Consider the following 576,716-nt stretch of genomic DNA (forward strand, 5'->3'; position numbering starts at 1 on the left):
GTGTGAGAGGGGAACAGCCTGGGCCTGCCACCCCCTCCCTGATCAGAGATGGGTGGGTTCAGTGCCAAGAGCTGAATTAAGGTTATTTGGGATTTGAAGGCTTCCTATTGCTACCAACACCAGGCTTCAGGTAATGTCAGTAACAAAAGCTGCACAAAATGTAGAAATATTTGTGTTTGTCACTAGGTGGGAATGGAGCACCTGGCTGTGCTCTGTATATTGTGTACTGCTCAGAATGTTGCAGTAGTTACTTCTGAGCTGACACACATTTTCAGTAAATTTCAAATAGCTGGAATAAATATATATAGAGTTCTAGTAAATGGTTAATACAAATGATATGTTCCTACAGAGAGAGAATGATAACAGGTGCAGTAATTATGACTGACAAACTGCATGGGCACAGTAGAATTGCAGTCATGAATTTTGCTTTTGATTGATACCAAGAACACACGGCTGTTAGAAATTAATAATAATAGCACTGAAATATGCATCATCCCAAGCAGTAATGTAACTTTGTGTACTTGTGTGGCAAATTTAAGTGTCTGTCTTGAAGTATGTAATTATTAAAGAAGTATAAACTTTGGTCTGCAGAGATTAAGCATGAATATTTGGTATATTTTGAAAAAGTGTGCAGCATTTTTTTTTCAAACTGGACACCTTCTGTAGTTATATTAATACATATAAACAAATTATTTTTTCAAATCACTTCTCCAAAGTGTTCTTTCCCCAGGTTTTGAGTTTCAGAACTTCTGGTGCAGCATCTCATGCATACAGTGATAACATGATGGCAAGGAGACACTCTCAGAGCCCAGAGCTGGACCAAGATGAAGGTCACACCATGGCTTTTCCCTGTCCAAGAACTGGTGCAGGGCCGTCACCCATGGCCTGTCAGGGTGATAGCTCTGCCTCAGCTTCCCCTGTTCTCCATCCCAAGCCCGTGGTCCCATGGGGGAAAGGTTTAGACCACTGCTCCTGGGAGCTTTCTCTGGACAGGCAGCCTGTGTTCTGTCCCTAAATATTTCTGGTTTTGTTTCTTCTCCACTCCTGCCTTGATTGAAGGGGCTGTTCCCTTCTTTCTCAGTCCTTCTCAGCCCAAGCCCCACAATTTCCACAGGAGGTTTCTATCCCAGGGTCAATGGGCAGGTGGTGTGATTTGTTGGCCCAGCACATTTTGGAACTGATTTTGTACCATGTCTTTGTTTCAAGGCTATTTTGGAGAAGTTGCTGCTGCTAATTTATCTTGTGGAGGACCAAGCTCCCTCTTGTTCCTTAATGGTCAATAGCATTTGATCAATTTTGTACTGATTAGTGTTGGTCACTCCTGGCTTAGAAAGGTAACTTCTGTCTGAATCACTAATGTGTTGGGGCTGTAAAATCTCTTTTAGCACATTAGCACTGTTTTGTAGTGTGATATTTGGTGGATGAATGTGTGTGTTGTCTGTAACCTATTTTCTCCAAGCTCAGCCCAGAAAAGCAGAGTGTTCTAGTCTCCCTGGGAATATTGCAGCATACCTTCATTTTCAGTCATAACCGCATTTAGACATAGTGCTGCTGTTTTAAATTGGGGTAATGAAATCTTGACAAGTGGTTTGGACAAACACAACACAAGCAATAACAGAAGCTTTAATAAAATGAAAGGATTTCCAGGGAATACCTTCATTTCTTCCATCTTCCAATTTAATTCTTTTTGAGAATAATCAGACCATAACATAAGACTAAATTCAAGAGATGAAGTTCAGCTGGAGAGGAAATAATGTCCATAAAATGTTTTCAAAGGTTGTTCATTTGTTTGAAATGAGTTCTGTGAGTCGGATTGATGTGCCTTAAATACTTTATAAGCAAAAATACGTTGCACTTGAAGTACAATTTCACCTGGGGATATCAGGGCATTTTACAGGAAGGGGGAAGAATATCTGATGTTACTGCCTGTTGCCAGCTAAGAGCAGATGGCTGAGTCTTTCAAGGCAGCTCCTCCAGCCCTGATTCCAGCGGGGATCAATTTGGGATGCCCATCCCATGAGCTGGTGTATGCCCCCAATGGACACATCTGCCTTCCTTGTCCTCCTCCCCCCTGAGAGCTCTCACTGCAGATTGGATCCATGGCAAGGGAAAAGTACAAAGGTTTTGTGGGGTGTTTTAGGGCATTTGGCTGGAGAATCAGAAGTGCTGTGTCAAAATAACAACTGGCTTATTAAGGAAATCTCAGTCAGAGTGAGCTCCAGTTCAGGTGATCCAAGTAACCTTCATGCAGGTCCAGAAAAATTCAAGAAGTCTCCTTTCCTACACTAGGGCATGGTGAATGAATGACAACTGCTCTGCAAAACCAGGGCCACACTGCTGTCAAGGCTCTGCTCTGAAGGCACGTGGTCCTCACCTGCCTTGGTCTCTGGTCATGGTAACCCAGGTGAGAGCCACAAAGACATGTCTGTGTCACATCTATTCAGCAGAGTGGGTGTGTGTAGCCATGATGTTTTCTGAAAAATTCTTTCCTTAGGATTGTTTCCTCCTGAGAAGCTGAGAGGCCTCAGGAACAAAATGTAAACAATGATTATCTGCTGCTGTGGAATGAACAGGTGCATCTGTGATTGGTCTCATGTGGTTGTTTCTAATTAATGGCCAATCACAGCCCAGCTGGCTCAGTCTCTCTGTCCAAGACACAAGATTTTGTTATAATTTCCTTTTCTATTCTTAGCTAGCCTTCTGATGAAATCCTTTCTTCTATTCTTTTAGTATAGTTTTAATGTAATATATATCATAAAATAATAAATCAAACCTTCTGAAACATGGAGTCAGATCCTCCTCTCTTCCCTCATCCTCAGACCCCTGTGAGCACTGTCACAGCTGTGTGGTGTGACACCAGCAAAAACCCCCAAAGATGCAGTGATAACAACTTGGCCCATGGAGAACAAGTACAGAGAAAAGAAATCCACCTTTCTCCTGCTGCTGGGGAATCTTGAGCATCAGTGGCACATGAGGGAGTGATGTCTGGGGAGGGACTGGGGGCATTGTGCACCGCCTGTTAGTGTGGGCAAGAACTGAGGATTATTCCATATTTCCTTCTGGCCATAGGCCCACAGGGTGCTGACAGTTCTGCCTGGCTGAATGGCCAGTTTTGGGTCAGGCCCCAGAGAGGACATTGCACTCCCAGGTGGGAGGTGAATCCCTCTGCTGGATGTCTGGGTACCCCACAGTTTCTCCTGGCCACTTTAGGCAGAGGCTTAACAAAGGTAAGTCAGAGATGATTATTCTGTGAGCTTCATTAGTACCTTTTGTGTTTCATTGGACAGTGGGGCAATTAACACAGGGCTCATTACACAGGATTTTGATAATTTCTCTGCTTATTCATCACAGTATTTTCTCTGAGAATAGCAGAGACTGTGATTAAGGGCAGTTTGTTTGAGATTTCGATCACCTTTTTGGGGTCTAATTGTTTTACAGCCTTCAATCTTAGAGGTATTTATGGCAGATCTGCATAGAGCCCTGCACATAAACTCTGATCTTCAGCTTCGGGCTGAGGTTATTTTCTGCTTCCAGCACAGACCAGTAGTTCCACTTGGAAAAACCTCAAAGCTGCAGCCTCAAGGTCAAGCAAGGTCTAAAAAACATTATGAGAACCACAAAACAAATCAGAGTAAGCCCAAGAGGATACCTGCTTTGGTCCTGATCCTTAAAATCAATGTAAAAACATTATAAGATGTCTTTATTAGGCTAAGACACTTCTAATTGTCCCAGTGATTGTCACTGACAGCAGAATGTGGATGCCCATACAGAAGAGTGTAGAAACAGGACAAGCAGGAGGTCATGTCTCTCAGCTGTACCATCCCAGGCTCCAGCAGCAGGACCTTCCTGACATGTTTACAACATCTTTATATTTCATAGTTTAGATAAAATTCTCCTACAGTAACTTGTTCAATACTTGGATCATGACGGGAAGATATGAGAGACATGGCATGGATACTTAAAAAAAAAAAATTCTTTCCCGAAGTCAAAGCCATCAAAAGGCATGGCATGCCATCCAGGGCAGGGACATGCACCAAAGATTCCTCTATTGGTCCCCATTGAAATCGCAAGATTTCTTTTCCCTTCCCGAAAGGAAATTTCATTTCCTTTCGGGAAGGGAAAAGGAATCTTGCGAATCCCAAAAGAAAGGCTTACAAACACTCTGGAAAGGAGATAGGATCAAATGAAATGCAATTGAAAAAACCAGAAAATTGGGAGTTTTATTGTCTTCAAAAACTAGGTTGTGAGGAAATGAGCTGCATTGTAGAGGACCAAAACATGGCAAAACTAATCTCAGAGATGTTGCAAAAGCAGGAGAAAAAGTCAAGGAGGAAGACAAATCTTGGAGGGGGGGATATGGGCGCACGGCATGGGTATCTAAAAGAAGAAAAAAAAAAAAGGAAAAAATCCTTTCCCTACATCAAATCCATCAAAATGCATGGTGTGAGTGTCTCTCTCACATTTGTCATTCATATTATGTGATTTTTGAATGAAGAGTGAGTTGTTTTATTTTCAACATGAGCTGTTGTCATGGTTTGAGCCTGGCACAGAGCTAGTGCCTCCATGAAAATGCCTTCACTCTGGTGTCTGCTGTGAGATGTGACCAGGAATAAGCAAAACAGGCTCTAGCTTAAACATAAAGAACACTTTATTACCTAAACTACAGGAAAATAGGGAAAAACTATAAGGAAAAGAAAAAAAAAATTGAAAACTTTACAAAAAAACTACTTTCCTCCTCTCCACTACCTGAATTTCCCAATCCGATACATTCTCTCAAATCACCAACTGCCCAGCCTGGTACCACACTTTAGTATACTCAAACTTCAGTTCATGAAGAGGAAAGGAGTCCTTCTTGTTCTATAGGCTTCCCCTGGAAACACACTGAAACCTCGTGTGCTTTTCTGTCACTTCGGCACCGCCCGGAAAAAAGTCTTTTTGCCGCTTGTGACATCTTCCTTCCATGCTCAGTGCTCTCACCACCGTGCATGGATCAGAGCTGCTTTTAGGGTTGTCTTTTAAGGATGCTTTGTCTCACTCTAAAAAGGCACAGTCTCTGCTTTGAGACATCTGTCTCCCCCATATTTTTCCAACCCCCTGGGGCCGGGGGGTCTTCACGATGAACCCTCTTGGTTCTGAGCCACTGCTTCCCTCTAAGTGCAGTCTCTGTGTCACAGGAACAAACTGAGTCCATGGCCACAAGAAAAGTCTAGCCAGAAGGCCACTCCAAATCATCTCTCTCCATTCAATCATCTCTACGTTCTTCGGGCCAGGTCTTTGTCTCATCTCATCTCCTATTTCTTTTCTTATTCAGCTTCGAGGAGGATTAGCATTTTTGCAAGGCCCCAATCATGAAAGAAAGGGGTTAAAACTTTCAGTTTCTGTCTGTCTCAGAACGATGATACTCTCACACGTGCTGCTGCTGCGGCCGGCCGGGCTGCACCCTTCTCCCCCCTTTCTCCTCCTGAGCCAGCTGCTATCACATTCCGTCTCGCCAACTCTCCCTCTCTCTCCCTCCTGAGGAGGAGAATAGCTGCTCGATGTCTCTTGAGACTCCTCTACCCTTCCATCCTTGAGGGCCTTCTCACTCCCATCTCTGTCCAAGCCCCGGGCCTACCGCATGGCTGCCCCTCCCCCGCCCAGCAGCAGCGGCTAGACAGGGGAGAGAGATCTGACCTCTTCTCCTCGACGTCTCAAGAAAGCCTGCCAGGGCCAGAGCTTCTGGGTTTTTCTCGGCTGTTTGAGGGGCCTGGAGAGCCCGGAGGTGGCCTTGGTGCACCCGCGTGTCAAAGGACGAGAAGAGGCTTCAGTTCTTCTTTCTGGTTTTATGTTTATTAATTGTTTATCTAAAAGATGTTCTTTCAGCTCAACAGAGATCTGCACAGCAGTCAGCCATGGGCACACTCCGCCTGCCCTCTGGGCAGCCACGTATCTTTATACCCTTTGCTACGTGTACAATATTTATCATTTTTCCCCAATACCATCTATTGTTATAACTCGGTGTACTCTTAGTAATAACCAATAGAAAGGTGCCACCGTGGCCAAAGAAGATGGAGGAGAGGAGGAAGAAGGAGGAGGACAGGACACACCCCAATTCCTCCATCTTACTCCTCTAAACCCCCCTGTACATAAATCCTAAACCTTGTTTCTCACCCTCTAATTAGCTAATCCCTTCACCATTCACCCAGTGAAGCCCTCATCCTTGTCGTCTCCTGCGCAGGGTTAAAGTCCTGCCACCAGACACTTCTGGCAACATTCCAGGACTCCCGAGACCCCTAAGCTGGTCTCGGAGGCTCAGAATCTCAGGGCTGAGATTTTGAGATCCGACATCTCCCCCTTCTGTTTGCCCCAAGAAAACCTCTTTTACCATCTGATTCATGGCATCTGGGACGACATGGATGAGGACTAGAAAAGCTATTACAATATAAAATCCTAAACTATTAAAACATAAAATCCTACCCTTAAAATTCTTCTCCAAATGGGAGAAATGTCAAAGAAATCTGCCCTTAAAATTCTTCTCCAAATGGGAGAAATGTCAAAGAAATCTACCAGCTGATCAATATATGATCCTTTGTCAGTTTTCCCTATAATAGGTAAATTTACTCCATTGCCTATTGTAATTCAAGACTTTAAGGAGAAAACTTCCCAGTCTTTCGTTCTTATACAGAAATATTCAAGACCCCAAAGAGAAAAACCCCCCAGAGTCTTTCGTTTCTCTTGTTTCTCTTCTGAGTTGTCCTTTGCAGTCTGAGTCCCGACTTTTGTCTGAGTATTCGTTTCTTCTTATATCTTGTTGAGGAAAATCGCTGGATAGTTGCAGACTTGTTACGAAATGATGCTGTAGCTCTGCTGAACCGATCTGGCATGTCGTGCACTCAGGGGTTACCTAGTTTTTGATTCAACTGACAATAGGGTTAGAAAACACACAAGCCTCCCCAGGAGGGGAGAGGCTTAGGACCCCGAGGGTTTTTACCAAAGGCACCAAGTCTGGAGAGGGCCCCTCCTCGCCTGAGACGTCACCGGGGGTCTGGCCCGCCCCCGCCCGCGCTCGGCGCATGCGTGCTTTCCGAGCCGCTCTGTGTCTCTCCCGAGGTAATTTTTTTTTTCTCTCCCTTTTTATTCCGCCTCTGAATTTTCCCCCCTCGGTCTGCCCCTGACTGTCTCCTCCTCCTCCGACGCTGTGTGTGTGTGTGGCCTTTCGTCAGTGTGTGTGGCCGCTTTCGCCTGCACCCGCGCTCTGCCGCGACTCGCACCGGGTTTTTTGCGTCACAACCGCGCCCCCTGCGTCTCCCGCAGCTTTTCTGGGATTGCGCAATTCCCCTAATTTCGCTGCATGGGTCAGACGCCCCGGCTTTGGTTTGTGGCTTCTCCCCCCCGGGTTTTTTGCGAGTTTTGCCCGCCGCGGGCGTTTCTGCTACCTTGCCGGCCCCCGGGGCCGCTGCACCCCCCGGCCCTGAGCTTAGCAAAGCCGTATCTGAACACGCGTCTTTTGTTTTTTCTTCAGCCGCGCTCCCCGCCTGCTCCGCCGCCGCGTGGCTGCCGCGAAAAAGCGCCTCCCCCGATCCCTTTTTCTTCCCCCCCCTGCTCTCCCCCCTCGGTCCTGAGTCCTCCATGCTCTCTGGGCTTTCTGGACGCTTTTTGGGAGTTTCCCAGGGTTTCTGGGTTTTGGGACCGGGTGTTTTAATAATATTTCTTGCTCTTTTTTCTCCAAGAGCATTTTTCTTCTCGGCCTTTTAAGGCCAGAGCTAATTTTTTCTTTCCTGGAGCCTTGCTCCCCCCTCTCTTTCAGAGAGTCCCCCCCCCGGACGTCTGGTGCGTCTCGGGGGTCTACCTTCCTGGCCTTTTAAGGCCAGAGCTAATTTTTTCCGGAGTCTTGCATTGCTCCCCCCTCTTTTGAGGCCCCCCCCCCGGACGTCTGGTGCGTCTCGGGGGTCTTCCTGGCCTTTTAAGGCCAGAGCTAATAATTTTTTGTATGTTTGTGTCACACCTTATAAGGTGGACAAAATTTCCCGTTGTTCCTGGGAAGGTGTGCCCCCATGTTCTTATTTTTCAGGCTTTCTTACCAAATCTGTCGCCAGAGCAGTCTGGACGTCTCGATCTGTCCAGCAGATCACGAGAGGTGGACCCAGGGCGCCTTCTGGTTCCAGTCCGGGCTGTTCTGCTACGAATTCTCTTCGGCAGAAACTGAGAGGTGGAATTCTCAGTGACTGCTGTTTTTTTTTTTTTGCAGTCTCTGCTGGCTTTTTTTTTTTTTCTTCTTCTCTCTCTTTTTCTTCAGGGCTTTGAAGGTGGTGGTGCTCCCCCCCGAAAGGTTGTGGTGGTCAGAGCTCACCCAGTGGAAGCTAAATGTCCGGTTTATCTTCCCCCGAAAGGTTGTGGTGGTTCGTGGTCCGTCCAGGGACGCCAAGTGTCAGGTTTATCTCGGCTGTTTGGGGGGCCTGGGAGGCCCGGAGGTGGCCCGGAGGTGGCCCGGAGGTGGCCTTGACGCAGCCCGCGTATCAAAGGACGAGAAGAGGCTTCAGTTCTTCTTTCTGGTTTTATGTTTATTAATTGTTTATCTAAAAGATGTTCTTTCAGCTCAACAGAGATCCGCACAGCAGTCAGCCATGGGCACACTGTGTCTCCCTCCGGGGCAGGCACCTATCTTTATACCCTTTGCTACGTGTACAATATTTATCATTTTTCCCCAATACCATCTATTATTATAACTCGGTGTACTCTTAGTAATAACCAATAGAAAGGTGCCACCGTGGCCAAAGAAGATGGAGGAGAGGAGGAAGAAGGAGGAGGACAGGACACACCCCAATTCCTCCATCTTACTCCTCTAAACCCCCCTGTACATAAATCCTAAACCTTGTTTCTCACCCTCTAATTAGCTAATCCCTTCACCATTCACCCAGTGAAGCCCTCATCCTTGTCGTCTCCTGCGCAGGGTTAAAGTCCTGCCACCAGACACTTCTGGCAACATTCCAGGACTCCCGAGACCCCTAAGCTGGTCTCGGAGGCTCAGAATCTCAGGGCTGAGATTTTGAGATCCGACAAGAGCTCTGCTTTTTAACCCCTGTGTATTCTCAGAAGTGTGTCCAAACCCCACTAGCTACACCAAGTACCAGTCTCAAACTCAGAACATCCATTAGTTTGACTACAGCATCTCAGAATTCTCACTTCTTCCTGGTCAAACCACCACAGCTGTGTATTGTCACTATATAGGATTTCCATTCCTAGCTGCCTGATTATCAGTATAGGTAAAAACAACACAAGTTTGTCAGTTAAATCCCACGGGTTTACTTTGGATTGAAGTTTTCATTGTAAAAGTATTTCTTTTGATTTACTTAGAAGAAGAAATACAGGAAGTGTGGAGACAGAGATTTAGTCTCCTGGGATCATACGTATTCATAGAATCACGAAAGTTGGAAAAGACATTTAAGATCATTTAATCCATTAACGCAGCACTGCCAAATCCACCACTAAACCATGTCCCCAGGTGTCACATCTGCGTGTCTTCTAAATACCTCCAGGAATGGTAACTCCATCCCTTTCCTAAGCAGCCTTTTCCAGTGCTTGACAACATTTTCCATGAAGAATTTTTTTCCTTATATCTGATCTTGACCTCAGAGCAACTTTAAACTATTTCCTCCTGTCCAATCACTCGTTACCTTTGAGAAGAAGACAACATCCACCTGGCTCCAGCCTCCTTTCAAGAAGTTGTAAAGAGCAATAAGATCCCCCAAGCCTTCTTCTGTCCAGGCTAAAGAACCTCAGCTCCCTTAGCTTCTCCTCATAAGCCTTATCCTCCAGACCCTTCCTCAGCTCCCTTGACCTTCTCTGGACATCTTCCAGCACTTCAATGTCTTTCTTGTAGTCAGGGGCCCAAGACTTAACACAGCGGTGTTAAGGAGTCATCCACAGTTCTTTGTGAGGCCAGGAGAGGGATATCAATCAATTCCACAAGGAAAAATATGATGTTCTGCCCACAGTCCCAGTCTGCAGGCTGGAAGATGTGGGGCCCATTTCCATCACTGTTTCTGGGTGGGATTGGTGTGGATCACTGCCCTGGCTGTCCTGGGGCTGCTGTTTGCCTTTGTCCCCATCTCCCATCAGTTTCCACTTGACTGCACAATCTCACTCTTCAGAAGCTAGACCTACTCTGCTGGGAATTTTGGACATGGAGACATAGGTTGCCTTTGTTCAAAATGTGCCTAAGGAATACTCTAAACACAACAAAGAGGGACACACCCAGTAGAGAAAAGGACATTTTTTGGGCTTTAATTTATGGGCAATTGGCTCCCCTGGGCATCAATTTCCTGTGCCTATAAAATCCCCTCACTATGATGTCAATGGATGCTGTTGCAAACCCACTGCCAATTGTCATGCACCACAGAGGGCTGTGACTCTGCAAAGGGTGGTTTTGAAAATCTGAAGAGGGAAATTGCATAGGAAATTTGTAAATACTTCTCTGTTGGAAAGCTGGCTTTTAAGATATAGGTACTCTGTAGGATTTTAAAATCTGAGGAAATGCAAAGACTTTTATTTCCAAGTGGCAGGATAATATCAGACACAAAATATTGTGTTCATTAAAATATGGGGAAGGAAATTTTGAAAGCATTTTCAACAGCCAACAGCTTTGACCAAAAATCAGTCTTGGGTTCCTAAGTCACTTAATCTTTACCTCTATTTCAAAGTATTGACAGGAGTTATTGTGTAGCTGAAGGTCTGCACTGAAGAGATATGGGTCATTCCTGCTAAAATCCATGCAATTATTGAAGTTTGCAAACATTCAGAATAAATTAAATGAGTAACTGCTGAATATTCACACACAGAATCCTTTATTTTTTAGGAAACTTGAAATGCATTTTGTCCACTTTTTAATGACAATGTTAACAAATCAGGTTTCCCATTATTTGATTAACATGGGCACTAATATATTCTGCCTGTGAAGCTGATGCAAAGAGGAATGCTGAGCCCAGGAAGAAGCAAAGGTTTAATTTCCTCTTCCTGCTCAGCACCAAGCTGATACAAAGGCCTCTCAGTGAGAAAAATAATTGTGCTTAGGGCTTGGCATATGGAGGCACAGGGTGTGGAGTGTGCAAACATCCCAGCTGGTGGGAGATGTTAATGCCTGGAGAGGATCCAGCTTTCCAGCCTTGTCCCTGCTGAGAGCAGGCACCACCCTGCCTGCAGAGCTTTGCTTCACCCCCTCCTGCACCTGGCAGAGCCACAGGAACAGCTCCCAGCCCACTCTGGAATGCTGCTCCTGGCTCAGCAGGGATGGACCAGCTCTGCCCTGCGGTGGCACCGTCTCCTCAGCCCCAAGGAACAGGAGCAGGATCCCAAGGGACAACCAGGACCCAGCTGTGCATGTTCAACAGCCCAGGCAGGGTCCGGAAAGGATGGACTCTGCTCTAGGGCAGACCTCTGTTTGTGTCTCCCCTTGTGAGCTCTGCCCTGGTGATATTTGGTCTCCTGAGCCAGGTCTTATAAGCTCTTGGAGATCTGTATCACACCCAAGATAGCTCAGCTGCCTTAGAAGGCATAAAATCATCCGGATGGCTCCTGGGGTAGCGTTGGGAACAGAAAAGTTTTAATAGAAGGCAAAATAACAAAACTCTTTACAGAGAAAACCCAAGCCAGGTGCACGAGGTTCTTGCTCCTGGTAAAACATCCCAAATAAAGGGATTAGTTTTTCTGTTTTCTTCTTTTTCTAGTGAATTCCTTAGGCAGGACTTTTTGGCTCCTGTCCAATTGTCTGTCCTTAAGTTTGAGGTGAGGTCCCCAAGGTCCCATGAGGTGTCTTTTGTGACAGTGGTCACAGGGATTCTTGGATGAGGGAAGAGACGAAAATGTTGACTCCATGTTTCAGAAGGCTTGATTTATTATTTTGTGATATATATGTATTACATTATAGCTATACTAAAAAGAAATAGAAGGAAAAGGTTCATCTCAGAAAGCTAGCAAAGTACAGAATAGAAAAGAATGATAACAAAAGGCAGCTCTCTCGGACTCTCAGATAGCTTGGCCTTGATTGGCCGTTAATTATAAACATCCAAGATGGGCCAATCAAAAATCCACCTGTTGCATTCCACAGCAGCAGATAACCATTGTTTGCATTTTGCTTCTGAGGCCTCAGCTTCTCAGAAGAAAAAAAATCCTAAGAAAGGATTTTCACAAAAAGATGTCTACGACAGTCTTTTTACCTAATTGAGGAAAGAAACTTCTGGGCTTCTTCCTTTTTAAGGAGTCAAAAGATAGTTTGGTCACTCCATCAAAAGGGGGCACATTCCTACACCCTGGACCTGTGTGTGTGGTGTGGATACTCCTGGGAGTACTGAGATTCTGATGAACCAGCAGTTTCTAATTTGAAAAAATATTTGTTTCAGTAAATGTTTCCTGGCTGGTGCTGGAGTATTTCTGTCTGTGCTAACAGTATCATATTGCTGGGAGGGAAAGCTCATTCCACCTAATTGTGCTAAGCGTGTGGTGATGGAGATGGGAACCTAATTATCTTCATCAAATTGATTTCATTTTGGTTACCACATGGCTATTAGAGGAATGACAATAAATTTTGGTCTCTTTGATCAGGACTGGAGTTTAACCAACATTTCTAAAGTCATTAATGTGTTATGCCTCCCCCAGGCTAATGATTTGATTACCATGTAAATGTACTGAAGCCAAACACTTCAGCTATACATTATGGATGATGGATAGAAAGTTTTGAGAAAATACATGTTGTACTAAATACACTGGAAACACAGAGGATGTCAGAGAGCTACTGGCAGGCAGGGAGAGACAGAGAATCAATCTTCTGTGATTGTAGAATCATAGAAGATCTCCAGTTGGAATGGTCCCATAAGGATCATGAAGTCCAGCTCCCTGCTTCTTGTAGGGCGACCTAAAACTAAACCATATGAGTGAGAACATCATCCAAAATATTGATGAAAAACTGCACAGGTGCCTCTTTGGAACTTTTCTCGTGACTAAATCCTTGCACTGTTGGTCCCTCTGTGAGATCAGAGCAAGCTGTCTCAGCCCTCAGGCCCACAGGGGTGCTGTTAGCACAGGCAGAAGCAAAGCACAACCAGAAGCTTTATTTTAGCTCAGTCCCGAGCCTGGAAGTGTTGAGGAGCCATTGAGAGTCAAGTCCAGCTCCCACCACCTTGGATGCTTCCCCATGGCTTGCCTGTGTGAGGGGAATGAAGTGCTGAGCGGCCACTGGGCAGAAACTGGAACATTCCTGTCTTAGTTTTGTTCTCATGAACCTGCACGTACAGTAATAGAGTGCCAAGAAACTCTGTGGGATTTTATCTTTGTGGGGTTTTAGTCTTTTTTTTCTGATATGCCAAAAAATATGGGTTATATCATGTTATGTTAATATTTGTGCCTATTATAAGATATGTGTATGTATCATATGTTGATAATATGGTTGTTACTAGTGTGCTGTAGCTATCACATAACATAGTGCAATATGACAAATTAATAGATCTTACAGTTAAATATTCCACAATGTATTTTAATATGTTTTATCTTAAACCCTTTCTGGCTTGCTGCCATCCTTTTTTTTCTTTCCCAGGTCAATTTCTATTGAAAGGAAGTATTTAGTGCTTTAGCTCAGGGAACTGAGACCAGCAGTTTGAATGATCCAATGTGCTCTTGCCACCAGGCTGACTCAGACCTTGTGCTCCTCATAGGATTTTGTCTAACAGTGCTGCAAACCCAGGATTCCTCAGCCTTCCCAGGCAATTGGTTCCTCAGGGCATTAAAGGAGTGATGGTGCTTGAGCTGATCCAGAGCATTGCTCACCATCTGTGGCTCACCAGGGCAGAGCCTTTCCCCTCACCAGGTTCCACGCTGGAGGTTCAGGAAGGCTTATGGAGGAGAAGGTGTTTGCCCCAAGGGTGCACAGCCTGTCAGGGGCACTTCTCACCTGCAGGGCTTTGCTGTGACCACCTTGGCACTCTGTGCCTCAGTTTCCCGTCAGGAAGGCACCAGCATCTGTACTATTTGTAGTACAGTACAATATGATGTAGTACATCCTGTGGTAAGGACAGTGGGTGTACTACAGCTAAAATGGGCCTATTTGGAACAACAAACGTGTGTTATTCCTGTGTTATTTGTAAGTGCTTTTCAGTTCTGTGTGTTCACAGGGAGGCTCAGGTGGGTGGTCTGAGTGCAGACAGGAGGGGAAGGGGACCTGTGTTTGCAGTGTCACCATCACTGTGCCTTCACCTGCCTTCCTTTTGGCCCCCTCCACCCTGTCGTCTACTCTGAAAGCCTATCCCAGGATAAAACACAAACAAAAGGGCACCAGGTGTTCAGCAGGATCAACTTTCCTGCTCTGCATCCCTGGGCACCTGCCTGGACTCCAGTGTCAGGGATTTGGGGGCATATACATTTTCCAGAGGCAATCATGGCTTAAATGGAAGTAAAACTACTGCTTGAACATCAGGACATGCAGACTCGTATCCCTTTTTCCTGGGACAGCAGTCACTGACCAGTGGATGGGCCTCTGAGCACCCATGTCCCAGTTCAGCACACAGAGTGGAGCACTTCAGAAAAAGTACACAAATATAGGTACAGAAATATGCACAGATAAGCTTATATTCATGCCAAAGGTACCAGCCCATGGGCAGCAGAAGCTCCTTGGAGACAATGAGCTTTTCCCTTTGGAAAGCAAACCAGAGGCCAGCCCTGCCAAGCTGGAGGCAGCTGCTTTGTTAGCTCACTTTTCCTGGGCAGCTCCTGCCATTTCCCCAGCTCAGGCTGCTGCCGCCAATGCTTGGGGAGAAGGATGAGAATGAGTGAAGAGCTCGTCGGTTAATTTATATTATTAATATAAATTAATGCAGATTTCTTTTCCCTGGCTTGCATTAAAGGCCACTATGACTCATAAGCATGATCTATGCTGTCACTGGTGGCAAACACCCTTTAATCAGCTCTGGTGAAGGCTCCCCTTGCACGGCGAGGAGCTGGGTGAGGGCAGAGGACCCTGCACAGCTCTACAGCTGCTGCAGGCATGAGACAGCAGCATGTGGCAACCCAAGTAATTTCCACACCCAGCACCCCTGCAGCAACTCGTGCCTGGGTGGCTTAGACCCCTCTAGCAGTAAAAAAGTCAGGTTAGGGGGTAGGAAGTGTCAAACTATGCAGCCAGTAATAAGAGTATTCAATAACAGCTGAACTATTGCAAACCTCCCTGTAAAAGGTGCAGGAAAATGCTCTGTTTAAGGTGTATTTTTAGCTTGGTTAAATGTTTCTCCATGTGTTGTTGTACATTTATCTATATTAGCAGCAGGCACTTGGCAGTGCTAGCAGGGAACACAAAAATGCCTGACCTCAGTGGCACCATGGCTCTGGAAACAGTTGATTTGGGACATCATTGTGCCTCTTTCTGCCAGGTAAATTTGTAATGAGAGTTGGCAAGGAGAAAGACTCAACAGTGAAAAATTGAGCATGTTTATGGAAAATTAAGTTGATTTTATGGAGCTGGTCTGGGACAGAACTGCTGCACTGCTCTGATGGGGGGAACCACTCTGAATTTTCCTTTCTGTCTTCCCAGGAAACTTTGTCTAATCTTACCTGCAGTGACTGAATAGAGCTTTTTCCCCCCATGAAAATTGTGGGAAGAATGACAAAGGAGGGGAGAAATTAGCAGCAGGACTATAATATGGCACTCCCTGGCCAATCCCATAACCACTAAAATGCTTCAGCAGTTTAATGTCATTTCACAGGGTAATCTTCAGGGCAGCCTTGTCTGGGGACACTCTCAGGCTGATTCGGTGCCCAGTGGTGCAAATCATTGAGCTGCTCTGTGAAAGCACAAGAGAGGGAGTGATGAAATATTTTCATGTACCTTTATCCTGTGACCTTAACCCCCAAGTCCCTTCATAAACTGAATACTGCTCAGTTGCAGCCCTCTAAGTCCTTTGAAATCCTTTGCATTTAGCTGGCAGATGATCAATCCCATAGTGCAGTGAGCCAAAATAGGTTTTTTTTGCATTTCACTGATATTTTTGGGATAGAGTTATCTCCACATCTCTCCTTGAGTGAGAAAGGGTTATTTTCAGAATGATTCAGTCTCCACTTTTGCCACAGTTCTTCAAGAGAGACCAGCAGGTGATAAGACAAATAGATGTACAATTTAGCTACTTCTGATCTCTGCCTCACCCCTTAAGTAACTGCAAAAGAAGATAAAAGAATATTTTAGGAAAGCTGCACACAGAAAACAGAGCTGAACTTGTACAGCAAATGCTCTAAATAATGAGAAAGGTTCTTCAAGTGTATTTTCCCTTGTTAGAGGGTCAAAGAGGTACTGGGTCAGATGAAAAAAATCTATCTGGGAAATGCCACCACAAGGAAACTCTACTGCAAAGGCTCAGATGGCAGTGATGTATGGTTTTGGTTTTCCAGTTTGTACGGAAGTGTCAGGGCTAGGAACGAAGATTTGGCACAAAAATATTCACATGGCCTTAATACTCTTAGTTCTTAGGTTGAAACATGAATTTGGTATTTGCTTACCTCTTGTTGCCAGTAAGGACCCTTTCACGTTTTCAATGGCAGCAAAGTTATGTTAAGAATAAATTCCTTCACCAAACCTCCAAATAGGTGCAGTATATGTTAATTTAGTCAGGCACTAAAACTTATGGTTGGAACAGCTTTTTTCCAGAATTTGAAAACGTTCACATTAATACTAAAAATAGGTCAGTCTGTTGCATACACATATATATATATATGTGTGTGTGTGTGTGTATGTGTGGCATTCACATTCTCTGAAAAAGATCCCTTCACCTGGGATTTTTCTCCTGGGAAGCTGAGGAGCCTCAGAGAAAAGGAAAACAATTCTTATCTCATTTGCTTCTCCTGTATTGTGCTCATCTGGAATGTGTTTGGAGATTGTTTACCCACAGGTGATTGTTTCATTGGATTCTGGTGTGAGTTGTTTTTACTCTCTAGCCAATTGGGGCCAGGCCATGTCAGGACTCTGGAAAGAGTCAGGAGTTTTCATTATTATCTTTTTAGCATTCAGTAAATATATTTTCTGTATTCTTTAGTATAGTTTAGTATAGTATTCTTTAATATAATATAGTCTCATAAAGTAATAAATTAGCTTTCTGAGAACATGGAGTCGGATGCATCATTTCTCCCTGACATGGGGGGTCCCTGCAAATACAAAAAAAAAAAAAAAAAATTACGTACTGTATCCTTTTCTTAAAGCCTGGTAGTATTAATACTCAAAAGACATCTTTCTGTAACAAGGAATAGCCCTAGGTTTTTACAATGGAGAAGCTCAAGGTCCTGTGGCTTGCAGACACTTTGCAGCCACCTGCCCATGCACAGACCCCTCAGTGCAGGAACCTGGATTCCCTTCCATCAGTGGGGAGAGGCCAGACCCTTGAGGAGGAAAGTTCTCCACATCTCTTTGACACAGTTTTAAGTGGCACAAATCATCTTATGGAGACACTTTTCTCTGTGCTGGGAATTTAGGAAATGGATTCAAGCTGAACACCTGTCCTCCAGGTGGGTGAAGTGGTTGTGGTGAAAACGATCCTGGAACAAGGGAGTTTTTTCCTGTGCTGTGAACTCATTGCCTGGAGGGAAAGTGCTTCCTCCTCTAGGGATCTTAACTTGTTCATCTCTTTCTCACTTCTGAGAGTAAAATCTAGACAAGAACCTAAATCTGCCCTGTTCCCAGGTGAGCATCCCCAAACCAGCTATGTTATCAAATCTTTTTAATTCTCTCTCATGCCAAAAGGTGATTTGTGATTATATTAAATTATAATCACAAATAATTTAGCTTTTTTTGTATATTGTGAAATGACATAAACATGAGACACACCCTCACACAACTGGCTAATTTTCTGGGGATTGCAATTCTTGCCTGTCCCTTTTCCAGCAGCCTGAGGGGTTTATCAGCTGATAATCTCCCACCGAAACCTAAGATTTAGGAGCGAGTCCCACTGTTCTGTGTCATGGTCAGGATTTTAGGAGCCTGTGGTTTCAAAGGGATGCTGTTGTTATTCCTGAAAATACTTCCCTTTCCCACTGAGACCAGGACATGAACAAGCCATTTGCTTTAGAAAAAACCAATTCACTTTAGAACCCACAGTAGAAATGTGTTGTCTTATAATCTAAGAGTTAGCACTCCTAAGTGAGTAAAACCTCCAGAATTTACTTGTTAAAATAAAGTGAAATAAAAGCAATAAGCAGCGAAGGGAGGGTTGGGTGTAGCTGGGTTGGTGATGCTGGGAAGGAAGGGAACTGCACCTCCAGCTCTTCCTTCAGGGTGTGTCAGACCCAGCCTGTGCCAACAGCTGAGCTTGGCTTTGAGGCTGTAAAAGGTGGAGGGCACCAGCCAGTCTGCCAGAAGAGCAGTCAAACCTGACAGCATGCACCATCCTTCAAATCCTTATTTCTCTTTGTGGGAGGTATTTTGTTGGTAACACTGTGTGCAAAGGAAGGAGCTGTCTCCTCTTGGCTTGGATCTTTTAATGGCATTATAGGCTGTAAAGGCGCCTGTTCAGGGCTGGAGGAGAATGAACAGGACCTTTCCATTTCTGTGGCAGAACAAGGCTTTAATGGTCTGGTGGAAGTAATTCTGTATTGCAAAGGAAGTTGATAAAAGAGAACATAAACTTCTCTAATAGAGGACTTAATTACCAGGAAAGCCAGGTTGAATAAAGCATTTGAGCAGAACTATTTCATTGCTGAAAAGGCAATAATTATTAATCCCCCATTTTCCAAGCCATGTCATTTATTCAGGAGGCCTTGGAGTAGTAAGAAGCCATGTGTCTATATGTCTGCATTTGCTTGTATGTCTTTGAGTTTGATTTTCCTTTTTATTTATTTTTTTTTTCCTCCAAGCAGACTGTCACTATCCTTTAAAAAATCTCAGACTTTACTCAGATTTCCAGCTATGCACATGATCAAGCTGAAACCAGTAAAACTAATCAGGTTTCAGGGCTGGGCAATAGGCACAATGGTAATAAATCAAAAAGCTTTAAAAGCTCTTAGAAAGCTGTTTCATTCTTCAACACACGAGCATGACTATCAAGGTCTAACTACTGCAGAAGGACTTATTTATTTTATTTCAGAAGGAGGTACATCTCTGAAGCCCTCTCTTAGTCAATATATCAGCTTGTTCATGTTTTATTCTGTTGTTTTTCCAATATACAGTTGAAAAAGAAATAGCTGTGCCTGGTGATGTTGGGGTGTACACTGTAAAGTTTTAAATGAAGTTCAGGTATTTACCTTTAAACTTAATGAGATTAAACATGGAATCCATCCCTACAGTTTGCCCTAATGGCTATTTGTGTCATGGTCTGTGCCATGGTCAAGCAGCAGCAGGTACAGTTCAAGGCAAAATTCCACCATTGCTGTGATGGAGCTGGGTCAGCTCACAGTGACTTTGTTTCCACACAAGCAACTTCACCTTTCCAATGCCTTCTTCTCCCTGCTTCTCTTTATCCTGCCCAATACCTAGTCCAAACTGAGAAAATGAAACTGCAGCAGTCTTAGTTTGAAAATAAAGCTGTGCATAGCACCTGCATGGGGTGGTCTGTGAGGGTCTGGCACTGACTTTTCAACATGAGCAAGCAAAGACCTGTGGGGCCACTGAGCTGGTGGGGCTCCCTGTGAGCTGTCAGGCTCAATTTCATCTTGGAACCACATCTTCACAGGGAGATGGACAGGGAAATCTCTTTCTTGAAAATTAAAATTTTTGCTGTTGGTGTATTCATATTTTCACAGTGGTTGCTGAAAATCTTTGTATATTTTGGTAACACCACTGATCTCTATAGGGACTGGCAAAGGGAAATCACCTTGAGGTTCAACATTTGTGGGGATGGTGTTGTTTGGGCTCAGTGTGAGTTTAGTCTGCTGTGGTTGAATACTGATTGTTCAAAGTAAAAACAATCCAAAGCCACTCCATCAATGAAGCAGAAATCTGCAGAGACGTTGTGACCTTTTGTTCATCACTTGAGTTTTCTTAAGCAGCTTTGTGCTGCTAGTCCCATGCAATGTGGGTTTGAAAAAATGTATTAAATTTTATTGAGAAAGATCTTTGAGAGTAACCTGGAAGGATCAAATTAGAGATGTATCCAGTTCACTCTTCCAGGAAAATACTGTGTCCTTTTATGGCTTCACCCACAAGAACAGGCACATCTCTCTCTCAACACAAATGTGTGGTTCCCACAATGCATCACATCAAACTGAACAAGAAGATGTCTGTAGATCTACAGTAGGTGTGTGTGAAAATACATACTAGCATTCTGGAGCACATTCCAATTGCTTGCTAAGTCATAGTGAAAAATGGTCAATAAACAGTGAAAGAACAATTTTACTTGGCATTTTATTCACTTAACAGAAACATTCACTTATCAGGTATCACTGAAGTGCAATTTACAGAACTTAGCAGCAAATTCACATATGTAAATTCAGATTTATTTTCTTTTGTCATCTTTTTTGTTTCTTTTTTTTACAAATATTACAAATGTACATCCATTAGTACAGTATTGCCATTCACTCATGCATGTTATGTACAGAATCTTCACTAAAGAATTACTACTGAGCAATCTTTCCTTTGCTTCAGGAAATGCTGTGTGTAGGTCATGTGTGCTTCTGGGATGGGGTCCCATCACACTGTTGTTGCACATAATGAGAAGAAGTAGATATTTAAGGTCATACCCAACCCTAGTGCCAGCAGGTGCAACTCCATTGAGATCAGCTGATGCCCACTTGCAGGGGGGACTCTGTTTGGTCCCCACTACTAAACTCATTTTGGCAGCTGAATCCAGAGTTGCATTTGTGTATTTCCTGCAACAAAGGATCATTTCATCCTGCCACACTTTTTCTACGTCCTTAAAAATAACCAGGCCTGGTGCTTTGTTGTCACAGTAGCTGCAGCACCAGCCTGGTGGAATCACAATGCATTAATTGGGTTGAAATCATGCCATGGCTGGAGGAGGATGGGTGAGGGCAGGGAGCTCTAAGGAAGAGCCATTGAGGTCTCGTGTGCGCTAGACAGGGACTGACTCAGAGAGGAAAAGCAGAGGACGCTCCCCCTGCCCTGTGCATCTCTGCATCAGAAATCTCTTCCTCTCTGCCTGCCTTGTGGTTTCTCTTCCTCAGCGGGAGCAGCCCGAGCCCGGGGGTCACCACTGCCCCTGTCCCCTGCAGCGTCTCCCACACTCAGCCCTGGGCTGGCCCCTGCCTGCTGCTCCTCCTTTGGGCACATCTGCTGCCCAAATCACACTGCAGGTCTGCAGCAACAGCTCTGTTAGAGGACAGGACCATGTGCAGGTACCTGGAAGCTCCACAAGGTGCCAAAAGCATTCAAATGTTAATCAGAAGAGCTGTCAAAGTGGTCAAAGTATTGACAAAGTGGTTACCACAAAGTGTTTCCATTATTGAAAAGACTCAGTTTTTGGTTGCCTTTTTTTTTTTATTTTTTTTAAGCTATCTCTACTCTAAGGATATTTTTTAAAATATTTTTGGTAGTTAATATGGAATGTATTATTTTGTTGAAAAGGTTTCCGGAAGGGGAGAGCTTTGTTTTACCTAATTTAAAAATTCTAGTTTATCACAATTGTTTTTATACAAGACACTATAGATACATCTTGTAGTTTATAATCTAAAAATAAAATCTCATCAAAATACTGTAGCTATTCTATTGTGGGCATCAATAAACAATGTATTTACTGTATATGGCTCTCCAAACATGATAAACCCTATACAAAGAGCATCTATCTTTATTGATAGGAACAGTTTCCCGTGTAAAGGAAATTACATGGAAAAATATGAGCCTTGTGTTGTTTGAAAAGTAACTCAGCTTGACAGTTCTGAGAAAATACCAAGACAATTATCACAAATCAGTAGCAGCATGTTATATACAGATTTAAAGACAATCACAGGAATAAAAAGAAAACAGTAGTTATATACCCGCAAATCCTGTCATCTAAAAACCCAGGAACTTACAGAAATGTGCAGGGCATTGGAAGGTTGGTTTTGCAGTGGGGCTATCAAAGCTCAGCTCTCCCATGACTGTATCTTCTGCATTCTGATGAGGTTTAGGATGGTTCAAAGATGAGATTGTATCAGACCCAGCCCAGTTATGAAGAAAATATTTAAATGTTGGGTGATACTTGTCTCCTAAGTGAAAAACCCATCTGCTTTTCAGGCTGCAGATGAGCATGAGGAGTAATAATAACACTTGGCATTTACACAGAGCTGGAATCTGAAAGCTCATGCATTAAGACCTTACCCAAACCTGTGGTTGCCTCTGCTGTGCTTATGTAAATTGGACTGCGTGGAGAGGTAAAACTCACTGCAAGAGTAACAAAATCTTTCTTAAACTGTTGCATATGACCAGAACATTTTGATCCTGCCAGGTTCCTTAAATGTGAAGCATTTATTGTTATCCCCTTTTAACAGGTGGAGAAACTGAGGCAGGGAAAAGCCAAGCAGCAAATGTGCTCTCTTGTTTGGGGATGTCTTACTTGTGGCTACCCACCCTGGTGATTGCTCAGATACATGGAGCATCCTGAGCTCACATCCACTTAATTCAGAGCTCTGGGTCATCAGGAGATTTGAGATCTGAGGCTCTGGGTCCTGCTGCAGCCTGCCTGACTTTAGGCAGCTTCCTGAGGATCCAGAGCCAGGAGCATGGACACACTGCTCCTCTCTGGCAGCCCCTGCAGAGCTGGGCACCCCTGCAGGCAGCACAGGGCTCATTGCCCCCTTGACAAGGATCTGCACCTTGGCTGGTGTCTGAAAGGCATCTGAGATTAACTGGGGAGACAAGTAAAATTTGCAGCATGCAAATTGTGACTGGAGTTGAAGATTTATTGGGAAGTGGTTTGTCCAAGGTGTCAAGGGGAATATGTGTAAAAACCAAGGGCATCCTGATGCCTGGCTTTGTGCTCAGAGCCAGCAGTGGAAAAATCAGTTTAAAAATGCTGCATTTCTTTGAGGTCCAAATTTTTTGTCACAGATTTAGGCAGTTTACAGGATGATTTTTGCATAGACTTTAGGAACCTTATTTTGTGGATGATTATGGATGCTCTGAGACCTGTTGTCATGCTGTGTGCCTGGGGTACTTCCATCTCTGCTCACTATTTTCCATTATTCAGTGATGACTTTTGCACTGATTGTGTGAGGGAAAACAAAGGTCTATTTTGGATCAGACAGGTGGCCCACTAACACCTCAAATCAGTAATAACCAACAGCAATAAACAATAAAAAGCAGAATCTTGGTGGGGGTGGCATTATAATTTGGGCAGGTACATTCTTGGGAAGGGATAATGAAAAAGCAGTTTTCTAAAGTTGAGTTCAGTGCATCAGACACATTTCTACTTATGTATTTCCAATACAGGATTAAAAGCAAATATTCCCATGGAGGTTGCTATTAAATCTCAAACTGCTTCAATTCTCTCATTCGTCCTGCCTCGCCTTCTCTCCAGTTGGTTTGATCCAGTCGTGTAGAAAAGGTGTGGAGTGATTCACACAGTCAGTAGGAACTGATCTTGCTCTGGGGGTTTCTTCACCCAGGTGCCCAGGCCAGCTTTCTGAAATGCTTTAAACAGCTGCTGCTTAACAGACTGGTATGTCTGAGCCACCAGCTTGGCCTCGCTGTACACCGATGGCATCTCTCCATGGCTTGGTACTCGTGTGCTCAGCTGCAGAACAAAAATCAGGAAAGGGGAAAAAAATTAGAAAGCCCAACCTGTGAGCCAAAAGAAACAGGAGGCTTCAGTAGCTGTATAATCTTCCTGTCTACATTTCATAAGCAATCACTGTGCTTTGTGTGTTTGCTTTTGGTTTAACAACCCAAAAGCCAGGGAAGCAATAAATGCTGGTGACACAGTTTTGAGCCATTGTGAGCAGGAGAGGGGTGAACAGCTTTGCCTTGGAGTGGCATAGGCAGTAGCAAGTGTTGGTCTTGGTGTGTTCTACAAAGGCAGAATGCTACTTCTCAATTAAGGTGGTTTTTACAGACAAAACTGAAAGAAATCCTTTCTGGAGATCTTTAAAGCACATACTCCTTTAAAGAAAGTTTAGCCTGGGAAGTGGAGAGCAGGTCAGTGCTTCCAAGTAATGCCCAGACACAGAAAAAGAAGGGTTGTCTTCCACACTCTCCCATTTCCCCTCTGGAGTCTGTTATTGCTGGGAATGCTCTGAAAGCTGTCCAGGACAGGGCAGAAATCAGGCATCAGGGTTTGTGCTGGTGTGGGAAAAATGAGTGCTCTGTTGGAACACTGGAGCTACTCACAGCAATATCACATGTGCAGTGCCCCTGGAAGGAAGGCAGGAGGGAGCACCCTTTGCTCTGCAGAAGGACTAAACAAACTCCTCTGACCTGCCCAAGTCTCTACCATGCCAAACCTGTAGGGAAAAGCACCCTCAAGGCAAGTCTGATGAGCAAACATCTCTTGTCCTTGTCTCTATACAGGAGAGATGCTGAGAGGCAGATTAAAGGAGAAGGTGACCATGCAGCCTGCAATGAGCTGCTCCTGTCTGTGTGCCAGCACTCCATGGGGCTGTACTGGCTGGAGATATACTGCCCCAGTCAGCAAGGGAGGGTGACACTGCCAGCCAGCCTGGGTGTCAGTGGGCCACAAGCTGGCCTGGCAGCAGTGGCTTCTCTCTGGCTGTCTCTTTGTTCCCTTTGCTCCCTAGGGGTAGAGAGTGATGACTTTATCAAATCCTTGCTTTGTCAAGGGCAAAGTGCCCTGCTCAGCCACAAGTTCCTCTCTCCTGCTCACTGCAACCTCATCCCTGAGCCAGAAGCAATCCAGCTCTCCCAGCCATAGTTCCAGCCATGGCCCCAGTTTGTTCTTGTGAGGATCCCTCTGTTCTGGGGGTGGTAGGAGTGCTTCTTGCCTCTCTTCCTACCTGCTGTGCAGGAGATAGGCTGGGACATGTGTGACCACGCTGCGACCAAGCTCTGGGCACTGAGACCAGTTGGTCCCTTCTGCTCCCCACAAGGCTCAGGGTCGCTGCTAGGACAGACCCTGCCACTGCCTGCAATGTGATGAGTGCCACCAGCCTCCTTCCCCTGGGGTGTCCTGCAGAGCAGAACCATCCCTCTGGGCTTGGGCTCAAACCTGCCCACCCTGCAGGCTCCTTTGCCTTCCCTATTGACTTTATTGGTGGAATTGTCTCCAACTTCCCTCCCCACCACCACTCTGCCTTGTTTGTTTCCACTCGTTTCCCAAAAGGAAAGAGGTTCTGGCACGTAATAAAACAATTCTTTCCTTGCCTTCATCTCTCCCTGTCCGTGTGCTGCAGGACAGCTGCTGACAGGGCTCTCAGAGCCCCAGACCCACCTTGCCATGCAGCTTGGCCCAGCGAGTGAAGAACATGTGCTTGCAGAGGCGCGAGGGGCCGCCGCAGCTGCGCTTGCCTGTGGTGGCGTTGATCACCTCCAGCTCCGCGCTCCCCAGGACCCAGTTCACGCTGAACCCCGGCGACTTCCCGGGCTGCCGAGCGCCCGCGTGGCTCACCCCTGCAGGAGAGGGACACAGTGACTCCAGTGCTCAGGACAGCGAGTGCTCAGAGTACCCAAGAGAGGCCCCAGTGCTCACTCGGAGCTGCTCCTGGGTTGTGGCGGCACAGGGGACACCCCCAGTGAATCGCTGGCATCGTGCACTGCATGTGCTCTTGTCACCCTTGGTTAAATGTCATCGGACCAAGTGCCTTGGACAGACATAGCTTGGTAATTCCTATAGATTTTCCCCACCTAGCCAAAGGAATGCCTTTGGATTGGAGTGTGAGCTGTTGACAGCAGTGTGATGTTTGCTGAGTGAAATCTTTCCCAAAGGCCTTAATGGGATAACAGGTTTTACAAGGAACTAAGCAGTACAGTGCTTTGGCCGTCTTTTGGCCATTTCTTTCAGGTGAGCTTCCCACAGTCCTGCGTATTTATCTGCTATTAAGTCCTGGGGCCTTTGCTGTGAGGAGATGTGTAGGGAGATAGAACACAGAATGTAATTTTACCCCCTAAAGAGTAGCAGCTGAGCCAATTACTAAGGATTAGGAGCAGGCCTGATGTTAACACTCCACAGCTGTAGCCAACAAGAAGAGAGTTATAAAAGAGTGGATTGGTTTGTTGAGGACACTGGAGTCAGTTGGCTGCCGTGAGGACAAGGAAGGGTCAGTTCCTAGAGGAGCTGCCTATGAGGAACATCAAGGAGGTACAAAACTCTAGCAATGTGGAACCCTTGCAGTGTAATGACAACAGAACTCTTGCAATATAATGACAACAGGGATGTCTAGACCTTAGGGGATAAGAAAATGCAAAACAATACACTTCATCATCACAGAGAGAGAGATATTATTAAATCCAAGTTAATAATGACCTTGTAGACATCACAGACCTGCACAGAACATTCTTGGTCCCCACCTTGTGTCTGCCTGCCAGATTCCAACCCTGTGCTGGAGCACCAATTTCCTCAACAGCTAGGTTGTGTCCTAAGGGTGATATCTGGGACATTTTTAAGTAGAATGCTTCATATGTAATTTTAGACAGCTGCATTAATGATGTTTACAGTCACCTGGGATGACTGCATGACCTTAGTGTCATTCGCGTGGCCAATTTTGGACATCTGAGCCCAATACTGAGCCAATGCCTTCATGGGTGAGATCTCCTTGGCTCTAAATGCAGACCATGGCTACAAGGTCAGGTATGGGTGTATACATGAGCTATTTTTAATCAGGTAAATTTTTGTCTCTTTTTAACTATTTAGTCCACCTCAGCCTTTCCATGAGTCCTGTTGCTTTTTCATTTTTTGTACCTGAAACCAGGGAAGGATTAATCTTTGCAAGAAAATAAGAGGAATAAAGAAAGTGGCTCGCTTCTTTTCCAGCACAGTACAAATGCAAACGAGTGAGCTCTGCCTTGCCCGGCTCATTAGTGCTTTTTGCAACAAAGACTCAACAGTGGGAGCTTCCAAAGCTGGAAAACTTAGAGCGACCTGAAGCACTTTGAACATTTTTGAAAACATGGACCTCGGATAATGTGTCTGGATCCAGTTGTTGTGTCCCTCTCTGCTGATTTGCTGTGTGGGCCACTAGCCTGCAGACTTGGACCACAAAAGCCACCATGGTGAGCAGCAGGTGGGGACTGTGCTGGGGGCAGGAGCTGCCTGGCACAGCCAGCCCAGCAGAGGCCAGTGCCAGGACTGGAGCTGTGATTCCAAATGGCAGCTCCTGCCTGCAGCAGCTCCAGCAGCAGCTCAAGGTTTGCACTGCTTCCATTGCTGCTGGGTGGAGGGCAGCAGAGAGAGGTCCCCTGCATTTTCTGCTGAGAGGGTTTTAAAGAATTTTTGCAGACAGCGAGAAGTACTGATATGGGCTGTTCAGAGAGAAGAAGATTAAAGAAAAGAGATCAAAGCCCCTCCTTTCCAAAGTGCCCTTCTTGCTCAGGATCTCATTTTCAAAACAGATGCACGCCACGACATCTGGCGGTCTGAGGCAGAATGGGAGGAGAAGGGAGCTGGTGGGAATGCTGCACCCACCACTGAATGTGTTGAGCTTGGAAAACTCCTGAAAGACACCTTGGGGGAAGTGGAGGGCTGTGCAGGGTTTGTCTGGCCGGAATGCTGCCTCTGCAGGCAGCTGCTGCATCCTGCCTGGAGCCTCTCAGCATCATGAGAAGCAATGAGGGACATGCTCCCTCTCTCCCCTGTCCCCTCTGCCCTGGGAGGGAGCTTCTCGAGCCAAATGGAACTTAGCACACACAGAGAGAGAAAGGTGGCCTTTGAAAGGAAAAAACTTATATGGCAAACTCACTTTGTATCGATGACAAAGCTGAAAATGCAGAAACCATCTCAGTCACTGGGACTGAACTCGCTACCGTGTGTAGAAGAGAATTACAGCTCAGTCATAACCTCACCCAGGATTTGTAAACACATTCATGTCGTATTAATACCTCTTTCAATTTTTTCCCCCCAGAGATAACAGATCAGTCTGCATCTAAAACTCCAGTTCACCTAGGCAACAGGATTTAAACTGAGAGCTTGAAAATCAGATAGCTCTGCAGCGCTGCTCGAGCGTCTCTACGCAGAACAAGATGCAAACAGATCACAATCAGCTGTTTGACACTATGCACCACTCTCTGTCAAGATAGCACCCAAAAGCTTAGAGGATTGGAGTGCCAAAAAGCATGATAGCAAACACCCTGCCATGCAAAGTTGCCACAGGACAGTAAATAAATGAAAATTTTGTGAAATCCCTGACTAGAGGAAGAGAAGGAAAGGCTGCTCAGAGGGGAGATCAGGTTGTGGGTGCCCATCAGATGGGAGCTGGGAGAGTAGCCCAGGCTGGTCCCAGTGCCTGGAAACCCCTCTGGGCTCCTTTGGCTTTCATGCTTTCTCTTCCCAGCTATCATATGTAAGTAGATGTATTTAGGTAAATAGAAGATATTTTCACATCCTTTTCTGAATGCAAAAGAAGTTTTAAAGAAAAAAACATGAGAGTCATAACAGACAAATATAGAGCATGGATATATTCTCTCATTGTTGATATTTTTATAATTTAAAAAAATCCTCCATATTTTTCTTTTGAGAAATAATTGTTTTGATTTATTTAGATAGTAACACTCAAATAATCTAGGTTACTTTCTCTCCTCTATGTAAAACATCCTTCTTAAAACCCACATAACAAAGAGTACAACAGAAGACAGATTTGAAATAAAAATAAAAGTCTTTGCACAAATAATAGGAATTTGAGTACTGTGGGATGTGAACTGAAATCTGTCCTCTTTCTCCTCTTTCTCCCAGTAAAACCTCATAACCCATCAGGATACCCTTTAAAACAGCCTCACTCTTAAGAAGACAGGATATAAAAAAGGCATTTCTTCTAAAAATTACACCCAAGAGTAATCTCAGTGGAAGAGTATAGTTCCATCTGGCTGGGGCTGATGGAAAACTGAGCAGAAAACCTCACTGATTATTTTTCAGTGGAGCCAAGGAGTTAATCTCAGTACATGTCATTACATATCATGACTCTCCTCTCCATTGGAATGCTTGTGATCTCCTATGATCAAGTGGCAAAATAATTGATACCCTTATAATTTAAGGACTCCTGCAGTCCTGGGCTGGTCTGAGATCCAAGACAAGAGTGGAGGTGGAGTTGCCTGGCTGAGATTGTGTAGGTCTGGTCTCTAATGCATTTGGAGAAGCTTTTTCTAAGTGCCCATCCCTTAGTCATTGGTATCTGCTGGCAGGGTTTCCCAGGAGAAAGAATTGTGGCATAAGCCTCAGCAATGTAAGTTTTAATCAGCATTGCCTCCCTGGGATTTGTGGGGGGAGGGAAGATTAAAAATAATGGTGTTAGAGACAAAAACAATGCAGAGAGAGAGAGAGAGAGAGAGAGAGAGAGAGAGAGATTCCTCCCACTGCTTCTCCTGGGCTGAGGAAAACTGACAAACACAACCAAAGAGCAAAGGAAATGCTTTTCCAAACAGAAACCTCTGGAAAGGAGGAAGAGAGCCCAGAAACATGCAGATATTTAAAGTGACACAAGTCCTCCTTTGATGCGTTTCATATTCCCTTGAGATCTCTGGCAATGACTCTTGTACATACATACACACACACACTGGCCAAGTATGACCCATTGACTTTACTCTGCAAGGCCAACCCAGCAAAGCAATAGCTGTTCTGTGGTGAAAACTCTTATAAAATCCCTTTTTGTGTTTTCAGTCCTTCAACAGTTGAAGTGGGTTTCCATGTACATCCTTCAGACACAGTGAAATTTTGTGTGTCTTTGATTTTAATCTATGGGTGCACTTACAGTGTGTCAGGGCTGGCATAGGATGAGATCTGCTTTCCCAGTGGGAGATGCAGTGGCTTTTGCAGCTGGGGCTGTGTTGTCAAAACAACAGTCAGATTTGGGAAATGGGGAGATATCTCCTGTCCAACTGTGAATTCTTTCCTCCCTACCACAATCTCATGTGGGAAGGAAAGGGAGGCTGAGCCATGCTCAGGGTGGACCAGGGCAGGAGGGACAGGTGGGGACATAAATTGGAGAGAGAATGTGGATCACAGCTTCCTACTCACTTGATTGCAATCTTTGTGCAGTTGCACTGAAGAGTTAAAAAATGGAGATAAGCTGTTCAGAAAAGGATAAGCCTTTTGACCTGTTCACCTCACAACACATACATGCACATTACACTTGCCAGATGTACTAAACCACACAGAACCTGAGAATTTCCCCAGTGGCTAAACTATCACTTCTGCCTTGTTAAAAAATTTGTTCAGCCAAACAAATTTTGTCACAAGGACACATTGAAAAAAAAAAAGCCCATGAAATAGAAAAGGTACTCCTTACTGAGGAACCTAGAGGAGTTTGAAAGGTGATGGGGTACTCCACTAAAATGTCCTGATGTCCCACCTCTGTGACACTGACATCTTATTAATTAATGTCTTGGGGAATCCTCCCAAAGAACAATTATCAAAGATTAAAAGAAAGATCTAATCTAGTGCAGAACTGGTGTCTCTTAGCATTCACATGACTCATGAGGACCTGAAGACAGTTAAACCTAAAATTTACTGAAAGCTCCCTTCTGGTTTTTAAAAGTGCTTTACTTAGTCATACTTTTTTTTTCCACTCTGAGTGTTCAATGTACAATGGTTGTTTTCTTAGTCAGCTTTTATCCATTAATGATCCTTTTTTTGTGTCCTGCTAATGAAAAAGGATTTAAACACATTGGTTTCTTCGTTCTACAAATTCATATTCTTCAGGGAAAAAGAAAAAGGGTGTGAGTTAATGCAAACAAAAAGCACTCCTGTTGGTCAGCAGCATGACTAGAGATGGGAGGGGGGATTATTTGTCTTGCAGCAGGTGTTTGCTCACCACTGAGGAGCAGCTGGTTGCGGCGGTAGGAAGCCGGGAGCTGACCAACGTCCTCTATCCTGTGGCTCATCACCCGGGACAGGTGCCCAGTGTGGTACAGGCTCCCCACCACGATGCTGTGCAGGTACAGGGGTTCAATGAAGGAGCTGAGCAGAGCGCCTTGCAGCCCAAGGATGTTCCACCTGGAAAAAAAATTCAGGAGCAATAAGACACATGGATGGAGGAATGGCCATATTGGAGCTGCCCTGGGAAAATCAGCAAATGCCAGCACATGGGTTAGAGGGATGAGGGATAAAACTATTCCTGTCCCTGTCCTATGACACAGAAAGCACTGTTGGGTTATTATACACCCATGGGCTGATTACCCCTCCAGGAATATTTGAGATTACTGTAGTGCTATTCACTTAAGGGATGTGTTTCCATCTTGTATTGCTGCAAAAGAAGCTTCTTATCAAAAGATTTTCTTTTGAAAAGCATTTTGTGTTTGATGGATGTTCATTTAGCCTGACACTAGCAGAATTTTATTTTTTTCCTGCATCTATAGTGTTTTACTTGCAATGGTAGAGCTAGAATGAGAGCTTTTGTTATTCCACCTTTATTTGCTGCTTGTCATACATAGGTACCATCTGCATGCCATACATTCAAGCTAACATATGACTTAGGTGGCCAAAATTCCCCCAAAATCTTTGAATGTCTCATAGACTGACATTTCTTTGCACAAATGACCATGAAGATATGAAGGCATCCATGAGAATTAAATCTTGGTCCTGAATAGGAAAAAGAAGAGAAGACTTGAGCTTTTAGGAAATTTATTTGTAATTGATAGCTCGATCTTCTCTGAAGTGCTCAGAGAGATACATCTCATCCTGTTGCTGCCTTAAAGGTGCAGCAGAGTGATGGTGGGAACCTTGGGACCTTCCACCTGTTGATGACTGAGACCTCTGTGCTGCTGCTGGTGGAGTAGCTGCCAGAACGGCTCTGCATTTTAATAGCTTATGAATTTTTGCATCAAGCTAGCCACAAATATGACAGCCTCTAAATTCTTCAGGGGACAGCTAATTGGTTAATGAGTGGAAAAATTAAGAAGGGGAAAGAAGTCATGATGCAGTTATCGTCTTGGCAAACCTATTTAGCTCAGATCATCTAAGAAGCTGTTTCCCACCACACAAATGCTAACAGGCTCTCATACACTTGGATAATATTTTTACACAAGTTGAACACTGTCAGTCTGTCTGAGTAGTCTTGAGTTCAGGAGTTCAAACTGAAAATGCTTAGAAAATGGAGTTTGGAGAGTATATTTTGGCTCATTAAAACCCAAAACACCGGCAATATTTGGAGCTCGGTAGCTGCTGAAGAAAAGGCTATGAGGTGTCTGCTATATAAGGCATCATCCAGGGGCTGCCACGCTAAATAATGTGTTTAAAGCAGAATTTCCATCAGCAGCAAGCATTATGGTGCTAATTTCTTACATCATTGTTCTTTTCATTAATTAACATTTCTCAACCGTTAGTGCAATTATTGCAGTGCCTCTGTACTGTATGTCTCTTTTCATGATTAATAAGGAGTCATTATATTTCCCTTTCCTGAAGCAGTCAATTAACATGGAATACTTTCCATTAATTACTGAATGTTTAAAACCAGCATGCTGTACCTGGAGAGCAATCTGCTCTAGGAACCTGTGACACCAATTGCTTTTAAAAGTTCTCTTTAAATTTTATTCCAAAAACACAAGCAATTTAGCTGGCTGTATTAATTTGCCTCCGAAGCAGGGCTGTGAATGAGAAACATCTTTTAATCTCATGCAAGAAAAGGCAGCCATCTGGCTGCTGAGGATTTCAGAGTCAGACTCTCCCTGTCTCCCTCTGTAAATGCAGGCCATTAAAGTAATATGTTCATCTACATAAAACTCAAATGAAATATAAAAGGTAATATTTATATACAAACAATTTAGTCCCACAATTTAAACAGTCATTGGTTTTATGAAACATTTACTTTAGTTGATCAGATGCATAACTTCATTTGGGGAAAAAAAAAGCGTGGTCATTTCTGCAAATCACATCACTTTTAAAGGAAAGAACTAGCTGCCTCTTTGAATAAATAACTTATCATGATGCAAAATTAATAATGCAAGCTTAAGAAACAGAGCTGAATTCAGCTAACAGTACTATGCCTTCAACCAACATCTAAGGTAAGCAGAAAATTTACACACATATCTTTGTCCAGATGAAATCTTGTAAGATATCAGTGCTGTTTTCAGCATTTAAGATTTCCTTAAAAAGGCCTTACATATTTGATTGAAGGAGAGAAGAAAAGCAGCTAAACTGAAAACAACATATGTTCAATAATATTGGGATTTCAGCAATATGCACATCACAAGAAATCATCTGAGTTTTATTTACCAAAATAAGGGATTGTGCTCAGGTCATAAATTAGAAGGTAATTTAAATTCATCACAAGGGAATCTGCCTTTTCTTTAGAGATATTTCTCTACCTAATTCTGGACATATTAATGTAAAAAGGGATTTGAATTTCAATGGAATTACACTATTAGAAATCACAATATAAGCACGATCAGGTCACCCACTATGTACTGAAAGTATTCCATAAATATGAATTATTCCTTGCCATACTCCAGGTAAGGTGAAGTCCCATTTTTGCACCCTGGGGAATCTGGGCAGAAAGGGAATAAGATCTGCTGAAATCTGTAAGAGTTTCGGGTTTCTGGATGCAATATCTGTCCCTTGAGAGAACCCTGTTTTCCCACTCCAAAAGAAGGCACACGAAGGTGTAGGGGTGATGCAGCTTCTGTATCAGCCATGGTGGGCTTTGACCCCAGGGGATAAGTTTGACTCCAAGACAAATTGGACAGAGCAATCAGATTTAAACAAACAAACAAACAAACAAACAAACAAACAAAACAAGGAAGAAGAAACCTATCAGAGAATACCAGCACCAGAGCAAGTCCTGCCTGATGTGTAGAATGTGATGCACAAAGAGACTGTCCCAGAACCAGACAGCATTCTAAAGTATCAAGGACTGAGAAGCCAGGAAAGGCACCAAGAAGGCAATATTTGTTGGGGACCACTTGCTGGGTGTTTTTGAGCTGGTGTCCCCCAGGTGGTGTGAAAAGGGATGAGGGTGATGGCACTGCCACCTGTACAGTGGCTGCTTCTGGCTCAGCACTGGCTTAGCAGCATCTGGTCAGAGCAATGGGAAGAAGCAAAGAAGGAGCTTTGCTTTCCAATCTAGCCCAGGTTTCTCAGAGTGTTTAGGCAGTTGTTTCTCTCTGGAATGCGGTCCTGATCATGCATGTGAATCCCACTAACTCAGCACAAGTCCCAAGAAAAGAGGGGTTCTGAACTGGCCAAAATCAGACCCTTGCTCTGCTGCTGTTCTTCAGAGCACAGGAAAAACACTTTAATGTTGGGGAAAATTTTCAGTTCCTCATGCTGGTGCTGCTCTATGGATGAAAAGGGTGCCTTGGAGGGCTGCCAGTGCAGTATTGTGCAGAAACATTAGATTTTACTGACAAATATTTGGGGGAAGGTCTTTTATCCCGTGCATTATTCATCCCTTGACCAACACACATGGCTAATGTACTGACTTGATCCTTTGATATATGAACATCTATGAAATTATTTGTAGGTAGATGGTAGGGAAAGATCCACCTGAGCAACAGTGAAACTATCAATAAGGGCGTTAATTTTGAAGGAGCTATTTCTCTGTAGCCTAATTTAGGGCCATGAAAGTAGCTGTGTTCCCATCTGTAACAAAGAGCTCTCTTCAAATGTGGCTTTTCAAAATACAATTATTATTCAAAGCAATGCAGTGTTACATTTTGGCTTCTCAATATATCAAAGTGACTTTTCTTGCTATGAGGAAATATGCTGGATCATTCTGAATTTTCCTAATTGTACAAGATTTTAAGGGCTGTTTTCAAGGACACGCATCTCTCTAATAACTCATATGCTATGTGCTCTGTAATAACCCTTCCAATAAAGTGAAAATCAACCTACTGCTCCCTTAGTCACAGATCTTATTTAAAAATCCCCAAATCTTCAGCAGGCAGGATAAACAAAACAGAATGTCTCCCCTTTTCACTCAAATATGGGAGCTTTTGTAGCTTTAAATGGAAGGGAAGTATACCCTTCCTTTTGTTCAAACAGCAGATATTACTGCACTGTTTACAAAGACAAAATCCTGCGTCCAGTTTTCAATATAGATAATCCTTAAACAAATATATTTTTGCCTGTTTGTCAATCACAGAAATGCCAGTGACAAGCTGGGAGGCATCCCAGAGCAGGCAGCCTTTCTTTAATGAAATGCTGTGCTCCGCCAGCCCTGGACAAGCAGAGGGCAGGGCGTGACCCCCCCTGCAGAGCCCCCTGGTTCCCAGGCTCCTGAGAGCTCAGGACACAGCGAGGTGTGCAGGGAAATGTGTCCCCACATCACAGCCACGCCACAGCCTCCACGTGCTGGAGCATCACCTCAGCACATGAATTGTCCATGGCCTCTCCCTTGGAGCAAGAGAAAAAGGGATGATGAAAACAGTGAGGAAGGGGTTTGGAGGCAAACCCACGGGGTTGCAGGGGGCTGCAGCCTTGCTCAGGTCAGTACAAGGCTCCCTGCCCATTGCTGAGATGTGCAGTGACAGCTGGAGTCCCTCTGCTGGTGTTTCTAACATTGATTTGGACATGGTTAGACCTGAAGGCCAACACTTGAACCCCTTTGTAACTGGGGTGTGGAGAAATTCACCTGGTGCATCAAAACATCCCAGGGAACTGCATCCACCTGCCAGGGATGCTCAGAGACTGAAGTGTCTCCTTGGGACCTTTGGAAATCTTGCCCCTTAAAAAGCATTGCTGAGGAATTTCAAATCTTATTTTGATAAGGCTTTTTGTAAAAGACACTGTTTTTTTATTAAGAGCTTTAAGTCTTATCCACTCAGTGTGTTGTTAACCTCCTGTACCACAGTTTCTATTACCAATATTTCCAGCTATGCTTCACACAACATAAATTGTTATTCAGGGTGGCATGTGCTCAGAAGAACACCTGTGGTGCTCCTATTTATATGACCATTTAGCTATTATTGGTTTGAAAACTGGAACTAGTGCATTAGTTTTTGATCTGTATTTTAACAGTGGGTGGTTTATACATGTTTTCTGGAACATACCTTGTGGTGAAAGATTGAAATTGAACTCTCAGTCACACAGAAAGGGGTTAAGAGAGAGAATTACAAACCGTGTGCACAAATCATCTCTAATTGAAGATCTAGCTGTGTTAATTGATTTTCATTTGCATTAATATGTAGCCTTTGAAGTAGCTTTTCTTAAGAGTTACCTTGTCAGGCTCAGCCTTCTGTTAACAATGGCTCTGGTCGACAGGCTAACACTAAAATAGATCTAAGAATGCCAATTTCTAACACTGACTTTTAGTCCTGCATTTTTATATGCTACATTTAAATACAGCCTAATGTGCTCAACTCATCCTCTAAAATGCTACTTCAGACTCCCACTGATAAATCCTGAAAAAGTGCCTTAAGGCTACACTACCTTGCAGTATTCTGATTATATTCTCAATAAAGATTTCTTCCTATTCTCTAGGTTGTGGGGCCCAAATAATCCACAAATTTTAGCCACAGGACATGGGTAGAGTGCTCATGATGCAATGCAAAGTTTGGAGGTCCATTGTTTCTGTTTGTGTTGTTTTGTAGGTGAGGTAATTTAGATACTCAAGGTCTTTTTTTTTACTTCTGAGCTAAATGTCACTTTTTTGGTGAAGTTTGAGGAAGTAGATGACCATTAACCTGGTGGCAAGAAAATGCACAGTCTTTTAAAGGTGACCTTTTGAGAAGTGGTACTAAGAAAACAATTTTAAGGCCAGAGCTTATGAAACAAACACTGAATTCTGGCTTTTATGTGCTGTTTAAAGACAGTGTTTATGAGGACTGCTCCCTGCAAATCCTGCACAATGCAAAGTACATTCCTCAGCCTGGATCCTGCAAGGGGACTCTGAAAGAGGACAAGTGCCACTGCTCATCCATTTATAAATAAGTTTATACAATCTTTGTGTGTTTAGATGCAAAATTGCTGCACAGAAGGCTGGCATCTCTCCAAATAACTACATAAACTCAACATCTAGTGAGCCATAATGTGCTCCACCCTGGCCAGTGTGTGAGGTGTCCAGTCCCCTGGCCAAGGTCTGTCAAGGAAGAGAGTTTGGGGAAGAGTAGTGCAATGCAGAACTCTCTCCTGGGACACCCAGGTAAGAACTGATTTTTGGTATGAACCCTAGCGTTGAATGCTTGCACCAAGAACCTAAAATGGCCTGGGCACATCAAGGTGAGGTGGTGACCCCGGATCTGGGAACACCGGCTCATGCCACGGGTCTGCTGAGCTTTGGGGAGCTGTGGTGCTCTCCTCCCTGTGCTCCCAGCTCCTCTGCCATGCTCTGCCAAACCCTGCCATGCTCTGCCAAACCAAACTACTGCCATGCTCTGCCAAACCAAACCCCTGCCATGCTCTGCCAAACCAAACGACTGCCCATGCTCTGCCAAACCACTGCCATGCTCTGCCAAACCACTGCCATGTTCTGCCAAACCAAACTCCTGCCATGCTCTGCCAAACCACTGCCATGCTCTGCCAAACCAAACTCCTGCCATGCTCTGCCAAACCACTGCCATGTTCTGCCAAACCAAACTCCTGCCATGCTCTGCCAAACCACTGCCATGTTCTGCCAAACCCCTGCCATGCTCTGCCAAACCACTGCCATGCTCTGCCAAACCACTGCCATGCTCTGCCAAACCACTGCCATGCTCTGCCAAACCAAACCACTGCCATGCTCTGCCAAACCATGCCATGCTCTGCCAAACCAAACCACTGCCATGCTCTGCCAAACCAAACCTCTGCCCTGCTCTGCCAACCACTGGCAATGGCAAGCACCAAACCTCTCTGTGCAGCTGCACAGGGCAGAGCACCCTGCTATTTTAGAAGGGCTGGCACTGGGGGGGAATGATTTCTCTGGTTTTCTGCATGGAAGAGGAAGGAACCCAGGTGCTGGTGATGAGAGAAATGAGCTTGACGAGCTCAGAGCATGGAACAGGAAACTTTATACAGAAAGGAGGTGTGTGTACTGCCAAATCTGAGTTATGGTGAGCCTAGAGGATGAGCCATGGTGGAAGAGACTGGCCTGAAGCTCAGACAGTGTTTCCATGAGTGAGACGACAAAGTGTGTCAAAGGGAAGGTGGTTCTCTTCTCTCTGACAGACTGAATTTCTCTTATAAGTCTGTCCAGAGGGGTGATGGAATAAAGAGAGGTGCATAAATCTTTGCTATTTTGCCCAGACTTTCATATTTCTTCTGCTGTAGGAATAAGAAGTAGAGACATTTGGAAATGCTGATTTTATATATGCAACCATGTGGGCTGTTACCTGCAAATCTGGCACAGACATGCACACTGTGTGCGGTGGGGAGCCAGCAGGGAGGAGATGCTCAGTGCTGGGCTGGCTTTGTGCACCTGGAGAGCATGTCACTGACGGGACACAGAGAGCCAGTGTCCCTCAGGGACACCAAAGGGGTGCTGCTAATCCCACCCCTACAGCTGGCACATGTCAGCTGAGTACGTGCCAGTCCTGACCATTTCTGAGGATCAGACACAGAATGTATGGCTGAGCCTCCCTAAGGTGTGGTTACTGTGTTTAGAGCCTCAAGGAAGAGATGAGGTCTAGGGATATCCTTGTTTCTTTCCCTAAAATGTGTGTGTTTGTGTGTGTGTGCATGCCTGTGTGTGCATATGTGTGCATACAACAATTTTCCTTCAAACATTTGTCTGCTCCCAAACAGCCACTGCAGAGACTTCCATTAGCAGCAGCATTAACCTTGCACTGACCTTGTAATAAGCAAGGTATGAGCTAGTCCTGCATCCAGCCTTAGTGTGAGACAGGGAGATGAAAAGAGGTTTAATTTGGCCCATTGTATGAATTTTGCTGTCACAAAAAGCTGAAATTCTCTCAGGGCTGCAATGTCTCTGTCGACATAAAGGTTTTAATATAGGTTATGATTAGCATCAAGAAAACATTAAATGACATAATTTTTTCCCAAAACAGATTATTATTTTCGAAATTATTTTTCCCATGTTATTGCTGCTTTTTGGTAAATGTATAAAATGTACATTACAGAGGAGAATGAAGGTCAAAAGGTGTCAGTGTAATTAATGAACTGTGGGCTAAAAATTGTGGTTTAATCCTAAATCCTATGGCACTGAGAGCCTGAAGTGACTCCAGCTGCACTGTGAGGCTCACAGGAGTTGTGTGTGTAAAAGCTGACATTCTCTTAGGGTGGTTTATTCACAGACCCTGAACTTTAAATTTACACATATAAATGCATAGGTTTTAAAGCCAGAAGGAATAACCAAGATCTAGGCTGACCTTCTTTATATCCAGTTGCAGAATTTCACCTCACAGTTCCCTGCCTGAGCCAAATAAAATGACTATTCATACCATAGAGCTTGTGCTTTAATTCAGTGAGGGAGCAGGTATGATACCAGGGTGTTTATCCTGAGATCTCAACAAAACCACAGAGCCCAAATAATGCATACCAAGCATCAAATTCTCTCAAACTTGTGGTGATAGTAATAAAAATGGCTAAATGTCTTTGAATAACAAATAAATCTGATTAAACTACTCTTTGCTTATAGCTTTCCTGTGAGCAAGAAAGAACATAAATCGTTAGATACATGATTTATAGAATATTATTCGCTTTTCTCAGTAACTCTGTGCATTCTTGGGTCTTTGATATTCTGATAGCAATGCCCTTTGCAAATAATGCAAAATGATGTATATTTTAGCAGCTACTGGCTAGATTCTCAAGAGGAAACATTCTCTAATAGCACAGTGCTCCTGAGGGACTTTTACAAGCAATAAAATCCAAAGCATACAGGCGAGATTTTTTTTGTCAGATCTTGCTTATACAAACACGAATTTCAGCTTCAGAGATTTCTTTTCTTCTCACGGCAAGACAAGCTCAGATAACGTGGAACCAGATTCCTGCATCCTGCAGACATTTAAAGAGTCAGCTGCCTATGTGGTAGGGCAAACATTTGCAGTTTGGAATGATGTATGGGCACCACCCACTGATCTCTCCAGTGGGGCAGGGGTAGGAAAGGCCCTCATAGAGAAATCTGCTTTTCCACTGAACTCCTTTCCTGCCTCTGCTCTCTGAGACCAGAGGAGAAGGCAAAAGACAGTCCTACAAGTACTGAAACAAAGGATAGGTGAAGAAACCTTTGATTTCTCCCCCTGACACATGAGGATAATAATTATAAAAAATTATTGTAGATGGCATTTAATTTGGTAAACTGAAATATGGGCTGATGTATAATGCAGATTTTCTCAGCCTCTTTTTTAACTGCAACATATGCTGTTGAAAGCACAAATGGTTGCTGCTTTTTTTTAACATATAAAAATCCCAAGCTCATTTGAATTACATTGAAAATAAATAATAAAAGTAAAATAATAAAAAGTGCAGTTTTTCTTACAATATTGAAATAATACTGTAAATTATGAGAGCTGCAAATTTTTTTTATCTTGGAAAAACTTTGTGGCAGATTCTTCTTTCCTTCAAAGACTTCAGTGCTGTTTAGATGTGTGTCAACAATGAAAGGATTCACTCGGTGCTCAGCAGATGTGCTTGGAGAAAACCCAACTCCTGAGACTGCATTACTGTCAACATCCCCATCAACAGGAAATGTAATAGAATGTGCAAAGTTGATATTTAATTCACTGGCTAATTAAAAGCCATAGAGAGTGCAACACTTCTATCCTTGAACTTAAAATTGTTCAGTTTTTTGAGTCCATATGAGTCTGAATATGGAAAACCCAACTGCATCTACACACAGTGGAGGAGATCCACTGAATACAGTTTGGATTTTCTGTTATCTCCTTATGAGTAAATGAAAACATTACAGCAGAAGTTGCACTTTATCCTTCATGAAAGAACAACAGTGGTGATGACTACTCTTACCAGAGGGTGGATTTTGTGAGTGTGGTAGAATTTTGATTTCCTGGTTCACTTCTACATTTTCATGACAAAATGGCAAGCTTTGCTAATTAGACTAATTTAGCTTTGGTAGGTCATCCAGTTAAAGCTAAAAGCAGAATTTATGCATTTGGATTAAACAAAATTTCTATGTTTTTTTGGGAAAGATTATGGCTATGTTGGCCTTTAATAACTGGGCCAAATTTTTGACTGATGTAATTTAACTGAGTTCTTAGGCAGGATAGTCTAGCAGAGAATTTGATCATAGCATATATAGGTTTTATAGCTGCAATGTGATTTGTTTTATATGTAGAACTGTATCTATATATAATGTACATTATATATACATATGTATAAATTATGAAGATAAATATACATAGATGTATAGATACGTACTAATAATGCAATAACTGTGCAGCCAAGCACACACATTTTGATTTTAGATTGTGTTACCCATCATTTGCTATTAGTTAACACCCTAAACTGAGAATGGCGAATGTGTTTGCATTTTATTTGTCACCAGGGAATAATTATGAAATATTTATTACATGGAAATTACTCTACATAAATATACGTTGCATAGCAGAAACACACAGAGGGGGCTGTGACATGAGAACTCTTCAATGACATTCAAAATAGTAGAAATATCCCTGGTGGCTTTTAGGGCTTTTTATTCAATTTGGTGCAGATGAGCTAAGTTTATCTGTAAGAAAGTTGGTTTGCAAGTTTTGGGGTAAATGATCCAAGAACAGCAAAGTGGATGTATTTTATTTGCACAGTGAAATTCTATTGGCAAAAAACCCTGCAAAGGCAGTTTATTTTTTTGTCACACTGTAATAAGCATCTAATGACCCACAAAGAATTTGGGAACTTGTCCTATTTACATTCCCTCCTATTTAAATGTTCTGCTTTTGCATACAAAGGAGAGCTTTGTTCCTACAGGGCTGGTCAGCACCTGCTGGCTGCTTCCCACTGGGCACCATAATCCTCTGTGGCACTGAGCTTCCACAATCAAAGACTTTTTCCCTGTGTGTCCATCACGTACCTGGCGATTTTGTCAGTGCAGGACATGGTGATGAGCTGCTCCCCCAGCAGGACCCCGTCCCACGTCTGCACCGCGTTGTGGCACCGCACGGGAATGGTCCCTTCGCCAGACTCGATCTTCGTCCGCAGGTGCCCGCGGTATTTCCTCACTATGTGCTTGCTGCTGTTCACTGGGCAAAACAAACACAAGAATGGCAGGAACTGAGTGTTTTTTGAAAGGACCTGAGAGGCTGTGTTGGTGCCATAGCTTGCATTTACAAAACCACCTTTGAAGGTCCTTTAAAAATCGGACGCAAAATTAGGTGAGATAACAGCCCAAGAAAGCAGCACAGCGCAGAAAGGAAGGAGCTTCTAGCATGCTTTTCTTTTTGCATCCATCACAGCTTACACAAAGCACACACTGAGCTCATGCTCCCCTTCTATTTCCCTTATATATTTAAAAAGAAGAGAGGTTCTTTGTCTTTTTAAGAACCTGTACAATTTCTCGTTTTACAATTGAGTTGTAATGGAAGAATATTTGAAAAATCTTGGTTCAGTAAGTATCATCAAAGACTCAGATGCATGATGCAGACCAGTCCAATACTTTACTGTGATATTCAGTGACATTTCCTGAATAATTTCAGAAGTGAGGTTTTGATTTGCTACCATAAAATTTCACTGAAAAATTCTGAAAAGCTAAAGGTTTATACTCTGGATCAAAGGCAAATCAAAATTTGCTAGTTTTTCATTACTGGCTGAAATTCCTACAGTCTCCCCGAAGTGAGGTATTTTCATGCCTTGTGTTGTACCAGGATCTTTTATCACTTCTGTAATATTACATATTTGAGTGCAAGGCAGAGGCCCCTGGGGTAGCGCAGGGCAAGCAGCTAAGTCGCTTGTCCTGGACCATGATGAACTGAGTCCTGCAGATATGCAGTAAATACAGGAGATAATGACATTTCGAAAGAACTTCACCTTCATTATTACAAAAAGAGGAAAACTGAAGTTCATTATCAAAATCACTCTTACACTCTTACACTGCTACATTACCCCTGGGTATTTTGGCTGTAAAAGGACAAGAAGTACCAGCAAGGAAATCCTCAGGGTCTGCTCACTGCCTCACCCTCAGAGGGTTTCACTGGGGGTAACCCTCTCCCTGAAGCAGACCTTCCACAGTTTCCCTCTAGCCCAAAGGAAAATAATGGATGGCAGTACATGGTGGCCTCTGCATTCAAGGAAAAAGGAGTGCTGCATTTACAGACATGAAGCTTTTGCCCACATTACCAACTGTCCTGCATTTTTTCCATGCCAGCTCCTCATCTGGACCAGAAGGCTTCTACTTATGAAGGTGATGCTCCTCAGTGCTCAGTGGGCTGTGGGGCTGAGTGTTTCTGCCACTGAGTGACACCAGTGCACCAGAGTCTGTGGGGCTTGTGGCACCTCTGGCTGTGAGGAGCTGCCTCTGTGCACAGTCCCCAGTGCTGGTGGCAGCAATGGATTGAGTGGCTGCTGCCACTGGGTGGTTTGCAAAAAGGGAGTGGAATAATAAATTGCTTCAGCCTATTGGGATTAGCAGAGGCAGCAAACACATGTAGAGCAGCAAAGTCAGCTGTGACCTCCCAGCAGGCAGGACCCTCAGCAATCATTGCCTCTTCTCTTCATTCCTGGTTTTTTAGAATTTTAGATGGGTGCATGTGTGTCAGCAGCAGGCTGGGACTCGTATCAAATGGATTGCTTGGCCATGACCAAAACTAGTTTCCACCCAAACTCAATCTCCATCATATACAAAATATTGTTGCAAATACTATTACAGTAATGCTGCTACAGCATCTGAGTTTGAGGAAGAGTGGCTGTTGCACTGTCATCCCCATCAGCAGTCACCTCATCCCAGCAGCAGGGGATGGGGAGGGTCCTTGTGCCCAATTGTCAGCACCTCACAAATTAAGACACTGCAGTAATCACCTGACTTGGACTATTGTGGCTTTTCAAACTTGAGTTGTGGGAGAAACTGGGAACAGTCAATAGAGAAATAAAAAGGAATTAATAAGCAAAAACGTGGAAGTCCCAGAAATGTCTCAGATCCCTCTGTTCTCAAATTTTCTGGTTGTCCCAACACTGTCAGGAAAGGATTTCCATGACCACATGTGCTGATCCCTTGCACATCTCTCTTGTCTGGGATGCTAAGTGCAGTGTCATTCAGAGGACGCTCTTTGGACTGTGTTAGCCATCTCGGAACTGGCCCATATTTTTCCTAGGACTCTGTGAGGAAACATTTTTAAAAACATGAAACACTGGTGAGCAGCATTTTTCATAATTAAACATCAGAGTCGTGGGAAAGACACCATGACATTTGGACAACAAAAGTAGAAAGTGATCACTTCTACTTAGCAAACAGATCTAGCTGAACAACAGTGAGAAATATCTGCTAAAACCACTTTGCCTTTGTCTGCACATACTGAGAACTGATGGCACAGCAGAGCAAGATCTCTGCCAAGGAAGCAGTGAAGAGTGACTCAAGAGGCTATTGCTGTTTCAGCTGGTGGAAAGAGTAACTTTAAGCAAACCAGTTCTCTTTTCCTAAGCTTTCCCACAAGTGTAATGAAGATAATGATGCTTCCTCCTTATGCAAATTCATTTAAAGGTACTGCTTAACAACTGTTTATGAAAAACAGATGCTATCCTTCCAGGAAAGATTTGCCACAGGAGTCCACCTACTGGAAATCCCTCAAGACAAAATGTTTTTTACTGTTTCTTTCTCCAATTTTTAAGAAAAATATTTTTTCTTGTTACATTTATATCCCATCTCTGTAGATTCTCCTCTCTTTCTCAGCTCATGCTCTGAGCCTCCCCTGTGGGTGCCTTGATCTCCTAGATTACTCTCTTATTCAAGCAATTCAGTGTGTTGATACACCTCCATTTCCCATACATGCAAAGACACATGTAACTGCCAGGGAATTTTAGTGACTGCAGGATAAGATGAGCAGCCCATCATTTGTGTGGCTTTGATTTCAGTACATAAATGTTACCTCAGTGAGGGGCAAAGCCTCCCACAATATGCTGACAGAGATAAGGAGTGAGCTCGGGGGAAAAAAGAGCAGCAGGATTTCAAACAGCTGTTGAGCAGCTGAGGAATTTAAAACATAGGACAAAAATTTTTGGAGAGAGGGATAGGAAAGACTTCTGTGAGTTTGGGGGGGTCTGTTTATTTAATTTGTCATTTTCCTATCTGATCTTCCCAGGGCTGCAGGAAGTACAAAGGCCAAAGAACTCTACAGCTGGTTGTTCTCACAGCATCTCAACCCTGGACTGCAAGTGCCAGAAACTGAACAATAAAGTTTCTAAGAAGCACTTGAGGTGTGCAAGTGCACTGATAGTCTCAGTTTCTGAGCGCTCATATTGGCTCAGCCATGTGTCCAGCTCTGCTCCCTGTCCCTGCGCCCTGCCCAGGCTGCAGCGAGCAGCCGGCGCTGGCTGATAGGATTCAGGATTTGTGGCCAGGGTACACTCACCCCAGGACACACTCCCACTGCTCTGATAAGGGGTTTTAGCTGCTCAACTGCTATTAAATTCAATGAATAGGGTGTGACTCAAACCTCGAGCTGTGCTGCCTGTCTCAGGCTGCTCACATTGCTGGGGTGGTTGGAACACATGCTCCAAAGGTTCATCTGTGGCATTTATATAAAATACTAATAACCCAAAGCTCTGAATGCTTTCAGATTGCCAATGGTTAAATAAATCAAAATCTGCAACTGGAACACACTGAGTTCTTTTTCAGCATGTCATTAAGCAGCACAGGAAGATATAACCAAAGGAAGAGATGAGGATCTGTGAGTTTTGCACTGAAGCTGCAGACAGACTCCAGCTCTAAGCTGCTTGTTAGCAGTAAAATCATGGTCCACTTGCTGGCACAGCCTGCTATGGATCATTTTAATGCAGTCACAGAAATATATTTATTCATGCATCTTAAAGTCACCAACTACAGCCTACTACTGTTCTGCTGTTAAGTATGATCAAAACATCAGTAACTATAAGCATTTCTGATCTTCCCTGTGCTGGTTCTCCAACTGCTTAATCTCAGCTAATTGCAGGGGAGAAGGCGTCTGTGGATGCCACTTCAACCAGAACAAAATGTCAATTCAAACCAGAATTGGAAAGGACAAATTAAAAAATCATTTGGAGTGGATTTATGATGTGTGCTCCACTCAGATGTGGAAATTACTCCTGAGAGTTCCTAAGATAAAAAGGTCCTGGATTAATTATTGGATTAGAAATGTACACAGACAGGTGCCTCGTATTTAAAATCAGTGAAACCCTCTGATTTCAAGCCTAAGCCCTTATTTCCATATTTGCTCCAGGACCAGTTCTAGCTCATATAGTAATGAAAAAAGCCAGTCCGTATTTATTATTTAGTTAAAGAGTGAAGAGGAAATGGACGGTGATTAAACAGAATCACACGAGTAAGGATCTATCTGAAATTTTGCATGACTGCCTCAGAGGTTCATTTTCTGTTTTCCTGCTTCAGTGGAGGCTGCTCTCTCTTCAGAAAAGAAATAGAAGAGCCTGTCTTGCATTTTTTTCAGTGCTGCACTCTTCCCTCCTCAGCATGGTTTATAAAGCTTCCTTAGAGCAGTGGGAGACAAAGGGGTGGAAAGAAGAGTGTTAACATTTGACTGCCTTTGTATTTTGATGGTTATTAGAGATGCACTTTCCTCAACCAGATCCTGACTAAATGTACAACATTACTATTTCTGAAAGTGAGAATCACAGTGCAGTGAACACTTTGGCTGTGTCTGCTCTGCTGGGCAGAGTGGCTGGTCAGATAAATCCCTGCTGCACTGGGCTTTGGTGACCTGCACAGAGCCAGGCTGGAATGCCATGGGCCAGCTTTGGAAAACAAGAAACTTTAGGACTATTCTGAAATAAGTCTAAATTTGTGAAAAGAATGGTCTACAGAGCTGCCCTGCAGTGACTTCAGGGATGTGTCCTTCCCAGAAGGGAACACAAGACCCTGTCCTGTACAGGTTAAAAGCATGTTGAGATGAATCTAAAAGTTGAGATATGACTTAAATATAGACCATGAAGGATATTGCATATGAAGGCAGTCCTAGGAGAGATTTGCTTGCTCCCAGAGCCTGGTGACACCCACCACCTTCTAGCAGATTTCAGTTCAGATCTATGGTGTGGACAGTATAATTAAGCCCTATACAAATAAAAATATGAATATGTAATTTATATGGTAATGTTACAAACCTGTGAGACCTGCAGTTTTTGAAATTAACATTGGAGATTGAACTTCTTTACCTTTTCCTTTCTCCCTGTCTCTTTCTTGGCTGAAATACTGTCTTTGGACTGTAGTCCCTAACCTGACAGAATCCATGACCTGATAAATGATGTTCCTTTTGGCATATTATTTTTTCTTCTTTTCACTAACCTTCAAATAACAATTTTCACTCTTTCTACTTCTTCCACAATTTTTCATCTGCCAATTATTTCTAGTGATGTACTGACAAGATGTGATAGCAAAGTCAGTTTGCCTATCCATAGATTATCAACATGTGGCATTTAATCCAGAAGAAGCAGTGAAGAGAAAACGTGACGTTTGAATCCTCAAGAACAGGAAGGAAATGACTGAATTATTTTTCTTTATCAGCTTTAAGTAGCTATTAATTTATTATTTTTTGATTGAATTGTAATGTTAGAGACAGTAACTGTAGGAAGAGTATAAGAATGGTTTTCCAGCATATTAAAGTTTATCAGTGAATGTTTTAATGAATACTTTTCATTTTGGTCCACCAAAATGCCTCCATATATGATTACTGAGGGGAAAAATTTCATCTGTTCAGATAACATAACTCTTTTACAATGAGTTTTTATTATTTTTGTACGTTAATATGAAATTTATTGAAAGCTCATCCTAGGGAGAGGTGCCAAAATACCTTCATTGAACCTATGCTAGAGCAGAGTATGACACTCTAACACATGAAATCCATTTTACCATCAGACTAACTTCTAAGTAAGCCTGGACTCTCAGCAGGCTTTAATACCCTGAGAGGAAAAAAAAAATCTGAGAGAAATAGCTCAAAGCCTACAAACAAGTTTTCTCTAATGTATGTCTTCGAGGAATGCCTGGGATCAAAATGTGAGTAACTAGTAAAAATTCACTTTAAAACAATTTGCTGGCAGCAAAGTCATGCACAGCTTCCTCTGAGAGTTATAAATGACTGTTCCAGGCAAGGAGGAATGAGCAGCATTGGGTCAGGTGTCAGGGAAATTCTTTGTGCCACCTACAAACCCAGGCTGTGGGCTCCAGCCTGTTCTGGAGTAGGAAAGCATTAGCATGTTGAAGCCAAAAGTACAAGATTTATCAGAGGGATTAAGATTCTGTGCATGTGGCAATCAAGGAAAATACAACTCAAACACTTCAAGATTATTATTTTTAATTACTAATTGCTCCTCTTGTCTAAAATCAGACATGTCCCGCCGTGGCTTTGAAAGCGCAGCTGCTCCCACAGAGCAAAGTCTCGAGATCTGGCAAAGGGCTGGGAACCCTCTGAGGAGAGAGGAGAGAGGGATCTGTGAACTCTCTGAGGAGGAGTTCTGCCTCTGAGGCCTCCACCAGGCAGAGAAGGCACCTAGCTGGTCTGCAGCAAGGCACAGCTCAGCTTTGGCAGTGGCAGAGACGCTGCTTGTGCCCAGCTCAGCAGCTGATCAAAGCCAGTGCAGAGTGAGATCAGGGGGAAGCAGCTATTCACCCTTGTCCTAAGCTGTGCATCATTGGATCTTTCACTTTTTTGTTAATGAGAAATGTTTTCTCTTAAGGCTAGGCTTTATCTTTTAAATATACTTTATGTGAAAAATATATCAACATCACTAGAATTGCCTATTTGGTGACAATTCTCTCTCCTGCCATGTTTTAATCAAGAAGTTTACACAAACATAAAGAGAATGTGTTATTCATCATAACCCTCTTTCTTTTATCAACAAAACATGCTGTTATTCATATGGCTCTGGGATTCTGTTGCAGTTTGGAAATTGAAATCTTCAAGGATGATTTAAGGAAAATGTTGTGGGAGAAGTCAGCAAAACATGTAAACAGAAAATGAACCCCATGAGACAGAAACAAGAGCAATCTGTCAATATGATGACAGATTTTCAACCACACTGTGGTTGGTATAATTCTAGAGAGGCTGTGATTCCTGATGCACCACCAGATATGTTCTAATTCAGCTTCTGGAGCTCTGGAGTCTTGTCTGGAGCCTGGTCTTTGGATGAAGAAATTAATTCTTGATCACCAGAAAGTGGTTCCTGTCAGCCTTAAAAATCTGTGGATTAAAGTTGCTAAATTACTCTGAATAATTTTACAGTAGTGCACAGAACATACAATGTTTTCCATTTTAGTATTCTTCTCTCAGCACTAACTACCCTTTCTCAGAGCTGTGATTGCTGGATCCCTTTTATTCCAATTTTACAGGTACAAAAATAGAAATTACCAGAGTGAGGTGATTTGCCCCAGTCTGGCTAGAGAAGGCAGCTTGCAGGATCATGGTAAGAATTTAATTGTTTGCTACTCACACAGAACTCTTCAGATTTCTCTCCTGACTCTAAGAAACTCCCACAAGTCTGAGGACTTCCAGAAGTCCCACAAAGATCTTAACTGGACCTGGAGCTGTCTCATAAGCTTTCTAAAACTCAGCTTATGAGTTTTATCTGTAATTCCCACTCAGTGGAAGGGCAAATTAGACTAAATTAGACCTGAGTGGGTGGACTTTTCACCCACAGAGATTTTTCCCAACTATGGTTTGATATTTTCCACTAAAAAAATCTGTGCCTCACTTAGGTGCCTATCTGTGGTTGGCTATGGGATGTTGGGGCGGAATGGGGGGATGTCCAGGAGCATGTGTTATCTTTTTCCTGCTGCAGAGGGCTTTGGAGATACCACCATTCCTTGGGCTGGACAAATCCAGGGGCAAGGAGCTTTTCTTGGTGGAATTTTCTACTGCTGTTCTGAAAATTTCTCAGGCATGGTCTTTTGCTGATTAATGTAGCCTTTTTATCACATCTGAACATTGCATCCAAATGCAGTGTTTTACAAAGCAGCAAAAGCCATAACAAAGCAGAATCAATAAATACAGTGCAATGCCCTGTGGCTATTCCAGCATTCTGTTAAAATTAGAATCTGATTATAGCTGGAAACCTGTTTTCCTGAATCTTAACAAACACATTTTGCTTTACATGAAAGCTTTTCAAAGCTGTGGCCAATGCTGGCTCTGAGCAATCCACAGTTTTCAGCCTATTCTGTCTCTTTTCCTGGATAGACACACACTGCACTGACACATACTTCTAAAAATCTTATTTTCTACTTTAAACTCCCCCTGAAACAACAAAACTCAAATAAGCAAAAGCAGCCAAGAATATCACAAGGAGAAGGAATTGGGACATTTTCAATGCATTGTCAAAGGCAGAGTTTTCTCATGATCTGTCAGTTCTGACAAAGTTTTAAAACAGAGAGTTAAAAAAGGGAGCTGTCTAGCTCAGCTGAGAGGGAATTCACTGATCCAGGAGTTGAGAGACACAGATTCAAGTTTTTATTTGATTCTAAGTGGCCTTGAATGAAAAAGCCTACCCTGAACTGGGCATGGGAGGAAATGGAATAGGGTTTTCCTACCCCTTGCTACTCATGACCAGAAGATACAAAAAATATAATATGTGATCCCAGTTTCACACAATTATTTTCTTTTAAGTTTTACCTGAAAGGTTTTGAGGTTTTTTTTCCAGCCAGCCAGTTCTTTGAGACCTAAAATCTGTCCAAGAAGTGAAACTGTTATTCACCAGTCAGCTTTAGCAAAACTCCACTAAGAACCTAACTACCCAGCCTGGTGGAGATTAATAATGGAATATAAAGGAACAGCAAACATGTACATGTTGATTAACTTGTACAGCTTGATTAATTGTACTGAAAGCTTCAGGACTTCAGTGTAGTGAAATGAAAGCCTCTTTCCAAAGTGCATCCTTAGCTCCAGTATGAAAATACCAACAATAAAACCATGAATGCTTTCACAGCTCTCCTAAGCCTGGACACCACTGGTTTCTCTGGCAGGTTTAGGGGCTGGAACTGACCTTTGGGATTGGCAAAAGGTTTAGCATGACAGGTCATGTATCAGACCTCTCCTTTGGGTTACCAAAGTGATGGGATTTCCAGAACATGTGACTAATGTATTTGCAGCCCCTCTGGCACTGCTACTCTGTCTCAGCAATGGGCTCATCTGAGCATGAAGATCCAGCTGCTGCTGCTGCAGCTTCTTCCTCAGGTGGCTTCAGGAGGAGGGCTCAGGGTTCACAGCAAAGGGCTTGGGCCAGCCCCTGTCTCCATTCTGGTACCTCTGACAGGAGTCTTTCCCCTCTTTTCCATTTTTTTCCTCCTCTGCAGCCTTGGATGAGCAGAGAGTGAGTAGGAGAAGCTGTGGGAGGAAAAGCTTCTAGTAGCCCTGGAGATGGCTCCAGCCAGTGCCTGCAGGTCCTGTGTGGGTGCTGAGCATTGGAAGAAGCAGAGGGGCTTCACTCATCCTGAGAGTTTCCCCACTATCACAGGCTTTGTGTCGCTGTCTCTCGCCCACTTCCCCATCACAGGCTGAATATCACAGACCCACTCTCCTTCAAACTTTCCTATCCTGTCCCAGGATCCCACTGATTCCTCTCAGACACACTTTCTTCTCCTGAAATCCCTTTGACCACCTTCCCCAGAAGAAGAAAGCTCCCCCACAGTGCCAGCATGGATTTATTTTAGATGCTGGAAAGAAATCTTAGCACTGTCTACACACAGCATCACTTCACACCTGAAAAGACCTGAGCTAAATCAGCCCTGCAGGACTTGTGGGAACACAGGACCACCCCAGCTGGGCTGGGTGGGCTCTGCTGTCATCCTGCCCATCCTGCCCAGGAGCACACTCCACCTCTGCTCCAGCCATGGGTGAGGTGTGTCAGTGAAGGAGAGAATTAACCAGAGGGAACTGTCCTGTGGCCATGCTGTCCCTGCCAAGCTGACTTGAGTGAAAGCCATCACACTGAAACAGCATCTCAGCAGCCTGAGAAGATCAAGTTAGAAAACAGGGCAATTACATACAAACCTAGTGCCTGCTAATAGTCCTGAGTAAGGACGTGAGCTCCTTGGCAGCCCAGCCTCCAGTCAGCTGTAGAAAGTTGCTGCATTTCCTCTATTTACTTTGGTAAACTGAGGCTGGGTCAGTGGCACAAGCAGGAGGGGCCATTGCTTCCATGGAATGTGACCTCAAAGGAGACTGACAAAGGATGCTGTGCTCACACCTGAACCCAAACCTTTTGGATAAGACCCAATCCAGTCTTAAAGAAGGGAAAGGATAATTTCCTTCCACCTTCTTGAATGCTAATTCCCTAGCCTGTAAAGTAATGCAAGAGCCTCTTGCTGTATCTGCAATTTCTGCAGCATCCTTTATATGATAAAGCAATCTGGGCTGACCACAGTAATTCCTCCAGTGCTGGGATTATTTCTCCTGAGGCAGTATTCAGCACTACAGCCTACAGTGGTGTGTGCATTATTTTAGTTTCCTGTTACTTCTGGGCATGGTTCTCTATGATAATTTTTTTTCTGAGATCCCCCGAGGTATTGTTTTGCTCAGTCATATGAAAAATAGGAAAATAAAGCACCTTCATCCCAGTTCCACAGATGGGCCATTCATCAGCATAAAATCAACTTTACAGCCTTGGAGGAAGCTGCTCCATGCACCAAATAGCTACGAATTTCCAAGATGGTTTCCCAAGCTGCATCAGGCCAGCAGCTGTGACAGACAGATGTGATATCTGGGAGCACTTGTGTAATGGAAACAAAAAATAGTGCCCAAGTCCAGGGGGTGACCTATGGTTATCTGCAATTTTTGTAATGGGAAAGTTTATCTCTTTGTTAGAACCTGAATTTTCTTGTAGTTACAGATGTCTAATTTCTTTTCAGATCACTGAGTTACTTAGATGGTTCTTCTTGAAGCGCTTTTCCCTTTTACCATCTATTTACAAGAACAGAATTTGTTTGTTTAACCAAACATGGGATTGGCAAAAGGAAGGCAGAGATTTCTTCCCCTTGCACATCCAGAAATGTTCACCAAACCCCATGGTTTGGGGAGTGATTCTAGCCTAGTTACTGCCATAAGCATCCTCATTGTATTTCTGTCCTGATAATTTCCTGAAGGACACTGAATATTGACTTTTGGGGCTGAGGCTCTCACAACAGTTTTAGGAGATGATCAGACTCCTTAGAGGGTCTCTGTGTGAATCTGGCCTTCTCCAGCCAGTCTGCTCAGGATATGACTTTCAGGGGTCTGGTTTGGGATGACAGAACCTGGGTCAGCCCCATCTGACCAGGGAATGCTGAGTTACTGCTGTGAGCAGGGCACCCCTTCACAGCAGCCCTGGATCTGGGGCTGGACAGAGCATTTTTTCCCGAGAATGGAAAGCAAAATGCAGCAGCCAGAATCACAAGCAGGGAAAGCACAGGCCTGCCCAGTGAAAGCACACTTGAGTAGGGAGCACAAATGTGTCTTCCTGGGTACTCTTCAGTTCCCCAACTCCCTGAAAACTGCAGTGCACATCTTCTCCTCATCACATCACCTACCAAGGCAATGATGTGGCTCACGTGGTCGCAAACGGGCCCTGCTTAGATGAGAGTTCTGCCAAATGTGTGTGCATGAGAGCTTCAGCACAGCTGTAGGTTAATAGACAAGCAGGAGAAAAACCCCATGTGGAGCAGATGCAATGGTGTGTTTCAGACCTAAAGAAAGTGTGGGATAAAACAGGAGCTGGGCTATCAGGGAGTCAATGGCACAAGGCAATACAGCATGTTAGCAAGAGATAGAAAAGCAGCCCAGGGGAGAGGAACTGAGACAAGCCCTGGGGCAGATTCTGTTTGTCTCTTTGGTGATCTATGTAGTGAAAAAGAGAGAGCACATCTGTAGAAAAAAGATGGACAATGAGGTAAAATACTGCCAGGGAAGGAGGAGTGGGGGAAGTAGAGGATTTTTTTTAGCTCAAATTTTCAAGCAATTCATTTTGCTTTTCAAGAGATTAAAAAAAAAAAAAAAAAAAAGCCAATGAGTCAAGAAGCACTACATTAGTTAGGACGGTGCTGTAGCAAATCAAGGGCTTGATTCTTCTGTGGTTTGCCCTAGATTTAGGAGAAAGTGCAAAATATGCAACAAATAGCACAGGGTGAGCTGCCCCCAGGGCTCCACCTCACGAGCAGGAGTGTGTGTGCCATAATGGAAACAGCAGCCCCCTTAGGCCCCTCAGAAACCCCTGGTGACTGATGCTGTAGTACTGCCCTTGGGAGAGCTCAGAAATGCAGGGACACCTGACTCAGATGCACATGAAGGGAGAAGGCACCAGAAAGGGAGATGTCCCAGGCTCCCTGACCTGCAGCACTGAACTGATGGAGGAGAAGAAGCTGTGTGTGTGAAGGAGCAATGAGAGTTGTGAGGACACCAGGAACAAGCTGCCTTTTCGTCATATAGCTGTGGTACAACCTTGAGGCTGACCTTGGAAAATGATAGAAAGGGTCTTGAGAAGGAGACCGGAGAGAATGAACCAGGACAAACCCATAAAAAGCATCTGAAACGCCTGTGGCATTTCCCAGTCTCATATTCCTGCAGCACCACTGACCCTGGCTGGTCTCCCGTCCTGCTCTCAGCTGCTCTGGCCTCTTTCCCCCCAGCCTCCTCCCCTGCTCTCTCAGTCTGTACCTTCTCCCAAAGCTCTGACTTCATTTCCTGTAAATCCATCCAATCTCCCAACCTACAGGCACCAAAAAAGAGTTAGAAACCCCTCCCTGCTCAAAGCAGCCTGGTCCAACTGCTTTAGTCTCTCTTTTAGAGCTGCCTAAGGATGTTATCAACAAACAAGTCAGCTTACCTCTGATTCACAAAGGCCATTTCTTCAAATTAAAGTATGATTTTATCTCCTTGTCCCTAATTTCACTTTCCTGCATGAGGCTGGCATGGGTGTGTGCTGCCTGCACCTCTCCTCTGCATTGCAGCTCTCAGACTTTTACACATGCCACAAACTTGGTACTCTGCTCTATCCACTAAGAAGTAAACTGGGTTTCAAAAGCATGCCAGCTTACATCTTCTCTTACCAGAACAAAGCTCATAAGAAGGAAATGTGAGGCCTCCCTGAGGGTGCTGGAAAGACACGGTGGATAATAGGAAATTTTTGGAAGGAGATTTGAGAAGTGGATTTTACTCAGTCCCTATATTGATAAAGGCTTATCATATTCCTTCTCAAAACCAGGAACCACATGGTGAGACAACGTTTTTAAATGTTAATGCATCTTTAGAGAATAATCAGTAATGTTTGATGGCTTGTGCTAGCTCTAGGAGAGGTCTCTTTGTTGTTTAAGAAATTAAACAACATTCATCTGGAGTTTCGTGTCATTCCAGGATGAAAGAAAGGTTATTTCTTTAGGAAAAAAAAAAGAAGAAAGAGAAGATGTGAATGATAAACATTATAAAATACTTATCTTCCCAGATGTCTCTGGGATAATGTGAGCTGAGAGGAAATGCTTATCTCTCTGAAGGACAGCTTTTGGCAACTTGGCTTTCTATACAGTGCTAAATTATTTTAAGAGCACAGGACAAAGGTAGAGGGATCTGTTTAAAGGAATGAATTATGAGCCAGGTGTAGCATCTCTTCAGGTCCCGCTACTGAATCACTGTGTAACCTTGGCTAAGCCACACAGACCTTTCTGCCTCAGCTTCTGCTTGGGAAAATAATTGGTGTAATAACAGGAAAATTATTTTCATGATTATCTACAAATTTACTGTCTGTGTCATGTACTGTGCGATTATATATTTTTAAACACAGCTCCTTGTGTATCTTGTTATCTACAGAAGCATTCCCTCATTAGCTGGGAGATTTATCTGGTCTGTGAAGGAATCCATGAGCCAAGCAGGGTTCACCTCCAGGGCTGGGTTCAGCTGCATATAATCAGACAGCATGGGCTGTCAGCTGCCCAAAGCACTGACTTCCTCATGCCAACAAGAGCAGAATCCAGCCTGGACAGCCTCTGGTTGCTCTTGACAATGGACCACATTTAAAAAACAATAACAGATTTTGGTGCTTCCAATTGTGATGGCAGCTAAGGGGTGCCCCAGGAAACCTGCCTTCTGGAAAACATGAGTGCCTTTAACCAAACATAAAGCCTTTTAAAATATCTCTTGATACAGCTATACAGTGGGATGCCAAAGATCACATTGTTTTCTGATATTCATAAACATTCTCTTTTTATTTTTAATTTTGATTTAAGATGATGCTATTTTCTTTTCATTTTGTTAACTCATCAGGAATTGGTTGATTTGATTTGGAGTTTTAAGCATTTACTTGCTTTTGTTCATTTTATAAACCCTGCTGACACAATGAAGAAATCATGGCAGGCAAGGACCACATTTCCTTCCTGAATAGGTGCATTCTGTTTTGTTGTCCCAGCAAGCTGCTGTTTCATAAGGAAAAAATTTCTAGTCTGGGCAGAATAATACCTAATCATTGATAAATAACTTATACAAATAAGAAATCACAAAGGAGTGAAACTACCATCTGATGGATTTGCCTGTGAGGAAGTGAGGTTGTTGTGTGGCCTTGGGTGATTAATTTTACATTTCCATGTCTATGCTTCCTCCTCCATCCATTTTGTCTTGCCTGCCTCACATTCAGGGTAGTCAAGGCAAGGACCATTTCTCATTATGTGCACATTTGGCAGCCAGCACTATGGGCTTTGCAACACTGTAAAACACAGGTATGAGGAGCAGTAGCTGGGCAGAGATAAGAGAGTGCATTGGATCATGGGGTGACAGGCATGTGACAACAAGCCACAGATCTCTGGGGTCCCCTGTCCCTGGCTGGGGGCATTCCATGTGGATAGGCAGGGGCATAGCTGGTGCAGTGGGAAAGCAACAAGGACCTGACAGGGGAAGGACAGGGACAGGCATGTCTGGGGAGTGAGGAGGTGAGAGGGCTGGGTTGTGGTGGAGATGGGATTTGTCATCATGGACAACAAGCTCTGCAGGCCTGTTGGTGGCACACACTGGCTCAAGAACCTGATTTGTTAATCTCATTTTCAGGATCACCTCTAGAGAAGAAATCCCTGGAAAATCATGTGTTTGCTTGAATGCCATAGGTATGGTTCCAGAGACTCTAAGGCTGAGCTGGTGGACTCCAACAAACCCACCTGCCATGCAGTGCCCATGCAGTATATTTGACATAGGTAGCATGGCTTTGGAAGGATCCCTTCCATAAGGGTCTTGCCATTATTTGCTGCAAGTGCAGTCGATATTTGGAGAGAGTCTGGTAAACAATCAGCACTACAGATGTGCTGTATCATCTATTGTATCATAACAGTGCTCTACTTCAGACTCCAGCTGCTGCAGCCTGTGAAAATGCAACCCTTCAATCCCTATATGTATGGGTTGTGAGCCCTGAGAAGAGTATATGCATCTCCAGTTAGAGCCCTGATCCTCTGGTCCATGCTGTGGCTTCAAGGATCTTTTTGATCATGGGGATGCTTTCTAAAACACTTATTTACTTTTAGAAATGGTGTTCCTATTAGGGTGAGGTTGCCAATGGTAAGGCATGCAGTGGTTGTGGGTAGTATTTTTTGGAGTCCACCTATTTTTTTGATATCTTGTTTGCCATTTAGGCTGTGAATGATGGAGCCTGAGCATAGGAAGAGCACAGCTTTGAAGAATGCGTGGGTTGAGATGTGAAGGAAGGCTAGTTCAGGGAAGTTTAGTCCGATTATAACTATTATTAGTCCTAGGTGACTTGAAGTGGAGAAGGCAATGATTTTTTGATGTCGTTTTGGGTAAGAGCAGGAAATGCAGGGATGTATTCCCCAGCAGAGCCACAGAACCCCAGGTGTGCAGCGCTGCCTTGCCCAGCTCTGATTTTCCCTGCACACCTTCCCCCAGCACACAGGACCGAACACCAGTTGCACAGACAGACAGACATTCTCTAAAGCCTGTAGTGTTTTTGCTCTCAAGTGAAACCCTTTCTGCCAGCAAAGAAAGAGAGCAAGAAGGATCTTTAAAAAAAAAAAAAAAAACCAAAATAAAAAACAAGGAAAAAAAAAAGACAGAAGGCACAGAAAGGAGGAAAAGGAGAGGGAAGGTTTTTCTCTTACAGTCGGTTGTGATTTCGTAGGGGGAGTTAAGGCGCGCGTCTCCGCAGGGCGAGGTGCTGACGTACAGGTGGAACAGGATGTTCTCCCGCAGCCTGAAGCCTCCCTCTTTTAACCGCACGAAGATTGATCGCTCCCAGTCCTCTCGCCGTTTGCTATGATCACAAAAGAGGTTCCAGGTCATTTGTTACATGCCAAATCAGAAACATTTCTGTGCTCTCTCTCTCTCTCCTTTTCTCCCTCTGCTTGTTTGTTTGTTTTTATTAGCACCCGGCATCATATATTTTGCCTAGTGACAGCAAAAGAAAAACAATGAGCTTCTCCAGGTGAAAAAATGTGTGAAGGAGGTCAAAGCTGCCAAAGGGCTTTTGGCTTGCTTACCTAAGATCTGTTCTAATGATGAAATGTGGATTTTTGAAGGGTAACTCTCCTTCCTTACATGCATGGTTGCATAAACAGGCTGATTTTAAAGTGGTTCTGGTGCATGAAAAAATGAGTTCTCTTGGGCTCTCATGTGAACACATCAGCTCTGCTGATCACAGTGCCTAGGCACAAGTTTGAATCCCATTAACATCAATCACCACAGCTGAGATGTGTGTTCATATGCTCCACTGAAAAGGGCCTCTAACAAAGCACCCAAATTTTATGACCACTGCCACACCTCCCTGCTCCCCAGGTGTTGCTCTTCTCCCCCATTCAACCAGAGTCACCTACAAGTGCTCCACCTATGCCAGCAGGGGCCTCTTGGACACTTGGCATTTTTGGAAATCAGAAGCCATCTTAAGAAGGGTGGACAAAAGTTGTACAGACTTTACTCAGCCGAGTTGAAAAGATACTTATTGAGATGAAGCTTTTATCTTTGCAGTGGTTCAGCAGCTAGATGGGGATGCAGTGCACATATTCCATCAGCAACAGCTGCCCGGGAGGCCAAACCCTCCCAGTGCTGCCGTTTGCAGCAACAGCACAGCATTAAGGCTCTGCTGCTGTGCAGCTCCTCCCATGAGCTACATTTGGGAAGATATGGGTGATTTCTCTGACAGACAGCTGCCTCTAACATGTGTGTTTGGGCGATGGTCACGATTATAATTTTGAAGGTGAAAATGTGATTGGTGAAATTAGGGTGAGACTCCTTTCTCTCTGATGGCCTGGTCCTTCCCTCAAAAATTCCAGGGTCTTTTTGGAGGAGTATCTCTGAACAGAACAGCACCTGCAGGTAATGATTTTCCTGGGATGCTGTTAATAAGGCAGAATCCCACCCGTTTAATTCACTACAGGACAGCCCATTAACCAAGGCGATTTCTGCCTGTCTCTCTGCCTCCTGATAGTGCAAACAGGAGTGCTTTTTACTCAGCCTTTGAGTGAGTCCTTGGCTTTCATCCAAGCTGCCTCTGCCTGTTTTCTCCCAGAGCAGCCTCTGTGCTATTGAAGCTGTTTGGCTGTCACTCTTCCATGGTTTGGGTGTTTTGTCATTTCTTGATGCCAGGATGCGTTTGCTGTCAGGAGGAATTTACAGGCACATTAGCTCGCCTGTCAGGGACAGGGAGTCACACTGGCTGCTGAGCTGGGGCTGCCACATGCTGCTCCTTCATTTTCTGCTGGCTGTGGTGGAACTTCCCAACTGCACTAATTATATTATCACCCTGATACAAGCCTCTGAAATAATAAAATCTCTGCAAGTCCTGCTGCTTGGACTTTGGAGCAATTGCAGGTAGTTCTAAATAATTCACTGCAAAATCAGCTGGGAGAATACAAAGCTGTGCAGTCCAAATGCCTGCTATTATTACATTAAATCTCACCAAAGTGTGTGGGGGGGCAGCTTACAGTACTTGGAGACAGTTGCTATGTAGGGTTGGAGCAGTCATGCTTTGGGCTGGATTTCAGGAGTTCAGCTTCCATCCTGTTTTCACTGGTCATTGTTTTCCACTGATTAACCTTGCTCTCTTACCTCTTCACGAGCACCAACAAGGGTCTGTGGCCAGTGTGGCTGCCAGGTTGGATGATAGACAGCTGCTCTAAAAATAGTTGGCAGGGCTGGAGGGCAAGGCAGCTTGATTCTCTCCTCCAGCAGGCTGAGGCTCTTCATATCACACAGGGTTCTGACCTGCCTTTGGGATGGTTTTTTGGAGCTGAACTCAAACATGAGGTTCATTCTTGCATTGTGGCTGAACAGGATTCATAACAAAACTCAGCGAGTATTGTTGGAAAAGAATCTGGGTTGCAACATCATCTGCCATGGCTTAGTAAAGATTATTGTGCATGGGATGTTTGGTGTATTTCACAAACCAGGCGGAACCAGGGATCTGATAAAAGTGGTCCAGGTGGAGCATGAGATGCACTTCTGCAAAGTCACCTCTTCTCCAGCACCAGAACCTCGTGCCTTGTCTCTGGGACAGGTGAACTGTGAGAGGGAAGATGACTTTGCAGCTGTTCTTTACAACATCCTTTGCACAGCCATGCTCAACCTGCACAAATCAATGGAGAGAGGAGCCCACAGTGAGCCTGCAGATCCTATTCATTCAGGAGGTGGCATTAAAGTGTTATTTCTGTGTACTGGCAGTGGCTAAAAGAGCAGAATTCATCCCTAAAACTTTGCCTGTTACAAATTTCTGTGGGAGTTTGGATTTGAGGCTCATTCAAGTGGAACATTTAAGAACGTGTTAAATTCTAATCTTTTGCTTGAGTTCATTATTCAGCATAACACATGCCCATGTTTTGAGCTGACTTGAAGAAGATACTTTAGCACATGCTTATGGTTTAATATATATGAAGCTATTTGGTGAAACAAAGCCTGACAAGCAGAGAGGAGAAGTTTTTCAGCATATAAATGTATTTACAGGAAGTTTCTAGTACTACATACAACAAAAGAGCACCCTAGAGAAACTAACAGCAGGCTTAGTAGATTTGTAACAAGCAGCTGATTTTCCTCAAAAAAGTAACTTATCTGGACTGGATTAAGACTATTTCTTGCTTTTTATGTATAAAATAAATAGTGGTTTTCATCTGACTTGCTGAAAGAGCTTACCTTCTGGTAAAATCATCTCCCTGGCACCTGAAGGGAGAACTACAGCAGCAAGCTTACTATGGTGTTTATTTATTTTAAGGATACTCTCTTAATTTTGTTTTTCTTTAAAAAAGAAGAGTTGTATTTTCTTTTCTTCCCTATTGGCCAGTTGATATAAATAGTACCACTGAAAATGATTTTCCTATCACCATTGCAAGAGAATCAGACTATCGAATTTGTGTGCTTTTTGATGGTGATTCTTAGAAAAAGCTTCTCAAAAGGTCTTTCTTGTCCTTCTTTTGTACATCAGAAAATTTTCGTCTTTCTTCTCATCTTTTTTGTGAAAGTCTGGAGAACTGGAGGATTATGCTTGTCATAAAAATGAAATCTGGGAGGGCCAAGGGTCTTAATCACACTGGTTAGAAGCTGACAGGTTTTAGTTGTGCTTTTAGCTTTTATTTAACTCAAGCTCTAGACAATGAATTGTTGAAAGAAAGTTTCCTTTTGAAGTATTTGTCACTCTTGCTTCTTAGAGAGGATAAAGTTCCATTTCTGGAACTCTTTTCCAAGAAAAGTCAGGAAATTTGCACCTCTAACATTTAGCAATAAGAAGAGAAGGGGAAAAGAAGTAATTTGCATATTGCTGTAGCATTGGCTTGTGGATGGAATTGTCCTGCAGCTTAAATATGTGAAGAAGTTGCTGTATTCTCTTTTTAGAGAAATGGAAAATAAATTGCCCCAGCACATGGCAGTTCATCTCAGCCCCAACAGACACATGAACAGGTTTGCTGAGCTCCACCTCAGAGATGCCCATCTCTCTCCACTGGTGATCAAAGGAGCCTTGGGGATCTGGGCAACACTTGACTGCCAAGAAGTAAATTCAGTTCAGTGAATCTCTGTCTCCTGGCCTTTAATTTTATATGCTGGCCCTTGCTTTCTCCAACCTGCTTGCCCTTGCTCTTACAAGCCTTCATGCTACACTCAGCCAACTGTGTATTTTGCTTTCACTGAGATCAGCAGTACTATTTGTAAATTCTGGAAAAGAGTTTCCTTTTCAAAGACAGCATCACACAGAAAAAATATTTCTTGCACTGGAAGTTCCTGAAGTTTGAAATGCAGCAGCAAAGACCACACTCAGCAGGTAGTCTTGGTGGGAAGAAGGTATGTGGAAAACAGAAATACTTTCCACAGGACAAACTTGCCTGTTCCATGGTGAATGATGGAAAATTTAAGATCTTTGAGTCAAGAATGATGCTCTCAAAAGAAAACCATCTTTTTGGTTTCAGTTCATTTATTACTTTGTGCAACAGTTTCCTGGCCTAGGATAGGAGTTTAATTTGGGCTAGGTTAATGCAAATGCATGAGCACATAATAAAACACATAAATAAACACAATAGCTTTGTGTTTCTCCCAAGCCTGAGGAGATGGTGTGCATGTATTCATGGTGGAGCTGAGTTACCATGTCAGTCCTAAAAGCTCTGTCCTTATAGTATGTGGCAGCATCATGTGTTTTCTCTGTGAAAAGATTTATTTTTTCTAGAGAAAATGGAGTAAATATGATTTCAATGTGCAGAAAATGCATTTTTTATTTAATTTTGACCCCCCCCATTTTGTCACAACAAAGCTCCCGATGGCAGAAAACTGTGTAACCATAAATATTAAAATTGAAGAATATATCACAACACACAGTTCTGCTTCTCCATGGACTTTAAGGAAGCAGAATCGGATTTGATAGTAATTCCAGCTCTGTCATTCAAAGGTGCTTAGCCTTGACAATTTTGGTTGAGATTTTTATGGTGTGTGCTGGTCAGGCAAGCGGCGGTGCCTGGTCTTGGCTGAACTGAGAGTGATTTGAAGTTATTGTGAACAGAGCTCGTGCTTCACTGAGGATTCTGTTAACAAAAGGCTGTTAACATTGATCCAAATAAAGCAATAATATGACTGAACATGTTAGGGAGGTGGATCAATACAATAGTTTAAGATACAGTGTTAGCACTTGTTTCCCAAGAGACCATAGCGCAAAGCAAGTACTAGGGTTGCTACACTGCTGAAAACATAATAATTTAATGTAAACTTGAAAGCAATTCAGAATGAAATTGAGAGAATATTGTTTTTGATTAAACCCTTCAATGCTCTTGTCCCTCTTTGTTAGCCAAACCCATGTACTCAATATACTCTCCCGTCTTCAACTCCAACCTGAAGTTAAAATAGCCATTATTCTATTTTTGTTGCTTAGGTGAAGCAGCATCACAGGTGCTTGCAAGAGCACACAATCCTGCTTAGATTAACCCTTGTGTCTGTGACACAATGCAAAACCTTCTGAAGTCAAAGGAAGTTTTTGCACTGAATTTAATGGCCTTCAGAAAAAGTCACATGAATATGCACTCAAGAATGGAGAGCAGAAGAATGACCTATAGAGAAATAGGTTTTTTGTTTGTTTACCCTAATTTCTTGGTTCCTCCTATATAATAAATGCCACCTCAGCTTCACTTCTGCTTAGTTTTCACATCATAGGATAATTCAGGCTGGTAAGGACCTTAAATCTCTATCCCAGCCTCCTTCTCAAAGTCATTTGACAGACTGCTCAAGGTTCTATGCACTCAGATTTTGAAAATGTGCAAGACAGGAGGGAGACTGCACAACCCTTCTGAGTGATCTGCCCCACTGCTAGCCTATCCCCATGGGGAAAATCAGTTCTCATACTCAGACTGAGCTTCTCTTGTTTCATTGTGTTCCTCTTGTCTGCCACCTTCCCTCTGCACACCTGGGTAAAGGTGTCAGCTCCACTGTGTTGCTGGCTTGCTTTGCTGGCTCTGCCATCTCCCCTGCAGGCTGACCAGGTCCAGACCTGTCAGCACCTCCACACAGCCCAGGTGCTCTGACCCTGAGACTCTGGGCAGCCTCTGCTGAATCTGTGTCAGATGATTGGTGTCCTTCCTTTGGGGCACCCAAAGCTGCACATAGCATTGTAGATGGGCTATAATGAGTGCTGATGAGTGGTGGATGCACACACACATCCTTTGACAGACTCTTCATACTTCCCAGGATCCTGCTGTTCTCCCTGCTGTTAGGTACACCACTAGCTAATGTCCTGGTTCCTGTCTGCCAAGCCCCATCCCTTTTCAGCAGAGCTGCTCTCCAGCCTGGATTTCGTTCCTTCTTGATGGAAAGGAGGAAGGTCATTCTTTCTTCCTTGGTGAGGGACTTTGCATTTGTCCAGCTGAGTTTTCTGTCAAACCTCCTGCTGGTCCAGCCCTCCAGCCTGCTGGGATGACAGACCAGCCCTCAAGCATAGTGACTGGTCCTTCCCACATTTTGGTGTCCTCTGCAAAGTTTATAACCAAGCACTATGTAACCTCTTCCAGATTGCAATAGACATGATCAGAGAAAAGGCAGCATTCTGAGGTGAGGTATCCCACTTATTACCATCTTCCAGGCAGTGTATGACCCATTAGCCATTTAACTGGTAACAAGGTGGATTTGGCTGAAGACAAGAACAATAATTCCACTGTAATGATTCTACATGCTATAACATTTTAAAACATCATAAAGAAGGAGTAAGTGATAAGCATCTTACACTTTGGCACAAAGTTTGCTGTGCTGTTAACACTCATTGGTTCTCTAGTGAGTCAATGAAGACGCTAATGATCAATAAATCACTTCTTTGAGATCTTCCAGCAGCAGCAAGGAAGACAGGAAAATGGCTGCATTAAGCAAAATGACTCCCTTCGAGCCTCTGGTCAGTGAATGATGCTAATAAGCCTGCACGTAAAGATTTGTACAAAATCATCAGGCTTCATAAAGTCCAGCTTTATGAGTCATATCTAATCGCTGCTGAAAGAGAATCAGCTGAAGTAAAGCAGCTCGTGACCCAACACTTTAGACTACCTAACTCAATTTTTTTTGTGCAGTGTATTGTTCCTTCATCACCTAAACACTCAGAAAAAAAATGACACAAAGAAACAAATAGTTCAGTTGTCTGGAGGATGGATCAGTTCCACTGAAGGCCATATAACAGTCCCCAAAAATCAACAGAATTCAGTTACCTTAAGTGTAGCTCCAGCTGTGAGTAGAGGAAGTGAACAAATGCCCTTCTTGCCACAATCTCTGCATGGCAGTCGTTGACCGCAAGCCCTTGGTCATTTATGTATTCCCCATTTATACATTTGGTACCCGATGACAGCACAACAACCTGAGCTTGCCTGATGTCCAAACCTGTAGGAAGAAAAAAAAAGCTGTGAAATTTCTGGGGGTGAGCATGATACCATGATTGTTAAAGTCCTCACAGCACACACTTTGATGTGGCAGCCAGACAGCCCTAATGGGATGCTTGTTAAGGTGATGATATGGCCTTTGGAATATGCAGGAATCTCACATCTCTGTGTTATTAGAATAATAAGGTCTATATTTCAGTCTTGCTACTAATTCCAAGATAAAAGCTCACCATGAAGTTTACTTGTTAAATCAATAACTACATCATAGCAGAGCATATGCTGTAGGGAGGTAATAAAGATCTCCTGCAGTGCTGATAAATGGCCAGGTTTTTATGAGCTGTTGAAGACATTTTCTGGTGGGAGCACATACTCCCTGTAATGTTAGGTTTCATTGCTGTTGCATTTTAAGTAGTAAAAAAATGGAAGTAATGCTTCTGGGGCTTGTCTTTAAAATTATGAAGAAAACACCCTAACAGATTTGACTTTCAGTCCACTTGCCTTTTAGTTTCTCCAAGAGCAGCTACATCTCTGCAGTGCTCTTTTCAGTGTGGTCTCTGGGATGGAGCATTTAGCATTGAGACCAGCTTTCTTCACCTATTGCCTCTCTACATAATGGTGATAGCAATTGAAAGATGTCCCTTACATGATCCAGATAGACACTTTCTAGGAGTAAATTTTAATTTATTTGGAAACGGTTGCAAAATGCTTAGAGACTTCAGCAGGACATGGGTTTCACTCTAAAACATAGCTCATTCACCCTGTGGACAATTTCAAAGTAGAATATAGAATGAACTGATCCCAAAATGAAATGATCTCTTGAGAAACACATCTCTGGACTCATCTCACTGAATGCCAAAGAACAAGGGAGCAGCTCTTGGGAAAAAGAACTTTTTTGCCTGACAGATGGTTCCTCTAGAAGTGACAAAGCAGCCTCTGGGTGTAGGGCTGTGTTTGACACAATGGCTGCGTGTAGGCAAACACCTGCACAGGGCAGCACAGCAGCTCAGGCTGCTGGTGTTGCTGTGGCTGGGCCCAGGCAGTGTCACCTGAGGTGCCCCTGATGTCCTGCCTAACATCTGGCTGCAGTCTGGGAAGCCCAGGAGGTTCTACACACTCCCCATGCATCTCACATAGAAATGCATAAAGAGGCTCAGTGAAAACACACACCCATGTTTAGGTAACTGAATCAAGACCTCAAAATGTGACAAGTCAAATGAAGACAGGTCTGAGTCTCCAAATACTCATAGAAGGAATGGAAACAATCTTCCCATGGGCCATGGTGATGCTGAATCTATGGTATTACTTTAGCTTTAAAAAAGCTTTAGGAATAGTTTTACGGAGTCAGCAAAAATATTTTTTCCTCTTACAAGGTCAATTGAAAAGCAGGAAAACTGAAAAACTGCAGAGATTTTATTGGCTTGGCATGTCTGGGGCCATGTTCCCTTATAAAATCTGTTGGTGTTACATGACAAAAGAGTTGAATGGAGAAGGAAATAATATTTTAAACAAAATGATTGGTGCTGCCAATGATTTCCCAGTTAGTAAATACCATCAATAGCCCTTCATAATCTCCACACAGCACTGGGACTAGTAGTGGATGATATGCTATAGCACTGTAGCCATGCTTAATGAATATAATTGCAAATGATATCAAAATTATTTCATGCCTATATCAATAGAAAAGCTACATCAGTAATCCAAAAAGTTTAGTAGTAATGTGGCATTGCAGCATTGTGGCATTTGTAGGAGAGGGGTAAGTATTGTGAAAAATTCAGTTAATTCCATCTGAGCCCCTGGCTGTGAGAGTTTCATACAGAAGTTGTTACAGGTACTAGTGACAAAGTACACATCACTGTATGCCTGTGCTGAGAGCTTAAGCTCTATTTGTTACTGTAGATATGGCCCTAAAAAAGTGGTTTGGAGTATTTATTGGGGAGAAATAAAAAAGAGCTGGAAATCTTGAAAACCCAAGAAGTGAAGTTGGGAACACATGGGAGAAATGGAGAGGAGAAAAAGCCTTTGTGTTTATTCCAGGTTTATTACTAGGAAAAAAGTTGAGGTGGAAAAATTACTCATTCCCTGCAAAGAAATGTGCTTATAGTCTGTACATTAAAATTGCTTTGCTTTAGGGTCACTGCTTTCATAAGAAAAATAATAGGTATCTCAGATTGTAACATGTCCATCTAGTTAACAGCGTCTTTCACTTGGACTAACATCAAACATTTCATGGGCCACTGCCTGCCACTGAGGTGTCTGAGTCCCACTCAGCATCTCAAAAAGCAGTGTATATTTCCCTCAACAGTATGTAATATTTTCCTTGGCTGGAAGGCCCATGAAGAGAATCACCTATTTTTCTGTTCTATTTTATTTATTTACTACCATAGATAGGGCTTTATTTACCTCAGCACAGCAGGAGCACACCAGGAGGCAATTCCCTCCTACAGAAACCTGTGAGCCTCTCTGTCTGCCCCTGAGGACCTGTGCCAATGCTCCTTCTCAGGCAGAGAGTCCAACTGCTTCCTTCTCCTAACATTAGCAAGCCCCTGGTGTGCCTCCTCCTCTCCCCCTTCACCTCATAATCAAAAACCCAAGCTCTGAATATATAGAGCAAACCACCTGGGCAAGCCCTCCTGCTCTCTGGGATCTACACCTTCCTCACCCCCCAGTCAGCCCAGTACACAGTGTGATATCTTTTATTTCTTCAATCATTTTATCCACAAATAAATGTAACTCTTTCTCCTCTCAGATGAGGTAAGCTGATGAATGCACTCAGGATTTTCTGCAAGGTCTGGATTTATCCACAAATGAAACAGAAAGGCACCCAACACCTATCAGATGCAGCAATAATTGAATCTCTCTCATGTTTGCTATCACAATGTCCACCTGCACAGCAATAACCAGTGTGCTGGGGTGTTCATGTTTTGGGTGAATTAACTCCATAAGTTGGCTTCCAGTGGTATGGGGCCCCAGTGGGTACCATGTGTGGACACAGCCTGGGGTGTCTGCCAGTGCTGGCAAGGTGCAGGTGTTTGCAGAACAGCCCTTAGATGCTGCCTGGGGCTGGGAGGCAATGGCTTCCAAGAATTTGCAGGACCACTCTGAGTGTTAAACATTAAAGATCTCCATGTATTTTCCATTTGCAGAGTCAGAAAATTATCCATGCTCCTCTATGCTCAGAAATACCCAAGAGTTATGTCTAGCTGCTGTGGCACTTGGAAACCCAGGTGTACATGACTTATGCATTAGCTCTGAAATATTTACACCTCACTGGGGAGCCAAATGGAGAAAGTGATCTGTGACCAACGTAGCAGTGTTCAATGCTGCCTGTGAGGGCACCCAGCATGATGAGAAACACTTCCCACAACCTGACAGTTGTCCGCTGTGTTCAGGAGCATACATGCTAACAGATTGTCCCCTTGCATGCCTTGTTTGGTACACACACAGAGCTGGAGGTTTATCCCCTGTGTAATGTTTGAGATTATTGCCAGTGAACATGGGAGGAATTTTTCTCTGAGAACAAGACACGATGCTTAGCTGATGAAGGCAGATTTTAGCATTGACTAATCACACTGGCATTTTAGGCAGCATTTTCAGCTCTGGAGCCTAGATATTTGCTTCAGTGATTCAGAATTAATAGGCACTTCTGTACATTTGTCTATTTTGCATTAAAACCAGTAATTACTAACTCTTGTTATTAATGTTTACTTCCTATTTTATTTTGCTTGCAGAATACTTCAAGTTTCTCAAGCAATTTCTATTTATGAAAGTTGAGCTCCCTCATAAGCATTGATTAATTTAACCTCAGACACGCAGCAGATCCAGACTGTGCACATCCTCAAGCCATGCCTAGGAAAGCTGTGGCTTTGTGAGTGGCAGAATCCTACATGAACAGTAACTGGCACCACCAGCCTTATGGCACCTACCCTGCTCAGGGTTATATACAAAGATTGCTCCCCTCAAGACTCATGTTCTTACTGAGGAGAGTCAATCTCAGGTGAAAGATGCAGGGATGTAACTGCATCCAGGTTATTTGACAAACAAGGAGAAATGGGCTGCATTATTATGACCTTAACTCCTGACCCACTGATTGTCAGAGTTCATGAGGCATTTCCTACCCTCGCTGCCTTCTGCACAGTAATGTTTGAAGAGACATTAGGTTAAAAGTAACTAGTGAACAATTTATAACAGGCACCTGCATTAGGTTTCTATTATTTGCCTAAAGACTTCTAATAGCTTTCAATTTGAAAAAGGAAATGGAGCAGGGGAAAGGAAATTGGGAAGCTGTGTCAGCATAGTGGCTGGGTCCTGGCTAACTCCCTGTAGTTGACGAGAGCTGAGAGAGCAGGGAGGGAATTCACTACATTTTATCTTGACAAAGTCTGTCAATTAATTAGTTGCATTATAAAACAAAAATGTACACATAAATGGCACATTGCCTTTGACCACATATCCAGTCTATGATCCAGTGAGGCAACAATCCTTTCTTGTTCTCTGCTGGAAGCCTGAGCCCACCCTGGGTCTAGGGGCAGGAACTCCTCTCACAGCCAGGCAGGGGGAACCTCAAACCCCTGATGTTCTTTTTTTGTCTGTCAGTGATTGTGCAGATTTTCACATCACAGCTGAGCTGTTGAAAAGAAACTGGGTTTTATTATGAGCCATTTCCAGTTTGCTGAGACCAGCAGGGAGATTCATTTCAGCTGTTCTGGATAACTAGAGTTTAGATGTCCATAGCTGAGCTAATTGCTGTAGACTCCCTTTGTAGTCAAAGGAGAGGAATTTCCTAGGAGGTGATTCATCTGGCCTAGTTTAGATATTTACTTTTTGATAGTCTACATTACATCTCAGTATTGCCAGCTTCTTTTAATGAACTCTGAAGTCCTATAGACAGCCAGAAGAACAAACCTTTCTACACTGTGGAGAGATGCTCTTGGTGAGATTTCTCTTCCAAGCAGCAAAATGTAGATCAAAACTCCCCAAATCATAAGAGGGCAAGTAGAACAAATCTTTCCTTTACATTATTTTCCCTTATGTTTAAACTTCATGAGATTTTTTTCCCAGATTTTTTCTCCCACAACAATTAAGGATAATTGTATCAATGTCAATGTATTCAAGGATGCTCATTTTGCCTTGAGCTGAACTACTACACACGGAAAGAAAACAGGGCTGTCTTCCCTATGTGACCTCCCAAAACAGCAGGCCTGCAACAACAGAGCTTGTAACAGAAATGGTTCACAAAGATGTTGACAGAAGAGAGAGTAAGCAAGCAAAAATATGAAGGTTTGCTCAGCAGACAAGCTGGATGTGAAGAACTGGCTGACATCTTATGGACTATGGTTGTGAGCTGGGTGTTTAAGTCAGTTGTGGCCATAAACACAAAATGCCAACACCCATCTGCTTGGAGACACAGCTCTACCAACAAAACAAGTGAGTTTTGGCTAGTCTAGTCAATGTTTCCACTGATTTTAAAGGAGTTACTCTTCTAGTGGGCTATGATAATTAGGAGCTTCCATAAGAATGAGTTTGTAGCCTTGCATATTTTTGTGTTGGAAAAGGAAAATTAAAGCCCTGAGGAAATCGCAGGAGGTGTAGACTGGTACCTGCAATCAGCAAATCACACAGGCTGTGCATCAGAGAGCTGAGAAATTCAGTGAGCCCAACTCACAGAGAACAGGATGGAGTTTACAACTGCTAATGCCAGGATACAACTGGGATCACACTTTGGTTTCTCAGCAGCTGGCACGACACGTAGAGAAGCACCAGTCAGTATGCAAGTGACTATGGCACTGCATGTTTTAGACCCTGCTAGTGGTAGTGAAATCCATCTTCTTTTTCAGCTTGACACCATGAAGACAGCTCAATGCTCGAAATATATTCATTTTAAATTAGAAAAAAAAAATCAGAAAAATCAGGTTTGATTAATTAAGAAAACTCACACCTCTTTTATTGGGTGGGAGACAACTTGCACAAAATGCAATGCAGTAAAAAGGAAAGCCAGAAATAATGATAGTGTAACATCAGCCCTCCTGAATAATTCATGGGATACAATTTCATGTTATTTTAAATGGTGCTGCTTCTCTCTCTGATAAGCAATAATTTTATGCTCTTTCTTTACCTTTTTTAACAAATCAGTCAAAGGGATTGTCTATTGTTATCTGAAAAAAGTGTATTTGGAATAATTTTCAAGGCAGCTTAATTGAGCTCTGATCACAGAGGAGGGTTGGTTTTTTTTTTTTTAATACCCTCTACTCACAGCTGAATAAGTTCAGGTTTCCATTTCAGGTTTGTTTAGGGAAGGAAAATTTCTTGATGTTACATAGCACTGACAAGTCCTGCATTATTTTCTCTTATCTTCTTCCCTGGCAGCCCTATCACATTCTTAGAATGGCTTTAATTTTGTAATAAGAGATAGTCAAGACATGAAAGGGCAGTGATGCTGGAAAAGCTGTCTGCAGGGGAGTGCTGTGGGCAGTCCTGCACTCACCCCACTGTCCCCAGGCAGATCCTTGAATCTCTGCAGAGCCCTGTGGGCACTGAGCTGCCAGGCTGCTACCTGCCACCCCAGGAGTGGGCAATGTCCCACAGAAAATACTGCCAAAGAGGCAAAGAGCTCTTCTCCCCATATTCTCCCTCAAAAAAAAACCAGGAAAGGACATATTTATCTGGAAATGGAAACCATTGCCCCTGTATGTTAGTGCTTACATGAGGGGTAGGTCTATGGTTAGAGATGAAGGATGTGTTTACCCAGGTCCATCAGTGCATTTTCCCCACAACTTGGTGATGCATCTACAGCCCCCTCTATTCTGAGGCTTCAAGAGGAGTAAAATCAAGATGTATGTGCAAGGAGGGAGCTGAGGATTGAGGGGCTGGTGTGTGGGACATTGTACCTTGCTCTTCAGTTTTGATGTAGGCTTTGCACTCCTGACACAGAGAACTCTGCTGTCCCCAGCTCTGCATGGGGAACAAAACCACACTCATGGCAAAAAAAAAAAAAAAAAAAATTAAAAAATTGTAGCTGTAAGAGAAGAACTGTGTTCAGCAGGGAGGATTAATAGTATGCATATATCAATGCACTGGATGCATTTATCTGCCAGCCATAAAGACTGCTGCAGCTCATTTTTTCTCTCCATTTTCTATTGTACCTGTGGAAGTGATTGTGGTAATTCCAGTGACAAACAGGAACCTGTGACTTCAGTGGGCACTGTGGCTGTAACCCACACAGGATATCCCAAAGAACTGTAGTTTACAGTGGATGTCCCAAAGAACACCCCTGAGGTGGATGGGAGCAGCTGATGTGAAGCAGCTGACTAAAATATGGGAAGAAAGAAGCATGTTGAGGTCTTAGGAAATGGAATGGCAGAAGTCTGAATCAAAGGCTGATACACAGCTGGCAAATAATAGGAACAAAGAAGTGGCTAGCAGTGAGGTTACAGATATTTAGGGGTATAAAGGGAACAGTCTTTGAAACACTGGAGTTACACAGGGACTCCCTTTCCTTACATCAAAATGTGGGTTATGTGTAAGTGAATATATTGTATTTCTGTGGAAAGAAAGGGTGTAGAGAGGGTCTCTGAGAGCCTCATATTTTCTTCCCTTATTTATGTGTTAAGTAGTCCTCCCTCTGACTGTGCTGCCTAGGGACAGCTATTCTTTGCAGAGCTCTTCATCTTCATCAGTGAAGGAGCAGGGACAGAGTCAGAGCCCTCTCTGCCCTGATCTCTGCCCCCTCTGTGCTGGAAGCAAGAGCCAGGGTATTGTGTGACAGTGGCCATGACTCTCCTTTCACTGTCTGCCACAGTAATTTTGCCCAAAGCCACGGGGATGAGGAGGGGTGGGGGAGTGCACTTGTACATAAGTTCCAAATTCAGCTCCTCTGAAACAAAAATCCCTTTCTGACACAAGCCCATTTTGTACTGTTTGCTCACACTATGGGATGCCTGAGAAAGGATTCTTGTGCTAATCCATTTTGCAAGAAATTTTTGTTCAAGGCTTTCCATTAAAACTCATTCAAAAGGTGGATTTCCAGTGTGGAAAAGAATGGTGAGGAGGTTGCTCAAGTGGAAGGGAATCAGAAAACAAAGACAAGGCTGCTGGGGGCTGCAGAGAAGAGTGACCCAGCAGGAGAGAGTACAAAAATTGAATGTGCAAACTATGAACATGGTGTGCGTGTTTCTGAGTATCTGAAAGGTGCAAACCCCAAGGAGAGAAGTGGGCACTAAATTTAGAGCAGCAGAACTGAGGTCCTGAGATGACATCAAAGAAAATAAAAGTCAGGCTGAATAACTGGTGAAAATTATTAACAATGAGATCCATTAGGCTCGAATGGTCTCCCAAGGTACTGTTGAAAGCCCCATTGTTAATTGATTAATTTAAATCTAGACTGGAAAGAGCACTTGGGAACCATCTTATGCTTGCAGGGAAATGGACTGGATTACTTAGTGGTCTCTCCCAGTTCTAATTTCTATGGTCCATTTCTTCCCTCCCCTCAGTGGACCAAAAGAATGAAATCCCATCAGCTTTGCTTCTGGAGAGTGTGCAAGGAGACAGTGCTGTGTTTGTGAGCACCAGTGCCCTTTACCTTCCCTTCCTTTCCTCACTGTGGGCTTTGCAAATCCTGAGAGGGAGGAGGGTCAGCCAGGCCAGGCATGCTTCACCCCCTCACCTCCCTTGAGGATTTAAAAAAAAAAAAAATCTAAATTTGTAGTGGCAGCATCAAAGTTTTTTGAGGGTTTTTTCCTTTCATGTTGGAATTGGAATACTATCCTCAAGAAGAGAGCTTGCACATAATTCCTAATTTTAAAGCAGGACTGAATTGCACTTTCCGGCCCTGTCCTGACTGCAGATATCTGTGTTTCTCTAATAAGTGTTGTGCCACTGATATCTGAGCATTAAGTAAATTGACAGTTTTAGATGTAGTAAGATTCTAAATTACAGTGAGAAAGAATGAAATACTGAATATGACTTTTGGCAGTTAAGGGCAAGAGGAATTTAATTTTGTGTGGAATTTTTTAAAATTGTATTTCTTTTAATATTCTTTGGTGTACTTGCATCTAAAAACATCTTCCTATGTATTTTACTAGGTTGGTAAAGTGAAAGCAATGATTTCCAAGCCTTTATTCACCAAAGAAATTTCTTTTTTTAGGGTGAGATGCACTCCTGGTATTGACATTGGGACAGCTTCCAGTTTGCCTTATCACAGAGCAGAATGAAAGTCTGACCTTGCCAACTCCTTGCTTGACACACTTAGGAAACAGAAGTGCCTATTTTTAATTTCCATGTTTTATGCTAATTATTACACCCATCCTTGTGCCCAATGCAATTATATGTGACACAGAGCCAAGGCCTTGTCTGCATCCAGGTTTTGAGAGGGGTTTCAATCAGAAAAATGCTTTGAACAGCAGGAATGGAAAACTAAATCCAGAGTCAGTAAATGTTCAGGGAGGTAAAAAGGCTCAGTGTCTGAGAAGAGATGGGAACCAGAGCAACCTGTGGGCACAGTGGGGAGCTGAAGCTGCCCAGAGGTCAGCAGTGCCATGTGCTGGAGACACCTACAGCTGCTCCAGCTGCCAAGAAATGAGGGACTCAGTTCCCTTCCCATTTTCCTGACAGTGCCTAAAACTGCTGATATGAGAGGGGTGTTTTGTCCTGCTCCTTCTGAACCTGTGCCACCAAACAGCCAAGAGGATGGAATTAGGTTAGACAGTAACAGCAATGAGAGGCTGTGTGTATGCATGTTGGGGTGCTCATCCCCAAAAGTGAAGCTCTGGTTCTGTACTTACTCCCAGCTGGTGCCTGCATTTCTCCCTGTTTTTTTTTAATGCAAAACATATAGCCTGGCCTGGAGAGTTGCCCCTGAAGGTGGTTTTTTCCTGCTCTGTGCAAGGCTGCAAGATTGTGTCCCGTCTCATATTTTACATTTCTAATTAATCTGTCTTCAATTACTTTCTGTTCCTTAACCTTTATTTGACAGAAATTATAAAGAAACACTCAACGTTGTTGGAAACCCAAGTTCCTTGAGCTGCAGGAGTATGAGATTATGCCCATTACAGGTGCACATTACAAAATGCTGTATGAGAAAGACTTGCAGCTGTGGAAAAGGGATAGTCTTATGGGGTTCAAAACTATTTAGAGAGAATCCAAATATTATTGATTTAGGGTTTATAAGCAGAGGAAACCAGGTCTCTGAGAAAGAGTGACATATATGATTCCTAACTACATGTCTATTTACCTATTTTAAATTATTTTGAGAAAATAATTTAAAATAGGTAAATAAACTGTCATCTACTGGTGAAGTGTCAACCTTGGCATACATAAGAAGTCAATAATGTTTACAAGAATGTCAAATGACTTTGTGCCATGTCCTTGAGAACATCAGACAGCAGTAGTTGAAGAGACCTGCTGAGATCCTCAAAGGGATGTCAGCAGTTTGGGCACTCAATTTTCATTTCAGAAGTTTTAATTCTCATGGAAACACTGAATCTCACTGGGACCAGGTTTTAGCATCCATCTAACTATGAAAATGGGATCTGGGAGCCTAAATTCCTCCTGTGCCTCTCTTCCTGAAGGAATCTGCTCTGGACACTAATCTGTAAATCATTCACATTTTCTCTAACTGGTTTGGCCACTCGAGTGCAGCATGGGATGGAGCAGATTGGTACCCTACATATGGCCTGGATGTTCTACTGTATTCTGCTGCTTTGCAACTTTCCTACTCATACTGAGGATCAGAAATCAATTGGACAGCAGTATTTCTGATGGTACTTAAAAGCCAGGCTTTGTGAATCTTAATGTGACTGGAAAGATCCATGGAGACATACTGTCAACTTTACTTTTTTCTGTAATTCCACTTAGCAATGATTAAGATCCATTCCATGAGATACGGATGATAATTTCCCATCTTTTATCACAGCATGAAATTTCTATTTAGGGCTCTTTTGTCCAGTTCGTCATTATTTTACACAAGATAACTGAGAAGACCTCCTAATTTGCTTTTAACATCAAAATGATTGTCAGGCTTAAAAAAATATATATATATGGAAGAGAGAAAATTGAAGTGAAGAATCAACTCATAATCTTTTTCTATGAATGATACACTGCCATGAAAAGGACTGAACTTTCTTAATGCTTCATTTTTAACAGAAAGCATGACAAAAAGTTCCTATCAGTATTTAAGCTGCTAAGATTTGTCAAACACAAATGGGAAAATTGTGTTTAAATAGCAGTTTCATTTTGTCCCTAATGATTATGGCAGGGTTTTTTTTGCAAAGTGGACCTCAGCAATAATAGATCATCTCTTTACAGAGTGACAGGGACTCTATACTGTGCCTGGTGATTTCAGGTAGAGTAAAAGCCGAACTCTCTCTATGATGCCAATAAACAGTGTGAATGCCACCAGTCTTTAGATCACAGCACTCAGTGTGAGATTCCCACCCTGCTCTGCCCTGCCCTGGGACTTCCTTCCTCCCAGCTCTGGGGGCAGGCAGCACTGCCACACTGTCCCCTCGATGCTCTGTGTGCTGCCCTGCCTGGTGACCCATGGTGGGACCACAGGGGCTCCTCCTGTCACCCCACAGTCTGTGACTCTGGGCATCAGGCCCAGAGGTATGTGACAGTGCTCTGGTTTTGCATTTGTTGCCTTGTGTTAGAAAATAACAGCTTGCTTGCCCTTCAAATGTATCAGCTGACATAACAATAACAACAACAATATTGAAAACAACTTCTCTCTGAAGACTTTTCAATAGAAAGATACAGCAGAGCAGTGAGTCAAAATAAGATGTCCAAATTGCACCTGAGAGACAGAAGGATGGGGAGCTGGTGGGTCATCTTTCCCTGACAACCAGAAACATCAAGAAACAGCTGCTGTTGAAATGAAATATTGGCTGATCCTGGCCAAGAGCCAAACACCCACACAGCTTCTTGCTCATTCTAGTCGCCTGTGGGACTGGGAAGAAACAGAAGGAAGGCAAGAATAATGCATTGATATAATGATAGTTCATGGTTGCTTGGCAAGACAAATGCCATAAACCCAATTATCTCCCCCCTCCCCTCTCCCCAGATTTTTACTGCCAAGCACAGTGTCCTGTGACAAGAAATACTCCTTCCAACAGCTGAGGATGCCTGTCCTGGCTGTGTCCCCTCTCAGCCTCTTGCTCACCTCCAGTTTACTTGTTGGGGATAGGAGAGAGAGATAGTCTTGGCACTTGGCAAGCACATAGCCAAAATGTTGTGCTATCAATTGTGTTTTAGCCTCTAATGCAAAACATGACGAGGGAAGTTAACTTGCATCATATAATGCAAGTTCTGAGCTGATGGCTTGTGTTTGACATGGTGTGATCCAGAATGTGTTTTCCACAGGTGAGATGATGTTCTTAATGTGTGAATTCATCATATCTTCAGAGAAATCAGCAGGTCTGCTGTGGAGAGTCAATGTGAAGTAAAGCATAGATCTTCATATAAATATTATGCTACAATAATACTTATTGTTCTACTTGAAGATAGTCTTGGATTATAGCTTGCTGTATGAGAAAGACTTGAATGCACTCACATGTTTGTTAAACAATTTTTCTTAGAATTGATCAAACAATTTTTGAGAGAAAAATCTCTGAGTGTATTTCAACAAAATTAGAATATGTTAGAGGACTGGCAGATTTCAAATACATTATAACATAGTACATTATAACTATTAAATAATTGACTTAAACTCTTCAATCTTTTGAAACATTTAGTTCAAGATCAGTTATGTGAGTTTTTTAGTTATTATTATATTCAATTATTGTATTACATCAGATAAGATCACATCAGCTGCTATCTAGTGTGGTAAATCGCTCCTATCTAGGCCAATACTTTTAAGATTATCTTGATGTCTGCTAAACAACTAAATTTACTTTCACAAAAAAGCATGGAGATTTTAATTGTCATCACAATTCAGAGCAAAGCATTTCTAAATGCTTTGGACTGCCTGTTTCACTGACTAGCAATTTATTGCTGTAGAACATTCTCAGTCCATCAATAACATAATTTTCCACATTTTTTTCTTTCTTACACATTGGAATTTGCCCCGGGTGCTACAGCATAAGTCAATTACAGTGGCCAAACGTAATTCTCTTTGGTTTCCCTGGGAAATTGAAATGACAGAAAAAATGTCAGAGTTCAGAAAAAGAAAACCAATCTAGCACACTTCTTTTTTTGTCTGTAGAGATCTTGCATTATCTTAACAGCAGTTATCACAAAATCCCATTGTGCTTTTTACCAGCTTTGCCTGGAAACTGTACAAGCACAGATAAATCTGCTTCTAGTCAGGATGACAGTAAATTGAAATGAAGGTAAAAACAAATCAGTTTTTGTCACCTATGGTACTGAATGCAACAAGACATTTCCAGATTTGTTTTTGTTGATATCATTAGTAAATTGTTTGCAGAGATCTAAGACAACTTCTGCCATTTTATTTTGTTAAAAACACAGGGAATTTATATTAATTTGAGTGCTTGATGTGGAAAACCTGCCTGTGCCATCTTTGAAAAGTGTGTTTTGAGGTCCTTGCTACTGCTGGGAATGATGGTGAAGAAGAGACCACAAATCTACAACTTTAGTACAGAAAATAATGACACAAATGACAGATGATTCATTTTGCCTTGGTTGGCTGAGATTCTTGTCCTGGAAAGAACTCAAATCTTCCTGCAGAATATACTAAGATAAGGCTGTTTCTATATTTGCATCTTCTGTGAATCACCTTATATCTCCAAGTTTCTTTTCTGGGTTCCACAAAAGTAGTGGGATATTGACAAATTGGATGGCTGACAGATTGAACAAATTCATGAGAGGGAATTCAGAATTGAAAAGGAAGCCTTGAGGGAAATAGTTTGTGAACATAAGTAAAATTATACTTTGTCCTAATGCTGACTAAGATGAAATATGAAACACAAATTTGTAAAATCCCACTATAGGCATGGGACCCACCAAAAGAAACAAACAGCATAAGTACACTTTCAGCCTTCTAAAGAAGAGACACAGACAGCCCCCAATGCCACGAAAGGCTAAGAAAGTCTGGAAGTGTCCCTTTCTTCCTCTAGCACTGCATGCACTCAGCAGCCATAACTCTGGGAATTATGACTCCGTCCAGTCACAGTTCTTCTCATATATTGTGGGTCTTTAATGTGCTTCTTTGGACATGTAGAAATAAGGTTGCAGTGGCTCAATCATGCTTTATAAAGCTGGTCTGTATAAGAATGTAGGAGTAGGTCTTTATAAAGCTGGTCTATAAAGAATGTAGGAGTAGCTCCTTGTCAAAGAAGAATGGGATGAAATTCCTACAGGCATTTCTTACAATTCTTACAGTTAGTGTTACCTCCCCTGTGCTCTCCCCCTACATGTGGTTAAAGCAACAGTTCTTGGCTCCTGTAGTTTAGTTTCTTATAAAAAGTATATTTAAACATTCTTCTTTTGCATCTGCTTGGAAAGAGCTCATCTAAATAAACTATAGCACTTTGTTTACATCCAATGAGAGCCACAGTCAAGAAATCTGACAATGACAAGGCAGCTGGTATGCTGGGTCTAGTGTGCATCTTTCACACCCCAAAGTCAATCACACTTCCTTTTTATTTTCCTTCATACTGAATATGGTTACTTATTCTTTTCACATCAGAAAGGAGATGCTCAGCACAGAAATCTTATCTGCATTTAGGCTCTGTGGCTGGAAAAGATCCATCAGAAAATCCTGTCTCCATCCTGCTGTCTTGCAATATTCACAACTGTCCCTACTGAACCTAGCTAATGTAATTGTTGAAAGGAAGGAGTGAGACAAGCCTGGATGAATTATATATGCCTTTTCCCTCCGAGCTTATGTTCTCATTCCTGTATTGGACCCACTGCTCCATGTGTCAGAGAGAGAATGAAGTTTATGGAAGCCTCTCCACTGCTGACATCCTCATAAATACTGAGGTGCCCCACCTGGGGGGTGGTTGCAGAGAAGGACCATCTATGCAACTGTTTCATCAAAGCACTGAAGAGTTCCGCACAGTATGTGTCAATCAATCAAGTCTTAACAGGAGTGAATACCAAATTTTGGCCCTGCTGCTGGTAAGTGTAAGTATTTCCCATAGCTAGAGAAGAGCAGAACTAAAATTACACATACTGTGGTTTGGTTTTTTTGACTGGAAAGAACATTTGTTTCTGTTGCCAGTCTAAAACAAAGTTTATGTTGTATAACAAGAACTTGGTGTATTCAGACCTAAGAAAGTAATTAATAAATAATACTACTTTTATTGATAACTCCCCCATCTGTAAGGAAATGAAAAATCAGAGAGGGCTGCATTTTGTCCTGTAAACAAAGAAATGTAGCAACGTATTTATGAATAAATCTTCAACTCTGTTGCCAATATTTTCTGTGTGAATTTACTTGAGGTGTAAATATTTAATGCTTCTTTTCACTGCATTACTATTCATTTTTTCTGTGTGGGAGTAAAGTCATCCTTCAGTATTGTGAACCAGGTAAATAATGTATTACTTAGTCATGAAAAATGCCAGAGGAAAATAAATGAGAGAATATCTTACCTTTGGTCATCACAATGCCTGCAAGAGTTTTGTGGCGTGCATGCATGGAAGTGAAATTGTCTGTCAGCTCCTGGAACTTCTGTGCAACCATTTGGTATACAGAGTCAGCAAAATCCTGAAAGAGACAGTCAGAAAGAATTGTTTCACTTCTTTGACTGAGGAACCTGGGCATTTCTGCAGATTAGTCACCTGATGTCAGCTGCTGAGAGATCCACTGTAGAATTAAACACCACCTATCTGAGCAAAGATAAAACAAGAATCCCTCCTTCAACTTCCTACATCATCCTCAGAAATGGCAAAAATTAGCTGCATGAAAGCCAAGAGACCCATTTTGACTAGGACTGGTGGCAAAGGGAGAAGATTTAGAGGCTGAACCTTTTTCCAGTCTCTTAAGACATTGGTCCAGCACCAGTTCACAGGAACTGAAAGCACTTTATTGTAGTAAACTAAAGAGGTGGACCTGTGTCCTACAAAACCACTTATTTCTGTGAGCCCACTGGAAATTTCCATTAGCCCACTGAAGACTGAGATCTGAGTTGAGGGCTGGTTTATCAGTAAAAACCACCTATTTTTGCATTCAAAGTGAGTTTTTAATGTACCACAGCTATTAAGGCAAAACAATCAGCTCAGGAATCTGCCAGAGGAGCACCATGATCTGTCCTGCTTCTATCTTGGCAGGATGATGGGGAATCTTTGCTTGCATATCCTGCCAAAGATGTTGCTTGCAGTTCATGGGTGTGCAGTGGTCTGGGAGGGACTGGTCTGCCATGTCTCTTTCTGAGCATGGCATCTTTTTTGAAAGGTCAGATTTTCCCATGGACTGGGCACTGGAGAGTGTGTGGTCTGAACCCTCAGGTATGAATGAGTCCAATCACCAGGGAGAGTCTTGGGAACCTGGTTACTAAAACAGAGCAAATTAATAAGGTCTAAAAAGTGAATTCTGCAGACTCTGCATGGATGAGCACGAACATAAACCAGCTCTGGTGCTCCTGAGAACACCATGACTTGGAATGATTCCCTGCTGCAATGTTTGGTATCTTTTCATTTACTTAATCTCTGAATTTTGTTTTGCACTGAGCCTCTCAAGCATACATTAGAGATAAGTCAGTGGAACACTCCTTGTGAGCATGAGTTGTTCCTAAAGTGCTTTGCAAGTCTGAACATAAAAAAGTGACATCCAAAGGATTTTTTTTTCAGATATATGACTTCTTGTTGGGAACTAAGCTAAACTACAAATCCTTCTGGAAGCAGTTCCTGGGAGCTGGAGTTTACTCTGGGGTGCTGACAGAGACCTCCTGGCATCCTGGAATCTGGTTAGCCCCAAGTGATTGTGCCTTTGTTAGGAAAAGGGGCTCAAGGAAGAAACAATTCCATTTTTTTCTTCTGGTGTTGGGATATGCTACCTGGGGGTGATCCTGGTAAAGTAGACCCCCTTTAATCCACTTGGTTTCATTAAGTGTGTTCATGAAACACATGGAGGAGATGCTGAGTCTGATACACAACTTCCCTCACCCTGAAATATCGACAGCTTCATGGAAATAAGGAAATGTGTATTTAAGAAGATCACATTCATTCTTTTCCTCCCCAAACACAATCAAAAATGTTGGTGTTTAACAGTGTTTTAAACTGGGAGAACACACAGCTACTTCTTAGAGGAAAGTAGGTTCTGACTCACAAATATCAGTAATGCTACTGCCATTAAGTGCCTCTGCAGGCTCTACACCATATGTTTCTACAGTTTGTTGTGGAAATTCAGCTTAATTTTAAAACATTTTTATGGTAAGTATAAAAAAATCTAATTAAATAAAACATAACAACACTTAGGCAAACCCCTTTTCATAAAACCTGGAATATTTTTTCTGTGTACAATCCTTGTAAGTGATTGCAATTTCCTCAAATACATAGAGGATAGGATTTCTTTGACACAATAATTTTTCCTTGTTTCTCTAAACCTAGCTTTCCAAGGTGCTGTTCTGGGAACAAACCATTTGCCCAAAACACAGTTTAATATAACACGAATAAAATATGCTGTCTTGTTGCAGAAGAAGAAAAGAGGCATATAAAGCCTTTCTGGGAGATGCATGCAAAATTCCACACTGGAATTAGACGAAAACTAAGAAAAATTATCAAGAACAGTTTGACAGTTCCTAAATGGAATTTCACTTTCACTGCATTTATACCTCTTCTAATCTAATTGTCCACAATTACCATGTGAGCGAGGTACTGCTCATACAGAGCTTCTGAAGGATGAATTTTGGGTCAATTCTCATTTGCCAAGCATCAAGGCACCCTTGTGATATAAACGCAATTATGGTCGCTTTACAGATGAATGAGTGAAGGCACTAAAAGGGTGAGGGACTGGTCCAGGGGAATAGCACAGAGCTGGGCACAGCCAGGTGTTCTGATTTCCTGATGCTCTGGTTAAGTGCTCAGTGCTGGAACACTGCCTGTCTTTCATAATATGAAAGTTTGTTTCTCAACTTGTTTTCTCTGCTGAAGAGTGACTTCATCCATAATGAAAAACTAAAGTGTATTTGCAGATCCGATATAACTGGGCCCCATATGGTGGACTGAAAATCTGATCAGCTTTATTTAGACGAGAAAGATGGGGTGGGGGGAGGGGAATGGGGGGGAAGAGTATCTCAATAAAAATATCTGCACCATCATTTAAAAAAGAATCAAATCATAAATGTCATCTGCTGCAGTGCTGCAGTCCAATCCATGTCTGCATTTCTACTGTACCGTCCAAATCTGCATCCCAGGGCATTTTGCGCTCATTAAGAGTTAATTAGCTCAGAGGCACATACAATTCCTAAAAGAATAATTTTAAAAATGCTAAACAGAACAAATAACTTTTAACTTTGGATTTAGAAATTCCCCATAGTCAGAGCTTTCTTTACTTCATTTGGCAGTGGGTTCCAAAGCCAGAGAGCAAAGAGACTCACTAAAGGCGAAATAACGACATGACTTCAGATAACATATAAGGGCGATAAGAAATTCAGCATTTGCTGATCTCAGGGAGTGACCTGGGACATTAAAGAACAGCAAATCCATTAAACATGAAGCCTCTTAGCTAAAATAAGTCAGGCGAACATTTTTTTGTCTTGATTCCATTGCCTAAAAGGATGCCAGTGAAACTCATGGAAGCAAAGGAGTAACAAAGGTGAATACATGTGGAATGCTGGAAAAACAACCAGGAAGAGTGTTTAATCTGAGAGAGGTCATTTCCAGGACATCATGTTGCCCTAAATTTCCAAATGGATATTCCAAAGCAAAATGGAAAGGAGGAAAAGAAGCAGTTTATTTTTTCAGATGGAGAAAAATAATGAAGAGGTGCATGGCTCAGCCGCACAAGAGATTTAATACTCTGAAGATTGCTCCTTCTTGTGCAGCATTAATTTCAGAGCTTTGAATACTCTGGTCCTGTAAGTTGGCCAAGCTGGGTGTGGCATTGGGTTCCTCAGCTACACCCATCCATGCAGCACCCTGCTTTCCCTCTAGCACACACCAGAGCAGCTATTTGGCTTGACCTAGTTCTGTGAAATGAAATCAGTGACAGCATTTCTGCCTATTTAGAACCTTAAGACTGGTTCTCAATGCTTCTTAGGAAACCTTAACTGGTTACAGACATATCTAATGCACACAGGACAGATATGGTGGAGATAAGAGTGGCTGCATTTATCCCTGCTCAGTGGAGAACCACAGATTTCATTCCAGATATTTTCTAGCTTTACTTTTAAACAATAATCCTAGACTACTAAAGGATACATATCCAGATGGTTATTCCTGAGGGGATATAAACCAGAAAAATCCAACTATTTATGGCTATTGTGAGTGTTATTGAACTTTAAGGATCCAGGCTAGACTATATTATCTGCCATCAGAAGTAACTTATAAACCATCTGCAAAAGGAATGGTTCTTTTCTTCTATCAAAACAATCTCAGAGAAAAGTTGTGTTTGGTGATACCACAGTTCCTACTGCCAGATATGAGTGAAAATAAAAGTCTCCATCTGGAGTAAATACAAGAGCCAAATACATGTTGGCAGCTTCTGAACAGCTATCAGGTTAGTAAAAGAAAAAGGGAAAGTTTCTGAAGATGAAGGAAAAATAAGAGTAGAAACTTACCTTGTAAAAGAGAAATTCAGTACAATTAATAGAGATGCATGCAATTGCTCTGATCATGTAATGGCAGAGAAATTGAAGCCCAGGGCAGGGAGACAGGGGTGAAAAAAATAGAAAGATATGGACAGTCAGAAATTTGAAATTGTTTTCCAATCTACATAGAAGAATAAATGATGAAATGCTTCCTAAGTGCTGAACCTAGCAGGGATTTGGGGTCTGGTACAGATCACCACTGAAGCCAGTGGAAGGATTCCTGACTCTTGCATGTCCAGACAAGGCTCAAGTGGCAGGGATGGGAGCTCAGGCATGCCCATACCCTGGCCAGGCAGGGTGAGCTCCATCACTCTGGATTTGGGTGCATGTTGGGAGTAAAAAGCAGGAGTCAGGGGAAGAATTGACCTTCAAGGTGCTGAGTTTTTTTAAAATACCCTGCTTTGATTTGCCTGCTATCAAAATCTTTTCATAGGTTCTCACATAAATTCTTCTGTACAAAAAATAATAGTCTCAGAGAGACAAGGTCAGTCTTGTGAATACAGTGAGTGATACAAGTAAGGCAAAGAAGACTCCCTGACCCCCATCCAAGGGCAAATCTGCCCTAAGTAGCACTCAGACACTGAATATTGCCTAAATGCCCTCTGCCTCTGATGGAAACAAGTTTCTTGCTCAGGCTGCTGCAGAAGAAAGAAAACTTAATGCTAAATTGTTCACTGAGAGATCCTACAGTACTTAATGAGCTGTATTTTAACATATACAAGGAGTCTGGAAAGATGAAAAATAGATGTCATTACTATTATAACTGCATTGTGATGTCTGAAGTATTCATCTGTCCTTGATTAGTATATCAAATTACTTCTGTTATCCACAAAAGAAAATCAAACTTTAGATCACACCATTGCAGAACCAAAAACTTTTAGGGATTTCTCAGCACTAATATTTCAAATGGTATAAATAATTAAATGTGTTCAAGTTTGCAATGGGAGTCTTCAGGGTAAAACTGACATTCAGCAGGAGTAGTAAGGATATTAAAATCAATAGATTATAAAGGAGAAAGCCTTTAGTAAACATTTTCTATTGAAATCCTGTCTTAGGGTTTATAGGGTAGAAATATCAAAAAGGTTAGATTTGCATATGGATGGGAGGAAATATTCTACTATACAGATATCACTAAGGGCTCTGTTTTTGCTGTCTCCCAAGTACTTTATTTCCAGAATCTCACTGACATTTGGGGGCTAGATGTTGAACAGGATGAATGGGGATCAGGCTGAATTAAGTTCACAACTCTCTTCCGATAAAAGGAGATGCACACCCAATTCATTTCACTATCCAAGAGGGAAACACACACTCATTGACAGTGGGAGTTTGTATGTTTTTCCTGCAGGGAACTCTCCCTGCCTAAATGGGAGGAGAGGAAAACACAGCACAGAGATCAATCCTGAAGAGCTGCTCCTGGTCAGGCTGTTTAGCAAATTGCTACACATTTTTTTTCCCAGGCTTGTAAATAAGTTTGCTGTAGTTAGTTGGAGATTCATTGATAAGTGATTGTACCCTCAAGTCAATGAATTAGTCAGGCTCTTCCCAGCTACTACATCATCTTCAAGATGCAGCCTTGAGCAGAGAAATAGCTGAGGGTCGTGGCTTGCCCTCCATCATCAGTCTTCTGAAATCAATTTAGTGCCAGGGGCTCCCCCAGCACAGTGGAGAGGAATGGAGAAGAATGTGGGTGGAAGGAAGGAAGTGGCGGAAGGAAGTGGCGGAAGGAAGTGGCGGAAGGAAGTGGAGGAAGGAAGGAAGGAAGTGGCGGAAGGAAGTGGCGGAAGGAAGTGGCGGAAGGAAGTGCGGAAGGAAGTGGGAAGGAAGTGGCGGAAGGAAGGAAGGAAGTGGCGGAAGAGGAAGTGGCGGAAGGAAGGAAGTGGCGGAAGGAAGGGAGGAAGGGAGGGAGTGGCGGAAGGAAGGAAGTGGCGGAAGGAAGGAAGGAAGTGGGCGAGGAAGGGGAAGAAGAGTGGCGGAAGGAAGGAAGGAAGTGGCGAAGGAAGGAAGGAAGGAGAAGGAAGAAGGAAGGAAGGAAGGAAGGAAGGAAGGAAGGAAGGAAGGAAGGAAGGAAGGAAGGAAGGAAGGAAGGAAGGAAGGAAGGAAGGAAGGAAGGGAGGGAGCTGGAAGCTGGAGGCTGGGCTCATTCTTTACCCTCATTCCTTGGTAAAAAGGGACAATTTTCACCCACATTTCAGGGAAATTGGGAGGCAAATGGCACTGTCAGTGATGAGACCCTCTAAGCAGAGTCACACAAGGGCTTCTGCAGCCAGACTGGAGGCTGCAGTCCACAGCCTATCATAACTCAGCCCTCCTTCCGCATGTGCAGGCATTTGCAGATTATTACTCAAAGAACAAGGCTCTGCCAGGGAATTCATTGTGGTTCTTTCCTTGAGATGTACAGGAATTATTTCTCACTGATCATAACTCCTGAGTATTGATCATCATGTCTGGTTGTGGCTTACCCCTGAGGGTCACTGTATATGGGCTTTGTTTTATCTTAGATGGCTGTGGTTTTATTTTGTCTGGCTGTGTGTTTCATTTCAGCTGAACTGTGCTGATATATCCTGTGAACATCCTGACTCAGAGAGGTCTTCTCAGTTGTGCTATTTAGAGGGGGATGGGGCTTGTGCTGCACAGGCTGCATGTGGCAGCAGCTGGGTACACATTTCTACATGGAGCTTTTAATGAAAACTCCAATAAAGCACTCCTGACACTAAGTATCCTCACAGTTTTCTTATCAAGATTGATGAGGAAGATCAACAGATCCCATTGATTCAGTCAAAATAATCACTTTCACCACCCTCCCCTATCTGTTCATAGTCCTATTACAAATGTTTTAGCTACATATGATGCTGAGCTGCCTCAATGAATTCCTGATTTCTGTGATCACCAAATGTCCCAAATTTGCTTTGCATTTATTAAGGCTCCTCGGTGGCTTAGCTGACCTGGGCTGGCATGGCCAGTTTGTGCAGACTGTGCAATAGAATCCTGGGCTCAGAGTGATTATTTGCTGTCTACTTCCCTCTCCTCCCTCACCCTGGCTGGAGGCTGATTGCTCTGCTAATTTCCCAGGCCCCACAAAACATATTTGCCTTCATGCTGTTGCTTCTGTCATTAGTGATCATTTACTAAATATCAGCACTGTGCTGGCTGCTGCGTGAAGCAGACTTTGAACATAGTCCCTGTGTGGCAGACAGAAGAATGATGAAATGCCCCAAAAGATGCAACAATGGGATTTTAAAAAAGACAATTCCTTCTCTCACCCATTTTTCTTTTGTGCCTCACGGTAAACTCAGGGTTTTATAAAAGCTATAGCACTGCCTGTGCTGGAGTTGAGAGGATACAAAATACATGGAAAAATTCAGATTAGAAAAAGGTGGAATGGGAGGATTGGTTAAGGTCCCTCTTCGGTAAAATTTGGCATTAGGTTTCCCAATGACCTCTTTAGGTTTTAGATTTGACCCTATTTTAATGAATGGGGAGATCTGCTAAAAAACATAATAAGATTTTGCTGAATTTTTCATACCCCCAGCATATGCTCCACCAATGCTTAAAGGCTCTGGTAGGTTTCTCACTTATTATATTTCTTGAATGGCTAAATGCCATCTGAATGACCTCCACTGCATCTGAAGCTCTTTTACTAGGGACCACAAAAGTCTCCTGATAAAATTTGTTATAAATATTTTCAGTAAACTTTTTAGTCAAAACTGGCAAAGAGGAACTGTTTAGAAGTTCACAGATTTTTGTCTTAAAATAATGAATTTTTATACATAAATATCAAGTTTAAAATGGGGGAAACACACCCCAAGTTTTATTGGGGCATTTGGGGGTGATGGGAAAGGACAAATTTAGAAACCAAAAGCTGTGATAAAAGTTCTTCCATAATGAAAAAAGTTTCTGAATTTTTACCTGAGTACCACTATGGGATCCTGTAAATGAGATTAATCAGTGTTAAATATCTCAAAAGAAATATATAGTCACAGCAGGAAGTAAAAAGATCAAAGTGAAATTTATTCTACAAGCTCAGTGAAAAAAATTGGTCTGTTTTCTCAATATATGCCTTGACTACAGGGAATCAATCAAACAATATAATGTATCTTTTTATTTGTTTCAGAAACCCCTGGAGTGACTGAAAGAAAATAGAACACATAAAATAAGCATACTATTGAAAAAGGAAATGCTGTCAAATCCAAATGCCTCAGCTCTTCCAAAAAGTAAGGTTTTTTATTCAGTAGGAAAACATTTTGCAAAAAGGTTTAATTAGAATCTTTAAATTTACATTAGTGTGCTAATGTTAGGATGCTAATGTATGAGCCCCCTCTATTTGAGGCTGATTCACTGCTGTCTGCATTCATCTTGCTCAAAAGAGATGCTACCAATAGGTAGCATTTCAATGAATTTAGAGGAAACAAGCTTTTCCACGGATATGAGCAGTTGTTCCCTGAAGGAGGCTGTGCTGGTTGCCAGCTTTGCTCCTTCTGCATACAGCTCTGGTAATGAACAATGTCCACAGCAATTTTGCAGAATCATTCCTGAAGTCAATACTGCACCTGCTAACAAATACCAGAAAGGAATGGTTGTTTGTTTGCCTTTTTACTTTTCTTTTACTGATCATTAATCCAAAAGCCTTCTTCCTAGAGAGGCACACATAAGGTTGGCTGCAAGTGCTGAATAATTCAAAAAATGAAGTAGTGTTCGCTTTGCAGCCTTGTTCCTGCTTTAGGACAAGCCTCAGGTGTCAAGCTGTTGTACACTACAGATATTAAATTAGCACCAATGGGTTTTCTTTAACTAGATAAAAGCTCTGTAAAGCCACCAGTGTCTAAGAAAGGCTAACTGTAAAAACACTTTTATGGTCTCTATAAAAAAACCTAGATTTTAGATTAATATTATGAATTGCCTCTCTTTAATAAAATCAATCCTTTATCTGAGAAATGTCTTTTCAGTTTTCAGTTTCCTTGCTTTATCTTGCTTAGGTGCATTAAAATGGATATCATTTGGAAACTGATGGTGGCAAAGCCCTTGTCACATACAATTCTCCTGGCTGTTCGAGGTCCACTCTCTTCCCAAAGCTGAACCAGTTAGCAGCTCTTGGGTAAGTGCTCAAAGCAGGGAGAGAACAGTGCTTGCTCAAATCCCTTGACCATCATTTTGAAAATCTATGCCTGTGTGTTTATGGTTCTCATTAATGGTCTGTGCTATTAAGCTCCTTGCCTGTCACACATGTGCTTTGTTAGATAAAGCAGGGAGCAGCCAGTGTCCAAAACAAATTTAATCTCTTCTGAACTGCTGATCCCAGCAAGGCACAGCACGACTCAACTTTCTGAATCACTGCAGAGCAAGGCATAGAATACTTTGTGTGGCAATTACTATACAGGCATTGGATTTCTTCCTTTCTTCTTGTTAAAGATCTTGCTGTCATTTGCTCTAATGATTCTCAAATTTGGCTGTAACCTTGCTAATAAACTTCCCCTTGGCTGAGAGGGGTGGTAAGGGAAGTTGCACTTCATGTTACCTCACTCTTCTCTGGGCTTCTTCTCAAATGTGGGGTTAGCAGGGGTAGTTCTCATCATCCAGGGTGGCTTTGTGCCAGGAGAGGCAGAACCATGATTTCCCCTGAATCCCAATTGCCACTCAGGCACCCTCTGAGCCATTTGGGACTGGTGTGTGCCTGGCACCAGAGTTAAAACAGCCCTTCCCTGATTTGCTGTCCCTTACTGGATAACACAAATTATTTACACAACAATGCTGAAATCAAGAGTTGTTTTTTTTTAAAAACAACTGCCAAGAACATGCATGTGAAGCCAAAAAATCAATCTTCCTTTTAGCCCATGTTCTAAATCCCAAACATCGCTGTCCCATCACCTTCCCCTCCACTCAAGAAACTCCTAACCAGTGTTCACACCTAAAACTTAAGAATGCAATTTTTAAAACCTTGTGACAATACTCTTGGGCAAAACCTGTTGCCTCAGCGGACTTGCCTTTAAACAAGACCTCAGGAGCATGAGGCCACAAGGCACTGTGTGGGCTGTCCACAGGACATCCTCCACAGGCTGACCTTCCCTTGTGACCATTCCTGTGAGAGAGGTGTAAAACATCTGCCTGCAGTTAAGTGGAAAGTCACAGTTTTCAGTTAGAGCTCAGATTTCTTACAGCAAATAAAATTTTTTAGAAGAATTCCTCATCATGGGAAAGTTGTTTCAAGTAAGCAGTAAAATAAGAGCTCTTTGTGAAGAAGAAAAGGAATAAATGGATACAACCAGTAATTCAGTTGAAAATTATTATTTCTATTTATTTATGTACTTCCAGGAAAATATCAAAGCAATTTACCTACAAATTGACCAAACCCTACAAAATTTATGTAAGAGATGTAAATATATTTATTCCCATAAACTGATCATTAAATTGAGAGCCAACCTGCTCTAATATTTTGCTCAGGTAAGCCAGTGTCAAAGCCAAGAAATGTACAATTCTTCCTTTACAGAGAAAAAGAAAAAGGCTAATACAAATGTCTTTTTACCAGCACACTGTACTTGAGGAAGGATACCTGAAAGTATCTCTAAGGGGTCTGGCATTACACATCTGGACTCCTTTTTACAGCTGTGGGGTAAGAAAAAGTCTCCTGAAATTCAGACAGCAATTTTGGTGAGAAAAGAGGAATACCCAGCTCCATATCCAGCTCTCAGAATATATAAAACTGTCGCACCAATCTGTGTTTCTAAGGTAATCACTGGTTGTTAGCTCACTTGTTAAGCTGCACATAACCTAAAGGACACTCCAATAAATTACTTTCAGCATGTTTCTCTCTCCTGCTCTGCTCACAGGGATCCTCAGCCAGGAGGAGCTGGCACACAAGCCTTGTGCTACCCTTTTCAGTCTATGAAATTGTCCTGCCAAAACCTGAGCAAGGAGGGGGGTGTAGAACACAAGGGATACACAAAATTCTTGGACTAGAGAACTGATTAATATGGACAGCAAGGAAAAATGCTCTGCTTTATTTCTGAAAATAATACAAGGAAAAAAAATGAAGGATTTCAAGGCTGTCTGCCATTGCACCTTTGTCTTCCTGCCTTTCTTCTTCCTTTCTCCTCATATAATTGTTGTTTAACCATTTTCTTCACTTCTTCTGTCGAGTGAATCTGTACTTTGCCTCACAGAGGCATTGCATAGGTGGTCTAGAAACCCAGACAAACTATTATACAAATTGAAGGCTGTCCAGTTTCTGATAACACCAAAACTAATTTATTTTTTGTTTATACTCCACTACCTTTGACAAAGCTTCTTCTAGAGATTTATATCTCCATCCTTACTGCCTTCCAACTGTTTGTCATTTTTTTTTGCTTTGCAACTGACAAAAGAAAAAAAAGCACCCTGACATCAACCTTGGAAGAGGTACTGAGTACAGAAGGTTTTTTTTCAGATGTGATAAAATCTTGCCTAAAACCATGTCCAACCTTTTCAGCAGAAAGTCCAGATGGCTTTGCAGCCTGTACAACAGACTTTATTCACTGATGCTTCTCTAAGTGTCAGCAGGGTGTTGTCTTCCAGAACTAGTAAATGTGCAATGAAAGGCAGCTCTGAGGGGAGAAATAAACACAAACAAAAAACCCTCTCACTTAAATCCCCCTGCCTCCTCCCAAATTAATCTGAGAATTTCTACACACGTCTGACTGAAAGGCGCCTCTGGGTGGAGAAAGGCTTTGCAAACAAGAGGAGGTGTAAGGGATGAGGTCACAGCTCAGGCAGCTCTGGGGTGAGCAGTGATTTGCACTCTCACTGCTGGCCTGGTCACCCTTGCCTGCATTGCAAGTATTTCATCTACAGGATCAGGACCCTTCCTGAGTCTGTATAGACTTCAAATTGCAGCACCTCATAATGCTGTTCTTGCTGTGGTCAAATTAGCACAAAGAAGCATTCATGAGTGTGAATGGCAGGCAGAGAATGGGGAGGATGAAGGCTCAAGGATGTGGGGTGAGTTTCTGCCCCTCTACCTGAATCCCCTGCAGTCTGATGGTGCCAGGCATGCCACCAGCCCCTGCCTCAATTTCCAGTCTGTAAAATGGGAACAGCCAAGAAGTCATGCATCTGACTTCTTTGATACAGGTGAGGGTCAAAGTACTGAAAAGGAGACTCAGAGGTGACTTCATCCCTTTCTACAACTTCCTGAAAGGTGTTTGTGGTTAGGTGGGGTTGGGCTCTTTCTCCAGGCAGCAACTGACAGAAACAGAGGACAGTCTCAAACTGCAATAAGAGAAAAAAAGGTTGGATATTCAGAAAAATTTTTTTATGGAAAGAGTGATAAAGTTCTGGAATGGTCTGCCTGGGGAGGTGATGGAGTCACCATCCCTAGATGTGTTTAAGAAGACTGGATGTGGCACTGAGTGCCAGGGTTTAGTTGAGGTGTTGGGGCTGGGTTGAACTTGATGATCTTGAAGGTCTCTTCCAACCCAGTCATTCTGTGATTCTGTGATAGGGTTTTACTTCAGTTTATGGCCCAGCTCTGTCCTGCCCAGCCCTCCACTCTACATAGCACCTAGCTTTAGATGTGGGCAGTAGAGGATGACAAGCAGAAAAGCTGTGTGGCCAGTGACAGCAGCTGGATCCTGCACCCAGCAACACAAGCAGGGCAGGTGCCTACACCAGGAGAAAAACTGCTCATCTTGGTACCACTTCTGAGTCCTGAGAGGGAACCAGGAAGAATAAAAAGCTCCAACCACTAGTTCATGCATCTATTGTCATTTTAACCATCACCTGTGTGACATGGATAACTCTGCAGCCATTTCACTGGTATTCCTGATTTTGTTAGAACTGTGTGGCTTTGGGGTTGGCAGCAATCTTGCTCCATGCTGTTCAGAGTTTATCCCAAGGCAAGCATGTTCCAATGCTCCTTGGTATGCCAGCAAGGCAAAAATATGTGATAACAGTAGTGGGGAAATTCTCAGAAGTAAAAAGCAAAAAAAAGAAAGAAAAAAACTGGTGTACAAAAAGCCTTTCCAGCATGTCTTCAGTTTTGTTTCTCGTTGACACACTATTCTTGTTCTGAGCTGACAGCTGCAGTCCAGCCTTTGTCAGGTAATTAATCTGGGTAGTTCACTTCCACAGGTGAGTAGCAGGTTGGCACAGTCTCCTCTAGCAGTGGTTTGTGGGTTTGTTTTTTTTTTTCTCTTTTTGGAACAGTGTGGGTATGAAAGCGTGCAGGTCTGTGTGTATGAATGTGGCACACAACACACTGACCTGGCCAGCCATTTGCTCCTTTCTCACTGCAGAGTTGTATGCTGCAGGTCTGACTCCTGTGCTTTGCAAGGTGAATGGAAGGAAACCTCAGACAGGAATTTAAAAGCATCAGACTTGCTTTCATTGATTACAACTGACAAAACATCAAAAACCCCTGGGTTTCTCTGCAAGCTTGAGCACCGTTGGTCTGATTCACACAACAATGTCGGCATATGTTTAGAAATGAAAGTGATTAAAAACAAGAGAAAGAGACTGTGAGACAGAGAGAAAAGTATTTCTTGGCAGGGAAATGGTGGGTGATCTACTGCATTTTAACATTTAGTTAATTGTAAAGTAATGCAGTAATAATAACATGTAAGCACATTTTCTTTTATGCAATGCAGACAGTGCACTGCAAGGTCACTGAGCTGGGAAACATGATTCTGTGGGTCTAGTGTCAGTTCCAAGATATCCTGTCACCAAAGACATACACCTTCAAGCTCTCCCTGAGCATCACAGAGCTACTTTCCTCTTTTTGATGGTTTCTCACCACTCCCACATTGTGCCCCAAGATATCTGTCTTGACAAATGGTTGGGTAATACATGGCTGGACAACACAATTGTATCTCAGTCTCTCTGTCCCCCATGGCCAACACCGGCTTTCTTTATGTCTTCTTTCTTATATTCCTTCTCCCTTATATTTCTTCTTCCTTGTTCCTATAATCCAGCATGTTCTTAAAACCTAACCTGCATATTAGACTGTTTTAGCTGAGTCCTAGGGTACCACACCCCTCTGTTGCCATGGGCAATCAAGAGATGGTTCAGTTCAGATTGTGCTGTGAGAGGATGCAATTTATGTCACAAATGTTTGCCTCCTTGATTAGTAACACAAACAATGTGGTGAATTGTAGCATGTCTCGGTCAAAGACAGCAAGCTTCAGTCCAGAGGGGCAGAGTGCCCTGATGGAAGAGCAGTGCAATGATCCCTAGGGAGAAAGCTATACTGGGAAAAACTTGTTAGGAGAGGTGGATTTAGAAAACTGAGCATTCTACACCTTTTCTTGAATGTTTGGTGTTGTTATTTCGAGGTGTGCATTCATGACCTACCCTCATTTCCAGTGGTCAGTCCACAGAGTCATGCAAGAGCCCTGAGTGATGGTCATATTTTGGTCATCTCTTCCCACAAAAGATTATTTCTCCTACTGACTGCCGGAAGAGTCCTGATATACTGGCTCAGCAGCAGATTAAATTGGTTGTCTACCCCTTCAGTTTGAGTGCTGCAGTAATACTGAATAGGTAGCAGTAGTAAGAGATCAGAATAAAGTGATCTCCTTACATCTGGAAATGGAATAAAATCCCCTCACCTACACAGCATTTAGCTCTACATTCATCACATTGCCATCTTTTGTAGTGAAATGTTCACATCGTATTGCAATGTCCTAGATATTAATTTTCATTGCCAGTAACAGGAGTCCTGTGCACTTAACACTGTCCTTGGAACACAGTAAAAATATGTTTCAGCAGCTAATGAAATTATCACAGACCCTCTGACCTGAAAAAACAAACAGCAAGGCTTACCCTTGCTGGCTAAAATGATGTGGTGCAGCTGTATTTTGTCACACAGTTTATATATATCTGAGTATATATATATATATATATATATATATATATATATGCATATGTCATGCCAAATTGTAGATTGCCATTTTATATATATTAAGGTGGTTAAGGAGGCTTTTTATAGATGACATTTCCATCACATCTCAGCAAATGTTTTGCTAAAATCTATGCTGTGTATCATGTATTTTATGGTTTCTTTAGCACATATAGGGTTTAACTGTTGGCAGACTAACACCAGCTTCTAACAGAGATGAAGCAGTATTACCATTTCTCTCTAACCAAACTTTCAGATCTCAGACTTTACTATTTGTTTTTTGACCTTAATATTTTTTGTCTAGCTAGATCTGAAAAAACCTTCAAAAGGAACTCTAATCAAAGAGGTACAGAGAAGTTTTTCAAGGCAAAGATGATGGCAGACCTCTCATTGGACAACTGGGAGCCTTGAGGGAAATTATTGTCATTGCAAAATATATTGCCATACCACAGAAAAGGACAAACATGAGCTTCCCTTGTGTTTTTTAAGTATCAGGCTTGCAAAGGGAGATGGTTGGAGGTCTTTGAAGAGCTTATTCTCATTGTAGGCACAAATGAGATATAAGGTTGTCCTTTTATGTTATGAGATACCAAAAATGCTTTACACCTAATGCTTTTTGGTATAGGCATGACAAACCAGGACAGAAGCTGCAATCACTTTGTTGAAACAGCTGTGGAACTCCGGTGCCTCAGTTTCTCTACCTGCACTCCTCTGCCTGCAGCTCCCCAAGGATCACTTCTCTCATGGCCTCAGTAAGAAATCTCTGGAGCAAAGCAAAGCATTGCAATTACAGTCCTGGCACGTCAGCAACATGGGCCAGGTCATCAAAGAGACAAAGTGAACTTTTATTTTCTTTGCAGGTGTAATTAAGCTATGAAACCAGTAATACGTATTCAGGATCAATGGGAGATGACCCCCCAAACATGTCCTTCTATCTGTGTCCTCATGGGTTAAGATAAATGGGCTATGGTGCTAATTTTGCCTTCTTGGTTGCCCTGCAAGGAAAGCAGAGGACTGTATGGGCTGTCAACACCTTACAGGAGAGGGGACAACCACTTTTCACTATGTAGCTCCAGCCACTGGCTTTGTGTACTGGCTGGTAGAAAATCATCATCTGTGAGCTCTCCAGGGAGTTCCACAACTGTCCTACCAGAGATACAGCAGACTTTGACCAGATGTCACTGGTCAGAGACAGCCCCTCAGCAACAGTGTTTGGGCACGGGGCTCCATCACAGCCAGCAACCAGTGCCATTGAGGACTTCTTGTTTTACGGAGAAAATGGCTTTCTTGGCCTTAAGGAGACTGTGGGCTGGTTTGTGTTCTGGTTTAGTGCCTGGCAAGAGTGTTTTTGCAGCTTGCAGCAGCTTCACAGGCATACATGGAAGTGTCAAAGGCCAGGTTGTATGGGGCCTGGTTTGTGGGTGGCATCCCTGCTTATGACAAGAGGGCTGGAACTGGGTGAACTTTAAGGTCTCTTCCAACCCAAACTATTCTATGTTTCTGAAAGAGCCCTCTTTGCTGCTATCTTGTTTTTTTTCTCCTGGAAAATCAAGGATCCTGGAACATTCATAGCACAAAATTTTCTGACAATCTCTTCAGAGATTAGCAAAGCCAAGAAACATGACACAATCTATGTTGAGAATTTTAGTTTAGAAGCCTCAAATGTAAAACCCAGCTCAAAAGGCATGGATGAGCATTATGTGAAGAAGAAATAAACACTTATTAAGGACTGGCACATGTTTCTGCCACATTTGGCAAAGGAACTGCAGCTGCTGACATCCTCAGTTAGTAAGAATAGGGCGTGCCACATCCATTTGCATGTGGCAAGCCCAGTTGTATGTGGCTGAGACTGCCATTCAACACGCTTCAATTTTAGGTGAGAAAGCACTGATAAAACCAACTCATAAATCCACCATCACCAATAATTTCAGAAAGTTCTTCTTTCCCCCTCCTTCAAAACTTTTCTGTGAGAGTGCAGTCATGTTACTAAGAAAAGAATTCAGAATCTGAGCCAAAGTTTGGCTCAGAAATCTATTGAGATTTTTACCTTTGCTTAAGCAGGCTTTGGTTTAGACTTCCTGTGTCTTTAAAAAACGAACACTTCTGCTATTTTTATGAGTTCAGCTTTTTATGCAAAGCTTTTAAAAATTTTTCTTGTGCATTTTATTTCATTTTACAGCAGTAGAAATTTGGAATAGTTTGTGGCTATCAGTGATGCTTACCAATACATTTTTTTTCAGGCCAGCTAGCATTGATAAATACCTGTAGCATGTCTTTTGCTAACTAATACTATTTCTAAAAATCTCAATGACTAAAAATCAGTGACTCAGAACTTACTGCAGGCGATTGCAAATAGCAGCTCTCAATTACAGATTGCAGAGAGACTATAAACCACCATATGAAACAAGGGGTGGGGTATTGAAACACACTTGCTCAAGAAAAGACTTCACAAATGCCTCTTGAAAAAAGCAAGAGGAGATGACAGCCAATAATCCTTGTCCCTTAACTTTCCTTACAGATTTTTGTCTTCTTCCTTATGCACATGCTTGTTTACCATTCTTTTTCCTCTACAGATATTTACTACTCCTTCTGAATAACACTGACGCTCTTTACAAAGGTTTATCTTGTTACCACACACAAACTCCTTCCCCTCTTACCCTCCAGATTAGTTTTTTTTCATTTCTTTTTCCTCCTGCTACCATTTCTAGTCTGTTTGGAGTGGAGGAGGATCTTGAGCATTACAGATATATGGGAAAGAGGGGAATATTGTGATGCTGGATCTGGGTGGTACAACCTGGTGTTGGACAGAGACAGAAGCTGCCACACATGGAGCCAAGGATGATGCTCAGAGCACACACTGAAGACTGTGATCATCCCTGTTATCAGGCACAAGACATTTCCAAGTAGATTGATATCATGGGTATAGCTGGTCCTCAGAGGACGTCTGCCTGTTAGCCCTGGTTTAGGATCAGGTATTGGATGAAGAGGGACAGCATGTAACAGGAATTAAGCTCATTTCCTTCAGTGACTTTTCAGCTTTACTCCAATTTCAGAGCCTGCTCACAGTTCCTCACCACCACCCATTGGTGAGCAGAAAAATAGACCAGCAGCAGGAAAGTCCTTGGCTCCCTTTTTATTTTTTTTCTTAAATGCTAGAGAAAGCTGGCTAGAAACTAGGAAATCACTGCTTTGTATTTTACAAAAATTAGAAAGTTCTGTCCTAAATCCTCCCTACTGTGCTTTTTGTGGGACACAAGGAAAAACTTTCAATCACATTTGAAAATTAATAAGAAATAAAAGTCCTGAAGTCCAAGATAAGTGATGTGTATGTGGGTTAGATAGATGGATGGAGGCAAAGGGGCTTTGCTGAGATATGCTGCAAAAAACCAGGTATCTGAGACTGTACAACTTTACCAATTTTACTTTGTTTTTAGCTCCCTAAGACCCTCCTTTTACTTTGCCCTGAGGAGTCTTAGCTGAGGAGCAGAAGGGGCTGCTGTACCAACTGCAGAGTGAATCAAAACACTCAAAGTCCCAGTATGGACGTTCCAATTGCACGGGCAGATGGGTGCACGTGTGCAAATACCATGAGTTTGGCAGCAGCTGGGAAACAGCCCTGCTCTGCTGCATGGATCCTCTTGGACCTGCAGGCACACCCCACTCCGTGGGCACTGCTCTCCCACCCCTTCCCACCTCCTGGGCACGCACCATGGCTGGCTGAGCACGAAGCAGCCGGGTGTCACCTCTGCCAGGGCCAGTGTTCCCAGTGCCTCCCAGCAAGCCATACATCATCAAATATTGACACAGCTCCACTAGACTGCCACTGCTGACATTTAATGTATAGCTTCAGGTGCTCTTGCTTTAATACTAAAGGGTCAGTGAGGGATCGAAGGAAATGCATTTGTCCTGTCAATGTGCTTGAAATGGCCAGGGGGGAATGACATCGCTGCCAAATTCCCACCAGCTCCTTCCTTGGCATCACCCAGTTAAGAGGATGGAGGCCAGGATTTTAGTCAGCAAGTGAATACTGCTGCCTGCCCTCCAACATTTCAAATATTTATCATGTTAAATATCAACTTAGAGAATATTGCGTTCATTTAAACTTTTCACGTTCCAATGATTTTTTATTATTTCTATGGACTAAAATAAATGAAGAAAATGTTTCAGACTATACATGAAAGCATGTAAAAATCAGTAACTGGATTTTAAAAGATCTAGACTGTCTTGAATACATTCATTTTTCAAACATTTTTCTCTGATCTTTAAATAGCTTTTCTTGGAGCATAACATTTTTTTTTAAAAGTCAAATACAGAGCATTAAGGGTATAATTACCATTTTAATTATAACTCAATCATCCTATCTACTTTGCATAGAAATTACAGCTTTTATGTCAGGATTTTGGGTACTCACAAACATTCAGGAGTAATTAATGCTCCTGAAAGAGATTTTCACTGTATATGAACTTTACTTTGTAGCACTTACTTCTATAGGCTTCATTCAGAATGTGTAAATATACTGAATTTTATATTCATAATTTTCAAGTAAAAAAATCTTTCTACATAACTATCTGTAAAGCTAAGACAAAAAAAATCAAAACTTGACAATCTTGAGAACCAAATGTATGTCTCCCTCTTCAAATCTGATCCATTCATGTAAATATGACCAGATGAAATTCAAGTGGCAGCAATGAAAAAATTCCCTCCAATCACTCTCTGACTAGACTCAAGGAACATTTCTGATAATTTTACAAATATTTCTGGAAGGTATTAAAAATTGAAAATTTTATTTTCAAACAGCTCTAAGATCTATTTTTCCTGTTTGAGATTTTATTTAAAAAAACTTGTTTTAAAAGATTTATTTTAGAAAATGAGTTTACCTCACCAATTTGCTGGCTGTATCCTTCTGAATTCACAAGCATATGGATGGGTGTGGGTGTGCACGTGAAATTGAGCAAAATCAATTACAACAAAGCTGCTTTTCATATGGTTAACACCACGATATCAGAATTAAACTACTTCTCCCTTTCAGTGCCAAAACACAAAGTAAAGTATTTTATGTATATAAATACATGGAAATAAAATGATCCTCCATTTACAATTGGGCACTGTTTCTTTCTTTACTGACATTTTGTCCATTCTACACATCACAAAAGACTATTCCGTGCTTTTGTATCATCCTCCACATGTTTTTTTTTGCAGTGTGCTGAAGTAGCAGATACCTTTTTTCTTTCCTTTAAAAGCATGGTAAAGCTATACAAATTTTACAGAGGAGTCTCACAGAACACGTCCTCTGTCTTTGTTTGGACATTAACGTTATCATAACTCTTTAACATTTCTGGCTCAAGTATTTTAGGGGAGAAAATACTATTTTCCCAAGAACAAAGCTCTGGCTCAAGCTGCAGTGCTTTCCCCCCAGAAGTCTCTGTCTGTTTAGTGCAATGGGCTCCTCTGCACGAGGAATTGCTTTTGCCTTCAGTGAAAGCTTTGCATGAAAGCCCAGGCCAAATCAAACCCATTGTCTGGGAAGTGCTGCGGGATCTGGAGGGAAGATTCATGATGCTTATTATCAGCTGGCACTCAAGACAGATGTCTCACACTCTCAGTTGTGCAGCTACAAGTAGGTTACACCTGAAATTCATGTGATTAAAGCATTTATGCCAAATCACATTGGGCATTCTGCATATATATATGTGTAAATAGCTCAGAATTTTTTGATGGATGAATGAAAAATATTTTATTATACCCATCAATGGTATAAAGTGAAGGTGAATAGCTTTCACACTTGGGCTGTTCCGTGTTCTTGACAGTTTTGCAAACAGCCCTCTCAATCTCTCTCTCTGTCCCTAATCTTTGCCAGATAAAACTAGGATCCTGAAGTAATTTTAATGCTGGTATCTGAAAATAAAAAAAAAAGAAAGGAGATGTGAAATAGGAGGCAGAAAACTGATTTTATCAGAATCATCCAGCTGGCCTGAATCGATGTTGACCTGCACATTGTATAGTCACTTACCCCAGGGCTACAGAATTTCATACTGCCTGGTGCCAGGGAAGAATTCAGAAATGTCTAAACCCATTGATTTCCTATCAGCTTGAGTCTTGTCCACACAGAAAACTTGCACCTGCTGAATTTAAATCAGCTGTTAGTTTCTGTATGAAGCTAAACCCGTGTACGTCCGTGTGCGGCTGTGTTATTGTCATGTACTTACAAACCAGTGGGGAGACAGGAGTGGGAGCTCTCTTCTCCCCTCCCCTTCTCATTTTGTAAGTAAGAGTCAATCATAATTTCACCTTCAGGCTCTGGAAAGGAGAAATTGGGCTGACAAGGCTCAGTTATCCTAGAGGATGACTCCAGTTATGCTGCTGGGCAGGTTTCTGTGTGTTTGAGCATTAGAGTGAGAGGCGAAGCAGAGCTCGCTGCCCAGTGGAGCTCTCCCAGTGCACAGGGACCAGGCAAAACTCTCTCCTGTCCCCTCCTGTCTCTTCATACAGACACTGCTGATCCAGCACACCATGGGCAACAGGAACAAGCTAGACTAAATCCAGATGGCTTACACCATCCAGCACAGCCTTAGCTAGGGCATTGTGCTCAGTAAGACAGAAGCACAGACTGAGCCAGGGCCCTGGCAGAGCCTGTCCAACCTGTATTCCTGTCCTGGTGGGAGTGGACTGGGCTGGAGCCTGGTTTAGCTGGTGTTTGTGGTAGGAGCCTGCTCCTGCCTGCTGCCAGGGCCCTCACACACACTTCCATGTTGGAATTCAGCCAGGACCTGCTGGGCACAGGGGCACAGAGGGGACCGCAGCCCCCCTCAGTTGCCACAGAGCTGCTGGGCAAATGCTGGACTCTCTTGGAAATAGGCTTAAAGAACATTTTTCCTCCCTGGAGCTACACGGTGTGGGCCATACCATGAGCTGGAGTGATGGTCAGGCCTCCTCCTCCAGAGCCAGCCATGCTGGCTGGAGATGTCCCCAGCAGCTCCAGAGCAGTGCCAGCTCTGCTGGCAGCAGGACCAGTCCTTGTCCCAAAGCACAGGCTTCAGTCACCTCCACTGTGGGCACTTAGAGCACTCCTGCTGTGGGTCTCAGCAGGAACAAGATGTGTTTGCTTTTCTCCTCTTTGAGTGGTCACTGTTTTGTTAATCTGTGCCCTACTGGGTTTAAAGTAGGTAGATCTGCTCATCTGCATTACAAGCCTGCTGCCAATCTCCTAATGAAACAAAACACTTTGCAGTGAGTCTCTGGAGTACCAGGGGTACCTGAGTTTTTGTATTGTATTTATAAAGTTTCTGAATATTCACGGCTTATCAAAAAATAGGCCATTTTCTAGATATATTAAGATGCTCATCTTAATGGGTTGATTGTGATCATTCAAACCTATAGTAATTCCCCATTAAAATTTAGGAAAGTCTCAGCTTCAAACTGAGCTCTAGGTTCTTTGCTACAGGAATGAAAGAGCAATTCTAGAAAACATTTGAAATAATTAATTTTTGTTTTTATGTCATTTGAAAATTTTAAAAGGTCCCCACTAAGCCCTCAAAGTGCATTAAAAATATTTTCCCTGAAATAAGTCTGGACTGCAAATGAACCCTGGTCTCAAGAGTCATGTGGAAAACAGGATTTATAGTGAAAATACTAAGTCAGCATAAACAATAATGGTACTGTAATGATGCTGAGGGCTGGATTGGTTCTTCCAGTTTGTTTCTAATAGAAAATAAAAAAATAAGCTTATATTCTTACCTAGAGAAAAATGACCATAGAACAAGCAATAATTCTTGCATTCTGTTTTGGTAATACCTTCAATTTAACAACTGCCTGTGAGAAGGACTTTCTCACAATGAGTTATTTAGTCACTGTGCCATCTAGGGTATAACTGTCATTCTGAAGGGAACATCCGTGCTATGATTTGCTGTCAGTCTGTTGTACACTGTAAGTCCATTCATTTTTCCCTCTAACAGGTGAAGATAATGATATGATACACAGTAAAAGATAGATGATAAAAACAATTCTTTAAGGGGAAAAAAAACCAGACAGAAGGGGTTTGGCAGGAAAATATAAAATGTTCCATTCTTCGTTTTAAAGTACTATAATAAAACATGTCTGAAGTGAAGTACAGATAACAAAACAGCAGAGCATGGGTCTGCAATCCCAGCATGATATCGCATAAGGAGCAATCATGAAGCATTCCCATCACAGTTGCCTGTCACACATTATTAACAAGAGTGTTTAGGACTACTGAATAACCATGCTAAAGGGACATGATCCACTTACAAAAAAGGCAATGTATTTTTTATCAGTTGCATTTGACTTGACAGTATTATGAGTAATTTCAAACCCAAAGATTTTAAAGTCAGAGAGGGATGTTTTGATCTCCTCATCCAGCTTCCAGCACAGCAATGACCGTGGAAGTGTTGTCATATTAAAAGTAGCTCAGTAACATGCTGCTGAGAGGAAAACCAAATCAAAAATACCCTGCTCTATTCTGCTCCTGCTCATGACAACTGATAGAGCTTCCTGAAGACTAGAGAGGAGCAAATGTCACTCCTGTCTTCAAGAAGGACAAGAAGGAAGAACCTGGGAACTGCAAGCCTTGCAGTCTCACCTCAATCCCCAAGAAGGAGGTGGAAAAAATCCTCCTCCAAAGTTTCTCCAAACACGAAGGACAAGAAGGAGACTGAGGAACAGTATACATTGATTGATGAAAGGGCAATTAAGCTTGAGAGACCCTGATAGCCTTCTATAATGAAGTGACTGGCTTGGTGGATGAGGGGAGAGTAGTTGATGTTGCTTGCCTTGGCTTTATTAAGGCTCAGTGGGATATCATTAATACAGAAGTACCTGATGGGAGGGAATGAAGGGCCAGACTCTTCTTGGTAGTGCCCAGAGACAGGATGAGAGGCAATGGGCCCAAATAAAACCTTAAATTCAATCTGACTGCAAGAAGGCTGCACAGAGAAATTGTGGAGCCTCCATCTGTTGTCATACTCAAAACCACAAGTGGAGATGAGCCTGGACAACTGCTGTACCTGGTCCTGCTTGGGCAGGGACTGGACTAGATGATCTCCAGAGATTCCTCCCAACCTCAGCTGTTCTATGATCCCATTTATCAAAACCTTTTATAACCCACTTCTTACTTTCAACAAATTCCATAATTAGTGTAATTAGTGATCCTATTTCCTTAAAAAAATAAATAAATTGCATCTTCCAATGGTAATCAGGGAGAAAAGAAAGCTAAAATTAATAAAACAATCACAAGCTGCATCACCAAGATGCAAAGTGCTATATTTAGACCTATACCAAGCTCTGTGCCTAGGCTTCCTGTTGACAAAATCCCTTTAAATTAAAAACAGCAAAACTAGCTGGTGTCACAGCCAGTTACTTTTTTTGTCACCCTCTCTTTAGGCTACTCAGAGATAGCTGCATTGACATTAAAAAGCCATTATAAGCAATTTAAACTCTGAATTGATCCTGACACATACATTCAGGTCTTCCTCGTATGTCCTTTCAATAGTTCTCAATTCAAACTGAGAACAAGCATCACCCTATAAACAGAGGAGATAATTATGCTTTATTGATTAGCCCCTCAAGGTTTGAATGGAAACCAGGCAGCTTTCTAAGAACAGCCATCAATGTGGGTTTTAGGTTACACTATCTCAGCATTTTCTTGTACAAATATTCCCAAAATGTAGTTTTTAACATGGAACCTGTACCAAACAAAATTTTTCCACTAGCTTCAGTGAAAACCATCATGTCAGTGCAGATTTACAAATGGTGGCTTTATATACCTCCCATAGTTGTGTCCCTGTGCTACTGCAATAGGTTTACCCTGGCAGGCATCTCAGTCACACACAGCTGCCTCCTTCCTCTCTCCCTCCCTCCCAGCTGGGTATGAAGGAGAATCAGAAGGGTAAAAGTAAGAAAATTCATGGCTTGATTTGAAGACCAAGTTTATCTGGTCTAATATTAATGCCTTAACTCTTGAGTTTTCCCCCTTCCTCCTTCTTCTCCAGGCTGCTATTGACGAGTATGATGCTACACAATGTGGGACACCCTTCTGGTCAGTTGGGGTCAGTTGTCCTGGCTGTGTCCTCTTCCAATTTCTTGTGCACCCCCAGCACTTTTGCTGGAAGGATGGGGTGAGAAGCAGAGAAGCCTTATGCTGTGTAAGTCCTGCCGAGCCACAGGTAAGACATTGGTGTTTTATCAACATTGTTTTGCTCACAAATTCAAAAAAGCACCATAAAAGCTGCTATGAAGAAAAATAAGCCTATCCCAGCGAAAAGCAGACACCCACTCAGTTTCCTCCTAACACTGGCTCATTCATCTCATGCCTCATAACCCCATGTGTCATGAGATAACCTCATAACCCCACAGATGCATTGTGGACTTGCCCCTTTCCCTAACAAACTGCAACCCCCTTCACAGCTGCCAAATGCAACAAGTACTCCTGTTTAATCCAGTGTCAACATTGATTGGCTTCAATTTTGCAGGTGTTAAAAAAAGGATTTTAACACCTGCCCCATCTATCCTATAACAAATGTACCACAGCAGATTCACCAATGGACATCTGACTAAGGATATTTCCAGTTTACAGATGAACTTCTAATCAACCATTTCTCAACCTTTCTGCTTCTTGCTAATAAAGCCTGTCAGCAATCAAAACTAAGTATGTTAGAAAAACAGGATAGTGTAACCATTCTATGTCTGAGATTATCTTACTGTCTGAGGAAAGGAGAAATAGCTTTGTTATGATTACTGACAGTCTTTTGAACTGGCAACACCCTGCATTGAGAAACAGTGAAATTGTTCACAGCTGTTGCTACAATACATTGAAACTCTGATGATCACTTTTGCGTTACCTACACAGGTACAAAAAAAGGTTCACTGTTTTTGTGACTGCATTGCTCCCAGTGCAGGACAAGTTTGGGTTGCACTTGCTCCTTCAAAATCCCTATTTTTAAACTGTATATATGAATGAATGCCTTGAGATATCTTAAGCTATCAAATATAGCTGAACAGTCTCGAGGATTGCTAAGAGCAGCAGAAAGCTGATCACAGAAAACTAATTTGGAAAGCAGCCTGAAAACATGCACAGAAATCTCCTTTGCAGAATATTCACATCACATGAATGGCTGCTATCATGAAGGGAGATAAAAGGATGGGGAAACTTCTCTGACTGCTTCACTGACCCTTCTAGATTCTGCACTGCAGTCATTGCAAAAAATGTATGGAAAAATGTATAAAAATATTTAGATGATAACTCCATACCCTAAACAAACCACAGAGTTCCCATGAATGTCATTAAACTCACATAAAGAAGCCTAACTTTGGAGTTGCATAGTAAATGGTCCCTCTGCAATTGTTTTTAGTTATTTTAAAAGCTTTCTGTTCATGTAATACAAGATTAAAAAAAAGAGAACATTTTGTTGCACCTAGAATTATCCCACTAACTAAATGTATGAAAAAGCTGTGATATACAGGGCACATTTTCCCCAGTGATAAAATAAGAATGACCTCTGTGACTTCATTTAGGTTCCAGCTCTCCTGAGTTACGAGCCACTCCTTGCTTATAAGGTATATCCCATATCTCACTCAAACCCTCAGTGGACCACAAAACTCCCTTCCAGAAAAAATTATGCTTCCCTCAGTCTGTGGAGGATTACCCATGTCAGGCAAAGTTATATTATTGTTTTTAGTGCTGCTAGGAATTACTTGCAGGATGTTTCAGCTCATTACCTCAAGTTTTCATCAGCTGTTTTCCGAGCGTGGTAACCTTTGTGATGCAGGTACTGTATATATCTACAGTATTGATTCTGCTTCTCCCGCTACACTACATGCAATACATGTAAACAGAAGAGTGTTTCACTACCAGCTGGTAAGGTGCAAAATGGTAGCTGATCTTGCAGCTACAAGACACAGATAAAACCTTGAAGTAATCAGCTGAACTGTCATGGAACTAATTCCATGATATAGTGGAAGCAATTATTTGCACTTATGTGTCTTATTGGAAAATACAATCAGTGCTAAACCAATCCTGTTAGTGTTGTCAAGGACACATTTAGCTCCAAATGCTCCCCTTTTAATCAGTAACCGGTTATTAATTAATTAGGCAGTGATCATGTTGCTTTTCATACATGTGTATTATTATTGCACTCGATATTGTGCCTCTGCACCGATCGCTGTTAATTTGCAGCAAGTGCAATTGTGTTAATGCCTCTAATGCCAGCTATTATCACAAGGATGGGGCAGCTGACATTTAACCTAAAATCACACTGAATTGTTCTCACAGCTGCCTCCTTGCAGCTCCAGCCTGCTGCTGCCTGGCTGGGGTGTGCTGGGAGAGAGATCTCTCCTGATAAAGGGAGTGTCAGAAAATGGGAAGCAGCAGAGCTGGGAAGGGAAATAAGGCTGAGCACTTTGGGAGACACCTGGGAGCCTGTGCCCTGGCAGGGGCAGAGCTGCCCACTCCCTGCCTGCAGCCAGAATGCTGCCTGACACCAGCAGGGAGAGAGGCAGGTAAGCAGAATATGCAGCAAGTGGAGGGTGTCTGACAGCTCCTGCTTGGCAGCTGTGCTTCAGGGGAAGATGCAGTCCCTCTTTGGTCACAGCTCTGCAAAATCATCAGTTTTAATGGCAGGGGTGAGGCTGCCCGTGGAGAGCAATTTGTTCACAGCTAATACAGAAGAAATCCTTTGTCCTCCTAGTATTAGTGGTGCTTAGTTATGCTTTCTAAAAAATATATTTTTTCAGATTTTTCTTCCAATCTGAAAGCTTTAAGCAGGACCTGATACCAGCTGTGTCAAGAGAGAAACAAATACTAGTAGAAGCCAGAATTTATCTGAATTGCATTTAATAGAGGCCAGAAGCAGTGAGCTAAGGATATTCAGCTAAAGCAGTTCAGTCAGAGATAGCTCAACTTTTTAGTGTGCTTATTTAAATAGAGAGGCCTGAACTGGAGATTAGCTATTTATCAGCTGCAGGATGGAATAAGAAACAGCTGCAACATATTTCAGTGTAAGTTTTATTTGCTATAAATCCACAGGTTCAAATTCTGCTCTGGTTTATGCCTGTGGGAATATGGAATAAAGGTATTATCTGCCCACATTGTTTTGTGGCTTCGTGCCTATGTATTTCAGAGAAAGTTTATGTTGGTTCAGTTACTCACCATAATCTCCCAGCCACAAAAAGGACTTTAAATATTTGCTATAGTAGCAGGTATATGTGCAAAACATAAGCTGCCAGAATACAGTACATGGCATAGGTAGCAAAACACAGCTCAAATTACTGTCAAAGAATTTCCCTATGCATGCCTTTGCAAGGATTTCACTTCAAGACTGTGCTGTAACTCCAACAGTTTCCTTTCCACACTTCTGGTTTTTGCTTGATTTTCACCAAGGGGCTAAATTCTACCCCTCACTCCATAAAAACTGTTCCCAGGTCCTCAAGGGAGTAATTTCTGTATTATAAGCCTCTATTCCTGGCTCCAGTAAGTGCCCTGATATCTGCAGCTGGGAGCAGCCCTGTCCCTGCACAGTGGATAACACAGCCTGGCAGAGGCAAGTGGCCTGTGCTGATCCCCTGTTGGCATCTCATGGTTTGAAAGGGAGGAGGAAAATCCAACTGCTGCTAACCACTACAGTAGGAGTGTTTAGTTTGTTTGGATCAATTTCTGTCAAAGGTAGCCTGGAAGCTTTTTTTTTCCATTTTTTTCTTCTTTATTTATTTATTATTTTTTTTCCCCTCCTGCTTTTTTTTTGCAAAGTTTCTTTCTCTCCCCCTGCTCAGTTCAGCCTCATTGGCTGGTTTATATGGTGACCTCTTGTTATCAAGGGGTCCCCAACAGATCCCTTGGATTTGCACAAGTTGCTCCTGGTCTGCCACAGGGCAGCTTTGCTCAGATATCTGCCAGATTTTAGCTCTGTTATATGCCAAGGATGTTAGTCTGCCTGTAAAGACTATCTAGTTTGGCTTGCTTGATTGATTTTTGTTATATAAAAGAGAATGCTATTTTTTAAACTTTTTTTTCCTTTTGGAGAGAGGAGGGCTTAAGATCTCTCTAAGTTCACAAATGTCTACGAAGTGATGCAGGCAAAGATATAAATTTAGGCTCCTGCCTATTCATAAGGGGAAAAAGTTCAAAATATCTATTTCAAAGGCTAGTAAATTTGAAAATCATGTTACTTTATTTCCCCCATGAATCTAGGATTTAAAAGGAAAAACTATGCACTGTAGCTTGTCAGTGTTTTGGGGAATGCTATTAATTTCTTTCCATCAGTGTTCTCCAGAGCATCGTGACAGCGGCAGCTTATCCCTCTTGTACTTTTATCTCTCTCAAAGTCGAAATATAAAATATGCAGCTGAAGGCTTTTGCCCTGCAAAAGCAGAGGGCATCTCCTATCAGTAGTATTATGATTGTGACCAAAAATACAATACATTTAAATAAAGAAAGAAAAAGGAAGGGAAAAATAATCTTTTCTTGACAGTTTATATGGCAGTACTTTGTGGCTTTGTTTTTAGATTTTTTTTTTGTGAATTTGAGTAAGATAGCTTATTGTCCTGGGGTGACGTTATGATGCTTGTATATCCCCATTCATCTGTTCTGTGCCTTTAAGACCGGCACTGAAGAGTGGAAGTTTTGTTTGGGTTTCTCTTATCAGGACACAGAGACAAGCAGTACACAGAGCTGTTTTTTTTTACTTCCAGCTTTGGGCTTGCTGTTTTTGCTTGCTGCTTTTGCTTGCTCTCTTTTTCTGCTCTTGCTTCTGCTCTGCTTTCTGCCTCTGCTTATTAGCTAGTTCTAGCTAAACAGTCCACATTGTATCCTGGACTGTTTCTCCTCTCCTGTTCCTGTGACCATCTCGAACCTGCTCCGGACTGGGACCCGGGAACACCAAGGGTTCGGCTGCAGCGGCTGGCCCAGCGCCGGAGGGACTGAGAACAGAGCAACCACCCCCGAAAGAGACTTTCTGATTTTGCCATCTTTCTCAGAGCGGTGTCATCGGGTATTGTTCATTTTGTGTGCTGGGGGGTGCGGGGCCAGTCAAATAAACAGGTTCTTTCCACCTCTCTCCGAGGAATTTTTTCCCGAACCGGTTGGGGGGAGGGGCCGTGTGGGTTTCGCTTTCTGGAGGGGCCCTCCTTTGCAGATTCTTTAACAAATTTGCCCTAAACCAGTACAAAGCTTTGGCGCCCAAACGTGAGTGAGAGAGAGAGTGAAAAAACCCTGCTTTGACTGCATTTTGGCTGCTATTACTCTGTGTTCGTTTAAATCAGCTAACAGCCATGCTTTTTGGATTCATGTCTATTGGGGTGAAGGTTTGCATGCATCTCTGGTCCCTAGGGTTTTTTGAGATTTTAATACCTCTCTGGTCCCTAGGTTTATTTTCTTATCCAGAAATAGCTTTAGTATTGCCCCTAATACTTAGTTTTTACATCAGAGGGGCTGTGACCAGAATAGCTATCCTGCTGGGTTTGGTGGCAATAATGTGCAAGAAGTTTATAAACATGCTAGGCTCTGCTCCATGTATGACTGGTTCATGGCTATGGCTATGCATCTAGTTTGTCGCAGGAGGAGCAGGAGGGAATGAGGTTTTTCAGCCTCTGCTTTCCTCCTTCTACTATGAATCAGTTGTATCACTAGTGAAGGATGTTCAGTTTCCCCTCAATGTTAAAGAAACCATCTTCCTGGTATTCAATCTGGTAACCTTCCTCTATACAGCCTGCTGCTTCTCTAGAATGAGGGCTGAGATTTCTAGATGGGCTGATGAGACCCCTGACTCAGGAGTAAACCCTGGTGTGGAAAATCCTAAGTGGTGTGGGAAATGGGAGGATATGGGCCAAATCCTGAAGGAATTCTCTGACCCTATAGTGTGGGATTTTCCCCATGAACAAATTCAGAACCCAGCTGAGGTGGGGAAATATCTGAAAGAGAAGTACCAGGATGAGCCTAAGGAGAGGAAGGTCATTGCAGTGAGCTGGGCCCTGGCATATGCTTATCGCACACTGCTAGATACTCTAGGGCAGCAGACAGAGGCAGGGAGGCAGGGAGATAAATCAGCAACTGTCCCGGTGACTCAGGCTGTAGCTAACACTCCAGGCTCGAAGCCAGCAGCTAAACCCATGGCTGTTGCTACCAGCACTAGAAGTGGGAAATGCACAGCCAAGACCAATCGACCAGTGGACGATGATGATGATGATGATGATGCAGGAGAAGGAACCTCAGTGCCTCCTGACGTAAAGTCAGGAGTCAAAGCAGCAGGTGCAAGATCAGATGCTAATACTGAGTCCTTCTCCCTGAAGGACCTTCGTGGCCTACGGAAGGATTACACTCGAAGGTCTGATGAATCCATAATTAGTTGGCTGGTCCGTCTCTGGGATGCTGCAGGCGAGGCTACCGTTTTGGATGGCACTGAAGCCAGGCATTTGGGATCCCTGTCACAGGATACTGTCATAGACCAAGGAATGATGAGGGGGGCTAACTCTCACAGCCTCTGGGAACGGGTCTTAAGAAGTGTGGCAGAAAGATACCTGTGTGCAGACGATCTCTATATGCAGCAGACTCAGTGGAAGACAATAGAGCAAGGGATCCAACGCCTGAGAGAAATGGCCGTGGCTGAGATTATCTTCTCAGATGATGTAACAACTAGGAACCCAGATTTAGTACCATGCACGTCTGTGATGTGGCGAAAACTCGTACGACTCGGGCCACACGAATATGCTTCTGCCTTAGCCATCATGAAGAGGGATGAGAGGGGTGAGACTGTGCTTGACATGGCAAGGAAGCTCCGAGCATATGCAGATGCTGTACATGGCCTGACACATGCCAGAATCGCAGCGGTAGAAACACGTCTGCAGAACTTAGAGGATAAGATAGAGGAGAACCATAAGAAGCTTAGAGAGGAGATTAAAGAAGACCTTCTCCAAATTTCAGCAGTACAGATCCGAGGTTCCGGTATCCAAGGCAGACGTTTCCAAGATGGTGAGAGAAGATACCCCCCACGAGCTGAGCTGTGGTTTTACCTGCGTGATTGTGGGGAAAACATGAGAAGGTGGGATAGGAAACCTACCGCTGTTTTAGCACGACGGGTGCGTGAACTGAAGGAAGCCACCAGAAGGAAAGCAGCTCCAGTTGCCTGTAGCGAAACGGCCAGGTATGATGATGATGACATGTCTGATCCCCTCGAAGGAACATCCAAAACATACACCCAGGGAAATAATGATAACCAGGCTTAGAGGGGCCCTGCCTCTAGCCAGGTAGAGGCCAGGGAAAATCGTGTCTTCTGGTCTGTGTGGATTCGTTGGCCTGGCACATCGGAACCACAAGAGTATAAAGCCTTGGTCGATACTGGTGCGCAGTGCACGTTAATCCCATCAAGACATGTGGGGACAGAGTCTGTTTCTATTGCTGGTGTGACAGGGGGATCCCAGGATTTCACTTTGGTGGAAGCTGATGTGAGCCTAACGGGAAATGAGTGGAAGAAGCATCCTATTGTGACTGGCCCAGAGGCCCCATGTATTTTGGGCATAGACTACCTTCGAAGTGGGTACTTCAAAGACCCAAAAGGACTCAGATGGGCATTTGGAATAGCTGCTGTAGAGACAGAGGGCATCCAGCAATTGAACACCTTGCCTGGGTTGTCTGAGAATCCATCTGCAGTAGGATGCCTGACGGGAGAAGAGCAACGAGTGCCAATTGCCACTTCCATAGTGCATCGATGACAGTATAGAACCACTCAAGATGCTGTGATCCCCATCCATAAGATGATCCGAGAGCTGGAGAGCCAGGGGGTGGTCAGCAAGACCCACTCACCCTTCAACAGCCCCATTTGGCCTGTGCGAAAATCTGAAGGAGAATGGAGATTGACTGTGGACTATCGTGCATTGAATGAAGTGACTCCACCACTGAGTGCTGCCGTGCCAGACATATTAGAGCTCCAGTATCAGCTTGAGTCCAAGGCAGCAAGGTGGTACGCCACTATAGACATTGCCAATGCATTTTTCTCCATTCCTCTGGCAGCAGAATGCAGGCCTCAGTTTGCCTTCACATGGAGGGGAGTGCAGTACACCTGGAACCGATTGCCCCAGGGGTGGAAGCACAGCCCCACCATCTGCCATGGACTGATCCAGACTGCACTGGAAAAGGGTGAGGCTCCAGAACATCTGCAGTATATTGATGACATCATTGTGTGGGGGAACACAGCTGCGGAAGTGTTTGAGAAAGGGCAGGAAATCATCCAGATCCTCCTGGGAGCTGGTTTTGCCATTAAAAAGAGCAAAGTAAAGGGACCTGCTCTTGAGATTCAATTTCTGGGAGTGAAGTGGCAAGATGGATGGCGTCAGATTCCTACAGATGTCATCAACAAGATCACAGCAATGTCTCCACCCACCAGTAAGAAAGAGACACAAGCTTTCTTGGGTGCAATAGGTTTTTGGAGGATGCATATTCCTGAGTCCAGTCAGATCGTGAGCCCTCTCTACCTGGTCACCCGCAAGAAGAACAATTTCCAGTGGGGCCCTGAGCAGCAACAGGCCTTTGTCCAGATCAAGCAGGAGATTGCTCATGCAGTAGCCCTTGGCCCAGTCAGGACAGGACCAGAGGTGAAGAATGTGCTCTACTCTGCAGCCGGGAACCATGGCTTGTCCTGGAGCCTTTGGCAGAAGGTGCCTGAGGAGACTCGGGGTCGACCACTGGGATTTTGGAGTCGAAGCTACAGAGGGGCTGAAGCCAACTATACTCCAACAGAGAAAGAAATCCTGGCTGCCTATGAAGGAGTCCAGGCTGCTTCGGAGGTAATAGGCACTGAAGCACAACTCCTCCTGGCACCCCGACTACCGGTGCTGGGGTGGATGTTCAAAGGCAAGGTTCCTTCCACTCACCATGCCACCAGTGCTACATGGAGCAAGTGGATTGCTCTCATCACTCAGCGCGCCCGTATAGGTAAACTGAATCGCCCTGGGATTTTGGAGGTCATTACAAATTGGCCCGAAGGTGAGAATTTTGGTGTCACAGATGAAGAGGAACAAGAACCAGTGACACGTGCTGAAGAGGCTCCTCCCTATAACCAACTGCCCCCAGAGGAAACACGCTACGCTCTTTTCACTGACGGTTCCTGTCGCATCGTAGGGATGAACCGGAAGTGGAAAGCAGCCGTATGGAGCCCTACACGACAGGTTGCACAAGCTACCGAAGGAGAAGGTGGATCAAGCCAATTTGCTGAACTCAAAGCTGTTCAACTGGCCCTAGACATTGCTGAGAGAGAGAAGTGGCCAAAGCTCTACCTCTACCTCTTGGATGGTAGCCAATGCTCTGTGGGGATGGCTGGAGAGGTGGAAAAAGGCTAACTGGCAGCGTAGAGGGAAACCAATTTGGACTGCTGGTGAGTGGAAAAACATTGCTACCAGGGTAGGGAGGCTACCTGTGAAAGTCCGCCATGTAGATGCCCATGTACCCAAGAGTAGGGCCACCGAGGAGCACCAAAACAATGAGCAGGTAGACCAAGCTGCAAAGATAGGGGTGTCCAAAATAGACCTAGATTGGGAACATAAGGGAGAGTTATTCCTAGCTCGATGGGCCCATGATGCCTCAGGCCACCAGGGCAGAGATGCCACCTATAAGTGGGCACGAGACCGAGGGGTGGATCTAACCATGGACAGTATTTCTCAGGTTATCCATGACTGTGAGACGTGTGCTGCCATCAAGCAGGCCAAGCGACTGAAGCCCCTCTGGTACGGTGGGCGGTGGTCCAAGTACAAGTATGGGGAGGCCTGGCAGATTGACTACATCACACTGCCCCAGACACGCCAGGGCAAGCGCTACGTGCTGACCATGGTGGAGGCCACCACTGGATGGTTGGAAACCTACCCTGTGTCTCATGCTACAGCCCGGAACACCATCCTGGGCCTGGAAAAGCAAGTTCTGTGGAGACATGGCACCCCTGAGAGGATCGAGTCAGACAATGGGACTCATTTCAAGAACAGCCTTATCAACACCTGGGCTAGGGAACATGGCATTGAGTGGGTGTACCATATTCCCTACCATGCACCAGCTGCAGGGAAAGTGGAGAGGTACAATGGACTACTAAAAACCCAGTTGAAAGCTTTGGGTGGGGGATCTTTCAAGAATTGGGAGCAGCATCTGGCAAAAGCCACCTGGTTAGTTAAGACCCGAGGTTCCACCAACCGAGCAGGTCCTGCCCAGTCTGAGTCCCTGAATGTAATAGAAGGGGACAAAGTCCCAGTGGTACATATCAGAGGTTTGTTAGGGATCAATTTGTGTGGATCAATTCTGCCTCGAGTACAGACAAACCCATTCGTGGGGTTCTCTTTGCTCAGGGACCAGGTTGCATGTGGTGGATAATGCAAAGAGATGGAACAACACAATGTGTACCTCAGGGAGATCTGATTGTGGGGTAAGAATGATGTGCAATATCACTGTTCATTGGATGTTACTGCCATTGTCTGTACATTAAACCATACAGACATGAGATAGAAGGAAATGTGTAAGAGTTGAAGGTCTGGGCAAGTGGAAGATGGAGAAGGAAATGTGTAAGTGTCGAAGGTCTGAGCAAGTGATAGATGGAGCTTTAAGTGACTAAAGTGAAAAGGGGGAATCCTGCAGCTCTGTAATATAGGGCCTGGATTCAGTGGTCCAGTGTGGGGATGTGATGAAGGCATGATGGGTATTGCTTGTAATTTTGGGGGAACAGATAGAAATTTTGTATGAATAATGCATGATGTGTTGTAGTATGTTGATGATATGGGGATAAGGGGTGGAATGTCCTGGGGTGACGTTATGATGCTTGTATATCCCCATTCATCTGTTCTGTGCCTTTAAGACCGGCACTGAAGAGTGGAAGTTTTGTTTGGGTTTCTCTTATCAGGACACAGAGACAAGCAGTAGACAGAGCTGTTTTTTTTTACTTCCAGCTTTGGGCTTGCTGCTTTTGCTTGCTGCTTTTGCTTGCTCTCTTTTTCTGCTCTTGCTTCTGCTCTGCTTTCTGCCTCTGCTTATTAGCTAGTTCTAGCTAAACAGTCCACATTGTATCCTGGACTGTTTCTCCTCTCCTGTTCCTGTGACCATCTCGAACCTGCTCCGGACTGGGACCCGGGAACACCAAGGGTTCGGCTGCAGCGGCTGGCCCAGCGCCGGAGGGACTGAGAACAGAGCAACCACCCCCCGAAAGAGACTTTCTGATTTTGCCATCTTTCTCAGAGCGGTGTCATCGGGTATTGTTCATTTTGTGTGCTGGGGGGTGCGGGGCCAGTCAAATAAACAGGTTCTTTCCACCTCTCTCCGAGGAATTTTTTCCCGAACCGGTTGGGGGGAGGGGCCGTGTGGGTTTCGCTTTCTGGAGGGGCCCTCCTTTGCAGATTCTTTAACAAATTTGCCCTAAACCAGTACACTTATTTAGCAAAAAAATGATTTTTAAGATGTCTTGCTCTCTTCTCTAATTGTCAGCACCAGGTGGAAGGGAAATACAGTCCACAGACTCCTCCAGACATGTTGAGATACTTGCCAGAGTAAATGTTGATAGTTCAGGCTATGCTCAAACCATCAGAGAGCCATGAATTATGATCAGCAGAAATTTGCTTCAGCACTGAAGGTGCATCTTTGAAGAAGTCAGAACAGATGGAGATATCTTTGTGTCAACAACTCATGGCCCTGTTCTAGTAATGTCCATGTAATCCACACAGGAAAAAGTCCTGATTGGATTTAATTGAGCACTGAAGGGAGAACATGCAATGCCAGCAAAATATGACAGTGCTTTAATGTGTTATCACTCCTTGCTGGGTGCAGCCAAACCCTTGGGCAGAGCTGCAAGCTCAGTAATCCATAGGATCCTTACGAATCAATGTGCCATGGCTTTTTTAGGTTTTCTTTGGTAAGAGCTGGTAACTGCCTTTAGCATCTGTGAAGATGTTTTCCAGACTGGTGACCCTCATGGATAATTCCTCTTTTCTCCATGGGATTGTGTTATGAGCTGCTATAAACATTATTACTGGACACTCTTTTCATGCTGCTTTCCAAGCAGTGCTTGCTAACTTTCGGCTCAGACAACAGTTTTAACAGCTGTGTGATGTGTTTCTTTTTTTGTGCAAATTGCAGATACTCAGGCACAAACACTTCAGTGTGCCTCTGATTTGTGTCTGTAGTGTGCACTAATCAGCACATCTGCCCCTCATTGCTGCCATAACCATGAGCCTTCAAGAAACTTGACTGCTGTCTTACCAACCACTGCTCCCTACTTTTTTTCTGGCTTGCTTTTGTCTGCTCCATATTGATGGCCACTGGCTTGGTTTGCTGGGGGTTTCTGTGTAGCAGGGTCAGGATTAAACAAGCATTTCTGCTCCTCTCTTGGACACTGATCCTCTGCAAAGACCAGGACAACCAAGGCCTAGCAGTATCTTTGTGATGCTGTTCTGAGCTGTCCTCCATAGGATGGTAATCAAGTGTCATTAGGCGCTGGGAGTTAGAATTGTGTGTATTTCAAGGAGAGTAGAAGAAAAGAGTGGTCTCATTCAGGAGTAATGAGTTTATTCTCCAATGTCCCTGTGAGGATTATTCCTTAAAAGTACAGGGCAGAGTTGATTTGGATAAGAACTAATTAGCAAACAAGAAATGAAGGCAGTGTAGCTGTCTCCCTACCCTCCCCACCAGACCTTGGGAACACACATTGTTCCTTGTGTTTAACCTATTAAAGCAATGACCCACATAAGAGGGAAAGGAGTTGATTTGATTATAATTATTTCTTTGAGCATTAGTGCCCAGTTCACAGGAGATGGCCCAAAAATAGGAACTCAAAATAAGAGCACTCAACAGGAACAGAAAACTTAAGAGATCATGGGATGCTTAGATTTTTTTTCTGAAGAAACCAAACTGCATTCATTTTGTTAGTTGACTGTGCTTGCTCAGAGAATGTACTCTTTCCACCTTTAGTTTTTAAAGATGAACTGGATAAAGAGAGCAAGAAGAGACAGTACAAAAGAAATTGCAAATTAGCATGGCTTCAATAACACGGGCTCATTTGGATGACATCTCATTGTAGCACTGATTTTAAGGTACCATTGTGTGAATTCAGGTCTGATTATGGGGCTGGTGTCTGCAGCAGACACGATGACAAGTAGGTTAAGAGCAATCATGCTTAGGTATTTTCATATCAATTCCTACCCTGGTTCAGAAGACAAATAGGAAATAGCTGCTCACTTGGAAGTAGACTCTGACTTGTCAATTAGAAAACTAGAAGACTGAAAAAGGAACATGGATTTGTTTAAATAAAATAATATTGCAGCATGAAAGATAGAGGAGAAAAGTTTAATGGATGCATTAATATTTTATATGTCTTAGAATACAGTCTAAGAAGCTGATGGATATCATGAGACATAGACAATGGTAACTGCTTTCACTGAATAAAATGTGATGAATGGAGATGGATAATTTACCCACTTTTCCCGTGATTACAGGGGGAATCACGTTTATTTCCCCTTTCTATTTCTCATAAATTTGTAAAAATATTTTATCTTAACAAAAGTTCACATCATGCATCATGCATGTTCAAAAAGAAAAAAAACCAACACCCTTGCTCTAAAGTTTTGCTCCCATTAAAAATCCAAACTCACTAGTAAGGTGTTCATATTAAGAGAGCACTATGTGAACAACAAAGGATTTTACTATCTCAAAGAACTTCAGCCACTTCTCTCTGGTTGTATAAATGTCTAAACAATAAATCATATTTTACATCCAGTATAACAAGTCTAAAGTCTGTTCTGTTCATTACTTCTCAGCAGTCCTAAGATTAAGCCCTATATACTTTCCCCTTACTGAATTTTATGACCTGAATACTATTTTGTGTGTGTGTGTGTGTGCTTAATCATTTCACATAGCACTATATGTGGACATTTTAGCTGAGAAAAAGGGACAGAAGAAATGTTGGTTTTCTCCATGACTACCACACATTCACTATTTAAAGGCTAGCATTCGAGAGAAAAATAAAATGGACAAAGATGTTCCCTTTTCAGTGCGAGGGAGTGGTCCCTCTGCTACGTGTGGCCCTGGGATTCTCAGCAGCATCTCTGGGGGGCTTTGAGCCACAGCCCTGCCAAGGTGCATAGGCATTTTGTGTTATCAGTTTTCTCTTCACAGGACAGTGGATCTGCCTGCCACAGGGCTGGCACAAGGACCACAAGAGGGAGGTAGTCATCATAAAATAAATGCTAGGAGCTTGCCTCTGGTACTCCACATAGAAGGAAAATTCTGCTTGAATAATTAAGGCTTCCTGGATGTGAATACTGATAAAAATAGATAAAGAACGTGGTTTTGGCATGACTTTAACACTCCAGCTCAAACAGAAAAGGCTTTTCATGGAAGTCAACCAAAGAAAAATTCACTCTGGGTGCTTGTATTACAGCTCTATTTAGTGGAGCAGAATGATCATGGCTGTATTTAGTAGGTAATAATGAAACATCATAAACAAAGTCAGGATGCAAGTCCAAGATTAAGTGGCAGCTTTAACAAGGTCCAGCTTGCTGGGAGCTTTTTGAAGTGTCCCTCGCTCACTTACAAAGCCAGAAAACAACAGAAGCAACTCTGACAGCTGCGAGAGTGTCTGGTTTAGAAGGTGGTTTTATGTCTGGATGACACCAGACTGGGATTCAGCTTTCATGTACTAACTAGGTCTGCTGGTTGCTGGAGCCCTAATCATTCTGCACAAACTGTCTCACCCTAATGAGCTGCACAAATAATAATTCTTCACAAATCAGATCCACACCATCAGCTTCATGGATAGACGAGGCTGGTTTATTGAGGTAAACAGAAAAAGTCAGCAGAATCCACGCTGGGTCTCACTAGACATGTTTAATATGCAATCCAGAATCTGAAGGGAAGAAATCAAATGCTGTTTCTGTGGATGTGTGGATGGTATGGAGTATTTTCAATAACTAAAATGCTAAAGGAGCACCCAGCAGCCAAGTTAGATGGCTAAATCTGATTTACCCTACTCTGAATGGACTGTAATCACCATGGACCCTTACAGTCTTTATAAGGGAAAATTAGAAACTTTTGATTTTCCTTTCTTTTAAGAGGAAGAAGAGGTTTGGATTGCTTGTAAAATTAAATTACATAGAAAAATACCTTTCAGCATTATAGATTTTCTTCCTTGAAGATATAACAATTATTTTTTTCACTTCTGTAAATTAAGATTGGCCATTCATTAACTAATTACCACGATTATTGCAGTTCTTCTAAGTATTATTAATTAGGTGAGTGGTACATTTAGAATTCAACATCTCATTTAGGAGAGTTTTGTTTAGCATACCTAATGCTCTGAAAGCCCTGAGCATGCTCTACATGACATAGGACTTAAAGAGGAGTGCAGGGGAATCTTTTGGGGATTGGAGCTGTCTATGGCTGGGAGTTACACAGAACAGCAACTCAGGAGCAAAAGAGAGACAGGGAGTGTGGAGATGCATACATCAACTTCTTTCTGCAGCAGAGAACTCAGGATTATTGGAGCTCAGCTGATGCAAATTTATGTGTTGTTTTGCAGTGATGACTGGTTTTTATGTGCAACCCCTTAATGTGTCTACATATATGTGCTGATGCTGTGAGAGCAAGCCACCAGAGTCCTTCCTACCCTTTTAATTTATTTCCTGTAATTACATGTAGGTAGTCATTCTGCATCTCTGTTTGATCTTGCATGGATTATATACATTAAACCAAAGTAACTTCTTCATCTGAGACTCAAGCTGTAATCTCTCTGGGCAATAAATATCTTTTATATTGCTCTTGTATGAAAGGTGAGGAGGTGGTCCTTGTTACTCAGCTGTGAGCCTAGAAGTGACTACAATCCAATTAGCAGCCAAGATAATAACAGTATCCAGTAAACTAATGCTGTGCCTCTAAATTGGTTCTTTTGCCATTGTTTTTCTTAAGGAATTCTAATCCTATAAATTTCTTGATTGCCTGTAGCTCTGATTATAAAAGCAACTTTCCCCACCTACAGAGTAAGAAATAGATGGCTGAAAATCAAATGTTATTTGCATTGCAAAGGCATCTCTCTGGTCCCCACCATTTCTCTTTCCAGCATTCTCCTGTCAGGAGCTACACACACACACCCCTATCAGCTGTTTCTCTTTGTGCAAGAGAAGACAGAGAAGTTTATAAAACTATGTACCTACTCAGACAAAGATCTTCACAGAAACCTGTTGGAACAGCTTCTCAAAGCTCAATGCCTGCTCCATATGCTGCTGCTCTGCACACTGGAGTCAAATATATCACTGCCAGCCTCAGTCCTGGGTTAACTGTGACATGGGTGAGAGGCCACAGTTGTTGGTGAAGGAGGATAATGAGAGAAATAAAGTTAAGGAGGCAGGAACAACTGACACTGCATGAAAATGAACCAGCTTTGCAACACAGGGAAACAGGTTTCTGGAGGGGAGTGGGTGAGAAGTGTGGGGTATGTGGCTTTCCCTGGCATGGTGGTTGTTCTTCCCATGATGATGCCACCTTATCACCAAGGTGGCACTGAAGTTAACTGGCCAGAATCCTTGACCTGCTCAAAGTAAAGAATCACTGCAATGTGGGATCAAGGTTGCTTTAGCCTGCAGATGAAGCTTTTGGCAAATAGGGGATTTAACTGGAACCAAAAGGTTAGCTGTATTTGCCAAAGAGAGAAATCCTGCTTCTTTTTGAGGATACACACACAAAACACAATGAGGTTTTGTTAAAATAAATAGACAACTACTGCTCTGGAGAGGCTGGATGTGAACAAGCAACAGCAGTGTTAAGCCATTTCAAAGCAGAGTGAATATGATTATCACACCTATTTTTTTCTAATTTAGGTTCATTTGAAATCCAGGCTCCCCTCTTTTACTAATTTGTTATGACAGTATTAATTAATGGTATTGCTCTACAGCAGTAAGAATGCCATTTAGACTAAGACAGGTTAGAAGGACAACAAGATCAGAAAAAGAATTGCAAGTTGGTCAGATGCAGCTGGGGGCCACCCTGATCTCCTGAACTGAGCACACTGCACTTGGAAAGCCTGGGAGTGTGTGGATGAATTTCTACCAGAGCAGACTCATTAGGGTTGGTTAGGTCAGCTCCCTCTGATGCTGCCTCCTGTATTGGAATGTAAGAACATGAGCTTCCAAAGTGGGAAGAAACAATTGCCAGATTTCCATGAAAGCTTATTATTGAAGAAATTGCATTTCATTTGATGGAGAATATGAGTTCAGACAAGCTATGCCAGGAAACAAGGAGTAATATTTAGTGACTTATCCAAGGTACAGCGAAGAGTTGAAATTTCCATTCTCCTGATTGTCTTTATGTCTGCCATGGCTTCAGTAGCTCTACAGGCTCCTATCTTAGCTACTCCAATCAACATTGTATGCCCAGTCTCTATCAATCGTATTTATCTTGCACTTCAGTGCCTAGCACAGATCAAACATCTGGTTGAAGAAGAACTGTCAGGCTGATGGGAAAATCTTGTGACCATTTCAGGGGAATCTTGGATTATCTCAGCTACCTTCTCTTCATCCTATACATGGGCAAGTGCATATGTCTCCCAGCCACTATTGTACCTGCATGAGACTCACAGAAGTGGACTGATGCACTGCTGATGGCTGTAAAGAAGGCATGATCTCAATTATCTTGGTTTTAAATTAAGAGATTAAATGGTTTTTTCTGGTGTAAATTGTAATATGTCCTTGTTTACCTTTTGTGTGTAATTTTGCAGTTAGCTCAACCACATTGTGCAGCAGTCACAGGAAAGAAAGTCAGAGTCACAGCAATGTTCTTTTCAGAAAACATTGGTATTGTAAAGTGCTCAGAATTTCATGATGTGTTTTCAGTAAGTGTTTTCATGGTGAGAGGCAGCTGAAGAATCAAGCTGGATTGCAGATGACCCAGGGAGTTTATCTATTTCTGGCTTTGCTATTCTTGTACCCCTTGGTTTCACCTGAATCAGAAGAGATCAAGGTGACAGGGTTTTACATCCGTGTTGTGCATTTCCTGGTGGTTCAGGAAGCCTCCTGTGTAGACAGCACCTCTCAGGACAAACTGGACAATACAGAATCACAGAGTCACAGAATCATTAAGGTTGGAAAAGATTTACAAAGTTCTCAAGTCCAACCTTTGATTGACCATCACAATGCCAACTAAACCACATTACTAAGTGCCACGTCCAATTGTTTCTTGAACACTTCCAGGGTTGGTGACTCTACCACCTCCCTCAGCAACTCATTCCAATGCTTAATCACCCTCCCAGGGAAGGAATTCTTCCTGATGTCCAACTGGAACCACTGTGGCACAGCTTGAGACCATGTCCTCTTGTCCTGTCACTGGTTGCTTGGGAGAAGAGGCCAAGCCCTACCTGGCTACACCCTCCTTTAGGTAGTTTCTCTTATTGTTCCTCCTTGGTCATTCTGCATTGAATCTCCCTTAGTCAGCAGAAGAGTGTCTGTCTGTCCTCTGGCATACCCAAGGCCCAGGCTGAGGGACAGCAGGTCCCCTGGGAGCCCTGAGGAGCAAAGCAGAAATGCCCAGCTCATAAGGACATCTGATTTGTTTTGAAACCTTCTTGTACACTGTGAAATACAAAATTTCAGGACAACTGGACTACAGGTGTTGTAGGACTTTCGGCTATTTCCTGCTTCCAGTCAGGCTGGAAAAGGCAAATTGTGGCCTCCTAAAGCCACTGATAATAGCAAGGCAAACAGGAGCAGAGACATGCAAAATTGGAATACCCTCTGAAAGGACAAACACAGAGAAAAACACACTCCTGGATTCTACAAAATACTCAAAATATGCTGAAACTCTTACAGCTGATCTTGTTTGTCTGTTCTCACTACCAACGAGTTAGCTGTTTGATATTCTAACAAATACAATGAAGTACATAAAAAGAGTGAATGGTTGCATGGGACAATAGTTGCTCCTTATTCTGTGAAGAAACTAATCCCTCCTAATATTTCAAATTCTGCTCCTAAGCTATTTGGGTTTCCTGCTTTTAAACACTTATGGACATAAATCAAGACTTTTAAATAGTAATAGTTTTGAAAACTTGGCTTGAAGCATATCTTTGAAAATGTGGTCCCCCAGAAGATCAGGGGGACAAGAAGGAGCTAAAACAACACTTGGAGCAGCTGGCTCTGACCACAGCTATTGAGAGCTGCACTCTCCCCAGTATAGTTACACCACTTCAGCTGACCAGAGACCAGATGGGCTGACTGAGATAGTGAGCAAAGGCAGTCACTCGATGAGGTACTGCATAACACAGTGAGAACAGGAAAAGATGCTTCTGGATTTAATGCTTAAGCTGAAGTCAGTGGAAATAAGTCTGTTGGTTTCTGTGGAATTTGAATTATGATTTAGAGAGTAACATAAACTCAGGTTTTGTGTCACAGTTGCTATATGTGTTGATGACAGCAGCTTGTAAGGAGGTCAGCAGAAATCAGTGTTAAGGCTTATCTCTCAATTAATGTGCTGAATGCTGGCATTAAAAGTAATCTTTCAGTTGGACAATACATAACCACTCAAGAAATACTGATGGAGAAAGTTCAGTGACACCTTTTCACTGACATTTATACTTTCAGAGCAGTGAAGAGAAGAAGATAAGGAGGGCAGCAATCTACAGAAAGGAGAAAAGGCCATAGAAAAGGGAACATACACTGGAGAATATGTCACTTAATGAACAGTTGGAGACTGAAGTAAAATGTGATATTCAGGCAAAAGGTGAGTGTGAAGCCAAGAAACCAGGGAACATTTCAGAGAGCTCAGGAACTGAAGCAAAGATCCTTGTGGCATATTTTAGAACATGACAAACCAGAGGTCAAAAAATACATGGTATTTACCTGCTGACCCACCCAGCAAAGTTCACTGGGGGCAGCAAAGCAACAACCAAAATGGGATTACTTATAGCCAGAATTCATTTGGGTAGGAAACACTAGACGTATCTCATTTAAAACTGTGTGTACTTTGAAGGAGCACTGGAAAGGTGAAACTGTCGTGTTGGCTGAGGTTTCCAAAATGCCTGCAAAGCACTCTGTTAGAAGATCACTGTTATTATTGAACTGTGCTATTATCCCACTGGTTCATGGAGTTTGCAGCCTGGAATTAAAAGAAAGTGGAGGATTATGGTGTATTTTAGAATTTCTCACATTTAACATGTTTTCTTTTTGGAAACATAGAAAGGAAACTTCTAGGTCACCAACTATAATCCTGGGTTCTGCAGGCAGTCATGCTACCTAGAGGATTAATCTCCTATCAAACTCCTTGAACATATAATGACCATTTTTACTAATGTTAATGAGAATTGCTACTCATAATTTGCATTTACACACTAGTTAAGGATCTTGAAGTGTTCTTTTATATAATATGCTCATTTTTATTACAGGCATATTGAATTTAAATGACTTGCCTAGGGTCTCACAGCAAGCCAACAGCAGAATGACTCTTAGTGCTCCTAGTGCTTTGCATTAAATCCTGGACATTAACAGCTCCCTTCATAAAGGGAGCTTTGCAGCTGTAGATCACCTCCTGGTGCTGATGAATCAAACCTTTTCTGGCAGTGCAAACAAATCCATAAATTACTTGAACCCATGTAATGCTTCCCAGGGTCTGCAAATCCTGTCTTCCTGAGAACTTAGAAAGTTGACACAAGTCTGAGTAATGCTTAGATGGCCTTTGGTGTATGACCAACTACAAAATTTTCATGTGCTAAGTAGGCACATCAGATCTGTATTTTCTATGTGAATACAGCAGTAATCTCTACATTCATTCCAGGAAAGTTTCAAAACTTTCAGTATACCTTGTACTGTTGGAGGCATATGTGAAAACAAAAACAAAACAAAAACACCCAAGCCCTGAAATCAAACCAACTAAACAAAAAAACGACCCCCAATAGTATGACTATAATAAACAAAATTTCTTAACTTTTCCAGTGGCAGAATTTCTCTGACACAGGCGCATTCCTTATCACTGATATCTCCTCTGAATAGCATGGTCCTCATGAAAAATTAAGTCTAAAAGGAGGAAATGGAGCACCCCTTTATATATGGGCTCCTATCTGTTAAGAAAGATGCAGTTCCATAGAACTACCTGAGTTTTCTATCTGCCACTATTATTGTCGTCTCTAGCAAAGTGAAATGTTGGTATTTCCCCTTATATTTTGCCATCTCCTCTATGCCTCCCATGGAATCAGTTTCAAATGGTATCCAATGATTTCAGGATACTATTTCCAAGCTTTTGCCTGTGGGTTTTTGTCCTGGGTTACAATATAAAGATGTATTCAATTTCCATCCTCAAGAGCTGTTGAAACCAGGAGGGGCATTGTTTTTCCTTATGTCCTGTTAATGGACCCATCAATGTCTTGCTGTATGACTCAGAGATAGCTCCCTCCAGGAGCTATTTCTGTTTAATGGGCAGTCAAGGACCCACCACATGACTCAGAATGATATCAGCCCATTGTGAGATGCTCTGCCCAGGGGGAAGGAGCTGAGCATCCCACCTGGATATAATCTGGGTTTTGTGATAGAGCAGTCAGTCTTTCAGCTGGATTTCCAGAGGAACAGCCGTCTTTTCCACTGGATCTTCAGAGGAAGACTACAGCCTTTCTACAGGATCACTGCTCCAACAAAACCACATTTGCCACTCCAGGACTGCAGCCAGCAATCCAACTGGACTGCTACCAACACCCAGACCAAGAGGGTGTCAGGTTGTATTCTGATTTTGTCAGTGGTTTTTCTTTTGTATTATTGCATGTATTTTGGCTTTCCTTTTCCAAATAAATTGTATTTCTGACTTGGAGTCACTCACTGGTTTTGCTTTCAAACCAGAACAGTCCTTCTGTGGGAAAAGGGTTGTTTTGTGGCATGACACTTGCTGTAACATGAGAGGAACCATTGAGTAGACCAACAACAGCTACAGGCATACCAAAGCCATCCATCAAAAGAGTTCCTCTAATGTGGTGGCAGCTACCCAGGAGCTCTCACCTGTGGCAAATGGTGGCATTTACTCCTGCTGGGAATGTGGCTGGGCAGACGGATGTTAAAGAGGGCCTGCAGGGCCGCCTGCGCTGCTTGCCCCTTGGCCAGCTTCTTGCTGCGTCCTGAGCCTTCAAATGTTCTCCCGTCCACTCTGACGGCCATCACGAAGCTCTTGATGTGCTGCTTCTCCACGGTCTCCGAGAGGCAGACGTAGCGCAGGCCGGAGCGCAGCTCGTTGAGCAGCACCACCGGGTTCTTCTCGCTCTCGGCCTTGGCCGCGCGGTGCTTGCCCGCCTTGGCGGGGCCCACCAGGTCCAGCGTGTGGCACAGCAGGCGCCCGCGCCGGTACGTGGTGGAGAGCAGCTCGTTGTTGACGGGGTTGTAGACCGAGAAGTCCTGGCTGTGTGTGGAAGGTTCGAACTCCTTGAACAGAGTGTCCGGGAAGTCGGCCTGGTCGGAGGTGAAGTCCGTGGATGGGCTGATACAGTTTCCCATGGCGAGGTGGGCTTGGCAGGCGTTGGGGAACTGAACGAATGACTTCAGAGCGAGCTCTGCGGCACGCATTTTGGCTTTCTTTTTTGTGGGGCCTGTGCCTTCAAATGTAAGTCCATTTACTTCCACAGCAACAGCAAAGACTGGAGCATGCACCGGACCTGTCTGGGACACCATTTTATACTGTAATCCTGGTTTGAGTTCATGTAGCTGAACCAGAGCGTTCTTTGGCGTCACTGACCATGAAACCTTCTTCCAGATAAGCTGAAGTTTGCAGAAATGGCCATTATTGCCTTCCTCTAAGGGTCTTTTCCTCTTACTGCTAGTTGTTCCCCCTCTTGCCCTATCAGTAGATGCTATTGGATGATCCTCCAGGTTGCCAATGTTTCGATTTTCCTTTACTTCTGCACTGCTGGTACCTGTCAGTAAAGAAAGGAAACAACTCACATTACAACTGTCATCATCGTAGCTGACATTATGCCTAGGGCTGTCAGAATAGCCAAAAAAAAAAAAAAAGAAATAGTTGCTAAGCCCATTTTAGGAGTTTTCCCTAAATATCTGTATAATGGTTGGTTTATTATTTCTAGCACAGTTTTTTCACATGTTCTGAATGTTTACTTGTACCTAAAGGTCTGCTTCTATTAGTCATTAGCCTTCTGTTTTAAGAAAAGATTACATCATTCAAAGATGAAGCATAATGGATGCTATGTGACTTAAATGAACTGCTTGATAATTGCTAGTAAAATGTAAATAGTTTGCAAAATTCCCTTAGGATGACAATTGTTCTATAATCCATGTGGGTGAATGCTTATGAACACATTATTAGAAATCAGAAATGATTCACAAACAGAAAAATGGGCCAATGCATTGAATAATCTATTTGCAATGAATACATTGACTGTCTCTGCTCACACCATAGATTCTTGCATTGTCAACCTAATGAATCCAGACTAGGAAATGATCTGACAGACCTTCATAGCATTTGAAACAATTATTTGGTCTGGACTCAAATCCTAGTTTAGTTACTGAGTGCCTTTCTGTCAAACTCAATTGCAGATACTCTTAGTTTCTGCATCAGCACCAACTAATATTGCAAAAGTTGTAGATAAATCCCAATGAGACCAGGAGAAGCCAGAATATCATGATGGGAGCAATTACTGTTGTAAAGGATGATCTGTGTCAAAGAAAAGCAACAGGAGAGAGAGAGACTGCCAGGAGTGCCAGGAAGGGAATGAAATGCCAGAGGGGAGCTGTGGAGGGGGAGCACTCTGTTGTTAAACCAATGAATCCCTCCTGCCCTGGACCTGTGCAATGTGATGCAAGGCTGTGAGTGCTCTGTGCCACAGCAGAGGCATGGCTGAGCATGGAGAGTCTTCCCACTGGTGTCCTGAATGAGACACAAGATGTGCTGCTGGCTAAATAACCATCCTATAAAATTTCTGTAATTTCTGAAGAGTTTGTTTAATGTCTTGCATCTCTGACACATCCTCCAGTCCTCCTGTGAATTCCTTGGGACAGAGATAAATGGAGGAAGTAAATATGGTGTAACCAACCTTACAAGGCAACCCATGCCAGGAGTGATGCATCTGATCCCTTTCCAAGCAGAGCACTGTGCAGCTGCCTCCTTTACTCCAGACACTGCTGGGCATGGAGCCTTTCCCAGGTTTTGGATTGTTATTGTCAGACACTATCAGCCACCTGCACAGGCTGTGTCAGTCCCACGCAGAGAAGGTCTCTGTGGTCCTTAGGGGACAGAGTGGTTCTCCCACTTTCTGTAAGGGCATGGCCACGTTTGGTTTTCTCTCTAAGTTGGTAAGGATGTAAGGGTTGAGATGCTGGCTAAGCCTTGAGACACTCCTACTGGAGGACTGTGTCTGTGCTGTATCCCAGTGTTAGGCTGGGCCAACAGATGCACAGGAGCCTGTGGAGATCATGTGGAACCAGCCATCATGATTAAAAACTTCTTTTATATCCTGAAATGTTACACTTGTATTTAATATCAAAAGACTTTTTCCCATCAGAGCACTAAGTCTGCACCCATGAAAGTTGTTCTACAGAAAGAGGGCCACTGCTTAGACAGGAGTCATAATCATGGCAAAATGACATGTGTGGGGGCCATTTGCAGAACTGAATCTTTAGGCTCCCTCTCCTGAAAACCCTGCTCACACACTGAGCTCCCAGCCTGGGTCTGTGTCTCACCAGAGTTATCACCAAAGAACTCTCTTCTGCAGTGCTTTGCTGAAGCAGAACATGACAAATTAAGGTTTTAGTGACTAGTTAATTTTTACTTTCTGAAGCTAAGGGGACAGAATGAAGACAGCTGAGGAAGGAAAGTAAAGCAAAAGACTGACATAATAGAAAAAAAAAGTTTCATCATATAGTATTCAGCTATATAAAATATGACATCTTTAAACCAACCTCTCTGGAAATAAGACATCTAAAAGATCATGATAACTAAGGCACAAGGATAGTGTGCTGTTTTCTCATTGAGTTCACAACTCTATTTATAGACAATGATCTGAAGGGAAAGGAAATATCATCTTTAACTTTCCCTATCCAGCTTGGCAGTGTCTCTGGCCATTTTCTGTCATGACCCTTTGTCATATTTTCATCCCACTCAGAAGATATCTCTTTAGTTGTGTGTATTTTTTAATGTAGAGGAAAAATATTTTGACGCAGATATATTTTTTTAGCAGGAAACAGGTTTGGTTCTGTATTTCACACCTCCTCTCTCATCTTAACCTAATAGGTTTTTACAGAGCCAATTATGGTACATAATGATACTGTAGTCAAGAGGCATGAAAAGAAAGATAGCTCCTTCTTCACACAATATTCAGCTTTGAAAAGAATTTGTATTGATTATGCACCACTGAATAGGAAAACTCAAGAGGTTATTTGTGTTTATCATTCATATTGTCTTATTCCATCTGGTTTTTCTTTCATGGTCAGAGAACTGGATTTGTGACCATGAATGTGTGACCTTAACCACCCTCAATAAAACAAAGGTCAACTAAAACCACAAAATAAACATCACTTATTTGTCTTAAATTGTGTCTATAAAATTGTCTAGTCCATATTTTGGCCAACAGAGAGTTTGCCCTGATGAAGTGAAAAAAAGTGCAGAGATGCAAGTGTAAAACTTGCACAAAGGATGTGTGGACAAAGTCAGGCATGCATGATTATGATGTGCTTGTATTTATGGTGTGTTTTAGCCTTGTCAAAATGAAGAAAATCTGTGCAAGTATCCTTACAGCCAACCAGGTTTTAGAGCACCCTGTCCTGAAACACCAGGAAACAGCTCAGTTCTGCCCAGATCTCAGTGGGAGCTGCAGCAGCCAAGAGTCATCGTGGCCTGTAAAGCAGAGGCAGCCTAAACTCAGTGAGTGCCTCAGAAAGTCTGTGAGCCTGATGGACTTGTGTGATCCCTGGCAGCTGCCAGGAAATGTGAAATTACTTTATACTTTCAGGTATCTTTGAAATAGGAAGTCTTTGAAATGTGTCTTTTATGAGACCTCTGTGTAGCAGACATAAGATTACCTCTCTAATGGTGGCACATGTACTTCTATTGTGAAAATCAGACAAAGCAGGCAAATGACACCAAACTACACAAGATAAATACTGTAAGCAGCTGTAATAGAACAATCACAAGCAATTTTAGAAATGAAGAGCGCTAAAAGGAAAGGGGTAAGTCAGAGGATACACACAGGGAAAATGCAAAACTGTGGATCATTTTCAGTCTTGTTATTTCTCATAATGTCTTTGTTCTTGACTCTCCCAAATATATTCTTTACATTTGGGGAAAAAAAAAGATAATAAATTATGGCTCTCCCATGATGAAAGGTTGGAGAATAATAACATTGAAAGGGGATGGAGTTAAAAAAAAAAGAGGAAGGAAAATATAGTTTTTTGGCAACATTTTTAAATTTATTTAGTAAGTTTTCTAAAAAAATCCTGCAGCTCTGCACTGTAATATCTCTCCAGGTAACTTGATTAATTGATTTTTGCAGTTTCACAGGCAACAGGAGACACTGTGATCTTGTATTTGCTTCAGAAATTGAATGGGAGAAAGGAAAGCAGTTAGTGAAATACATTTATTTATGCACTACTCCTCAATGTTCTGACTGCTCTTTCATGTTTTTCTCCTTTTGGTCATTATGCACAGTAGAGTTAACCTAGAGAGTTTGCATCATCAAGAGCATTTCAGAACTATAATGCATCACTAATAATGACACTGACTATGTCTCTGGGTCTTAAGGGCTCTGCAGAACTAACCATCCGATCCTCCACGCTACATTTGAAGAGATAATATTGTTCCTGTTGAAGGTTATTCTGCTGCCAAGCCAACTCCTAGGGAGGATGGGAAAGGAGAGGTGGTAGGTGGCATCTTCCTTTTTGCTGGCATCTTTACTATTGAACACAATGGACACTACATTATTGAAAGGTTGTGATATTAAAAGTAAGAATTTGCTATATCTGTATTACAGCCAGCTACTGATTCAACTGATAGCTCTGAGACAGGCAGTTACTGTCTTTAGAAATGTTTAGTAAACATTCTTATGTAGAGTTTATTATTTTTGCTGTTCATCTATATCACATTGACTGCAGGTGTTAGAAGGATTGAGTTCCATAATTCCTGGAATACTTGAAAGCAAAAAATCTTGAATCAGGAGCAGTAGGAATGAGCCCAGCAGCCAGAGCCATGGTACCCCTGTCCAAGGCCAGCTCTGACATCAAATTCAATGTAGGGCAGCCTCCTCTTAAAAGCAAGATGGCATTTTCATACACTTATTGATTCCCCAACCAAGAGTTGGGAACATTTCTTCTGGGATTTTTAGGTTGATATTCTTGACTTTGGAATGATAAAATTGAAGTTAACAAGGGAAATCACTCTTTTCCCTCTCACAGGAAAACAAACTTACGTATTTTTAAATCTTCATGTAAAAAGTCTAGGTAAGTCATTACTTCTCTGTTGAACACTCCCTGAAATCTCCCTGGCAGCTCACAGGGTTCAGGTGGTTAAAACCAATTAGATTTTGTTGGTGTTTAACATCTCACTACAGAGAAAAGCATTACCAGTGAAAAATGTACAGGACTTTGCTTAAAGGGAAGATGAAAAGTTGAAAGGTGATTGCCATTGTCTTTAGCTCTTCCAGAATAAACATACTCCACTTTGTCCACCCAGCTATCTGAAATAACTGTGAAATCCATGTCTACTACAGATCTTACCAATGAGGGGAATTATTGAAATGATCTAATGATTTAACTTAAGTTGATACTCAAATTCTGGTGCTCTCTGCCCAAGTTAGCAAAGAATGGCATGTAGCATAAAATGTGGGCAGCCCATGGCAGAGGCAGACCAAAGGACATGCCTTCCTGAATCAGAGCCAGAACATTTTAGGCCTTGCAAAAATCCAAATGATAGCAATAGACACAGTTTTCAAAACAAAAATAAGGAAATAGTTTTGGTGAAGAATTGCTTGGAGCTCTGCCTCCTGAAATGAGATATTCAATTTTTTCTTAGAGACAGGGCAGTCTGTCTCACAGTGTGAGGCTGTATCTCACACTGGAAACAAAAGCTCTGGGACCTCATGCTGTCTGAAGAGGAATTTGACCAACATGCTCATCACTGAACATGCCTCAGAACATTGAATCTGAGTCTGAAATGTGTCCTTCAAGGCTTCTGCAGTGGTTGAAATCAGTGTGCTGGGGACCATCTGCAGACACTGGGGAGGTGTGTGCTGCCCTGAGCCTGTGCCTATGGCAGCATTCCATAATGAGACCCCCAGGAATCCTGTGCTCCTGCCAGAGGTGCAGCCTGGATTCAAAATGACCTGTGGCTGGTGATCATCTGCCTTGATCCCATGGCAAAGTGGGGATGACACATTTAAGATCAGGGACAGGCATAGGCTTGTAACATCGTCAAAGTCAGACAGGTTTAAGCAGTGAACAGGGAATGATTATTCACTGTTTCATGCAATCCCAGCACTAGAGACAGGAGGTTTGAAGCAATAAAAGGGTGCACTGTTTGACAGCACTCTACATCACTCCTTGTTCCTGGCTGCTGTTGAGATCAGAATTATCAGTGGGCTCTGGAGAGGACAAGACAGTTCTGTTGATGCCTAAGAAATATGATGATTCAGGTGCAAGCCCTAGCAGAGTAAATTTTTCCTAGGGGCTAGAAGGTTATACCAAGGGGAGGATCCCCATTTAAATGTCCTTTTTCTCAAAACATCATTTACAAGTGTTGAAGACCATGAACAGAGCTAGGCTTCCTATTTCTAATCTGCGATATTTCTTACATTCTTAGGTACAATTTCTTACATTCTTAGGCACTGCCTTCTGGGGATGAACAGGGTGGTCCTTTCCTTGCATGTTCAAGAATAAACCTTCATCAGAGACAGATGTTTACTTTACCCACAATTCCATTCCAAAGGTGCATAGTGCCTTTGATAGGTTTTTCTAGTATTAATTCATTGATCACAAACCACAAAAATCATGTCTGTATGCTAATAATCTCCTGTTGACAAAGCAGGTGCAGTTAAACTGCATGGCTCCCTTTGTAAAGAAGGCCTAAGGGAATGTGAAACAGGATTTGTATCCATTTCAGCTGGTGGAAATCTGCCCATTGATACAGCACAGTTGGGAAGCAGTGCTCCCACAGGATGCTCAGTGAGCAGAAAACTACAGGGATAAGCAACCCACTTTTCTACCTTGCCAGCATTCTCCTGGGCTCCTGTTAAACTGTTAACACAGGAGAAGAATTTTCCACTTGTTCAGAGCAAATCTCTGAAGCTCTTTAAAATATGGAATTACTCCAGAGGTACATGTGTGCTATAGGCTTTATTGGGATTTAGGCCACTATATTGCAAGTGAACACAGAAATAGGGATGAATTTAAATTAATTCATATTTAAAAAAAAATATTTAAAGATTCGAATAGTAACACCTAAAACATTTTCTGTGCACCAAGAAATAAATAGCTGCCTTTTCACTGGAGCATATGTTTGGCCAAAGGGAGAACTGGGTAGGATGACCCTGAAAACAGTGACATTTGCTGTTTCTCTTTCAGAAAACAGAGCTTACCGTGTCCATGTGAGCTGTTTTACAGCCCACGCAGGCACAAAGCTGTCTTGGTGTTGCAGCAGCAATAAGAAAATGGTGTTACAGTGTTTGGCTTGTACAAACTTCCTACATTACCCAAAAATAACTAAGTAGCACATTTGGGGACTATTACGCAGGAAGTGCCTGCACAAGCTCGTCGTGTGCATAATATGTTTCCTCTGTGTGTGTGTGTATACTTCTCACATGTCTTCCTGAAAATACAACCTTCCTGGGAGCCATTCTGAAGGATTTTCAGGGGTTTTTTTGCCTTTGCTAAGATCTGTAATTGCCTGCCTTTGCTGTGCAGCAGAATAGTGTGATGCCCATGTGATGCTCAGCAGCAGAAAATAGCAGGCTGTGCTTCCTCACTCCTCCAGCAGCTCTTCCCCTTGCTGGTGCACCATGACCAAACCAAGGCAGATCAACAACAACAAGGGAAAAACACCAAATTCCTCCCACCCAGTGGCTCTAATAGGGCAACATGGCAGCATGTGTCTGGCTGGCAAACAAACCAATCTGGTAGGTGATACTAAAACATTGCTCATTTGGTTCATAAAGCTTCCCTCTTTTTTTTTTAAAGCTTCAAGTTGTGTTTCAATAAGCAGGCAGGAAAACACGCAATAATTGCTTCTAGGTGACTAGGTGACAAATGGAAGGGCTTACTGAGGGCTATTAATTCCTAACTGCCACTCTTGGGCTTCCTGGTGTTTGGAAAACTTCTCAACTCCTTCAAACCCAGCAGGACTTTCCTCCAGCTGTACAGTCATGGGCTCAGACAGTTGGCTGAGGTGTAAGGGCCCAAGAGAATACTAATAAGCCAAGAGTGGTTAATTTTTATGTTATAACTGGTTTATTTATGCCTGATTAATCAATTCTCAATTTGATGGTTCTGTGCAGGGCTAGGAACTGGACCTGATGATCCTTGTGGCTGCCTTCCAGCTCCCTTCTGTGATTTCACATGAGGACTTGCCAATAATTGCAAAACCACCTCCTTTCCACAATTGCTTTTTATTTATGAACTTTATTGTTCATCTATAGAGAAAAGGGACTGCTTACTTAAATTGTCTTCATCCTCCATGGTGGTTGGGCCAGGACTCAGGTACTTGAAGGGTGCTATGAAGGTTGACAGTATGCTGAGTTTTTCTAGAAGAAAACAGAAGAAAAGATACACATAAAATAGATGCTCAGTCAATGCATTCACATGTACTTCACACTTTTTCTCAGGGCAAAACATCTTGGTAAGTCTGTTTGGTTTTAGGACCTGAAGGAATGGCCTGAAGTTGTGCCAGTGAAGGTTCAGGTTGGATATTAGAAAAAGGTTCTTCCCCCAGAGGGTATTTGGGCACTGACCCTGGGCAGTGGTCACAGCACCAGCCTGGCAGAGATCCAGAAGTGTTTGGACAATGCTCTCAGGCACTTGATGTGACTCTTGGGGATGGTGCTGTGCAGGGCTGGGGGTTGGACTCAATGATCCTCATGGATCACTTCCAGCTCAGCACATTCTGTGATTCTGTGACTCTACATACCACCACAGTTTACTGAACCTCAATGCATTTCTAACAGCTGGCAGCTGCAAACACCAAATACACATTCCTTCTGGTTTCTGCCCCCATGTAATGTTTATTGACTGTGCTTCCCAGCAGTGGTACCTGAGCACTGCAGAGTAGGGGATGCTTGAAATGGTCCATCTGGGAATGGGGGAGGCAGTCAGTCCTGGGAGAAGGGACATGAGCGCTGCTCTAATGGATGAGATCATCTACTTCACTTGTTTCCTCTCCACAATGGAGGCTGAACCAGAATTCTTAAGAGAAAACTCAGTGATGGATGGCACAAAAGACTACCAGGGCTTGTATTCTACCCATTTTTTGATATGATTTTTGGAAAACTCTCATGGTGTGCCCAGAAAGCTATTGTTCACTCAGTAAGAATACTATTTGAAATCCCTCTTGTGTGTTCGTATTAAGTGCTTTTAACTGCAGTTTCTGTTCATCCTGCAGATAGTGCATAGCAGAGACATTTACTTCCAATGCCATGATCAGACTCTGCATTAGAGGCCAGGGCAGATTCAGCAAAATGAAAACTCATACTGACTTACACTAGGTTAATGCTTGGCTCAGGACTTCTCTATAGAGAAAAGCTGAAGTTAACACAAACACTAGAAAGAGAAATATATTTAAGTGTTTTATTTCCTTTGATACCTGGTTTGTTTAGCTGAACATTTATTTTGTTTAGGCTGAATTCCTTCTGACACACTAAGGAAACTTTATTAAGGACCAACAATAGCAGAGTGTCTACTTGACAGAAGAAACAGAAACACACCTAACAAAGGTGATCCACAGCTTTGAAGACCTTTGTTGCTATTCTAAAGTACTTCTCTGTTTAGAAAACTTCAGCTATGGCAGAGGAAATAGGCAGCTGAGGCTCACCTATTTCCTCAGTGAAAATGCTGTTTACCCTGCACATTGTGAACAATGTCGGCCTCTCATCCTGTGGCAAGAACATCAATGTATTCTTTCAAGGAATGTATTCTTTCAAGTGACACAAGAAATAATATTTCCATGGGAAGTTTCCTAATCATTGACAAAATATTTCTCTGATTTTCATCAAACTACCTGCCTGCTAAAGTACCACTGGTCTAAGAGGTATTCCAGCTGAAGAGCTCTTTAAACTTTTCCAGCAGCCCATCAGTTAGTTTTTTTGGCCTGGTTCTTCCTACATTTGCAAACAATCCTTGTTTTTGTTAAAGACTGTTATCAGAACCCATCAAAAATGACTGCATATATTTGCCCTTGGCTGGGTAACATTACAGCTCAATTCTATTACAGGAATTCACTGTAAAAGCTGACTGCTCTTTGTTAAGTAAATACAATAAGCAGAATAAAAGACTGCCCGAAGAAAACCTTTTTTCCGTCCAGAAACCTTTCAGCCCAGACTAATATATAATTAGAGCACAAATTAGCCTCCTTCAATTGCAATTTCATTATGGCATTGCAGTGATGTCAGGACCAAAAGAATGAAGCTATTTATGAAAGCTATAGCCATGAGATTTTTCTAAGTGAATTCTTTGACACTTTTTTGCTAAGGCATTGCTCACTGAGAAATGTGGTGTCTCTGTACGGCGTCTCACTGTGTGTGAGACTTTGGGTTGTGATCCTGATAAAGGCTGGTATTCACTCCTGACTTCCTCAGCTGGTTCCTTTGATTGAAGTGAAAAGAGCGTAGGCTTTTGGGACCGAATCCAAAGGCTGCATTTGGTAAGGGAAATGCTTCAGATGATAGGCACAGGATCAGGGCAGCCCTTGGCTGTAGTACCAGCAGTGACTGTTGTGTCTGGGTACTGAGATCCTAAAGTGTGTGTACTGCACCTGTGCCTGACTGCTGACAGCTGTCACACCTTCAGGATTAACCCTCAGGACACTGATGTCACACACAAACCTAAATCTTCTTTGCTGAGAAAATATTTTCACTTCTCATAGTGAGAATTAACCATTAACCAAGCACTATGGAAGTGCTTTCTTGCTGCAGTGGCTAGTGCTTACTCCTGCCACCAATCAAAATGCAAATCCATTTAGTTTTACACTATACTATTGCTAGGTAAAGTGATATTTTATTATTTAATTTTGTGTAATTGATAGGTGAAATTTACAATGTGGATTTAAAATTCATCAATTTAATTTTTATTTTGTCTTAAGGGACCCTTCAACCATCTTAAGCTTTTGTTGGTAATGTTTTCCACTTGTTCCCAGAGCCCTTGCTGGTGACTTTACTTTGGCAGGGAAACAGGATGGGAAATTTGCTGCATGCTTAGAGTAGCAATGGATGGGATTGTGTCAACCAAACACAGACAGGTCCTAATAACAGGATATACTTTTATCAATACCAGTGATAAATATTATAATTCAATGTGTCAATCCATTGGCTTAAGCAAGGGAACATTTAGTGTATGTCTAAATGGGAGGAGGAGGAGGAGGGCAGGGTTTTGAGTAAGCTCTGTAAAAAGATAAAAACTGTAGAATACACACTGACTGCACAGATGAATTATTGACCTAGAGAAGGAGGAAAAGATAAATGACAGAATAATTATTGAAGGTGTTTACAGGGAAATAGTCAGGTTAGGTTTAAAATTATTGGTATTATTGTGCACTTCCATCTTTTGCACATTATTGCCTGCTGCTGTACAGGCACTTCAGCTTTATTACCAATGGTGAAATTCAGTGTTAATTGTCAAGATTAAGAGACTTGTGTATTCATACTTTATGGTCCCTGTGTAGGTCAATGGCCATCATAATTAGCTTTGTTTCCAGCAGTTTGATGAAAACTTATGAATAAAAGACAAGACTGGATTTGAAAAAATCATACAGAGAAACACCATGAAAGCCTCCTTCTCTCATTCTCTTTTCCTCCCATGACTTTGCTTGTTTTTTTTTTCTTTATTTTTCGCCCAAAAAGAAGCAATAACAGGTAGCCCAAAACTAGAGCAGCTATTTTTAATTTATAATTGTAAATGATCTCTATATTTGTCTGAGGTAGATATTTTTCAAGGTTAGGAGAGAGGTTTAAGCAGAAAAAAAAAAAGACATTTCAAAACCTCTTTTCTACAGAAATGCAGACTATATAACCCTACATTTATGAGAAGTAATACATGAAGGTATTATTGCTGGCATTAGAATTGTACCCAAAGTCTCTGATGCCATGAAGAAGATGTTTCATAAGGGCCTACATGGACACAAGGAAAGTTTTATTTACAATGGAAATTGAGAGACAAAGAGCAGGTATAGTGGAATTTGTCTCTACCTGCCCTGGAACACTATTGCAAGATGATAGCATCATATTTTGTAGTGCATTCACTATAAAAACAGTCTTCCAAGTGGAAATCTGCTCCAGTACTATAAGCACAAAAATCATAATTTCTTCTGAAGAGAAGCCTATTACAGGAAGGAAAGCTCAGTCTTCTGTTTTGGAATGGAAAAGGATTTCAGTTCCCCCTTCCAAGGATCTATTTTCCAGCAACAGTAAATAGTTAACACAGAATCATAAACTGTGTTTTTACAGTACCCATGAAATAGTTAAAACTAAAGAAAACATGGGACAAGATATGTGTTACATGAAATACAGAAGATGCTTTAGTACAAATGATTCAGCAAAGCCTGGCACATAAGGCAGGCAAGTTTCCATTAAAACCTGCTTTTTTTGTGAAGTTGCTCTTGCCCTGGGGATGCAGTCAGAAGGCTGGTCACAGGTCCTGTAAATACACTTTTATTGTGAAGACAAGAATGCACATATACAGCTATAAACACCTTTGTGCCCTTCATACCTATCAGTATTTGAAGGGCACCAGACAATACTGCTTGATCATCAACTCTAGGGAAGTTCTTTCACTCTCAATCACCAGAATAAAAGCAACAGGAACAGCAGGAGCTCAACACTTTTAAAAATCAGCCCTTATACATGTTGGACAAATTGTTTAGCTTTGAGAAGAGCAGACTGAGTGGGGTCATAACAGCAGCCTGCAAGCACATAAAGAGCTGCTGCATGGAAGAACAGAGTAAGCTGTGTTCCATGTGCATTAACACAACCAGAAGTAATGGACTTAAATTGCACCAAGGAAAATTCACTTTAGGCATTAAAAACCCCTTTCTAACAGTAGGGATGGTGCAGTGCTGGAATAGCTTGTCTGGTGGGGAGGTGCTGAAGGGCTGACACCTGGAATCTGCAGGGGGTTGCACTTCCTTTATAGAAAGGGCCCATCCTTTATACTCTCCCATCTCTACAGACTCCAGCAGAAAAACTTGCCCTGACCATGAGATCCTGCAGCAGGGTCTAGCTCAGACTTGGAAAAGTGACCAGGATTTGCTGGTATTTGCAGAAGTTTGTGGCTTGCTCTTTTGCTTGGCAGCTAATGAGCACTATTAATAATTGTTTTTCAAAAATGCAACTTTCAAACACAAGAAGGATTAGACAGATGGATACCAGTGGTTTGCCAAATCAGAGTTAACAATGTTTTACTGAATTAGTTTCATTCTCATATTCAAATTAATTACCATAAACTACTTTACTTGTCAGAGGTCCCTTCAATAGTATTCTTTTAAAAACACAATGCAGACATTATAAACCAGTCCTAAGCAATTCATTTGGCTTGTGTAGAGTACTAAATTACTCAGGAAGGGACAAATATGATGCAATAGTGTAAACTCAGCTGCAAAATATCTTGGAGAAAACATTATTTTTCACTTCTCTAAAGTATTTGCAGCTACTTGAATAGTTACATTTTTACAGTTGCGTTTAGCCCTTAAGGAGGGGGGATACAGGGAAAAGAGAGCCTGCACATCAGGAGATGATCCTTTATCTTTCTTCCCATATCTTAGTCAGTTCAGGCTTGGGCTGACACTGACTGACAGGATGAAGAGATTCTTAATGCAAAAGAAAAATATGACAGATTTGTGGAGAAAATAACAATGTCTTTAAACCACGGCACTTATTGGGGAGGCTCACAGCCTTCTAAATGTGGCTTGTATGGCCACCATGCTGCATTATTTAATTTAGGCAGCTAGTTTGTAGGTAGGGATTTACTTGCATGGTGTCAGAATCAGCCCTTACAGCTGAGTTTGAGAACCAGGTGTTGAAACAAAAGTTTCTGAGTGTGCAGGGCTCAGCAGCATTGCCCAAGTGCTTTTGGCTTCCCAGGCAAGCAGGCAGGCTCTGTGTGATGCTTTTATATCCACACTGACAAAGCTGTCCCCATGAAGTGCCACCACAGTTCCACTGGGGCTGGGAGGGTCTCTGTCCATCCCCTCCAGCCACGTTCCAGTTGGAAATGTGGCTGCCCTGAACCCCTTCAGAGGGCTGATGTTTGCATAGACAGAGCAGCAACTTTGGCTGCTGCAGGAGCTCCAGTTTGGTGCCTTGCATGGGGATAAGCTCAAGCCTGCATATATGTGCAAGGGGCTGTTGGCACACACCCATTCCTACTTGGTTTGGGTTTTCCTCTCTCAGCTCTACTCTGTGTGCTCCTAAATCAGAGCTCTGCTGACACCATGGACCCTTGAGAGCCATCAGTGAAAGCAACTGGAACAGCACACCTGGCTGAGCGCTACAAGGGGGAAAAAAAGAGCCTTTGAACTGGAAACATGAAAGGGTTAATATATGTGTGCCTGTTCCTGTCTGTAGCTGTGATGCTTGGCACCCCTGAGAGCACAGCCTTTGAGATGGACAGTTACTAAAGGTCTGATTTTTATAATTGGTTTTTAATCCTGAGCATTTCCTGTGATATCCCACCCTGGCCCACGTGGGAACTGTTAACTAAAGCTTTTCTTAGAGGTAGCAAAGAAATATGCAGAGAGAAAAACCTTCTGGTTGAATGTGACTTTTGACTGGAACAATTTTCTTAAAAACAAGGACAAAAGAGACTATTCAGATTAAGGAATTTAGGTTTTTAAAAGAAAAACAAAAACCCCTCATCATTACTTTATCTGTTCTCTGCTTCAGCAAGGATCTGAAACAAAGATGTAAAATATCAGAGCACATTGCTTTTAGTCTGATAACTAAAAGGAAGACAAAACCAGGGAACATTTTGGTAGTCAGCATTTTAGGAGAAGGTTTTCAGCTGCTCAAAGCAGGTTGTGCCTCGAGTTAGAAGTCAGAGGTGTGAACCTGGAGCCATGAAATGTTCCTCTGAAACAGGGCAGCAAGCTGTTCAGTACCATGCAGTGCCCAAGCACCTGCTTCTCTGCCTTGCCTGGAAATGTAACATGGCCTGCCAAGTGCAGGGGTCTTCTGTAACCAGATCTACTTGCTGCGTGTATAATTTTTTTATAGTAGTTCTTGGAGCAGAGAAAATATTTTTTCTCTAGTCTTGTTCAGTGCTTAGCAAAATGGGTTCTGTGTCCAAGACAAGAGCTCTGAAATGCAATTATATTAAGTAGCAAGAACAGTTTATGGTATTATGATACTGCAGAGAACATTGAATGTGAAGCTTCAGTTAGCTCAGGGGCCTGGCAGCTGGACTAATCCTCTGTGCATCCCTTCCCAGCTGTCTGCTGACCCAGAACTGCTGCCTTGGAAAGCTTTTGGGGAAGTTGTGTGAAATATTTCACCAGGGCCAGTCCAGCACCTAACAGGCAATGGCAGGTCCATGCCCTGGGCTCTGGCCCCTCTGCATCCCACCAGTGCCTCCACACAGGGCTGCACTCATTTACTCTGAGGCCAAAGTCACTTCTGCCTTTTCTGCCTTATCACTTAGGAAGCAGAAAGGACCAGCAAAAGCCCCGTGCATGGGATTTGTATGGATTCATTCAATATGGTACACAGGGATGTGTTTAATTGATCACATCATGCATTAGGACATCATTTCTTTCTACAGTGGCATGTCCTGCAGCTCTCCTGCATGTCTGGAATAGAGACAGTGGGGTTTAGCTGCAGATTTATCACAAATTCAAATGGGCACTTGCATAGCCAAATCTCAGGGGCTGTGCTTTGGTGCTCTGTACCAGCCCACTCCAAGCTCCTTCACCATGGAAAACTCTATGGAATGAAATGTGTTGTGTTGTGAAATATTAGTTTCTTATTACATCCAGTAAAGAGCAAAGTAAGTAAAAACACAAGGTGGTAGATGGATTTTTAATAAGAAAGGCAATGTGTCTGTGTTTCGTTGTCTGTTAGATTCCTTGGAAATCAATTTGAAATCTAGTTCAGCCTAGTAAAATTAGATCTAAAACTATTTAATTTGGTTGCTAGAGTGTTTCTCTCTCCCAACACCTTGCTTGAGGACACACAGAGATAAAAACTCTTGAGTTATTATCAGTTTATGTGAATCTGTCTGCCTGTGGAGTGTACTATATTATGTATCTCTAAGTGATCTGGCTGTGGCTTGGAAATTGCAGTTTAAAATCCACTTCTTAGCAAGCTCCTTATGCTATTTGAACATTCATTTTGGAAATATTTTTATTTTGCTCTCTCTAAGCTATGGCATGCTTTTATTTCCTCTTCTTTTTTATCCTTATTTTTTTGGGGATGTCATCACTTTAGAAAACAGGAGAAACACAGAGAAAATAATAGCATGAACCAATGTGTGCTGAATAGAGATGCAAGAAGACCACAAAAATAGCCAGTGGATTTATTAAGCATACAATAAATCAGTGTGATTAACTATGACTATTTGATTGTATGCCAAACAAGATTATCAAAAAGTCTTCAGTCATATGGGCAACTAGTTCGGCCAGTACCAGGGGGAGTGGGTTTGTTTCTCATTAGCCTGTGTCTATATTTAAATCTGCACTACTTAAGGAGACTTTGCTCAGCTGGAACAGAAAATGGTATGAAAGTCCTTGATTTGGGTTAAGAGAGGTCTGCCTATCAATAATTTAAACCTGTCAACTAAATTATGATTATGTGAAACATGAGTGGTCTAACCCAAAGTAAGAGTAGCACAGTTAGTAAAGGTATTTAAAAGGATGCCTGGAGCCAGTGGAGCTGAGGGCTGGGGAGAAAAGCAGCTGCCTTTGCAGGCAGGAGTACAGACTAAGGCTCAGCACTGTCCATGCAGAGGGACAAGGAGGATACAAAGCTTTGAACTGCACAACCCGATTTTGAAGGGTTTTGCCATCTTCTGAAAATAGTAGTCCTCTCAGGTAGACAAATTCTAAGGTGGGTCTGAGCTGCTAACACCAAGTCTCAGTTTTCCAAACTCTGTCTCCAAGTTCAGCCATTATCTGCTCTAAGAAAGGCTGAACAACCCCAGGAGGGACTGATCTCATTGGCACATACACATACAAATAAATGCCAATGGGATAAATGCAATAAAAACCTCCCAGTAAGTGCCTATTGATTTTACCTGGAACATGGATTTAGGCCAAAAGACTAACAAGTAGATGTCCAAAGCTAGGAGACATGATTTCTAGACTACCTTCCTGGGAAATCCTGACCTGTGTTATCACTGCCTGTGGCTGCATTACAAGGTGCAGAAAAGGATGTCCTGCTTCCCTGAGCATTGCAGCCCCTGCAAGAAGGCTCTTGTATTGACAGGATTTCTTGATATTTTCAGTCCTTGATCTAGGCATACGTTTGGGTAATGAAATGAATGATACGTTACTGAAAGGGGGATCAAAACTCCTTTATGTTCACAGAGCTCCCACTTAAGGCACTCAAAGATCTGCAAACACCATGAGTTACTACATGGAGAAACTGTAAAGATATTTGTGTAGGTGCAATATGGATCAACAGCTAAGTATATATTTTATACCCTGTAAAATGACAGCTCCACTGTGAAGTGAGTCACCCAACATGGGCATAGCAATGTGCTTCACCTCAACACAACACAGCTCTTTCAGTTTTTTTAAGGTTTCACTTGAAGTTAAGGTTTCATCTGATGTTGAGCCCACAAATACAGTTGCAGAGTTGTCCATCTCCTTTCCAAAACTGGCTATGGGACTGATGTGGAACAGCCCCAGCTGAGTGCAGACACTGCCTGTGAGCACTCCTCTGTGAGCTGTAACCCCCTCCCTCCCAAAACGAATATCTGCTAAACATTGGGAGGTGAATGGCCTGCATCAGAAAGCTCCAGCTGGCAATTAGTGCTGAAAGGCTTTTTAAAATCTCTTCTCTGTTCATCTGCTGTAAGCAGCCAAGTATGACCTCTCCCTTTTGTACTTCCATAATAATAATAATAATAATAATAATAATGCATATTTAACCTGATTCCTGCCCAGATTTATCCTTGGTAACATGAGGCAGTCTCGTGCTAACTAATCTGTCTGTGGGCAGAAAGTTAAAGGCATTACCATTACAGTTTAGGGTGGTATAAGAGGGCTGAGACTTGCAGGGCTTTCTTTGGAAAGATGCTACTGAGAGAAGTCAGGTCTGCGAATCGAGCCAGTTATTTAAGTATTTAGGCATTTAAATTCTCATTTGACCCCTTGGGAGCTGAGACAGCTAGAAGGAGTTAGGGGCTGTCCTGGGGCTGTCCCGGGTGTTGCTGGTATTACAGTGCCTTGACTGAAAAGCAGCTCCTTCCATTTCACCTGTTAAGGCATGACCCCTCAATATTTATTAAACTTTCCATCACTGCTTGTAGAGTCTTAACATCTCAGATTCATCACTGATACTTTGTAAGTATTTTCTTTTTATTTTTTCAGTCTTTATTTAATCCTAGGACAAATGGCTTCAAATCTTTTTCTCAATTAAGAGCGGTGACAAAGAAAAAGTTTGCTAGAGCTTTACAAAGAAGGCCAAGTTTTCAGAGTGATGCAAAGGGAACTTGACTCCCATCAACAATAATAATGGGGGTTGTGCATCTAACTCTTTCTACATTGTGCTGACATTGTACCCTTGAATGTTAGTACAGTTCAATAATTCTCCAAAGATGAGGCAGCTTATTTTCTCTGCCATTGCTGCTTTGCTGGCATTTTTATGGCATTCCCAGAAGTACTACCTGTCAGAGTTAGTACTTCCAAGGCTGGCATTGCTTTGGGGTGATTGAGGATTGATGTAATTAAAGAGAAGGCAGTCTACTGCTTGCCCGTGGGTATTTTATATTAAGCATTTCACTGCACAGCTACGATTGATGATTTAAATGATGACAAAGTTGGGCTGCTCTGTATGGGCAACAGTGATTCAAACCACGAATTCAGGGATGTGCAGCCTCTATTTTATGTTCAAAATTCTGAGAGTGCTGCAGAGCTTTCTAGGAAAACTGCAACTTCCTCAAGAACCATTTAGCAAAGGATGGTGTTCCTGCCCATGGCAGGGAGCTTGGAACAAGGTGACCTTAAGGGACCCTTCCCAACCCAAATCACTATATGAATAACACCATTGAAAACCTGCAGAAACTTGCCACAGGAAGGGATAGTCCCAGTCACATCTAGGGATGAGTAAGACCATTATTTGGGAACAATTTGGAAAAGAATAGGGAAAAAAAATATAATATTACATCATTAAATAAATCCCCTGGTGCAGTTGTTGTGGTCTTAAGTGGGATTATCGGATTCAATCTACACATGCTTTTGTGCATATCAACATCTGGAGCAGCCACTGTAGGCTTTTTTTAATAGTCAGTGAATAGTCAATATAGCCTATATAGCATTAAAAAACATTGATTTTCTCCTAAGGTAAGTATGTGTTAGCTCTGCTCTGTAACCTGAACATATTAAAAAACACACAAAATATCAGACATATTATTATCTCAGTGTTTACCCCTTAACAAAATGATGAAGTGTTAAAATCCTACAGGAAGGCTGCTCTTTAACACTGCAGACAGAGTTTGCTAAGGAGAGTCTGGGAACATAAACCAGCTCTTTGTGCAGAAAGAAGAGGAATCTCTTTCTTCTCTTCCCTGCTACAATGTCCATAAACTCCAATTACATTTATAACTTTGCATTACATTAAATATGTTATTTTACACAAGCACTTAAAAAGTCCACTAAATATCCAATAACAGTTTTCTTTATTCCCTTGTTAGCAGCTGCCATGGCAGCAGGACCTGCACAAGAATGAAAGTGATTTAGTGCATTGATTTGCAGTTGGCACGGCCCTCTGTTCTCAAACAGAACTGATTAGCTTAGCAGGAAAGTGCCATTTACTTTTATCGTGTTTCTTTCCTTCTCATCTCCCTTCAGTGGCTGCCAAGAGGAACAGAAGAGCTGTAACCTCCTGAGCAGGTTGCTTGCTTTCCTCAGCTCCAAATTCTGCAATTCTGAGGACTAATTTGCCTGGATAGTGCTGTGGCATCAATACAGATGCCAGGGTTACTGCTTTGGTGTACTGGAAACTGGTCCCACTGAGGTCTTTCAGGCTCTTCCTACACAAAATTAACCCTGACTAGGAGAATCCCCCGAGTGTCCAAAAGTGCCATCTAAACCAGGATTTTAGATGGTTTTTTTCCCCCATTTACTGGTAAAGCAAATAGGACAGCAAGGCAAGATATCTAGCTGGGAGGGTTTCTCTTGAGTATCTCACTTTTGCTTCATAAACTGACCGTAGGGCTTGCCTTCTAACACATAACATTTGAAGGACTGTGTACACACTTCTGCACCTCTGATCTTCCATGTATTGAAGCTGCTGGGGAAACTCTTGATTCGCCAGTTAAAAGTAAAGATTTTCTGCAGTGCAGAATGACCAGCAGCTGCAATAAAACAGTGGGAGTCATTGAATTAGCAATTATTTTCCCTTGAAGACCAATTCATGACAAAAAGTTCAGTTTGCTTTGGCTAAGACTTCACCATTTCAGGGGTCAGATCCTCAGCTGGAGTGAGTTTCTGTGGCTTTATTGAACTCCATGAACATACACAGAGTCATGCCTGCTGAGGTCAGTGGAATAACACTGTTTCAAACCAGTTAAGGTTCTGATCCCATAAACTTGTCCTGACTGTTCAGTCTCATTAGTCCTTTTCAGGTCTCTCTCAAACTTGTCAAAAATTCAACCATGCCTAATCTTCTTAGGGGTGTTACATATTTCCAAGTCTGTTTCTACTAAGAAATAATAAGGAAAAAAACCAAAAGGAAAGGGTGGGAGGCTGAAAACCTGGTTCAGAGTTATTTCTGGAAACAAAGATTAAAAGATGAAGAGGGGAGAGAGAATCTCCTTCCTACTTTCTAGCTGAAATTCACTCAATAATATTAATCCTTTTAGACTCTTTACAGTTAGTGGAGATGAAGAAGCTAATCTCTGTCTCTTCTACACTGGAGGCTCCATTAGTTCTACTAAATAGCTGGTGCAGAACCAGAGAAAGGAGTACATACCCATTTACCTCCCTTCTCCTTTGATCTCAGCAAGAGATTATAAAACAGCTCCCATATTCTGTTCTTTCATTTTAAAATGCAAAGCAATCTGTAACTTTCTTCCCTCTGGCACAGGAAATCCTGGTGAGGAGAAGGGCCCTTTGCTAGAAAATGTATAGCTCACACTTTTCAAATGTATCTAACTCCATTAGTCATGTGAATTCAGTCTCTTTTATTCCCTCCTATGAACCATCTTTCCTCCTTCCACAACAACAAAGAAAATCCTCTTTTCTGGTAAAGCAGGAGTTATTTGAACTTCACTGATTCAAAAGACTGCAGTATCTGCCATGGCTAATGAACTCCAGGCAAACCAGGGGTGTGCTGACAGGGCAACATGACCACAGTCCTCTCCTAAACCACCAGAAAATAAAAGCTGCCTCCTTGCAGGGCTGAAAGTACTGCAGATGTGGGTGTACTCCCTGTCAGCAAAACCTTACTCTCTTGGTGCTCTATACCATTTGTTTTGCCACTAGTGGCAAACTTTAATAATCATCAGTTGAATTTTAGGATAAAATGACTCATGCCTTAAACCCTATTGATTGCAAAGGGATGTGTGCCTGGCTCAGATACAGAATAAACATTTGGTCAGATAAAACCAACATCATATGTCTGGTCATCCACAGCTCTCTCACAGTTACAGCTGTGAAATGTTCTCCTTGGCTGTATTCTGGGTTTTCTTCCTGTGAAAACTCAGACACAAGGTGATAGAAGAAGGGAAAATAATGGCACCAGGGTGTAGAAAAAATATGGTGTCAGAAGGTGGCTGAGGGTCATACCTATAGCTGGATGGCATAGAAATATGGTGGCACACAGTTGTGGCCTCCAAAGTGGATCCTGTAACCCTGTATCAAAGCCTAAAAGAATTACTTAGGTTTGGAGAGAATCTAGCATCAGATGCCTCAGAAAGAGAAACACAGGTGACAGCCTTCTTAGTGTGGCTTTCATGAAAGCATTCAGCAATAAATACTGAAGATTAGAGTGTATCCAAAATCTATTCCCCTTCAGGTCTTGGGGAGCTTGCTTGTGGTTACTGGGAGGGACCCCTTCAGTTTGGGAATTTTTCCTGAGGACTGATGCCCAAGCCCTGTCTTTCAAATTGGTACATTGGGAAATGGGAACAAGAATCAGAGTCTTTTGAAATGGGGTAGCTGTGGGTGAGACCCTAGTGAGGGTAGACCCTTGTACCCAGGTGACACAGTCACTGCATTTATCTAGAGCAGGACTTTGGACTGATGCCATGGAAGGGCTGTGGGCAGGTTTTCCATATAGGAAGAAACAATAACAGATATTTTCCAGTAATTCTGCTCTTCCCTACTGCCACTGGAAGGCACCAATCTACCCAAAATACCAGTCCTTGCACCAAACACACTTAAGGACCCTGCTCAACGAGGCCTTGCTTGGCTTCCAAGCCTTTTGATTAAAATCTGCCAGGTTCTGATCCACAGCAGAGACTCTGGGAACTGCCACTATGTGGCTTCCCCCGTGAGCACCTTGCAGCAGAGCTGGAGGCACAGGAGCACAGACACATCCATGGGCACTGGATCCCTATCCTGAGCACAGCCCTTGGCTGATGGTGGCAGGGAATGGCCCCAGGGAGCTGGCACATTCTGCTGGAAGCAAGTGCCAGAACAGGGGAGGGCTCAGGCTGCCATGGGGCTCATCTGAGAAGCCCTGATGGGCCAGACTGTGCCCTCATGGCCTGCAGGTGGCTGGTTCTTTGTTGTGCTGCTGTATGGAAATGCTAGGCCAGTGTAGCAAAACAATATTTCTAACCTCACTCTTCACTACTGGAAATAGGCTGTGTTCTGATTTGTTCAGTTTTCTAGTGTTGCTCAAATGGAACAAGTTCAAGTTGTTCAAATGTGGAATCCGGGACAGTGGGATATATTAGGGGGTCACACCTGTAGTGCCATGGCTAAAGAACAAGATATTACAACCATATATATTAACTTTTCCAAGGTATTTGATTGTCCAATACTATTCAGAATGTCCAGGAGCATTTGTGCTAAGAAAATTGAAGCACTTTGGCCTTAGCTGAGCTTCAGCAGATAGATTTGCTTCATATTTGTTAACAGGAGTTACGGCGATAGAGGGAGGGAGAAAGAAAAGGTGACAAATTTGTCTCCAGAAGAAGCCATACAGTAAATCTCCAGGGAAGAGTTTTATGGGAAAAGGTCGATTTCCACTATTCTGCTTCCAGACCTTATAGATGGTTATCAGGACAAAGGTAATTATCTAACACTGGTGATTTAAATACAAACAACACAATCATTCATTTCCTTGGCTCTGAGTGACAAAACTTCAGAGTGCAATGTGACCTCTGCCACTTCCACAAATGACTTACTAGCAAGAAATGAACTTCTTCAATTCAAAAAGAAATGGAGAAAAACAAATCCATATCTTCCCTCCCTAAAGGGACAACAAGATCATAAAGTCATGCTCCATATGGCCCTGACACTGTCAGGTGGTTTAGGCAGTAGATTGAGGTCTGTGTCATTGATATGTGTAGACCTCAAGATCTGTCTAGCTTATGTCTACTGCTGAGAGAGTGATTTGTATCTAATTTGTTCAGTAGCTTTTCCGTTTGTATCAGACTTTGATTTTTCCAAATATACTTGTCAGTAGAATTTACTCAAGTGCACTTTGCAAACATATTTTAGCCTATGCAAACTATTTATTTTGACTGTTCACTACTCATGCTGTGTAACCAGCCACCTAAGGCAAACTGCAGCTTTCCACTGGTTTTGCAGATGACTGATCCCTGAAGTGCCCTGAACTCCTTTTGCAAATCTCTGCTGTGATCTGTCTCCAGTCACTCAATAAGGTTACCAAAAGCTATTTTTCAGTCACATAACAAGAGCCACTGTCTCTTGTCTCAACAGATATGCTTAGTGTCCTGACAGAAATGAAAGCGGTGGTGGAAGTGATTAGCACACACACAAAATGAGTTGGCAAAGGAACATTTTCATGATTCTTTTTTCTTTTCTAATCCAGACATATTTAAAATGTAAAATTTACTTCCAAATCTCTTCGTAAGTTGATAAAAACTGCAAATGCTTGCTTGCAAAATTCTTAATTGAAAATAAGCTCAATAAAACTTCTAGCATGGATGCATCTTTGCTTGGCATAGCACTTACCAGGCTGCTGCTGAAGAGACCTGGAGTTCTGGACTGCACAACTACACCCACAGTTTGAATTCATTGGGTAAGTTATAGCAATATCCCATTTTTTACTCTGCAAAATACGATGTGATTGTTGTTCCTGATGAACAGCAGTGGACATACTTTCCTAGAGAATGAAACCAGAGAGCCTCACAAGACTAAATCACAATCTCTTGACCGCCCCAGAGCCTTTCATCTGGTCAGCTTGATGCTTAGCTCAGTAATGGCTGAGGTTAGATGAGATGAACCCCACTCTGACTGTTTTGATTTGAAACAACTCCCAGTGCCAGGCTGATAAAAGCCTCGTGCATTAGTACAGAGGTGACACTGCCTTTTTTGCAGACACCCCCATGGAACAAGCATGTTGTTTTTATGGTTAGTTAGCAGGGATTTAAGGAATGAACTGCAGAGGAAATCTGACTGCTAATGACACATCTGTGGGCAAAGGTGCCACAGCCTTCAGAGTGCAGCAAAACAGAGTTCCCAAACGTGTGTCACTTGTGACAGCCTCATCAGCTCACTGACGTCCCAGGCACCTCCTTGGGCCATGTTTATTTCTGACAATCTGGTTAAAAACATATGTCATGGATCAGAGAATTTTGCATTTTTTAATGGCCAGGCTGGGGTCACATGCAAAGGCTTCCACCCTCTTGCAAATGTCAAAATACGACTCAGACTGGACATAACCCAAAACACCTTGTCATGACTCCTTGTGGGAGCACCATTACATGTGGCAAAACTAAAATGAAAATAAAGATATCTGACCTAAAATAGGTAGCATGTATTTTTGTAAGAGGAAGGTCATTCATTGCCGTTATTTTGAGTACTCTGCTGACAGAGGCTTTTCTGTATCATTCTAATTTCAATGCTTCTATCTATAGCTCTTTGTGTAGATTTGTCCTTTCAATGTGCACTGTTGTCAATGGAAAGGTACTGTAAATCAGTTTCAAGGTGTGACTCAGAAAAAGCTGGCAAAAAGACACTGAAATGTTCAAAGCCATGTTGTGCATATCCGCAGTTTGAACAGATACACATGCAATCCTCTACAGTTTGGCAAATCTCATCCATAAACTGCCTCCCACCTTCAAAACAGAGTCAATGTCATCCAAAAAGGTTCTAGCACATGACAACAATGATTCCCAGCTCTTGAGAAGAAGCCTTGCATCTCTGCTATGTCTGCTGTCTATGAGAGAATGTACACATACACCAAGTTTGCACACATACAGACATACATTTACAGGAACCTTTGTGATTTTCCAAACACAGGCACCGACTTTGTCAGTCAGAGCCTCCAAGCACCTAAACACATACAGGAGCCACCTACACCTCAGAGTTCCTGGCATCCACCTAAGGCACGCATGACTGAAACAAGGTTCCCTATGTCCAAGAGAAAATCTTCATATAAAGCTTAGAAGACTCACAGGTTTTTAAAGCCATTATGGTGAAGCTTGTAGAAAAGAAATCAAGGACAGAGATTTGGAGGGAAGAAGATCTAGATAAATAGTGCCTTTATAAGGAATAGCACAGAATACATTTTTAGAAAGAAATCCCATTATGACTTCAAATGCACAATTACCCCAGATATTGCCTATAAGCCCATAGAAGAATAGGATTTCCTGGCTCACAAGGATGATTTTGTTTTTGCAGGTCTGCTCTACACTATTATTTGAAAGAGCAAAAAATATCATAGCTTCTCCCAAAACAATTTAGAGCCAGGAAAAGGAAGGTTTCCTTCCATTCTTCCCCATTTCTTGCTGCTGCCCTGTTCTGACAGGCTGCTCCGGAGGACGATGGGGATTTACTGTTTGCTCTGTGGCACACAAAAAAGCATTAAAATAAAAAATCCTCATGTAAATAATTGCATCAATTTTGCAATCAACCAGAAAACAAACAAACAAAATCCGGTGAGGCCAGCACTGAATGTGCTAATCTTGCCAATGCTCTGTATAATTAAAACAATTTCACCTTGAAATCTGGCATCCATTATAATATGGAGCACCTCCAGGCTTTAGCATTTATTTGTTTTTATGGACCTAGCTAGAACAGAGGTTTGTACATGAAATAAATTCTAGTCTTTTTGCTTCTGATCCATTTAGCCATTATTTTATGCCATCTATTTGTTACGTATTAGCTGTCTCTTGTTTCTGTTGCTTCACCTGTATGACTTAGGAAACACCTCAATGCATCTCACCTGGCAGCAAAATTCATCACAAAAGCACTGATACCAACATACTGACAAAACCCACGTAAATCCCAAATTTGTGTTTGCATTCAGTGAACACAGCACTGAAGAGATTTGCTGCTGTTGTCCTCTAGGCAGTGAGAGAACAAAATTTTTAAAATAGTTCTTAATCTCAACACTAGCATTTCAGATTTCCCACCTCATATAGGAGCTCAGTTTACAGGAGGTGTCTGACAATATAATGAAAAATTGTTGATATTTTTCTGGAAATCAATTTACATAAATTAGAAGGGAAGCACCCAAACTGACATGCAAACTCCTCATCTTTGCCCTTAACTTTAACATGAGAAATGGATCTCAACCTCAAGCTTTAGGAAAATGCAGACCTTATTTTAAACTTTAGACCTTACACCTGCATACTTCAGTCTTCTTAGTCCAAATCTAGTCTGGTTCTAGTACCAGTCTTATTCCTCACTTAAATTTAAATCTTGCCACCTGGGCCTAGATTTAATTTAAATACTGAAGGTTTACTCAGGTGCCTTCCTTCTTCTAGCATCAAGCAGTTTCAGCTAAAGAGATTTGTACTTGAAATGCACCCGTTCAGCATTGGTGCTGTTAAATTAGAGGTGATATATATGTGTTTGTGGGCACAGTGACCTTTATTAGCTCCTCATTATGTTTGAAAATAGTTCTTGTTATCTGACTGAATGAATTATGCTGAGCATTGTTATGGCTCAGATAACCTATGGAAACTAGTTATTTTTCAGGGTATGTTAAATGTTAAAACTAACAAGCAGTTAGTTAAGCATTACACTGGAGACTATCATCATGTCTTACAACTTGGAACATGCACTTTTAAGACTGTTCAGATTAAAGATAAATCAAAGCACTTCAGCTTCAGGGATAGAACTGGAGGTGTACATCCCTCCAGACAGAACTGGAGTGTAAAATCCAACACAAATTGCTTTTAAAATTTAATAATTCACAAAATCTATGGTTAAGCACAGCCTGGCTGGGATAGATAAGTAAAATAAATACCGCAAAGTCAATTTTTAATAATCTGTGCCATGAAATTTAAGCACAAGAGAAAACATTTCACAATCAAGTCTGAAGCTTTTTGTAAATGATCAAATGAGAATTTTATTCCCCTTCACCTACCAATGCAAAATGCATCCAGTTTATCCTTTAGTCCTCACAGCACACTCCTAGATTCCTTTGTTTGAATGCCTTTTAATTCTAAGAGGGCCTTTATTGTAACCCCTTTTTACAGCTAGAGTTATTTACAACCACCTCAGAAAAATTTGCTGGTGAATTGGTGCCTCAAATGTAGGAAATAATGTAATTAGTTCCTGTGCTAGTCTGGTAACAAGTGGTCTGGTATATTTATCTAATTATTGAGACAACACATTTACAACTGAAGGGATTTTGTTATAAGAGGTTTATAATACTCTGATTCTGATTTAGGCTGATCTTCAGTCTCTTAATGCCAAGTAAAAACTGGCCTTCAAGCAACATTTTTGTATGATGAAGAATAAAATCCCAGATGGATTATGACAAGTCTGTGTTGTCCTAAAAGAAAAATCAAAATGAAAAGCTGGGAAAATTAAATGGTGAGGATAATATATATACACAGACTCGTTTGGTGGAGAGAGAAAATGTGAAGATTTGTACGTATTTTATGCATCTGGAATCAGTATGCTAACATGCTGTTTATGCTAAGAGGTGTACCATCTGCAAGGAATAAAAAAAGGGAGAGATTATACTATATTATGGGGAAATTATATTTTGACTTTATTATTATGGCTGCGGCTATTTTATGAAAAGGAGGTGGATTAATAATTGTCTAACCAACCAAAAAGGAAGGAGAAAGCAAAATGGATTTTTCAGAGAATATTTCTCATGCAATAATAAGGGGCTTGTGCAACAGAGCAGAAGGAGGAAGGGAGGGCAGTGACGAGAGAGGGAGACTGAGCCTGATGGGAGCAAAGAGGTGAGAGCTTGGGTGTCTGTAGAGCTGAGCATGGCTGCAGAGAGGAGGTGAGCACGCATCAGCAGCCTCAGGAAACACAGCCAGAGGGAGAAGAGGTCCTCTGGTGCCCTGGACTCGGGCAAAGAGGATGACAAAGAGCCACACATCTTGGCTGCGTGTCCCCTGAGCACAGCTGCCTCCTGAGGTGCCTGGGCATGGGCAGAGGAGAGGCAGGACAAGGGTTTGCTGCAATGCAACCCTCGGTGCTGAGGAGGGATCCCAAAGCCAGGCCCTCATTTAGGATGGGATGGGGGTCAGGGTGGCTGCATTCTCTCACATGTCCACGTAGGGCCCAGGGGACCAGGGCTGGCCATGACACAGGATGATGACACTGGCAGTCAAAAGTAGGTCCCTGAGTAGTAAGGTGTTAGGAAATTATCTTCTGGTAGGAAACTGCAGGGAAAACACACAGCCTTTCAATCTAAGGTAAAGGAGCTAAAAGCTGGTAAAGCTCAGCCCTACAGTGTGGATCTGGACCAGACGTCCTGTTCCTTTTATTTACGCTCTCTCATTATAGATATTTGGCACATGCTGTTGCACTTCTTCCCCCGCTGCCCTGCTCTTACTCTGGGCCAGAGGCTTTTTGCTCTGAATGGAAGGACAACCCTCACAAAGGGCCTTTTTCCTGAGAGATATTGGTTTCATTTACAGTGAGCTAGAAATGCATGTGCTGCCATGCCCTGGGCCCTTCAATCACCCGCCAAGAGCACTCACTTTTCATTGTTTCCATTTTAACGCTGCTCTTGCAGCTGCAATTGCAGCCACTTTGAATTAAATCTGGGTTAACAGTCTGAGGACAGATAAGCCCCAAGAGAGGAAATGATGTAAATCCAAATGGCAATTCTTTAACCTATTGCTTATTATGACAGGCTGGAAGCCCTGCGTGCCATCAGAAGCAAAGTGCATTTTTGCAGTCTTTTCTCATTTGCATAAACCTTTCTCTTGGAATTTGCATAATTTTTCAATTAATCATCAGGACAATACTCTAACTCCTGAACATCCCTCTCCCAGGCATTTAAGGTATTCTTGCTCATATAAAAGCTTCAGACAACGATGATGAGGCCAAGACCTGGCGTTTTCTATTTATTTCACACGTAAAACCCCGTCCAAATGTTTACTGTACCTTACACTCCACAACAAGTGCATCACTGATTACTGAAAAAAGCACAGATGGGACGTAGACAGTTTTTCATTCCTTGTTCCATATGATAGAACTCAACACATCTGGTATGCTATGAAAAGCATCTTTGCACTAATTTGTTTGTCAGTATCTATTGAAAGGACTATCTGTCATCCTGTCGCATTTTGGTTGCCCTGAGATGGCTGAAGACAAGACTAGTCACAAATTGCGACTGCTGGCCACTGGGGAATGACTGGTAGAAACCACCAGCTGTTCCAAAGATTGTCAGTGGTGGATTTGTTATTTTGATTATTTTTTAAATTTTTTTTATGAGTGGAAATTTCAGTGCAATCTCTCCTCAGACATTTTGTGTTTGCAAGAAGAAACAAAATCACTTGAGCAACAGACAGTTTGTTTGTCCTGGCTGTCCGTGTGCACATTTCCAATCTGTTTCTGCAGCTGCCTGAATTTTCTTTGACTGGACAGGAGTGATGCAGGGGGCAGAAAAAGTGCATGCTGCTGGTGTGCATGGGGTGATCTTAACAACCACCTTTGGATGCTACATCTTTTATGTCAGGAACTTGACCATAAATAGATTGGTTTGTCAGGGAAAAGTAAAGTTCCTAAAAGAACCTTGCTGTTTATACGGGTTAATCAATAAAGGCTGAGAATGTTTTTTCCCATAGTTCTTCATGCTGATCATCTTCTTGAAAGACAGCCCTGTGATTTATGATTGTTATGTTTATTTTGCCTCGTCTCTTTGCCAATGAATCAAAATGTTGGATGTCATTTCTCTTCCAGCCTTATTGTTGTACATTCTCATTGTAAATGCTTTATTGCATTAAATTCTGATTGTGTGGCTAATTTAAACCATTTTTCATCAGTCAAGAGCTGTTCTGCCTTGAGAGTGCAGATCTGATTGAAGGTGTGAATTTCAGATTCTATTAATGGTTGAGTGATACACATAAAGAACTTCCAGAAATATAAGAAAGCCTATGAAACAAAGTGGTAAGATTCCCATGGCCATTCAATGGGCATATAACTTCCAGAAATACTGGTTTGAACTGCTTGTAGCTAATTAAGTATTCATGCATTCTTATAATTAATCTGAATGATCTGCAATATAGCAGCATAACTTACACTTAATGCCAGCCATTTCAAAATAATGAAAATATTTTTCTACTTAATGACATATAATCCTTTGAAACTGCTGATCTGAGTAACAAGCCATACCTTGTTTCTCCAGTGCTATGAAAGGAACAACCAGCACCTTACCTATATGGGAATAATAATATCATGTGTGTTTCCCAGCTCTTCACAATGCTCTGAGTGCCTAAGTTGAGCTCCTAAGCTTTGGACACGAGTTCTGCCTAAAATTAATACTGTGTTGTGATCTAGAGTACTCTGTAATTGTCCTTACTCTTTCTCTCTGCTAATTACTGAATTACATATGAAAGATTTAAACCAAAATCAGGAGGGTATTGAGTGACAGCTAACAAAACTAAAGATGCCTCATAATCCTGACTGTGCCTATTTGCAAGAAGGTCCCCCCACTGTGGCTGAACACTGAACATTATTGGGGCCAGAACTGGCATTTGGATGTGATGGAAGAGGATGTTCCTCACTCCTGCCACCATCTAGATTACAGCATGTGAGAATGCTGCCAGTGTGTCTTGTGTTCTTAAATCCATTTCATGTCTCTAGTGGGATAAACCTTGCTAGAGCTGGGCATGCCAGACATTCAGCTTGCTATGGAAAAAAACCCATAAATCAAGCAGGCTTGTAAACCAGAATAGATATGCTGAGGGAATCCTTAAAAATTAAGACAGCCTTTCATGACTGCAAAGCACATTTTGAGCTGAATAATTTGAGGACTAAACAGCCCATAATGTAGCTGGTTTCACATAAAGTATAATTTGATAATGAAGTGTTCTCACACAATTTAGGCTTTTCAGATGGCTGCTTAAACACAGAGGTGTGGTGTGCACTAAATGAGATTATGTTCTAAAAAATGGCTGCAATGAACGTAGTTGCTGTGGAGAGCAGCACTACAGTGATGCACCTTGCATTCATATAAAAATTATTTTCTTGTAACACTCAAACCAAACCAACTGCTTTACCTATTATTTCCTCTTCCACTCTGACATTAAAACTGACTGTCTTGCTTTTTGTCCTGGCTTGAAAATCAGCTTCGTAGTGTCAGGATTCACTACAGGTTGGATGAGGCTGATAGGAAGCTCTGGTGGCTGTACAGACCAGCTCAGAAAGCTGCCCAGGACTGTGACCAGCTGGGTTTTGGATATGTCCATGGGTAGAGGCTCCAAAACTGAAGCTGGTTCAAGCAGCAGCAGAAGGTGCCCAGAAAAAGCATTGTGGGTCTGAGGCAGAGGTTTTGGCGCACAGGTAATAGAGAAGAACTGCACAAGGCCATAAGATGTGCAGAAGTATTTTGCCTTGGCTCTCTGACTTCTATCCACTAATTTAAGAGAGATCTTCACATAGGAAGATTATATTTCCTCAGGGTTTTCAGCAGGGACATACACCAGAAATAAATTCTTATCTCATCTGAGAACCCCAGGGGAGCAGATGGAACCCCAGGAACTCAGAAACTTCACTTTTCTCCTTTGCTCCTTACTCTGAAGGTCTTTCTATTATAAATCCCATTTCTGTAGAACTGCAAAGACTTGGAAGAAATCTGATGAGAAGAGCTTTTAACAGGACACTTTTTGTATGTTTGACATTCAGTGAAAGAGAAAATCAGAGTAAATTTAGAGAGAATTTGACTGATTCTGCTTATAATCAAAGCCAAACCTAGACAGCACAAGCCTGGCACCTGAAAGGTAACCAAATTTTAGCAGCATTTGATTTAAAATTCACAGGACATTGCAAATCTGGACAGATTTTTTCCCCTGTGTCATACATTGACTTCATCAGGGTCAAACAAATAAAACTTTATTTAAAAATTCTTTACTTGTCTGCTTCTGTTTGCCTTAGTGTAAAATTGATGTGACAGAGATTTCTAAAAACCCTTTCTTCCTGCAGGGATTAATTCTGGTGTTACTGTGTGTGTTAGGGTTTTTTTATAATCTCTGCTGGCTGTGAAAAAGGACTATAACACCTATGGAAATGACCATGCCCTTTGCTTCTGTCAGTTTTCAGTCAATATACAAAGTCAAAAGTAGCACAGACTGAAACAGGTGCATGATGGGAGAACCCAATGTCAGATTTTTATTTTCTTTTCAAATCTGCCACATTTCTGCAGTTTCCTACTTCGCTGCCACCTTCATTCTTTTAGGTCAAGCAAGAGATGGGAGACTTGGGAGATGAGTGGAGACTGTACAATAACAAGAATCAATCCATAACTCTTGAGCTTGACCTCTGAAGGGATTCTCTCCTGAAGCCACTCCCAGCTTTACCCTGAAGTGGTGTTTGAATGCTTGTTGTGAGAAGCAGCCCTACATCTCAGCCAGAAGGGATGCAGGGGCTGGCTCTGCCTGTCTCTCCTGCCATGGCCATCCAGAAAGGCTCCATCCAGGCAGTGGATGGTGGGTTTTCACTCTGCTCATGGGTCTCCTTTCTTGGCTGGGTGCATGTGTCCTGTTGACCAAATCAATGCCAGCTGGATTGGCTGCACAGATTTATTAACCATGGAAAGTCAGGGAGAAATGTGAAGTTCACTGCACCAATTAGACTCTCTTTTGACCTAACATCAGTTGATGGCAGATATAAATCATGGAAAACTCTCAGTATCTTTTATGAATGGAATGGATACTTTCATGCAAATATGAGTTGTTCTGCTGAAGTCACTTACCTTTATGAAACACCCATAAATTTCCTGAAGGTTGGTAGCACCAGAACACAACAACAAGCCACTAGCAACTTTTATAATAATGATCTCTATTTTGGAGACAAGAATGAGGCCTATTTTGGAAGAAGCTTTATGTCTTCCTATAGTTTAGGATTTTTCTTCCTGCTTCAGAGATCACCTACAAGCTACCTAGGGCTGGTATTTGAAATCCCATTTACCATTTGATAAAGGCAGGTGAAAAATAAGCCAAAGCAGGTAACACTTGGCCTCTTCTATTAACAGGTAAAACATGGATGACAATCTTCAGAGGAAGGCACATGTTGATATCACATTTCCTAAGCTGTGTCTCTGAACCTGGGGGCTGATCCTGTGATTTCTTACATGGAATGTAACACACAGGCACTTAAACTCATTCTGCTCCTATGACTTCCATGTGCTTCTTTAGGACTGCCACATCCCTTCCTGGGCAATTTTGCTATGGTCTTTATGGAAATGGTTAAATTGTTGAGGTTTAAGGTTCTTATAAGAGCAGCCACAAGGGAACATTGTCCATATCAGAGCTGACATGAAATTTGTTATTGACAACAGTGTGGACAGGCTTTTACCATCTCTCAAGCCAGGTATGCTGGTGGAAAGTAACACTTCATTTGCAACTTCCAAGACTGTATATCTTAAATTGCAATGGCTTTGAGGGGGTAAAAAATCAGTGCTAGAACTCTTAATGCATCCAGGTACATCTGAATTTCCCCCGGGGGTGGGATGACTTAACTATCATTTCAAGTTTTATATTCCTCCTTTAAATCAGCTATTTCATTTAAATAAAAAGGTTCTATATTCTGGGATGGAAATGCAGCTGCTTCAAGTAGCCCTGCAGCATGTTGATTTATTACTGACTATATACTCCTTCAAGGAGAAGATTCCTTAAGAAGACATTCCACATCCAGCTCCATATTTCTTGCTACATAACAGTTTATATTAATCTCACCATATCTGCATCCATGAAATTTGAGAAAAAAATGGGAAATAAGGTAATTACATATTTGGATAAATACATTTGCAGAATTTAATGCTCTGTATTCACATGAATATACTCAGCTGTCTCTTATTACAGATGTTTAAAGGTGAAGTTATATATCTGAAAAGGATCCTTTCTGCATACACTGAGAAATGAAAAGTCTCTACTTCTACTTTTATGAAATTGTACCTAAATGTCAGTAAAACTAGGCTTAGGATGTACCTTAAAAAAACCCAACAAATTCTGAAGGGAAAGCCATTTATTTTTGCTGAGAGTATTTATTTACATTTGATTTTTATGTGATTAAAAAAAACATTCCCAGCTGCACTTTTTCTGTTAAATTAAAACTTGATGGCCACAATGTTGTGCACCTTTGTATGATCATGGATTCCAAAGGGCTGTTATGCAGTAAAATTGTATGAATTCTCCTAAGGATGGCTCACATAGCTTTTCACCAAGTTTGTCCAAACACAAACACCACTTTTTAAACTCTAACAATCAGAGCAGACACACACACAGAGCAAAATCTGCCTTTGTATGGAATGAGTGCAAGTCCCATACCTGGAGCTCACATCACTTTTTAAGGAAGTGTCTGTCCTAACAGTTCCACTGTTGCTAATATGCAGTGGAAATCTCATTGAGCTGAGCTCCAACAGTAAAGCAGAGCTGGATACTGCTGCTGGAGTATGGCTCTCTAAAGAGAAGGAAGAAGGAGGAAGTTTTCTAAGACTACATACTTACAAAATCAATGTTGCTGTGATGGATACAAGGCGGATGCTTTTTTATCTCAAATCGTAAATATATTTTGCTCAAAAAGACCCAGCTATGCTGAAGGAAAGGTGGCACAGACTCATAAACTTTTACACGGCTTGGGCATCAGGGAAGGACCACGAGCCACAGGATCTGGAATATAAGTTAGATATGGGTAGTTGGGACCAATAGACATCTAATAAATACCTGAACCTGAACTATGTTAATACTCCCTAATGCCCGAAATTGTTCCACAGCAGAATGTACTACCAAAAATCAAGGTACAGGCTGGGCTAATAACCATCTGAATCCTGCTTTGTGCAGGATGCTGCCATTGTGCCTCATAGTACTGCTCAGGACCAGGAGACAGAGACTGAACTAGAAGGAGAATCCACTAGCTCTTCTTGGACACCACTTCTTTCCTCTCTTGTTTTGAAGGAAACACTTTGTGCAAAAGAATTGAGCAGGGATGGCTGACATCTGAGTGTGACTTCTCACACTGGGCAGGCACAGGATTCATTGCTGGATCCCATTTTTCCCCTGGGAGGAGAATTCGTGCAGTTAAACAAATGACCTGAGGTCTTTTCTGCAGCGGGGCAGTTTGAAATTCATGCAATTCATGCTCATATATAATAAGAAAAGCTAAAATGGGATACAGGCCGTTAATAGCATCATCAGCTTGGTGAAATCAGGGAGCCATCCTCACTGCTGCACACGAGCACAGCGTGGTCTGCTTCCAACAGCAACCTCAGAGAACAGCCCTGCTTTAAATAAATAGCAAGACTTTTTCAGTATTATCAAGCTGCTGGGTTTTGAATATGTCTGTACAACATAATGGTCTGGGACATATCAATTGTTATTGCAGGATCAATATTATAAAAGAACTCCTTCCCTGCTCACAGCAAAGTCTATTTTGGCTTAAAAGCAGTTGAATGGTGGGAGAGAAACATAACTTAAGCAAGCCTTAGATTCCTAGATGCCATTTTAAATTAACAATCTAATTTTAACTAAATCACTCTTTTCACTCTCACCTGGAGACCTGAATTTAAAATCATAATATCTCCCTGTAAAAGCTAGTTGTTGGAATAAGGCCAGGCTCTTTCTAAGATAAAATGTTGTTATACCAGTGTGCTAAGATGCAATTTTCTCCTTTTATTGCTTGAACAAGAAAAAAAAATTAAAAAGTTAAATGAGATACAAATTCCAAACAAAATGTGTCCCTAATAGGATATTTCTCTAACAAGATGTATTCTAGCACAGCATATATTTAACCATGGTGTTTTAGGGTCAATATTCGACATATTTTATGCATAGAGTTAACAAAATATGATGCACTGACATAAAAAAGGTTTTTTACTGCTGTGAACACAGGCCAAATACTACAAAATGCTGAATAGGGCAGACATTACAAATGCTCCATCTCTACAGAGCTTTAAAGAATAAAACTTCTCTCTACATGGTGTGACAGCCTGGTTTTTGAGATTGCTTGGTGGTGTCAGTTGAATCACTGCTACACACAAACTGTCAGGCCTAGCAGACAAACACGAGTCTGTATCCCTGTAATCTGGTTCCATTTGTTATAGACCAGTTAACAATATCAATCCCATACATCGCTTTTCCCAAATGTGCAGAGGAGGGACTCCCTGTGTTTATAGAAATTCAGAAGGATGTAAAATGACATCCCTCCCTTTCTGTGCACAGTTTATTTATTTGCTTTTCCTAGTATGAATCCTATTATATATCCCTTACAATAAACTGCTTTAATGAGTGGGGGTTTTTTCCCAGTTACTTAAAAGCGCGCATGTAAACAAGTTAGTACTTCTGTAAAATGAGATGGGTAATTTTAGGAGAGGCTGCTGCTTCTAATTTATTCTTATTATACAATTCTTATTTTTATAAGACATGTCAGATAATAAATCCTCTTTTACATTCATATCCTCTGTCTCTGAATTTGAAGAAGTATCTTAACCTAAACAGCAGTTGAGATGATGATGATGAGTGTCTATCTTGGACTTCTGTCTCACTTATCCTGCAGTTCTCATCAGTGTAATTTTGCCACAGCTGAGGAAAGTGCCTTTAGTTCCCTCCCATCACTGAGGAAAGTGCCCTGCCTTCCCTTCCATTGCTAAGTAGGGCAAATGGCAGGAGGTGCTCATCATGTTACAGGTCAGAAGTCATCTGGGTCACTAGCAGGACATTTTGAGGCACTCTGGCAAACTCTATGGAGCAGAAACTCCAGTAGGAAGGCTTCCAGGTGCCCTAGATTGCAAAAAGTGATTTGGCTCATTTTCAAAAACCACTACATAATTAAGAAAAGAAATGTGCATTACAAATTGTGGAGGACTTGGATCTCAGAGATGTGGGCAGTGAAAATTTAATTTGCCTTCCAAGTGCAGCAGAGAGAATTGTTATTTGTATGATTAAGAAGCTGAAGGGACTATCAATTAACTGGATATATCTCTAATCAGATCTTACATGGTAGTATCATATGGAGCAGTGACAGAAACCTCTCAGAGCCCTGCACACTATGTCCTGTATGTTCATTCTTTTTTCATTTGATTTCTGTGGGTGTTTCCTTCCATGAGAGAAAAACACAAGAAACCTTGAAATGAATTAGTGATCCAACTTAATATCAGAGCAGGTTTTTTTATGCAGGACATCATTCTCTCTGTTTGCCTTCAGAGGAAATATTGGACCATGTCCTCCTGACAAGGAGCAACAGCTCCTCCAGACATGGCACTGACACGAGCTGTGCCCAAAGACATGGTCCTGCTGATTTCACAGACATCTCCCATCCACAGCCTTCTGTCCCATCTGGGCCTGGATATTTATTGTATCATTGCCAGAACCCTGACAGAAAGAGGAGCAGTTCCACTGACACAGCAGATGAGAAGATCCTCCTGAAATGTTTTAGCAGAACTTTTTCTGTCAAAAGGAGCCAGAAATGGTGGATGCACTTTTCTGAACACAAACACACATTTTCTGACAGATTAGGGGTGCCTTGCTGGACAGGTTGCAAAAAAATGCTCATACTGAAGCACTACTTCACCAGTAGCTGCCACAAATCCTTAACTGCAGACAGAGGAAAGAACATACTGCCCAATACAATCACACAAGGCACAAAGAAGAGCTGGTAGCAGTCAAGGCTCAGAGTAAAAAACTGAGGTAAGATGATGTACCACTGTTCAGCTTTTGACATGGGAAAACTGCAAAATATAGGTAGCATGAACTCAGCAACCCCTGTGTACAGTTTTTGTAAAGCTCAAAGGCTGAAGCAGTGTTCCCTGCCAGGGTCAGTCAGGCCATGCAGGGTATGTGAGACTCATCCTAAACTGCTGTGCCCAAATTCGGAGCCAGGCCTGGAGGCCAGGAGTTCCGTATGCCACCTACAGAATCACAGAATCACAAGGTTGGAAGAGACCTTCAAGATCATTGAGTCCAACCCAGTCCTAACACCTCAACTGAACCCTGGCACTGAGTGCCACGTCCACTTTTTTAAAACACATCCAGGGATGGTGACTCCACCACCTCCATGGGCAGGCCATTCCAGAACTTTATCACTCTTTCCATAAAAAAAACAAAAAACTTTTTCCTAATATCCAACCTATATTTCTCTTGGAACAGCTTAAGACTGTGTCCTCTGGTTCTGTCAGTGCTGCCTGGAGAAGGAGACCAACCCCACCTGACTAAAAACACCTTTCAGGGAGTTGTAGAGAGTGATAAGGTCACCCCTGAGTCTCCTTTTCTCCAGGCTGAGCACCCCCAGCTCCCTCAGTGGTTCCTCACAGGGTTTGTGTTCCCAGCCCCTCTCCAGCCTCACTGCCTCCTCTGGACACACTCAAGTGTCTCAACATCCTTCCCAATCTGAGGGGCCAGAGCTGGGCACAGCACTCCAGGTGTGGCCTCACCAGTGCTGAGTGCAGGGAAGGATGACCTCCCTGCTCCTGCTGGCCACACTGTTCCTGATCCAGGCCAGGATGGCCTTGTTGGGCACCAGGGCACACTGCTGGTTCATGTTCACCTGGCTGTTCACCAGCACCCCCAGGTCCCTTTCTGCCTGGGCACTGTCCAGCCACACTGGCCCCAGCCTACAGCACTCCAGGGGTTATTGTGGCCAAAATGCAGGACCTGGCACTTGGATCTATTAAACTCCATCTTAATGGACTCTGCCCATCCCTCCAACCATTCCAGGTCTCTCTGCAGAGCCCTCCTACCCTCCAACAGATGGACACATGTTCCCAGATTAGTGTCATCCACAAACTCACTAATGAAAGACTCAATCCCCTCATCCATATTATCAGTAAAGATACTGAACAGATCTGGCCCTGGCACAGACCCCTGAGGGACACCCCTGGTCAGCAGCCCCCAGCTGGATGCAGCTCCATTCACCACCACCCTCTGGGCCCAAGCATCCAGCCAGTTCTGAAACCAGCAAACAGCAAGGAACTTATTCTGGCATGAAACTGAGTAGCTGGTAATCTCCCAATGGGACACAGAAGTAATCTGTAGCAGACAAGAGATTGAAGGAGCTGTGAATTCCTTCAAAAGAGTTGAAATGACATGTGCTGATTCTTGTTTCATCTTCTGGAACACTGGGGGAATAAAAACTGGCTACATCAAGAGCACTCTTGCAAATCATTAACCAGGAAATCTTCTTAAAGGAAAGTCTACTGATTTTCCATGGGGTAAACTCCTAATAGTAATATGAAACTCAAAAACCACTTTGTTGCTCTGCTCATGTCTTTCCAAGTCTTTCTCAGACAAGCACCTTTAAAAACAGAAATATAAATAATTATAATCAAAGTAGGGAATAATGTTATATTTTAATAGCAAAACAATATCAAGACTCCAATAAATTATATAAAAACAGCATTAGAAAACTTATCTAAGATGTTGAATTATTATCTGAGGTGAAGTGTAGAGTTATAAGTTCATAAATAATAATGAATCTTCTGTTGGTAACATAAGTAATGTTTAAACTGTAGGGTTTAAACTCTGTTTTTACCGAGCTTCAAAGGCTTAAAAAGAGAAAGAGCAGAGTGAAGAGGGCACAGCCTCAGATAAAGCAGCTTTTTTCATTCACAGGCTGTGTGGGGAATGGCAGAGGACTCCACAACTGAAATAACCATTAAAATAACAACAAGCAAGTGGTGCATACCCTGAGCCATTGATAATACTATCTCTAAACAAATCAACCCAGGAAGCCCCTGAATTCTGGATTGTCTGGTAAAACAAAAACCAAAGTGAACTTGCATTGGAAAACAAGCTCCCATTTCACTTTGCAAATGACCCCAAAGAATCTGACCTGCCATGGATGTGGTAATTCACCCTTGCTAAGGCACAAATGGCACCTCCTTGAAATGTCTGATGAAAATTTAATGTTACCTCTGAAGTCTTAGCCATGAGAAAAGGCCAAGCATGACCCCAGTGTTGCACTCCTGTAGGATGATGTTACTGGGTCAAAAGAGCGCCTGCTGCAAATACCAGCTGGTCCCTGCAGGACCCTGCTCCACCTGAGAGGATGATCCATCACCTTGCTTGCTCTCTAATTCTGAAATACCAGGGGGAGAACCCTGCCAGTGCAGGACTGAGGCTGGTAAGGCCAAATTTAACTTGTGGGGCTTTACCTGAAGTTTGTTTCTATCTTTCTCGAGGGACATAGCAAAGTGCCACAGCAAAGGATGAAGCCTTCCCTGCTCCACTCTCACATGCCACCAAAGGATGGCTCTCCTCTCCTGCCTCCTGCTCAGCTCTGATGACTCTTGGACTGGGAGAGCTAAAAAATAGAGCTGGAAGAGCTAAAAAAAATCCTGCAAAGCCTTATCAGGGTATCAGCACTGTGTTTTGCTAATAAACTTCAGATAAACTTTGCCTATAGCTTGCTGAGCTGCTTGATAAGTGATTGCAAATGAGTATCTGAATAGAAAATATACTCTACTACTGAACACAGATTTGTTTCTAATTAAAAAAACAAAAAAAAACCCCAACAAAACCAAAAAACCACCCCCCCCCCAAAAAAAAAAATCCTGAAAAAAACACAAAGGAGAGCTGAGATAAAGGATAAAGGCTTCCTTCCCCTGGCTGGAGAATGGAGACTTAGCTCAGACTGGTCCCTCCACAAAACAGCAAACGTCATTTCTACAAAGACTTTTGCTACTTCATTTCCACAGTGGTTTTAACGAGGTGTTTCAAGAGATGATGGATGATTATGTTAGTCTGCTCAACCAATGGCAAAACTGCCTTGGGTCCCATGTCAGAAGTTACATGATGCTGTGTGTGTGTGTGTGTGTGTGTACATTTGTCTATTGATCTAAATCTATATAAAACATTGTTTAATACAAGAGAATAAAGTCCTGTCATGCCCTGAGTAAGCAGCTAGGATTAAATTCACAGTAATTATAGCCCATGTAAGCCTGAAAGAATTTACATGTCCTGTTGAAGGCTGCCCTTCCCACTTCTGGTAGAAAACAGCTTGAAATGGATGATGGAACTTGTGTAAGAGTCATCAAAACCTCTTCTAAATCTCCATCATTATCTACCTCAATTTTGAATATTCAACCCTGCATCCATGGATGAGGACTAGAAAATTTTTTATTCTGGAAACAAAAATCTGCACTTTCTAGCTTCTCAAACTCAGTTGATTTTCCCCCTAAAAGAGAAATAATTTTAAAATAATCTTTCGTTTAGGATAGATTTAGAAAAGGTTAGACAGATTTTGACTCTGTTAGAAGTTAGTGACCTTGATCTGTGACCTCAGATGTTCTGAAAGAGGAGAGAGAGAGAGTTCATCTCCTGATAAGCGGTCTTTTTAAAAATAAACACTCAGCAATGAGGAAGTTACTGTTGCATTTAAATTACCTATTTATTTAAAGTAACCTTCAAGACCCGATATTTACTTTTGCCTGAATATAATTTATCATGAGAAAGAAAGTTGCATGGTTAGTGAGAATACATGGACATTTAGCTATTTTTCCTATTTATTAGTGTAAATATTTTTATTATCATCTGTTTTGTTGACTTGCAGTTTACCATGAAGGAAGAAGCCACAGAGTATTTTATTATGCAAGAAACCAAGAAAGCTTACACTGGATTTCTGACTTCAAATCTGTCTTTTCACAATATCCCAGACAGCATTTTATCTTTGCAGAGCTGATCATTATCTGCTGAAAGAAAAGCTCCTTAAATAAAATCAGAACTGAATATAACTGTTTTTCTCTCAGCTAGGCATGAACTTTTGCAACATTCCTTGCAACTAATGATGATACCACTCAGCAGTGACTCACAGGGATTGCTTCAGTATTAGTGAGGGGATTGTATTTTCCTAAGTTGCAGTGGAAGTGTTCTGTGCCTAGGCAAAAAGCTTCTCACTGGAGCACCACCAGGTGCTGGAAACCTGTTGTCTTGCTATTTAATCACAACTTCATTAATAGGGTGTCTGGAGTGAGGGCACAAAAGTGAGATGTGCTGCAGGAGGCAGAGAGCGATGCCAGGGTGGAAGAGGGGCACCAGCCACAGGGAGAGCACAGCCAGATTGTCCCAGTCCTTTGTCACTCTTGAAAATTACTAGGGAATCTTTCCGTGCTCCAGCTACTCTTTTCTCTTCTGTTTTGTTCTTGCTTTATACATGCTCTCCATGGCACAGGTTTTGTTAGTTCAACAGCCTGATACCATCTCCCCTGCACAAGATCAGGCTGTGAGAGGTTTGGCAGCCCTGAGACTGCTGGAATCACTGAAAAATCCAACATTTGTTCCAGGGCTGGGCCTGCTCCCTCTGGGGTATGAGGAGACATCCCCAAGCAGGCTGATGCCAGTGGTGCCTGACTGCATGTTGGCATTTGGAGTGAGGGAGAACAAGGAGAGTTTACATGATGTCAGTGTGGTTTCAGGCAACCTGCATCAGCAGCCCCTACTTTTTCTCTCTCATGGTGATGTGTACATCCCTAGATGCACACATTTGCAGTTGATGTGTCACAGACATCTTTTATGAAAACTCCTTTCCTTAGGATTTTCCCTCCTGAGAAGCTGAGAGGCCTCAGGAACAAAATGTAAGCAATGTTATCTGCTGCTGTGGAATGCAACAGGTGCATCTGTGATTGGTCTCATGTGGCTGTTTCTAATTAATGGCCAATCACAGTCAGCTGGCTTGGACTCTCTGTCAGACACAAGCTTTTGTTATTCATTCCATTCTTGTTCTATTCCTTGCTAGCCTTCTGATGAAATCCTTTCTTCTATTCTTTTAGTATAGTTTTAATATAATACTTATCATAAAATAATAAAGGAAGCCTTCTGAAACATGGAGTCAGATCCTCATCTCTTCCCTCCTCCTGGAACCCCTGTGAACACCACCACAAACGTTCCTCAGATTCTGGTTGAGTAAAGAAAAGCAGGAAGGACTTGAATCTCTCCTCCTGTGGACACTGTTTCTGGGTTCTCCAGCATTCAGGCTTCCCTAAACCACAAATAATGCTTTGGAGCCACGAGCGCAGTCCTTGCTCCAGTCATTTGTTCCGTCCACTCAAAATGTACAAAAGTCTGGAGCCTCAGGGCAGCATCCAAGCCAGTTTCCAGGATACATTTGATTCCCCAGCTAATTTAGCAGCCAGCAGCAGAAGGCAAAGAGCACTCAGGGCTGTCTCTCATCAGACGCTGTCAGGACAGGGAGAGGAGAAGTTTGGTGACTACACTGGCACTGGCAGCAGATGGTCTGGGTTTGGGCCACATTAACTTTACAACAGGAACTAGTGTTTAAACATGGAACCTTGGACAATTTCTGGAAAATTTCTAATCTATTTAGAAGTTGGATTTTTTAGATCTTAAAATGTGCAGTCTGGAATAAGCTTTGAGATGGTCTGCAGGACGGACCAAATCCATTTTCCTCTACCTAAGGATTTTTGCTTTTGCAATGATTAGAAGCATGCCCATTTTTACATCAATAACTTCTGCCTAAACAGCACTCAGTTCCCCTTAAAAAACCTGTGTTATCTGTGTTTTCCTTTTTCTCCTTTTTTCTAAATTCTCCAATGGCCTCTGTTTTTTAAACATAAATGGTGTCCACTTATTAGAGAGGCTGTAGAAATTCTAAGTTAACATGACTTTAGTTTATATCCAACTTGAAACACTTCTTGAAATAATTTCCTGAAGGGGTCTTTCCCCTTCTTTTTTATCCTGCAGAGGGAAGAGCTGCACCACATGATTTTCACAGGTACAATTTATTTACAAGCAAATCCACGTCCTGCTTATCCATACAGCCAGCTGACAGATGCTTGTTAGCAGGTGAAAAGAAGGCTACTTGTTAAAGTGCAGCTGCTTCCATATTTTTTTGCCAGCTGCATATCAGACACCACCTGGCAGGAATTTATTCATTAGATATTACTTTAACAAACAGCAATGAAATGCATTTAAAATGTTAATTTGGAATGTTTTAAGGACTAGGTCATTGATGAGGAAATACAATGCTAATTTGCTGTGACTGGTATTGCTAGTGGCTATACTATTTGATTACTTTTCTAGGTTTGCAAATGAAAAAGCCATTGCCATTCTGAAACAATAAAATAGCAACAATCCTTTCCCATATTTGCTAGTAAATAAAAGACATGGTGGATTCTAGGTCACAGAGATCCAGCTAAACTCAGGCTTTTGACAAAAAGTTAAGCTCCTGTTGATAGCTGGAGAAAACCCCTATGTTCATTGTATTAACATTTTATCTCACTATAATGGGACAATCTGAAGGTCTCTTAAGGGAATTACAATGCTTTCATTTTACCCTCCTGGGGTTGTATTTTTAATGAGGCTACTTGTCCTTCCTCAGTTTATTGTAAGTAAAAAAGGTTTTGCAGCATAAGAAAATTTCATCCAAGTTATAAAACCCAATCATGGAGAATTATTCAAAACAGAATATTTGAGTTTAAGTGAAGCATTTCACAGATAATGTGCTCAAACTGGAATAAAGGAACACACTTCATTAATGGTTTAGCTTCTCCTTTCCTTTACCTCTTAAAAATATAACAATCCTCTCTCCCAGAGGGCTGATCTGAATCCATATATCAGTAACAGTGAAAAAATAAAATTTCAGGAAAAGAGTTCATTTATAAGACTGGGACTCAGCTCCCAAAGAATATAATTCAGTTCTGATTATTATATTACTAGATCTCTTCCTGGATAATTAATAGATGGGATAATCTGTAATACATAATTACAAGAAGACCAAAGAGTTTCAATCTAATTTATTGACTTAGTATTTTATGAAATGGAAGTTCATTATGAAAAGGAGGAAGTATTTTTTGGTTTGACCTTCTCTTTATTTAATTGATACTCCACAGAAACCTTCATGTCCATTTATTTCCTAACGATGTCGTATGTGCTCTGTGAGAGTGGGTAAAGTCACACAGACTTTCTGTTATCACTTATTTACAGCAGCAGTGTAGCTCCAGGGCTTCAATCCATGAGAAGTTTTAAATATATTGATCCTGTCTCCTTTCTCTTTATTCTGACCCCTGAAGGTGAAACAACACCTCCTGTAAGTTAGAGAGATGTGGCTTTAGAAGTGCTCTTGGTGCAAGCAGGCAGCTGGGTAAGATGTAAAGTCAAGGGAAAAAACTTGAGGGAGAGTGAAAAGAAAAGGTTTGCCTGAGGTCTTCAAGAGACACTGAACCTTCTTCTGTTAAATCTTTCCTTATACAAGAGAAAATACAATCTCAGTTTTGCCACAAAGAGGATGAGGCAGCACATCTTGCAGGTTTCATGAGCACGTGCCACAATAAAAGGCACAGTGTTGGATTTCCATGTATGGTATTTTCCTGGAAATCATAGATTTTCTTTTTAAAATTCTCATAGTCCTTATGTATCATGAAAAAACGAATAATAAAAAAATTGATGAAAATAAAAAAAAGAAAAGAATCTTATGTCCACAGAAAAAGTGAAGTCAGGCTGAGGTTTCTGATGCTGCTGGATGGCTCAGTATTCTCAAAGCTGAGGTAGCACATTTGGGCACTACTGACACAGACACCTGTAATGGCAAACCAGAACCCAGAGCATTTCTAAAGCAGCAGCCAGGTGCATGCTCAGATTAACAAGGATTTTTAAGGTCTTTTCCCTTTTCTTTCCCTCACATGCTACCATTACAAAACACCTTATCCAGCCATAGGTTGGAAGACACAGGAAGATATCAGCGCCTTTTGAGATTCACTGTTATGTCCTCAAAGACTCCTGTGACTCTTTGCAACTCTCCATAACAACAGCAGAGTGCATTTACACATAAAGTTTCATGTCAGTAAATCCCATGGGCAAAGCAAGCACTTGGTACCCACCTGCTGCTGGGCATAAACCACCTAACAGCAATAAAATGTTAAGGATTTAAGTGAAAATTCCACTGATGATTACAGCTTCACATAATGTCATGTCTCCCTTTCCCTAATTTCACTTTGTTTTCAAGAGAAATAGTCGGGTTTTTAAAATTTTCAGGTATTTTCTGTGAACTGCACCATTTTATTTTTGATTGATAAACATAAATGGTTAAGGAAGGGATGACTACCATTCTCCTCATAAAATCTGATCATGTAGTTAAACTTAATTTTATTTCAATTTAGATTTTCCCCCCACATTTATATTTATTCCAAATGGCCTTTTATAATGACCATTTCTCTGCATTTAAAGGGTTTTTTCCTGCTACCACCAAAGTCATTAGTAAGAACAAATCAGTAGAAAAAGCAGGACTGGTCCTCGTAGGGACTAATAGATGAAATCAACTGCATAGTAAATTAGTTCCTGGGGGTATTTTTTTCCCAGTATTTGGAACTGGAACAGTGCAAGAGAAACTTTGGTGGTTTCTGACAAAATTAAAGTCATTTTCTTTCTGTATGTTCATTCAAATATTCCAATGCTCATTCTGCATGCTGCTTAATTACAGAGATCTAATTAACCAATCTGAAAGAGATGTTCAGAACTGAAGAGTGATAATGGAAGATTAACTCAATTTCTCAAAAATTAGAGAATCTGGATTAAAAACAATGTTATTTTTTCCCCTACTATTTTTTTACCTAAAGTTGAGAAATGAAGTAATAAATGCTTAGATAAAGGTCATAAAAAAAAAAGAAAAAAGAGCATAGAAAGGTTATGGTATATTTTTGGATCAGTTGTTTCAGCATCTTATCAGCCCAAGCTGCTCATAGGACAGTTTGTGTGGGTATGAAACAGATAATATCTCATCAGATTGTGCTGCTGGTGCACTCAGGGAAGCTGTACAGGAGCTCTTCAGCACAACAACTATTTATCTTTGCATTCAGCAATGTGACATAGCAACAGTTTTAAACCCAAACATGCTCAGAAAGCTGTCTGTATGTGCACCTATGTACCTGCACACATGTGCACATTTACATTTAATGGAGATAAAGATTCTACAGGAATTAATAGAACAGATTCTTGTTGTCCTCAGGGAAAGGAACACATTACCCATGTGAAGAGATGGAAAGATACAGGAATTTGGAGTGTGTGATTCATTCAGCCAATTAAGACAAATGGCTTATAAAAACACGAACTGGATCCTGAAAATATTAATTTCTCTCTACCAACTGCAAATGGAATTCAGGACATTTGTTGATGGCTACAGCTGTTCTGATGAGGTTGCTCAAATGTAAAATGGAGAAACAAGGAACTTTACTAACAGAATAGGGGATCCTGTCCTCAGAAACTGCAAGTCAAGAAAACATCTGGTGTAAGCCATTGGTATGGTGATGCTTCTAACTAGTAAGGGTTAAAGAATTACCAGGGATAATTCACAAACACTGAATAGGAGGGTTGCAGTGCATGGTGTTTGATATGGTGCTACCAGTGCCAGGGAACTTCAGTAAAATCTGGTGTAACATGGTTGATATCTCAAGCAGGTTCGGATAAGAATAATGAAAATGATTGCAAGACTGGAAAGAATGTTGTATTACACATTATTTAAGGGATAAGTATTTGGTTAAGTGAAGGGAAGAGGGATTTATGGACAGCAAAGGTTGTAAGTTGCAGCATTTCTGACCCCATACAAAGAGAAAAACAAAACAGAAGCACGGTGGAAACATTGTCACTGGAGATTTTCAGAACTTGACAAGGCTCTGAGCAACACGAGCAGGAGCTTGCACGAGACGACCTCCAGAAGTCCCTTCAAATCTAAATTATTCTCTGCTGAGATTCCATTAATTTGGGGTGTGTGTTACAAATACAAACTCAAGCTTAGCCATATGGAGTGATTAACTCATGCTCTTTATCATCAAAGGTAGGTATTTTTAATGCATAAAATGTCATTCATCTTGTGGGTAGATGTCATTATTTTCATCTCACTCACCTACTCCATAAGACATGCTGCAATAAAGTGGATATTTTCCTTGTATTAGCAACAGAATAAAATACTCAGCTGTTTCCTTCCTTTCCCCAGCAAGCTCTTGCCTATAAATTCAAAGCAAATTCAAAATCACTGGCCTCAGAAACAGCATTAGTCCTGCTACCTTAACAGTAAGAATTCTTTTGCCCAGCTTGAAAACGTGCATACATCCCCACAGCCTGGAATACAATAAAATAATTGTTTGCACTTTCAGAATGTTGTGGAACTATAGGTTTCCCATCTTCCTTCCATTTTTACACACTTCCTGATCTAGAGAAAAGAAGCTTTTTTCCCCTGCAAATGTAGTTTTTCTGTATAGAACGGCAGCAGAATTTGCTCTGCTTCTTCCAACAAAGCCAGATTAATAGAACAATGAGGTTAGGAGCACACTGCAAAAAACAATTCAATCTAAGAGCAAAAGAAATAAGCTCCCAAGCCTATTTTAATACGTTTAAAGCCAATATGTATTTATTTTAAAAGGATTAGGGTTTATTCCCAACTTAACTTTTTATAGGCAAAAGGACGTGTTTCAAACTGCAAGCAGCCACCTACATCTACAATAATGCTGTGATCCTTTGACTTTGACAGACAAATATCAAAAGACCTTTCATGTGAAAGGTTATCCAGATGAACAATATTGCTTCATTTCCACACACCACAGAAAATGCTTGTATAAAAAAAAAAAAAAGAGCCAACCTTCTCCATCAAAGCAATTGGAAATTAACCCACCAAGCCCTGTTTTCACCACTGCAGCTGTATGAAAACAGGCACTTTGGTCTTACACGTCCTGATTATTATCTCTCTTGGCTTATTTGTCCACAAGCATCTGAATGTGAAGTCTAAAGAAGGAAATTTCTGTGTTTATTGGCACGGATGTTTTTGACACAGCTGCCCATCTGGTCTCAGCTGTGGAGAGAAGAGTGCACGGCATACACTTCAAGGTTATTTTTCACAGGATCTGAACTGATGCTTATCTTCTTCATGGCTGAAATGATCTCATGACAGACTGGCCATTTTCATCTTCCAATTTTCCTGCTCAAATAAGTTTCCCTCTCATTCCTGTTAAAAGGCATCATCCCACAAATTTAAAATTCTATCTAAAACTTCAGTTTCACAACTGAGGTTTTTCATCTTTTCAGATTATATTTTGCATTAACCCTACAGTCATATATATATATTTTTATAATTCTGGTGAAAGATTCAAGATATTGACTGACTTTAGTAACTACTGCTTCTTGCACATAAGCTTGATAGTACTGCAAGACAGTGAAAAATACCAGGCATGCTGATAAGTATGTGTTCTTACCTGAGCTTCCATCTATCCTTATCTGTTAGATTTTTCATAAAACAGATGTGTGACCATTTAAGTTCTGCTATATTGGCCAAAAATTCCCAAGGAACTTTCTATTTTTATAGGCATAGCTCCACAGGCACTTAGGTTTTCCTGTGTCTTTTAAGAATTTTGGAATATGTTCCCTCATAGCGCTGCACAAATGTCATGTCAGCACTAACTTAGTTGCTCCTGAACCAGCTCATCTCATTGCCCAGTTAATTCTTTACCTTTCTGCTGAGACAAAATCATGATTAAAACCAGGTGGAAATAGTTCTTTCCCCAGGAAACACATCCAGAGCACATTTGCCTTCCATGATCATTTCAAGCCTGTGCACCCTGAAGGCAGAGGAGCTCAGGCTTGGGTTGGTGATCACCTTTCCAAGAGCTACAGACAGAACATCCAGTGGTGACAGGGTCACCTTACCCTCATCCTCTGCCGTTTGAAAGCTGCTGATCTCATATTCACCCTCATGTGAAAATCCAGGATTTTCAGTGGGAAGTTGCCCATTGAATGTACTCAGTTATGTATTAGGTATAACATATGTTAAACCAGTACATTTTTGTATAAATGCACAGATCTTCAGTAGACACAGTAAATACAGGACTTTTCTCAATGTGTAGTTACATTATTGCCAGACATTGCCTTAGACAATGGCAAAAGGATTTCAGTCAGACAGCTTTAAAAGGGTGAAATTAACCTCTGGGCCTAATACCTGGCTTTATTTTGTTTCAGAAACAATCCTAAGGAGACGGCATTCTATTAGAAGAGTAGACTTGTGAGAATGAGAATTCACTGCAGCATTTCCTGGGAAGGGGGGAGTGGGGTTGTGCTTATTAGGATTCCTACTGACAGGATGGCACCTTGAATCAAATGTCCATCAACAGGTTCAAAAGGCCCAATGTGCTACCTTCACAAAAGGGTTAAACCCATTACTGATACAGCATCCAGTGAAACTAACAAAAACAATCTATTATCTGCTATGTTTTGTTCCTGGGGATGTATAAAATGAAAATCAATACCAACAATGTGAACATTTTGAGGCAACACAGGTGCTGCTTGTTTTTGAAAATAAGAATTCTTGCTTATGTCGGTACTCTGTAAAATGTTCCAGCATTTCCTTTAGTTCACTTACTAGTTTTAAACAGAAGACAATAAGCTCACTGGGAAATCTGCCTCTGACACAACACTGAATTTCTCTTTATGAACTGAAAGCAATCTGTCTGTCTAGGACATTGAGGACCAGCAATTTACAACCTCAGCTGTAATTTTAAGTGCTCACCCAATGCAGGGATTGAAGCTTTCATTCTATAATTATAGAGGAATCAAAGAGTAGCACACTAATGTATTGAGCTACAATGCCAGCTATTTATAACTATCACTTCTTAGGCAATATGTTTTTAATATGTTAGGATGGTATGGTTGTCAAAAACAATCCTTCTTCTTTCTTTTTTTTCCTAACATAGACTACCTAAAATGGCTGAAAAATGCAAATTATTTTTAAAGCTTACAGTATTATAGTATTTTTAAAGAAAAGATCCTGTGAAATTTACCAGGATTAGAAAGGATTAGTTTTGGTCCTTCCTCTGTAATAAGGTACAGGGAACATCAGAATAAGATATTTATGTAAAAAACCCCAAATCAATCCACAAAACCCAAATGATCATGACATATAATGAAACCAAGACAGTGGGTTTGGGTTCAAGGTCAGTCTACCAAGCCAAGGCACTTCACACCATTCTGTTAGTCCACTCACCTCTCTGAAAATGTCTTTTTAAATTCTCTTATTCAAATAGAATACTTTGGCTACACTCCCACAGAGGTAACCTGAGTCTCAGGTTTGTTGTTTTTTTCTTATCTGATCACCCACCAGCTACCCAGATCCCTGGCCTTTCCTCTCTCTAGATGAAATATGTGTTACAGATGACATTTGTTAGGCAGTTTGCTCTAGGCTCTAGAGAAAGCCATGTTTACTTTTGTTTTTTCAAAGTTTGGCTGCAAGACAGCATCACATGCATAAAACCATCACCTGGGTAAAATCAGAGCTTTCTGTGGGGACAAATGAAATTAGGTCACACTAAACTTCCTCCAGGGATGTTTTTCTTAGGTTCAGTGCAGTTTATGAACAAGGAGAGAAAAAAAAAATATATGGAAGAAAAGGAAGATATCACTAGTAACTGTAATGTTTCTGTTGCAAAATATCTGCCTTATTTTGCATTCCAACCTTCTAGTCTTTGTTGAGCCTTGCACCCACATCTGACAGCTTTGGGATCCCATGTCTCCCCTTTTACCAAAAGCTGCCTTTTGCCCTCATGGCAGTGTCATGTTGTCCTGACCCTCTTTTAGGTATTTCTGGGCAGCTTGGAAAGGCCTCTGGCTCCTCTGGAAATAGGGTTGGGACCCTCCACTCTCAGGCAGTACTACAGTGAAATCCTGATATGGATAGAGAGTCTTTCCAGGTAATGCTGATCAATTCATTCAGCTCCCTAAAAAGACTTATCAGCTTGCCCCTTATTATGTTGTTTGTAGAGTGTCCAGCACAATAAAACCTTGCATTTATTAGAGCTTTTGATGTCATATTATTGTACAAATAATTATTAATAATGGAAAACCAGGTTGAAATTATTCATGAATAACCTGTTATGAAGTTGATTTAGTGTCTGGAAAACCCTGACTTGCATACCCAATTAATTAATACAGTAGCTCAACATTCAAGTGAAGCAGTTTTCAGCACAAGCTCTCTGCACTGCTCCCCTGCTCTGGCTCTGGCTGAGCTAATGCTCATGCAGCAGGCAAGAGGGTTTGCTGTGCTTTTCCAGCTCACTGATCTGAGGACACTCACCTTAACTAGTTTCTTGTTTTGAAGATTGATTCAGCTGAGCATGTTGAGGGAGGAAGCTGAAGCACAGGGAGGGGTCTCAGGGGCAGCCTGGCAGTCCATCACACTTACCCAGAGACAGAGAGGATGGTTCATCCTCATCCACAGCCAGCTAATGGACACTCACACACTCTGACCCACTCCTGTTTGCTGTGGCTGTCTCCATTTATCCCTGATCTACAAAGGACACAGAGGAAGGCTCTGGTGTGCTCACACACTCAGCTCTGCAGAGCTGAACCATTTACCTGCTGGGACAGATGGGCCCAGCATTATTTGTCTCTCTTGCCTCTCACCAGCTGGATCCCAGGCACGTGAAAACACCCAGAGCCTCTATCCTTTCCCTCAAAAAATTTATCCAAATGTCCAACCCTTGGCTGGGTACAAATGTAAAGGACCTACATGGGTTCAGCACTCAACCTCTTACATTCATTTCTCTTACCTCGTTCCCTTGATCCAATCTCTGATATCAGTGACTGATGTGGGATTGTCTGCACATACAGTGCTGACAGCCAGGTTACTTTTTGACACCCAGGAGGGATTTAATTGCTTTTTTATACACTGACTGCAGTGTAGAGTGTGCCCTTGATAGCAATATGAGTTTCAGGATAAAATAAAAAGCCAAGGCATAAAAATTCCTGCCAACCAGCATGAAAGCAGAGAAAACGCTTTCTTTTTTTCTCCCTCCAAAAAAATCAGTTGATATTTTTTAAATGAAAAAGATATTTTGCTGGGTTATTCAGGAAAGAGAAATATTTTGTATGGATAGATCTGTAAAAATATTTTTATTTTGTCATAAAAGGATATGAGAAGGATAAATATGAAATGCAGCTAATGGGAGACATTATATTTGTGAAGACCAGTTTTCATATTTAGCACTGGTTCCAATATAGATATATTTCTAAGAAGGACTTTTTCAGTGCACATGCCATCTCTATCCATTTCTTTTCTGTACTGCTCAGTGTCTATTTTTGAAATGCTACCCTACTGTTTTATCTAGCCTTATCCCCCTAAAAGGTCAGTGTTTAAGCTAATTGCCTTGAATACCTCTGGCTCAGGACAGGGCTGGCTCCCTCTGGAAGTGTCTGTCTCCCTTATCAACTCACTGCAGAAAGAACTTCTTCAGACCCCATGCCTGGCATTAGCTGAGCAGAGCTCGTCACAAACACATAAAATTTCATACACTATCAGCTCTAGTAATTTATTTCTTGTGGTGACAAGTTTTCAAGTCTATTTTCCAGTGGTGACATGGGCCACTTTCTCAATGCCATATCCTCAAACTGTTGAGTAGCAGGTAGAATTTATTTTTCTCTGGCCCCTTAGAAATATGCCATTTTTTCTATGGAAGGAAGGAATGAAGGAAGAATGACCAAAAGTTGAACTTAACTGATGGTGCAGCTGGGAAGTGATCCTGACACCTGCCCTGGGTGGTGCAATGACCCTGGTCTGGAGTAATTATTTACTTCCAATGTCAGAGGAATTTGTCTCTGCTGCTGAGCAGTCAAAACTACAGCACTCATAACTTGGTGCTGCTCATGTTGCATTGAATCATAGTTCTTATTATTGTGCTTCTAAAGCCGAAGACAGATATGTAAGAAAAAGAAAACTCAACCTGAAGTTCAGTTAAGGTTCCCTCTGTTAAATGACATGTAAACTCTGGTGTGTCTGTGTCTCTGTACACCCACATAGACATGGTGCTGCATAAGTAACAGATAGGAACAGGACAAGTTTACTTTCTCTTCTGTGAAAAATGGACAGCAGAAAGATGAAAATAAGGTGAGGTTTTAAAGTAATTAAGGAAAAATTATCCCCTAAACCTTTCTCCCATAATCTGACCTTGGTTTCCATGGAAACAGGATCAGACACTTCAGTAGCAGGAAAAACTCTCATTTAAAGGTGTCACCTACAGAGAGGAACTACTACCCAACACTGACACACACCCCAGCATAAACACTCTGAGAGATCAAAGTGTCAATACAGATCCTCTGTCAGTGCTTTGAAGCAAAATATTCAGCTTTCAGAGGAAAAAGAGGAGAAACAGACCCTCTGCCCTTTAGTTACTTTTGGTTCCTTGGCTGTATATATGTGTGTGTGTGTGTGTGTATATATATATGTATATGTATATCCACACACACACACGCACACACACACATATATATATAATACATATATATATAATACATACATATATATATATATATATATATATATATATATACACACATATGCACACACAGAAATTACACCAAAAGGACAAGGTCTGCTTTTGTAAGTAGGAGAGGCTTTAATTGCACGCTGCCAAGCCCCCTTGCTGCTGAATTAGCTTTCAGAATCCTAGGAAGGTTCCTGCACAGAGGCAGGTGGTGGCTATGGAAACATCTCAGCCAGATACAGTAGTGAGTTAGTCTGAGGTCCCGTCAATACTATGTTCCACAAGTATAGGAAATCTTAGAGATGGACCATAAATAACTTGCAAAACCATAGTCTTCTTTGTTTCATTATAAAACAAGAATGAAGGGAGTCAGCGTTGGCATCAGGGTTATTGACAATACAGATACACATCAAGTTTATTATAGAACCTGACATTCCAGTTTATTGTCCCTTTTGATTTTTTTTAACACCCTATGTTTCTTGTTTAACAAATTGTTCTCAATATGACGTATTCACAATAAGCACATAAGCACAAACTGAAACACAATTTCCTGCTAGCTTCAGTGGAAATACATTAATCCACTCCATATTTCCCAGGACAATATTATCTCTCATGTGCAGGCTATATTTCTCTCACTCGGCTGCAGAGGGGAGAAAAAATCCTTGAAAATCTGCTTGAGAAGTGACATGCAAGAAAGTCACAGGTAAACTGCCTCTTTCTCATGTGAAGACTTTTCTATCTATCTATCTATCTATCTATCTATCTATCTATCTATCTATCTATCTATCTATCTAATCTATCTATACATCTATCATTCATCTTTGTGGCAGCCTGACATTTACTAAAACACTCCCTCAACATGACAGTGAAGTTAGATCATGAAAGAAAGACAAGAGGGTAGTTAGGCTACTGCACTCCTGACTGCTTTGAAATGCTGCTGTCATCTGTTTCTAACTGCTTTGTATCACAGGGGCATTTTGTATATCAGGAAAGGAAGAATACTGTCTGCTTCTGTTAAACACAGGCCTCTTTTAAATGCCCACTGCTGTTTTTCACACTCACTTTCTCAAGGCCACCTATGCTGCCATGCCCTAAAAAGATGCAATATTAAATGCTACCAGGACTCTGGGAGGGGTTGATTACTGGCCTCTTATGATGCACAAGGCTAAAACACTAAATTATTCCTCACTGACTTGACAGCTGTTAGAGAAATGCCTTCCTCCAATAGAAATAAAAAGGGAAAACATTAGAACAAGTTCCAGTTTTAAAGACTAAGAACACATTTTTCCATTTTCCTTTTCCTTTCAAGTGCTTACATTATGCAGAGTAAGCAGTAATCTCTCTGCAATTCAGAGAAGTGCTAAGCTCTTACTTGGGATATAGCCCCATTCAGTGACAGTCCCTTTGAATGCACTTTCCTCCTTGCCTCTCCCAGACATTTTGAGAATATCAGATGTTTTGAAAGATGTGCTTGTGAGCTCCTAGCAAATCCAGCGTGTGCTGCCCTTCCAGAGCATTGTGCTCCTGGTGCACACTAAACCAGCTCTGGCAACTTGTGATCCCAGGTCTTCCCAGGAAAGGTGTGATCTGTGGGAGATGGGTGTCTATCCCCAAAAACTGCCATGCATTTTCTAGAGGCATTCTGAGGACATGACCCAGGAATGTGCCTGCAGGAGCCAGCTCCTTGTAACTGCAGCTGTTACAGTGAAGACAAAGTCCAAAACACTGCAGCCATGCAGTAGAGGAAAGAGGAAGGACAGATAGTTGGGAAATGCTAATCTTTGGACAGAAGTAGTATTGAAGCAATGTGGGACTACTCATGAGAAGACTTAAAAGAAAATTATTACTCAGGGATATTTCTGGCTATGAAGGAAAATCTCCAAGAACATTTTTACTTATTTTTTTCCTTAGTTCTTAGTAATTTCTGCTTTGGGATGGGGCAGGGCATCAGCCGTGCTGAGGACAAACATGAGAGACTGAAGGGAAACATCACAGATACTGAGGCTTTGATTTCACTCCTCCTCCCCCTCAAAAGCTGCCAGTTTCAAAGTGGGGAGACAGAAATCCTCCTGTCTTGTTGACAGCTAATTCCATCTGAAAACAAACTCCATGATCAACCTGCCACAGGGGCTTGGTTTGAGTCTGCCTTGTAGTGTGTGTGGGGGAAAAAGGATCAGTAGTTGGATGATTTTTTCTGGTCCCCTGCCCCTAATTCAGGTGTCCCCAATAAGTCAATCTTTGACACTTGAGAGCAATGTCTGGGTTTGGTTCATGTTTAATTGCATCACTCACCCTTTCCACTAATAAGCACTTCTGTCTTCTTCACTCCTGGCAATAGGATTGAGGTTTCACAGGTACCATCATTAAAAACAAGTCACTACTTACATTTTCCCAGCTTATAAGCATTCCCTAATACATCTGAACAGAAAATACTTCATTCTTGGGAAGTAAGAACCATCCAAAAAAGACTCCTTTTCATTATGATTACAGCTTGTCTAGGGTAGAAACTAAAATATTTATTTGGATAATGGCTCATGGAAGCAAAAATGGGAGATCTTTTGCTGAATAAAAATGGAAGTCTGAAAACTTGAAAGGGGTGTCTGTTATGGTACTGATTATGGAATCAGAGAATTGTTGAGGTGGAAAAGACCTCTAAGATCATCGAATCCAAATGTTAATTCAGCACTGCTGTATGTCACCACTAAGCCATGCCCCCAAATGCCACATGCACATTATTTTTGAACATTAGCAGAGGTGGTGATTCCACCACTTCCCTTGGGTAGCCCGTTCCAGTGTCTAACCACTCTTTCTGTAAAGATTTTTTTCTTATATCCAATCTAAACCTCCCCTAATAAAACTTGAGGCAATTTCCTCTCATTCTGTTACCTGGAAAAAAAAAAGACCAACCTCCACCTCACTATAACCTTGCTTTGAAGAAGTTGTAGAAAGGAAATGATCTTGCAGCTGTCTCTGAAGAAGGAACTTTTGTGTCTATGTACAACTCTGGAATGCATAGTGGCTCTCCCATAATGAGCTGTAGGGGAAGGTTTTCACTGGGAATGGAAGGGGTTAAAGAGATGGACTCAGTAATGTGGTACTGAGTCTTTTGCTTTTGAATATAGGCAGAGCTTTGGGTGGTTTGGAAAAGACGAGCTCAAAAGTTCTGAATTGGAAATGCATCCACGCTGAACTTTCAGGCAGGCAGAGAGGATTTGTCCTTGGTTTGGGAAGGATAGCCCTTGGAGCTCCAGAGGGAAAGAGCAGAAAAACAGATGGAAGGAAATTAATTCAATAAAAATAAATTAGACCTTTTAAACAGTATTGTTTTTAATATTTATGATGCAAAGAAGATTTGCATTTTTTCTTTCAGTAAAGTATATGTCTCCATTTGACCTTCACTGCCTGAGAGAAATGCTTTATTTAGCCTGAATGGCAGGCATTTTTCTATCTTTTCATGGACATTTCAAGCAAACCTAGATACTGCTAATTTTTTTATTCACATTGTAAAATGATCCTTGATGATAAGAAAATGGTAATATTTGCTCATACCACACGACTGGATCAAGGTAGCCAATGATCTGTATCTGGGTTGCTACAGCGTGATGTATTATACTTCATACAATTTGCTGCAGGCAGAAATCTTAATTAAGGCCTTTCCTAAAGAGTGACCTTCAGAGACTGCATTTTTTAAATTGGTGTAAAAATAGACAAATGCCCTAAAAGCATTCGGGGAGTTGTTGAAAAGTGTTAAATGCACATTTCCCCATCTCCCCTTCACAAACAATGATTATTTGCTGCTTTTATCGAATGAGTTGTGAGGCGTTTTCAGCAAACAATCAGCCTTAATGTGTACAGAAGGAGATTTCCACTTGATGTGTAGAGCTCAGTTACTCAGCCTCTCCTCCAGTTCCAATGCAAGCTGCATGTTTGATTTGAGAATTTACTCCCCTGGGCTCTACTCATCGAAATTTTACCACGCTCATGGATATTCACTGTTTTGGGATCCCTCTAATTAGCTTGCCACATGTGGTGTCTTGCTCAGCTTTCATCAATAATCCTCTGTGCCCAGCACACATTGGCATCTGGGTGGGTTTGGCTGGGAAAGGAAGGGATTGCAGACAGCATTTAGGAAGCAAACTGACCCTACTGACAATAAAGGGCTTGTAACAGTGGGTACAGCCATGCAGGATGCAGTGGGATGTGTACAAGTGTCTCCAGGCTGTTTCACTACGAATTCTCAGATGAAACACCCTTATGATGCCAGACATGGATTTTCTCATTTCTCCCACCCAAACCAAAGTGCCAAACCCTCTGGCAGTTTGTGCTCTGTTAGCACAGGGGCTGAGATAAACCCACCAATCTCACCTTCTGCTGCAGGTCCAGGCTCAGATTTGATCTCCAGGGAGAAGGCAAGCAGTGACAGCACCCCTGCACCCCTCACAGGGCTGTGGCATGTCATGGCACACTCATTCTCAGCAGTGTTGGCTCTCCTGCTGTCCCCAAACTGCTGCCTCAGCTCAATTTGCACGACTAGCTGAGGGACACCCTGCATCAATATAAGGAAAGCTGATTCCAGTTACCACAAGTTGGATAAGCCACTTAAATTTTGAAGATGAAATATGCTTTCAAAGTAACTTTTAAAAAGCTTTTGACACAAGTTATCCCCACCCTGCTCTACAATGCAGCTTTCTTCATGGGCAAAGTTGAAATGAAGCAGCTGCTGAAGCTTATAGAGAGCTCTTGTCAGAGACGGAGCTTTTGTCTGCATTTTTTGACAAGCAGAAAAACTCTGGCTTTTTAAAGCTAAAGCCTATTGTGAGAGGTACAAACCAGACTCCTGGCTAGACTCACACAGACTATTCCACTTAAATAAAACTGCACTATCAGTTTACACAAGCCGAGGGACTGGCTGGACTGAGGATGATGATGATGTTTTCAGGGGATGCCAGGGTCCAGGAGGTGAGGGCATGGCACAGGCAGAGAACTTGACTGTCCCATGCTCCAATCCCTGTGCTGGGCAGTGTGACACTGGTGGCACCAGCCCATGGGTGGCCTCAGTGTGCTCATGGTGCACTATGAGCACCAGCTCCAGTCCAAGCAATTCTCATGAAACACTTCTAATGTCCGGTCCTCACAGTTCTTGCCACCACACTTTCCCATAAATAAATATTCACCTGTAGCTCTCCAGTCTGGTGCAGGGTTCATTCCTGGGGTGGCTGGGATTCTGCGTTAGGTGGGACTAAAACTAGGTGGGATTTATCTTTTTATTCCCAGTTCTGCTGCCGCTCTTCAAACATGAGCTGAGGAAAATAACCTCATCTCCCTGTTATAGTTTCCCAATCTACAAAGCAGAGATAATTGTACTTATCTGCAGGAAGCAGGGAAAGGCCTAATCCTTGCCAAAGAGCTTAAACTTGCTCAGATGCAAGATGCAGTAGCTGATCAGGATCATCACAGCCAAGCTTCTCTCCAAAACTCTGGGCTCCAGCGCCTGCTAATGGCCCCAGTAAAAGCCTTGGCAGAGAAACACAGAGGCAAACCACCCACCCTTTCCAGTGGGATGTCCTGAGGCATCCCTGACCTCTTCCAGCACAGAGGCAGAAGGTGAGAGCTCCAGCATGAGTGCAGGGCTGTGATCTCACCCTGCTCTCTCCACCAAAGCAGCTCCTCGGCTCTGCTCCAGGCTGCTTGACTGGCAGAGCCTGGAGCTAAGGAAAAATAAATAATGAAGCAGGCAGACAGCTCAGTGGCAGCCTCACACGTCGCTGAGGAGATAACAGGCCAATGCCTATAATGATCTGCACTGAATCATTTGCCACGTTGGTATCAGAGGCTCTCAGCTTCACTCAAGGGCTCTCTCATCCAGGCTGCATCCCAGATGACAGTGTTAATACATCAACAGGGCTGTAATGAAATCTGTCAGTGTTGCCCCTGCACCAAACACTACTTGAAAAAGCAGATGTGTAGCTCAGATTCAGTTTATTACTGTCTGAGCCTTCCTCACTTACAGAACCAAAGAGTGATTAAGAGGGGAAAAAAATCCCTGTCTATGGAAAGTTGTAGTGGATACCGCATGCAGCTTGGAGCAAAGCAGAAAGACTTTCTGGACCCTGTTTTTGTTATTACTATTATTTCTATTATTTTTAAAAATTATTATTTTTATTATTATCATCATCAAATTTCAAAGAGCCCCCTAAATATTTCAAGATGTTTAAAAGAAACCCCATAAATCAAGATAGCTGGACTTTTCTGCTATTGCACTGTTTGGACAGTCACAGATCACAGAAGTCACAGATCACAGAATATTCTGAGTTGAAAGGGACCCTCAAGGATCATCAAATCAAACTCTGAAGTGAATAGCCCATTGAGGGATTGAACCCACAACCTTGGTGCTATTAGCACCATGCTCTAACCAATTTTGCTGGCCTCAGGGTCAGTGTGGTTCCCCTTGGAGAACAAAGTCACTGTTATAGCAGTGTGCTATGGCTCACAGCTGTGCCTGTTTTACCATTTGCCCAGTGCAAGTCACCTTAGGTAATATTTTTATAAGTATGTAGTACCTTTCAGAGCATAAATCCTACTGACTGCTAATAAAAAATAGGCTTATATGTGCTTAATACCTATCTGAAAATGAGACAAAGTCTCCTAGAAAATGGTGACATTTCAAAAATGGACAAAGTCATCTGAGCTTTTTGTTCTGTCTTTACTGTTGCTGGACAATAACATGACCTGAGTATAAACATAATGCACCTGTGTTCCCTGAGACTGCATTTTACATCCTCTCCTGAATGAGAAAGAATCATCCTAGGCACTACAAGTGCCAGATTCTTCTCATTGACTCTAGACAGCCCCAGTGGTGAAGTGTGCACTGCAGACATCTAACATTAAGTTAAATGCAGCCATGCACTTTGTGTCCTGCTGTGCCACAAAGATAAAACACTTCTCATCTTCTCAGCATCCCTTCTTCTCTGCTTAGGCCTGTCCAGCCCTGTGAGTTTGCACCCTGTGTGCTCCCCTCTTGTCTCAGGTTCTCCAGGGTACAACACTCAAAAGCAGCAGGAACAAGTCCTGTCAGACAGTAAGGACAGGGATTTTGCCATCCCAACCCACACTCTACCACTGTTTCTGTGGAAGAGGCAAAATTGCAAGCAAAGGAAATTCTTTTTTCCTTTCTCCCATCCTTACAAGGTAAAACAAAGTCTCCAGCAGCTCCTCTGTGCTGCTGAATGTGGAGAAAATCATCTTGGTGGGCGCCTGTCCTCTGCAGTGTGTGAGCAAGGCCTTGCTCTCCACCCTGAAAGGGAGGGATGAGCAGAAAGATAGAAGAGATTTTCTCCTCATACCTTGTGTATTCTGGTAATTAAAGCAAGTCAAATGGATGCAAGTAGAGGGTTATTTTGGTAATTGCCTATCTCTAAGGTATAAAACAGTATATTATGTACCATCTACAAATTAGGATTCAAAAGCAAAAACATGTGTTTAATTTTGATTTTAATTGCCTTTTTACTTCAAACATCTATTTTTCTCCCTGGTGCAAACAGACCTGAGGAATCTTGCAGAGATCAACAAAATCTTCCACAAATGCCAGGCATTTCTCTCGTGGTGGTGCTTGGCCCTGTGAGCATTTAATCTGCTAACTTTGACAGAAAGAGCAGCCTAATTTCTACAGCCTGCTTATTTTCAAAACAACAAATATTTACTGCATACTGCACTCTAAAGGACCCAATTATTAGTGTACCTCTGTTTGATTATCAATGACACAGTAATAATACCAGCAGCTGCTGAATTGTAAGTGAAAATAACCCTTTGTTCTCATTTTTCTTATCTGTAGACTATAACAGCACTCATGGGGACAATAACCTATGAAATAGATTAAAAGCCTGTTAAATGCTATTTTCAGCTTGGCAGATCACCAAACCCTATCTTACCCTTAAGCTCTGTTTCCTTTCAAATATTCCTTTTAGTATAACCATGTGACAACAGTAATGTGCTGTTTCACAGTGATTAAGTAACTGCACAAACAAGAGGTTTTGGTTTATAAACAGGAGCTGGTCTCACAGGTGAACAGGGCTGTGCTCCACCATAGACACCAAGGCTTCTGGCAGAGAAGGCTGTAGTGATTTTCCACCTGGAAAAATCTGTTTTAGTTACTTTAAACTAAACAGGAGGACATTGTTGGTTTTCCATTTTTGGTAAGTGTTGAACCCCCTTTTTTGACTCCAATTCCCACTTGCAACACTGGATTCTGAATAGGAGGGAAAGAATTAATATTTGTTCACTGAATAATTCTGAGCTATGAGCTAATAATTCAAATGCTATGAGCTGGAGTGGGGATGATGCAAACCAGACCCTTCCTTGGGGTGCCAATCTCCTTTTCCAAACCTTTGATGACTAGTCTGAACAGCGGAACAGGAGAAAAGGGAATAAAACCCCCAAATTAGAAGGAAAAAGGGAACCAGTAATGGCAAAGAGTTAACAAGACTGTTTTTTGTAGGAAATAAACAGGGAAGACAGGGAAACACAGGTCTAGGGTAAATGTGACCAGGAGCTTTAGTACCAGTGAGGGAAGATGGGAGAAGGACCCAGTGCCTGGCACTGCAAACACCATCAGAGGGTAGATTGTGCTTCTGTTCAGACATGGGGCAAATCTGTCAGGTGCAGCACAGCAGGATTTGTATCTTCTGCTTTATGTACGCTTTTATCATATTTGGTTTTGACCAGAACCTCCCTCTTGGAGCTCAGAAGCTCCTCCTGTAGAAAGCTTTAACTTACTTTGCATCTTTTTGCATCAAAACAAGCCTGTAGATAAAATCCCAACTATTTCTAAATTCAGCTGATGGGAGAAAACATAAATAAAAATTATCTCAGCTCCTGCCACCTTCTAAATAGTTAGAAACAAAACTAAAAGTTGTGTTTGTGTTTATGGACATATTTTGGATGTTTCTTTTAAAATTTAATTTGGAAATTATCATCTGACTTCTGTATTAAGAAGGAAAAGCCTTTCCTCTTTTTGATGTATAAAGTTTCATCAAGCTCTCACTGCAGGGACAATAAGAGCACATGAAATTTTAAACTGTAAGAAACAAAACTCCTCTATTTGAATTTCAGCTTGCTAAAGGCACAGAGACCTCTCACACACCTGAACATTTCAAAAAACAGAAACGTACCCAAGACTAAGAAATCTTCCTGTTTATTCAGGCAAAAGTCTGCTGCCTTGAGAGAATGAAAATGTGGGAAGAAGACCAAGATCTAAAAGCCTTTAAGACACTTTTTCCTGCTCAGCAGCAGCCCACCTCTCAGCTCCTTAGCCCCAAGTCATTCCTGGGGGTGGCTCCTCCGGATCCTGAGCTGGAACAGGATCTTCTTGCTGTTAGAACTAGGCCATTATGTTCTTTAACCCAACACACATAAAACATTATTCTTCAAATCTCTTTGTATTCTTTGCTTGCTGCTGAACTGTGATACTCCCCCACAGACTTTTTTCTCCCTTCCTTTTATCTCTACATCCATATTCAATGTGATATGAATTTTAGCATGGTGCTGGATCCCATGCTCAAATGCGCTTTCAGTGTCACCAGTATCACGATACAGCAAAAAAAAATTTAATTCCTTCATGCCTATATATCATTTGTATTGCTACTGAAAAACATGAGGGGATGACAGGTATTTTAGCATTTATCTCGTTTCCTTCTCCAATTTCAATGTACATAAGACAGATCTGCAGGAGGAAAGGAAGGAGTCTGTCCTGCAGCCTCATGGAGACCCAGTACTGGACAGGATGCTTAAGGCTGGAATTTCAAAAAAGTCTTTGAAGGTCAAACTGCAAAACTCCATTGTAGCTTTAAAACAGATTGTGCCTTAAGGCCCCAACTGGAATATTTCTGCATGTGACATTTTAATGCACATCTTCAGGTTTTTGCTCATTTTCCCAAATCCTAAAATTTCACTTTGAGCTGTGGGTTGAAATGAACTGGAAATATAAAGTGAAACTCAAATGAAAGCTCTAACTTTTACCTACTTTCAGGAGAAAACTTCAAATCCCTCTAGATCCTTCTGTGAAGAATGTTTTTGAAGGAAAAGCTTAGTTCTCTTTCTCTGGTGTATGCTATTATCTTTGTGCCTTAATTTCACCCACTTGCTTGTATCCCACAAGGAAGAACATGTTTCTATACATTCAGATGACCTGGTTAGGGAGACATGTTTGCAGTTAAAGCAACAATACCACAACTCTGAAAATGAATCCTATTTTAAATATATTCCTATTACTTTGGGAGTAAAATAAAGAGAATCTTTGATTTTTCTGTTATTTTTGATACCAGCACCCTGGATTTGTAAGCACAAGGGTGCTGGGAAGTCACTTGATGATTGCAGAATACACCAAGGTTCTGCAGAGGAGTCAGGAACAACTTGCGAGGGTTCATCATAAGTGATGACCTGGGTGGACTGGTGCAGGAACATAAGACATAACAGCTACATTCTGAGCATGAATTCTGCTTTTCTGATTCACTGTAATTTTTTATTCAGAGCCTCATGACGTTTGTCAAGAAAAAAATGGAGGAGCCTTAACTCTGAACTGTAACTATTGTATAATCACAGAGCAGGAGGAATGGACCACAAGAGGTCACCTAGTGCATTTCTCTACCACCTACTATTCCAGAGTAAATTGTATTTTTCTCAAATTATTTTTAAAATACTGATCCAAAAAGCTAGAGCACATTGCCTGTGCAGGATTTCCTCATAATGCCAGAGATCATAACAGCACTTTAGTACCTGCATGATGCTGATGGCTGGAATATGAACATTGTAGTCAAACTGTGAACATTTATAATTTGATCCAAAACAGTGGGTTATCTAGCCACTCATTCTTAAAAATATAAACCAGCAAGGAAACCCCAGCCCCAGAGGATTGGGATCAATTTGCAGCTTGCTTTCCTGCGGAAAGATAAGCTTTCCTTGCCTGAAATGGGACAGATGGAGCCCTATGGGTTGCCACTCCACAGTGCCTCCAAGCACAGCTCTGTGCTGTAGCTGTTGTTACAGCAGCATATGCTTGGGAGATGCAAGCTGCTTTCCCTGAATTTAGCACTCTAACACCGCATGCTGGGCATCCGAGATTCATTGCTTGCCTCCCAAACCCTCTCCATGTTTCCTCTTTTTTCTCCTTTAAAGTGAACTTTTGTTTACCAGAGATAGAAATTTGAGAGTACAGATAGATGTGTTCCTATCCTTTGTATATTCTGTAATATCTGTAGTTGTGTGGAGAATTTTACAGGTGATGTCCTCAATTTCAAATCCACAAAAAAAAAAAAAAAAAAAAAAAAAAAAAAAAAAAAAGCCATAATTATTAGGCTCTGATAGCACTGTTGGAAATCCATGATCATCAGAGAGGCCACTGCAATACCAGAGAGCACCCACACCCTCCTGTTCATTGCTGTGAGAATAAGAGCAGATCTCTGATTAGCTGCTTGACCAGGAGAACAGCTTTGGCTCCCAGAGGTAGATGCAGTGTCCCAGCCTTGGGTGTCACTGTGGGCACTAAAGTATCTCCTGCCTCATTCCCAGCATAATCCCATGCAGATGAATTGAGCTCAAGTGGCTCAATCACCAGTCAATATACTCAAACCAGAGCTGGGAATGATTTGTCTCCTCTCAAAGAAGTAATTTAAAGAAGACAAGATGAATTCTGCATGGAAGGTGCCAATTTTTTTTCACTGACCACAGAAGGGGCTGTGGGTGAGCTGTCCCCCAAAACTAAGGGGACACTATCTCTTGAGATTGATGATGTGGATATCTAAAGTTAGGTGACACAATCAGTGTTCATTGCTATGCAATTGCACATGGATAAACAGCCCAGATTTCTCCTGGCTATCCAGAATGGTTTTTACCCAATCTTATCTCAAATGTTATCTTGGAGTGACCACTGGGACCTACCTTCATTGACTGTGACCAGAACAAGCATTTCTGAGATGTCCCACAAGACTTACAGTGCTGGGTTTAGTACAGGTGACACTTGCTAACACATCCCCTGAGAAAATCAAGTCTAGAAAGAAATATTCCATTGTCTCAGCCAGTCTGAGCCAGAAAATGCTGAAATACTGTACTGCCCTGCAACCACAAGTGCTAACCTCTGGCAGTGTCACAGCAAAGTTAAGGCCCAGCACCTTTAGCTGACAGATGACCTTTAGCTGACTAAAGCTCTGGTACTTTTATTCCTGAGCCCCAGAAAACAAAACTGGGCTTATAAAGATTTGCAAAGGCCATGAACATCCTGTTCCTGTAGGTTTTTTTGAGCAGGGTTCTTTTTTTGCTCACAAATGGTAGCAGAAGCTATTCTGGTAATACCCTGTGAAAAACAGGGCATTAAATTGGTGTCATTTTAGTGGATTAGTACTGTCACATCAGCTGCCACAGCTTTCTGCCTATGTCATCAACTGTGCTGCTGCCATTCTCTGCCCCCATCACACTGCAGACTTCACAGCTAAAGATGGAGTCAAAGGCAAGACATTTCTAAATAGAACTGGATGAATAAAGAGGGAACTGCTACTATTAGAAGTACAAAAAGGAGGGTTGGTCTGCTAAACTCATGGGCTTTGGGTGATATCAATGGTACTGAGCGTCAGAACATTTTTTCCTAAATGCATTTACTGGCATCAAAATAAAGTGGATTCAGTATTCCCTATTTTTTAATTACGAGACTAATTTAGCTTTCTTGAAACCACAAGGATGAGTGTGATGAACTGTCTCATGCTTTCTAGGAGAATATGAAGAATTTTCTATAGCATAAATGACTAATATCTCCTAAGCTGTGTCCTGTATCCTACCAGGGGACTCGTTGTGCAGCCCTGGGCACGCTTTTTATGCGTCAATTGTCAAAAATGTGAATGACTCATGGGGGAGTTCCAGGTCCTCAGAAGGGCTAATTATCCAACTGAAATTCTTCTAGTGTGTTTTGACTCTCCTAGTATCAGCAAAAGAGTCTTTCTTATCTGTCTTTTAAGATCCCAGAGTTCTGGGAATAAATGAGTGCAAAGTATTATTTCTATAGCATGATAAAATTCAGGGCAATTATGTATAAGAAGTAGATATGATCTCTTCACATATTTCTGGTACCTTAAAATAAGAAAAAAAGTTTTGGACTTCACATTTGAGCAAAATATATAATCTATAACCTAAATGGAGTAGGAATTCTCTTTGGGCTAGGAGGAAAATTCCTCTTGCAGACTGAATGCAAGCCCTTCAGCTGTGCAGTGAGCTGGAATAGAGAGCTGGCTGTTGCCAGAACAAGTCTTTAGGCGAGGTGGGAGAGGAATGGAGGTGGGAATATCTCATTTCACATAGGGCTTGTTGAAATGACAACTCTTTCTACAGAGTATTTTTCAACCATACTGTTATGATATGAAAACAAGAGCTTGGCTGGAACGCTGCCAATTATTTTGATGAAGATTTTATTTAGATACAACTTGTACTTCTCAGGAACTTTTTTGACTAGGTTTCAGGACAAACTGATAAAGGGATTGAATTTTTGACAGGATGAAAAGAAAAGGCCTCAAGATGTGCTGGGGGAGGTTTACATCAGATATTAGAAAAAAATTTCTTCATAAGAATGTTTTGCAAGCATTGAAACATACAGTCCAGGGAAGTGGTGGAGCCATGATCCCTGGAATGATTAAAAATTATTTTAAAATGATAAAAATTATTTTAAAATTATTTAAAAATTGTGTGGGTACGGCACTTGAAGACATAATTTAATGGTGAACATGGTGGTGGGGCTGGGTGGACTTGATCATCTCAAAGGTCTTTTCCAATCTTGATAATTTTGTGATTCTATTTTTGCATTTTGATATCCTGGCCTTGAGGCCAGCAGAGTGGGAGTTCTTGGCTTCCAGACCACTGAAACAAACAGCACCACTGTTTCCAGGAAAGCACAGCAGAGACCTGAAATACTGGGAAAGGTGGATTGCAAATGGGTTCAGAAGCTCTCCCCACTGTGGTTCAGCCACTCAGTACTGCCATACCAGTACTCCTCAACCTAATGGCACAAAATATCAATTCTTCATTAATCATGATGTTCACTTTTTCTTGAATGAATATGATAAGTTAATTTCTACGTCATGGAACTTAAATTAGGACCCCAATTTGGCTTAATCAACTGAATTTTTAACATTTAAACCAGTTTTCGCTTTCATGAACCAAAAGCAGTCCTCATTCCCTTTCACTCAAACCTGTTCCCTATTCCTATATTTTTGTTTATTTTTTTTTTGCTGCTCACAGTTCCCAGAGGACAAGTCTGGATGTTTTAGTTCCCTGCTGAGCCCAGCCCACATGACTTCATGTGTTATTACCCTGCGCAGTCCATCTGAGACACAAGATTAAGTGACTTGCCACAGTCCCAGCTAAACATATATTTAGAAAGTGTTTGATTTGTTTCACAGTCAAAAATTCCATAGTATGCAAAGGCCCTCAAAATGATGTTGAATTTGGATATATAACCCCCTTGTATTGCTCTCCTCTTAGTATTAGTTTAATTTTTTTTCCTATTTCTCACAAACCCTAACCATAGCAGTCACTTCCAGTTAAATAGAGGAAATAACTTTCTGTAATTTCTGGTCATCTTTTTCTGAGGTATGGGATAGGGAAAGAATTTAAGATCTGATTTATTGAGTTATATTAATCCTTAAACAGCTTTGCCCTTATCTTGTCTCCCGTTGCTTTCTTCTGATTGAAGAAGTCTTATCAAAATGATCAATTTACTTTCCAGTTCTGATGCAATTTTGTGTGTGTTTTTGTTTTTAACCAGAAAGGCATTCAGCTCTAGGAAGTTCTCACCACACAGACCTGGGAACATTGACCTCTGTCTTGCAGACAGTGTGATGAATTCAGAGAAATCTGCAGGACAGAGATGGATATTCATCTCCCCTGCCTGGAACTGTAGCCAGCTCTGGATCTGTGTTCCAGCACCTGAACACAGCAAGGCCAATATTGTTGTTGGACAGGCAGTTAATGAAGCTCTTGAATGCATTGGGAAAATTGTCTTTGGTAATGACACTTGTCTGAGCCAACAACCTCTTGAGGTGCAGATGATGAAATGCTTCCCACAGCACAACATTGGGCTGCAATAATAAAGTGTTAAAGCAAAAGCCTCATGACAATATTTGGGAAACTTCTATTTAAAAATGCTTTTACATCTTATGTTTTCTATATTTTCTAATCCTCTTTATTAAGATATACAAACCAAATTCTCCACTACACAGACACTTATGCAGGTTTTACCCTCTTGAGGTTTAAGACTGCTAATATGCAGCAGATTCTCCTGTGCTCCCCTAAATCACTTTTTTTTTCCCCTGGGAAGAACCTTTGTGTACCTGTTTTTCAATAATATTAATTTTTCTTCTCTCATTTCCTTCCATACTCTGAGTTTTGGAAGCCACATCTTGATACAAATATTTTATATGGTTCTATATCTAATTCTAGATCTTGGGAGCAAGGCTGATTTGATGTTCAGCCTTAACTCAGGCTCAAGGTCCATTAAGAAGGTCCTGTTGTGTTTTTTGAAGTCTTATTCTGGGGTCTGCCAGTTGTTATTGCACAGAACTTCTTGCCATAGATGATTAATGCCACAGGTAATCAGCACAGTCAAAAATGGGGCCAAGGAAAGAGTCAAGATCCAGACAGTGGAAAGCCACGAAAATAAAGATCTTAATAATAAAACACTGTACTGAACAAGAAGACAAGGGTGATCAGCTCATATAAATCTGTGCTGCTGATGTGACAGGTCACCATGTGCTGAACCATCTGGATCCTCTTCATCTTGTTCTTCACCAACCCCTTTTACAGTAATGTTCAGTAATTTAGTGAAAAGGTGACAAACAGGGGTTGGTTGATCTTTCTGCCTCTTGGCAGGCAAAGATGCAGTCTCTGGATCAGCTAGAACAAGGCCTTTCTACCTTAGGCATGAGCGCTCAGAGGCAGCAAAGCACATGGGACCTGGCTGAGATGGGAAAACCTTAGCTCCTTACATCAAGGAAAACTCTTGTCTTAATCAGTCCTTTAAAGTTTTTGCTTCTCCTTACCTGCATTTATGTGGTTCATATTTTACATCTTATTTATTTCAGCCAAGCAATGATTCAGCTGGACCTTAATGCAGAAATAGGGACGATGACACAGGAGTGAGTAACCAAGAACTGTGATTATTTTGACATTTAATACCACCAGTAAGCTAAGAGAAGGCTTTAAATACACCCCAAATCCCAAATATATCCCTTGAGACCTGATCCTCCCTAGTCCTTCCAAGCTCTGGCAGACACATCATCCTTTTCTGCTCCCAGTGCCCATGCACACACCATCCTGCTCCAAGGACAGCTCTCCCTTGGAGACCCCAATCCTCTCCCTGTCCTGCCTGCAGCTCAGGCTGCCCACCTCCCCTGCTCACCCCTGTAGCCATGATATTTTCTAAAAAATCCCTTTGCCAGGATTTTTCTCCTGAGAAGCTGAGAGGCCTCAGGAACAAAATGTGAACAATGGTTATCTGCTGCTGTGGAATGCAACAGGTGCATCTTTGTTTGGTCTCATGTGATTGTTTCTAATTAATGGCCAATCACAGTGCAGCTGTCTCAGCCTGTCTGGTCAGTCACAGGATTTTATTATCATTCCATTCCTTTTCTATTCCTTGCTAGCCTTCTGATGAAATCCTTTCTTCTATTCTTTTAGTATAGTTTTAATATAATATATATCAAAAAATAATAAATCAGCCTTCTGAAACATGGAGTCAGATCCTCGTCTCTTCCTTCACCCTGGCACCCCTGTGAACACCACCGCACACCCCCCTCCACATGTTCACATGTTTAGGCTGACACTTTCTCCATCAGGGAAGAGTAAGACTCAAGAAATCAAGGAAGAGAACTTTATGGCACTAACAGATCCACTTGGCTAATTATTGAGCAATTAAAATTTGTGAAAACTACATTTACATTAATACCCCTCACTTGCAGCCCTGCCAGTCATGGCTGGTTAATGGGGACAGAACAGAAAAGGGACTGGGAAAACACCAAAGATTTGGGTTGTGTTCAGAGGCCCTGTGACACACTCCAGGTGATGTTTGACTTATTAAGATGGGAGATGAGCTGAGGGCTAAAAGTGGTTCAGAAATGCATAAATTTGGTTTTCCTTTATTTTACAGAAAATGTAGATGGGAGTGAATGAGAGCACGGCAGTCTCTGAACAAGTAGCACACCAGTCCATTGTTTGAGAGATGACTTATTAAAATAGAAAGAATGCAATTTGAACTGTCATGTATGCAAAACAAAATTTGCCATTTTCATCCAAATGATAAATGAATAAACTGGAGAAAGAAGTATAAATACAGAAGATGGAGTGACAGATTAAAAAATACTTATAAATGAGAAAAACTGCAGCAAATCAGAGGGACTCCCCAGGATGATGCAACTGTAGGAAACAATGTGTGTCACCAGGGCTTGGGATTTTGAAGAGAGTGAACACATAGATTATATCCCAAAATCCCACCTGAAAACCCCAACAGTGACTGCTGCTGGAAAGACTGAGCAGCAATCTTGGCAAACATGGCACTAGAAGAGGGATTCTTAGCAATCATGGCACTAGAAGAGAGATTCTTTCTGGGCCTTGCTATGATCTTGGGAGAATCTCTTCCTTATTTGTTCCCCCTTCTATTCTCAGTCTTCTTGTCACTCTTACCCACTGCAAACTCTTTTGGGAGAAATGACACCTGTGTGGAGCCCAGCACAACACCTGGAGCCTTGGCTAGGGCCTTTGGCTATTACATAGTGCTGGCAACACTGCTATACAACAAGGGAGTTCAGGCTGTGAGCAGCCTTTTTTCCTCAAAGAGCTGAGCAGGACTTGATAATTGCAGCCCCTTTCATACATTTGCTGCTTGTCATGCCTTAGCCCATCAGCATGCTTCTGTGACTAGCAGTAAGAGTGCGTCGAAGGGAAATGCCACTATCCAGACAGAATGATCAATCTCTTTGACTTTGCCTGCAAACATGTATCATCAGGGGGTCACTAATATGCTTTTATTGCCTCACTGTCAGAGATGATGCCATTACCAAGCCTGATAAAGTATTCTGTAGAGAGTTCCTTTTAATTTTATTTTTTATGCGATCATGAGAGACAGTAACCGATAAATTTAGTTCAACGCTTTCTCACTATTAACTAATTCTGAGTAAATCCATTGGGGCAGACTGGATACAAACACTTCAAAGAATTTTTACAGGATATTGAAAATGATATTCACAGTGGGACAGAGGTTTAAGTACTGAGCTGCTAGTGTTTTCTTTATCATTAAAGCTACAACACTGTTAAATGTCATTTAGTCAAAACACTGTATTCAGAAGGATTTGTAGCACAAGATGACTATTTGCTTTTAATAAACTTATTGCATCAGGGTGGTTATCTTAGCTTATTTCTGGGGGAAAGGGAGTTTGAGAAAAGATGATACTTCTTCCCTCAGTTTCTTTCTTGGGGTCAAATCCAGCTCCCACCAAAGGCAATGAGATTTTTGCTGTTGCCTATAGCAGGAACAGTCCCATGATCTCTCAGGGCTTTGAAGTGTTCAAATTAAAATTAAAATACAGGGTTTGTTTTTTTTCAGAGAAAGGGAAGAAAAAAGAAAAACCAACCTAAAACCCAATCAAACCAAAACCCCCAGCTCTTGCAGGAACAAAACAAATAAGGGAACTGGAAAAAAGGTTTTTCTCATGGAGGTTTTTTTTTTTTTTTTCCAAGCTGCTTTCATATCCTATATAGCACCCTAAAAACTGGAACACAGGATGTGAAACCATGGAAACAGCTGGATGCGACAGGATTTTTGAACTACTTTTGTCAAGGTTTAGACTTTGGGGATTTTATTTTTTTCTTAAAGTTTAATTGATTTTTTCCCCCTACTGAAATCCGTAATATGTTGAGCTTGTTAAACTATGTTAGAGGTCACAGACTAAATTTAATTGGTAGTATTTCTTTTGAGCCTAATTTAAAGGTTGATTTGGCTTTATGGACAGACTCTTAGTTGTAGTAAATCAGTTCAGCTGTAATGGGACTCTGCTTTCATCAGTAGAAAATATGATCATTGGAGACTCAAATCCAATGCAAAATCTCAGGAAGAACATGCAAAAAAAATAAAAGAGGAAGTTCCTTTTTTGAAAGACTGTTTTGATGAAAATTTATGTAAAATTTTTGAAAGAGGTTAAAATGCATCCATAGTTTTATCTTCATATAACCCAAGAAGGTAGGGCTGTCCTGAAGATATGGTTATATCTGTATATATCTGGTTATGGGGACTACAGGAAGAAAGGACAGATGCAAATGCAACTTCAGTAAAATGTATTCAGAAACCACAGTCTCTCTGTGCAAATGTGGACGTGCATGGTCAGTGAAACCTCACAGAAAAATGAGTGTGAAATCCAGAATCCAGCTACACTCGTTTTAGATGAGGTGGTCAGTTAAGGTTATTTCTCCTCAACCCAGATGTTCTGGAAGGAAGCACTAGGAAACCAGATAAAACACTATAACACATGCTAGTTCATCAGCTTTTCTAATTTTTAATTTAGAAATGTTTTTTTTTCTTTTTCCAAGCAGCTCAGTGAATGTAAAAGGTACTGATAAGCTTTTGACTGAAAGAAATGAAACTCCTAATCTTTAGGGATTCTCTCCTCATCAGCAAATGTGCAAGGTATTGGAATAGTCCATGATGTAAATGTTGAAATCATTCATTAGTACCCAGTATTTACAAAAATTGTAATCTCAGTAGAGATAGAAATATAACACAGCCTCAAACTGAGTACAGTGGCTGAAATAAGGGAGCCTGTGCAGCTCTGAGATCTGTGCATGAGCACCACATCTCCAATCTACTCCAGTATTTACATGGGTCCTAAACAGCAGTGCAATAAATCTTTCACTGGTGATATGGCACTTATGTCCATTTTCCCTTACTTCTATTAACTGAAAAAGTAATTTCCGTATACATCATGCTTCAGTTAACTCATCTTGACAGCAATAATATGAAGTGATGATCTCCTAAATAAAATCCAAACTTCCCACCTCTGGAATATGTACTGGAAACACTCTCTCCGTATTGTACTTTACTAAACACAAATTTTGACAACATGAGCCATAGTATTGTGGTGACACAAAAAGTACCATAATGCTCTAGAAGTGCAGATCAACAATAAAACTTGTCCTTGAAACACTGCTTATTGCCAGAGGAATTGACTTGGAATAGGATTTTCTGCTGAAAGGAAGTATTAGGAAGATCATCATTCAGACAGGTCTTGACAATAAAAGAGGAAGATGTGTGGAGATACCCCCAAAGATGACAATTCCAGAAAGGACGAGCCTCATCAAAATGGAAAGGGACAAAATTATCCTGTGGCATTTTTCCTCATGGGGAATTCTGATCTCTGGGGAGGAATTGAAGCCTTCACAGTGACTTAAAAGGACTTTGGTCATGTCCTACCAAAAACAATAGCAGCAACAAATGTGTCATGAAGATAGAGCTTTATCTATGCTACAGATGGGAAATACCATCCTGTGGGCTACTTTCCCATTAAAGCAGACATTAGACACACATGAGCTGGAGCTGAAAGATCTGAATAAAAAATATGGGCTTATAGCACACAAGGAGAAATTTCCTCCACTGTGGCTGTGACCTTCTGCCCAAACACAGGCAAAAAACATTTCCTTTGCCATAGAAAGCTACAATGCCTTTATAGAGAAGAAAATGCCTGAGAAAATTTGGTTTCTTTCAGAACCAAATTTCAGAACCTGAAATTTGGTTCTGAAAGAAAGTCCTCACTGAAGAAATGAAAATTTGGTGAGAGCTGGTGCATGGTGACTGACCTGTGACCAGCTGAAAATTGCCATTGCACATTTGCTCAGCACTTGTACAGCTCACAATGTTTGCAGCAAGGCAAGATGCTCTGAAGATGCCCAAACCTCAAGTGACAAAACTCATGAATTTAAGTGAAAATCATTTGATGAAATGGAAAGACCACAGTCTTTCTGCCACAAATTCAAATACTTCAACAAATGACATTATACTGCAGCCCTACTCTTCTGTCAGCTCTGACTGCAGCACTCTGTGTGGGCATGAGCTGAGCCACAGCTACACCTTTGCATAATTGATACTGAAATCTCATTATACAGTGCCTGAATGTCATACTTCAAGAAACCTTTTAAAAATACTTCTTCAGGTGTCCATCTGAATATTTTCTAAAATTTTTGACAGTCGTTACTAATTTTAAACAGTTGTAAAATAAGTGGATGAGGGCATCTTCTTCTCTTCAAACTTTAGGAGTTTGAATGTGTTGCAAAGGGTGTGTGTGATCCTCTCACAGCTTTGGGTGACCAAATAAATAAAATAAGCCACAGGCTAACTCGCAAAATAGAAAGCAGATTTGTTACCAAAATTAATGAATTTCACTTAGGAAAACTGAACTTGGATGAAACATATAACTGTCTCCCTTTTCTGCTTCTTGCATATCTAGTTGTTTTCATTCTACAAAATGTCTTCTTTGCTCACATCTGATTTCAACCAATTATTTCACAAACCCTGTGAAGAGTAATGGGAAGTATAATATTTAAAGGACAAAGACAAATACTGTACATGTTTGCCAAAGGTCCAAAATTCAATTAAAGTCAGCAGAAATGACATCAGATAAATTGCAATTGTACCAGAGTGAACAACTGTGACAGTGCATTTGCCTGATCTTTTGCTTAGTCGTAGTACATCTTGGAAATCTCCTTCCCAAGTGTCCCAGCAGCATCATCTCATGTGTTTCAGTTCTGAGCTGGTGATGTTCCCCTGCTGTGGAAATCCAGGGCACCAGGAACATTTCACTGTCTGCTCTGGGGTGCCCTGACCCCCAGGGGAGCACTGACTCTGACCCTCATTCATGGAGAAAGTTTCCTAGACTTCAAGATAGACCGGAATCCACAAAAGTGAGAGTAGTGTGGGTGTATCATTTGGTGAGAAATTTAGGTTTTGGGATTTTTAGTATGTTGTGGATGGAAGCAAGATAGAAGGCACAGGGTGTCGTCCTGGGTCTCTTCTTCATGCTTCTTCCTTCTTCTTCTTGGGTTTGGGTGGCATTTTGTTATTGGGCAGAAAAGTCCACATTGTGGGCTCTTTGAGATCAGTTATTGGGTTAAACGGGAAAATAATCCAGGTGTCAGTTCTTAATTGGTTAGTTTAGTCTTAAAAGACCTTGTAACAAGAGATTGTTGGCCATTTTGTGCCTGCTAATGAAAAGCTGCCAAACTCTTTCAGTAATGAGACTGTTTTACTGATAAGAAATAATAAACACCTGAGTCCAAACACGAATTACTGTCTCAAGTGCCTTCAATCCAGACCCAGAGAAACCAATGACCCGTACCCCCACACCCTGCAATCCCTTCTTGTTTTCAGAGCTGATTTCTGGTGAGCTCAAGACTTGTGCTGACAATGGTAGGTTTGGGATCTGGGGCTGCACAACCACCAATACTCTGTCACTTCAGGCAGTGGCAGTCTCCCACCAGAGAACTCTTGGTTATTCTGCCTGTTGCTGCTGCCAGGACAACAGGACAGCCCTTCCCATGACTGCCACTCTCTCCTGCTTACAGGCAGGGAATTAGCACCTGCTTCCTGACACCACAGCAGGAAATTAGAAGGGAAACAGAAACCTGAAATGATTTTTCTCACTGAAGTGCTCCTAGGACAGTGGAGCTACATGCTGTCTCTCTTAGAGAATTGGTGTTTGATGTAGTTTAATTTTGAACAAGTCTTTATGGATGTGTGAAAAGCCCATTTAAGGAGCAGAACATCTGTCCAGATGGTGTTGGCATAGCTGAATGTGCCTTTAGGAAATGAGATGGACTAGACGACCTTTTGAGGTCCCTTCCACTTTTGTTTTCTCTGACTTGATTTTTTACAATGGAAACTAAAGTGCTTTAACACTATTCACAAGTGAGCACAACTGCCAAGAAAAATATACACTGGAGGGAAAAATCCTCTTTGACTGCTCTATTTTTTTTTAACCTAATGTACAGCCAGATCTTCTCCGAGAAAGAGTCTAATTTTTTTACTGTTTCTTGTGAGTACTGGCTATTTTTACTACTTTTATATCTCTTGTAAAGGCATTTCTTTCAGACAGAATACTCTTAGCCCTGTTAAGTATTTGATCCTCTTTTTTCAAAGCAGACATCACATTCTAACCTTAACGCTTTGTATTGCGATTTTGCCTTTTTTCCTTTTTTTCCTCTTTTTTTTTATTTTGTTGGAAGTCTCTGTAATCTAAATATGTCTTTATTTCCAAGAGGATGACTGTTTCCTAGGGGATGACACAGCTTCTCGCCGAGACAAAAGGTTGTTCCACCCAAGGAAAACTTCTGAAGTGCTAAACACAAGGATGTACTTTTCATTTCATCGTCAGCGCAGGTAGCTTTTCTCACCCACAGGAAGGCCTCAGCTGCTGTTACCAGGTCTTTATCTGTATGGCTTCATTTGTTATTTGCATCCTTGGCAGCTCTGCTTTGGAAGTGATTTAGCAAAGGGTTCAAGATGTAACAGCAAACATGGAATTTGAAAATGCGTGCCCTGAACGTGAGTGCAGAAACCTCTGAGGTGAGTCATGGAGCTGGTCAAGCATGGAGCTGGTCAGTCCTGGAGCTGTGTCTGGACGTAGCTGATTCCCTTCCATGGAGGGAAGGATCTGTTACTAGACATACAGTGAAGCAACAAATTATCTCTTGACCAAAATTATTCCTGTCAATCAGACAGAGCAGGTGAAACTTTGTTGGTGTGATGGGAGCTGTAGATGTACTTGGGCTGCAGTTTTGGGGATTGGAACTAGATGATCTCTATTGTTCCTTCCAACCCAAATCCCTCTAGGATGATGGCCTTGAAGAAGGCAGGATCCAGACCCAGATGAGCAGCAATGGCCCTGGCAAAACTGAGGAAGGAGGAACTTTCTTGGAGCTGGTGTGCCAGGCTGGGCTCTCAAACTGACATGCTTCTGGGAGGCTTGCGGAAACTTCTTTGGGGTTTGACCAGTGCTGACTGGATTGAGATTATTTCCTCCCACCCTGCAGTGTGTAGAAAGGATTGGTGGTGGTGTAGGAATGGTATTCCCCAATTTAGTACTCTCTTTAAAAAACAAAGCAAAACCAGAAGCCCCTCACCCAGAAGTGGGAGACAAAAGGCAGAGGTCTTGGGTTGAGATAAGAACAATAGCTGGAATCAGCAATGAGATAAGAAAAGGAACAGTAACAGCAAAAATACTAATAACAGAAATGAACAAAGACAGGGTGATTTACATGCAAAATTGTTCACTGAACAGCTTGACCTGACACAACATTATGTAACTGCAGCCAGTGGCACCACATCCTGACTGCTCTGTCCACCACGGTTGGTCCCAACTGGAAACCATGGAAATGTGAGAGAGTCCCAGTCCATCCCTCCCCTTCATCTCTGGCCATGATGTAGGATGGTGTCCAGTGACACAATGGCTTGGCCATGCCCACACAGCTCCAGGCTCAGCCCCCTCACAGTAAAAATATTAACCAAATGCAAAATATTAACCCTGTTTGTGGCAGAAACTGGGACAGGTCCAACACCCCTTTCCAGAGCCTGGCAATGGAGCACTGAGTGCTGGGTGTTGAGTAACTTGAGTTAAGGGTCCACACTCAGCTCTGACCTGGGCTTCATATGAAATAACAGAGCAACTGAAGCCATTTTCAAAGAATCAATATCAACGGGAATAGAGGTGAAAACTGTTTTCAGATAGGGAATGACTGTTTAAAAGAAAAAAAATCAAACACACAAAAATACCAGCTGCTTGGGTTGGCTGGAGAGGGAAATATCTATGTAAGGAGACGCAGGACCAAAAGCCATAGTGCTGTACATTTTATTTGCTCTTGACTGAAAACCACACCTTTTAGCAGGGACAGAAAATCCCAGGTGAACAGGTTCACAAAACTGCATTTTCTGTCAGTAGGGTAATTGATAATATAGAATAAAGGGACAAAATAATTACAGCAGGGAAAATTTTGGCAGGCCAAAAGAGCAGATTCATTGTAGCAATCCTGATTTCCGGAAGAGCCTAGTTGGTTTCTTTGGAAACATCCAGGCTGTTCAGTGCTACCCAAGTGGTTATTAGTCCTTGATGACCTTAGAGGTCTGATGAAATAGTGTGATGAGTAACCCGGAAGTGTTTTAACCATGTTAATTGCCAGAGAGGGATTCACTGTGGCAAGTATCAGCATAAACTCCCCTAACTCCTTACTGCACTCAGGAGAAAAGATGTACATTTTGCCATTAAGATGAACGCAATGTTTTTTAAAACTTAGGGAAGGAAAAGGTTAAAAAATGTGAAGAATTTGAGTTTGTTTTAAAGATTTTGTCTGTGGAAACCCTTTAGAGGTACTTCAGAGTACTGAATTTATCTCTTTCTGAGTGATAAAAGGATGAAATGAACCCAACTGGGATTTAAACCTGGAGTCTTATGTTTCAAATCAGTTGCAGAAATCACTAAATCATCCCATAAATTCCAATACTTAAGTTCTATCTTTTTAGTTTCTGTTAAGCAAAACTTGTGAGCTTGGTGGGGTTTTGTGGCTCTGTCTGAAATGATAAGCTCAGCAAACAGCACAGTTCAGTGCTGGGAATGCACAGCCCTGCCATATATTCCAAGGATGGTTTTATACATCATTTACAACTTGCTTCAGCAATTCCACAAAGTTAATAGGTCTACTAAACTCAGAGAAGGGTTAGAAAAAAGCTTTTCTGTTTCTTCTTCCATCTTCTGTCTTTGGAGAGGGCACATGTCAGCACATACCTGTGCACGTTTCCCTGAATGTCTACAGCTCAGCACAAGGGTGTCCAACCACACCCTTGTCATTCATTTAATGCCATTTTCTTCTGCCCCCACTGGGAAGCCAAAGTAGGCAAGTGTTTTGTTGCATGTTTAAGTCTTTCTCTTCCAAACTGAATTATCAAACCTCTGTGGCTGTGTGGGCCTGGCTGACTGTTCTCACATGGTCTGGCACGTTACTGTGCTGCCCCAGCAGTGGTTACAGACCCCACAGCATACATCTCTTTGCATCCCCATCCATTAGTTAAAACTGATGAAAGAGCATTAGCTCCAGCTCTGTAAGAATCAGTGCATAGGATGAGAAACACACAGATTATCCATTAGGCATATTTATACAGATTTTGATACATGGGTGCAAGCCTAGAGGAGATTTGGGTTTGAAGCTCATTGAGGAAGATATATTTTTATCTCATTCTTCCTGAGATTTCAGAACTCCTCCTCTTTACCAGCAAGATGAAGCCAAGTTCTGCTGGAGGTGTTTCACAGAAGCCAGGGATCCTGACCCTTGTATATCAGCCAGCCTGACACACACAGGGGAGTGGGGGACCCTGGTCCAATGTGCCGCTCTGTTTAATTCACTAATGAGATACTAATAGGGCCAGAGAGCAGAAGTGATTGCCTTGATAGCTCAGTGATTTGGTCACTCATCTAAAACGTGGGAGAACCAGGGTCATGGCCCCTGATCTAAATCAAGCAAGGCAAGTAGCTAAATGTGTGTCTCCAGTGCTCTGGCTGAAGCTCTCACCACCAGATCAATGTCGAATAACCCTTCCTCTTCATGAAAAAGTTCTCTCTGGAACTGAGAAACCACAACACAGGAAGTAATTTAGTTGAAAATGCTTCAAAAGAGCTCTGGCTGTCAGACTGCAGTGTGGGGGAAGGAGACAAAAAGGGGCAGCTGGGGAATGCCCAGGGCTGCAGGCTGCACACAGCCTGTTCTTGGGCTGTGATTTGGGACCTGGGAGCAGCACTCCTTCCCTCCAGCCTGCTCAGCTGCAGCACGGGGCACAGGCACTCACTTCTGCTGCTTCTGCAGAACAGCTGCAGGATTTTAGAAACATCACTTCCATGGGGTGCTGGAAGCACAGTGCAAATTAATTGCAAATTCTCTATTCTTCCATAGTCTATGCAAACAATGAATTATATACATATAGTAATTAATGCTTGGAATTGGGACTTTCTTGGGCAAAAAAAGACTTGTTTAGCGAATGCTTTTCATTTGTCCACTTTAGTTCTTTCGATATTTATTGATCAGATGTGTAATGAAGACAGCTGGGTCATGCAGTTAGGAAGAACTGATGTGTTCCTGAGAGCACAGAAAATATCCTGTTCAGTGAGAACCTGTACAGATTGTGACACCAGGTAATGGGGAACAAAGCAGAAATGTCGTGTGAGAGACATATAAATGTGCACGTGATAGATACAAAATGAGGAACAGAAAGTGCAAATCCCACATGGAACTTGATCACTTTTCTTTCTAGTCTGCGCTTGTTTCAACATAAAATACTTGAGAGTAGCAAACTAAAGATGTCCTGTAGAACCCCTACAATTAAGATTTTTTTCTTAAGATTTCTTTCTAGCCTTGATTAATTAGACAGTGGCTTGTAGCCCAATGCACAGTGCTTTGTATTAATTCTAAAATCTTCTAATATTGCTGGATATTTATCCCTGTTGTAAAAATATCATATATATATATATATTTATAATATATGCATACTATATCTATAATATATATAATAGATATATACATATATATTTCTATAATATATATAATGTATATAATTTTATCTATAATATAGATATAGTATAGATAAAATTATATGCATTGTATGTATAATACATATTAAAAAAATGGATACCATATTTTTCAATCCTGATATATTCTTGACCAAACAATACAATGACAGTGAGTCTTACATACTAACCTGTCATAGCTTGAACACAGTATTTATCCTCTCTTTTTTACTTTATGCAATATGCAATTTTTCAAAAATTATGATATAGGATTGTAAAGAAAAGTAGCCAAAGTATTGCATTTTATGATTCAGGAGTAAAAGTTACACAGCAGACATATCTTGCAAAGGTAATCCTAAAACTTTATTTTTTTCAGAACACTTAAAAATATTCCTTTCAGTCAATGATAACAATTTACACGGACAGATTAATAAAACATACTTCTAGCTTCTTCAATTAAGGAGGTTCCTATTTCTTGCTGAAGACTAACAGCCATGTAAAATGTATGGAAATCATTCAGTTCCAAGTGATCTTGCTTCAGGCAAGCATTTAGCTAAGTACTGAGACGGTTTCGGCTTGCTCTGCATCAGCGTCCTGTGAGGTAATGCCATTTACACCAGTGGGCAAAACTCTACAGTCATGGCTCTTTAGAGGTCCTGACTTTATGAAAGCAGTAGGATCAAATGTATTTTTAGAAGAGTTCTTCCTTGCCTTTTTAGATACTTCTATGGTTAAGCACCGAGCCTGTATATAGGAGGTACCTTGCACACATCTCTCCTTATTGCACAGTATTACTGTACCATTTCACAAATGAGGAATTGGGAATCAGTGATTGGCCTGGAGTCGCTCAGTAGGTTCTTGATTAACATCTATCTCCTCATCAGCACTGTGAGTTCCTTTTAAATGAGCCTCTCTCTTGCTTTAGTCAGAACTCCTCTTCATTTCAAAACAAAATCCTGTTTCTGATGTTCTGCCTATCCCTTTCCCACTGCAATCACAAACTCTTAGCCTGCCATTACAAATCACTTGGGTTTTCTCTACTTTTACATTCTTTTCTAAATCCTCCTAAACTTTTTGCAGCTTCTGGACCTAAAATACATTGCCTTGTCACCAGACCACTGGGATTCAGATTCCCAGAGCAATTTTTCATTTTCCAGAAATGGAGAAGACTCTGCAGTGCAGTGACAAGGCAGAACCTTTGCCTGTCCTGTTATGGGGTAAAGCTGTGACAGTGACAGGGTTTGGGAGTATTTTCCTTAGTGTCTTTAGAAGACAGATATTACTGTAGCTGTGCCCAGGCGCCTGCATATGATCAAGTAAACACTGTTGTTCAGAGAGCTGTTGTAAATAAAATAAGCTGTCATAACCAACTGGGGCAGGCACCAAGACAATGGCAAGCATGAAGTAAAACATGTCAAACTAAACCACTCTCATGGTATTGTAATAGCAGCTCCACTTAGAGAGTCTGAACATGCCATTTCCAGCCTTTGACTGTTTTCTGTTGCAGGGCTGAATTGAAAAACAAAGGTCTAAGCTGCTTCCTCTATTAACTTACCCACTGCAATAGCATCATCTAAATGGCCACCTGAAACTTGACAGGTATGTGGAATGGAGATGTAGGACATTCAAATGCTTCTTTTTTATTGCAATATACTGAGGTATGCTTCTCACAATAAGGCAATATACCACAAAGTAGATTATATTGTTTAGCTGTCATGAGGCTGTGTGGAAATGGAAAACTTATGAATGCTCTCCAGTGTCTCCTCATCCTTTGTTACACCACAGCACCAGCAGCTATGTGGTTATATTACACAGGGTAAAGCATCACTGTCTGCACTGGCTGGCTGTTAAGCTGAGTTTTACTCATAACAGATATTCTGTTACATGATACAACCATTGGGTTATTGTACTGTTTTTCAATCCAGCCCACTGAATGAGGAAAGGCTAACAAGGTTGCTAGAAAATTATATCTACCATCTCTCCAAGGACGAGTGCAAATAGAGGCATCTAATTTACCTACTAATTAGCATTTCTCTGCTGGGTTATGTGAACAATAGTGAGTCAGATACAAAAGGAGCCATTGCAGCCTTTTACTTTGCAGCAGCTCTGCAATCCCAGCATCACTGTGTGGTTCAGAAAAGGATAGGAAGTTTTGAAGCCTGTCAGTACTCTGTAGTAATGGATCCAAGACAATTTTCTGATTTGCCTACGGCTAGTACAGCACAGTCCATTTTCAGGAAAAAGAGAGCGTTTTTCACAGTTTCCTTCCACACTCCAGTGGACAAGGTACAGGCTCATTAGAAGGGTGCTCTTACCACAGGTAGGTGACATGAGGTAATTAGCAGAAGGTAAGGACATAGTGATTATAGGAGCCTGTCCACCTCACCTAAACATCAGGCTTCATTACATTTTAGGTATCTAATGAAGCAGCCTACATACAGTGAGTTTCTAATATAACCAATGGGCAGAAACAGATTGCTGCGTTTACCTTGGAAGGATCCAAGGGGCACAACCTGCCTGCCTGTCCAGGACTGGTGGAAAGGATCTCCTTTTGGAGGCCTATGGGGCACCTCACTGTCTGTGTTGCACACATGGGGAACGTGAGCACTTATACAGCTGCTCCATTAAATTGGTGAAAGCTAAGCATGAGTCAGATATACAAATTAGGTATGTATCCCTTATTTTTCCAAGAAAAGTAAAAGTTGGGGTGACAGGTCTAGGTGAATGACCCTTGTGCCAGCAAGCTCCAGCACTTTTGGTCCTCATGGGCCATCCCAGTTACACTGACAATGAATACAGGAACACCAGGTTTCTGCACCACCTTTCCACTACATTATGAAAAAGCACACTACACCATTTTTCTTTCTTGCAAACAGCTCCTACATTCAGCATCCCACAAAGATCAGTTCTTGCACCACCTTGACATGATAAGGAATTTATTTTGGCAGCTACACACTAAAGATGGGGTACTGTCCATTCTACTTTATATCCTTGATATCCTTGTCAATAGCTGCCATTTGAATGGAAATTTTCCCAATCACATGTAGCCCAGAAATGGTTTGAAGACTAAAGAAGGATGAATGACTCACAGGCTGTAAAATTAGGATCAGAATGTGAAACACTGCAAGAACAGTGTGAGATTTGTGTGATTTGTTACAAATCACACAAATCTGCTTTGTTCCTGATTTGGGAGGACAGAAAAGCACTAAAACCCCCTTGTCAAAAGAAGAAGAAGAAGAAGAAGAAGAAGAAGAAGAAGAAGAAGGAAAAGAAGGAGAAGAAGAAAGAGAAGAAGGAGAAGGAGAAAAAGGAAAAAAAGGAGAAAAAGAAAAAGAAAAAGAAAAAGAAAAAGAAAAAGAAAAAGAAAAAGAAAAAGAAGAAAAAGAAAAAGATCAGTGAAATTCCTGTTCTACACAGGTCTTCTGTGCAGGTGCAGACAACCATGGCAAATCTGTCTCAGGGATCTCAGAGAATATTCTCTGATTTTGATGAAGTGTGAGGCATCCATTCATAGGAAATAGGAGTAGCTGTATGGTGAAACTGAACTCTTTAAACCTTGAAATAAAGCCATGCAGATGAATTTATGTCTACACCATAAGAACAATACTCTTCAGGGGTTCATGGATCTGCAAAATCAGTTATAATCATATGCAATGTTGTTTGGTCCATGCTTAAATGTTACATAATTCTAAGTATTAGCAAGCTACTGAATATATTTCTTTGGCACAATATAATTTAACATCCTGAAGCATCAAATGCATTTGGCTGACCTAAGGTATTGGGCTCAACTCAGAGCTAACCAGAAGAAATTTAACATCCTGTGATATATAGGACATCAGACTAGATGATCCTTTCTGGCCTGAGCTTTATAAATCTATGGAAAGTGAGGCTTTGCCATAAGTTTCTCACAAAGGGCTGTCACAGACAGGACACATTGTCCTACTGGCCTTCTTCCACTGATATATGAGGCCTGGGTTCAGCCAGTTCCTGGGCTTGCTGAGTTGCAGCTGTGAACCCTCTAGGCTTTCCAGCTATCCTTTGCTTTGATTATTTTTCTTGGGATGTTGGCTCTCTATGTAATTGTGCTAAATCATTTTGGCTCCATGCATCTTTTATTATGGGAGGCTCAGTCCTCAGGAACTCAGAAATATGAGGTGTAATTATTTATCCTCCACCATTATTCCTATTGAGAATCTGTACTTCTGTATTTCACTAGTTTTTGCTTAGGTTGATACTGTAAATTTAACCCCTACACACCTTTGGTAGTACATCTACAGCTTTGTACAGAGGGAAGGACTGAAAATACACACAATAAATTTTCTTTGACTTAACAGGACAGCAATGGAGAACTGTGAGTGCTGAAATTTTCTGTTGCCCTTTATTAATTTTATGCAAGTGTCTTTTTTTTTATTTCACAGTACAAAGCTCAGAACAATGAAAGAATTGTGGAATACATTTTAAGTAGATGTTTAGGGCATTATTTATCCCACTCAAAATTAGACATCTGTGGTCTTTATCTGAGCTAGCTGCCTCCTTCTGTAGCAGTATATAAAACCAAGTTCACCAATTTCCTTTTTCCATTTGCAAAGAATCCAGAGATGAAATGGCTAGCACTGAAAGTGTCAGCTGTTTTTGCAGACTAGAAGGAGAGTCTATGATGACTGGCAGAAAAGTTGTTTCAGAGATTTCTAATATTAGATGGAATAAAACCCCACCATTTGCAAACTCTTAGGAACACCTGGCTCCTTAGGACTAAGATAATGACTTTGGGAGGATGGTAGGCAGCAAGGTGATTACTCTTCCACAGGAGTAATCCACATTTCATCTGTTGTGTTTATTCCTAAAGGTTAAAACAGTTTTAGGAGTTTATATGTCTCCCACAATGACATGCAGCAGTTTTTGCAGCAAAACAGGAAGTTTTCACCTTTCCAGCTCATTCTGTGGCCAGCTGGAGGAGTTCAGAGGCTGAGTTACCCCAAAATGCATTCCCTGGCACCATCCATGGTGACAACACTGCCCCAAGCCCTGTAACAGACCCTGCCCCTGTATCAGGGCTCTGCTCTGGGTTTGCAGACTCAGGAAAAGCTTCTCAGGCTGGCTCAGTGTGAATTCTGACCTGGGCACAGCTCTGTTTGCCCTGCCCACGGCTGCAGAGGCTCTAATTGATCAGGTGTCTGCTGCTAATTTGTTTCACTTATGTTTATCTCGACACTGGACAGCCATGGTTTTATGTCAATACCAGAAATAAACAATTATTCTGCGCAGAATGGGATTTTTATGACTATTATAAAGAGATTTAGTAGAGTCTCAGTATGATATCAGAGGCCTTGAGAGATGGGAACACAGAGCAGGGCACATAAGAGTGCAGGCACAGGATGATAACACAGGGCACAGGCTGGCACTGGGGACCCCACAGCAGCAAAAACTCACCTGTACTCCCTGATCCAGTTACTTGGGAATTGTAAAAAAGCTGATTTTGGGCACAGAAAAGATAGCAAAGAAACAATTTCTAACATATACAGAGAATAGCATATCTAGAAATTTGGATGTAACTGGGAGCTGCAGAAAAATCAGGAGAGTGCAAGATGCAAAGGTCTGTTATAAACCATGTAAAAATATAATTTCACCTGGCAACTGCTAATACTCTGAGTCTGTGGGTACACAAGTTATATTTTGTATGGCACCTTAAAGAATACTAAATTGACTTTAGATACAGACAACGTTCCCTTTCCTTACATGCTCCCCCAGAATATACGCTGTTACTTGCTCCAGAGTAGTATCACTGATGATGATTTACACCTCAGCCTCACCTCCCAAATACATAAAAGATCAATTTTTTATCATTGACTTATATATCAATGTCTTCCCAATGTCCCCTTCTCAAGGATGATACTGTATTGAGCAGAGAATAGATCTGCTCCTTCATCCTTCATTCCACTGCTTTCATGGGTTTTAAATAGTGCCAGGCAAACAATGCTGCTGCTTAATGTATTTTGCAATTTAGATTGATTATTGAAAGATACTGTGTTCAGGAAAAGAGTCTATGAATTATTCTGAGATAGAATATCTTATTATTCACAATGTCCCAAGAAGCAGCAGTGAAAGTGAATGAACAAATCCATACTGCATTAGCTGCATATAATGAGCATTTTGCTAATTGGAAGATTTGCTGGATTGGAGAAGGATCTGCCAGGGGAAGTTTTGAAGTCTGAACTTTGGGGACAGTAAAAGCACATGATAAAACAGTAAGCAATAAGCCCTGCAGGACAAACAGACACACTGACTCACAAGAGATTATTCACTGTATGGCATGCATTCTTATGATAAGCGTTGCACTAATAAAACTAAGTGAGAAGTCAAGGATGCACTAGAGCAGTCCTCTGAGAAGGTGCCTGTGTTTCTGCAGTCAGAGTTCTCAGAGCCCAAAACACACTTCTTGGATATTCTTCTCTTTGCAGAGCTCATGGGGACAGACAGCACACAGAGAGAAACAGTGGATTCCCAAGGAAAATGAACACTAATGAAGTTCAGGTTCCCAGCCATTTTCAGAGCAGAATGTGCTCTTTATTATCACACCAATGAGAGGGCACGTTCAAAATGGCTCTACAATTGCTAGGTACTGAACTAGCAGTAAATTAAATTATGGGGAAATTGAGTTTGTCCCTGGAGCACAGGAAAGCTGAGCAGGACTCTCTTTCGCCCTCTGCCTTCTCCCCAGCCAGGCCTGGTGGAAGCAGGTTAGCAATGGGATGTCCAACACCAGATGTGGGAACTGAGCCATAGCCCCCTGCTCCTCCTGTCCCTTCCAAAGGCTGGGCAGCCATCGTCCCCCTGGGGCACAGGGGCTTTCTGCTGGTGAGAGAGCTCTCCCAGCAGACAAACTCTGCAGGTTCTGTCTTTGAACCAAGAAAAGGCGTCTGGAAGGCTGGAATATCCCCTTTTTCTCTCTTCAATTTCCTTCACAAAGGCTGGAATTGGCTCAAAAATGTCTTAAAGAGAACTCAAATTTTTTGGAGTAGTGCTGTTGAAAGAAGGGTGTAATGGAAGGAAAGAAAACAAGAAAATCCAAGGACTTTCAGCTCTGAAGATGGTGATGAGAAAGAGGTGCATCAGATATATAAGCACATGGAAACTTATTTTTCTTCTCTTTCATGCTGCAAATGTCTATCACTTGCTGTAATTTTCATTGTGGTGAGTTCTTCTAGGTCAAGGGGCTGTGGTCAATTCCCTAAATGTCTGTAAGTGTGCACAAATTGAAAGGTGATGGATAAATGTTACTGCTTCAACCCCAGACACTTGGAAGCTGCAACAGGTCACAGTGTGAACCTGAACAGCTCCAGATCCTCTCTGGGCTAAATGCACATTGTCACATATGGGTACCAAACCATGAAATAACAAATACTCTTGCTTTTAAGGTGACAGGAAAAAATAATCCCTATTGTCTATTATTAAAGGGGAAGTTGGAACTAGAAGGTCTTTAAGGTCCCTTTGAACCCTAACCATTCTACTAACCAGAGCTGCCAGAGCACAACAAAGATGGTCACAATTGTCTTACCACAGGAGATGTGGGCACAGACAGAGCGTGTGCTTATTCATGTTCATACAGTGGCACAACAGAAAAAGGAGAAAGAAAATCCAGCTGTCATTCTAGGCCCTTTCTTAATCCTGCAGATCATTCCTACTCCAAAAATTATACAAATGTTTTAAGATTAATAAGGCCTAAGAAATAACACTGCACACTGCCCTGGGGTAAATTATAGCTTGCTGCGGCGAGAATTGGTGAGAGAAGCAGAACATATGGTGGCACAGGAACACACAAATGCAAAAAGATCAGGAGATCACTGAGCAGGTGACTGAGTCACTGAAACGATGCCCCTGCAAGCAAGACCAGCAGGAGCTGGTAAAGCAGCAGACACCAACCAGCAACACCTCACAGCACGTTCTCACCCCGGCTGCTCCGCAAAGCGCTGGCAGCAGTTCCTGTGCTTCTCCCCAGTCTCTCTTGCAGCTCCCTCTTCCCCTTGTTGACATTGCCTGTGAACCATTTCCACGCCTGAAGCAGCTTTACAAGGTCTCACAACAGCTTGCAGGAAGTGATACAACTGCAAGGACTTTGTTGTTGTTGTTGTTAAAATACTGAAGACGTCAAGAACAAAAAAAAACCCACAGAGACAACCAGAGAGTTAAAGGTTATCTGAGCCTGGGGGGGCAGAGAGGAGGGCATGGCAGAGGAGCAGTCTGCACAGCAGTGTGCTGGCTGGTGGCACTTAGAAAAAGTGGCATTTCCTGCTGGAGAAAGGCATTGCTGCCCTTATCACCTTCCATTAATGGCTGTGCAGCACCTCGGGGTGCCCCAGCCAGTGATTACATCTCCCTCCCGTAGCACAGAGAAATGCCCAGCCACTTTCCTTGGGGAGCACTCACAGCAAAATGGATTGAAAGGTTTTCAGGATTGTTTTGGTAAGACTTGAAGGTCAGTGCAGAGGCAAAACAGAGAGGAAATTTAGACAAACACACTTAATGTTTCCATTCCTCTTTGAGTCTCTCTCACTCCTAGTTCGAGTGGAGAACTGCGGATCTCCATCCCACCCGGCCCACATCCACTGGCGGAGGCACAGCCAGGCTCCAGCCCTCCCATCTCCTCTGCTAAACTCTTTTTATTTTCCTGAAAGGAACTAATCTGCTGTGCAAACTCTACCTGCCTTTCTCTAGACCATTTCTGTGTGTCCCCCTGCTAGGAGGTCTGCAGGTGCTGGGGGCACTTACAGACCTGCACTGTAACCACTGCACTGGGGGCCAGGTGCTTATTGACCACACTCAGGCAGTCCAGACCAGGCTGTAGTAAACCAGATGTGCCTTCTGCCCTCCTGGCTCCTTGGTGTTTAGTTGAGCAGATGTTTCTGTGCTCACAGTATGTTTTGCGTGTGTGAGTGCCTTCTTAATTTTCCTTCCAGTTTGTCTTGGTTTGAAGGACAGGTGGCTGCTAAGGAAGGCAGGAGCCTCTGCTGGAATGGAGAGTGTAAACCCCTTCCCTCCAAATTTTTTTGAAATTAAGGGGCTCTCAGGCAAAGATATGAGTATAGGGATAACAGTTCTTTACTAGTATGTATAACCAGGCAAACAAAACAATAACTATGGCATTAAGAGCAAACAGAACCAAGGACCCAGTAAGAGCCTTTTTGGCCTCTGGCACATTCCCCTTTGCTGCAGTTACTGTCATAGCCGGCAGGAATGAGCAAAAATCCCAGGGGGATGGATGAGGGGTATCAGAAGTTCCATGGTGGTAGCTGGAATCCTGGGATGGTGCTGGCTACAGCATGGGGAAACCCAGAGCAGCACTGAGGAAACAGTGAGGGCAGGACAGCAGCGGCCTGGCTCTGGGCAGGGACGGGAGAGGCGAGATTCAGGATTCCTGGGGCACACAAAGTTTGGGATACCTGAGGCACACGAGGTTTAGGATTCCTGGGGCACATGAGGTTTGGGATTCCTGGGACACACAAAGTTTGGGATTCCTGGGGCATACGAGGTTCAGGATTCCTGGGGCACATGAGGTCCGGGATTCCCGGGGAACACAAAGTTCGGGATACCCAGGGCACACGAGCAGATGGGGATGGGTCCCTCAGGGCTGAGCTCCAGCAGTGCTGTGAATTCTCCCCACAGTAAGTGACAGCCTGGCAGTCCTCCTCTGATGCCAAAGAGCGAGAGAGCCCCCAATCCCAGCCCTCATCTTTTACCGGCCTCTATTCTCGCAGTATCAGTATCTCTGTCCCCCGTGAGAGAAAACTCCCCAAAACCAGAGGAGTGCCCTCTCCTTGCCATCTCAGGCATCAACGCTTCTTAGCAACTCAATGGGAAAAAATTCCACAAGTAACAAGGAAAGAAGAGGGAAGAAAAAACCCAACCCCAACACAGTTTTACTCATTGCAGTACTAAATCTGTGCTGACCAGAGAGATGCTGAACTGCTTATTTCCTTCTATACTGAATAGCTACAGGAAATAGCCCTGAACCTCTCCTGTGTTAAACTCTGCCTCATGATGGAACTCAGGTGTTTATTTTCTACAGTGCTTTTTAACTTTTCCTCTAAACAGAGACAGTGGGTCTTTATAAAAGGTGTGAAAAACATCCGGGAGCAATTTTGGAAGCGGAGCAGAAGCTACCTTTACAGTCAGACTGAAGAAGCTTTCCCATACTATTTGTACATAATTTCAGCAGGAAAAAGGATACTCTTCCCTTTTGGTCAAGTGATTTTCATTCTGTCTAAAGCAGGATTACAAACCCACTGCAAGCCCCCAGCATTGGCAAAGATGCCAGTTGGAGCATCCCTGACACACAAACCTTTTAGAAACATACCTCACTTTTCATGGGTAGCAGTCACTCATATTAGCTCCTCTTGTAAGAAACAAAATGAAAACACAATGGTAACACAAACATGAAAACAAATCTCCCATTATCATGGTTATGTACTAGATGTCCTGACAAGTGCAGAGCTCAGGAAATTAGCAACAAAGGTGCAAATCCTGAAGGCAGTCACTGCAGGCAGAGTGCAGTGTTAGACTTAATGACATCGTGAAGGGTTGAAATAAGCTTAACCCCATCCAAAGGACAGCAGGAATAGGGAAAGGCAGCAGTAAAACCTTTCTTCTTAAAGCATACTAAAGTTACTCTCATTTTGACAAGCCCAAAACACCTGCCAGTTCCTTCCAGAACAGCGAGCTGACATATTGAGAGCTCGGCTAAGAGCGTGTTTTAAGGGGAGTGATCCAGTTTCCTCACATATGAATGACTGGCTGTGAGATTTTCATACCATCACACTGCATCACCAAGGTTTGATTTATTCAGTAGCAACTGCAACACCAAAATGTGTTTCATCTCTCTCCTGATAACACCCGAATGCGGAATGGGTGAACATATCATCAGCTACTCACTGATATAAAAACGCTGGGATTTATGGAAGCAAAAAGCCAGGCCTTTGGGAAGGGTTATCTATGTAAGTGCCAAATCAGCATTTAGACCTATGTATCTCTTTTTCTGATGTTAAAAAAAGGAACATTCATGCTGTGCCATTGTTCTTTCCCCTGGGAAATAAAAATATTGTTAATAAAGTGTATATTGTTCATAAAGTGTATATTGTTAATAAAGTGTATATTGTTAAAAAGGACTTTGAACTCTGAAGATCATTTTACTCATGGACCACTGAAATAATTTTACAGGAAGAGTGAGGAAGGCTGGCAATGTCCTCCTCTTACATGTGGGTAAATCATGGTACAGACAGGTAAAGAAACTCACCCCCAGAAGGCAATGATTAGCAAATTTGTCTTCAGCTTCTACACTTTGAACACTCACATTCCTTTCCATGTGTCACTTCAAATGGTGTTTGTTATAGAGGAGACAAAATCAATGACCTAGACTGTGACCACGTAAATATCACAAGGCAACAACTTCAGCTCTGCTTTTTTCCAACAGTTTGTCTTCAAAATGTCTCTTCAGCCTATGCCATCATCAATGAAGGGAGAAAAAAAAGTTCCAATTTGCAGATTTTAGAAGTAATGCTTGCAATATGGACACTTCCAAAAGGAACATTAGATAGGAGGTTTGTTTATTTAAGAGCCGATAAACAGGAGCAACTGGGAAGGGGAATTATGAACATGATTTCTGCTTTTTGACAGAGGAAGTACAAAATAATAAAAAAAACCCAATATCTCTACTTCATTAGGGTTTTTATAAAGCATTTTTTTGTTTTAAAGGTTAAAATAAAATGAACAACCTGCAATACCATGGTATCATTGCAGCTAAGTTCTTGGTAAACACAGTATATACTGAGATGATATCTGCTTCTTCAGATTAAATAGATCTCATCCTCAGATTTATACTGGCAGTTTATGGGTTCTGCAAATGACTGTCTCAGCACTGCAAAGTAATTCCACCCTGTCATATTTGTCTTTGGAAATTGTAACAAATTATGGTGATTTATAACATCAAACTCAACTCTTCCATTTTTCCCCAGATGGGAACGTCGCTGATGGCGAGATGCCGGGCCATCCATTTAGGCTGTGTGGAGGGTGACAGTGAAACATGTTTCATCTCTCTTGCCTGACACTCTCTTTCCCTTTGAGGGGAGGCTGTCAGCATAACTCAAACTGTCAGGGCACCTTTGTAAGGGGCCTGGAACAAATCTGAAGCTCTGCAACCTGCATGCCTACTAATGAGGTGTGACTGCCCAGCCCTGCCTGGCTCGGTGCAGCCCAGAGCCTCCGACCCCTTCCCAGTCCATGGAACTGAAACCTTCATTTGTCTTGGAGTGAGGACAGGCAGCATCAGCGCAGGAAACTTTGGGGAAACTCCTCGTGTACTCCTGCCTTGCTGTGCTTTGTCCAGGAAAATTACATCTCGTGGCAGCATTGTGAGAGCTGAAAGAAAGCCCACCTGGGGGTTAAACCAACCTTGAAATACTCTCTCAACCACTTGCCTAAGGCAAGTATGTTCTTTTTGGCAAATCAAGCACTGAGATTTTTTTGCAATGAAGTATTTCTTCCTATAAAAAAAGATGAATAATAGATTAAGTCCTTTAACTGGAAATTTTCTTGGTAGCTTTTTAAAGCAGTAATTTTCTGGTAGCTTTTTAAAGCAGATTAATCCAGAATGCTGGATTAATCTCAAAATAAATAAATTACTGTTTCTAACATTAGAAGAAGAGAGTAAGACCTGGCTTAAGCATTGTGAGATAGGTATAGCTTTATTTTTGCAAATTAACCCATGGAAGTTTTCCACTGGGAGCAGGAGGATGCTGCTTGCCTTTTGCCATGTCCAGACTCTATCTTAAGAAATGCCATTATAGTCTGAAAGTCTCCATTTTGGTCAAAGAAAGCAATTCCCAGGAATCCTTGCCTGCAGGTCCTATGGAATGGCAGAAGCAATATATGACACAAATAGGCTAAACTAGAGCCAGCTCTCAGCTCACCTTGGGAAGATGAATTGCTCTCAAGTTAGGAGCTCAGCAAAAATTGGTATTTATTTGCCACCAATGATGGTGTTACAGATCCCAGCTTATGACAGAGATTACTCACAGGGCTGTATGGAGGGAAAAGCCAGGGAGGGGAAGGGGAGGTTTTAACACCCTCCTTCAGAAATATTTCCTGAGCTGCCTCTGCTTCGGTGAAATAGATTTCACATGATGTGAATGGAGAGAAATGGAAAGCTGAGGAACCGAAACATCCAAAATCTGCCAGCCAACTTGGATGTGTCATGTGTTTTATCATAGCAGTAGCAGTGCTTCAGTCATTGCAGCTGAATGTACAAGAGAGCCCTCGTGTTTCCTGCCGGGGCTGGGAGGGTGTGTTCAGTGACTGCCACACCAGCAAAGGGGAAATAAATGGATCAAGAATATCCCAGACACTTGCACCCTCCGAGATTAAGTAAGCAAGTAAATAAATACATAGAACAACTGTCAAATGCAATCAGTCCTGAGATTATTCTTGAAAGAGTGGTTTTATTTCTCACCTCACCATGGTTGCAGAGAATTATCATCTGACAATTTTTGCTTATTTTTACAGCAGCTTGATAAAATGTGTGCAGGCAAGTCTGTATCTGTGTGTTTATTTTTAACATGCTAAGTCTAACATGCCACACGTAACGTGGCAACAAAGGAAATAATTTCACTAAAATTATATAATGTAAAACAAATAGTTGGAATACCTACATTAAATACAATTTGCATGCTACATCACATTATACAATTGCTGACATGCTGCAGAGAGGTATTAGGTTTAAAGTAACTATGTTTAGAAAGCAATTTGCAGAATTTCTGCTCTTTTTGCCAGTTTGAAAAGCAGTGATAATATGTTTTTTTCAGCTGACAAGTGAACAAAAAACAATAATTGAATGGTACCATTTTACCCACAAGGCAAGCTGATAATTAGAGGTTTAACAGACAGTTTGGATTTAATCTGAGCAGTGGCAGCTACTCCTTTTGATTTTTTTCTTGTTGTTGTTTAGGGACCAAATAAAGCTCTGTGTTCTGTTGTCCTGTTCCTCCCCTTCCCCCCAGTGCCACCCCTCTCCCCTTCTTTATAAGAACAAAACAAGAAATTTTATCCTGGAAAAACAAGATATTTTATCCAGGCTCATGTGTGACACTGCCCCCCCCAGAGTGCAAACATACAGGATGGTCATGCACTAGGACAATCCCTGAAGAATGTGCATGTGAAAAATAAAAATATAAGAAAAAAAAGGGAAAAAAAGGCTTGGGCAGGGGACTGGCAGCCACACCAGGGCACACCTTTCTGGGACACAGCAAGGGGGGACCAGCCCAGGGGGGTGAGTGGCAGGACACTGGTGGCACTTGTGCTGCCCCAGCATGGGGCTTGCACAGCATGTGTGAAGGGGACACATGCTGTCAAAACCCCGAAAATCCTGCCAGGGAGAGGGAGGAACAGACTGACAGCTCGTGCTCACCCAGACTGGGGCAGGGCACAGCTCAGTGATGGCAAATATCCCAGGTCACACCCTTCAGGTGTCATCCATCACCAGTGGATTCCCAGCCCATCTCCAGTCACATCAAACATGAAACATGGGCCAAAAGTGAGGATACTTTTTTCAGGTCAAAAGGCGCAAGGGGATGCCTCAACTATTGCACAGTCTCCTCTTCCAAGAGGAATAGCTGTTCTTTCAGTCCAATGAGCCTCTTTGCAACAGCAGTTTTTACTTATGCTGATCCATGGCTGAATTTTAAGGAGTTATATTACTGATCTCAACAGTAAAATAAAACCATTGCTGAAAAATACAGTCTATTAAACACTAATGAGTATATAAACCTATTTTATAAAACCACAGAGACTTCCTGGAGGGTTAGTCAGACCAGACAAAGAGTGAAGACTGTGCAGGCCATTCCCTTTTGAGCAATTTCCAATTGATTTTATATCATGTCTAGAAGCAGAATTCTGGTTTTGCTTTTGGCTTTTAATAGTTTATTGTCCCTGAATGTGAGATCTATTAAAGCATCCTCAGAATCTAAGGCTTAATTGGAGGCCAATTAAGAACTTCAGCAATATACAGATGATAGTACTCATTATTAAACATGTTTATTCCCCAAAGAATTTACATTGAATAAAATGTTCTCATTGCTTTTACTCTGGTTTACATTTGGAGATGTAAGCTGGAGATGAAAAAACTTCATAGCTCATTGCTCACCTTAGACATGATTTATTTTATTTTAAAAGATTTGTAAACTAGGCAGGACAGGTGAAGTTTGAAGTATCAATTATTTTTCTTAAAATAAAATTAGGAGAAACCAGGAAAATTAGGAAAAAAGACTATTAATATAGTCTTTTTCATTTGAAGACTATATTAATACCTAATGCATAAGTCGTTATTAATATTACTGTAATGAGTGCCAAGTGAATTAACGATGGCTTATTTTAAAATTATTCACATTTTTTATGTTTATTCTCAGCTCAGCCATTATGCCCTTTTTATAGGACATGTGCTTAAAGAGCAGTTGAATTCAACCTGTAATAGAGGCACAAGTCATTGGGAAAAATAGTTCACATGGGAATAATTAGCTTGCAATATTCCCCACTATTTCACCCCTTGCTTTAAATGTGTATGTCAGAGTGGACATTTTCCATTCCTCTGTTAATTGACAGAAATAGTGGCTCGTGTGCTTTCAGAGGCTGCCTGCTCAGACTCCAGAGCACTCCTTTCTCTGGAGATGAAAGAAAAGAAAATCAAATGTGATTCTTCCAAATAAGAATGCAGTGTATTACCACTCAGTTATTAGGGAAGAAAAGTACTCCTCTGAATGCCCAACATCAAGGTCTAATTCCTAGACCTACCACAGTAATGAAAGTAATGAAAGAACCTCCTGAGTAATGAAAGTCACTGACAAAGTCACTTAATCTCCCCATGCCTCAGTATCCAAAGTCACACAAATGAGTCTCAAGGCTAGAGGGAACTCAAACTATGCCTCATGCAAAATATAATAATAGATTTGACATCCAATCTGCAGTCTGATTTTCTGAGGCTGTGGCAGGACTTCTGTGTGAGCACATGCTGAAATTCAAGCCATTGCTTCAGGTTTTAAAAACACATTGAGGAGACAGACTTTGGGAACAGCTGCAGGAAGGTTTTGTGCTAAGTTTACAGTAAAAATCAGGGTACAGGGTGTCTTCTCTGGGCTACATGTAGCCTTGATTTATTCTCCACCTCTTGGAGTTCACATGGCCACTTTCACATCCACCATGCATCCCCACATGTACAATTTTATCCTGTCCATCCTTGTGGAAATGTCTTGACTGAGGTCTTCAGAGACATCAGGGTCATTCTCAGCCCCTCTGGAGCCCATAGGAATATCTAATCAGGCAAATGTTCTGGATGGAAGCACCCAGATGTGGTGAGCAATACCAAAAATCACCCAGTTTGGTGAGCAACAGGACCACTGTGATCTCTGATGAACCACATCCACAGTGGTTTCCTTATATCAGCAACCCAGAATTGACCATGGAGCTTCTGCAGCCCTTACAACTGCAGTCAACAACTCCAGAAATAACAAACTACATGTGAGAGTTATTTAAAAACCCCAAAACCAACAATGCATTTTATTATGGGGAACTGGTGCACAGCTTCTTTTACATTCAATTTGTGATGGCAAGAGGTTTAGTAACATGTTGCCTACAGTCACAACCCAGAATAGACTTGCCATTTTCTCTCAAGTCCTTTTCTGGAAAAAAAAATACCACATGGGATATTATGTATGGAAGTAAAAGGATCTATAATGTATTATGTATGTAATTTTTTGTGTATAACGCTATGTATAAAATATTCACTTCACACTTCTGTTGCTTGAGGGATGGCAATATGAGAGATGCAATTCAAGGGTAAAAAAAAAGAGTAGAAATAGGGCAATGCTGTAGTATTTTGTCAATTGTTCATATTAATTTTTTGGTCTTAAGCAGCACACTGGACCCCCTGGGGACTACCAAGCCCTGACTTTTCTCAGCAGTTTAAATCCCTTTTTTTAGCAACTTATTACCCAGCCAGATTGTCTGACAGCACCCACAGCAACAAGTAGTTAATACTTCTCCTGCAGTCTTAATTCAGCCCATTGTGTTTGGGATTGCAGGGATGGAAATGATCACACGGTGAAGTGCTGCAAAATGCAATCTCTCCAGACACAATGGGGTTGAGTTAAAGGACACGAGGCACTTAACTCTGAAACCCCTTGCTTTCATCCAAACACTCTTACTTTAAGAGCATGTTTTTGTGGTTTACTTTCTTTTGGTTTTATTTTATGACACAGAAAAAGTTAGATGCTTATATGATGCACAAAAAAGTTCCTACATGCCTTCACTTCCAGGCTGGGATGGCTTTCAGAGATGTGGTCGGACAATGGGAATGAGGTGGTTTTAGATTAAAGTCCTGGCAGAACACATTAGTGAAAGCTGATTTACATGTTAATAACTCGGAGCAGTGATTCTCGATTCTCCTTTCCTAAGTGTGTTAATTTCCCTCCTTGTCCCTCAGCACAGTTTTTAAGATGCTATGAAGATTGGTGTTATTAGCCCTCCCAGGATGGGCAGATAACAGGTTTTTCTCTCTGTGGCTGCCAGATTACAGTGAAACTGGCTTTTCTGTTAACAGCACAGGCATGTTTATATGAAGTCAGCTCCCACATAGAATACTCTTTCAAAACAGAACAAATCATTCTTAGCCTCTATATCTATCCCTTAAGGTCTGGGCAGATGGCCTCAGGATGCAGAACTGTCAATGTATTGTAGAGCATATGGAAATATGTTCTACATGTTGACACAGAAATAGGCAACACTCATGTTAAAAGAGCAATATCTCATAGAAAATTATTTTCTTATGCATATTTTCTGTGTCACATCCCAAGCCACATCCTGCCCCTAAACAGACAACTACAGCAGTCAGCACCTGTATGTCCTTGGGGACAGGACCTGTGTGTCCTTTTCTACAGAAAAATGTTCCAGCTTGCTTCAAACACTGCTTGCACCCATGGCCAGATTTCATTTTCTGCAGAAAGGATTTTCCATACAGGAAACCCCACCTGAAATTCCCAGCCTCCCAGGGCTCCCCAAAGTCGGCACCTTTCAGTATCTTAACCTACAGCAACCTTTTAGGGACATAATGTAGCCCTACATAATGGTGGATGGCTTGAAGGAATGCCTGTTCTAATTATTCATTACATAATAAATGTCAATTCAGTAATATAACTGAAGCACTGATTTATGTTATAAATTGGCATCTGCATTTCATAATTAGTTTCATTTTAATGACTTATAATTGCTACATATCTGCAAGTTATACAGTGCAAAAAAATGCTGGACTGCATTCAAAATATGTTGGCATGCATGCAATTACTGAAAATGGGGAGAAAACCCAGAGCAAATATTTAATTTAGTATGTGCAGCACTGTAGTGTTATCAGCCTGCACAAATGCTATAATTGTCATCTGTAAAAAGACCAAAGCAAAGTGTTCTGGAAATAGAAAATATGTCTCACATGTCATGGCCTCATCCATCAGTCACTGTATTCACGTAATCTTTGCCCAGCTGAAGTCAATGGTGTTAGTTATCAAACTGGGCTGACAGGGCTGAATGGAAGTGATAAAAAATGAAAACCTTTTAATGAGAATTATTTAGTCCCTGGGCCTGATCCTGTCAGTGCTTTCTATTGGACATGCTACTTACTCCTGTGAGCAGCTGAGTTTGGAAATGCTGGCAACACAGCTCTGTGCTTTAACAAAACCCAACCATGACAACACAGAGCTCAGCAGCCTCAGCAGCCCTGCCTCCTGCAGGAATTCCTCATCCCAATCCCATCTCCCTTCCTGAGGACATGTCCACCTGGAGGTGAGCCTGGCAGGTTTCCTTGGAGCTGGGGCACCTGCTGAAGAGGGGATGCTGGTGGGGGAGCAGCACTGCCCCATCCCACCCAAGCTCTCCCTGATACAGCAGTGCTGAATTGCTCAAAGGATTCTGCTCTGGTTGGGAGTCTTGCTGTTCATGTAATTTACTGCAATTGTTAAACAGAAACACTTTTATCTCAAAGCAGAAATCACTTGGTGCTTACAGTTTCTTTTAGCAACTTTTCAAAGGTAAGAGTGCCAGGGATGAGCCCAGCTGATGCCCTTCCCATGGGTGCTCTCCATGCTCACCTCTCCCTCACGCAGGGCTTGTGATGCTGTTCACAGGGGTCTGAGGATGAGGGAAGAGATGAGGATCTGACTCCATGTTTCAGAAGGCTGATTTACTATTTTATGACACATATTACATTAAAACTATACTAAAAGAATAGAAGAAAAGGTTTCATCAGAAGGCTAGCTAAGAATAGAATAGCAAGGAATGAATAACAAAGGCTTCTGTCTTGGACAGAGAGCCTGAGCCAGCTGACTGTGATTGGCCATTAATTAGAAACAATCAACATGGACCAATCACAGATGCACCTGTTGCATTCCACAGCAGCAGATAATCATTGTTTACATTTTGTTCCTGAGGCCTCCAGCTTCTCAGGAGGAAAAATCTTGAAGAAAAGACTTTCCATAAAGGATGTCTGCAACAAGGGCTCCCTGTCCCTACTTCATGCTGCTGTTTCCACAGCAGAGTCTGCTCTAATTGAGTTAAATACAACCTCTCTCCTTCCCTCGAGGTGTGTTTCTAACCTGGACCATGACAATGACTCAGATTACAGGACAGCCACTCTGCCAGATGGCTGGCATGGCCAATCCAGGGTTCAGGCTGTGGTGGGGGCAGAAAGGAGCAGGCAGGCTTGGCCATGTTTTGTCATCTCAGAGTGATGCTATCACGGTTTACCTAAAGTTTTCAAAACAGGGTGAATCAATGGGAATAACCTCAGCAATGTTTTTCTCATTGGGCTTTCAAAATCTCATGTCTTTTTTCTTCTATACTTATGGAGTAGGAAAATTCCTCTATGTTATATACAGAAGAGAAGAAGGAGGTACTGAGAATATATAACCCCAATTGATCTTGTTTGATCCCTGCAGGATCCTGTTGCCCTGGTGGACACTGTAGCTCCTCCCCACTGTAAACTGCAGCACTTGGGTTCAGGTGGGCTTCTCTCCCAGCTGTTTTGGGGCTGGGTACCCTCCCCATGCTCACCTGTTTGGACAGCAAACATGCTAATGAAAAAAGATTAAAATGAGTGCACTTGGAAAGAAAAGCTATGGAAGTTTTCCATAGGGGAGGGGGTATCACTTCTTGTGAGATGTATTTTAAGAGCATCCACAGGAGTATTTTTTGAAAGCCATATGTTACTTATTCACATGCGTATGACAGAACTCATATATGATGAGTGATACAGAACACAAACGTAGGTGTTGCACATTTCATATGTGCATATGTTCATAGCCTATTCCCAAATTCAGCCCCTGAAATGCTTCATTACATGTACACCATTTTCAGGTTCACTATTTGGTTGCCTTTGGCTTAAGAAAAATGGATTATTTATTTTTAACTTGTTAAAAAATATGTGGAATCATTCTTACTGGCAGAATTAAAGTAGTTGCTTTTATAAGAAAATGAAGTCAAAGTAGGACTAAATCTTCAAGATTATTTAATTAATCTTTGTATGAGTTGGGGCACCACCAGATTGGAACTCCATAAAACAGCACAAGCTCACCCTCTTTTATCTCCCTTGTTCTTCATTTTCTTTCCCTGGTGATCACAACTCATGAATCCCAGGAAACTGCAGTTTGTGTGCAAGCTGATTGCATTTACTTTTAATTGGCAAAAAAACTGACCCTCACGCTACCAGGACTAAAGCAGAGTGTGAATATGTAACTGAGACTTACTGGAACTCCTAATATGTGTATAGCAATCTCTGGGAATGTAAGGGATGAGGCTCCTGAAGCAGGAGTGAGTTGAGCAGCCAAAGCAGAGGTGTCCTGGCCACACACCTGCAGCAGAGCAGATCCTCAGCCAGGGCAGCCACTCCCCCACTCCTCTGCTCTCAGAAAAAGCCTCCCAAGGGCTTTTTCCCATGGGAAAAGTTACTGACAGGAACAGCAAGTGCTTGAGCCAGTTGTCTTTTGGGTGCTCACGATATTGCCCAGAAAGTAGCAGCAATCAGCCAAGATAAGCAGGGGACTGCCATGAGAGGACACATTTTTTCTTAATTCACAACTTCCCCAGGTGTAGCTGTTTTTGACCACATTTAGGATGCAATTATTGTAACCATTTAGTTACACATTTCAGCTTTTAAATTGTCAGCCCTCAGAAAAGCTTAATGAGCTACAGAAGGACATAAACTTTGTGCTTTTCCACTGGTGAAGCAAAGCAGAAGGTAGACAAATCAATGGTTTGAGCATCTCTGAAATTATACTACTTAGCCCATGAAGACAGACCTCTGTCCTCCAGAAGCTGTTTGTCTAGCATTACAGTTTGAAGAAAATTTTAATCCTCCATGGAATTTTGTCATGTTGCTTTGCAGGATCTTGCTCTACCTCTGGTCAAAGGCCCAGTACTCACAACTCCATGGAAAATATTTAGCATGTGTTTGAATGCTACATTAGACGGAAAGACAAGAGAAATTACTCTTACAATCTTAAGTAGAAAAATAAAGTCACTGTACTAAGGAATTTGGTTTAAAGTAAGCAATGTGTTTTTCTAGATGAAATATTATTAACCCTTAATTGATTATCAATTACATAATGGCATCCTCTGTTCTATATAGAGAAAACACAGATTTTGTGTGGTGAAAAACAATGCAAAAACAGTTTAAAGGCAGTTACTGAATGTAAAATACAGTAAATAAGTAATGCACCACATAAAATGAAAAGAAAAATGTCTGGAACAACTTGTCAGAGAAGAAAAACAAGGAGCAGTCCTTCATGCCAATACAGATGTGAGTTAGAAAGAGAATAGCTGACAGGAATTCCTCATCGCAAAAGAAGTAAGAACAAAACAGATCAAGCATTTTAACAATTTTTAACTTTCCTCCTTTTTTCCAAGCAAGAATTATACCAAAGAACAATCTTAGTATGAGCAATACTTGTCTGTATTTACAATGCTAAGGTACATTTCATAAATCAGTTAAACCAGCATTGCTTGCACATGGAATGGCTCTGGGTAGCAAAGGGTCTCCATCATCTGTTACTGAGATGTTCATTTAATTCAAATAGGAAAGGCAAGAGGAAAAGCCTGGCTGGCAGATTTATTGATTACATTTCACCAATGACCAGCAAAAGGCAAGCACTCTGAAAATCCCCAAAGGTGATCATTAGTACTGAGTAACTGTCACTAAACATTAGCACCATCAGCAGACTGGAACTAAAAGAAAGTGTGATGCTTCAAATGTGAGGCCCAAGAGGAATTGCCTGTGGTCCAAAGAAAAAATGGGACATCTTACATCATGGTGCCTGTGTTTGAGACAAATGAAATGCTTTATATATATATAAAATACATGTAATATATATATATAGATTCATGTGCATATGGAGAGACATAAAATTGGTCTAGCATAGTCAGGCAAATTGGGCAGGTCTCCCTGCTATAAAACAAAAAATTAATGTGTCAAGCTAATTTCGCGGTCCAGTTGCCTGGAGCTGATTAGGACCAAATTAAACTTGGTCCTAATCAGCCTGAGTGCTTTGCAGGTAATACAGAAATCCATGGGATATGCTTATTACTGTAAAAGCACGTGCACATTATCTGCAAAAGCAGTGTAAGAACAGGTTTATCCAAATAATACGTGGTTTCACACTTTCTAATGCATTGTTAGCTCACCTGGTTTTGGTGGATTTTTATTTGAAAGTCCCATGTTTCCACTGCACAGCAGAACCAGACATCAAACAAATGATTATTTATTTTTCATGCTTGAATTTGATCTTATGATCACTGACTTGGCCAAAGGAGCACTTTCTGTATCTGAGGCAATGAATTTAGGTTTTACAGGAAGAGAAAGTATATGAAGGGTTTTGCCACTTCCCATTAGCTACCTCCTCCTTCCTTTTTTTTTTGTAACATCCTGTGATTCCCATATGTGTGCTTTTGTTCCATGGGAAACAGCAGGGACAATACCTTTTGTCCTGCTGGCAGACAGCTGCTTCTGATACACACACACTGCTGCCTTTTGTGCACTTGAAGCATCACCTCCTCCAGGAAAAAGAGCCCATTTGAATTCCACCCTCTTGGTCAGTGTAAAGCCCTGCTCCAAACACAACACCCCAACAGAGTTATTTCCTGTAGTGACCCAGCACCATCCCCTTTCATCTTGGGGCCACAACAACAAAAGCAGGATGCTGTTAAGGGTCCTTCCTCCCTTAGTGGTACACAGTGGCAGTCACAGCAGACAACAGGAGACATGGGAATGGGCTCTGGGAAGGCACTTCCACCAAGAGCATCTAATCACTGTGACCTTGATCTAATCATCTAAACCTTGTGACTGTGCATGAGCAGGGACAGAGCCACTCCATCATGCTGCACAGGGCTGCCTGCAGTGTGGAATCTAGTCAGCACTGAGGGTGAGAATTTCACCACCTTGCAGGACTCACGTCTCATCAAGTAAATCTTAACACTAAAACTTGAAATTAGGTGTGTGGCCTTTAAATAGGTATCTTCCACCATGTCGAAAGCAACAAAAGGAAGATGAGCTTTGGGAAGGTTCAGATTCCATGGTAAAATGAAGAAAGAAATCCAGCAGTGTGGTTTCTGCCTGCAGCATGGGATACTGCATCAGGGGATGAGGATTCAGATTTGCTGCTCTTTACTGAGGTCACCTGAGTCACTTCAGGGCCTCCTGCTTCCCTTGTCCCACTTCCTGCAGTGAAGGCAGCGTCTGGTATCCCTGACCTGGATGACAAGGTCTGGGTGAGAGACTCCTGCCTGTGTGGACACTGCTGCAATCTCTCTGGTAAACTTTATGGACAGTTTCCACATCAAACAGGACTCTGCCAGAAATCAATTCTTTAAAATCAAGATGACAGTGAAGATAAGATTAGGTTCACAAAGATGCAGTGATTTGTACTGGGACTGGGAGCAGCTCTGCAAGATCCAGCTCAGTTGTTTCCAGCTGCCTTATATTCCATTTCCCAATTCCAAATTTTATTTCTAGGCTTCCATCCCTAGAGAGATGGATGAGAAGCAGCTTTACAAAATGCTTACTTTTATGACAGAACCTGGTTTTTCATCTTCAGAACTTATTAATTTTGTATCTGTTTCAATGAGTTAAGGTTGAGAAAAGGACCACTGGCTCAAAGAAGCCCCAACAAAGGTATCTCCATTTGATCACTTTTATTTCAATATGTCTGACAGCACCTCATCTCAGCATTTAGGTAATGTTCTTAAACTGTGACATTTTCACTCAATTTTAGAAGCACATTATTTCTGAATAATGAACTCATGTTTATAATTGGTGTAACCTTAAAGAAAAAAAGGTAACTTTTCCATGTTCTCTCCCCACATTTCCATATTCCACGACGATATTGGCAATTATTATTTAAGTCAAAAGGGAAAAGCAAAATAATTTACATCATCCATCACAGCTCCCTTGCATGAATAAATTACAAGACACCATGGCAAATCAATCGTGGAGAAAAGAACAATCTGCATCAAACACTGTATTTGTGTGCATAATCTTTTTAATATTTCCTGACCTCGTATATCAAACCAGCAGATTGAATTCCGTGAACTTTAAGTAATACAAAGCTATTTATCCCAAAGTCCTATGAGGAAGCTCTAACCTAATCAGTTAAATTCAGGACACAGCCACAGGAATAAAGAGAACAGACCTAACTCAGCAAAAGTTCCAAAACCTGTTTGCCATTCAAGTTAGTTTGCAGAGTCAGTAAGGTTTTGATACAAGAATCATCACCTGAGGTTATATGGGTGACTCTGTATGCAAGAGGACCTGGTTACTCATTCTCCAAAATTGGTGTCTAAGGATTAGAGATTTGCCAAGAGACCTTTTGTTCATAGAATATTCACAGTTGGATCCACAAGGATCATAAAGTCCAGCTTTTAAAAGAATGGCCCATACAGGGTTCAAACCCACAAGCTTGGTATTATTTGCACCATGCTCTGACCAGCTGAGTTAATCTCATGGTCACCTTTGCCTTCTTTAGAAAAAAAATTAGGGGGACCATCTGCTTTTCCCTTTTGGAAGACATGTTTTTACCTAATTGTCAGTCACAGATAACAGGACAAGAAGTTGTCCAGGATGAACCCCTTGCCTTTTTGCTTTTATAGGCTGACAGCGCTCCAAGGCAGGAAAGCATGGGATGGGAGAAAGGATATGAATGAACTTGTCTTCAATAAGATAAACCCCAAGTATCCAGTCTGAATTGACAAAGGGAAACACATTTCCTGTTTGTGAGGAACACCATTATGAAGAATGTACGTGTGAATCTGAATTACTGGAGTTCACCTCAGGGCTTCCAGAAAGCTCAGTGGTACAAAAGCCTCCACAACAGTGGTCTCTCCACCATGCAGGAAGTTTGTGTGCCAAGACAGGCTTGCTCTACTGCATAAGTAGAAATTGCACTCATCTACTCTCTGCAAATGTGTCATTCTCTAGGGAACAGATCTGAGACGGTAAAACTTCAAGCAGGACTCTTGGCTGCAGCATATGCCTACGCCTGCCCTCCTGCTGAACAATCACTCTGTATCTTCTAACATCTACATATCCACTCTTTTCCCACAGTTAATTCCTCCCTCATAACCTCCTGCTTCAGGGTCACAGCTCTATAGAAGTATTAAGGGGATTCAAGCAGGCAAGCTGAAAAAGAAATAGACCTCAGAGTTAATTTTGATAGGCTCTGCACATATCCATAGTCTATCCATGCTTCAGAATATTCCTGAGTGATGGCAATAAATGGAGACCTAAAACAAAAATGACCTAGTCCCGTTTCAAGATGAAGGAGTGGAACACCGTAAGTGGTAACTACTGACTGACTTGCTCAAAATCATAAAGGAATCCTTGAGCACATAAAAATTTGAATTCAGACCATTTACACTTATGGTAAAATATTTTGGTTTAGGGCTTTGGTGGATTTCCAGGGGTAGAAGAATACCTGATTTTTCTTTCTCCCTGGGAAAAAAAAAAAAAAGAATTTCTAAAACTCATGAAGTCTTAACAGTAGACACAGAATTGTCTATAGTGGAAAGAGTCACAGCATTACCATTTATTCAAAAAAATTTACCTCTTTTTTATCTAATTTCTTTACTGTTTCTGCAAGCGTGTTGAACGCACATTATAAATGTTATACCCCTGACTCACTTCCCTGCTTGATTTTCCTTCCTCTCATATGAACTAAGTGTCCTAAATTTAATTTACCCCCTTACAAATTGGCTGCCCTTTCATGTCAGGAGCGAAAACGCCCACTCAGCACCGCTTGAAAAGAACCTGTCTGCGGTTGGGAGGGAGAAGTCGAGGTGCAGCTTTAACTAACTAAATTAAATACAACTGGAGCTCGGCACAGCTGGCAGGTTTGATTTGGATGTAGGATGCTGTGAGATAGCGATAAGTGAGTGCTCAGGACCAAAGGGAATTAAAGGGCTGTACTTGGGTTTAATGGAGTCACTCTCTTTCTGTGGCGCATCCATTAAGGACGCCGTGCTGGCACGCGGCCCTGCCTGCGCCACTCGCGCTGCAAAAGGACAGCTTCAAATGAGCCCTGTGCTCCTCAGGACATGAGCAGGTGCCCCTGCACGGAGGCAGGAGAGAGACCCTTTGCTCAGAGCCTTTTAAACTAAGGGACAGCTCCTCCCAGTTCTGAGGTTCGGATCCTTCCACACGGGAAGTATCTACCAGAGCACCCAAGAGGTGGTTCAGACATCACAAAAAAAATTACCTTACCCTGAATGAGAAGTTGGTCTCTCTATTAAAGAACTCCTTAAAACTTGTAATGAGAAAAATTACAGAAAACATTTTCTTCCTCCCCCCCCCCCCCCCCATTTTTTCAAGTTAATTAATAGTGTATTAGACAGCAGTTTGCATGTAGCCTGTACTGCCTTGCTCTCTTCTGGTATTAGCATTTCTCTTTTCATGTAAGCTCTTCCCTGAGGAACAATGAAGACGGGCAAACATTTTTAAAGATTATGATTCAACTGTAAAACCTCTATTTGTCAGTGTCACCAACAGGCAGGTGTAATGCCTGAAAGTGTCTTTCAACTCTGCTTTCTAATGGGACTAAAAATGTAAATGAAACATTGATTTCATAATTAGTACCATAGATTTGACACTTGTCTGCCTCTGGTAATGATGAGAACTTTCCTTACGTTTGCAAAATACTGTGAAACCTCCTCAAGGAAGATGTGGCAGAAGTACAAAGCTGTGACTGGATGCTGTAATATGCTATGTTTCAAATTAGCTACTCAGCAAGACACCTCTGCAGGCAGAACAGGCTAAATATTCAATTTTAAGGCTTTTTATTATTTTTCTTTATTATTTTCTTTATTATTCTGTCTCTGGAGAATTTAAATTTTAAGTGCTGTACCATGGAAGAATTGGCCACTAGATGATGACAGTGTTTATTAACATAAGCAATCCCCCTGAATGTCACAATTTTGAACTAAATAGTTCGAACATTGAACACTAGAGTAATTATCATTACTATGAATCTGACAAGCCCCATTTCCAAAAAACAGTCATTACACAATCCTTGGTCTCTTGCTCAGTTCAAAGCTAGTCTTTAATTTTCTTTTCTCTTGTGTATGTATGGCAATCTAACTGATGTGGTAAAACAATTCAAGAACATGTAAATATGTTTGTTTTCTCATGCACAGAGATGCATATGTAGAAATAATTTTCAGTAAATAATGTGCCAAGGAAAAAGGAGAAATTGTTTTGAATAATATTTACTGATTATGAACAGAGCAAAAAATATATTGGTTTAAGGATAAGTGTCACATAATTTGACTGATTATTGATTTCAAAAGGAAAAGTACTGAGTCACATGAGAGTCACATGCAGTGCAGGCAAAACCAAGAGAGATTGACAATAAAGAAAAGAAAGAAAATATCCCTCCAAAGATGATGACTCTCCAAGCAAATTCAGACCTCTTCTTCACCTTTAATTTATTTTATCTGATAGTTTTTCACTTGTCCTTTCTTGGAGGTGAGGTCATTACTACTCTGCATTACAACAGCAGCCAGTAATCACAGATGTAATCAAGATCCCATTGTGTCAAAAACTATTGTGGAAAGAGACACTTTCACCAAAAATATCTTGGAAAATGTCAGCTGTGTGACTAGGAACTAAATGCTTTAGTTGGTATACTTGCCTAGGTGAGCAGAGCAAAAATACAGGCTGCATTTAGACAGTTAGAGATTGCAATTATGCTGTGAATACCATGATTTCAGCAAAACTTCTCCTTGCTTTAATTTGCCAGGATTATGCCCACAGCTGCACTCGAATTGATAAAGATGAGAGACAAAAGTATTGGGGAGGTGTGATAGTTATCCCTTTGGATGCAATTATTTTGGTCAATAACAAAGATATCTTGTTATGTACTTGTGGGAAGTTCTTAATGAAGTTTTTATACATGAGTTCTAGAAAATGGTATTGTTAGATATTTTATTTGTTGCACTTAGATATCAAGATATTTCTGGATACCTATGTCATACTAGGCTGTAAAACAATGAAATTATAGTGATTTAAGTATCTTCACCATAGATCTATATCAAAAACCAGGAAGAAATGAAAGGCTCTCTGGCATTTTGTAGTGCATCAGGCTTTTAAATAGCCATTATTTTCCCAATTAATTTCCCATTACAAGTGTCAGGACTTCCCAAGATAGAAAACATGCAATTTTGCTCTACTTCCTGTAATCATGACAGAATAAATATCCAAGGGACCTGTCTTGGAAGGGGAGAATGAAAGCAGGTGAACCTGACACTGTTCATCCAGAAATTATTTTCAAAACCTGGATACAACACCTTGACACATAAAACTAAGCACTGCCTGCAAAATAAGTGACTTTGGCTCTAACTAATTTAGTAGGAGCTGGTGGTACTGGGGACGCATCCAAAACTGCTCACATCTTTTGAAGCCTGAGGATCTCAAATTAATGTATAAGAATTTGAAAATCTGGGCATTAAGAGGGCATATTTTTGATGAAAAGTAAATTCGAGAGCTGATGCAGCAAAGGATGATTTCAGAAAGCTGGATCTAAATCAGCTCTGCATATTTAGATGTCACTGCTATGTATTCAGGGCCCTGGTGGTGAATTTTTAGCTGAATTACCTGTAATTTAAGAAAACTGTTCACTCATGTCCTCTCAAGAGGTTCCTGACACCTTTGCCAGAGCAGAAGGGAGCAGGCCCTGGTATCCTCACCGTGACAGGCACAGCCATCACAACTCTGTGACCATCTGCTACCAAGCCAGAGAACACTGTAATCCTTCTTCTACAACCAAATTAAAGCCCTTGAAACCAAGACTACAGAGTGAGGGTCCTTAGGGAACACACAAATGTGCCTGGGGGTATGGCTTTGGAAGGGAATCACTTCCCAGAGCAGTCATGGGGTGACACCTTCACCTCCTACCCGGCAGAGCACATCCATTCTGTGCTTTGGGAAGTCACCTTCTCTCACAGAATGTGGCCTGTGATGGGCAACTTCCAACTGCTGTTTTCACACCAACACTGAAGGGATCCTGGGACAGCTACCACAGGCTGCCTTTTGGTTCAGAACTGCTGTTAAGCCTAATCAGCCAACTCAGTGACATAATTACAGATACACTGGTTAAACCTGTGTAACAATGCTTGGGTGTCTTTTATTGCTTTGTCTCATTATTTTTATGTTATTTAGCTTATGAGGCACGAAACCTGAAGTATTCCCTAAGAATCTCTGGAATGATTTCCTTTTTTTAAAAAAACCATAGCCCTAAATGACAACCAGCAGCAGTCCTTCTCTATACATTTTCTCAGAGCTCCCACAGCAACACAGATGTGCAGGGAAGAATGATAAACATGTGGAACTAATATAGTGCTCAGAGTAAAACTCAATTAATAAAGCAATATCCAGGAATAGTCCACTGTAAAACAAACCTTGTTTTCCATAAGAAATAGAACTATAATTTTACCTCCACAACTACCATACCTTCCTTATATTGGATTAAATTTGATCACAGAAAAAGCAAGCAAATATAGTTAGACTTGAAATAGAAATTTTCTTTCTGGTGGAATTTCTCTTAATTTCTGCTGAATTATTCACTGTTCCTTTTGGATGGTGTAAATGTTCCACTGAATCTTGTTCTTATTGGTGTTCTTAATATGCTTGTAAGACAGCAATAGATTTTCTGCACAGTGTCCAAACATTATTGTCAGGAGCACTTATACATCAGGTGAAAACATGTTGACTTTTGGTTAAGTATTGAAAAACTTTCTAAGCATCTGTTTGTGGTATTGAGCAGTTATTCAGCTATCAGAAGTAGTTTTATAACACATAGAATTTATATGGAATAATCTACTTCTTTTCTTCATTCAGGAACTGTTTCACTCCCTCCCCAGCTAAGGTTTTCTGGTGGTATCTTTAGAATCAATTCTTATCTGCCATTACTCCTTCAAAGGAACAGTGATACATGTTCTCACTGCAGAAATAATTAGCAGCAACAATGCAATATCAAGTTGCTACCTCTTGAATGAGCCAAGAAACATAACCATTAATTTATTGTACTTTCTTATGTCACAAGAAAAAAACATCAATTTTTATTTTAATAAAGTCAAACCCATTGAAACTACCTGTAAAACACAATAATAAGCACTTGATTGAATTTATTAACATCATCTCTTATTTCAATGCTCTTGATGAACTACAGACCACGAAGCCCAGCAGTTTTATAATTATTAAAAATTAATTTAAGAAAATATCAAATCATAATACCCCAATTAGAGAATTACTTGCAATTCTCCTGTTGTTTAATTATACCAAATGAAAAAATATCAGGAGTGCCTAGGAAGGCAAAGAATACGAAGGCTGAAATTCTTAGAAGTTTAGAGGTGTCGAAGTTTTACAATATAGATGTAAAATACTGAAGGCCAGATTTTTAAAAGGCATTTTGATGTCTAAAGGTGCACAACTCTGTGTCTGTGTCTTGTTCAGTTATGCCCCTGTAGTTCAGGATATGTTGAACATGCAGTTCTGAAAACATCTAGGCCATCAGTCTCTTTAGTACCCTATAACAGCACTATGCTTTGAAACTAAAGCCCTAATGCACCATTTCCATCCTTTTTCCTCTTCCTTTGCTTCAGCTGCTGTTTTACATTTCCACACAAGCTGTACAAGTCCCCTGTGTGCTCAGATGGCCCCAGCTGCCCAGATGTGTCCCACCAGCAGCACAGGCCGGACACTGCCCACCTGGAGGGCTGCAGCCCAGCCTGCCTGTGGGATTGCACACCATCACCAGCCTCACAGGGGCCCATCAGCAGACACACAGATGTGGAGAGCATTTTCCCAGCACAAACCAAACGCTCAGAGGTCAGGACGAGCGAGGGGCCCTGCCCCACGGGCACGGCTGTGAGCAGCAGGAGCAGCCAAGGCCACCCTTCCTTCCAAGCCTTCCCTCCTGCTGCCTCCCAGCATCACAGGGGGAGGGAAAATGCACAGCTCAGAGGAGTCTAAATTTGAACAGCTGAGCTCAAATGAGAGATTTTTACCTCCTCAGGGGTGCTTTATAAAACTATTTGTCTTTTTTTTGTTGAAGACGAGCAAAGCAACAGTGGAAAACACAGGAAACATTTCAAATTAAAACCAATGCTTAAATAATATTACATCAAATTTTGTCTACTGTTCCTTTGCTCTGAAACAATTGCTTTTTCATCAGAGATTTACGAATGCCTGAGAAGAAAAGTATACAGAAATACTTTATATATATATATAAAAGTATATAGAAATATAGAGCAGCATAATTACCAAATTATTTACCTTTTTATATCAACCCTGGAAACCATGCTGCTTTATATTATATATGCATATATATATATATATATATATATATATATATATATATATATATATTTAACAGGCTTCTCATTCATTCTGATAAATTCCTGATAACAGTCCATCAGTTTTTTTCTATGTATCTTTTGTAAACAACATGGGAAGTATGTTTGGAATCTGAAGTCCGTGCGTATTTATTTACTCTAGTCAAGACAAAAATACTTACTTGCCTTAGCAGTCTCATAGTCTCTCAGAGAAATATGCCACATTCATTTACAAGATGACGAGATGGGGAAATGGATTAAGTAGTGGCTAATCACTTTGGGACAGTGAGAAAATGATGGAGCCTCTGGACACCCTGAACACTTGAGGTGCAAAGGGACTGACCCAGTTCCTCTGCTGTCTACTCAGGAGGTTTTCTTGAATATTCACCTCCACCCTGCTCCTAGTTTGTACCCCATAAAAGCTCATACAGACCTTGGCAGATAGGAATATCTGTCCCAGATGGGGTTTCACTCATGAAGTCCCACTTTTCCTCCAAAACCACCAGACTAATACTAGGAAGCTGTATTAGTGCTGGACACCTACTTGTTTCTTCCTGACCACAAATATTTTTCTAGACCCACTGGATTACTCTCATTTTGGAGAAATAATAATGAGTGAATGTATGCACATAGTAGTGTAACTTTTGCCTCAGCAGCCACTCTAATGAAATGACTGATTTCTTTCTTTTACTCTCTCAGTCACAGTGATCACACAGTCCTGGTGGAACAGAGGAACAGGATATAACTCTTTGAAACACCTACACTCCAGCTCACTAATTATCCCAAACCAGCCTTTTTCCTCTGTGACGGCAGGAATCCCATTACTATGCATTCATGGAGGAAAGAGAAGTTGCCCTGAATTTGCCATAATTTTTGTTCTGTTTGTGCCCAAGCTGGAGAAATGTCCCACCTGAGGTCTGACAGCTCCTGGGTGGCCTTTACTGTCTACTGTTTAGACATCTTTACCACCTGAAAGCTCATTTGGTTCAAACAGATGAGTTCACAGAGCAGGGAAAAAATTTCTACCACTCTGGGAAACGTAAGTACTTCCATGCATGAGAGGCAAAAAAGTAGCTGATGTGTGAGGTGACATTCAAAGCACTGCTGCCTCTGCAGAACAGAATTATTATTTTCTGCTGCTGTTCTCTGCATGTGAGTTGAGGCCCCAAGCCAGGCTGCTGTCTGTGGCGGGGAAACAGAAAGAAACATGAACATGTTTTCATGCCTTATAGCTGCATACTGCAAGGCATGGCACATCTTTTTGGAGGTCATGAGCCTCCCCAGCTAGGTCAAATCAAACACCTTTGGGGTTTGCACCCCTGAGGAGAAAATATGTTTTTTTATGATATAAATGTCAAAAGAGCTAGGGCCTGTTGAAATGTGTTAGTGCCTTGTGGGTTATTTTACACTGCCTTTAATTATGCTCCATCTTCATTTGAAAGCCTGATTAGGGCACGGTTCAGTTGAAGCCACATTGCCAGCCCAGCTGTGTGCACACCCGTGTGTGGGGAGATTGCAGGGACGTGCCAGCGACAGCAGATACTGAACTGCACCAGGGTATCTCACACCTCCACCAATTTAGGGCCCAGAACAAAAACTAAAAGCCTCCTCTGCTCTTTCAGATCCTGAGATATCTTGGTGAACACAGCTTAGATGGTAGAAATCCCATTCTGACTTAAAACTACGCAATTACAGCAAATTTCTCGTTTCTGTTGCCTTATTGAAGGTAAGAGACTTTTATCAACAGAACTGTGTCATTTCATGCATAATGAAGACTAACACAGGAATTTAAAGCTGTGGTAGATATATGATGGTGTGCTAGGAACAAAAATATGCAACTATTTGTCATTAAGGTTTAGTTGTCTTATGCCAAGGTAGAGTGCATTTTTGTTCATTAATACTGAACAAACATTTGTTTCACCTGACTTTACTCCCAGCTAGTGTAATACTGAAGCAGAACGGAACTCTAGATCACCTTCAACCAAACCAGCTTCTTAATATTTATGTTTTTAATGTTGAGGGCAGAATAAGCCAGGATGGCTCAAAAAGAACTACAAGCAAAAGAAAATAATACATTTCCACCTTGCAATGGCACACAATTTTTGTTAGACATCGTGCACTAGGACTAGCATGACATCCATGTAGGTTCTTCTTCCTCACTCCAGAATGCACTCAGGTTATTTTTAAATGCCTGGTAACATGTTTTTGAAGCATTGCTCATTTTTCACAGGTCTGCAGCTCCACGCATCCAAGTTTTCTTACAAGATGACTTTTGCATATGTTAGATACTACTTCTGTGCTGAGTTACCCTCAAACCCACTTCTTTCCATCTCCCTGTCTGCATTTCTTTAACTGCCCAGTTCTGAGCTGTCTATAACCACAGGGGCTCAGTGTTCACCTGTGCCTGTCTCTTATCACCCCAGGCCTGCATGTATCTCTGCCCATCCTGTTTCCATTTCTCAAGGCATCTGCTATCATTTCCAGTCTGCATTCTTCTCTATGACACTGCTCTGTTAGAACCATACATATCTTATTCTACACTGCTATAAAACTGCTACTTCTTATTCTATACTTCTATAACTGCTTGTTACTGATATCTGTATAAGGCTGTAGGTTGTACCACACAAAGAGAAACAAATTAAAAAAAAATAGCCAAAGGTACCTGTTCCATTAAAGAATTTGCTGTCACAGATAAAACAGGGAAATAACAGCTGCAGGCAAGTCAGTAGAAGTTCAGATGGAGTAAACCTATCAAGCCTCAGTCCTGAGGCCTTAAAAACTCAATACAGAGCCCATGGTCTGTTTTAGCTATGACAATACCTGTTTCAGGGCTACATGACAGTGTTACCCAACTGTGCTGGGCCAAAGGTGGCTCTGAATGGAGGATGGGGCAACACCACAGGGAGATTATGAGGGCTGGACCCTGATGAGGTTTGCTGTGAGAGCATGAAGCAGAAACATGCTCTGATCAAGTGAGATGTTCTGCTTGTTGAGTTTTTACAACACTGATTTTTTTCAAGTTATTTTTAGCAAGAGTGGATATTTTTATTAAGGAGATGTATTTTTTATTAAGTATACATGGTATATAAAAGAGTGAGCAACCTGCATGTAGTCAGTGTTAGAGAGGAGGATGTGCTGAAGGTACTTCAGTCACCTGGCATGTTGAGTCACTCAGGCAAATACAAATCTCCTTGGTAAAAATATTTCTTGAATAAGTCAAGTTATGACAGCATGAAAATTTAACATGTGATCTTAGCTTTCCCCCAGGTGACATCGAGTATTACTGAACTGGAATATCACACATATATTTTTAAAAATAAGCTAACATTTGAAAATTGCTTTTAGGCTAGGGTTTAGACATTTTGGACCTAGCTGGGTCCTAAAAATGCAAATTTGTCTTCTCCTTTCATGTTGTCAAGTCTCCCCTCATCTATTCCAACCTGTATTTCTTTTGAATGTACTTGAGTCCTTAATCTAAGACTTGACACCCAGTTTCTTCCCTCTCCCATCCCTTATCACATGCCCATCACACCCCAAGTTCCTGCCTCTCCCATCTGCCACCACATGTTTCAAACTAAGGGCAAAGGTCTTAGCTTAGTCTCTACTTTAAAATAAGAGCAACCCCTCCTCTCTGCAGCTGTTACCTCTCTGGTCACCCTTGGCACCTTCAGAGGAGAGTTCTCCCCTCCTAGGGATATGAACAGGTAAATTGGGTATATGGTCAGGCACCACACAATAATCTGGTCAGGAGAATGGTCCTGATGGACTGAAAAGGTCTGCAGGGTGCTAAACAATCCCTTGTTTGGTTTGTTTTGGTTTTTTTTTAATCTAAGACTGGCTTAGTGTCAGTGTACTTGGCTATTTATAAACAGAATCTATCAATCTTGTACATAGTAAGTATGAATTAAATAGCACTGCACAACTTATCACACAGAATATATAGCAGAATAACAGTGCATAATACACTATCTTATCTATGCACTCTCATATTACCTGCTTATCTTGTGCCTATCAGCACAGTCATCTAAGCCCTTACATGTGTATCAATATGAGCAGCAAAGTCCCTCATGGAGCATCACTGATGTTTCCTTCACAGCACCTTACTGCTCAGTAAAAGAAGTATTCTAATTACAGGAGAACTTCAGCTGGAGAAATGACACTTCTAACTTTTAGGTCCAAAACCTCATATCAACACCAAGTCCAGAAAACAATCCTGCCATGACTAAACCATGTGTAAATTCTAAATGCCAGACTCATCTCCACTGGTTCAGATTTTTGAGAAAAGAGAGGACATGTGTGCAACGCCTGTGTGTCAGCATTTTATTTCTCCTGATAAATTCTAAAATAAACTTAAAACTTCTGCAGAGCATCAGACCTGGCAGAATTTTTTCAATTAGCTTTGAGTCAGGATGTCATGGAGAATGCTGCTGCTCCAACTCTAACCCATCCAGGCAAACCACATTTTAGGAGGGGGAACCCTTGCAGTAAAGAAAGCATCTGCACATGATGGATGATCTAAAGCCTTAGGTCGTTCCATTTCACAGGCACCATCAAAATGCCATCAGTCATGGCAGTTTTCAGTCATGACATCAATCAAAGCCATACTTTAGTAAATTTTAGCAGAAACAATTTGCATCTTGAATTATCAGATCTCTGCTTCTCAGTACTTATGATACTGTCACATTTTTCACTGAATTGCTTTGGAAAGAGCAAATGTAAAAGTTCCTGGAAGTGAAATGGAATTGTGATGGCTTATGCTTAGACTGTAACTTCCAGCAACACTCTGCAAGAATTTATGGCTGAAACTTATGTTTCTATCTGGCTAAAAGAGTAACTAGCAAACAATTTTCAGTTAAGAGTGAACGTCCTAAGTCCTCATTCAGATGGGAAGAAAGGCTGGAATTCAGCCTTTTTTGGAAAGAAGAAAATCAACCTAAGCAGTTCTGAAAGTTTTATGGAGTTCAGAAAAAAGATTTTCATGCGAAGATCGAAACTAAATGGAAGAAGCATTGCAGAAGGCAAGTTTTGAAAAATCTGCTTTTCCTATGTCCTGCAGACAGGATAAGCAGGGACACAAAGGACATAAAGATGAGGATTTCATGCTGACAGTCCATAGAAAAACTGCCTTGTGCCTTAGGCAGGACAGAAAGTTGCAGACCCTGCTCAGAAACTGGACAGCCTCACACGTTTCTATTTAAGAAGGGGAAGTTTTTCTTCATTCCTAAGCACCACAGAGGTTCAGTAGGTATCATGATCATGTGATGAGGTATCAGTAGGTCTGACCAAACTGCCAGCTATGCCCACCTCTGAATTTTGGGGCCAATTAATTTTATCTACTTTTGTAACTCAGATCCTCCTATGCAAAAGGCCATGCCATAGCTGAAGTGCTGGCACATAGCTGCTTGGCTACTGAACTAAGGAATTTGTTTGAAACTTCTGTTCTTGGGGATGGAAATGTCAATTCATACCCAAAAGTAATAAGGAAAATTTAAAAAAAAAAAAAAGGAAGTGCGTGCTCACAAATCCAATAGGATATTCTTCAATCTAACATCATTATGAATGCCTTTGGCTGTAGGTTCTTTCTGGTTTATAACTTAAAAATTAACAACCTTTAAAGACAAAGCAACATACATGCAAAGCTTAAAATAATTTGGTATGCTGCACTCCATTTTTGTAGGTTTTTTTAATAGTTCTTTGCAACGTATTCTATAGCATATCATTACATAAATTCCTAATTGAATGTAATTCCTGAACTAAACACAGTCTTTTTTAAAAGTTAAATCTGATATCATGTTTTCTTGAAAGCTGTCATCTTAAAAATATAGTGGTGTTTCAATTTAGCTGAGATATATTGAAAAAAGGAAGAGCCCTGTGCTCAATCTTAATGCGTTTTTCAAGGTCTACTGATGTTTTCTGTATTTGTTTTTAGCTTGTAAAAGGAAAATGAGATAGAAAAAGAAAGTTGAGCTGGGTGAGCGATTCATAAAATTAGTTTGAACTTGCCTAAACAGAAATTCTATGCATCCCAAAACTCATTTTTCTACTAAATGTTCAAGTCTGACTTTCAGCTACAGTACTCCTCTTTGTCTTACCCTGTCACTCGAAAATATTGTTATTCTTTGTGTGATTACAGAGAATAAAGTATTTCCTTATTAATGCAGCAATTTTTCTTTCACACTGCTTGAAAGGAAAGTCAACAGAACAACAATGATCTGAAAGAGAGAGACCAGGCTTGCTTGCCTCTTGGTAGCTAAAACTACAGAATGGCTGGTTGCAGATGGCAAAGAGAGCACTGATAACCTCAGTTCTGTTCCTCCTCCACAGTTTCCAAAGGAGCTACACTCTCCTGGTACTCAACTACCCTAAAAATTCAGGAGTCCTTTTGAGTTCAGCTCACCATATTTCAGAATCCTCTCCTGACAAAGCAGTGCCACAAGCAATATGAGCTGGCAGTCTGACTACAGAAACCACGAGAAGGTGCCTGTGGAGATCACCCCCACAGGAGTAATCCCTGCAGATCTGCACGGAGATGTGAATCTGCCTGCACTGCTTGGCCAACATTGTCCATTCCCCCTAACTCTTTATTGCTCCTTTTATCAAAGCTAACATTCACTTATTTTTTTTTAAGATGTTTACCAAACAGATAAAATTCCTCAAACATTTATATTCTAGGAATTGCAGATGCCTTGCCAGACTTCATGAGGAAGATGACAAGACAAGGGCTACTGTTTATAAATTAAAAGAATGTCAATTTAGACTAGATATAAGGAAAAAAAAATGATGAGAGGGGTGAAACTGAAACAGGTTGCCCTGAGAGGTGGTGGGTGCCTCATCCCTGGAGGTGTCCAGTCAGGTTGGATGGGGCACTGAGCAAGCTGGACTTGTTGGAGATGCCTCTGTTCATTGAGGGGAGCTGTAAATAAATGATCTTTATGGCTCCTTCTAAACCAAACTGCTCTATGATATGAGTGAAAATCTTTCTTGTAAGTGCTGCACCTGAGACAGCAGAGAAAAATCATTATTTTTAAACAGAGAGAAATGAGAAAACACTATTAGATAAAAGTGGGTTAATAAAATTAAGCAGAAGATTAATTCATTAAATTGGTAAATGTAAATAAGGATAACTGTTCAAGCATTAAAATAAAACCTACATAAATAAGAGGAAAGGTGGCTAAGAAATCTTTTGCTCTGATTCAAATGCAAAAAAAGATTTCTTTGATGCTGATGAAGGAAAATGTTTCAAAGATATTTTGAGGGATATATAATATTCTCCTACTGTGCAGCAGACTTTGGACAAAGATGGGGTATTTGGATAAAGTGGTTTATGAGAGCATGAAGGACACTGAGGCACTCAGAATGTACAGCAAAATTTTGGTGGTGTTTTCTTCCGCTGTTGATTGATCTTGCCAGTAATTTCTAAAAGAATTCTGAAAATCTAAAATAATGCCACTAGCAGGCATCAGGACTGGCCAAAACAAAGCCAAGGACCCAAATCAAAGCCTTACTTTGGACAGCTTGAGGACAAGCATTTCTGATGAAAACATTTTCATAGTCATTTGTCTTTCCCGATATTTTGATATGTAAGGAAGAACATTCAGACTTAGCGGAAGGGAAGTGTTGCAGGCTTTCCAGCACTGTTTGTTAAAAACAGAAGAATCCACACTTTGATTGCATCCTGAGGCTGGGACTAGAAATGTTTACTAAACTGTCTCAGATGAGAGTTTTATCCTAACTAGTTTTCAAGTTTTGCATCAGAGAACATCTGCTAAAGGCAGCATAAAGCATTCATGGCATGATCAGGGAGAATGACTAGCACGCTGGTAATTCATCACTGACAGAGTGGTCACGGCTCTAGTCCTGCAGCCTAACCACATTTCCAAAAGGAAGCAGGTGGATGTAAACCAGCAAAGAGTCTGCAAATAAATCCTGGGAGGGATCACATGCACTGACTGTCCAGCCCTCAAGCTACCAAGTTACCCAGGACAACATCATGGCAATGGTTCTGCAGGAGGACTTGAGCCAACTTTAAACAACGATGGATAAGTCCACCTGCTCACTCTCCAAGAGACGCCCTCCACATATGCAACCTGGCAGCAGCAGATTTAAGAATCTAAAAGTAAACCTGACTTGTGGCTGTGGTGTCAGTCCATCCCTTTGCTGTCATCAGCAAACAGTAAGACACAAAAGAAGAAATGCTATGTGACTGTGCAGCCCTTCAGGATGGTGTTTTGCTCTCCAAAACCCTCAGGAAAAGAAAATCATCTTACATGCAAGCACTCAACACTTCACATTAAGAACCTACCTAAAAACTATTTTAGTCAAAGGTGATTTTTGCCCTCTTTCCTACTGGTAAAATGTCAAGCATGCCTGCTCTGCCCCCAGAAAGTGATGAGCAGGAGTGTGTAAGAGAGAAACAGAGAGAGAGAATGAGAGCAAGAGAGAATGAGAATGCCCAGAAAAGACTGGGCAACTTAATTTGTTCTCATTAACTGAGGAAGATGCAGGCTCCACGGGGGTATTACAGGGAAAATGGTAAATTCAGAGGCAGCAAGAACATCTCAGGTCTTCTGTAACTAACAGTGGGCACCTGGCCAATCTGCCTTTCTTATCCAAACCCGGATCTGCCAATCCATGCCCTGAGGAGAAGCTGAACTCCACCTGCATTCCTGAAGAGAACTCTGATTATGCAAGCCCTTTGTTTCTTTATAAAGTACAAAGAAAAGATGAGCTTGAATCTTGCCATGACTGAAGTCTGCTGACTATGAGCACAGGGGGAAGAACATGCATGGTGTCTTCCCCCAGCCTTGTGTTTGCTCCAGTCTGGTCTGTGTATTCCCTTTCTGAATTATGGCACTTCAGAACAGATATACTGAATATTCACTGAATATGCACTGGAGTTGACATGAAGTTATTCAGATAATTAGTTGCCAGATCACTTTCTTAGCACAGGGTGAATATTAAAATGCACAGTCTGTAGAAATTTGAAGTAAAACCCTGCAGTTTGCTAGCAGTAAAGCTTTTGACAAATGTCCAGTGCTTTTTCTTAAACACTAATGTTTCACTGGAGCTTTTTGGTACCTGGATGGACCAGAAAGGAATTTCTTTAAAATAGAAGAAAATTATGATACTTATTAGCAGGCAAGGCTCTAAAAATCAATCCTGCTCCCTCAAAGTCATGACTTCTTGATATAAAAAATGAAACCTTTTAAATAATATTGATTGCTATTGTTAAACTGTGAAAGAACAGATTATCTACTCATGCAAATAAGGAGGAAAATAATGTCCAAATCCAGAAGAGTTATACAAAGAACAATTCTGCCCTACTGTAAGAGGTTACAATGAATATCTCATTTATATGTTTTTTTCATTATGCTTTCTGCAAAAAGAAATCAAGCTGTGTGCTACATCATGAAGAGTGCATGACAGCATCTTCTTTGTTAAAAATATACCAGGGACTGCTGTGGGGCTTAGATTGCCTGGTATTTTCCTCTAGAACTCAGACAGAATTGCATTTTTGCAAATGATTCTAGATTAGGGTGACAGCAGATAAAGGTTGAAGAAACCAGATTTTGGGACACCTGGGGAAGGTTCCACAGGGTTCAGTGAGTGAAATTGCTCTGTACAAGGCAGGATTAACCACTGGGAGGTGACTGGTGAGTAATAGCCCTGCTAGAGAGGACCCAGCACAGTGATGGACATTGAGTTGCAAAAAATTTGCAAACAAAGCAAAGTGTACTCAAGGCTTCCAAAAGAGGAATTTGCGGAACTGGGGCCTTAGGCCAGGGTCAGTTGCTACTGCCCACCTGCACTTGGTGCTGGTGGAGCTAAACAAGGGAACTCTGTGCCAGGTTTCTGTGCCCCTGCTCAGGAGCGATCCCATAGAGAGCCCAGCTCAAGGCCAGGGTGGCCCAGGAGCCAGAGCATGGGACACTGACACTGAGCCTGCCTGAGCTGGGTAGGGAAGGCTCAGGGCTGATCTCAAAGCATCCTGTGACGACCTGAAGGGGATTTACAAAGGTGACAGAGCCAAATTCTCCATGACAGGAAGATCAGACAGGACAAGGCTGTGGCAATGGCGTCCTTGGCTACACATCCATGCTGACCTAGTCCTGTGCTGGCCACAAGCTTGTTTTGACTGTAGGCCTCATGAGGCTTGTTTCAACTACATTTTTTACAATTTTCCTAAAACAATATCCTAATATAGTAATTTTCTAATATATGCAGAAGAATGGTAAAGTGAGAACCCTCTATCGTAGTCAGATGCAGCTTCATCATTGAGGTGGTTCCTTCAACTTGACTTTTTTATTTGGGCATGGTTAAGCATGATTTATTCTGGCATATTAACACTGTTCAATGAAGAAAAGTGAGAATGCTTTCCACACAAATGTTAGGCCATCATTTTAAAAATTCATATGTGGAATGTTATCAAGAAATCCTGAAGTAACCAAATTCTTTTTAGAAGCTAAGTTCAGTGGCACTGGATATTCCCCAAATCTCTTCCAAATTATGGCAAAGAGAGATAATGTCAGGAATTCTAATAGCTCTAGTGTGAAGCCAAATGTGAATATTAAAAACTGAAGGATTACAAGAAGAGCTGTTAGTGTGGACCACAAGGTCTTCATGTGACTAATGAATTTTAGATAAAAAATATCCAGAACTATTAAATGCAAATATGAGAAATGTTCTTCTTTCTCATTCACATGACATATACTCATCCTATTGGTCTTGCCTCCTTGCTCCTGAGTTCTCAGCTACAGAGAACACCTGAAATTCTTTTGCTGATATTTACATGAAATTCAGAACTCCACTGACTACTTAGCTGCATTTTAAAGGAGTACTTAATAATGAAATAAATTTGGCTAAGTTAGAGTAATTTTGGTTGGACACCAGAATAATAGGGGAACCAATCTGGCTATAACTGTCCCACATTTCTTCGACTATCAAGCTAGGGAAAAAGATAGCACTTTGTGTGGTGAAATTATTCTGCTATTTAAAAGAATATGATTGGGGAGTATTCAATTTTTGAGCAAATTCCCCCAAAAATGGAGTCTGCAAATTTTTTATAAATTTGAATGCTGAATGCTGTTAGCAAAACATATTTGATCAATTTGAAAAATATGCTTTATACTTAAAGGAGCATCACTTCACTGTAACACGTAAATATTTGCTTTCCAAATTTAAATTAATATGCAATAAAGAAAGCAATGATTTTCCCTAGCAGGGCAGGAGGTGATTTCATGTCTCCCAAACTAGTGGTTCATTGTGACTTGCTATGAAAACTCCACCATGTCCTTTCCTGTCAGCCAGAATTCTTCTTAAGACCATTGTCATTTACATCACAGACATGAAAGTCAGTCAGTTCTTTTTGGAAGCAAATTGTGCTGATGTGCCTACACCAGTGATGGTAGTGACTGGTTAGTAAGGCACTGCCCTCTGCATAGGAGCCTTTTGCAAACTAAAGATGAATTAATTATTACCTCAGAAAATGTCTCTTTCAGTATGAAAGCTTTCAGGGTCAGCACAGTTTTTTCTCTTCTTTCTCTGGGAAAGCTCCATGCACTGCTCCTGGTCTTTCAGTCATTTCCACTGCACAGATGACTTTGTTCTGCTCTTTCTGAGAGCTCAGCCCTCACTGCCCTGTTAGGGGTTAAGTGGTCATGCTCACGAGGGTGTTAATAAAATGAGAGATACACTTTTATCCTGGTGTTTCAGTGTGTGTCTGAACACACACAGGGTAGAAATGGTCTAGCTCTGCCCTGACAAGTGGGTATTTTAAATGGATTATTCAGTGCATCTGACCAATTAAAGCAGAAAAACCCAAGAACAAACCCCTAAATTGATAATCCAGTAGAGTTACTCACACAATGCAAAGAGTTCTGCAGAAGTACCAAGGACAAATAAAATGATGAGTCTAAACCCCAGAAGGAGAGAGGTTCTCCTCAGTTATCCCAACTGGTGCATTTCCCACAGTGCTGCAATGTCAGCAGTGAGATGCTAGATGGAGGATCAAAAAAACCTTAACTGATGGATCTTTGATGAAGTAAAGTCTTTCAGATTTTGATGATAAGGGAGCAGAGAGCAAGACAAGGGAGACAAGTGCCAGTTCCATTGCTCTGTAATGCATATAATCCAGCTCATGGAGCAAAACTGGGAAAGACTTTTCTGTCAGTCCTGTTACTAGAAACAGAGATGTTAAAGCTGGTTCAGGAGAGAAGAGATAAAATGGAACAGCAAAAAAGAGTAGCAAAATAAATAATTTAGCTCAGTGGCATTTTTTTTTTTAATATCACATTTCCAATCTTTGAACTATTTTGGCAATACCTTCTTTGGCTTAAATGTTACTTGTCAGATAGAGAAGAACTGATCTCCATGGCAACACATTATATTAAATGTAGGAAGCAGAATCTATCTATCTATCTATCTATCTATCTATCTATCTATCTATCTATCTATCTATCTATCCATCTATCTATCTATCTATCTATCTATCTATCTATCTATCATCTATCATCATCTCAGCATCTAAGCTTATTTAATCTCAGTAAATGGTAACTCATAGTAAGAGGGAAACAGGGACTTGTATTGAAGCATTTGTATAAGGAAAATAAAATACACTAGAAAATACCAGCTGAAAATGGAATATTACCTACATTTAAGAGGTAGAAAACAGTATCCAGAAAGATTTTTAAATAGGAGCAGCTTTCTAGGTAAGTGAACATAGGCAGGTCTGATCAGTACTCTAAAATTAATGTGTAATGTAGAGGAATGAGATGCTGAGACACTTTGGGTCTCTCAGAAGGTAGGACAGGAGGAACAGAACAGGAAGTTTTCTGAAACTGAATCCAGGCAAAGGGATGAAACTTACATTGAATAACAAAAAATTAGTGATCACAGGGACTGAGATTAGCAGCTAAATGCTTCTGATGGTGGGTGACTTAGACTCAATTAACAATGACTGAAGCACATTTAGCACTTACAGGAATGGGCACATAAATCAGGTGAAACCTGGGAAAGCTACACCAAGGCAGCTCTAGGAAGAAAAGCTCATATACAGTAAATTAAAACCACTGTGAAATCAATGGGCTCTGGTTTTATGCTATCATACAAAACAGTTTTCAGCTGGACAATTTGTGTACACTAATCAAGTCATTTACCCAACACCCCTCTCTTCCCTGTTACTCCCGCAGTGGAAATCACAATGTGGAGCTCAATAAATGCTTCAGCTGTGGGTGAGTGGCTGATGAGAGACTGTTCAGAGCAGCAGTGCTCTGCCCTCATGCCCACTGTCAAAGACACAGGACTGAGCTCCACTCACCTCTGCTGGGAGCCACGCAGCCACTCCTGGTTTTCCACAGTAAAAACAGTACTCACAAACCTCAGTCTCTTTTCATTTCACTTACAAGACCAGTATTTCTCATGTATAAATCCCCTTTTATACTACAAAGAAGTATTACTGGAGTTTTCCTCTGTGCTATGTACATCAAAAGACCAGTTCAAATGTTACTATGACAAACTGCTTGCTAACAGTTGTGTATCTGAGGTTACAGACACTCTTCTTCTATTGCGAGTATTCCCCATTCAGATGAGCATTTGTGGCTTGTGCTTGGTGAGCCAAAATCCAGCCTCTTATGTTGCTCTCAACTCCCAGGTGTGAGCTGTGTGTGCTACAGAGGCTGCTGAATACTCAAGTCCAATATTTGACTTCCAGGTTCCTTCAGTCAGCACTTGGTACAAGTTTAAAATGAGCTCTTAATCTGCCAAACTCTTTTGCACAACCACGATACCCAAGAAACATGAAAATTAATTAATAACTTTCTTTGTCCACCTGGTTCATTTTCACATGCTTCATTAATGAAATATCTTTAGGCTTCCTGTCCACAGTGAGCATCAGGAAATAAATGAAAGTAGTAGAATGAATGAACAGGGGCTTGTTCAAAAGAGTTCACTCTTGTTAAAAGTTAACTGAGAAGAAAAGCAAAGAGAATAAATGGAACAAAGGCCTGATAGAAAGTGAAGCATACTTTGTCTGTTTTTGCAACTTACAAACTGGTGATGGGATTTCAATCATGGGGAAAAACTTATTTATATTAGTCCTCTAGAGAAATTCCTTACATTGTTGGGTGGGAAACAGAGAATGGAAACGTAGAGCGCAACAGGAATGAACAGATGAGGTACTTGAGTGAGTTTTATCATCTGAAAGCTGACCTACTCTGGTTTGGGAAAAACAATTTTAAGACAGCAGCCTTGTGGTCAGATATGGTAGTGTTGGAGGAGCTGCTGAGTTCCCCCAAAACTGTCCTGTGCTTGGCCCTGTTGGTGGCCAACAGCAGCAGCAGCAGCAGCTCTGAGATGGGTCTTCCCTGGAGTGTTTTTTACCAGCTGGACTCTGATGGTGAAAGACCCAGCTCAAACGGTGCCTGAGTGACTTCCTGTCACTCACACATGCTGTAATGTTTGTGCATTCCTCTGGTACAGGGATACATGTTTGTGAGCATCTCTCACCTCCCAAACTCTGCTGCCCAGGACTCACAGTGGCTATAAAAAGATAGACTGAAGTCAGAGTGAACCAATTATGCCAGAATAATTTTCAGGAATAAGGAGAACATTCAGTGCTGTAGTGCTAACTCCAATTAATAATGGCTGCAACAGAAAACCTACTCATCAGATTAAATCAGTACTATCTTAAGATCCTTTTGGTCCTTAAATGCAGGCAGCATTACATAATACGTCCCTCCATAGACACAATTCTATTCAGGAAAAATATGACCTTTCTTTCCTTTAAATCAAAATAATCATGCAATCACTTTGCCAAAGCTCAGTCTTATTAGACAGGAGCAACACAAGAGTTACAGCTACTATATTTTCTCTGTCTGTCTGTAACAGTTGCATGAAATTCATCTGTCTGAACAAGAAAATTTTGACATTGAGGTCTTAGAAAGATAAGTCATTATCAGATACTACAGTCATCTTTTCAGTATCATTGTAATTTATTTAGGAATCTTTACATGACCATATAAATACTTACAGTAGTCTGCAGACTGGTGGAACAACATTGCTTTTCTCAGCTTTTCATAGGTGTTTCTCTATGGTATAAGCCAAAACAGTCAGAAGACAGTGTATCCCTGAAAGATCTTGCTTAAAGGACAGCATTCTGATGGAGCAGGGAGGCGAGACAAGACACTTTTTTATTTCTATTGTCTTCTTTCAGCTTCTAATTCATTAAAGGAAAAATGCCAATATTCTTCAAAAGTTCCAAGATAATTTCTTCCTATTTTAAAACCAGCTATATGACACTTCAAAGGAGTTCTCTAAAGCTGATAACCTGCAGGAAATGACAGCAGAGGACTAATGAGATGCACTTTTTTTTTTTTTAAGGAGGTAGACTTTACCATTGTTTAGGGATTTTTGCAACAGTTCAGTCCCATCTCATCAGATAGTCTAATTCTTTTTCCTCACTACCCATCAAAGCAGAACAAAATGCAATTTTTTTTAAGCATGTCCTGAACTGCAGTTCAGGTGCAGCTGGTCAGCAGAGCAAGGAACAGAGAAACGGTTATTTTGAATCTAATGCATTCCTCTAATAATGAGATTCTGATAAAACAATAAAATAAAACCACACCTAATAATAACCACTTTAAAACAGTGCTAGGTTGCACACAACACCAGTAATGAAATATAAGGATGTGACCTTCTGGATGCCCAGCCAACCTATGACCTGTGTGGTTCTTTAAGAGCATCATGCTCTAAAAACAATGAAGCATAAACATAGAAATCTTAGAGAATTCAAATCAGAACCCAGAAAGACTTGTGCCTGGAAAATATCTACTTTTATGTGGCTGCTGTGTAACACATATGTCCATTTTGGTGTTGCTGCTATGTGGCACGCACTAACCTGCACAACAGGTGCTGTGCAGCCAGTGTAACAGTGCAGCTATTTCAGCACACACAGATCACTTGTGTTTGCACAGAAGACAACACCGCAGGGATAAGTACTGGCATGGACATCTGGGAGGGGTCACTTAATATCTTTTCAGGGTGAGGTACCAGAATAAATATCTCAGCTATGCAGGAATGCCTAGCTCTCAATACTAAATATCCATAATGTGTTCTGTGGCAGGGTGATTTGCAGAGCTATAAAGAAAATTAAGGAGATGCTATATATATGGAGTACAGATTTAAAAAAAAATATGTATATGGATAAATACTCTTTATTCTCCAAAGTGCTTTTACCTTAATATTTTCCAAATAATATTTCTTCATTGTCCCAGGACAAAATTTTGGAATATTTTTGTAGTCCATAAATAAAAACTGAAGTCTGCTCACCTTATTTCTAAAAAGCTTTATTTACAACCAGTGTAACATCTCAAGGTTTTTCCATGAGAAATCATGTGAGCTTATAATTACCTTTTTTCAAAAAATCCCTAATCATACATCTTGGCATTTGGTTGTTAGTTTGATTGGTTTTTTTAAAAGACATATTTGCAATTCCAAAATTGACTGTGCTCCTAACTTTTTCCTGGAATACATTTTCAGAAGAGAAGTGCAAATATTTTCCATAGAAATACAGATTCATTAAGGTTGGAAAAGACCTTTAAGATCATCAAGTCCATGAACATAAAAAACAGAAACCAGTCATAAAAACCACTTTGGGCTTTAAAAAAATATCCAGCTGTAGTGGAATGCATCCCTGCCAATGGCAGGGGGCATGGAACTTGATGATCTTTAAGGTACCTTCCAACCCAAACTATTCTATGATTCTGTGATAAAAATACTCTACAAATAGTGATATTGCCATTATACAACATCATTAAATACCAACATACAGCCATTTGAAAGATAGTTTCAGTATTCTTGAAAGTATTCATCCACAATAAAGAAGGCTTGCTACTTTGATACATTAGCCATTAATTAATCTAAACTGCTTTTTTGAGGAACAGCACACGAACATTGTCACATTGCCACCACACTAACCAAGAGCTGTACATATGAGAAGATCAGAAAAACATGTAAGTATTGTGTATCTCTCCTTTAAAAAAAAAAAAAAAAAAAGTAAATTTGTAAGTTTAATGGAAAATAGTGTGTTAATTTCTGCAAAATACTTCCACTAGTACCCTAAGCAAAACCACTGCTTTGGGTCCCTGCTCACAGAGCAGCAAAGCCAAAATCCTTCAACACAAACAGACCCAGAAATGAAGCTCCTTGACATGTGAGAAGAAAAGCAGGCAGAACTGAGAAGTTTTCTCAGCCAACACTCACTCTTCCCCAGCTCAGCAGCAGAGAAGGTCCAACACCTCTGGCTCGGGCAGGGTGACAGGTAATGTCACAGGGATCAGCAAGGGATCAGCTCACTCCTGAGCAGTTCTGCCTCTCTGCAGTGCCCACCCTGCCAGACCCTCCTCCCTCTGGGCACCACCGGTCCTGCTCCTTCACTTCTCCCACTCTGATTGCTGGGAGGCATCCAAAGCTGGCACCACTGTCCTGCCACCACCGGGCTGGGTGGCTCAGGTGTCCCTCAGGACAGTGGGCAAGGACATCAGTGTCACCTTGCATGGCCCTAGCCAGATCCAAAATGAGCATCCAGATCCAGATCCAAAATGAGCATCAAGAGCATCCAGCCTATCACTGTGGCTCGGATGGTGCTTGGTGCTGCCTGTGCTTTCCCTCGTAGGGAGGGGGAAGCATGGAAAAAGGTTCTGTTCAGAGTCCTGCACAAAGCAGCACAACCTATTTCTTTAACAAATGTGTTACACTTCCAGAAAAATTACTAGCTTTCTCCAGTCAAACTAGATTAATTTTCCTTTAAACCTATTTTAGTTTGCTCAAGGCATCTTAAGCATCCTGTGTAAATGAATTAGAAATGACAGTTTCTACAGTAAGGGGATAGGTGACCATGTTCCTTTCTTTTACAGTGCATACTTTGTGAGAACAAAGAATAAAAGCCAGCATGTTATCTGTATGCATGTTATTTAAATGGCTCTCTCCCCTTGCTTTGTGAGAGGTTAACATTCCCAGTGATGTGTGGAGAAAGACTTTGAAACATAAAAATGGGGGTACAGACAACATAAAATTACTTCTCAGCAACAAACGCACATGTCTGCCAGTCTATAGATGTGCTAAGTAAAGCACAGTGGAATTTTGCAAACAAATTTACAGCATGTCAAAAGCTTCAGTGAGAAAGCAGATTGAGCAATGCTCTGTAATAATGGTACCTGTCCAAGGGCGCTCTGCCTGTGTTGCAGGACATCTACAGCTGCACAAGGACACAAATCTTAACTCCTTAAATCAGACAGAAAGTTATCTATTCAACAAAATTTTCCTGGCTACCATATTCTTGTAATTCTATGACCTTTTTTATGCTTTGGAGAGAGATCCAGCAATTAAACCAGACTTAAGTTCTAACATGGTTGATCATTTTTCCTAGGTAAAGGAGATTTTTGCTTACTGTAGAACATTAAATAAATACTTAGTCTTAATTCCAAATTTATTTAAGTTTGAACTGCATGGGATAAAGCATCCCCTGTGTCCCATCCTCTGAAACACAATAAAATGCATGATAGGCTCTCTCTCAGCATCTACAAGACAAGCTAATAACATGGCCAGATATCCTGGGCTGACGGGCTTCCCCCAGGACCAGGGCATGCAAGAAGGAGCACACAAGGCAATGACAGGAGAATTGTTGCAGAGTGCTCTGAGGCTAAGATGTGAATCAAGTTATCAGACAGGCTCTGGGCTGGCAAAGCAGCCTGGGAAACAATTTTCAATTTTGCTCCTTTCAAACCAAGTGAAGGAGAACAGCTTCTGCTAAGAGCTAAACAAACTTCTGGAAAGTATTTATGTGCCCGGTTTGAGGTTTACCAGCCCCTGTTCTAATCAAGGGATTTGGGTTTCATGTGGCTGATGCTTTAGTTGTGGAGTTACTCATTGCAGAAAGCCGTTGCCTTGGTAGCTGGGTGACCCAGGGGGTTAATAAAGCGAATTTCCACCACAGAGATCTGTGATTTATGCTTGGCTTAACAGACAGCAGTAGATGAGTTTGGTGGTCTCAAACTAGCCCACAGACTCACTGTAAAATCCCAGCATCATTTTAAAGGAATTTATCATAGCTGGGATTTTCTATTCATAAGAGAGCTAAGACTGGAATAATAGGGTTATGTTTCAAGGCAGGATGAGAGGCCATTAAGTAATCCTAGTATATTATTAAGTAATGTAAGTTTAAATACATGTGCATAAAATGTCTGGAATTAAATAAAAAAAATAAATTAATTCCATTATGAGTTTAACTTTTGACCAAATAGTTGCAAGGAAAAAGTGAAATAAAAGCCTTTCCCACAGAGTGTTGAAGATAGTGCTGCTAGTCCACTATGTATGCAGGGAAAGCTACAGCTCTTCAGGAACAATAGAATCACTCCTTGTGGAAATGCAATCCTTTAGAAGTATTTGAAACAGTTCTTAGATTTATTTAGTCCCATAAAGATAATTAACTCATTCAGGATGTGAGATGTTTTTGAATGTTTCTGTCAATGACAGTCTTTAAATGTTTGTCTCCTCAGGAGGCTGAAGGTTTAAAACTCACTGTGGACTGTTATTATCCCATGGATTTACCACCTTCTGAGGGCAACGTGTACTTGAGTCTCATCCTCCTTAGGCCACTTAACATTGTGCATCATGCCAGAAGCAAAAACTGTAGAAAAGCTTTTCACAGAGAGTTTTGAGACAATTCGAGAACAAAGTCAATACCCTGACAGAAACCGTGCTTTTGCCTCTTTTGGGAAAAGTACATCTCATACACTTCACACTTGGTTTTCTGCCCTCCAGAGGGGCAGAAAGAAGGCTGGACTGTCTCTGCCCACAGCTCTGGCTAGATCACAAACTGATTTAAATCAGCATTTCTGCTGTGGTCTTTACCTTCCAGATGAGGATCTGAATCTTTACTTACTCCCTCACACAGTGAGAAGTGAAGTCCAGAGCTGTCAGAGGCCATCTCTGGGCAGGTTTATCGAAAAATCCAACAGACTGTAGTACATTTTCTCTTTATAAAGTATAAACAGCCCACATGTTTATGGATGACAGTGGTACTGGGAAGGAGGTGAGAGGGAGGGATGTGGGGAGTAACAAATAGACTGTAAATTAAAATTAACTGCATCAGAAACTTGAAGGGAAGATACAAGTTGGGTGCTGTGCGTAGAAAATATCTTATTGCAGTCAAGCCTGACCCCGTTCCTTGAAAAGCATTTCTCTGATTTGTTCAGGTCACAAGTGGGATGGAAATGAGCCTCCGTACTGCTTCTTCACACATCCGGATTTAATAGACTTTTTTCCACTGATAAAAGACCACTAATGAGTTCATTTTCAAGCTATTAAATTGGCTAGAATAGCTAGTTCTGCTGATGATTGCACAGAGACCTGACGGTCACAGTGGGTTTTGTCTTTGCCTGTTAACCATTTGCTGTCTCCCTGCTGCAACACAAATGTTTAAGTAGAACAGGAAGGAAAACCAAGCAAAAGAAACCTTGCCCTGTCCCTTGCTCCCCACCCATCTCTTTGTTCTACCTTTCCATTTTGTGGCTCTCTGTGTTGTTCAGATGCCTTTAAACATAAATACTTCCTTCCCAGATAGATGCTGTACCAGCAACACCTGGTGACCCAAACAATTAGAAGCACATTCACAATATTAGACTTGGGTTTTGGATAAGAGCACAATTAATACTTTCCTTTGTTCATTGAAATGTTTTAACTCAGAGTATGACAGCTCCTTCACTGAATATCACACTCATTTTTTTGACTGGTCTGGAGCCTGTGCCCTTACAAAATGCCTACAGGGGCTGCCCAAAGTTACACACTGCAGCCTGAAGTCTTAAGGGAACAATTTACTTCTTTAGCCATGCAAATGATTGGAATTAAGGTAACAGTAAGTGATTTCTCTTCTGGTTTGGATACATATCACTGCAGTATCATGCAGCCCATCAGACTTTTACAGGCAAACAATTAACTGCACAGCTGCTTGCTGCTGTAACCTCTGCTCCCAGTGCTTGGGAGAGCAGGAACAGGGGTGCCTGTTGACAGCACAATCTCTTAATGTTCAGAGAAACTGTTAATGTAATTGTGTGACATATATTAGAAATGGATTTAATATGTATGTATCTCCAGTCCAAGGAGAAGAGAAATAGCATTCAAAGGGGGAAAGGCAGTGACATCATGTAACATTTTGGTATATGGGCCAGTAAGGAACAGATTCAGACATCTTTGGAGAGAAACAGCAAAACATATGAAAATGTAAGTTATTCCACCACTGTCTTCAAAGAAGGATGGGTGTATCAAGTGTTAATCATTCTTTCAGAGTTTAAACAGTAAGCCACAGTCTACACTTCTTAAAACAGGAAATTTTTTAAGCTTTTATTTTTTTTTTTTAATTGCCTGGCTGCAGTCACACTGTGTCTATCCCAGCATCCCTTGGAAGGGGACTGCAATCAATCACCTCATCCAGAATGGAGCTGCCACACGAGTGATGTGTCAGTGTCATAGGCTGTTTGTTTGACTGTACACAACCACGCTGCCCGCAGAGCAGGCACAGCCTGGAGCCTTCCCCACTAAACAGAGGAAGTGTTTAAAATCAGCCTTTTGTCAATTAAAGTCTTCACTCAGAGATTTAATTCATTCTGTTAAAAGCATCAGAAGGCAACTTACTACCCTTAATGGAAATATTATTTACCTCTTCAAAGATTTCATTCTAGTATCTCTTGTTGGAACAGAGTTGTGCATGTTTAAATTTATCTACAAGCAAAAAAAAAAAAATTTTCTTGTGAATATTTGTAACTGCATCTCAGGAGAATGATTTTTGAATCAATACCTAGTCAGCACCAAAATGATGGTGATCTTATTATGGACATGGCAACAAGAAGTCACAGAACTTTGAATGTAATTATGTTCATGACTCCATTTCATATGTGTTATATTTTTGTGATGCCTCATTTCAAATATCAAGAATCTGCTGATATTTCTGTTCAGCTAAATCCTATTCTCTATGCGATGATGCAAGTTGAAAATAAAATATAGATTAGAATAAGTTGACACTGGAAGAATTTATTTAATTTCAAAGGAAGGGAAAAACACCTCTGAACCAAAGCATTGTTTTTACAAAGCTTCAGCAGACAAGAAAAAATGTTGGTTGGAGAAAAAGATGGCTACAAACTGGAGAGCCAAGAAAAAGGAGTAAAAATCAAACTGTACTGCTTTTTCCTCATTTCTCAATGCACAACTGAAGACCCTACATCTGAAGAACCTTTGTCAAAGATTGGAGCATCTATTGATGATGAAGATTTTCTAAGTTACGCAGGATCACCTCACAAAAGCCACTTCTTCTGTGACCTATGAACTGAAAATGCAAAGCAGAGCCCCCTGGCCACTGCTCTCAGAGCTGACAGACTCTGCTGGGAGTGAGCAAGCTGGGTTTGGCTTTCCTGATGTGGGAAAGCAGTTTCAGGAGAGAGTCTGGATCACTCTGGAGCAGACAGCAATGTCTCATTGTGAGGTGAGTCCTGAGCACTACAGTATTTTACTGTGAATCTCAGTCATGAGGAAAGCGCTGTCCAACAGAGGTAAAACACGTAGCTGCTTCTCTAAAGTCATTAAAGAACAGGTTTGGGACAGCAAAGATTTTTATCAGAGAACCTCCTCTAGACAGAGAACAGTCTGAGCAATACTCAGGTAAGGTGCACTGGAGGAGCTTTTTTTAATTGGTACTGACCAATTAAAATGCATTGCAATTCTATATGGACATTTCCTAAGTAAATTAAGCTAAATCCAGTGAAGAACTCTTTCACTTTGAATAAGGGTCAGCACGATGTGGTTTAACAATGCAGTTTAAATTAACACTTTTAGGCAATTTGAATTCAAATTTTGTAGTGAATAGTATATAGGCAAAACACAAATTACAGTTCTAGCAGTGCACTGTAGCAATGAAATCTGTAACAGGTGAGCAAGATTTCTGTCTCCATGACAATATTGCTTAGGTTTTCAGAATAAATCCTAAATGGTATTTAGTACTATTTTTAGCAACTCAATGCAAGAGATACTATTTAAAGTAATGGTTAGGACTGGGGTCTTGCCTTACTCTAGAGGTCAAGAAATGTGGCCAAAGGTTGTGGACCTCCACTTCTGACCACCAAACTGAAGGCAAGGTAAAATCCAGGAAATAAAGTGGAACAGGTTGATGAAAGCACTGACCAAGGAAGGTGTCATTACCAAAGCAGTGTGGCTATTGCAAGCAGCCCCAGCTATTCTGAGACAGACAAAAGCTCTCCCTCCATCCAGGAGCCATCAATAGCCATTGCACCAACAGTCCTGTCTGGCAGCCTCAATTCCCAGCCCTTGTGTTACAGGTTAATAATTCATCTTCTCTCACCACTCAGATTGTACCTTGACTCTAAGCCAATTCATAACAAAAGCTATTACAAAATCACAAAAACCTCAGGTTAATCTAATGTTTAAGAAGATAGATAACTGAGTGCTGATGCAAAATTTTCTCTTTTCCTCTAGACTTTTCAAGGATTCACAGCTTTCACTGGTCTTTTTTTTTTATATAGAGGTGTTGCTGAACAATAACTGATTATTCTTGATGCACAACAGGGCATGATTATTTTTAAAAAATAAATACAAGGAAACCTTAGAAATTTCATTTACATGTAATCAGCATCCATTTCCCACAAATGCAATGCCCAGTCAACTGGAAGAAAAATGACTTTTAAAAGCAAGGTGTTTTTTCTAATTATTGTTGATTCAAGCAAGTTATTAACACTTACATGCTCCCAAGTTTACACTAATGAAATCTTGCTTGCCTGTCAGCTGATTCCTGTTACAGAGTACCTTTGGTTTGGTCCCCAAAAATGGAGTTTAGCAACAAATAGTTCAAATCAGCCAGCCCTGCTCTTGTATGATAGGAGGTTATACCTCATCATACAAAGCTAATATAGGAGGGAGCCATACAAACAGAACAGCAATGGTTAAATTGCACAGAGAACTCTGAAATATTCAAGTTGTTTATTTCTCCAGGCTTACAAATTTGATTACCATGGAGCACAAAGCTATTAAAAATATGACCTTTTATACTGTACGACTTGGCAAAAAGCCAAATAATAACTTTGTTTGATTTGGGTAGTATGATAGAGTGCCTATTCAGCTGGAAATAAAATTACTTTTCTTTACAGGAAATTATACCTGGAAGACTAAATGTCCATCATGAAACCAACACACATATGGAGTCATTAATTCAGGCTCATGGAAGCCACTCTCAGAGAAGTAAAAGGAAAATGGTTTTAGGTATGGCAGAAAAAGACGCAGAATTCTAAAGCTGTTCTGGCATTTGCTCTGTGATGGGGACAAGTGAAAAAAGTGCTGATAATAAGTGATAAGACAGAAAAAACCCAGGTTGTATAACTGGTATGGCACTGATACTTCCCAACTCCTTGTCTTGAACAAGCAGTTCTATTCTTATGCTTCTTGATATGCAAACAAAGGGAAAATACGAATCCTGTGCTCATGTTAGATAGACATTTGATCAGAAAAAATCTCTCATTAATGCTTCCACTAATACCAATGACAAAACTAATAGATTTCAGTTCAGTAAAGAGTAAAATCAAGAAGATATGCATAGAAGAAAAAATGTTTGGACAGCCCTCTTGTTTTTAAGAGTGCCACAATGAATTCCATGAAAAAAAATCTGAAGAAGACAGAAAATGACAGGTGATAGGAAGGAAAATGATCATTTCACCTTACAGGTATCTTTGGCATTAAAGATTTCTTCTACTTTAATTAGACTAGAATGACACATGACAAATACCATCCTTGAAAAAACCCCAAACTTGCATAATTAAATTTTCCCTTTACTCAAAACACCTTGATTAATTATTTGGCTGACTTTTATTGGCTCTGCTGCTTATTTATTTATTTATTTATTTATGGGGGCACAGGGGACTTTCAAAATACTATTTTTCTGTGAAAAACAGTATTTCAATAGACTGAAATTTCAGTCTTCTCTACTGGTTGTTTTTTATTCTGCTTGTTTATTGTCATATGGTACTTTCCCAACAAATTATTTCCTTTGTTTCATGTTTGCCAAAAAAAGACTATTCTGTTCAGAAAGATGTTATTAAAAGAAACTCACTGGGATATGCAGGACTACTGAAAAATCATGACTACAAGATGATTAAGAAATTGGAATAAGGACTTTCTACTTCTGTGGAAAGTTATGTAGACTCTGTAATTACCACCCATGCTCTGAAGTTTTATGTCTTGTCTGAAAATTGAATTTCCAGTGAGTTGCATTTTTCTATTTAGCTGTGAAAATCAGGCACAAGGGAATCACATTTCACTTAAAGCAAGGCATTAGGAGAGCAATGGCTATCTATCACTCTCCAAACCACTATGGAGGAATGGCTTGAAAGAGAAATGACAATAAAAAAAAAAAAAAACAAAAAGCCAGGCATTCTTTAGAAAGAAATATTGTAAATCTTATTTCTTGCTTTGCTTTCTCGACTTTTCTTATGAAATTGCTTTGGGATGTAGGAGGTACCTCAGAAAGTAGACAAAAGTTGCATATTTTATAATATCCTACTGAAAACAACTGTTCATATCATATGTTCCAGTTTTGAGGAAATTCAGCTGAGGAATTCTGGCCAGATGGGAGTTTTCCTTTCCATTCCCTCAGTATAATACTGTTTTTTGCCTAAACCCCAGAAATCTACACCTTTTTCAGTTTGAGTACACTCATTTCACATGTTCAAAAATCAATAAATTAATACATAAAATGCTCCACACTTCAGTGCAGGTTTTTTGCGGCAGTATCAGGTCAGGTATGGAATCCAGTTAAGCCTTCACCTTAGGCAACTTTTCATGCTCATGCTCCATAGGCTAACTGTGAACTCTAAAAAAGAAGCAGAGGCAGCAATAAGAATGGGCTCTGACTGTAGCTGTGTTCATCACCAAAGGAGTTCTGAGAGTCCAGCTTCAAAGTCTTGAGAAACCCTGCCATCCATGTCAACAATCATTACTCATCTTTTTGACCTATTATTTTCTTTGCATTCAATTTTGAAGTTAAAGCAGACTTTTGTATACAGGAGATATGGGTGGTCTAGGACTGCATATCTTGCACCGTTCAGTTTAAAAGCTTTAAAAGTCACTATTTCCTTTATTAGCTTTCTTGGGGAGAATGACTGTGAGTTGTGTTTGAATTGAGTTTGAAGAGATACAGTTGGAAATATTGAGATCCTTTTTACTCATCCATGACGAGTTTCAGGGTCATACATGAACGGTTTTAAAGTGCGCTGCAACATGACAAACTCCTGTGTCCTTTCACTTGCTCTGAGCTCACTACAGGGTTAAGAGACTGAAGTGACCGAAGTCACTTCTCAAATGCCAAACATACATTAGTATGGACTGATCAAGTGGATGATGATGGCAGAAAAAACAGAGAAGAAAAAGAATGGATTGTATACAAATTACAAAGTCACTGCTATGCATACAGCCCTGATTATTGCTTAAGCTAAGCAAAACTGTACAGAGAAAGGTAATTTTTAGGTCGTGTAAAGGTATCCTCTATCTTACACTGGCACTTACTTGCCAATTTGGGACCACATATATACGGCAGGTTGTCTTGTTTGCTGGGAAGATTAGGGGGATGAACTGCTCCTGCTCCTCTATGATACTGCCATCCTCAGAGAACAGCAGCACTCACTGCTCAACAGAGTGACAGCGCACACATTAGGCAATGCAAGTCTCAAAGCATTCCTTCTGCTTTCTTCTGCTTATGTGAAGAGTGACTCTTAATACATACATTGTGAAAGACTGAGAGGAGACCCCATCAATGCTTTGTAATGGCTGAGTATAAATCCACAGCTCCATGGGTAGTATCAATGATTAATTGCATTCAGTCGACATTAGACTCTGTCATTATCAGCTTCTTGCTGCTCAGCACTTGCTATGCTGTTAATTATTGTTGTGTGGCTCTAAGGGATGTTTTCAAAACATTTCAAATTTTGCTACTGTAACAGCCGAGGAAAGAAATCAATAAGTAGCTTTTTAGCAGAGGAAAGACAAACAGATACTTTTATTAATGTTTTGAATTGTTTTGCTTTATTTGAGATTGGATAAGCTATCACTGATCAAAACTGTGCTTCCAAGGTAGCACTGGCATTTGGCATTCTATCTAGACTTCACTAAAACTGTTTTGTTTTTCATCAACCCACACATGGAGCAATACCTTCTGGCACATAAGGAAAGTGAGAAGAGTAAAAGGGTTGCACTCCCATTCCCTGTTTCTTGAAGTGGATATTTTAATCAAATTTTTGCTAGCATATCCCTTGTGACTTGGAAAAACCCCAGCCCACCCCACCTGACATTATTTTTTATTATTATTATGGTGATGGGCATGGAACTCATGATCTTTTTATAGGACAGAAAATACTACAGTACCAAACTAGAAAAAAACTGATATGAGGTATGCCACTTGCTCTATATTATGCTATTACTTCAAAGCTAACATTATCAAAAAACACACAACATATTTTTTCCTGCTGATGTTCTTATGTTTGTAATGGCCAGCCTTAAAAGTTTAATCCATGGTGCAGTCAAGTGGAAAGCAGGCAGGATTGCAGTGCTAGGTGCAATAACAGTAATAGGCTGCTATGCCCCGTAGTAATCTGTATATCAGTAATTATCTTTGATAATTAAAAGAAAGATTAAATTTAGGTAACAGTGCTAATAATAGAAAGAATCTAAAATGAAAAAAAATACATTTTTAACACCTTTAAATCTGCTTCTCCTGAAATTTCCCAAAATAGGATTTTTCTTTAATTCTGATCTGCACAAACATTGAAATATGCTCTGCTCTGATCCAGAATTTAAGAAATTTCTGACATGCCAACATTTCCAGAGTTAGGACCTTTATTTAAACCAAGTGGAACAGATCCAATAGCTGAAAGAAATAGACTCCACACTGAGACTGCTGAAATACATACATTAGGTGTGGGAGAGCTGGAAGAACCAATGCTGGAATAGGAAGGATGCACACAATCTGACTTTCTGGTACTTGCTTATTCTGGTATGAGTCTATCTATCAAAAGATCCTTCTGACCACAAACTGCATCCTGGACCAGGAAATCTGTCATGATCAAATTTACAGCCCCTTGGCCTCTCTCCAGAAAAAGACTTTAGAGACTTTCTGTCAGTTTGGATTTTTCAGGTGTATGGGAAAGCACTGAGTACCATTAATTACCAAATTACTGTCTAAACTGATGAACCTTGTGTTTCATTTTTATTCCTTGGATTCTGAACTATAAAACTTCAGCCAGCTCCATATGGGAAGAGCTGCAACAAGACCTAAACTGCAAACATTTAAAAATAAACAAAGTGCATAAATGATCCACTTAATGAAAACATCAAGAGACCTTGTAAATCAACTGCTATCAGCTAATGCTATTATCTAAAGGAGATGTAGTGCCTGAGAGCATCTGCATATGCATCCCTATGCCTGCACAATGAGATTACACATACAAGAGATGTGTACCTACATGCAGAGGAGCCTAAAGCAATCCAGAGGCACAGTTTTACAAGCCCACATTTGTGGAGCAGAGATCTGGATTATGCATGTCTGAGCCACCAGTGATACAGAGAAATTGCATGTCCATTACCATCCTGTTAAGCAATGGGAGAAGGAGCTGTGGAGAGACCAAAAGCAGAGTGTGCCAGAGGCCAAATGATTAATATATTTTCTCAGTATTAGCATCAACAATGTGCTGCCTCAGAGGAAGTCACGGTTAAAGAGTATCCACTAACTTGATGCAAAGCTCAATAGAATATTAGAATAAATAGGATAAAAAATTACCTTCATCTCATGCAGGAAGACTTCTTGATCTAATGTGTCTCTTATTGCTTTGCTGGGCTAATTTCAGCCTCCCTTTATGATATTCATGAAAAATCAATTATTTGACAGAAAGAGTGAGAGACCTAAGAGGCATCCACCTCTGTGCTGAGCACCACCACTGGCTGGAAATTGATGCCAGACAAGTTCTAATTAGGAATAAATCACAAATTTGCTACAGTGGGCCTGACTAACCACTGGAAAAATTGTTAAAGGAAGTGGTGGAGTTTCTGTCTTTGTGTCACTTCCAAGCAACTGTAGAGGCATTGCTGTATTGGCTGAGCACACATTGCAGAGCTCAACAGAGTCAGTGGGATCTAACAGTTCATAACAGACTGGTCAGATTGGACAAAATAATTCTCCCCCTGCAATTAATTTTCATGCACCTGCCAGCCGGAGGAAGCTACCAACTGTCAGGAAGAAGATGCAGAAGAAGAAATTTGAGACTGCAACTGTGCAACAGTGTTTGGCAGATTTACCCATAAACAAATATGAGAGAAATATAAAAAGTTGTGAAAAGGAGCACATTTGCCTTACACCTAAAGCAAAAACTCCTGTTAGCAATCTATTAAACATATTGGAAAATGCAGCAGCCTAAAAGGAGATTGTAATTGGGCAGCCTGTTACTATTTCAGCTCTTTTAGCCTCTATAAATTTCATAAAATATTAATAAAAAGTAGACATTTACTTTTACTCTCCTAGGAAATAGTGAAGAGTTAGTGAAGAAACTAAGTATTGTGTATCACTAGTAAGTGGCACACAGTACTTAGTGTACTAACTTAAATACTTGCTTAACTAAGTAAGTGTGCCACTAGTACACACTGAATTAGTGACAGACCTTCCACCACATCTTGAGCTGCAGCAAAAGCAGCCTGGGCAGCAGATCAAAGGGGGTGATCCTGTCCTGCTCTGCTCTGGGGACACCCACCTGGAGCCCAGTATCCAGCTCTGGGGTGTCCAGCACAGCAAGCACAGGGTTGGCACGAGTCTGGAGGAGGCCACTGAGATGATCAGAGGGATGGAGCAGCTCTCCTACAAGGAGAGGCTGAGAGAATTGGAATTGTTCATCCTGGAACTGCTTTCTCTTCAGAAGGCTTTGGTGACCTAATTATGGCCTTCCAGTGCCTGAAGGGAGTCTGTGAAAAAGCTGGAGAGGGACTTCTTACAGAGTGACAGGACAAGGGGGAATGACTGCAGACTCAGAGCAGGTTTAGATAAGATATTAGGAAAAAATTTATTACTGAGAGGGTGGTGAGCACTGGAACAGGTTGCCCAGAAAAGTTGTGGATGCCCCATCCCTGGAGGTGTCCAAGGCTAGGTTGGAGCAGGGCAGCTCTGACCAACCTGGTCCAGTGAAAAGGGCCCCTATCCATAGCAGGGGAGTTGGAATGAGATTATCTTTAAAGTCCCTCCTAACCCAAGTAATTTTGTGATTCTATATTTCTACGATACAACACAACAGAGCTTAAAGCAAAGTCTGTCTTGTGAGAGAAACTATGTTTTGGAACAAAACCAGTTCCCTAGGGTTTGAGTGTTTTTCTTTCCCAGAGATGAACAGTTTTAAGCAAGACACCAATCATTACACATCTCTACCTGTAAACAAGACAGCTCTTATGTTTTCAAAGCCTGCTATACTGTCTTTCAAGCAAATAGCTCTCATTTCTCTTCCTCCATTTAGATCTGAGAGATTAATTAAGCTCATCAACAGTTGATTAATGCAGGTAGGAAGCCTGTGGCTTCCTCCAATTACATTTCAATGATGTGGTACTCCTAGATATATTTATTCGGTTTTTAAGAAATATATCTGTAAGAATGATCTAGGCAATTGTTGTGTCAGATTAAAATACATTATAAAATCATTAGTGAACAAAACCAGCAGCACATTCTGTGTAGCCATCTGGAAAAGATGCTGCAGAACAGACCAACATTTCTTCTAGTGTGTGAAAGAACCCTTGTTCAAATGTACTTGCACTTAACTAATATCAGCTCAGTTATTTTATTACTGTGGAAGCAAAGACTTGCTAAGCTATGGAAAAGAGATGTGGCAGCAGAAGAATGTTTATTACAAAGCACAACCTATGACCTACTCCTTACCTGGGGTAAAATTGCAGACTTATGCCATGCATAAGAGGACTAGAGGAAACTATTGCTCCTAACTTTCTTTGCATCTCTGACAGTTTCATCTGCTGATGAATAAATACACTGGCCTCAATGGGTAAAATCCCAGCATAGGAAGTATGCTAAAAATACAAGTAGATAAATCAGATTTTGGGTTTGGTTTTAGTTTATTTGGTTTTGGTTTTTTGGATTTTTTTGTTTGTTTGTTGGTTTTTTGGTGTTTTTTGGTTTTTTTTTTTTTTGTTGTTTTGTTTTGGTGTTTGTTTGTTTTTTGTTTGTTTTTTTTTTGTTTTGTTTTGTTTTTTTTTTGAGGGGTGGAGGAAATGGTTTCAAACATAAGAAAATGCACTTTAGAACTCCACTAAGACAAGACAGAGACCTCTCAAACTAAGAATGTCTTGATCCTAAAGAAATGATCCCACACATGGAAATCAAAACAAAACAGGAATGTTTCTTAGCTTGAGAAAAATGCATTCTCTTTAATTTCCTTTGTAAATTACAAATCCCATTGCAAAAACTCCACCAAAGTGAGAACTGGGGTTGGAAGCTTCTGATTAGTGGAGTGCTCCAGAATTATGGAGCTGAGTTTGGAGGATGAGAACAAATGTATTTAATCACATTTCCCACCAGTTTTTTAAGGTATCTACATGTACAGATGAACATGGGGTTTCCTGAATTTGAGAGCACAATTCCCAAAATTTGTGTACTGCTTGGACTTTGCTTTGAGCTCTTTCACGTGCCCAAGGAAACATGACAGGAGCAAGCCAGGCTCAGGCAGTGACAGGATGGCACCTGTTTGCTCAGAGTTCTCCTCAGTGTGGCCTTGCCTCAGTCACAGCTGTGGTTGCTCCAGGAAAAGGACAAAGAGCAGGAAGGTCACAGAAGATCAGCTCTTCTCTGTATTAAATTTTTGACTCTGTAATATACTTCATTTATGTCTCTATTGTCACACAGAAATACACTTCCTAATGCCCTGCAAGCTGTGCACAAGCTTAAACTCACATAAAAGAAACAAGATAATTATATGACAAAACAACAAAATATTCCATGAAAATGCCTGCCTTGCTGCATAACTCTGAACTTCCCTAATGTCTTTTTTTTTTTTTTTTTTTTTTTTGCAGACTTCCAAACTTGCATCTTCTGGCAAGAAGAACAGTTACACATCTATTAACAGTTACAGCCATGTTCACCTATGATGTTTAATTGCTGCTCACAGTTATAATATATAGTAGAAACACACACAAACTGTACATCCAAGATTTATCCTCACTTCATTTATATTCAGTCCTTTACCTGGGATTAATTCTGTGCTTATTTTATCAATTTCAATGGGATTATTCTTTTTGCATCAAAGACTTAGGTGTTACCATTACTGCTGCCAGTTTAATTTTTTCTAATTGATATGGTTTTGCTGAACCCATTTAATTGAATTTGTTTCATTAACAGTGGAACTGATACTGATATATGGAAAGAATATGGTTTAAATAAATGAGCAAATATTCACCACTTTTATTCAACCTGATATGGCTTTTCATTGAAATCAGTAGTCACTTCTCAAAACAAATGCATTTTAATTCCTTACAATTTATTTCTCCTTCTATTTACTACTTCTTTGTCACAGTTGGATGCATTTAAGAAAACCAATTGGTATTTATAGGAGCCAATTTTCATTTAAGTCCTTGAAAGATAGTTTAAACATTTCTTTAGCACCCACTGCTCATTAAATGAAACGAACACATTTCTGAAATGCAGCAGACTTGTTACTGATACTACTACAGGATCTTATTTTAATGGCACCCTCATTTTTCTCTTTCTCCCAGTAATTTAAGCAGACCGATTTTGTAAACAGGACAGACTAGCCTTAAGGTTTATATGCAAACTTAAACCTCCACATACACTCCCTGACATTTTCACCAAGCTGGTGCTTCCCTGTCTCTGGTGCTTGTGGCTTCCATTGGTCCAGGAATCTCTGGTAGAGCAGCCAGAGCTCAGAGACACTAAAATGATCCTCAGTGATGATGTGGATGTAGACAGCAATTCCATGTGAAGTTTACTTGAGAATTTTACATCCAGCAACACATAGTTTTTGATATATAGTATCAACAGGACAGCAACTTCAGGAGTTCAGGATTTAAGCCAGGGCTAGAGCCAGTTTCCTATGAGGTGACAGACCAGCACAGGACACACCCTGCACTCCTACTCAAGTGCTAAAATGCAATGCTTAGGTAAGAAATGCTTGCTTTTAAAACCCAAAGAATCACAAAGCTGCCATGCCAATCGGAACTGAAGACAACAATCCCTTACAGCGTGCAGTGCTGCCCTGATCTCATGGTGCAGTTTGGGTGCAGCACATCTGAGTGCCCAAGTCTCTGTCCAGGACAGCTCAGCTGTCCCAGTGAGGTGACCCAATATTGCAGCCTAAGGATTTGGGCTTCCTTTGAAAGCAACTTTTATAAGTTACTGGCATCTGTAAAAGCTGACTGTGGAGGAGTTTTCTGTGTATGATTTCCAAGTGACGGACAGGTTTTCATGCAGAGTTTGGTGTGTAGTCAGGGCAGGACACACAGTGCCCCCTGATATCCCAGTTTCTTTTCAAAGCATCCTAAGTGCATTCTTTTTATTTCAGTTTTACCTGGTCATCTCTTACTGCTTTTTAACATTGCTTTATTATCAAAAGTTGCATATCAATGCATTGCATACAAAGGTAGCTACTGTTCTGTGATGTTTCTACTGCAATTTGTTTTATAATCTCTTTGCACAGCAGGAATACATAAATTAATGAAATTTTCTGACAAATATTTGAAACTGGTTATCAAGGATTCCAGAATTCACCTTACTTTCATGGATCAGTTGTAAGATTTTTCTGCTTGCAGCACTAGGAACTTAATGACATTTTTGGTACAGATTAACAATGTCCCTTCCTTCTATTTAGTAATTTTGAAGTCAGTCCCATCTCTTCTAGGATTTCATGAAGAAACAATCTTCCTTGAAGTGTATGTACAGCTGCTATTAATAGTAGACTTGAGTATGACAAAGAAAGAGCACATCCAGTAGTGCTTTGCTAACACTCAAGGTGATTTGAAATTGAAGTCCAAATCCATAGAGATGCCTTGTTCCTCTGACTTTCACAATGACAGAAAAGTTCCCTGCCTTCCTGACACTTATTTACTCCCTGAAGCCATCAAGAAGTGAGTCAAAGTTATACACTGATTTTGCTGCATTGCCTGGAAGGTGATTTCTGTATGGTTTTCATCTGTATAAAGGCCTGTGGGCCTTCGCCGAGGTGAAAGGGAAGCCCATGAGAACAGTAACAGAATCTGTGAGGATTCCTTCCTTAATTTTCACATTGTTTTGTTTAAGTTTCCTCTTCCCTTTTGACTTAACAGATTAAATTAGAAATCCAGAAACTGGCAAAGTCTTTATTTCCCTCTTATTGCACCCAAGCTGTTGTCATATTTTCTAACCTCCTTGCCAACTGGTTCATCCCTGGGCATGGGTGACTTTCTGACTCCCTCAGGCATTGGATGGATTTTGCTGGGGTAATGTCAGAATTGTACATGTTCCTTGAAAAAAAATACAGTTAATCTCTGCCACAGTCTTTCTCAATTTTTTTCCTACTAATGAAAAATTCCTGTATTTCCTGACACCATGCCATCAAGAACCATGTTCTAGGCGTACTTGACCCAAAGGAGCAAGGGAGAGCAGAGCAGAGAACACAACATTATCCAAGAGAAACAGCTCCAAGCAGACAGAACCAGCATTGTACCCATCACAACTGAGAAGCAGGGAAGGGCAGACAGATTAAACTCACAGGGAAGGCTCAGTTTATAAAAAAATCACAGGGTCATAAAATATTCCCCTGTGTCCTTCCACAAAGAAATTATTTCAGATACCAAATTCCCTTGCAGCTTGTAAAAGCTTTACAAGCAGTCCACCCCCCTGCAGGCAGGTTGTGAGTGATGTGCCCATCCATCAGGTACCAAGGTCAGAGGATGAAGGAACTGGGCTGGAGGACACCTGTAGAGCAAATCGACCCCACAGCTGAGATTCTGCTCTTCTGACTCCAGCACAGGAGGAGCCAAACCTGCCACCTCACAAACAACCTGAGCATTGTCTTGTACTTCCATAAATGCATCAAATTTCCATGTTTCTGCTTCTTAATGAGACACTTCACTAAAATGCCAAGTTAATGATTTATTAGTTTAAATAATTTATTTTATGACTGAATTAATTTGCCAGCCATGTTGCACACTTTATAAGGGGAGCAATTCCTTTCAAAGTGCCTCAGTAATCTAATTAGTATGTTCATTTTCTTTATGCCATGTTTCAACAGTTACTACATATGCCTGGACCTCAAAGCATGTCTGCCTTTGGTTAGATGAGGAGAAAATGCTTAATTTGGGTGTGTGAGAAAGAGAAGCTGTTTAGGAATCATCTCTGTGTCCTGCTTTGATAAAAAGCTAGGCAAAGGTTTCAAATGAACACACATGACTGGAGCTGGTTTTCAAGCTGACAGCTTCAAAGAAGATGCAGGATTGTATAGTAATAATGGCCATTAAATTACCTTCTCTCCAACAGTGTGGATCATTTGGAGTCAGGTCATAAATAGAATAAAGGAATCTTAGCTTTCCACTCCTTGCTATATGGGCACTTTGAGCCACCAGAAGACTCTCTTCACAAGTCTCATTAGCTGGCATTACCATCCTCAAAGGACTATGTTAAACTTGAAATTAAATGTAAAAAAATGAACAGATTTGTAAAAAAAATTATGGCAACAATGATGCACTCTATTGCAACTGAGGAAAGCAGCTTAAAATCTTGATTTAATTTAGAAAAATAACAAAAAGTCCAACATTTTGGAAAATTCTCTAATTTTCTAAGTATTCATGTTTGCAAACAATTAATGTAAAACCAGTAATGCTATTTAGATATATCCAAATTAACAAGCAAATTTAATAGTGGTCTACACAAAAGGTGCAATAAGCTCAGGGTCCTGTGCTTATCTCCTAACTGCTCCTTGCACATAAAATCTGAGTGCAGACAGATGCCAGATACCTTTTAAAAATTTGATTTTATTTCAATCTCTTAATTACAAATACCTGTAATTTTATTTAATAAAAGAAATGCATTTTATTAAAAACAAGTGAATTGGTGAGCTTTGTCTGTGGCACTTAGAGCAGACATTTAAAACCTTGTCGAATCAACTTGTGGCATTCCAAACCTCACTAGGACGATCTTTGGTGAATGTGACAGGAATATTACAAGGTTACTGATTTGTAATTTAGATTTCAGTAGCATCTAGGGGTCCTGTAAAAGATTGCAGCTGGCCAAACTAAGCACTGACAATATATATGCCATAAGACGGTACACAAAGCTTACAGTTTAAATATTTAGGGCAATATTTTAGGGAAACTGAAAACGCTGAAGAATGTCATAAACTTCAGGGAATTTTTCAGTTTTCCTGAGACCCAGGTCAATAATTTAACTTTAGCCATCTTTCATTTCCCTTTAATAAAATATTTGTGTTGTGTACTGTGCACATATGTTGTAACTTTGTGTTGTTGTATGGTTATTGCTATTCCTTAAGCCTCCACAACACACAGAGCCCTAAAATATAAAGAAAATAAAGTCTTCACACTGAATGGATAGTCCTCCAATAAGGAGACAAATGAAAGACTTAGAAAATCAGAGGAACTAATTCCTGCATGTACATAAATTGGACTACTTTTGTTCTCTCTAATGTATCTTGTTTGAAGCAGCCACTTTGTGTTGTCCTCCCTGTGCAATTTTCTGCAAATTTAATGATCTGTGTTATATGTTATTAGTAATCTGCTATGGTCATAACCTTACCCTGGATGCAGCAAAAATCAAAAGTTCTACTTCTGATGACAGAAATGATGCAGAACACGTCACAGGCTGCTCTCAAATTATTCTGGAAGATGGGGGAAAGACGCAGATAGCTCTTGTGGCTGCAGCCACAAAATAAAATAAATAAAAAGCAAAGGGCTGGTTCTGTGCCTCTTTCTCCCTACAGCAGCATCTCAGCATCCTCTCCCCAAGCCTCTTAGTTGTCCCTGCAAGGACACATCAGAAATGAGGCAGATGAGCAGGGGGAGAGGATGACCCAGGTGCCTCATCACTGGGCACCAGAGCCACCTCTAGCAGCCAGATGATCACTCGTGACCTCTCCTCAGCTCCCTCACATCAGAGGGAATTGAGACAAGGCACAGAGCAGGAGCAGGGTGGCAGGTGTGCCTGGCAACCTTCAACTATCCTGAGAAGGGATCTGAGGAAGGACACAGCAGTGGGGAACTGCCACCAGCACAGCTGCTAAATGCAGCCGGGGCAGGGAGAGTGACTGCCTCGACAGGCGAATGTCACCAAACAAAAACATTAATATAGAAACTGGAGGCACCACTGGAAATGTCCCACTGTACCCAAAGCAGGCTGTTGGAAGGGTATCAGTCAGACTGGCAGGACTCTGCTGTTAAGAGCTAAGGAGCAGCTGAGAGCTCAGCACCGTGCAGGCCATCAGGTGTCACCCAGCCCTGGGACCATCCGTGTGCGAGGCACTAATTCCATGGCAGGGGCAGAGGTGGGAACTGCTGCTTCCAGCTCACAGCAGCTCAGCTCACTAGCACAGGACATGGCTCTCTTTAACAGCTATCTGGGAGCTATCCCTATCACCAATCTGCTGCCAGGGGATCACAGGGATTCTGCTTTGAGTCCAACGTGTGCACAGCAGGGCCAACCACTGGATGGTGAACTCTGCCAGCTGATTAAGTTAGTTTCCATATCTGGTTGCCAGTGTCAGGCATGAGAGAAAATTAGCTAATTTCCAGGGCTTCTAGCAAGTGACTAATGCTTGGAAAAAGAGCAATGTGAGGTTAATTTATCATCCGGTTTTAAAAAGGTGCAAGTTTAAATACTAATAATGTGGAACGGGAAATCTGACATAAAGACCCAGCAAATCAGCAATGTGTAAGTAAAGGAAATTAAATGCAGCCATTACAGGCAGTGAGGCATCTTTGAATAGGCTGGAAACACAGACAAATGGTGTTCAAAGAAACACCCCAGAAGATGCTGAGTTTGGCAAAGGCAATGACAAGGTTTGAATGAAGTGCAACCAAATGCAGACAGTATAATTGCAATTTCATCTCAACTAATGATGTGAACAATCTAATACTAGTGGTTGCAGTGGTACCAGGTCTTTAGTTCACTAAAGCACATTTAAATAGAGAAATGGAGGGAAGGGAAATTTGTCTTAACTATTTGCATAATGGGGAGAGTGTGGCTATAGACTGCATTCATTTTCCAGAGGAAAGGATCTAAGCATCCTCCAAAATCTGATTTTCTCTCAATGGTGGGACAAACAAACATGCTGAGTAGAAAATTTTTTCTCTCTTAGATCATATTGGTAATGATGCAATTCACACCCCATTACTCTTACAATTAATAAGACTGAGCCCAGGAGGGACAAGACACCCTGTTCTGTGCTGCCTCTTTGCCCCCCATGAGCAGCATCACTGCCATCACCCCTCAAAGAGCAGGAGCTTCCCAGCTGCCTCCTCCATGGTCCCCAGTGTGGCAAGCCTGGTGAGGATACATGAAATGGGACATGAAATGCTCCATCTGACAGTGGGAACGAGAGGAAAAGAGATAGGAAGCTATAAAAGTTTTAAAAGTATTTCAAGCTCCCCAGGGAAATAATTCTATTCCTTATTTAGCACTAAATACTTCTTGTAAAACTCAGCCTCCCCCACTTTCCAATTAGGAAGGCACCTGCTTTATTTCAGTCACATCTTCCTGGAGTCTAAGTAGACTTTCTGAGGCAACTCCATTATGAGGTCGACTTGATAAAAATACTCCACTGCTGAAGGATCTGGCTAGTGGCAAATCACTTAAGCTCTTGCACTGCTCTGGAGTCAGATCTGTCCTACCCAGGAAGTCAACAGGAATTTTGCCATTTGACTTCAAAAGATCAGGATTTCATTTCAGATGATGAAAACTCCTCCTAGCAATAGCCAGTATGACATTAGAACATTAAATAATAATAATAGGATTTATATTCATCAGTCTCAAAATGTAAATCTTTATAGAGAATTTCCTACTTGTCAAAATATCATAGCACCAGCCTGTACAAAAGAACTGTCCCATCTGCTGTAACTGTATAAAATAACTTACTAAATAAGTACTGGTTGTATGACAGATACAAACAGGAAAAGCCTGAACAGCTCATGGTAGTCTCTTCCTAGATTCTGTCTAGCACTCACCGTAATTTTTAACCTTTCATGCCTGAAGACAATTACACTTGTGCAGAGATATATGTGATATTTTCTAAGCTAGAAGCAGAGAATCTGAAAATCCAGGAAGCAGAAGCTGCAACAAGTAATATAACAAAACCTCTTACTTGTTACTGCAGGGTTCCCACGCTGTGAGGATAAATTATCAGACTCCTAGGATAAAACAAGTGTTTCTCAAGCATAATTTTTAAATGCAGGAAGAACTTCCCCAGGGCTTTTCTCTGGCTGCAGCAGCATTGGCAAATGTGCCAAGTAGCCTGCCACTGATTTAGTGGGCTGGAAGCTGCACTCCATCATTGTACCTCACCTGCCATTACCATCAGGTTTTTGCTATCCTTGGCACCTGCTTACAGCAAAAAATTATTCACTTGCTAGTATGGTGCAGAAAACCCACACTATTTTTAGCCACCTGCATCTATCACAGCAAGTTTACATCAAGACTTCAGGGATGAGGGAAAGAGGGGAGGAAAAAGAAGCCCCATTTCCCTTCTCACACTCCTGTGCCTGCCCACTCCCATGCAGTGTCACAGGTCAGCAGGAGCAGTGACACAGAAAGGCACAGGATGCTCCTGGTGCTGTCACTCCAGCTTTGTCTTTTCCTGGAGAGCACTGTGCTGAATGGACAGATGATGATCACAGTGGTATGAATGCAATTTTTCTTGTCTTCGGTGTCTCGACTCAATGGCATTTTGCAGACACAGTCATGGCCTCTATTTTTCACAATGACTCAGAAGCATTTTAAATTATTTTCCTCATGAAAGTGAGCCTTTTGTTGGCAGCTGGAAATCTCTGCCACAGACATTTTACATTTTTAGAATCTAACTTTCTGACAGGAAGAGATCTAATATGCCAGGAGATGAAAAGTGCATTCAAGGCCCTTACTAACAGCACTGTGCAAATATCATCTCAAGCTATGCCCTGAGAAAAACTGCCTGGCTCATTTCTTACCCCCTTCCCCAATTCTCCACTGCCTCAGCACCCCCACTCCCCTTCCCCCTTGCCAGCCTGATGATCTTGAAGTCCAGAAAGGTTTTTGAGTACATAAAAGGTATCCACAGATAGTTGCATCTAGTGCATTCAGGTCACCCTCTTGGAGGAAAATTAGCAGATCTTTACATCCAAAAGAGCCATTAGATCATCAACCTACTGGACAAGTCATGAAAGGGAACCCTTCAGATTACTTTCTTTCTTTTAAAAATAGCTATCAAAAAGCAGTTTTCGCTTCCAGTCCTCCGAAAGTTGTGATACACTGAAGTAGCACACCTGAAAATTCAAATACTCTGCCTCAATACAGAAAGTCCAGCTCAGACAATAATACTGAAAGTTTTCATGTGCTGTATGACAAGTCACTACTGAAATAAACGTACCATGTAGGAAGGAGTTTTGTTCAACTTCTGCTGGAGACTTTCTAGGCCGTAACACAGCCAGTAGTACAGATAAAATCTTAGACAACAGAATTGTTAGTTCATTAATATCCTATGGAAAATTCCAGTGGTGCCCATTTCCCCATCAATCCTCTCTATGGACAGGCGCCTAGAAGGAGATGACAGAGAGAACAGAAAATTCTAAATTAAAAAAACCCCAATCCAAAATGTTAATTGATATATTTGGTTGAAATAATGATTCCTCAGAACAGAGTCTTTCATTTACTCATAAGTCACTCACTCTGCTTCAGCTGTGTCAGTGATGATGCTCCTGCCAACCAAACACCTTCTGTTGGACCTTCTGGTGATGGATCCTTGTGAAGTTCTGGATTCTGGCCTCCTCTGATACTAAGGACATGGAACTACTGGGCAAGGAGTGCTGGATTCAAAGAATTCCAACCACAGAGGCATGTCAAATACACACTGACAGTGTTTACATCCTAAAAATCTGTATTAAATTCAGGGTTTGGTTCAGCCCTGTCTTTAGGGGAGCGAAAGGAAGAGGGACAGGCCATGAACAACCCATGGAGCTTCATCAGACTCTGTTCAGATGTAAGAGTCTGTCAGCCAGGCTCTCTGTATTTGTGCTCTCTAGTTTAATTTGGATACTTCAAATAATTCCTGACACTAAGAGTATTTCTAAATATAATGCCATGGTGCCCTTGGGTTTGACAGCTCTTTTTTGGAGCTGATAGCTTCTGAGAAGTTAAAATGTGTGCAAATTGTAATAGCTACATCCTACATGTGCAGAAGGGACTTTGTGATTCAATAAGCCATAATGTTCTTGATAAAAACACAGAATCATACATTGAAAATACAGCGAAAAATGAACCCTCAAACAACTTCTCTGTATTAGAAGTTCTGCAAATCATTCTGCTGTGAATGCTTATGTTGCTTTATTCTACTACTCTATAAAGTTACATTAGGCAGAATACAGCATTTCTAATTTTCAAATTATAAAACTAATTATTATTTATTTCTGTTGGGATTTTTTTATGCTCTTCAAAAATAACAAATCAGAACTATGGCTATTGCAAAGACATTGGAGGGGCATATTGGCATTTTTCTTTGTCATTGTCTTTATTATTTTTTTAAAAGGGTTGAAAATTTATTTCAGAGACCTGACATTACATTTAGTAAAATGTATTATAACTGACTACTACTGGATTGGAAAGTGTAGACGTAAATCACAACCCAATCTTATCTTTCTAGTAGCTACATCAAATCTGTTAACAATTGAGAAGCCATTAAAATGCTAATGAGTGTGAAGGATGATCTATGTTTCACACTCCAACTTCTATTTTTACAAAGGCAAAACATACATGAAAATCCCAACAGTTCTCTCCTGTTGAAAGAAATGTGAAAGACTGTTTGGCTTTTGAAATTATGACATTGCTGTTAGACTTGTCTATAAGATAAATTGTTACATTACTGCAAGCATGATTACAAAAAAGCTTTAGGGCCCAAGTTATACAAGAAAAAATCCTAACTAATTCCCTTTAATTTGCTTTCAAATACTAAACAACACTAAAGAGCAGTGAATTTGACTGCCCAAGCTGCACCAAACATTAAGAAAGATGCAAACTTCAGATAGATGCAATTCCCTTGACCTTCTGGAAAGCAAATCTCTTCGTAAGAGTCCTATGGGAAAATGTCTCAAAGGAAGCTCTGTAAAAGTTATTATTTCTGAAAATGTTTTCACATGCAGAAAAACTGAACCAACACAAATGCTGAAGCTCACATGCCCTTCCTAGATGGCATCTTTAGAGTTAGAAGTCAAAAAGATCCTTCAAAGTTACCTGAATTCTTTTAAAAGAATTATCAGTGCTTTCCCAATCATCTTCATGCAGGAATTTTATGTTTTGTGGTTTTGGTTTTTCTGTTGATGTTGTTTTGTTTGTTTTGCTTGTTTTTTCTTTTCTTCACTAGTACACACACGCTAGTAAACTCTGCTCAGGCTTTGGTGAAAGGGCCACATTTTTAGATGTGCTCAGGTGCAACTGTGTGTGTGTGTATCTGGCACTAAATTTGGGAGCTTGCTGGTCCCTGGGTAGCAGGACATGCATCATACTAATGTAATCCTGCCATCTCCTGTATCCCCTTAATCAGCAAGCAGCTGTGTTTCACTTGCTTCCAGAAATATCACCATCTTCAATACCTCAAACATGGAAAACCCCACACTTTTACGGAGGTTAAAACAAAGAGGGTGAGGAGAACACGTTACAAGCAGCTCTCTGTGCTGTTCCCTTTATCGTTGCCTAATGTTATCTATTGCAGTGCCATCTTTCTTTTGAAGCATAATTAAAAAAGATAAATAACCATACAGTTTCCAACAAAGATAAATTGATAGCTTGAGCCTTTTCCAGTTGGATAGCCTTTTTCTAACATAAAAGAGTGAAGAAATCTTTGATACCTTTATTCTCATTCTTCATAAGAAAAATATCCTTTTAATGTACTTTGGGGTTCCCTGAAGTAGTCCAGTACTTTGCTCTGGGTCCCAGCAAAGCAATCTATTGTCCTCCTGCCATTTTTGCCTTTCACTGCCTGGTTTGGGCAGTTGCTTTATTCCCCCTGGATATTCCCTGATCTGGGCAGCCAGGCTGTTCTGTGTTTTGGGTGTCTGCCCTGCTTGCCTTGTTTTTCACTCCAGGGTGCAGTTCCTGTGGAAAACTCCTCCTTGGAAAGCCACTCTTGCACCATCCTAGCCAGACGTGGCTGTTGTGGCTCATGGAGCTCCATGCCATAGCTTCAGACTGCTCTCACTTCCCTGGCCTCCTTTCTATGTGTCATTTTCACCAGTGAAAAAATCATGGCAGACCAATTCTCTTTCAAGTTCTGCAAACAACATGAGGCACTCCTGTGCTTTTTCAGTAGCAAAAAGGCTGAGCAATTTTAGGAGCATTTTATTTATTATGAAGTATTTTTATCATAGAAGTACCAAAACAAATTCAAATTTAGACACTTGAGCTCAAATACAAAGAACAAGAACAAGACTGTCACTTGTTCCACATGGCGTTGACAAGTGAGACAGACGAGCGAGGAGAAATCTGATCAGCAGGAGTCAAAAATACCACTTAATACTAGTCAAGTGCAGATAAAACCTGAAAAATATTTCCACTTTACCCACTGCCTCCTCCACTTCTGTAAACATAGCAGAATTCACAATGCAGCCAGAAACACGACAAGCTTTCAGAAGAGATTTGGCTGAAGGCAGCAGATGATCACAAAGCTCTTACATTGCAAAACATTTTTGTTACTATGCTTTTAGCTCACTCAATATACATGTTCAGAATTATGTCTGGAAGAGACAACCTGGATTAGTGACTTTGTTTTAAGACTAGATAATCTCTTGGTAAATATTTGCACTGTGTGAGTTAGCTTTGCTGGCAAAATTGTCTTGACAGTTTATCAGGCTGAGCACAAAAATGACTTGCTGATTCTTTAGAGATGTTGCTAAAAATGATACAAACTAATGATGCTTGCACTTGCATACGAAGCAAAATTAATTAAAGGGGCAACTAGACTGGCAGAATTTTTGTGAACTGCATTAATTCCTAGGTTTGAAACTGCAGACTGAGACTCCGAACTCACATGTGGGAATTTGAAATCATGTGTCTATTCCTTGTAAGAATTATACACAGAAATTAGCCTCTATGAACTATGACTGCATGTCTGTACATCTGAAATGGCATGTATACCCAGACAAGCGGAGAAGTGCAGCAAAATTAAGTTTCACAGAATCATAGAATGGTTTGGGTGGGAAGGGACCTTCAAAGATCTTCCTTAGTTTCCCAAGGACACAATTCCTCTTGCCATGGGCAGGGACACCTTTCTCTAGATCAGGTTGCTCAAGCTCAATTTATGGTATTCAAAAAACACAGCACTTTGGCTCTGCAAAGTTTAGCCCCTGTAAAAATCATACCATTAAAAAACCCCTTACACTTAGAAATTGATGGCGTATACCACCAGACACAGAAAAGTAATTTAAAATATACTAATAGTTAATATTAGGAAATCACAATTGACTGTTTGCCCATGAGATTACTTTGAACAATCACTTCAGATGCTTTCAGTTCTTAAATCTCTGTATTGTCTCAATTTTTTGCTTTTTAAGGTACAGATAAGTACCTTATATACACGAAGCGTAGGGACTTACTGACGTACAGATTTTTTAAAGCCATGATGCCCCCTCTGAGGTTACTCAGACTATTCAAGTGTTATTGACTCTGCGAGTGTCAAGACCTGTCACATCAGGGGAGATGCTGGAGCTGAGTAACGGGCTGGATCTACTCCCTGTGTAACAATTAGCGCAACTAAGAAAAGGCAGGTGGTGACTCTGGTAGGCAGCTCCCTTTTGAGGGGTACAGAGGCACCCCTCTGCTGCCCTGACAGACTCTCTGGAGAGGTACATTCCTTACCTGGGGTTTGTACCAGGAGTTCCAAGCCTCACACCATCCACATACTGCTACCCACTGCAGGTGTTTTACATGGGCTGATACAGCCAGCAGTAGTCTGGGGAGTATCAAGAGCCTATGGAGCAATAGGAAAGGACTCAGGAGCCCAGGTACTTTTTCATGAGCCCTCCTAGTCACAGGAAAAGGGTTTGAAAGGCCAGTCAAATCTGGTGCCACAACCTGGGGTTTGGCTCCTGAGACCATGAGACTTGATTTGAGAACCTGGTCTAAGCAGTGCTGATGGGAAAAGCATCTCAGGTGGTGAGCATGCCCAGGTTGTGAACTGAACTTTAAACTAAGGTTTCTGAGGAGGGGAACCTCAGTCTTTCCCACTCCTACCAGTCAGATAGCAGTGTCAGCCATAGATACCCAGAGCTTGGAAAGGGATCACAGCTCAGCAGGAGTGCACCTGACATGAGCCTGTAAAAAAAAGAGCTGGTAAAATATTTCACATATTAAGTGCTTTTGAGGTTTTGGAATGGGCAGTGGGTTGTAATAGATTAAGGGCCACATAAATACTAGTGGATAGGCTCAGTGAGATACAACTTTTGTTGGCATCGTGTCCCATCCTTTCTCAAATATTACTCTTGAAGTGGGGGTTTTAACATCCTATAATGCTAATACCAACAGTAGCACTAGACTGAGAAGAAAATATTGATTTCAGCTTTTAAGGCAGTTACTGTTTGCATTCTGAATTCTTTTCCTTTTCTAGCTGAATTAACCCATAGTTCTATCAACTTTCCTTACAGACTGGTTACAGTTGTATGCAGTCTCTGGAGTGCTTTTCTTTATTTCCAGCTGCATCACTGGACAGAACTTTGCAGAACTAGGATTTCTTAAAAATGACGAGTTCCTCCTATCCAAAAGGGAAATTATCTTGTTTCTTGACATACTAGAAGTGCAATTTGTATCTGAATTACAAGCTCCTAAACAGAAAATATTCTTAACCTACTGTTTTATTAGATGACATAGAAAAGTGGATGTTGAGAAAAAAAAAAGGGAAAAAATCTGTTCCTTGTATTTGTGTTGCCTTACAATGGCAAGATTGACTTGGCTTTCAGGGGCTCTGCCTGCCTTTCTGTGCTGAGGTTATCTGAAGGATACTGTGCAATAGTTTCATTTCTCCTCTGTGTGCCAAGGTGAACCACACAAATGCCTCCAATAGCTCTCAGCTATTCTCATGTGAGACAGATTGCTGAGCTTCTGTTTGGCTTTAGAGATGTTCACGTGCCAGTCACTGGGCCACGGGATGACAAATTACCTCTCTGCCAATATGAGAGCTGGGACAGTTCTCTCCACAGCCTCCACCAGATGGGCCTAATTAAACTATTAGCCAATGAGTGAGGTCTGATGGCTCCATTAGGAATCCTCCTGTGCTTAAACAAACAGCTCACAATAAATAGTTTTCTCAATTACAGTTTTTATCACCTCTTTTTCTGGCATATTCATTAGCAGAGTGCCTCCTCTGTCTACTTTTTCCTAATGGGACAAGGCCTTCTTGACACCATGCAAGGGTTTTAAAAGGTTATAATGGCATCAACCAGCTTGCTTTGAGGAGTTAAACCCCTTCCCACACCTCTCCCAGAGCATCATTTTACTGAACTTTACAGCAAAGATTTGTTCTCCCTGAGGATGTGTAGCTTCACCCTGTAGGGTTTGCTGCCCTGATGGGCTGGAGCCTGTCAGTGACCAGGCCCCACCCCTGCAGCACCCTACAATGCCTCCAGATCTCCTCAGATAGAGATCTCATGCTGGCACAGAGGGAAAACCTCTTCTCTTTTTTTTGTAGTCACTTCCTAGAACTTGTTTCTACTACCTTGCTAAGTATCCTTCACCTTTATCCTTACCCCCCTCTACTTTTTCTTGAAATTACTTTTCTTCCTCTTGACTCACTTGTGACCGGATGTATCCTATCTAGAAATCTTTACTCGAGGTTTTAAACTACTTCTTCCCCTCTCTTCCTCCATTTCAAGAATTTCCCTGTGAAAGGCCCTGCCTATTCATTTCTTGAATTCTCCTTTATTCTTAGTTTCCCAAGGACACCTTCACAATCCAGAACTTTCTCTTGTTCCCTGCCCAATCAGTGTAGGGAAGATGAGCTCTGCAGTGAATGCTAGTCACGATTAAATACTTTTTTTGACTCATTCTCAGAGGAGAATTGCTGCTTCGGGGGTGGGTGTTGGTACCACAGGAAACAAAGTGGATCCTTCACCCATTAATAGCACTCCTTGGCAGCAGTGTTTGACTGTTTGAAATGAGCAACCAGGATTTTACATCAAATGAGTATCAGACACGCTCCTCATATACCTCATCTCAAGCATCGTATTATTCATGTAGCTAATTAGGACTGTTTGAGCTCAAAAATAGTGAGATGCTAGCACCACAGCTTCACATATTTAATTATAACTCATTTGGTTAAGACACTGCCTAATTGCTGCAGAAAGAAACCAGTATTTACACTTACAAGTTTTTAAACATATTGGGTTGTGAACCTAAAACTGTGTCTATTTAGTCACTGAAAGGAAATGAAAAATTCAGTCATTAAGTGTGTGAGAAAACAGGATATTTCAGAGGCAGATCCTGTGATAACCTGTACCAGCCAAGGACCTGTTCTTTGGTGACTTCATGAAACACTCCTAGGTAGTAAAATTCTTCACCATTCAAATTAAATTATTGCAATACCATGTCACCATCAACTCTTGAGAATTTTATTGAGTTCACCCCATAAACTGGCCTTTTTCTTTACATTACTATTGCAATGGAGTGCATTCTGATTAAGTCCCTCACCTCATTCATTCTCTTGCACCTCTTAGGAAAGCAGATGAGTTCAGAAAGTGACTAAAATCACAGATATGTGGAAGTAGAGGTATCACTAGAATGAAAGATTTCAATCACTTGGTGTCTAGATTTTCTTTTGCTCTCCTGGGGGAATTCAGCAGGGTGTGATTATTTTGGGGAGGGGTGCACATTCTGTTTCCTCCTGGTACTTCACCAAGTTAAGGATGTGTCTTGCCTTCACTACAAGTGAGCACCTCAGAGAAGAAAGGCTCACATGGAAAAGGGGTGTGTTTGGATGGCTGCAGAGGATTAAAGAAGGGAGATTTTAAAAAGGTATGCAAGAACTTGCTTTTTTTTTTTTTCTTTCTTTTTATTGCTATTGTGGTGTAAAGGGCTCCTGGTTCTTCCACCAGATGAGCCATCAGCGGAAAGAATGAGACAATTCAGAAACAGAATACAAAGGAAGCAAGTATCTGATGAAAGTACATGACTTGATGGAAAAAAGCCCCTGTGAAATAAAACCAAAAAAATGCCTATGTTAGAGAAAGAAATACTCATGTTCTTTGAGGCAGGGAGTTTTCTCAGTCAAAATCAGGTCCATTTGCATTTAAAAGCTGGCCTTGTTTCCTTTAAAAAGTGCATGTGATTAAATATCTTCACAGAAATTACCAAAGAACACATCCTTTTAACCCAAATCAGCCAGAAACATGTTGTCTCAGGCTGCCCCACTGATTTATTTTCACCCTGGTGTTGTCAGGCAACTTCTTAGCAGCTGACTCTTTCCATACCCAAGCCCTTTTCTCTTGCTCAGCATTCCAACTCATAACTGCCTTGCACCCACCCTCCCTTCTCTGTGCCGGGAGTGGCAGTGACATTCCATGGGTAACGCTCACACAGGAAATTCAGTCACTAAGAATGCCATTTGGTACAACCTCTGAGAAAGGACAGATCCCTGGAAAGAGCCAGGAAACTCCCACCTGCTTCAGCAGGACCTCTGTAATATTTCTATTCACATGCTGCCCCAGTTTGTATGGGATACGCAGAATGCTACTGGAAAAGCTACACAGATTTCATCAATGACCACACAAACACTAGAGTGATGCATTTTCTTTTTTCTTTGTTCATCTCAAAGAGCTACGGTTATGTTCTGGGTTGTGGCTCTGTTTATTGGAGCTGTACAGTTGTAGATTTTCTTTTAGTCCTAGTCCTTAAAAAATAAAACCCTTAAAGCCTAACAACAGCGAAGAGCCCAGACCACGCATGTGTTTGGCACATCACATTTAATTGCATCTCTGAGCTAACATGGGCACGTTGTTTAAACTTCAAGTATTGGAATTGTCACATTGTAAAATTTCATTGAAGTCCCACTTCTGTGCCTGAAGTGCCATAATGTTACCCAAGTGGGGAAAAGGGTTCTTCTGAGATTGATTTTTCAGACACCGTAGTTCTGTTCAATTGAATTCACTCAAGTAGTGGTTAACATAAACACTGTGGAGAGTATGACATGTCAAATTAGCAGCTTTGCAAATCTCTTGTTAATTGTCAGCCTAATTAAAAAATTGCTAATTATAATGTTTATAACTTCAAATAACTGCTCAGCTATAAAGCATTGGCTGTCAGGTGTAAACAGGGGGACTGAAGGAAAAAAAATCAATCGACATCTGTTAATTTATCAGAGGCAGTACACCAAATTGAAAAATGGATTGCCTAATGCACTGTAAATCTGCATTACGATAAAAGACCAATTCATTTCAACACCTGTTTAATAAATGATAATGGCCATCTTTAGTGGCTAGCCCTAGGGTTTCTTCTGCCAATCAGACTTAGAATCCTGCCTTTACTTAGCATCAGACAAGAAGTTGATTGAACCATGTTAAGATGTATATAATATCTCCTCCCTTCTTCATGATGATTAAAATGAAGAGTCTTTACAGAAATTTAAAAAAAAAAATTCCTGGATTTTCTCCCACCATAGAGAGCAAATCTTCCTCATTCTTCTAAGGTTATTTTAGACACACTTAAATACACTGATCAACTAGGAAAAAAATCAAGGACCAAGTCAAATTATTCCCATCTATTGACTTTCTTTAGTAAGAGCTATAGAGCTGAAAGTCAGTTAATTTTTTTTTCCTCAAATATTTACATTGATCAGACACATGATGAACTTGTAGTTTACAGGCTACTAAATATTACTAACAAACATCAGTGTTTCCAAACTGCTGTCTTTCAGAATACCATTTAGCTCAAAGAACTGCAAAGCTTTAGAGAGTGGCTGCTCAATTCCTCAAAGTCAGATGGCATTAAAGGTTGTGATTTTACATTTGTGTATGTTACAGGGAACTGCAGACTACTCTCAACAAAGTTTGGATGAAGATACACATCTCAAGAAATAACTCAGCTTCTCCAGAGTTTGAGAAATACATCCTCTAAGGATCTTCTTGCTGTTTGCAGGATCCTCAGATACATAAAATAAATTGCTGCCTCTTGGCCTACTGTAATGCTCCCTCCTGTTCATCACTTCACACCTTCGTGCCTTTCCTGAACTCAGGAGCTCCCTTTAAACATCATCCTTGGCAGTGTGGCTGCAGTGCCATCTCTGTCCCCAAATCTGTGTCTTGATGTTCTGCTAATGGTTCTCATTTCTGGTGACATTTCCAGCATGCATCACTGCTCCCCTTTCCTGTTTAAGCACATTTTGAAGGATTGGGCACTTTATATGATAAAATTCGTCAGTAGGTCTCTAATGTGTTTCTGAGGCTGCAAAGCTCTCCTAGCATGTTATCAAGTTGCGGCTAAGTTAATATTAAGACTGTTTTTAACTTGCTGGTGGTGACAAAAGGGTCAGGTATAAATGAAGATGAAATTCTATCACTCTGATCAGGTTTTGCTTCCTGAAATTCTTATTCCCCTTTCCACTCCAACACTAAAACATGTTTTCATTTTCCATTAAGTTTTATAAGGCATTTTTTATCATTTTACAATTATGGCTTCATTTAAGAGCTTCAGACAGAGTTAGGACAAGTACAAAGACCAAAAAAAAAAAAAGCTAGTCCTTTACTCATGCATGTAATGGTAAAATCAGGGTAGACTCAAGGAGAGAGGGGCAAAAGGAGAAAAATATTCAAAACCAGTCTACAACCAAACCAGAAATCAGATCCTGACTTACATGTCTATACATCAGATTATGCTGTCCATTTCAAAACTCAGCACATTTTCACAAGTATTACATTATGGCAATGATTCTAGTAGTTGTGCTTTTCCTCAAAAAGAGACTCCTCCTCATAAAATAAAATGTAAAATCAAAGGCTTTACAGTACAGAGGTGGGGAGGGCTGGTACAGGAGAAGCAGGACACCCACAGAAACCGCTGCTTCATAACTAACTCAAAGCTTGCTGTCATGAATCTCAGGCTGGACAAAGGTGTCCAGGCATTTTTTTATATGTTCAGTGTGCTCTACCTGTAATCCTGTTGTAATTAGGAAGCAGCAGTGGCCTGCATTCCATATTTTTTTGTGGTTAGAGTTCAGCTGTAGTTTTTATTTTAGTTTTGTAAAGAAAGTAATTTGACTTTCATGTCAAAGAGAAGTACAAAATTTGGTTACTTATGGAATCACCATTAGTAAGGAATCTGCATTAGTAATTGCCAACTGTGTAAACATACATAGATAATAATAACCTTGTCCACTCTGGAATAAGCAAAACTATTTTTAATGTCATGTCTTAAATTTCCATTTTAAACCATGCACCATATACATGTATTGCCAGAAACTTCCTTCATTGACTTGCAAGGATGCAGCTGTTGTCTTAAGTCAGTTATTAACTAACTTAGTGTTCAAAATCTCTAAGGAAAGTTGTTTTGGAAGATTCTGCTTCTTACAAAAAAGATGATTCCCATATTAACACAGGGTTTTTTTACAGCTCCACATGCCTTAAATAACACCTTCTTGTGCCTGGCAGATTTTCATTACTCTTTCTGCCTTCTCCTCTTACACTGCCCCCTTCATGCTCCCCTCCTGCCTTCCCACTCCTGGTGGGGGTTAAGAGAAGTTTTGGCTGAGGTAGAGTTAATGTTACAGGAATTGGTATGGGGCTGTGTTTTGGATTTGTGCTGAACATGGGCTGATAGAGATGTTTTTGTTATTGCTGAGCAGGGCTCACACTGAGCCAAGGCCTTCTCTGCTTTTCATTCCCCACAGTGGCCAGGAGCTGAGGGGCCTGGGAGGGTGGGAGGACACAGAGCCAGGACAGGTGACCCCAACCCACCAAAGGGACATTCCAGACATACAGACATGTGTGACAAAGTGGGGGGATGAAGGAGGAGAGGGGGGAGATCTGGAGTGATGGGGTTTGTCTTCCCCAGTCACTGTTATGTGAGATGGGGCCTGCTCTCCTGGGAATGGCTGAACACCTCCCTGCACATGGGAAGCACTGAATTAATTCCTTGTTTTGCTTTGCTTTTATGTGGCTTTTGCTTTCCCTATTAAACTGTCTCAACCCAAGAGTTTTCCACCCTTTACCCTGCTGATTCTCTCCCTGATCCCACTGGTGAGAGAGTGAGTGAGTGGCTGTGTGGGGCTCGGCTGCTAGCTGGGGTTAAACCACAACACCCCAGAGGTAAAATATTATTCTTTCCCCACTGCATACAAATGTTAGCTCTTTGGCACACCTAAACACACTACTTTTAAGGCAAACCCATTAAAATTAATGTAACAGCATGTACATCCATCTGGTGTCCATAAGTCAGCCAGAAGCGAGTCCTTTGATGGATTTAGTCTGCTTTGAACATCTTATGAATTCAAATAGTTAAAAATGTTGTGACCTTCATGCCCAGTATTGTGCATAATTTTCAAGATGATAGAAATGCAAGTTATCTATTTTTCTGAATTTATATTTGAAGCATAGCGTAGCAGGCAAACTTGAAAAGCATTTTTGTAAAACACTATTTTAATCCATTAAAAAGTGAAGGAGAATTTAATTTGACATCACAGATGACACTGTTATGATCTAAAATTCCACACTAAATAGCCCCCCAAAATTACATTAAAAGCACAAACAAAAGAACACCAAGGTAAAAAACAATTTATTTCCTGTCTTAAATTAACTAAACTCTGACGCTTGAAATGAAATCACTGAATGTGTTGTGCAGCTACGTCTAAAAATATATATTATAGGGAAATGTGTCTTAAGTTTTACCCAGAATGTCTATATTTTAAGGTAGCAGCAGCACAGTCATATACTTTTGGAAACAAATTAATTCAGTTGACAATAATAGTGACAAGAAAAGTAATTTTACATTTGGATAATGAAGGCCCAGCAATTTTTTTACCTACAGAGATAAACAGCAAGTAGCAGAACTAAATTTCAAAGAAAATATTACAAATATTGTAGGTTATCTGACACCTAAAACATCCCTCAGAATAATAACAAGAAATAATCATTGCAGGCACATTAGACAAATAAGAAATAGTATGCTGGTCACACTATATGAATAATGCTATGCTATGGTTTAACCATTTTTGTAGATGGTAATCATGATTTTGGAAACTTTGGCTCATTTAGGAAATAAAATTAATAACATTTTACCTATAAAAATTCAGAGAGGAACGTGATTTGATTTTCAGTAGGACCTAAAAGGATAAATCACCATGATATTTTGATTTAATTTCAACTGGGAAGAAAATAAAGCTTGGAAAAATACCAAATACAGTAGACAATGTTATTTTACAGTAAAAATTGAAAATGTAGTTTTGTATGAAACAAGGGACAGCACTGATGAAGGCAAACCCCTACATAATATGATTGAGCATAAATAAGGTTTTTAAATATTTAAAAAGTGGAAGAAAAAGATCATGTTGTGAGGATATATTCCACATATAAGAATATATGTGTACACATAAATATAGTTAATTACATCATGAAAATTTAGTCTGTTATTGATTAAAAAATCAAATGTAAAGAGGCACATTTATTCTTATATTGGGTTTTTTTTTGCATCTTAATGTTAAAGGAGCGTTGAATACATCAGCTAGGGACATTATCCTGTTAGTCACCACATTTAGATAATTCATTTGCAATATCCAATTATCCACTGTGTTAATGCCACACATCTGTGTGCAAACCCTGCCAATGAGATCACATTCACATTCAAAAAACACACTAGACTTGTACTACTGCAAAATAAATCCCCATCAATTCATCCAGTATTTTCAGTCACTTGGTCTTTATACAGGAAGAGCACAAACATCACAAAGTCAGGCTTATTCAGCTGAAGCATAAAATAAAACCCCCTGCAATTATTTTTTGCCAATTTCCTGAATCCTCTGCACGGAAAGCAGAATTAAACATTTTGTATTCATTCTTCACCTTCCTATTTGATGTTCTGTACAAAACCTGAAGGTTAGAACTTTAAAAGATAAATGTTACTAACCTGTGTACATCATCATTTAGAGGTCAAAATAATTTTCATGAATATACTAGAAAAAGCAGTAGTGAGGAGCATATGTGGAAAGATAAAGTCTTTCTGTTGTTAGTCTGTTAATGATAAGAGAAAGAAGTGATTTCTTTGAGAACATTATCAAATAAAAAGAGCAGACATTACAGTAATTCTTACATAACTGAATAGTCCTACTGCTAAATTTCCTCTTTTTGCAATCAATTGCATGCTTAACTTTAAGCAGGCACTTTGCACATCAGTTTCATTGAAATTAAAGTGCAAGTAGCAGTGAATTTAAAGGGACTAGAAATATGCAGGAAATCAGGCATTTGTGTTTGACTGTATGCATCCAAGGAGTAAAATACTATATTGAATTTTGGACTGGAGGTAAGAATCAAGTAACAGACTGAAATCAAAAGCTAAGAAAAAGGCTCCCAGTGAAACAATGAGGGTCAGTAAACATAAAATACCAAATAAATCAGAAAATATGAATAAAGAACACAGGAGAGCAACAAGCAGAATATAGATTAATGAAGTTCAAAGCCCAGGTGATGCACTCCTTGCCCAGATAGGAAAAGGAGAGCAGTCTGTGTGTCCTGCTGCAGGTCACCCCTCCAGTGTCACACAGCCTGATGAGTCTCCTGCTGCTCCACAACACACCTGACAAGGCTTTCGCAGGGCTTCAGGCTCAGCATCTCAGAATTAGGACAGGTAATAAACCTTGCTCTTACTTGTCCACTTTATTCTATCAACCTCAAACCACCACAAGGCACGAGAGAGGACAGTGCTGAACCCAATCTCAAGTCACTTCAAGAGCTGCCAAGACCATGAAGGCTGATGGACCTCACCAGATGTTTGCTGGTTGGAGCTCATAGCTTATCTACAGTGAACTAAATGCAGATATTTGAGTACATAACAATTAGAAAGGCTACCTGAGGTCTCCATTCCCTCCTCATGGAGTTTTCCAGTTCGTGTCTTTTCTTCCACCCAAATACAAAAGAGGCGACATGCTGGAACCCACAAGATTCTGTGTAGAACTGTACTCAGTTCCACGATGGGTTTGGTAGGTAAGTCAGAAGAAAAAAATATTTACAATGGGTTTTTTGTGTGCCCTTTCTACGGAAAAGAAGAACATTATTGTTTTAAAAAAAATTGTTTGCTGAAGAAAGGACACAACCATGAATACAGTAAACCATGTAACCCAGTATGGGAAGAAAAGTTTAGTTCAAATATAGGTTCTTCTGAAAAACAAGGAAATGTAGCCAAAAAAAATACTGATTTTTTTTTTTCCAGGGGAGTAACCATTCAAAATAATCCACTTAGCTATTTTTAAATTCCTTTCTTTCTCCTTCTTTGCTCATTCTTTACGTTTTTTCCCCACCTAACTCATAGAACTATCATAGATTGCTAAGTAATTTTGAGGGTTCAAGCCACATTTTTGCATAGCTTATTTATTTAACAGCCTTTTGGTCAGATCCTTTGCAGATCCCGGATAAGTAAAATGCTTATCAAAGCAGAATGAAGGACATAGGAAGCTGCTTGCCTGACCTTTTAGAGGAGCATTGAGTCTGGTCCCACAAAACATTTTCCAGAGACCCAAGGACTTCAACAAAAATAGTCACAAAAATTCATTTTCAGCTCCTGTAGAATGCCATGTTACTAACTGAAAGTTGATTTTACCAGTGTTTACTTTACATCAGAGGAGTCCTGGCTTATGACTGTTGAGATCAGGAAAGGCAAAGGGCAAAATTATTTGGCAAATCAGCACAGATCCTCTGCCACCATTACTGCCAGTGGAATCAAGGTTTGCTTTCTCCATCACATAAAAATATCTACAGACATCAAATCCCCCAAAGCTGTTTCTGTGAAGTCCGCATACATTGTTTTCACCTGAGAGCAGAACAAACTCTACAGTATGGGAAACATAGAAGAATAAAAATTAACAACTTGAGAAGTAAGGACGGCATTGTATTCTTGCAAGTATCAAGTAAAACCTGGACATAAGCGAAGTGATGAGGGATAATTCATAGGTAAAGGTACATTTCATCTCTCTTTCCAAGTAAAAAGAAATGTTATCTGAGCTTAGTTCGTGTACCTGATCAAAAATGCTGTGAATGGAAGCTGTGTACAACTGAAGGGGTTTGATGTACAGGGAGAACCAGGAGGTTTTGAATACTGTGAGCTTTAAATAACCTACAACCAGGTCTATCAGTGAAATAGGCACTTTTCACATCCAGGTAAAGACATCCTGTTTGCCATAAGAAACAACAGCATCTCCATCATATGGTTTGCAACCTGCTTCCTCAAGCCCTATGAGGTGAACTGCTGTGGGTTAAGGGGTGAATAATCATGAGGGCCATTGAGTAACAATGCAAAAAAAAAAAAGGAATTGCACAAAGGAGATTACTGCTGAAACATAATTACAGAATTATTAAAATGCAAGTTCCAGATGGAAATTGCCGTAGCCGTTATTTCACTGATGCTTTCAGAGCACACTCAGAGGAATCAGAGCATTGACACGACAGGCTGCAAGGCTTCTTATTATGCAAAAGGTCAAAGTTTCCCTTAGATTATGTCTACTCTGTGAGTCATTGACTTTTATAGACTGAGGTGTTTAGAAAAAAGTCTCATGAAATTTATGGCAGCATAATGTTCTGGTTATAGTCAGTAACCTTATTTTAAAAGAAAATATAGCTCATTAAGTATAATATTCAGGCTATATCATATATTATTGTTTTTCATTTAAATGGTACCATAAATGTGCACTGGGCTTTAGAGCCTGGTTTGAAAAACTGCCATGAAAAATTTATACCTTAAGGACTTGCTCCTTGAAATACCTACTCAAGTGACTAACACGACTGGAAGTCTGACAGATATCAAAGGACTTCTCATACAAGGAAGGGCTTTAAGGCAAACAACCTACATCTTCAAGAGTTGCTGAGGGACAACATGGAGTGGAAAAGGTTTTTTTTTATTTTGGCTGTGGTTTTCTTTTCCTTGTTGCTGTCTTTGGACCTGCAGGTTACATGATCCTGCCTTCCCAGAGCTTTCCCAGATTTCTGCTCTTAAACCCTTCTTATCCAGCTCATTCATTTCTTCTCCAAGGATCGTACTCTGAGGATCTTATCTCAATTTTCTTCAAATCATTTTCTGGATATTCTATGATTTATTCTGTTTCTTTTTATTTCCTATATCTTTATTTCTGAGCTCATTCTGTCTATAAAACTCAACTTCTCATTTTACCTCTCAGAAATCTCCACCTGAAGGTCTCACTGCTTAAATTTGGCATCCTTAGCCTGGAAATCTTCTGAAATATTTGGAATACAAAGAAATTTCATAAAAAATAAGCATTAACCATGTAGTGAATATTTTTGCCACACAGCACAGAAAAAATTCTTTAGTTTTATGACTAAAGCTGAATACCATATATCAAAAAATAAAATAATGAAATAAAAGTTCCTTATCTGGCACTTAGCAGATCAGTTTCCAAAAAGAAGAAAAAAAGTTTTTCACATGTCTGAGGCTGAGTCTGTGCACTTCAGGGCAGATTTAGAGGATTCTAAGTGTGCATCACTCAGCCACTATAGTGCAAATAAATTGGCTGCATTTTCACAACTGATTTTTCTAGTATTAAAGTGCTAAAGCAGTTTAAGTACATTTGTGCAAATGAGTCTAGGCAGTTATTCTGGGTAACGTAATGTACTGAGAATTAAATAACTTGCAATCATGTCTGGTTGCAGTTAGGACAGATTCTCCCTTCTCCTCCCTGTCCCTCACATCCCCTTTTCTTTTAACAAGCAAATAATATAATGCTTTGATATTGGAAGCAGGAAAAGAGAACTCAAACTAAATTATACTTTTTAGGAGAGTGAACACAGCCTGTATCTTATTGGTCTCTACTCCAGGAGTAACTTTTCCTTCTTATTTAATGTGCTACTGACAGCAAAGAGCTAAGGATGTAATTTTACACATATTTTTTTCTTTATTCTTACTTTCAAAACTCAATGAACAATTATATGTTTGTATAATTCCACTACAGTTAAAAAAAAAAAAAATCTGCTTGGCAAGACACTTACCTGCCCCTTAAAACTAAAAAATTATGTGCCAGGCAACTCCAATCCCCACTGATTAACAATATCATATTCCAAATTTATAGGGTCTATTACAAGCCATCTGAAGAGCAGCCACTGTGCCAAATCTCCCTCACTCCCTCTCCAGGGAATCCTTTCTCAGATGCTCTTTTCACATCAAGTAAACAACACTTTATGTCTTTGGCACGGATAGCAGATAATTACCATATGGTTAGAAACATGCTTGCTTCATTCACTTTCCCACTGTAAACTTCCTTCATTATGACAGCTAAGGAGCATCTAGGGAGGTAAACTCTATAATTTAGCCTTCTATAAGCTTAGTGGTTTAAAAGGTCAGTGTTCATTTCAATAAAGTTAGCAGCAAGTGTAAGCGACTCTGCAGGAAATAATTTTTTATTCCAGTAGGACCAAAGGGAGGAACTGGTGCAGGAACGAGAGTCAGTATATTTTCTTATTGCAGCCAGTACAATTACAAATACAGGCTCAGGAACAGCGCAGCAGTGCAGAACAGCTAGGAAAGATTTGGGAAGGCAAGAAGCTACAAGTGGACTCTCTGTTGGTTCCCTTGGTAGTTTCCTGCCTCGCTGGTCACTGCACAGTGTGGGGCTACCCCTGGGAAAAGGAAACTGGATGGAGCCTTTGTGTGGTACCTACACAAGAATGTGACCCTTTAAACCCTGCCTGGCAGCACCCTGGACTCACAGATCTCATGCTCATAATGCAGTACACAAGAGCTGAATCTCAAAAGGAATAAGTAAACCAGATTCCAAGAGATCTGTTGGGGTCTCTGGGAGGCTCAGAAGCTGCATCCTGTGGAGCTGCTTTACAGGCAAGCTAATTATGATTTCTCCCAAGCTGAATGAACAATTTCAGCAGGCTCCCTCTCTATTGTGGTTGCTTAATCTGCGCTCCACACTGAAAGGCTGATTGGCAAATGCTTGGGAACTTGTGCCCTCTCCAAGATTAATTCTTTGTGGCCTGGCTATTTACTTAAGAGTGCAGGCAACAGACAAACCCAAAGAGAGTTGGGAGCTTCAAGCATGTTGCATCCTTTTGGTACAACTTCTAATGCTTCTCTTCCACAGCTCCTGGAACACAAAAGCCTCAAAGATCAGGCAGGAAGAAGAGGATCCTGACTCCTGTTGAATTTTATGCCCTGAGCTTTCTAAGAATCATTTTTTTGCCATCATCACCAACATTTCTTTGAAATGCAATTCATTTTACCTTTAATTTTTTGTATGCTATCTTTATTATTGGTTGAGTTGATTTTCATGTACACTTGAAGTTCTAAGTACTAAACTTTAAGGAACCTGACATTACTAAATACCTGATCCCAGTCATTACCACTTTATGAGAGTCTAGAGTATTATATATTGCATGCCTTTTATATAAGCCTAATGAAACCAGTGAACACAGCTGATGATTCTGAATGCTTTCATTTCAGATATTTGGATGATCACTTTTTTACCACATCTGTTTAGCTCCTTTTCTTTTCCTTCCTTATTGATTACCATTTCATACTGTAAAAAAAGCAAAGAGCCCTCTAGGATAAAACAGACAACCACATCAGGGGTGATAAAGGGATACTCAGCATCTAACATGAAGAGCCAGGAGATTCAGAATTTGGGTTTCAGCTCCCTCACAGCCTGGATGCACTCAATATATTGAGTGGATTCAGGCTGCCCAAAAGTGCCTGGATAAATTGAAATATGTTAAATTAAACAAGAACAAAAGTGGTAGAAGTGAGAAAAGAAGCCAGAGGATTAGAATAGCATAATATATACCAATAAGGGGGAGGCCAAGGCAGGTCAACGTCCATAAAGTCAAATGCTGGGCAAGCAAAAGGGCAAAGACAGTGACAAAGTGGAGCAGTCAGAGCAGTGCAGCTGCTACAAAGGCAAGTCCAGTGATAACACTGACTAATAGTAACTAATGTATTTCAAAGACAGAAGTGAGAATGATGATCCACCTGTTATAGACACATCATCCATCAGTGGAAATTGCCCTCTGCAATGGACATTCTGTCAGCATTTCATCTGCTCCTATTGCTTAGCTTGGGGAGGTGGCAAGAAAGAGCAAGGAAGGGGGAAGAAACAGAAAGATTCAGTAGTCTAGAAATGAAAAGGAACAGTTTTTTGATTGAGAAAAACTAAAATTTGGTATGTGTCTGTATGGCCCATTGGCTAAAGTAGCACAATACCTAACTGAGAGTGAACTTCCCAGGGTATCCCTGTATGACTTGGAAGTCCCAACATTTTAAAAGTCCTATTGCAAAACTTCTCCTGTTGCACTTGCTTGGGCCACTGTGTTCTCCATGAAGCTAGAAGGGCTTTCCAGACCTCTTACATGGGTCACAGGATAAGAACAGAGGACATCAGGGGCTTATGCCTCACCCAAAAAAAAATGTGAGTAATGCTCAGATACATTCCTGAGCCCTTTAGAGTCTCCTGTTTCATCTACACCTTCATCATCTGAAACCCCAAATGAGCACTTTCCTAATATCAGGACCCATGTTAGTGGTGTTTGATGAAAAATACTCTGTTTATCCCATTCAGTAATTTGAACAAATTTTTCCTAAGCAGAACATTTATTGTGCACCTAAATGAACTTATGCTGCCATTTATAGACTTTAAAAGGAAGGATTTTCTCCTGGAAACACAAAGTTCACTATTTGAACAGCATTAGAGAGCAATCTGGGCAGCTGGTGCCCATCTTATTTGTTTTATAGATAAGTCACCTTTCATATGAAAAAAGAGCACCTGTGGTTTTATCTACACAGAACAAGTTAAATAGCAGTGTAGTATTAGAACTGACTGCTTGCTGATCTACTTTGGAAATAATCTTCATACTTTATTATTATCATTTATATTGTATTATAATGCAAGAAATCTGTCATGATAGGCATTAAATAACACAAAATAGAAAAGCAAGGCCTGTGTTCAAGGTCTTGTACACGTCATGCCCATGGACTTGTCAGAAAACTAAGAAACTCACATCTGGAAAACTTCTTCCCCAGAGAAGGTAAGAATAGTGTAAGAACAAGATTAACTCCTAAATGCAGGACAATTTTGCTGCATACCCCATCAGAAAACTAGAGTGGAAAAATCCCTCACTTTCAAACTTATCTGTCCATTAATTATGTACAATAGGACAGATTCAATATAAAAAACATCCTTCATATTATTTAATAAAAGACCTCTGGATGAGATAAAATCAGAGGGACTGTTGCCATTAAGTACAAGTCTCCTGCTGTAACAGAAAAAGCAGAAGTGAAACAGACGCATTTACTCTGATACAGAAGAAACTGAACATTAAGCTGTAAGTTCTTTTCTTTAGCCTTTTACTGCGTGCCTAATAGAAATGGAAATGTCAAAAGGGTGTGGGCACAATCACTTGACATGTTAGGTTGGCAATGTTGGGTTAACAGCTGAATTCAATGATGTTCAAAAGTGTTTTCCAAGCAGATTCCATGACTCCATGACATGGGCTGTTACACCACTGTGCTGTCTTCCACGAGTCTCAGCGTTTCCTTTAGGCAGGCAAAGCTCTGGTGAACTATACAAGTAGCACAAGGGCATATTTATTTTGGCAACAAATCAGTTTCTGACTGCCCAGCTCCCTCAATGGAAGTGTTGAGCTGCCCCCACCACAGGCAACTCAGTCCTTCCATTCCATGCAGAGGGCCCTGCCTCTTGGCAGTGACTCTTTCTCAGCATCTCAGATGAGGATCTTCATGCTCCCTCATAGATGCTGCTGGTCAAGTTGTTCTGAGACTCAGATTTATTGGTATGATAAAATAAATAGACAGAAAACCACTCTGCCCTTTAGGGAACAGCCAGGTACCAACAGGTTTGATGGAGGTGTAACCACAACCTGGGGTGAATCTGGAGAAGAATCATACCAGAAGGTGTGGTCTTATGTCAAACTGTTAGTGTTGTTGATGGGCAATAGAACAGAAAAGAGTAAGCAGGAAATGAGGAAAAGAGTTCTCTCAGCCATATACTAGTTAGTGATGACCAGTATGGCAGGTTTTGTAAGACTGAATTAATTTGAATTAAGTGTGCAGAGAACTGACTCACATTTTATTCCCAAATGAAAAAGACAAGTTTTTTCATCTGCTGAGTGCATGCATCCAGAATGCATCAGACCTAAGAGAAAAACTTCACAATAACTGACAATTGCTATAGTCACAAATGCCAGCTCTAAATTCTTCAAGCCTTACTTTTTATTTATTTATTTGTTTGTTTGTTTGTTTATTACTGCTCTCTGAGCTTTTCACAAGCTAGCTTAAATTTTTATTGAATACAGCAAGAAGAGGTAGAAAATAAAATTCTGAATCAGTGAAAAAAAACAATGGCATGTTTTTGGGTCACTACACTTTGGTAGGTATAAAACCTACACCAAAATATTTTTTACTGGATACTTGTGGCCTGTGATGACATTATAAATTATTGAGGCTTAACAGAGTAGTTTCAATAATTGATTTAAGTGTGTATTAGACAAAGCCAGGACCAAAAGATACAAACATGTGAAAAAATACATTAGGACTTAGACAACAGTGAAATTAAATTAATAGCAAAATTGGAGTTAATCAATTGAGCAAAATGATAGGAAGGTTGCATAAGAGAGTTGAATTGAAGCACTTTCTCAGCAATCTGTTTCTGCAGTGCAGCTGCTGCACGTTTGTGTAATAACAGAGCTGATGAGCAGCTCATTTGTATGAAACTGAAAGCAAGTTAATGTTGTTTGGGTTATGGTGGGAGTCTGCAGCTAATGCACAAAGTGCCTCCACTGCCTCAATGCAACACTCTGGAACTTCTCACAGCTATTAATGATGGTTTTGGCAAGGTCATGGGAAGCTCAAAGGCCACATTTCCTTTCTCCAATCTTGTGCTTTTCCTACAGCTTCTCTGGAAAGAGCAGGATAAGGTGGGGATACAACACTGTGTTAAACCTCTCTCACTTTCCTCCATCACCTGGGGCAGCCACGCTGCCCCTGGCAGTGCAGGAATTGCTGAGTAAACTCAGCAATTGAGAGGTGCCATCACTTGTTTTAGTTTAGTTTGATGTTGCTTTTCCAGGGCTTCATGCAGCACTACCTGCAGCACAAAGGCCAGCTAGGTGCTCAGGAAACAATCTGTGTTTTTATTGCCTGTGGCCATTAGGAGTGTTTGCATTCACCTCAGTCCAACACAGCTTGTTAAAAATGTACATATTTTAGATTCACAGTGTACCATTTATTTTAACAGGTCTGTGAATGTAGTCAGGTAAGAATAAAGCACATTATGGCATCTACGGATGCATGTATGCAGCTGGCTATAGTCAACTCTCTGCATCTGATCTAAGATTTTTGGCAAAAAATATTTATTCCAGTCCAACAGATTTTAAAAAGTAGTTTCAAGGTGAGAAGAACTTGTAATCAGCAATGGAAACTCTAAGCAGCCAGGTTACAAGAATAATTGGATACAGGGTCATGTACAGGAGACCAGGTCCCCTGACACTGTGAGCTGCAGACTCTGAGCTGCTTGTGCTCTATGGGAAAATGACTTCTTTGGGCCTTGCCAGCTGGATGGATTGTAAAACTCTGGAGCTGATATAAAAAAGAGAAATAGATGTATTATTTTTCTTCCCTCACTGTGTTGTGGTATTAAATAACAGCAATCATGAGAGCAGTAACTTCCAGAGTAAATAGGATTGTGCCTATGAATATATGCAAACCTACTACATTGTAGCATAATAGTAAATAATAGCAAAATGTGGTAAAACAGTAAAGTAAGAAAAAAAAAGAAAAGTTAAAATCTCTTAATGGTAAAACTAGAGAGTTAGAGCTTCTTTTTAAAAATTGAAGAATTTTGGGCAACCGCAGCACTGACATAAATCAATGCAATCCACTGACCCCACTGGGGTTACTTTTCCTCTGTGACCCCATTGATTCCTCACCTAAATCCTCGTGGCCCCAAGAACAATGGAAGAGAAGCAGGGGTGTTCCCTGCCCATGAAACCCACCCAAGGCTGGGGCTGTCCCTGTGGCAGAGGGACAGAGCTGCTCCAGCGTGGGGCATCCTGCAGTTCCCAATGGATGTTGGTGCCCCTCGCCCTCCACCTGGGTCTCTGTGCTGGCATCTGGGGCCCACATGGGGAACAGAGATTCCCCCCCATCAGGGCCATGATGGAAGGTCAAGGACAGTGAACATCCCAGACCAAACCTGAACAGCCCCCACGTGCTGGCTTCAGCTTGCAGGCAAAGGAGAGGGGTTCGGCGTGTCACCTCTATTACTTTGTGCTACACATGCAGAATTTGGGGTGTGCTTTGCTGGTAAATAAAGAACTGAAAAGTTAATTATAGATGCTAATCATCATTATACCTTTATCAAAGGTAACTTATAGGAAAATCATAATTGCAAGTATCCAATGTGTTTCAGTGAACACACGGGCTTAAGCAAGACTGTGTATACATTAAATTATGCATGTTCCAAAGGATCGAACTGATTTGTGCCTACCAGTGGTTACTGAACACAGCTGCTCAGTGTAACTTCTGGTTCTGGCATTCCCATAACCTTCCTCCTTTAAACACACAGGAAGGGAAGATTTCCTGCCTACCCTGTACACTGTTTAAGCTCTGGCTTCCAGACCTGAGCTAACACAGCAAGTATTTCTCTGGACTGAAGAATCTAAATCCCACTTCTAAGACCAATGGCCAAGTAATGAGCATAAAAAAAAAAAAACTTAAATTGAGATTTCACAAGGAAAAGCGTTGGTGATCCTGAAATTCCTAACTTCCACCAATTTGAACAAAACAGACTCACAGTGACATTTGCATAAAAATTTCTCATATTGAAAGCTCAGAATTTTGAGGCCAAATTAAATGAGTTTTATTTGTTTCTTGCATCATCTCTAGCCAATTATGAACATTTCTTGCAAGGTGCCAGGCAGTAATGATCACTGGATAATACAGAAACTATAGACAGGTAGGCATACAGTCTCAATAATCCAAGATCTGTATCCACATAAAAATGTCCTTGCTCGAATTCTGCCTCAAGGCTTATACATTCCCTTGAACTAAAATATCTACTCTGTTATTTACTGCATTACTTAAATAAACTGCTTCCCTATATTTAGAGAGCCTCATAAATGGCATACTTTGTTGTGCAGTGTACGAGCTTGTGTGCTGGATCATACATCACTCCGCTTTACTAGATGTCAGAATTTAAAGCAGATCACAGCTCTTTCCTCTCTGGGAGACAGAAGGAAAACTGGCAGCTCATGCCACAGCAAGCTGAACTACTATTTGTTCTGATTCATTTCACTGTGACTGCATCAACCTGTTGGTTATAAAACCTAAATATAATTATCTAGGCTGACATCTTTTAGGTTTTGATCCTGTCTCCCAAGCTTTTTAAAAATTATTATTTCCAAAACGGAGGCTTTATTGCCCCCTGTTCTTTAAAGAGGTCTAGAAGTTCAAAACACATAATGTCTCACACAAATTCATCTGGGGTCAGTGGGAGTAAAAGAGAAATGCTATGTTTTGAAGTTAAGTATGCAAGGACAATTAATCTCTGTGATGCCACCAGATCCTTTGCATGACCACAGATGTCTGGGGGAAAGGCAGGGGCAAGCAAAGGATTGACTGCTGAAGAAATATATTTTATTATTAACTGTTTTAAAGGGATCCGGATAAATACACATTTAAAATACTGCTGAATAACCTTAGGTATGTGCAATTTGGGAGTTATGCTGTGCAGGCACAAGTGCATCATAGCTTAGATGGTTCAGACAGTGCTGCAGAAACCAAAGCAACACGTGGCCTTCAGGCTAGAATTCCTCAGGGAGCTGCAAGTTGCAATGTTGGTGTACAACTCTGGGCATCCTTCAAGATATGTGAGAGAGACACTGAATGGCAGAATGAAAGAGTGAATCACAGAATCATAGGATGGTTTGGGTTGGAAGGGACTTGAATGATCATCTCATTCCAATCGCCCTGCCATGGGTGGGGACACCTTCCACTATGCCAGGTTGCTCAAAGACCCATCCAACCTGGCCTTGGACACTGCAGGGATGGGGCAGCCACAGCTTCTCTGGGCACCCTGTTCCACTGCCTCACCCCTCTCACAGTGAGGAATTTCTCCCTAATATTTAAACTAAATCCACTCAGTTTAAAATTGTTATCCCTCATCCTGTCACTGTTCTCCCTGATAAGGAATCCCCACCTGTCTCTTCTGCAGGGTCCCTCTAAGGACTGGAAGGTGCTAGAAGCCTTCGGAGCCTTCTCTTTTCCAGGCTGAAAAACCCCAACTCTCTCAGCCTGTCCTTACACAGGAGGTGTTCCAGCTCCCTGATCATGTTCATGACCCTCTTCTGGATTTGCCTGAGCACGTCCACATCTTACTTTTGCTGGGGTTCTAGACCTGAACATAGCATTACTGGTGGGATCTCACAAAAGTAGAGTAAAAAAGCAGAATCACCTTCCTTGACCTGCTCGCCATGCTTTTGATGCAGACCCAGCTGTGGTTGGGCACCTCCTTGAAATCATTAATAAATATTGTTATTTCAGGAATGGCTCACGTACTAAATCGAGGGACTGGACTAAAAGAACTCTACTGAATTCTCTTTTTCTTTTTACAAATAACCCCAAATTGAAAATACAATCTTTGTGAGTGTAAAATAAGACAATTCCTTCAGAAGTGAGGGCAAAAGCTTGGGATTTCTCATCAAAACTGAAGTCAAAGAATTTTTAGAACAAAATACTATACTGAGGGGTAAAATGAAAATGATTGATTTCACTGATTGTCAAATAAATTCAAATGCCTTCTACAGCACCACTAATAGGGTCCAACACCACTTGTACTCCTCCAGATACTGCCTTTTTCCATTTTATAAAAGAATCTAGTCAGCTTCTACTTAATCCAAAATTTTTCCATCTCCAAACAAGTCAAACATAATTTCTGCTTTCCATGGTACCTCACATAAAGCACATGTGTTACCTTGAACCCTGTCTTAGGTCAGCCACTGATGACTTCTACCTAGGGACTGGTCTTATTCTACAACAAAGCTGCCCTGTAGGAAATTATGCCTCTTGTTCTTTTTGACATCTGCCTGTGGCTTTCTGTGTTTCACAGCAAATGACAGACTAAGAGAAGTGTTCTCATTGGTCTCCTGACCACTCACAGCCTAGAGCACCTGAACTGAATTTAGCACTGTGTGAGATGCACAGAGGGCCTTGTCTTTTTCCACTTTACTAAAGTATGACCTTCTGAAATAACTCATTTCTCCCACTTTTTGTTAATTATAAGGCTTCCAGTTGCTACTACAGTATTTTGCTTGGGGACAGAGAAGAGCTATCCTTAGCTCAGCATGCAATGGGGAATTTGACTTTGTTAAATGTAAAAGAATGGGAATATTTTTCCTCTTAGTTTAGTAAAAAATAGCAAAGCCTAAGGTATGTCATGTCGGTATGGATCCAAACTGAATCTAAGGCATGTCTTGAAACAATGTTTAGAGGTCAAGTATTTAAAATACCTTAAATCTTCTTATGCTAACCTGGTGTGTTAGTTGATTTTGTTACTGTTGATGTGCTTTTTTTAAAAATTTTTATTTTGAAGCCTAGGGTTTATGAAAGAAGGACATTGAAGGGACAAGGAAGACACCAAAAGGCTTCCCACATCCTGCAGCAATTCCAGACCATAACCCAAACAGAACTTGTGATCTGAGACTGGGACTGCTCACAAGACCCTGGAAAGAATTTAAAACAAATGCACTAAAAAATAATGGTTCCTCAAATGCTATAATGATAGATGCAGAATTTTAACTTGAACTAGTTTTAGGTACACATAAAAATGGACTCTTTCAAGTATTATTAGGAAATGGCTATGAAAAAATGAGTGACTTAAGGTGCAGGATATGAAGGAAATCTGTGTGCTTTTTTTGTGTGAAGCTGAACAACTTTTTCACCTTTTCTGAAGGGTTTTGAAAGCTTTTTACTCTTTCAGGAAAGATATGAAAGCATAGTCTATGCCTTAAATAAAAGCTGAAAAGCAAATAAAAAGAATCCTCATTCCTTCTCTTCTCACTCACCACTTTCCAAGGCCCTGTATGAGAAATACTAAAATGATTGTTTCTTAACTACATGAACTTTGCAATATTATTAAAAAACTGTAAAAAGCAAATTAAAGAAATGCAATGGGATTTATGTGTGTGCATACATACTTCTTTGATCTACTTCAATAAACAGTCCTATGCTGGTAGCAGCAGATAAAATAACATTCTCCCTGTCTTTATCTTATAATCACCATCCAGCCTTCCTCATGCCACTAATGATCCCCTCAGGCAGGCACCTGGCCATGGAAATTACCAGGAACCAAACCAGCAAGTCACAGCTCAAGCAGAACTGCAGAGGCCAGAGCAGAGCCTGGCATACTCAACTCTCTGATAAACACTTCAAAAGTTAAAGGGGAATCATGACAGGACTGCATGAGGCCCACTGTCAGCATCTCCTGAATGTTTAATAGTTGATCTGAAGCTAAACAAGTACACAAGATGTATTTTTTCTCATGTTCCAGTTCATTTGAACTTTAATCATTTAGAAATTGGAGTTTCAAAACCCGGGTTTGAGTTGACATTATTTAACACATTTTATAGGAACATCCCCATGACGTAGGGCTTTACTTTCTGTACTGTTTCTTTACCTATTTTCCTTTTTCTAATTTCTCTTCTGATATCCTCTTCCAGTAATGCTCAACCAGCCATTCCCTTTTATTAGTAATGCTAAAATGAATGACACTAATGTGAACAGCATAAAACCTACATTGACCTACTTTTATTAAATGAAGGAGAATAGGCCTGATAGATTGTCCATTTTACTCTTCTATTGAAAATTACTGGTATTTCTTGCCATGATCTATATATACAGGTTATGCTTAACTCTGTTTGAAAGCAACATAAATATGTTCTTATTCATTCCCTGTTCTGAATTACCAGCCATTCAAGAAATAGCCAAAATACGTGGTTCCAAAAATTGGAAAGGGAAAGAAAAACATGGAACAAGGAAGCAGATCACCAGCTTGACATAATTAAATGCCACCTATGAAGTCAGTATAACCCAATGGCATTTTTTAAGAAAATGAAATACCCTTAGGCATTTACCTGCTCAGGTAATTTTTGCTTGTTTCTCTTCTTCACGTGTCCAATTTTAAAGGTCCAATCCTGACTGAACTGCTGAGAATTCCTCCCTAGCATCGGTTTTAGCAGAATAGAAATGCCCTTTAACCACCTCACTAAGGTTTGCCAAGAATCACAGAGTTAGACCCAATAATTAATTGCTGTCTGACAAGACCTGATGTCACAGAGTAGCCTTCGGATGCTCACCTGCAGGCTGCATGCTCACCTTCTGCAATGCCTAAAAGTAACAATGCCACAGGAATATTGCTATTGCTTTCAAAACAGCAACCAGGAGATCCTAAATCAGATCAGGATCACATCATCCAGGCATAATTTAATGGTCCCTAAAGGGCTCAGAGCACTAAGAGATTAGAAATAACAGTGATGGCAGTTATGTCTGTCCTGGCAGACCCAGTGCAGAGGGGAGGTGAGCAGAGTGCCACAGTCACACAAACAACAGCAGCAGAGCCAGAAATCAAACTCGGGGTTCCTGAATTTAACAAAGTCATCTTTCTAATGAGCTTTGCAAGCAAACAAGACACATGTGCAACTACCCAACTGGTTCTACTGCAGTTCGTAAGGTGAAATTTAAGAACAAAATAGAAAAGAGCTGTTCTGAAAAATCTGCCCTAAAAATCCCAGTCTTAAGTACCAAGAAAAATCAACACTCACTACCTACAACTGCATGCTTTAGGGGGGAAAAAAGTCAAGCTGGTGTTCACAGATTATTATTTTTTAATAGTTCTGGCCTCAAAGCAGTAGCTCACATTCCCAATATTATAGGGAAGGAGGAAAGCAGAAACATATCAATCACTCCACAAAGAGGCTTGTCAGGGTGTGGGTATTTTTCTTTTGTAGCATTTTCTTCTCAGCAGCTGCCCACGTACAGTCTATCAGGAGATACCTCAGGTGTCCATCAGAATATTCTTCTGCATTCTCTCCACTGCTGGTGCTTGAGCTTAATTTATTTGTCAAGTGCTCCTCTGGGAGCAGGACTGGTTGGGGGGAACAGGGAGGAATGTGTTCGTTTCATCATGATACTGGCCCATCTCCCTGCTTTCTGTCAGCCTGCAAATATTTACATCAGACCTGCTGGATTACTGCATCTTTTAGGATTTTTTTGCAATTAATTCAGTCTCAATGTTCTCCTCATTTCCATACTTTTCAAATGTCATTTCATCTCTTTTGATCTGCTTCCATTTCTTTTCTCCCTTCTCCCTCTTTGCTTTCATGCTCTTTCTGAATTTTGAAATGGATTTTGTTGGTTGATGGAGGCATTTGAATTGCTTTCAGAGACTGGGCCTTGGAAACATAGTATAGCAGCATGCTTAATCACATTTCTCACCTAGAGCCTGTATAAAAAGGGTGATACATAGGGTGTGAGGTTGCAAAGCTACTAGTGAAGATGAGCTAATGCACCCTGGCCAGCCTTAATTAGAGTCTCTAAGCCAAACCCTTTCCTCCTCTGACCATGAGTGTGTCAGCCTATCAGTTTTATAGCAGCTGTCAACCTCCTCTGACTAGTTTGTCTTCATCTTTCCTATTTTATGTGTTGACACAGTACCAAAAGAGTAATTTCCCTGCAGCCAAGGGATCCTTCACTCTGCAGACAGAACAAAAAGTGCCTCTTCTAGAGGGCACCTGACTCTACCCCAGGAGGGGCCATGTATGGCATGAACCACTGCAAGCCTTGACACCCTGCACCTTTGGGATATGGCAATCTGGCATTTCAAAACATACCTGCTTTTAAATGTGTCCCCCCCCCCACATATATATACACACATATATGTAGAGATATATACACCCACCCCACACCCCAAAAAACAAACCAACATTTAAAAATCAAAAAATCGGCAAAAAGACCCCAACCCTCCCTGAAAAAACAGACCAAAACATGAACCTATACTAAAAACAAAGCTCCCCAAACCATCACTGCAATAAATCCACTGCTGGAGTGTTGGCACCCAACATGAATTGCCAAAGAGGGCAGAGTGAAACAACTTCTTTTTCTATTTCAAACTAGTTGAGGAAGGCTTATCAATTGTGTGTGTGTTTCCTAGTGGAAAGCTTCCAACCAGCTGTGCAACATGTAAATCAAAATGTGCCTACTTAATAACAAAGGCTTGTTTCCATCGGGATGGATGGATAAATTGCTTTCTGCCTGAGGATAAAGAGGACTGGGCTTTAGGTGTGTAAAAAATGGTAAATACTTCTCTTCTGCTTTTGTTCTTTCCCAGCCAAAAGCATCTTAAGAGAGCCATCTGTTTCATTGCCACAGAAAGGAAAAAAAATTAGGGTTACCAGGCTGCCTGTGCTTATTCATCCAATTTTACCTTGAGTTAAATGTTGGAAAACTGTCCCCATTTGAAAGGTTTTAGTTCTGCCACTGGCTACGATAAAGGCTGCTTTTCTATCCACTGCTTGGCTTGTCTGTCTCTGGGTTTTTTATTTCAGCTAGAATTGCAAAAGAAATTACACTATTCTAGTGTAAAATGAATGGGGTTTGCTCATTTTAGTTTATTATCTTCATCTGTTTCTCTCCACTAAAGAAGAGAGAAAAGTCCCACTCATGCTCCTGCCCTCCCCTCACCCCCCAGAGAAAGTGGCAATTGTACCATTAAGCCTGGAGTGCTTTACATATGCAAACACAAACACAGTGCTTACAGCAAAGATCTTTCCTATCCATATGTTCATCTCCTTTCCTTTACCTAAACCAGACGATTACCTCAGCAACTCAGCTGTGTTATTGAGACATTTCAGCGTGAAATTTGTTTTTCCTCACTGAACTTTAAGCGGAATTTCAAGTGCCAAGTCTCCAAAGCCAAGTGGGGCTATTAAGAGATAATTACTAATTATGCTAATTTGAGAAGTTGTGCTATTTCTTTCCCTGGTCATTTTATCTGCAGCTCTCCTGAGAGAACAGTCCCCATTCAATGTTAATAACCTTTCCAGGCTAAGCATTCAATGGAGGACAGTGTGTCCTAAACCCAGGAATATTTTACAGTTAATCTAGATATGTGCCTGTAAATTAGAAAGAGAAGCAAGTTGCACTAATGCTAATGACTTACATTATTAATTATTTGCAGTAGCAGAAATATCTGATTCCTCTCCATTCATATACTGATATAACTGATGGTTTTATTTTAAACTGAGTCCTCAGTGACTTGAAATATTCAGTACCCCAACAATATTTCTCAGGGATCATTTTCTAATCCTACCTATTGCAAGCTCCCATAATAATAGATAAAAAACAAAGACGAGATTTGATTTGCATTTTCTAAATGTCTCATTTATTTTTGCCTTATTTATGTAATAGTATGAAACAGATCTTTTCCAAACTGTATATACTAAACTCTGTATACTTTTTTTTTTTCTTTTCTTTCTCAAGACAGTGGTTATTGGATTGATTACATCACTCTGCAGAGTATGGTGACAGAGTAAAAGACTTTATTATTTCTTTAAAGAAAATAATGACTTTAAGTTTTACGTGATGTATAATTTCATCCCTGTTTGGTGGCAATACAAATACAAATATTTGGTGGCAATACAAATATTTTACACTTTTTATAATTTGTGGCATGGCAGTAATCAGAGTCCTTTGGACTTGGTTGCCTTCCCAGTGCAGAGCTGCTGGGACAGCTCTCAGGAGGGGTTGCTAAAATCCTGTTTCTCTGCTCCTGGAATGGATCTCCCCAGTAAGAACACATGATGAGATATGTCCAAGATCAGAGCACTCACCATTAAGAGCCTGTGGCTGCTCTGATGTGGCCCTGAGGGCCCATCCCTGCAATACTTGGGGCTCAGACACCCTTTGGATGGGAGGCATGCACACCTAAGGGCAGCTCCTGGTTCAGGCTGCAAGGCCACCCTCTGCCAGCACAGCATGAATACCAGAAACACTCAGGACAGGTCACCAATACCTGGAAGCAGATACAAAACACACCAAACTGGAGAGGGCACAGCAGGGCACCGGCAGGCAGGGGAAGACTATCCCCTGTCCTTGAACCAGCCCTAATGGGAACAGGAGCCATGTTCCCACAGTAAATAAACTCCATTCCTCACTGGAGTTCATCATCCTGCTGGACAGTTTTCTAAGTGGCATTGGCAGGGTTTTCAGTGAGCAGGGTTCCTCTGAACTCCTTGTCCACAGCCACCGGAGCTGTCCTTGCCAGTGTCCCCAGGGATGCTGGCAGGGAGTCACAGCAGGCCAGGAGCTTTGGCCTTGCAGGGCAGGGGACATCTCAGGGCAGGGGCTCCAGCACCACAGGCAGCTGCAGCACCTTTTCAATGCTTGTCAGCTTGCTCAGCCGTCTCTGCCACCCTGGCTGTGGCCCAGGTCAAATTCCTCCAAAATCCCTTCACTGCCGCCTGATGGCACCAGCTGGAACCTCCTCTGCAGGCCAGGCCCTGCCCTTGCTGCACATCAGGGCTCCCAGGAGAACATTTCAGCAGAGATGGCCTCTGTGAACAGCAGCTGCAGATGCTCTGACAGGAAGGCAATGCTGCTGTGCTGCTGGACCACGGCGCACACCAGCAGCTGCGCTTAGAGGCTCCAGAGCTCCAAAGGAGAGGGCAGAAAACAGAAGATATCCAAAATACCTTCATAGGAATTGAGCTTATATTCTGTGGTTTTTTTTTTTTTTTTTGCATTTTGCAGCATCTAGATGCAAACTAAGTTCTCCTTCATGCAACCAAAATAAAAATAGGACAGAGTGACAAAAAACCAAAGGTTAGCAGATTCTACTTTAGTTTTTCACTATTTTAAACTCATACATGCACCTAAAATCAATAAGTGCATTTTTTTCAAAGGCAGAGAATGTAAATATTCAAAATCTTGGGTTGCACCTATTTCTGGAAAATGTAATGCACAGCCTGCAGACTCCAGTTCAGTATTCCCAACATGGGAGTGGGAGGACTGCATTCACATGAGACATGAATTAGGGCCTAAAAATATGTCCTAGTAATAAAGGAGAAACTAATTTTAACTTTCAGCATTGCCAGTTTCAGAACAGAGCTTCATTTAGAGGAAATCCACTTTGCAAGTGTGGGAACCTGCCCCCAAAGCTCAGAATATCATCAGGTAAGATACAGGTCCCACTTGCATAAAGGGCTGGGGGGACCAACAGCCCATGGCACTCCTGCCATTCCACCAGGAGATGCAGAAGAACCATGGTTGTAACTGCATTCTCTACCATTCCTGTAACTGCAGCTCTCACAGGGCTGTGTGAACACATCCAGCAGAACTGGAGCTGCTCAGACCACCCTGATCCCATCCCTTTAATAGCTCTCTAGCACACCATATTGAAGGCCATGACTTGCACCTGGACAGAGACACACACATTTCACAGACTTCTTCATAAAACAGAGTTTTCTGGCCATGGAAAGCACATGCAGAAGGTGACAAAGGTGTGGGTCTCAGGTGCAAGTATCACATCAGTTCTCCTGCTGGAGCACAGGCTGTTAGTGAGGTCTTGCATCTCCTCTAAGTCCTACCAACTCTTGAGCCATCTTCTGAAGAAACACTTCACCCAAAATTCAGCCTCACCTGTTCCTTGCTGATACACCCAGGGCAACAGCCAGATTGCACCTGTGTGAGAAGAGAGCAATGCATCTGAACAATGCAAAGTTGTAAGTGAAAAAACACCTGCAAAAGAGATCTCTAAAAACAGAGGCAGTCAGAACAGGAACAGGCCTCCTGGAATATTTAAAAGTAGTGCTTCATGGGAAAAGAAATGAGTCCTAGAGACTATTTCAAAATGCAACAGGGCTCTGTGGTCTCAGCCACACTTGCTCTGTGCTTCATGGGAATCTGGCAGACTGGAGCCACAGTCCCAGAAATGTGCTTCACATTGCCACTTCTAGCTGAAATGCAGCTTTCTGCACATGTTATTTCTTATTCATGTTTGAAATTACTTTTTAATCAAATACCTATGAAGACCACAGAGAGTTCTCAAAGAAATAAAAAAATCAGTTCAAAAAGTAATGGACATGAGCTGTTTTCTTTCCTCCTATAATTCCAGAGTGAAAATATTTTAAACTATATTATATTACAGCATCATTCCAAAACCTGCACTAATGCTATTGCAAAGTGTTTGGAGCTGCTGCAGATTTTGGAAGGCTTAGGCAGCATGAATAACAGAAAAGTGTATTTGCAAGAGACATCAGCAGCTGGGTGGCACCATCTAATTAATATAAGATACTATATATGGGAGAGCCCAAAAACACCCCATGGCCCAGTTCAGGCCAAAGACAACAGGGTCCTTTGGGTGGACATGACAGAGGAAACAGAAAGGAGAAGCAAACTCAATTCTGCATAAATTCTGTGACACTTGGAGACAGATAGCTCCTTCTGGAGAAAAAAACCCCTCTGTGTGATGCTACCTGATGTTTGAGATTGTGACTAGGACAGTAGGAGGGATGAGCAAAGAAATTATTTTATTCACCACTCTTCTACCTGTGCTGACAAATGTACAATGTGTTGGGAAAATTTCCACTATCTCTTCATGCTGTGAGTCAGTGAGGGGGAAGAGAAAGCTTGCCATCCCAAGATTTCCAGCTGGAAATAGGTAAGATTTTGAGGTACTTGATCCCTCAAAATCTTAACCCCAACTATATAAAAAAAATATGCAAGCAAAAGCAAGTGCATCAGGGAAAATTGTTCCCTGCAGAAGCTATGAACAAGCAGGCTTCACATGGAAATCTTGACAAGGAGCTGAGGGAAGCTCAGACCTGAGCTTCTGAAGGAGGATGGTCCTTCCACTGTCACCAGCAGCTGGTACAGCTGCAGGTCCCTTAATGCTTAATGGGATTTTCTGAAAAGCACAGATCTTGGCATCTGAGAACTGAATGAAAATGTTGGATTTGTTTACTTACTGCAAGTCTACAAATATGTGTATATTTCTATCCCACATCTTTGCAAAGAAAATTGTGAAAATATAAACTGATGAAGCTCTGCAAAAGGAACAATTCATCATTGCCTTTTTCCACCCAAAGTTTCTTAAGGCTGATTCTTAAAAAAAAATTGGACATCTAATCTAAAAATTAGACATTGGTCTAAAATACTACAAAAAACCACAAGTTGTGGACTCCTTGATTTCTGTATTTCCCCATGGCCCATCTGCATGGATTTATTTTCAGGCTAAGAGCCCAGATAATGCAGAATGTAACATTTCACCCTTAAACCCCCCAGTTATAGTAAAGAATAAACAATAATCATGATGAGTATAAGATGCAAAGAGATTAAATACAAGGCAGATGTTCAATCTTGTCTTTTCAGCTGAGATTATAAATGGTCTGAGCCTAAGAGAAAAATTCAGAGCCTGAAAGTGAAGGTTTGCTAATTAATCAGTTATAATGGTATAGGGGATTACAGAGCACAATTAAAACACACTGAAAACAAGAATGACAAAGGAGGATGGAGAAGCAGCTCTGTCAACAGACAAACATCTCTACACAAGCAGCTAAAAATGATGCAGCTCATAAAAAACTTGTGCTTAAGAATTAAAATCCAACTACAACAACAAAAAGACAATGTTATAAACTAAATTAATTCCTGGAAATTTGTTCCAATGTTTATTTAAAAAAAATACAGGGTTGGATCCAAGCTCCTTATGAAGCACAGGACAAAACTTCCATTGAGTCCAGCCCTTTACAGAAATATGAATGTACATTAATACAGGCATTGCTGGAGCACATATTGGCACATTAATATGCATAGTACAAGAGAGTCTGTGCTTAAGTACATAAATAGAAATTGAATATAAACATATGCATTCATAGCTTTGAAGTTCCATTCGTAACAAAACACCGTAGAGAAATTATTAGCATTTTTACAAGATGATTTCTGCCTAAGTCAGATACTGAAGTGCTACTGATACTTAGAAGGCTTTCAACAGATGGGGAGTCTAGACTGATAACTTCTGTGCTAGGCAAGTGTATTTTTAAACCTCATTTAACATTAAATTCTGATGCTGTCCTGTAGGGATGAACTAAGGTCCTTTCCTGAGTGTGCAGTTTTAACTTCCTTGTTTACTATATGAAACCAATTTGGCAGTGATGCACTCCTGATAGTGCCAGTTATCATGAACCCAATCCTATAAAAATTATCACCAAGACCAATCTGTGCTGAAGACAGTGTCACCTCCCATATGAGAATGTCCTATGAGATGAGGTCCCATAAGCTGTAGGGCCTGGTGCTCCTCAAAAGCACAGATTCTCACGTTATAGAGTAGGATTAGGCTCCTACAGTCTTCCTCTTGATTCTGCTCTCAATCTTTCTCTTTTTTCTAGTGGAAACAAAAAGGGAAATTGTGCTTTAGTTTGCAACTTCTCAACAACATTGATGAATGCATATTTGCTGTAATATTATCTACTCCACTGAAATTAATAGATAACTTTAATGGATGAAAGTGGATATGGTACAAGTGTAGACAGAAAAAGAATAATTTCTAGCTCTTTTCTAGTTTTGGAAAATGAATGCAATAAAGTGATATCCTGTTAGAAATACTTTTGCTTACCATTTATGCAATTTTAAGCTGTATTAGGAAGGTACGATTTATTTGTGTAGTTCATTGCTTGCGCTGTGAGACCTGAATTTGTTCAAAGTATGAACTTATTCTAGATTTAAAATTTTAAGAGCAAACTTGTGTAAAAACATAATGAAATCACCTTCAAATCTGCTTACGTTCTCACTTCCCATACAAAATTATTTTCATCACAAAAATAATCCCCTAAATTTGTCTGAGATTATTCCAGCAAATCCCACGGCCAACAAATCCTAAAACATGCTCCACCTGTTAGTGAAACTATCATAGTAATTGTCTGGGCTTTTATCTAATGAATATGCATTACAGCAGTCAAAACAAATTCTATCTTAATCTATATTACTGGGGAAAGTTTCTGAAACAAGCTGTTGCAGAGAAATTTATATAATATGTTGTCAACATTCAGCAAAGACAAGCTGTCTGCCAGAAAGGGCTGATGGAAACAGTTTCCTACATTTGGTCAGGGAGATGTATTTGTGCTACCCATAAGCCATGCTTTTGGCCCAAGGTGTGCTGAGAGCATCCCATGCCCTGGTGCCTTTAATGTGCCTGCCCACCTGTACTACACCTCCCTGCAAAACCTGAGCTGATCATGACCAAAAAGCCACTTTTTGCCATGTGGTTTTCTGTGAGTCACCATCTCTTCTACAATGTGCAAACCCACTGACACCTGTTGGGGAAAGGACTGATGGAAATTCAGCTGTCTGCCTGCACAAGGGTTGTCTGTGACGGCACCTGCACCAGGGGTGTGCCTGACACAGCAGTGCAACAGGAGGTATGGAGCAAAACAGCAACAGGAAAGGTACTGGAAACCAATGTAGCCATGAAATGGATTTTCTGAAAAATCCATTCCTTAGAATTTTTTCTCCTGAGAAGCTGGAGGCCTCAGGAACAAAATGTAAACAATGATTGTCTGCTGCTGTGGAATGCAACAGGTGCATCTGTGATTGGTCTCATGTGGCTGATTCTAATTAATGGCCAATCACAGTCAGCTGGCTCAGACTCTCTGTCTGAGACACCAGCATTTGTTATTCTTTCTTTCTTTTTCTATTCTTAGCTAGCCTTCTGATGAAATCGTTTCTTCTATTCTTTTAGTATAGTTTTAATGTAATATATATCATAAAATAATAAATCAGCCTTCTGAAACATGGAGTCAGATCCTCATCTCTTCCCTCATCCTAAGACCCCTGCGAACACCATCACAACCAAGATTAGCAAGGTTTGTAAAATTACCAAGATTAACAAGATTTTTAAAATTAACCAAGATTAACAAGCTTCTCTTCCCAATCAACTGCCCGCCTATGACGCTCACATTGCTTTTGCTATAACGGCCATTAAGAAATATTCTCAGCCTCTTATCTTGACTTTTTGCTGTCTCCCTTTTCTGCCTAAAGAGCATAGGAAACAACTTTACGTGCCAGCATCAAAGAAACATCTACACAACTCAGGAACTGGTAGCAAGGTCAGTTTAGATATGCTAAAACAGAACAAGCCCTAAGAAGTACATGCTCTAGGAAGGTGCATTATATTTTTTTTGTATATAGAAAATCTTTAGCAAAATAATAGCAACTTATTATCCAGTTTCTGATTCCACGAGAAAAAGCTAAGCACCAGCACATTTGTATGCAGATCTTGTTACTTATTATTTACTGCTTTTCTGAGCAGCAATGGAATGACTGAAGAAGTGATTTTGCTGAACCAAGGCCATATGTTACCCCAAAGACCTTTGATGATATATTGGTCCTCTCCAGGCACCAATCTCATATATACATTCCTTTTCATAATTTGTATGAATAGCAGCTGCTTCAGTAGGTGAGGACACAAACAAGGGAAGTAAGAGAGCAAAAAGAAGGGGAGGAAAGAGATGGGTGTTTTGATAAATAAGAAACAAATTGAAGAAGTGCAAATATGTGGATTTTCAAGGTTACATACACTTTTATTTTAGGAGTGATTTTTTGGAACATTTGTGATTATCTTTATTGAGATGGCTTCTGTAGTGTTTAATTCATCCTCCTGTTAAAACAGCACTCTGAAAGACCCGAAACAGTGTAATTTGCTGCTGCTTGGTTTCAGTTAATTTCAGAGACAATTGTTTCAGGCAAAATTAAGATAATTATGCATGAGGAATAGATTTTTAAATTATTTTTTAACTTTATAAATTACTTTCCTGGACTCAGAAATGAATCTCAGCTCTTTTTTCATCTTAAGATGTATCTGCCACATTTCAGTCAAAAAAACATTGTTAAAGACAAGAGTGAATTTAGAGTGGTTTTAGCTAAAGTGGAATAGTCTTTTGGTCGTCTGAAGAGCTTGTGCATAAATGAAACTGATGAACTACAGTCAAGGTAAAAATGTAGGGACTGTTACTATGATTTTAATAGAAATTAAAGTGATGAAATTTAGAAATTAGTATTTAATCCTTGTGTAATTAAGTGATTCATCTAAAAGGGTAATTCTCATTTTTAAAAAAAGTAATCTGTAACAGTTTCAATGAATTCCATAAGCTAATTTCAGCATCTGAAGGAAGTAATGTATATTACAAAATTGGAGTTATTGTGGTTATTCTCCAGACTTGTCCACAATGTGCTGCATAATACTGAAAAAAGAGCTGCCTTTTAAATGTAAACTTTGCTACCTAGAAACCTCACCCTCAGCATCAGCAACAAACCATTCTGGGAGAAACAGAAGCTGAAGAGCAAATATGATTTAACACCACAGAAGAACCAGATCCCACGCCTTTGTCAAATACAAAAGAGATAAGTAAACACGGAGCCCTCTTCTCTCCACCAGCAGCAGGCAGAACTGCTTTGCTATGCCCAGGGATCGCCCTCTCATGTCTGGCCAGCCTGCAGCCTGGCACACGGCTCACCCTGGCACCTGCAGCTCCGGGGACCACCGTGGCACACGGGCAGTGACACGGGGGCAGTGACAGTGACACAGCCCAGCAGTGACAGTGACAGAGCCCAGCAGTGGCACTCAGGCAGTGACACAGTGACAGAGCCCAGCAGTGGCAGAGCCTGGCAGTGACATCCAGCTCCAGCTGTGACACAGCCATGGCAAGGACTCCTAAAACCAGAGCCAGGTTCCTTGGACACTGGAAAGTGCAGCCACAGCCTCCTGCATTCCTATCTCTAATTAATTCTGCAACAGATCAACTGCTCTGACTCAGTTTCCCTCCCATAAACAGGGTGAATTTGGCCTGTCTGCCTGTGAGAGTTAATAACTTTCCACAAGTAGTTTGAGAGTGTACCTGGCATGATCACACTGATGCATTTTTATTAACTCTGGGCAATAAGAATCCCTGTGTCACAGACATCTTTTATGAAAAATCCTTTAAGATTTTTTCTCCTGAGAAGCTGGAGGCCTCAGGAACAAAATGTAAACAATGATTGTCGGCTGCTGTGGAATGCAACAGGTGCATCTGTGATTGGTCTCATGTGGTTGTTTCTAATTAATGGCCAATCACAGTCAGCTGGCTCAGACCCTCTGTCCGAGACACAAGCCTTTGTTATCATTCCTTCCTTTTCTATTCTTAGCTAGCCTTCTGATGAAATCCTTTCTTCTATTCTTTTAGTATAGTTTTAATATAATATATATCATAAAATAATAAATCAGCCTTCTGAAACATGGAGTCAGATCCTCGTCTCTTCCCCTCATCCTCAGACCCCTGTGAACACGGTCACATCCTTACTGTTTAGGATGAGTTGGAACTAGCTGAAGAGACGGATGATCTTATCATTGTCAGGGAAGAATAGTCCAATGTGCCTTACATCATAAAAGGACAAATTTAATAAGGAATTCGGTGTTAGCCTTCAGGAAAATCTGACAAAACATCTTTGTCTATGGCTTCTTACCACATTTAAGCAGAATGTATCACTTGCTTAAAAATGTGCCTGGGTTAACCAATCTATAAAGCAGTGTTCTGTTAAACTACTTCTGTTACAAACCAGGCTTCTAACTGCAAACGACTATTTCATTTCTGATTACTCAAAAATAGTATATATTTTTAAATTCCCAGGTTTTTTTGACACATAATAACCATCTCCTGGTAACAGGTCCTGTTAGTAACTTACTGCCCATTTTTGCCTTGCAGTTTACACTTTGTGCTGTAAGATGAAAAGATTTCAAAGTTCTCTTTTTCTTTTTTTAACAAAATTAATGCAGAGATACAGTCTTCTTTTAAAAGAATATAAGAGGGTACAAGTTAACCTAGAAAGATAACTTTTGACTTGTTCTGGCAGAACTGAAATGCTTCACATTTGTCCTTGAACACTCTTGCATATTCCCTCTTCTTGTGTAGAAAATTTAAAGAATTTGCACAAATAGTTTTATTTAAAAAAAAAAAAAACAAAACCCAAAACCCCACCAAAAAACCACAGCATCAAATGTCTTGTGCTTATGGATTCCAGTTAAAGGCACAAAAAGTCCTCTTTGTGGGCACAGTACCAGTTAAAGCAATTCTCTGTTACACAACTATAAAAACTGATCATTATAAACATGAATTGCAAACAAGTCAAGTATCTTGATTTTAGAAACAACAGATTTTACAACAGACACGCATCAGATGCTTTAGCATAAATAAATGATAAACACAGGTCAATCAATAATCTTTGAAGCAGTTGCAAGTGGAAGAAACCTGCTGTCAGTGGTATTAAAGAACATTCCCTTTTTGTACTGTTCCTTTTAAACTCCTAAATCCACAAGCAGCAAGAGCTCAGCCTCACTTTAATTACTGCGCTTCTCAACAATGAGGCACTGCCGACCACTGCAGCCTGCTTCCCAAAATCCCCATTTATATGGGCATGTAAATAGCAATTCATGATTGACAAGGAGAAGGGAAATTACAGCCTGGAAATCAGCTAATGAAAGTTAATTCTGGGTAAGTTTTGTTCAGGAAGCCCTGGGCATTTTGTCTGGTGGTTTGCGGCAGGGCTGCTGGCAGGGATGCCATGTAGAGCACGAGCTCAAAGTTGGCTTCTGCTCTGTTAGTCCTTCTGTAGGATTCAGCTGGAGAACGATCAGCACACAAAGACACTTAACAACAAATCCACCTTTATGGTAAAGATTTGGGGTTTCCTGACACGAGTATTATGGGTTCCTGCATACACACCTGACTTCACCATGCTGAATTACTTAGCTACTCAAAAAACATACCTACACAAATCTAACACAGAAATATTCCAAAAAGTCTGGCTTATAAGAAGTGTCTTTCACTTCTTTATTTTTCACTCTAAAAACAACAACAACAAAAAAATCATAATCCCTCTGCAGTTGTGCCTTTGTCATTTGTCTATTAGACAACTGTTACTGCTTAGAGAAAGATCACACAGAAATACTATGAGAATTTTTATACATACACTTTAAAAATTACAAACTCATACAGCCTGGATGGATGAATGTGAATAAACACAAATTATATAAGAGTATTTTATTTTTACATCACTAAACAAAATACTTCAATGGAACATAAAAATTCTTCACATAATTTGAACTCTACAGGCTTTAAGACCCTTTGTCTCATATAACCCGGAGTTTATTACAGTCATTCACTTCATACAGCTTGACAACTATTATTTCACACAAAAAATGTATATATGTTGCTATACATTAAGGCTCAAACATGTATGTACATAGAAACACAATTCTGCAACCATGACTGATACTGAGAAGTTTCAATTTCAATTCTACTCTGAATAGGGGCAGCAGAATTAGGCCTTATACAAAGGTAACACATTACAGTTGGCTTGAAAGCCATCATTTTACATTTGTTAAATCCCACTATTTAAGGAATAAATAGCCATTTCACAGTCTCTGAGAAGTGGCAAGAAGGAAGCAATTGCATAAAATCAGTTGTGTGTAAATCCCTAAGAAGATGGAAATAAAATATCTGTCAAATTCTACTTATTTCTTCCCACACTTCCCAGCAGCTTTGACTCTTCATGCTGATGTTTCATTAGCATTTGGAGAAAGGTGATTTTATTAATAATTCTGAGCACCATTTCTCTTGCAAGGAACAAAAAATGGAGAAAAAAAAGTCACACTTTAGCACAAAGTATTTTGCTGAGATCTACTTATTGCTCGTTCCTTATTCCAGACTTGCACAAAAAATGCCACCAGCACATAGTGCAGGTTTCAGAAACAGCACTCCTAAGTGGCACAGCTCCAAAATCAGACTCAGTAGTTGGTTTAGCACTGAGACCAAATTTGAACCCAGCAAAAAAACACTTTCAAAAACACAGATTAGCTTGCAGGGGTAATCCCCTATGACAAAATATTCATCTGATGATGATGCACTGGCAGTCATACCAGTACCTGTGGGGTTTTTCTGCTTAACAAATCATCTTGTGTTTGTAAAATTTGTTTTCACTTCCTTTTAATTCACCCTTTTGTTTCTTTTTTTCAAGAGAAGGAGAAATGGGTGGGGTGAATTAATTTTATTGTAATCATCCTAACCTCAGTACAGGATCAAAGTAAGCGACTAGGAATCAGTCTCAATTTCGTTTATTTTTACATATACCACAAAGCGTTGAGTGGGAACAGAGAGGAAGGAGACTTAAAAAGCTGTCAGGAGAATTCCAGGGAAACGTGCCTGCCCTTCTCCCAGCTGTGCTGCTGGATTGGGGAGAACAGGGCAGAGGGATGGATGAGCACTGCACGGCCGCGGAGCCGAGCAGAAAGGCGCCTCCTGAACCGCTGCCACGCCACAGCCTCCGCTGGGGAAACGCCACAGTGCAAAAAGCCTGGCAGTGAGCAGCAGCGATTAAACTGCCTACAAATCACCTTTCCACCTAATCCAAGCAAGTCAGGAGTCAGATAATTTCCCGGAAAAGAGGATTCATATCTTATATTAAAAAAAAAAAGAAATCCTTCTTAATGTATCCTACCCAAAGCCAAAGCCTACAGTCACTCAATTAAGCATCAAACTTAGTAGTGCGAGTCTCAGCTGAGCTAATCAAATACCTCAAACTCCCTACAAGTGAGTTTTGTTTTTCCATACCTTGAATGAACAAAATTCCCAGGCTAGCTATGTACAGTCTCAACAGAAAAAGTCCTTCTACTTCTATTAAAAATGCTGAAATTTTCCTTCCTTAAAGACCTCTGTCTCAGTAAATAAAAAAATCAGGAATAAATTAGAGTAGCCCGTTTACCTTCTTTATAATCTTTTTTCTTTAATATGATTTTACTGTATATTTTCTTATGATTATCTCTGAAGTAAACAATGTAAACCTTATCAATTTTCTTCTACCGAAATTTTACACATCTCTAATCCCTTTTGCCATATGTCTCTGAAACCTCACTATCTCTAGTACACATTTGGGAGCTAGAACAGCCAGAACGGAATAGAATATACCTAGTGAAAATACACCTTTCATTCATTAATGTCACAGTAATATCTTCAATATTAGCCGTCCTGCTCTTTACGCACTGTGCCCTGCTCCGTGCTTCCCCTGTTATCACGCTTTGCTTAGCAGAGATTTTCATTAAACCAGCCATGGCAATGTCCAGTCCTTAGTCCGCAGTGTGTATTGTTAATTCAGGGTCCAAAAATACATCCTCATATTTCAAATCTGCTGTAAGAAGCAAGAAATTTCAGACTGATTGAACGACAATAACTCCATCCATTTAATGCTTTCTGTTAAGGCATTAAATTTGGCTATTTTATGACTCAGGGAGGGTTGCCTGTTAGTATGGGTTGACAAGCTGCTTCCGCCAGTTAACAAAGCAGTCTTTTTAATATGTTATATATCACAATATGCTGTTAGAACTCCTCTGGGTTGGCTGCTTCGTTTCAAATTCATACAGCGGGGAACAAAGGTCAGCCACAGCAGAAAGGTAAGCGCTTCGTTTTACTACTGAAACTTGCATAATTTGCAGGCAAAACAAGCTGGTTTACACAGCAGACGTCAAGTTCTTCACAGATGCCTTGAGAATGATCTATCTGCTGATGCATATCAGCCTTTTTTGTCTGGATAACTGATCACTTACACGGAAAAAACGGTAAACTGCCTGAAAGGTTGTAGAGATAGTTAGCAGCAAACACAGGGATCAATTCACGTTCATTACTACTTGCAAAACCTATACAATATTGGCCAGCAGTAATTCAAAAGTAGTACAATTAACAGAGATCAGACAGATATCCTCATGTTCGCTTTTTTGAGACGAACATATACGGCATTAAAGGAGCCTAAGAATACAGTTTGCACAGACCTTTAGTAACTTGGTACTTCACAAGGCAATTTCATCTAACCTTTAATTTTTAGTGCAGCATTTTCCATTTTAGGTTATCACTTCAGAAAGGGCTGCCTTTAAGTATTTTTCAAAACTCCATTAATACCACTTAAAGTGGAACTTGTACGCAAAGCTCTCACCTTATGGGAGAATTTTCCTATGCAAGTCACAAAGGAGAACCTACAAAATTTTAAGCAATATGAAGTGATTTCCAACAGTAGGATTCCTTGCCACTAGCTTTATATGCCTGTGTTTTGCCACTGAGGAAAGCAAATCCTCTAACAATATCTGCGGTCAGAAAGGTAAAAATTACAATATACGTTATTGCTCATGTAAGACGTGGTCAATATTCATACCAGTGCTTTTTCCACTCACATAATTAATACTTCAAGATAAAGTTGAAGTATTTTGTTCTCTTTGAAAGTAAAATACACCATTCTATTGTCCTCACAATTACATGCTGTTCTTTTTGAAAGTAAAATACACCATTCTATTGTCCTCACAATTACATGCTGTTGCTAGGAAGTTACAACTCTGCTATAACCTAATCGTCTGCTATTTAGATATGGACTCATGAATCCCATATTTTTATTCTAAATTTAAGTTCAGTCATCGTAGCTAATGTCCTTGATGCTATCTCAAATTGCTGTCATTACACGGATCACTAGAAATTGGAGGTAATAGTAAAAAAAGAAAAGAAAAAAGAAAGCTACCAAATTAGATGATGGATAAAGGTTTAATCAATTTAATTTTATCACCAAATCCATTCCCTTCCTCTCGAGCTGTCAGGGCACGAGATAAGCGGAACACGTCATGAAGCACAACACAATCCTTTTGTGGGGAAGGAGTTGTGTCCCTGAACCTCGCCAAGATGAAACACGCTCATTTATTACTTTGGCATTGCAGGATGATGAAGAACCAAGCTGGTTTCCTCCCTTCATCTTCAGCACAATCTTTCTATTTCATTAATTTTTCATGGAATTTCATTTCACAATCATTTTGCCTCTCTCACCCACTTGCTGCCCTTATTTAGTTTATTCTGTCAACTTTTATTTCATGCCCCATTGTATCAGCAGCGACTCTGGCCATGGCTTTCTACCACACCAGGGATACCTGATGCCCTCCTGCTTCCAGTAATTAACTTCACTCAGCACCCCTAAAAATGGCATTGCAAATAAGGGGTCCTAATTGTTGTCTTAGACTGGAAAATAACTCAGAAGGGTTATCTATCCAATCCCGTATTTCATACTTACTTTCTGTGTGTTGATTACCAGGAAGTTGCTGGAGGCTGCTGAACTGTGGCCTTCTTAGTATTATCAGTAAATGGCAACTCTGCTTTTGTTTGGTCTATGTGTAATGACTTATCTGGGAAAACAAGCCTTCTTTTCAAAATCTGTACCACAGACAATGAAATGGGCACAAGCTGTGCTGAGTTCTGCCAGTACTCTGCCATATTCCAGAGGCCTGAGAAAACACAAGAACCCACAAACGCTGTAACCGTGTATAAACCCCAAAAATTTTAAACGGGTTTCTCTAAATCAATAGGCATCATTTTCTCTCCTATGGTCATTTTATACACACCGATTAAAAACAAAACAACAACAACTCAAAACCAAGCAAATAGAGAGAAATATAAAATATCTATTACTGCTGCCACATGAAATTAGTATGCAGATAATCTGTCAAGCATCCATATTTATTTTTAATTAGATCTTTGAAAAATTAAGGTATTTACTTCCTGCTGAGAGTTAACATACTGTTTTAAATGACAATGAAAATATTTCTACCTATACTAATTTACCAAATACGTCTAAGTATCCACATTTTAGCTTTTTAACACACATTCTGCACAGAGTGTAAAACTGAATAAAACCACTCTAAGTCTAGGTTTGCAATATAACATTCACTGCATAGACATTTATTGTTGAGGCAGGATCTTCTTACTGAAAGGGTTGCTGGATTTCATAAGCACAAAAATAAGATGCATGCAAATTAATTACTGGATGATAATATTGTGCACAGGAATAATTTTCGGTGTCCTGCACTTTTCAGTGCTTGATTTGCATATAGGGATATTGGCTCTCTGACTCTTACTGCATGTGTTTTTATTTTTGGTTTTTTTTTTTATTTTTAGGCCAAATGCAGAAGGAAATTCAGATATTCAGAGAATGCTGTTTGTTTTCCTTGCTTGAACTTGCTTTCTGCCCCTAGGAAACTCCTAAAACAGAGCATCCAGGTATGGAGTGAAGTGCTATACCCACACACACAAATTTAAAATTCACACTAACCAGAGCAAAAAGATGACTGAAAACATGGAAAGTAAAACAGAAGAGATAAGCAACACTGCTAAATAACAAATAATAACTGTTTCTGCTGCTGTACATTCCTAGATATTCTATTAGGCAGTGTCTCAACTTGGTTTTACAGTTCTATGTAACGTGTAATAAAATATAGTAAGTTGTATAAATTATTTGTTGAGTCCATTTCCGTAAGGACTGGGGATGTGTAAACAGATAAATTCATTTCCTTACTTTGTCTAATACTCAATTTAAATTTAAGATTATAATGAATTTTTTTGCCTCCTCGTGTTCCTAGGTATCCCTGTGTATGGATGTGTAAACCTATGTGTGTAGTTACACACTTTAAAGTGGCTACCAAAAGCATTGCTGCTATAAACAACAAGATATGTGCTGGAGAATAGCTCAAAGCAAGTATCTTTAGTCTAACTCTCTGCAGAGACTTTCTCACAATCTATTAAACATATCAAACCTGCAAAACAGTGGAGGCGACAACAATTCTCATTTAAAAATTCGTAATTTAATAGCCTAATAAACATTTTGACTAGTTCTCTGAATAGTCTGTTTGTGAAGCAACACCTCCTTATGAGATACCATAAAAATAAAAAGAAAAAAAAGATGGTCACTAAATAAAAATAAAATATAATAGTAAAATCCAAACATGATCTTATACAGGGCATGCTTCAAGTTACAGAAATTTTTTGGCCAGCATGATTTTATAGGAATGTGTAGTTTTTTAAATGTGTACTGTGATTACAAAGAAAGGAAAACCAAAATCATACGGACACAAATCTGTAATTAGTATACTAACCACCTACATTATCTGAAAAGTGGTTACAAATAGCACATTTGAAAGCATAAAAATTAACACTTCAAGTGCACATCCTATTGATGTTGGCCAGTTAAGCACTTTCTAGAATGCGATCCACCTCCAGCTGTGCATTCTGCAAATAGCTGTCAGGTTATTGTTGAGCAAGTTTTCATGTTGGTTTATTTTAACACAATCAACTTCCACCTTGTTTTGGCAAAACAAAGCAAAAAAGGACACAGCAGAAAAGTCTTACTGAAAAACCCTAACTTTCGTCTGCTCTTAAAAACAAAATGAAACCAAGTACCTTTTCTCCACTGCACAGATTAATGGTTTATTCTTTTCTCCTGGCCAAGTACAGGTCACCAAAGCTAAGCTAAGTTTGCAATTCTGTAGAAAAACAGTTTTTCTAAAACAAATCAGCATAAAAATGTCTGCAGAACACAACTTGATTCCAGGGAAATGTAAAGGATACTGAGTATGCAGGCACTCCTTTCTGAGAGTTTTAAAATTTATTCTGTAATGCCAAGTAAAAGGCAGCCTTTCTCACCAGGTGTTATAAGCTGCTCAAAACCCAGAGTAACAAGTTGAGGTTGCACAGCTACTTGAAGTCCTGATATATCTGCATGTCTGTTGTTCCTATTTGTGTGCAGGTCGCTATTTGTTACTATGATTTTGAATACAAAGTCAACCGATGAAAGTAAAAACAGTGACAAATGACAATCAAATGCCACAGCCTTGCATTTAGCATTTGGCCCGGTTTTAACAGCTACTATACAGAAGCTGCTTTCGACATCTTCCTAAAAAGTTATCAAATACTGCACTTACTAACTTCAACATAATCAATAATTAAGAGACACTCAGCTAATGGCACCTATAATTTAGGTTCTCTAGAATCTGAAGGAGAAACAGTATATCCAAAGCATCAGCTTGAGTGCTAGCTGAGTAAAACTTGTGTGAGTACCATACAGAGATCATAATTACATGTTTGATTATATTTACTGCTCGGATAAACACTCGGACTTCGCATCTCCGCAGCTGAATGCCTTGCATCTGGGCATCTCTGGCACTCTGCTCCTCGTATCCGTTTATTTTACTTTAAAGCGCTCACAGTCGGTTAACTTCGTATTTTTCAGGCAAAACATCAAAAATCAAGCGGTAGTGTGTCATCCCCTCTACAGGAGAAAGCAAGCCAGCCTTGCGAAGAGCTGCTATCTAGGGCATATTCCCTGTTCGCAATGACATCCTGTAGCTTCACTTTTCCTGCTTACGGCAATTAGCGCCTTCCTACCCGAGGCTCGCTTACGGACGGGGAACAGCACCGAGACACAAAAACTTGGCGGACCTCGTCTAGAAAAGGAGAGAAGCGGTACTTTGGAGGGCGCGACAGCCCCGGGGGGCTCCGCGCCGCGCTCCGCCCGGGCAGCGGCACCTGCTGCCTGCGGACTCGGGCGGGCTCCAGGCCGTGGCGGGAGCGGCGGGCACCGCGCCGGGCCGGGCCAGGCCGGAGCCCCGGGACGGCCCCGCCGCAGCAGCCCCGCACTGTCCCGGACGGGGCCTGCCGAGCCCCCCGCCGCACCCCGTGGGTTCAGCCTCGGGCCGGCACAAGGCAGGGACGCCGGCGAGCTATGCCCGGCGGCGGGGCCGGGGCGGCCGCTGCCCTTCCCGGCTGGCCCCGAACACGGCACCGCCCGGCCCGCCGCGGCCGTCGGGGCAGCGCAGGGCTGGTGCCGGCGAGCGCTGACAATAGAGCTGCGAGCAGCCGGGGCTGTGCAGATGGCAGGCGGACAGAGCGGGAAAAGAAAGCAACAAGAAAATTGCATCTCTCTTACCTTTCCTCTTTGATCTCCTCCTCCTCCTCCTCTTGGACTTGCATCTCAGCTGCCCGCTCGGCCCTCCCGACGCCCTGCCGCTGCCCAGGACGGATGTCATGCCGGTACCTCAGCGAGCAGCACCGCGCCAGCGTGTTCTCCTCCCGCGGAGTTTCTCCTCGTTCTGGAGGCGGCTTTTATAGGGCGGTGGGTCGGGCCGGCGGGGCCGTGCCGGGGCTGTGCCCGGGCTCCGCTCGGCGCTGCCGCCGCGCTGGGGTCGCGCCTCCGCCCCGACGTGCCGGGCCCGGCCGGGGCGATGCCCGGGGGCGCCGCCGCGGCTCTGCCGGCCCCGCGCCCACTTTTTGCACCTCTGCGAGTTGCCGGGCACCGGCCGCTTTGAAGCCGACGGTGCGGGGGTGGGGGGGGGCGAGGGGGGCGGATTTGCTGCTGCAAAGTCTCCCGCAGCCCAATCGCTCCCGCCGCCCGGCGCTGACATCAGCTCCGCCAGCCCTCGCCCCCAAACTCCGCTCCCCCGGAGCTGCCGGCTGTGCCCGGCTCCCGGGAGAGAGCCAGGGAGAATGGCCCCGTAGGGAATAAAAACATCCTGCCGCCTTGTCTTGGAGGAGCCGGAGGGGCAGCTCGCAAGAAAGGAGGCTGCAGGGAGGATTTCAAGCCTCTTTTTTTTTTTTTTTTTCTGCTTTAGACCATGTGGACACTGAACAGTCCGCTTCCACATACACAGAAATGCCTCTGCTGTCCTCCCCAGCCACGCAGTTATTAACTAGTTCACTAATTGCGATGCTTATTATTCCCAGTGAAAGAATATGAGTTACTGTTGAAGGATCCCTGTGTCAACAAACCTTATGCAAGAGGATAAGTGTAGCGATTCCCCTTGAATCTCCAGTTATTTTTAAGGTACGTGCTCTGTTACATTCACGATCAAGGGCAAAAGCTCTGTGAAAAGAGGAGTGTGTTGTCGCTCAGACTCACACATTAACACTCTGCAGTGCCTCATTTCGGCAACTGTGCAATTAAAGTGTCGGGAGCAGAGGGGCTTTTACAGAGAGGAAAGATGACAACAGCAATCCTCTGAAAAGCTTGACTACAAAGCGTTACATGTTCGTTACAAAAAGCCAGGGTACACAACAGATAAGATACTGCTTTAAGTTACGAGAGACTTACTGCTTCTATGCTCTGTTGTCCTTACATATTATCTCGTTTAAAAACACATATCTGGAAACCTTAGGTGGTGACTGGAAAATGGAAGAATATCTAGAAAAATTATGTTAAATAATGAATGTCATCATTAGTGCCTACTGCATTTGCAGTTGGCTGAAGGAGCACAGCAAACCCTTGTTTATCAGAACTCCTTTAAATCTAAAACTTCCTCTTGTTGGAATGTAGGTTACCTGGCTCCTGCTGCTAACCACTTCCACTGCAACCCTCCCAGCTATTAGAAACCCTCTGTGTTTGGCTCGTATATAGGCCTCTCTCTGTAATTTTTGGATAAGGCAGAGCTACATGTTTCAGATTTTCAAATAAAATAAACAGAACCACGTCCATAAAAGTCCCTAAAGGTGCTCACTTAAACCAGGAAATGGATAACTCAGGCGTGCCAAGATGATGTCACCCAGTGGACCCTCTGTGCTCCACGAAGCAGGTCACATATGGTAAGAAGGCCCTATGTGCCCTCACTTTCAGCTGTGTGGCTCAGGGGGAACTGCTCTCCCATCTCAACTGCTAAAGAAAGAGAGCCTGAGAATCCAGACCTGCATTGCTTGAATGTCAGATATAGTTCAGGAAGCTCTGCATGAAAGTAGGTTCTTATTTGCCTAGTTTTTACAGGTTGCTGGCAGAGTTTTTTACAATATACACGTCACCCAAACTGCTACATAGCTTAAGTAAACATCTCTTTAAAGTGCTTCTGTCTATTTCAGGGATAAAAACTTGTCTGCAGGGAAACAGAGAGGCAATCAGTATTTTTTATTTTCACTTTCAGCCTTTAACCTTCCTCCCCTTTTCCTTCTGATTTCTGTTGTTCTGACCACAGCTGACTCTCATCTATTAATGTGGCAAGAACTTGTAGTTGTATGTGAAATAGTGCCTGCTGCAGCAAAACACAACTTAGTGTTCAACTGTACATCAAAGTTCTGACCAGTCTGGTATTTAAGTCACTTAGTTTAGAAGCCAGGTTTAGAAAAGTGTCTTTTGTATTTCAGTACCAATCTGTGTTCTCTCCATCATGGATCTAAAAAGGAAGCCAGATCCAATTAAAAGGAAAATGAGCATCCTGGGACATTAATTCATTTTTAGGAGTGGCTTCAGGCTCAGCTCATTAGATTTTCTGAAGGCTTTATTTCTGATAATATTTTGTTAGCATACTCTCAAAATTGCTGGAATCTAACATGTTAAGAAGACAGACTGGCATTGCCCGTCCCTTGATAAGTCATGCTACCAAGCCAAGGTGAAAAGCCACCAATTCTCAGACTGCTATTCAGTGCTAACAGATTCAGGAATTGCTTTTGATTTCTAGGCACAGTTCTAAGAAAGTATCAGCCAGGCAACATTAGCAATGACACATCTATACTGGTGGTATAGCTCCCTCCTAGGCTGGTTTCAGGACTGGAGAAGGCATGAAGACAGCTGAAGTCATGCTGCTGAAAAGTTTCCACTTGGCCTCAAGAAAGTGTGAAAGGCAGTCATATTTTTATACTGTCCAGCTACAAGGTCAGTAAAATTCCTTAAATGTGCTTCATCTTGTTCCCCACAATGGAAGGAGTTGGCTTTTCCACCCAGTGAAGTGCCCTATTTCAACAGCCGTTTTTAACTTGAATGCAAGATTTCCAGTCCCACCCGACTGGGTCTGTGTCTCTGCTCAGAAAAACATGTACATGTTTTCAAGCACTTTGGTAAAGTGACATAAACTCAAACTAGGAAATACAAAACCAGTATCAATGAGGTGGGAAAAAGCTAAATTATAAAATAGCACAATTTCTCTCAGTTATGTGCTTATGTCTACCATTAGCCAATGCACTTGACAGTTTTATCATGCCACAGAAGCTATGGCTGTCCCTCAGTGCCCTGGTAATGATTGTTGGTGATGTTCCATGCTCCTTTTTGTTGAGTAAAGCATCTCGGGAATTTTTCATCTCCATGGGCCAACAACCTGTGGAGGTTACAATTACTACTTTCAAACTGAAGTAATTCAGACTGTTCTTTGTTATCTTCAAACTGAATTAATTCAGATTGTTTTAAAGGCATAACTTGACACACCTTGACTTACAGACTGTGAAGAAATGCACGTCATACCAATGCACAGTCTCCTATCCAGGCCTAGGTGAGTCAGCCAGGTAGGAGAGTTTAGGATGCATGTCCTGGTGTAAATGCCTCTTCTCTGCGCTGTCCAGGAGCTGTGACTCCTCTCATGAACCCACTGATCTCAGCCAGCACATCAAAAACCCCTGTCCTGTTCTTGTGAGATAGACAGGTCTCTCTCAGTGCTTGAGGTACCCAAGCAAGAAGTCCAAGCTGTGCCGGATTTGTGACAATTCACTTCACTCAGGTTCTCTCAAAAGGGGAGAGCTGAAGGGCAGTCCAAATAGTTTATTAACTGGGAGACTGATGGTGAATATGAGAGTATGACAGGGAAAGAGTGTGTGAAACTGGATGGCAGGTTGCACACCTTAATTATGCATTACCATTTAAATTTCCGTGCCTAAGCAATATAGTGTAGAGTTAGTAATCAACAGAAAAGGAAAAAAAATTAAAATGGATGAAGGGAAAAAGCAGTCCACCTTCATTTCAGCTAAGGACTTCAAATGACCAGCTTTAGGGAAAAAATCTTTGAGAAAGTTCTACAAATCTGAATACTAGGTCCATGTGTATTATGGGTGGCCAGTACTTTTTCTGTACAAACATATTTAGATGAAATAGAATAAATATGAGATCAACTTTTTTCCTTATCCTTCTGTTTTTTAAAATTTAGAGTAGCTTGATTTTCAGTGACATGATAATAAAAAAAATGCAGGTGAAACAATTTAAATGCTATATTGAACATACAGAAATGCAAATATGTAAAACGATGTTGAGCATCTAAGATGTCTCAGAGAATGCCCCGCACAAGTGTTGCAGCATTTGCAGGGGATGCTTCTCTCAGAGCAAAAGGGTCCTGCTGAACAGCACAGCAAGTGGGAGAGGCATGCTCCAGACTCTGCACTTCCCAGAATATGCACAAACCCTTGAAGAAGAGGCCATCTGGTTGCCTTATTGCACAGTTTGCAGCTGCCCTGTCCCTTTCCTGAGGAGCTATGTACACTGCAAGCAGCAGGCCGTGGTAGAAATGTTTGCAATTTACTGTTTGGGAGCAGACACGCCCTGTAGGCTCCTGACAGGGGACAGGGATGCAGTAGCCACCATCTATTTTTTACCCCTCCTCTCCATCCCGTTTTTGTTTGATTTTGCTTCCTCCTGCCTGTGTAGGTAGAGAAAAAAAAAAAAAAGCCCTTAGAATTTGGAAGATAAAAGATGCTCAAGGGTGTTAAAGCAGGACATGAATGCAATCGTGTGGCTGTGCAGGTGAGACTCCAGAGCTTTCTGCCGCAAAATGCCTGCACTAATCCACTCTTGCCCTACTTACAAGGAGCTGTCAGTGTGGTTATTTGCAGCAAAAAACCACTTTAGCTTTGGGGCCAAACATCACAGGGTGGTGATGAAGCAATGAGGGTAGGGATCCATATTCAGTGTATCAAGTTTGTCAGAAAAATACCTCACTGCAGACAGGTCCTCCTGTCTGCTTTGCATATTCTTGCACATGAAATATCCCAGGCTGGGTAGCACTGTGGTATTGCATAGCTGGAGGTTAAGGCAGTGCTAAAAGGATTTGCACCCTCACTAAACAGCAACAGAACTGAAGGGATCTGGGATTCTGTGTTCTCTGCTATGGGAAAGCCACAGCAGCCAAGTTTCATCTGCCACAGGAGAAGCTTCCCCTATCCCCCTCATTTCTCCAAACCCCATGTCTGGTCTGATGGGGCTTTAGAGCAACGTGCCAACAATAGGTGGCATCCCTGATGAGCATGAGGTAACCATTTCAAAGCTGCATAGAAAATAGTCTCTTTAATGGGGAAAATACCTAGGTGTCAAAGACTGCAAATTGTTGTAATTAGTAAGCCTGTATATGCCACACAAACCAGCAGCAGTCACTGGAGATGAAACAAAACTTTCTGAAAGTTGCTTGTATGGGCATACTAGGACATAATTCAGCAGCTCTGACTCTTCAGGGGAGTAGCGGTACAGCTCATCACCACAAACAGTTTTGATTTTTATAGTGTTTTCTGTGTTTGTAATAAACTGAACCAAAATGTGGAATGAAAATGTCCCAAAAGCAGAGATGTCTGAAACCTCATTCTGTCATCAGATGTTTTAATCCCAGCCCAGACTGATCATAGACAGTTTGTTCATATGAGATTAATTTGTTCACAGGCCTTCTGGTAAGGCCCCCATTGTACAGTTTTCTTTCTGTGCCAGTATCCCAATCCACTTTCTTCAACCACTTGGAAATACTTCAAGTTGTAACAGATTATCATTAATTTTTTATTACCAGTAATTTATTATTAATAATTTATTATAATTCTTATTACTGTTATTCTTTTCAAATAGTAATTCTCTGATATTGAAATACTGAAAAAGACATTTTTGTCTTCTACATCCTTTGAATAAAACCTTGAAGGCAAAGAGGCTGCTGGGGGAAAGCCCCCCATGCTGCCATGTGGCTGTGCAGAATACCCTGGGACAGAGGAGGGGGACATTTCATCAGCCCCTGGTGTGGCAGGGGTGCAGTGTCACTGGTGGGTCCCCAGCCCACCCAGTTCCTTGGCTGCAAGGAATTCCCAAGGGGTTGAACCACAGCATCCCCCTCATCATGCAGCTGCCTCAGGCTGGGAAATCGGGCACCTGAGAAGAGAATTGCCCAAGAAGTTCATTTCTCCGTGCTGACAGCTTTTTCATCAGTAAAATACAGATGCAAATACTTATGTCAGGGGATTAAGGAAAGCTGAAATGACCATGGGCTGCTTGCACACAATATACGTTTCATACTAATCTTTTCAGTTTGGAAAACTTCCAAAAATTAAATGATGAATAAATTCTCCCTATAGCAGCCATGTGGATCACAAAGACTTGCAGAATTTTTGATGAAAGGCTACCATCTCCTAAAATGAATGCTGCAAGCCTGTGTCATGAGAAACCTTAACCAACTTCTCTGGGACTCTAAAAATGTTTTATAGAGTAATCTTGTGGTAGCTGCTTTGTAGAGAATTAAGGTAGTACTGAAAAATGCTACAGCATAGTTATTGCTATTATTTCAGTAATGTAGTGTGCTACAGCTTAAAGAAGTTATTATGGAAGTATAATTTGACTAAAGTTTACATTTGCAGGCTGACATATGTTTAGTGTTACAGCCTTTTCCTGGAGACCTCCAGCAGCAGTCACTGACCTTGTTACAGACAGTGGCTGAGGATAAGGTGTAATAATAGTCAGTAAAGGAAAAGTCTGTTGAATTGCATTTACCTCTGGCTAACAGGTTAATCATCTTTCAGATTCATCAAGTTTCTGTGATATCCAATCACTTTACAAAAGGAGTTTCACTGCAATTTTCTGTCAACCTATTTTTAAACATACTTTTCAAAAGGCATTGAGATTTATGTAATATATAATTACTGTAAAGCTGAACACAACAGTTCAGAATGTAAATGCAGTAAAGTGTATGGAAATACAAGAAGGCTGCTGTAGATCCATATGTTTTCCAACAGCTGGCCAACAGTAGCTACAAATTTCTGGTACTTGTAAGGCCCTACAGCCCCTGCTGAGCAACCTATGATAGACAGCAGAGTAAGGTCATTGAGAAAATAAAGAAAATATTATTTTGGAAATAAATAACTTATAAACTCTATAGAGAAGTTCATAAAAATTCTTATTTATCCTTGGATAACCCTCTCATAACATCTGATACAATGGTTTTCCTGGGGAAGGTTGTTTGCTGTGTGCAGTGTGGTCATTCAGGAGTCACAGAGGATACATACTGCAGGTAGAGAAATGCAAATAACATGAAGGCTGCTTCGTATTTTTTAAAAAGATTTTTTTGCATTTTATTTCCTCTATGATATCAAATTGATGTAGAGTGATTTAAATCTAGTTCTAAGTTCTGACTCTGGTTTCTCCTGATGGCTGCACCCAGCAGCTGCTTGGTCCTTTTTCATCCTACAGATGGTTCTAAACTATAATTTGTAACTGGTAAATGCAGATGGATATCCCTTGGTGACTGCTCACGTAGACTTTCCTACTCTACCAGACTATGCTATGGAATAAGTACAGGGTTTGGATGTTGTTGGTCTGATGCCAGGTATTAACTCACACAGAAAGGCCTGACCTAAGTACTTAAGTTGGTCAAGATGATAGCAAGCCATATTGCTCCCCAGAATTTTTGTTTCATTGGTTGTCAGTGAACTATTGAGGTAAATACCGTCCTTATCTTGTGTCTGGATGCAGCTCCTACAAATAGGGATCCCCAACTATTGGGATGTCTAGATGATATTATAATGTGGATAAGGAAATGTCCTGGAGCTATGACTGCCATCACAGAGCTAAATAAATACCCACCAGCGCCACTGAAAAAACATAGCAGTTACTGAATTAAAAAATAAACTCCTTCAATTATCACGAGAGAGGGAAAGGTAGAATGCAATGCAGTCAATACGATTACAGGTTTATCCTCTACCTCCCACATCAATTTCCCCTTAATTTTTTTCTCCTGAACTACAACTGATTTTCCTTCCTTGTCCTCAGATGGGCATCAGGAAAGTAGCAGTGCTGAAGCCTCTATCTGCAGAAAAAAAACATACCTAGAGGTGCTTGCATGTAGGTCCTCTACAACAGCTGAGTTCCTGGAGGGGAATGATGTCCAGAGCTCAGGAAAATGAGCAGCAGCAAAGACAGATGGCAGATCCAAAACATGCATCAGGAGAAGCAGGGGTATCAAAAAACACAGAGAGAACAGTAATTAACCTATGTGTCTCCCTTACCCTAGAAGTCCCAAAGAGCCACCTGATGTCTCTGGATAATCCATATGACCAAAAGTTTCAAGCCTATCATACAGATGCAAGTCAAAGACATTATTTTAAGATCTTGGGTAAACCTGTTAGAGCCCAGTGTGTCCATCTCAGTGGTGAATCCTGAACCCTTCCTTTAGATAAGAAATAGATAAAGTCATTGTAGTTAATTACAATTTCCTCCAGAGTGACTTGGTGACTCTGCATTTACCATGTTAATCAATAGTAGCTATGGAGCCCTTCATATTTGTCTCAGTCCCCTGTCCAAATCCTTCTTCCCTTCGTTTTGCTCACTGAATCTACATTCAGGCATTAATTTCTGTGTATCATACCAGTGAAGATCAGTTTTACAGGATGACAATGACAGGCAGCCACTGAAGCACAAGTGCTGTATCAAATAAAACCTCAGCCAAATTGACAAGAGTTATTTTAAAATAATGAACTTCTCTTTACTGCTGGACAGTTTTGGAATAAAATTTGCAGGTGTGAACTCTGCCATGCTTAGTGGTAGGGAGAGATTCAGTGGGAATACAGTTTTAGATCTGTCATTTAACCATAAGACTGGAGACCTAAGCCTGGATTGTTCCCACTTATTCTTTACATTTGAGTCAGATGAAGACCTAAATGAAGAGTCTTGTCACCCTGTACTCCTTGGCACACAGCTGGAGATAGACAGGCCTTCAGACAGGAGCATCAACTTTATTTTGGAAACAGCTTTCCTATTTAAACGCAAGCAAAGTGGATATCTTCACTGAGTGCAGCTATGGCAACGTGGGATTTTACAGTGTATCTCTGAATCTAAAACTAGCCAAAATTGGGAAAAGTAGACTTTCCCTTAAAAAATAGGTAAAATTTTATGGCTGTGACTTTTTTCTCCCTAGATTTTTTTAGTGGGACAAAGGAGAGTAAGATTGAAATGACACCAATATAAAATACAAAGTATTCTCCTGCATCCTAGGGCTTAAAATATACATTTCCATTTATAGAATCAGTTTAATAAACATCCTTTTCAAATGCTCAATTCTCATTATATCTTATCAAAGGGGAAACAGTTAAAGAAAATTATACCTCAGTGCTTGACTGTTTCTTTTTTTTTTCCAGAAAGAAGTATTAGGATCATATGTAAGATGCCTTATTTAGAATCTGAAAATTTATTTTATGTTTTTATGTTGACAACCAGAAGCACTGGGTAGGAAAAAAAATAGCAGAACAAAGAGCTCCCTAGAGATATTTCACGTTTGCTGACTTACTACATCATCATAGATGACACTGAATTATTAGTTCAGCAAATACTGAAATAGCACAAGAAAGCTTTCTTACTCTTTTATCTTCACCATTGTTCTTGGATTTAAACAAGTCACATAAAAAGTTCTGGAAAAATACTAAAAATATTGAAAAATCATAATTTAGAGTGGTGTTTGTTGCACAGGATGCCTCCTTAATCATACTGAGGTAGAAAGCTGGGAGTGTAGTTTCCTTGAACTCAGAGGACATTTTGGATAGAAAACATGGCCCCTAAGGTCTTTAGGAAGTCTTACAGGATTCTTCCTTTTTCTGTCTTCATCTGTGGAAGTGACTCTGCAGAAAGGTGGAAATGGTGCCCTGGTTTGTATCAGACTGAACTCTGCTGTTGCCAGAGAAGCCCACACACACCACAGCACATTTTCCAATCATGTCACAAGTTAGCTATTTTCAGATTCCTCTTAAAAATACAAATATTAGTGACTATCAAAATTCAGGCCACCATGCACAGCATGGTCTGTGTGGGGTCTCAAAGCAGAGGTAAGCAGCGTGCCCTGCCTCTGCCACCTGCACTTTGCGGTCCTGCTGACACAGGGATGACCCCTCCTCACCAGCCCCTGCCTGTGTGGGCTTGTTTGATTCCTGTGGCCTTGACCTCAGCTGTAAATTTTTAAAGTGACACTGTGTTCTTTCCTGCAGGAGTGGTGAAAGGTAAATGTCTGGGTGTATTATGATTCTCATGACCTTCTGACTGGGAATAGAAGTACAGAACTTCACCAAAAAACCCAGCCATAACAACAGCTCCAGACTCAGCTGTGTGTAGGAAGCTGTAGTTTAATTTCATCTATTTTGATGCAATAATAAATAAAATTATAATGCTTTGCATTACCATAGATACTGAAAATTTCTGAACTGAGAGTTGTTATTTATTAATGTTGAAAGTTTGAAATCATTAACCCCAAGCTGAGGCATGATTGCCTTTTTTCAGAACTAATTCTCAAAAATTGCTGTGATAATTCTTGTTCTTTAGGAATGGAAACTTGTTTTTTCTCACCCAGAAAACAAAAACAAAATTCTCATTTGCAAATATTTTAGTGGGATCAGATTGTTTTCTTGCAAGCTATGACTTTCATATGCACTGGTGTAGTTTCTTTAAAATGCTGTGTGTGACAGCAAGAGAAAAGAAGACAAAATGAAGCAAATGGATCAGTACATTAAACAATGTCATAAACTGAAAGGAAAGGATAGAGAATGATCAGTAATATATATGTTACAATTTAAAATAAGAAAAATTAGGATGGATTTATTTTAAATTCATGGTACAATTTACTGTGCTCATCTCAGACACTCCCTTCCCTTTCTTTTCTTCCCATACCCATTGAAAGATTTAAACACCTTACTTGTAAGTAATAAGCATTGATTCAGCATCCCTCATGAAATGATGCATGATTTTACTCCATCACAGATAATTTCAGAAACATTTTGCTGCCTGCTTTTATCTGCACTCTACTTGTGGAGAGGATTTGAAAAGGTTTGCGTAGTTGCCTGCTCTGCAGTAATGTGAGGATTTTGTTATCCCGCTGAGCTACCACCATTCAGGTAGCTTGGACTCCTTCCTTCTGCAGCCAAAATCTCACAAAACCTCTCCCTGGAACACAAAGGTGCAGAAGAGAAAGGGCAAATGATTCACCAAATCTTTTAGGAGACTATTTATATTCCTCCTGGAACACAATTAGTGCTTTTCTTAGCCCCATCTGATCACCTTGTTGTCTTCTGCTTGTGCAACCACTTAAATAGTTTTAGACAGAGATCTTCAGCTACTTCTGATATCAGATCCAGTCCTGCCTCCAGCCAAAGACATCAGACCTGTCCTACTGACTTAAACACAAATGGGATTAAGTATTGTATCTCATTAGTCCCAGCTAAATACTGACATCTCAGTTGGGTTTGCACATCTACAGACCTGCTCAGAGCACAGATCTCAATTTCAGGTCAAGTTCACAACTCCCCAGCTGTGGGATGCTTTGTTCCTTGCATGTGCCAGCTGTGATTGCTGACATACCAGCTTGCATCTGCAGGAGACACCCTCAGACTCACAGACACACTTGCTCCCTCTGATAGTTTCATTCAGTATGACAGGGAAATAGAAAACCTAGTGCAGTACAGACAACACTGGCATTCATCTGATACAATTTTCCTTTCTTGTTCCCTGTATCTCAGTCTTTCCTCAAGCCTCTGCGCTAAAACACCTGCCCAATAATTGTGGAAATGAATGCCAAACTGTTGGCAGAGGATTTGGGTGCCCAGTTCCTTGTGGCTGTGCATGAGGCAATCACAGTGACAGAACCCAAGCACTGTGCTTGTTGCACTGTCTCTCTCAGATGCTCGTGCATTGAACTTCCCATGAGGATGTCCAGATCCTTCCTGGGGCTGCCAGCAGCTGGGTGCAGCTGCCCAGAACCCTCAGTGAGACCCTGCAGGCTGCTGTCCCCTCGAAAGGGACATCATCCCCTGGCAGAGTCCCTGCCAGGGGTACCAGCGCCTCTGAGAAGCATCAATGCCTGTAAGGGCATCAGTGCCCATCAGGAGCATCGCTGCCAGCAGGAATGGCAGTCACCACAAGGGTGTCACACATTCCAAGTCATTCCAAGGGTGTCACACTTCAGCAGGGGTACCAGCCTTGACAGGAGCAGCTGGCTCTACAGGGGACACCGATTCCTATGGGTGGGATTAGCCCGTTTGAGGTGCCGGTCCCTAAATGAGCTCTCGGTCCCTGGCAGGGATATCTGTCCCAGGCAGGGATTTCTGTCCCTGACAGGGATATGGGTCCTGGGCAGGGATGTCGGTCCCTAACAGGGACGTCATTCCCTAGCAGGGATGTCGGTACCAGGCAGGGATGTCAGTCCCAGGCAGGAATTTTGGTCCCTGGCAGGGTTATGGGTCCCGGGCAGGGTTGTCAGTCCCAGGCAGGGATATCGGTCCCTGGCAGGGATGTCGGTCCCAGGCAGGGATATCGGTCCCTGGCAGGGATGTCGGTCCCTGCGGTGTCGGTCCCAGGCACGGTGCCGGTGTGGCTGAGGACAATCCCGAGCGATCCATGCAAATTGCAGCCCCGGTGCAATCAATAGATGTGACAAGCAGCCGGCAGCCGGGGACATAATGAAGGTGTGAGTGTGTAAGCGGCGGACAGATAACAATGCTGTAGGAAATTATAGGGCAGCGCTGTATTGAATAAGTGCAGTGCGAAATGAGCTGCGGCTCGCAGGTCATGCTTCCCCGCTGCTGGAGTGTCTCCTGCTCTTGTCCTTTGTAATTGTAAGTGGCAGCAGTGGCGGCTGAATGCGAGGAGGGCGCGTATCCAGCCCTCATTTGTTCTGCATTACAATGCAGCCCTCGCCGCCAGCAGCTGATCCCCGGTGTCGGTGCCCACCTCCCAAGTGGACCAAGAAAACAGTGAAAACTCAATTTACTTGAGAAGGAGGAAGGCTGTCGGTAAAACAAGGCTGTCCTTGGAACCACGCGGAAGAGCGGAGAGTGTCCTGTAGGAAACAGGGTGAAACTTCTCTGTTTTCTTTAAAAAAATTGTGTTGGTTTTGCCTCAAAGAAACACAGAAGCAAAAAGCCTTTTCTTTCAGGAAACAAACAAAAAAAAAATCGTACACAGAAAGTAAAAAATCTTCTAATTTTCTTATTTTAATGTTAAAAAAATACTTCTAATATAATATATGAAATATTTTTTTTAACTTGCAAGAAAGACCACATAGTCTTAATACAGACAGTTCTCCAGATGCTACTATTCCTCTTACCTTCTTATTAATATTCAAGGGGAGAAGAATGTCTAAAAAGTGTTCATTGATTTTTAATTTCATTTCCAAATCCAATATGAAGTCCTTCTCTGCATTTTGTTCTGACATTTGGATCAAATCAGCAGTTGTTTTCTGAAACCCCAGGTCTTCAAGACTCTTGGCTCAGAATCCCATTTAAAGGTTTACAGATTAAGTTTAACATTTGAACCTAATCAAAGACAAGGAGGTAACTCAAAGTGCTCTGCACAGTTCACTGGTATTTCACCATCACTGATCGATACTTTCAGCTATTTATGAACACTCCATACATCCCTTCCCCCCTCTTCATAATACCAGTAATTTTTATTTATGTTTTTCTTCACCTTATCCCTGAAATGTACATTTTTTATGGCTGAAGTAAAAGCTGTACTTAACACAACACTTGCTCAATGTATTTATTAATACACTGCAAATGTAGATCAGTATTTATTCTGTAACCTTGTCTTTAATCACTCAGTATGAATGCTTGCTTACATTGTTATATAGAATCAGTTTGGTTCTTTTAAATGAACCTACCAACAAATGAAGATAATTCAAGGCAAAAAAATTCAAGCTCTGGTTTTTTGGTTTTTTTTTGTTTTTTTTTTTTTTTTTCCCTCCCCAATAGAGTGAACAAACCCTGTCTTATTTTCTTCTGGTTTATTTAGGCCAGACAGCTTCCAGCTGAATCATGGTGGGTGTATTTCCCAAATTTCACAGTGGGGTTTGCATCCTCAAATAGTGAGCAAAATGCCACTAAAATCTCAGTTTTGACGGGTGATCGCACTTTCTGGGACAGGAAGGTGCTGCAGGAGTTAAGCTTGCAAGGTATGGTGGATTTAGTGGCTGTGGAATCTTTTATTTTTCCGTTGTTTCCCTTGGTTATGTAGGAGAAATCTTGCAGGACACAAATGGATTGCCCATCTTCTGCAGAGGCAGCACTGAAAAAGACACACAGCAGCATCTGGCACCCCAGCACTGGGTGGGAAGGAGAGAAATTTTGGGAGCTCAGAGTGGCAGCACTCTTCACACAAAGGGGCACGTGGGACGTGACCTCCAGTGGGAACAAAATCCAGGGCCTGCCACAGTTAATCCTGGGCTTTATTATCTCTCCTTCACATCACTGTGCTTCCTGGTTAGCCCTGCACTGCTGCTGCTCTGCAGAAGTGTGTAAAGAGAGATGCTATCATCTGCTATCTGCCCAAGCCAGAAACAGGCAATACCAGAAAAGCCTGTCTTGTCCAATTTCCAGTTCAGCTTTGCAGACTCAAGAAGTGCAGATAGTTTGGACACACTTTAGATAAGGACCTGAATATCAGGGGTTTTCCTGAGCATTGAATGCCATGCTTCATCCAGTTTACTAAATTGTGTCACTAAATTTTTACCTTTCCTGGTAATAGACTTTTATTTGCTTCCACCTGCCTTCCAGCAGTCGTGCTGCTAAATGGACAAATATATATGTACAACCATCAGAGTTCACTCTCTAGTAGTAATAGTAATAAAATGTGCATATGTGCTCAGTGCACTTGGGCTCTTGAGAAGTAAATGTGTGAAGCCAAGAGCAAGCTGCTTGCCCCATGCCTGCAGTGAGAGTTCACTTTTAAATGTATGATGAAAAAACAGACCTTGCCTTCCTGTCTTTGTAGAAAAATCCCATGTATGTGTGTAGTACAAATGCACTTAGATGCAAAGATGAAAGTGGGTATTTTGCTTCTTTCACACACAGGCACAAAGGGAACCCTGTACCTTTGCAGAGCTGTAATTGCCAGGTGCCTCTTTTAGAGGCAGGATAGATAGCTGGTTTGGCATTGGAATAATCTTTTGGAAATGTAGGAAGGAGTAAAAAAGGACTGATTACAGATTGCTTTGCTCCATAAACCTCTCTCCCACACTGTCTGAAAATAAATGTTCATGCTCATTGTTATGTCTTTCCACACAACATATTTAACCAAAGGTCAACAGGTAGGCATTTTTTTTCTCCAAGGACATTCAGATTTTCAGCTAGTTTTCCCCTTACTTGCCTTTCTCACTGCTTTCTCCCTTACTTACCAATCCTGGCTCCCTCCTATGTGCTTCTGCTGAAATATACCTCACTTCTCCTTTTGTGCATCAAGTGAAATCAAATTGCTTAGGGATAACTCTGCACCCCAACTCACTTGTGAAAAATGTACTGGTGATTGTACCTGTTTGAATCAGGAATCTCTGAAACACAAATTCCTCAGGAATGGTAGAGGCCAGTCTTCTGCTGCCCTTCTGTCCCATGAGCTGTATGTCAGCGTTTAATTTCTGGACAACACAATTACTATTCAAAATTGCTAACGTGTTTCACAATAATTTTTAAAATTCACATCCAGCGACCACCTGACCAAGACTAAGAGTGGACAATCTCATAATTAAAGTGTTTTAGCTGTCCCAGCTTTAAAACCAAGCACATCACTTAAAGCACACTGAAGGCATGGGGAGTTTGTTGCAAGGTAGAGTTAGGTGAGTTCAGCTTTGGGCAGGGGAGGAAATGAAGGGCACAGACATCTGAACTCCAGCAAGAATTTTTCAGTAAGTATTGCAAAGATCTTTTGTCTCCATCACATGTTGCAGTTAGATGATTATCTCCTTTGTTATCTTGCTGTAGAACCACTTCTGTATCAGCAGACAGAGCCTCAGTCACGGCTGGGTTTACAGAAAACAAAGAAGAAGGAAGCAGAGGCAAAGACAGGGATCAGGATGGGGATGAGGACAGGCAGGGACAGGCATGGGGTGAGGTGGGAGAAGCAAACAGATCTGAAGTGATGCCTGCCACACAGGCTCAGCACAGTCAGTGCTTGACTCCACTTGCATGTGCAATGTCACCAGCATGGCAGCATAGTTTCTGTGTGAATAAGCATAAGACAAATGCTTCTCAAAAGATGAAAGTGGTTGTTTTCCACCTTGTTTCCCTTGTTCTCACATTTGCTGCCCTGAAGATGTGCATGCCTTTACTGTGTAACAGTGAACTCTTGGGACCAGCAGCATCCCAGCACAGAGAAAATTCTCAAATGCACTGCAAGAAAATCTTGCAAATGCTGGGATTCCTGTAATTCAAGCACATTCTGGTTTTATATTTTTCATGGAGATCACAGTAGATGTTGAAGTGTCAAATTATGGTCTTGTTAAATAGCTGTTTTCTAACAGACGGCTTCTTGATCGAAAAATGGTGCTTTTCTTGCCCCAGTCTTTATGAACCTGAGCTGAGAGCATATTCAAAATAGTGTATTCAGCATCAAGCAACAGAAGTGGGAAGAAAAGATTTGTGTGGTTCATGTTTTGTATGGGTAAAGACCAGGGAGTACACTTAAAGTAATCTCAAGGAGAATTTGTTTGTTGCTGTTTATTTCAACATTAGACAGTTTTATGTGCACAGTCTAGAAATATACCAAAAGGAATAATATTATTAAATTGAATTATGAGAAATATTTCCTTTCTTTTCATATGCCAGTTTTTCTTTCAGGTCTGGAAGTCTGATTTCCCCCTCAGATATGGAGTACTGCCTCGTGCCATAAATGTCTCTTTCTCTTAAGCTTTTTCAATCAAAACGCTCAGAGATGACAGACAAAAGACTCAGGCTCTAGGACCGAAGCAAAATTTTAACTAACAACTGCTTACAACCTGAGGAGCTTAGACATTGTAGCTGCTGACCTTGCCACCAGCTTCTCCATGGTGCCAAAGAGGACCATCTACCACACATTTTATTTCCATGTCAGATTATATCCTTGCTTTGTACAAATCACATGCTGACACAAAATGTCTATGAGTCAGTCTTTTCCTTCATGTATTACTCATGTAAGATCTGCAACAAAATCCTCTATTTTTTGCACACAGCAAAGCCTTCTTAGATTCATCACACTGCAAATTGGAAGGAAGAATTATGGCATTTCTCTTGAGAAGAATAAAAACTTTTGACATTTAAATAGTATATTTACCAAAGCACTTTGAGCTATACTGTCATCTATTTTCTGTCTATTAAAAAACGTTACAGTGTAAAAACTGTTTTTATCTCTGTCTCCACAAAAGCATGGCAAAAATTGATTCTATTTAACATTTTATCAACTGAACTAGAGAAGAGATATTACCTCTTTGAGCATCAGCCAAAGGTCTTGTAGCTAATGCTGACCTCTGTCAAATCTAGCACATTGTATAGGAAGGATTGACAATTATTGTTCTATTGTATTTTGCAAGACACCAAGGGTCAGAGCAATGGAATTGTTACATTGCAGCATAACAATAATTCAAAGCTTGTTTGCCTGTGCTGGGGAAAGCTACTAAGGTCAAAAATCATCGTTGCATTAGTGTAAAGACAAAATGCTAAGAAATTTGTAAATAGGTTTGCAACTTTTCCAATTATTTTAACTGTTTGCAGGGATTTCCTTTGTGCTTGACAGGTATTTCAAATCAATTCACTGTCCCCCTATGACAGCATGATTATTCTTTTTAGAAAATGATAAATCAGCCTTTTAATCACAAATATTCAGATTGCATTGAAGCTTCATTTAGCCTGCTGGAAAGAAGAGCTGTACACCCAAATAGAAAGGGAAATGCTTTGAAGCATGTATACAGCAATGAGATAATATTTACAAATTCATAGAAGGCACTTTGAGTTAACTTGTTTAAGTTTTAAGGGTATGTAAAATAAAAACTGTTCCAAGAACACTTGGTCTGTCTGTGAAAGCCTTGATTGCATCTTCCTGTGGTGCACGGCGTTTTTTTACACTGCTAATTTCTATTGACAGCATTCTGCTTAGCTGAAAGAGCATCAACTTATATTTTTGGCATTGAAAGTACTGAGTCTGATGTCTTCTTATCTTTTATGAATGCATCTATGGTTCATTGCAAATAGACTATAGAAAGAAAAGTATAACTGAGTGCCTCTATATAATCAACAGAAATGACAAACCCATTCCCATTGATGTTGAAGCCAGTAAGGGTTTAATGCAAAACTTTAATACGAACAAGATTAGATCTAATACTGAATATAGTTACAGTTCATATATATGAATGAATATGTATTCATCATACAGGGGAAAAATATGACGAATATCAATGAGCTTGTCTAGGTCATCTCTTTTGCCTACTGCAGGATCATTTTCTGGGGTTGTGTTTGCAGCATTTTGGCTCAATCAGCCTGTGTTTGTCAGCAACATCAGTCTGCTGCAAAACCAGCAAATACTGTATTGAACTATCTAAACAGGAGTACCATCTACTGGGCTCAGAAAGCAATCCTTCTGCCCTGATCAGCACTGCTGAGTCCTCAGGTAGTGTGTGCGATTCTGTGCACTGCACATTTGGAAAACTGTGGACCAAGGGCAGAAAAAAGCTATCTAATTGAAGAGAGATGTAGGGAATGCCTGAAAAAAATGGATGGTTGGATGGTTTTTATGAGGGAAGACATGGAATGGAGCTGTAGGCTAGAATGGGAATGGCCTCAACAACTGCTACCAGATTGTAAAGTCATGTGCTATTCAGGACAAGAATAGACATTGGTGAGTGCATTAGGGACTATCAAGAATTTGGCTAACTGACAGAAATTTAGTCAGACCATTTCATTGTTATTTTCATGCTGTGGACATTTATTCATCTGTAATGAAGAGAACTCACAAGGCAAATTGAGAGTCAGGATCTAGTTCTGTCGCCACAGAATCCACTACAAATCATGACCCATTTTCACTAGGCACTGCCATTACCTTCTGAAAAAGAGCACCCAGTGTGAATGGACTAATCTCTAAATTAATGAATGAAATCACACAGATATCTGGGCTGGCTATTGAGAGGAACAAATCGGCAACGGATATTTTCTTTCTTTGTAAAACAGGTGCTATGGCAGGCAGTCCCCTGCAAATACTCCAAGGAAGGGAAGAATCTGCTAAATGAGAAAGAGGCCAGCAGTGTTCAGCAACAGACCATATGAAGTAAAATAAATCATGATTGTAAGGATTTAAAAAGAGGAGGAATTAATGAAAGGGAAAAAAACATCTAACCCAAACCCCAGTCTTAGAACAGGATGACTTTTCATGAAATTCCAAGACCTCCAAATGACTGCATCAGGACTTGGTGTACATCTCATTATTTGATCCCTCTTCTTGTACAAACAGGAATGTTGCAAAGAGACGACAAATGTCACAGTTCAGTATAAAAGCATTGTTTTTTTCCCTGTATGGAAGGAAGGCGAGGCACAAGCTGAGCATGTAGATTATGCCTTATTCTGATTTCCTCTGGGCTGCATAAGTCAAATATTCCCTGGACCATGCTTTGCTTATGTGTAGGAATTATTCAACCTGCTGAGAGTAGATTTGAGTCTTTAAATCAGCCACTAAAAGATATTTGTAGCCAAACTTCTCCTGCTCAAGGAATATATGTGAAAACACTTTAATAAAATTATTTTCCATTAAAATAAATCACAAAAATCTGTGTACAGTACAGTACATTATGGCAAAACTGTTCAAGAAGAGAAAAATCTCTATCAGAGCTTTATTTGTCTTCTGAATTAAACAAACCAATAAGCCAAGGTTGAGGAGGATTTGGGTAAGCCATCTCTATGCATATGTCTTGCAGGTGATCTCTTTCTGTGTAAATTATGGCACTCATAATTTGTCAAAGAGACATTGCTTTGGTCAGTTCTTCAAATCATCTCCTGTTATGTGAAGGAAAAATTTCCTCTAAGCTCCCTGTAATTGTCATTGAAGAAAAAAGTTGCAGTGAGATTGACTGAGGAAGAAACTCGAACTAACAGAAATAGTTTGTGTGATGAGAGCGATGCATGCAATTGTGGCAGTGACAGAAATCAAACTCCCAAGTTTGAGTGAGCCTTGGGTGGGATTCACTCCACACCAAGTCTGGCCCTGTGGTTGTCGCAATGTCCCAGTGCTGTGCTGCAGTGTGGGCTTGTCATAAAGCTCAGAGAATCAGGCAGAGGAGAAGGAACACCAGCCTTGACCCAGAATTCAGTGAAATGTCCTTCAAATCCGTGATTCTAAAGATTCAGTTTGGATTTAATTCTAGTATGCACTTGAAGACAAGGCTTGAAGGATGGTCAGTGTCCAGATCAGATGGGAGCAGTCACCCTCTCTAGTGATGACCTAGATGGAACTATCTAATATTACTACTTAAATCCTCAAAATCATTGAAATGACATAAAATTAAGCAAATTAAAGCCTAAAAGGCTGAAAAAAATCCCCTTAACTATTGCTTTTAGCTTTCTTTTTCATCAGAACAATTGATGAAAATGCCATACCTATGACTCTGGGCTTCTCCTGAATTAATTTACTTGGGGTATCTCTGATAATATAGAGAAAGCGTTTTCTAAATTTTTGCAGAAAACTACTTTCTCTTTCATGTGCAAGTTCAAAATCATGATTGCTTTGTGATATCAATACATTTTAATTAAGATTAATTTTATTTTTATCAGTCACATGCTAATAGAGATGGGGAGGATTATTCTTTCATTTTTACAGCTTACCATTTAGAAAATATGAATGTTTGTTGATGAACTAATAGAATGTGTGATGAAATGGTTCTAGTGTTAAGCTGTTAAACATTGACCAACAAATTAATGTTATAAAATATGTACAAAGTACAATGTGATTTGTGCTTATTGAACCGTGTATGTCCTTGCCAGATAAGTTGTCAGTAAATATTTTATCAGATACATGTGTTTAAATTAATGCAATTAAAGTGAAAAGCAGTTCATCAAAGCATTGTTACATCTGAGTACAAAACAAAACTAACAGTAATTATCATTGTTAGATATAGCATGCAGTATATGACATTACACCAAATAGAATCCAAATTAAAAAAAGAAAAAGTGTGTAGAGGTTTCTTAGGCAAGTGAATAAGAACAAAATCCTATTAATTAAAGCTAGCCTGGCAAAATTCCTGCTACATAATGGTTTCATATATTTCACTTTTTTCCATGTACTTCTCTCATCTTGTCTGTTTATAAGGTCTTTGGGGCAGAAAACGTTTATTTTGGGCCCATGAATGCCACTGAAAAACTTGTAGTCAGTATCAATTACCTTTTTCATTGTCAGCTGCCTAATATATGGGTTTAGCTGGTGATTCCCAGTATTTCTCACTTCCCATTAAATGCCAGGAGTCTCAACTCAAGAGTACAGATTTTCCTCTAAAGCAGCATCCCTGTTAACAAGTCCTGCATGCTGCAGGTGTGTGCAGAAAATATGTGCAGCAAAAAATGTCGTAGGTAGCACATGTGAACTGGACTTCATCCTTCAGGCCTCTCTATACATTAAAAACTTCAAAAAACTTGGAAAAAAGCCATGTTCTTCCACCAGCCTGGCACTCTAAAACAGCCAGGGTGAACTGTGATCCTCCATCCAAGCCAGCCACACCCTGAGCAGCAATTCTCGTGTTTTCCCACTACCCTCACATGGAGACAAGTGGGCTTTCCATGGTCTGGGATGGATGGGCTTTTGGCCCACACCACATCAATTCTTCTGGCTGCCTGCTTGTCCCAGGTGGGGAGGTCCCAGTTTCCAGAGGAGTTCAATGAAATAGGAATCCAGGGAGAAATTTTAATTCATGCTTTTGGATCCGTGATGAGATGCCCTAGCTACTGTGCCCTATTCAAAAGATACTTACTGAATAAATCTGAATAATGAGTGAATGAAAGAGACTGTTATCTGGTCTGCACGCACAAAGAGGCTAAGTTTGTCAAATTAATTATTCACTGTGAATTATTCACTTAGCTCCAACAACCTCTTCATAATCCATCTTCTTCTGTCCTTTCCAAGTGCTGTCAACGTGGTCTATGCCTAGTTCATATTTTAGCCTCATTCTTTGAGTTTTGTATGATGTAGATTTCTAACACAGACTCACAATAGCACTGGGGAAAGATAATATTATTTTATTTAAAATTAACCTAAAAGCTTGAGAACAAACCAATAAACAAAGAAACAAGCCCTAAGTACCAATAGCTGTGAAAAAGTGGAGAGCACAGTGGACAGTCTCTCAAACATGTGGGCATATGCTTTCCAAGGAGCAGCGTTGACAAGATCAGTGGGAGTAGGGATGGTGTCAGAGTTAAACAGATATTTATAAAAGGAGAAGCCAAAACATCTCATGGAATAAAACCTGAAAGCACTTACAGAGTTCTAGTTGAAACAGAGCATTAATAAAGGTGATTCTTTTGTAGTTTAAGCTGTAGTTTCACTATGCTCATTCCTTTTTCGTATCAGGACCATTTAACAGTTTTGCATTACTAAATTTTAACAGGTTAACTGATATAAAATATTCAATTTTTGCTCCTGCTGGTAATGCCTGAGCAGTATCTTAAAACTCTATTTTGCAGAGGAAGGATGACACAGTCATCCTTCCATCTAAATTTTTTGCAATGCTCTAATGTAACATATGAAATATGGAGAATGTGGCCTATAAGAACTGAACTCAACTGATAGCTCAGAAACCCTGCTGCAGTTCCCCTAGTTTGGAGAATGTGTGAATCCCAGAAAACAAAATATTTTTAAGATTAAGGGTACAAATTTAGGCTTTATTTTTATCAGGCGTGTTTAAAGAGATATTTAAAGCTAATACTTCACTTTCTTTATGGCATACTTTGTTTCATGCTAAGCAGAATCCGAAAAGGCCTTATTAATGAAGATGGTTTAATGCCTGTGCATTATTATAATGCACTCCTTTGTTCTACACTTTCTCTGTGTGTCATAGACTAAGTCATTAATCAATGGGTGCTGAAAAATAATTGTCTAGTTCTTAACAATCTTCTATTGTTGAAACATTTGGAATTTTAAGATAAAGATGTACTGGCTGCTCTGAAAAAAATGTGGTTTAAGATTACCCTTCATGGAAGTATGGGCTTATTGTTAGAAATGCAAAGCAGATGACCTGGTTTTAATGTGTTTTAGTGCACTGTTGTTCAATTGCCTATTCAAATTGTGCTCGAAAAGTAGACTTCATTAATGTCACAAAATAATGATTTTGTGTGTTATTTTATTGTACTGGCACATTAATTAAATGGAGAAGCATCATAGAATTACACAGGGTTTAAAAATAGAAGTACAAAATCTTTTTGGTAATAATAATAATAATAATAATAATAATAATAATAATAATAATAATAACTCTTAGTCCATTTAATACAATTTAAGAATTATATTATTTTTGTACTTCTATCCTTGATGCCAGATATGCATAAAAGGCACATACAGATTACAAATCACCTGGGAGTATGTATCTATAACAATTTATTTCAGTGACTCACCTAGGAGATCTGCCTGACAAACTTCATATAGGCTGGGAAATTTTGTGGAAAATCTTCTAAATCTTCAGTTTCTCAAACAACGCAGAATAGTTCTTTTTCTTCTGAGAGGAATACTGCAGAAATGGACATCAGTTAACTTCTACCAGCCATTCCAGCTCTGTCAGCACACTGGTTGGGTTGGGAAGGCCACAGAAGTTGCCTGGAACAGCACAACATCTGAGTGGCCTCTTGTCCAGCTTAGGCTGTTTAATGACTCCCAAAATCTAAATAAAAGCAGGAACAGCTCTTCAATCTCAGCTCTTCCCAGAAGGCCCAGTGACAGGTACAGCTCTTGTAGATGTTGGGACACAAATAAATCATGAAGGGAAAAAAAAATAGGAGAGAACTGGGAGTTTGTGCAAGATGATGTTCCTCATGTACACAACATCATGTGATCATGACCAATCCTTGGGGAAAATAGGTGTTATAAAAGTCCCCACCCAAGAGGAGAGCCTAGAATGAGAACAGAGGGCTTGAGCACACAAAACCAAGGAGGTAACAGAGGTCTGCAGGGTGTTAACACCAGTGGTCAACCCTTAATCAGTATAGGAGCTGTAGTTTTAGGGAGTAACTGAGGAAGTAAAACATTGCATTTGTGGCAAGAAGGCAAAGGAACTAACAGAAAATACATTAACAGCTTCCTTAAAGATGGGATGAAAAGAAGAAGAATGGGAAGGTTTACTCCTACACCACTTCACTGGGTTAACCCCACAGATTATGCACAGTAATATCTCTTTCATTGCCTTTTGGTCTACCACTCACCATTGCAAACTCAGCAGTTATATCTAAACTATTATACCTTATTGGATAACTTTGCTAAACAGATGAGAATTTCCAAGGCAAGTGCATGTGTGTGTTTTCTCCCCCAGCCTTCCCACACACCAGGGTGAGAGGCAGTACAACACCAGGTCAGAGAAAATCAGGATGGAACTGTCCTGTGCTACTTCAACAGCCAGTCCACACACCAGTGCTAGAGAGATGTCTTGTATAATTCAAATTGATGAAGGCCTGACAGTTTTGGCCTAAGGTGTTGTAGCCAGCTCATATACCAACTTATTAACAGGGAACCTAAGGGCTGCAGGCATGATTTTAGTTATTATTAACTACCTTCCTCAGTATGACAACCACTGTGGGAGATTATTGAGTTAGAAATGGCATGTGAAAAGAAACAACAGGAACCAAAGTAGGTGGAGGAAATACACAGGATATTAACAGTAATTTAAAAAATACTCTCAGCTTGGTGATAGTTATTTCAGAGGGTGGGTAGATTATTTAATCTTATCATATTTTTGCTTTTTGGTTTCCTGTTTTTTTTTATTCAATTAGAATTTTGAGGTGATATATTAGTCCTTTTCAAGTGAGTGATGAATGACCTCGATATCAAGAAAAACAGACAAAACCACACTAAATTTCCCCACTTCTTTTATTCATACTGAATACACCTTTACTAAAATCCTGAAGCCAGTGACTCCAAAGACTATTGCAAAATTTAAAGAACAATGAACTTCAAATTACATACACATGAAAAAAAGAGCAGAGGGTTTTGTCAACATTCTCAAATATTTACTGCTTTACTTCTTCCTGCTGGCTGTATATTTTCCCCTGATTAAATACTGAGCTCCTTGGGACAAGCAAAGTGCTTATTTCAATGCCTGGAAATCACATATCACGTTGTGCAGGTTAAGGAGAATAAATACTAAAGCCCATTATGGGAAGATGAGTCCTGCCATTGCATTTTGTCTTCGTGTTTTAGCTACTTGAGGAATGTGTGTCCTTTATTTTCATCTTCTGCATTTGCTTATATAATTGCTGGAGAACTCAGCCATATGTATGTCCACACCAAGGACCAAACATGCAATAAAGTCAATAAGCTCATTTTCTAGTGTAATGGCAACAATGAAGTGAATTCTGTGCCTAGTAAAAAAGGAGGAAGGCAGGGAGCTGCCAACTTAAATGTACTCCTCCTCTTTAGCACCTTGAACTCTTGAGAAAAGGTCTTTGTGCCATAAATCATTGAAAGATGAAGAATCATTGTCGAGTCCTTAATCATCATCTATTGTTGAAACATTTGGAATTTTAAGATAAAGATGTACAGTTTGCACTGAAAAAACGTTGCTTAAGATTATCCTTTCTGAAAATGTGAGCTTATTGTTATAAATGCAAAGCAGATGACCTAATGTTAATGTATTTTAGTGCTATTTTAGTACAGCCTATTCAAACCGTGCTAGAAAATAGACTTCATTAATGTCACAAAATAATGATTTTGTGCATTATTTTATTAAACTTAAACATTAATTAAATTTTAAAATACTCTGGATCTCTAAAACATTTGAAAACAGAATTCTACCACATTGCTGTAAGTATAGAAGGGAACAGTTTTGAGGCTGTTGAAAGCTCATTCTCTTTTTACTTTTTCCTACTGTGTGCCCAAACAAAAAGAATATGTTGCAAGTGGTTGCAGCCCAGCTAGAAATGCACAGGTCTGTGCAAATCTAGTTATGGTAAGGCAAAGAGAATAGCTTAAGAGAGTTCAGTTTTATTTTTCCTTCAACTTCAGTAGCATGACAGAACTTGAAACACAGAATTGCAACACAAGCTATTGATGCCAGAGAAAACTCTACTTCCAAACTAGTCAAGACTATTTATGAAAAAATAATGTGTTATATAACAGAAAGATCTCCTCTTTCAAGAAAGCCTTAATGGGTTACTGCAAAAATATAAAGAAACAGCACCTTACTTTGCAGAATAAATGCCCTTGATAGCAGAATCTTTGGCAATAAGAGTCTTGATAAAGCAAAGCTTAGGTAAAGGAAACAGTTCCTCTGTCCTCCAAGTGTATTATCTGCATTTATATATTGCATTTAGACCACCCACATTGAGCAGGGTACAGTAATTCTTTCTACAACTAGCTCTGGTATGAAGAACAACTAGTTAAAACAAAATGGGTACCTGATGGAGGGGCTTACGGTAACAGAAAAAAATTGTCTGCAAAGCCTATAACCAGTCATACATAATTCTTGACCTGCTCCTATTGCAGAGGGGGGAAAAACCCCTACAGCTTTAATATGATAAAAACTGCAACTATGAGAATGTAGAGCTCATTAATCAATCTGCACTAGCCCTTAGGGCTGGTGGTAGGGAACAGGAAAGAAAAGTTGACTGTTGGGAAAGAAAATACTAACTCTCAGTCTCACTTATCTGCAATATAATATATATATATATATATCTGAAAATTTGGGGAATTCAAATGCATCCCTGTGGTCTTGTAAGGAATATGACCTAGTGGGATAGAGATGCAAATTCTAGAGGAGTAGGCCTTTAGTGTCTTAAGTTTTAGTCTATTTTGTCTCACAAAATGTTGTGGAAACAGGATGGGCATTATTCACCTCATTATCTTAATTTAAATTAGATTTTTTCAAGTTTTATTTGTCATCTTGGGTCAAAAACAAATTAGAGAGGTTGCAATTATGTGTGACTATTTTCTACACTATATTGGGGGAAGAAACAGTGATGTTTCTCCAGTAGCTCTCTAAAACCGTCGAGCAGTGGCACAGCCACTGTAGGTAAGGTTAAGGTAATTTTAGATTTAAGCTCTTGACAAAGTAGGTCTCTTTCATGCTGCCAGTGAGAGTGCCAAATTATATACAACCTTCCTCTTTCTGTGTGCTGCATATACAAGGAAATGAAAGAGATAGATATATGTAAAATCAAGCTTATGTCCACACAGTTGTTGTCTTCTCAATATAAAATAATTCTCAGATTTCTTCTTAAAATTCTTTGGGGCTTACTTGGTGTCATAACAAGTAAAACCAATATTATGTGTGTTTTTTCCTCCCACATACAATATCACCAGGTAAATATACGTGCGATTATATTTTTCCACTGTTCCATTCATATTCAAATTAATTTAGTAAGAATGAGGATTTTTTGCTATATTTATAATTTTAAGCATCATAACTGGCCAATAACATTTGGGTAATATTCTGTTTAAATTTAACCATCATTCCTGTTGCAAGCACCATTCCTGACCCTAACATCATACAATGTTATGTGCTCAGCAAATTGCACCAATTGTATTTTTTAGCATGTAAGCTTATCAGGAAAAGTCAGAAAGAGAAAAATTCACAGTTCTTTGGAAAAGAATTAAAATGAATAAAACAAAGATATTATTAGCAAGTCTAAATTCCAATACAGTTATATAGAAGCAGCAGAAACCAGAGCTGCTGCTTAGTCCTTTAAACAGTGTCTTATTAAAAGAATGAGCTGGTGAAAGAACTAGAGCACACATCTTATGAGGAGCAGCTGAGGGAGCTGGAGGTGTTTATCCTGGAGAAAAGGAGGCTCAGGACGGACTTTATCCCTCTCTACAGGAGAGGAAGGAGGTTGGAGCCAGGAGGGGCTCAGCTTTTTCTCCCAAGGAGCAAGCCACAGGACAAGAGTTGCACCAGGAGGTTTAGACTGGACATCAATAAAAATTTATTCACTGAAATGGTGGTCAGATATTGGAACATGATACAGGCAAATGGTGGAGTCAACATCCCTAGAAGGGTTCAAAAACCATGTAGATGTCGCACCTGGGGTCCTGTTTTAGTGGTGGGTTAGTGCTGGGTTAGTGTTTGCACTCAATGTTAGATGTCTTTTCCAACCTAAATATTTCTCTGTTTCTGTGTGTATCACTCAGAAGCAAAAAGTTGTCATGCACAGGGGAAAACTGAAGCTGCTGACATTCATAATATTAAAGAAACAAAATCTTTCTCCCCTGCAAGGGGTGCCTGCCTCAGCACTACCTTACATAAATTACTGCCTGATACAGAGAACTGGCTGAGCAGAGTGTAGAAAAGTAAGTGCCACACATATTTTACTAATATTTTCTCATTCTGAGGAAAAGAATCAAAATATTGCTATGGATTGTCTTATTTGAGGAAGGCCCTCAAGCAAAGATGTTTTATGATGGTATGTGAGGCTTTCATGCTTACTAAAATGGGAAGAGTCAACAAGTTCTGAGTTCAACCATCCACCAGGTTCTTGAGTTGATCCTGAATGGAAAGAACAGCAAACCAGAACCTTGTTTCATTACTGTGGGATGTAATCCAAAAACAGGGATAAACTGATTCTGTTAGCACCTAGTACTCACTTTGCAATTGTCCCTGTCAGCTGTAACTTTCTGGGAAGGATAAGCCCCTTGGAAAAAATGGTGAAGGTGGATAAAATTGCAGATTGAGCATGTGGAAATTGGAGAAATGAAGGCCATATGACTGAAGTTCACAACTACAGGACTTGGAAGTGTAACACAGTTAGCATGTGACTATCAAAGCTTGTGTGAGATCATACCTAACCCCAATTTAGTTCAAGTACTGAATGTGCACAACTGACAGCAGAATGCTCAGGGCAGACTGAGCAGCACAGAACTTCCAGAACAGTCTTCTGCCAAGGAGGAGGAAAGGATCTGCCTGGATGATTTTTCACATGGATTCATTTGTAATGCTCCTTCAGTCCCAGGTGGAAAGCATCACACCACCTCTCCAACCTGGAAAAGTACTTTGGTTTCCCAGCTGTCAGATGCTCTGCAGACATCTGCCCAAGAGAAGCCCTAGATTTTGGAAATCTTGGCTGGCAGAAAGAGCTGGCCCACAGGAGTGAGACAGGGCCTATATATAGAGCGTCTTTTCTGAAGTACTCTTTGTTATTTTATACCTTCTAGATGTAACTATCTTTTGACATCAGTGAAGTCCTTGTCAAGGAATAGCTATTTGGCTTTAGGATATTAGAGTCACAAGAGCATCATTTCCTCCAGGGGCACAACCTGCAGAAGGGAAGGTGGAAAATCAGGGCTGAAGGAATGTCAGTCTGTGTGAACTCACATGGGGATGGAAGCAAGAAAAAATATTGCTGAATCAACTCAATGTGCCTTTCCATCCTAGGCTGCTGTCTCCAGCAGCTCCCTCATTAAGGTGCACATTTTAAGCCTAGAAGTCTGAGTTTTCAGTGCTTTAATACTCAACCTCCTCCCCAGACTGAGTGATCTGGCTAGTCTGTGAACAGTGCAAAATACAAGTAATTTTCCATAGAAAAATGAATAACTTTCTGCAGTAACAATTACTGAACATGTGAAATATACACATAAACACACATACAGTAAGGTGTAGCTGTTAGTAAATTTGGACTTTTTAATAGGTGACCTTTGTAATCCCACATATAAGATCTGTCCTGGATATGAAATTCATACTGCACCTGATTTCACCCCGAGTGCCAATTCCATAGTTCAATATTTTTCATTTATTTCAGGTTTCCATGGTTTGTTTATACAATGCTGAAAAGCCATTTAAGTTATTCTTCATGCTACACTTCTCATTTTGGTATTCATGAAAAACTTATTTTCCAAACAGACAGCAAACCCCCAAAATCCTAATCTGCTTTTTGCCCCTCCAGGGTGTGAAGAAGAACTCTAAAAAGCATTTCCAACTTAGAAAAACCCACATCTGTAGAAGCATATAGACTGAGGGGGGAAAATATCTTTTGTTAAGTCAGGGCAGATCTATTTTGTATTCTAGCTATTTACATAGAACAGGATTATACTTCAGCATTAAATAAGTGATAAAGTAATGCTTGGTAAAGCATATATTATCTTCTTAAACATAATCTCATAATCAGATGTAGCAGCATCTTAAACAAATACATTTCTCAATAGGTGATGTTATACCATGCAAAGTAGGGGAATCATTTCACAGGAATTTGATACACTGTTAGTGCTTTTATCTTGTTCGTAAGACATGGCATTGTTTGGGCATTAAAAGAATATTAAGTCCAAAGTTGCAAAATTCAGTTTTCAGCCTACTTCAGTGTTGCTTGTTATGTTTTTCATACTTTGGTTTACAGTCCCTTGTGATAGATTAAAAAGAAAAAAAAGAAAAAGAATTAACACAATCCTAATGACAGAGGACAGTTTATACTTCTCCATATTAATCTACTACACATTTGCCTCTGTTAAAGGGAACAAATTTTTCCAGGCTTAAGACTGATCATGAAAAAAGAAAGGTAGACAACTGATAGCCAGATGCATGAAAGGAAATAATATTTTATGAATAAAAATCTGAGGGACACTGTTGAGGCAATTTTTTAGGATCTGAAGTACTTTTGCAGTCCATTAAAGTGTATAAGAAACATGTCATGTCATTGCAGCTGTCTTTGACTCCTCAGCACCAAGACTACATTTTCTGAGAAAAATTAGGCATGTAAAGTGTCTTCAGTAAATTTGTCATGAAACATTGAATAACTGGTTCACAGCAATGATACTTCATCAGTATCTACTCATTTGCCAAATGTTCTTTATTCAACTGACACCTTACACAAATCTATCTCTTCTCATTAAGCACAAAGCAAACTTCAGCACTGACATGTCTTGTACATTTTCTGTTAGTGCAAAAGATATATCTCAACTGATCAAATAAAGAAACTTGAAAATGCAGAGCTTTTTAAAATAAAATACACTGCATGAAAAATATGGAGCTCATCTCAGTAGCCTTGGCTGCTGTGTATGGCACACGGTGGCCATGGCTCTGTGGTCTAAAGTAGGAGGAGGTGGTCTGCAGCTGAGGGGGCATCAAAGTACCTGGAAAAGGTTGCCCAGAGAAGCTGTGGATACCCCATTCCTGGCAGTTTTCAAGACCAGGTTGGATGGGGCCCTGAGTAGCCTGGTCTAGTGGAAGGTGTCCCTGCCCATGGGAAGAGTGATGGACCGCGATGATTTTTATGATCTGTTCCAACCCAAACCTGAGCAAGGTAGGTGCAGGTCACTGATTGCTGTTGGTTCTTTCTAAAATGTGTGAAATACTCACCATGGCATTCATGGGACAGCGCCAGAAATATTTTTTAAATTTTAAAGATAAATATTCTTGGTGGGTGATGTTAAGCATCTTGCTGGTCGTGGTCATCACATCAAGAAGCTGCAGAATGCCCTGGGTTTTGGATCTACAGTGGTGACAATGAGTGTCCTGTGACAGATCAATGACAATTACAGACAGCTATTGGCAATTATAACATCTGAAACTGAGAGAAGAGCATGAGAAAAGGCCTGGAGTTTAAAAACTGAGTGTAACATATTAATATGAATGAGCAACAAATCATAGTGTTGTTATTCTGCATTGGATTCTGGGATTACTCCCAGAACACTGTGTTTTTAAAACCTGGGTATTATCATAACAAGACAGAAATTTGTTAACCAATACATGGTTCATTTATTTCACTAATTATAAATTACTGAAACACATCTTTCCCCTCTGCCCCAGTACAGAAGATCCTTGTTCTTTGCCTTCTTACTTCATGTATATTTTTAACTTTAAAATAGTGTTTTCTTCAGATATTATTTTCTTCAGATAGGCAAATGTTGTTGCAGGTAAATATGAAATCCACTTCTGTAGAAGCTAGATAGCAATGCAGGCTTTATATGGAGAAATATGAAAAGCTCTATTTTGCTAACACAACCTGGTTTAATTTTAAACATACAGTTCTCCTATCAATTCTCCTATCATTACTCTCATGCCTAAAGATATGCAGATGCTCAAATGTTTGCAGGGTTGGCTATTTAGTTATTATTAGCAGTTAATTAATTCCACCAACTAATTAATAAAGGAGGCACCATTGCATTTCCTATTTCAGAATCCAGTGATGGAGGTTATTCTGTTAAAAGGATTTATGAGAACTGTACTGGAAATTTCCCATGCTTATCCTTGTTCCAGTGCAATATTTTTTTTTCCCAAAAGGAACTACATCTTAGAGGTAAGGATAATTTTAGATTAACAAAATTTGGGAATGGAAAGGTGTGGATGTGGAGAAGACAGAAAGTCTTATTTTTACTTTTCTCCAGGCTGGAATGAATCCTTTTTAATTTTAGGAACAGGTGATTTCTGTAGAATAAGAGTCAATAGGAAGATAAACAAGAGATAAATAAAGGTTTGTAAGGAATTGCAGCCATTGCAAGACTACCCTGACTGCAGAGGATCTCTGCACAGAGCATCTGCACTTTGGACTAAGTATCTAATTCTTTATCAAACAGCACTAACTTGTTTCCCTGTCAATATCTTATGGCTGCAAATTCTACAGCTTATAGCTGTGTTCATTTCTCACCCACTTTAAATTTGCAGAGGATTAATTTAATTGACTGTTTCATTAGCCTTATGATACAGGAAAGGATAAAAAGTAATCCCTAGCTGCCAAAAGATCATTGCTATATAAAATGCATTTGCATTTAAATAAATATATATTATAAACACATGGGTATTTCATGATGTTAAGGAGAGATTTAGTATCAAGACCCCTGTTCACACAGCATTTAGTATCTCCCTGTTATTCCCTATGGTTCAGCCACCTTTACTGATCAATGGCAAAGGACTGCAGTGCTTAGCTGAGACATTCCAGACTGCAGAGCAGGGGTTGGTGAGCAGCATCTGCTCCCTTGCTTTGCAGGGGAATGTGGAAGCTGACTTGACTTCCTGTGTAAAATCCTCATTTGCAGATGTTCATACCTCAAAAGCTAGAAGGGCCAATTATTAAAATATTAAGCAGTACTTCCATGAGTCAGTCAGTAGCTTCAGAAGTTTCTGAAATATGTTCATTTGTCTGGACTACATCAAAGCCATAAACTCATTTTTTTAAAAGACTGATGTGTGTGACAATTGCATATCATTCCTCAGATTCTCTTTTCAGATTGAAAATTGCTCAGTAGTTCAAAAGAAAGATTAAAAAAAACAACTGAAGTATAAGGGGATAAATTAAGATTCTGTGTAAAGATTCCCACTGCATTTAGTGGGTTTTGAAGAAGCATACATTTCAAATGACTTGCTAAACATTCTGTCTGCCAAAAGTAATAAAATAATAATTTACACTGGTGAAATATCTTTCATCAAAGAACTACTGAATGTGTTGTAAGGCTGGCAGTAAACTTATTTTGACTTGGAAGAAATTAAGATACAGAGAGGTTTAGGCCCAAATATTCTGTTGCTTTTATAGATGTGATGCTATTCTCTGACAGGATGCAGGAGGCAGACCCTCTTTACACTGCCAGGAAATGATAGAATTTTCCTTCTTTCTGATGGTATGGGTGGACAGAATATTATCCTCTTGGTGTGGTGATCTGCTCTGGCAGATCTGGGTCCCTCTGAGCAGCACCACAACCTTCCCCTTAGCCATGATGCCTTGTGAAGGCTGACCTAGAACAGAGGCCAGACAGAATGGAATAAAGTAGGGATTTATTAAGGCCTCAATGGATACACCTTAAGCCGCACAAGAGCCCAGCCAGGGCTGCATCCAAGATGAACCAAATGGTCACAAAATGGATGACTGGTCATGAGGTCTTTCACTTTTACAAGTTCTAGTCCATTGGCACATTGGAGTTAATTGTCCAATCACAGCTTTAGCTTATGAAGCACCATCCTTCTTGTTTTTCTCTCTTCAGTTCATGTTTGTGCTCTTGGGCCTGAGATTTGGATTGGTTGTCCTTGGTCCCCAGCTAGAGAAGGAATTGTTTTGTCTATCTACTCTATGAAGAGAGCTTACTATTCCTTAATATGAAGCTCAGGACTGCACACTAAAGCAGCACAGAATCTGGAAAATATAAAAGCTAAAACCTGGGGCATCAGCCATACCCAGGCACAAGTCATGGGCCTCCAGCCAATTGCCACAAAGCACCTGAGAAACAAAGAAAAAGCTGCTGCTCATGCTGCAAGATGCACAGTGTCACTAAGGGAACCTACAGATGGGAGTTAAAACTCAAAACATCACATTTACTCCTTTGATACCTTGGGTTTTAAGTTTTTCTGTTCTGTTTTGGTGTGTAGCTTTTAGATTTATATTAAGTTTTCCTAGGATCTTTTCACAGGGTGGTGAGGACACAACAATCCTATTCCAGCTGGGGACTCAAGGTTAATCTCTTCAAACTTCAGGCCCAAAGCATCAACAACGTGAGAAGAGGAGGGCAGGCAAGCAAGCAAGGAGGATGAAACTTCTTAATTCGAAGCTATTAATTGGGCAGCTAACTCCTATATGCAAATGGACTAAAACTTATAAAAATGTGAGATCTCATGACCAAGCCCTCTTTTGCTTCCTTCTTGGAGCTATCTGGGCAGAGCCGCAACTGTGTCTCTGCTACTGCCAGGGTAGGGCCTTTGAAAGCACTTCAATAAATATCCATTTTATTCCTCTTAACTCCTCTCTTCCAGCTCCTTAAGGCATCACCCTGATGGATTAGCAGCACTCTGGGGCACGGGAGAGAGCTCCCACCCCTTGGGGCAGCACAGGACATCGTCCCAGGAGCTTTCCTGTATCAAGGCCCAGCAGTCAGGAACAGAGAGACCCTGCAAGGCTCTGGGGATCCAGCTCCAATTGTGTCACATGAAATGACTCCTCAACAAGTCTTCCAAAGCAGAGAAAAAGGAAAACTTTCACTTTTATGTAGAAAATATATTTCCTTTGGTGAACCTTAGCTTGAAACAAATCCAAAATCTGCCTGGCTTTTGCAACATTCCTGAATGTACCTACCTGTGTCAAAGAGTGGTTTAACATAAGATGTGGGAAATGTTCAGGAGTTTACAAGGAGGGGAGGAACCAGCAACCCTGTGCAGTGAAACTTAATGTCAAGGCAACACTAAACTCCAATTAACTACAGCTTTGAGGTCTAAAATTAGGAGTAAACCCTCATGTTTGGGAAACTCAGTTTAATTTTTTGAGAAAAACAAATTTACTTCAAGCTGTGAATATGAAGGGTGTCTGAAACTCAAGCCTCTGCTGCTGTCAAAATATATCAGTGCTTTTTTATAAGGCTCTTAGCTTATGAATTAAGAGCAGAAAATGCAACACACACACACAGACACACTCAGACACATACACAAAGACAGACACACACACATACACACACACACACACACACACACACACGCACTCTTGCAGAACCCAGAGCCTCAACCCTGGCCTTGATTGAAATACCTTTATCTAATTTTTATAGCACCTGAGTATTCCAGAAAAAGATGGCTTTACAATTTTACTGGCATTATAGTATCTTTCCTCCCACCCCTATATTTTGTCTATTCAGGTCAAAATTAATTTATTTGCAAATGCTGGCCTAACATGCTTCTTAAATAATGCGAATCTTATAAATAAACTGAAAACATAATTGGAGGCATTACAGGAATAAAACACAAATGTAACTAGCTCTCTGAATTTCCCTGTGCAGAATTAGCAAGGCATAATCTATTTAAATTTTACTTCCAGGCTGGGGTTTTTTTCTGCTTGTTATTGTTATTTTTCAACTACTTTTTTGCAAGTCATGAGAATACTGAATTTTTTTACCCAGTTGTCCAAAAACTCTGATGCATTACCCATATGGGAATCCTGGTGGTGCTTTGTAATGGAAGGGAAAACAAGAATCAGGAAGAGAAAAATCAATTTAGCCACCAAACATGAGGGTCACAGCCAAATTAGTTTCAGCACTGATGGCAAGATACTATGATTTGAAAGGGAAGCCAAATAAAGTAAGAAAAAGGTGCAAAGTCAGCAATGTTTTAAAGTGTCTGGAAATAACATGGGCCGTGACACAGCACAGTGCATTGCATGAGCACAACAGGCACTTTTTCTATCACAGCTTCTCACTCCTTTCAGAAAATAGATGGAATGTTTAAAGACCTAAGTGCAAGGGAAATATGTCACGCAGCAAGACATCTGCCAACTTTGTGTTTCTTAGCATTACCAGGGTAGAGGACATGATTTGTGATACAGCAGAACGAGAGAAGAGGCCAAAAAGAACATGACCACAGCAATGAGACATCATTTATTCATACTTTTACTGCCAGAGGTAAATAAAGTTATGCTTGTAATTATTGCAGCATATGTGGAACTAGGAGGAAAACTGCTGAAGCTTTATTGCCCAGATAGCACTGAAAGGGAGTTAATTTATACACAGACACACGGAAGAAACAGTACCCATTATCACTGCTGTCCACTCTAACACATTCCATCTTCAGCCAGATTTAATTTAGCAAGAATTGCTTCAATCTGCCACTGCTGCAGTCTCTCCCTCCTGCACTTCACAGCCTCTTTTATGTGTCTGGAGAGAGAAGGAGGCGCTGTAATTAGCTGCTGATATTAACAGGCTTTCTTTTACGTTATGAAGTTGGAAATAAATGGTCACATTACTGAGCAGGCTGCTGGATACTCATCATAATTTTTTTGGAGTTATTTAAGCTGGGCCTGAGCACTCTTGTTTCTGAGCTGCTTTCCTGCCTTTGTGCAAATGGAGCTTTTCGTCCTGTATCAAAGCAAATTGGGGTCCCAGTTCTGTTTATGTGAGCAGCATGGCTTCATCTTGTGGGATTACAATCTCTAACATGAGAACATGAAGAGAAGCAGAAAGCACAGCAGCACACTGATGTGTACAAATACTTCCTTCAGCAATTTACAAATCTGTGTCTTAAACAGTTAGGGGATTTTGGCTATTATTATGCCCAGTACAAAATCAGATAAAGCTTCCTAGAAAGCTGGAGTTTCTCAGAAATGTGTGGCAGCAGTTTCATAAAAGTGTCATATTGCCATTGCTTTTCACAGTACTTGTATGAACCTAATTTTCTTCAGCTACAATTTCCAAGTTGTCTGAAACTGTCCAGAGGGCTAAAAAATTATTGGACAGGTCAGGAACACAGGGAAAAGTGGAAGGTGAACAGATGAATGAGTTTAGTGGTAGAGAGCTCACTTTGATGCTCAAAACAGTTCAGAAAGCAGCACACTTGACTGCATTTCAAAAGTCTCAGCAGCCAGAGTGTCACATCATGGACAGATTTTGTCAAATGTATGTAACAGTCAAAGGAGAAGCTCCACCAAAGATAAAATTTCTCCTTTACCATACAATATTATCTTTTCCTGAAGTTTCATTAAACACTTGCCACTCCTCCTAACAATTGTGCCATTTTTCATCAAGGATTTTTTTAATGTTTTCCCCTCTTCACATTTTTTTATTTAGTGAGTGAGAAAACTGTTATGATTTAAACCACAAGGAATGTTCCAGTAGCATTAAATGAAACCCAAATCTTAGAATTGTAGAATCATAAAATGATTTGGACTGGAAGGGACCCTAGAGATAATCTCTTTCCAGCTCCCCTGCCATGGGCAGAGACACCTTCCACTAGACCAAGCTGCTCAGAGCCCCGTCCAGCCTGGCCTTGAACACTGCCAGGGGTAGGGCAGCTACAGCTTCTATGGACGATTTGTGCCAGCGCCTCAGCTCCCTCTCAGTAAAATATTTCATTCTAAAATCTTATTTAACCTACCCTTTTAGCTTAAAAAAAATATTCCCTTCACATATTACTGCTTGCCCTTGTCAGAAGTTCTTCTCCAGCTTTTTTGTAGCTTCCTTTAGGTACTGAAGGCTCTATAGGTTCTTCCCAGAGCGTTCTCTCCTCCAGGCTGAGCAGCCCCAGCTGTCCCAGCCTGTCTTCACAGGAAAGGTGTTGCAGCCCTTTGCTACCTCTGTGGCCCTCTCTGGACTCACTCCTGTTGAACATTCTTCTTATGCTGGGGTTCTCCAGATCTGTACACAGAACTGAGGTGGGATCTCACCAGAGTGGAGTAGAGGGAGAATCCCCTCGCTCATCCTTCTGCCCACAGTGCTTTGGACATAGGCCGGGACACATTTGGCTTTCTAGCTGCAGGTGCCCAAGGCCTGTTGAGCCTTCAATTCAAAAATTGTTCATCAATTCTCCTAAATCCTTCTCCTCTGAGGGAAGGCTGCTCTCAATCCATTCTCTCTTGGGATCACCCCAACACAGGTACAGGACCTTGCACTTGGCCATGTTGAACTCCAAGAGGTTCACATATGCCAACCTCTCCACCTGTCCAGGTCCCTCTGGATGGCATTCCTTCCATCCAGAGTGCTGACTGCACCTCTCAGCTGGGTGTCCTTGCCAAATTTGCTGAGGTTAAACTTAATCCCACTGTCCGTGTTGTTGACAAAGATGTTAAACAGCCCCAGTCCCATCAGAGACCAGGAAAAAGACATAAGCACTCAATCTAAAACATATCTTGATGCTCATATTTGATTATAGTAAGTATCTGGGGAAGCTTCTTTCCAATTCTGTTGAACGATAAGCACTGTAATCTTTCAGGCTGAGTCTCAGTAGTGGCAACCCTAAGGACAACATTAACTGACTAAATGGATCCTTGCATTTGTTTCAACATATATGCTCTTCTAACCCACTTTCACTCTTGTCTAAATTAAACTCAGACTCTCTTGTTCATATTGCAAGTATTTTATCCAGATATCTGCTCATCTTAAGACCTCATTAAGTAATACCTGATGGAGCAGCTTCCCCTGCAAACTGTTCATGAAGCTGCAGACTGTCAGGGCAGTTCTGCTTCCTTTTGCCAGCCAATCAGTGGAATCTCTCAACATTTCAGCTTGTTCCTGGTTTAGAGATGTGGGAGTGGCAGCAAAAACTTGAGTTTGCTACAAGCATAGAATAACACTATCTACAGAAATTTTTAATAGACTGAGTCCCTGTACATCCCTGCTTTTTCAATAAATGATAGACATCTTTTCAAACCCCAATTTTTATCCTTAGTTATACAGCAGTACTCCAACTGATGATATCATCTACCCTTTCTTAGAGCATATTTTCTGTGCTAGAATGAAGAGTAAGTTTAAAATTGAAGATCCTTATTTTGCATAATTATATGTAAAGGCAGGAAATGTATTTCTATCATTTATTGAAGCTTTTTACAAGAATTCATCCCTGAATTCTGAACGAAAGTACATTTTATATGTATAGAAAATACCAGCAGTAGCAGTCAAGAATAGCTATGGTAACTAGTCTAAGAGATTTTGACTCATATCATAGTCAGTGAATAAAATCTCTTTATATGAAATATCCCCGAAGACTTTTTCTGAGCAAAAATTATACAACTGTTTTTCCCAGAGTGTGATGGTGTATCACACAGATGACAAGACCCAGAAAACTGGTACACTGCTGAGGGCTCTTTTCACGACACATGCTTAGCAATGTGGATGCACACAGGGTCTAAATTCACTCCATGTCTAACAAAAGGTGTTGCTTTATTTAGAGGAAATTCATTTTCTAAGTAATCTTCCTTTAGAAGTTTTACAAGAAATCTTGAAAAGGAAGTAAAAAAGCTGCAGAAGGTGCCACCAAAGAGTTGCTTTAAAACTGGGATCAAAATATTGAACAGCATGTTTATTTTACATGCATGGCCAAGAGTAAATGTTAAGGGAAGTGTCCTGTCTGACCATCTGGGAGCAGCTCTGACAGTCACACTCTCACCCCCTCGAGCTAAGACTGAGGTTCCTTTGCAGCCATACCCGCACTCTCTTGCAGTTTGACAAGGTTTTCTTACTGGCTCAACTCCAGGTTTCCCATAGCAGAGTTTCAGCTGTCAGGATCCCTAAAATGGTGCATCAACTGAGTAACAGCTCGAGCTGGTGCTTCTGAGGAGGAAACTGAGCAAAGGAACCCCTGGGGTTTTATACCCTTACAGTCTAAATATGTGCAAACCTTTGCTTCTCAGCTCCTGCTGCATCTCTGGGTGTCCCTCACCTGGCTGGCCACAGGTCCCTTTGTCGTGCCTTTGTTGTGCCTTTGCTGTGCAAGGGACAGCAGATCACGGGCTCTTGCCTTGGGCACTGCCACCCAGAGCTCACCCTGCAGCTCCACAGCAGCTGCACATGGGGTGCCTGTGCTGAGTGCATTCCTCAGCACACAGATCCTCAGCACTGCAGCATCAGTGCCCTTCAGCAGGATGGTTCACATTCTCACACTCTCATTGCTGTAATTCAGAATGGTGAGGAAAAAAATGGTGACATTATTATTGAAAGTTTGCACTCCAGGGTCATCTACTCCAGGGACATAACTCGTTGAAATGTCTATGGAAATTATTGTTAAGTAAGCTAATGAGGAATTATATGACAATAAGGTGATTATAGTTTTTATCATGAGACTTTGTGAACAGAGTTTCATCAGAAGTTAAAAAAAATATTTGTTACATTCAGATTATGTTTCAAAGAGTGAAAAATCTTCACTTTCATTGACAGGTGTACTTGTGCTTTATTGGCTACTTAAACACTACCATGTTTGTAATCAGCGTGCTTTGACTTCTGATAAATCTCAGACTAATGATAAAGCTAATGGCAGCCTTCAAATATAGCTGTGCCTCTGTACTCTTGACATTCTCCTGACTCATTTCCTTGGGGATTTGCAACTTCAACCACTCAAGTCTCTGCAACAGATTTGTCTTAAAAAGAAATAAGCATCAGACACTCTTCTTTCTGTCCAATGTCAAAAAATGAGATCTTACTAGGAACAATTATTTTAATGCAAGCTTGTTTTTAGTGGGAGATATAGCAACATTGTGGCTGTCTTAAATTGCACTTAGAGAGCCTTAATGTATGTTGGATGTTCCCGTGATTTGTGCTGTGATATGAGTAGCCTAGGAGTCAACTATCGAGATACATTCTGAGTTTTTCTCTTGCTTAGAAGGGGAACTGTCCTAGGGTGCCACTGGCAAATACACCTCTATGCCCTGTTTCTGACCATGACTGGCAAATGATTCTCTTCTGTGGAAGAGAAGCCTTCATTTGCTCCTGGTTCCCAATCCAACAGAGATCACTCAAATATTATCCCATAAGGTCACATGAGCAATTAGCAGAGACAGAAACAGTGTTCAGTCAGATGACTCCAGACTGAATTTGAATGCATTTTGATGACTCCAGACTGCATTTTGAATGCATCATTCACACTCTCAATTTCCACAGCTTTCTGCCCCATCTAAACACCAAAAAGCAAGGCATCTTATCACCAAAAATGCTCAAAAAAGTCCTCCTTGGATAGATTTCATTCTGTTTTAATTCTAAAATCTTCCATTGGAAAATGTTCCTGTGGGTCAGGTTAAATTCATTGCACTTTTCTGCTCCATCCTGTAGCAAGAGGAAAGTTTATTTACTTAAGTTCCCTGCACCAGACTTCAGCCCTTTTCCATTTCTCTGGATTTTCTGATATTCTGGATAAATTTATTGCTGCAGCTTTCTGCTTAGAGATTCTTCCAGAAAAGCAAAGGACTTCTCTTTTATCTCCTTCCATCTGTAGCCATGCAGAGGGAACTTTATGGGGAGGTTTCAGTCTAACTCTGGTCCTCAATGATATCATAGCTCTTTGCATAGCTCTGTTGGGTGGCACCCACAGGATCCTCCGATGCTCTCAGGGAGTGCTGTCTAGCTGGGGATACTCTGTTGTTTCCTTCTTTTGAACATCCCTTCTGCCCTTTCCTTCATTTGTTGTTGTGCATTTTTGTATCAATTCTTAGTTCTGACCCCCACTTCCTTTTCAAGGGTTCTTCGTTATTCAATATGGATTTCCTCCAGCCCTTTTTTATATATCCTTCAATAAAGATAGCTAGAAGAAGATCAGAACTGGGCAGGCACACAGCAACACCTTCTCAATGCTGCTCCCCCCAGACTGGCTCTTGGTTAGATCCTGAGCCAATATTACATTTCCTATTCTTCCATCTCAGTTCCAAAAATGAACAGCACACAATCTGCCTTTGAATTCCAGGAGAAAAACTCCAAGCAAACAAACAAACACACACACACACACACAAAACTCAGCCACGTGGTGGATTTAACATGCTTTGATGTATCACCACACAGATACTTCTACATTTATTTAAAACTCAACAGCACATGATAGTCCTCAATTTCTGTTACTGACCTCATTAAAATTTGTGGGAATCAAATTTCCTTAAAAAGATGTCTGGGAAATTCTGTCCTTGAAGCTACAACTTATCCCTTTTCTCCAAATTGTCTGCTGCATTATACAATTATTTGCTTTGCTCAGCCACATCTCCAGACCAGCCATGGTAGGGTTTTATTTCCATATGGACAGAGCCATAACAAAATAGGTACACACTGCTAAGTCAAAAAGGCCTGATAGGATAAGCTGAAAATATGTCAGAGCTCAGACACAGGAACTACAATTGTCTCATATTTGGGCAGTTTAAGAAGATACTTCCCTTTCCTTTATCTTCTGAAAACAAGAACAGAATGAGTTTATTCTTATTTTCCAGCTTCCAGTGACATGTTACTTTCAGTGAAGCATTGAGGAGTTTTGCCAGAAAGCAACATTTAGTATGTTGTAGGGGAGGCTGACTGGCTTACATGACATAAAAGGAACCTGTGACACATATATTTCAGTTCCATCCTGTTTTCTAATTTCTGCATCCCATGCAAGGACAAGAAGAATGTGTGAGTAGCAGAGAGTGGATCAGCGGCCCCTTTTGGCAGCAGTATACCTCAGACGTGAAATGGAACTACACACTAAATTTACACATATGCATTTCAGTGAGTAGAGCTGTGTTTGAGTAATAAATGGCAGCATTTGGTATTAGCTCCTCACATGCATCACACAGTGAAAATCATGTTCTACTTTTTTTCTTTTGCGTAACAGATAGAGTATAAAGCCTTCTATTCAAAACATTGATCAAATTATAGCCATAAATAAAACTATGAGTTCAAAGTAAAGAGGAATTTGTGCCAGTGATGGATTTTGTCTGGGAGATAGACTTATCACATAGAATTTGATTGTGCCAAATCCTTAACAGTAAAATAAGTAGTTCAGACTTATCACTCAGTATTAAAAAAATAATCTGGATTTCACTACTCTACATGTGCAAGTTTTCTTTGCTTCTATGGAGCTACGTGTTTGAGTTAAATGTCAGTGAAAATCACCAGTACAAATATAAAATGTGTCAGTGTGAATCATATCACTAAATTTATGTAGTAATTGACACTGGCACAAACTTCATCTCGTTCTTGTATGACCCAGTCTATTTTGGGCAGTCATTTCTTCCACCCAGTTTCCTGAGAATTATGTATGTATTTACTCCTTTAACAATCACCTTTAAAACTTCTGGGATTCTTTGGACAATTTCAGCCAAACTTAATAGGCAGAAATTTCAAAGTTATTCTATACCTACATATCTTATGAAAAAAGGTGGCCACTACTGCTCGAAGACTTTACTACTGTGACAGCAAGCAAAAGGGCAGCAATATGAGCCTTTTATTGCACAGCAGAGTATATTTTTGACCATGAGTCACAGACCCAGAGGAAATCAAATTTTTGCTATGTTTGATGTTTGCACAGTGCATTAAAACCAACAAGGATTACCTGTGTCACACGGTGGGCTCCTATATTGAAGTTCCACCATCACACTTCAATTTTCCATGTCTTTATTGGTGCTTGTCGTAGAATCTTCATTCATAATTATCACATTAAAAACAAGGTTAGATGCCTGTGTTATAACACTACTTTTATTCTTTAATAAAATCTGATTATCTTGTTAAATGCCTATTCATGCATTCAGTTGAAAATTATAATACTGAATGCTTGTTTTTGAAATGCCTTTTCATTAATATAACCTATCCAACACAATTTGTTCTGCTGCTTACAGTCTTATTTCTGTATGTGTCTTTCTAAACCAATTTTAAGTAGAGATAAAGTATGGTAGGGCAGGAAAGATAAAGGTCAGGTTCTGATTTTAGGGAAACATACAAATTTTTCTAAAAAAGGATTAATGCAAATTGTCTTGCTTTTAAGGCAACATTAAAAACCCTATGTATTGGGTTGTTATAAAATCCATTGCTATTAGGGATCAGTTCACTGGAGTCTGAGATGTCCAAAATCAAATTAAGTGCATTTTACTGATTTTGGCAGTGTGCTTGATTACAGGTTTGTTTGTCCTGACATTCAGATGTCCAGATTTTAGGAAGAAATCATTCTTATTTATGGCCCATGCAATTTTATTCTGGAGAGAAAATTCACCCAATTGGAAAAAGAAGATCAATTAATACAGTAGTCAAAGGATGTCATGATATAAGGAATCACTTTGTTAATTCCACTCATGGCTCCCCATGAGTTTTCTGCCTTTTTCATGGTTGTGCAACCCTAAAGACTTCTTGGTGAGTGGTTTTAAGTCTTCTGTAGTCATCTTATTGTTTGGAGATGGGATTACGACATCATATAGTTCTATTTCTAAAAATATGTATTTCCTGACATTGAAAGAATGGAAGTATTAGCAGTGATTCAATGAAGATAAAGAACTGTGAAGCATCTGACATCAGATCTAGATCCCATGATATAATATAACATTTGAAGTGTTTCCAGTTACATTTCAATGTGCAAAACTTCTATTGAAGGAGCAGGCTGAGAGAAGAGCAGTAAATGCATCTTTTCTACCAGTTAATACTTCAGCATTAGAGATCTGTCTCAGGGGGAAGGAGCTAAGTGAGAGGCTTAATATTTTGAGATTTTTTTAACAAGACCAGTTCTGGAGCTCAAGATGGCTCATTTACAACAAAAGCACAATCCTGAATCACAGTCCACTGAAGGCCCCTTACTTCCCCTAGCATTTGATTAGGCTAAGATCATATATGGAACAATATTTACTGCTGGGCTATTGCTCCAGTCTTAAGGGATACAGAAAGGGGAATTCATGTAGGAGACATGAGAATTCACACAGCTAATCAGTTGGAGCCGTGTGGCTCAATGTGTGAGCTCTCTTTTGTGTCCTGTGTGCAGAAGTGGAGTCAGGGTTTCATCTTGTGCCGGCTGCTGAAAGCTTGAAAGGCACAGAAGGGAGCAGGCTCTGCCAAGGACTGATGGGAATTGAGCAGTCACTTGGACCTAACAGGGACTGAGCAGGCAGAGGCTTGTTGCATGTAACATGGGATCATCATCTGAGCCACATCCAGCTACAGGCATAAATAACATTATCTGCATTTATGCACAAGCACATACCTTTGCACAAGGGCTTGTTCCTACACAACAGGAACTGAGGCATCATTTTCCACAGTAACAATTGCAATAGTTCTGCAAGATTCCAGTCCTTTAAAATATACTCTATATAATATAGATTAAAGAATCCTTTAATATATATATTTTTATATATAAGAAACCTTTCTGACCTCAGAAGGTTCTTTGAACCAAAACATACAGGCAAATAGGAGTACCTGCAAAGTGGGATTCCAAATTAGTAGAAGCTGGCTCTGTCATTGAAACACAACAATAATCTCAAGGTGCTGTTGATAAGAAAGACTGTCATTTGCTGCATGATTATATACACATCTATTTCCATGCTAGCTATATATTTATTTAGATTCCCTCCATTAATGTCAGAGATTGCTTAGTAAGGCAAAATCATGCCATCCTGTAGGACAAGTAACAATATTCATGGCAGCAGTGAGGAGAGGAAATGGCACGTAATTAGGTGTCATAACTGCTTTAAAAAAAAGCAAAGAAGAAAACCCTAGATTAATTAGTCAGGTATGTGTGCTGTGTAAGCATCATGGTCCAAACCCAGTAAGCATTACATAGTTCATGTTCTGGGTCTCTATAATTAAAATTTTCTATTGCATTTAATTGTTCTACATATTTATTGACGGCCATTGTGGATTGTCAAGTTACAATCACAGCAGACTGCACTAGGAAACTACAATAATCTTTAAAAATCCCTTAGTTATCTATTCTTATTTCCAAATGCAGGAGATAATACTGAAAATTATAACATTGAACACTTAGAGTGTTTTTTCCTTAAGTAAACAAAGTAACCTTTTTTCCATTTTATCACTAAACTATAAAATAAACTACTTATTCCTCAAAGTTGTTTATCTAGTGTGGGAATTGACTTTATCCAAGAAGAAGCTCTTCAGTTTGGTATTCCAGCTGAGAGGAATCTTTCATAATGCAGCAGCTCAACATCAGTGACATCTCCCCCACTGGTGAGTTGGTACCTCACATGCCCCATTACAAAGCACCTGGGATTTCCACAGGTAACAGAGCAACATTCAATAAAAACAGGAGAAAAATGAAATCATAGAGAGTTAATGCCATTTGTGTTTAGAGATTGGAAAGAGATTTATTCGGCTTCTATAATCCATGCACTATGCTACAGAGCTCTGTTTGTGACATTCCCTAAAAATTTTGGAAGAAGAGTTTTCCTTGAAGACCTAAGGCATATAAATAGATTTTTCAGCTTAAAAACAAGACAACAAACAAATATGCTAAGAAACAAATCCATATACCAGATCCTCTTGTCTGCAACACCCCCAGCAGTTCTGGAGAGCAAAAAGTCCCTATGGCATTACTATTTATTTACTTTACAACATATTTTGATTTTGTTTTGAGACAGCATCCTGCTATTTTTTTTCTGCACTGCGTACCCCAAGCACTTTGTTTCCAGTGAAAATTCTCCTTAAGAATAAAAAAAGATATTTTCCCAGTTGCACTCAGCCTCCCTTGGACCAAACTCTATTCTGCTCTCAGGTCTATGGGGAATAATCAAGCAACATTAACTGTCTGAAATAAGATGCACAACATCCTGACTTGGGATCTGCCTTTTTTTTTTCTTCCCAAGGAACAAAACCATTTCTAAACTCCTCACAGGGTGTACAAGCCAGCAATTTCTTTATTAAAAAAAGCCATGACCATTGGTGATTTGCTCAGAGAAACTGCATTCAGATATAAAAGAAACAAATGAAACTATAAATTATTCACCATTGTATTTACTAAGTATATTGTGCTACATAGAGATATTAATATGAGGGTAGAGTATGATCTACTTTTAACAGGAGTGCGTTCAGAGTTTTATTCAGTTAGCCCAATTCAAATCCAAACCTGCAGCTATTATGACTTTGCTTTGTAGGATATCACCCTAGGTCCAAACCTCATTTCACCCTTGAAACTTCTCTTTTTTGTCCCCTCATAAATACTGCCTTTCCTTACTCAGAATTTTTCCACTTATATTTGATGGAGCTCTTGGCTCACTCACTCATCCTGTCCAACTCTCAGTATCACTTCAGGAATTTCCCCTGATTTCTCAGGACTTGTTAACACACCTCCTTATTGGCTTCAATTTTATTCCTGGCTGGGTTCATGCTTAGAGGCCACTTTACTTTCAGCATCCACTGAGCTGAAAGCCTTTGCTCTTCCACCTTTAGCAGTGAAATGGATATTTTATTCTTTTGAAGAACATGTTCCCTTCTTTTTCCAACTTCATACCAATTTCACAACAGAGTGAAATTATTATTTTATCATTTGATCAGCAGAACTTTAAATGATGGGAAACCTTTCTCTTTTTGACAACCTTTACCTTCAATGACTCTATTAGAAGGCAGTGATCATTGTCACAGAATTGCTATCATATATATTCATATCGTATGCTGACTTCCAACTTTCCCTCTTCCCCTTAACTTGAGTTTAAGTGCTAAATATGAATTACTTTATGGCAATCTGTAACTAAATGAGGGTAAATAGACAGGTCTTGTTTTAAATCATTACCTTTCCTGTGTAAAGGTATTTCACATAGATTTCAATCAGAGTTATTTCTGTTCAGGAGATGAGATTTTAATGTAGATGTTCTATATAGAATTTCATTAGATTTTTTAAAAATTATCCAATTGATTGGGTAATTGATTGGGATTGATTAGAACTTAATATTAGTAGGAGCAACCTGGGCAAACATAAGATGTATGCATGTTATTACATAGTTTAGAGTGAAACTGTCCTTATTTAGAGGTGTTTGGAAGGTCATGTATAATTATGGCTTTTGGCTAGAACACAAACTGGACAACAAGTCTGATTTTCCCTGATTTTACTAGTCTGCAATAGCTGTACTGGCCTTATTTGAATCACAAGTAGGATGAAAAATTTTAACTTAATTTCAAGCTTGGATTTGGGATTTAAGAGAATAGAACAATATAATATAAGAATAGTTAATTCAAGGGAGACAGAAATGGATAATAAGAATGTGAACAAACTTATGCCGGCTTTTCAAAATGCCGAAAGGAAAAATCAATTATTTTAATTTTCAAAGCCAATACCTCTTTTCATTTTGGAGATTACTTCCAGATGTGAAACAACTGACAAGGATTTTTTTTCCAAAAGTAAAACTAAAATAATAAGTGAAATTAAAAGCTTTTGTAGTTCTATATGTTCTTATTAGATATATTCCCTTCTATACAGTATCCACGTATGACATTAAATATTTCAGCAGAGGTTTAATGTCACTGCTAACTCCTGGATTTTCAGTTCTGTTGTGTCATCATTCATGAAGTAGAGGATGTGATTAATACCAGTCTTTTTTCTGCTATCTTCTTCAGGGAGTCTCCTGGTGCTCTGTCATCTCCTCTCTGTACTCTCTGCCTTTGTCTCCATGGTCCTGAGGAAGGAAGACTCATCCTCACTTACACCTGGGACACCATGTCGAGGAGGAAATGCCACTTGTCTCTGCCTGTCACCATCATATTTTCTGAAAAATCCTCTTGCCCAGGATTCTTCTCCTGGGAAGCTGAGAAGCCTCAGAGAAAAAGGAAAACAATACTATCTTATTTGCTTCTCCTGTGTTTTGCTGCTTTGGAATGTGGTTTGGAGGTTGTTTATCTAACAGGTGGTTGTTTGATTGGTTTCATGTGAATTGTTTTAACTTAATCACAAATCACGGTCCAGGTGTGTGGGAATTCTGGAAGGAGTCACAAGTTTCTCATTATTATCTTTTAGCCTTCTGTCTGTAGCCTTACTCTATTCTTTAGTAGAGTTTTAGTATAGTATTCTTTAATATAATATAATAACATAAAGTAATAAATTAGCCTTCTAAGAACATGGAGTCAGATTCATAATTTCCTTCCTGCCATGGGGGACCCCAAAAATACCACATCTGCCTTTAGTCCCAATGGAAGTTGTGTTCTCCCTTGCAGAGCTCCTTACAGGGAACTGGATGAAAGAAATTTTGCATTTCAGAGGGGCAGTCTTCCTTCCCATTTTGGAAGGAATGACAGAATCACAAAAAATTAAGGGTGGGAAGGAATCCTTAAAAGTTGTCTAATCCAACCCTCCTTCAGTGAGCACAGAAAGTGGAAGGAAGGAAAGGTGTACTGATCTAAAACTTGCACTCCCAATGGACAGACATTATAAAAACTACAGGTTTCTCACAGTCACACTGTAATTATAGAAGTACTGTTGGACTGTGTCATTCAACCATCAAGCTCATTAAGTTTCATTTGATAACACTAAGCCTCAGTTCACTCTCAGGAGTAGGTGATGTAACAACTGTGCTCTCACCAGGGTTCCCACTTGTTCATTCAGATAGGGGAAAGAGGGCTCCTGAATAGTTTGCATTTTATTTTGCAATTTTAAATGTTTCCTTGGCAGTAACATTTAAAATTGCAAAATAAAACGCAAACTATTCTACTTCAGAAGTTATTCTGCACAGCAAAGAAGATTTTAGTTTGTAGTTTATCAACACTTTAGGTAAAAAGAAAATGGAGACAGTGTTTACATGTAGACAGTAACTGCTAGAACTGTTAGGTTTTTTAAGATTTTCAAAACTTGTCTAATTCACTCATCATCACCTAGAGAAAGCAAAATCCTGAGTCTTTAAATGATGCAACATTTATGGTGGCATTGCATGCAGTCTTCCTGTACTAAAGAAAATCTGAAGCTTGAATTCCACAATTTTAACTCAAAATAGTTAGTTAAGCCTACAGGATGGATTGGTGTTTGTTTCTTGCTTTGTTTTGTTGCTTTCTTTTTTCTTTACTTTTAGAAAAAAATTCATAATTTGCTGGCTAGAAAAAACAGGGGTAAAATAAAAGAAAAATCAATGGTTCTTTAGTTTAACCTAAATGTTAAAGTTTTTTGACAATTTTTAAAAAGCTTTCTATTCCATAATGAAAAATTGAAAATAGAGTATCCCTTAGCTCTGAATTGTATTCATACTGTAAATTTTTAAGGAAATGCTCGATTTAAAAAATGAAATAAATATTACTTGAATTTCTGCTAGGCAGAAGCCATCCTCTTTGATTAGGATTCTATTCACTGTTGACTTTCTTCAGGTATTGTAATTATAACTTGCAAACTGAGAGCACAAGATAATCATTATCTGCACATGTTTACACATTAGAGAAAATGCTGAAATATATTTTACCACTCTTCACTGATAGTGTGAATGTTCTCAAATATGTATTTGCTATCCCACTGTACTATAGTGATACTTGCTGTGGCTGCACAGCCTACAATCCAAACTTATTCTTGTGCAATTTCTTGTAAAATCAGAGGATACTCCCATGTATGCAGGTAAGGAAAAGCCATGCTATGGATTGTTAGAAGTTTTTCAACATACAGTTCTGTTTGGTTTTGAAGCAGAGGCAAATCTTTACAGTTCTAGCTGGTGTTTTCAAATGCACATAATTTGAAGCATAGCTCTGTTTAACACACAGCAGTTGAAAGAAAAAAGGGATCTCTAGAAATGCCATCCAGTTGCCCACGTCCCTATTACTGTTTGCTGACAAAATCCTGAAACACTTCATATGTTTGAGCCTGTACAATGCTGCCAGAATCCCTAAGGAAGATGCAATTTTCCTAATCTTTGGGGGAGGGCAAATAAAGTGTTTTGTTTTGCTTTGTTTTGCTTTGTTTTTTGTTTAGTTGACCAGTGCATTTGCAAAATGTGTGAGCAGAGCAGACTTTTTCAAAAGTGGTCCCTAATTCTCATATTTGTTGAATTCCTGTTCTGTGATAAATCTAGTCAGGAACACAACTAGGTGATCCTTTCCTTCTCACCCTTGCCCCTTTCAAAAAGCAAGGAAGCCTTTATCCTCCAAAACAACATCTGTGTGAAAAGTAGCAGTCAGTATTGTCAAAACACGTTTAGACCTCTGATTTTAATGGCATAAAATGACAACTCCAGCGGCTGCTCATCCATCACTGCTCCCCACACTCAACAGCGAGCCACCAGCACACTTTCTCAGCTGCAGAACCATCTATTTTCTGGAGGGATGTGTTTATGTGTGTGGTGATTTCTATTTCAGAGGCATATGAACACATGTCTGCTTAAATCAACCCCAGAGATGATTTGCTCTGCGGTTCTGTTTATCTCACCTGTCCGCTTATGCAGGGACTGCGTTCCACAGAGAGCTGAGGCATCGGGGCAAATTCACCTCAAGGAGATTTGCTGTTCTCAAAAGTGAAGATTGAGTCAATCCAAGGTAAGTAAAACTCCATTTTAGTGCTTGGCTGACAGAGTTGGAAACTCTGAGGCTGTTATGAACGTGCAGCCAGTGGGGCTGTTGCTATTTTTGTGGACCTTTTGTGAAGACCTTTACAGATAGCTTTTGGAAATGAAGGTACTTATACTAGTAGAATAGCAGGTTTAATGGCTTGGGAAATACTTTTAACTAATGTTCCCACTGGCAAATTGACTATCCATTTCTCCTCTAAGGTGTCTAAGGTGTAAATGGTCCTTTTTCCTGAGTGTGGAGGTTGTGTGTTGAAACCTGCTGTTCAACAATCCCAGCTGCATGCATGTTATTATCCCAGCACTGATTACAAGCTTCCATTGACCACAAGCTGCCTGTTTGCCTGTCTAGATGTTGTGATTAGTGTACAATCAATCTTTAATCCAATCAGAAATCTCTCTGCCTGCAGCTGATAAAGGTCTCGGCAGGGCACTGATGAGGCTGGAGCCCTGGTATCTCTAAGGGGACACCTGCAGCATGTGAGGGGCACAAGCTAAGCAGGCTGATCTAAGAGAAAGGAATTAAGGTGGGCTGCAAAAAATCTGATAAACAGCATTCAAACAGAACAAACCAGACAGCTTAAGTGTGGGGCTCATCAGCCTCACTGACCCTGGAGTGCTGCTGTTCTAAATCCTAGCACATGGAGAAGATCATCTTTTAGCTCAGGAAGACCATTCAACACAGAAGATTTAGCTTCTGGTCATTAAAAGAAAAAGCCAACAAATAATTTGTCTCATTGTACGATTTTCTCCAGTGCATGAATTCCTCTGTACTACTTCAGCTTTGTACTTCATTGTCTGCTTTTCCTCACAGGAGTCTGGAATGGAATATAGCTGTGACTTTCCAAATTGTAGCGCAAAGAAATAATTGCCTGTTCTTTACTTCTTCTTTTTTAATTCCTGACCCAACTTTAATTTATTTTCTGTCTTTATCTGAGTATTCTCTCCTAATTCTGCAGATGGGATACTTATAATTACAGATCATATTAAAGCTGTTAAAAAATAGTGCATTATTGTCTGATTAACCTGCATGCTTTATATTAATCCTTGTTGATCTGCTTCAGGGCAAACAGTTTCTCATAACTTCCTTTCTATGATATGACCTGTTCTTATTACATTAACATTCAAAATTAGAGAGAATGAAAACTAGCTGCCTTATTGAAATCTTCCAAAGTACTTATTTTGTAACATTAATACTGCTTAAATGGAAACAATTGCTTTTATTTGTTGTGCGATTATTTTAAACACATTTCTATGAATTATCTTTGTTTCTAGAAATACAGATTATTTCCACTAACCCCATAGATTTGATATTCTTTGTAACTCCTGAGTGAGCTATACTCCCACTTTCAAGCTTTCCAGGGCATCTGACACCCATCTGAAACACCTGCAGCAAAGCTTACATTTATCTGCATTCACAAAAAGCCTAAGATCAAAAGAAATATAATTATTCTGTCTGTGAAGTCTTTTTTTCCTACATGACCATTTCAGATTTAATAATTTCTCTGATTTCAAAGTCTCTAATCAGTAAACAATGAACAGCATCACAGTGAAATAATCTAATTGTCACAGCTCTGACTTTCAGGAAAAGCTTTCAAGACTGCTTTAAACTTGACAATTTTGGCAAAATCTATTGTTACAATGTTAAATGGCCACGGTGCATGCAAAAAGAGCAACAATAGAGTACATACAGGTATTTGAAACACACTTCAAAGTCAGCATGGTCTACTGTAAACAGTCATATCATGTTCAGAGCACAGTTAAAGATTCACTGTGAGCTAAACCAGCTTATACACAATGATTATGCCTTAAAATATCTGCACTTTGTAGAATATGACCTTCATAACTCAATTTATGGGTCATTCCCTCACTTGTGGGATATTTTCAATATCATAATTGTAAAAAGAGAAAGAAAGGAAGGAAAAATGTTCAGTTATTCATTTTGCAGGGCCTTTTTATTAAAAGCAGAAATAACATTAGATGAAAATCATTTCACTGATAATTTTAATGAAATATGAAGTGCTTTGAATATATTTTATTGCAAGCAATATAGAAAAAGGCATTGGCTGCTTAATGTGTCATTTAATGAATGGATTCCACATTGCCTTACTTTACCACATTTGGAAGTGAAGGCCATGCAAAGATGATAGCAAATGCTTTCAAAAAGGGGCTTCTTCCCACATTTTTAAATTACACTTCACCTAATGGAAAGTGCAAAGCATAATGCAGCAGAAATGAAGCTGAACCAAAACATTGGAGCTACATACCTTAACAAATCTCACTGAATTTTATCCTGTAAGCGCATCTCTAATATGGAAAAAAACCTGATGTTGGTAATGTCCTAGCATGCTGAAGGTCAGGTTGATATAAGAAGGATCCCAAAGAACCAGAAATCAGGGCTAATTTGCAATAAGATCAGCAGTGGCTTAGTTAGCCCAGCTGAGGGTGAGGAGCCAGGGTGGAAGTTCTGCCCACAGGGATGCAAAGGTCATTGCAGAGAATTCTGGTAGGTGTTATTTGTTTACACCTTCTCCAGCTCAGAGAAAACCAAATGCAATTGCCAGTGCTGCAGAAATACACCCTAATCTGCTCAATTTCTTTTTCTAGCAGAAACCCATTAATGGGTCTGACTCAGCAAGTTTCCAGTTATTAACCCTAAACTGCCTTTGGCTTTCTCTGGTAGCAGCCACCATCTGTCCCCTCAGGCTTTTTTTTAGTGGAATTCAGCTTCATTAGTTGTGTCTAAAGTGAACAAAGCATAAATGCTAGCCATGCACTGGCCCTGAGGCTGGCACTGGTGACTGGGTCTGCCCCTGTGTCCATCCCTTCAGAGCCCAGGGTCCTGTGTTCATGCAGCCCTCCCAACTGCTTAGGAGTGGACAGCCAAGCTCCAGCTCAGAAATGCTAACACTGACCCAGTTAGTGATCTGGGATGTAGAGCTCAGGCTTATTATCTGGCACTTTTATTGAGCAGTGCAGGCATACCATAACTATTGGTCCACTGAAAGCAGCCTTCCGCAGCCACAAGCACTGGCTTTTAAACTAGCAAAGAAAAATTGTAGGAATCCATCAGAAAACCATGCAGTAGGAAATTTTATCATGTCATTACAAGCAGGCATCTTGCTTCCTGGGCATAATACCCCATTAGGTGAGAGATTAGACTTTATATGGGAAAAAAAATATGTAAAGAAGGTCTGAAGCTGGCATTAAAAATGAAGGCTGTTCTTCATGCACGAGAGAAACTTCCTTATGGAGCATGAGGAGGATTCCACATGTATTGTTTAGTCATTTTGGAAAAAGTCCTGCCACAAAGAGGAGTTATATCTGCTCTGTTGCACAGGACAGCATGAAATGGATGAATGGCAGGAAATCCAGAAGAGAAAGAAAGGTATCTCTGGCCTATGAATGTAAGAAGCAGAGACAGAGAGCAAACTTTCACCTTGTGACATTTTCCACATTTACCTTTCTGATGTCCAAGCTCCATTGCCAAGTTACTGGCTCCCCATTAAAATCAGTGAATGATGCAAATAGGAAAGTCTGTATGTAACAGACACTGCTTGTTAACAGAAAGAACTCCTTTCTTTCAAGGCATGGTAATGAGAAGGAGAAAAATCTAATGTAGTAATATAAGAAACCTTTTAAAATTGTTTTAAAATAGCTTTTTCCGAATACAAGATCTGCAAGTTTAACACCATATGGTCTTAGAACCTAAGTCAGTTACATGGAAGTGTCAAGTACTGTTACAGATCACATTATCATACAGATCCATAAACAAGCAGCTGCATAATTTCTCAAATGATTATCGCTCTTGCACACCTGGTGTGTGTTATATATAAAAAATTAACAAACAAAAGTGAGAATTTTACTACACCGCCATGCTGTCATGGCAAATTGCGCCATCAAAATCCAATTGCACAACCCAGCTTCAGGCATCAGTATGACAAGAGAACTGCAGTATATAACTGTAGAGACAGGGCTCCATTAAATAAGATGTGAAACAGGGCAGCGTGGAGCCTGGAAAACCCAGGAGGTGCTGAAGGCAATGTAATAGGGCCCAATCGTCAACAGCATCAAAGGCTGCTGATAAATCAAGACAATGAAAGAAGGAGCTTCTCAGTTAGCTTGAAGCAACAGATCCTCATTACAACCTCTCTCAAGAGCAGTTCCAGCACAGTAGCAATATCTGAAACAAGACTGGAATTTATTAGAAGGATTTTTGTGCATTAAAGCCAGTCTGTAACGTCAGAACAGTGCTTCTGAATGAAAGGAAATCAAGGGGCAAATAAGGAAAGCTGGTTTCCAGTAATTACAGTTTATAATCTAAAAATTTTGTTTTGACAGTGTTTCACTCTTCAAAACTGTTTTCTTCTGGCTATCCAGTTTCTGTTTGGTCTGAAATTCAAAACACAAATTGGCATAGACAAAATAATAAATACCTTCTCCAAAACATCCAAATATTCAGGAGCAGTGTGATATAGACTGATCAGGTGGTATTTACTGCATCAAAGTTCCCTCAACATCTATGTTTTTAATTTGGGACCTACAAGCTTACAGCCAAGTGATGGGCTCCTGACGTCTCTGTTCCTCATTAGGATGCAGATAGGAAGTGTGAAGGGAGATCCATATTTCAGTCTGTCACACACTAGCAGAGTCAGACTTCATCATACCTGCTGTAGAAAAGGCAGCTGGAACACAGAGATATAGACCTACCAGATGAGGGTCTTAGCCAAAAGAGAGGAGGTACACAGGATTCCAAAGACTGAGTTGTGCCATCTATATGATGGACTGAGGGTTTTACCAAAGAGAAAACAGTGCTGGACACAAAAAAAATCAAGCCCTTAACTCCGTCAGAACTACCTTATCTGCTGGGATGTAGATTTCCTTTCCTCTTAAGGGTCCTTCCTGAATTTTCCACAGCATCTTTGCTTCAAGAGGACAGGTCAGAATAAACAGTTAAATAAAAAAAAGTAAATAAACATCTCTTTCTTGGCAGTGAAAGAGATGGATTTGAAAGTCTTTAGGGTCCAGATCCTTGTGCTCCATCTTCCATGGACAATCACAAAAATACCCTGTTGAGTTCTCATCCCAAGAAGACAACATCATTTTCACTTATCAAATAAAAAATAAAATCAAAACCTAAGCAGAACAACATAATGGAAGGATAGAAAGTGGAACCGGAAGACATCAGAATCACTCTTTTTTTCTACCCTCCATCTTTCTCTTGGGCACTATTCCAATTTGGAAATCTCTGAAGATGACAAAGGTACTTCTGGAGCACTGGAACTTAAATTCCAAACCCTTTAGGTCTTCACAAAAGTATGAAAAAAAGTCTCATAAATCTGTACCATAAAATACAAAATATTGCTAGTGTGAGATATGACTTGACATAATAATACATAACACACATAATAAGAACAAAATATTCTTGCAGTTTCCTGTATTAGAGCAAGTCTTAAGTTTAATTTCTACAATGCATTTTTTAATTTAGGATATCAAAATTTTAAATAGCCATTGTAAGAAATTTCAAACTCTTAAATACAGATCACCTCTCTAAATCTTAGTCTAATTTTTTCATAGGAATTTATAGCAATTTAATATAAAAAATTAAAGCTAAGTCTTTGCAATGAATCTGACTGAAACGTATGGTAAGGATGAATTATAAATCCACATGACAGGGAAATACAAAGTAATAGACTAAAGTCAAATCCTCTGCTATCCTGAGTGACTTACTGATAATGCTCATATGGGGATCCCTTGTGCCTGCACTTAGTTTGGAGCAAAATCTTGCAATTGCAAAGGCTTCACACAAGCTGGTAAACATCCTCACCCTCACTGTATACAAATATGAGCCTGGTGGTAATAATTTACTTTCATTGAGAGTGTTCTTTAACATGAAGGATTAATGTCCAGCTCCCACAGCCATGCATTTCCAAGGATTTGTGATTTTGTCCTAAGCATTATGTGGTAAATATAAACTAAAGGTAACAGAGAAATCATAGCATAGATATTCTTTTGAACATATCTCTCACTCTAAAACTTGAAACAGTTCAGAATTTAGCAAGCAGGAAATAAAATCCCATTTAAATTGTACTCAAGTAAAGCTATTGCCAAAAAGGCTTAGTTCAAAATATCTAGGTACCACGTATGTTTTAATGGGTTGGGATGTACTCAAATTATAAACAAATCTGAAGAAATGTTACTATACTTTTATTTGATGTCATACCAATGCAGACAGATATTTGCTCCAGCATATTTTGTATATTCTAAAATCATGTTCTGTAATCAGCTACTCTGTTATTTGGCTTTGTCAGCCTTAATGAAATTATTTCATCTGGTGCAGCAGCCTAAAATGCCCCTCTTCATCCCTGTCTGGTCTTAGGAAAAACCCCTCCATCATTCTTATTATCAAAACAGCCTCTCTGACATTATAAACATGCAAAGTTTACATATGTCTTTGGAAGTGGAATAGTAAATTATCCACGGTAAGTCAGATCTCACAACCATCACTCAGTTTTTACTCACTGCCCATAGAAATTCAAGAAAATATTTTCCTAATTGGGAGTCTTGTAAAAACTTGCCGAGCACATTGAAAAAGAAATATTCAGAAGAGTTGACTAACAGCAGTTCTATGCTTTAAACAGAAGATGGATGCAATGCACCTTTCTGTTCCCCTCATCACACAGGAATGAGCTGCTGCAGTTTATTGTAAACTGATCTACATGTCACAATCCAGATTGTGGCAGACGAAGGGATACCCTCACAAAGGCTCTGCTGGTTGGAGGCCACTGAAGAGCACTACTGTTCTCTGTTGTGAGATCTTCTCTGCTGGGGACTGCATGAGCCAAGTCATTTTTCTGAATATAAGCAAGAAATCAGCTTTTATCTATGCATCACTTAACCAAGGCAAAGAGAAATACACTGAAAGCTAGAGCATGTGGCTAGAAGCTTACTGTTTAAACAACAGCAAAAAGGGGACAAGAACCAAGTCCCCCTTTATTTATCCTTAAAAACAAATTAAACTGACATGATCCCATGCTCTGAAATGTCATCCATCAAAAGTTGGCAACATTTTTTGAAGTAATAATGATTGAACTCCCTGTGACATCTTCCTTGCCTCTAGAATGCCAGAAATTCTGTTGCTTTCCTAAATTGCCAATCATATAACTATTTAGAAACTCCCCAGGGAGGTCAGCATTAAAACAGGCTGGAAGGAGCCAAAGTAGCATATTCTTGAATTGAAAAATCTGTTCAAACTTGTGACTGCATAAAATAGTTATTTTTAATGTGTAAAAGGAATCATCCTTAGCAATAGAGCATTAATAGCGTTCCTCAGTTGGCCAGCTGAGGGTGTGCTCAAGTAGGGGAAGGATATGAGCCCACATATCCTCCTGTGTTTTAAGTACAGTACTTAACACTCAGGTTCCAGCTGTTTGTTAACTTGTAGCGATCCTCTGAAACTCAAAGATTTGTTGCTCTGTGCAAACTGTTAATTCTTAGCAACCCTTGGAACATCTTAGAAACACATAGAAAAATATATATATCATTCACCAGGACTCAAAATTTCTCAAAGAGGAATAGCCTGGTAGGTAGATGTAAACACCATCATAAGGACAATAATCTAGTTAGAATTCCTCAGACCACTTATCTTGACAATATGCCAGTATTCACATACAAATAAAATTTTTTTGTTCCATAAAAGTTTTAAGTATCAGTACAGGAGACCATTATTTTGAAAATTACTTTCATCTTTTTATAGGTGAAACCTTGAAAAATACAATGATCAACATCTTTTATTGCACTGTTATTGTATTTGAACTGCAGCTTTTTATATTCCAAAGTTAATTGAAGGTGATTTTTCTGTGAATCCCACCTGTTTTGTCATTTTGCCATCTTTATTTTAAAGTGGCAGTGGTGTGAAATATACACAATTCTGAAGCAAAGAGATGTGTTTACCACAGCCCATCTCTGTATGAGCCAGTGGAGGTCTTTTGTATAACATTAGGATTTTCTCTTTAATTTTGGTGGATCAAGATCAAATATTTTTTCCTGACACTATCCAGGCAGATGAGCCTCTCAAGGTACTAACAGCAAAACATATGAATTTGCTTTCTCTGCTATACAATTCAAGAGCAAACTTCAGTATAGAATTGTTCTGAAGAGCAGTAGCTGATGCCTTCCAAAGGCTGGAACAGGTAAAAATACTATCATATGATATAGCTGCATTGCTGTAGTTATCTGTGACACCAGAAAAAGCAGTCATCTATCAAATCAGATTTTCTGTACTTCAACAGCATCATTTTCTATGCTTAGACAGATGTATCAGAACAAAAGAGACAGGCAGCCACTGTAAAGTAAAATTCAGATTCTTCTCATACCAGTGCCCAACTGACTGCTACACACTGGCTTATCAGAGGAACCAGAGAAAGATGTGTCACATATGTACATCCCATTCTGAGCTGCAGTCAGTTAGTTGTGATAGATAAACAGAAATGAAACATCACCAGACAGAGCTGAGGTAAACCTTGCACTTAAATTAATAGGGTTATGCCATGCTGTTGTTACATGCTAAACTTGGAAAGGCCAGCTGTGAGATTCTCAGAATGTCATAAATATCAGTCAGCGCAAGCTGAGTGATGGTTGTGCTCCATCCATAAAGCTCTGTTTGAAAGGCTCTCTCAGTGTGGCTTTGGCACATCTCTCTTTGCTGTAGTCTGGGGAGAAGTTTCACTATCCCCTGCTACAGCCCAGGGATGTGCAAACAGCAGCAGCTTCATCATAATTTCCTAGCAGGAAGGGTTACCTGCAGCTTGCTCTTTGGCAAAAAATAAAAGGATTGTTTAAGTTGGAGACCAAGAACAGCAAGGAAATGGACTGGGGAGGGAAGTGGGGAGGAGAAGCCTGGAATTCAGGCAGAAATGGAAGGAGTGGAAAAAAGAAGGGGGAAGAATGGGCACTTGTATGGGAGGGAGGGAGGGGCTGGGAGGAGAGCAAAACAGGGCACAGTCAGAGGGCAGGAGTGGGACCAGGGTGCAGGTAAATGTGGGCTAAGGATAATTAAAGGGTCCTTCCTGAGTTTTCCACAGCATCTAAGGATGCCTCTCTCATAGGACTGTGAGCTGTGTATCAGTTATGGGGGAAGTATAGACTGTGAATTATGACTGGGTATGTTAGCAGAGAATTAGAGCAGTAGCAAATGGAAGAGGAGAGGTAAAACACTGGTGCCAAATGAGAAAGAGGTTTGGGATAGAACAGATAGAAATTTCTGTGTTGAGGGGGACAAGATCAATGTTATGGGACAGGAAGGCATGGAAGTCATGTCAAAATCATCAGAAAAAGGTGAGGATTAGAGAGAATGAAGTGCAAGAAGTTGCAGTGTGTGATGTTCCCAGGCCTACAGGAGCTACAAAATGTGTCATATTCCCACAAAACCCAGTGTGTCTGATTTTTCTTTGCCCAGACAGCTCCAATCTGCTATCTTGCACACACGAATCACTTCAAACTCACAGCATCTCCAGAAGTGCAGATGGTCCTGTAAGTGAGAATCCCTACAGAGTGAATGCTAGTGGAAAAATACCCCACTTTTATCCTTTATCTTGAAGCATGCAATATATTCTTTACCACCTAATCCTGCATTCAGTCTGTTACTTACAGTAATATTGCAGTAAAACATATAAGGTTAGAAACCAGCTGACTGTCAGGTTGTATTTAACATGTTTAATGAAAATTTAATGTTCCTACAATTGATTTTTCTCTAAGTGGCACTGAATTACTTATGAATAACCTCATCACTACTTAAACAAAAAAAAACTCCTCTAATGAGGTACGGCTAAATGAAGATCAAAATGATCCATAATGCAGCATACAGTTGGCAACACTCTGAATCATTTGTAAATGATTTATACAAAAATCGTTTGTATTTTTGGGACAAACAAGCTCTAGAAGAGATGGGTAAGAGAGAAGGAAGATGAAAGTGACTTCCATCCTTGAGAGTGGAAAAGGCAAGGGGATGGGCTTGAAATGAAAGCCATAGCAAGTGGTCATGCTAGAACTGGGGACCTTGTGCTTCCTCCTTCCTTCTCCCACTTGCATTTTCTTTTCTCCAGCATCCTTGATATTTCTCTTAATTTTTTGGGTTTCTTTTTCTGAATAATCACAGAATTAATGAGTCAAAACATTGGACCTATTCCTGTGAAAAGAGATGATGTGCCTGCTTCCATGCCTTCCATTCATGAAGTGTTTTTTACATGGCTGTGCAGTATAATGGACCAACTTCATGGGGTAGAAAGGAGATCCACCAAATCTGCATCAAAGGATTGAGTATCCTGATTTGCACTAATAAATACCTTGTGTTCTCAGCCCTTCACAGGCAAAAGGGGTATTGATTCAATTAAAGTTGCTTCCTAGGCATGAATTTTATTAGATAAATGACTTAATATAAGGATATATAACAACGAAGAATTAAATTGCTCTTTGAGTCTTCCCTGAGGCTGTTGATTCCCACCCTGGCAGCTGCTGCCACATCCTTGCTGTACTGCATGCCCATGGGAGGATCACTCCACACCAGCATTAGAGAGTGTACCAGAGAGATGCCAATTGGTTGAAGTACTAAAAATGTAGGTTTACTTTAGGGTAGGTTATTGGGAAACACCAATCTGAATGCTAATGATGAAGATGGAACAAAAAGTACAAATAGGGCATTTACAGTAAAAAATAAGACAAAGCTAAGTCAATTGGACAATAAGCGTCATTAGAGCAGAAATTAATATGCACACAGAGTGCTTTGAGAGAGCTGTTTACATTTTTCATAATGAGCTAGGTTCAGAAGATGAAGCAGGACTTTCACGGCTGGATTAATTAGGGCTCACTTTACACAGGGATGCAGGAGCCAGCAGTCAGTGTAATACACCCAGAGAACTGGCAATCACTGAGCAAATTCCTCCCCTGTGACAGCCCATTCCCCGCCAGTGTCACTGATCACTCATGATGCACAAAGTAGCACAACTGTGCCAGCCACTTCAAATAGCTCAGGTTTCAGTCAAGTACTCACTTGGGCATTAACTAATGAAAAAAGAGGAAGAGCATTGAAGAATAAAAAAAAAAAATTAAATTACAAATTTCTTACTAAAATTGTCTTTCCCATGTAGAGCAGAACAGAACTGCATCACATTTTTTCAGAAGCATCAACCTTAAATTCTGGTATGTGAAGGTAAATTCTGTATCTGATCTGTGAATTTTGCACCACTGAATATCAACACATTGTATATCGACTAATTAAACTTCCTCACATGTGTTCTTCTGACAAGCTTATTAAACAATAATTTCCTGAAGAGTGATGCTTTAGTGATTATCAGAGATAAAACCATCTCTTTATTGTTCTTACAGTAGATTACTGAAACAGAAAACAAGGAGATAGAGAGTCCATTGAAGAAGAAAAAGTTAGAGTGTTTTCCAGAACAGCTATGCTGACATTTTAGTATATCCATACACATTTTACAGTATACAATAACTTTGCAAAATACAACAATTTAACATTAAACTGTACTTATAAAATTCATTCATATTTTTATTATAAAATTCATCCTACTAACTCAGATAACATGTAGAATGGAATGCAAAATAAAAAAAAATAATGAAGTGATTTCTTAAAAACTTATCTAGAAAATGCCTTTATTACAAAATGCCTATGTCTATGACAAAACTGTTGGAGTAATTGCAGCAAAGAATCTTTACTGCAAATTCAACATATTTGTGATACCATGTCTGTGGCACCAGTATTCACACATCAGTTCAGAATGTTATCTCCAAGAAACAAAACTTCAATATCAGCTTAGCATAAAAAATATATTTGTATAGTCAATCAAGGACACAATGATTTCTAACTGGAGAGTGGGAACTGCAACCCAGGAAACATCTCCAACATAAAGGCACTATACATTAAGTTCAGCTATTGGAACTGATACTCTGGTCTGCACAACAAGTTAGAAACAAAAACCTCATTGAGGCAGTATTATTCCATGGACAACTGTTTGGGCAATGACAACCATTGCTGCCAAAATCACTAAAAAACTGCTACCCATGTTTTCAGATAATCAGTAATTTTTAATGGAAAATCTCTATTGCAGAAGTGAAAAGTGAATTTTTATGCCAAATTAAAACACTGCACCATTTCCAATACTAGCCCAAAGTCTGTTAAACCAAATTTTATTTTCTCTTCCACAAAATCTTTGTATAACATCTCAGAGACAAGTAGTGTTTCTCCCTGATGAACATCTTTCAGTCCTCATATGTAAAATGCAGTAGTGTTCTGTATCAGCCCTCTGAAACACAAACATTCATTGGTATAAGGAATTAAACACAAAAACAAAGGACTAAGGACAAGTTTCCCACATAAACATCTTAGTAGGCTTAACTCATTCTATCTATAACCTAATTATTATTACTTTAACAAAAGGAAATTAAATTCATACCATGTGAAATTTTCATCAGATAAAGTACAGGACCAGAATTTTAATGCTCCAGTGAAGGATGAGGAACTTCAAAGCTTGTTCACTGAGTCATAGCTATAAAAACAGAATTTTAGTAAATTTTGGCTATTCAAAACTCACAGAATCATAGAGTGAGCTGTGTTGGAAGCAATACATAAGGATCATCAAGCCCAACTCCTGGCCCTGCCCAGCACCATCCCCAAGAGTCACACCATGTGCCTGAGAGCACTGTCCAAACACTTCTGAAGTCAGGCTGGTGCTGGCACCCCTTCCTGCTCCTCATGTGCCTTCCCCTCAAGGCCCTTCACCATCTTTGATGCTTTCCTTGCGACACTCTTTCACAGTTTAATGTCTTATATTGTGGCACCCAAAACTGCCCCCAGCACTTGAGGTGAGGCTGCCCCAGCCCAGAGCAGAACAATGTTCCACTCCAGCAAAGTGGGACAATCCCTCCCTTGCCCTGCTGGCCATGCTGTCCCTGGTGCCCCCAGGACAGGGTTGGCCCTCCTGGCTGCCCGGGCAAGGCTGATTCATGTTCAGCTTGCCATCAACCAGGATCCCCAGGTCCATTTCCATGGTGCTGCTTTCCAGCCTCTCATTCTCCAGCCTGTCCATACATCCAGGGTAGCCTCACCTCAGGTGCAGAACCCATCACTTTCCCTTGTTGAGCTTTATATGGCTGCTGATTGCCCAGCCCTCCAATTTTTTGAGGTAGTAGACCACAGATGTGTCTTCCATGAGCAATGAGAGATCTGTGCACCAATATATTTCAAAACTACATGAAAGAAATATATAAAAAGAAAAAAGGATTTTTTTTTTTGTTAGCATAAAAAATATGGGATGGATTAGATTGATCAGCTTTGACTTCTGCTTTGGAATGCTGTTTTCATAATAAACGTTGACACAAATCACAAAGAGATGGTGGAGAAAGTGATCAAAGCTGTTTAATTTTGTGAAAGAGTTGTTACCAGAACAGAATCTGGAAAAGATTAGACATTCTTCAAAACTTTGACAGAAAGTAAGAATTTTGTTATGGACAGTTTTGAAGGCAGTCCCACATGCGTGGGAGACTGTCACCAACTGTACTTTTCACCACATCTCTTCCATAGTAGCAGGAAGGAACAGTAATTTTCTTTAATTAGACACTTAAAGGTTTTAGGCAGACTTTTGCCACATTTCAAGAAAACCAATAGGAACATCCTGTGCTGTTCACTGACTGTAACCAACTCATCTTTATACACATATACAACTCTCTATATTAGAAACCAGTAAGGAAATAGTGTTAATTCAGGAGTTCTACGTGCAGAAGCTAAAACTAAAACATCAGGGTAAGCAATTTCTCTTTCTAACAGCTTAGAGCAGAAGGGCATCACCCACTTTTTCCTTGAAAGGAACTAAGAATCATGTATGCAAGCCTTTCTCCTGATCATAGAGTGGTAACAGACTAAACGGATCTGTTTTGGTATTTTTGAGTGGAAAGGTCATTTTCACTTCATGGGCAAAACTTTTCATCCAGGTGCCAGAATGAAAATACTCCTGCTTCACATGCAAATTGGATAATCCTAGACACCAGATTAACGAGGCTACAGTTAAGTCAAGCAGGAAATGGATTTATAGTTCTGAGGCTGTTGTTTGAATGAAAGATTTCCCCAATGCAAGTATAAAAGAAATTTTGGGATGAGTGTGTGTTATACAGTGATGTCCCAACACAAAACACCAGGTTTTTCTGAGAGCTACAGCTTGTAGAATCAGCAACAGCCTGCAGTTGCATTCTCTGTGAACATCTTCCATGTGTACACAGCACTGCTCTTTCCGTTAATGTGATGTGCAAAAATCAACAATTTGACAAACAAAGCTCTTAATTATGAAAAATCAGAGCATTTGAGATCATAAACAGAACTACAGAATTCCTCTTCATATGATAAAAACAGAAATTAAGCAAACATTATGGAATAAATGCTACTTACTCAGTGCAAATTTCATATAATAAGAAGGGTTTCAAAATTGAATACTTGGAAATTTTCATTTTGGACTGTGTGATGCAGTGCATTCTTGTTTTCCTCTGTGAACAGAGCATGGGAATCATCTTTGAAAGGGATGAGGGATAAAAGGATAGATTACACAGTGTTAGACCAAAGAATGAATGGACCAGAAGCCATCACGTTTTCAAGAAGTAACCCTTGTTTTGCACCTGGTTTTCTTCTTCCATTCATTCTTCTTCTTCTTAATCAATACTTGAAAACAGGTCACTTTGCTGTAAGGGTTAGTTCTTATAATGTTAAAAGCAGAGTAAACAATTGAAAAACACAGAACAGGGACAGTTGAAGGACTCACCTTTCAGGTTATACATTCTACCAGCACCTGTGCCTGCTGCCACTGCCCTGTGTATGCTCTGCAGCTTGCTGTCAGCCTTACAGAATGGCTGGTCAGGATTACAGAATTACAGCTGGTCAGGATTACAGAATTACAGGTCTGCAAACAGACTGAGCCAGTCCTGACATTGCTAAGGTCTGCAGGTCGTCAGGTACTCATGGGATGGAAATTGTAAATGACTGTTCTAGCTCTTAGGACACAGAAATGAGACATCAAATCAATGTTCTGCTCCCCTCTTAGAGCACCCCTTATCACATCTCCTGTTGTCTTCATTCTGTCCTGTCAAGAATACTTTGTTGCTATAATTCAAAAGCACTACCTTTTTATTTTGGGTATGTCTCCTCCTCAATTTTTGTTGTATGTATCAATAGACCCACCAAAAGAACAGCATCACTTTTGCTCCCAATGTCTGGCAAGGGTGGACTGAGGGACTACAAAAGGAATGGTGAAAAACCTTAGTCTTCCTTCACAGTTTAGGAAGCTCTCAAATGCTCAGGCTGCCCCAGTGGAACAGAAATACATCACATGCTAGCTGAAACATGTAATGCAAAAGAAAAATGGGAAATTTTACCAGTCCATTCATCAATGAGGATGAAAAGACACAAGGGAGAGAGTCGTCTCAGAATTAATGTAGAGGTTGTTCACATTTTACAGCAAGTATTCACTAAGACTCCTACTAAGACTCAAGTTAGAATTATAATGTAAAACCAGACACAAAAACCATCTTTTTCCCTTTTGTCTTTATGTTACAATACAAGAAGTCCTTTGCTACAGTCAGTGAGATTGTTTTCTTTGGACACAAAGGACATTCTCCATATCCTCCACTTCAGAAGGGTTTTGTTATGGAGAGTGAAAGGGACCAGAAATGACGAGCGGGACTTGTAAGCAGACCTTTGTGCTGGAAGCAATGTTAAGACTGGATTTTACAGCCTAGCACTTCACCTTTTATTAAAAATGTCCCAGTGCTACTGGCCCTGGCATTGAAGAGGCAGTTTCTTCCCTTGGTGTGCACAATTTATTTGCAGCCCTGAGTGTCCTTGCAGCTTTGGGCAGTCATGTTCCATCTGGTTGGCAGAGTCTGAGGTGTCATAAGGTTCATAAAATAATAAAGATTGTAGGTGTGATAAAGTACCAAATCAGTATTGCCTGGACTTGCTGTCCTACTCTTCCTGTCCCAGCTTCTTTCTCTCTTGGGAAAGAAACATAGTTCAGAAACTTAGCAGTGAAAACCCTTGATGGAAACATCAGTCCTGAGTAAAATAATGCAGTGAATTCAAACAGAAAGAAAATCAGTGGAGAAACCATCCTATGAAGAAGAAATAATGGAAAACAATCTCCAGGGAATGATATCAAGCTGAAGAGAAGGGAAGAGATGCAGAGTCTTCAGTAGAATTTGACTCTTCAGTAGAATTTGACTCTTCTCTTCAGTAGAATTTGACTCTTCAGTCAAAGATTAACCTGGGGAGTGTACAGCAGGCTGTGATGGAAAATCTAGCTGATACCTCCCCACGTGATGCCCCTGTAAAGACAATGATGGTAGATTTGCAGACTCACTTATGATAATTATCACCAATTAAACAGAGTCTGTCTTTGGCCTGACAGGACAAACATACAAATCTGGGCTATATGACTGATATGTTCAATTTGTTACAGACAGTATGGATCTTGCATTTTAATGGCTGAAGCTCCAAATTACATTTGGCAAGAAGCATTATTACATCACCAGGGATGAAGAGAGATGGTAAAAAATCAGAGATGATAAAGTTGTCTGATTTCATGTGGTTGAAACCAGAATTATTTAAAACACAATTTGGGAGATCTCTATCACCTCTCACTTTCAGGTCACTTCATCCAGTAAAAGAAGAGGTCATATGTTCTCCAGAAAGAGCGTTTTTTACAGACAATCGCCAAGGAAGGGTGACTGGGGACAAGCATCAATCAGTGTGTGTTGATCCTGAATATGACTGGTTTCTAGGATCAAGAACTTCCTCATGGGTGACGTGTTTTTGTCCACGTTTTGAGGTCAGCTGCAAAATGCAGTGTCTCTGATGCAGGAGTGATTTCACTTCGCCTCTCTATGAAATCGCAGCTGCATTTCGTTATTTCAGCAGAGGAAATCTTGACTCCAAACCTGCCTAGATATGGCATTACAAATCTGACCCTGAGATTTTTGTGCAGGAAGCCAAAACCAGAATTTTTTTCATAATTTAACAAGAGACTGGTTTTCACAGATTCATAGAATATCCTGAGTTTGAAGAGACCCATAAGGATCATTGAATCCAGCTCTTAAATAGCCCATACAGGCATTGCGTATCTACAATCTTGGTGTTAGCAGCATCTACAATCTTGGTGTTATGAGCAACATCCTCTAACCAAGTGAGCCAATCTCAGGGTTGTTATCTGTTTCCAAATTCTACTGACAAAAGAACTGCAGTAGCAGGATGTATCTTCTTTTTTTTGAGAGTGTTGAATCATACATATTTTAAGTAGGTATTGCAAAGCGAATAATTTTTCATTTGCAAATTTCTAAGTGTTTGCTGATATTTGCTAATTAGGCCTGCTACTTTGTCAATCACACCAGGAATTTCTGAGCTGCCCGATTTGCTTCGGTCATTCCTGTAGACAGAAATTGTAACAGAAGTGTTTTCTGGAGTAAAACAGAGGAAAGACAAACTGACAATAAGCCACATAGTCCTTCCCAAATGCTGCCTGTCTCACCTACCTGAATCCCATGCCAGCACACCCGTGGGACTCCTCTGTGTCCCAAATGCCACCTTCTCCAGCAGAGCGGGAAGGACAGAGGGAAACTGGATGTGCTTGTGAGTTGAATTTTAGGCTGTGGTGACAACAAGCTCACAACCCTTGGCACAAACCACACTTGTAATGCAAATGCACCAGATGCTTAAAAAATGAGAGCCTCCTGCTGTATATTCAAAACCCAAAACTGAAATTGAAAAATGCTGTTAAGATGTCTGTACATAAATATGGGGAATATGTTCAAATAAAAATTGCTCAAATTCCAGAGAGGTTTCTATTTCATCAATAATTCATGAATTTGTAAATTCATGAATTTGTAATACTTAAATGCTTCCTTGAAACTAAGTAGCTTTCATGTCTCTAGTTAAATATAGTGAGTGCAGGTTAATGCAGAGCTCTCTGGGAGTCTATATTGACCCTTATTTCTTTATAATTGCTGCATATTTATAGAAGAGCAGCTGAACTACATCTTTCAGTGTTGATTTGAAGCTTTGGAACCACAGCATAGCTTTTGGATTTAAATCCTTAGATGATGCCCATAATATAGTGGGTGAAATGTCAGGGGGGAAATGAAAAACTTATGACAGAATAAAGGATTTGCTAAACAATTGGAGAGGATAAAATGTGCAACATCGTTAAGAATGAGGCCCTTGTCTGCCGTGAATTGAAGCTGGCTGGAGAAAGGCAATTAATTATAGAGAAAATTGGCATCTTTTAAGCAATCCCTAACTTGCCTCTGAATTAGACCAGAAAAAGGAAGAGCAGTCCCAGGAATCTATCTGGCATCAGATGGTGCTGCTCAGTGTCAAAGTCTGAAAGCTTTATGAGACTTTTGGTGATGTGACAACACCAGAAATATCCTTCCAGTCATTTTCATACAGATTGTAGTTTTGCCTTTCTGTCAGCTGCCATGACCTGTTTGTTTTTGTTCTTACCTTTATTTTTACATTTCAAATAGAAAAAGGGATCAATCCTGCAGGCACTTCAGTAGGAATCTTGAAAAATAATAGAGAAAAAAAAAGCAAGCTTAAAGTTAAGCAGGCTGGGCTGGCACAAAGTCAAATACTAAAACACCTGATGGGGTTGGCTCCATGGAGGAGTAGAGCCCACATGACACCCAAACCTTCTGTGGTAACAGGGCTTGTGTCAGACTCAACTGCTTCCAACTTCCCTCTTACTTTCACCATGCTATCTGACATAAGGTAAGATCTTCAGCTGGTAAAAGTTTCTCCATTTCCCATGAAGTTCACGGAGCAACTTCATCTACTGAACTATCGATTATAGATTTGGTTGCTGTCCTCAGCTGGACAGAAGAAGAAACACAAACACATGACATTTCCATTTTTTATATCTTCCACTGAAGATTTCAGTGAAATGCAGTCTTACAATAACTATGGGATGAGATCTTAAGAGCTTGGTAAACCTGCAGATATGCTACAAAGCACTTGTAGTGAAAAACTAGCATTAAGTTATTCTCATAAAATCTTACAATTCTGCTTCTGCATCTTAGTCCATCCAAATTTCTATTCTTTAGAGAATGGAGATGCAATTTGGACAGGTTCAGATACTTTGAGTTGCACTAATGATACTGAACACTGGTTTGGTCCTGCAGGTCTCCCAAGGCACTGGGCATGTGAGCAGATGTTCTTCATTCTGGGAAAGTACTCCTTGTTGAGCTGGTTTCAACACATCTTCTCCCTACTAAAAACATTTATCAAAATTCAAGAGGCGTCTTCCATATTTCTGGATCAGCTTTGCTGTGTTATACTTACAAAAAGAGAAAATTAAAAATGTGAACCATTTTATAATGACTAAAAATTAACAACAGGTGATATTTCAGTGTCTTTCCTGTCTGAATTTTTATCAGACCAAGACTGGTGTTAGTGACTGTGGTAAGTCTTCGCAGTGACAGAGTCACTCAGTTTTATCTCATGGTTTTCAAGCTTTAAGAAATTTTAATCTGACAAGACATACTGAAGCTTATCTGAAGAGTTAGAAAAGATTTTTCAAAATCCAGAGAAATTTAATCTGTCACTGATTTCTGGAAGCAATTAAACAATATATGCAATAAAAAGCCCTAAAACAAGCCGTGTAGCAAATTTACTATGGAAGAATTTGTGGCAGTCTCATTGCTCTAATTTTTCTCCAGTTGTGATTGGCAGTGCACTGCTTTCAGCTTTTGAACATTTACATTAACGTATGTATTGGTCTTATAGAATGGGAAGGAGATTTGTTTGTACAATTAATTTCCCAAGAAACTGGGAAATGTGTTGTCAACTCATCATTCTCGGCATTCTAATTGTTATCTTTGACTGCTGGTAAAATGTTTCAAACAGAAACCATATACTTTTTTTACAAGATCAAAAATGATCACAACATCAAGCATTATCTTTTTTTTTAAATATTTTACTTTGGATATAGAAAATCCACAGCCATTTCATATCATTTACACCAAATACAAAAGCAATACATTAAACAAAATAATGAAATAATTAAACACATACTAGTGGTTGCACAAGAAGAAGTCTTATGACACTTTTTAGTACTTGTTTTCTGTATCAATTTTCTCATATTTAATAAGAATTACAATCTTATTGCAGGCTTTCAAGAATTGAAGGTCTCTCTTATTTCTCTGTGATTTCAGAGAGATTTTAGGAACTTCACTGACATTTTCATAACATTCAATTATATTTATGTAAAAAATATGGGAAGAAAGAACAAACAAACTGTCAACACAAATAGTCCTTATTCTTCCAGAAGGCATGCTAAAACCAAAATCAGTCAAACAGAAAACCCAGAGGCAAAAATGTAGCACCAAATCAAAGTTGCAGAATCTACACAACAGAAATAAAGGGGTAAATTACTCCTGCCATTTACTCAGCCTAACAAATGAAACTTTATTCCAATAGTGGTTTTGTCTTTGTTACTCCCTCAATGTAATTTGATCTTTGTATAAACTAATTTTACTAATTCTCCAGTGAGACCACAATTGACATTTTTTCTATAACGTCTTTCCTTCTGAGAGGGAAGACAGGTACATTAGAATTATCAAGGAATGAATGCATCCTAAAGTCCAGCCCAGGACTCCCAGCATTTCAGATTTCTGCCTGAATGCAAAATGGAGTGGCATTCTTAGAGTGCTTAATTCTTTGACCATTTTCCCTCTTGCTTCAGTGGCTTCTTTCTTTCTTTCTTAAGTCTCTTGTTTATTTTGATTGGAAAAGATGGAATTTTTGAATGCACCTCAGTATACTTTACACCCTAGAATACCTGATGCAGAGTATTGGCTTCATTTTACTCTGGGATGTGCTCCAACCCAGCTATCATCTAAATGCCCTTATGGTCACTGAAGATCTGCTCAGTATAGTTAAAGGAAGGTAAGGGTGATTCACCCTCTGCTAAAGTAGGCCAGATGATTAATATCTTAAAAGTGCATCTCTTTCATGACAATAACATTTGATGGTGATTTTTAAAGTCTGCATCTTTAATGGAATTATCTAAAATTATGTGAGAAGAATTCTACCATCTTAGGCAACTCTAAGAATGTCTTGAATGGGTTAGGTTAATCCATTTCTGTGTTGTATTAATTCAGAAAACATAATTCTTAGTATGAATTATGTATTTCAACACATATGAGGAATTTTTATCAAAATGCAAAATTTAGCACTTTCTCTGTGATATTCCTAATGGTGTTAAACAGTTAGAGTAACCTCACCACAGATATGCAATTTGCCTATTAAATCTAGGATTTTGGAGCCCTGGCAGGCAGTGACATAATGCGTGTTGTAAAACTGGGTGATCCAAGGTCTTAAAATTAAATATATATATAGTTTCCCATACTTGGATTATATATAAAATTCTATCCAAAAATACCTTTAGATATTATATAGGATGGTCCTAATGGAAGGAATCTGTACTTTTCAGTAGTGCCATCTTCACAGTCACAAGGGAGAGTGACAAGTTATCTTTATGCCAACTTGGAAGCCACAAATAGATTTTCTATGAAGAGAAACTTTGGAAAAACCTTGACATACATATTTGTCTCTCAAGATATTTTTCCTACAGTCTTCTCAACTTGCTCTTATCCCCCAAGCAGAGGACATAGTGGGTGTAGAGGGCACAAACAGGTTTATTTTATGTTATCAAAATGTGTGTTTTATGAGAACAGATTGGTTGAAAGGAATTTGACTGCTTATGTTACTGAGTAAATGCATAAAATGTAACAAAATGGCAGATGAAATCCTGTGTTCATTAATGCAAAGTAGTACATGTGGAGAAAAAACACCAGCATTATAAATAAGCTCAGTTTCTATATTGCAGATTGCAATGTGGGAAAAAAATGTCAGTGAAGTAGTTGACAGTTTTATGAAAATAACAGCTCCACACTGAACAGCCAGTCAAAAGAGCAAAACAAATGTTAGGAATTGTTAAGAGGCATCAAACAAACATGACCACCACACCAACTATAAAACATTATTATGTCACATGCAGCTCAATGATTTTCCCACTCTGTGAGAATCTGAGTACAGTTCTGGTGTGCCTTATCACTAAAAACATATAGGAAACTCTATGGAGTAGATGAAAAAGTAGATGGAAAGGCAACTGATGAGATCAAAAGTAAGGAACGGCTCATGTTGATTAGAGCTCTCTGTATAGGAAAAAGATGATTAAGACAGAGATCAATAAAGTAATGAATTATTCATAAGTCATGTGAACAGGAAATTTTATTCATTGCTTCAGGAAAGATCTAAAGGAGGTTCAAGTAAAATGAGCAGGTAGCAATCTTAAAGCAAACAAAAATAAGTACTTTTTCACTGTTCATGGTAAAATAATGGAATCATTGCCACAGAAATGCCAGAGAAGTGGCATATCATTGCCATATCATACAAGCAAGCCAGGTTTGGAAGGGACTTCAAAAGATTATTTTGTCTGTTTGTAGGAAAGAGAGACTATGTGAGATTATCTGGCACCCTCTCAATTGCCCACTGAAAACCTCTGCTTATGGGGACTCTGCCGTGTTCCTGGAGAGGTTCCAGGGAATGATTGTTCTCACTGAAGAAAAAAAAAAGTCTTTCTTATTTTGAGTTGAAACCCCTCCTGGTGTAGCTTGTCTTCTCCATGTGGGTACTTGTGGAGAGAGAGCCTCTATCCTCTTTGGCACCCTTCAAGTACTGGAACATTTTGATGATGTGCCTATAAGCCTTCTTTTCTGCAGGGAGAAAAAAATGTGTCTCCTTCAGTCTTGCCTTGCTGAACAGATTCTTTGGACCTCTGCTAATGATTGTGACCCCCTGTTTCCTTGAGAGTCTGTCCATGCCTTCCTTGATGTCTGGGGACTGGAACTGCACACATCCCTCCAGGTGTTGCCTGATTGGAATGATGACAGCTCTGTCTCTGTTATTAATACCTCTGTGGCTTCAGCTCAGGTTCTGATTGATTTGTTGATGCTGTATTTAATACTAAAGCAAAAAATGGGTTTAAATATTGGGTTGTGTGTCCAGGATTCAGTAGCAGGGGCTACCAAGGTATCTTTGAGAAGTTACCAGAAGCTCCCGCCATGTCCAACAGGGCTAATGCCAGCCAGCTCCAAGGTGGACCAGATACTGGTCAAGGCTGAACCCATCAATGACAGTGGCAGCAACTCTGGGATGATATTTTTAAACAGGGGGGGAAATATCCCTGTGCAGGTACAATTATACCTTAGGGTTTAGCTTTTATATTATTCAGATTCTGAAAAGTACTGCTTTAGTTTGTTGTTCTGAGCTTCATATTAAGGGATGGTATGGGCTCTTCACAGAGTAGTTAGACAATACAATTCCTTTCCTAGCTTGGTGTTGCAGTGTGTTGCAATTTCCTGTTTTACTTCCCAGTCCCTTCCCAGGTGTGGCAATACCCCTCTCCCTTCCCCCTCGCCCCCTTGCTGAGTGAGTTCTGTCAATCAGGCTTAACATTCCAGCAAGGCCTTGTGTGGTTGCTCAAGTTCAAAGGATGCCCTTCAGGCCTGGGGGTCATTGGCCGGTCTGGGTGTCATCGTCCCCTGAGACCCTGCCCCTCCCACCTGGTTGGTGGCTCACCTGTCCCTTCCCTCCCCCTCCCCCCGAACCTTAAAAAGTCACTCAGGCCATGTGCTCGGCAATCTGTTGAAGCTGTTACTAAGATTCAGATGTCTGTGACCATGGAATAAACCCTGGATCTAAACCCTCCGGCAGAATCTGTCTCCTTTTCTCCTCACCATTGCCTGAAGCCTTCCCACTAGAGGTAAACTGAGTTTCTAGCCTTGCCTGGACTTGTTCCAGTGGCTGCTGCCACATACAGCCAGCCAAAAGTGTCTCTGGGGTGAAATACCACAGTTGCCGCCTTTGGCCTTGCAGCAAGTGTCAGACTAGCCCAGGCACAATCTACCTGGTAATATTGGGATTCATATTCCAATAGCTTGGGACTAAGGACAGTCACCCAAATCTCAGGCCCAAGAGCAAAAACAACATAGACTGAGGAGAGAAAAACAAGAAGGATGGGACTTCATAAGCTAATGAAGCATAATTGGACAATTAGCTCCAATATGCTAATGGACTAGAACTTGTAAAAGTGAGAGATCCTGTGACCAGTCATCCATTTTGTGACCATTTTGAGTTCACCTGGGCTCTTGCACCCAGCACTCTTGTACTCAATAGGTCCAAGCTGGATCTATTGAGGCCTTCTAATAAATCCCTACTTTATTCTTTAACTCTGTTCTAGGTCAGCCTTCTCAAAGCATCAGTTTCAGTCAACCACAAAAGGACAGAAGGCATCTGGAAAACCCCTGGACCAAAGGAAATACTGAATAATAAGCACCAGGGTCAGGGCAGAAGGAGGGGCAGGATGTGCTCTAGGTGCCAGAGCTGAAATTCCCTTTCAACAGGTGAAGAAAGGGAATTTCTTCCCCATGTGAAGTGCCCCTGCAGCCCATGGAGGTCCATGGTGGGTAGCTGGTGTCCAGCCATGGTAGACCCACCACACTCTCCTTCATCCATACATTATTATTATTTATGTAGCTTTCCAGAACTTGCTCATTAAAATCTTGGCAATTTCAGATTTTCATGAACACTGTGGTTCTTGGGTGGCTGTTCAGGACCTCGCACTCAGTATTTTGGTACCATTCCTGAATTGCAAGTAACAAAAGACAGAAGATCAGTGTTATAGAGTGTCACAAGTGAAGATAAACTTTATATTTATATTAGAACAGCAGAAAAGAAAAATACTGAAAAACTTTCTGTTTCACCTCCAGCAATCATCTCTCTTGCAGTTAAAAGTAAAAGACATTGAAGAGAAGTGCCAAAAAATCAAAGAAGTCATGAGGGACATGAAAACCATGCAGGGGTTAAGTGCTCAAGAGCATATGTGGTCCTGTATTGATTTCTAAAACACACTGAATCCTTGAGTGATGAATCAACTCAAATTGTTAAAAAAGGCCTTAGTTGTTGAGAATAAATCCCCAGACTCACAGACATTGAGAAATAACAATCTCTCAGGCAGGAATGAAAAGAGTCCATAGCAGATGATTCCCATTTCTGTTCCTTGAAGGCAGATTGTCTGGCTTTAATTACCAAGAATTACTCCATCTCAGCACATTCTCCAATGCAAAGACTCCATTTTGCTGTCCTGGATTCTTGGAATCCCACTTTTACTATGCTTTTTTGTAGAACAAAAAGGATTTGGATCTGCTTTTGTTATTACTTCCAGGAAGCACAAGCCCAAGGGAGTTTTTCTGCCATGCCAGCAGCAGAAAACTCTTGCCTGGGGACAGTGGAAGGGTTGCTAAGTGAAAGGTGACATGTCTCTGCCTTCAAAGAGAAAAGACAGAGGTTTGCCAAACCCCGAGACCATTTCAGTGCCTCAGCTCTCTGGAGCTGGGTAAAAGGCTTTTTCCTTCATATCAAATAACAAGGTTGGACATTTTCATTGTCCAGCCTTACAACACAAGTAATACCTCTCTCACAAGAATTCAATATGCCATCCACATGAATTGTTTCTTGCTGCAGGACTAAGTTACTGCAATTACTATTACGCATGGCTTAAATAATTTATGATCATATAGAGCTGAATGAACTTGATTTTCTTAAGATATCCTGCAGCACTGAACACAACAATCAAGACCTTCACCTCGAAGGGCTTGTACCATTAAACCAAACCTAGTAATGAAGAGCTGTGCTCTGGGGATTAGAGCTGGATGCTCAAGGTGTACATGATATTACTCCTTACTCTCAGTCTCTCTTTCCAAAGTAATGAAATTGGCAGCTGAAAATAGCGCTTACATGGGAAAGCTTCTGGTCTTCAGGGAGAACATGATACAGACAGAGTTTCATATCTAGTTATGTGATCTCCTCAAGGTTTTAAAAAATTGTCAAGAGGCTTTCTGGGTGAAAGGGATCACTCTGAAAGATGCCGCAGTCCCTAAGACCAAGTTCAGATACTCTCTGTCCAAGTTAAAAAAACATTTAAAAAAATCAATTGCATAAAATTTTCTGGTGAAAGTTGAAAAATAACTGTAACCCCACATTCCAAAGGCTTTCAGTTTTCATCTATTTTGCCTATACAGCTTCCATGGTCTGGTTGCGCTCAGTTCCAGTCTTTTTGGTTTAGCTGATTAAAACCAGAGAGTTTTTAATGTTTTAGAGATTTTCTAACTAGTTATCACAGCTAGAAATGCTCACATATGTAGCTATTTTCAACTAAACAGTTTCAAATGTCCTTTCTGAGAATGACAGGGGATAATTTCTCTAACAAAAGTATCTAATCTCAGTACTTGTCCTTCTTTCACTCTAGTCAGGAAATTGCTGCCAAGAGTAAAAGCAGAGAAGCCTACACTGGTCTCACTTCTTATGCAGAAAAACAGGTCCTTCAGCTTTAACTTAGCTGAAAGCAGTATTTTTAATAGTAGTAGATCTTATAATAAAGGGAAACTGAAAATTATACTGGTAAGATAAGACAATAATTTCTTGTAACATATCAGTATTAGGTGTGCATTTTTGAATTACTGCAGGCTTCACATAGCTACGGCTTGTTTGAAGAAGCACGACTGCAAAAATATTTAGCCTTATGTTTATTTATTATAATCTTGTTTTCTTAGCACTCTTTATACTACTTCATTGTGTGTGAGCATTAGAATTGCCATGGAATCAGTATTGCATAGCTGTAAGGAAAGGAAATTCATGAAGGAAATTGCAGTCTAATGTACCAATGTACAATGGAAAATATCTGAGAGCCATTTGTCAAAGAAAATTAGTAATGCTCTTATCACCCTACATTAGCCACCTTTCCTGGTAAGCCCTAATAAACATCATAAACAAAAGCTCCATGCTCTGTGTCAGACAAAGAGCTCTTTTCCAGCCAAATATATAATTTCATATTAAACACCAGCATTGGAACTGTGATGCAGTTTTTTTGTCCTTGGGCACTTATCTGGAGTTTGCAGCCAGACTGACCATTTTTAACAGCATCCTCACAGTTCCAAGAAATGTTTTCTTCCTTTATCTAAACTTGTAGAAGTCCAGCTAATACCAGGACACCTTTTCATTCATCCATTTTTTTAGACAATACCTTAAATTTGGTTTATTTATTTATTTATGAAGAGGTTACATTTATAAAATGATTGCTCCACTGAACTTAAAAATGCCTTTTGTCCCCTATGAGGGGCTCCAGTGCAGAGAGGTCAATAGCAGCATTAGTCATAAGCCCTGACCTGAGCACAGCAATGCACAAAACAGCAGTGCACGAAACAGCAGTGCGCAAAACAGCTTCCTAAGCTCACAGGGATCACTCCCATCTTATACAGGAAGCAAAATAAAGGTGCAAACCACATTTAGATTTACAAATCTACCGCTTCCAGCCATTTCTGCTGATCTCTGGAGGCCTATCCAAAGTGCAGACTGCTTCACTCTTTGCTCCTGCAGACAGAAAGCGACATTCAAAATGCAGTATATAAATAACTACAGAGTTCTGAACTATTGAAATCTTGACTCCTAACTTCAAGAAAGGTCCAGTGTTTACTGCCAGATCCTACCTCTACCATTAATTTTTTCATATTATGAATAACTCCAATGTGTCCTTTAGCATAATGTCCTCTTAAAACAGTCTTTAAATGTGTTGAAGACCAGCACTTTTTTTTCTTTTCAAACCTTATGAAAGCTTTTTTTCACTCTGAATACTTCTGCCTATGTTTCTTCATTTTACTTTTATTGTAGCTTGCCATTGCACAAATAGAGCCATGGCAGATAATTGGGATTCCCTTGAGTTTGATCCTCTGCTTTTACAAGCTGGCAGAGCTCTGTTCGTCCTTTGTGAGCTGATGACATTGGATCAGGTTTTGTCCTTCCTTTCAAATGATCCAACTCTGAGGACAACAGCTTTTACACCCAGGGAACTGCCTCCCATCTCATAGATGAATGTGGTGTACTCTGGCAGGACAGTGCTAAGACTGAATTCCCTAATAACTATGACAGAACATCAGCACTCTGCTGCAGAAGGTGACCACATCATACTTTTCCTCCATCCATTTCTTTTTTTCCTGCACATTTACTGAGTACAATTTTTGCAGGCAGGTTCATACATAGCAGTAAGACAATTGTTAGTATCACTATGTGTGCCTTTGAGCATAAAAATTGTCATGTCACCTGTGCAAACAGTATTACTGCTAGAGATAAGTAAAGGTAAGTATCTCCCACTGTGCTTCTACTGATAGGAAGTGTTATAATGGAATGAGCAATAAACCGTAGGTTTCTTTCCTTTTATACCCTTGACTTAAACACTCTCAAAGTAAATGTTTCATATATGCTGCTTTTAAAGACATGGTGCTGCACTCAGTATCTGTTGCTAATTACTGTCTATCTTATTTCAACAGTAGAGGAAAACCATAAGGACTTATATAAAAAAAAGTTTAAAATATTTTTTCTTTGTTTGTCAGGACAAGGTTATAGAAGAGCTATTTTACATAAATAAAGTGCTGCAGGCCTAACTTGTTCTATTTCTCTCCTTCCATTTTATATTATTGATGACATAATTTTTCATTATGCATTTTCCTACACTTCATAGGGATTCATAAAACATTTCTTATCTGAAAGAAACAATATGTTCTTCATACTACTCCCACTTATATTTTTCTCTCTCAATCTACATAACTAAATGCTGAGTAAACCTGTTGAAAATATGTCCTCATTCCTAAGTAAATTTACCAAATTATTCAGGGATGTCTTGCATTAAGACCCTAAATAACCCTAAATTGGAAGAATAAATTGAAATAGTTGCTCTTCATTTGCTTGGGTTTCTGATCTGCAAGGTAAGAGTGAGTAGACAGTACAGATTCCAGCACAATATGAAGGTTTAGGATAATCCTGCCTCTTTCACACTCCCTCTAGGACCCACACTTGGAGCTCTGTTTAGCATTTGCTTGGTATTTGTTGGTAACCAAAGTATGCACTTACCTGCTGTAACTTCAATATTTTTCTGTGCTAAACATAATGTAATTTTGAAAATTTCTTTTTTGGAAAAAAAAAATTAAATTTCTTTAACAGGAAAAATGAAGTCTTTGCATCTTTTCCTACACTTTCATCAACAAGTTATGATTTAGCCCTGGAATCTTTATCTGCCTTTATTTTCTGCATAATTTGTAGAAAGATTGCCCCATAGATATAGGGACCTGACTTAATTAGTCACAGAATAAAAAATATACTGAGTTGGAAGGGACCCAGGAGGATTATCAAGTCTAACTCCTGGCTCTGCACAGGACAAGCCCAAGAATCACACCACGTGCCTGAGAGCATTGTCCAAACATTTCTGGAACTCTGCCAGGCTGGTGCTGTGACCACTTCCCTAGGGAGCTGTTGCCTGTTCCAGGGCCCAACCACCCTCTGGGGGAAAACCCTTTTTCTAACATCCAACCTAAACCTCCCCTGGCACAGCTTCAGGCCATTCCCTCAGGTTCTGTCACTGTCACCACAGAGCAGAGATCAGTGCCTGCCCCTCCTCTTCTCCCCACAAGAAGCTGTGACTGCAGTGAGGTCTCCCCTCAGTCTCCTCTTCTCCAGGCTGAACAGAACAAGTGCCCTCAGCTGCTCCTCACACAGCTTCTCCTCAAGGCCCTTCACCATCTTTTTTGCCCTCCTTGGAACACTCTCTCATAGTTTAATGTCTTTTTTATATTGTGGCACCCTAAACTGCCCTCAGCACTCAAGGTGAGGCCTCCCCAGCCCACAGCAGAGTGGGACAGTGCCCTCCTTTGCCATGCTGGCCATGCTGTCCCTGATACCCCCAGGACAGGGTTGGCCCTCCTGGCTGCCAGGGCACTGCTGGCTCGTATTCAACTTGCCATCAACAGGTCCCTTTCCACAGTGCTGCCTTCCAGCCTCTCTTTCCCTGGTCTATCTGTACATCCAGGGTAGCCCCACCTCAGCTGCAGAACCCTTCACTTTCCCTTGTTGAATTTCCTATGGCTGCTGATTGCCCAGCCCTCCAATTTGTTCACGTTTCTCTTCAGGGCCTCCTTGCCTCGAAGGGAGTCATCTGACTGGCTGGTCCAAGCTAATCTCGGTGAGAGGTCAGAAGTAACTCAGAAGAGCAATTCAGCCCCCAGGCCTTGCAGGCCAATCCCCAGGTGGGATATATGGACATATTTGGAGATGTCTGTATGAATTCAGAAAACTAGATAGTAGGTAAGGTAGAATACATTATGGGATGGCTAATGTCCTTACATCCTTCACCTCTGTTAAAAAAATGCAGCTGGGGCAGAGGGCATAAATTTTCCACGTGATCCTTGATGGATTGTTTTACACTTTGTGAATAACATATGAAAATTTTATTTTGATCCTAAAAATTTTAAAGACTTGAGATTGACCTAGTGCTTCTTGATGCAACACAAACTTAAAATGAGATGAGATTTTGAAACTTGATTTAAAATGAAGGCTGGAGACATATTCTTTTTCAAAAGTATTCCTAATTTAGGGAAACACTGCAATGATTTTACTTTTAAGAAATAAATATTAACAGTGGTTGCATAGATATTATTTTCTTTGATACTCTTGGAGTTTTTTTCCAGCTTCACTCCTTTCCTGGTATATCTTGATTCTTTGGGCCTTCAGCTAATCCACAGGATTACTCAATTTTTCATTCCTTGAATTTGAGATGGAAATTGTCCTCTGTTATCAACATACCACCACCTCTGAAGGAACTTCTAATTTGTAAATCCTTATTTTCCATGGTAGCATCTCACAGGCATTTAATCTTTTACCCATTTAATGTACCCTAGTTCAGGTAAATTTACCCATTTACCCTAGTTCAGCTGTGTGATACTCTAAAAAGAGCAAATGCATCTGGTGTTGGACTAAAGTGAGAGGAAGAACACAAATAACTCATTTTTAAAGCACAAATCAGATACTGAAGGCTACAGTAAGAAGTCATTTGGTCTCAGTGCATGAGCAAACACTTGACATGGCCTCTGTGGAACTTGAGCTATGTCCAGGCTTTGCCTGCCCATCAATAATTTGAGCATTTGGGAAGCTTGTCACCACACATGGCGCCACTGTGGGCATGTGCCTGTAGCACATTTAAAGTATCCTGCTGTAAACCAGAGGTGCAAATTTCAGTCTTGTTTAGGGCATGTGTATGGACATGTGCTCATGACACATGGCTGTCAAGTATGGTTTACTGCTCTCTGTGGAGCTGCCAGTCACAAAAATCATAACAGCTTAACTTCAGTTGTCTAACTTAACTTTGAATTATATGGACAAAGACTTTGCTAAGTTTTGGGGTTCTTTAAGTCTTTGGATATTTGTCTTTGCTAAGAAGAGTTCTGTGTGTGCAGGAGCTGGAGAAGGAGGAAGGTATGGAAGTTGTTCTTTCTGCTTCAAAATAAAAAGCCATAAAGCTCTGGACTACTTTAATACTGTAGGTATTACTTTCATTGCTGGTATGACTGCAATTTCCATTCAAACACTTTAATTTCTTGAAGAGTTATTTCTTAGACTCAGTGCAGTTTTGTCTCTCTTAAAAGCCTACCTAGCAATTTCTCTAAACATTTTCAGCTGCCAAAGGAGTTTTTGAGCCTCTCAGTTGTTGTGCTTGTCCTCTTCTCAGTCCTTATTTATGTCATTTTACTTTTAAAATGCAGTGCCCAGACATGGAAGCTTGTGGTCACATTGTGCTGTTTGAAGAATTTCTTCACATTTACATTTGTGCTTGACATCTCTGTGTGCATACAGAAATTTTATTTTCCTGCATAAATGGCCATTAGCTACTCTGGCAGAGGGCTTTCAGCTATAGCTACTCTCATTCAGTCACTATTTTCTTGATCAATGCTTTGTGTCTTTTGCACTTTCAAAGTGCATTTCTTTTTCGTTATTATTTTCTTCTCTTATCTTCCTTCCTAGGTATGTCTGAACTTTGAACTGCTGCTGCAATTTTGCTTAATAATAGAAATGAGACATGAAAATAGCACTGTGTGACCAAGTCTAGTACCTTGTCTATTCAAGTTACTCTGAACAACTCATGCATTCTGCACAGGTGAAATATTTTGATACATTGTGAAGAAAACTAGTGTGTTTTCAGTGGAGAAAATCACTATCCTGTAGATATCAGAATGTGATGCCTAATGTTAAAAGAGTTGTATTCTCCCAGGTGCTACATCCCGGGACTGCACATCAGAATAGAAATACAATCTAAAATAAATTACAAAATGTTTCTATTTATATGCACAAAATTTGCCAGGAGGTGTGATATCTGCCTCACTGCTTTTACTGAGAAGGGATATTCATAAAACTAATCTTACATTATCAAAATAAACAGATTGTGCCTGTCTCAAATACATATAAAGGTAAAAAGAGAGGGGCTGTCACATATATAATCTCATAAAACATGCTCCTAAACTAAAAAAGCATATACTGATAATTAAACTCCTCTTTCTTCATATTTGCCTATAGAACCAAAAGCAAAATCAGAGGGCAGTAACACTGAAATGTGATAACTCTTCATCTTAGGACACCTGTAGATAATGACAGTGCTATTCTTTGTAGTGCCAACGTTTGCTGCTAATATTTCAAAGAAGTATGATTGAGCTTTGTCTTCTAAGACATAGAAATATATTTTATTTAGAAACATACCTGTTGTTTTTACCAGGGCTCTGCTCTGGTGCAAACCAAATTGTCATAGTAGTAAATCCCATGCAACCACCAGAAATGCACTGGGGGCTAGGTCCTAAATACATTTTTGATGCTCTGTGGATTATCCTGCTGATACTTTCTGTGATCTTCATGCACTGTAAGTGTGACTTGTACTTCTTATGGCCCCTATTTTTCATCAGCATAGCTGTAAGCTTATTCACACTACCTTGCCTGTGAATTGCTGTTTCTTTTCAGTGTTGACTAAAAAAAAATAACCTGTAACCAAAGAAAACAGGACAAAAATCGTCTGTTTGGATGCACTTTGAAAGCACTGTTTGGATATCTAACAGCCATCAAAGTTCCAGCTGATATCAATAAAACCTATATGATAAACCAAAAATGCCTACAATGTGTATTCTAGATCTAGCTTTGCTGTTGATGGAGCATAGACAATTCTTGGGTGTTATACATGTTATAAAAGTTACAGATGAGACATATTTTAGGTACCAATTTTAGAATAAAATGAATTGCAACCTAGCAGTCCCTATTTTTTGCCCACTCAGCATACTAGGAAAAGATGCAGCTCCGTCAGCTGCAGATCTCAAACATTAGTCCTACACAGTATTTGCCTCATGTTGTTAGACTTCATATATTCAAAGTAAGTCAAAGTGCTGAATTAATCCCTTGTAGACAAACTACAAAAGAACCCCTGTGCAGTCCCTCTGTCTCCCATGTATGATGCCAATCTGTTCATGTGCCAGTACCAGTGTGCCACTAGGACAGTCTGGAGGACCAAACCATGGCATTTTGAAAATTATGAGCTCTTCTGTACAAACATTAATAATCCAGTAGGAATATGCAATAGGTTTTGGCTTTTTTTTCTTTAATATAATAAATTTAATCTACTTCCTCCTGGTATACTGCTTCAGTACCCTTGAATTGTTTGCATTTTAGCCTTTGTTAGAATGAGGGTAAGTGTTGATAACTGACAATTTGCTACAGATTCAGGCAATCTAGCTGTAAGGTGCTTAAAACTCTCATTTTGAACAGGATAAGGGTTAATTAAGTTCAGATATACCTATCAGGCATTCATTAGATAGTAGTTTATACATCACCTTGATGTGAATGTACTGATGTCCTGTATCTTTATTAACTTAATTGACTATTCACACTCATTATTCAGATGGACTGTGAAACTGAAAGGCTTCACTCCTAATGCTCAGCAATCCAAAGGACCAAACTATATTACCTATATTCCCTACTACTATATTCCCTATTACTGAAGTTTAAATAGTAAAATTGGCTTTTGGTGGGAGCCTAGAACATCTCCAGATATGTTCTTTAGGCTAACACTGCACAGATGCCCCTTCCAAGGACTTTCTGTCCTTGCTGATGCCTCACATGTTCTTTTAAATAAAAAGACTGCCCTGTGAACAGTACATTTATTCTATTAGTGTGATTATTCCATCTTTCAGTGAGTTTTCTTGTAATGGATACAGGGTTGTTCAGAGACTGATAAGTGGATATTAATCTGTTACAACATTCTGTAATCGTAAATTATAAATTCATCTAGAATAAATATCACTATATAAAGCTTCAATTATTCAATTAACATACCTAATCTTTCCACTAATGCTGAAAGGTTTAAGTGCAGTCTGTTCAGTTAGGTGGCTGCAGACTGTATGCATTGTGTGTTATGTGTAAAGAATTGCAGATTCTTCTTCTGAAATGTCCTTTCTGAAGGTCACCTTGATAAAATGATGGTTTCTATTATTGCCTTTTTATATTATTTTAATAAATCCTGTAAATGGGGATGAAGACTTAGTAGCACCCTTTGCCTTGAGGTGTTTGTCTTTTTAAAGACATTTTTGCCATCATAACACATGGATTGACTCTGCTGGAGTCTCAAGAAATAGAACAGTTCCTTTAGAGTGTCTTCAGTTTAGATTAAGCTATATTATATTTAAAAATCATGAATCTCATCAGATTTTTGATAAATATAATCCCTCAGAGACTGATGCTTTTTGTGAGGGGCAGATCAGGTGACCATCATTTTGCAAATTCTTTTAGCTTGTGTCTAACCCTGTTTGCAGCCTCCCAGCTCACAAATATTTTGACGAGCCAGCATTGCTATTTTTCAAGTTTGTTTGTCTATAACACACCCCTGTTTTTATCAGGAGCAAGGATTTATTCAAGAAAACTCAGACTTCTCCTGCCTTCCTTATTCCAATAAGAAGAGTAGACGCAGTTTTTTATTCCAATTTAAAACCCAGAAGACACACAGAGAAAACAACGCTAATGCCCCTGGGGTGTGTTACTCTCCTATCTTGAGGTAGAAATCACTTTGTCATTACACTACCAAGAGTAATGTTCTATAAAAGGTATTTGTAGATTGGGCTTGCTTGCAAATGGAAAATTCCTGTTATTAATTGTTATTAGTCTCATGAATATTTTAAATCTAATTTTCTGTTGAACCCTATTAGGTACCTAGTGTCACTCTTTTTTTTTTTCCCTGAACACTTCTCTTTGAATCAGCATAGTGCCCTTGAAGAAGCAGCTTTCTTTTTGATGGAATGAATATGGTATCTCATATAAAACATAGGGAATTTGAAATACCAGGGTTTCTAACACTGAGGCACATTGGAAATTTTACAGTGATTTACGTTGCTGGAGATTATTCAGTGCTCTAGACAGAGCACAGCACTGAGGAAAGGGTGATTAATCAAATGCAGGAAAACTGATCCACAAAGATATTTCCTGTGCTGAAGGACTTATTGTAATAACTAAAGATTATTGTGACAGTTATTATGATGGCCATGGAGAGAATTAATTTATCCAAGCTTTAGACATAAAATCACCGATGTCTGCGCCAAGGCTCTTCACAGGGTTTCCCAAGAGTCAATAAAGAGAGACAGAAACCTTCAGGAATATTTGTTTCAGATAGCTGTCCATTGCCAGTTCTCGCCACAGATAAAGGAGAAGCTTAGCCTTTACATAGCTAAAGCTGAGTAAGATAAAACCCACCTCAAAACACCATTTTTACCTGACTGAGAGTTTTCCATTTCCAGGATGTCAGACATTACATTTTCCTTCTCACAGACAGCTTGGTGAAAGGTTACTGATTTTAGGATTTGTAGGATCAAGTGAAGAACTGAGTGACAAAAAAACCCTCAATGCCTTCCCTGATGAAACTACCACCTGGATGGAAGAGGTGAAAGCAGTGGGTATTGTTGACCTTGATTTTGCAATACTTTTGACATTATTTCTCACAAGATCCTTATAGAAAAGCTCAGGAAGTGTAGACTGCAGTGAGGTGCATTGAGAGGTCATGGCACAGGGTCTGGTTGGAGCTCTGTCACTAGTGGTGTCCCCCAAGATTTAATATTTGGTCTAGTGTTGTGGAACTTTTTCATCCATGACTTGGATGAAGGGGCAGGTGCCTCCTCAGCAGGTTCACTATGACACAAAATTGGAAATGGCCCCTGAAGTGCTGGGCAGCCCTTCTGAAAGACCTCAACAGGTCAAGAGTTGGTTAGAGAAGAAAAGAACAGTCTGAAGCTTGAAAAAGTAAATGCAGGGTCCTGGGGAAGAAAAATCCCAGTACAGGTTGGGGGCTGACCTACAGGAAAGCAGCTCTGTGGTCTGGGGGTCTTAGTGGATGATGAATTGTCCATGAGCCAGCAGTGCCCTGGGGCCAAGGAGGACAATGGGATCCTGGGGTGCATTGGGAAGAGGTTGAGGGAGGTGATCCTACCCCTTTCCTTTTCCCTGGTGAGGCCACTCTGGAGTGCTGTGTCCAATTCTGGACTCCTCAGTACAGGAGAGATGTGGAGCTCCTGGAGCAGGTCCAGTAGAGGGCTACAAAGATGATTATGGGATTGGAACATCTCTCTTATGAGGAAAGGCTGACAGAGCTGGGCATGGTTCAACTCCTAGTTGTGCTGATAGTTTTGGACTACATTGGAATAAAGCTTTTTATGTATTATACTTAAAATAAATGACAGCATACTGAAACACAATAGTTTCCCAGAAATTCAGTCTGCTCTGCATTCAGACAAATAGCTGGAGGAAGTAATAGGCCAACCAGTGTCCTAGGCACAAATTACATTTTCATTGCACGTATTCAGAAAATATTTAGGTATAATTATATGATCCGTACAGTCCCTGATTTAAATTGCTGAACTGGCCCTTTAAAATGTGTGCAATGGGAACATATGGGTGAACTGCTGTCTCTTCTCACCTTGGGTGATTGAAACTTTGAAGAACATTTCAGTCTCACAGCCTGTCACTGGCTGCCATTCTGCAAAAGGGACTCTGCTGGGCTTGGATCGCGCCACCAGCGCTTTGCAAATCAAGACATTTTGGTTCCTGTTCTTGATAGGGCAGGATAAGTGAGGTTATCTCATTTGCACTTAAGATCTAGCATCAGGAGGAATGATTGGCATTGGCATAAGTCTTCAAGCTGTCATTTGTGGGGAGTGTTAGTTATTGAAACAGCTGTTCTGTTATCCACATTTACTGCAGGAGGTGTTCTGCGAGGGTCAGAATTATTCTGATTTCAATAGGTATCTTTATCCTCCTTGGCAATCTTTTTATAGCCATGACATATTTTCTGGCACTTTTGTACTTCCAATGGCATATTATATAACATAAAATCCAGACATTCAGTCCTGTCCTGTCCTGTCCTGTCCTGTCCTATCCTGTCCTGTCCTCTCCTAACCCATCCTATCTGAAATATTATAGGATCATCCATTAATTTTAGACATAATTTTGTACATTAGTTAATTTTACCCCTTTACTTAAATAAAACCATCAGAATTTCTAGTTTAAATCTACTGAACAAATTTCTAGTTTAAATCCACTGAACATGGTAAAATTTTATGCCATTTTCCTTTCATACCAGTGGTTAATAATTATGCTTTCTCGTGGTTTTGTTTTTCAGCTTCTTGCTGTTTGTACAAAGAATATAATAACTGTCATAGATGAACTTTCAAACTGCTTCTCAGTTCATCTGTATTTTTTCTACTGTCCTAAATTATGATCCCTTCAGAGCCAGAGAACAGGGACAAACAGTGTGATTTACTGCTCGAACAACCAGTGCTAAAGTTGTAATAATTCCCAATGCCTTCACCAGTCAAAACTGCAGTTTTTTGACAAAAGATGACTTCACTCTGCCTTTCAGGGCAATGGAAACATTTTAAAAGCCAGAACTCTCCATTCCAAAACAAAATCCACATACAAACCTACATTTTCAGGAGCTTTTCAGAGTATAATTTCCCTTCAAAGAGCAGGATACTGAACTTCCTCATAGTGATGTGATGGACCTATCAAAGGATAAATGAAAAAAGGTAGATACGTTCTTCTAGTCCTATAAAAATTATCTCAAACAACCTGTCCTCCATCTCACCTTTTCCTTGCACTAATCTTTTCTGCAGAAATTTGCATTACAGCCTTACTCCTATATCCCCCCGCACTGACTAATTCCATTGCCATAGGCCATTGCCATGGGTGAGGGAAAGGAGAGTGAAGAAAGACAAGTTGAGGTGTTAATGAACTGGTGAGCAACACGAAGCCAGTTCATATTTGGCTGGTTCCTCTTACCAGTGATATCTGCAAACGTTTCTTGTTTTTCTGTAACCTTCTGAAAAAAAACACACTTCTGTAGCCAAATAACCTTACATCTCCTTTTATAATTAGTGCTATTACACAGAACCTAAGCTTACACAAATGTCCCTTGTGACATGATTAACTTCAGAGATACTAGTCAGCAGGAGTCAGTCACAAAGCATAAACTAATTAATGTTTGAGGACAAGGATAGGACAAAAGAGGTCACTCATCTGATGTGCTTTTGAGCATTGCCAACTAAAAATGGAAAGGAAGCACAGCACAACATCTTCAGGGAGTTATTTCAGCAGTTACTAGAAAATCTGTGGTTGCTTTCCTTAGTCCTTCTCTCTTTTTCATTTTGTCTTGATCATATATTAAGTGTGGCAAAAAATAAAGGGAGGCAGGGAAGTACAGATCAGAAAAGGAACTGAAATCTTTATATGAACAATTTTAGCTGACCAAGATATGCATCTAAGAAAATAAATTTATGGAAGGTAACAAATTTACAGAAGTGCACTGAAGTTAGATGATGTATCTGATAAGCTGGGGATGTGTAAAAAAATAATGACTCTGATATTTTTATCTCTTCAAATGTCTCTTACTTTTTGTGCGGCAGAGTGGTTTTATTCTTAGGCCCAGATGCTCCATCCTAATTCTATTATCGTAAGCATTTAAATATGCTCTTATATGCTGACCTCTGTGAGAATTAAAGTAAAACATCTGCTTAATACTTTGCTGAACAAATATAGATGATTAATATATGCTTAAGTGCCCTGATGAAATGGGGGCTGTGTTAGCAATGTTCTCATTTCATACAGAGGGATGTGGAGTTTGCAAATATAAAATAATGGAATTATGCTGATTTTTATTAACTTAAGATCCTGTCTAGTCTACTTGGTTTCACCTCTGCCTCTACTAAAGAACTTCTCTTTTGCATTCCTCTGAATTAGTATCCTGCAGGCATCTCTGATTCACTGTGCTGGGCTAATTTGGTGCTCAGGTCTGGGCAGGAACCTGCAGCCCCTGGTGCCCAGCAGAAAGCCACTTACTCTGGTTCCCAGCCAGCAGTGAAGGTAGGGTAGAGAATGGAAATGGAGACAATGTGGTCAGAGGGGAGAGCAAGAGGTGTGAATGGGCTGGGAGAAGAGTTGTGAAACAACAGCTGCTCCATGGGAAGGACACTGGTGAGACAAGGATGCCTGGATAGGGAGTGGAAGTTCTGGAGACCCCATGGATGCAATCAGGGCTGCTTTGAGGCAGATTCAGGCTCTAAGTCTGGCAAGACATTAAGGAGGAGTAAGATAAATGGGAAGTGTAAAAAGGTGGAATTAATTCTTTCAGTGCCATCTTTAAGAATGTATCAGTTTGCTACATTGCATTCAAAAAGGATATCCCTGTGAGAGTTCATGTCTCCTGAGCATGGACTGAGGCAGGGAGCAGCAGAGGTGAGACCATGCAAGGAGAGAGGGAAGCTGTATGCTGTGGGGGTAACAGATCCAGCACAGGGAGAGGGGATTGAATGATGCCAGGAGAGGGACAAGCGATCTGTGACCAGGCCATGCTCCCTGGAGCTGGGGCAGATGTGCACCCAAGTATCTGGATTTCTTTCTTAAACTTTGAGACTAAAACAGACTAAAGAAGTAGTTCATTAAGAAGATAACTGATGTTATCTATTCTTCCAGTGACTTACATGACAGAGGGTAGTAAATTTAAAAATTGCATCACTTTTGGTTCATATAGTCTTAAATATTTCACATATAGATCTTTTGGTGAAAAATGAGAAGAATTTCCCATTCACACATAAACAAGTATGGATCAATAAAGAACATTTAAATTGAGCAGTCAATATTTAGGAAGATCTGAAAAAAAAAAGCCTTGAGTTTTTCAGGCCATTTTAATTTGATCTCAGTGTACACAGACATGTGTGCAAACAGTAGTTTTTTCCAGAGTCACAATTTATACGGAGAAGCACCAACTGTTTTTCTTCTCCTTTTATGTCTCCTCCCTGAGTTGTTTTGTGGAACAAAAAGAATTCTTTATAGTGTTGTTTTGGCATTCAGTCTATATCTCCCTTTCCTCTGTAGTCTCTCTGCTGTAAGAAAATAACTATAGGCAGACTGAAATCTTTGACACAGATTATGCTCTAAGCAAATATGACCTTATAACTCTTTGGCTCCACTGGCTTCTGTATTTCCAAAAATAAATAATTGGCAGGATGTTTACACAATTCTACCCATGAGATGGAATTGTTCTACCTTTTCTGAGGCTAAACAGAAAAACTTTGGTCTAACAGGAAAACTAATAAATGCCCATTTAGTAAGAGAAAGCCAGTGAAATCGAAGGATATTCAAAGCATTAACTCCTGACTAAAGTTCTACTTCAGGTACATAATTTGGTCTGTTTGGCAGTGTCTAAAGAGAAGAGAATTCATTCTGGATAAAGTTGTTGAAAGGTTGGTGAGCTGTAGAGATTTTTTTGACAGTCATACAAGCGTTTCTCCTAATTGAATTAAAAATGTAATCAGACAACAGCCTGATTTTGGGAGAAATTGAATCCTTTTCATCTTAAGTCTGGGAAGTCTGAGAATTCAGAGGAACCTGTAGGATTTCATCCTAATCCTACTCACCTGCTTTTTTTCTCAAGGCAGAGAAAGAGGCAAAAATTGATGCTACACTAGTGTGCTCTTGAGTGTATAATTTATTGACCAAAATTACCTCACATAAGCAGCAAGAATTGTCATTATTTTTTGTTGTAATAAATAGAATAGGGTGAGTCTTCTGTCTTTCACATCTTGTTAAAACATTATGTATAGCGCAGTGCCTCATTATTGAAGCCCAAACCTCTCTACATGAGAGCAGCTGCTGGAAGACACACTCCCTGGGACAGATCGTTAGAGAAGCTTTAATCCTTTAGAACAATTTTTCAATACTGTTTACACCAGGGATTTCCTTGTACAAATCCTCTTTACACAAGACAAGAATAACACAGGAAGAAACTATTTGTCTCTGATCTCTGAAAAGAAGGAGAGCAAGTTTAAGTCCTCAGGGGGCTTTCTATCACTTAAACTAACCAGGAGGGGATTAATCAAAGATATCTTTGCTGCGTGATGTACAGCCAGCTTCAAAGGTGCAATCACATTGATCAGCGTACAAGAGAGCAGCACTCACAGCATCTTGTGTTTTAAGCTGGGGTAGAGCAGAGACTGAAATGCCCAGTTAGCTCCATCGCTCCTTCTTTCCCATCAAAACAACCACAGGCTACTGTGATGTGCTGGAATCCAAAGCTCACGGGTCAGGTGTTTGCATGGAACTCAGCCCTGCACTGTGCTGAAGAGCAAGAACTGAACCGTCTGTAGTGATTTTATGTGCCAATTCCTTGCAACCAAATCTAATCTTCTTTCACATGGCCCTATAAAAAATGTTTTGTATGCAAACAAGTTTCCTCCATTTATGGAAGCTTGATTATTCCTGCATAACCATTTTTTTTCCCACTGCCTACCTATGTTATTTCCATCCAACCATGTCAGCAGACAACTGAAATACTGTGGTGGTGAAGTAATTCTATTGCCATCAATGAGAAAAACTAGCAAACTTTCAAATAAAAGTCCTGTACACTTTGTAAATAGAATAAGAGATGGAAAGGTTATTAATAAACTTCAAGAAATATTTCTCAGTGAAATAGTGCAAATAGTTTTTTATCATTCTCAATTAAAAAAAAAATCTATTTTACTAAAATATTTTTAGTTTTCTAATTTTGTTGAAGGTGATTAACTTTTCTTGTATTTACATTTGAAGAAAATATATGCATTGCAAAAATGTTCCCTTTCATTAATCACTTGTCCATTTTCATCAGTTACCTGCACATAAATCCCAGCTTTTTCCAAAACTGGTCACAAATTTTTAAATTAAGAGCCTTGCCATTAAAACCTCTAGAGAAAAAAATGTCTTCAAAATGTTCTAGTGTCTTCTAGGTGATGTGTATAATTTTTTGGCATCAGGGAAGGTTTTTTGGGGACACAAAAAGTGTGACCTTCATTACAGGACAACAATATGCCAGACACTACAAGATTTATTTGGATTTTATGGGCAGATAAAATCTCTGATCTATATAATTAAGAAAAGAGGCTTTTCCATTAGTGTCTTATAGCCCAGCCATGGCACTTTGTGTCAGCCATAGATAGCAAATCCACCCTTTTGTAATGCAGTGAATGTTTAGTTATTTATACAGAGAGAAATGTACAAAGAGATGCAAGGAGAGTTCCTATCCCTACTAAGTGACCTAGTTAGCTGGGCTGTTGGCTGTATTCCATCTCACTTTGCTTCTTTTTTTTTCCCTTCATTGAAAACTTAGAATATTCTGGTTTTATGCCAATAATGTACAAAACCAAATGTTAAGAAAAAAAATTTTTCAGTTGAGTGTGGTTGTTTTTATATAGATAATGATGCTATTTCTAAACTCTCAGAAGAATAAAAAGGTGATGCTGAGAATAGCATCACCAACTTATTTTTATACTTTTGCTAAAAATGATACCATTTCCTCTCTTTGAAATGTGTCCATTTCCTCTAATGCTGGTTTTACGAGGTGGCAGAAGAAACCTGAATAGAGCAACAGTTCCAGCTCAGGTTGCCAGTTTCCTTGCCACTTTTCCTTTCCATTGCTCTTTTCTGCCTCAAAGAATATTAATTGCACAAGCAGCTTGGAAGACACAAGAGGAAGAACACAAAAGCAAGGGCAGTGCTTGCTATTTAGGCTCATCAGTGTCTGATTCTCTTTGTAATAAATCTGACACTTCTCAGTAGGCCACATCAATTTTGGGTTCTCCACAGAGTTTCTCATCCCATCCTGTCTATGTCCTGTCTCTTGCTACCCCTTCACTTCTTGGGAAACTCCCCCTTTAAGCTGTGTTTGTCTGTGACAATAGGAAGAAAATGACTAGTTGTGAAGGATGGATAATTTAATTTTTTCTGCCTTTTAAGAATGCCTTTGTGAAGTGGAGCTGGTCTCTGCCATCTCCCTGTTCCCTGTGGCTGCTGAGCCAAACAGTGGAACAGGAATAAAATCAACTGAGCTGTGTCTGAATAGAAGAAAGGAGCTGTTCAAGACCCCAGCAGAGTTAAACCCTTTGGAAAACCTGGAGAACAACTGGAGGAAGTTTAAAAGGAACTACAAGGAATGGGCAGCAACTAAAAAGGAAGACAGAAGGCAGCCTGGTTTCTGACAGTAGGTGGTTTTGAACTACTTGATTTTTAAATGGTTTTTAGTAACTCAAGCAGAGAGGCCAACTCTGAAAGTGAAGTAAAAAATTCAAGGAGTACTTCACACTTCACATAAAAATGAATCATCAGAACAATTGTTAGACAGACAGAAAAAAGAGGTTTGCAAGAATTGTGGAGGAATTTGTACAATTTCAAGTTATACCAAGATATCTTTCAGTTTTGGATTCAAGTTGGTCCTTAACATCTGACGAAATTATGAGACCATCGAGGGCAAAGCACTCAGAAAGAAGCTACTAAAATATTCAGAGCTCACCATTGACAAAATAATTTTTCCAGGCCAAAGAAATTGTCTGCTAAAACCCATGAACCACGGTGTTTGCACATGTTTAAGCTGATGGAAGATCTGAAGCACTGCAAGGATGGATACCTGAGGCATGAAGACATGTGGAGTAGTTCACAAGAGCACAATGGTAGCTCAAAGGAAATGGAAGACTCCAGAAACTACTCTGTTGAATTGTCTCAGTATGTAAGAGTTTTTAAGTGGCAACAGGAGCTTAAGCAAAGAAGATAATGGTAAATATTGTCAGTTCTGAAGACCCCTTTCCAGCAAAAATCAACACTGGCACAGAGTGAGGTAAATGCACTGTAAATTTAAATTAATATGGAAAATATATAGATTTAGATTCTAATAGAACTTTGCAAGTCAAAGCAATTAAAAGAGCAGCCATACCAAGCACCTGAGGGTAAATGGATGGAGTTCAGTTTTTAGTACTAAATTAGTCTAAATTTAGACAAAAAAATCAAAGTCTAAGTGGAGTACAGATGTCTTCTCTCTGTAAAAAGCTTTCCTAATCTGTAGACTCATGTAAAGTCAGATGCTGAGAATCTCCTGCTCTGTCTTACTTCCTCTGACTGTGAATGGAGCTTTAGGTGGTTAAGAACTTTACACAGATCTTTCTTTGAAGTCTAGGAAGTGGAATCACTTGGAATTAATATGAGTACAAAAAAATTAGAAAACAATAGATTGAAAAAGATATATTTACTTTCTTTTTCACTATTAAGAAGAGAAAATCCAGCGCAGGTGAGAGAAAGGCAGGGTTCAGTCAGATGGAAATCCCAAATCTTTAAGAAGACCACAAGATGCCCTACACGATGATTGCACAAAAACTGTCAACAGAACTTCAGAAACTATTCATCCTCTAAATCTAAATCTTGAATGGATATATTTTTCTGAAGATTGCAGAATAAGTATTACTGGAATGAAAAAAACCACATTGGTCAGTAAAGGTGGCACATCACTTCTTAAGCAGAACTTTAGGGCTAAATGATACAAAATGGGAATGCTCTTCACTCTAAAGGGACAGAAGTTTTTTGAGTTATGGTTGATACCAGACCATTTTTCTATGCTTCATATATCTGCTGCCATCCAAGATTAATGAGACTGTATGCTGGTCAGAAAAATGGTAATTTCTGTGCTTCAAAAATATCTAAAGAGTATCTAAAGAGACTACAGAGTTCTAATTTTGCTGCTAAAACTCCCTGTGCATTTCACAAACACACAAGGATCACTTTTATACTTACAGTAAATGTTTTCCTAATTGAAGACAAAACAGATCTTTTTCTTTTAAAATTCAGGCTCTGTATCATTTGGCTAAACCATGGTGCAGCCAGTTGAAGAGCTGAAGTATCTACCTACCTTCTCAAGAAAGAAAATGTTCACCTTTCTAAGCTGAACTGGAATGGCTTGAAGACAACATCTTTCACAGAGAATAGATCTACTAACACAGTATTGCAGGGACAAGATGTTTCAAGGCCATATTTTCAGTCTGAATTGTATTTAAATATTATGCAGGACTTAAAAAAAAGTAATTCCAAAGGGATATGTACAAGTCATCCCAAAGTGATTAACAGGAAAAATATACACATTGTGTAAGAATTGCAAAATGTAAGGAAAACACAGAAATGTTTTATACTGATCTCATGTGAATAACAGCGTTGAAGGCAAAGTTAAACCTTATTGTTTGGCAAAACACATTGGTCAAATTAAACAAAAATACCAGGCCAGAAAAATGGAACTGACTGGTCTCAGAATAAAACAAGCAGACCTGCTTGCATTGCACTTGAGAAAATACACTAACAAACAAACCTTTTCCTGTTGCTTTCTCTTCCCCAAGACTGTCTTCCCGGAAATTAAATTGCTGTGTTCATGCAAATCTACATTATTTGACAGATGTGATAATCTGGCATAGCAATGTCAGTGAAATTGCAAACATGAAGCAGCTTGTAAGAAAATTATGGGTTCAGATATTTCATCCCATGTCTTTGTTGTCCAGAACCTTAGAAAGTGGTTACAGAGCAGTGAGGACATAGCCATAACTTTTTATTAAAAGCAGTCAGGTCACACTCTGACCTGTCAATTTACAAAACAGCAGCGGGGGAATTATGGGCTGCCCTAAAAATCCTAGGAAATTATGAGTCTTAAAAGAATGCATTCCCTCAAATTGACCTGTTCGTGTCCTTGCCTATTTTAATGATTGGAATACCAGTAAAACCTCTGTTAGAAATTAGTTTGTTACAATTTTCAGGTTTTGAAGGTCATGTCATCCAGACCATACAGAGGACCAATTGCTAGGGGGAATATGGGCAATAGGAAGTAGCTTCATTGTTTTTAATATCAATTGCCATAGTTTTTAATGAATTTTGTCAGAAGTATTGTCAACAATTTTATATTGGGACATATGTTTTATATAGGGACATGTCTCAAAACAGACGACAACACAGCCTAGTTTATTAGGAAAAAAAACAGTTATTCATACAGTTCTCATCCATTTTAAGTAAAAATTCCTAGTTTGTCAAATGGCAAAAGCAGACTTTATCCTACTTGGCCAGTTGTCCTGGTAGTGATGTGTGCCATGTGTACCTATATATATTTAGGACCTTAGAATAAGCTTATTCACTGCATTTCATCTGACTGAGTACAAGTTCTGTCATAAAATATGGTAATACAAAAACCACATGTCCTTGTGTGTTGCATGCTGTTTTCATATTAAACAGATGTGAAAGAAAAAGAAATCCTATACACATGTCTGGAAAAATAAAAGGTAAGAAAACCATACTCCAAAACTGGAGAATTGTGCTTCAAAATTGCCCTGGAGATCAAGGATGGGGCATATCTCAGGCTGAGAGCAGTAAATGACAACAGACTGGAGTGTGATCCGCAGCCCACAAGCTGGATTTCAATTTGAGCTTCTGAGTTTGCAACTATGCAACTAACTACCCTGCTAACAACCCACAGAGACCAGATGGACCTGTAATTAATTGCAAATCCCTGTATTCGTGTTTTTCCAAGGTGTGATTGATAATACGAATCTATACATGTGTGCAAGTACCTATCTAGATGTATACAAACAATAATGATGTTTATCAGAAGGTGGGACCATTTCTGAAGTTTCATGAAATGTTTATAAAAATATATTTCTCTCATGATTTCTTGTTCCTTCCTTGAGAGACCATATGGAGTATTAATTAGACAAAAGAAGTGGCACACAAGGAACATGAGTTTTGTTTCATGTGCTTCTGGGGTGAATTTGCACAACTCTGAGAGAGTTGTGTATCTGCATGTATAGGCAGGGGGGGATAGCAATGGCTTTCAGCACAGCCAGGTCTGGATGTGGGCATCAGCTCAAAAAAGTGTGAGGGAGCAACATGGATGTGTGTCCTCAACCTTATTCATAGGAGAAGAAACCAATTAAATCACTTGTAAGACACTGAAAACACCTTCAGAGAGCCACGCTGCTGCCTCGTGGGCCATGCCCTTCTGAGAGCTGCTGGATTCAGACAGCTGATCCTCACACTGATCAGTAATAGGGAATCATAGGGAGTGAATCATTCCCTGTAGTGTTTGTATTTTTAGACAAAGCAAAGGGAAAATTCAGGGAGATTATGCTCCTGACTTAAGGCCTTTTGGTAGGTGTTACTGGGTGAGGTGAGTATGGGCTCAAATTAGTTTAGTAAAATAGAGAACTCATTCAGCTCTCACTTATGCAGCCCTGAAATTTGGCCACTGGCTGAATTTTAAGAAATGCATCTGCAATTTTTTCTCCTTATGAAAGCCTATAAGAAAGACTGGAGTGAAAGAGCTCATTTCTGATACACTGGTTCTAGTGATTTTTGAAATGAAAGACTATATAATGAATTGTATAGTAGGCTGAGTTTGTATAAGAGCATATGCATTGCAATGAATGCCAGGTGCTGTTTGGCACCTAAGACTACATTTAGCCTACAATCTAAGTTGTAAAGGTTTTATGTTGGAAAAGAAAAAAAAAAAAGGGAAGGCAATAGGAGAAAACCTCATTTTACCCTTTCCTCTAGCTGGCCACAGTGTGTCTTGGAAAAAATCCGTGCTAGACCTTGGTAGCAAGAGCAATTCCATGTATCTGTCATAATGGAATGACACCACAAAGACTGATTAGAGCAGAAATGAAAAAGAATTTTTCTTCTTAATGCTGCATTCCAGCATGAATATACTCACTGTGGCTTTGTTTCTCCAGACAAGCAAGCACATACCTGACCCACTCAAGTGTAGAGCCTCATGCCATGGGCAAGGCTCACCATATCCATACTGCCTGGGCAATGCAACTTCCTGACCAAAAATCTCTTCTGGCTCCTTTTGCTGAGAAGAGAATTTGGTTTGCAACACACATGCAGTGCAGATGATTTGGAGATTGGTGTCACAGAGTGAAAGAGGTGCTGAACCCATCTGACAGTATAGACGCACACTGTGAAATCAGTGAGATTTTGTTACATTTCTTTTTCCAAATATAAACTCCACAGATTTTCATTTTCAGAAGCGTTCATTTTTTTTTCATAGCTGTAATAGCAGCAGTATGAATCTGTGCATTCATTACCTACATAGAGCAGCTTGACTTTTTTACAGTGACTCATTGGAGCCTGAGGTCACTGAGTGGGAAGGTTTCAAAGACCTGGTAAGGAAGCACAGTCCCTGTCAGGAATTTTTGATATAGGTTATCTCTACCTTGTGCAGCTGAGCTTCTGACAAAGTGATTTCGCAGGAGATCTTTATATATATTTAAAAGGTGATTCACTCAGCTTTGGAGACAACAGACATTGAAGGCAGTTGACTGCAACACTGGAAAAATCACTTTATGGACTAAATACTTTTTTGTAACTGACAGAATCATTATTTTTAGTGCACTGTAGTTCCTTTGTGCCATATAAGCACTCATTATCCTAGACTTACTAAGGTTAAAATCTCTGCTGGATGACACAGGGGAGCTTGAGCAGCAGGGTAACAATTAGCAGACCTCAAAAGGTTTTGTGGTTTCATCTGGATAAATGCAGATGGATTTGAAGGTGGTTCAGCTAAAATGTCTCTCCCTCTTCAACCCCTCCTGTTTTTTTTTTTCTCCCCTTCTTGCTTTTTTTTTTCTTTAAGTAAAAATGATTTGGTTTCAGAATCAGGCAGCAGATCTAACAATTCCAGATTTTTGCGTGCTGTGTTGCCAACTTTTAAACTTCAATTTAATAGTTCACTGGTAGAACCTACATGTCTTGATGTTTTATTTCTGTTTCATATCCAGATAGGTTCATTTTTCTGAGCTATAATAGAAGCAGTATGAATCATTACCTGCCTACCAGCAACCTGACTTTGGAAGGTTTTCGCTTTTAGTTCATACCTGCTTTGAAATCAATGAATGATCCAAACTGCTTCTCTCTCTCTCTTTTATTTTTTTTTTTATTTTATTTTTTTTAAGGACATCAGTGACTTGGAGACTGGAGACAAAGATATTAAGGAAAATTAACTGACAGTAATTTTACTAAAGGACTTTAATTAATGAGTTCCAACAGTGTATGAAACACTAAATGGTGACCATGGTGATATTTTAGTATTGTTGAATCTCTGGGTGTCATTAGGCATTGTCCTTGCTGAACTGTACTGGTGTTGTGGGTTCCATTTGTAATGTTTATTTTTTTGCAAAATTGTATAACCCAGTTTTACCAATCTTCCAGATGGAAAAAGATGCAACTTTCAAATTGTCAGGCTCAGGTCTTCTGCAGCTCACTTGACAAAAAATGTCAGGTGTTCTTTCATATTGAGTCAGAAATCATGGGTATAGACATTTCTAAATTTCTATGTTTGGGTTCAGCTGCCTACCCTGAACTTCTAGGTCTGGATTTGCCTGGAACTGTAGTCTGCTGGTTTTAATTTTTTAATAAAAATGTGGCAGAGGTTGCTTCAAAATCAAGTGAAACTAAATACCAACTTTGCAAATCCTTGTATGTTGTATTGACCTTCTCTTCAAAACATTTATTTAAATAAATAATAAAAATCTTAACTGAAAGTCTAATCTAATCTTGACTTCAGCTAATCCTGTGATGGAAAAAACAATACAGATTACTTTCAAATGAATTATCATTACATTTATTAGGAAAACACTTTTTGTTATGCATATATTTTTGTTTAGGAAGATGGATATTCTATGGTAGCATAACACACCTTTATACTAAATATGAAAATCTAATGGGAAACAGTTTTGCATGGCAATTATACTGGCACAACTATTTAAAATCCTTCTTCTCAGACAGCTTTCCAAGCTCCCTTTGACAAACTAAATCATGTTCCCTCAAGCAGATACAGCAATTTGATAAGAGTTATTTTATTTCTATATAAAACTGGCTCCTGACAGTTGGATGGTGCAAATAGGCTAACTTGGCCCATTTGTCAGAGCATAGAAATACATGTATGGTCTATACTGGACAAACTGTTAAAAAGGCAGAGGAATAGTGTGATAAAATGTGCTTATTCCACCTGCAGTTGTTAAGGTTTGTTCACCTTCCAGCTTGGTTTCCCCATTCTCACTATCACAATGCCACACAGCAGTGCTATGGCAAGGTGCTGCAGGCGACTCAGGTTAGTGGTGTGTCTGAGCACTCTGTTGCTTGTGCTGGCAAGAGTCAAGTCAAGGCTTGAACTGTGGTCATTGTTAAGCTTAAAATAAAAATTCTGTTAATGATGTTGGACAGATTCAAGAATCCCAGTTCTAGAGTGGCATTTCTCTTAAATGTCATGGGAACTTTCCCAAAGAGCTCTTCTAACTGAGTGGCCATTAATTGGATTCCTATTTCTGACATTATGTGCGAAACATTCACAAATAATAAATGTGCATGTGAGATGGCTTCTTCCTCTGAGCAACTGTTGTGACATTTATGGTTAATCTGTGCTGCTTTTTTGAGAGCAGACCAACATCAGATGTCATGGTTAAGTTCAAATATTCACCAGGTCATGAGGATTGTTGGTCTCCCTGGTGGAGTTATGGAGAGCTGCTGTATGCCTTATACACCTTTGTGTACAACCTCTCCAGTATTCTTGCTTTATGAGGGCTACAGTAGGATGTAAACGGTGTTAAAATAGATTTTTCAATAATAAATGAACATTTGAATAGCACACATGGCATATAGAATTTGTCACCATTGTTCCCTACCTGAAAGTAAGAGTTGGCTGTTTCTGTCATGGCTGAGGAGCTTAATTCCCTCTGGCTGTAGTTTTAGTTGAAGGGTTCACACAGAGCCTTCTCATTTGAGAGTGACATAACCCTCAGTTCATCATTACTGTGTGGATAGACTGGCAGAGCTGTGTTGCTTCCACACCTTGGTAAAGCAAGGATTACCTTGACCTGTCTGAGGATTGTCTGTGTTGGGTTCCCCAGGAGCATCTTCACTCTCAGGGTTCTGCCTTAAGACACTGCAATTTGTTGAAGCTGTTATAAAAATGAAAGAACTCAATTTTTTTGACAGCTGGCTAAGCTCACTGAGGTGGTTCACAAACACCTGCCATGAGGTGCCTGTACTTCTCTCTGCCCAAAGCAACAAGCATGGTAAAATAAATGTGTGCTCTGCACAGAGAAAAAGTCACAGTCTGTAGCAGCAGGAAATCCAATTTACTCAACAGGAGAATCTAACTCATCACAAGAAGAGCTGAGGCAGAAGGGCTACAGGAACAAAATTCCTCCATTGCTTTCCAAAAGGTGCTACAACCTCTGAGAGCAGGGGAGAACTGGGTGTCAGTTGATGGAAAGATGATCCAGAAATTGAGACACAGTGTGCTCAGTTACATTTGTAATCAGTTTTGTCCATCTACAGTGATAAAACATCCTTGCAGAGGTAAAAAACCTGAACCCTTAATGCAGAGCTTCAAAAGCATGAGGACAAATGTGGAGGAAAATCTAGAAAGTAGATTTTCCCTGGATTATTTTATACGTTCACAATAAATAAACTGTCCATCATATCAATCCACAGACTATATAGGTGGAGAAGGAGTTTACACATTTTATTGATGATCTTTTTGGCCATATGTGCGTATCCTGAATGAACAGGAGTATAACTGAAGATTCAAGATGTTATCTAGATTAACTCCTGATTTGAACAGCAGAGAACTCACCTATATCTTACATCCCAAACCAAAAAAAAAGTGATAAAACGAGTGAGCTTGCGCACTTTTTTCCTCATTTTCACCACTAATATTGAAAGCAGTGTGTGAGTCTGAAAGCAGGAATTATCTAGACTGTAATCTATTTGACTTGAAAGCTGTCTTCTCCTTATGTGCTGGTCTATGTTTGTTATGTTTTAGCAAACTAAAATCCTGATTATCTAAAAGTGATTCTGAGGTTGCCAAGAGAAGCTGTGGATGCCCCATTCCTGTCAGTCTTCAAAGTCAGCTTGGATGGAGCTTGGAACAATCTGGTCTAGAGAAAGATGTCGCTGTACAGGGCAGAGGAACTCAAACAAGATGATCTTTAAAGTTCCAACTCAAACCATTCCATGGTTCATTGACTCCATGATTTTATGGTTCTACATATGCTTGAAACAGTAAACACAAATCAAGCACTAGTGACTAAAACATAAATATTCAGACAGAATTAATGAGAGAGATGGTAACAGTTTTGATTATGTTATTAGTTAGTTATTAAGAATATGATGAAGGCATATTATGTTTGTGTAGTAAGCCACTTATTCTAAGATACAAAGCAGGTAATGGACTAATATCCATCTTAAATCACTTTCAGTGAAATAAATTAAGTCAATTTTTGCTTGGGGGGGAGGGGGCAAAAGACAGCCCCCCTAAACACAACCCAGTATGTTTTTCTTTTCTACTAATATGCTATTGTTTTATTGGAAGAAAAATTATTTGTCAAAGTTTTATTTTTATTAATGCAATTATTTTTATTTGCTCTAGAATAGGAAAGACAGTGCTAATAATTCCATACTTTATAGAGTGAAAATTCATTTTACTTCCATGAAAAGTGATATATCAGTGTTAGCCAGTAGACTTGCTGATATTCACAATTAAGTCTTGACTGTTTTATTTTGGTGGTTTTTGTGAAAATTTAGTATTTAGTTTTGGGGGGGGGGGGGTTGTTTTGTATTTGTTTGATGGTTTTTCTTCTGGGGGGATGGGGGGCATGAATAAAGAGATAACAGAGAACTAGATTCATCACTGTTCTAACATCTTGAAGGGTCATGGCAGCTTAGCCAAAATGGAATACCATAAGGAATGGTTTCCTAAAAAATATTTTTTTAAAGAATTGGATCTGCAGTGCATTAATTCTTGATGTAATGACCTGGGTAATGCCCTGTGATACTCTCAGGAAAAGCTACAGGGAGAGAAATGCCCTCCTACCTAGTACTCCCACCAAAAACCTATTCCTGCCTTTGAGAAGATTCATGCTCCCTGATAGGACGCCCTTTTAGGGGTGTGTCCTTTCTCTAAAGCCCCACCAAGGCAAACTGTGGGGAATAGTCTTGCACCCTTGAGGAGACGAAGGTGCAAAGACACAAGATGCTGTTTCTTTGGGTTTGGCTTTAGGAACCCTTCATGATGCCCAAGGGTGGCCACATTACAGAATCTGTCCCAGAAGAGAACTTTTCAAATTCTCATTTTATTAAGAATTCCTATCTGGAGTTCCTCTGCACTTTTTCATACTGGAGTCCTCCCAGATTTCTTCTGACCTATTTTCAGTTTATGAATTACTTGCAAATCCCTTTGAAATTAATTATTTATCTTCAAGGACCTTAGGTTTGTCTGTTACCTGATATTTTCTTTCAACTGATATGTTTTCACCAAAAAAAGCGCTTTATTTGCAATGACAGAAGCAGAGTTTTACAGAATTCACCGTATTGCCATGGGAACGAATGAGTTCCTTCTGAATCATCATGGCCAAACTAACTCAGATGAAATAGGAACAAGCCCTAACCTTTGCCCATTCTTCAAACATACGTCAAAACTGATACGGTCTGAATGTTAAAAAAATTGAGAAGGTCCCTGGGATACATAGGTGGATTTCTAAAGCTATTTATATTATTGGAAAAGCAAAGAGGCACCTGCTGATTTATCTGTACCCTTTCACACTTAAACGCTTGAAAAATATGTGACTTTCAGGTTGCAAAGAATAATTAACAGCTTACTGAAAAAGCTGTGAAGAAAGGATGTTCTTTTAGAAAATTGTTCTAAATTTCCTTTCATACCTCTTTCCTCTTAAGATTTTCCAATACATTTTTATGTTTCTAATAAAAAAATTTGATCACTGTCAAAAAAAAAAACCCATTTTCCTCATTATCTGTAGTTCCATTAGAATCTGGGATGTCTGGAAATTTTTTTGTGCTTATTTTTACCATTTAGATTTTAGCAAAAGAGAAAAATGTTGAGAAGTTTCTATGGAAGTCAGTATAAAGTAAAAAGGAGGAGAATTAATTAAATGTATTTAATTTTGTTTACGACTTAAAGAAGAAAAATTGAAATAAAAATGGTCCAATTTTTGAAAACAGAGCTAAAAATTAAAAGAAAGTATTTTCCTTTATGTTTCTTGACAGTGTCTTCAAAAGTAAAAATGCTAATCTCTAGTGTTTTGAAATTAAAAATTTGTTATTTTATGACCAAACATAATTTTCACTATAAAGATTTGGTATGCCTTCTTTATGATGGATTTTTCCCCTAATTTTGCTGAGTTTTGTACTTTACCTGAAAGGATTAATTCTCCATCAATCAGCAAAGCGACTCTATAATCAAACCTACAGTAAATTATAGTCTTAATTTCTGTATTCACTAATACAGAATTTGAAAGTGTTCACTTCAACACAGATAACAGAAAATCTGAAGATTTCTGTGCTGCACAAGCAGGTTTGGGGGCTTGAAGGAATCTGGTTCCACAGTGGAAGTGTGGATGAAGTGGGGTCTGGAATGAAGCACATCTGGGTTCTGCCCCCATGCATTGCTTCATGAATCCTTCACGGGGATAGGAATTCAGTCTAGAGGAAATTTAAACATTTGAATATTTTTTGTTGGTGCTGTAATAGACTCTGTCTTGGACCAAGGAAGGAAACAAGCCTTATTAAGGAAACAAGCCTTAATATTTCTATGGCCTTTTTTAGCAGTGCACATACATTGAAATAAGAAAAGTAAAATTCACTACAATTAACACACAGTTGCAAAAGATTGGTTGGTCATATAATTAAAAGTAACTGTATAATAATAAATATTTCTGTAATAAGGGTGGATCTAACAAAAATTTTAATAACATCTTAGGGTAAAACTCACTTTTTGGTATATTGAGTTATTTTACCTCCTATGAGAGATAGATCAACCAAGTCAGAAGACAGAGGGAAATATTGGGTGTAGGCATGATTCCAAAAAGTGCTGGTTGTGCTCATAATTTGCCCATCAGTTTCATGCTTAAAGACTAGTCAATGTTCAGAGACTTGGCTTCAATGATTTACTCAGAGTGTAGCCCTTCAGCCCTCTGTTGGAGTACTTGTCTAAGGGCATGGGGGATTGTGTAAGAGGTTAATTCAATACAATTGGGAATACCCTGAGTTTACTCCCCTAATCTCAGAAATGTTTTTCAGTTTGGCCAATGTAATTTATTAAATTAATTCAGCATTAATTAGTTAAATTAATTCCCCCTTATGATGTAAGGTACACAAATTATACAGAAGCTGGGCTCTGTTGCCTGAAATTGTAACTGTGTTTGTGAGAAGTCCAATCCTATGTGGATTTTTTAGGCATGTGCAGAAGATTAAACTCTTGCTGTGAATTGAAGAGAGAGAGGTGTGGCTTCTGAGATCAAGTGCAAGGATCAAGTGCAAGGAGTAAATTCCTCTAGTCCAGGACCTGCTCAGATGGGAAATGATTGGCACAAAAGGAATATTATGACAAAGAAAGAAGAATAAATTTAGGTGGCAGTCAAAGTCTTTCCTCCTTCCTTACTTTCTTCCTCCCTTCTTCCCTTAATCCTATTTCTGGGTCTTTGTTGGACTCTCTTCAGGATGTCTATGCCTCTCCCCCAGAACTGAACACAATACTCAAGGTGAGGCATCACTAGTCCAGAATAGAGGAAAAGGATAATCTCCCTCAACCTGCTGGCAATATTTTGTGTAATTTCACCCAGATTATGTTTAACCTTTTTTCGGGAGGGTGCATTTCTACATTGCCATCTCACATTCAGCCTGGTGTCCAAAAGGACCCTCAAGTTCTGGTAATTTTGCATCTAATTGCAGTTACCCTTTTCGTTTGGAATTGCCAGATTATGGAGCACCATGTTTTTTTCTGTGTTGTCTTTTCTATGGTATTTTGTATTTTGTTATGTTCTGATTTTTCAGATTTCTCTCAGCCATGTTTCTCATTTGCATAATAAGCATTGCTAATCGAGCAAGCAACAGCCAGGTGCTCTGCAGGTCAGTTAAGAACATGGACCTGAACAAATCCAACACATACTAAACAGTTGGAGCAGCACTATACACTATTTACTGCAACTGGGGTATCCAAGTTGTTAATGAAAATATCTACAAAAAGGAATGAACACAGCTTTGTCAAACAAGATTATTTGTAAAAATGCCAGAGTGTAACTGCCCCTAACCCTCACCCGCCCACTACACTAGCTCTCAGGGTGCATTGAGTGTGTTCATGTCACAATTGCCTTTAGGAGCAAAGGATGAATAGAAAAAGGATCATTAATCTCTTTTCTTCTTCTCAGTCTCTACACTCACTCAGTGATCCAATTTAAAGCGAGAACATCCTGCACTTCCTATTGTAGCCACTTCTGAGGTAGTTTTTTGGGCTGGGACCTGAACTGGATCATGTTTCCATGAAAAAAATGACTAGCCAAAACATTTAGATATTGGTATTTACCTCAGAAGAAACACACTTGCCATTACTGTGTTGTCAGAGAATTGAAGCAAAACTTAAATACTTGTCTCTTCTGGCAGAGTAAGAAATGGTGGCCCATGGGCTCTAAAAGGAACCTTGAAGATCTGCCCCCAGGGAGCATGAATTCTTTACCCAGAGCTGGAATATTCTACATGTTGTCTGGTGGGGTGTAGTGAGAGAAAACTTTGCATTTGAAGCTGATCAGGAGCTTGGACAGGTGGAGAAGAAGGTAAGCAGGAGAACTGGCTATAACTGAGTTCCCATCACAGAGTTAATTTCTTCACTTTGATCATTTTTTTCCCCTCACATCTTAAAAATGTAATTATATATGAAGTCTGTTATGAAGCAAAGGTATTCAGAAATAATTCAGCTTGGGTCAATACAAGAGGATTATTTTTTGTAAAATAGAAGTAGTTTGATCTTGGCATTTATTTTAGTTTGCTCTTTTTCAATTTATAAAGGAAGGAAAAATAAAGAGTTTTAAATGAAATATTGCGAACTTCAATGTTATTTTAAATGGTTTATTTTTTTTTTCTATATGCTTATTTCAATAATAAAATTCATTTGGCTTACTTAGATTTCACTAAACCAGTAAAAGAAAATTGCCCCTTAAAAAATTATTGATCACATTATCAAAAAATGGGCATATTTTCACCTTTGATCTCTGACAGATTTCAGCAATTAGCTGTCTTAAGACCTCACTGAAAGAAATATAAGTTTATGAAAACCATCTTAATTCATAATCTGATACATATTTTAAGATTTGTTTTGTTCAGTCTGGAGAAGAAATTGAGGGGAGACCTCATTGTGCTCTTCAACATCCCAAGAGGGGATGTGGAGGGACAGGTACTGATCTCTTCACTCTCATGACCTGTGACAAAATTCAAGGAAATGGCATGAAACTGACTCAGGGAGGTTTAGGCTGGATATCAGGAAAAGGTTCTTCCCCCGGAGGGTTTCTGGGCAGTGGAACAGGCTGCCCAGGGAAGTGGTCACAGCCCCAGGCCTGACAGAGTTTGGTTTGGACAATGCTCTGAGGGACATGGTGTGACTCTGGGGTGTCCTGTGCAGGGCCAGGAGTTGGACTTGATGATCCTGATGGGTTCCTTCCCTTCTCTCAGCATAATCAGGGATTTTTTGACTCTAATATGTCAGGCTTTATCTAGGTAGAACCTATTATTGTATCCCATTCAAATTTCCACTTCATAAGGACCCATGTAAGTAGGCCAAACCACATCTATTTGTTTCTTGCTTAACACAAACCCTGACAGACACATCTGCTCCCTCCAAAGCTGTTTCAACTGCAGGAGAGCTGATAAAATATAAGAAATTGTTCAAAGAGATGTTTTCCCTTCCTTTATATTTGCAACATCTGAAATTAGAATATAGGAACTTAGGGTTTAGAAAATTAGAAAAGCAGGGAGCTTTGCAACCTGCTAATTTTTCTTGCTTGGAACTGTTAGACTTACTATCATCTTTCTGTTCTCTTGCTGAAAAGTTGTTTTTTAATTCTCACAATAGATTGTATTGATTACTTCTAAATTATAGAAGGATATTCCAGAGACCTTGCCAATTGTCTATGTTGTGAAATCCTTAGCTCAGCTGTCATCTATAATGAGCTTTATTTTGGCTTAAGTACTCAAACTGAACAGGTGTCTTAATTTAAACCACTTCTTCCATGTGAAAAATGCTTAAGGAAAACTCTGTTGAGTGCTTCTGTATGACACAAAGCTCAAAGGTCAAGTTCTTATTCAAACCTATAGTAAACAAAATATCTTTCAAATTTAGTGCTCTGGAAATGTTCAAATATAAAAGTACATGTTTTCAAAAGTCTTTAAAATAATGTTTAGACACAGAATCATGTACTAACACTGAATGACATTAAGATTAAATCTCCTTAGTCTGTATCACTCTTAGTTGTGCTTTCTCCTAATTTGTACATTGATTTTCCTTTGACACATCTCTTCAATTCTGCTGTAACTGTGATCTTCCAGCAATATTTTCTTTCATTCTACCCCTTCCCTATGATGCCCATGTTTCAGTTTTCCTTCCTGTATGTTGATCTCAGCACCAATACTGATGGTCTGTAGATCCAAAAATCTTGTATTTAATTTTCTTAGTTCTTTTGTCTTGATTTATTGATTCATCTTCACCAGTCACTGAAAGACTTGTTCACTCTATTTGTTTTTTAGTATGCACTGTAACACAGTTAGATATATTTGTTATGAATAATCTCTGAAATACTCCTGTGTACCCCTTAAACTAAGTGTGAATATGCAAATGGAGTGCTGGAATGCTGAAAATGGGACTGCAGAACTGCTGGACACACCTTAATAAATTGAGTGTTTGAAATCCTCCACAGATCAATGAAAGTCTGCAGCTGAGTGTCACTTTATGATGTAAATATGTGTACTAAAAAATGCCTTGCAGGTGAACTGGTATATAGCAATGATTTAATTTAATGAATTTTAAAAAAATTTCCAGCTTGTTTATGTTTATGGTTGGTTTTGTTTATGTTTATGATTTTAGCATATGGTTAAAGGCAAAGTAGACTGCTGATCACTAAAAGGCAGATAATGGATAATAACAGAACTGAGTTAGGATTGAAGGCTGGTATCTTTCAGGGACCCTGGAATTGGGCTGCTGAATGTATTGATTCAATTCAGACTCCACTAAAGATTTGTTTTTTGTCTGATCCTTACTGAAATTTGGAATAAAGGAACCTTAAGGTGCAAATCTGATCTTTAGATAAACCAGTATTTTAAAAAGGACTGAAATACTTGGGAGATGCTGCTAATGGTAGAAAGAGGCTCTGAAGTAGTCTGTCTGGTTGGGAGAATGCTAGTCTAGAAAAAGCTGAGTGGTCTTTGAAATGTCAGTTTTCACAGCAGGAGAGACAAATAGAAGCTGGCCTTGAAGAAACCAATAATACTTGGTTACTTATCTGATTATTGTGTCTTCTCTTACTGCACCACTCTTTAATTCCTCACTTAAACAGAACTATTTTAGAAGTGAAATGCTAAGTCTAGTCTCTACAAGCTGTGAAACCTCTTGAGTGCCTTCAGGGTATAAATCTGTCTTTGGAGATGCCCACATAGAGAGAGCCATCCTTTTGTGATAAGGTGATTTAGACTTGGTAAATAATTTTGAGATATCTAAATAAGGTGAGATAAATTTTATGTTCCATATTTATGTGGTTTCCAGTGTATCACAAGTGATGGTGTCTCATTCACACTTTTTGCTCTCTGACACTGGAGGCATTTAGTGCAGTCACCTTGAATTTCTCTGAGGAGTTACTCTTCTGTTTGATTCTGTGTAATGAAAACCTTTTTTTAGAGTTTTCTTCCTCCAATCTCCCACTCCTGAAAAATCAATTATGCTTATTAAAGTTGACTATAATCTTGGTCTAAAATTACATTCTCCTTTGTCTTTTGTGACTGTTTTTGATTTGTGTCTCTTTCATCACACATTAAGAATGCCTTTGAGAGGATCCTTCTTATTCACATCTCTGTGCATACTTAGGTTATTCTTCTTCAAAGTCATATTTTTAGTACCTTTAAGGGAGAAAACTGGGACTCTAAAGACTGTATATTGTGATAAAGCACATATTCAAGGTCCAGAATTTCATTGTCATTTTCTCCTTGATTTTGTTACTGAATTGAGAATTGTAAGGTTGTACTAAAGCATTTGCTTGCAGAGTTTTTTTTTGACTGGGTTTAATACAGCTGTTGTTGATGAACATAGAAGAATATTAAATCTGTGTTGATGGAAATATCTTTTTGAAACCAAATAAATCCTTGTAAGCGATTTTCTAGTTATATTCAAGTTTTCATATAAACCACAAATAAACCCAAGAACCAGGTTTTGGTTAAAGAACAGTTATAAAGAACTTGAATTCTCACACAAAAAGTCCATTAATATAGTGGTGAATTAGTTTTGTTGATACAGACGTACAACTAGAATTGTTTATAAACTCATTTTTGAACCTACCAGAGTATTTATATGAAAATTTATCAGTCTCTTAACATTTGCCTTTGGAAGATGTTAAAATTCACATTTTTCTATTAAAGAATAACTATCACAGAAGAAGATAAGGACAGCTTTTTTAAGTCCAACAAAATGTCAGTATCCTTTCTCCAGCAGTGCTGAAGAAAGCTCTGTATGTGCCAGAAATGATTGTTTGCAGGGAAAGAATGTAAAATCTGTGCAAGTGTGGAGTGGCCTTCTCAGTTCTGGAGCAACTCTTCCAGAAGTTGTCTCTGCATCATCCCAAACTAAAAGAATGGTCTATGAGCACCTCCAGCTTCTTTGAAAGTTCCTTGGACTATTTTTGAAAAGAAAAGAATGAATCTTTTCAATGTAAATAGAGTATAAGATGCTTTGATAGCCAATTTCAGTTTCTTGACTGCTCAATGGACATGAAGGGTTAAAATATAATGATGTTGATGATGAAGATGGAATAATTGGCAAATAAAATTCCATATGGTTTTAGTTAAATCAGAGTAATAATAAAATTACCACTAATTATGATCAAGGAAAAGTTTTTATTACATATCAATATGTAATAAATTGGTCAAATTTATATCTTCTTCTCTCCTTGATTTTCTCATGCTTATAAGAGAAGCACAGGGATTTTAATCCAGGGCTATATTTCTGCTTTTGTAAAGGGAGTTGTCCATATTATGGTGTAATTAGTCTACATATTTCCTACCCCGAAAAGAATATGAATGTTTCCAACTGCAATTAGAAAACGGAGAAACTAGTTTTCACTGATTTTTTTCACACAACCTTTATCCATTTATTTAAGCACATTCTTTCTCCTGCTAATAGAACCCAACATTTATTTTAAAGGATGCTAGCAGATGTGCAGATTATTCTTCAAAACTTCCTGTTCCTGTCAGTTGATAGATTTTTGTTATCATTTTGAATATCGGCACACTTTATTTATGAAAATAACTTTCCTATCTGTGTCAGTGCCAACAGAGAAGCAGCTCTGTTTTATCCTTTCTGCTAAAGATATTATGAAAGCCACAAAGCTCTGAAACATTCACAAGTGCAGTTTGCATTTTACTGATGCCTCACTCTATTAGGAAGATCAGATAATAAAATTTAGTAATATATGTGAAGAGCACTCTCTCATATGCTTTCAGAAATTATTTTAAAAGATCAGTCAGATAGTGTTTACTGTGTGTTTTTAAACATTTGCTTTTCAGATAAATTTTGATCATTTTCTTGGCTGTCGACAGAATGAGAGTTGATTTTATGGTGGTTTTTTACTAGTTTGGGGTTTTTTTAACCTGTTCATATATGTGGCATAATGTCTTTCCCCTTCTTGTTTTAAACCAGAATGGCTTGATGCTAAATACCAAGCAAATGGGAACACTGATTAATTCAGTTGAATAAATCACAGCAAGTTCCTATCAATGCAGATATTGTCCATTAGTAAGTAAATGGACGAAATTCAGGGTATTACTGTGCATTTTGGCAGTGTATGAATGCAGAGTGGCTCAATGTTCTCATTCACACCAGAAGTTACATCAGTGGGCGCAGTTATCATGCAGTGCATTGAAAGAAAAATGTTGTGCTTTTTTTTTTAATAAACATTATTCAATGTCAAAATCAGCAGTGGGCAATAGTTAAAGCTACACTAGGACTTGCAAAAAGTATTAATTCTCCCATCTTCTAAAACCTTACTATGTGGCACACAATTTATGTCTTGTAATAGTGACTTTTTTCTGGAAAAAATTACTTTCCTTAGGAAAATAGATCTCCTTTGTGGTACTAGACATGTCTAATAAGATAAAGCATCTTTGAGAGGATATTTTAATTTTATCAAGTTTTAAACATTCTGCCTGCTTCTTTTCTTGTTCCTTGGCAAAGGAATAGATAAAAGGCCTTGATGAAAAGCTAAAGAATACTTGAAGAATATGCTAAATAATACTTATATAGGTTGCCTGAAAAAAAACCCCTAAACTTCTAGAACAAACACTATCATTGCCAGAAAGTTGGTGAAGTGAAATACTAGACTATTTATCTTTAGATTTCTATTATGCTTTGACTTGTTTTTCTTTTTTTTAAATTTTACTGCTATGCTATTTAGGATAAAGAATAAATAAGATAGGAATAGATATAAGGAAGATTTGAAATCACACTTATTTAGCAAAAAGGTGTGACATTATTGAAAGTACTGATCTTTAGTAACCCTGTACTGATCTCAAACAACTATTTGAGATTAGAAGATTTATCTAGGAAAAATAAATTAATGCAATATATCATCAAGAAGTAATCAATGAAAGAAAATACTAATTTTTCATGAAATATTCACCACCTGGTTTTATAAAAAATAACTATTTACATGTGTGTGAAGGAATAGGGAAAAAAACCTTTGGTTGATAGGCACGTACCATAACATTCCACCAAATTTATCAGTCATGATAGGCACTAGTACTTAATTAATTGAAAAGTACAAACCAAGATGAATTTATTTATCTTTCTCCATTAGCTAGAGTTCCAGAATAAAGTTCATTATAGACAGCTACTGGGTATCTACTGAAAATATAAAATGAAGACAGATATCTGTGGCCCTGTTAGACAAAGTAGAAACTGTCATGCCTTTGTTTGTTGAAGTTCTTGAGAAATTTTAAGAGGGTTCTCCATAAATTTGTGTATGAGTTTGCACACAGCACAAAAGATGCTTTTGAGTACCCCTGTATACATAACAAGAACAGTATAATTTATTAGCTATTAGGATAGTACTAAAAACCAAATGTCTTTAGTTATTTGACATTCCTCCAAAAATGGAAATCACCTTGTAAAGTTAAAATATGCACAAAGAGCCTGCCCTATATTGCACAGTTACAGCTAGTACTGAAAAATTGTTTCTGATGTACTGTGAAAGTCTTAGAACCACAGATAGAAAAAGTATTTGAGAACATTGGGAGCATCCAGATTGACAAGTAGATAAGTATGTTTTATTACTTCTTATATAATTTTTCAGTATAACATCCAAAACTGATATAAAAATGATGGTTTTACTTCTCTCAAATCTATCATGAGAATTTTGGAGTTTTCTTTTTTTTTTTCCCCAATCTAATCAATCTTACTCACAATTATTTATAACATTTGTTTTTGCAGTATATATAGTACAATTATGTAAATGCTGCTATGTTCATAGTGTTGGCTGGAGCTGTGAGCAAGGATAAGCAGAGCTATTGCAGGCATCATGTAAGCATTTAGAAAACTGAATTTGAGCTAGGGAATAGGAAGGAATGGGATGGTGGAAGGAAGATGTTAGAAAAGACAAATTTAACACCAAGGAGAGCTGAGAAATCAGAAGTAGGTGGATGAACTCAGAAAAGCTTGTTGAGGTCTTTATGGAATTTTCCTTACATCACTGGAAAAGTACTGTGATGACAGCACTCTGTGCAGAGCACAGTTGCAGCTGAATCCTGTTGCCAGAGGTGATGGGTCTTGCTAAAAAATGCAGTGGGTCAGGATGAAGCACGAGCTTGAGCAAGCAGATTGCCTGGCTGGTTTACAGTGAGGGGATAATACAAAGCAGCAGGAGCAAAAAACAAAGAACTAGCTTGAATTCCCAGGAATTTATTACCTTGCTTGGTGTACATTGGTCAGGAAAGCTGGTCCTTATTGTCTGTATATGTTTAAATGTAATTTAAACATTTTATGTTACCTTTATGGTTGCTGTTGACAGTGAAGGGATGTTCTAAACCTCTGGATAACCAGAACTGCATAAGAATGTTTGGACTTCTCTGCTGAGCTACCTGCCTGGATTTAGCTGTAGATATTAATATTGCATAAATCTGCCCGTGTTTTTGTAGATAAGGGAATAATTCTATCAGTCACTGTTACTATAATAAAAAACAAATCATATAAAAACCAGCAACACAGCTCATTCCCTCATCCGGAATCTGCTGCATAACAAATTAATGGCAGTGTGCATGAATAATGAGAAATGCTTCAGACCTGGAGATTCATTTCTTTGGACAAACGTTGCTGACTGCACTGAACTAGATTGCAACTCTGGCGTTATATTTGAGTCACTAAACCCAAATTAGCCACTGCTACTGCTGTTGCTGCTGCTACTACAGCAGATGAGCAGAGGTCAGTGATAGGGAAAGGACAAGTCCTACTATGCAAAAGTTTAAATCTATATAGATATGACTGTGAAGATTTTTATCTGGAAAAAAATCAAGAAATTTAATATCGCAGTATCAGGAGGACATGAGAAGAACTAGCAATGAAACACCAACTTATTTACTGTGAATCTTTTAAACCATAAAAACTCTCCAGAAAACTAGACTTTTATATTTTTTTTTCTGTCATCTCCTTTTGAGAATAATGTACTAAAAAGAGAGCTTTGTTGTAAACTGTTTTGCTTCTAAACCTGGGTAGTAATCACCTCATTATAGTCAGTAATTTGAAATTATAGCTAGTGGATATTGATAGTTATTTCCTTTAAAGTGGTATGTTTCAAGTTGGACTTCACTCACATCTGATGTAAGAAAAGCATGATGCTACTTTTGCAAGGTTACAAAAAAAAAGTATTCTCCCAATCTGATTAAAACCTACCCTACACATGTGATATATATATGAGATAATTGAAAACCACATTTTTTATTACTGCTATTCTGTGACTGCTGCAGTATGATTCCTGAACATATATTTGTATGTTTAAATATTCCTTGCAATTTAAAAAGCATACTTTAAAATGAAAAATATTTGCTCTGATTTTTTCACTCTCCCATTCACAAACATGGGACATTGCATGCCATTGTAAGAAACTATGAACCTGATTTTTGTCTCATTTATATGTAGAGAAATAGATAATAGTATCTATGTGCAGTCAGCTGATTTACACTTCTATAAAAATCTCTAAGTGATAGGAGGGTGCATGAATATTTTTTGGAGGTCTAAGTTTAAACAGGAAGAAAATAAATACATCTTTGTATATGGACATGGCTGGTTTTTACCTTTATTATTAAGAACATTAAGAAAGAGTGGAAAGTAAAAGAAAAGGGAGTAAGAATCTCAGTTCTTTGAAATCAAACTTTCTTATGCTTGAATTGCAATTTATGAAAATTGTTTCCTCCTAAAAAGTACCAATGTTGACTTTGCTAGGAGTTCAACAGGGCAGAAGAATTCAGTTCTCAATCTTTTCTAAATACTGACATTAACTATAATATCACATTTTTTTACTTTTTGGTCCTGTCTACTGTTGGGCCTATAAGTGGGATAATTCCTTGATGTAGTTCTTGATCATAACCCTGCACTGGGTGCTCAGCTTCCCAGAAACCAGTTTCTGTTCCTGGAAATGAACAGTTCTTGGCCATCTCGGCCACAGCTTCTGTTGGGCCCATCAGTCCTTAAATCAAGGTTAGCAGATTACAAATGTGCTGAAGAAGACAAAGCAACATTTTGCCTCTGAGACATCATAAGAACAATTTACAGAAATCGATATCATTAGTCCTATGATGCATATCAATAAAAGATTGAAAGGAAATTTGGTTATTAAATCTTGACTTCGTAGCAATTCAGTCATATAATTTTTTGATTCTCTTTTTTTCTTTTTATCTCCAGCCACCTCCCCCTTTTGCCCCCAACTCTGTCTTTAAGCAGAGTTTAGATCTGAAGTACTGCAATTCACAGTACTTCAGATAGAGCAGCACAGAACAGACTAGAACAGACCAGACTGGCCCTGGGTCTTTCCTCACACTCTTCCTGCAGATGGGAATAACTCTGGCTGGCCTCCAGCCAGCAGGAACCTCCCTAGCTTCCCGAGATGACAGCAAGGGATCCTGCCATAACATCTGCTATCTCCTCCAGAGTTTCAGAAGAGCTCATTCAGGATTATGCAGAGAGGAAATGCCAGTCTGTGATCCCACAGCAAGACCATTGTCAGTGTACAAGTTCTGAGTCTTTACACACTCTGAGAGTTTCCTTTCCAAAGGAAATTCTAAAGGGAAGCTGCACAAGTAGATGGGTGTGGAAAGACAGGAACTTTTCTGGCTATGCATACAATTGGGCAAATATAAGTCAAATAACTTCTGGAGATTCAGTGTGAAGTACTGGCCATAATATCCTGATTTTTAGAAGTCCATACTTATTAAAAGTAATTTAGACACAACATAATTGGAGATAATTGACTTTTGAAGCATATTTAGAATTCCAAATAAATCTCTTATTTTTAGCTGATCTTAGGGGTAGGTTCTTAATTTTATTCTACTATGAAATACAAATTATTGACAGACACTTGAGCGTGTCTTTTAAGTTGAGATTTAAGAGGAAGACTTCAAGTGAAAGAAGACTTACTCTAAATATTCACTTCCATTTCAGGTCCTTTTAAACTTTTGTATTAAATTTTTTTTTAGCATTTAGGTCAGCAATTTTCATGCTTCCCTTTACAATTAAACAAGGAAAACAGGCAGCAAGACTGAAACTGATGAAAAAAATTACTCATAAAAATAATACATTGTTAAGACTTGCTCCTCTGGTTCAAGAGAAAATAGGCTACTGAAATACCTACTATTTAAACTATATGTTTAAATAATCCACTGGCCTATATTCAAAAAGAGTAATTGCAATTGGAGGTGTCTAGACTCTCTGTCTTGTGAAGACCTAACATGCTGAACTTCTAAAATCCTCTAAAAATATTTCTCATTGTAGCAATCCGTTTAAAAAAAAGATGTTAAAAGTGATCTCCTGGGAGATGTGTACTGAAGTGAGCTGACTTGTCACAGTAATGTGTTCACTTAAATTTTGATTTGATCACTTCTTCCTACTAGACTATTGAAACATTTAAATTCTGTTTTGGAAAATTTGTTGCTATGTTGCTTTTTCCCTTAATTTGCAGCTGAAAAAATATACTGAATTCTGAAGTGGGGTTAGTTTTTCTGCAGAGTTAATAACCAGGGAGCCATAATTTACATCATTGTTCATGAATGTTAAAAATGTAATAGCTATTCCAGACTGGCAAGTTGATTGCTATAACTGTAATGCATTACAGTAGTTCCAATTATCAATATTAGTAGCACTGTGATTTTTTTTTGTTGTTGCAGAACATGAATTAATTTGTTCACTTTCACTTCTCTTTTTTTTTTTAATATACAACAGTATTGAAGGTTTTAATCTAAAACAATTCCTATCAAATCAAAATTCATTCTATGAAAGCTTGCAGTAACTTTCAAAGAAGTGTGAAATAATATGCAATATTCTGCTCCTGGGTCTACAAATTAAGTTGATTAAAATAGTCTAGATATCAGGATATGGAGAAATAAGTTCTTTCTCATTGTGGTCTTTAAATTATTACTAGGTATGAGTACTAATAAACAGAAATAATAAGTACTCATTTTTAAAATGATATCTGGGTGGGTGGGCATTAATGAAATGTGTACAGGTATCCTCAACTTCAAAGTAATCAAAAGTTTAAAATGACAGGAAGCAGAAAATGTGTGGAGTAATATTAAGACTGATAAATCACAAAGGAATACTTTGATTAAAGTTAATTTTAGGGAACAAATGAATATGTTAGAGGGCATAATCACCTTTCATGCGACACCTGTGGAGAGAAAGTGCTTGGTCATAGCAGAATTTGATTCAGGAGAGGAGATGTTTATCCCAGGTTACTGATAATTTTAGGGTTTTGTTGGTTTGGGATTTATTTGTTAGAAAAACCAAAAAATTTCCTAATCAATTAAATTACAAACTTTCTAAAAGAAAAGCTGGTGAAACCAGTTCAGAGGAATTCTACAGCAGATCTACAAGCAGGATTTGATCCTTGCTCAAAAGTCTGGTGGTTCTTACGGACTTATTTTGCTATTGTTACACAAAACACTACTTCTGGCCAGTAATACTGATAGTTTGTTCTTTAGAATGGTCAGTTCAATGAAATGAAAAGAATAAGAACAGTCTGAAAAGAAAAAATAATGAGATATACTCGTGTCAATACTAATTGGGCATTGCATGCAATGGATGATGAACCTTTGCCCCAGAGCATAATGCAGCAATCACAAAAGCTATTTTTTGCTAAAGAAATCAAGCCTGAAAAAAAAGGTGAAAAAACCATTTGAATTGCTTCTAGAATGAGAATAGAGAATTTGTGAAGACAATGGAATAAATCAGTAGGTTAGAATGCAGACCATGGATGAGCATAGGTAACATTCAGCATGAAAGCCTCAGGATGTAAATGGAAAAGGATATGATCTGATGGAGAAGCAGAGGAAGAAGCAGCAGCAAGCCCAGAGCTCATAAAAACAAGGTTCCATCTGCTGATTTTAAGGCCTTTATCTTTAAATATTCTGAGGGTTTTCTACCCTTACACCCTTCTCACTGACTTCTTCACAAATACAGTGAGAAAGAATGTTTAAATATATCAAGAGAGCATGAGATGTCTTATACAGGTGTGAGCCCAAGAAAAGGATGTTAACTAATGTGTCACAGTAGAAGAAAGTCTCAAATATTCATCAGTTACTTCCCTACAGCATTTTTTTAGAGAAAACAAGGTAAGATACCTACTGGAAAAATGTAGAAATGTCCTGATAAAATACTTATATGCCTTATATTTAACAGACTCACATTGATATCTGACAAATGATGCTAATGCAACATTTATTTTTTTATTGCTAGTGGTTAGAATAATATCAGACCAAAACTGTCATATTTAGAGGCATTCTCAGGATGAAACAACTTGTGCCTGAATTATTTTGAAAAGATAAGTGGAGTTGTTAAAGTCTTGACATCAATTTGTGACAAATATTAGAAGACAGAATATTCCAAGACAAAAAAAAACCCCAAAATTACTTATCAGTAATTGAAAAATATAGAAAATGGGATTTCTGAGGAAGTGTTAAAGTGGTCAGCATAAAATCATTTGAAGAATCATAAAGTAGTTGACATTGATACAATCAATAAAGAATTGAAGGAGGTTAATACATTTAACACCAGGGAATATAGTTTTAATGAAACCAACTATTTTTGAATAAATTTGGTTTGCTTTTGATGAGATTACGTGTAGAGCTGATTAAAGTAACCATATTGACATAGAGAATTTACTGTTGTAAAATATTTGGTTTAATTAAACATGATGAAAATTAGTACTGTACCAAATCAGTGCATTCCATATTGAAGGGATTAAAAAGTGGCAAACTGATAAACCCCACAGAAAACTGTAACATAATGTTAGAGGACAGGCTCTAGTAAAAAATCAGCAGAGATCCTGTTTCTGGCTGAATCCTACTCCTCATTTCAATAGCGTGGGCACCACTGTGAAATAATTACACTTGGACAAACACACAGGTTTGCAAGCCCACCTTTTTGATATTCACTTTGGACTCTAGCCAGTGTTTCTGAGCATTCAGGGCATGATCCGTTTTTGTGTTGTGTCTGAAACCTCCTCAGAACCAAATCAAAAAGGAGCATCACCACTGCTGGCATTTGGAGCAGTATCCTGGCCTCTGTTGTGAGTGTCCCTGCAGGGACTCTGATTGCTCCTGGCTCCCATGGCACCACACAGCAGCTCCCCAAGTTGGCCACTTGGGACTTCTGAAGTAATTGTCCAAATAAAAGAAAGCATGTCATACCCATAGCAGGTGCAAGGAGACAGGGGAGAGAACAGCAAGAACAAAAAGGGAGAAAGCTTGTAGGCAAAGAGAAACCAGTTCAATAGGCCAAGTAAAGAGCAAAAAAACCAGCTGACACAAAGAAATCTAATCTCTCACCACCTGCCTCAAGAGGACTGATGTCAAGCCAGACTCTGAGTCATGGCCACCCTGAAAGCCAAAGTTCCCTGTTTCTTCTTTCTCTAATTCAGTCTTTTATTTCTGATGTCATAAGGTAAGGGATACCTCTCTGCACAGTTTGCATCAGCTGTCCCTGCTCTGTACCCCCATAACTCCTTGCCCTCCCCCAGTTTACTTGCCTGGAGACAGAGTGGGAAAAAAGAAAACACGTCAGCAATGGGCAAGCACTGTTCAGCAGCTCAAACATCCGTGTGCTACCAGCATGGCTTTAGCCACAAATCTGAAACACAGCACTCTACATGCTGCTGAGCTGAAATCTACCTCCATCCCAGCCAAAGGCAGTACAGAAATGGAACACCTTAGAGTTATCATGACACAGAATCTCCCCTGGTTCCCTACACCTACCCACCAACTGATCCAAGCACAGCAACAACATAAGTCTGTAGGACTCCATGGTGTAGTGAAGGCAAGGCATGAACATCAGCTCACCTAAACTGTTACATTACTTACCATATGGTCTGCAAAATACTTAATGTGTTTATGCCAAAACAGTGATTCAGGTATGCTCCATCTGCCACCATAAATTTGGTTACCTTTCCCACACAATCCCAGAAATGCTAAATACTGAGGGTGGGCAGTTTATTTACTGTTCCACCCTGACACAAAGTCACTGCAGGTAAATGACCCCCTGCTCCTCTTACATCTTCTGCTGCAAGACCCACTTGTGCAAGGTGGTGTACCAGATAACAGTGATACTTCACTCTTGCTGGCTGCAACAGAAAGAGAAGTTGAGCATTTTTCTGGGAATACTAAAGCTAAAAAGTCAATGAAAATATGAAAACATGAGGAGCAAACCGTTACTTTTCCTCTTTCACAAGCTGCAGCATATGAGGTGAGTAGTGAGCAGCACTCTAATACTGCATCACATTCTCCTCCACTCAGACTTAATAAACAGAAATAAATAAACAGCTGGAGGACATTGAAGAGAACCCCAGGCAGCTACAAGATGATGTGTCTCACTAGAGATGCAATGAAATGCATGTTCTGATTATTTCATCTACTTTTGCAAACATGATGAGCCACATTTCCTATTATTTTATTGTAAATCCCTCTTTCTGCACTACTTCATGTGCTTCAATGCAGAGCTAAGTCCTCACAGTTACCATCTTGACTGACCAGAAAAGATCAAGTCAAATGATGCAAAGGATGGGAGCTATCTTGCCTTATTTTAGATCTGTACAGTCTGGGTTTCGACAGCTGCTCTACGCTCCCTTGAGAGTTGATAAAGAAATATGCTCATGGTGCAGATCACCTGATTTTATTTCAGACACCAGTTTTTATGAAATTAAGCACTGAACTTATGAAACTTTGAAACTTAAAATGGGAACTCAGAGTGATGCCATAACCACATCACCTGGTATGCTGCACCTTTGCAACACTCTACAAGATATTATAGAGTGTTGCAAAAAATTCACAACTAGTATCAACCAATATTTATTAAGAGTTATCAAATATCGGATTTTTGTTATAACGTGTTTTTAGACAACCATTCTATTTTGGATATATTTAGAAAACATAAAAGGGCTTTATGTAAGGAAGTGACTTCATCCTGCTACAATATGGTCTTGCATATGCTGTGTATAATCTGATGATATATTGTATTCAAATGTATACCCTATTGTGTATGTGAGATTTTGCTAGCTATTCCTAATTAAATATTTTTCTTTTTTTTTTTTTTTAAATAAAATCTGGCATCTGTAGTAACCAGAAATCTTTAAATACCTATGGATTTCAAATTATCCTATTTTAGAACATATTGCAGTTGCATAATATTGATGCACTATACTGGACATGGTAATGCTGAGGTATTAAGGAATCTTAGTGGTCATTAATTAAGCTAGATGAAAATAGACTACATGCAAGCTTCTTACATCACCTTAATCTCAGAAGTTAATAAACATGCACATAATTTATCATTTATATTAAAAAGCTTCTGCAGTGTCATTTGCTCTTATGGGACAGATTGTGGCTTTGGGAAAGTAGAGAGAGGCAGAGAGAGGAAAAACAGATATTGGGTACTACAGTGCAGTTAAGGCAGATCAATATTATATAAACATTAGAGAATCCATGGAATTTCTTCAGGTTATGAAAATAGGTTGCAATGTTGAGATGGTTAGACAGGTGGCAAACTGAGACTACAGTTTTATGCCAAAAATATATCTAGTTTCACAGTTAGTTCTGCTACTGTCTAGTTACTATCATACTTTCTGCTCTTCTCTGCAGCCCATTCAGGGTATCCATGTACAAGCATTTTTTTTGGCCAGTGAGTGTTCCTTAATGCATGTTTGTTCAGCCACTACTGTGAAGCAATATTAATCTCTGCAGGGGTGCTCACATTTTAATAAGTGCTAATATTATTCCAATAATAAGAATGATGAATTTAAAAATTGCCATAGGTTTAATTTCAATTGTTTGTATATCAACAGATTTTCTCTCTCTCTTCTTAAAATGGATGAAGTGATAGAAAGTCTCTGAAATGAATTTGTATTCTCAGATATAAAGCGCCTGTTAGGAATTTTATAGAGCTGACAGAGTTTTAAAAAGCTTCAGAAGCAAGTCAGCTTGCTCATATTTATTTTGAAAATGCACTCCACACTCACAGACTTAGAGGGAGCTTAATTACAATCAATGGAATAATTAAGTTGAGGGAAATGTGCAATGGAGAACAGAAATGAATAGAAAACATATTCACAAGTGTACCTTTGGGCAAATGCATTATAGGCACAATATTGTCATTATGTCTCTCAAATCACATCATTATTTGCTCTGGTGTATGTGTGGGAAGCAGCCTGGATTGTACATGGTTTTTACAGTCATACTCTGATCCATATTTAAACATTTTACAAATGATGCACTGTAGTAACACCAGCCCCCACTTAGCATAAGAGTAATTTGGTGTACAGCTGAACTTTCACAATGCATTCCCAAGCCTGAAAAAGCACTGATATCAAAAATGCTCTGATTCTCTCCTTCCCTCTCACAGTTCACCTATGTGAGGAGTACTTATAACAGTTTGTTCACCAGAGTTTGACTCACAGGGAACAGCTCTCTGCAGATGTATTATTTGCTGGTTCCAGTCTAGTTGCAGTGGCCAATTGCCACTGTTTCAGTGACCACAGCTCTCTGATAAATAAAATGCACGCCCAGAAAAGGTCTCCTAGAACAGGTAGTTTCAGAGAGTGAAATGGTCTTAGGGAGCCTTATCATGCTCTTTTTAAATTCTGAATTCTTATCTCTTGGTGCACCTTGCAGTCCCAAAGCCATAAGTCCTATAATGGGAAACCTGCTTTTTATCTCTTTTCCTGGTGTTTGCCATGATAGACATTGAAGAGGGAGGGAGGAAAAGGAAACAACAACAAAAAATCTGAACCACATTTTCAGGTTACAATTAGAGATGCCTAAATGTTTTAAACTGGTCACCAACATGCACAGGATTCTATCTTTGAAAGGTTAATACTGTGATTTGGGACAAATACTTACAAATGAATGTTTGATATCTTTGCATTCAACAGCAGAAATTCCTGTATTAAGGAGGAAATTTCCTTCAATATCACCAAACTGATTTCAGAAAATTTAGTCCAGAATATTTTGGCTCAAGGATTTTGCCAAACTTTTAAATTGCCTTTTTAATATGACAGAAAATTGATCATAGATGCTATGTGTACATATAATGATATAAAAGAGATTAAAATAATGAAATTATTCACATTGTTTTTTTAAATTCTAGCAATTAAATACAGCAAAGTGTAAGGTATGCTAACTAATCTTTAATCACTAATGGGGCAACATGTTAATGAATGGGTTTTTCATTGCAAAAATGCAATATGCTTTGTATTACTCTGCCTGAGTTCAAGAATAAAAAAGATTTGTGTTCTGAAGTGAAGGTAATGTAAATGATCATCTATTTTTTCATGGTAAAGATGATCAAAAAGTAACATATAAAAATACACTATATATGTTAATAGCTACCTGAAATGTAGACATAATTTTTCCCACAAACCAAATGTTCATGTTGAACTCTGAGGCATCGAACACTGCATAAAAACAGCTTAGACATGAAAAAAAAAAATAAAAAAGGAAGGAATTTGGATGACTAAAGGAAAAACAGAATTTATTTTTAGGTTTCCCTTCAAATTTAATACCAAATTTTGCTGGGGTGGAATTAACCACAATTTAAATCAGCCTTTGGAGGTTGCCTATAATGCCCAGGTAGCAAGGGCAGGATGGAACCTGTGAGGAGGCACCTGGGCTTCCTGCAGCCTCAAGAGAGAGTTTGAAAATTTCTATTTCTCATTTTATCTCTGATCGCCTGAGAACATCACTTGGTGTCATTCCCTCTCCTACTTGCACCTTCCCATTCTGCCACATCCTTTACTTAAAAGGAGCACAAATGGTTCCTGTATGGGTATGGAAACTGTCTGAATATGTGTCACATCTGGGGATTTATGACCTTCAATATGAGTATGATTTATGGCCAAAGATGCAAAATCCCAGCAAGCAAACAAGGAATGTGAAAACAAGCAATGGAAAACAATATAGACACAGGACCAAAAACCCCAAACAAAAACCCCAAAAACTCAAAACAACAAAAGAACAAAACAAAACAAAAAACTCCAACAATGTGGGATCTCAGGATCTGAGTCCTGAGATGCCGAGCCACCGAGACCACCCTTGGGGGGCTCGGGAGTCCTGGAATGTTGCCAGAAGTGTCTGGTGGCAGGACTTTGACCCTACACGGGAGACGACACCTGTATGAGGACAGGAGGACTTCACCGGGGTGAATGGTGAAGGGATTACTTAATTAGAGGGTGAGACACAGGGTTTAGGATTTATGTACAGGGGGGTTTAGAGAAGTAAGATGGAGGAATTGGGGCGTGTCCTGTCCTTCTTCTTCTTCTTCTTCTCCTCCATCTTCTTTGGTGATGGTGGCACTTTTGGATTGGTTATTACTGAAAGTGCACCGGGCAATAAGAATAAATGGTATTGGGGAAAAATGATAAATATTGTACACGTAACAATGGGTATAAAGATAGGTGGCTGCCTGGAGGGCAGCACAGTGTGCTCATGGCTGACTGCTGAGCAGACCTCTGTCGGGCTGAAAGAAAATCTTTTAGATAAACATTTAATAAACATAAAAACCGAATGAAGAATTGAAGCCTCTTCTTGTCCTTCGATACGCGGGCTGTCCCAAGGCCACTCCGGGCCTTTCCAGGCCCTTCAAACAACATGAAAACTGACACAACAACAACAAAAAAATAACCTTCCCCAAAAAAGGGAATAAGAAGGCTGAACTTTGTTTCATTCTGAAGGAAGGAAATAGGTAATCTCATATAAAAAAATATTTAAAGATACCAAGGAATTTAGAGAAGGCAAACCATTAGTTTGTTTTTTTTTTTTTTACCCAAGCATGTAATCCATGGTTAGAAAAGCATACAACAAGCTTAGAAACTAGCAAACTCAAAGTGCCTGGATGGAAAAAAATGGTGCTTTTTCCCACAAAAGCAGTCTATTGATCTGATTCCTGCATGCTGCTACTGACACTTTGGATTTTAGCTGAACTCTTAAATACATCTTTTCAATAGTGAACAAAATGACCAGGACCTACAATAGGAAGAACAGTAAACTTTAAAAGAGGTTTCCATTGATTGCAGTCTCACTTACTTCAAGGCATAAACCTGCCTTTAGACAGTGAGGGCTGCAATAAACTTACTCCAGTAATTTTAAAGGCCCGTTATTTTGGGACCATCTTGTGCATGTCTTCTGAAACATCCAACGTCTGTTATCAAAAGGCTGGGCAATGGACTGTGGGAGTTCTGATCACAAAACTTCCTATATGTGCTTGTATGAGACACCAAAACAGAGAGGAACCTGGGGTTTATGCTTTTCCTAATTATCTCTGAAATTAGTATGGCAGCAATTTGCAGTCTCTCAGTACAGGTGTGGTGCAAGGGAATGTGTTTGGAAGGCAGCATTAAAACCTCTCCCTGTGATAGGCTCTGGGAGAGCTCCTAATCCATCAAAGCAGCTGGCTGAAAGTGTGTGCTCCCAGCTGCTCCTTGGAGTCTCTGCATTTTCCAGTGTCACGTGGGAGCAATCTGTCAGAGCAACCATGTCATAAAAACACCACAGAGCCAGAGTCTGCCAGTTTGATAAAAGCTGCAATAGGATTGACTAACATGCTGACATAACAAACTTAATATCACTTGAAGAGCTTAGGAAGAAGCACAAAGTAGGGGAAGAAGCCAGACAAAATGTAACTTTACTGAAGAGAAAAAAAGTGTGTAACCCAGCCTCTAAAAAGTAATATAATTTTAGGCCATGTGCCCATATAAATTCTCTATTTTTTTTTTAATCTGGAGTTAAATAAATAATTATTTGGACCCCATCTTTTGCTCTGTTGGGTTTTTACCTGTGCCTGCATTACAAACATTATTTCTGACTGCATGGTACCTTCAGTGAAGAATGCAGGTGGTCTTCAGGAATGTTCTGTTTTGTCAAGATCCTCCGCACATGGAAATGCTGGTGAAATATCATTAGTGATTCTGGATCACTACATGACACTTCAGTGTATTCTTCTGAGTTCTGGAGAGCAAATGGGCTCTGTCACCCCAGAATGAACTGAAAAGCAGGAATGACTTACTGGAAGGCAAACAGATTGGGATAAGGAGAGTGAAGTGATGTAGAGCAAATTGAGTGACCTTTGAAAATTGATGTGCTGGTTTGAAATTTCCCAGGTAAAAGATACAGTTAAATTACTAAACCTTGTTCTCACAGGAAGCAGGATGGTCAATTTGTTTGGTCAAATTTAATAAATGTTAGAATCTTATAAAGCTTCTGGGCAAAAGGATTGGAGATGACATCAAACCTGGTAATAAAGTTACCCAGGGTACAATCAGTGGCAATTTAGCAATTACCTCTGTCAGCAGCTCTGCAAGACCTGTAGCAAATAATAAGTTTTTAGTTAGCCAATGTAATAAAAGTATTTAACACTGAAGGGAAAGTAACAGAGGTGATAAATGTGTTTAAGCATAGAATATTGCCTTCTTATGACAATTACAGGATCTGGAAAAATAAAGTATATTATCATATATGATATTCTTAATGAGACAGAAAATTAATATTCTGTCAGGTTAAGGATTGTTTGTCTTTTTGACTTTCCTCAAATCTCATAGATCATAACGCTGTTGGCTTCAGGTTGGGAATGAAGAAGTTATTATGCAAATTGAACAAACATCAGACTGAGTGGAAATAGAAACAATTACTATAGGCTGAGAAATACAGCGGAAGCATGGGAAACAGAGATAAAGCAATAGGGAAGGACAATTCTGTTCACAAGAAATAAGTCCCAGCCCTTTGCTGTAAAAGGACAATTTAGGTGAGAAAGTCTGAAAAGAAAGGAGGTGAGCTTGGTAATTACCATCCTGTAAGCCCAAATTTGTCAAGCAGTATGATATATAGCATAGCCAGCAGAGATCTAAGATAGTGAAGTCACAAATAGGGTATTCCCAACTCAAACTGCATGAATCTAGCTGAAACACTGAAGGAACCACCTGAACACCTCACACAGTTCATGGGAACAGAAGAAATCTGAAGCACTTGAGTCAGGGGCTACTCTGCCATCATTGGCTGCACAGACCAGCTGAAGTGAGAGGTGTGAATGCCTCCTGAAGTGCCTTATTACAGCACGTCCAGGAATTCACCTGGGTGCAAGGCAAGGGCATTGCAGGGCGCCAATTATGTACTTTAACGGCACATGCACCTCTTCCCACAAAGTGGTATTTATATGTAATAGTCACTGATTGCTCTCAGGCTACCCTGAGGTTATGCACAGCTGTAATGGAAAGGTGGTTAGATTCCATAAAAAGTCAGGTTAAGACTCTCAGGTTAAGCTTTTTGGGACAACATCCATTCAGTGCAGAAGATGAGGTTATGGCAGAAGAGAAGGGGGAATCTCCATCTTCTGAGATCTCTAAAAATGGACTGGCCTACAATGAAGGGAAATCTTGTGCTGGGCAGAGGCTGAGAGGATTGCATGATCCAAGTCCATCTCTGACTTGCACAGAATACACATGTACACAGAATGCACAGATAGACATGAATCCCACTGTTCTTTCAGGAAAGGGCTTGAGTTTTACTTCTGCAATGTATTACTTGCCCTTTGAAAGACTTACCAAACAGCAATTACAAAAAAGAGTTGGAATATATAGAAAAAGGATTAATATATAGGAGAAGGATTCAGAGGAAAAAGTAATTGAAGCAGCACTTACCAATATTGCAAAGCTCACTATGAGTAACACCTGTTGTGGCAGACTTGTCCAACACAAATATAATCAGCAGCATCATTTAACTGGTAAAGTTGCACTGTTTGCTCACATCATTCTCTCTCTCCCCTTCTCCAGTCAATCTAGCTCAGTTCAGCAGCAAAACCCATAGAAATTTCCACTGTGTTTTAAGTCACTGAAGTGGTAAATAAGAGATATCTAAGAACTCAAATTGTTACAAAATAATTTGACGTAGCTCTTACCAGTGAGCCTGAAGTGATGGCTTGAGCAGTCTCACAAGATCCAAACAGCAGAATCACATAAGCACTTAGGAGTGAGCAATTGCTTGCCTACTATGATTTGATTTGAAGCTGATCTAAAGGTGTAAGTAGCACAACTGGCATTGAGTGCATGCAGGAATATCCATCAGTCTCTTTGGTCCTTGAAGGGTTAATTCCGACAGCAGAGATGCATTAAAAAAGAAATAAAACTTTTTTCCCCCAGGTACTTGAATTCATAGAAAAATATAAATGGAAATAAAGTCTGTCTGAATGTACTCTGAGATATGAAAATTCCTTCCTTCCTTCCTTCCTTCCTTCCTTCCTTCCTTCCTTCCTTCCTTCCTTCCTTCCTTCCTTCCTTCCTCCCTCCCTCCCTCCCTCCCTCCCTCCCTCCCTCCCTTTTATTCAGGTTTAATCTTTCAGGAATTTTCTCTTTTTCAGTATGCATTAGTAGGAAGGTTTCTTTGTTAATATTGTATTTTGAGGATTCAGGATATCGTAGTGAATGATTTTGCCTTTGGACAGAGAAACCTTGTGGGAAATGAGATTGCCATATCCAAGTTCAATGGAGGCTGATTATTGCTGCTAAATGCAACACCTATGTCTTGTTTTAATGGTTTACTTTCTATTTTTCCCTTAAAAAGAAGATGAAAAGTGTCTGTGAGAGCGTTTAAGTGCTTGACACTGCCTATCAGTGACTGCAGGTTAATTGTTTATTCTGTTTTAAATTACTTTCTGGGTAGTGAGGGTGCTCAGTGCTCAGCCCTTTCAGACTTAAAGTTCTATTCCAATTAGACTTTTTGCTATATTCAGTATGTAGTCTTAAAATCTACTAGCAGTGCTATTCACCAGGCTTATCCCCTAACCCAGCGTGGCTGAGATGCAGGGCTCTGTGGCACACAGACAGGGTTTGGTTATTTTCTTATTCTTCATCCTAGGAGGATGGTGCATCCCTAACTGGAATTGTTCATCAAGCACTGGCTGTGCTTTGGTTGCTGAGTGAGGTCCACAGACAGGCTCACCTGGAGTCTTCTCTTCAATTACCCCAGGCTGATGGGATGTCCAACAAGGCAGTGTGCCCTCTCCTCACTTTCATTCTCAACAAGCTGAGAGTGGCTTAACTTTGCTGTGCTGTCATCCCAACTGGAGCTGTTTTAATTGAAAAAAATTCTCAAAAAACCCCTTCAAAACATGGCTGCTTGGACACAGCATCAGTAGTGAAATGTTGGTTTGTACAAAAGGGTCACAGTGTCGCTCCTGTGGGTGCCACAGAGAACAGAATCCTGGCCTAGGAGGTGTAGTAGCTTAAAAAGTGCCATATGATGCTCCAGGGCACCTGAAACTGATTGTCCCCATTAAATATTAGCCTGGTGTTGGTGTGATTTTTGTTCCATCAAATGGCCCTTCTCCCAAACAGCCCCTCTCCTGTGTGCTCAGGCTGCACCATGCCCTGCTCAAAACCACCTTGGCAACTGGCAAAAAAAGAATTTCCCTACACAGCAACCCTGTGGCACCACCTCTGACATCTCATAATTGTATGATGATTAGCACCTTAGCCAGATAGCAAACAAAAGGATTTCTGAGCAAGAAGAGGAACAACCTTCTGATCCTTTATAACTATCTCTAAGAATATTTGACAAAAAAAAAGTTTCACAAGCAAACGACTGTATTTTTGTGCAGTACTACTCATATATCCACATCCTTGTAGAGCCCAGTGCTTCCAGGACCCTCCCTCCCATGCAGCAGGATATTTAAATCCAGGTGAGGCAGATGGGGATAAAGGCCCTCTCTTTCTTCTTCCTTTCTGTTTTTCTAGGTGAGGTGAAAAGGGAATAGCAGAAATCAGGGAAGTAGTAAGACTGCTAGGGAGAAGAAACTACCAGGGAAGAAAGGCAGAGCCCACTGTGGGAACCAGGTCTGCAGTAACTGATTCTCCTCGTTAATATATAGCCCAAATTTTCAGGAAAAATTTATTTTTATCACCTTTTGGTCAACTATATAAGAACTCTATACTTTAAGCAAGGTATGTGTACACAAAAATGGCTTTAAAAGGCTACTTAACCAGAGTGTGTTTCAAGATAGGTATCAAAGTGCCAGCAGTGAGAGACCCTGAGCTGGTGTAAATCACAAGTGTCGCTTGTACCAGCCAACCCTGTTATTTTATTGTTTCTGAATTCTAACAATGTTCATCTCTTCTTTCACACAGTGCTTCTGTGCAGTACAGCCTTTGTGATTTGACATCTCTGAAGGCATTAACACTCTTTGGGGAATGTGAATCAAACAACAAATTCTATTTGTGCGCATTCATTTCTCATGCTTTTATTTTAGCTCATTCCTATCAGAACAAAGCCCAAGAAAGAATGTCTAGAAAGAGCAATTTCCCAGCAGTGATTAAAGTATGGGAAAATTTCTCTCATTGCAAGGCTGCCTGGAAAATTTTGAAGGTTGTTTCTGCTAGGAATAACACCTATATTCCCCATAAATTCTTAGAGATGGCTCTATGGACTTCTCAACAAATGGAAAAAAAAATCCCTCTACCCTACTGTATCTTAGTGAAATATCAAATATAGAGTATTTTCAGCTCAGCCTTAATAATAACTATCTTTTAATCATTATGTTACTCTATAAATATGCAGTATTCTCTTAAAAGAAAACAAAATTGCTTTATTTCATGGTTCCAAAAACTAATAGCCTGAAGGGTGTTTTCCTGTTTATTTATTATAGCTCAAACTTAAGAAGTGATATATCTTTCTCATTTATAAGCATTACAATTATTTTGCAAGGGCAGAAATATTTTTATAAGCCACTGTATCTAATTTCCCCTTCCTCCATATTATTCTTGGCTTTATTGTGAGATGGTTAGTTTATTGCAGATCTTTTTAGAAGTTCTTTTTAGAACTTATTGCAGAAGTTTTAGAAGTTAAATGTTTATTTCTCTATGTGAATTCTTCATTTCTTGTTCTGCTTCTGAAAACTTTATAAACTCTGTACTCTTGCTATTTACTTCTGCCACTCATAAGCCAGTTTTAAATGAACATGGGTGCAGTGTAAAATTTTTTGGGAATTTTATATAAGTTTCTTCTTCACAATGTTAAGTCATTGGGTCATTTCAGTTGTTGGGTCATTTAATGACATCATGGGCACAGCAGGTTTTCTTCTTTTCTCTGGCAGTCCTGTAAAATCTTTGCACCCCCTTGGGTGTGCCTGGATGAAGGAAAGCAGGTTCTAGACTTGTTCTGTCCCTTTCCATGGCATGGCAGCGGATGGGCACCAAGGGCTCCCTGAAGGGACCAGGAAGGACCCCTCTTGCTGAAATTTGGCAAGCCTAAAGTTAATTGTCTCTTTTAATTCTCCCAAATCAAGAGGCTACACTTGATGTTCACACCTCAAACTTTCACTGGCCTGTAAGAACAGTGACAAGATATGACCGCTCAGTCATGGCAGACATTTTTGGGATTCAAAATAAATGAACAAATATTTTCCAGCAAATTTTCTTCCCCAAACCAGTAGAGATGGAGGAGTGAATGATAGATTTGTTCAGTATTTAGACTATAAAAAAGATCTTCCATGCAATGCCTGGGGTCCTGCTGCCCAGTTCATCCAGGCTGGAGCAGCCAGCTCCCAGCTCCCAGCAGCCCTGCTCGGATGTAAGGCAGAGGACACCTTCAGATGCACCATCTGATGCAAACATGTGGCCAGCCCAAGGTCACTGGCCCTGTGCCAGTGTAAGCCTGAGCTGGGGAAATCTTGGGCTTCCCTGCTGTGGCTGCAATTAAAGAGCAGCACTGGGTCCAGATCTCTCCTGTTTAACAAGTGTGAGGGTGTCAGATCTGCTCTGGCAGAGGCCTTTGTATTTTATTCCCTTACACCCTGGGCTTTCTTCAATGAGGGTGAGAAACATCACATTGGAATTTTATTTTGAGTGACACAATGTGATTCACATATATATTAATTGTGCCACAGACTGAAGGCTTCATGTCCGAGTGAACAATTCTTTAAAGCATTTGGCAGCAATAACAAGTACCTCAAGGTTATGCCCTCTCTCTTTTTTCTCTTTATGTCATCTGTAACAACTGTGGACTCTGACATTTAGTTAATTAAATTTGCCCACACTATCAGACTTGGTTGTGCCATCCCTCTTGAGGACGTAATTTTTGAAGGTAGTAAGCAAGAAGGATGGTTAACCTTGATGAGTCTTTTTGCCATAGTAGTGTGTTATTCAAGCAAAAGTTTAGGATCTTTCATCTATTGCATAAATAATAAATCTCAAGACAGTACATAGACATGAAATATTTAAAGAATAGCATAACATCTTTGAGGACAGATACCAGAACAAAAGGAAATTATCACACAATTGCTGTTCTATACATACAAGTCTCTACCTACTGTAAATTTCTAATGGTAAGTGGTGTTTTTCAGCTAACTTTAGTTAAGAGGATTCCCATAAAATCTGTTTGAAATGGCTTTTACTGTCTCTGATTCTTTGTATTCCAATGTGGTTATGAAAAGTTGCTTTTGAAATTTTATTCTGATGTGGTATTAGTGTTACATTTTCAGTATTGGTATGGTCCAGAGCTGGATTCATATCTTTATATAAATAACCCTTATGTCTGGTAATGATAGCATCACATGGAGGTAGTCCTAATTTGGTCTAACCTTTATTGAAGCCTTAGATTCCCAGAGCTACCATGCAGAATTCCTGCAGACAGCCTCTAGTCTGTCTCTGGCCATCCCTGGACAGCAGACTTGGTCTGTTGCCCAAGCTGTGGGGAGTGTATGGGGCACTGAAGATGAGCCTCCAATTGGGTTCCCAAGTCTTTGTGGTAAGACTGATCTGATTTTAGCCTTGGAATCAAATCTGACAGACAAAACAGAAAAGGTTTTGAAGTGATTTTTGTTTTACCTCAACATATACTTTGTCTCATTACCTGAGGTTTTACAGATTCCTTTTTTACATAAAATAGTAATATAATGATATCATAAACATAATAATAATAATAGATGTCATAAATCACACTAGTTATTTCTCATAATATGGCAATCTTTCAAATTAATTTCAGGGAGGAGAAATTCTGAATCATTTAAGCCTCCAGAATATCCCTCACTAAAATTTCTGGTGTACAGAATGAACATATTCATGGGACTAGCAGTTAGTGGTAGGCAATTTTCACTTGTTTTTTACTCTTACCACTCTTGAAGAGCCATGGTTTAATATTCAGAGCTTCACCTGCTGGGAAGGTAGAGATGACATGGCACAGTTGGCAATTTCTCAATATCTTTATGGACAGAGAGTGAAGCACAGGGCCAGATTTGCCCCAGCCTAACATGAAGTGCAGCACATCTGAATGCACTGGGAAGTGATTGTAAATCAGATAATATTTGGCCCCTGAAAGCTGGCTGTAAAATCAGATACAGATGATGAGATGTAAGTCACACCAAATTGTAAATTTAAAGCCAACCTAGGAGAATTTTCCTCTAATCAGTGGGTGCCAGCTGAATGTATGCAGGCAAGCAGTCATTCTAAGTCTGAGATTAGGCAGATTGATACCAGCTGTCTGACAAATCTCTAGCACTAGATAAGACTGGAGGTGGAGGGGAGAGAATTATAAATTGCATGCACCCATTAATGCACTCATTTAAACATGCAATTTAAATGCTAATTGATGTTAATTCAGCCCAGCAGTAGTGTTCAGCTGTTAGTCATGTACTGTAACCTGGCTGAAGGAATAGCAGGAGAGGCTTGGCAGGGTAGTATAGATAAACTCAGGGATCAATTCAATGTATGGTATGTTGGTTTCACTTCATTTATTGTTACATGTGTAATTACAACTAGCTGAATGCAGGCAAGAAAATGAATTGTGATCATTCTGCCACTGCATGCTGACCACTCATTTAATGAATGACATTTTCCATCTTTTACATTGCCTGAAATAATCTTGTGTCTCAAAAGATCTTGACATTCTTTATGAAAATGCTTAGGCTTAATGACAGAAACAGCTAAGAAGTCTCAAGGAAAGTGAAATCTTTTCCTTTGATCTTAATGGAATGCTTTTTAAAATTTTAGCTTATATTTTTTTTTTGTTTTTCAGGTGAGGAAAAAAAGATCGGTTCATAAATATTGCTATGTAGAAAAAATATGTGTTAGTTATGGTACTGAAAACCAGTTGTTTATTAAGATGTCTATATTTAACTAAACTCCTTGCTTTAACTTAGAATGAAAATTTCACTCTGTGATTATATTTTTCAAGTGCATCTGCAATCACACGGTAAATTTAATAAATACTCTAGATGTCTAGTGAAGTGTTGTGAACCTGTCACTGTTCAGTTCCTGTTACTCAAAAGGTTATTAATAGTGAAAAAAGGTTACAAAATGCAAATGCTTGTGGTTGATAAATAGTAAATATTCTAGGCTAACTTGTTCTTAGTTCTCAGTTTGGTCTGCTTTCTTGTTAATATAAGAGGTTAAATGCAATGATGGAGGTGGTAGGGTTTTTATTAAGCAGCCCAGAGTGCAGATTTGGCTCATGGTGTGTGTTAATATCATCTCCATACACCATAAACCTGCTGGGTCAAATTCTGGGCTTTGTGCCAGGTGTTGTGCTCAGTTACACTGCTGTGAACCTGTGGCAGGGATGCAGTTTCAGGGTGAAACAAGGGGCAAATTGTTGCTCAGTTTGCTGAAGCCTTATAAAAACTGGAAGTGATGGAAGGCCCAATTCTTTGCTGTTTGCACCTAGGAAAAGTAAGTGTAAAATGCTAACAGATTGACTGCTGCAGTTTGGCCATTTGGAACAGTGATGTAGAGCTGCTGTCTCTGCACGGGGATGCAGGTGCTGCAGTGTGTAACTCCCCATGAAGGGCTTGGTTTGAGCCCATCCTGTGCACACACTCTGAGCCTCTCAAGTGACTTTTGATAAGGCCACAATTCATGTAAAGCTGAAGATTTAAAAAAATGACAAAGCAGCTTCCTAGGGAACTTTGTGTGGCAACGATTCTGGGATATTGGATCCCCAATATAGTAGGGATTACTATATAGGGCCCATTGCAGAGGAAATTGGAGAGGGGAACTGTGAGGCAGAAGGAAGAAACAACACACCAGAATGGCATAACTATCTATTTATCCAAAATTATGTCTTTATTTCTTCAGATGAAGAATTAAAGATATAATTAAAGAATTAATCTTCATTTGAAAGATTGTTGTCTCTGCAACTTGTTTGCAATGATACTGCATGTTATAAATCGGGTGTCTCAGTAGCTGTTTTACTACTGAATGACAGTAAAATTTCAAATGTTTTTTAAGTTACATTGCTGAGTTCATTTTTTTATTTTATTTTTTTTTTCCCTCCAGGAAGGTTGAGAGGAATGGTAAGTTGGGGGGGATTTGTTCGAAGGTGAAGGGGATATGAGATTTTAAATTGCTTGGCTTATTGGTAGTGGTTTATCTTAAATTGTGCTGCTGCACTGTATTTTTAAATTATGTCAAGGGCACCTAGACCATATGGAATGAAAGGAAAATAATGATTTAAGAGTGTATCTATCTATTTCAAGAACATTCGCACAATGTGTCAGCAGAACCACATGGTCTACAGTATCCAAGAGAGATGATAGGTCTAAAATAACCAGTTTGAAGTGATGGTTAAAGCTGTCACATGTGTCTACAGTTGGGCACCTAAATCCAGCTCCATAAGCTCATGAAGGGAATGTCTAGTTCTTGCTGCTTTGTGACTGCTCAGCACCTCTAGTTCTATTCTGATATTAAAAAAGAGGACTTCAGTAATAGTGGATGTTTTTCCAGGAAGTAAAACTTTTGGCTTTGTAATGCATCTAAAAATATATGTGCTCCAGCCTTGAGATAGTAGTTGTTTTGTTACAGTACTCGTGTAAGTTTTTCTCAACAATAGGAGTTTATAAAAATTTGATAACTATTAAGATTACCTATTTAAAAAGGAAATGCTTCCAAAAACTTTCATAATTGATTATTGAGAATATGAATCTGTATTGGATGCTGTAATAGGTATCTTCACTTGTTTTAATTTATGCATGAGTCTGAGGGAGTAGTTCTGCAGTGCTCACTGGCTCTCTTGGTAGCAAGCTGGTACATAAAATGGCTCCTGCTACTTCGCTACTTCGCCCCTTAAACCAGCAGCTTTTTCAGATGCATTTTTTTAACACAGGTTAATAGAAAATGTTTTCTGAAATCTGTATAGAATTAAGTGCCTTGCTCTATCTGGGCTCACTCTTTAAGTGAGATATATATATATATATATATATATACACACACACACACACTCAAGGAACTGCACTGAATGTGTCTCACAGCAGTAGTGAAATGGCTCTGTGTGTCGCAGCTCCCACAGAGAGGAGCTCCACGGAAGTCATTAGTAGTACAGGAAACATCAAAGGTGGCAACTGAGACCTGAGCCTTCCCTGCAAGAGCAAATCAAAGCCCAGTGGCTCTACCACTGCTGGCTATTCCAACAAAAAGCAGGCGGCTTTAAAAATGATCAGTAGTCATTGAAATGGTGGGAAAAGTGGTAGTGAGCCAGCTATGTAGAGGATATAATTTCTGACCCATGAGTTTGACATGTAGGGGAATGTGGTTTTTCTCCAGAAATATTTTTTTTCCCGTGATCTTCTTAGGATCTTTAACTGTAGGAAAATAGCAAGGGTAATGCAAGCAAAACTGAAATCTCAGATGCAGATGGGTGTGGACAGAGCTGTATGGGCAGAGTGGTGAAATTACCTGCTGTGAAACAAAAAAACCCTGCTTTCCTTGGCAACTTGTGCATCAGTAATCTTCCACTCCTAACCCTGTCTGGAAGACACACTATCAGCTGCAGACTCCTCTTCCTAAGCAAGTTCCTTGCTACTATCAATAGCTGCTGGACCCAGCAGGTGAGAGCTGACATACTCTGTGGAAGTTAACACAGCTACATCTGTCTCATTCTTGTAGAACTTTGCTAAAACCCTCTAGATTTCTGTGGGGAGTCTGCATACCCTATTATACTGTATTTATAATACTGAAAGCTGTAGTGAAAAACCAAACAAAGGCTAAAAAATGTTTTAAGAAGCTGACAGAGACTGAGGGTGGTCTCTTTAATGGGTCAGGGGAATAATAAGACTGGTTTGTTTTCCAGGAGAAGGGCTGAGATTTTAGATAGAGGGAAGTGGTTCTCTTTTTGGCTCTTGACTGTTGTCAGACAACAGATTTTTCAGTGCTGCAAAATAAATAGTTTTAATTTCCTGGAGACAATTTCAAGTTCTCTTGCGGCAGGAGATACTATTAAGTTCTTCCCTGAGGAAAATGTCCTTAACCCTGCAGGCCTATCACCAATACAGAGCTCCAGTCAGTCAGCTACAAAAGCTTTCAGCTAAACAGAAAGTACTGTACAGTCAGTAAGTGGAAGGTAAAATAGAAAGCTGAGTTTTGAAAGCAGGAAGAGACATTCACGAAACAGGAATGAAACGGAGAGCAAATTGTCTAGACTTGTACTTTGGATATACTCACCTCCAAGAAAAATGTGGGGAAGCAAAAGGCTTTTAGCACTCCAGGGGGAGATCACACCTCAGCTTACACAGCATATTTCCTATGATTTATGTTATGATGGGATCTGGAGCAGGCATAGATTTTTTCTGTTGTTTGGTGCCACAGGCTGGTCCATTTTACATGGTGTGAGGTTGGGTCAGCCCAGAGCTGGGGAACACAAGCTCTTGTGAAAGAACAGACAGACAGAGAAAATGTTTTCTCCTCAAGGTCCAAGTTCAGCAGAAGTGTGACGTGGCTGCTCAACAGAGGCTTGCTTCTTCTCAACAGAGCCTGTGTTTCCTTGCTCCTAATGAGCTCCTTCCAACAGGCTCAGGTTCTCGTATTTGAGGAAGAAAGATAGCCTTGAATGCCACCTGGAAATGTTAATAGAACATAGAACATCAGGTAAAGTGCCATAGGGGAATTTGGGCATCTAATCTTCAGTGAAAAACCCTGGCTGGGACATCAGTGCCCTGAGCACAATCATCAACTCTCATGTCACTCAAAATGGACACTGGAAAATCACACAGAAAAAAAAGAAAGGCCAAGAACTACTAAGTAAGCAGGTGCTCAGCTGCCAAGGAATTTAAAGACTTACCAAAGATTTTATAGGTGTCTCACTCTTATGTCAAAATGAAATCCCAGCTTCCAAGCCCTAAATTGAGGCATTAAGACCAGCTCCATGTATTGGTAATGCTCCTTGGTGGAATATGCACAGATTTCTCTTGAAATGAACTTTTAAACAAGGCTTTTGGCACAGCCTTCCACAGGTTCCAATTTTTTTGTGAAAATGTTAAGTAAGATAAAACAAAAAGTCAACTTCTTACCAACCGGCATGTTTCAGAAATTATTATAAAAAGACACTGAATCATTCCTAAAATGTACTTTTCTCCCACCTGAAAGCCAAAGCTAATAGCAGATAATAAGAGCCCAATATGTCTTATTGTTATCTGTGTCAGTAAAAGCTGTTCCATTTGCCCTCCAATCATTTTTTTAATCAAACTTTGGAGAAAATTGCACATATCTGGATTCATTGAAACAGGCTGTAATCTTTTGCTAATTGTGTCACATAAAACACAGCAGGCAAATTTTTTGAAAGGAAGAACAGGTGGGTAATCACTCTGTCTGAATTCTGCTAAATAAATGTAATCCCTAAATTTTAGTAGCTTGCATGGGGGTTAAGCCTCTTTCTGGGCCACATTCTCATCTGTGCTATTCACCAGCATAAAAGAAACAAATATATATTTTCTTTCTTGCTATGCACTTTATTTTCAGGGAGAAAAACTTCCAACTAGCACTGAACAACATTTTATACAATAAACTTCTTTTCATGCTATAGATTATTGGAAATGTCCATATCATTTGTGCATGCTCAAGAAACTCAGAATCACAAATCTACAATTCAGTGCCATTTGTGTTTTCGAACATAAACAAGCAATACCTGAGGTGATACTGATGGTAAATTCAAATTTAGAAAGGCAGAAAATTGAGATGCTGCTCCTGAACTGCCTGGCTTTTTGTGTTTGTGTCTGTGAGTGGAGTCAGGGCACTGGACTTATTTAAGGAGGGTCTGTGTGACGGTGTTCACAGGGGTTTTCAGGTGAGGGAAGGGACGAGAACGTTGACTCCATGTTCAGAAGTCTTGATTTATTATTTTATGATATATATTACATTAAAACTATACTAAAAAGAATAGAAGGCTGGCTAAGCTAAGAATAGAAAGGAATGAATAATAAAGGTTTGTGTCTCAGACCTAGAGTCCAAGCTAACGGGGCTGTGGTTGGCCATTAATTCTAAACGTGTAAGATGGGCCAGATGCACCTGTTGCATTCCACAGCAGCAGATAATCATTGTTTACATTTTGATCCTCAAGCCTCTCAGCTTCTCAGGAAGAAAAATCCTGAGAAAGGATGTTTAATGAAAAGATGTCTGTGACAGGTCTGCCAGCAGAGCTCCTGGCCTGTGGGGGCCTGAATATATGTTGTATTGTGGGATCTGTGTGGGTCCGAGTTGCTCCAAACAAGCTGCAGCTGCAGGGTCCTTAGTTGGGCAGCAGCTGTAGCTCGTGAAGGTAACTGAAATAAATAGGGGTGGGTCGAGAGCCCAGGAGGAGCCCCTGAGAAGACAGGAAGGACTGTGCTGCGGAGAATGGAGAGGAGCCCCAGCAGAGAGGCAAGAACAACACTGCAGTGAAGATTACAACACTGGCCCTGCCTTTACTCTTCAATACAAACCTGGCTTCCCTTAAGCAAGCCCAACAAGAACCTTTGTGCCACCATATTGGCTTTGGTGGATTTTTCCTCAGTTTGCTTGTCCTCACAAAAGACAGTTCTGCCTTTTGTTTCCTTTTCCTGCTCTGTTTCCCAGCTCCTTGCATTGCTGAGTCACTGGGGCGCATCCTGGCTGCAGAGAAAGGCAATGATGTCCCACTTCATTGGCTGGCCAAAAGCTGCTTGAGCAGCTCTTGCTGACACCAGCGGTAAAATCGCACATCTGGTGGCTCACACTGCTCTGCCACCCAGCTGAGAGGACAGTCTTTGGGAAATAAACAGCCTGTGAAGTGCTATCAAGTTTGCATTTTTGTCTCTTCTCGGCTGTTTCCCTCCCCCCCTCCCCACCATAGCTCCCTTCCCATCTTGCTTCTGGCTCTATCCATAAGCCTTAATCCAAGAAGGATCAGAACAGTATTGAAGTTCCTTAGTTTCTCTTAAAATTGCATTATCAGTCTGCTGAAGGGGATGTGGTAAAACAGCAAGGGACTGAAGAATATGTGGTGGAGAGTTTAAGTGGGGAATCAGGGGATTAGCGGTGAATAGGAACAAAGGAGTTTGAAAAGGAGAAAAATGCTGGAAAAGAGCTTAAGGGGAAAGAAATCAGCCAGAGGAGTGCTGTGTTGTGAGGGAAGGTGCCATTAGCCAGAGGATAGAAACTTAGGAAAAAAATGTATGAAAATAAAAATCAAGGCAGTTTGATAGGAAATGGAAATATAGTAAAAGGAAACGTATAGTTGTAGCAGGAATAATTTTATGAATAGTTCAGATATCCAAATCAAAACAAAGATACACAATTGAAAAAGATTACACAGGTAATAAATATTTAATATTGCTATACAGTGAGGCAGGCAGTTTATACATGGATACATCACAGGGAATGTAAGGGAAAAAGAATGGTGTTGCAAAAGAGGAAGGAAAAAAAGGAAAAGATAAAGCATTTATATTTAGAGGAGGCACCCTACAAAACTTGATTTTACACACTCTATTGCATATTTCAATAACCTTTGACATTGGAAAAAAAGGCAACAGTAATTTGTAGGTCTTACAAATAAAATTCAACATATAGCAAATGTTGAAATACTGCAGTGAAGATTCATGTTAGAAAATAATTTTCAAATGTGAGGAGGAGATATTGAGCAGAACTTTCCCTCCTGAGTCTGCCTCTGCACAGGGTGTTTAGAAAGAAGCATAGACGGCTTTAAACTAATTTTTATGTCTCTTTTGACATTTAATTGAAGCAATTTCTTATGTAAAAGTTTGATTTCTCCATCATACAATCCTTATTAAAGTTTAAGCAGAGCAATTTGAAATGTCAGGATAATAAACCATGAAAAATAGAAATAAATATGCAGCATCTCAGGTTTTATTACAGACTTCCATGAATATACACATTAGAAAAAGTAGTATGAATAGCTGTAGAGAGAAAGATATGGAGGCTGATAATCAGATCTGGAGCAGCTTGCTGATATGAAAGTGAGATAAATGTCTAAGCACTACTAGAAAGCATTAACCAAAAACTGAGTATGTTCTGAACATTTCACTAATGGGTTTAAGTAGGTTGTACATGAACTGAGATGCTCCAGCTGACTGGAGAGCATTACACAATGTGTGAGGGAGCAGGTGAGCACAGGGAGTATGGAGAGCACAGCTCCTCAAGAAGAGGGGTGTTGGTTGCAATCAGCTAGAAACTACTAATTTTTTAGTCTTTAAATTCACCAAGGATGCAAAGAAAATAGATTGCTATTCTCAATGTTACCCAACTAAAGCTTCTATAAACTTAACCATACCCTTGAAACCACGTGAGAAATTTAAAGTGTTATTTCCCTGTTTGGATTCTACCTTATATAACTCAGATGGTGGTGTTGCTTTTGACTTAAATTACTACAGAAAAAGGATAAGAAGAAAAGGTTGAAAAAGGTTATCTTTTAAATTGCATACCAAATTTACCCACAGTATGCTGATACCTTTCTCATTTCAGCTCTTGTAATCAAAAGAGTCACCCTGTATTTCCCAGAGGTGTTCCACCTACCTGTCCAAATTCTGCTCTGCTTTTCACATGGCTCCAAGAACAATTAAAACCTATTGGTTTCCAGAGCCACTGGATCTTCTCCCATTCCATGTATACCTATGCTATGACAGTTTCTTGGAAACAGATACACAGCATTTTTGGTTGGAGGCAATGTATTATAGAAAACCTGGAGCTTCCTGACTTGCTTTCAACCCTTGGGACGCTTGCTTGTATCACTGTGACCTTTCTAAGCCCTTCAAAGGGGAAAGTACCCTCTCCTGAAAAGGCAGTGTAATTAAGCATATAACCAGAAAACTCATTTGCAATTAGTAAAATTCAGAGTAGATATGTAATTAAGAAAATAGGGCTAAGCTTATAAATTTCTCGCTTGCTTGACTTTTTGGTAGCACATAGAGGTTGGTCCAAATCATACAGAGTCACATTGAATTAGAAGTATTAGAAGAAGCTCTCTGCTTAAGATTAGGCATCTGTCTGTCAGCTCATATATGCAGATCAGGCAATGCAGATTAGAAAGCAATTAGCTTATCCTAAAATTTGTGCTTTTATCTGCTTACTGAATAACTCTCTCAACTCTGTTTGTGCTGACCAGAGCCTTGTGTCTCCCTGGTACCATGTGAGCTGCATTTCATGTCATGCAGTTGTTCCTCCCACCCCCACCTCCCTGAGGCACTGTAGATGCCACGGATCATCCGTGTCTACTCAGCAACTGAATCAAGGAACTGAGACACTGCACAGTTAAATTTGTGTTCTTGCAACCTGAATCTGCACTTTAGTCACTAATGGGACCAATCTCTGTTTATCACTGCATCACCACTGCAGAAGCAGCTGTCCACTGCATTCAGTGATTTCCAGTTATATTTTGTGTTCTTGGAAATAAATTCAGTGTATTTATCAAGGACAATTCTTCTGGATCAGAAGGCATTAATTTCATAGCAAAAGAGAACAGAAAGCAAAAACAATTAGAATTCTCCCAGGAGGAGATGTGAGGATTTGTAGCAACAGAGAGTGTAGAAGAAGAACAAATGGGTGTTAATTGGCTGATTTTAATATTAGCTTGAAAATAAGAAGCTTTGTTATTGCAAAGTCAGGAAGGCCAGGAAAAACCTAATTGAAATTCTGGGAACATAGTAAGATTTAAGGTGGTCCTTGATATATTTAGGGAAGACATTCTCTGGGATCAGCAATCCTATATCCAGAGTTTAGACCACCTCCTTGAAAGCATTGCTTGTGGGCATTTCCTTGCAGATATACTAGCAACAAGCCTGGGAGCTAGCTGTCAGATATGAAAATGTTAAAGAACAAACCAAAGAACAAACCATTCAGACAATTCCCTTTGTCCCCAAACAGTTGTTATTTATCCCAGCTGATTCCAGGGCTGCAGTGAAGTGGGTGAGCACTCGGATAGATCAGACAGCTGGTAAGCTGGGTAAAGAAGACACATGTTAAAGCATGGGGTGTGAAAGCTACTACAGACAGTAAAAAAGTAAAAGAGGCTTTTTTGTGGGCAATGTTTACTGTAGATGACAGAATTGGCAGTGTGTCACAACAGAAGGCTTTCATTGTCACCCTGCTTTTTTTTACCTAGTAAAATAATTAGTCTACTATGACCCAAATGGGTAAAGACTATGGTGTTATAATAAAAACTGATTCATATTTGCAGTATTAAACAGAATATTAAACAGAAAAAAATTTGTTGACTTTTACATGAAATTTCTATTGGTAAAATCAGCTGAGCCATAGGCCTGAGTCCATGTGATATTAACTCACATGGTAACATCCCATGTCTCAAGAAACTGTGAAATGATGCAGGTCAATATGGCAATTTGTGCACTCAACTAAATGAATCATATGGAAAAGGATATGTGAAAAGAAATAAAACAGTGCAATAACATCTACTTCTTCCACCCAGAGACAAAAAAATAAACATTAGGAGCTTAATTCTTCTAAATCTCAATTTCAGCTCTTCATGTGCTCACTATTAAATGGCTCCCTGACTATGGTACAATCTGTCCATAGTCATTTACAATGCTTGAAATCCTCCCATGTTTAATCCATTTTTTTACAGCCACTCAAATATGCAGTATCATTACCTAATAAAGATGATGTGGAAGTAATTTATCCTATTTCCCTGGCACTCTCTCTACTTTATGCCCACTATTTGCTTTGAGTATTTTTTATGAGTTTGTAGAGGTATTAAGATATTTTTTTGTTCCATAATTAAAAGAGGGATGAGAAAAAAAGAAACCCATTAGTTAAAATTTTAAAAATTGTTTTTTGCATTTAAGGATGAAATCCTTGAAGCAGATATTCTGCCTAGATGGAAATGGTTAAAATTAAATTGTTGCATGATAATAATTAGTAATCTATAGAATAAAAATAACATCGATAATTAGCATTCAATTAATATTTATCTTTCAGTTTAATCTTTCCTATGGCTCTTCAGTTTATATGTCACTGGCTTATTACAAGAAACTTCAGACTTTTTTCTAGGATGACTAAAACCCTTGATGAGCTGATTATTGGTATGCTGAAGTCATTATCATTTAATATTATCTCATTTTCTCCCTGTTCTCTACCTGAGGCAAACTGATAAACAAGTAAAAAGACGCCCCTTATTACACAGTCTTTCATTAAAGTGTGAAATTTTTTGCTGTGGAAATTGTGGAAACCATAGTTTTGCCTGAATTGAGAAAGACATAGCCTCATAACCATGGGGTTATTAAGCACAACGGATTGTGACATCTAATCAAATGACATCTGAGCCAATCATCTTAACACCCGTCACAACTGATGGAGAGAAATAGGCCAGTGAGGGCTCAATTCATCTCATCCTAAAATAGATGTCTAAATGGGTCAGGAGAAATGCAGTGTGCAAAGACAACCTGGGGCAGGTACCTCAGGTGGAGAACTCTGAAGAGCTGAGGTTGGCCTTACCCTGCTCACAGTGGTCAGTGCCAAATGGATGAATATCCTGGTGAAACATGACCATGTACCTGTGTCCTTTTCATATTCCTCTCTCAGCATCCATTTTTTGGACACTGTGGGGTGCAGAATAATGGAACACACTCTCTCTGGACAGAAACAGGAATTGCAATGCCCCTTACAGTCTGCATGCCAAAGATGGTTAATGTTTGGCTCTAGAGGTGTCCAAATATGACAGTCGTACCATATGAACAGCAGCAGTGCCTGGATTTTGGGTAATACCCACTTCCTGCTGAGGCTGGCACTGGTACCTAGAGGTGCCCCTCCCCAGAGCTTCCTGCAGTGGAGGGATAGGACTCTGTAATTTCTGTCCTTTTGTGGCACTCCTGGCTCCCTCTGCTCCCAAACAGTTTGTGCCTCTGGGCTTTTTGAAATACATGTTATGTTGCTGGTAAAGAAGGCTGGCTAGTCCTGGCCTTCTGTACCTCATCTTCTGCTGGGATGGTGGGTGTGCTGGGACTGGAAATATCCTGTTTCACCTGTGCACACAGCTCTGTGTTACATTGACACATCAGAACTACGTGTTCCTCAGCAGCAACGTGTGAAGCTGGCCATTGTGTGCTGGTTCTGCCCAACCAGAAACAGCATTTTCATGAACTATGAGGATAACACAAGAATGTGCTGTGGGCTGAGCTAGAAACAGAGTAGACCTTTGGTTATGAGATCTCCACCTCTAGTTTGAAAGATCATCCGTGCCTCAAAAAAAACTCTAGAAAGAAGTTTTAAATATTGTGAAACAGTTTCAGTTGACGCTCAGGATGATATTATGAGAAAATAAAAGCAAATCCAGTTTTCCAGAACTTATCTATCAGAAGCAAAATCATAACAAGCCACATGTTCGAATTTCAAATGTTCTTATTTAAGTCAGATACAACAGGATACACAAGCTTGAGTTTGTGTCTCGTGTACTTTTAAAGAACTTTGAGTCAAATGTAAATCTAAGTGAATCTGTAGGATTTTTGTCCTACAGACATCTTAACTGCATAGGATATTCCTTAGGATTTTTTAAACAAAGTACCATTGATGATCTGGCAAGCATATTTTTTGAAACACTGACTTTTTAGAATTCTTGCACATTGAAAGTTCTTTGCCTGCTGCAGTCAAAATACAAGGTAGGCTTAGAAGTAAATGCAAAACTGCAGAACTGATGAAAGCTATTTTATGTGAGCATGAGAGGCAGGGTTTGACAGTGGGAGAATATTTTAAGTTAGGTGATTGGAAAAAATGCATGTGTCTGTGTATGAGGGTGTGAGAACTCTGAGAAGAGATGTAGGGATCTTGGAATTGTGTTTATTTTGGAAAAAATATTTTAGACAACAAGTTATCTAGTCTGAGACAATCAAAAGACCAGTAGTTAAAGCAGCAACTACAAAAGAAACCTAATAAAAACAGGTAAGCAAGCAAACTGAGCAGCAAAATTCCAGGAGCTCTCACACACATGGGTTCTCCAGTGGCTTCTTCTGAGTTTGACCGTTTGGTTGGTCTTGCTTGAGACTTTATTTAAAGTAGAAAGATTAGTTCAGTTTTGGTTTGGATAAGGTGCTAGCTACATTTGGAAGACCATGAGAAGTCACTCTATGTGGTGCATCTTGTGCCATTCACACAGGAGACAGCATCATTGTGAAAGCTGTGGATTGATCTCTACCCTTCTTGCATGAGAAATTATATTCACTTTCCCCACAACTGCCCATTCACTGTTCTGTGCTCACATAGAGAAGTTTTGGATTTTTAACTTGACTAATTTTAATAGCTTAACTAGCAGAATCTGGCCTGACAGTGAAAATAAATTACACCAAGTATTTTAACTGACTTGTGTTATAATCTCAGTGAATGAGATTATAATTAAGTAGTTTTGTCATTATTGGATTAAAATTGCTCTTTTTCTTTCTTAAACCCCTAGAACTCTGCCCATACAACCAGAGAACATTTTGGTCCTGAAATCTCTCCTACTGTTTTCCACAGCATGTTTGGTGTATGCTTCTTGTGTCTGAAAAAAAAATAAATAGAAAAGGAGTGGGCACACTTCTTCCAATGCTGCAGAAGGAATAGGATGTGGATCATCTATTGAAAGTTATTTTTTTCCAAAGTCCTAGTGTTCTGTGCATTTCCAACTCTCTTTTTCTTCCTATTTTCAAGGTGGAAAGAAAAATCATTGTATATACTCAGCTATTACATTACTTGAGAAAGTCTAATTTATGAAATATTTTTTCATAAATTCATTTCTGTAGAAATCTTTGGATCCTGTTCTACCCTCCATTTTGTATTGCTGGAGGGCTTTCTTGAAAATAACTAGTTTTCATCTCCTTTTCCCTTATATCAGTATTTCTAATTATTGTAAAATACTCTGAAGTTTTCTTCTTGATGAATAAAATCATGCAAGCATCCAAAGTTTAAAATATCAACTCTACATATGCCATTTATCATGGTAGTTTTATTGTCATTTTTAGAGATAAACAGAAATCAATTTCTGTTGTCTGATATTCAGATATTCACTTGTTGTTCTCAAAAACTTAGAAGATGAATTATAAAGGTATGAATAATAGTAAAAAATAACAGTGAGCAAGTCAAATTTAGTCTCAAAATTATATCAAATCTCTCGTTAATTATATGGAGAAGATGCAATAATGGCTGTGGGCAAAACTTACTATTTTTATTTATGGATAGGCAACATAAAAACTGTAAAAAGATGATACTTTTTCCAGTATCTATTTTTATTTTTTCCCTAAAATTATAAATGCAGGCTAGGAATTACTTGGTGCTTTATGACAGTTTTATAAAATTAAATATGTAATATGATAGCTAAGAAAGATAAATGGGTGGACAGGTATGTACGCTATAAAAAGAGAATATATTTTTGCATAAAACTAAAAGAATAGGTTAAGTAAAATGATCTTTATGCTCAGTAGTTGTTTTTTTATGCATTTCAGTTACATATTTTGAATTCCTTCAAAAGCCAGAAATGTCTCCCACATGTTTCTGCACAAGAATGACAATAGCCCAAATCTATCTTCACTTACTGTTGTAAATCAAGCTTTTCCAAATTACATGTTACTTTAGACAAATTCTCAGGCTTCTCTACTTTCTCTGTTTATCAAGCACAGTTTCTACATTGTGCCCATTTTGTCTCATAAGTATGAATCACAGAAATAACTTACTGCAGTCAGAATGACGAGGTTTTGAAATGTGGCACACGGTGGCTTTGGGCCCTTCTCCACCTCAGGGAAGAGGTTCAGATGTGTGTGCATGTGGTTGGTGCAAGGCAAGGACCTTGCTGTAGAAATTTGCTTTAACTGTAGAGTAATAGGGAAACTCCAGCTCCTTGCTGAACGCACAAGGTCTAGGTAATGGATCCTCTCCTTCCCCTTCCATTTTTCCTACAACAATGCTAATATCTGGGTGTCTGGTTTATTTCGGCTGTTTGAGGGGCCTGGACGGCTCGGAGGTGGCTCGGAGGTGGCTTGGAGGTGGCTTTGACGCAGCTCGCGTATCAAAGGACGAGAAGAGGCTTCAGTTTTTCTTTCTGGTTTTATGTTTATTAATTGTTTATCTAAAAGATGTTTTTTCAGCTGAACAGAGATCCGCACAGCAGTCAGCCATGGGCACACTCCGTCCCACGGACCGCTACGTATCTTTATACCCTTAGTTACGTATACAATATTTATCATTTTTCTCCAATACTATCTATTCTTATAACTCGGTGTATTCTTAGTAATAACTAATCTAAAAGTGCTACCGTGGCCAAAGAAGATGGAAGAGAGAAAGAAGAAGAAAGAAAGTAAGACACACCTCAATTCCTCCATCTTACTCCTCTAAACCCCCCTGTACATAAATCCTAAACCCTGTTTCTCACCCTCTAATTAGCTAATCTTTCCACCTTTCACCCCGGTGAGGCCCTCTTATCTTCATAAAGGTGTCGTCTCCCGTGTAGGGTCAAAGTCCGGCCACCAGACACTTCTGGCAACATTTTAGGACTCCCGGGCCCCCCAAGGGTGGTCCCGGGGCTCGGCATGCCAGGACTCAAATCCTGAGATCCCACATCTGGGTCCAGAAACAAACTTCAAGTCATAACATGGATTCTGTGCCTTCATCTTTGCAAGTCTTCCTATCTGAGGAAAAAAACAAGGTTAATAGGAGCTTTAACTGCTCTGAGGTACAGTTGAAAGTCACAAAGTATATAAACATACAGTAGTTCTGCTGTGAATAAAGATATTGCTGTATATTATATTCCTGCATTCCCCACTGATTTGAGGGGAAGGTCACAGTGCCCGAGTCTCTAGACATGGTCTCACTTGGGCCAGACTGAGAGCTACTTTCCTTATGCAGAAGGCTAAATCAGCACTTCTACTCCTTTGGCACAGCCAGAAGTGTACAAACGTACAGCCTAAACTCTTATCTTTGTGTAGGAGAACAATCCTGAAAATAAACTGAAAGTCAGAAAATCCTCTCTGCATTTATAGATAGCTGCTGTCAGGCTACTTCTGTTTGGCTCCAGCCTCCAGGCAGAGATCTCACCTTCACTTGGCATCTGCAGGACTTGTCCTCTAGAATGGTGCTTGTGATGCCCTTTGCTGGACAAACAAACAGTGACCTCAGATTCAGAGGTGAAATTTGGCATGGTCAGGTAAGCAGGGAGCGTGATATTTTCTAGATGTCAGGTTGGGATGCTGATGTTTGGCTGTTTAAACTGTTCCTATTTACTCACTGAAGATATTTTTTATTCTGGTCCAGCTCTGCACCAAACACCTCTAAGTTTAAAGGCTACTGAGCAGACAGGGGATTTCCTTGTAATTCTGCCTTTTCCCAGGAAATTGGTATCAATCATAAAAAATAGGAAAGTTATCTTACTTCTGCTCTTGATGCTGTCCTGGCTTCTGCCAAGAGGGAAGAGAAAACCTTCCAACAAGTACAAAAAATTTCCTGCACTGCTAGAAGCAGAGTAATACAAAACCCAGGAATACTGAGTATTCAGACAAGTAATAAAAGGCTAGATGTCTCAAACTACTTCCTTCAGTTTCTCACTGAAGTTCTTGATGAATGGTTAGCTTTCTTCTGAGTTCCAGCTGTTCCACTGAGCCTTGGGAAGAGATGACACCACCACTTGATATTTTATTTTCATGTAACCATTAAAAGGCTCCCTTTCCCCCTCAGACTGAGAAATACACTTCTGTTCAAAATACGGAACATCTGTCTGAAAAGAAGTGTCATACTTGCTGTCACAAAAGATGCCTCAGATCTGATTGCAAGGGCACTTGTGTATGAATAAAATCACTCAAGTACAAAAGTATTAACCAAATTCTTGTATACCATTTAAATGAGTGATTGATGGTGATGACTGATGATTGCTGTGCATTAATGCCTGATGCTCTATCAGGCACAAAAGCAATATTTTGTCTGGTAGATAAGGAACAGATTTTTCAGTCTATAGGCCAGTTCCAGTGAGAGCATGTGAGGTCCTTCCAGTGTCTTTAGCTTATATTTTGTCCTGGGACTGAAGTGGAATCTGTTTGCTTTGCACTACTGTTGCAGACATCCTTTATGAAAAATCCTTTCCTTAGGATTTTTCCTCCTGAGAAGCTGCGAGGCTCAGCAACAAAATGTAAACAATGGTTATCTGCTGCTGTGGAATGCAACAGGTGGATCTGGGATTGGTCTCATGTGGTTGTTTGTAATTAATGGCCTATCACAGTCAGCTGGCTCGGACAGAGAGTCCAAGATACAAGCCTTTGTTATTCATTCCTTGCTATTCTATTCTTAGCCAGCCTTCTGATGAAATCCTTTCTTCTTTTAGTATAGTTTTAGTATATTATACATCATAAAATAATAAATCAAGCCTTCTGAAACATGGAGTCAGATCCTTGTCTCTTCCCTTATCCTAAGACCCCCTGTGAACACGGTCGCACATTACCCCCCCCAGCATCACGGTGAGTGTGACTCACAGCAAGCAGAGCAGTGTGACCTAGGACCATTTCTCCACCTGATAAACTGCATTTTTTTTCTCTTGTATATGTTGTTCTGAGGAGGCAACATGTCTGTGGTAGCAGTAACATGCTGGTATGAAACCTATTAAATAATAACAGCCCCAGAAAACAGCAGCTCTGAGATAACCTGTAAAGCCAATTTCATTTTCTCAGCCATTAAAAATATAATTGGCATTAGTAAGATAGTTTAACTGTATTTTTAAACTTGTCTGCACTGTTAATATGCAAACTGAAGAGAGGCTTGGGTGACTTCCACTTTCTAAAGTTAGGGTGGGGGATGTTACAGTAATGTAGATCCAATAATTTTTATTTTATTTTTGGTGCAGTCTTAGCATTGAAATGGAAAGATGTTGTATTTGTGAGGTTCCCAGATGAAGGAAGGAATGATGAATCTGACTCCATATTTGTAGAAGGCTAATTTATTATTTTATGATCTATGTTATATTAAAGAATGCTATACTAAAATTATACTAAACTATATTAAAGAATACAGAAAGGATACAGGCAGAAGGCTAAAAGATACTAATGAAAAACTCGAGTCTCTCTCCAGGGGCTCTACATAGCTTGACCCTGATTGGTCATTAAGTTAAAACAATTCGCATGAAACCAGTGAAACAACCACCTGTTGGTAAACAATGTCCAAACATATTCCAAAGCAACAAAACACAGGAGAAGCGAATCAGATAATTAATGTTTTCATTTTTCTCTGAGGCTTCTCAGGAGAAAATCCTGGCAAAGGGATTTTTCAGAAAATATGACAGTGACAGAAAGATCCTGGAAGGATTGAAATAAACACCTGGCATTTATCACTTTGTGGTGGGCTGACCCTGGCTGGATGCTGGGTTCCCACCAAAGCCCCTTTATCAGTCTCCTCCTCTGACAGACAGGGGAGAGAAAATAATGAAAGACTCAAGATAAGGACAGGGAAAAATCGCTCACCAATTACCATCATAGGCAAAACAGACAACTTGGGGGGAAATAGTTTAGTTCATATCAATCAAAGCAAAGTAGGATAATGAAAAATAAACACAAATCTTAAAATACCTTCCCCTCACTCCTCCCTTCTTCCCAGGCTCAACTTCACTCATGATTTTCTCTGCCTCTTCCCCCACAAATAGGCACACAGGGACTGGGAGTTGTGGTCAGTCCATCACACATTGTCTCTGCCGTTCCTTCTGCCTCAGGGGAAGGACTTCTCACATTTTTCTGTGCTCCAGTGTGGGGTTCCTCCCACTGCAGACCATCCTTCATGAATGTCTCCAGCCTGAGCCTCACCACAGTCTGCACCATGGGCTGCAGGGGAACTCTGCTCCAAAGCCTGGAGCACCTCCTTCCCCTCCTTCCACACTGACCCGTGTCTGCAGGATTGTCTTCTCTGTTTCCTGCTTTCCTACTCCTGAATTTTGTACCACAGGCACATCAGCTGGTTTTAAGCTAGAATCTTAAATCCTTTTTTATTGAAAATATTCTACACAAGTTTGTGGCTAAAACTGTCATCCAAAGGAACTGTCATAGGTTTTTTAAAGTTTTGATGGATACAAATCCATCAAAATCAGCAGTCTTTAATCTATGTAGATACTTCATGTAGAAATTCTGCTTTCTCTGGTGCAGTGAATTGAATTTAGTATGATGTAAAACATGAAGTCTTCCTTAAAATGAATCTGTAGGGTAAAAAGCTGTTTTCCCCATGTATTTGAATTAAGTTGTCCCTCTAATCACTCTATATCTCTGTGAAGTCCCTTGACTGGGTATTTTATTTCCCTTATAAAAGCTAAAAGTGCTATGTTCTTTAATTCAGTGGGTTCTCTGAAAAACTCTGGTTCGAATTGATGAGATGTGAACTGAAAAGCTGCTTAGTTCAAAATACAGACTAGATGGAAACCTCTTATGGTAAATGTAGTAACAAATTCTTTGAGTGAAATAAATGTTTCCCTTTGGAAAACTCAGTTAAGTTCTAATAACTACTGCCTACTGCTCTGCCAGCATGGCAGTATATTCAAATGGAAGGGGACAGTCTAGATATTTGAAGATAAATTACTGAGTGAGCCCTTTATAAGGGAATAATTTCATTCTCTTTATCAATAAGTAAGTGTTGGAGCTATATTTTATGTATATTTTACAATGTTAGGGAAACTTACCTTATTAAACTGAGGGTTCTGTTAAGAGTTAATTCACCTAACCTAGGCAGAGGTTTGGAAAAATATTTAAAAAAATGTGATACACGTTTGCTAAATGCTCACCTCCTGCTTCAGGCTTCTGTCTGTTGCTTATTGGGATAGGCTGAACAAAACTGTTCTTCAGAAAATAAACAGATGGGAGGGATGACTTTTTGTTTTCTACAAAATCCATGGAAGAATGAATGACTGGACCAATCCCACAAGACACAAATAGCTACTCACTGCACTGGGATGTAAAAATGTGGGATCAGGAATTTGCTTTTCTTGTTCAACCTGTTCTGTGGCAGCTGGCTCTTTTCCACTGTGTTTGCTGGGTGTCACAGGAGAGTCAGAGCAGGCACAGCATTTAGGAGGCTTTTTCTCTCTAAAGCTCACTTTGGGCAGGCGAACAATTTGGTGCATCACTTCTTTCAATAGAAATGACAAATGATGATCACCTTTGGCTTTGCTTTATCATTTGGTTCTTATCTTTGCTCCCAACATTTTCTTGTGCTTTCTGCTTTCCTGGCTCCTATTTTTTTTTAAACTGGTATTTAGCATTATTCTGCCCTGATCTTCTCTACTTCTCCAGCTGTGTCTGTAGAAGGTCTTCATTTGGTGTTCATCAACACCATGACTGTCTAAGTAAGGGAGGCAGGTATTATTCAATGTTTTGAGAGCAAGCTATTTAAAGTTCCTGACATGCCTTTGATGTCTATAAGCTTTCTGTCAGAATGCAAACTAGGTAATCAGGTGTTCTTTACCATGCTTGAAATTCTTGAATTTGTGTCACAAAATTAAGCTCTAAAATCTCATGTATGTTTGATGAGGATTGCTCATGTTGTAAATTGCTTGGCACCCCAGTCTGTCTAAATCCTGTAGGTAACCTTGCTCTGCAAAAAATGTACCAAAATAAATATTTGGTGTGTTGAGGAACAAAGAAAGATAGGAAATTTAGAACTGGTTAAGCACTGTAAAACGAATTGAATGATCTGAAATTTATTTAGATCCAGGGTTTTAATGTAGGTTTATATAATCATAATAATAACAGAATAATAATAATAATAGCACTGTATCATGTCATTGAAATGGATCAATTAATGATGTATTGAGTGGTAGCAGGTAATTAACAGCTTGCTGCTGCTTTATTATTTAGAAGATATTAATGTTATAATTCACACTTTAAAATAATTTGAAGATGAAATCAATAAAAAAGCAAGTATGCATTTTTATCCCTTTGGATTATCACATGATTTAAAAGAAAGTGGCACATGAAGAGAGTAATCAGCAGAGCCAACATATTGTTTTAAAGCAGTCATGCACTTATAAATGGAGAAGTTCATTCTGAAGGCCCTTCTGATGAAATAAACCCAGATGTCTGAGGCTTCTTTAATGGGAGACGTTTATGTTCTGTGGGCATTGATACTGTTAACTTCAATAGTGGGAAATCTCTTGAAAGACAAGTGGCTGTCAAACCCTGCTGTGAATCCCACAGTGACTTTTCTAAGAAAATTGTTTACTGTTAGTGGGATCCAAAACACAGAGATTTTCATGAAGACTGACAGATACTATCATTTCTTGGTCACTGCTAAAACAGCAAGACCAATTCATTTCAGTAAAGACAGTCAGGGAGACATTTCCTTAGAAAATTATAATCTCCCCGTAGAGGATCAAGTTCACATACAGAGATATGGCTGGAGGCTGCTGTAAAACCCATGGCTGTTGTGTTGGCATTTCAATTATTTATGAAAATGGAAATGTTAACTTTTTATGTAAATAAAAAAGATGAGATGTACTTACAAAGCAAATGATGTTAATACTCCTGTTCTTCACCCATCACTTTTACTCTCGGAATGACTTTGTCAGTCTTTTAAATCAATGGGGGTTTTGCCAATAACATTAGCAGTGGTTTTGGATCAGATATACAGCCTTTATAGTATATTACACACTATATGAGATACAAAAAACATATTGAAACAGTTTAACTGTTTCTTTAGGAACAAATGAAAACTTTCTTTAGGAGCAAATCAAACCCAAAACTTTTGAAATGTTACACGTCACTCTCTGAGGTTCACTGGCAGGTAGAGACCCTAAAATACATGATTTTGTTCACAGTTACATACTTAGTCATTTAAATAAATGTGCACACAGCTTACCAGAACTTTAAAATATGCATATGTGATTTGGACAGCTCTAAAATGAACTGGCAAACCATGACGTAACCCTTCCTTGCTATGGCTTTTGCAGCATGTGATTTATTCATTTACAGAAGATTTGTGAAAAAAAAAAACCCAGAAAATTCAACCACATTCAAAGATGATTTTTGATATGAACCTGAGAAGAAAAAGGTAATTAAGAGAGATATTAGTTTAGATGTTGATGAAAGCTGGATTTACATTAATGAGTAAAACAATGTTTCTGTGTTATTTTAATTATGGGGGTTTTTTCCCTAAGGAAAGCCTGATTTGGAGAAAAGTTTGATCTTAACAGCAATGCTTCCACTTTATAGATACATTCCATAAAACTTACAGTTAATTTTTTCAGTTCTCATATGGTAAAAAATTGGTGTTAATTATATCCTCAGAATGTGTCTGCCAAAGCACCACAAAAATGAGAAGGGTCTGATTCTGGTCTTATGTTTTCTAATAATGTAATAATGTCAGTACTCAATTTATCATTCCACTAATAGAGGGGAATCTCTGCTTCAGGATTTACTTGACAGGAAAAAACCATCAGTTCACTTATGGATCCAATGGAGACCAGTTATTTGATAAGGAAGTATCTCCTACAAGGCTGAGTAACACTTTTCTCTGTCAATGCCAGCTGGAGAAAGCCCAGACTTTTCTCCTCGTTACCTCAGACAATTCTTAGACCCTAAACTGCATCATCCTTTGGTGTGGTGCATGTGATTATGTGGCTGTGTGGTTGGAATTGTAGTAGGAATCTTACAGATGAAAATTCCCCCATCTTTGTCTTCTTAGCAGTTTTGCTGCTTATTAGGTTCTACTAGCACACAATTTTTAGGCTGACCTGAGCAGCTCTTTATCAGCAAGTGGCAATTAGAGCCCATGGTGAAGCAGGGAATCCACTGAAACACCTCCTGGGCTGGGCAGTTGCACCAGGGGGTAGAAGGGATCCACTAAACAAAATTCTCTGCAGTGAGCAATGTATTTTGGGATGTGGGTAGCTTAGGAAGAGTAACTGCTTTGGAAATCACTTTGGAAAGGATCTTTTTTTACAGTCAGAATGCTGTCTGCTTTGCAAACATACAGCTCTGCGGTGTGGCTCATCATACCTCACTGTGTGCAAGGCTCCTCTGGCTGCTTTGAAAAGTGAAGGCAAGTAATTTTTCTCTGTGCTTGTCCATTAACCTACACATGTACCATAATCCAGAGACCTTGTATAGCAGGCTTTGTAAATTTAGTGTCTGATTTGTGTCCTTTACTGTGAAACATGTGACTGTTTCATATTGCAGCCTCAAATTCAGATAGAGTTGGCCATCAATTATTCATGGAAAGGTTAGCTCAGCTGCAGATGAACTTGGACTGTTGATGCAGAGCACCTCCATCTGCCTTCCTGTACAGCATCTCTGAATTTAATGTGTCACCCAGCCTGATTCAGAGACATTCTATCTGCTTTTAGGGGATGCTGTACTTCAGTTAGGAAGCTCAGCTACAGAATTTTTAAATCCAGGTGTAATTTTGTGTGGATGCAGGTTTGTTACTTCTTTACCTCTGTAGATACAACCACAGTGTTTTGTTCTGGATCAGGCAGACAGAATAATTTCTGTTAGAATCACATCTGCTCCCAGGGCAAAAGTTCCCCCAACTCTCTTACCTTTCTTTTCTTCACTACAATAATACTTTATATCTGAATTTTCATTTTCTCTGTGTTTTTGCATTTTTAACATGTCCTTGTCACCTCAGTCCCCAAGTATGAACTGCTTGAATTCTTCTCTCTTGATTGGAAAAAAAGGATGTTTCTGATGCCTTGATTTGCATTTACACAGTTCACACTAAAATATGGTCTATAAAGACCAGAGTATTTTTGGAGTGCAGGTTTAGGTAGCTGCCTTTATATCATTAATGGTCCTCTGCTTTATTCAGCTCCTGAATGCATTTTTAAAAGAGAAAGAGGGAAGTAAAAAAACCCCCAAACCCCAAAATTCATTACGTGTGTTATACACATCACTAAGAAAATAAATAATATTTCTACATGTGATACTAAGATAAGGAGTTGTCCTTGCAGGCTTAACCATTTTAATTACCCTGGATAAATGCTGTATACTTGTTTCATCAACACATCTGTCTAAAATCTCTTTATAAAAAGCAGAACTTATTTATTATTTTGATATAAAACCTTTATCAATTAAGAAAGCAGAGACACAAAACATTTCTTGGAAAAATACAACTTGTCATCAATTTTTATGGTATCTCAAAAGCTCAGGGTTATGCCCTGTGCCATCTTCCTTTCCTAGGTTCAACAAAATAAGGAAGTGTCAAGGAACATTTTAAGGCAGTAAATACCAAGACAGTAAGGATATAACAGCAGATTCATTTATTAAATGAGTGATCCAAACAATTTAGGAAAAAAAGTGTTTTGAAACAGAATATCTGAATCCTGAGTCTGAAAGAGTAGAAATTGAGGCTTTTTTTTGTATTTTCTTTAAAACCATTCTGCTTCCAGGAGACCAGATTTGCCCCTCTGTCTGCAGATCCATCCCTCAGCCGTGAGGTCAGGAGGGCAATGCCACCACAGCTCAAATTAATTTTACCTGAGCTGGGAAAATGACTTCTCTGCAAGGAAATGTGTTCCCTTGCACTAAAAGGAGGAACCATGGACTGCCCATTGGTTTATATTTCTCCTATCTGTGTGAATTACACAAAAATAATCAAACATTTCTTTTTTTTAAACTCTGGACATCACTCTGTATAATGAAAACCTGAAGGGGGATGAGAGGGCTAATGCAGACCCAGTCTGCCAGAACTGGATGCATAATTTATTCTTTGAATTTTCCTCACTTTTCTTTCTGCAAATTGCCTGCAAACAGTTTACTCTTTTCTTTCATTTAGTATTATTGAAAATTATTTGCTGAATAATTTCTGCAGTTAATTCCTGATCTCCATATCCTTCATGAGCAGTTCAATAGCAATTCCTGTTAAACATTCAGGCTGCCTCAGCTAATTACTGTGGGATATGCAAGCACCCTGTACCATGAGCCGAGCTGATCAAGTGTTACTCAACATACTTTACGACTGTTCCTCCTGGATCATAAAGACTTCCTAGCACATGAAGAACATTAATTTACTTAGATATTAAAATAAAATCCAGTCTAGAAGCTTTAGAGAGAAAAAGGGGTAAAAGGATGAAAGCTAAAATTTTCCTTTGAGCTATGAGCAGATTGAATGATAGACATAAAGCATTAGTATTCAATGGCCACCTCTAGGATAAAATCCACGGACCTACACTTCTTTTTCAGTCCTGTTTCCCTGTGTTTAAACTGTCCTCTGACAAATCCTGAGAATGTCCTGCCCTTGAGTCCCATTTGTTTTGTTAAGTATAGGCCTTGCTATCCATAGCTCGGACTCCCTTCATGATTTTCTCTCTCACATACTTTGTTGGTCTCTATGGACAGCAGGGTCGTCCTGATGGCCACTCGCAAGTATTTCACTTGCAGCACCTCCTGCATTGTTTAATTTCCCAGGTTCTGTCTCAAACTTACCAATTTCTACTTCATCATTTATGAGGTAAAGCCCACAGTAAATCTTAACAGTCTTTTATCCTCTCCTATCTCGCTATAAATCCTTTTTTTTTTTTTTTGTGATTAACAAATTTGGACATTTCTGGTAATACAAATTCAGAGTTTTGCTGTGAGCATTGCTACTGTAGCCTATCCCATTTCCTCCTTCCACTGGCTCTGCTCTCTGGCTCATTAAGCACAAGTAATGGTCCTTCCTGGCCTGCTTCTACTCCACCTATCATTTCTCAGTCCTTTGGATGGACTGTGGTGCCTGCCTCCTTCAACAATTCTGATAAATCTTTGAAACAATGTTCTTCATCTTCTTGTGTTGTTTAATGCTGCTTTCTCCTAAATCTAGGGAGGAGTTTCCCTTTATCACCAAAAAACTGAGTCTTTATCATCCTGCAGAACCATTCTTTACAGATGTGTTATGATCATTATCAATAATAATTTTCCATCCTTATTCTTTTTTCTCTTACCAATACTCACTTGCTTTGTCGTATATTAAGACAGAAAACTGTGGGAGCCAGAGTCAGCTTTTAGTTCTCTATTCAGAACTAAATTATTATTATATAATATATATAATATATAATATAATAATATATAGAGATAAAAGATAATATATAGATATAAAAGATATATAATATCTCATTATTACCATTAACATATTCCAAGCCCAGGACTACTTGCTTGGAGTCGGAGAGGTGGGAAAAAAGTGGTTTTACTTACACAGAAAGCAAGCTGTTATTTAATTTAATTTTCAATGATCTCTGAGAAGATATTGTGAAATTTTAATTGATACTACTTTGTCAATTATGTAAGTTCAAGAGGCTTCTAGACCCCACAAAAGTAAAGTGGAAAACTGAGTGATTCAGCCAGCAGGTGACAATACAAAAAAGTCATTTTAGAAGTGATGACACACCTGTCTCGACTTCTCACAGTTGATTTCTGAATGAAATAAAACTAGCTTGGAAAAGGATTCAGGTCTCCAAACAAGAGCTGATTAGTAGTCTGATCTGGTACTGAAATCCCCAGTTTCCTGTGTGTAATTGCCTTTCAAATGTTCAAATGCTGAAGGTTGAAAAGTAGCATGCTGTGCTCATAGAGATCAGTGTTTGCAATGAATATACAGATATCTCAAATAACTTGGTTTATTGCCATTTCACCCACATACAAAATTCATAATGAGAGCAAGACATAGGTTATTAAGTGTGACAGAAAAATGTATATATTAATATTAATGAGACTATATTTGCCTTGACCTCTTAGCCTTACAGCATTAATTGTATTTCAGATTCTTTGGTTTCCATATATATATGTATATAAGAAAGCTATGGGTGGTCACACTTTTACCACTCTTTAGATATTTATAGTCAAAATGTCCATAGCTAATTGAAAGAAATAGGAATTTTTTCCAATTATCATAAAATACTGATTTGAAACTTTTGAAAGTTTAAAATCAGTGTTTTAAAGGGACTCATGTTTAGTCTTGAATGAGTGTAAAGGGAACACAGACATTTATTTCTAAAGAAATTTTCCCCCATCCTCCCTCTGATTACCATATTGCCAAGTTTTGCAAAGTTCAATCTATTTCCTTTTATGAGTTTCCATATTTTTAAGAGTTCTCTATTTGTTACCATGCCCTAAGCATTCAGCTATCAAATATTGGCAATAAAAGGATCCATTTTACGGAGTGAACAAAATTCTTCTCTTCTCTTGAAGGGACACAGGTGACCATCTTTTAGCCTATAAAATTCAGGGATTTTTTCTCAAGAATCTCTGGTTGCACCTTGGTTTTGTTCATTTTTTTGCTTCTGTGGAAAGCTCTGGCTGACTTTCATCACCTCCTGTGGAGAGGATGTTATTGCTATGATTATTTGTTTTGCCATCAGTGGCTCAAACACCGTGTACACAGCAGTCCAAAGACAGAATGTGCCAAGCTAGAGTCTGTTATGAATTTATATAGTCACCCAAGTTTGCTTATCTGCAGGATCATCAATTTAATAAAAAAAATAACCTAAATATTGACTGTTCTTCTAGCTTTCTAGACTATCAGATAATCTGGTGCTTTATAAATTAATGAATAGGAAATATTAATGGTTTTGAATTTAAGTGATCTTTGGAACTCTTTAGTGTATTTCAAAGTTGATAGTACTTTTGAATATTTTTGTCCCTAAATTTGCACCGTAAGCTCATTTTGCTTTGCGATCTTCTATTCTGAGATGTAAGAAATTAAGTAGCTATGGGTCAGACATAGAATTTTGGTCTCAGTCTTCACTCAGTCTCATTCCATATTGCCTATTGCATCTCACCTTTGAGGACCACAAAATTAGGTTCTCAAGCCAATTTGATCATAAATCAGAGTGCTTTAACTGATCTACATTATGGATATTCCAAACTGCTAAATTAGTGTCAGCAAGATATTTAATGATATCCAATATTACTATAAATCTTATCTTACTCAAAGAGATCATTTACTTTGAAAATTTCATACTGAACCTAGTTTTATTGCAAACCAATAATTCACCTCAAAAGTCAAATTTTTGTAATTTAGAATTTATCACTGAGCCCAGGAAAGCTGCTTAGAACAGGGAAACATCACATGACATGAAAAAAGCAGAGGAGGATTTAGATAACAAATTGAAGTGAACTGAAGGAAAGACCAAAGGAACTGGGACAGGGCTGCAGCCTGAAGTCAAAGAAGAGCTAAAGCAGTGTGTCAAACACAAATGAAGGTAAACACTTAGAAGAGTAAACCCTAAGTCACAATCTTAAAAAATAAAAAACCCAATTCTTTTTCCTGTAGTGGTCTTTGACCCTAATTCTAAGCAGTCCTGAAGAGTTCTTGTGGATACATATTTTGAAAATATAAAATACCTCTTTATAAGAGTTTGGCTGCTGATCTGAGATTCTTCAGGTAAGCAGGAATTCATGCTACCTGTATGTGATGTTGGATATCACACATGCCTTTTTCATGAGTACTCTTTATCTAAGAACTAAATATAATTAAGCATTTGATACCATTTAACAAAAAATCTGCCATATGTTCCACTACTCTTTTTTTTTTCCAGTCATCTGGCAGTCACAGATACTAGATTGCTTAAGTATTTCTAAATTATTACCTTTAGAGAGGTGATAATGGATAAATGGACAAGAATGGTTCTTCTATGCATGTTTGAGTGGTTGAACCATATGCCATGAACCATCAGTCCAACTCTCCTTGTCACAATTTTTTCCTCTGCTACTACAGCAGTACTGACTATTACATTGCCCAGGCACATCTGTAAGATACTGCAGATTCTATAGAAATCTACAAGATTTCCATTTCACTTACCAATATGTTAAGCATGGAAATGACTCACAGTTTCTTTATGAGGTAAGAAACCAGGAAGTGAAAGAAAAGAAATTCCCATCAAAAATAATCTTGTCTTCTCTGCTATTTGCTACAGCCCTGCATCAAAATCTGTATCCAGTTTCTGCTTGTTTTGTTCTTTTTTCCTTTTCTTGGAAGTGTCATTTCTCCTTAGAACAGGAGTTCTTATCCTAGAGACATATTATTTATTTACATGGTGTCTAGCTATGGAAGCAAAATGTTAAGAAATGCTTAGTCTGTTTGACACGCTACTTCATTTCACCACAACAACAATCTTTTGTACCTAACTTATCTTTTTTCAAAAATAAAGCATTAGACTTCTAACCTCAAAATTGCATGTGGCCATCAATTGCCAGAAGGGGTTTTGAGGGAATCTGACAGTTATGAATGAGGTAAGGAAAGAAAACATTTGAAAACTTGTTAGTGAAGCACTTGAGGGTAAAAGAGGCATTGTAGAGAATATAAAAGAATCATCCCATGTCCCAGATTGCCGTTGTTTAGAGGAACATCAGCTTACTGCCATGTCAGTCTGACTATGATTATAGTGAGATGGCTTTTCCCAGTCTGGACAAGTATGGAAGTGTGAAGGTTTTCTTGTGTTACTTGAGGTGAGTGATAGGTTTTCTACTCTTCAAATTGTGGGGTTTTGTGTGTTTCAGAAGAAATAATAGGAACGGTTCCATAATTCCAGAATTTATGTCCAATAATTGAAATTTTGGAGACTAGTTTATTTATTTTGACAGTAGTGCCCCAAAATCAATCCAGAAGACAATGGGAGGAAGGTTTCATTCATTTTGTTGGGGGTTGGCAAGGGTCAGTTTTTTGTATCTTAACGTGTCATACGTCCCTCACCATTCTCTCCTTCCTATTCATTTGTATGGAAAATAACAGAATAAATGAAATCTTGTCTAGTCTGGGATTTATGTGCCATTTTTACATTGCAGATTTTCTGTTTGGCCCAGAAAAAACCAGGATTTTATGTCTTTCTCCTTTTCCTACAACTAACTTTGGAACAGTTCTTCTCATGGGTTTAGAAATTTCTACAAATGATTGTGAGCTCCTGACAGCCTTGCAGTGCTGAAAGCTGTGGTAATGCCTAAGCAGAAAGAGATGAAATATCAATATTATTGCACTCTTTCCATTGATGTGATTGTCTACATTTATTTTGCTGGTTTCAAAGTAATTATCATAGGAATATTGTTTATTAGCTGTTTTCCAATATAAGTCTATAGGCCAAACGATGTAGAAATTTAGATGCTGGACAGTGATGGAAAATTCAACTATTATTTTGCTGCTTAAATAACCATAATTCTCATGGTTTGATCAGCACCATAATATTATTGCAATATTTCATAGTACTTTCAGTTTAATGTTTCTGTTTTATGCATATAATTTATTTCTTTCATAATTGATATGAGATGTGCATATCTTGTGAAGTGCTGTGGGATGTGTAACATGAAAGGTTCTATACAGGAACAACTGTTTTTCTTATTAGAATGAACTGCAACACGACAGATTAAACATTCAATTAAACAGGAAATTTACCCATGTAAAAAGCTCACAGAAAGGAGCTTAACAATGTTCACTTTTATGAGATACTAAAGTTTTTGGAATTCATTATTTTGAAAGTCCATCTACTTTGCTTACAGGTAAAATAAAAACTCAGATTCAGAAAAGGGGCCAAGTATTATTTACATAAAGCTCCATTGTAAAAATCTGGGTACTATTTCTTTCCAAGGCTTGGAACACTTTGGTGAGAGAAAGGAAAATACTCATAAAAGGCAACCACAGTATGTTATAAACCACCTTTATGGTTCATTATAGATTGGGTTTAATGCTGTTGGATTAACACTAAAGGTTAATGTTTGCATAAAATATGCATGATTAGTTTAATACTCTGGAACTGTGATCAGGTTCTCTAATGTTATGAAAAGGAGTGACATGATACATGGTTAAGGCTGACACAAATAGCAGTGTGATATATTTCCAACAAAACTGGTCAAGGGTATTTTCAAAATCCTCCCCTATGTGATAACACTTCAAAGCCAATCTGTACCAATGGGAGATTTTGTGTTCAGCTCTCATAATTAAACTGTTTTCTGGCTGCAGGAATTGCGTGCATTTGTAATTTGCAGTGTAGGCAAAGTGCTTGGAGAATGATATGTTCAGATTTTCTTCTTGCATGTTTTGAGCCTTAGGTATTATGTGGAGTGTTTTTGTTTTAAGCATTGATTATCTTTGTTATGCTTTATTGCCAGGGGAATGATAGTATTTCTTATGCATAGACTAACTGGCAGATTTCACTTATTGCTTGTGTAGAAGTGTCTGCCTAAGCTCTTCACTCGCCAACGAATTATTTATAAATTTATTTTTACAGCCAGATGGGCATCCAAGTGAATGAGTTACCATGGCTGACCAAGTTACCGTTCATTTTATCTGACCATGAAAATCAAACAGGTTAAGTAGGAAGGCATTGTAAGGCAACAAGCTTTGTTCAGCATTGCAGGAGGATGCACAGAGTCTGTTGGGAAACCCAGCTGGGGAACAGCAGCTTCCAAATGATTTATTTTTATTATATTATGATTTATTTTTTCTATCCTGATCATGCCTCAGAGATAATTACAGTTAGGCATTCTTTCATGCTGCCAGGGAAGAACAGTGTATTTAGCATGTATTTGGATAAATATCAGCCATAAATCTCAGATAGGCCTTGAACTTTTGCTGCTGTGAAGGGTCTGGAGAGCAGATAATGAGAAAAGCCAATGGGCTCTCATAAGGTAGGGAAACAACACAGTAATCATCAGGACATATGGACACAGCTACAAGGACATGTACATATTCATATGAACATATTTAAATGTACATTGCTTTATATGGTTATGTATTGATAAGGCTCAGAGCAGGTTTTGTTTGGTACACCTATGAGTACAGAGGTGAACAGAGAAGAAATTCTAGCAAGACTGTTGTACAACCTCTAAATGAATCATGATTCATATCAAAACCTGTACTCACAATGATGAGTAGTGATTAAAAAAAATGCTACACCCTCCGCCCCTTTTTTTTTGTTTGTTTGTTTATGGAGGGTTTTTTGTTTGTTTCTTTCTTTTAACACAGATTTAATCATCCAATTTGTGCAACTGATAATGTGGCCACAAGAAGACGTGGAAGCAAAAAAGTGGCCATTCATGGGAATAGTGTTCAAAGGCCAGTGTCCCTGCTGTCATTTGTGTAGTGTGCAACTACAGCCTTTAGCAGGGTGGGTGGATCCTTAGTGCTTAAAGTGAAAAGTGTGGTGTAAATGGGACTGTAGAATCAGGAGTAGAACTCCTTCTGCAGTGTTTTTCATATCTTTATGTGTAGACCTAATGTGGGCATGCTTCTTTAGCCATGGCAAAAGCCTACATACCCCTGTCATTATTGCCTGCCGCAGGTCAGGATCCTGTGTCAGAGAACTGGACTACCTGGTGAACTTATTTTGTATGAAGTTCTAGGACTGCCTGTCAAGGACAGAACAGTTTGCCCTTCACCCAGCTTTGATCTAGCAAGGGAACAACATCATGGCTGCTTCCAAGAACAAAAAAATCTTTACGAAGATAGCCTTATATCACTTCACACTTGAAATTACAGCCTAGAATACTGGCATTTGAATAAGCAAAAAGCCAAAAAAATCAAAAACTATGGACAGGTTTTTAATGGGCACTGCTGTTGGTCTTGTTTATTCATTATGTATTTATTATGTATCCACAGTCTCTAGAGACCAAGAAATTTAAAGACTGAATATTCATGTCTCCTTTTTACCTAGGCTTGGTTCTGTAAAATTTCAAAAGCACAAGTGCAAATTCACTGAAAATGGATTTTATGGAGATCTTGTTTTAGAGACTCACTCATGTTTAGAATGAGTTCTTCAACCTAGAAATTGCTAATTTGTTTTGATTACCAAAATATGGAATATGGGAACCAAACATTTGTGCAACATTTATTAATGCCTGTAAAATGCAGACAGCTCATGGTATATCAGCAGTCATGCATTTTTGGGAGATGAGGTAGCATTCCTTTGCTAAGTGATATCAATCTTAATGTAATTACTTTTAACAGCATGCCCTTCATTATTTTTTTCTATTTTTACCACAGTTATCTTCATTTTCTCTACATTCAGCAATATCTCTTCATCTGCTAGACTGACAAGAACTTTCTCAAAGACAAACAATGCTAATGAACCAGAGATGTGTCTCAATCAATGTCTTTCTTTCCCCATCTTGATGGGAATCGTATATAGCTGCTAATTTTGTATTAGGGTCCTTTTTGTTTTTTTCCTTCCTCTATTCTTGGAGACATGGAAGGAAAGTGGTTTCAGCACTTATCAAATACCTTTTTATCAGACTGACTGGGGGGCATTCAGTGACATGGTTGATCACTCCCAGGAGGCACAGTTTCAGCCAGAACAAGCCAACAAAGGTCACTGAAAAACAATTCACTCAGATTATGTCGGAGCACAAAGTCATATGGACCTAAATCTCTCGTCCATAAAAGCTGGGCTACCAAGTTTAACTCTCCGTGATCTTATGTTTAAATATTGTTACAGTCTGAGAACAGCAGCTGGTACGAGTCATAGGTAGGCTGGAAAATTATTCTGCAAAGAGTCGCTGAATTCACATAAATTGTATTTATATGAGAATTTCATGAGCTCAGCTGTTGTTGTTGCCTGACTGCAAAGTCTTAATTAACCAATGCATCACCTTACCTGAGACAGCAATGGAAAGTACCCTCCTATTATGTTCAGTATGCACTATTTCACTATTTCACATAACGATGTCCCTATTGTTAAAAGGGACAAATGAAATATGCTGGACAAGATAAAGTCTTAGGTGCTGAATCTTCTGCTCTGTTTTTTTGACTTGGAAAAAGCCACACATTTTGAAAAAATTCTGTGTTTCTCTTCATATTGTATTTGAAATAAATAATTCATAGCACGTTTGATATATAAAATTAGGATATTTATTACATTGACATAATATTAAAAATTTGGTGCCTGCTTGATCTTCATTTTATTTTGTTGTTTGAAGATCTGTGATGACTTGCAGAGGTTGTAAATGAAGTGTCATTTTCAAGTACAGCCACTCTTGTCCGTGCTGAACATTTCATGGTGGAGTTTCTTCATTTGCTGAACCAATTCATTGCACCATGAACTGGAATAACCAGAAGGAGTCAGGCCTGAGGTGAGGCTGCCCCAGAGCCTGGGAGAGGTGACATGATGGAACACAGTCACTAGAAAGCATAAAATGACCTCACAAGTCAATGGTAAAAGTCACATGAAATGGGAATGAAATCATGTTTACCAAGTGACCTTCAAAGTATTGTTCTAACTATTCTTTTAGTAGGAGAAAACATTAAAATAAAACCTCAAAACACAAAACAAATCCACAAGAAAAAATAATCTTAATTGCTCGTGGTATCTTAGGCCAACAGGAAGGAAATGAGAAGGCCTTCAAGAGTTAAAGATGTCATGGAAATAGGAAATATCCACTTCCAGGTGGAAATAGAGGACCATTAGTAGCATAAAAAGAAGTTTTGATGTTGCTTCTGTTGTCTGTTTGCATGGAAGTGGAACACATTACAGGAAGATTATGCATTTCTCTCTGTTTTATTAGCAAACAAAGGATATATGAATCAACATCTGCTAAGCACATAAATATTTTTTCAATCAACACAGTGATTTGCAGTAAATAAAATCAAAGCACAAAACACTAAAAGGATAACTGGGGGGAACCTTAGTCTTCTCTCACTAATAATTCCTAAAGCCCTGAGAAAATTTGGAAAAATGAAAGAATGTGAATTTTGTGCTAATATTCCAAGCAATTAGAGGTGTCGAGCTGAGAGTTTGGAACTGGGTTTTTTTGACCTAAATGTCATGACAAAAAAAAAGGAAAAAATTCATAGAAGATTTATTAAGCAGTAGTAGAATGTTGATTTAATTACTGTAATTCAACATAGTTTTGTGAAAAAGGTCATGCTGAAAAAGCTTGTTGATAAAGCTGTAAGACTTTTAATTAAGTTCTGTCTGATAAGCTGGTACAGCTATGTTAGTTCTATACAATAGCTAACAAAAATGTATGAAATGAAATAAATATTAATGTATAATGGTCTGGATATCTGATTGACTTCTCATGTAATTATGTCATGGAGAAAAGTCTTTTCATTTTTAAAATAATTATCTGGAGATCTAATGAACATCTTTCATTTCAGTGTGGAAGAAATAAAACTATAGGTGACAAAATCTGGGAGTGAAAAATATTTTCAAGAAAAACAAATGTAATGAAGAATGCAAGAATTTTACAGACGTTCATTTGACAGCTGAGCCTAGAGAATTGTAGAGGAAGAAGGGCCTAAGGTCATATGGAGTGGGATTTTAACTGTGTTTATTGGTGCCCATTTGGGAATTCTGTGCTAGAGATTCTCCCTCCTGATTATGGCCAATGGAGTCAGCAAGGTCTAGAAAATGTTTCCTCAGTGTGACAAGAGATGAGAATCAATTTTCTTAGCAGAAGCACTTTTTGCTGCATAAAATATCCTGAGACACGATACATCTGCCTTGTATGGGCTTTAGCAATTGTTTAGCTCATGGGGTAGATTTGTGGGCATGAGTGCATTTGTGCAGATTTTTATTTTATTTTTTTGTTTAAGTCTAGAAATGAGTTTGATTAGAGCCTGACTATGTTTAGCACTAACCTTGACTAAGTCACCAGTGTCTTAATTTCCTAAGTGGGTAAGAAGGGGAAGAAAGTAAAATTAAAGATGAAAACAAAGCAGAAAGGCTCAAAACTCAGTCTAAGCGATTATTTTTTTCCCACAAATGCTTGGGGGCTGCTGAGAGTAAATGTTTGTACAAGCTAGAAATGGAAACTCAGAGCTCTGCAAGGCTGTGGCAGTTTCAAAAAGAGTGCAGTCTCCAGAGCTCAGTAATGGTTGTTCAGTAGCAGGAAACCAGAGTGATGTTCAATGATCTCCTGAGGGTGGCCAAGAAAACAGGCCTGCTGAGCAGACTGTAACATCTTCTCAAGTTTATGTAAAACAGACATATGTTTACACTGTTGGTTGTTTTGAAATGTCTTTTTTTTCCAGCATATACTTTGTTCTCAGCGCTTAAATAAACAATGCTTTGGTTCAGAGAAGGCTCCTTTGTTGCTGAGCATCTCCAGCTGCTGACTCTCAAAGGAAATAAGCCCTGGTGCCAACTCCAGCTACAGGTGATAAATAAACCAGGAGGCAAGAGTGTGTGACCCACCAGCAGGGGACCATGCAGCAGAAAAATACACAAACAGAAGGGAAAGCAAAAGAGAGAAGATGCTGATAATTTAGTTAGCCCTGTAGTCAGAGTAACTTTTTTACATCATGTTTCTAAGACTGAGTGGAGAAATGGACATACATAACTTCTATATGTGGACATGAATGTAGATGCAAATTGTCTTATTATTGAGTATGTGGCAAGTCAGATAATTCATTTTCAGCTTGAATAATATATGTTTTTATTGTAAGAAACTCTTTTGGGGAAACTGGGTGGATATTCAGACGTGGAGCATCTAGATGCAATACTCCTGTAAACAATTTGAGCTGATTTACATTAAATATGATTTCTAGATCAAGGTCCCCAGAAATGCTATGTACTCGTAGGATTGAATGGAATCAGTTCCTAAATTACATCTGCTGTATTTTGTACCTTTATATCTTGTAACAGAAGTGGTGGACTTAACACCACACTTATGTTCCTAATTTGCTGAAGAAATTAATTAATGCATTACACTTGTGTAATAAGTTTTGATGTTTTGCAGTTGTACTAAATAATTAGTCTTCTTGATGAGCCTTTTTTCCTGTTATGTCCTCTTTTTTTTTCAATACTAATTTTGAATAAAGACGCCAGGGTCATGGTGCTCAGAATGGCAGGTCAATTGCAAGTTGAAATAAAAATGAGCTTTTGGGAGAAAACAGAAAAATTAATTAATTGGGGATGTCAGAGACTCCTTAGCATGCAAAAAGAGTGGAGTTGGTCAGTGAGAAAAAAAAAAAATTGGTTTACATCATATGGACCAAAGATGCATTTAATTAGAGGAAGAGCATCCTCTCTCATCTCTTGGGCATGCTAGGTCAGAACTTCCATTATTCTTATATGTTTCACACCTTTGTTTGTTTCTTGCAGAAACAACTGTGGTCTGATTAAAAGGAATTATCACAAAATGCATTGAAGGAATAAGAAGTTGCTTAAAATATATGTAAAAAATATGTTAATATTTCCATTACAAATTTCAGAAGATCTATTGACTTTAAAAAATAAGATAGAGGTTTTAAGGGTATTGCAGTAAACATTTCTTACTTTCAGGCAATCACTTCAGGCTACGTAAACCAAAAATATATCAAGTACCGTTTAGCTTAGATGACTTTCTGATTAGTAACAACAGAATTTGCATTCCTAAGAAAAGGCATAAAACTACTGGAAGCTTCCATAATATTCCATTGCTACACTGTAAAGTCTGTAAGTAATAAAATATCTCATTTTTGCAGTAAAATGTGGCTTATATTTCCCAAGACAGCCCCAGTGCAGGTATTGGGGTCAAAGATGATAAAATGTGATAAGTGGCAACAAGAAAGAAGATCACCTCTCAATCAAAGAACAGATTTCAGGCAAAAATATTTCTGAAAAAAATTAATTCAAAACAATGAAGGATGGCCCTGAAATGTTTGTAAGCAGTTGAATGACATCTTCAGCCATAATTCTTCAAGATGAAAAACAGAATAAACCAACCCTGACTACTGATCAAAGTGGAATTAAAGGAAAACACTTTTTTCATGGCTTAGATAACTGACAGCCATTTTCACTTTCAACACAGTTTTTAAGCATCATCAGACAAGTTTGCAAAGTAGATATGTGTTGCCTCTATTTTCCAGATGAACTGGTCAGGAAACAGGAATCATTTACAAAACAGGAAGGAGCCAATGAACCCACAGATGAACTGATCAATCAGAACTGATCACAAAGCTCATCTCTGCAAAGGTGACACGACTCCTGGTACTGATTATCTTTGAAAGTTATGCAGCCTTTGGTTAGAGCAGCGTGTCGGTGAAGAATGTCTGTCTGGAATCAAATCCTGACGTGGCAGTGACAAGCATGCAGAGAGTGTTTAGCCCTAATGAGGACTAATGGCTCCCACCCACACTTGTTTACTTTGTTTTCTAGTTTTGGAGTGTGGTTGCATACTGAGCTGTCATTATTTCATTTCTTCTCAAATATTTAAAATAATCATTTAGGCTTGCTAAGACGACATGTTCCTAGGACACTGTGTTATATTAGTATGTCCTCTCAGCTATCAGTGACAGCACAGAATACTGGGTCATGAAGACTGAACATTTCATAAACAATTACCAATTCTTTTTTCACTCAGAAAGCAGAGAAACGGCAAACATGAAGGCTTGATCTTGAGTTCCCTAGCTGGTGCTGAATCCAGCTCCATGGTCTGACTGTCTGCATTCCTGTGTGGCTCAGTCCTTGCCGTCTCCCTGTGGGATGGAGTGTTACAGGAGCCCAGGACAATGCTGCATTTGACATGGGGGATACAGCTGAACAGAGCAAATAAAATAAATGATAGTGTGAGAAACTGGTCAAAGTTACAGAAAGTGCCAAGTTGGAGAGATGGATTTTGTAGGCAGTGGAGTTAGGTAAGAAATATTTAGATTTCCTTCATCAGGGCCTTTGGCAGCTTGCTATGCCTTGCCATCTATATGTGGGTGCCATTCCTGGCACAGGGCTACACCTGTCATGGACATCTTACAGGGCCCAGTTTAGCTTGGGGATGGTCCAGAAAGAATTATTTGGGCACAGATGGAGCAAAAAACAATGGTGAAAAAGTACAGGGGGGAAGACTACTTTTGGGAATGGATTGTGATCAAGAAAGAGATGTAGGTACCCTGTACCAAAACAAGAGCCCAAGAAATGTCTGTTACGTCATAAGGAGTGCCCAGCAGGTAAGTGGTGCTGTTGAGGAGCACCTGTGGGGTAGTCCTGGGCTCACTCAGGGAGGTGGAGCAGGACAGTAGGCCAGACCTGTTGTTCTGACCCTGCTGTGAGGGATAGACGTTTCTGTGCTAAGGAAGGCCAGGGTAGGAGGTGCACAATAAAGGATTGGGCATCCTGTTCCACAAGAAACAGCAGCAGGAACCACCCACTGCTTCCCAAAGCAAGAAGTGACACAGGGTGAGCAGAACTAGCTGGAGTCAGAGTTTATAGATACAGCCCTAAAGCTAGGCAGCAAAAAACCTCATGTCCTAAAGTATAAGAAAAAATAAAATATATGCACATGTGATACAACTAGAAACCTTTTCTATAGATTCTTCTTCCTAGATAAACTCATTTGCATGAAACCCTTCCTCCTCCACAGATGATCTTTTCAGTTTCTGATTCTATTCAAGTTAGCTCAAGGTGCATATTTCATGTTTTGGGTTATTAGGAGGTATGGGTTCTTGAAGCATTTCTTTTCAAGGAAGAATGAGTTTAAAGGCATGAGACGTTACTGGGATACAGAATAGTCCCGAAAAGTCAGAGTAATTTTATCATTCAACTTAATCCTAGAAAGTTAATTATGAAAACACAGTTATAGGGTTTGCAAAATCATTAGTGTTCATACTATTTAAATATGATTTCCATGGCCTGTATGATGTCCTTTGGAAATTCCAGTTTGTTTTCAGGGTGGTGTTAAACCAAATTAAGCACTATTAAAAAATGATGCCTAATAAAATGCAAAGTAGAGGGAAATCTCACAGACACACAAATTTTAACAAACGGACAAAATTATTTTTTTTGATGAAGAATAAGACCAATTGGTAGGGGGTCTTTTATACAACTCTTTGTTTGCTCACCCAGTAAATAGCAAGGATTTACATTGAGAATATTTCACCTCATACATGAACTCAGCAAGTTTTAATGTTCAGGCAGACTCTGAAAATAGCAAAATATTCCTTGAAACTTTAGTAGCAATTCTGGAGGTGCTTGAGTGACTGGGGCTATGTCCTCCATCAGCTTAGATTCTGTGTGGGGTTTTTTTGACCAGTCTACAACTAGAATTAAAACATTTTCATTAACAAAACCTGGAAAAACAGAAATATGGCTTTGGTTTTGATCTTTGTTTCTCTTAAATTGCAGTTGAATTGTAATGAAAGTTTTCTTAAAAATTATATATATCTCAGTATTTTAAAATATTGCATGTCTAAAATAGTTTTTGACTACTTTTACTCATGAAAAAGTCTGACAGAGTGAGTTATCTTGGGGAAAATTGCTGTATATTTACTGGTTTTGAAGACATGATATTTGTGGAATGTCTGTTTTTCCACACCACTTGTGAAATGCTCTAATTTGGCTTTCCTATGCACAGAATGAAAACAGTCATACTAGATGAAATCTTACTGTAAGTATTCAGACGTGCTGTGTGTGGGTACATGGTGCAAAGGTGGCTCATAAAAGGGATAAGGAGAGCTGTGAAAGGCTGGACCTAATGGCATGATTTTCACTGGTTTCCTGTGGTTTGGGATTTCATTTTCATTATGTTCAGTGTGGCATTTCTTAGAGTCATATATCCCAGGTAGAATATCACCTTTCTGTTACAGTCTGTCAAAGAGGCTGTTAGAGCCATAGAGGCCAGTGGTTGCAATGTTATTAAAATTTTGGAAATACATTTCTGGCTTCATGTCCAGAGATTAGAGTTGAATTGTTATACCTTAAAAAAACCCACAATGATCTCATTTTTAGATGCTGCTTTTCTAAAACAACTACTTTGCTTGTGAAGAATCTCTTCTATATGTAACACATCCCCTGTCCCCTTTAAAAAACCTCTTGTGTTCTGCTGTTACATGGTCCAAACAAGGGTTTCAAATTTCCTGTTCTTGCCTACACAGCTTTTGACGGTCAGGAGTGCAAACTTTTGTGTTTTCACCATGATAAAATATCTTAGTTACTGAAGGCAAGGTGTAGTATTAGGTAGGTTGGTATTTTTCCTCTTCCACAATTTTTGATTCATTTTTTAAAATTTTGCAGATATCATGCAAGGCATTGGGAGTGTGAGACTGCCTTTTAGTCACTGGTCTATGAGTAGGATAAGAAACTCTTCTCTGAGGACTTTGCCTCAGATAACAACACAGTTTGGGAGCTCCTTGCTGCTTCATGTTCTGCCTGGTGCTGGCATTGCCAGCAGAGGCTCCACAGCTGTGAAACCAAGGAATAATTCTATAAAGCGAATGGTTTGCAGACCTGTGGGTGGCACTGTCTGGGATGAGCCACTGCCCTCCCTCTGCCAGCAATCTCTACTTTTCCCTCAAAAAGAAACCAGCCAAGCTAGAAAAAAAAAATTAAGGATTCTTCATCTGCTTCCCAAAATACATGGCGATGAGTTTTCTAACAATTTCTAGCATGTCTCTTGCAATTAAGAGCTCATAATGTGTCAGTACATCAACAGACATAATAAATATAACATTTTTTTGGTGGTATGTCAGTATTTCACATTAAGGCCCTTCAACATCCAGAGGACACATTTGAAGACCACATGGAAATTTAGGGTTTTGTTGATTTGGGTTACTTTTTCCCATATAGCTGAGTATTACAAAGGAATAAAGTAATCAGAACCAATGTACTAGATATTTAACATTGATCAGCCATCACTTCAGTTCCCCTTTAAGATACTCTCTAAAGCATGGAACTTTTCTAGCTGCAGTTCTAGGTAACAAGTGTCAGGGACAGAAAGCTGAAAATAGATCTCTCTTTCTTATTATTAGAAATATGATTAATTTCTGCATGTAGTAAAATTCCTCTGTTGACTTGGGATTGTTACTGGCATCTTTCCATTTTTTGTCAACATCTTGGCATAGAAAATTAGAAGTTCCCCTGGTCTGAATCTCCAGAAGTAACAGACACTTTATTATATCCTCTGAGTACTTCCAGTAGATGATGGTGTTGTAATGCTAATACCAGACACAGATCTAACAGGTTTTTATTTACATAGAGTACATTTTTTGAAAGATTACTTGCTGGTCTGCATGGACTTTGAGCTGATAGAATTTTCAGGGAGGTCAAATAGCTTTCACTGAACCATACATCATGTAATTACAGTGGCAATCCTATTCCTGTGATGAGAAGTAATTGCTGGTAAGAGAAACTGATGCCAATTTGTGAAATATTGAACAATTAGTAGAATCAGTTCTCACTAACTCTTTTAGTGATTTGAACTGTGAAATTTTGCTGAGTAAACCCCAAAGAAATTGGTGATAATAATGGACTCTAGTGGATTTTCTTCTTGAGACAGTTATTCTGAAATTTTTACATTATCTTTCTGTTTCTTCCCCTCCCACCCCAGATGTTTCAGTGTTTGGGAAAGCACCAAGGAGTAAGAAATAGAAACTAAATATTTTTAGGCAGGCATAAAGAATACATAAAATATAAACTTATTTCTAAATGTATTCCCCACATCCAGTATTTATAGATAGAAATATAATACGCCTTACAACTACTATGTTAAAAATGCTTTGCCTATCCATAGAAGATTGAATGAAAGTATCTTCCCTTACACTGACAAACAACATTTTCATGGTTTTATTTCTGTACATCAACCAACCAAACCTGGTGTTTATGCCTGCATACAAGAAAAGGGAGCTTTCTGCTGAAAATTAGCACAGATAGGAGCATTCTGAGGTCTAGACTCTGAAGCAGATGGACCTTTCATTTGGAAGATTCACAACTAATATTAATCTAAGCTTACACATGTTCACAGAATGAGGCTTCCGTATCCTCTTCCTAGATGGAATATTTATGATTTCTTTCATTTCTCAGAGAAAAAAAAAGATTTGAATTCATAATTACTCTTAACAAAGTCCTTTATGAACCTGTGTATTATAGTGTATGCATATAGAGATGGATGTGGTTATAAACTTTTAAAGAGATAAAGGACGTTTACACCTAAAGATTATAAATGGAAAGATAATGGCATATGCTAATTATCTGTAAAATAATGAATGTTGCTTTTGGCATGATGGACCCTATTTCTGACATCACAATTTATTTTTGATTCTAACAATGTCACTCATTTCAGCTGGCTTTTCCTTGTACGCACAAATGCTAAAGCAAAATAAAACCCCACATGTCCTTTGTGAGGTGTTGCACATTCGACATGTTAAAGGGAAACTTCATTTTACCAGAAAATATTTCTCTTCTCATGCTTCATTTTTGAAGTGCTAGTTATATTTTCTCCAATAGACATCAAATTTCACATCCAACTCAAAGAACTTTTTCTCCCCAGCTGGGAATAACCTACTTAGGGAAGAATTTGGGCCTACTAAAATGATACAATGTCAAAATAGAATGTGAATGAAAATAAACATCTTAGGTATCTATTCTCAGCTGAGCCTACTTAAATGTCAAATTGCAGACTCAGCAGTGGCTGTGCATGTCACTGGGGATGACACCCACACTGTCAAATCTCAGCAAAGCATTGTAGAAGTAAGTCTGTGGAGGCTACATTAAGCTGTCAAATGATACAGATGCCAGCACAGATTATATTGCCTCTGAAAGGCAAATAATACGGAATTAAATACAAAGACTGATTTTCAATCAAAGTTTACAAGTGCACAGAATGCCACCTGGCTTGATTTGTTTTACTTTTTTTTTTTTTAAATCATTGCTCTGGGTCTTGAAGAGTTTGAAGCAGCACTCCTTTTTTCTGTGATGTTTACTGTTTGAACTTTTTAAAAAGTTACTGAAGATTAACTGTACCTATTAAATAATAATAAATATTATCGCTAATTATTAATAATAATTATTAATGCAAATAGTTCTTAGTACCATTGTTGTTTTTTATTTTTTCATGCAAGATCTACCTTTTAGAACTGCTCAATGGGCTACCCCAGCTGAGCACTATCTGTTTACCAATTGAAATTAGAAGCAATCAATGGCCCAGAATTACACATTACCATTCTCAAAGCAACATGTTGTCTTCAGCTGTGTTATAGCTTGACAATTATCAGAGCTTCAAAAGAGCTCACCTGCTTGCTGCCAGAGTTTCACAGCAAAGCTAACCATTCTGGTAAAACAGTTCCTATTCAAATCCTTGAGGATAAGACAGGGAGAGTTTTTGTAATAGACAATCATAGTAATACTTGAAATGAGTATTTTAGCATGTGGGTTAATTTAAGGACTTTTTGTAGATGTTTACATTTTAATATTTTGCCAGCTCATAAGGAGGGAGCTTGGTTAAAGCTTTCATATCATTTTGTGTCAGCTTCAAAGAAAGATCCCACTGCTCTCCTCGTTGGGCAAACAGCTTTCCATGACATGCCTGGGTGGCTTTTGTCATCCTGCTGCACCTCAAAGTTCATCCCAGAGGAGTAACTTAATTGTATGAGCTCTGCCACTGAAGCCCTCAGATTTCTCAGTAGCAGTGACTGTTCCTGGTGGGTTTGACTCATGTCCTCACCTCCCCCAAGGCAGACAACCTTGAATGAAGCTGTACTGCTGACATCAGAATGGACTCCCCACCTTGTAGTAATTTTAAGGATTTTTTGCCTGCTCTAGAAGGACACTGTAAATTCTGTCTGTCTTTCCTTCAAGACAAGGCCAGACTGTCCCCACGAAGCCCCTCAGAAATGTATCAAGTGCGTAATTTGTTCTTTATTTACATCCCATAATCAGCTGCGAATTTTATTTGGCTGAGTTTTGCAGAGGCACGTATGTCTCTGCCACAATCCTAAACCTTTGCTCAACCCTTATACTGAAAGTGGTATTTGAAATGAAAACTATAATGTCAAATTCAACAAAGTTAATAATTGTCTTGGGTTTTTTCTTTCATTATGTAATCAATAATTCTCAAAAAACCAAAAACCCTGTAATAACACTGTACTGAAAAAGTAATTTGGGCAAAAATAAATCTAGCAGGACTTGCTTGGATCCACTGTCACATGCTTGTAACAATTTTAGGTTCTGAGCAGGCTCTGACAAACACAAGCAGCAAAGGTTTTGCACAGTGCTAAACACAGGAACCAATGTGTGTGCTTTAGTGGGCTCTGTGCTTTCCATGCCAAAAAATATTTTCTCCATTATTTTTCTTCCTCCACAGATGTTACCCACAACACAGGCTATTTTCCTCTTCCCTGGTACAGTAAGCTCAGTTTGATCTCTCATTAGTTCAGCAAATTGATATGGAAATTTTGTTCCTCTTATGCCTATTCAGTTAGTTTTCTTTTTTTTTTTTCTTTTACCCCATAATTTGCCAAGTAACAGGAGGCTTCTTAAACACTTCCTAAGGGCTTTGCTACTTTACAAAGAGTATTTGCATTCACTGGGGTATAATCACAACAAAACCTTTTTGACCATGCTGCAATTTTCATTTTTCTGGCCAATTTGTTTCATATATGTTCTTAGACCTTTAGAATGTTAAATAATTGTTATCAGAAGCATCAGTTAAATTTAATCCAGTTGATCTCAGCTATACTATGCCCAATGGTAAGAAAATTGATTTTATTATTGCTGTTGTTGTTATTTGATTGATTTAACAGTAAGCAGGTTGGCTGACAGGTATTTTGATACCTCTAAAAGCCAAACTCTTCCATCGGTTCAGAGTCCAGTACTTCTAAGGTCTGGGTGATTCTCAGTAACTTCTGATCCTCCTGCAGCCCTCAGTCCTAAGAGAACTGAGCACCTGTTTCTTATCTCTCTGCAAATTCTTCTAATTATAGAAATATTATCTCAAATATTTTGCTCTTGGCCACTTAAGATCCACATTATAAAATTTGAAATGTCTTCACTATTAAGACTGTTAAAAATTTATTCTTCCCTTTGTCTTTTAAATTTTAACTTTATTAGAAAAGATTAAAAGTTTGAAGCTAATTTCAGTTCTAGTGTCAGTCAAGAGGCCCCTGCAAAAAAAAATAAAAAAAATCCTCTTTTCAAGTTACAAGTTTTTTCCTAAAGACCAATAAAATTTCTCTTTTGAAACTCTGCACTTTCTTCAGTCACAAATCTGACAAACAGAAAATATGCAAATTTTCCTTCATTGCAAAAATAAATTCTCATTCATAAAAATATATCTGCAATCTTAATGCTAGACAGAGAGAAAATCTTACCAACTAAACTACAGTGTGTTAGGAGCTCACTTTTATAGTTTTCTCTATAACCCTAACCAAAAACCTTATTAATCTGAGATAGCTGCGTGGTGAGATCTACTGTTGATTATGTTCAGCAAAAATGTTTCTTCCTTATTAGACAATGTAATGACAACAGCATAAGGTGTCCCTTGATGTTGCCACAGCTAAACAACAGTGAAATCCACTGTCTGATCAATTTATTTTATTCTGTAGTTAGCAAGTCAAAATTTAGGTTGGGAAAGTTCCTGCTGTAGTCACAGCCTACAAGATACTCTAATAATATAAAAATATGAATTGAAAATACCTGCAGAGTAGATGACGTTAAAATAAACTTTTCAGGAGAATCCAAAGAGGAACGACATGAAAATACACTCACACAAAACCTCTGGTTGTAAAAGATTGTCAGAAGGCAGCAAATACTTTCAGAAAGCACATTTTTGGTATTTATAAAACTCTGATATTTAATTCTTAGAACAATCACACAGTCTTGTGTTCTTTCACTTTGGTTTCACACTTTATGTCCACGTGAGGCTGCTCCAGGTTAGAGCCTTTTCATCTTCCACCCTGCTCCTTGTCCTTAGGAGGAAGAAGGATGGGTTATATTTGCAATGCACAAGCTTTCTTTCTGCTAAAATATCATTATTATGAATAATGTGCTGTATGTGTGTTTCAACATGATTTCAATAAAATTATATATTTTAAACATTCCTATCAGTTCTTTCCTATTATTTATAGCTGCAGCACCCATATTGCATAATTCATGTTCAAATCATTTGCTGAAATAGCAAAGACTTTCTCTTTATAGCAATTGTTTAAAAGAATAAAATGAGGGTATTTAAGTGGCTAATCATAGAGTTTGTCTGGGAAAATATGAGAATTTAAATGACATCCTGATAAACTGATCAGAAATGAGTCCTGGCAGCTACTAAAAATATAAAACAAAAGACAATGTCTCTGCATCTGTTGTGTTATTTAAATAATAATTGCATTTTAAACCACATTCTTTTATATTCCTTTATTAAAAAGGACCAATTATGGAAAGAATGGGTACCAAAATTCCTGTAATAAAAACCACATCTTAGAGTTTGAATGATAGAGGATTGCTTTTATACAAATGATTTAATCCAAGACTTTCCTGAAAGGAAGAAAAAACATCAAATATTTTTTAAAAGTGAGTGGAAAACTTACCTTTTCAATATGAATTGTATTCCCATGGTTAAAATAAAATCTGATAGCAAAGAACTTCTTCTAAATGGATGAAATAATACAACCCCCCCTGTAAAACTAGAAACCATTGGCTGAATTCCTTTACTACTTGTGTTTCTGAGAATGGAAAACTCACCTATAGGATTCTGCTTGAACACATTTACAGTATCTTAAATTGGGGTCTTCTCTGTTTTGACTACTTTTTAGGAATGACTTGATGAAAATATATCAGTTTTCTGTGAAAAGCATACAAATGTTCACCAAGTTACATTTCACTATGCTAAGAAAATAAATTGAAAGAAAGAAATCTTCTAAATATCTATGACAGTGTATAATTTCTTCTATGCTTTTCCAGCAGGCGCCATAGCTCTTGGGAAGTAACAATGTAAGGTTGTTTCTAGCCATGAACATGATCATTCCAAAGGAGAGACTTCAAAATTTGGCTGTATTTCTCAGTGAATGTCTCGTGAGTAACAGCTACAAAAAAATCAGGCCAGGTTTGCAACTGATTTGTAGCTTACAGAAAAGGGCTGAATTGGCAGTGCTTGTCTAACTTGGTTGTAGCAATCATTAAAGTCTAAATAATTCACGATGACTCTGTGGTCAAACCCCTAAGGTATGGAAAAGGGAGTTTGTCAGAAAATGTCCAAGCTCTTCTGAGAGGCTTGCAGTATTTCATTCCCCCAGTTCAAATGTAAAAGGTTATTTTTAAAGAGGGATGAAAGACCACAAAAAATAAAAGTTTTGTACATTAAAGATAGTTTCATTCTCTTAATTCTCAGAATTGGCCACCTAAGTTATTTGGTGTCTCACCCAACTAATAAGATTTGGCAAATTATTGACATCTCTTTCTCTTTAGGTCTTCAGATGGAGACTAGAGAGCTTCCTGTTAGCCTCCATGTCTAGTCAAACCATGGATTTTCCTGTGGGGAAGAGGTTGGGGAAGTGCTTCTGCATGCTGAATCAATCCCCCCTTGAGAAGAGAATGGATTTTGGATTCCCAAAATGTTTTTGTTTATGAGGGACTTTATTAAATGCCTTTCCAGTAACCATTAGAACTTACCATGGTGATTTAAAACCTGTTTTTTTAAGGATTGGATCCTCTCATATATTTTACAGCTGTTTATTTTTCCTTTCTGTTTGAAATGGGTAGAGCACCTTTATCATTAACATGCTGCATGTGTCTCCTTACTTGACTTTTACATTATTGCTCTAGCTATTACTATGCATGCATTATTTATATGGTTGGCTATCAAGGAAAAAAGGCAAGCAATTTACTTGTCAAAACATATTAGAATGCATGACTTTAAATCAAAGTTGCATGGGTCTGTAAAAAGCTATAATAAATGTTCTTTGGCTAATATGTTAGTGTCATGCAGTGGGCATGGTCAATGTATTGGGTAAGAAACCTGTAATCACTTTAAAGACTCAATGAATAGGAGAGAATTTTAGATTATTATGCTTTGCTTTTAATTGTATGACATTAAGACTTAATTTATGAAGATTATATTATTTCACTGTAAGAAAATTCTAACCTGTGTTTTAATGCTACCATCAGATTTAAACATGTATTTTCTCAGTATGAAAATTATAAACATGAAGCCTAATTACATAAATCTAACCTACACACACATATCTTTGGACTTATAATATGTATCTTCTTTCCTGCAGAATGCACTCCTCTGAGTTAGAGAAAGTTCCTGCAGTGTTGATAATTCCATCCTGCAGGACACAGATTTTATGGCTCCCATGGCCTTGTGCTTCTGTGTTGTAGCACACAAACAATTGCCACTGAAATCACTCTATGCAATCCTTACACAACAGGCTCCCAAAAAATTGATGTGAGCCACCTGTTTCACTCACAAGGTGAGGTAACTCCCTGTGAACTACACTTAGAAAGCATTTTGACAAAATCAGAATACTTTCCAGCTCCCTATTGCCCTTGCCACAAAGAGAAACACATACACCTTAAATGCAATTGGTGTTTGCAATAAATGCACTGTGAAAATTTACAAAATCTAAATTCCCTGACCAAACTGAAACCAAGAGGAGCAAAAACCCATATATTTAACCTCTCTCTGGAAAACAAATGAGGGCCAAAAACCTAAAAAAATATTTTAAAATTAGGTCCAGGCAAATCTTACAAATAAAAGCTTTCAATTACAAAACAAACTATAATTCTGAATAAATTTCAATTAAATAACCATTGCATTATATTTCTAACCTCATTTTAACAATATAACTGTTTGTTTGGTTCAGAAGTGTCAGTAATACCTTTCCTCAACTTGAAATAGCATTTTGGGCCAAATAGACCCTTCCTGGTCTATTCAAACTTTCAAACTGCAGTCACAAAGGTCTTAGGAATGTTTATCACACTTGCAGACATGCTTATAAATTCAGGCTCTAATTTCTAATTATTGTCCATCATATCAGAGGTTTTTTTCATTTCTTTTTCCATACATTCTTCCCAAATCATATTGAAAATAGGAAAATTAAAGGGAGTTTAGGTGAATGTTGAAGTAATTATAAAAGTTATACAGATGCAATATCATTGAGTCTGGGGAAAACCCCAGTTACTGACACTTTTCATAGGAAGAAGAGAGAAATGTGTCATGGTAATGTCTGGTTTTATGAAGATACAGTGGCTTGTTCAAGGTGGCTGAAGAACATTGTGGTTGGACAATTAATGGTGTAATATTTTCCCTTCTGGTGTGGCAAATTACCCAAGAGTTCACCAAAGCCAAGGTGGTTTGGTATCCTCAGAGTGGAGACTGGTCCGTTCTGGATATACATCACCAGTGAATCCTGAATAAGTCATAGTTGAAAAAGTCTGACAGAAAATGTAAGCTTACTTAAATCTAGGTAAGAAACAGGCTGTGTCTTCATGTCAAGGAAAATTGACATTATCCAAGATTTGGTTGCACTGAGCAGTGGGAGGTCTCTGCCCTAAAGATTTTGCACTTGGGGTATTATGCAGTGGCCCATAGTGTATGACTTCCCAAAAGTTATGTTCTAGCTTGAGTTAGATTTATCAGATTTATACCTGAGGTGATAGCTGAAAATTTTTGACCTGTGTTATTACCTCACAGTGGGTGAAGTTATCCTAATTTATGTACAGGCTGTGACCATAAGATAATTTTTTTTCATATGGTGAAATAGTCACCTTTTTTTTTTCCTGTCCTCAGCTTCAATCTATTTCAACATTTAAACAAGATGACCTTCAAATTTGTCGTGGAAAAAAAAAATTAGTCTTTTTCACATTGTTATTTATGATTTCAGAGGAAGGAAAAGCACATTTTCACCTGGGGAAAACATGCCATTTTTAGAAGGTCTATTTGTCAGATTGTAAAAGGTGTTAAAAGGGGAAGCAGTTATTAAGGTTCTGCAAGAGCAATAAGGAAAAATAATTTATATAATATTATTTGTCTAAGGTTGCTTTAAAAAAATACAGAATATTCTAAAGCAAAACTATTCGTTATGTTCCCCATGTAAAAAGAGCAAGATAATTCTGGTTTAGCTATTTAAAAAGCCTATAAAAAGATGGTGTTTGATATATTGAAATTATATTTGAAAGAGGAAAAAATGCTTACAGACAAAGAAGAAAATTGTGAGGTTTAACAGGGTTTTATTGTAACAAGATTGATGGACATTTGTGGGCATACATAAATAGATTTAGTCAGTGCTTCACTGAAAATAACATTGGAGATGAGAAAAAATGCCATATTCCTGCTCATGTGCAAGGGTCATGAAGGCTGGTTGGACTTTTTGTCTTCAAAAACCTGATAAAGTAAAGAAATTATTCCAAACACACAATAAGTAAATGCCAACCATATATTGTAAATGGATTATTATACTTTAAATCAACTGGGAAGACTGAGATGGAAAAAAAAAGAAAAAACACAACAAAAACCAGTGCATAGCATACAGGGTTTGATAGGATGGTGTGTTGGGTGATAGACTGATTCAGAAGGGATCTCTGATCACTGCAACATGGGCTCTCCTATCTACCTCACACACAAGTAAATATTTGCATAATAAATATCTGTAAATATCTATATAAGGATAAATATCTGTACAAAGCTGTAAAATATATATTAGGAGGTCCATAGCTGTAGCTTTTCCAGGACACTGAGATCAAAAACCAGCCCAGATGACAAATTTCCAAGCAACCCTATGAGTAAGGCAGCATGAACTGATAATTGCCAGAGGCTCAGAGAGACTCAGAAAAATTAATAGAGGGATGCTGTAGGATAAGCCAATCTTGGATTTTGCAATTGGGTTCTGTTCTAGTGGATGCTAGTGAGTTGATTGGATGGAATTCCATATTCCACTTAGCAGAGAGTGGCCATTATTGACCCAGAAGGTGGGGTAGTGTGGTGCTGAGGTCTACACTGAGGCAAGGGAAGAGCCAGCTGAGGTTTCTAACACACATAGCTGGTCAGCAGTAGAGACAAGAAATAGAACTAAATTCTCTTGCCTCCAAGACAGATACTTTACAAAAAATTCCCTTGTTTCTATTCTTTCTGAATCTGACCTTTTATTTTGCCCTCTATTTTGTAGCCTCCTTCTGGATTTTCTTTATTTACTTATTGTTATTTTTCAAGATGTTTTATCAAATTTTTTAAAGCTACATATAAAATTTAAAAAATAATCCTTCACTAATGCTAGAAAGATAGTATGATTATATGAAAGGACAAAGTACATTCTGAGACTTCCCAGCCTCACCCTGTGAAATAAATAGATGATCATGTTTAATGAATCTGTTGACAATACAAGAAAGGATCTAGTCTGCCTGGAGCTTTATAAATATACTTTAGCTGGAAGGCTTAATTATGTAGGATATGACAAACTTAAGCTCTATGATCTTAGCTGAGAAGAAATCTCTGTGGAAGCTGGTTATCTGTCATGGGGCTAACACCAAAAGAGTTCAGAGATTATGGAAAAGCTTTGTGAAAACAATATGCATATGGGAGGGAGGAGTTCACTCACAGGATTTTTTTTTTTTTAATAATTGAGAATGAGGTGATAAGACTAAGCTAGAGAGACAATAGGATATTTTACAGAATCAGGACTCTATATATTGCATCATGTCTTTCATCCTCTTAATGAAGCTTGAGAGAGCTGTGGAGAGATAGATATAGACCTGGAGGAGTTAAGAATCCTCTGTATTTTCAGTGATGTTGTCCTTGGCCTTTTTTGTGCCTTCCTGAAGGTTAATTATCCATGGGTCTTTTGTCCTATTTATATCTTGGAGGTTTGAGTAAGCTAAATGATAAACAGCTTATGTACTATTTTCTTATTTCAGCATTTTAGACTGGCTTTTTCTGTATAAGTCACACAGAGTAAAGTAATCTGAAGGGGGATGTGTATACAGATGTGTGCTGATCTTTCAGAATGTCTGATAAGGAGAAATGTGAAGAAACAGCATCCTGGCAGAGGTAGAATTTAGCCCATTCTCAGCCCAAAGCAGGGTCATTTATACCAGAAATATTCTTAACAGGCATTTGCATGTTTTCAAAAACTTATATGGCAGAGACTCTGCAAATGCTTCTGGTGATATTTTCTGATGCGTCTCTATCCTTACCACTAGGTAAGTTACAGATATCCTTCAATTTTCAAAAGACAGATGTGTGCTGGACTTTTACACTGGCAATAGGTGGTAACTGTCTTGCAATGAACAATTCTCAAATCAAGAAAAGCCTTTAAAGATTACTCCAGGTGAAGGGTGACCAAAATACTGCTTTTTCCAGAAAGCTTGCTTGTAATTAAGGGACCAATGTGAAAGATGCTTCAGTTTTTGTCTTATAGTGACTTCACCAGAGAAAATAAAGACAGGTATTACAGGTATTATCACTTAAAAAGCTGGCTTTATTTGATCATAAACTAGAATATGTAAAACTGCCAGCACATGGTAAAAACAAAATAAAAATAAAAAATTGGCCATAAAGCAACTTCCCCTGATTGGCCTGTCCAAGGAGGTTTTTGTTTAGCAGCTTTTGTTTAGCTCAAACCAGAGGCCTCTGAGATGCAGTCAATTCTAAATGGTGCCCTCTGAGGATGAGACTTTTTATTTTTCCCTGACACCTCTGAGATACAACCCTGAGCTTCTGGAAAGATCTAGACTCACGTTCTAGAGAAAACTTTCTGCTTTTCTTTGCTTCCCTGTCATGATTTTATCTCTGTAACTTTATTTCTCTATTTTCAGTTTTACAGACCTCAGGAAAAATATTAATTTTTGAAAAAAAGACAAATGATTTTTGACTCAATGTCACCTCATTGAGTCTTTATCAAAGCTTAATTCTGCCATGGACCTTCGTGACCTCCAGCAGTTTGAAGGTAATCAGTTTCATGAGAATGAAGTTTATCTAAAATTGAGTTAGAAACTTACACAAATTTGTGGACTTAGCAATTGCCCTCCCTCTCTGGATTTTATTTTGTGTTATGTATTCTGTAAAAAAATTGAATTTTGTCATCCTCAGATTTATACTTAAGACAAAACAATAAGTGTTAACTTTGCTGGAAATGCGTTAAGTGATATCACTATTAATGACAAACACTCTACTTCTCAGATCAAATATGCCATAAATCCTTTGTATTTTTAGCTGAGTCACATACACATTAAATCCATAAACCTGATTAACATCTCTTGTGCTGGATACTGAGCAGGAGACATTATGCCTGCCACATCTAAGGGTAGGATCCATCCAATCCATGATCAACACTAAAGCTGGGAAAGAATGTGACAATCAATTTATTCCACATAAACAAATAGAATCTTATTTATTCTATATAAACAAATATAGTCACAGATTATCTTGTGTTAAAAGGGACCCATAAAGATTAATAAAGTCCAACTCCTGGCACAGGACAGCCCCAAGAGTCCCATCATGTGTCTGACATATGGAAGTATTTTTCTTGTTGGTCATCTTAGCTATGAATGTTTGAGGTTTTTTAATAACTCCCGGTTTTGCCCTTGTGTTGTTCAAATCATTAGTTTTGGCATTGCTTTTATGAGGAGTAGAATTCCTTCAATGGGAATATTGGACAAACTACATCTCTGAGCTTTACCTGAGTGCTTAACAGGAGGTAACCTTTATTATCTTCAATTTTTCATCAGCCTAAATTTGATTCTTTTTTCCAACTGACCTTTATAGATAATGGTGAGGGAAGTCCTGATATCTTTCATTTTGAAAATGTATTTAAAACAGAAATAGGAGAAATGTTTGTATTTCCACCACTATTCTATTGCTATTGATAATCTATTGATAATCTATTGCTATCTATAATTCACCCAAATGCACTTTTTATTTTCAGAGACATTTAAAAAATGCATTTCAAGCAGCCTGCAGAATATTCATGTGAGATCATTTAACGTGCAGTCTTATTGCAGAAGTCAAATTACAATTTAGCAATAAATTTGTGGCAGTGGGTATAATGAAAATATCCTTGTTATTTGGAATACAACTACATGACTGGAGGTATGCATATTATTTACTGAAAAGTAAATTTTTTTAGACTTCATGAGAAGTTATTATTGCCATGGCATTTGGAAATTAAATATATTTTGGGCAGGCTGGTTCTAGATTAAGAATCTCATGTGTAAGGAGTATACAAATCTAAAGTAAGCCAAAAAAGAGAGTGGATTGTATCCCTACACCAATCACTGGAAAATGAAATCAGACATTCCATAATTTAAAAATATCTGCATGAAAGATGGGAGAAATGTGAAGGGGATAATGCCTCAGTGATAATTGCAGGGTTTTTTTCAGTTTAATGTTCCTTAGGGCAGGATTTTGTTTTCACTGTGCTACTTAACTTTTTGTTTCTTGCTTCTTACCAACTAGGTCATTCTGCAAAGTTCTGTGCCAAGAATTTTGGAAAAATATATTTCCCTCTGAGGATTTATAATATAATTCTGTCTCATTATGCCTGGTGTTTTTTTCCTCATGCTACGATATCCTCAAAGAGGAAAGAAATAAAACAGCTTGTCTTCTTGTCAGTAGGGCCTAAACAGACTGGAAAAATTAATTGCAGCAATTACACAATAGTATGATGCCAGCTCATGTGCACTTCTGAAATTATCCTAGAGCAAAAGGGAACCACTTAAAGGGTGTGTGAGGTTCCCTGTGAGGTGAAAGTTAAAAGAAAAATTTTTGCAAATTCTAAGATATTTCAGCAATAATCAGCTGTGATCTTTTATCTGAAAAACAGAGATTCTTTATATCTTATTCCTGTCTGGTAAGGGCAGGTGTTTGCTGACCTAATGTACTTACCTATTTTTACTAGAGTGGGAAAATACCCTGGAATTTCCATTTAATTATGTTTATGAATTCCTATAACAGATGATTAAATTTTAACTCAAAATGGACACAGCCATAGTCTATTTCCTGGACATTAGACCAACTATACAGCAAATCTGAACTCATTGCCTCTGGATACTCTGCCTTTCTCACACAGGTGATGAATGGAGTTTTGGGGGAAGCTGTTCCTGCTCTGGCCTGCAGGACAGCAGGACACACACTCCAGTGCCCTGCTCAGAGACCTCAGCACAGCCTACTTGTGCTGTGTGCCCAGGAACAGGAGGGGACAGCAGGTCCCTAGGAAACCTCTGTTCCACCAGGCAAGGACATATCTGGAAAGGCTGTGGTAACTTGTGGGATGGGGAGGGGTTACTGGAAAGGAGACCACACAGCAGATCTGTGTGAGGGAGGAAAATCTATAATGACCCATAAAGAGAAGAAAATCGGTGAGTCAGTGGGATATATGCATATGCAGGGCCTGCAGTGAGCTCTGATGTGCTCAACAGAGGCTTTAGATAAAGACACAAAGAAGATTGTCAGTGTGCATGAGGCAGAGCAAACCCAGAGGGCAATGGACATGAAGAAAGAATGTGCCTTGTTCTGTACATTTAAATGAAGAGAAAGAACTGAATGATTCATCCGAGCCAAGATTTCAAGGATCACACATCTGAGGGGCTCACAACACTGAAAAGCACATCACAGGCACAGACTGCTTCACTATCACTAAATAAATCAATGAGAGATCCTGGGTTGAAGCAGATCCCTCTCTTTACACAATGGGATTTTCACTGATGTGGCACTGACATGTACATGCCCCCAACCTGCCTTTTCTCAGGTGGTGTTTACTGGCTGATTCCAAAATATGTGCCATCCTTCTGTTTGCCTTTGCAGATAAATTATACCCTTATGTCCATCACAGTAAAAGAATAAAATTCTTAAGCAAGACAAAGTGGAAAAGGCAATTCAGCAATCTCTTTATCTGCACAAATGAAGTGAGGCTTGTAAAACAGTTGCCTCTAAAGTTGAGTTTCTTCAAAGGTACCTCAGCCTGCCGTTGTCTCCTAGGACTTGTAGTGTGTAACTTCTTCCCATAACAACTTTCAGGCTTTCCTCCTTCTTCAATCCATTACAATCTGAACTATCCCTCAAACTCAGCTCTTCTGCAAATAAAGAAAACTAATAAGTAACTGTTTTAATTTGTTCTGTTCCCTGCTAAATGACAGCGAAATACTCCTGCTTTTATTTCTCTTGGTTCTGAGTTTTAAATATTGCCTACCATTGATCTTTATTTAAGTAAGATACTTGGGTTCCAAAGTTTAGTTCCTTTTGCTGTTCTCTTATGGTAGCATCTGATTCCATTGTCATTCAGCATGTTAGACTTACTTGTTTAAAAACTGATTTAATTCTTGTTTCTTATATTCAAAATCCCAATGTATCCATCAGAGACAATAGGAAGACCCACACATATTTAGATATAAGTTTTCTACTGTCTATAAAGCAAAACAATTACAGTCCTTTAAAGGATTCTGTTGAGTGGATAACTTTGAGAGCACTTCTGTCACTTAAACCTGGCTGTAGTCCCTAAACTAAGCCTCTGTGATCTCTATCAATCAGCTCAAGAATCACCTTCAGTATCCCAGCCAATCTCTTATCTCCTAGTTGGCTCTGAGCAGAGAAAACAGATGCTGTTTTATGCAGTGTTTCAGGGTGAATTGGCAAAAATTGACGTTGTAGAGGTGACCTGGAGGTTCTTTGATATTGCTAAATATTTTGCTGATGTCTTTTCAAGACCCTTTTGGAGAAATGCCCGTGAAGATGCTTAAGTCAAATTTTTAACTCAAATTGAGAAAATCTAGCTTAATTTGAGCTCTAGAAAACAAAAACAAAGCCAAATGAGATTTCCCCAAACCAGTTACGAAACCAGGAGGTGGTTTACGTCAATTACATAGATCCAAATATTTCAAACTCTGCTCTTGAGAAGACCAGGGACTTAATTTATTGTGGAGTTGAACAATTCCAAAAATTTTGGAATTGTTAAATTGTTTAAGGAATATTACAAAATGACTACTATTACAGTTTCAAAGAAGAGAGAATTGGACTTTCAACAGATTGCAGACTGACATGCCCAAGTGATTGCTTTGGATGGGCAGCTCCTGGCAAAAACATTCTGGGTGAAATGTGGGCCGGACTAGCTCATATAAGGATTATTATTTTCTTAGTTTCTTCACTGCTGTGAATAAAATGTTGTTTTTTTTTTTCCATTAGATATCAAAGATGAAGGACAGGCATATTACTAACCAATACAGAAAAGGTAAAAGGATTTTTACTGAGCCACAGAAATGGTGGCTGGGAAATCATCTTTGTGTAAGAAGAAAAACTTTCCTTCTACTGCTAATTTACCTCTTGTGCAGTTCCATACTAACTGATGCATTTATATAGACCAAAAAGAGCTTATCCAAGATGGGAATGCAGGAAAATTATTGTCTAAAATATTAAATTAAGTGGACCCATGCACATCTGCAAGTGAAATAAAGGAAGGATTATTTACTAAAGAAATATATTTAGCTTCATTATCTTCCAAAAACTTCTGAGGCTTAATTAATGTTTTTCTGCATTTTGAGATTACCAGATGGGCAGCACTATATAAATGTAAGCTGTTTAATTTTTTGGTAAAAACCTTCAATTTTTGGATGAGCATCAGCTCAGAGTGTTGTGAAATGAAGGTATAGTTAGGTGTTTGGACAAATAAGTGAGGTAGGTGCTGGCTAGCGTTTTTGAAAATAAAAATGACTTTGTAAGAGTTCTGATCCTAGTTAAAGAGGATGCCTGTGCAGACATAATCTGTGGGTTCAGTATAATTTCCCTAAATGTACTTCAATGACAAAATCAAGGGTTTGTTTGAAATAACATATTTGTTTAAAAGAAACGTATTTTGACTTTGGATTTTTCAGATGTAATTTTTTTTTTTGTGTACTTGTAAACCTCCTTCAGCCTCAGCTGTATCATAAACTGCACAAACACAAAAATACATAATACATGCATATTTGTTTGTGTAAGTATTCACAAGTGTCAAGACAGGAGTTGAATCCTGATTACAGGTGCAGGTCTGGATGTATGGGTCAAAGGAATATGCTAAAATGATCTCATTATCATAGAATATTTTGGATTGGAAGGGACTTTTAAGGATCATCTAGTCCAACTCTGCCCCCAGCAATAAGCATGAACTTTTTCAAGTAGATCAAGTTAGTCAGAGTCCTTTACAACCTGATCTTGAATGTTTCAGGGATGTGATAATTACCACCTGGCTGGGCAACTCATTTCAGTGTTTCACCACCCTCATTGCAAAAAAATTTCTTCTTTATATCTAGTTTAACTTCTCTTTGTTTAAGACCGGCTTTGCCCTATTGCAAGTGGTTCTGTAAAAAGTTTCTCTCCATCTTTCCTCTAAGCCCCCTTTAAGTGTTGAAAGGCTGCAAGATCTCCACAGAACTTTCTCTTCTGCAGGCTGAGAACTCCCAGCTCTCAGCCTGGGGGTTTCATAAAGAGGTGCTCCAGCCCACTGACCGTGCTCATGGCCCTGCCCTGAACCCACTCCAAGAGATCTACATCTGCTGAGGACCCCAAAACTGGAGGCAGTGATCCAGGTGGGGAGTCACAATAGAGAGAAGAGGGTCAGGATCACCTCCCTTGACATGCTGGCCACTTCTTTACATACAGGATAGCCCAGGATAGGGTTGGTTTTCTGGGCTGTAATGATCTGTCTCAGGGTCAATTTCTCATCTAAAGGCAAAGCCAAGTCCTTCTCCTGCAGGGCTGCCCTCAATCCCTTCATCCCAACCCAGCTGCAGGACCTTGCACATGGACACTTTATGATATTTTACAAATGGGAAATGAATAATTTGCTTTTTAGGAGAAGAAATAGTGCGATAGATATCCATGCAATGCACACATCCTAGTGGACAGGAAGCAATACTCTACTCTCCAGGGTAGACTATCAATTTCTTCCTCATTGTTCCAAGAGGTGACATAAAAGATAGGAAATAAAAGCAGGAATAATGAATGGGCAGTGGGGGATGGAATAGGTTATTAAGATTAATTTTGAGACTATTCAAACATTGATATCAGAAAACCCTTCATCTTCTGGCTGGATCAGAAACCTTATGCTGGAGGGATACTGGGAATATTCAAGGAATGCAAAATTCCATGTTAATTATATCTATCAGAAAATTTAGACTTTGACATATTAAATAGTCACCTTAATTAAGGTAATGAATTGTTATGGTTGACCACTAATGGCCTTTGTCACTCACAAAGATAGGGCATGACTGTTAGAGAAATACAGTGAGAATTAAAGTGCATGATAGAGGCCAATTCAGAAAATGCAAATATACCCAAGCCCTCTCTTTCTTCCATGAAACATCCTTCAGATAGAAAGATAGCCATCCCTTTAGTCTGCTCCAGAATGCAGAAAACTCCCAGAAACAGCTCAACAGGCCCAAGAAAACATTCCCCAAATCATGGGTTATTATTTCTCAGTAGGTTAATCTGACTCTAGGTTATGGAGTGAAGCAATAGAATGAAAAGTTTATTCCAAATACCTCACCTTAATATTTCCTTCCCCAGTCTCATAAAATTAAGTTTCTTTTTTGCATTGGTTTGATTTGGAGCTATTTACCCAAAATTCTATAGGGGTTAGGAGGGCACTTTAACTTGATCGTCCAGGCTTGGAAGTTTTTTACTAATTTTCAGGAAGTTAAGTGTTTTGAGGGAAGAAAGATATTGAGACATCTGAAAATATTGTATTGTTCTCACAAAATTGATCTCACAAAATATTCTAGTGTTCTCACAAGGAAAAAAAGCCATAGCAGCTTTATCATAGCACATCACAGGATGGGCACTTGTTTAACTGAGAGACCCTTCCTTAGGCTGTACATCTCAGATAGATACACAAATGGTTCTCCTATTTTCTATTATGCTGCTTCCCATTATAATAAAAGTAAGGGAAATGAAACTCCTCATTTACCTGCTCTGTGTCAGTTATGATTCCCATTCATGGCATTGATGCTGGCTGGAAAAATGTCACACAGTCTGTCCCCACTGTGTGTAAAATAAAGCTCCAGCTTGGTTCAGCCTCTGGCATCTCCAGCTGTATAGAAAGAGGCAAATGAGTAACAGCACACAGGTACACTTAGACAAAGTAAACGTGCAATATAGGTATGGGGAGAGTTATTAGATCTTGCTACCTGGTTTATTAAGAAATAGGGAAAAATTCTTCTGCTAAAGTCAATGGAAATGACAGGTCAATGGAAGACTACGAGAGATGGTGCAGACAGAAAGAGAATACTCATGTCCACTGAATTATATACAGCTCCCCTTGACTTCAAAGAACCAGGACTTGACCCTGGGACCTTTTATTAACTCTGGTAAAAAGTAAATAATTCTGTTTCAGCCTGCAATATGTATTAACATCCTTGTTAGTTATACATACATGAGACTTGAATGATTAAGATTTATTTATTGCTCATATGGGAAGATGTGCTAATTTTTTTTACACCCTTCTTGTTTTTCAGCTTATATAAATACTTTGTTGCAAATCCCCAGGCTCCTGGAAGCTTAAGATAATTAAGTTAATTTACACCAGATTTGTTTTGGGAGTGTTTCTGATTCAGCATTTGCTAGCAGCAGAAGTTTTCCAAGGGCACTGCTGAACAGAGTTTAGGTCATTAATAGACTGAGGCACTGTATGATCTGTGGGAAGGCACCATTCATGTAACAGTTGCCAAATCTGTCCTGTATTTTATAAACATGTTAGTTTATTTTCCAAGAACAGTTGGAGAAAGATGAATTCAAATGTTTTGGTATCTGTGTCAGATTCTTTCCCTAAGGCAATTAAAATGTGGAAGCAAAACATGCACTGCTCATACTTTTCTCAGGAGAGGGAAAAGAGCATGAACACATGACAAATGTGAAGGTAAATAACACAGTGGTGGGTGAAAGCTTTGAACTGTGGTGGATAGTCCTATATGGGATCCTAGCCATGAAAGAATAGCTGTACACTTAATAGCTAGTCCCACTATTAGCTATTTCTTCTTCCTTTCATGTGTAAGTAATTTGTAACACCAGGCATGCTATAAATCTCCCTTCTGTGTTTGGTTGCACTGATAACAGAGTACTGCAGTCTCTAACCATGAGTTTAGTTTTTGTATATAATTATGGAACAAAGAACTCAAACAATGAGCTAAGAGTTTGGCATTTTGTTTGGTGATTATCTATAATACTTACAAATGAGCTATGATGAGGAAAGAAGGAACAAAAGACAATTCCGTGCTCACACACTGAAATCAAGGCACAGATAAATTTTTAACATTCTGGTATTATAACAGCTCAAAAGAGTGTCAATACACTGTGCTACACTCAAAGTTTAACTCTGTATTTTAGGTTCCTACAGCACGTGTATTTTGTTTCATTAAAAAATGGTACAAGCATAGTGTTTTCCCTGGGAAGCTTAAAATACTCACTCAATCTTCAGCCTGTCTTGTCCAGTACTGGGAGGCAAAAACAAGAAAATGTCCATCATCCTGGAAGCCAGGAAGAGCATCCACTGTGCTAAGTCACTCCCACAGTTCAAACATTTCAAAGTCCTGTTTTGTTTTGAAGCCCTTGATGACAACTTTTTCTCCTGATATCAAGGGATTGTAGAATAATTAAACAGAATACTGTGTGATGTCCTGAAGTGACTATAGAGACATTTCTCTTCTTTGTTTGGAACTGGGAAACCATGCCAAAACTGCAAGAGCTATTTGATAATCTAGCCCAGAGTTTTTGAAAGCTCTGAGAACACTTAAATTTAATCCCAGAATTTTCTGCAGCATTTACATATGTATGAGCATGATATTTTTTATGCCTTGGTTTGCTGTCTGTGAAACTAAAAATGGACTCCTTGCTTACAGATCTTTTCTAAATATGTACTTGGAGATGCTCAAATGTTGGCTTAACTATTCCAGGCGTGAAGACTTTGCTAAATGCATTTTTGTGTGGTATACAATGAGAACTATGTAAACATACTTTTAAGCAATCAGTACTATTGTGGATTCCAATGTATGAAAAGATGGAGAAATTTGCAGAGGAGACTGGAGCAAAAAATTACATTTGCCACTGAAATTTAATTTGTTGAAATATGTTCATTATAGACAGCTGAATTGCATCCACAATTAGAAACATGCATTGTGAGCATGCTATGTCCCTTAAAGGTCCTATTTGTGGACACTAAAAACTGGGATGAACCCTAGGGACACCACAGTTATTCCAATCATCAGCAAAAAGAGTATTGCAGCCCAGCACCAAGGAGGAAGGTCACTGCTCCTCTTCCCCACACAGATGAGGCCTCCTGGTCAAACTCCCAGCAGGAAAGAGAAAGGTTGACAAGACCCTTTTTGAGAGATATTCAACAAGCCAATTAGCCTATTTCACCTCTTCTTAAACAGACTTTTCTCTTTTCCTCCTTGGATTTCCATGATTTATTATTATGGGCTCAGGTGAGAATCCTAGGACTTCCAAAATCTAGCTGTCAGAGTAGTCCACTTGAGTTAAAAATACTGCAGTCTGAGAAATTCAGACGACAGAAGTGGTAAACTTCTCCATTGAAGGTTTTTGGTTTTCTTTCAATGCATCACAAAGAATTTGTTTTCAAATTATCAGAGTGGACTGATTTAAAATATATATATTTATATATTTTAATATCAGACTTTCTTTTAACAGGAAAAAAAATCTTTTTCAAGTTGAGAGGAAAACAAATTTCAAAACTTTTGAATCCTTTGTAGAAGAGAAATTGCAGTACTCTGTTCAGCTTTAATAAAATGTCACCTTTTAAATGACCTAAATTCACAGTAAAACTAATGAAAAAACCCTGAGTTTCTCAAAGTTAATTTTGGCTATTCTTCAGTCTTATTTCATAATTTTCTAATGTGTTTCAGTGACAGACAATGCACAGTAGTTTAATTATTATCTTCTGCTGTGTGAGCATGCTGTGAAAAAAAGATTGTGGGGAACAGAAGAAGGAGGAGATAAAATATCCTGACACACATTAGTATTTAACATACATTTGGAAATCAATCTGCTGCTGCCCCTGTTTCTTCAGCTTTTTAGATACAGCATGCCAGAGAGCCCATCAATTATTCTTCCTTACCAGAATGTGGTGAGGAAACAACTGCGTTGTTTTGTTTGGGTTTTTATTTTTTTTCCCATTTAACAACACATTTCCCAAAAAAGAAGAAACATTTGAGGATGACTGCAAACATTCACTCCATCAGTTCTGGGCTCTGTAAGAATCTGACTCTGAATGATTTAGGGAGAACCACTATTTGTCCACTTGTGATGAACATATTTTTCAAGTTAGGGTGCCAGGGCTTTCTGTCTAGCAGACAGATGACAGCCACACTTTCATCAACCTGACAAAGTAAATAAGAACTTGTTCAATATTTAATACACAGCATTTAAATAGCCTGTCTGTGTTCATGTATCTCTTGGATTCTCAAGAAAATTACTGAGTGGATATGCTGTAAGAAAATATTAAAACATGAATACCTTTTAATAAACAAAAAACCTATAGAGTTTAGTTTTAATTAAAAAACTGTTGGAAGAAGTTTTGGAATAATGGTGGTTCGTTTCTGCCTCTGCAAAATTTGTGAAACAGCATTATCCACAAAAGTGGGGCAGAAATCACTGTAGTTGGAAATGGCCAACCATAATTTCCCATGAGGGCTTTGGAGAAGCTGATATAAGGAAAATATCTCTAATCATCCTTGTGTGCTTCGTACTGAAGGGTAGTAAGAGGTACTTGGATGAAGATATACAAAATAATCAATAGCATAGGTCATACAGGGTTGGGAATTGTGTGATGTTTTCTTATAATAATAAAAAAGAACATGTATTGAAATAGAAATATGAGAACTGCAAGCTAATGAAACATTAATTCTCCTTCACTCCACATAAATTTTTTCTTGGGCAACCCTTGGGCTGAGAAATTTATACAAACCAAGACCTTAGAAGGGTTCAGTTGAAGCTGGACACTTACAAAGCGAAACAAAACAAGAGAAAAAACAATCAACCACATGGGATAGGATAATTTTTTTTTTTCAGATGTAATCTAAGTTGTAAGAAGAACATTAAATTCTGAATCTATTTTTCTTTTGAACTATTGGTCACTTTTACTCTCATTCAGATCTCAGATGAAGTGAGAAGGTATAGACAGAGTTTTCATGTCAAAATTCTGTTAGTATAAAAGCAGGATCACCTTTCTGCAAAACTCTTCTGTTGACAATAGCATGCCAGCAAGGAACCAGTTTTTCTGACATAGCTCAAACAAATTTAGCAAAAATACCACCAGTTCTTCTGCCAGTGCAAACAGATCATCTGCCAAACTTTACTTGCTGTAAAGTAGATCAACTGAGAAATCCAAGCTTGCCTTTGGAAAAAAAGACCTTTAGAGGTTGGCACTTTTGATTCAGACTTCTTTTCTTAGTCAGAAGAATGCCCTTAATATAACAAAATAGTAAAACGATAGAACATAAATGATATTTAATTATGGCATGCAGGTTAGTATTTTTTGGTTGGCTTAATTTTTTCAGGATTTTGGTTTGTCCTCATCCTACCCTGGCTAATTTAACAAAGCAGTAAGTGGTTTGAGCTGCTATTGAAAGATGAAATAAGATGAAGAGCACCTAACTTCCCACTGAATCAATATTTCAGCCTTGCTTGAGGCCATTTTCAGTAATCATTGGGCTGAATTGTTCTCATTTTAATATTATTAACAAAATGGTTTCATCATACTGTTTAGGAGAGTAATGTAAAGTTACCAACACCTTTCTTTGGGATATGTGTTTTTCCTTTATTAATATTTTAAGACAAAATCTTACCCCTGGTAAGACATTGAAGAGTTGCCTTTGAATACAAATGCAGAAGAATTATGAAACGCGAACACAAAATACAAGCAGTTTAGCCTGTTTACAAATTATATGTTAGACATTGAGGAATTGTTTTTTGTTTTCTCTTTCCATCCCACCAAAAAGCAGGAAATATGTCTAGCAGCAGCAGAGCTTTTCCAAATAGAAATTTGAAGTTGAGTTCAATTCATTTTTCAAAGTTTACACATTAGTATTTTTCAGCCCAGAAGTATAGATTTTCCCCTCTTTTGAATGCCATGATTGTCAAAAAGGGGAGTTTGGGGGAGGTGGCCTTTTGCCTTTAAAAAATAAAGTCAACATGAAGCAAAGGATTGCTACAAAATGCATGGTTCAAATGAAATCCACTGCACTGAGTCTCACAAGAAATCAGGTCTCTACTCATGCCTGGAGGAATGATTCAGGAACAGAAACTAGCCCTGGGACTCTGAAGCAGTGTGGGCTGTACAGACATGAAGCTACTATGATGGGAAGATTTTTTCAGACTATCCCTCTCCAAAGTATTTTTTCCCCAGCTCCTCACTATTTGATACCTTAAAGGGTTCCCCTCCCTGCCATATTCCCCTCAGACTGCTTCAGCACTCTCTCATTTTGTGGAGGGTATCAAATGAAACAGGCTGTCTTTTTAAATGATCTTAAAAAAAAGATAATTTTTTTAAGCAGTGCATTTTGAAAATGTAGTGATGTCCCTAGAATTTAGGTAATATGCAGGAAAAATTAATGCACTTCCTTAATTACTGCATGAGCTTCCCAGCTTTGGGCTTACACTGATTTTCAGTAGCTGAAGTTCTGCTCACTTGCCTTATAACTTTCCCCATGCCATAGGTCAGTGCATTCCCTACTTTCCAAGGGTCTTTGCTTGTTTAGCTATTACTTTCCTTATTTTACATTTCCTTCAGCAAATATTTTGGGGCTGAGTGTTTCAACACTATTCTCATGGAAAAATATTTCCCTATGCAATGTTTACTTCCAGTCAGGCCTTTTGTTGTTTTGCCTTTGAGCTGTTGCTCTAACTCCTAGAGTCCCACAAGAACAAGAAATGCAGATGGATGCAAGGAATGAAAAAAGCACACTTCTCTCCCACCTGTATAATGACACTTCTACAAACACTAAATAAAACATTCCTGACAAAGATGTGTCTCGCTTTTGGTTTATTAGGGACTACATTCTTCTCCATTGAAATCCAATTCCCAAAATCCCAGAGATTTTGATATAACCAGAATGTTATTCCTTAATCAAAGAATGCATATTTTCTGCTTTTATTGATATGGCAGAATAAAAACAGATATGTTCCTTTCCCTGTACTTACAGCATAAATTGAAACCTAAACTGAAATTATTGGGTTTTAAAGCAAGACAAAGCAAAGAAGATCAAACATCTTTTCTAGTTCTAAGAGATAGAATCTCTATCAGAGTACATTATTTTGAAATGACTCTATCTTTGATCAAGAAGATCTTAGCTAAAGCAACATCTTTTTTGGGGGATGTTTTAGGACATGCCCAGTGAGACTTTACCACCTTATATAATTTACTTCAGGACAATGTTCCAGTCCCATTTTCACGGAACACAGTCCTATCTCCTTCTCATTTCATTTGTTATGACAAAGAACTCTTTAAGAAATGCACAACCTGCATGGCCAACCTGGACAGTAGACAAGAGTACTTGAGAAAATCCAGTGGTTCTGGGCAAAGAGAAGAATGCCTTGTGCCCTCTTATCCTCACACTCCTTTCCCAGATGGCTCTGGAGCCCATACTGGAGAAGGGCAGAAAGACACAGGGTGTCAGTTGTGGTGGTTTTGTGTCTTTGCTTTTTGGGGGGTTTTGTTGTGGTTGGTTGATTGTTTTCAGTAGGTTGTGGTTTTGTGGTTTTTTCTTTTTTTTTTCCAAAAAAGTAGTTTCCTTTCTCACACCTTCCTGTAACAAACTTGAGATATTCCTTGCAGTAATTAGACTTGTACAATTACAGCACAGGCATAGAAGAAGCTCACAATTTGAGAGCAAAATTGCCAAATGATTGTGTTGTACTTACACGTATTCATCATAATGTAAATTTCACAACATAATACTAAGGGCCAAAAATAAATCTACTCCAAAATATATATTTTAGAAAATATCAGTTTGACTATTCCCAGACTTACATTTTCTAAAGATGAAAGACAAATGAAGTAGTTTAAATAATATACTAGAAATGTCTTACCACTCATTGCAAGTGAAAATATTTCACAGAAATGCTTTCATTTCTGTTTTCATCTAAATTTTCCATTTTCTTTTCTATGGCAAACCTCAGGAAAGAGTAAAAGAAAAGGAGAAATATTTTTCATTTATCGCATCATTGCCTTTTTCACAATGCCTAGAATTAATTCTCAAAATCCTTGTGTTAGATTCATACAAGTTTCTCCCATTCTGCCATTTTCAGCAAACAGCTTTCCCAGTAAGAGGAAGAACTCTTATTTAAGTCCATCATGCACAACTTTGTAAAGTTATAAAAGAAAATGTGTTCCTTACTTTATGACATAACAGAATCATTGAACTCAATATCTTCCCATGAGTCCTCTCTCCATTATTTGGCTTGATGAAGATTTCAGTTTTCTGTGACATGTGAAACACTAACAACCTCCATTCAGCCTTTCACATTCTTTAATGTTTCAGAAGGTGTTAGCAAGTATCTGAGATAATTTGCTATAAGGAAGAATGTTTTTATTTCTTATTCTTGGTTTATTTGTTTAAATAAACTAATTATTGAATTATTAATTTGCATAATCAAACATGACTAAAACACCAGTGATTTCTTACCACTTTTTAAAGATATGACCTTGTAATGTTTGGAACTTAAGAACTGATTGACATCAGCTTTGATGGATTTGTTAAACCCTGTAATGCAATATAATGATAACACAGTAATGGTCTAGTAACTGAGTCTTGATGCAGCAAAGCACTAACACATGGCCTTAAATTCTCATTTATTTTATATAGCCTGAAGGCTTGCTTTTTATATCAAGATGGTGTAAAATAGGTTTAGCCAAATGAGAATACAAACAGGTTAAATTGGAATTGATTTTTAAGAACAAATTGAGGTCTTGAAAACATATTATTTCTGTGCAAAAGCATTCACATTTATTTCAGATGGAAAAATAATTTTGAAAATACATGTCATCAGATCATCATACATATTAACAGTTGTAAGGAAGATGAAACAAATCAAGAACAACTATGCTCTGATCAACAAAAGAAAGGTATTGGAATGGTTATACCTAATTTTTAACAGAATTAGATGTTTCTTACAAGTGCAAAACCTATCTTCTCTTTCTGAAAAGAAGGTAAGCTTTGGTCATGAGTCAAGTGTATTGCCTATTTTATGGATTAAAGTTCTTCTACCACATCAGTTAAACCATAAATGTGTAAGAAAGGAGAATTCTTTTATAGATGGAAGATGAGATTCTAAATGGTTCTTGTCTTTTTCATAATAGATAGTGCAGTTAAAATCTCCCCCCAAAATCAGCACATTATGAGGAAGACAATTCAATAAAAGGCTACTTAAACAGTAATTCAAAAGAGCTCCTTTCTTTCCCTCAGTAGTGGAACAAATGTTAATGAAGCAAGCACAGATTTGATCAAAGTTGTCCTGAAGTTTTAATAACATTTTAATAGCCCTAAAAGAAAATAGGAATACCATAATGTGTATCTGAATCAGACTAAGATTTTTTTTCATAAACACAGTTCAGTTTTTGGCAGCTGCATGTATTTGTGTTGTGAAATGAACACTTCATCACAAATTATTGCATTTTAGAATTATCCTGTGAAGGATTACTTTGTCTTAACTTTGGTAGCAGTTTATAGAGTATTTACCAGGCTGCTTCCAGAAATGTTATGACAAAGAACTCTTATGACAACTTATGACAAAGGTGTAAGGAAAAGCCTAAGGAGTGTTGGTGAGGTCAGTGGACAGAGCAGGGTGTCCAAGGCAGAAATGGGATGGAGATTTCCCTGAGCTCCCCAAGGGGCAACTGGCACAGTGCTGGCTCTCAGGGCACGTGGGATGATGGAAATCACATCAGCCAGGAAATCACAACTTCTTGGAAGGAAATAAAGATCTATTCCTTGTTTAGCTTCGTGATATGGACAGGATGTGCTGTCTACAGCTGCATAGAGGGATTAAATTCCACAGGGAGGAATTAAACTCCTGCAAGGAATAATTGATAGAATTATTTTTCGACAATGCTGATAATACTTTTACAGACTGGTTTTAATGGATTTAAGCTGGAAGTTGGAAAAAAATTCGTTTCAATAGAAATGATGAGCAAAATAAGATAACTGCTTTTAAAAATACATCCTTACATCTTGCACTTCAAGGATGTGTACTTCAGCAGAGCAGGTGAACTGAACAGAATGGTGAAAGATGTCCTCTGTCCTCCATCCATGCCAGTTCTGGCTATGCATCAGTTCCTGACTAAACCACCATGAATGGAGACAGGTTACAGGACTGCACTGTTTGTGGGTGGTTAGGGAAGGCTTTCCTTTTAGATTTTGGCCCTATAACTGGGCAAAATAAAAAGTCAGTCCAGGATATGGATGGCATAATGGCTCACATGACAGACGTGTGCATGTATCAGCTGAGCCATAGCAATTGTTGGTACACGCTGCACCACATTTGTGCTATATGTACATGTATATGCATTGTCCACAGCACATGCCAGATAATGCACTGTGACTTAAATTGTAATTTTAAGACTAAACCGAGTAAAGTAATTCAACACTGCCATAAGTTGAGAATACAAGAAAACACAGCTAATGCAGGCCAGGCAATGTATAAAAATTACTTATTCGGTAGTATTATGAAAATGTGCCAGAGTCCAGACTTATTATATAAATTATCAGTGAAAAAAGTGTGGAGCATTGCAAACACTTTCAGTCTTCTCTTTCTCCAATATATGAGTAACTTATAAATAACCAAGAGACCTTTCAAAGCATCTATAAAATGGATATATTTGTGTATATGAGCATCACAGAGCTAAACGGTTCCATCTGCTGAACTACTAAAGAAAACCAGGCAGATGATAAACCATCTTGGGGTTGGCATGTCTTTCTTCATGAGTAGTGACAAGAAGGAAGTCCTAATACAGAGGGAAAAAATAGCATGTGATACTCCCATATTTTTCAAAAAAATAATGAAACTGTGCACCACTGACACACAACAACACCTTTTTATTGAGAAACTCTTTCTAGAAGAGTTCAAAGATAGTTCCTTCACACGTTCTTTCTGCAGCTCCACAAAAACAAACAAACAAACAAACAAACAAGCAAAGTTACTTTTCCATCAGCCTCTGAAACATCCTTAACCAGAGAGGAAGCAAATGTGTATTCTTCTGCTTTCTGTTACACGAGCCTTGTGCCATCTCTACCTGTTAATCTGTGACTTGGTGACAATGCATATTTAGGCTGCTCTTTAGGAAAAATCATGGTGCTTTGAAGTCTCTAAAGCTTATTAAGAATAGCAGGAAATCAATGAGTTTTTGTATTATTCCTCAAAGCTGTGGCACTGTTTAATATCATTACTCTCTAGGTAAGATCATGTAATGGAGTATGGCAGAGACAGAAGTCATTGATTGACAGAAGTCAATTTATGCTACATAAATTCTATCAGATTTAACCTTACATTTCATTTCAGTAGGTTTTTTATAATTACAGCAAAAGCTACATATCAAATAATTACTTAGGTTCAGACTTTATCTAATGAAGTTAGCCACTGGATAAATCTGATCTAAAAACTTCTAATTAGACAACTGAGTATTGCCTTTTTGAAATAAAAATGAACAATCAAATAATAACAAAATCCACCACAAAACCACACACAGAAGAAACCAACAACCTGAAATCAAAATAAAGCAGCGTTGAATCAATATGTAAGCTCTTTAAGGACAAAAGATTATCATATTTCAGTAATGTATATTAAAATATAGCTTCCTCAGTTGTATTTGCATGAGCTGAATACCTGGAATGAGCATTTATATTCACTATACAGTAGCTTTAACAGTCATGTGTGAGAGAGACGAGAACTGTTCTTAATAAGCTGATTGATATATGATATTAATACATATAACTGATCAAAAAAGAGAATTGCAGAGAGCTGCCAGCTAAGAAAAATAGAAGATAAAACAATTCTTTGCAGAAATCTGTCTGAGCGCCCGTGATTGCCTTTATGTACCAAAAGATGCTAATCACAGGACTGCTACATTCACACGCTGTAACATTGTTCATCTTCTTTTGGGCTTGCTTCCCAAGATAGACAAATGTGAAGAAAAGTTCTTGAAAATGTCTGCGACATCACCTGGCCCTGGAAGCCATACATATGTGACTGCAGCTGCAGCCATTTGAAAGGAATTAATACCAACATATGAACATAAGCTGCCAAATAATTATTCAAGACCTATAAAGTTACAATATTTTTTAGAGTTAGATTTTAAAAAGGCAACTAATACTTTTAGGAATTACTTATACGGCTCTAGTTGTCCCAGACTACTTGAGTTCTGTGCAAATTTGCTGCCTAGCATCTTTTTTTCCATGAACAGAATTGCAAGGATTGAAGCACTTAAAAAAAATGGGAGCAGCTAAAAGACCATTCTAGCTGAAGATAACCAGATTCAGCCTTCCTTCTGCGGCTGAACACTTCCCTCCTCCTCATTCTCTCATCTCTGGAGCAGAAAGTAACAGAAGGAAGACCTCTGCATTCTTTACAATGTGTTCAGGAAAATGAACTTATTTTGGTGGTGACACAGACTCAAAAATTAATTTTGACAGAATGACAAAGACAGTAGGAACTCATTTTGATCAAAAAAATATAAGAAATACATTTCCTTACAGTGAAATTTTTGTGACTCATCTTGACCTTAGTGATTCTTCTTGTGGCAAGTTCCTAGTACTGCATAATGAGTTTCTGAAATTTTTACATGACATGGGTTGCTTAATTAAGTCTCACTGACTCCCCTTTCATAAGCAGAAATATTTTCAAGATTCAGATATATACTTTTCTATAGAAAAAAACCCAAACTGCTGGTTCATGATCACAGTGAGCCAGTTCATCCCTGGAATAAATTGATTGACTAAGACTGAGCTGTAGGAGCAATGACTTTGGCCCATGCAGTCTACTTGTTTAACATATGTAAAAATCCCAAGCTAACCAGGGCAAACATAAAAGCAGCCTAGACCCTTGGTATTAAAATTGTCTGCAGAAAGAGATTGTGTAATGTAGGGTTTATTGAATCCCTGCAGCTTTCCAGCAAAGCTCACTGTGTGTGGTGCATGTACAATATCCTGGCATAATTTAAACAAAAATGTTGACTAGCCCTAAAAGCTCCATTAGGTGGTCTAAACTAAACAGCCAGCCATTTGCCATGTCCTCAACACCTGCTACTTAAAACAAAAAGTACTGTTACCATGGGTTACCAGAAGGTATTATGTATTAATGGTGTAATGATGAAATTATAGGAATTCATGTTTCTTGGGGGTGAAAATTACAAAACATACAGAACAGCTTTTACTGGACAGTTAAAGTGAAAAAGTCCAGCAGCACAAAGCCCCATTTTTCAGCAAAAAAGGACTGTGAAAATATAAATAAACATCAGCTTAAATCAGCAGTTTTCTCCTGAGTTATGGTTTGTACATTTCTTATTGCAAAGCAGAAAACCATCCCACACCCATGAGCTCTAAAGTATCCAGGCTGGGAAAGCTGTGGCAGGCAGACAAGGCTGTCAAGCTCACTTTTTTTTCCAAAAGAAATATGCTTCATGGACATGATCTGCCACTCTGCTGAGTACCTTCATCTCCCACTGAAACATGGAAGTGCTCATCACCTCACAGGAGCTCACTTACACGTAGTCTTAAAAATTTTTTGTACTGGACAGCTGTCATCCAAACTCACCAGCTCATCTGTAGTCAGCAAGGCATTTTCCTGGCATGTGCTGACGTCCTCCTGACAGTTTAACATATGCTGCTGTGTTTTGTTGAACATGGTTGGACTTCAGCATGTTGGACATTTCCTTAATGCTTCACTGAACAGGGAGTTCTTATTGAAACTGATTTCTTTGCTAGGCTGGTGCCTGAAAAGCAAGAGGGGAATGCTTTAACATTTCCAGTATTGAGGTATGGAGTCTAACTTTGTGATCATCAAAGGCCAGCCATACTACAGAAATTATGCCTCTGTGGCTTACTTGAGATGAAGTCACTTTTTAAATTTATGTAATTCTAAGTCCAATGCATCAAAACGGTTTGTTATTGTCCTTCAGTCTAATGGACTAGGACAAAAAGTCCCTTTTAGCCTTTGCCTAGATTTTTTTGATCAATGGATTTTCCTATAAATGTGTAAGCAACATGAAAATTAATTTAAAAAATATTAACACAGATTGTGCGTTTCCTGGAAGCTGCATAACAACCCTGCACAACTTTTGGGAAGACATTAGAAACAAACATCCTCTGAATTTACTCTAAAGGATTTTTGAAAACCACAACTTTGATCAAGGCTCACTACCTTTCACAATAACCCACTCACATAAAAAACAACAGTTGGGGAGCAGGGGGGAGGGGGGCAGGAGAGGATGGAGGAATTGTGGCTGAAACTTAGATAATGTTAAATTAATATATTTGTCACTATCATATCATATATAATCATATAGAATATATAATATATCATATATATCATACATATCATATATCGTATATTATATGATATATCAGTGCAATCACTGGAACAATAATAGCTTACATTATAGTCTTCTCTGAATTTTGTAACTTGAAATTTCAGGGAAACAGCCTTTCTAACAGGCTTGCCACAGAGAAGGCAAGCCAAGAATGTGTCCTGGCCTGCATTAGAAGGAGCACTGCCATCAGGTGAGAGGTGATCCTGTCCCCCTTCCCAGCACTGGGGCTGTGTTCAGGTCTGGGCTGCCCCATACAAAAGAGAGACACAGAGAGAGCTGGAGAGCTCCAGAGAACTGGAGAGGGACTGCCACTGAGGTGGTCAATGCACTGAGGCATGGCTCCTGCAGGGAAAGGCTGTGAGAGCTGGCACTGTTTAGCCTGGAGAAGGCTCAGAGGTGACTTTTGAATGTTTGTAAATACCTGCAGGGAGAGTGCAGAGGATGGAGCCAGGCTCTGTTTGGTGGTACCCAGAGGCAGGGCCAGAGGCAATGGGCACAAACTGAGACAAGGGAGTTTCCTCTGGTCAACAGGAGACATTTTTTCACTGTGAGGGTGACCAAGCCCTGGCAGAGGTGCCCAGAGAGGTTGTGGAGTCTCCATCCTCAGAGATATTCACAAGCTGTCTGAACATGATTCTGAGCAACTGACTGCAGGTGTTCCTGCTGGAGCCCAGACCAGACAATTTCCAGCAGTCCCTTCCAACTTCAACCTTTGTAATTCTTGGATAGCAAGATTTTGAGCACAGGAGTGTAGTGAGTTGTAAATTTTGAAGGATGCTGCATGTCACAGGAGTGTTCACTGGGCCTTGTCATGCCAGAACTGCAGCATGCCAGATCTGGCACATTTTTAATGGCTGGATTCTCAGAAAAGCATTTGTCCTGTAGGAGTGCTCTGGGTGAATGCTCTAACCTTTTCATTCCCTCAACAAGTTACATGTTACTTTATTAAAAGAGGAAGCTAATTTTCAAGTTATCAAACGAATATATCTTAAGAGCTTCACAAAGATCCTTTGTATATAAAGAGATATAAAATAGGTGTATGAATGGAAAAGAGCTGCTAGGTTTAGGGGGAAAACATCTCACATGATGAAAATTCTCACACACCCTAGCAAAGTAGAGGCATTGTACTTAGTGCACTAAACTAACTTTGAAATAATTTAGAAAATCCTTAAAATCGATAAAAGGGATAAAAAGAAATGAAAAAAAGGGACATATGTCCTTTAATCAAAAAAGACTTTCACAGCCAAAGGGTACTAAAATACTTAGACTGAATAAGCAATTGCAACCATCACTTAATGAAATGAAACTTCAGAATCTATCATGACAGGTTTGATGCTTCTGTAGCAATACACGAATGCTGATAAAATGTTAAACATGAGCTACAAGTGCTTAGTCTTTTTTAAAGTAATTTCATTATTAAATAAGATTCAATCATGGGTATGGATTGCAAATTTTCCCAAAAATTCAAAATGTAATCAAACATAGTTATTATTTTTTCCTTTATTTTAATTAGGTAGACTTTGAATTCAGATAATCACCTCTGTGAATCGAAAAGAGTTGTAGGGACTTGGAAAACACTGCAAGCTGAACAGAAACTGCTTCACTAAGTCTAAAATTTTGTCACTAAAAATTTTTTAAGAACCAAATCTCTTTTATGACATTTTTAGTGTGGTGATGGACCAAGGTATTAGTTGATCATAATAAAACATTTTTTTCTTATTAATGAAAATTCCTCTGTTGATCTTAAATACAGAATTCAAATGCCTTTATTTCATTTGCTTTCATGACTTAGTGAGTCAAATTAGAATTGAGCTTTTCAAACTTACTGATTTAGGACATTTGTGTTGATAGGCCCTCTTGTGACTTTATTTCAAATATTATGTAATAGTTTTGGATAGCAATTTACAAATTAGAATGAAATCTAAGAGCAATGCATTTCAACTAAATGCCAGATACAGCATTATTTCTGATTTTTGATTTGATTAGGGAAAGTTCTTGATGAGCAAGTGATTAAAAGAAACACACTTAACAGCTAGTGAATATCTGTGAGTGTGAGACTGCAGAAATACTACCAGCCAGCAGCCTTCAGCATTACACTGCTCACAGGAAAGCCAGACTCCCTCCCTGCTCCTGAGTTCTGCCTGGTGGAGGATGGAGGGGAAAAAACTTTCAGCAGGTCTGGGACTCCTGACATATTCATTGCCACCAACAAATCCCAAGATATTCTGGGCAACTGATACAAAAGTAATATTTAACTGTTTGGTTTCTCTCAGATGTAAACTAAGACTTTGTTTCCCTTTATCTTTACTTGACATAGCAAACAATACTGAATTGCTCATCAAATCAATATTTTTGTTTCCAAAACAGGCAACACAACCTCAGGATTCCCAGGAATATGTAAAATCCAGAAGGTACTTGCACACAATGACAAATAATCAAGCATTTCTTTAAACTTACTTTTACATTCTTATGATTTTACAGCTGGATAAACTACAAAGCTATATGCAGTTAATTGCTTTGATTGGGTACTTGTACTTTTTAGGACATGGCACAACTCTCTTTGAAAGCATCTGTCTTCACACAGTGTTCAAACTTATGTTTTATGGTCTCAATGCATGTTAAGAAGAAAAGTTGAACATAATTTTGGTAAAGAAAAAAAGCTTAAAGGCGATCTTTCTAATTGTTAGGTTAATGAGACAAAAAGACAAAAAAAAGGAATATTAATAGGCTTTAGTAGAGCGTTTTTCAGAACAGGATAGACAAATATCCATCAGAGGTGATCATGGAAACATCAGAGTAAGACAATGAAATGGATTTTCTCCTGAAATATCTCCCACTTTTGAAGTCTAGGCTAATGTTTAACTCCTGGGTTGACCATCTGCAACTAAGAACCCTGTATATGCAATGCATGAAAGATAATCATAGAATGACAGAATTGAGTTGGAAAAGACCTTTAAGGTCATTTTGTCCCACCAGTAACCTAGCACTGCCCAGTCCACCACTAAACCAAGTCCTTAGGTGCCACATTTGCATGTCTTTTCAAAAGGTAAATTAATAAGATATTAAGCAGGACTGGCCCCAATACTGACCCTTGGCTGCACACTTCTGACCAGTCACTAAGTGGGTTTAATTCCTTTCACCACCACTCTCTGGGCTTGACCATCCAGGCCATTTTCTATCCAGGAACAAATATACCCAGCCAGTTTCTGCAGGAGAATGCTTTGGGAAATGGCATCAGAGGCTTTACTAAGGTCCAGGTAGACGCATCCCCAGCTTTCTCTCAACCTCAAAGTGGATCACAGCCATAGGAGCAGGTGAGGTTGGTCTCAAGCAGGACCTGCCCTTCCTAAGCACATACTCGCTGGGCCTGATTCCCTTATTGTTCTGTTTGGGGCATGTGAGGCACCCAGGATGATCAGCTCCATGATCTTCCCTGCACTGAGGTCAGACTGACAGGTTGGTATTTCCCTGGAAATCTTCTTCTGGCCCTACGGGCTGATGTGAATCACATTTGTCAGCTTCTAGCTATCCAAGACTGCTGATATGTGAGTGTGGGTCAGTGAGCACTTCTGCCAGCTCCTTCAATATAAAGTAGAATTCCCAATAGATCAGAATTTCCAAATTCAGTGCTCTCTAACAACCTCCAAACTCCAGTCTTCCACAGAAAGTAACTTGAAGAGTTTTGTCTGCTGCAGAAATGACTAAGGTGTTCCCAGCTACTTTGCAGCAACCTCTCACAGACAAGCACAGAGTCAGTAAAGTTTATTTGACAGGTTACTGAAAAACAAGATATCATAAAAAATTCATTAAACTTAAGCCTCATAATAACTTGGTGCCCATTCAACCAACATCATAGTACTGCATAGGAACTGTCTAAATGGAATAGGAAAAATATATTTAAAGAAGCAGCAGAAAGATATCTAGATAGCAAAGCAAAAACTGAAATTAATTTTTGGAAGTGTTCACTAGTAGATAGTTTCCACATGACTAGACACCTATTATTGAACTAATAAAAATAGCACCGTTTTGAGAAAGTGTGTGTTTTATCTCACGTACGTAAAAATTTAATTCTGGTAAATTACTTTATACTTATCCACAGCAAAATAACCAGCTTATTCCTCTTACCTTACATGCACTAGTGTGTGAAGAGTGTGCATATGCACAGAGTTATTCAAATAAGACATTTTCCATTGCTTTTCTTGTCTTAGTGAGAAGGGAAATTTCCCAGTGAAAAACAAAACAGAACAAAAAAAAAACAACAAAAACCCAAAAGACACAACCAAAGGCAAAAAAATCCCAAACTCTGCCTCTTGTATAAAGCCTTGTTGTCACAGAGCTGTGCTTAATCCAAAAATTTGGGGATTAGTAGTTTTCCAACTGATTTTTGAGAGATTGCTGCCAAGCCAAAACTCAGATTTGAAATTGCCAAAACCCAGCTTCATACCTGAAAGACCTTCCTAGCCCTTTTCTTTAGATATTGATGGTAAAGAAAATATCTGTACAATTTCAGAAATGGGCTCTACTGATGCACCTTCTATCATGCACTTAAGCAGGTGTGAGAGGAGTGATGACAGCCAGACCTGTGAGACTGACACGAATTAACAAGAATTGCTGCTATATGATGAAGATTTTATTTTCTTGCTCAGCTAATCAGTGAGAACACAGGCACTGAGGGAATGAGAGTGCCCTGGAGCTGCTTGGCTGCAATCATCAGTGAAGAGTAGCAGTGACTGAGAGGGTCAGGAAAACAGGAGTTATGAACTGGAGATGGACAGGGTATAAGAAGGATTCTGGATGCTAGCTAAAAAGGAGAAGAAAAAAAGAAAAAGAAGAGAAAAAAAAGAAGAAAAAGAAGAATTTGCATGGGTAATGGAATGTAGTCTAAACAATGAAATAAGAGTGGTGACAAAATTCCCAGAAGTGTATTCTGTACATTATTTGTTTATATGTATTATAGCACCACTCAGGATTGAAGAAACTTTTCTGAATTTTGTATTTACTTTTCATTGTCATATTTTTATCTTGTGGAGTGAACCTTTAGTTTTGACTGGCTTCAGGTTTTCAGTTGTTCCTATTGATACTGTAAGGATAATGACTGAGAAACAAAGACTGAAATCCTGGCAGTTTTTCTATTAAATACATCAATTTGTGCAAAGAGTTATTAATTAATATGAAAATATACTTTGCTGTTTAATTATTTTGAAAAAAAATTGGCATAGTGTCTCATTCTTTACTATGGCTGTGAACAACCATCCTTTGGGATCTGAGGTGCTGACGTAGTAATATGGTTACACTGCTACTTTTTGTGCAGGTGGGAGCCCCTTAAAACAACTTTTGCATTTCCCTTTTTCTCTGGTGAGAATATATTCCTTTATACTACTCTCAAAGAAGTTGACTCCAATTTACTAAAGGCTTTGGCATCACACCCTGAGAGCTATGAACAAATCAATGTGTAGAATATTAACCTGTCACAATGCAGAAATGTGTTTTCTTGCACTGTCTTCTAAAGAGAGTTTTTATCAGGAGTCTCTCTCCATCTGTGAGCTATAAGTCAAACTCAACTGAAAAATGGCACACTCAGAGGTGTGAAAATTTCCTGTGAAATGGAGAAAAAGGCCCAACTGGCAGCCATTAGAATGTCAGAACTCAGCGAGAACTATTGTCCCTTTATGAGAGACCAAGGCAACTCTGCTGAGATAAATCTCTGCTGGGAACATTGGCAAATCTGGTGGGTGGCAGAAAGTGTTCACGGGAAAAAGAAGGTATTTTGAGCTCTGGTAGCTTTGATAGAAGCAACTGTGCTCTGATAGAATGTGTCTTCCCACAGAGTAGGTAAAACACTTGATAAGGAATGTTGAGAATGTTGTATCATAGATAGCAAGGCCAGACATTGTTTACTACAGCTTCCATCAAAAAAATTTAGTCTGTTTGCCTCAACAGTGCTGCTTATTTTCCCCCTCCAACATGAGAAATCATGATGTCCCTTGTGATAAACAAGGAAATAAAGGAGTCAGGGTAGCAGGGGAAGTGAGAAGAGTAATACTTCTTCAACATTTCTTACACTTGCCATCTGGAAAATCCACAGACAAAAAAAAAAACCCAAATCAACCACTGGTACTAAGATTGGTAATTCTCTCTCTAAAATTCAAGGGAACATTATGTAATGTAGACATCTAACTATACCCCACTTCTCCCAAAGCACATATATGTTCTTTGATGATGACTGGTCCTGAATAGATCCAATCAGCTTCTTCCATCTCCAGGTGCCCTGTGGTGGTGAGCAAAAACCAGGGCAGATTCTTGCTGGGAAGTTGTTTACACTGCCTGGATCTCTAGGGGAATATTTTGAGTTAACTTTTGTTTATGTTACTGAACACAGCTGAAAATCATTATTTCCCTTGAAGGAAAATGTAACAATAACAAACTTTTATTTTCCCCGTCATCTAATAGATGAGACTGGTAAATGTAGTTACTGTCTACGTTGTTACAGAAATTGTATAATTGTAGAACAAAATGATTAATTTGCTTTTTGGGCTAAATGCACATATATCAGTCAGCAGCTAGAGACTTCATAAGAATGATGTCACTATTGATAGAAAAATGTTGTGGAGAGTGTAGGTGAGAGGTGTCCCATAGCATAGTGTTCCATTGCATTTCAGGGCATTTTTTGGCAAAACCAAATCAAAGAATCTTGCTAAAATCTTTCCAGCTATGCTCTTGTGGAAAACATATATATCCATTCCTGGTGAAGGTCAGACCTGAATGAGAAGCCTATGAATTATTTCTGGAAAAATCTTTGAATAAAAGTGGTAAATGGAAATAGGATCTATATTTTCCAAGTGGATGTATGTGATGAGGATACCAAATGGACTAGCATTCCTACCACTGAGCACCCTTAAGGGACATGCTGAGCAGGTGGGTAAAATGTGTGTGACTGCTTGTTCCATGGAAATGCTTCCCCACCCTCTCAGCTCATTTTAGTGTGGATTTAACAATAGGAACACGTTCAAATGACCCTTGTTTGCCTTAAGAATCTATGAGCTGTCTGCTGCTTGTGAAGCTATATTAAACACAGAGTTGTGCTTGGTAAGGTGCTATAAAACAAACCATTTATTTTATTGGTACCTATTTCAATAATACCTACGTATACACCTAGTAATAAAGTAAATCCATAGCTACAAAAGATGGTAAAATTTCTTAGTTTCAGTAATTCAATTTATTATTTCAGAATTTAAGCAAAAAGTCCTATATTTATCAGAAAAAATTAAAGTATCAGTAAAATAAGTGAAAGAATACAGTGAGGTTACTATTAAGCTTTGCCAACAGAAAATAACCTCAGTTACATAAGAGTTGTGAAATTATCACTTTCTGTTGCAAATGTAACTAAAACACAGTGATGCTAATAAACCTCTTCCCGCTTTGTTGGGATGAATCGCACCTATTTGACTTTGAGCACATAGTAAACTGTTATGTAAGGGTTTTACTCTGCCTTATCCAATCCCTTTGATGAACACAGATTGGCTACATTATTCCTTTGCTTCAGTCTCTGATATCTGCTTTACACGAGTAAAAAACAAATTCTTGCACCAAGAGAGCAGTTATGAGTAATTATTTTGATAATTTTCAGGAACTAAGGGATTAAGTGAAGAAAAGATTCATTCCCTTATAGCTAGAAGTGCCAATAACTTATTCTATAAAATTATGTCCAGTATATAGCATCTAAGCTGGTTGGTTGAATTCTATTATAATAAGAGAAATATGTTAGAAATGGCACATAAAAATCTCTGGACTGTGTAACTATTCTGTCAAGGCAACAGAATATCTTTTGAAATCTAAGGTGACAGAGTTTCATACAATGAAGATTCATATTCATAAAAGATTCTTAGGGAAATAGACAACAGGAATGCATCAGTATATTCTGTCAGGGTAAGGCAGACCAAGCAGATGTTGTTTTGACTTTTCCAGTGATTCTTAAAATTAACAAGTTAGTTACTTAACTTTTGCTGTCATTTCAGATAATGGCTGAGTCATGTACAGTGCAACATTGCTGTCAAAGATTGGTTGCTCTGCCTACTTTTTCTATAGCAAGTGAAAATCTGTTTGAAAATATATGGACGAAAGGAGAGAGTGAAACAGAAGGACTGCATTTCTGTTGTAACACTATAGCATATGGTAAATATAAAACATTTCATATTTGCATTAGACATGGAGCGAGCATCTCTCTTGGTTGGAAATAGAAAGATATTTTATTTAAAGACAAATGTGGGGAACTATTGGTGCTTAAATATGAATGCTTTTCTACTTCTTAAAACTGGAAAATACTATACTTTGTGGCAGAAATAGTTGTGTTATATATGAGAAACTGGAGAACAATGTTGTGGAAGGGGACCGGTGGATCCTGGTTGGTAGAAAGTTAAATATGAGCCAGCAGTGCCTTGGCAGCTAAGAGGGCCAACTCTGTCCTGGGGGCATCAGGCACAGCTGGGCAAGGGAGGGATTGTCCCACTCTGCTCTGGGGAAGGCCTCACCTTGAATATTGTGTGCAGTTTTGGGGTCCACAGTGTAAAAAAGGCATTAAACTATGCTAGAACATCCAAAAGGAGGGCAACAAAGATGGTGAAGGGCCTTGAGGAGAAGCTGTGTGAGGAGTGGCTGAGGGCACTTGTTCTGTTCAGCCTGGAGAAGAGGGGACTGAGGGGAGCCCTCACTGCAGTCACAGCTTCTTGTGAGGGGAAGAGGAGGGGCAGGCACTGATCTCTGCTCTGTGGTGGCAGTGACAGAATCGGGGGGAATGGCCTGAAGTTGTGTCAGGGGAGGCTTAGGTTGAATTTAAAGAAAAAAAGACGCTTCACCCAGAGGGTGATTGGGTGTTGTCATTATATTGCAAAGGTTTCATACTGTTGTCTCTTTATCTCTAGAGTTTCACACCCCCTTGATGTTCCTTGTAGGAAGCTCCTCCAGGCACTGCCCCTTCCTTGTCCTCCCACCAGCCAACTGACTCCAATTCCCTCAACCAACCAATCCACTCTTTTCTAACACTCTTCTTACTGGCTACAGCTGTGGCCTGTTAAAGTCAGGCTTGCCCCTAATCTTTAGTAATTAACCCAGCTGCAACTCTTTAGGGGGTAAGATTACATTCTATAATACCTTTATTTACTTATATTCTATCCCCCTACAGTGGTCACAGTGCCTAAAAGTATTCAAGAAGCATTTGGACAATGGTCTTGGGTATTTGATGTGGTTTTTTTTGAGTTTTCCTATGAAGGCCCAAGGTTGCACTCAGTGATTCTTGTGGGTCCTTTCTATGATTCTCTGTTATATTTACTCTTTCATCAATACCCTTTTTTTTCTTTAAGTGTTCTTCCTCACATGGCATTTCCCAGGTTGAAACAATGTATTTGCACAGGCAAATTACATATATAAATTTCAGCTTGCAAACTACAATTTGGGGTTTGTGATTTTTCTTAAAACACTAGATTTCTTCAGGCAGAGTTATAGGCTTTAAACAGGCTTTGATTAATGGTAACTATGCTTAATTTCTTCTCAGTGGATTCAGAGGACCAGCATGCCTTTACTCATGAAACAAAAGACAGCGCCTTAAAATGAAAATGTGTCACCCTAATTATACCAATCTTATTCTATTCAGACTTTATACAAATTGCAACAACTAAAGAATTTCAGCAGTTAGTAAAATCAGATTCTTAATTTTAGTGTGAGTCGTGAGGATTTAACATTTTACAGCTTTGGACCTGAAATAAGACATCTTAATTATCTTAGCAGTTTCACACATAAAGTGATTTACATGCCACCTCCTACCCATCAACCTGGGGTTTCCTTTCACTTAATTAAATTTCCAGAAACACACTTCATATATGCTGTACTCTATTGCCTTCATAAACTGCATTCTTCTCTATATATCACATCCCATTTTGTATGTATAAATAATGAAGGGATTTGTGTCTCTCTTTGAAGTTTTAGAGAATATCATCATCTTGTCTTTTTTTTCTTTGGGTTTGTTTTGTTGTTGTCTATTTGATTGTTTTGTTTTTATTTTAAAGTATTTCTTATTATGCAAGCTGTTTCTCTGTTAAATTTAAAAAAGAACTTAAAGTTGTGAGGGGCAGGGGGTTAAAAGAAACCAAAAAGTTCTGAGAAGGGCTGTTGTAATAACTCAGGGAGTGAGAAGGTAAGCTATCTTCAGCTGGAAATTCAGACCTCAGTAGAACAGGAAAACTGAAATAAACTTCCCACAAAATGCTATAACAACATTCCTGAACACAAAGCCATATTCTACATTCAGTGAAAAGCAAAATATTTTCTACAGATAGCAAAAACTGGAATTTTTTCCTCAAAATATTGAAACATACACACATATGGACTCTCAAAGATCAGCACTGAAAAACACTTCTGAAAGGGAATTTGAAAATTTCTTGGTAAAGTCAGAAATTCTGCAGCACCTCCTGCAGGGTTATGGAGTTGATGGGTCTTCAGTAACCTCCTGTGTTTTCACTTATAGGAAATTTCAACATGCACTGAGATGTTCAAAGCATCCTGAAAGACAATTTTGCAGAGAGCCCCACGGGGCTGACTAATGCAGCTCAGTCCAGACATGATATATGATTATATTGGGATTTTCAAATGTCCACTCATGAGTAGAACTCAAAAGATAATGGCAGAATTTACCCTTGGATTTTGGAAAAAGGAAAGGAAGTTAGTGACTGTAACATGCTTTTTGAAGGTGAAGGTTTTAATTTTTGTCTGTAGACTCACAAATGCCAGCAGATACAGGAATACAGAAAATGAAAGTACTTTTATGTTAAAGTGATAACATCAAAGGTATTAGCCCCTTGTAAAAAGTTGTCTTATAAAATAAATGTGATATCTGGAGTTTTGTAAATAATAAGAATCAGCCTAAGACATGCTTTGGTTTTACCTGTATGATTAGAATCTGGCTTAATTTAACCAGGCTCTGAAGGAGCAAAATCTGTAGTTTTCCTTAAACAAAACTCAGCTCTTGCCTACAAAATGTTCTAGCAGTGCATTCTGCCTAAAAGCCTAAATACTAATGGTTATACACTCCAAAATCATGAATGAGCTCCTGGTCCCACTGATGTAATTCTCCTTTTCTTTGTAAGAAATTAAATATATTATAAATAATTAATCATATGGAGACTGTAATCACTGACTACTTAAATTACTCAGAGAGCAGGACCTGCTGGTATCCATTCCCTGAAAACAACTGGCAGTGTAAAAATACACTACAAGATGTGGCAATTACATCACAAGTCAGCTTTCTTACTGAAAAGAGTCTTCATAATCAGGAAGCCCCTTAGAAAATTTGTTTTTCATCTATAACCCACTGAAGATTACCTGTTCAGGTGATGTTTTATACTGAGATCTAGAGACTGTTCATAAAATGTATAATACTTTCTTCTGGTAGAATAATTGCTGACATATAGAGTTATATAAAGGAATTGTATAATGTTGTTGCAAGCTGAAAATGATCAGAAAATTCCTGTTGAAAAACACTAGGGAATAATTTTTAAGCTATATTTACTTAATAGTGGCTACCTTTCAAGTTTTAAGCAGTGCTCAATAAGGGATTCTGATGTTTACTATACTCTTAGTGTTTTTATCTGTTTACTCAGATTTTTTAAATGTAAACTAAAATACAAATGGAGTGTGAATTTATGCCTCTCCATTTCAGGGAAACAAGACAGGACTGGAACTTCAGCAACCAGGTCTCTGGCTCTGTCTTTTGCTTCTGACATCAGCTGAGTTTTCAAAGATAGCTTTCAGCACACATTCCCTGCTTGTGGCTTTAAAATATGAAATATTTATCTGAATTTTTTCTATTACACATGAAAAAATAAGGAATATGTATTGTACTGGACTGAATTTTTGAGCACTAAATTTATCATAATCCAGCAGTTTGCATTGCAGTTACAGACAAGTAGAGGTTGTAGGCAAACAGAAATATCTCAAAGTACTTTCTGCATCTTTTGATGACCACCAGCAGTTTGGGAAATGCACTGTTCATGCATTTTAATGCATTTTGGTGGCATATTTGATGTGGGAAGGTCCACACTGAAGAAGTTCATGAAGGGCCATCTCCTGTGGGTAGCAGCACCTAACAGTGAACAGGGTAAGGAGGAAGGAGCATCATAAACAATGCATGTTGAACAGGCTGCAATCCCCATTCTCCATGCCCCTGTGCTTCCCTTGGGGGAGGAGGGAGAATTGGGAGTGAAGTTGAGCCTGAGAAGAGAGATGGGCTGGGTTTGTTTGGGATTGAGGCTGTTTTCTTCATAGAAGCTCTTGTGGTGCTGTATTTTGACAGTAGACCAGTGTTTTACTGTCTGAGCATCAAGGTATTTCTGCCCCCTACTCTGCCCCACGGGTGAGGAGTCTGGGGGTGCACAAGAGGCTGGGAGGTGACACAGTGGGGACAGCTGACCCCTGCAGACCCAAGGGGTGTCCCACACCATGTGTGTCCTACTCAGTGCATAAACCTGGGAGAGGGGGGAATGCTCAGTGGGATGCCATTTACCTTCCAACACCAGTGTGACACTGATGGAGCCCTGCTTTCCTGGGGACAGCAGTGAATGAATTCCTTTTTTGCCTTGTTTGTGTGCATGACTTTTGTTTTACCTATTAATCTGTCTTTTTCTGAACCCATGAATTTTCTCCATCTTAGTCTTCCAATACTTTTCCCAGTCCCACTCAGGGAAGTGGGAATAGTAAGTGAATGGCTGTGTAGAGTTGAGATCATGGCTGGGGTTAAACCACAAAGGGTGAAATGATGGAGGGTGGTTATTAGATCTGTTCTTATTTCCTATTAACCTACTCTGTTTAATTGACAATAAATTTAGTTAATTTCCCCAACTCAGGCCTGTTTTGCCCTGATGGTAATTCATAAGTCATCTCCCAGTCCTTATCTTGACCCACAAGGAGCTTTTTGTCTTATTTTCCTCCCCTTGTCCTGTTGAGATGGATAAGTGATTCCAGTGCTTTTTCCCCATAGGACAAATCTAACTCAAAGAGAACTGGGTTCACTCTTTTTGTTGTTTTTTTTTTTTGTTTTGTTTGTTTGTTTGTTTGTTTGTTTTGTTTTATTTCATTTTGTTTGGAGGTTTTTGTTTTGGTTTGGTTTTTTTTTCTTTTAATTTTAAAATTCAGGCTATCGCTTATAAGTTATCTCTTCCCCACAGACCAATATTTCTGTTAAACTATTCTTCTTTGAACTTCATAAAATAATGATTCAGTCATTTAGGTTAATTTAACTAGAATGACAGAAAATTAAAAATGCAAAGTAAAAAAAGTGATAGAAATTTCCTAGGTAGGTTTACCTCAAGTGAATAAAAACTTAAATGAAAGGTCCATGTTAAGGAGACATCAAAGAAAGTGTCTCCATTTTTGACAGGTGAAACTGTTATCGACCCCTTTTATTGATAATATCAGGATTGCTTTAGTTCCAGACTTTGGAGTTATCAGATAATTTCAGAGCCTTCACATTCCCCAGACTGTATTCAGGTTGACATTTTGTACCTTTCATCTCTCTAAGGCCCATTTTATCCTAACTCCCTTTGCTATCTAAATGTGAGAGAGAGAAATTTTGAAGAATACTGTTTGGTGCTGAAATAATTTTTAAAAAAAGACATTTTCTTATTGCCCTACTGATTTGATACACTGACAATTCAGTTTGTTATTCAATAAATAAGAGAAAATGTAACATACAACTAGACAAAATCTAACATTTTTGGTTTTCAAAGGGAGATGCCACTGACGTGTCTATCTATACAGTTGGTTTTTTGAGAACTTTCTAAGATGATTATTCTGTAAAATATACTTTGGGAAAGCTGTCGCATTTCTTTTCCTTACTTCAGACTGCTCTTAAGCATAAGCTGAAGTGCTCACTATAAAATGCAAACTTTGAATAAAACTATTATTCCTGGATGCACAGTTGCACCTGAAGTGATCTCAGGCATCTGACCAAACTGAAAGTAATATCCCATTTTTAATACTTAGAATAAATTTTTATAGCTATATGAGTGTGCACAGATTATTGCAACATTTTACATGATTTTTCCTTAAGAAGTAAGACATTTCAGTACAGATAAAAAGAAATTACTTTGTTCCTAACAAGAGTACAAGGAATTCTTGAGACAATGTTAGGAATTTGCAATAGACAATGAGTGTTTGGTTTGCTTATGAACATGGTATATTTAGAGAAATAAACAGTCCTAGAAATTGTATTATTGTGATATACTTGAACATTTTACAGATAGAATATGCAGTATCATTACTGATACTGATATAAAAGCTTCCAGACTTCTCTACCAATCAAATGAAAAAGGGTTTAAATTTTGTTCTCCTAAGTATTAGAGAGATAAGAGAAAAGCCTAAATAAAAAACAACCCTGGAGAAGAAGATAATGGAGATTTAACAACAATAAAATAAAAAGCTAAATAAGAGAAAAACAAAACCAGCAACTACAGGTTCACAAAAGGTAGTATATGAGAAGGTCGGGGAAACCATTAGGGAAGTGAATGGGTCAGAATGCTTTCTTGAATTAAATATTAAATGAAGCTAGTGAGAGCTGACCTCACACAGAAGGTGGAAACACTTATAAGGAATACCTTTCAGGCCAGATTAATTTGATATTAATCTCTGCATTGCTGTATAGAATCTCTTGCTACTAGGAGAAGGTAGAGGATCTGTTAAGTAGATACAACAAAGAACAGAACTGCAGAGAATAAAATACTCTGGATACATAAAGCTTAGAGAAATTACATTAGAAATGCCAAATTATAATAATTTTGAATTATAAAAAGTTAGAACCATATAGAAATACAGAGATAAAATAGCACAAAAATAGGCATCTAAGTAGGGCCCCCAAACAAATCTTTCATTTAGTTTTAAGTAAATAATGAAATCAGGGACAAGGCAAACAGTTGGGAATGAGTAAACAGAAAGGAATAGGAGTGTGTTTTAATTGGAGGTCAAATGTATGGAATTTTGTGCACTTTAATTGGGGAGCCTTAACACTGTGGGTTCTAGATTTTGATACTTTGGTACAAAAAAATAAAACAAACAAAACAAACAAATAAAAACAATCAACAAAAAGAACATGATTGGTGGAAAGATGTGAATGGGTGAATGGGAAGTCCAAGTTACTAGATCTCTTTGACTTCTAGTTCAACTAGGAAAAAAAAATCAGCAGCTGTTGTAGAGTCTATTTAATTAATGAACATATTGATTATTCCTCTCCAAGTGAATAACTCTTATTTCTTTTGATATACAGCCTGATTTTCTTTATATTAACAGGAAAAGGGGAAGGGAAGGGGAAGGGGAAGGGGAAGGGGAAGGGGAAGGGGAAGGGAAGGGAAGGGAAGGGAAGGGAAGGGAAGGGAAGGCTCAGAGCTGTTGAGATGAGACTTTTGCTACTGTGAATTTCAGAGATCCGACACAAGACTCACACCACTGTGCATTACATTGTCAGCTTTCCCATCTTTTATAACAACCCATTTAGAGCAAAACCTGTGGGAGCTGTTGCTTCTCAGTGTGATGCTCAGAACATCAAGCTATACATGCATTGCTCTTTATCCTTTTCCCTTCTCTTCTTCTTTTCCCCCTTTTAACTCTAGTATGCCTCTCATTAGGATTTCTGTTTCATGCCCTAGGAAAGGTTTATGCATTTATAAGAAGCAGATAATAGATGCATGCACTTCAGTGTTTGCCATCTTGGCTTCCCTTTAATGTAATTCATTATTCCACAAATATCCAGCACATAGTGCTGCCAAGTTAATTTGTATAATAATAATGAGCTATTAATTAACATCCAAGAACACATGTTTCTTCCAACAATTTGTGGTAATAAAGTAATTAATGAAATTCAAAATTTCATTCTAGACAGGAAGTCTGACTGCTGTTTGGAACATTGCAACCCTCTTCTCTGTGAATGCAATCAATAAATTCCAGTGTTAATCTGCTAAAAAGGATAGAAAAACAATATATACATAAAGACAGAATTGCTGTTAGGTGCTATTCTTCTCAGAACAGTTACATTACTTTGCTGTTATATATTAAAAAAATATTCAAAATATGTTCCCATCAGTAAACACTCATCTGAGAATAACACACTGCTCCCTACTGATTTATTAAAAAATCCAAATTTTTCTCAACTAAAAACAACCTTCTGTTTTCTTACTCCTCATACTGGTATGTAATGGTCTTCAAAGTCTTTGAAATCAGAGAGACATAAGTTGTGAAGAAAGTGCAATGCCTGAGAGCTGTACACTTTGGGAAAACTATGGATCATGGTGTTGGCATGAATCTGAAAGTAAAAGTAACAGGATCTTCATTTCTCAACCTGACCTGAACATGAAGTGCCTCAATAGCATCAGTTGCTTTTCTAGTATGACAGTCTCAATAAAGAGGAGTGTGGTTTAAAGTGAGTATAATAAAAAATTCTTAAAATTTTTTGAGTACATGAAGCTTATAAAAAATTTGGGTCGAATTTCCTGGAGAATTCCATTAAGTTCACTGGAAACAGGGACAACTTTCTGGAAAGTTCCTCACGAGCCTTGTAATGTTTGCCCTTTGCAGAATGCTTAGCACATTCTTTTTAAAAGCCAAAAAATTGCAGTTTCTAGTACTCAACAAAGTACTAGAGCACAACTGTTTGTTGTTTATAATATATTTGGCAACTAATCCTTCTCAAATGAATCACAGTGTATGATATGAGTTGTACTTATTAAACAAGTCAATCTCCACTGAAATATTTATTAAATCAAATTTTAATCATTCACAGAGGATTTTTTCCAACATGGAAAATTATGAGGAAAATTGAGAAACACAGCCATATGACACTTGTAAAAATTTTTCTTTTGGCAGATTTGGAATACACAAATTATTTACTGACTCTTTAGTTGTGCTTTTCAGTTCATCATGAACCATCAGAACAGAATGACACAACCATGGAATGGTTGAAGGGACCTTAAAAGGGGATTGTTGCAATCTCCCTACCATGGGCAGGGTCACCTCCCTTTAGACCAGGGACTTGCTCAAATCCTCATTCAACCTGGCCTTGCAAAACTCCAGGGATGGGGCAGCCACAACTTCTCTGGGCAGCCTGTACCAGTGTCTCACCATCCTCATTGTAAAGAATAGTTTATCCTTCAATTGTTTATACAGTTTTTCTAAAGATATTTATGCAAAACACATTACTTAAAAAAGCTTTAGTGAAGTTACATTGAAAAGTATACATTCAGATTCCATTGCCAAACGTCTTGCTTAGGAATTTTTTCAAAATCAAGAATCATATCTTTCTGAAAAGTCACAAAGCACATAATATAATTTCTGACTATATTTGATAAGAAATATTCCTAAGAAGGCAATAAAATATTTCTAATTCTAGGTTGATCCCAAACTGGAGATGCAATAAACACACAACAATCTTTGTGCATCATTCACATCTTCAAAGATAATTTTCTTGCTGAGAGATATTCAGCCACTCTACTTTTAGCCTCTACTGAAAACAGGGTGCAGATGTAGCCCAGAGCTCTTCTGAATGATAATGAGAGGAAAATTATGTATTAGCTGACATATAAATGTATAAATCATTCATATCTTGTCTGGAGTTGAACTTTGCCTTGTAGGTAGTGATGTTCATGAAGCCTTTCCTACAACCAAATATTGGTGCACATGTTGTGGAGGTGGCTGTAGAGATAAACCAAGACTTACACATGGAGAGCAATGAGCAGCACAGCAGCAGTGACAGAACAGCAGTGACAGCCACAGAGCCTCCTCTGTTTGTAATTCTGAGAGGCTCTGGTGGCTCATCTCACTGGTGACTGTTCCAGAGCATCATAATATTTTAGGAGTGCTGCTCATGTATAAACTGATGCAAAACGTGAGAAGAAACTCTTGAGGCAGCTGAGGAAACACAATAAATCAGTGTTTGAGAGCATGTCAGAGACAGGCATGCAGAGCAGCTCTGTGGCTGTTTTCTCTAAAACAAGTCACTGCACAACTTGAACACAGAAATGTCTTGGAACAAATGTATTTTAGGGACATTAAACTGGAAAGTGTGGTGGCTGTCATTTGTGAAGGCAGATAAAACTTCCTACATATGCTCTCAGATTCAATGAAAAATGAAAGTAATTTTTAATTCTCCTTTTTTTTAACCACTGGTCTAATCAATTTTATCTGCAGACCCCATGTGAACTGTGTTTGAATGATGTTATAATGCACAATATGTTAATCCTGCATTTATTTTTAATTTAACTAATGATGGTTGATTGTTATTAAAAAGAGGAATTTTAGTTTGTAGATGGTATTATTTGTTACCTTGGGAATCCAGGTCAGAGGTTTTCAATTTTATTTTTTTCTATTTGTTACCTTCCTTTCCTTTCTGTTTGCAATATCATATATTGTGAACTGCTTTTCTCAGTCAGCTTCTGTGGAGCTCTTAGAAGTGCACTGGCAACCTCCAGGAATGCCCAGGAAGCAGGCTGGATACCCCAGGTCATATTTTACTTCTTTTAATTATGTAGTGTGGAGGAATCTCCTTTTCAGAACAAATAAAAACAAGAAAAAAGAGTTGTGGCCTTTTTTATTTTAAAAAGTTAATATAAATTAACTCCAAGGCTTTTAAAGTTCATATACTGACACTGACAGAGATTTTCCTTTTGTCTCCAGAATGTTTATTTTGTAGACATGTAACTGCTGGTGCAAATAGGTACAGAATTTCAGAATCTAGCTATCTTAATATGTACTCATTTTTGAAGTCCTGGTGTTTATTTGAAGAAATGCAGTTCTGTTCAATATTGTAAAAATGTGAGCTGATGCCCAAAATGCACCCTGCTACCTGCTCTGTTATATACCTATAGTTACCTGCTCCTATGACCAAGTCATTTATAAACATCTCCTGGCAAGACAACAGCACAAATTGGTTTTTGAACAGGGGTTTTCTGTTCTTCCTCCTGCAGTCATGGGATGGGATCCATCAGCTTTTGCATTAGACTCAGAAAATTGGAGATACATCTTAGCTAGTTTTAATAGGCTTTACAGATGAGTGGCAAGACAGTGATTTCACAAATTTTTTCTTTTTTTTTCTTATTTATGAAAGATATAGAATTAATTAATTTAGTTGTAGATATCATGTCTAGATTTAATGGATCCTCATCTCTGATATTTTCTGCTCTCAAATCAGTGAGTTTAGGGGGGAAAAGTTTCGGAAAAGCTCAAAAATAAGATGGGCATTAACTAAGGTAGAAATTGGTGTGCAAAGAAACTGTCAATAAGTCTCAACTTTTGTTCTTGGTTGAGTTTGAAAAAGTTAAATCTTTTTCTCTGGGGAAAACTGTTCAACACTTCTAATAATTATAACAGCATCTTTCAACAGAAGATATAGTAACCAGTTCTTTGAAAAAACTTGCTCTTCCCTCTTCAAAATGTACACTTTGAAAGATGACAAACTGCTAAACCTCATTAATATGTGAGATGTTGAACATTGCAGCAGACATTCATAAAGCAAGAAAGAAATTAAGAGCAGGGAGAGACAGATGTTCCCCATGGTTATGTCTCAGCGCTGTCCTGCACTGCACATTTCCCTCACCTCTCCTCAAGTTTTCCTGGAAGCTCTGGAGGGAGCTTCATTCAGGATCCCTTCCTTGTTGCCTCTGATTAAATGTTTGCACCTATAATGAAAAATAACAAAAATGCAGCCACCGTCTGCTCCCTTTCTGTAAGTTAAGTTCTAAACAATGGCATTGAAGACAGAATCACAGAATCACAGATTTATAGCATTCTTAAGGTGAAAAAGACCTCTAAGGTCAAGTCCAACATGAACTTAGTACCACCACAATCATGTTTGCCATTAATCCATGCCTTCAAATTCTGCCTCTGGATTTTTTTTCAAATTCTTCCAGGAGAAAAGACAGATCTTATTAAATATTCATTTGAACTGATCTTATCCTTCCAAAAATACTGTAGTCTTCTTTAAATACAGTCCTGATAATTCTTAATTGGGAGTCTAGCTCTGTGGAAAACGAAAAGACTACAACAATGCTATGAATTGTGAAGACCATACTTTCTATCTTTAAAAATACTGTTTTGTCATATTACAGATGTTGAAAGCTAAAAGTTTTGTCATATTACAGAGCTGAGCAGTAAATAAATGTGTTGAAAAATCAAAAGTTGTTAAGATGATGTTACATTAATGACCATATATAAGGTAAGCAGACACAAATCTTGAGCCAAATCTGGGATAGTTGTTTTCCATAGAAAGACTAATGCATACAATTTTAAAATTAGCCTCCTAGCTGTGACTAGGAGATAATGATGATACGACCATATGATCTTATTTTTTTAAATCTTCTAATTTTCCTATCATAAGAAATTTCATGTATTTTAATGGAATTACTTTGCTCCTCAAAACCAGGTTTTTATAACATTCATTGTTAGTAATTGAAAAATTTCCTTTAGAAAATTCAGGGATCTCTAACAAGTTTCTTTTCAGCATGTGATTAGTTTACTTTTGTTCCTTTTTTTCCTGTTTATTCCTGTCACTCCATCTTTTTTCCTCACTCTGCTGTTGTGAGGAGAGAGGAGGCAGGGAATCAAATGAGTGCATGAAGGTAACTCCTCACATGAACCAGAAATATGCCATAATTCAAAAAGGAAAACAGCTGAGAAAGAATAAATCTTGTTTTAATGTGCCTGAGCTTGTATTAAAAAATACAGATGTACTGTATGCATATGAAATTTTTGATTAAAATGTCTCTCACCAGTCTGTCTCTTTAATTAAATAAAACCTGTTTGGTATTAATCAAAGCATAAAGAATTTATGCCCCAAATCCAGATTAATTAAAAGCCCAGAAGCTTGAAGAACAGACTGTGTATAAATACTAAAATAAGTCAATCTAAACATAATATTTATGTATTTGGGCTGTGTATTCCAAAAATATAAATAATTCCAGAAAGTGATTTATGGCAGATTCACTGTGGAAATACATTGCTTATTAGGATATATTTAAACGTGAAGTTAAGCAAACAGTTTGATTTACAAATTTTCTTTTTAAAATACTTAGTTTTTAATTATAGCTCTATTGGAACCGTTTCTGATGAACAAATCATTAGAAATGTGCTCTTTAGTCTTCCACTTTATTAAAAGCAAAGGCTGAGAAAAAAACTTCTGTGGCCCTGTGGATTTTAAAAAGTCATATTCAAAAAACAGTATTTCTATTTCTAAGAACAATAGAACAGAAGTATCTTCAGTACTTCCGGTTGTTCTAGTTTTGGGTGTAAAATATTTTTATTTATGCCTAGAATGGAGGTGAATGTGAGAAAATGTGCATAAAAATATTGTGAGAGATCTTTGAAAGAAGGGAGGTGATACTGGGGTCCTTTTGAAATGCACAGGAAGCCACTAATGAAAAAATGAATGGGAAAGCAGAAAGTTTTCAAGGGAGTTCCTAATCTCTGCCAGTTCCTAATCCATCCCAGAATTGACTATAACTCTCTAAACAGGAAAAGTTTGCCTTCTCATTGTCATCACAACCCCTTTCCTTTACTTCACAACCGTGGGTCTGATTTTCAGAATCTATCAAGTTTCAGGGTGGAGGTACAGAAATTCTCAGTTCCAGGTGAAAATTCAGCTTTGAACCTTATACCAAAAAGCAGCAATCAGGAGAGTGTGCTCTCCCAAGGTTGGACAGGAAGGTCACAGTGGATGTTCCAGTCTCATTCCATCATTAACTATAGCAGCCTGGAGAGCTCATAACTCACCAAGCTGCAGAGATTATGTTCACACATTTACCTAATCCACTAAGTAACAAGTTGATGCAAAGTGCCAGTTTGCAAGACAAATGGACTACTGTCTCCACTGATACAAAAGATATTGAATACTCTGCCCAAAGGGTTGACTGATGGCTGCAGTGACTGCACAATAGTAATTTCTATGCAATTGCAAAATAATGCAAATTGTTCTTTCAATTGCCAGCACTTCTTATGGCAACAATGGCTGCCAGATACCACAGCTGTGAAGACAATGCTTGTCATTGCTATAGCTGTCAAATACCAGATTTAACACCTGTTTGCTAATTTTGAAAATGCACAGCATGGACCACAACATAATGGCTTTACTTGGAATGGGATTGGAGTACAAACCTTTGAAACAGAAAGTTTTTATCTATCTTGAAGATATGCACTTTCCTGCTGAGCCCCCCCCCCCCCTTTTTTTTTTTGTCTCTTTCCTCCCTTTGTCCATATTAGTCATACTGCAGGTTTTTTAAAATGACATTTTTGTTGTAAAAAAGCAGGTCTTTTCTTTACAATGTGTTTTATATGAGGAGATTAAAACCTAACCCAAGATTTTGCAGGTCGTTTCTGGTTCAGGCAACCCACCTGAAATTCCTAATTTTTGACATCTGCACAAAACAGCTGGTAATGAGTGTTTGGATTCTGCAAGTGTCTAGCTTTTAATCTTTTCTATTAGACTTGTTAATAAGGATAGATGGAAAGCAGGTGTGACAGTAGTTGAGAGGGTTATTGGAAGACATAATTGCTCCAACTATTGTTTTAAGTTTTTCTTTTTTTTTCCTTCTTCCTGCACAGTTTGTCCTTCTCACAGTTGTCAGTTGCGGCTAAGTGGAGAATCTTCAGCTTTTACATTTTCTTCACTATTTGCAAGTCTAAATGAATACATGGAGAAACTCCAGGATTAGTTGTTTTTATTTTTTTTTAATTGAAAAATCAGAGCATTGAAATTGAAGCAACTGAGCTGAAATGTGTTAGCATGCACAGTTTAATCACTTAAGAGCTGTGATCTAATGGTATCTGGAAGCCAGGTCTGCTAGTGTTTGGTTCTGGCTCTAACACAAAATCAGAGAAAGGTTTGGGTTGAAAGGGGCCTTAAAAATCATCTTGTTCTAACCTGCCTGCCATGGACAAGGACACCTTCCCCTAGAGCAGGATAATATGAAGCACACAGAGAAATTGTTCTGGATCTGCCTACACTGACCCTTGAGCACAGAGAAGAGGATCCCAGCCACAGCTGAGTGCTGGAACTCACAGTGGTGTGGAGGGCTAGGTCACTCTGCAGAGATTATCTGTATTCTGCATCAACTCATTTTTTAACATTGAACTGAAGAAACAATCATGTCTGACTGCCTGAGAACTGGCTAACAGCAGCATGATTGTTAATTTCAGTACATAGAAGGGGTACATAAAGTATAAATCTATATTTGCTTCATTTTACTTGTTTTGACATCTCAAACTTTCACAAAATCCATCCAGGTCTAGAAATGAGTTAGCTAATCTAGGTTTGGTTATTAATGCCTAGATTGGAACCTGCTTTTCAATTAAAAATATGAGGAAGATTTCAAAAAGAAAAAATCATACCAAAGCTTTCTACAGCAAGAGAAATAGAAACAGTTATTCATTTGAGACAGCTAGCTAAATGTTTTGTCTTTTTCTGTAGAAGAGGGTCGGGATGTCATAAGAGCAAATAAGGATTCAACACATTAGGAAGAAGAAAGCTCTTCTCACTAATGAATTAATGAACAATTACATTAAATAGTAAATGTATGGGTTAGTTGGAAGTCCCAAGCTAAATAACAGGATATTATAACATGAAATAACATTATAAATATTAATAAGTCAGTAAGTGGTTTTGACACAAATTTCTCATTTCATTGTATGTGAATTGTTTATGTTAAGTATATTGAGGCATTTAACCAACATACTTAGAAAAACCTGTTACATATCTTGTCAGATTTTATTGAACAACATTCAGTCAAAGATATTTTAGCCTGGTATTTTGCTAGATGATTTGGAAGTTCTGAAGTGGATGATAAACCATCTTTTTTTCAAGATGATTTTCTAGTACACCACTGCTGTGACTCAGGAAGCTGATGGTACAGCCTTTCTTTTCAATAACCCACAGTGGAGAGAATTGTGGAGTTTTCCATCACTTTTTAACACTTATCCTCCATGAGCAACTTCATATCTCTGCTAAACTCTCTTTATTTTAGTCTCAAGCTACCACATTCTAGTTCCATTTGACAGGCAGGGTCCTGATTAATATGATGCAAAAAGGGTTGTTTTTATCTTTGGTGTACTAATCAAATTATTTTAGTAAAACCTAAAAAATCCCACTGATTTTAAAAGGACTGCTTAGGTAGCAGTGAGCAGAGCTTAGTTCAGTATTTAGAGGAGCTGATAGGGGAATGCCATATGTACTAAAATCTGAAATATGAGTGATAGGGTGTAGACAGCACTTCAAATACTGACTTACTGTCACAAATGGAGTTGTGATCTCCTCTTTGTCATTCTCTGAGACATTCTTAGCAAGGTTATTACTACTGCAGGTGTCACAAGATATTTCTATTTATTAATTTTGAATATTTCTCTGCCAGAGGCCAAATTATGAATTGTCCTTGTGTAGCTACACTCTAGGATAAAGGAAAAAGGTTTCCCAAGTGAAATTAATGACCATAATTTTTCTTTTCATTACATCTTCTTATTTCTGGTTATACAGTGAGAAAATACATATCCTTTTTGCAAGGTAAAAAAATTAGAAAAGTAATGACAACCATATTCTTGATAATGTTCCAAGTTATTATTTTACCTGAAAAGTAAGTTTTATCATTATTTTATTATCTCTACTATTTCTTTAATTTGCTTCACTGTGATCAGTATAAAGCCAAGAGTAGGTTGTATTCCTAGTCCATCGACGAAATTATGAATTGTTTCATTTTTATGAAACTTATTTCTTAATATTTATTTTTGATATCCTTCTTCATTACAGCCAATATTAACTGTCTGTATATATATTATGTCTCACTCATCTGACAACATGTTATTCAAACATTAGTCCAGCATCTTATTTTAAGTTTGATGTGTGGGAATGAGAAGACATAACACCCTGAAGTTATCACAGTCCTTTGAAAATGTCCATCACTTTGATGGGAGCCAACAATTGAATCTCAAATGAAGTGAATCTTTTTGGCAGCTCACTTTTGCAATAGCTCATCTGTTTTACAGCTTTGCTGTCTAGAAAACTGTAACTTGCCTTCAGTCTGGAACATAGGAACCACAACTATGGGACCATTCCAATTATAAACATTTACAAGTACTCTAAACTGTCTGTGGTCTAATTTTCAGAGGAATAGAGCACTGGCAGGTTCTGTTGGGAATTCATCACTAAACCAAGCACAAAACCCCCAAGAACAGATGCCATCCCTTCCTCCTATCCTCTTACTTGCTTCCTTTCTTCCTGTTCCTTTCAGAAAAGGGAAGCTGCTCTAAGCTCCTATGCTTCTTTTGGCCAAGCCAAGCACTCAAGCTAACTCAGATCCAGTCACAGCAGGGTCCAAGTAGCTTCATTAACTTTGCCTACCTGGCAATAACAGTCCCAGCAGGACAAAGTGGTGACAATGGTCCCAGCAGGGAGTGCAGCAAGGTCCCTGCAGCTCTGGGTGCCAGGAGAGGAAGCACATCACTGTAGTTAAGAGCTGATTGTGGTACTATTGTTACCACAGATACATTCAGGTGACTTTAAAGGAAATACTTTGTGGAATGTAATATTTTTCTGAAAATCATTTGAACTGTTTAGGCTCCTAATTGCTCCTGAACAAAGAGGTGGTAGACTGAATATTTGAGTACTTTGGTTAACAATATGCTGTTGGTGCAATCCACATGTTATGGTTTAAAAGGGCTGGCTGATCAGTGCTCCAGAACATGTCTCTGTATCTCAATACTTGTCTGGCATTCCAGAAATAGCTCCTTAAGCATAATATGTGGAATTCCAATGAGTTTATGCTTCCTGATTAATGTGCTATATTGTCAAGTTGTTGAATCTGTAGCATTAACTTTTTAACCTTAATTGGAAAAAGTATTTCTGTGTGGCACAGATAATCAAAGGCAGAATCAATCTTGCTTCTTATTAAGAGAATTATTCACCATTGTGAATAAGTGTTTGGTATTTTGCATTATTTAGAAGATACTTGATTTTCCACAACCATTTGATTCAATAAATGTCCTTTTAGAAGCCTGGGAAGGATATAGAAGTTGAAAGCAGGGATTTCAATGGTACACACCTAAACTCTCGTGAGTTGATTCAAAGCATTCACTTTGTAAACTATTTATTTGTATTACCTCTCTCAAAGAAAAGTGATTTATTTAATTTGATGACATAAGTATCACAGTGCAACTGATTGTTTAAATGTTGGAGTTTTTCTCATATTAGTCTAGCAGGAGTCACCAGACCCCACATGAAAGACGGAAAATCTCCCAAACTCATTGTTGCAGGTGGATTCCTTTTCTGAATGCATATACCAGAGAGAAAGAGCAGAGCAGTCTGGAAAAAACTTCAGATGCACACTGCAGACAAGGGAATGCCATCCTGATTCTTCTTCTACGGTTCTGATTTTAACCACTTTCTTAGCTCTGAGCCTAACTTATCACAAAATCTGTCTTTCTGCAGAACTCCTGTTAATGTTAAACAGGAGTCGAACATTATGTTGAAATAAAGTTAAAATTATGTTAACATAATTTTAACATTAAGATGTTAAAATATATCAATATTAATTTATTTTTCAATTGAAAAACAGAAAAGAGAAACTAGACACTGTGAAATTTTATGTTTTGCCAAAAATTATTTTAAGAAGGTTTAAGCTAGATCTATTGCACAGTGATATCTCTTAGCACACAAAATGAAATTTACATGTGGTTTTTCACTAATATTTATTGAGAGATCCACCTGAAGCCAGTGGAGGATCCCATATCGAAGCAGAGGGATGCCCAAAGGAATCTGTGACCCCACAGCAAGACCAGGTGGGCTGGTGAACTGGTGGCCCCCTGGAAGGGACCCACACTGGAGCAGGGACTGCTCCTCAAGGACCCACACTGGAGCCATTAATGAAGAACTGCAGCATGTAGGAAAGACTCATGTTGGAGAACTTAATGGAGAACTCTCCGCCATGGGAGGGATCCCATTCCCTGTCCCCCTGGTGGACAGGAGGGACAGAATTGAGGACTGAAGTTAAGCCAGAGAAGAAGGAAGGAGTAGGGGGAAGGTCTTTAAAGTTTTGGAGTTGTTTCTCCTTACCCTATTTTGAATTGATAACTTAATTTTCCCCAAGTCAAGTCTGTTTTATCCATGATGGTAACTAGTAAGTGATCTCTTATCTCCACCCATGAGCCTTTCACTACATTCTCTCTCCCCTGTCAAGCTGAGGAGGGTACAGGTGGCTTTGGTGGGCACCTTGTGTACAGCTACATTTAACCCACCACACATGGTGACAGTAACAAAAACTGGAACTTTTGATAAAATACATCTGATATTTCTGCATGTTATGGACTTCTGTACAACATTTAGAGGCTTGATGTGGCTGGGAACAGACATCCCTAGGGCTTTTCAAGGTTTCTCTAAGTTTCTGCAGAGCATCTGTAGTGATAAATAGCTCTATGTTGTTACAGGGCTTGCAAGGGTCTTCAGGGTGTGAGAGAGACCAGAATGTTGACCTCATGTTCAGAAGGCTTGATTTATTATTTTATGATATATATTACATTATGACTATACTAAAAGGAATAGAGAGAAAGTTCTCAGAAGGCTAGCTAAGCTAAGAATAGAAAAGTAATGAATAACAAAGTTCTGTGTCTCAGCAGAGAGAGAGACCCAGCTCTGCGGTGAGTGGCCAGTAAATCCAAACATTCACCCGAGACCAATCACGGATCCACCTGTTACATTCCACAGGAGCAGATAACCATTGTTTACATTTGTTGCTGAGGCCACAGCTTCTCAGAAGGGAGAAAAATCCTAAAAAGGATTTTTCACAAAAGATTTCTGTGACACTATGCAAATCAGGCTTGCTGTATTTCACTCCTACAAAATACACCAACTTTATAAAAAGCACCTCTGAAAGGAGAGAAAAAAGCAAAGCTCGAGGGATTATGTTGAACCTCTCCAGCATTTTCAGACTGTGATATGCATTTTTATTCTCAATGCAGAAGGCTCCTCTTAACCCACTGTTTTTCTGGCACCCTTGAGTTTTGCTTTGCCTGGGATGGGTGGGCAGGGTTGGCCCAGGCCAGGCTGGCACTGGCTGGGCAGAGCTGTCACCAGGCTCTGCTGGCTCCAAGGATGTGGCTCGGGCTCTGTGTGTTTGAGGAGCAGAGCTGTGTCTGCTGCTCCATGAAACACCACAGGGCTGGGGACAGGTCACCGTCATGGACTTAAGGCATTGCTGTAGCCTGGGCCAATATAGGCCCCTGACAATTAAGTATATGCCTAATTTTATGTATCATTTTCAATGGTCCCCTTGCATGTGTTCATATTTTTTAACACAGTAAGAGACTTTGAAAAAATAGTTGCAATATATTGCTCTTTGAAAAAAGAGTAGCAATATATTTGTTTTCCAAATCCTTGTGCAATTTTGCTATTATCATAACATTTTATAATTATGTGCTGATATCAAGCAATGCTGAGAGGAACCTTGTGAGGTTTCTCCTTTTCAGGATAGCTTTTCATCCTTAACTCCTAGAAAGCAACTTCTGCTTCACTAGTAATCCATGCACCTTTCAATATCTGGTCCTTTTGCCCTCAAAGGTGTTGAGACACCTAAATCCCATTTAGATGCTCCCCCTAAATACCTTCCTTAGGATCAGATTAAAAGCATTTGAAAGCAGAACCAGCCTTTTCTCATGCTATGATGGTAAGTCGATTAATTCTTTGTCTCTTAAATGGTAACTAGATCCAAAGATGCGGATCTGGAGTGATGGTTCAAGATAAGTCCTTCTTCAACTCAGATGTATTGCACAGTCTTTTCAAAATGCTGCTGAGGTAATTATTTTCTTTTTTTTTCTCTCCCTCAACAAAAGAGTTCAAAGCTTTTCTAATTGCAAACGACCTTGAAAGGTTCTCCCTAGACAAGGAAGGGACAAATTAAAATGCAGCTTTGATGGTATTTTCTTCTGAGTTATTTTGTGTCCAGAATTCAAACACTTTAATTTATTTATGGAATTTTGCACTGTTTGTTATATTGAGGAAGAATAATAGCCTTGAGGTTGTTTTTTTTTGGTTTGGTTGCTTTTTTAGTGTTTTATTTTTTTAACTTTTGGTGGTTTTTTTTTAACTTAGGAGTGAATAAAAACACTTACTTTAAGACTAGAGGAATCAGTTGATAAAGGATAGGAACTGTCATTAAAAATGTTTTAATTCAAATTTCAAAACGTTCTTGAATTTTTTTTTTCTTTAGTAATTCCTTTTCTTCTTAAAATCACTTAAGTTTTTTTATTCTACCTAGAATTATTATATATTAAAGATGTCAAATAAAAAGGCCTAAAATTGCCCTTATTAGGCCCTGTTTTAGGTGCTTGTAATTATTACACTTTAATGCTTTTATTCAGAATACTTCAGTGCTAAATATCTTGAGGTTTTGTCTGAAAAAAATTGCATTATTTTAGCAAAAATAGTACAGTCACTTCAGAGAATGGGTGACAGAAATGCTCAGTGATTTGCATGAGTAGATGGATACAAAATACCAGAGGAAATATCTGTGAGTTTTTTCATGAAGATTCTGTATTTTGATGAGTTATCAGCTTCAGAAAATAACAGTTTACAAATACCCAACACAGAAAATGTTACATTTTCTTGTCATTTGTGTAGGTCTCAAGTTGTGCCAAGGATGTTTCAGTTGTATATTAGGAAAAATACTTTTGATAAAAAGGTTGTTATGCATTTGAACAGGCTGCCCAGGGGTATGGTTGCATCCCCATCCCTGGAGGTATTTAAAAGACCTGTAGATATGGCTCTTAAGAGCATGTGGTGGGCTTGGCAGTGCTGGGTTAAAATTTTGGGTGCTAGAGGTCTTTTCCAACCTAAAAAGATTCTGTTATTCTATGATCCACTGTAATCAGCATGGCTAACCACTTCTGAGTAAATCAGTTTACCCCAACTATTCTTCTCCCTGATCTCACTGTAACTATATGGTCACTGTGTTTTTAAATTTACAATACAATTTAGGGCTGCAATCCCTAATCTGACAATCAGTTTATTTATTCCCTTGATTTTATAGTTGCTTAAACCTTTTAACCTGGAAATCCAAGAACATTCCAGGTAATAGGAATCACGTGTACTACCTGGTCATTCATTTTACAGGTACAATTTTACTTGCCTGCTAGACAAGTTTTCCTAGGTTTCCTTGACTGACTGACTCCTGTCACCTTTCCTGTGTCCCATGCTGTGTAATAATGTGGGAGGGCTCACTGTTTCTAAAGATGATCTGGCTCTTGAGACCAGGTATTTCTTTTAAAAAATGCTTTGATAGAATTGAGATATGCACACAGGCTCAGAATCTTTGGGTGCCCTGCTTTCCACCATCAGAGATTCTCCCATCAAAGTCCAAGATAGCTTAATAAGGGAAAATATTATAATAGAAGTGTTTAAAGGTATAAATATTCTATTTTATCTTGCAATTTTTTTGTACTTGATGCTCAAAAACTTAATATTTGGTGGGAGACTGTGTGTTGTCTTAATTCAGTGACAACTGATATTTTGGATCAGGAGGGAAAAATGCTAGCTTACAAAGAACTCTGGAGACTGTTGTGCTCTGGGGAACAGGATATACCTATATCCCGTGAAAAGCAGCTCCTGACAGATCAGTGAATTGCACGTATTTCTTCCCTCTGCAAGAGGCTAAGTATATCACGTTAAGATCATATTTGGCCAACAAGATCACCTATAATGTTCTGATGGCTGCTCCTGCTAAGTAGAAAAGTAACAGTATTTTTTTACTGCAATATATCAAGATGCTTTTACTGGAACCAGCAGTTCTTTCATTTTAATGCAATTTTCTCCAAAGCGAAGAGCAGTGCAGAATGGACAGCTGAGAAATGAGAACATGTGTTGGCATTGTAATCCATGGAAGTTTCATTTATTTTCCTCTTATTGTTATTGAATTCCCTTGTCTTTTCAGTTGCCTATTTAAGGAAGACAACGTGCAATATCAGATTTTTTTTTTTGAGGCCAAACAAAATGTAATTCTGGTGTGGTTTCTCTATATGTAAAATCAAAATCTGTTGCACAGGGATTTCCGTGCAACCTCAGTGCAGAGCCATGATTTTTTTTAACTTTGCTGGTCCTGTTAATGAATAATGTAAGCTCTGTTATTTGAAAATCACCTTCTGCAATATGTGGCTGTGTGCTGCTGATTCTAATGGGTCCTGGTTGTAATCAGGACATCCAGTTGTTCTAATAAGAGATACCTGACCAGTACTTCCTTTCCCTTATGTAAATTCTTTTGGAGAGCTAAATGTAGAACACATAATATTTCACTGTAAATTATGGTAATGTAAATTATTATAATTTTAATGATTTCTCTTATTCTGGAAAAAAAAAAGTAGGTTGTGAGATTATAATTCAGAACTCAGGAGAAAAAACCTGTTTTAGTAATAAACAATGGTTTTCAGCATGAAAACGCATGTAATAGGAAAGAAATACATCATCTACTATTAAAATCTATTTTGGCCAAAGATGTGTGATCTATAAATTTCTTTTAACAACTGCCAGAAAGGGAAACTGCAAACAAGAGATTCTCATGTGATTCCTGAGCCTTGCAGCATGGTAGAGAGAAGGCAGTGGCATTTTTTGTGGTTAAAAGATCAGTCAAGAGAAGGAGTGTAAGGATGTTACACACCTTGCAGCAAATAAAATGATTTTTAACTCTCAGTATAGAATTAATGATTCTTCCCAGCTCAGCTCTGCTTCCCCTTCTCTGTTTATTCCACTGATATAAACAGTTTATTGGAGATTTTGTACTGTATTCTGAATTTTCGTGTGACAGCAGGTCAGGAGTGAGGACTCTTGTTAATTAAGGGAACTGGTAGCAATGCCTGAAGTTAAGACTGTGCAATTGATTGTTACTGTCTTCCAATTGTTTTCCAGCCCGAAAATCTAGGCTGCATTTTTGTGTGTTTGCTTCAGGGGGAAAGTGCTTGGAGAGCCTTGTCAGGAGATGTAGAGAATTATTTAGCAATTCTTCACAATGAGCTGCTGAAAACTTGGTTTTTTATACTTCCATAAACTGCAAAAATAAAGGCCTAGAAAACATGAAAAACCTGTAATATTTTTGTATTAGTGATGCCTTCTCCAAAGCTGTCCTATAAAATGGTCAGTCCAGACAACTGCAAGCAGGGCTTGTAAGAATTTGGCAACTAAACCCTCAGCTGATTCCCTCTGTGCTGGGTCTGCTACAAGCCAGTTGAGAATTTGCTTTCAGGGTTTTCCTGCTGCTCCACCTCCTCAAAGAGGAGCAATGCCAGCTAAAATCCTTCTATAGTAAAATACAATAGCACGGGCAGCAGAACTTGATGAGTTCTCAGAACCTGAGCTCATGTCAAATAGCACTAAATACTACATTAAAGGACCTGCATTTTCCCTTAAGATCAGATAGCCTGGTGAAACTTCTGTTTTATGTAAAAGTATTTAAATGACGTATTTAGAAATTATGCATATAGCAGCACAAATTATTCCTCAAAATTAAAAGCAGCTTAAATATGCAGGTCAGGTTTAGAAAGATCACTTATATTAGGAGTTGAGCAAAACAGCCTGATTTGGCTGGTTTTATCAGTAAATCTGTGAAGTAAACTTCAGGCATTGTAGGGAACATATGTTATAAATTGCTGGGGGTTTACAGATTTTATTGAT

General features: G+C 39.8%; 1 protein-coding gene and 1 long non-coding RNA gene across 2 annotated transcripts; both read right to left on the reverse strand.

Moving 5' to 3' along the window:
• Positions 1–20,319: 20,319 nt before the first annotated feature.
• On the reverse strand, positions 20,320–334,270 carry ADARB2 (adenosine deaminase RNA specific B2 (inactive)). The gene is made up of 10 exons (XM_064703940.1): positions 333,930–334,270; positions 136,488–136,574; positions 127,846–128,750; positions 80,848–80,962; positions 65,134–65,302; positions 58,090–58,241; positions 41,920–42,088; positions 30,841–31,022; positions 25,314–25,492; positions 20,320–23,663 (listed from the first exon to the last, which is right to left on the reverse strand). The coding sequence occupies exons 1-10, from the start codon at positions 334,027–334,029 to the stop codon at positions 23,487–23,489; spliced, it is 2,235 nt and encodes a 744-aa protein (XP_064560010.1). The 5' UTR covers positions 334,030–334,270; the 3' UTR covers positions 20,320–23,486.
• On the reverse strand, positions 283,124–287,926 carry LOC135443022 (uncharacterized). The gene is made up of 3 exons (XR_010438763.1): positions 287,727–287,926; positions 283,550–283,687; positions 283,124–283,417 (listed from the first exon to the last, which is right to left on the reverse strand). It is a non-coding gene; the product is annotated as an uncharacterized LOC135443022 (long non-coding RNA).
• Positions 334,271–576,716: the final 242,446 nt, after the last annotated feature.

This window comes from Zonotrichia leucophrys, chromosome 2 (genome assembly GCF_028769735.1).
Source record: "Zonotrichia leucophrys gambelii isolate GWCS_2022_RI chromosome 2, RI_Zleu_2.0, whole genome shotgun sequence".
NCBI classification, from domain to species: Eukaryota; Metazoa; Chordata; class Aves; order Passeriformes; family Passerellidae; genus Zonotrichia; species Zonotrichia leucophrys.

Excerpts from the sequence above, each read along its gene's own strand:
- ADARB2 (XM_064703940.1), bottom strand. The coding sequence starts at position 334,029 with ATGACATCCGTCCTGGGCAGCGGCAGGGCGTCGGGAGGGCCGAGCGGG. Across the intron at positions 58,242-65,133 it reads CAGCTGGAGCTACACTTAAG|CAAACGGCGAGAGGACTGGG; the intron begins GTAACTGAATTC and ends TTGTGATCATAG. Across the intron at positions 31,023-41,919 it reads TGCACTGACAAAATCGCCAG|GTGGAACATCCTTGGGCTGC; the intron begins GTACGTGATGGA and ends TTTTTTTTCCAG.